Here is a 576716-nt window from a genome sequence, read left to right on the forward strand (position 1 = left end):
TTAGTAAAACATGATCTCCGTTTAATAAACCCATGTTGATAACCAGAAAGAAGACTGCTATTATCAACCCATTTCTGTATTCCTACTTCTCACCAATCTGCCCAGTACCTTCACCACAACTCGAGATATAGAGATTGTATTATAATTTGAAGTCACAGCTTTATCACCAACTTTATGCAGTGGAACACTGTTACTAACAAAGATAAGGAGCAATTTCATAGATGGCATATGTAAGGTGCTCATGCCAAATTACAGACTGCTGTTCAAACAAAAATTAATTTTGTATCAATAGTTGGGATTTTTCTGCATATTTCAGTTTAAGGTGCTGCAGAAAATTTGGAACCTAGTCTGCTAAGCAATCTTCTAATTCTGAAATTAAACTTGAGAACTATAGGTGTATTACACAGAAACTATTTCTAAAAGAAATTTCATCACATGAAACAAGACTAAATGAACAAAAGCATCACGGATATTACAAATAAAAGCATGTATGTTTAATAAATTTTATTATTTACATAAGATATTTTTTACAAGATAGCTCGAGCTTTTTCCAAGCTTTAAAGGCACTTAAGCTGAACACTCTTGGCTGTATAAGATTTTAAAAAACTGGGGTTTACTCTTTTCCACAGTATGAATTATCTGAGGATTTGGAGAAATTGCTGAAAATGAAAACATTTTTGAATTCAAAATTTACTAATAATGTTCTTGTATTTTCACATAACATGAATAATAGAGAATATTTTAAAGTGCAATAATCTTATGTACAGTAGTATGTTCAGTAAATTTGGGGAAAAAAACAACAACAATATATTGGAATTTTATATACGTGGTTACAAAGCCTTTCAAAGGCTTTGTAACCACGTATATAAAAATTGGTAACCACGTAAATCATTAAATATCTGTAACGATTTACAAAAAAAAAATGTACTGGCACTTAAAAAAAAAAATCAATCGTTTTGATGGTTACAAATAATTCATTATTATATTCAGACCACCATGGAATCAAAGACACTAAATGTCGACATCCCTCCATCATGCCTTAAATACATTTGCATTCTCTAAAGTTATCACATTTTCAGGCAATGCATTCTAATTATTCATCACTCTTGCACAAATCCTGCTTCTCACTTCATTTGAATAAGAAGGGTTTATTATTAATATTATTAACATTTGACCTCCATGGAGTCAGAGACTCATCATGGAAGGTACACATTACTGCACACAATGCTCATCCAACGATGCTTTAAACTGATTCAATGTGTTCTACACCCATAACACATTCAGGCAATGCATTCCATTCCACTCTCCATGCATAGAACATACTACTCACTCCTCTCCTCACACCCTCCTTATACAGTTTTCAGAGATGTCCTCTTGTTCTACCTCCCCTCCTCTTCCATTATATGAAAAATCTCTTCCATGTCAACCTGATAACACCATTCACTAGATTATATGTCCCAATCATATGATCCCTCTTCATCCTATTCATGAGGCTCTGCAACTCGTGAATAGGATTATTGTGACATGTGCACAATAATCCATATAAAGTCTGATCAAGGGCTTATACAATGGCATCATAACCACTTTATTTCTGCATATCAGGGACTTCTGCATCATAGCGTTATCCAATGTAACATCTTCATAAGTTGGGCTTTTGGCCCCTGAATTTCAGGTCCTTCTCCGACATCACTCCTAGATCTCTCGTCTCTTCTACTTCCATTTAAGTTTCCCCACAAAGTGTATACTTTGTATCCCATCATTGCTTACCAAATCTCAAAACCTTATATTTTGCAACATTGAGTGGACAGTTCCACTTAACTGCCCATTCATGCAATCTATTGAAGTCCACTTGTAAGGCCATGATATCTGCTTGAATCTGCATTGCTCTCTCCAGTTTTGCATCATCTGCAAACAGATGCACATTAAACCCATCTCAATATCATTAAGATACAAATTGAACAACAAAGGCCCCAAAACTGAGCCCTCTGTCACACCACTAGTGACCTTTCTCTTTTGGGATACTGTACCCCCCCCCCCCCATATACAATTTTCTGATGCCTAGTGGACAGCCAGTCACTGATCCAACTCAAAAATCTGTTATCCAATCACATCTGTTTTAATTTATTTAAGAGCTTGTTGTGTGGCAGTCTATCAAAAGCCTTTGAAAATCTAAGAACACCACGGTATATGCATCTCCCCTGTCCAAGGTATTTGTGAACTTGTTATAGTACATAAGTTAGTGAAACATGTTCTCTTTAACAAACCCATTCTGATAACCACAGAGAATACAGCTGTTATCAACCCATTTTTGTATCCTACTTCTCACCAACCTCTCCAGAACCTTCACAACTCCAGATATACAGACTGGCCTATAATTTGAATCTACCATCTTATCATCACTTTTATGCAGTGGAACAATTTTACCCTCCTTCCACTCTCTCAGAACTTGTGCTGTTGCAAGATTCTTATTAAGCAGGCATGCCAATGCTACTGCCAATTCTCTGGAACATTCTTTTAAGATGTGTGGTAATATCTTATCAAATCCCATTGCCTTATTGACATCAGGGTTGTTTATTTACTCAAATACCTCCTGCTCACTCACAATTAAGCCAGCCCCTCCAATGCCCTCTACACTTAAGTTCCTCATGATTCCAGTCTGATCAGGATGAAACACCCCCTTATAAATTAATCACTGAATACCTCAATGTCTTGTGCAACAGTTGCCATTCAACCACTTTCAAGTAAATGAGAGTAAAAATGTGGTGTAAGATTTGAAAGCTGAGTTGGTTAAGTATGAGGAAAGAGATGAAACAGATGCAGAGTGAAATGAAGACAATTCGAGATATGTATGGAAGAGTGAAGGAGATGAAACCAAATGATGCCAGCTTGAAAGAGGTAACGAAAGACCCATGAGTGGCGTTGTATGAGGATTGTATTATTAGAGGTGTGGTAAATAAGAATATGCACAATGTGTGTAAGTAAGCGAGCAAAAGAGTTGGTAGTAATAATAGGGACAAATGATGACTGGGTACAAGGAACATGTAAGGTTGGATATCAGGTGGTAGTTGAGAAGGATCAAAGATAATAGAGTGAGAGAAAGGTAGTCAGTATGTTGCACAGATATTATTATTATTTGACACCTCCAGGGAGTCCAAGGACTCATCGAGGGAGGAGTACCAGGTCTACAACTCCGTCTCCACCATTCAATCACAACTACACCAACGCTATCTACCGCCTACCACCACTAGTATTTCCACAGACAATCACAAACATCCATGCCCACGGCAGGATTCGAACCCGCAGCCCTTTGGCTGGAGAGCAGATACGCTATCCACATATGACAGTGATGAAATGAAACAGAGAGAAAAGATTATGAATGATATGTTAGCAGGAATGTGATGAGAAAGGAGTGCAGTTTGGTAATGTGTGGAATGCGTTTGAAGGACAAACTGAACTGTATAAGATTGATGGATTGCATTTGAATGGTTTTGGTGTGAGTCATTTGGAGACACTATTGCTGAAAGGTAGAGGAATGAGAGCAAAGAATGAATCTGATCAAGTAAGAAGCAATGTGAAAGAGCAAGAGAGTAAGGAAGGAGAGATTGAAGAGGTGGTTATGAATGAAGAAGTTGGTAGCATGAGTATAGAGAATGAGGGAACACGTGTGCAAGACAAATAGGGAAATGGGGAGGCTCAGAGTGGACAGGGAAAACACAGTGTGAGAAATGTTGATGCTCCAAGAGGGTGTGAATGTGGGGTACACAAAAAGGGAAGGGATCAAGGTCAATTGGATTTTGAGAGGATTCTAAAATGAATAGGAGAAAGGAAATGGCTCATGTTAAGTATGGAGAAGTCGTATGTAATAAGTAGTATCTGTGAAACTTGTTATAGATCCAGGAATGAACGGTTCTGTTTGTATACAAATGCTAGAAGTATGAAACAAGGCAAATGAAATGGTTGCATTTATTAAGTCTGTTCACCAAAAAATTGTTGGAATAAGTGAAACACTTTATGAGGATGTTATTCTGACAGGAATGCAGATGGGAAGGTATGGTGTATTTCGTGAAGAAATGGGAAAATGGAGGCGGGGGACTGCTACTGATGATAGAGAAAGGGTTATGCCTATAGAGGGTAGAGATGCCCAAGGGAAATAGTACCAGTGGTTTTGAGGCAGTATAGTGTAAGATAGAGATGAATAGAATGAAATACTTAGTTGAATATTGTTATAGACCTGGTAATGGTAATCGTTATAGATGTGGTAATGTGGTAGTAACCATGAAATATATAATTAAATTAGCCAAGCAAATAAGAAAAGGTTGATCATTATGGGTCATTTTAATTATGGCAGTATAGACTGGGATGATGAGATAGCAACTGGAAGTAAAGAAAATGAGTTTCTAGAGTTTTTGAGGGACAACTACCTCAAGCAGTATGACGAAGATTTGGGAGCTTGGATTTGAGCATCTCACTGGATGATGTTATTATAAATGAGGTTTCAAATGACAAAGAAGGGATTACCTGAGTTTTACAACAGTGTAAGGACATCCCAGAGTCTTTGACTCCATGAGGTCTCAGATAATAATAATCTGTGAGAAAGAGTACATGTGGAACTACAAGATGGGTGATTATGAGGATCTCAGCAGACAGCTTGCAGGTGTAGAATGGAATGAGGAGTTATCTGGAAAATAGATCAATGCTGCTTGGGTGATATTCAAGAACTATCTAGTAGAACCAATGCATATATACATATATATATATATATATATATATATATATATATATATATATATATGAAAGGTCAGAGAGTTAAATAAGGTATGTATAAAGTGGATGAATAAAAAGATTAAGCATATATTACAGAAAAAAAGGCTTATGGAGGCAGCATAAGAGGAGTGGTAATAATCAGCTCCATGTGAATTACTAAAAACACATAAGGAGAGTGATTTGTTTTAGAAGGATAGCAAAAGTGAAGTAGGATTGGCAGTTAGCTAACAAAGCCAAAAGGAATGCTAGGGAGTTCTTTCAATATTATTATTATTACCACCCCAAGACCTCATGGAGTCAAAGACTCATCTCGGAGGTCTTTTTATCACACACACACACACACAGCTCATCATACTGTGTTTTAAACACATTCAAACTCTTTGCAGACGCCACATGCTCAGGCAAGGCATTCCAATCATTCACAACTCTGCACGAAAAAAAACCTATCTGCCTGCCTCTCAACTCCCCTACTCACACCCTATTTATACAGTTTCCAGGGGAAGATCAAGGCAGAACCAGGGATTGACATCTGGTTCTCCCCTGATCTCCCACTATTCGCTGTAAAACTTCTCCAGCATTGATCCTATAACAACCCCTTACCAACTTGTAGGTCTCTGTCATATCTCCCCCTCTTCCTCCTGTCCACTGGACTCTGCAAATTACATCTTCTCAATCTTTCCTCATACTCAACATTCCAGAGGACAGAAACTACCTTAGTCAGTCTCCTTTGGACTCTTTCCAACATCTCTTCATCCTTCTGAAAACCCAGTGACCAAATCTGGGCACAATAGTCCATGTGTGGCTAATCAAAGCCCTATACAACGGAACAAGAATATCCCTACTTCTACACGTCAGTGTCCTCCTCATCATTCCCAGAAGTCTTTGTGTTGTCTTCACAATTTTGGCGATGTGTCCCGTAAATTTTAGATCTTTATCCACTATCACCCCCAGATCTCTTATTTCCTCTACTTCCAACAATATATTCTCACCAAGCATAAATTCTGCATCCCATCTTTGTTTTCCAAATTTTAAAACCTTACATTTTGCAACATTGAATTCACATCCCCATTTCCGTGCCCAATCACTCAATCTATTCAAGTCTTCTTGAAAGGCCACAACATCTTCACTACACATCATGGTTCGTCGCAACTTTGCATCATCTGCGAATAACTGAATATCTCCATCCAAATCTTCACCTATATCATTAATATACAACTTAAACAGTAATGGACCTAAAACAGATCCCTGAGGCACTCCACTAGTGACTTTCCTTTTCCTATATATCGCTCCCCCATACACAACTTGTTGATACCTATCAGATAGCCAGTCTCCAATCCAATGCACCAATCTAATATCCAACTCCAACTGCTCTAGTTTGACTGTCATCCTATCATGAGGTACTCTATCAAAAGCCTTTGCGAAATCCAAGTATATTACTGTGTATACTTTTCCTCTGTCCAAGGAACAGTCACTTTATTGTAATAAGTAAATAGATGACTAAAACATGACCTCCCTTTAGCAAATCCATGCTGTCCATCAAAGATAATATCATTGTTATCAACCCAACTCTGGATCCTAGTTCTCACAAGCTTCTCGAACAACTTAACCACAATACCTGACACACAGATAGGCCCATAGTTTGATGCTTGAGTTTGATCACCTCCTTTATGAAGTGGCACAATCTTGCCCTCCTTCCACTCCTTAGGAACTTGAACGAGTGCAAGACTCATATTAAAAAAAATATGTCAAAGCAGGTGTCAACTCCCTGGCACATTCTTTCAGACTATGTGGTGATATATTATCAAGTCCCACAGCCTTATTTACATCTAGTTTACTCAACTCCCCATACACCTCTTGCTCACCTACTATCAGTCTCTCCTTCCCATCATCAGCTGCTCTCAATCCCTCCATGAAGTCACATTCACAAGATTGAAAGATCTTTATGAACTGCTCATTAAGTATCTCCACAACACATTCTGCATCAGCTGTCTTTATACCATTTTCTGCAATCAATATCATCCTTCCATAATTATTCTTTCTTTTGCTGGCTACATATCAAATGAATTCCTTACTATTCTTTTTGGCTTCATTAGCCAACTGCTGTTCATACCTCTCTTTAGCTACCCTCACCAACCAAGTCACCCTCCTTGCTTGGTCTTTGTAGACCTCATGGAATTGGTTATTTCCACTTCTTTTATGCTGCCTCCATAATGCCCTTTTTCTCTGTATCACATGCTTAATCTCTTTATTCATCCATCTCACACCTACCTTATTTAACCTTCTCACCCATGGTATACATTTAGACATTGCATCTACTAAATATTTTTTGAAAATCCCCCAAGCTGCATTGATTTCTTTTCCAGCTAACTCCTCATTCTACGCTACACCCGCAAGCTGTCTCCTGAGCTCTTCATAATCACTACCCCCTTGTAGTTCCATATATACCCTTTTCTCACAGAGGTCCTCACACTGCTGCCAACCACCCAGGTAATCACCTCATGCAGCCAGCCGAAAAAAAAGAATGATTATGGAAGGATGATAATGACCGGAGAAAGTATAAGAACAACTGCTGCAGAGGATATGGTTGAGATATTCAATGAGCAGTCATATAGATTGTTCATTATTATGAATGTGACATTATGGACAGTCTGTGAGAGCAGTCAATGATGAAGAGGAGAGACAGACTGTGAGTGAGCAAGTAGTATATGAGGAATTGAGTAAACTTGATGTTAATAAGGCTGTGGGAGTTGATAGCACATCACCACATATTTTGAAGGAATGTGCCAGGCAGTTGGCATCTGCCTTGACATATTTGTTTAATATGAGTCTTGTACTGAGTCAAGTTTGAAAAGAGTGGAAGAAATGCAAGCTTGTACCACTTCATAAGGGAGGTGATAGAACTCAAGCATCAAATTATAGTCCTTTCTGTGTGTCAGTGCCAAAATTGGTTTGACAAGTGTGGTATTATCTTTGATGGACAGCATGGGTTTGCTACAGAAGGTCATGTTTTAGTAATCTACTTACTTATTACAATAAAGTGATGGCTTCATTGCACAAAGGAGATGAATACACATTAGTATACAGTAATACCCCGACTTATGTGAATCCAGAGTTATGCGGTTTCTTATATGTACGTATTCCTGTCCCACTTCACGCCTCAGCACCGGCTGCATTTGCCAGTGTCACACATGCTGTGAACAAGCACTGACGTGTTTCACACGGTTTCCATTCACACATGATTTTTATAGTCTACAAACCTTGCGATTGTTTAATGTTATGTTCTTGATAAAAATTTTATCACATAAAAAATAATAATTTCATCGAAAAGAAGCAAGTCCGATTCTTCTATAGCTAGCAAGAAAAGAAAAACATTGACTTTGGAAACAAAACTCAACATTCTTAAGGATTTTGAAGGCAGAATGAAAGTTTGTGAGGTAGCAAAGAAGTTGGATCTACAGGAATCCATAGTAAGAACAATCATAAAAGATAAAAAAGAATTCTTTCTTTTGGAGGACATAGATTCTAATGAGGAACGAATTGTAGCCATAAGGCAAGGAATAAAAAAATCATTGGCTTGCTATGAAGAAATTTTGCACGACAAGAAAAAGACATTATAATTGTACATGTTTTTGGTCATAAAGTATTACAAAATAAAGACTTATTGTTACGTAGACCATATACTTATAACGTACTTAAGCTCTTACAAATTGCCTACTGGTTTCGCTAGTAACTGACTAGCTTTCTCAAGGCTTGCATAGTACAAAAAAAGGTAAATGCAAAAAAGGTTTAAAAATACAAAGAACCGTTAGTACCTGTTAGGTAGCTAGGGTGACACGTTCGCGTGACATAACTACTCAGCATCATGAACACGAGTTACATGCAAACGCGTAATATGATTATTTGCGTACTGTAGCTCTGTTGAACTGAGGGAGTTAATTAGATTTTTCCAGGTATCGTTCAGAATGGCCCCTTGATTTCTGTTTAGGTTACTTCCCGCACAACTGCCGCTTCTTTAAATACTCTATGTCTGTAATCCTCGTCTACGTAGGGCATGGAGCTGTTATTCCAGTCTATAGTGTGGTTTGAAGTTGAAAAGTGATGTGCCAATCCTGAGATGATCGTTCTGTTGTGATTAACATCACCTACATGTTCTTTCTGTCTTATTTCCAGGCTTCTCTAAGTCTGTCCAATGTAGGAAAGACCGCACATGCATGGAATATTATACACACCTGGATATTTATAAAATGGCACACTGTCTTTAGGAGATATTAGGACCTGTCTTATGCTATTTGTTGGTTTAAATACAACCCTGATGTTATGTGTCTTTAACAATCTTGCAATTTTTGTGGAAGTTGAACCTATAAAGGGAATGATTGCTGTTGAGATTTGCTGGGCGACTGTTCTTTCTTGTTGGTTATCTCTGTATAGAAATTTGTTGATGATGTGTCTAGGATAACCATTTTGTGATAGAGTTGTAGCTATTTGAGACAGTTCTGTTTGAACTTCTTCCTTGTCAGAGATAAATTTTCTAGCTCAATTTCTTAGCATGTAGATGATGCTAAAAAACATAAAAATTACACAAACAGACATAATGGCCAGCCTAGATGTAGTGTCCTTGTTCACGAATGTACCAGTAGAAGTAATGAACATTATCAAAGATCTCTTTCCTGCAGATATCACAAAGAAGATGTTCAAGCATTGCCTACAATCAAATTTTTTCAAAGTTAACAACAAGATATACACACAATTAGAAGGCCTAGCCATGGGCAGCCCTCTGTCGCCACCATGTGCAGACCGTTTCATGGAGAAATTTGAAGATGAAATATTCACCAGCATTACTCCTAAACTTTCTATATCGTGGAGATATGTGGATGACATCTTCATCATATGGAAAGACAACTTAGAAAGCCTACATATGTTTGTTAACAGAATCAATGCACTCCACAATAAAATAAAATTTACTCTAGAAGTAGAAAATAACGAACAGCTAAACTTCTTGGACTTACTAGTAAAAAGACAAGGAAACAGTATCAAACTGTCGATTTACAAAAAACCAACGGACACTGGAAGATATCTCCATTACTCTTCTAACGATCATAGGTCACAGAAACACAGCATCATCCACATGCTAAGAAATCGAGCTAGAAAATTTATCTCTGACGAGGAAGAAGTTCAAACAGAACTGTCTCAAATAGCTACAACTCTATCACAAAATGGTTATCCTAGACACATCATCAACAAACTTCTATACAAAGATAACCAACAAGAAAGAACAGTTGCCCAGCAAATCTCAAAAGCAGTCATTACCTTTATAGGTTCAACTTCCACAAAAATTGCAAGATTGTTAAAGACACATAACATCAGGGTTGTATTTAAACCAGCAAATAGCATAAGACAGGTCCTAAGATCTCCTAAAGACAGTGTGCCATTTTATAAATATCCAGGTGTGCATAACATTCCATGCACGTGCAGTCTTTCCTACATTGGACAGACTTCGAGAAGCCTGGAAATAAGACAGAAAGAACATGTAGGTGATGTTAATCACAACAGAATGATCACCTCAGGATTGGCACATCACTTTTCAACTTCGAACCACACTATAGACTGGAATAACAGCTCCATGCCCTACGTAGACGAGGATTACAGACATCGAGTATTTAAAGAAGCGGCAGTTGTAATGGGAAGTAACCTAAACAGAAATCAAGGGGCCATTCTGAATGATACCTGGAAAAATCTAATTAACTCCCTCAGTTCAACAGAGCTACAGTACGCAAATAATCATATTACGCGTTTGCATGTAATGCATGTTCATGATGCTGAGTAGTTATGTCACACGAACGTGTCACCCTAGCTACCTAACAGGTACTAACAGTTCTTTGTGTTTTTAAACCTTTTTTGCATTTACCTTTTTTTTGTACTATGCAAGCCTTGAGAAAGCTAGTCAGTTACTAGCAAAACCGGTAGGCAATTTGTAAGAGCTTAAGTACGTTATAAATATATGGCCTATGTAACAATAAGTCTTTATTTTGAAAAAGACATTATGCCATCAGACGAATCGATTAGATTTTATGAAACCATCAACATCGAAATAACTCTTTTTTATGTACGAAAAACTACAATTATGATTATATTTCTTAAAAAATATAGGTGTTTTTGTAAACCTTTGGTCCCAATTAACTAATATTTTGTATGCTTGTATATATAAATTACATGCAAAATTATACCCCGAGTTACTTGAATTCGACTTATGCGCTTTTTGTTGGTCCCACCTACCGCGTAACTTTGGGGTTTTACTGTACTTAGATTTTGTAAAGGCTTTTGATAGATTACCACATCATACCTCGATAGTCAAACTAGAGTGGATGGGGTTGGATATTAGACTAATGCATTGGATTAGAGATTAGCTATCTGATAGGTACGCCTAGCTGAATATGGGAGAGCAATATCCTGAAAGAAGAACGTCACTAGTGGTGTGTCTCAGGGGTTTGTTTTTGGGCCATTGCTATTTAAACTGGATGCTAATGGTACTGGGGAAGATTTGGATGGAAATATTCCTTTGTTTGCAGATAATGTAAATTTGGGATGAAGTATGAGGAGTATTTCAGATGTGGCCTTACAAGAAAACTTGAATGAATTGATCTAACAGATAAGTTTAGGCGTTGATGGTTATTCATGACTTATTTTTCACGGTATTAACAACACCACAAACACTTTTATCAACAAAGACGTTTTATTAACGCTAATATTTCGCTGATTTTCAACTCAGCATCATTAGAGCACAACACACATGTAAACGCAACAGTGAGTGAGTGAAACAATATAATTGCAAAAGACAAAAGATCTAAAGTCCTATTTCTGGCGCCCTCTAACGAAAAAAAAAACAGCAGTTATCCAGGAGTTTTTCCTTAGGATAACCGTCTCCCAAATTTTTGGCAAATTAATGCAACCATATTTGTTAAGGTTGGGAGAATTCTCCAAAGCCATTGCTGACTCAAAAAATAATCTTTCAGATCTATAATGACTCCTAAATAGCAAATTCGTTTTCCTCCATCTAATCCTGTGGGAAGGAGTGTCCAAAGCGTGGTCTGCCAGTCCCAACTTGCCATAGTAATAGTGGCGAATGTATCTTTCATGTTCTTCCAGGCGGATGTTCACTGATCTTCCTGTTTGCCCATAATACGCCAAGTCACAGTCACATGGAACTTCATACACTCCTGGGTGTGCTAAAGGCTGAAGTTTATCCTTTGGCGAGCGGATCAGAGTTGCCTCAAACCTCATGTCAAGCTGGCATGAGGTTTGAGGCAAATCAGCGAAATATTAGCATTAATAAAAACATCTTTGTTGATAAAAGTGTTTGTGGTGTTGTTAATACCGTGAAAAATAAGTCTTGAATGAATTGAGTGAATGGGCGAGGGAATTAAGATACCAGTTCAATGTTGCGAAATGTAAGGTTTTTGAAATTTGGGAAACAAAGATGGAATGTAGAATTTGCTCTTGGTGCAGATATATTGTTGGAGGTGGAGGAAATAAGAGATCTTGGGATGATAGTGGATAGGGATCTGAAATTTACGGGATACATTGCCAAAATTGTGAGGGCAACACAACAAATTCTGGGAATGATGCAGAGGACACTGACTTGTGGAAGTAAGGAGATTCTTGTTCCATTGTATAAGGCTCTGATTTTGCCATAAATAAACTACTGTGCATAGATTTGGTCAACTAGCTTTTAAAAGGAGAGTGAGATGTTAAAAAGGATCCAGAGGCTATTGACTAAGGTAGTTTCTGATCTCTGAATTTTGAATATGAGGAATGGTTGAGAAGATGAAATTTACAGTCCACTCTATAGGAGGAAGAGGGGTAATATGACAGAGACTTAGAGGTTAGTAAGGAGTAGTTATCGGATTAATGTTGAAGTCATCCCTGGAAGCTGTATAAAAAGGGTGTGAACAAGGGACTGAGAAGCAGGTTTTATGCCTGTAGAGTTGTGAATGATTGGAATGTCCTGTCTGAGAGTGGGGTGTCTACAGAGAATTCGAATGCGTTTAAGGCAAGGTATTATTATCGCAGGACCCCATGGAGTCAAAGACTCATCTAGGAGATCCTTTTTTCATACAAACAGGTCATTATACCGTGCCTTAAACACACTGAAATTCTCTGAAGACACCACACTCTCAGGCAAGGCATTCCACTCATTTACAACTCTGCATGAAAAAAACCAGCTTCTCACTCCCCTGCTCAGACCCTCCTGATACGCCTTCCAGGGATGACCTCTTGTTTTCCCTCGATCTCCCACTATTTTCTGTAAAACCACTCCAACACTGATCCTATAACAAACCCTTACTAATTTGTAGGTCTCTATCATATCACCTCTCTTCCTTCTATCCACAAGACTGTAAATTGCATCTTCTTAACCTTTTTTTTTTGACATTCCAGAGATCAGAAGCTACCTAAGTCAGTTGCCTCTGGACCTTTTCCAACATCTCTTCATCCTTTTGAAAACCAGGTGACCGAATTTGTTCACAGTAGTCCATGTGTGGCCTAATCAAAGCCTTATACAATGGAACAAGAATCTCCTTACTTCTACAAGTTTGTGTCTTTGCATAGTCCTCAAAATTTTTGCAATGTGTCCCCTAAATTTCAGATCCTTATCCACTATCACCCCCTCTTATTTTCTCCACCTTCAACAATATATTCTCACCAAGCACAAATTCTACATTGCATCTTTGTTTCCCAAATTTTAAAACCATACATTTTACAACATTGAACTTGCATCCCCATTCCCATTCATTCAATTTATTCAAGTCCTTGTAAGGCCAAATCTTCTTCTCTACTCTTCATAGTTCGTCTCAACTTTGCATCATCTGCAAACAACTGAATATCTCCATCCAAATCTTCCCTAATATCTTTAACTTATATGTTAGTGATAATGGTCCTAAAACAGGCCCCCTGAGGCATACCACTAGTGACTTTCCTCTTCTGGGATATTGCTCCCCATACACAACTTGCTGACACCTATCAGATAGCCAGTCTCTGATCCAATGCACTAACTAATATTCAGTTAGTTAGTGCCCCATTCCTTCTAGTTTAACAATCAACTTATCATGCGGTAATCTATCAAACTACTACTGTATAAAGGGATACTACTGTGTATCCCTTTCCCCTGTCCAAGAAAGATGTCACCTTATTGTAATAATAAAGTATAATGAGCTGTCTGTGTGACAAAGGGAACTCTTAGATGAGTCTTTGACTCCACAAGGCTTTAGGATAATAATAATAAACTGAAAAAAAAATCTTTAATCTAGACCACAGTGCAAATGTACTGTAGGTGGGAATCCAAGAAAAACTAATATCACTATCGTATTTCCCATCTCCCATCCTTTTGTATACACTAGACTCTGTAGATTGCATTTCTCTAACTTCCTATGAAGAAATATGAATATTCAATATGGATTCAACATTGTAGCGAATTTTTCAAAGACTGAAATATGTCTTCATCCTTTTCTAAAAAAGTTTACCAAATCTGTGCACATTAGTCCATAGGTGGCCTAATCAAAGCATTAGACAATGGAACCATAATATCCTTATGAGCATCACTGCCAGAATTCCTTTTACTCTCCTCATAATTTTAGCACTAGGTACTATAAATTTGAGGTTCCTATAATTTATCTTGCATCAGATGTATTATTTAATTCCTCCACCACTTCCAATATATTCCCCTCATTTGTATATTCTGTATCCTATCCTCATTTTTAAATTTTAAAACCTTACATTTTGCAATAATGAACTGGTAATCACACTCCATGTCCACACAGTCTATTCAAGTAGTCTTTTAAAGGCACTTCTGCTCTACTCCTCATTCATAACTTTTAATCATTTGCTAACAAATAAAAAATATTATTAATATTCATTATAGTATTCATTATAATTATTATAAAAATCATTCAATATCATTAGCATCAGATTCTTCTCTCCTCTCCAGTCTATCCTTCCTAAAAATACTGTACTAAAATTACTCTACACTCAGTACCAGCATCTTCTGAGAGCCAATCCTCACTAATGCCAATTATCAAAAGCCCCAACATATTCACAAATGGCAGAAAACTCAACCTACCCCTAGTTTTTGATACTCCTTTCATTACTGAACATACATAATAAGTTACCTCCATGCCTTTTTCCGTAAACTCTCTCCTGTGTAGTGTGAATGATCCAGAGAGACAATTTTCAGATTTCTGTTCATATCTAGTACTCTTTATACAGACATCCTTGCACATAGTTAATAAGTACACATCTCTATCAGTACCTGTTCATGGTGGATGGCACCTCTCAGTGATGGTACTGGCACTTTTAATTCTTCCCTTTATCTTTGTTTTTCTTCCCTTATTATTCATTCTACTTCTGTTGAGCAGACCACTATCACTGAGATCTAGTGCCTTGTCACTGTATTTGCATACAATGTAACCCACAGGCAAACTTTGTATTTTTGCACTACTTTGGCTTCTTCTGAATTGAGCAAGATGGACAGTCGTGGTTGTCCCAGACAGGATTGATCAACTACTGGGTTTGCCTGCAAGGGTTCACAGTGTTGCAGTGAGTCTCCAACCCCATGGTCCGGGAAGAGGACCCAAACTTGCTGTGGTGCTGGTATAGGATCTGGGGTAACCCTGGTGTTCCAATTCTGAGTACATTTATTTCTTTCCAGATAGCAGGCATTCATTTGTGGCTCTGTGGTGGGCAGGGAGCTCTGGCACTGCACTGTACACTCATACACTGCTTATCAAAAATTAATAAAAAAGAAAACGTGGTGTAACTAGTTAGTTTAAAGGCAATAGCAGAAAAATTGCATTCCTCTCCAAATGAAAGCCATGCCTTCTGGTCACTTTTTGAGTTCACTGGATGCAATCACTGCTCACCTACACTTCCACCTCTCTCTCTCTCTCTCTCTCTCTCATCTTCATGGCAACATTGTAACTTCATCCAAAGATAAAGCTGACTTCTTGGCATCACTCTGTTCCTCAAACACCTGCATAGATGACCAAGGGAAATCACCTCCTACCACACCAGAATCCAAAAACTGTATGCCTCCTGTAGTTTATCAATAAAAAGACACCAGGAAATTAGTAAATAACTTGGTCACTAAAATGTCTAGTCTTGATGGCATCTCTCCAATTGTTCTCAAACACTGTACTTCAGAGCTAACATCTGTTCTGCATCGTTTCTATAGTTTATTATATATATCTGGTACTTATCCCAATGCATGGAAGCAGTCTCATATCCATTCTGTTTCAAAAAAAAAAAAAAAATTGTGATAGAAATCTACTGTCAAACTACCGATCAATTGCCATCACCTCTCTCCTATCCAAAGTAATGAAGAAATTTATCAATGGCTAACTCTTAAACTAGCCTCTTAGCCTAAATTGCCACCACTGGACCTGTGTCATGGAAAGGTTTTGAGAAACTTGTTTATCGCCCTTGACATTTACAAAGCTTTTAACCATGTGTGGAATTGAGGTCTACTAAACCAAATGCCATTCTTTGTTCTCCATGACACCCTCTGTAATTGAGTAGATAACTTTCTCTCTGGTCATTCTCTGTAAGTCATGGTAGATGGCTCCCTCTCATCAAGCTTCACCACCAATGCTGGAGTGCCTCAAGGTTCTATCACCTTCTCTCTTTCTGCTGTACATAACTGACCTATTCTCCATCACCACTATCCATAGCTTTGCAGATGGTACTACTATCCATTCATTCCACTCACATTTGACAAACCCTCAGTGCACAGATATCCCCAGCATCAAGATCCTCTACAACTAGTGCCTTAAACACTAATCTACATACTATCCTTCAATGGAGTTCAGATCTCTCTCTCTCTGCTTGGACTAACGTTTTCCTCCACTCTTTCCTTGCATAAACACATCACATTAATAGCTTCTTCAGCATCCAAGAAAGTTGGCATTCTCTTTCATTCAAGAGTCCAATTTACACTCAACCAACTCTTAACTATATTCAAATTACCAAATTTGTCCATGTTTAAAATACTGCTCACATGTTTTGGGATGGCGCACATAAAATCCTTGGCACTTAGGGTTATAGATGATTCCTCTCTTACACATTCACTTCAACTTCTATCTCACCAGTGCAGTGTTTCAGCACTGTGTCTATTCTATAGGTGTTGCCACGGTCACTGCTCTAGTGAATTGGTAACGATCATTCCACCACTTTGTTACACCTGTTGAAACAAGAGCAGCAGCTGCACAGCATCCTTTTACTGTGCAACTGCAAACACATCAAACCTACTTCCCCTCATCCTCTTTCATTCTATTCACCTGTGTGTTCTGAAATAATTTTTCTCATGACGTTTCTCATGACAAACAACTATATCTTGAAATTCTTCAAACCATTCTCTCTCAGTTCTCACCTGCATCCCCCCCACACACACTGCAATGATGTGCTTATAGTTCCTTGACCTCTTGCATATGGGATCAATATATATATCATCATCAAATTCCTGCCATGTACCCTCAAGGGGTGTACAGGATATGACAGTACTACATGAAAAAATTACATCATTACTAACTTCCTATCTACAATTTTCCTCCAAATCAGTCTGTCACTTGTCAAGACTCCAACATTATCAGATCTTATATTTCTATCGTCTAAGGCACTTTGTACCATATCAATCCACCTATATCTTGGTCTTCCTCTGGGTCGTTTTCCTGCCAACCTGGCAGAGAACACTTGTTTTGCTAATCTTTCCTCTCCCATTCTATTTAAGTGACCATACCACCTGAGATTAGCTCTGCTAACGCATTCCTGGATGCTGACAATGTCAAGTTCTTTCCTAATATCCTCATTTTTAATATGATATTGCCATTGATGCCATCTGTTCACGCCTCTAATCTTTCTCAGGACTCTCATATCTGCGGTCTCTAGTCTTTGGTCAAGTGTTTTACTTCTGACCCAGCTCTCAGATCCATAAGTTAAAACTGGCTAATTTAGTGTTCCGACTAATTTCTTTCTTATTCCATATGAATTTATTCAATTGACTTCCCACCATACCAGCTTTGATGATTCTGTTGTCTATTTCTATATTTAATTTACCATCTTCAGTAAAAATCGTGCCTAAGTAGCTGAAATGTTTTACTTGTTCCACAGGTTCTCCATTCACAACACAGTTGACATTTTCAATGATTCTGCCTATTTTCATTGTCTTTGTCTTTTTATTGCTGACCTTCATACCATATCTATTACAACAGCTATTCAATTTAGTCAGAGAATCTTGCAGACTTGTAGCGGATTTATTTAGAAGTATAACATCATCCGCATAAAGCAAAGAGCTGACATTAACATCTCCAATTTTGATATCAGGTTTAATACCACATTCCTTCATAATGTGATCCATATAGATAATGAATAACAGAGGGGGTAATGTACATCCTTGTCTCACACCAAATTTAACATTAAACCATCTTCCTGTACTTCCTTCAATTCTAACTGCTGACTTACAACTCAAATAAAGACTAAGTATTGCTTGATATAATGCCCCATTGACACCATATAACTGCAGCATATTGAATAGCTTCTCTCTTGGCACCTTGTCATATGCCTTTTCCAAATCGACAAAACATAAATACAGATCTTTGTTGTATTCCCATGCTTTCTCAACTATTTGTCGTAAAGTGAAGATCTGATCCTGACAGCCTCTATTTGGCCTGAATCCAGCTTGTTCTTCACCAAGCTTTTCTTCCACAATTCTTCTCAACCGTTTCTCAAGTATACTTGCATAGATATTGCCAGGAACACTCAGTAGGGAAATACCTCTGTAATTCTCACATTTAGTTTTATTTCCCTTTTTATATATGGGTACTATGAGAGCTCTACTCCAATCATCGGAAATTCGTCCCTCTGTCCAGGCTTTCTGAACTATGCAGTGCAGCCACTGTAAGACTTTTATACCACCATACTTCAGCATTTCTGGTCGAATATCATCTACTCCTGCTGCCTTTCCACATTTCAAGCCTTTGATGGCTTTTTCTACTTCAAGTATGGATACGTATTTCTGACTGCATGCCTGGTCAGTGTTTTTTATCACTGTGCTGTCATCACTGCTTGTTTCATTTAGCAGTTTTTCAAAGTAATTACTCCATACTTCAAGGATATCTTTTTCTCCTGTTTTCATGTCACCTATATCTTGAAATTCTTCAAACCATTCTATCTCAGTTCTCACCTGCATCCCACACACACACACACTGCAATGATGTGCTTATAGTTCCTTGACCTCTTGCATATGGGATCAATATATATATATATATATATATATATATATGAGGGTGGTCTGAAAAGTTCTCAGCCTAACAATAAAAAAACAAATTTATAATTTCAAAATTACTTTTATTTTTCAACATAATCTCCCTTAAGACTAATACATTTATTCACGCAATGTTCCAGTGGCATTATCCCATCCCTGTAGTGGCTCTCAGTAAGATCTGAAAAATAGTTTTAGTTTTGGGAAAACATAGAAGTCACAGGGAGCTAAATCTGGGGAATAGGGCGGATGTTCCCACAATTCAGAGTGCAGACTGTTTAATTTTCCAATTGCCAAAACATTTTTGTGGGCAGGTGCACTGTCCTGTGAAAGATGATTTTTTTCTTCTGCAAACTGGGTTTTTTCTCACAATTTTTTTTTGTCTAGTCTGGTTAAAAGATCAGAATAATATTCCCTGGTTACTGTTTTACCCTTTAAGATAATTAATAAACAAAATGCCTTTATCACCCCAAAACACTGATGCCATGACCTTTCCTGCTGATGGAACCGACTTTGTCTTCTTTGTCGCCGAACAACCGGCGTCTGTCCACTGTTTTGACTGCTGTTTGGATTCTTGTGTGTTATGGTGAATCCAAGTCTCATCAATAATAAATCGGCACACAAAATCAGTTTTGTTCTTGTTAAAATGCTCCAAGCACTGTTCAGAGATTTTCATGCAAGTACGTTTTTGATATGTTGCGAGTATGTGCGGCACCCATCTTGTGCAAAGCTTTTTCATATGCAATTCTTCATGCAAAATATATCCTACACATTCTTTTCAAATGCCTATAGTCTCAGCAATCTCACGCACTCTAACTCGCAGGTCATCCAATATGTTATCATGCACTTGGTCAATGATTTTTTGATGATGTTAACACTTTTTTGGTGATGTTACACTTTTTGGATGTCCTTCACATGGATCATTTCATGGCTGGTACAGCCATGTTCAAACTCGGCAGCCCATTTCTTATTTGTCGAAAACGAAGGAGAAGAGTTCCCATTAACTTTTATGAATTTCGAATGAATTTCTTTTGTTGTTAAATCTTCTTTTACGAAGAATTTTATAACCGCACGATACTCAATTTTATCCATTTCAAGGGATACAGACAACACTTTTGCTTCAGAAAGCTGTATAAAACAAACTACAGGTAACCCTTGTGTAATGCGGATGTTAGGTTTCATAGAAATGCTGTGATATGTAAATCGCATTATGTGAGACTCAGATCACATAGAAAATGTAGGGTTATGCTCCGAAATCGTTTTTTTTTTTTTTTAAATTATGTAAACAACAACGACATATCCAACAAAAAATATTTTTATTTAATTCAGGTATTTCATGCAAGTTAAAAAAACAAACTATGAAACAAAATACATAGTGTAAACTTATAAAAATATAATTTTTTTTATTTTCAATTTTTTAATTTCAATATAAAGACTTTTCTCAAACAAAAAGTAAATAGGCGTGAATATTTTTTTAGCATCCAGAAACTTCAAAACTGTCACGATTGTCATGCTTCAAAGACAGCTTGATCTGAGAATTATCTGATTACGCAATTACTATATTACACTTCACAAGATATTCTTGTTTTGCTTAAGCATGGTCAAACAAAAGTATATGCATGAAATATCAGAAAACAAGCAATTTATAGACAATAAAATAAATAAATAAATAAATAAAAAGATACTAGTAGTGGGCAGTAGATAGTATTGGTGTACATGATGATGGTAGTTAATGTTCCCTGTAGTTGGTAAATTAAGTGGTGGAGATGGAGAGCTGTAGAGTAGGCGGCCTCCCTTGATGAGTCTTTGGACTCCTTGGAGGTGTCGCATAACAATAATAATAATAAATTGTAAGTAAACTTCATTGCTTATAATGCATAAAATGCTTTAGGCAAAATAAAATGAAGTGCATAATTTAACCATCATCACTGTCGTCGAAACGAACATTCTGTTACTGTTCTTTATTTACGAGTGGCCAGACGTCGTCATCATCACTTGAAATCTCTTGGACATCATTTGTATAATTCTCATTGCATACTTCAGCTGGTTAAAATATCAAGAAGTCGGTTATAAGACCTTGATTACCACTATGCTGCAAATTTTTATTAAGTTAATAATATGGAGCTAAACAAATATCAAATTGTCTCATGAATTTTCCGGATGCTCCATTGAGAGATCATTATCTGTAAAATAACTTCCTAACTTTCTTGCTAAGTCCAATCCTTCTGCTAATTTCGTTAAACTGAATTCTATAATGGATTCATCACAATCAGAATCTTCGGCAGAACTTTCCCCACCATTTGGTTCAACGTCATATGTTAATTGGACCGGTTCCTTCTAATTTAAATCTATTTCCTCATCAATTAATTCACTAATTTCGTTTTCAATCATATCGCAAAAGCCCTCTAAGTGGCCATAATGATTAAAATAAAATTTTTACATAAAAAAGCATTACATATTGTATGTAACTCACCAGAAAATAAAGTGCTCAGCTTGAGATTAACTCACTTATGATTTTTAATGCACTTTCCTGGCAGAAAATGACAACTTTCAACAATAAACACTTTATACAGTAAATAATTGGGTTACAGGAAAATTCATCGAAAGACAATTCGTCGAAAATCCTTTTTGAGAGTTCTTTCAAAACCGCCTCTGCAACTTTTATACATGCTTTGTTGCTTTTGAAATGGTGGCCTCTGGTTTCTTGAGCTGAGGAAACAGCCAGAAATTGCACGGTGCGAGATCAGGACTGTATGGAGGGTGTGGTAGGATATCTGTGTTGTTCTTCTGCAAAACGTCCACTACACAACCAGCAACATGTGGCCTTGCTTTATCGTGGCACAATAAGAAGCCATTCTTCAGTAATGGACGCTTCCTTTTGACGTGCTTGATGATAATCGCTGCTGTGTTGATCATTGTCTCTGTGATGGACGTTGAAGGTCTTCCCTCACGTTCAAGATCTTCCACATTTTGCCTCCCTTCCTTAAAAGTTTTATGCCAGCAAAAAACACTTGCCCTCGACATTGCTTCATCATGGAAAGCTTTGCATATCATGTTAAAAGTGTCTGATGCCGATTTTTGCAAACACACACAAAATTTAATCGCATAACGCTGTTCCAAGGACGCTTCCATTTCAACGACTGGTCTCGCCTCGCAGGCGTGCCAAAACAAGCTTGCGTTTAGTCATGTGACACTGGCACATCAGCCCGTTTACACCATCTATCAACCTCTTTTGTTAATACAGACAGCAACATTTCTTTATTCCACAGAAATTAATATTGTGATGAGTGGTTTCGTCACAGTAAAATTATTCTTATTACTTACTGAACAGCCCACGTACATATACACACATATACATATACATATATATATATATATATATTAATGTTCATTATTTACTCGGCAGAACTGTATGTAAAAAAAAGGAAAGTAAATGACTATACTGAGAATGACAAGTTTAATATTAAGATACAACTAGTTTCATTGAATATATCAACTTCTTCAGGTATCACAGGCAAAGAATTAAATAAAAAATAACAGAGACATGATAAAATACATTAACAGATCTAGTATAAAACACAACACAAGTACATTTACATTTTAAAAAGGAATGAATGTGTGCTTGAGTTCCAACGAAGTTGACTACGTGCGAGAGCTGGCATGAGTGCACCAGTATTGGATAGTGGCAATGTGTGCATCAGAGATATTATAGCTAAGGATATTGTTAATATGAGATGAATCAAGCGATATTTCTCTAGATTCGATTATTTTTCTTTCAAGTTCATCATAGCACACATGGATATTAGAAGTAAGTGGCCAGTCTTTTTCTAGACCACCTCAACAATTTTCATCAGAAAATCAATTTCACTTGTGAACTTGAATCCAACGACTGTCTCCCCTTTCTGGACTTAAAACTTATGAGATGCACTAAAAATATCAAAATCTCAATTTTTAGGAAACCCACTCATACAGACAGATACCTTCATGCTTCTTCCCATCAGTACCCTCCACAAACATCAACGCTGGCACATTGAGCCAGATTGTTACTTACAGATGAAACAGAAATTGATTACGAATTGAATTTTCTCAAAAGGTCTTTTGTTAACAATGGATTCTCCTTTAAGAAGATTAATAAATTTCTCTCTGTCTGCCGCTCAACTGCTGCTGAAGATTCTTCTCACCAAGAGCTTTTATTTCATTACCATACATCAGCTCTCTCTCTCCCCAAAACTTGCTAAAATGCTCCAGAAATTCAACATTAGAACTTGCTTTACTACGTTTCCTAAACTTCGTTCCATACTCAGTAGACCTAAAATGAAACATCTCCCTACCCAGTATCCAGGAGTCTACAAGATTCTGTGTGATTGTGACAGACCATACTACGTCCAGACAGCTAAATCCATCCTTTTACGCATGGAAGAACATAAAAGAGACATTTCCTACAACAGAACCAGAGCCAGTGCTCTCTCCAGTCATGTTCTCTTCTCTATCAACTCAGATGCCAACACCTCGTAGACTGACCACTAACTTCTAATATCCATGTGTGCTATGATGAACTTGAAAGAAAAATAACTGAATCTAGAGAAATATCGCTTGATTCATCTCACATTAACAATAGCCTTAGCTATAATATCTCTGATGCACACGTTGCCACTATCCAATACTGGCACACTCACGCCAGCTCTCGCACGTAGTCAACTTCGTTGGAACTCAACACACATTCCTCTTTTAAATGTACTTATGTTTTATACTAGATCTGTTAATGTATTTTATCATGTCTCTGTTATTTTTTATTTAATTCTTTGCCTGTGATACCTGAAGAAGTTGATATATTCAAAAAAACTAGTTGGATCTTAATATTAAACTTGTCATTCTCGGTATAGTCATTTAATTTCCTTTTACACACACACACACACACACACACACACACACACACACACACACACATGGATGAATGATCATTAACTCGGTTAACATACATATTTTTTAAAAGATTTGAATGACTAGAACCAAGATTTAAGTTAAAAGGTTTTAATATTAAAACACTACTAGTTTCGGCTTGTACGCCTTCATTAGGTGACATTATAAAAGAAAAAAAAAGAAAAAAACACTAAAACACTGAAGCTTAAATAAACTATGAACATTATAGAGAGTCTCTATACATAATTGTCATTAAAACATTGTGGTTGTATTTAAAGCTGTTCTTTCGTTTTTGTTGCATTGTTGGGAAAGTACGTGCTAGTAGCATCTCATGAACGCCAGTACATGATTACAGCTGAATGACTATCTGGGAGGTTATAGCTCAAGTTATTATTTAGATGAACAGGATTGAAGATGATTTCCCTAGATTTTACGATTTTTCTCTCTAGTTCATCATTGCAATGGAAGATGTTAGTAGATTTTTCCCAGAAGACTTTGTGACTTTGGCTTTCATCATTAGGGTTAGCCAAGAAAAGGATATGACTTGATAATACACTGGCTCGCTGTCTCTTGTAAGTAATGTCCCTCGTGTGTTCTTCTATACGCAATTCAACAGATTTGTCTGTCTGCCCAAAATAAGGAATATCACAATCACACAATATTTTATATACACCAGGGTATTTTAGATGATGATGACAGGGTTATATATATCCTCAAGGGCTCACTTTAGTGAGTACGGGCATGTCAAACCCGAGGTACTAGATGCTGGACCATGCCTTACTTCATGTAATATATATCTGTTATATTATTCTGTAGACTGGTCCCTCCTCTTCTTTCTTTGCTTCTTTCTTTCTCCTCTCCTTGCTCCTTCTCCCTGATGCTATTAGAGTATTCGAGGGCTAGGGGTGAGTCTTTCCTATCTTGCTGTCATTTCGTCTTATGCAGCCACCGAAGGAGACAAGCTAGCCTCAATAAGTGCCGGTCCCAAGCCCGGATAAATGGCAAGGGTTGATGTCAGGAAGGGCATCCGGTCGTAAAACTTCACTTCCAGGTCTCGCTATGATATGTGTCAAAGAGAAAATGATATAAGGACTAGGGTGTACCCCTTAAGTGACGCGCAGACACATCGCCCTACAGCTGCGAGAAGTGGACGAGAGCTACCGCATCAAGGGCGGGTGCGGTTAAAGAAGCTAGCCCAGCAGGTGGAGAGGATGTTGTGAGTGGGAACACTGAATGTTGGAAGAATGACTGGAAGGGGAAGAGAGGTGGCAGACATGATGAGGAAGAGGAAGTTGGACATTTTGTGTGTGCAGGAGACAAGGTGGAAGAGGGGAAAGGCAAAGGAACTGGGAGATGGATATAAATTGTTCTACTCTGGAGCAAATAACAAGGGAAGCAATGGTGTAGGAATTGTGGTGTGTGGCAGAATGAAGGGTGAAGTACTGGAAGTGGGGAGAAGGAACAACAGGATCATGCAAATGAAATTGGGTCTTGGAGAAGAGCGGGTGGTGGTATTATGTGTATATGCCTCACAAGTTGGTTGTACAGCAGAGGGGAAAGATGAGTTCTGGAACATGTTAGATGAAGAAATGAGGGAATTGGAAGAAAATGAGATGGTGATTGTCGGAGGAGACTTGAACGGACACATAAGAAGACAGAATAGAGACTGTGAAAGGGTTCACGGTGGCCACGGAGTGGGAATGATGAACCAGGAGAGAGAGAGAGAGAGGGGGGTTGTGGACTTTGCAGTAGCGTTTGATCTGGCAATTGTGAACTCGTTTTTCTACAAGAGGGAAGAACATTTGATAACATTTAGGAGTGGTAACAACAGTTCACAAATTGACTACATTTTGACTAGAAGAAAACATCTTAAGGTTGTGACAAATTGTAAAGTAATTCCAACAGATCAAGTAGCACAGCAACACTGACTGCTGTGCGCAGACTTTAAAATAAGATCAAAGATAAGAACCTCTGGATGCCATGGGATGAAGTCAATTAAGTGGTTTCACTTAAAAGAGGAAAGTGTGAGGAATCGTTTTAGGGAGAGTGTTAGAGAGGATTTCGGATGGACTGGAAAGTGTACAAGATTGGTGGAAACATAATTCAAAAGTAATCCTGAGCTGTGCAATTGAGGTGCTTGGTGAGACATCTGGAAAGATTAGAGAGCAGAAAGAGGGTTGGTGGTGGAATAATAATGTACAAGTGACAGTGACAGCTAAGAGGAAGGCAAAGCAGAAGTGGAATGAGTCAAGAGTGGAAGAGGATAGAGAGGTGTACAGAGAGAAAAAGCAAAAAGCCAAGAGAGTTGTGGCACAGGCGAAGGCCATGGCATTTCAAGATCTGTATGATCAATTAGAAACAAAGGATGGACAGAGAAAAATCTACCAACTAGCGAAATATAGAAATAAAGCAGCAAAGGACATCTTACATGTGAGGCAGATCAAAGATGCTGAAGGAAGAGTATTATGGAGGGATGTGGACATAAGAAACAGATGGAAAATATACTTTGAGGGACTTTTGAATGAGGAAAATGCAAGGACTCACAGAGGAGATGGGCAGCCTTCTGAGTGGATGGTGCAGAACATCAGTAGAGTGGAAGTGACGGAGGCCATGAAGAGGATGAGGAATGGAAAATCGGTGGGCCCCGACATAATTCCAGTGGATGAATGGAAGGCACTGGGGGAAGAGGGAATTGACCTGCTGTGGGACCTGTTCATGAAAGTTTGCCAACAGGAAAATATACCCGAGGAATGGAGGTAGAGTACTCTTGTCCCCATCTACGGGTAAAGGGGATGCAGAAGACTGTAAAAATTACAGAGGAATAAAGTTGATGTTCCACACAATGAAAATCCTAGAAAGGGTTCTTGATGGTAGATTGAGGAAGGAGGTGGAGATTGCAAAGGAACAATTTGGCTTCATGCCTGGTAGATCAACAACAGATGCTATCTTTGGGTTATGGCAGATGATGGAAAAGTATTGAGAGAAACAAAGGGAGCTACATCTGGCATTTATTGATCTGGAGAAAGCATAAGATAGAGTGCCAAGGCAAGAAGTCTGGAAGTGTTTGAGGGAGAAGAAGGTGCCGGAGAAATATGTCAGGTTGTTGCGGGAAATGTACAGAAATGTGAAGACAAGTGTTCGGACCTGTCTGGGACAGACAGAAAGTTTTCAAGACAGTTGGCTTGCATCAAAGTCCGTTTCTGTTTAATATTGTGATGGAGGTGGTAACAGAGGAGGTGAGAGAAGATGTGCCTTGGACAATGTTGTATGCAGATGACATCTTGCTGTGTGCAGATTCAAGATAAGAAGCGGGAACTAAACTGGAAAGGTGGAGAAAAGTGCTGGAAGAGAGAGGTATGAGACTGAGCAGAAGTAAGACAGAGTATATGTGTTGCACAGTGGGTGGTGGACAGGAGACAGATCTGGAGCTGGAAGGAAATGTCATCAGGAAGGTGAGAGACTTTAGATACTTAGGTTCAACAGTGGAAGAAGATGGAGGAGCTGAGAAGGATGTGGGATGCAGGATACAAGCGGGTTGGAGGAACTGGACGGAGATGGCTGGAGTGTTATGCGATAAGAGGGTGCCGATCAATCTGAAAGGCAAAATCTATAGGACAGTAGTGAGGCCAGCTATGACATATGCTATAGAAACTGTGGCCCTGAGGAAAAATAACATCAGCAGAATGGAAGTAGCAGAGATGAGAATGCTTAGGTGGATGTGCGGTGTGACCAGAAAGGATCGTCTGAGAAATGACTATGTCAGGGGAACAGTGAGTTATGAAATTAGGAGCGAAAATAGAGGAGGCAAGATTGAGATGGTTTGGTCATGTGATGAGGAGGGAGGACAAATATGTGGGAAGAAGGGTCATGCAGATGGATGTGCAAGGAAGGCGGAAGCTTGGGCGGCCAAAGAAGAGATGGAGGGAGCTGATAGAAGAGAACTTGAGGATAAGAACTTGGATGTGGTGACAGCCCAAAACAGGAAGGTATGGAGGAGACTCATTATAAACAGTGACCCCACTTAAGTGGGAGAAGCTGCAGAAGAAAAGAAGATGACAAGGTTATATATATATATATATATATAAAGTTGTAATGAAGCATGTCATGTAGGGTGGCATAGAATAGATTAACAAGGATATAATGAAAGAGTGAGAAACACTGGACAAGTATGAGGACAATGTATAAGGGTGTATAAGAATGACCAAAGGGATCACATTACAGAAGTTGATATAGTATGTTTGAAAAAATGGTCAATTAATATAGTTTATGATTCCTCTAACAGCTGAACACACACATTATAGTGGTGAACCTCTACATAAGAGAGTATCTCTTGAAAAAATGCAGTTTTTATGTACCTCACGAAAAAATTCATTTTTTCGAGAAGTACACAGCAAAAAAACTTTTGGATTTATTTTGGTCTGCTTAGTTAATTTTCTCTCATAATCTGAGTTAGTCTTCCTTACCATACTAATTACTCTCTCTACTTGTGCTTTATACTGTTGACTTGGTTGTTTATATTCCTTCCACAAAGGTTTCTTTTTTTGCTGCTTCTGCTTTATATTGCTAGTCATTCACTTAATCCCTACTCAGTTTATCCTCCTGATCCTAGGTATGCACTCTGATACTTCTTGCTCAAACAATCCTTGACCATTCTCATGCCCTAATGATATTCATTCCATGTAGTTTCTTATGCCATGGCACCCCCCCCCCCACCCCAAGTTTCCTTCTAAGTTTGTCATAATTGCCAGCTTTCTAATTCCACATAAAGCCTTCCTTTACTGATATCTCCATATGCTAAGAAACTTCCAGTACAAGATTGCATGGTCACTTTCCCAGATTAGAGGTAGAGTTGCTACAGCAGTTATGGATAGATCTTGTAATGCTATTACCAAATCCAACATACTCAAACTGCTGGTCATTTCCAACACTTGCTATTTCAGGTAATTATCCTTTAGTAACTGTATAAATTCCATTTCCATTTTGTCCTGTGCTCCTTCCTCCTTCCAATCTATATTACCATAGTCAAAGTCTCTCATGATAATTACTTATTGTACTCATCTACCGATGCATGTCATCCATACCTTCAACTGGATCCTCAGGTCTATCATTATTATTAATATATGGGCACCTCCATGGGGTCTGAAGACTCATTGCAGGAGACCCAATCTATCCATTCAATCTATCATACCTCTCTTTGAACCCATTAACAGACAAAACCCTCACAATCGACTCTGGCAACCCATTCCAGTTATTCACAACTCTCCAAGCCAAAAATCTAGTCCTCACACCCCTACTAACCACACCTTTGTTCAACTTCCAGGGATGACCTCTTGTTTTGATCTCTCCAGCCAAGCGCTGAAACATTTTCTCGGCATCTATCCTATAAAATCCTTTAAGCCACGTAAATGTTTCTATCACATCTCCTCTTTTTCTCCTATCAACCAACTTCTGCAATCCACACACCCTCAACCTAACCTCATAAGAGACATTTCACAGGCCGCTCACCATCTTGGGCACTTGCCTCTCAATTCTCTCCACCGCTTCCTCAACCCCAAAAAACCCAAGGGAACAGACTTCAGCACAGTAATTCAGATGTGGATGTATCAATGCCTTATAAACAGGAATTAAAATTTCCTTATCTCTACTTGTTAATGTGTTCTTCACAAGCCAAGTAATCCTATGGGCTACCTTAGCAACCATGTCCTCTAAACTTTAACTCTCTGTCTACCACCACTCCTAAATCTCTAGCTTCATCTATTTCCGTGAGTACAGTACCATCAATGTGATATATGGTTTGTAATCTATTTATCCCAAAACTTTAGATTTTTTGACATTAAACTCACACCCATTAACTTTTGCCCATACTGACAGCCTATTTAAATCATCCTACAAGCGTTCCACATTGCCCCTGATTAACTATTACTCTACTAATTTTGCATCAGCAGCAAGCAACTGAATATTTCCTTTCAGATTATTTCCTATATCATTTATGTACAAATTAAACAGCGATGGTCCCAGAAGTGAACATTGTGGCACACCACTAGTCACCTGTTTTTGCCTCTCCATATATAACTTTTTGATATCTGTCCAGATGCCATCTATTTATCCACATAACCAGTGTCATATCCATTGCGATTTGTTCAAATTTGCATAATAGTGTTCTATGTGATATTCTGTCAAATGTCTTTGCAAAATCATCATGTAGCCATTTTCTTTATCCAACTCAGCTGTTACTGTATTAACAAAGTTAGTTTCTTTTTTTTTTACCAATTTTTCTAGTACTTTTACCACCATTCCTGAGATACGGACTGGCCTATAATTTACTACTGTAGTCTTAGAACCTCCCTTATGCAAAGGAATAATTTTGTCCTCTTTCCTCTCCCTTGGAACTCTACCTCAGCTGAGACTTAAATTAAACAATTTATTCCAAGGCATTGCCAGTTCCCTTGCACATTCTCACAAAACCATAGTTGATATTCTATCTATTATTATTATTTAAGCCCCCATGGAGTCAAAAGACTCATCGTGGGAGGTCCTTCCTAAGAACATAAAGTCTGTCAAAACTCATCGAGGGGAGGACCCCCTAAGAAACACAAAGTCTATCATACCACTCCTTAAACTCATCGACCGTTTTTGCTCTCACCACTCCATCAGGCAATGCATTCCACGGTTCAACCACCCTCCATGCAAAGAAACCACTCCTCACCCTCTTGCTCACAGTTTCCTTTCATAACTTCCAAGGATGGCCTCTGGTCATCACTCCTTTCTGCTGTTCAACCAAGCGAAAGAACTCCCCAGTGTCAACCCTGTAACCACCTCTCAACAGTTTAAAAGTCTCAATCATATCACCTCTCCTTCTATCCACCCAAACTCTGCAGTCCACATTCCCTCAGCCGAAATCCACATTCCCTCATGACCAAAATTGTACAGTCCTGAAACCATCTTTGTACCCTTTCCACAGTTAATTTATCCCCTTCAAATCCTGGGGACCAAATCTGAGACCAATAGTCTAAGTGTGGTCTGATCAGAGACTTATACAACGGAATGATAACCCTTTTATCTCTGCAAGTCAGTGTCCTCATAATTGCAGCAATCCTCTGTGTTACCTTCACTACCTTTGCAATATGTCCCCTAAATTTCAGGTTTCTATCAATCATCAACCCCAGATCTCTTGTCTACCCTACTTCCTCCAGTATAACTCCTCTCATAGAGAGTGCAGCATCCCATCGATGTTTCCCAAACCTCAAGACCTTACATTTTTGCTGCATTAAACTGAAATCCCCATTCATTTGTCCATCTATCTAGCTTATTCAAATCCTCTTGCAGGGCTACCACATCTGCACTATTACTAATAATCCTTCCCAGCTTCGCATCATCCACAAACAACTGAATATCCCCTTGCAATGTCATTGATATAAAGGTTAAACAATATAGGTCCTAGTACTGAGCCCTGTGGGACCCCACTCGTAACCCTCTGCTTCCTTGAAACTGCTCCACCATACACAACTCTCTGATACTTATCAGACAGTCAATCCTGAATCCAGTTGACCAATCTGACATCCAGACCCATGTGCTGCAACTTAAATATCAGGTTATCATGTGGCACCCTGTCAAATGCCTTTGCTAAGTCTAAGAAAATTGTAGCATATGCCTTTCCCTCATCTAACATTCTTGTAACTTTATTATAAAAGGCTAGCATATTGCTAAAACAAGAGCGCCCTTTCACAAATCCATGTTAACTCTCACAGATAACATTACCCTCATCTTCCCAATGCTGTATACGGTCCCTCACTACTTTCTCCAAGATCTTAGCAACTACTGATGACACACAAACTGGCCTATAATTAGACACTTCCAGTCTGTTACCACCCTTATGCAATGGCACTATCTTACCTTCCTTCCATTCCCTGGGCACCTTTCCTGCAGCCAGACTTTCATTGAAAAGCCAGGTTAAAGCACTGTCAGTTCCCTAGCACATTCTCTCAAAACTCGTGGTGAAATACCATCCAGTCCCCAAAGCTTTACTGACATCCAGAGTACTCAGTATCTGAAACACACTCTCCTCCTGTACCTCTAAACCTCGAACCTGCCCTATCCTTCTAGCATTAAAACTGACTCCTCTAGAATGAAATACTCCAATAAAGTGTTCATTGAACAATTCCACTATGTCCTCTATATCAGTCACTCTATTCCCATTTTTATCCCACAATATCATTCTTCCACAGTCATTTCTCCTCTTACTGGCCACATAGCTAAAAAATTCCCTGGGATTTTCTTTGGATCTTAGGGCCAATCTCCTCTCATATTCCCACAGCTGTATTTACATTGAGATTCTGCAATATCGTAAAAACCTCCAATTCATCCTCCTCTGTTCTGACATTAGTGTCTGTCACATAGGTTAAAGCAGTAACCTCACTAGGAAGATATATACTTGCAAAGTGGTCACTCAATAACTCTACTATTTTATCCACTTCTGTCTCTCATGGCCATCATCACTCATTAAGATTAATCTTCTTCTTACTTGCCACATAACAAAATAACTCTTTGGGATTTCCTTTGGCCTGATTGACTACATTCTTCTCATAATCTGATTTTGCCATGCTGGTCATCTTTCTTTTTACATACCTTTCACAGCATTTTCTTCTTCTGCAGCTCAGGCTTAATGATATTACTCATCCATTTAACTCCTATCCGATTAACCCTCCTTACCCTAGGTAAAAAATTTAATATTGCTTCATCTAGGTGACCCTTAATTATATCCCATGCACTACTAACATCCTTACCTGCAGTGTTTTATGCCATGGCACAGATTTAAACTTCTTCCTAAGCATGTCATAATCACCGGCCTTGTAGTTCCACAAATGTCCCTTCATGATAGAATATTCCTCATGTTTTGCAATCTCTCAAGTCAAGACTGTATGGTCGCTTTTACCAATTGGAGGGAATGTTGTCGCCTTGGTTATGGATAGCTCTTCTGATTCTATGACCAGGTCCAATACTCTCCCAACTCTAGTTCCCCCTTCTATAGTAGCATCTAACAATATATTCTGTGCTGTTGGCATCTATCTCACACCAGACAGCCTCATAACTAATGAACCAAACATAATATGGTCATAAAGGTTATTATTATATGGCCATAAAGGTTATTTGATAAGTTTCAAATTCTATCAAAAAATGGACTAATTAGAAAACAAACATATGGACTCCTGGGCAGCATTCATATTTTCTAAATGGTCTGCACTAGGGTGACTCGTAAATGCTGGTAGGTGTATTCCTGTAAGCTCTCTGGTCAACTTATTTTTATGAAACTTTCATAGTTTCTACATTCGGCTTTGAAATAATGCTAGATCTAATATCCAATTTATTTTTATAATTTTACATTGCCGAACTGAAGAATTCTTTATTTTAGTAAATAAATGACATATGCCTATATAACAGTTACCTTAAATGATTAAACATGCCAAAGAAGATTCTGTAAGGCCTGTTCACTATATATCTATAAGATAAAAAATAAAATAAAATAAAAAATTTGTAAAAAACAAGATTAGCAAATTATGGTTCTCATATACATACAAGTACTAAATATTCAGTGTGATTATATATAATTGTGGTAAAGAGGATATATGACAAACATTTAAGTTATTAAAAGAGTTACATAGGATTTATGCAGAGCAATTTTTCAGCATTTGACAAGGGAGGGGGGTGTCAATCTCTGAAACACAGGTTATGTCATCCTTGAAAACTGAGTGAGCTTGTAGTTAGGAATGGCATCAGGACTAGATTTTGCATTCAGAGAGTGGTGGATAAGGAGCATGAGTTGCCAGACCCTGTTGTGAACATTTGTTGGTGAATATTCACAGAGTGGTAAGATAGAGTGTGATACATGGATGGATAGATAGTGGTATCAAATAGGGCTCCTGTGATGCATCTCTGAACTCCACAGAGACTCGCATATGTTATTATTAATAATAAGAATGAATGACAATGATGTACTTCTAAGCTAAAAGATCAAAATATATCAGATTAAAGTCTCACCCAACTTACAGTATGCAAATACAGTGAAACCCTGAATGAATGACAGTGATTTTAAACATGATATAAAAATATCTCAACCTGACTTGGTTTATGAAAGAAAGAACCATTCTTATATATTTGTTGTTTTTGCAGGTGATTCTGAAAGATGCCAAAAAGAATACCTGCACCTGCATAAGTTTTTCTCTTTTTACCTACCAGTGAGCTGATATAAGTCACCATATTTATTCCTTTACATTGTGCTAATCTGCCACTCAAAGTAAAAGAAATTTACTCCTAACACTGTATATATATACACTTTTAAAATGCTGATTATTCATGTTTGAGATTTAATGGAAACGAAGTTCAGCTCAGAGGAATGAAATTCAACTGCAATAAACATAACAATACTTCTGTCAGACAGCCATTTTCCAAGATAGACAGATGTTGTGCAAGGGACCTCCCCAATGAGGGGCCACTTTGTTCCAACTCTTTATCTTTGCTGTTCTTCCTATATTCTTTGCTCCACTTCTCCCGAGTCTTTTTTTTTTACTGTCTTGTCTTCCAAATCCCCATCAATAGGATCCAACATCTTGCCTCTGTGATTGCTATGCATTGTAATCGTGTAGATGTCCAGAAAGGGGGATCTGGTAGTCCTACAATACTTTGGACTCTGCTTTGGCAAGATAAGTGGTTTTGGATAGCTAGGCCAGGATCAATTAGCTAGTAGGCTTGTCTGAGGATTAACAATGTTGCAATAAGTCTCCTAACCCAAGGTCTAGAGATGGGGCACATGGCTTGCTGTGGACAAAATCTTGCAAAATATAAATGCTAAAGCACTCAGTCAAACACCATGAATGAAACAGATTGCATTGTCTAGCAGGAACAGTTGCAATTCCAAAAACATCATCTCAGTTTCCATTCTATCCAAAGCCTTGGTGGAACACTGAGTGCCAAGCAGCCAAAAAACATCACGACAGAGCATAGCATATTTTTTGTGATAAACTGTAAAATCTCTATAATAGATTTAGTTTAATCCTTTATCCCAGTGAGAGCAAACAAAGTTTGCGCCTGAAAATATCTTCAGGACTCAATATAGTGTTGTACTATCTTATCCAGTAAGTAGTGCAACACCAAGGCAACTCGTGGCAAAGGTGGAGCAAGCTACCAGGCACTTCTAACCCAGTATCTCCCATAATGCAAAACACATTTCCTATGTGGATATGTATACTGTTATGCATTAAAGGGATTGGCCATCTACCCAGACTAGTTTCGACCTTTATTGAGGTCTCTTCAGTGGGAGCCAGGCCCAGAGCTGGAGATACCAGGCAGAAGCAGTAGCAAGTCATCTGTGCCTATGGGTAGATGGCCAATCTAGTCTGGGTAGATGGCCAATCCCTTTAATGCATAACAGTATACATATCCACATAGGAAATGTGTTTTGCATTATGGGAGATACTGGGTTAGAAGTGCCTGGTAGCTTGCTCCACCTTTGCCACGAGTTGCCTTGGTGTTGCACTACTTACTGGATAAGATAGTACAACACTATATTGAGTCCTGAAGATATTTTCAGGCGCAAACTTTGTTTGCTCTCACTGGGATAAAGGATTAAACTAAATCTATTATAGTCTAACCTAGTGATAAATAAATTTTCAACATCTTTCTGTAAAATCTCTGATGATATGTAACTTATGTTCATTTTTAATGTTTTTTTTGTTTAGGAGAATGTACTTAGAGAAATGTTAATTTTTGTAATAATCTTATAATGAGTGTTTGTTTAAATAATGTGGCTCATGAGCTCAGTCAAGTTCCTAAGGAGTGGAAGGAGGGCAAGATTGTGCCACTTCATAAAGGAGGTGATCGAACTCAAGCATCAAACTATAGGCCTATTTATGTGTCAGGTGTTGTGGTTAATTATTTTATTTAATTGTGCATGTGTATATATATATTTAGCTCTTACTTGGTTATTTAACTTAAGTTTGAACTCTGGAATGCACAGGCATAGCTAGGGAAAGGTAGAAGGGGGGGGGGGGGGATCTGCCCCCAGCGGCACTTTGGACCTTTTTGAACTTTTGCAGTTAATTCTAAAATACAGCCTCGAGAACTCATTTCCAATTACTGTAATACTACTGTGAATTTCCCTCACAATTGCTGTAGGTGTTGCTAGTTGTGAGAGGAGTTTTTCTAAATAAAATAGATTAAGAATTACCTACATTGTTATGAAACAGACTTTGCCAATGTAAGCGACGCTTTTGCTAACAGAAAAGCAAGAAAAATAACATTTTAGAATGTTGAAATTAAAATGTTACTTCAAAAATATACATAGTATTTTAATTTATTTTCCTATACGTTGTTTTGATTTTTTGTAGTAATTTTGGCATGTATTGAGAGGGGCGGTAAACTCAGGGACCACCCCGGGCAGCAAAAGCTCTGGCTACAGTACTGCTGGTATGGTCCCTAGGGAGTGGAAGGAAGGCAAAGTAGTTCCTTTGCATAAAGGTGGGTCTAAGACTGCGGTAGGCAATTACAGACCAATCAAAAACTTTGGTGTGGTGGTAAAAGTATTGGAAAAGTTGGTTAAAGATAGAATTCAAGAATGGGTGGATTAGAATATGATACTCTATAGCCCCTATAGCGTATCATACATTTAAATCGATATTAAGATCGACATTTAAAAACCAACATGGTTTTTTTAAAGGTCGATCTTGCCTTAGCAATTTACTAACTTTTTATAATAGAGTGACAGCTGAGTTGGACAAGGGGAATGGTTATACAGTGATACTTCTGGATTTTGCTAAGGCTTTTGACAGGATACCTCATGGAATACTGTTGTGCAAATTGGAGCAGATGGATATTAAACTGGTGATATGGTTAAGAGAATTATTATTATTATTATTTGACACCTCCAGGGAGCCCAAAGACTCATCGAGGGAGAGCACCTACTCTAAAGCTCTGTCTCCACCACTCAATCCACCAATGCCATCTACTGCCAACCACCACTAGTTTTTCCACAGACAATCACAAACATCCATGCCCATGGCAGGATTCGAACCTGCAGCCTTTTGGGTGGAGGGCAGATACGCCAACCACTCGACCAGCCAGGCCGGCAATGGCTCAGGGAGAGATACCAGAAAGTGGTGTATGGAGGAGCAGAGTCCAGGATGAGGCAGGTGACCAGTGGAGTGCCTCAGGGCTCTGTGCTTGGGAAGTTATTGTTTAATTTGTACATAAATGATATGGGAAATGGCTTGAAGGGAGATATTCAGTTGTTTGCTAATGATGCAGAGTTGGGAGTGCAATAAAAAAATCAAGCTGATGTTGAGAGTTTGCAGGATGATTTAAATAAGCTCACAAAATGGTTAAAAGGTAATGGATATCAGTTCAATGTGGAAAAGTGTAAAGTTATGCATTTTGGGATTAAAAGATTACCAGCTGTGTACTACATTGATGGAATGGTACTCCAAGAGATTGATGAAGCTAAGGACTTAGGGGGTGTTGGTGGATAGGAAGATGAAGTTCAGAGGGCACATTGCTAAGGTGTCCAAGATTGAACATAGGATTACTTGGTCATTGAGAAACACACTAACATCCAGAGATAAAGAGGTTATTATTCCCCTTTATAAGGCGTTGATACTTCCACATTTGGATTACTGTGCTCAGGTCTGGTCACCTCGATTCCTTGGAGATGAGGAGGTTGTGGAGAGAGTTCAAAGGAGAGTGACTAGGTTGGTGAGTGAATGTAAAAAATGCTCCCTACATTGAGAGCTTGTGGATTGCAGAGGTTGGTTGATAGGTGGAGAAGAGGGGATATGATAGAAACATTTAAATTACTGAAAGTTTTTATAGGATTGATGCAGGGGAAATATTTCAGCTATGTGATAGTGATGGGAGAACAAGAGGTCATCTCTGGAAGTTGAGGAAAAGTGTGGTTAACAAGGGTGTGAGAATGAGGTTTTTTGGCAGGAGGAGGGTGATTTGACACCTCATTTATAATTACATCCCGTGATGAGATGATCAAATCCAAGACCCTCAAACCTTGTGTGTCCTCTGTTACATATTGTCTGAGGTAGTTGTCCCTCAAAAACTCAAGAAACTAATTTTTGTTACTTCCAGTTCTTATCTCATCATTCCAATCCATATTGCCATAATTAAAATTTCCCATAACGATCACTCTTTTTCCATTTGCAAGGTTAATTGGCTGATACATTTCACTACCCTCCACATTATTATGTCTACAGCAGCTTCCAATAAAGTATTTCATTCTATTCACCTCTAACTCACACCATAGTGCCTCAGAACCAGTACACTATTTCCCCCTTTGTATGGACATAATTGTTTTTCTATCATCAATAGCACTCCACCTCCTTTTTTACTCTTTCTATTTTAATGAAATACACCATGTCCTTCAATCTGTATTTCTGTTAGGTTGTCATCCTCATATGACCATGTCACTTATTCCAATAATTTTTAGGTGAATAACCTCAAATCAAGGCAGCCATTTCATTTCCTTGTTTCTGAAACTTCTAACACTCTTATACAAACATAACAGCTCATTCCTGGATCTCTAACAAGTTTTACTGATACTACTTATTACATGTAACTTCTCCATACTTTCCTTAAGCCATTTCTTTTTCTCTCTATTTATCTGAGAACTTTCTTCAAATTGAACTGTTTTCTTTAGATCCCAGATCATCCCCTTCCCATTTTGTGTACAAATCCTCTTGGAGCATTAATCTTTCTCATGCTGTGCTCCTTTTCATGTTAGAGGTTTAATGGAATATTAACAGCACTGAGAAAGGATTAAAACTAATTTTAATACTTCCAATGTTTCGTCTCTGTCACAGAGACATCTTCAGGGATTACAAAAACTTTTTGTAACAACACACACAAATACAATACAAAGTGAAACTAAAGTCCTATCTAGGTGGTGCACCCTCTATGGGCATTTGCAGGTGGCCTGGGATGTAAAGAGGGATCTCTGATAATTAAAGTTTCCCAAATTTTGGAAAGTTTAATGCAACCGTATTTGTTTAAATTAGGTTGATTTCTGAGTGCAGATGCAGATTCAAAGAATAGTCTTTCTTTTTTTTTTGAATTTACTATGGTGGAGCATGGTAGTTTTTTCCCAGAAGATCCTGTGGGATGTATCCAAAACATGGTCTGCAAGGCCGCATTGACCATAATCGCGTTTGCAGATGTAAGAACTCTGTTCTTCTAATCAGATGGATGCTGACCTGCCTGTTTGTCCGAAGTAGGCAAGTTTACAGGAACAAGGTACTTTATATACACCAGGCACTGATAGAGGAGGGAGCTGGTCTTTAGTGGAGCAGATAAGGGTAGCAAGTTTATGGTGGGGTTTAAAAGCTGTATTGAGGTTGTACTTTTTTTTAATGATCTGGCTATTTTTTCTGAAGTACCACGGATGTAAGGAATGGTGATGGCATTTCTGAAGTCCTACTGAAGAGATGGACGGGGAATGGGGAAGGACTTGATTATTTTTTTAATTCTGTAATCATTATAGCCATTGGAAAGGAAGGTGTTGTTAGGTTGAAAGGGTAGTTTTACTGGAACAAAGATTGTGGGCCCTATTGGTCAGAGTTTTAATAATGCCATGTTGCTAGGAGGGGTGGTGGCGGGAGAGTTTGTGAATGCATCTGCCTGTATGAGTAGGTTTTCTATATACAGAGAAAGAAAGGTTACCATTAGGAAGGCGTGTTACTAAGGTGTCTAGGAAGGGTAAACTATTGTTATATTCCTTTTCCATCGTAAACTGGATTCTTGGATGTAGACTATTGAGGTGACTGAGGGAGGAATCTAATGTGTCTGGGCCATGAGGCCAAATAGAGAACACATCATCTACATATCTTAGCCAGATAGAAGGTTTTAGAGGAGAAGAGTCAATGGCTCGTTTTTCAAAATTTTCCATGTAATAATTGGCAAGAGGGGGTGAGAGGGGGGGGACCCATGGCAGTTCCCTCTATCTATTTGTAGATTTTGTTCCTCCAAGAGAAATAACCAGAGTTGATGGCAAGGAAAAGAGCTCTAAAATATCAGAAGGAAAAACATTTTTTAAGAGTGTTAAGGTGTCGGTTAGGGGAATATTTGTAAACAAAGAAATGATGTCAAAGCTGACCAATATATCTGCATTATTTAAAGTAAGTTTTTCAATTAAGTTTTTAAAATGGGTGGAGTTGTTTACATAAGATGAAGTAAGACCAATGAGGGGGGGTCAAAGAGTTAGCTAGCTGCTTTGATAATTTGTAGCAAGGTGCATTGGTGGGCATCTACTATAGGTCTTAGGGGAGAATTAGGTTTGTGGATTTTGGGTAAACCGTATATCCGGGGGGGGGGTGGACGAGAGCAGAATAGTTTGAGTTTTTTTGTAATGTCAGGAGACCAGGAAGAAACATTTTTAAGTAGGTTTTTTTAACTTGAGTTTTTGTGGGATTGTGTTCCAGTGGTATGTAGGTAGCGCGATCACGGAGAATAATATCCATTTTCCCGATTATATTCTGAGGAGTTGAGAACAACAATGGCATTACTCTTATCAGCTCTGGGGATGACAATACTTTTTTTCTTTCTGTAATTTTTTGAGGGCAGAGAGTTGACTGGAAGATAAATTAACTTTAGGAAGTGAAGAACGGGAGAGAATGCTAGCTACGTCAAGTCTGATGTTATTGGCTGTTTCTGGAGCTAAGTGACAGATTCCGCGTTCGATGTTGTACATAATATCCAATACAGGAACTTCAACCATTCTCAGTGCTGTTAATATTCCATTAAACCTCTAACATGAATTCTTCACAGCACTCAAAACAGAGTCTTCCCTGTTTGTCTTGCACATTTGTTCTCTCATTCTCTACACTTATTATCTTAATTCAATAATTCACCAAATGTATAAGAACTGTATAAGAGTGAGTACAGACCATTCACTCTTATAAAGTTCAATTCTTAGTTCAAACTCATTTTACACATTAACAAACTGCACTCCTTTCTCTTCACACATTTCTGCTAGCATATCAATCATAATTCTTGCCCTGTGCTCATGTTATCGCTGTGATACCTGGGCAACACACTGACTACAATTCATATCACTATTATCGTTTATCCTTCTCAACAACCTCCTGTTATTCAATCTTATTATCAAGTCATTTCTCCCTACTACTACTACTACTACCACCAACTAATTTGGTTGCTTACTCCTCATATCCAACACCTCAGTCACTCTAGTCATTTCACCTCCTGGAAAAAAATTTTTTGCATCTTCTCATTTACCACACCTCTAATAATTGAATCACCATAAATCATTTGCGGGTCTTTTGTTAACATTTTCATACCAACATTGTTTGTTTTCGTCTTCTCACTCTCCGATACATATCTCCAATTCTCTTAATTTCACTGTACATCTGTCTCATCTCTTGCCTCATCATCGCCAACTCAGATTTCAAATCTTGTGTCTTTTTTTTTTTTTTTTGCTATCATTCACTCTCACTATTTTATCACATGTTTTTAGTCAACCCTGCTTGCCACCTTACAGTTAATGGCACTCTGTTTTTCAACAGCATTATTGCCCACTTTATCATTTATTTCACTCTGTTTATCGATGTTATTATTACCGGCTTTATCATCAGCTGAACTTTTATCCTTGCTATCACTTCCACACACTCTACGAACATTCACACAATCTTCAACCGCTGTCCGTTACAACGCCATGTTCTGTACTCATATTTAAACTATTTAAACTCCCATTTAAGCAAGCCTCGTGGTCCATCAGAATATTGCATTTCTTACATACCCACAGTTGTTCTTTTCTCTTATTCAGTTTAACATAAATATCCCCGCCAACTTCTCATGCATGCATACACAGCATTCACATACATTCACAGCATACCATTCTTGAGAAATCCAAGCTCTTCACTTTGTCTTCTGCACAGACCTGTATAATGATTTTCCTTTCACTGTCATTTTGTGTCAATGTGCCAACACATGGCCATTATCTTGGCAATGTTTTCAAAAAAGAGTGAATTCCATGTTTTCAAAAAAGAGGGAAGACTGAATAGTTTCCTCCCACAGTAAGCAATGCTCTATATATTAAAAATTTCATAATTTACTGTCACTCTCATAATAGGGGAAGGTGGAGGGGGTGAGGAACAACCAAAAGATAGCTGCAAGAGCCAATCGATCATATCTCTGCATGATCTCTTAATAATGTGTTCAGGTTTCCAGCAGAAAAAGGTGTCCGTACACACTTCTAAATTTTCCTATGGACTTGCTGGTCTATAGAAGCAACCACCAATATATTTTGTCCTTTACACCTCTATCTCGCACCAGAATTTTAAATTAAGGAAGATTTTAGCTCTTCCCTAGAGCTAAAATCTTCCTTAATTTAAAATTTTCTTGATTGTGGTCATAGCTATCATCAGCAATGTGCTGCCTCCAATTCCGCTCTATCCTCCATGAAAATACAATACCATTTTCATTCTATTCTAGTAATTACATTATTTTCTGTCAACCAAGATCTTACTGATGTTTATAATTTTTGGCCATGCCGAGCTGACCAATCACAGACACTTTTCTCCCTTATTTGTGATGCATCTGGCATTCATGTACATGCATTTCCACATCCCTTGGACCACAATAACTTTTGTGTAATGTCGTTACCAATATACTTGAATCTGAAACCTGTGTAATTGCATTGAGCACTGCATAATCATTTCAGAACATTATTATTAATATCATCATTTGACCTCTATGGAGTCAAAGACTAAGCGTAGGAGGTACACACTTACTTGCAATTATAATAACGGAATTAACTCACGTAAAATATTCTTTATTAGTAGAATTTTTGCCTGAGTATCATAGGCATCATCAGCACAAGTACAAAGGCTAATTAATTAGTGTTGAGACAGTTGTAGGTGTACTCCTGCGATGAGTCTTTGGACACCTTGGAGGTATCAGGAATAATAATAATAAACAATAACTGACATATTCACATGGCACTACCTAAGTAGCTAAAGTAAGATAACTAAAATGATAACAATTACTTGAATTTCATAAACTTATTCTAAAAAAATAAAAATAAAACTATACACGTGTATACAATTATAAAAGTTAGGAAAGATTAGCTGATTTATAGAAATCAGCTAATCCTTCCTAACTTTAGACCATCAGATCTGTTTAAGTTAGGGGAGTGAAGTAACGTTTCACGTTTCTTTGTAAAGCAGTTCCATGAGGAACCGACTTTTATGAATGACTTTTGCCTTGTTCCACTGAACTCTATGTCTGGTGTTGATGCATGCTCTGCAAGTTCAGACTGTTTAGGTTCAAGGTACTGAATATACGACTTGTGATCTTCTAACCGGATAAGTGCAGATCTTCCTGTTTGTTCGAAATATGATAACCCACAAGAGCAGGGAATCTGGTAGACACCTGGATAGGTGAGATATGGGAGCTTATCCTTCAGAGACATGAGGAATGTGGAGATTTTTCTGATGGGTTGAAAGGCAACACAGATATTTAGTGGTTTTAACACTTTAGCTATGCATTCATTAATGCCTTGCACATAGGGGATAGGTATACATGTTATTTCTTCTGTATTTGAAGAGGATGCTGAACCTGACTACTGAGCGTTCTTTTTATGAAGGAATTCTTATATCCATTGGATAAAGAGGAGAAATTAATCTATTGCAACTCTTTCTGTAATAGTTCTTCTGAAGAACAAAAGGAGTGGGTTCGATGAACCAATGTTTTTAAAGTACCTGCCTTTTGACTGGGATGGTGATGTGATGCAGCATGGATGTAATGTCCTGTATGTGTCTCCTTCCTATGTTCCATGTAGAAGTTGGCAATAGCAGGAGATATAGGGTTATCCATTGCTGTTCCTTCGATTTGTTGGTATAGCTGGTTTTTTGAAGAAAAAATAACCGATCTTTATTACAAATTCAAATAATTTGACTATATCTGCAGGAAATTCTTGGTGTTGTATTTCAATGCTGTCTGCTAACAAAACATTTGTAAATAGAGAAACAACATCTAGACTAATCATAATATCAGAATCGTCTATATGAAGTTCCAAAATGTTATTTCTGAAATAGGAATAGGATGTCCCACTTACAAAACTTCAAAATTTCTGAAAAACTCGCTCACTTCTTCAACTAGAAGAACTGCTACGTATATAAAAAATTCTTTGGATTTCGAAGGAATAGCAATGAGTAACCCTATATCTCCTGCTATTGCCAACTTCTTCATGGAAAACTTCGAATAACGTATTTTTGACAACATTTCACCTAGACCTGACCAATGGTTCAGATATGTGGAGGATATTTTTGCCATATGGAAGGGCACAAATGAAGAATTACAACAGTTTCTCTCAAAATAATTAACTTCATCCCAGGATCCAGTTCACCCCAGAATTAGAAATAAATAAACAGTTAGCCTGTTGTGATCTCTTAATTCTATGCCAACCAGATGGTAACCTATAATTCACAGTCTATAGCAGGGGTCTTCAACGCATGGCCTGCCGGCCATTTTGAAAAAATAACTACTTAACATTAAAACACAAATAAATAAAATATAATTTCAATGAAGCCTGCAGGCCACTAAGCTATACTGCGGTATTTAGAATTGCAAGATGCTTTCCAGATTCACAAGGAACGCTGTGCATTTGATACTGTACTCAAAATCCTAGCAAGAGGTGTGTGGGGAGTTGAGTAAACTAGATGTTAATAAGACTGTTGGACTTGATAATATATCACCACATATTCTGAAGGAATGTGACAGGGAGTTGACACCTGCCTTGACATATTTTTTTAATACGAGTCCTGCACTCGGTCGAGTTCCTAAGGAGTGGAAGGAGGGCAAGATTGTGCCACTTCATAAAGGAGGTGATCGAACTCAAGCATCAAATTATAGGCCTATCTGTGTGTCAGGTGTTGTTGTTAAGTTGTTGGAGAAGCTTGTGAGAACTAGGATCCAAAGTTGGGTTGACAACAATGATATTATCTTTGATGGACAGCATGGATTTGCTAAAAGGAGGTCATGTTTTAGTAGTCTACTTATTTATTACAATAAAGTGACTGCTTCCTTGGACAGAGGAGAGGGATACACAGTGATATACTTAGCTTTCACAAAGGCTTTTGTTAGAGTACCTCATGATAAATTGATAGTCAAACTAGAGCAGATGGGGTTGGATATTAGATCAGTGCATTGGATTGGAGACTGGCTATCTCATAGGTATCAACAAGTTGTGTATGGGGGAGCGATATCCAGGAAAGTCACTAGTGGAGTGCCTCAGGGGTCTGTTTTAGGGCCATTACTGTTCAACTTGTATATTAATTATATTGGTGAAGATTTGGATGGAGATATTCAGTTGTTTGCAGATGATGCAAAGTTGGGACGAACCATGAAGAGTAGTGAAGATGTTGTGGCCTTGCAAGAAGACTTGAATAAATCGAGTGATTGGGTACAGAAATGGGGATGCGAGTTCAATGTTGCAAAAAGTAAGGTTTTAAAATTTGGAAAACAAAGATGGGATGCAGAATTTATGCTTGGTGAGGATATATTGTTGGAGGGGGGAGAAATAAGAGATCTGGAGGTGATAGTGGATAAGGATCTGAAATTTAGGGGACACATAGTGAAAATTGTGAAGACAGCACAAAGGCTTCTGGGGATGATGCGGAGGACACTAACGTGTAGAAGTAGGGAGATTCTTGTTCATTTGTATAAGGCTTTGATTACGCCACACATGGATTAGTGTGCCCAAATTTGGTCACCTGGTTTTCAGAAGGGTGAAGAGATGTTAGAAAGGGTCCAAAGGCAACTGACTAAGGTTGTTTCTGACCTCTGGATTGAGTATGACGAAAGATTGAGAAGATGCAATTTGCAGAGTCTTGTGGATAGGACGAAGAGGGAAGATATGATAGAGACCTACAAGTTGGTAAGGGGTTGTTATAGGATCAATGATGGAGAGAAGTTCTACAGAATATAGTGGGAGATCAGGGGAGAACCAGAGGTCATCCCTGGAAACTGTATAAGAAAGGTGTGAGTAGGGGAGTGAGAGGCAGGTTTTTCTCGTGCAGAGCTGTAAATGATTGAATGTCTTGCCTGAGAGTATTGCTGTTTGGAAGTAGTTTGAATGTGTTCAAGGCACGGTATGATGAGCTGTGTGTGTGTGTGTGGTAAAATGACCACCCAGATGAGTCTCTGACTCCATGAGGTCTTGGGGTAATAATAATAAAAATAAACAAACTCAGCTTCAAGAGTATAGGTAGGAGTCAGTTTCATGATAAGTAAATACAATCAATACTTGAAAAAAGATAATTTAATGAAGAAAACATTCATTTTCTTACAATGTTGTGGACAACTTGGCAATGTTTTTCCTTGACAAGTTTGTCGATGTTGGCATCAATGCCATCAACACCAGACAGAGTTCAGTGAAACAAGACAAGTCATTCAAAAAAGTCGGTTCCTCATGGAATGGCTTTACAAAGAAACATGTGAAACGTTATTTCACTCCCCTAAGTTAAACAGATCTGATGGTTTACGTCTATTCCCTTTGTGGGATATAGTACTCTATAAATCAGCTAATCTTTCCTAACTTTTATAATTGTATACAGTAGTGGCTCGTGGCTTGAAATCGTGGGGGTATTGCAACTTTCAAAATATCCATACATACTGTAAGTACAGTGTATATGTGTTTGGATAAAATATCAAAATTATGGTAAAAATTTTAAAAAATTATGAAAAAATATTGTTTATTATCGATAAAATTATACAGTTTGGTATAATTCAAAATTACTTAAAAATAAAACCATTATCATAACCCCAATAATGTTCTAAAATAAAAACTATAACAAATAAAAGCAGACGAGAGGATGGAAACAGTAGGAGAGACAGAATGAGAGAGTGATATGGAAGTGCTAGAAGAGGAGAGAATGGAAACAGTAGGACAGATGGAATGAGAGAGAGGTATGGGAATGCAAGATGAGAGGATGGAAACGGTAGGAGAGACGGAATGAGAGAGGGATATGGAAGTGCTAGAAGTGGAGAAAATGGAAACAGTAGGAGAGACGGAATGAGAGAGATGTATGGGAGTGCTAGAAGAGGAGAGAAAGAGATGTATGGGAATGCTAAAAGAGAGAGAATAGCAGTAGAGGAGAGGGAATGAGAGAAACCTATGGGAATGAAAGAAGAGGAGAGAATGGTAAGAGGTATAATGTATGGGGACTCAATGATCCGTGGTGTTTAAGATAGGATGTGCGAGGAGTGTTTGCCATGAGGAACAATAGAAGGGGTGGCTATGGCAATTAAGAGAGGTGAAAGAGTGGATGAGACGATTGTGATGGTAGGAACAAATGATTTGAGTGGTAATGTAAGTCGGGCAGCGAAAGTTATGAGATTTTTGCTTGAGGCTGTATGGAAGAAGACAGAGAGAGGAAAAATAGTGTGCGTGTTGCCTAGGTATGATAATGACGAGCTGAGCAGAAGAGCAGTAATATTGAATGACATAATAGCTAGAATGTGTTACAAGAGAGGACTGGTATATGTGGATGCTTGGAGTGCATCTGAGGAAAGAGAGGAATTGTATGCAAGAGACCGCTTACATTTGAATGAGGAAGGACGTGGGCATCTGGAGAGATTGCTGTTCTAAACGAGTCAGAGTGTCCCAGGGAGGATGATAGCAGGGGTGGCCTCTTGTGGGAATGGATACTTGGGAGAAGGGAGACGACATCAGGTAACACTGAGCCTAGGGGAGTCTAGAGGGGATAATGCTGGATATAGAAACAATGGCATTTATATGCTTTATACTAATGCCAGGAATATCCAGAATAAGGGAGAGGAATTGGTGGCGCAGATAGCATCAGCCTGGCCAAACATTATCATATATAACCACATCTCAGTGATTGACAGAAGGGAATATAATAACAGAAATAGAAGTCGCTGGGTACAGTATTTTTCGTCAGGATAGGAGAGGAAAGCGTGGGGTACTGCTTATGATAAGTGATGACCTATGTCCTCTAAGATTGGAGGCTTTGGAAGGAAGTGAGACAAATGATTTTGAGAGCATATGGTGTGAGGTAGAGGTAGCAAGACAGGATATTTAGTGGGGGTGTTGCTACAGACCCAGGAGCACAGAGGATGGGGACCAGGAGATGTTTAGACAGTTAAATTTGGCAAGTGTAAGAAGAATGATTGTTATGGGAGATTTTAACTACAGTAGTATAAATTGGAGAGAGGAAGATGCATGTTGCAATAGAGGAATGGAATTTCTATAATTCCTGAGGGGCAAATGGCTTAGGCAACATGTAACAGAGGGAACAAGAGGTTCAAGAGTTTTGGATTTGGTTATAGCATCAGAAGAGTTGATAATAACTGAGATGACATCTCTCCCACCAGTTAGAGAGAGTGACCATATGGTTTTGACTTGGAAAATGAATAGACATGCAGGAGTATCAAAGAGACGGGAACTTATGTGGAATTATAAAGCAGGTGATTATAATAGTCTTAGACGTCAACTTCAGGAAGTTTCATTGAGGGAGGAATTGGAAGGCATGGATATCATTAGGGTGTGGGAAATTGTGAAAGAATATTTGTTAGCAGCAATGGTAAGTTGTATACCACGAGTGAAGAAGAGGACACAATTTGGAGTAAAGTAGATGACAAACAATATTAAACAGGAACTGCATGCGAAAAAGAGGCTATAGAAGAGATATAAGGAAACAGGTGAAGATAAGATGCATGAAGAATATAAGACACAGGCCAGAAGGGTGACTAGTGTGGTAAGGAAAGCAAAACTGGAATATGAGAGGAGATGGCCCCTAAGATCCAAAGAAAATCCTAGGGAATTTTTTAGCTATGTGGCCAGTAGGAGGAGAAATGATTGTGGAAGAATGATATTGTGGGATAAAAATGGGAATAGAGTGACTGATGCAGAGGACATAGTGGAATTGTTCAATGAACACTTTATTGGAGTATTTCATCCTAGAAGAGTCAGTTTTAATGCTAGTTGGATAGGGTTGGTTCGAGGTTTAGATGTACAGGAGGAGACTGTGTTTCAGATACTGAGTACTCTGGATGTCATTAAAGCTTTGGGACTGGATGGTATTTCACCACAAGTTTTGAGAGAATGTGCTAGGGAACTGACATTGCCTTTAACCTGGCTTTTCAATGAAAGTCTGGCTGCGGGAAAGGTGCCCAGGGAATGGAAGGAAGTTAAGATAGTGCCATTGCATAAGGGTGGTAACAGACTGGAAGTGTCTAATTATAGGCCAGTCTGTGTGTCATCAGTAGTTGTTAAGATCTTGGAGAAAGTAGTGAGGGACCGTATAAAGCATTGGGTAGATGAGGGTAATGTTATCTGTGAGAGTCAACATGGATTTGTGAAAGGGTGCTCTTGTTTTAGTAATATGCTAGCCTTTTAAATTAAAGTTACAAGAACATTAGATGAGGGAAAGGCATTGTTGGATTCTGAAAATATAGAGATTAGAGTAATTATTATTTGCTTCAGAATCCAACATGATTTTCCATCACATAAGCTAGACTTGTAAATATTATTTAATGTAAATCACTTGTTTATAAATTAATATTCATATAACTATCTTTAATTTTATCTAATATTTAATTATTTAATCAAAGATATGTGTTAATAGTAATAAGACTCTGTATTAAATATTATTAAGCTATTTTATTTATTGCTATGTTAATATTATAAAAATTTGTATTTGATATTTTAACTGTGCATTAATTGAAATGTAAATATCCTTTATTTATTCCTACTTGTAGAAGTTTAGCGTTATGCAATACCTCAATTTTATTGTTTTGTTTTGTTGTCATGGAAACGTATGTTAGATAGCTTGCACGAGTTTGGAACAGAACGTGAGGGAGAATGTTGAATGTTTACTAAAAAGGATTCGAGTTAAAGAGAGCACGAGAACAATTTAGGCGGAAAGAGGGGATATAAAAGGAAGAACGCTGAAAATATAAAAAAAGAGAGGATTGGCATTCGGTTGGAATCAGAGGATATTCCAATTAGGCATTCGGGGGGAATCAGAGTGCGATAATAGCGAGTCGGCGAATCACTCAAGTAGCTAATTTAAATCTACTTGTCTAGAAGGGGTTAGCTAATAAGTGTCAGAATAACAATTATAGCTACGGAAGATAGCTGAGTGACTAGCGATACTTTAGTTGAGATTTAATTGCAGGGCCGACCTTTCAAGGACACATGGAATCTTGAAGCATAGCACGGAGTAACTAGAGAATAAGTAGTAGCTGTAAAGTTGAAGTTTAACGATAGCTGTGTTTAGAATTATAGTGCCTAAAGGATTAATCAAATGCCGGAGGAATGGACAACTGTGCATATAAAACTTCTAGTTAAGGAATTATTGTGTGTTACCTTAATTCACGAGTGATCAGTAGTACTTCATGCAAGAACGTTTGATTATGTGTATTGTAACCATTAATTAATTCAGTTATTGCTTAGAAGATTTATTTTAATGAGTGCCGTTTATTATTTAAAGTGTTTACAGTTATAAAAAGTGTTTGCTTATAAGTAGATGAAGAAAGAAGATTATCGGTAAGAATATTCCAACCATTAATATTCCTATACAGAGATATGTGCGAGTTTCATCCTAGAATTTCCTTATAATAAGAGTAACTATTGCGGAGATTAGCTGAAGTGTAGATTTATAAGTGTTTGCCTGTGAAGAGGTGTTACTGCAATTTTATTGTATTTGGAACTTAAGAAACTGTGAGAAGACTGTATTACAGATAACAGATTTACCATTGTCTGAGTTTGTATGACTATATTATCAGAAAGGCTGAAGTGTTTATAATAACTTAATTACTGATTTGAACTTACGTGTATAATTTGTGATTCTAAAATGAAATGTTTGTTTTTTGTTAATCAAAAGTTGTATTTTGCCTGAATCTCTTTTATTGCACCATTCATAAAATATTCGAACCAAAGCGGGTGAATTAAGTAAGTTAAATATACTCGGCCAATATATATTAATAACAACATATAAAGGAGAAATAGGTGAATTGGTTTTTCTTCAGTTCTTGAACTAATTCAAATATAGAGTGGTGCAGTCAATAAATATAAATTTTCTCTATATATGAATTAGAAATCAACTTGCAACCTATCAACTAGTTAAGATCGTAATAACTAAATATCGGATCCAAAGTATAGATTGAGAAGAAGTAGGATCCAACAGGCATATACTGCAATTTTCTTAGACTTAGCGAAGGCATTTGACAGGGTGCCACATGATAAGCTGATATTTAAGATGCATCACATGGGTCTGGATGTCAGATTGGTCAACTGGATTCAGGATTGGCCGTCTGATACGTATAAGAGAGTTGTGTAGGTGGAGTAGTTTCAAGGAGGCAGAGGGTTACAAGTGGGGTCCCACAGGGCTCAGTACTAGGACCTATATTATTATTATTATTCAGGCCTCCATGGAGTCAAAAGACTCATCGTGGGCGGTCCTTCCTAAGAACATAAAGTCTGCCAAGACTCATCGAGGGAAGATCCCCCTAAGAAACACAAAGTCTATCATACCACTCCTAAAACTCATTGACCGTTCTTGCCCTCACCACTCTATCAGGCAATGCATTCCACGGCTCAACCACCCTCCATGCAAAGAAACCACTCCTCACCCTCTTGCTCACAGTTTCCTTAGTAACTTCCAGGGATTGCCTCTTGTCATCACTCCTTCCCGCTGTTCAACCAAGTGAAAGAACTCCCCAGGGTCAACCCTGTAACCACCTCTCAACAATTTAAAAGTCTCAATCATATCACCTCTCCTTCTATCCGCCAAACTCTGCAGTCCACATTCCCTCAGCCGATTCTCATAACTATTCTTGTACAGTCCTGAGACCATCTTTGTATCCTTTCCGCTGTTAATTTATCCCCTTCAAATCCTGGGGACCAAATCTGAGAACAATAATCCAAGTGTGGTCTGATCAGAGACTTATACAACGGAATGATAACTGTTTTAGCTTTGCAGGTCAGCGTCCTTCTCATAACTGCAGCAATCCTCTGTGTTACCTTCACAACCTTTGCAATATGTCCCCTAAACTTCAGGTTTCTATCAATCATCAACCCCAGATCTCTTGTCTCCCCAAACTTCCTCCAGTATAACTCCTCCCATAGAGCATGCAGCATCCCATCGATGTTTCCCAAACTTCGAGACCTTACATTTTGCTGCATTAAACTGAAACCCCCATTCATTTGCCCATCTATCTAGCTTATTCAAATCCTCTTGCAGGGCTACCACATCTGCACTATTACTAATAATCCTTCCCAGCTTTGCATCATCCGCAAACAACTGAATATCCCCTTGCAATCCACTGGCAATGGCATTGATATAAAGGTTAAACAATATAGGTCCTAGTACTGAGCCCTGTGGGACCCCCACTTGTAACCTTCTGTCTCCTTGAAACTGCTCCACCATACACAACTCTCTGATACCTATCAGACAGCCAATCCTGAATCCAATTGACCAATTTGACATCCAGACCCATGTGTTGCAACTTAAATATCAGCTTATCATGTGGCACCCTGTCAAATGCCTTTGCTAAGTCTAATAAAATTGCAGTATATGCCTTTCCCTCATCTAATGTTCTTGTAACTTTATTATAAAAGGCTAGCATATTGCTAAAACAAGAGCGCCCTTTCACAAATCCATGTTGACTCTCACAGATAACATTACCATCATCTGCCCAATGCTGTATACGGTCCCTCACTACTTTCTCCAAGATCTTAACTACTACTGATGACACACAGACTGGTCTATAATTAGACACTTCCAGTCTGTTACCACTCTTATGCAATGGCACTATCTTACCTTCCTTCCATTTCCCTGGGCACCTTTGCCGAAGCTAGACTTTCATTGAAAAGCCAGGTTAAAGGCACTGTCAGTTCCCTAGCACATTCTCTCAAAACTCGTGGTGAAATACCATCCAATCCCAAAGCTTTATTGACATCCAGAGTTCTCAGTATCTCAAACACACTCTCCTCCTATACCTCTAAACCTTGAACCTGCCCTATCCCTTTAACCTTTATATCAATGACATTGCCAGTGGACTACAAGGGGATATTCAGTTGTTTGTGGATGATGCGAAGCTGGGAAGGATTATTAGTAATAGTGCAGATGTGGTAGCCCTGCAAGAGGATTTGAATAAGCTAGATAAATGGGCAAATGAATGGGGTTTTCAGTTTAATGCAGCAAAATGTAAGGTCTTGAGGTTTGGGAAACCTCGATGGGATGCTGCATTCTCTATGGGAGGAGTGATACTGGAGGAAGTAGGGGAGACAAGATCTGGGGTTGATGATTGATAGAAACCTGAAATTTAGGGGACATATTGCAAAGGTGGATTGCTGCAATTATGAGAAGGACGCTGACCTACAGAGATAAAAGAGTTATCATTCCGTTGTATAAGATCCTGATCAGACCACACTTAGACTAGTGTTCTTAGATTTGGTCCCCAGGATTTGAAGTGGATAAATTGACTGCGGAAAGGGTACAGAGGTGGATAACGAAGATGGTTTCGGGACTGTACAATATGAGTTGAGGATTGGCTGAGGGAATGTGGACTACAAAGTTTAGCGGATAGAAGGAGAGGTGATATGATTGAGACTTTTAAACTGTTGTGAGGTGGTTACAGGGGTGACAGTGGAGAGTTCTTTCACCTGGTTGAACAGCAGGAAGGAGTGATTACAAGAGGCCTTCCCTGGAAGTTACGAAAGGAAGCTGTGAGCAGGAGGGGTGAGGAGTGGTTTCTTTGCGTGGAGGGTGGTTGAACCGTGGAATGCATTGCCTGATGCAGTGGTCAGATCGAGAACAGTCAATGAGTTTAAAGAGTGGTATGATAGACTTTGTGTTTCTTAAGGGGGACCTCCCCTCGATGAATCTTGACAGACTTTATGTTCTTAGGAAGGACCTCCCACGATGAGTCTTTTGACTCCAGGAGGCCTGAATAATAATAATAATCCACCTATACCTTTGTCTTCCTCTGGGTCTTTCTCCTGTCAACCTGGCAAAGAACACTTGTTTTGCTAATCTTTCCTCTCCCATTCTATTTAAGTGACCATACCACCTGAGATTAGCTCTGCTAACACATTCCTGGTGCTAACAATGTTAAATTCTCTCCTAATATACTAATTTTTAATATGATATTGCCATTGATACCATCTGTTCACATCCCTAATCTTTCTCAGGACTCATATTTGTGGTTTATAGTCTTTGGTCAAGTGTTTTATTTATAACCCAGCTTTCAGATCCAGAAGTTAAAATTCGTTTGAACAGTCTTTTATACAGGTAATTCAATGTTTTTTGTAATTTCTCTCTTATTCATTATAATTTATTCAGTTGACTTCCTACCATACCAGCTTCGTTGATCCTGTTGTCTATTTCCATATTTAAATTACCATCTTCATTAAAAATTGTGCTTAAGTAGCTGAAATGTTTTACTTGTTCCAAAGGTTCTCCATTCACAATACAGTTGATATTTCAATGTTTCTGTGTATTTTCATTGTCTTTGTCTTGTTATTGCTGATTTTCATACCAAATTTATTACAACAGTTTTTGAATTTAGTCAGAGATTCTTGCGGATTTGTACTGGATTTATTTAAAAGTATAACCTTGTGTGCATAAAATAAAGACTGAGATTAACATCTCCAATTTTGATATCAGGTTTAATAGAGATAAATAGTAATATAGCTTCACCAGAAAGACTGTGTACAATATTCCAGATGTGGCAGTATTATTGCCTCACAAAAAGGAAGTATAACCTTTTTATCTAGACTTTTCATCTTAGCTCCTATAAACAACTTGGCAATAGACTTATACCATTTATCAGCTTGTTATAAGGTTGACATGGAAGAGATTTTTCATAGAATGAGAGGTGGGTAGAACAAGAGGAAACATCCCTGGAAACTGTAATGAGGAGGGCATGAGCAGAGGAGTGAGTAAAAAGTTCTTTACATGGTGAGCAGAATGCATTGCCTGAGTGTGTTGTGAATGTGGAGACATTGAATTAAGGAATGGTTGGATGAGCATTGTGTGTACTTCTCATGATGAGTCTCCGACTCCATAGAGGTCAGATGTTAATAAAAATAATAATTTACTCTATCTCTATTGTTTTATTCTTACTTTTTTCTACTTTAGAGATTTCTGACAGTAACCCTTCCAAATCATTTTAGATTTTGTATCCATTATTTCCTTTAAATCATTATACTTATTGAACTCTCAACTCTTACATTTACTTAATGCATTCTAAAAGAACCGGCACTAGGGTCTTTGCGCCCGCATGCAATTTTTATCTAAGCGCCCCTGTAATGATCCAGGCGTATGTGGTTCTTTTACGATAATAAAAATTTAAATTATTTGAAATTTCTTAAATAAATTTTGACAGAACAGCCACATGTCGGTTCGCTAAATGTAATGAACCGGGGGTGTTGACTAGGCAGAATAATCGTTAAAAACCCAAATATTCAAAAAATTTCTCAAAAGTTAAAGCAAATTTTGATAAAGCCATTTCACTTTAAGCGTTGAATATAATGATAGAGGGATTATAGCCTTCTCATGGACCCGAATCGTTAACAAAATTAAAATGAATTTTAATTAAAGTTAAAATTTATTTGAACTAAAGTTTAAAAAATTCTTGCATTTTACAAGTTACTAAATTCTTAGTAACTTGTAAAAATTGTTTAATAATTTTTATAAGTGGAACTATCTTTTAGGAAAATAAAAGAAACTCAAGATAGATGAGAAAATAAGAAAAGAATTCAGAAATAATTAGAACATTTAATATGAGTATTCAAAAAATGACATCTTTACAGAATAACAGAAAATAATTTAAATTACATAAATATACTTGAAATTTTTTTAATTAAAATTTTAGTGTTTTTGATTTCATATTCACAAAATTAGAAATAATGGTCTTAACGTCTAATTCTGCGCATATATCATTTTCAATAGCCTATTAACGTCAAACTAACAAGCCTTTTTTTGTGACATACTTGTTCTTATGTAGGTTTTAATCAATTTAACTTGGAAAAGGAACGTTCAGGTAAGGTTAATAGTATTCTTAAAGCAATTGAAGAGTTAGGGAAAGATAAATTATTGGACACAATAAAATTAAGAATATCGAATGGGTTTTGAATATTTAAATTATCCTTCCGAAAAATATCCCGGAGAGCACATAACTTATCATATAGTTCTATTGCATTTACGTCTTTATTGTCGCCTTCCTTCAAGAGAAACCCTAAATCGTCACAATTTTTTTGTAAATCTTCGTTATTAATTTGTAGTAATCTATACAAGAAATTGAAATTATCATAATATGTTTTTAGTTGTTCAAAACGTTCTATTAAGGAACACATTGCAACATCTAGAAGTGCATAGAAAACATTCACTCTAAATTTATCTTCTGTCGATTGTGGCATTTTGTCATGATGCTCGTAGTCAAATTGACGTGTCTTCTTTCGTCGTCGAACTTCCATACCAGTTTTAAATTCTTGTTCTCCATCCACCTCTTCACTCAGTTCTTTTGCTGTTTTTAGAACTACTTTAAAATTTGTATCTGATCGAAAACTTGTAAGAATATTTTTAAGTTTTTGATAGATTCTAAAGCAAGTGTAATGTTCATATTTTTGTCTTGAAGCATTTTACTCACAGGGTTTATTCTGTTAAGTAAATCATGCCAAGTTATAAGAGAACAAATAAATTTGTAGTCCTTTATTTTAGCACATAATGTTTGTGCTTCATGCTGAGTTTCTTTATTAAAATTTTCATTATTTAAAATTTCAAAAAGTGCATCATAAATTTCTCCTAACTGATATTGTAGAGGGCGGACTGCATTAATTTTACTTTCCCATCGCATTTCTGATGGCTGTTTCAATGTTAATTTTTTTACCAACTTTAAAAGAATTGCCCAACGTTTATAAGAGAATGAAAAGAAATTGTATATTTCTTGAATAATCGCAAAGAAACTAATTGTATCTGCATTCACTTTGGCAGCATCGTTAATGATTAAATTTAGAGAATGAGCAGCACATGGCACATAAAAAGCTCGAGGATTTTTGTTCAAAAGCAAATTTTGGAGCCCATATTTTTTCCCTTTCATATTTGCCACATTGTCATACCCTTGACCTCGCATGTCTTCAATGGGAATGTTCCATTTTTCCAGTTGTTCCATTATTGTTGCACATAAACCACATCTTGTGAAATCTGATATATCTGCAAAACCTAAAAAGTTTTCCCTGATCTTGACAATTCCATTGTCACAGGAAACAAAGTGAATAATAATGGTCATTTGTTCTATTTTACTTGCATCAGGTGTGCAGTCTAAAATAATGGAATAATATTTAGATTTTCGAATTGATAATAAAATTGTATCCCTGATTGCTTTACTTCAAGTTTCCAATACTTCGTTTTGACTCTTTACTGAAATAGTGTACTCTATTGTTTTGTTGTAGGGCCCTTTCAACATGATTTTCCATAATGGGATCAAACTTCGCAAACAGTTCGACTAATTTTATAAAATTGCAGTTATTAATTTCATATAATTTATCAGATGATCTGCGAAAAGCTAAATTTTGGCTACCAAGGAATTTTATAATTTGAATCAAGCATTCTAAAACACTCGTCCAATGTTTCTTTTCCATTTCATGCATGCTTTGAGTCTGGAAATCAATAGTAGTTTTGTTTTTTTAAATTTTTATCAAGTTCCTTGCATTTTAAGAAATTTTTCATGTGAGTTAAACTAGTCTCATGGCTATGCAAAGTTGTACTTACATTTCTCCAATCGTTATAACCTTCTACAACACTTTCAGTAGGTGTGAAAAGTTTGCAACAAAAGCAAAAAAAGAAATTTAAAGTTTTGGAATAAATGAGCCATGTTCTTGGCATGAGCTCTCCGTTTTCCATTTTATTATTATAATACGTGTCGCCAAATTTACGACCATATGTATCTTTGGGATATATTATATTTTTCTTTTGAACAGGCCCCACTTCAATTAAAAGAACTCTCAATTTTTCATCAATTGAATCTTCTAAATTTACAGAGACTAACAGTGTGTTAGTTTCGTGGTCAACTACAACTAAATCTTCTCCTAACTGTTTTTCACTTAAATCATGCATCTTGTTATCTTGTTCATAGTTGTAATAGTACTTTAATGCAAACTGGATGATGTGCACGGTTCTTCAACTCTGATTTCTGATGTATCAAGTTGGTTACGATCTGCATCAGAATATTTTAATATTTTAACAAATTTATTAAGAGCCCCAGTTTGTTTCTTAATATCTGCTTCTTTCGCAGCATGATGCTCACGATTTTGTCCACCAGATAACTTTTTTTAAAATTTTCGATTCCATTTCTATTTTATACCCACAAGAAATTATCACACAACACGACACAGAGACGAAATAATAGTCCGCACTGCGCTACTGAGATGCGTACCAAATGACTGGTTAACTAGCAACAAATGTTTTGTATGAAAATTCCTTTCTGTGCATAAAAAAACCATTCACCGTTTCACTTTTAGATAGACTACAATAGACACAACAACATTCTGCAGGCAAGCATTTAGCCTGCTCTCGCTGCAAAACTGTAAACAGCCGGCTGATCAAAGCCGCGGCAATATACAACTTTTTAAAATTTTCATTCAGTGTATCTGGCCTTATTTATTTTAATATTGATCATTCTAAGAATTTTTTGTTTTTATGACAAAAATTTTATTTCTTAAAAATGAACTTATGAACTGTGCCCCGGTAGCGATGCCCCCTTCGTAGTGGCGTCCGCATGCCCGCTTCCGCCATCCATGCATTCTAACATCCCACATCTATAAGTTCTGAATCAGGAAAAAAATTTCATCTTTCATTTACATGGAATCTCCAGTTTCCACATTTTGTTGGATTACATTTGCAAATTTACAAACAGCAGTATATGTATATTCTGATCTGCCTTATATAGTGGCTTTGCAACCACTTTATCTCAACTTCAGAAGACTCCTTGGAATAGCAATGTATTGTATTGAACCTGAATTGTCTCAATCTTCTGCAAGTTAGTTTACATCAGCATTACAGGAACGAATGATTTGAAAGGAGACAAAATGGCTATGAGAGAGGATTTGAAGGAATTACTTGAGGTAGCAAAAGAGAAGAGTGAGAGAGTTAGGATGGTGAATCTGTTGCTGTGGTATGACAGTAAAGAGTATAGAAGTAGGGTAAAAATTTCTAATATCTTTATGCGTGGATTATGCAGGACGAGTGGTGTGGAATTTATGGATGTGTGGAGTGAGTTCGATGGGTGAAAAGATTTATATAAGATGGATGGTTTACATTTGAATGGATTTAGTGTACGGAGACTTGAAAAGGTGTTGTTGAATGAAGTGGAAGTGCACAATCAGGGAAACTAGAGTTATTAAAAGGGGGAGGGAAGTAGATATGCAGATTTTAGGAAGAGAGTTGAGTGTATGAATGTGTGTAATATGCCCGAGCAGGTAAAAAGGACAACGAATCAGAATGGGATAGTTAGTATAAGGCATCAAAATAGGGATGGGACAAATGAGCTTCTGTAATTCATGTATACTAATGCCAGAAGTATTAGGAACAAGAAGGAAGAATATTTGGCCAACAAGTGGCCAAAAAGTAATCCAACAAGTGGTTGGCACTTCCAGGTCACAGGTTATTGGCATTAGTGAAACATGGCTGACAAAAAATGATATAGCTAGTTGGATTGAATGTGAGGGGTATGGCGTGTTCAGGAGTGACAGGAAGAATAAAATGGGGGGGGGGAGTGTTATTCATGATAGCTGATGAGATGCAGCCAAGGAGAATAGAAGTTGAACTGCAGGATAGAGAAAAGAGCATTTGAAGCTATTTGGTGTGAGATTGAGACTAGCAGAACAAAATATACAGTTTGTTGCTGCCATAGACCAGGTGATGGGATAGATGGTGGAGATAGTATGCATAAGCAAATAGAAGAAATTAGTGGAAGGAAGGTAATTATTATGGGAGATTTCAACTATGGTAACACTGATTGGAAGGAGAAGTGGACACATGGGAGGAAGGAATTGGATTTTATGCGATTATTAAGGGATAACTATCTGTGACAGCATGTAATGGATAATACTAGGGGTCAGAGAGTGCTTGACCTAGTAATTGCATCTCAGAATTTGGCTGTAACTAATATGACCACGTTGCCACCAATTGGTGAGAGTGATCATAGGGTCTTGACTTGGGAGGTGGCCGAAGGTGTGGAAATTATAATTAAGATATTATAAATTCCACATGTGGAATTTATAATAATATAAATGTGGAATTATTGGGCCAGTAAGTATGACAAGCTTAAGAGTTTGATTGGTTCAGTGCCATGGCACGTAAAAATTACAAGGGCTGGATGTTGATAGTGCATGGGAGGCGGTTAAGAAGTGTTTGCAGGAGGCAATGGCTGATCAGTTGATATAGTGGAATTACTGAGCAAGCACTTTGCAAGAGTATATCATCCAGGTGGTGACATTGCAGGAATGAATGAACCAATAGCTTATACGAGAATTGTGGTGAGTGAAGTGGAGGTGAATAGTCTATTACAAAACCTCAATGTCAATACATCTGTGGGAATCGGATGGTATACCAGCTCGTGTCATACATGAAACAGCTAAAGAATTGTCAGTGCCCTTGACCATTTTGTTTAATTTGAGTCTCGGGTCTGGGTTAATCGCGAGGGAGTGGAAAGAGGGAAAAATAGTTCCACTGCATAAAGGAGGTTCCAAGACTGCTGTTGTAAATTACCGTCCGATCAGCATATCAGGAAGCGTTGTCAAGGTCTTGGAGAAAATAGTCAAGAGGAAAATACAGGATTGGATAGATGAAAATGGGTACTCATGCCTCAGTAACTTGCTCACGTTTTATAACATAGTGATGGCTGAACTGGATAAGGGTAATGGGTTTACAGTGATTCTACTGGACCTTGCTAAGGCCTTTGACAGGATACCACATGGAATTCTAATCAGTAGAATGCAGCATTGGTGATGGATATAGGGTTGATAAGATGGATAGGAGGGTGGTTGATGGAGAGAGAGCAGAGAGTGGTTTATTCAGGCGTGGAGTCCAAAAGACGGCCTGTGACTAGTGGTGTGCCGCAGGGTTCTGTTCTTGGACCACTACTTTTCAATTTGTTCATTAACGATATAGGAAAGGATCTTAGAGGAAGTGTTCACTTGTCTGCTGATGATGCAAAGTTGGGTAGAGCAATAGTGAGTGCACAGGATGTCAAAATTTTGCAGGATGATTTGGATAGTTTGGAGGATTGGGCTATGGAGAATGGATGTAAATTTAATGTGGCAAAGTGTAAGGTTATGCATTTTGGGGTGAAAAGATTAGCAGCAGTATATCACATTAGTGGAACCATACTCCAGGAGATTGACGAGGCCAGGGATTTGGGAGTGTTGGTGGATAGGGAGTTGATGTTTAGGGGGCACATTGCAAAAGTGGCCAAATCAGCTCATGAAATCACTTGGTTGCTGAAAAATACTTTAACCTGAGAGACAAACAGGTTATTGTTCCTCTGTATCGAGCCTTGATAAGACCCCATCTAGGCTACTGTGCCCAGATATGGGCGCCGGGGTTTCTTCTTGATGGGGAGGAGGTGAAGAAGCTCCAGAGACGAGTGACCAAGATGATAGCAGGTCTATGGAATGAACCTTATGAAAACAGTTTGAAGATTTGTGGGTTGCAGAAATTGGTTAATAGGCAGAAAAGGGGTGATATGATTGAGACATTCAAATTACTGAAGGGATTCTATAAGATTAATTCAGAGGATAATTTTGAGAATAGGACTGGTGGTGGGAGGACTAGGGGTCATACATGGAAGCTGTGCAAGAGTGCTAGAGCTTGGTTTTTTTTACATGGAGAGTGGTGAATGAGTGGAATAAGCTGCAAGAGTCTGTTGTGGGTGCCATGACTGTGAACGGGTTCAAGGCGAGGTATGATAGATACTGTGTGAATGTCGAATAGTTGTTCTTGACATGATGTTAGGGCCTCCCTCGATGAGTCTATCCTCCTTGGAGTTGCCCGTAATAATAATAATAATTACTTCTCCTAACTCTCTCCAACTTTGCATCATCAGCATTACAACTGAACATCCATTGTGAATTTATATGAGATATTAACAAATAAGATAAAGAAGTGATGTATAATTTATCTGGTTCCAACTAGTCTATTATCCATCTCCTCCAGAATGTACACCAACCTGGTGGTTAATCAAATTATTATCATCATCATTCAGGACCACCATGGGGTCAAAAAACTCATGGCAGTCCTATCCTAAACAACACAAATTCTATCAGATCACTCCTTGAACTCATTCACCATTTGTGCTTTCACCACCCTATCAGGCAATGCATTCCACAGATCAACCACCCTCCATGAAAAGAATTAACTCCTCGGCCTTTTAATCATGACTTCCTTATGCAACTTTTAGGGATGGCTCCTTGTCCACATTCCTTCCCTTTGTTCTAACATACAAAACACCTCCCCAGTGTCAAATCAGTAACTACTTCTGAACAATTTAAATGTCTTCATCATATTACCTTTCATTATACCTACCAAACTTTTCAGCCCATATTATTATTATTCAGGCCTCCATGGAGTCAAGACTCATCATGGGAGGTCCTTCCTGAGAAACAGAAAGTCTATTAAGACTCAACCCTGTCCAGCTTATGTGGGAGGTCCCTCCTTGGAAACACAAAGTCTATCATACCACTTCTTAAACTCATACTGTTCTCGCTCTCATATTTCCTCAATCTATCCTCATAATGAACATTGTCATTATCTACCTCTATACTCTTTCTAAGGTCAATTCAACTCCGTGAAACCCTGGGAAATCTCAGCACAGTAGTTCAGTATGGTCTGATCAGGGCTTTATACAATGGAATTACAACTTTTGTATCTCTCCTGGTCAGTAACCTCAGTATTGCAGTAATTCTTCACCACTTTTCAATACGTCCCATGAACTTCAGGTTTCTATCAATCATCATCACAAGATCCCTTGCCCCCCCCCCACTTTCCAGTACTGTTCCTCCAACAGTCTGCAGCTTCCCATTGACACCTCCATCCATTTGTGTACCTGTCCAGCTTACTCAAATCTTCCTATAGTGCTTCCAATCACTGCACTATTATTAATAACCCTTCCCAGCTTCAAATCATCTGCAAACAACTGTATATCCCCCTGCAATCCATTGACAATGTCACTGATATAAAAGTTAAACAATATCAGTCCCAGTACTGAGTTCTGTGGACCCCCACTTGTAACCATTTGCCTTCTTTGATATCACTCTCTCATACACAGCTCTCTAACGTCTATCAGACAGCCAATCCCCAGTCCAATTCACTTACATGACATCTAAACCTGTGCTGTAATTTAAATATCAGCTTATCAAGAGACACCCTGTCAAAAGCCTTTGTAAAATCCAATATATAGCAGAATATGCTTTTCCTTGTTAACTGCTTTTGTTACTTATTATAATAGGCAATCAGATGACTGCTAAAACAAGAAGGCTCCTTAACAAATCCATGCTGACTTTCACAGAAAACATTACCCTCATCTGTCCAATGCTATATATGATCTCTCATTAATTTCTCCAAAATCTTAACTACTGATGAAATACAAACTGGTCTTTAATTTGACACTTCCATTCCACTACATTCCAACACCATCATTATGCAGTGGAACTCTATTACCCTCCTTGGACACATTTCCCATAACCAGAATCTCATTTAAAAGCCAGGTCAACAAAGCTGTAATTTCTTTAGCATATTCCTCAAATCCCATTTCTTTATTGATATCCAAAGCATTCAGCACTTCAAACACATTCTTCACTTGCACTTCTAAACCATGAACCTGCTCCATCAGTTTTAGTAGTAAAATTTGCTTCTCCAGGATGAAATATCCAAATAAAGTATTCATTAAACAATGTCACTCTACTCCCTTCTCTGTCTAACAATGTAAACTGTCCACAATTATTCCTCCTGCACCTCCTACAAGCCACATAACAAAAGAAATCCTTAACAGTTTCTTTGGATTTCACATGGGGCCAATCTCATATTCTAGTTTTGGCTTTCCCATACTATTCACTCTACTGGCCCGAGTCTTATATTCTTCATGCATCTTCTCCCCTGAAATCTTTTTTTCTCACCCAATTCCTGAATGGTATTGTTTGTCATCCACTTTACATGAAATTGTCTTCTCTATTTCAATCAGACATCAGTTCATGAAACTGCTGCTCTGATTAATCAAATTCCTCTGTTTAGTCCATGGATATCACTATATCAGACATCCATATACAAAACTTATAATATTTTATTATAAAATGCAAACAGATGTAAAGAGAAGTTTAGAAGTCATGCCTACCATCATAGAGAATTCCATGTATAATAATAATAATATTATTATTGTTGATAAATGAATTAACATAAGTTGATTAAATACCATAACCAAGCAAAAGTACAAGAAAGAGTAAAGAAATAATTTCTTTTAAAGTTTATTTTTAACCTACCTTCAAAATATAGAGTGTATTTGCTTCAGCTAATGCAAAAACATTTTTCTGAGGATGCCATGCTGTGTGTAAAATCCTTTTGTCAAAGTCCAAACTTTCTACACTAACATCAGATGTTAATTTTTTTGCTCCCACACATACCTAAGTCAGTGAGAAAGATAAGAATAAAGATGATTTGAAAGAACAATTATTATTATTAGTTGGAATAGGTACACAATTATCTACACAACAAACTGAGGATTATTATTATTATCATACCATCCTTTGGTCATAAAAAAAGCTCATTATACCATGCCTTAAACACACACAAATTCTCCACAGACACCATCCTCTCAGGCAAGGCATTCCAATCATTCATAAATCTGCATGCAAAAAACTTGTTTCTCACTCTCCTACTTATACCCTCATTATACAGCTTCCAGGGATGAACTCTGGTTCTCCCCCTGATCTCCCACCGTATTCTGCAAAACCTCTCCAACATTGATCCTATAATCCCTAATCACCACTAAAATCTATCACCTGCATCTTCTCAACCTTTCCTCATATTCAATATTCCAGAGATCAGAAACTTAATCAGTCACCTCTGGACCCTTTCGAACATCTGTTCGAAAACCAGGTGAACCAAACCTGTGCACAGTAATCCATGTGTGGCCTAATCAGAGCATTATTCAAGTCAGTGTCAATTTAAGTCAATTCACTTCAAGTCAGTGTCCTTGGCATCATTCCCAGAATTTTTGTATTGGCCTCACAATTTTGGCAATGTGTCTCCTAAATTTCAGATCCTTATCCTTTATCACCCCAAGATCTTTTATTTCCTCTACCTCTAATAATATATCCTCACCAGTCATAAATTCTACATCCTATCATTGTTTCGCTAATTTTAAAACCTTATATTTTGCAACAATGAACTCACATCCCCATTTCTGTGCCCATTCACTCAATTTATTCAAGTCTTCTTGCAAGGCAGGGATGTCCAAAACACAGCCCGTGGGCTGCATGTGGCCCACGGTGCGATTCTGCGTGGCCTGCTTGTGGGTTTTGATTTTCACAAGCAAAAAAATAAAATAACAATTTGAATGCACATTAGATATTTTAATTCTATTACTAATCGATAATCTCGATGTTGGTTATTTTATTTGGTGTTTTTACATCACTGTATACCCACATGTTTTCCAAATATTAGATGTGTCAAAGTAGAGTTCTTACAGTGTTTTGATCTAATGTGCATGCTTTGGTCACTCATGGGGAACGAGAGCATGCAATTAGTGTTGTTTGTTCGTTCAGCTATTGAGGTTGTGCCGCTGCTGCTCACTAAATTACTAGATATGCATTGGATGCAGCCCTCAGATAAATCTTTTTTTTAATGTGGCCCGCAGATTACCTAAGGTTCGACAGCCCTGTTGTAAGGCTACAACATCTTATCTAATTCATAGTTTGTCATCTGCAAACAACTGAATATCCCCATCCAAATCTTTGCCAATATCATTATCATACAGATTAAACAGCAATGGCCCTAAAACAGACCCCTGAGGCACACCGCTGGCGACTTTCATCTTCCAAGATATTGCTCTCCCATACACAATTTGCTGATTTTTATCAGACAGCCAGTCTCTGATCCAATACACTAATCTAATATCCAACCCCATCCGCTGTAGTTTGACTATCAGCTTATCATGTGGTAATCTATCAAAAACCTTTGCAAAATCTAGGTATGCTACTGTGTATCCCTTTCCTCTGTCCAAGGAAGCTGTCACCTTATTGGATTATAGCAAGCAAACTATATCAATTAAAAGACATTGCTCCAACATATATAACAATACTAATCTATATAGAATTATGTGAAAATATTTTAAGATATGCAATTATATCATATGCATTCTATGCAGATTACAATTGTACAAATACCATGGTAAAACGGATATTCTGGAAATAAAGAGAAGAGTCTAGACTCATACAGGCAGCAATGACAGCACATAATATTTAAGGTGAAACACTTATGCCACTACACCACTATCACCATCATCAAATTCCTGATGATGGGATGTACAGGATATGATAGTACTACATGAAAAACCTACATCATTGCTAGCTTCTTATCTACAACTGTCCTCCAAATCAATCTTTTACTGTTGAGATTCCAACACTAACAGATCCTATATTTCATTTCTATCTTCTAAGGCACTTTTACTGTATCAATCAACCTATATCTTGGTCTTCCTCTCTGTCTTTTTCCTGCCAACATGGCAGAGAACACTTGTTTTGCTAATCTTTCCTCTTCCATTCTGTTTAAGTGACCATAACCACCTGTATTAGCTATGCTAACACATTCCTGGATGCTAACAATGTTGTTAGCATTCACAAATGTAATATAAAACGATGATACAACATGCCACTGTGCAGTCAAGCTAAATCATGACTTCAGCCCAACCTACAGAGTAACAAGAACATGTCAGGCAACAAGATCCCACAGTCAATAAACTACATAACATATAAAGGACAAAAATTGCTATGGAAAAGACACCCAAAGCTTCTACCTACCTGACACACTCACACACGTGTGTGTGTGTTTCCAAGTACATACTTATAAACAATTAAATCTACACCTGGCTCATAATAGGTGCTGAAACAAAACAACTACCATCTATTATCTTCCTTAAATGAGCTCAGGAGAAGCTTTGAGAGAAAACAGCAGACATGCCACATGAACCAACAAACAGTTTATCAAAAACTTATTATTATTATTATCCAGGCCTCCATGGAGTCAAAAGACTGATCGTGGGAGGTTGTTTTTAGGAAACACAAAGTTTATCATACCACTCCTTGAACCCAGTGACCGTTCCCACTCCAACCACTCTCTCAGGCAATGCATTCCAAGGTTCAACCACCTGCCACGCAAAGAAACCACTCCCCACCCTCTTGCGCACAGCCTCCTTTCGTAACTTCCAGGGATGGCCCCTTCTCATCGCTCCTTCCCGCCGTTCCATCAAGTGAAAGAACTTTCCAATGTCTACCCTGTAACTGCCTCTCAACAGTGTAAAAGTCTCTATCATATCACCTCTCCTTCTTCTATTCACCAAACTCTGCAGTCCACATTCCCTCAGTCGATCCTCATAACACATATTGTACAGTCCTGAAACCATCTTTGTTATCCGCCTCAGTACCCTTTCCACAGTCAATTTATCCCCGTCAAATCCTGGGGACCAAATCTGAGAACAATAGTCTAAGTGTAGTCTGATCAGGGCCTTATACAACAGAATGATAACTCTTTTATCTCTGCAGGTCAGCGTCCTTCTCAGTATTGCAGTAATCCTCTGAGTTACCCTCACCACCTTTGCGATATGCTCCCTGAATTTCAGTTTTCTATCAATCATCACCCCCAGATCTCTTCTCCCCTACTGCCTCCAGTACATCTCCTCCAATCGAGTACGCATCCTCCCATCGACAGATCCCAAACCTAAAGACTTTACATTTTGCTGCATTGAACCGATACCCCCATTTATTTGCCCATCTGTCTATTTTATTCAAATCCGCTTGCAGGGCTGCCATATCTGCACTATTACTGATAATCCTTCCCAACTTCACATCATCTGTGAAATGTGGCCCCTGAAGAACAGGATCCTTCTCCAGCACCCCACTGCCAGATCTTTAATCTCCTCTACCTCACTGAAAGTTTCCGTAACTAATGTACACATTTCATCCCATTGTTGTTTACCAAATTTCAAGACTTTACACTTTGCAACACTGAAATGATAGTGACACTTCTTGCCCATTTATGCAATCAATTCAAGTCCTCCTGTAAGCCCATAATATCTGCTTCACTCTGAATTGCTCTCCACAATGTTGCATTATCTGCAAACAGCTTCACATCACCAGTTAAACTCATCCCAATATCATTAATATTCAAATTGAACAACAATGATCCCAAAAGTGACCTCTGTGGTTAAACACTGACCTTCCTCTTTAGGGATACTGTCCCCTGTATATACAACTTTCAGATACCTATCTGACAGTCAGTCACTGATCCAACTCAAAAGTCTGTAATCTAATTCCATCCATTTAAGTTTGTTATCTGGCAGTATATCAAAAGCTTTGTCAAAATCTAAATATACCACTGTATATGCATCTCTCTCTCTCTCTCTCTCTTGTGCAAGATATATGTCACTTTGTTATAGTACATAAGTAGGTTAGTAAAACAGGACCTCCCTTTAACAACCCCAAACTGACAACCAAAGAGAATACGGCTGTTATAAATTCATTTCTGTATCTATAATTTGTAGCTTCAATCTTATCACCACCTTTTTGCAGAGGAACACTTTCAGCTAAGATCTGCCTGAATTCAGCCTGATTAAATAGACATCAGTGGCAAATGCTTGTCTTGAAATTCATGCTTGCTCTTGTTATCATTCAGGGAATGAGAGGTGTGATTGAAGTCTGATTAGCGGAATAATGAATTACTGAGCATTTAAAACTATGTGCAGGTAACCTTTGTATAACTTGTAAATTATCTTACCTTGTAAATACAAGGTAACCTTGTATAACAATAGATAGGAAGTAGAAGTTCAAGGGGCATACTCGAGCAATTTGAAAACCATAATGGATATTAAAAGGGACGAAAGTAAGGCGAGAGTGGCAGAAGGAAACGGAATTGAGAGAATGAATTAAACTAGAAATGGCATGATGCAGAAATTGAAAGTGAAAAAAAAAATAGAAAGAATGAATGATAGTGAAAAAAGAATGAACGATGGTGAAAGTTGGATGCATGTTGGACTGAAGGTACTGAAACACAAAGAAAGATGAATGAGAGTGAAAGTGAGAAGAATGATAGCGAAAGTTGGACGCATGTTAGACCGAAAGTACAGAAACAAAGAAGGATGAATGGGAGTGAAAGTGAGAAGAGGGGGATCGAGAGTTAGAAAGTTAGAAAGATTTAATGATAGAGAGAATGTATCGCGAGAATCGGAAGTTGAATTGGATTGGATGAGGCAAGAAATGAAATGGATGCGGAATGAAATTCAGAGAATTCAGGTCAAAACTATTAAAATAAATCCTGATGGCATGAAAGAGTTAATGAAAGATGAGCGAGTGGCGTTGTATGGCAACTCCATTATTAAAGGTGTGCTAGAGGATAGAATGCACAAGGCATGTTTTCCAGGTGGTAAAATGAGTAGAGTAATTGAGGCATTGGATATGAGGCGGGAGCGAGTAAAAGAGTTAATAGTATTAATTGGTACAAATGATTAGAGAGACAGCAAAGAGCATGTCAGAATGTATATCAGGAGGCTGCTTGGAAGGATAAAAGAAAATAGTGTGACAGGAAGAGTAGTCAGTGTGTGGCCAAGGATTTGAGTGGTTATGGTGTGAGTCGCTTGGAGAGACTGCTGCTGGAAGATAGAGAAGTGAATAGAGAGAATGAATCAGATCGAGAGGGGAGTGATGTGGAAGAGCAGGAGAGTAAGACAGGAGAGATTGAAGAAGTGGATATGAATGGGGAAGTGAGTGGTATGAGTATAGAAAATGAGATAATGGGTGTGCAAGAAGAGCAGGGAAACAGGGAGGCTCAGGGTGGACAGGAGTACACAGCGTGAGAAAGGTGGATGCTCCAAGAGGAGGTGAGAGCATGTGTAGGCAAGAAAGGAATGGGATGACCAGGGATCAAGAGGAAATAGTTGGAATTGAAAAGGGTTCTAAAATAAAGAAGCAGAAAGGGAAATGGCCCCAGTCTAGGATGGAGAGATCACATCGAGTGAGTAGTATCAGTGGAACTGGCTGTAGATCCAGAAATGAGCTGTTGTGTTTGTATACCAATGCTAGAAGTATAAAAAACAAGGCAGATGAAATGGTTGCACTAATTGCGTCTGTTCACCCAAAGATTGTCGGAATAAGTGAGACATGGTTAGATGATGACGACATCCAGACAGGAATAGAGATGGAAGGGTATGATATGTTTCGTAAGGATAGAAGGGGTAAAAAGGAAGGGGGGAGTGCTATTGATGATAGAGAAAGAGTTATGTCCATATAAAGTAGAGATGCAAGAGGGAAATAGGGCCAGTGGTTTTGAGTCAGTATGGTGTGAGAGAGAGGTGAATAGAATCAAATACTTGGTGGGATGTTGTTATAGACCTGATAATGTGGATGGTGGTGATAGTGAAATGTATAGTCAAATTAGCCAAGCAAATAAGAAAAGGGTGATCATTATGGGTGATTTTAATTATGGCAATATAGACTGGAATGATGAGATAGCAACTGGAAGTAAAGAAAATGAATTTCTTGAGTTTTTGAAGGATAACTACCCCAGACAGTATGTAACAGAGGGCTTTAGGATTAAGGATTAAGGTTCTTGGATTTGATCATCTCATCAGAGGATGTAATTATAAAGGAGGTGTCAAATCATTTACCAATTGGTGAGAGTGACCATGAGGCGATTACCTGGGTGGTTGCCAGCAGTGCAAGGACCGTGTGAGAAAACGGTATATGTGGAACTACAAAGGGGGTGATTATGAAGCGTTCAGGAGACAGCTTGCGGGTGTAGCGTAGAATGAGGAGTTAGCTGGAATAGAGATCAATGCAGTTTGGGAGATTTTCAAAAACTATCTAGTAGATGCAATGTCTAAATGTATTCCAAGGGTGAGAAGGTTAAATAAGGTAGGTGTGAGATGGATGTATAAAGAGATTAAGCAGGTGATACCGAGAAAAAGGGCATTGTGGAGGCAGCATAAGAGAAGTGGAAATAACCAATTTCATGAGGTCTACAAAGACCAGGCAAGAAGGGTAACATGGTTGGTGAGAGTAGCTAAAGAGAGGTATGAACAGCAGTTAGCTAACGAAGCCAAAGAATCCTAGGGAGTTCTTTCGATATGTAGCCAGCAAAAGAAAGAATGATTATGGAAGGATGACATTGATTGGAGAAAATGGTATAAAGACAGCTGTTGCAGAATGTGTGATGGAGATACTTAATGAGCAGTTCATAAAGATCTTTCAATCTTGTGAATATGACTTCATGGAAAGATTTTTGAGAGCAGTTGATGATGTGGAGGAGAGACTGACTGTAAGTGAGCAAGAGATGTTTGGGGAGTTGAGTAAACTAGATGTAAATAAGGCTGTGGGACTATAATATATCACCACATATTCTGAAGGAATGTGCCAGAGATTAGACATCTGCCTTGACATATTTTTTTAATATGAGTCTTGCACTTGGTCAAGATCAAGTTGTGTAGTGCAATAAAAAATCAAGCTGATGTTGAAAGTTTGCAGGAGGATTTAAATAAGCTGGTAAAATGGGCAAAAGAAAATGGATGTCAGTTCAATGTGGAAAAGTGTAAAGTCATGCATTTTGGGATTAAAAGATTACCAGCTGTGTACTACATCGATGGAAAGGTACTCCAAGAGATTGATGAGGCTAGGGACTTAGGGGTATTGGTAGATAAGGAGATGAAGTTCAGAGGACACATTGCTAAGGTCTCCAAGATTGCACATAGGATTACTTGGTTGTTGAGGAACACACTGACATCCAGAGATAAAGAGGTTATTATTCCCCTTTATAAAGCATTGATACTTCCACATTTGGATTACTGTGCTCAGGTCTGGTCACCTGGATTCCTTGGAGATGAGGAGGCTGTGGAGAGGGTTCAGAGAAGAGTGACCAAGTTGGTGAGTGATATAAAAAATGCTCCCTACATTGATAGATTGAGAGCTTGTGGATTGCAGAGATTGGTTGATAGGCGAAGAAGAGGGGATATGATAGAAACATTCAAATTACTAAAAGGTTTTTATAGGATTGATGCAGGGGAAATGTTTCAGCTGTGTGATAGTGATGGAAGAACAAGAGGCCATCTCTGGAAATTAAAGAAGAGTGTGGTTAACAAAGGTGTCAGAACAAGGTTTTTTGCCTGGAGGGTGGTGAATGAGTGGAATTCATTGCCTGACTTAGTTGTGAGCTCTTTGTCTGTAAATGAATTCAAGAAGAGATATGACACATATTGTTTTGCTAGTTTGGGTCTCCCGCGATGAGTCTACTGACTCCATGGAGATACCCATAATAATAATAATAATAATAATAATCCTAAAGAGTGGAAGGAGAGCAAGATTGTGCCACTTCATAAAGGAGGTGATCGAACTCAAGCATGAAACTATAGGCCTATCTCTGTGTCAGGTGTTGTGGTTAAGTTGTTGGAGAAGCTTGTGTGAACTAGGATCCAGAGTTGGGTTGATAACAATGGTATAATCTTTAATGGACAGCATGGATTTGCTAAAGGGAGGTCATATTTTAGTCATCTATTTACTTATTACAATAAAGTGACTGCTTCCTTGGATAGAGGAGAAGTATACACAGTAATATACTTGGATTTTGCAAACTCTTTTGATAGAGTACCTCATGATAAGTTGACATTCAAACTAGAGCAGATGAGGTTGGATATTAGATTAGTGCATTGGAGATTGGCTATCTGATAGGTACAACAAATTGAGTATGGGGATGCGATATCCAGGAAAAGGAAAGTCACTAGTGGAGTGCCTCAGGGGTCTGTTTTAAGGCCATTACTATTTAACTTGTATATTAATGTTTGCTGTTTTAAGCATACTTTTGACATTAGATTGAATGATATATTCACGTAAACACAAGAAAGATATTTATTTAACCAAATATTTTGGTCTGGAAATAGCAGACCATCTTCAGTGGTATTACAAGAACAGTTTAAAAAAAAAAAAATACACGTTATTATACTAACAATAGATCGTTAAAAATCAAAAATCTGGGAAAGTCTAATCAGGATTACTCATTGATCACAGTTGCAAGGAATTTGATGAACTCCAGGAAGAGATAAAGCTGAGCATTTGTCTTTAGGAGAAGGAAATTGAGAAGACAATTTGTTAATAGGTGAATACATAGTTGTTAAATCATATTTCTTTAAAATTCTTGCGATAGGTTCTGAAATACTGGAGATACAAGGAATAGACACTCGATGTATTGAAACTTTGTTGTTTTGTGGAGGATTATAAGAATTGAGAAGATGTTGTGTACTTTTTGCAGAAAAGCCATTGAGTTTCATGTATTTTTGGATAGTAGACGTATTGAAACTTTGTTGTTTTGTGGAGGATTATAAGAATTGAGAAGATGAGTACTTTTTGCAGAAAAGCCATTGAGTTTCATGTGTTGTTGGATAGTAGAAAGTTCTTTCTGTAGATAATCAAAAGTAGAACAATTAGTTTTGGCTCTTCTGATGAGGCATTTTATAATTCCTGTTTTTTGACATGGATGATGGGCTGATTCTTTAAGAATATAACGACCTGTGAACATTGGTTTCCTATATACTGTAGTTGTAAGAATATTTGAAGGTGACCGGATGAGGAGAATGTCTAAAAAAGATAACTGGTTGTTTTCTTCTATTTCCATAGTAAACTTTATACGATGATGCAAGGAATTAATACTGTTTAAAAAAGAAGGTCAAGAGTTTTTGCTGTGAGGCCAAATAGTAAAGATGTCATCTATATATCTTAGCCAAAAAGATGGTTGAGGGAAAATAGATGAGAAGAGGAATTTTTCTAAATGTTCTAAATAAAAGTTGACTAAAGCTGGAGAAAGAGGACTTCCCATGGCCATTCCTTCTACTTGGCCGTAAAATTTATTTTGACATACGAAATATTCGGAATGTATTACGTAATCGAATAGTTTTATAATGTCTTGAGGAAAGATGTCAGCAAGCAATTTTAAAGTTTCCTTGAGAGGTACATTGGTATATAAAGATTTTATATCAAAGCTAACCATAAGATCTGTAGGTTGTAATGAGACATTTTTTTTAATTTTTCTAAGAAATCTGAGGAGTTTTTTAAAAAAGAATTAGAATTGCCAATGTAAGATTTCAATAATTTAGTTAGATATTTGGCTATACAGTAAGTAGAAGAATCAATACAATCTACTATTGGATGAAGAGGATAGTCAATCTTATGGATTTTTGAAAGGCCATAAATTCTCGGAGGTTTGCAAAATGAGTTTTAAGTCTTTCAATTGTGTCTTTATCTAAACTGATGACTTCATCTAAGAGAGAATTTAATTTCTTTAGTTGTCTGTTGGTTGGATTATAATCAATTTCTTGATATGTGGAGCGATCTCAAAGCAAAAGAGAACGTTGTCGTCTGTAATTTGCTGAGTCCATAATTACAGTTGCTTTTCCCTTGTCAGCTTTGGTGATAATGAGGTGATTATTTTATCTCAAGGACTGTTAAGATTTCATTTCAGAATGAGATACGTTGGAAGAGGAAGTTTGGCATTAAGTAGAGAAGAAGCGACTTCTAGGCAAAGAGCATTAGCTTTATCACTAGTTAGATGATTGAGATTATTTCAATGTTAACTAGGAAATCTAGATATGGTATCTTATTTGGAACAGTAGAAAAATCATGTCCTTTTGACAGGATGAGGGTTTTGCTTTCAGTCAAAGGATGTCCAGATATATTTACAATCCAATTATCTGGAGTTATGAATGGCTTGGATTGTCTAGACGAAAGAGCTTCGTATTTACGGTTAAGATGTTGACTTAGTTTATTATAAGCACGTTGAGTAGAACGTTTAGCCATATTTACAACTATGTGAGAAAGATGTGGATCCAAATTTGTGGAAATATAGGTGCGTAGATCAGAAATGTGATGACTGTGAATAGCAAGATCACATTTAGCAGCTTTAAGTTGATTATGGATTAAAGATAAACTAGTGTTCCGGTAAATATTATGAGCTCCAGGAGATTTTAGTGTTTCTTTAATCTTAGCAAAATTGGGAATAATCTCGTTGTCACGGCATTTTTTTAAGAAATTGATCTTTGCTCGTAACCTACCTTGTATAACTGAAAGTTTTCGTAATTTACCGGTTATTTTGGTAGCATTTTCTCCGTGAAGGATAAGAATTTGCTGTTTTAAGGACACTTGTGACATAAGATTGAATAATGTATTCACATAAATACAAGAAAGATATTTATTTAACCAAATATTTCGGTCTGGAAATAGCAGATCATCTTCAGTGGCATTACAAGAACAGTTTAAAAAAAATAAAAAAATAATAAAAAATTAAAAGCGAGAATACTAACAGTAGATCGTTAAAAATAGAACATGCCACGTGATGTTATATCACTAAGTATGAAACGGAATATGTTGAAGTAGAGACATGATTGAAAAAAAAAAATTAATGAGTAATCTTGATTAGACTTTCCCAGATTTTTGATATAGATATACAGTCATTACGATTCATGTTGGGATGATGGAGCAAGGCCTCCACGCTTTCCATGAACACCCCACTAAATATCCTATCTTGCCTACCTCTACCTCACACCATATGCTGTCAAAATCATTTGTCTCACTTCCTTCCAAAGCCTCCACTCTTAGAGGACATAGGTCATCACTTATCATAAGCAGTACCCCATCCATCATGCTTTCCCCTTCTGACGAAAAATGCTATACTCAGCGACTTCTATTCCTGTTATTATATCCCCTTCTGTCAACCACATCTCAGTGATCCCAATAATTTTTAGCCAGGCTGATGCTATCTGCGCCACCAATTCCTCTCCCTTATTCCGGATACTCCTGGCATTAGTATAAAGCATATAAATGCCATTGTTTCTATACCCAGCATTATCCCTTCTAGACTCCACTGGGCTCAGTGTTACCTGACATTGTCTCCCTTCTCCCAAGTATCCATTCCAACAAGAGGCCACCCCTGCTATTATCCTCCCTGGGACACACTGACTCATTCAGAACAGCAATCTCTCCAGATGCCTATGTCCTTCCTCATTCAAACGTAAGCGGTCTCTCGCATACAATTCCTCTCTTTCCTCAAATGCACTCCAAGCATCCACATAGACCAGTCCTCTCTTGTTACACATTCTCGCTATTATGCCATTCAATATCACCGCTCTTCTGCTCAGCTCATCATTTTCATACCTAGGCAACACGCACATTATTTTTCCTCTCTCTGTCTTCTTCCGTACAGCCTCAAGCAAAAATCTCATATCTCTCGCTGCCCGACTTGCATTACCACTCAAGTCATTTGCTCCTACCATCACAATCGAGATGATTGTGATGGTAGGAGCCTCGCTTTCATCCAGAATGAAAGCGAGGCGAATGTGGCAGAAGGAAGCAAAATTAAGAGAATGAAAGAAATCGGAAATAGAGTGATGAAAGGATCGAAAGTGGGAAAAATGGAAAGAATGAATGAAAGCAAAATTTGGATGCATGGACCGAAAGTACAGAAACTCAAAAAAATGAATGAGAGTGAAAGTGTAAAGTGGGAGTCGATAGTTCAAAAATTAGAAAGATTGAATGATAGAGAGAATTCGATGCAAGATTTGAAAGTTGAATTGAGTTGGATGAGGCAAGAGATTAAATGGATGCAGAGTGAAATTAAGAAAATTCGGGTGAAAATGATTAAAACAAATCAAGTAGGTACAAAAGAGTTAATGAAAGACGAGCAAGTAGCATTGTATGGCGACTCCATTATTAAAGGTGTGCTGGATGAGAGGATGCACAAGGTATGTTTTCCAGGTGGTAAAATGAGTAGAGTGATTGAGGCATTGGATATGAGGAGGGAGCGAGTAAACGAATTGATGGTTTTAATAGGAACAAATGATTTGATAGAGGACAAACAGCATGTCAGAATGGATATCAGGAGGCTGCTTAGAAGGATAAAAGAGAATAGTGTGACAGGAAGGGTAGTGAGCATGTTGCATAGGTATGACTGTTGTGAGATGAGGTGGAGAGCAAGGATTATGAATGGTATGTTGGTTGAAATGTGTGAGGAGAGGGGAGTACAATTTGTTAATGTGTGGAATGAGTTTGAAGGATGAAGTGAACTGTATGGGAGCAATGGACTGTATTTGAGTGATTATGGTGTGAGTCATTTGGAGAGAATGTTGCTGGAAGGTAGAGAAGTGAGTATAGAGAATGAATCAGATCAAGTGGAGAGTGATGTGGAAGAGCAGGAGAGTACGACAGGAGAGATTGAAGAGATGGTTATGAATGAGGAAGTAAGTCGCATAAGTATGGAAAATGAGAGAATGGGTGTGCAAGATGAACAGGGATACACAGTGTGAGAAAGGTGGATGCTCCAAGAGGATGTAAGGGCATGTGTAGATAGGAAAGGAATGAGATGTCCTGTGATCAAGAGGAAACAGTTGGAATTGAAGAGGGTTCTAAAATGAATAAGCAGAATGAGAAATGGCCCCAGTCAAGCATGGAGAGATCACATCGAATGAGTGTTATCAGTGGAACTAGCTGTAGATCCAGGATGAGCTGTTGTGTTTATATACAAATGCTAGAAGTGTAAGAAACAAAGCAGATGAAATGGTTGCATGAATTGAGTCTGTTCACCCAAAAATTGTTGGAATAAGTGAGACATTGTTAGATGAGGACGACATCCTGACAGGAATAGAGATGGAAGGATATGATGAGTTTTGTGAGGATAGAAGGGGTAAAAAAGTATTGATGACAGAGAAAGAGTTATGTCCATACAAAGTAGGGAAAAGTGCCAGTGGTTTTGAGGCAGTATGGTGTGAGATGGAGGTGAATGGAATGAAACACTTGGTTGGATGTTGTTATAGAGATGGAAGATATGATTGAAATTGATATGATGGAAGATATGAAGAAATGAAGCCAGGAAAAGTGGATGGCAGTGAGTATGAAATGTATAATCAAATTAGCCAAGCAAATAAGAAAAGAGTGATCGTTATGGACGATTATAATTATGGCAATATAGACTGGAATGATGAGATAGCAACTGAAGGTGAAGAAAATGAGTTTCTTGAGTGAGTTTTTGAGGGACATCTACCTCAGGCAGTATGTAACAGAGGGCACACAAGGATTGAGGGTCTTGGATTTGGTCATCTCATCAGAGGATGTAATTATAAATGAAGTATCAAATCACCCAACAATTGGTGGGAGTGACCATGAGGTGATTACCTGCGTGGTTGCCAGCAGTGTGAGGACCTCTGTAAGAAAAGGGTATATGTGGAACTACAAGGGGGGGGGGTGATTATCAAGAGCTCAGGAGAGAGCTTGCAGGTATAGCATGGAATGAGGAGTTAGCTGGAAAAGCGATCAATGCAGCTTGGGGAATTTTCAAAAACTATCTAGGAGATGCAATGTCTAAATGTATTCCAAGGGTGAGAAGGTTAAATAAGGTAGGTGTCAAATGGATGAATAAAGAGATTATGCATGAAATACAGAGAAAGAGCATTATGGAAGAAGCATAAAAGAAGTGGAAATAACCAATTCCATGAGGACTACAAAGACCAGACATGGCAGGTCACCTGGTTGGTGAGGGTAGCTAAAGAGAGGTATGAACAGTCGTTAGCTAATGAAACCAAAAAGAATCCTAAGGAGTTTTTTGGATATGTAGCCAGCAAAAGAAAGAATGATACTTAATGAGTAGTTCATAAAGGTCTTTCAGTCTTGTGCATGTGACTTCATGGAGAGATTGAGAGCAGTTGATGATGGGGAATAGAGACTGACTGTAAGTAAGCAAGAGGTGCATGGGGAGTTGAGCAAACTAGATGTAAATAAGGCTGTCGGACTTGATAATATATCACCACGTATTCCGAAGGAATATGCCAGGGATTGGAAATTTCTAACTGCAAACAAAAACAGTGGGAAGAATTCTGCAATACTATACACCCAAGAAGAGACTCACAACACTGGAACATCATCAGATTATTAAACAATGCAACACTTCCAGATACTGTTCACCCTTCAAACACAGTCTCCTCAGGAACCAATACAGCAGAAACAAACAGATGGCAAATATACTAGCCAAAGATTACTCTAATGCAAGCAAGCTGCAATACAACAAAGAAGATAAAAAGTGCAGGAAAATTGCAAAACAGCTGCTAATACAATCCAGAACCTATCCCTCTGAAGACATCTTTACTCAGGACCTTGCAATGACAGAATTAGAAACAGAATTAGTCAAATTGACCCTGAGAAATTACCCAGAATTGATCTTATCTTTGGACATATGATTAAAAACATGGGAAAAATAGCCAAAAACTGCCTTCTGAAGATATTTAACACCTCTTGGAATGAAGGTAAACTAAGAAAATCTGGAAAACATCAGTCATTATACCCTTACTAAAACCTAACAAAAACCCTAGTGACTGTAATAGCTACAGACCAATAGCTTTGACTAGCACTCTCTTTTGTAAACTAAACGAAAGAATAATACATACCAGACTTATGAATTGGCTCTTAGAAAATAACAAGATCAACTTCTACAAAAATGCATACAGGTCTCAACATAGTACAGAAGATCAATTATTTTATCTTTGCCGATCAGTCATAGATGGCTTTCAAGAAAAACCACCAAAGAAGACAACAGCAATATTTCTTGGATCTCACAGCTGCCTATGATCATGCCTGGAGACAAAAGTTAATAAAAATTGAATACAATACTGGAATAAGGGGAAATGCATTAATTTGGATTTTAGATTTCATGAAAGGAAGAAAAATTAAAGTAAAAGTTAATGGAATTTATTCCAACATGCTGGAGTCTCACAAGGTTCTGTTTTAAGTCCACTCCTATTTCTCATCTATATGAAAAATATCCATCCTCACATAATAAATGACACAAAAATAGCATGCAATGCAGATGATATAGCAATATGGCACACAAGCAGTAATCCTCAACAATCTGAAAAAGTCCTAAATAATTCAATAAAAGGCTTATAAAGATGGGCAAAGGAACTTAAACTAGATAAACCCAGAAAAAAACAAAACTGAGCATCTTCTCCACTGATAGAAAAAATAGACACAATTACAACTCTCAAATAAAAATATATAATACCAAAATAGAAAAAACAGTCTCCAAATTACTTAGGTCTAACCCTAGACACTGAAATGAGATTTACAACTCATATTATAAATATATCTAATAAAGCTCTTAAAAAGCTAAATATTATCAAAAGGTTTTATGGAACAAAGTGGGGTGCAAAACCGAAGACACTCAAAACTACATATACGGCACTCATATGACCCACTGTGGAATATGCATCATTAATCTGGGCTCCAGCTTCTATTAGCTCAAAAGAAAAACTTGACAGAGTACAATCAAGAGCAGTAAAAATTATCCTAGGTGCAGTCTCATCCACAAATAATTTAAAAGCTCAACAAGAACGTAGGCTTCACATACTAGAAGACAGAAGAAAACTCTCCACAGTTAATTTCACTAACAGAATCAGAAGCCACCAACAGGATCACATCTCACTCAGGACTTTTGATGCCTGGATAAGAAAATCTAAACTAAAGAGATCATCGACATTATAATATGATCAAGATATTAGAAAACAGATTGACTTAGAGCACCTATTCAATGAAATAAACAAAGAGCCATTCTTTTCCACGACTCCACCCAAAAACACAATGATAAACTTAAATCTCCTTGATCTTTTTTCAAAAAAGGATTCACAGCAAGAAAATAAAGAAAAGGACTTGACACTATACATCACTTAAATAATCCAAACCATGATGGTAACACTTATTTTTGACCACACGAAATAGGAGAGAATAAATGACTACCGGCTTCATCAGAGTAAAAGATGTATAAAAATAGCAAGAACACTTAAATGCTAAAAACTGTTAACACTAAAACCATAAAATAAACCGAATACAATTGTATTTTTTATAAAAGCAGAAGAATGCGTACCACACACGCATCGCGCGTGTATGATGTGCCAGATGTTGTGTAGGAACGATTTGTAGTTAGTGGCAAAATCAGTTCTTGGTTTCTATTAAGGTTTTGATACAAAATAAATAATGGAAAAAACTCACGTAGAAAGATTATTTAATAGTATAATTTTTGTCTGTGTCACAGGCATCTTCAGTACATTAAGCTCAAAAATTAAACACTAACTGACAATTCCAAAAAAAGCGCCACCTAAGTAGCTGGTGTAATTGGAATTGTCAGTTAGTGTTTAATTTTTGAGCTTAATGTACTGAAGATGCCTGTGACACACCAGGCGAAAATTATACTATTAAATAATCTTTTTACGTGAGTTTTTTTCCGTTATTTATTTTGTATCGATATGTCTACTCACGGTTTACCTCTTTTAAAACTTGAGGTTTTGTTCTGAGCAGAGAACAGTTGTGGCTTCTTTTATAATTCAGGAACGGAAGTCCTCCTCTAAGTGGGGCATTGAGCTTTTATCCCATTCTATAACGTGATTAGGCCTAGCAAAATGAAAGGCTAATTGCGATTTGTCTTCTCTATTATTATTGATGTCTCCTATATGCTCCTTCTTCCTGATTTCAAAACTTCTTTAAGTCTGGCCGATATAGTTCAAGCCGCACAAGCAAGGTATGTTGTAAACTCCGGCATATTTGAAAAATGGATGATTGTCTTTTGGAGATGGTAAAAATTGGTGAATGGCCTGTGCAGGTTTAAAATCTACTCGTGTACCATGTGGCTTGAGGAGTCTGGCAATCTTATTAGAAATTGTCCCTACAAATGGACTCCCAATGGTAGAATTATAATGTATATCTTCAGGTTGTCTTTGTGTGTGTGTGGGGGGGGGGGGTCACAGAAAACAAATATACGAAGATAAGATTGCCAACTTACTTCCTGATACATCTACTTATCGTGTTCTAGATTCGGACCCCACTTTAAAGAATCATAATGATACCAACGATTTATTACGTAATACTGATAGCTGGCCAACAGAATTAAAACGAAGATTGAAGTCTATGCATCCACTGACACCAAGACTATATGGCTCTCCAACGGTCCACAAAACTGGTATACTGTTACGCCCAATTGTTGATGGTATTAATTTGCCTACCTATTTATCATCAAAATATCTTGCAGGTCTCCTCAAAGAACATATCCACAATTCTGATACTTATATACGAAATTCACAACATTTCGTGAAAAAATTAAAACATCTCGATCTCCAATACAGATCTTCTGGCAAGCCTGGATGTTACATCTTTATTCACAAACATTTCAGTAGAAGAAGTGATCGACATTTTAGGAAGCTTATTCCCTCAAGACATCACTTCTTTGTTCCATCATTGTTTAACATCTAACTTTTTCATATAGAACAAAACTATTTATATTTCGGCCACCGTGTGTAGGTCCCTGCTTCGTGTCTTTCCAAGAATAGTCGATTCATGCTGAAGGAGAGGAAGAAATGAAGGATGTACGAATTGGTCGCCAACACGCGAAATCACGTGCTTTATAGGTAAAATTTTCCAACTGTTATACAAGCTACATAGTTAACTACAATAATCATAAAAGAGAAGTTAATTTTCTGACCGGTAATAACAAACAACTCATCCCACAATATAGACTGATTACCCAATTATCGGAATGGATTCTCCTTTTTCTGAGATGCGCAGAAGTGTCGAAGGATCTCTAATCGGTGGGCGAACTATATCAGCAATTAACAAGTCTTGCAATGGGAAGCCCTCTTTCACCACCCTCTGTGGATCTTTTTATGGAGAAATTTGAAAGTATAATTTTATCTCAACTAGACCCTAAACCCACAGTTTGGTGGAGATACGTTGATGATATTTTTATTGTTTGGAAAAATACAGAAAAGTACTTGCTCAATTTCCTAAGCAAGATTAACTCTTTGCATCAAAAAATTAAATTCACTCTAGAGCTTGAGAAAGATAACCAATTACCATTTCTGGACATTTTAATCAATAGATGGACATATCAACTTTACAGTTTATTGCAAACCCACCAATACAGGTAGATACTTACACTTCACTTCTTCACACCATATTTCTCAGAAACTCTGCATTGTACACATGCTAAAAAATAGAGCCTCTCTCATTACGACAGATGATAAAGACTCCCACCTTCCATGCTAAACTTTCCTGGATATCAAATGACCTTACAAAGAATGGTTATCCTAAGAAATTGATCCACAAAATACTTTTCTGTGACTCCCCCCCCCCCCCCCACCCCCACACAAAGACAACCTGAAGATATCCATTATAATTCTACTATTGTGATTCTGTTTGTAGGGACAATTTCTAATAAGATTGCCAGACTCTTCAAGCCACATGGTATATTAGTAGCTTTTAAACCTGCACAGACCATTCGCCAATTTTTACGATCTCCAAAAGAAAGTCATCTGTTTTTCAAATATGCCGGAGTTTACAACATACTTTGCTCGTGCGGCTTGAACTATATAGGCCAGACTTCAAGAAGTTTTGAAAACAAGAAGAAGGAGCACATAGGAGACGTCAATAATAATAGAGAAGACAAATCGGGGTTAGCCTTTCATTTTGCTAGGACTAATCACATTATAGAATGGGATAAAAGCTCAATGCCCTACTTAGAGGACTTCTGCTCTGAATTATAAAAGAACCACAACTGTTCTCTGGTCAGAACAAAACCTTAACAGAAACCAAGGACTGATTCTGCGCGAGATCTGGAAGACCCTTATTAGATCTTTCAACATGCCAGTACTGAATTTTGCCACCAACTACAAATCGTTCCTACACAACAACTAGTAGATCATACATGCGCCTATCAGATCATTGATGCTAGCATGTGATGTATGTGTTCTTCTGCTTTTATAAAAAATACAATTGTATTCAGATTATTTTATGGTTTTAGTGTTAACAGTTTTTAGCATTTAAGTGTTCTTACTAATTTTATACATCTTTTACCCTGATGAAGCCAGCAGCCACAGTTGGTGAAACCAGTTGGTATAACTTTGTTCTAAAATAAATTTGACCAAAAAATAACCCAAATAGTAGTCTTTTATTCTCTCCTATAATCCAAACCATGTCATTGCCTACGCTGATGGATCATCTCATGAAGCACTCAACCAAGGAGGTTCAGGATTTCCATCAGTGTAGGCAATGATATGATTGGAATTATTTAAGTGATGTATAGTGGTTTTGATTTGCATTTCCTTGCCTCCAGGTAGAGTTAGAAGCGAGGAAATGCAAATAAAAACCACAGCTGGCAAAATAGCTTCAAACTCTACTTGTGAATAAACAGCCATACAAACAGGTCTCTAATTCTATCTCTCAAATCCAGTAATAAACATTACAGAAGAAATAACCATGTAGGGCAACTCAAAATCTGTACTTGAGGCATTCAAAAAATTGAAAAACAAAAACTCACATAGGAAATTCATGAACTACTATTCAAGTAGTTCATGAAAAACCTTAAATTTGATAAATAAAAACTGCACACTGCAATGGATACCAGCCCATGTAAATATTGAAAGCAATGAAAGAGCAGGCAGACTAGCCAATGAAGCAAGATACTTACCTCAAAAATTACACCCACTATCACTAATTGATACTAACTCTGTCACCAAAATAGGATTGGTAAAACAAACTATCAAGAAGAAGAATGAAATCAGTGAAATTAACGAAAATGGAGAAATAACCACACTCATCACCAGACTAAGGATGGAACATTTTAAAGCCATGAAAATTCAGCCGGACAGTAGTAGGTGCTATGAAACATGCAAAAACTGTCCAGGAGTTGAACTAACACCTGTCCATATCTATTCTTGTCCAGCAATAGCTGCTTCTCTACAGAAAATTGACAATAACCCTACAGAAAAGCTCTACTCCACCAAAGTTCAACAGATTGCCAAAGCAGTTGTACAGTTCCACGGTCATATCTAAAAGCTCTTCAATGGACTCAACAACAACAACAATTATCCTACTAATTTTCCCTCCTGGAAATTACACCTTATGAAATCTCTTATTTACTCCACCTCTAATAATAAAATCTCCAAACATCACCATTCTCGAATCATTCATCACCTATATTTCTCTGCTTTATTTTATTCTAACCTTTTATACTCGTCTATTTTTATCCACAAAACTTCTCATCTCACTACGATTATTTTTCATTCACTTACCATACAGATCAACTCATTTTCCAAGTCTTACATCCTTGAAATTATACTATCTGTCAGTCTATCATTCATTTTTTCATTTTCTCATTCTGACATTCCATTGCCTCCATAGTGTCACTTGCTTTAGTTTCTTTAACTGTGCTTTCTTTCACTTCTGTAGTTCTGCTCGCTTCCTTTCCATGATTTATACAAACACTCGCTCCTGTGATTGCTTTCATTCAATGATTCACGTGGTCATTTGCTCCTTCAATTATGCACTCTTTCATTCCATTGTCAGCCTGTTTGGCAATTACTGATAACTCATAGTCCAAAAGAACATAACACTTTCAACATATTCACACTTTCTCTCTTGTCTCCTGTTCAGTGTGTCCACACAAACACACTTTTCAAATTATGCCATATGTACATGTTGCATTTACAAAAATGTACCATCCTTGAATATTTCAAGCTGTTAATTGCATTTGATTTTCAGATCTTGTTTGCACCACCATGTTCACTATTTTTTGCCTATTGACTAGTTCTTGATGCTCACAGATGCCTCCAATCTATTATCATAACGAGCATTTTTTCATACATTTGCGACAATTTTGGTCACTCACTCACTACAGATCCTCTACACCAGCGATTCCCAAACTGTGGGCCGCAGGTTTTGTTGAGAGGGCCGTGAAATAATCAAAACAAATTTAAAATGTTTTAAGATTAAGTAGATTTTTTTTATTTTAAAAGAAACATATTTAACTTTTATTATTTTTTATTTCTTTTTTGTTATTTTTTATATTTTAATGGAAAAATTCACACATTGGTGTTGGTTCACAAACTTTGCTTCCTGCGTATTTTAGCGCTTAACGAATATTAGTAAATATTGCTTATTCATATGTTTCATTTCAAAGAAGTGGTTAATTGTATTTACTTTGAATGCTCTTCAGGAAAGCTCCAAATCTTCCTGTCCCTTTATGCGTTCGTAATCAGGAACTGTTGATATAAAAATGAAAAATGTATATGGCAGAATGATTTTAAAGAATGCCAATGGTAGGGAGGTAACTGAAGCAGTGGATATAGTTGAGTTACTGAGTGAGCACTTTGCAAGAATATATCATCAAGGTGGTGGCATTGCAGAAACGAATGAACCAGTAGATTATGCGGGAATTGTGGTGAATGAAGTGGAGGTGAGTAGTCTATTGTATAACTTAAAATGTCAATACATCTGTGGGATTGGATGGTATACAAGCTTGTGTCGTACGAGAGCAGCTAAAGAATTGTCAGTACCCTTGACCATTTTGTTTAATTTGAGTCTCTGGTCTGGGTTCGTCCTGAGGGGGTGGAAAGAGGGGAAAACAGTTCCACAGCATAAAGGTGGTGCCAAGACTGCTGTTGTAAATTACCAACTGATTAGCATATCAGGAATCACTGTCAAGGTCTTAGAGAAATTAGTCAAGAAAAGAATACAAGATTGGATAGATGAAAATGGGATATTGTATGGGGGACAACATGGTTTTGTGAAGGGTAGTTCATGCCTCAGCAACTTGCTCACGTTTTATAACAGAGTGACGGCTGAACTGGATAAGGGTAATGGGTTTACAGTGATTCTACAGGACCTTGCTAAGGTCTTTGACAGGATACCACATAGAACCCTAATCAGTAAACTGGAGCAGATGGGGATGGATATAGGGTTGGTGAGATGGATAGGAGGGTGGTTGGAGAGATACCAGAGAGTGGTTTATCCAGGAGTTGAGTCTAAAAGACGGCTTGTGACTAGTGGTGTGCTGCATGGCTCTGTTCTTGGACCACTGCTGTTTAATCTGTTCATTAACGATATTGGGAAGGATCTAAGTGGAACAGTTCATTTGTTCGCTGATGATGCAAAGTTGGGTAGGTCGATAGTGAATGCAGAAGATGTCAAAATCTTGCAGGATGACTTGGATAGATTGGAGTTCTGGGCTAAGGAGAATGGATGTCAATTTAATGTGGCAAAGTGTAAGGTTATGCACTTAGGGGTGAAAAGAATAGCAGCAGTATATCACATTGGTGGAACAGTACTCCAGGAGATTGATGAAGCCAGCGATTTGGGAGTGTTGGTGGACAGGGAATTGAAGTTTAGGAGGCATATTGCAAAAGTGGCTAAATCAGCTCATCAAATCACTTGGTTGCTGAAAAATACTTTAACAAGCAGAGACAAACAAGTTGTTGTTCCTCTGTATCGAGCCTTGATAAGACCTTATCAGGTCTACTGTGCTTAGTTATGGGCGCCAGGGTTTCTTCGTGATGTGGAGGAAGTGGAGAGGATCCAGAGACGAGTGACCAAGATGATAGCAGGTCTGTGGAATGAACCTTATGAGAATAGGTTGAAGGTTTGTGGGTTGCAGAAATTGGTCAATAGGGGGAAAGGGGTGATATGATTAAGACATTCAAATTACTGAAGGGTTTCTATAAGATTAATCCAGAAGATATTTTTGAAAATAGGACTGGTGGTGGGAGGACTAGGGGCCATGCATGGAAGCTGTGCAAGAATATGGTTGACAGCGGTGTTAGAGCTAGGTTTTTTACTTGGAGAGTGGTGAATGAGTGGAATAAGCTGCCAGAGTCTGTTGTGGGTGCTAGGACCATGAATGAGTTCAAGGCAAGGTATGATAGATACTGTGTGAATGTCGAATAGTTGTTCTTGACATGATGTTAGGGCCTCTCTCGATGAGTCTGTCAACTCCTTGGAGTTGCCCGGATTAATAATAATAATAATAATACTGATTTTATATACATATCAAAACTCGTTTTATATTATGACTGTCATCCGAGCTAGTTTTCTATTACCAATAAAAGTTTTGCATATACTTCACACATGAAAAAAAGCTTAAACAAGTTCATGTAGGGAGATAGTAACTTGCTTGCAGTGGTAAACAACACGCCCTCCCTAACAGCCACTATACTGCAGAGGCAATAAAAACAAGTACTTTTATTATGCCAGTGAATAAGGTATGAGGAGTTTGTGTAATATATATCTCAACAAATAGTGCAATTAGAGACAAGGATAAAAACACTAATTAATGAATCACATGTCCCCCTCATACAGAAATTATGCTGTATAGATGGAAACAAAACCATGTGTTGCATGGACAAACACAGTATCTAACTAAAAACAATTATTATTAAATTATTATTATTTCGGGCGACTCCAGGAGTCCATAGACTCATCGAGGGAGGCCCCTAAACATCATGTCCACACAACTATGCGATTACATTCTCACAGTATCTATCATACCTTGCCTTGAACTCGTTCACCGTCAAAGCACCCACAACAGACTCTGGCAGCTTATTCCACACATTTACCACTCTAAAAGTAAAGAACCCAGCTCTAACACCCCTGCTAACCACACTCTTGCCCAGCTTCCATAGGTGTCCTCTAGTTCTCCCACCACCAGTCCTGATCTCAAAAATATCCTCTGAATTAATCCTATAGAATCCCTTTAGCAATTTGAATGTCTCAATCATATCTCCCCTTTTCCGCCTATCAACTAGTTTCTGCAACCCACAAATCTTCAACCTGTTCTCATAAGGTTCATTCCATAGACCTGTTATCATCTTAGTCATTTTCCTCTGGATCCTCTCCACCTCCTCCCCAACAAGAAGGAACCGAGGTGACCAAATCTGGGCACAGTAGTCGAGATGAGGTCTTATCAAGGCAAGGTACAGAGGTACAATAACTTGCTTGTCTCTGCTCGTCAATGTATTTTTCAATAACCAAGTGAGTTGATGAGCTCATTTAGCTACTTTTGCAATATGCCTCCTAAACTTCAATTCCCTGTCCACCAACACTCCCAAATCCCTGGCCTCATCAATCTCTTGGAGAACAGTTCCACCAATGTGGTATACTGCTGCTAATCTTTTCACCCCAAAATGCATAACCTTACATTTTGTCACATTAAATTGACATCCATTCTCCTTAGCGCAGAACTCCAATCTATCCAAGTCATCCTGCAAGACTTTGAGATCTTCTGCATTCACTATTGCCCTACCCAACTTTGATCAGTGAACAAATGAACTGTTCCACTTAGATCCTTCCCTATATCGTTAATGAACAGATTAAACAGCAGTGGTCCAAGAACAGAACCCTGTGGCACACCACCAGTCACAGGCTGTCTTTTGGACTCTACTCCTGAATAAACTACTCTTTGATATCTCTCCATCAACCAACCACCTATCCATCTTACCAACCCTATATCCATTCCCATAAGTTGTAGTTTACGGATTAGTATTCCATGTAGTATCCTGTCAAATGCTTTTGCCAGGTCCAGCAGTATCACTGTAAACCCATTTCCCATATCCAGTTCAGCCGTCACCTTGTTATAAAACTTGAGCAAGTTACTGAAGCATGATCTACCCTTCACAAAGCCATGCTGTGCCTTGTACAGTATCTCATTTTCATCAATCCATTCCTGTATTTTTCCCTTGACTACTTTCTCTAAGACCTTGACAACGACTCCTGATATGCTGATCGGTTGATAATTTGCAACCGTAGTCTTGGATCCTCCTTTATGCAGTGAAACTATTTTCCCCTCTTTCCACACCTTCGGGACTAAACCAGACCTGAGACTCAGATTAAACAACATGGTCAAGGGCACTGATAATTCCTTAGCCGCTTCACGCGAGACTCGTGCCGGTATACCATCCAATCCCACAGATGTGTTCACATTAAGGTTCTGTAATAGACTAGTCACCTCCACTTCATTCATCACTATTCCCGTATAAACTAATGGTTCCTTCATTTTTTCAATGTCACCACCTGGATGATATGCTTTTGCAAAGTGCGCACTCCGTAACTCCACTATATCGACTGATTCAGTGACTTCCTTACCATCGTCATTCCTTAAAATCATTTTGCTGTGTACAGTTTTTTTCTTGCTTGCAGCATATTGAAAGAACTGTTTGGGATTCTCTTTTGCTTGCATAGCTTATTTCCTCTCATAATCCGCTTTTGCTTTTTTTACCACACTCGTTATCTTTCTGGCCTGCACTTTATACCGTTCGTGTGCCTGCAGGTCACCCCTTTCTTTAAATTCCCTCCACAGTTGTTTCTTTTTTTGCAGCTCAAGCTTAATGGTGTTATTCATCCATTTAACCCATACTTGTTTTACTATTCGACCCTAGGTATACAATCAGCCATAACCTCCTGTAAATGCTCCTTGACCACTTCCCATGCTCTATCGACATCCAGCCCTTGCAGTTGTACAAGCCATGGCACTGATCCAAGCAATCTCCTAAGTTTGTCATACTTGCCAGCATGGTAATTCCACATATACCCTGTCTTAATCGAAAATTCCACACCTTTAGCCACCTCATAGGTCAAGACCTTATGATCACTCTCACCAATAGGTGGCAACATGGTCATATTCATTGCAGTCAAATTCTCAGATGCTATTACCAGGTCAAGCACTCTCACACCCCTGGTATTTTCAATTACATGCTGTCTCAGATAGTTATCCCTTAATAATTGAATAAAATCCTTTTCCTTCCTCACATGTGTCCTCTCCTCCTTCCAATCAATGTTTCCATAGTTGTTGAAAATCCCCATAATAATTACCCTCCCTCCACTCAGTTCATCAATTTCCCTATGCATACTATCTCCACCATCTATTCCATCACCAGGTCTATAGCAGCACTCAACTGTATATTTTATTCTGGCAGTCTCAATCTCTCACCAAATAGCCTCAAATGAGCTCATTTCACTATCCTGCGATACAACTTCAATTCTCCTTGGCAGCAGTTCATCAGCTATCATCAATAATACCCCTCCCCCCATTTTATTCTCTCTGTCCCTCCTAAGCACACTATAACCTACACATTCTATCCCACTAACTATATTATCTTCCGTCAGCCATGTTTAACTAATGGTGATTACTTGGGTGGTTGCCAGCAGTGCAAGGACCCCTGTGAAAAAAGGGTATATGTGGAACTACAAGGGGGATGATTATGAAGAGCTCAGGAGACAGCTTGCAGGTGTAGCATGGAAGGAGGAGTTAGCTGGAAAAGAGATCAATGCAGCTTGGGGGATTTTCAAAAAATATTTAGTGGATCCAATGTCTAAACGTATACCACGGGTGAAAAGGTTAAATAAGGTAGGTGCGAGATGGATGAATAAAGAGATTAAGCATGCAATACAAAGAAAAAGGGCATTGTGGAGACAGCATAAGAGAAGTGGAAGTAACCAATTTCATGAGGTCTACAAAGACCAGGCAAGGAGGGTGACTTGGTTTGTGAGTAGCTAAAGAGAGGTATGAACAGCAGGTAGCTAATGAAGCTAAAAAGAATCCTAGGGAGTTCTTTCGATATGTAGCCAGCAAAAGAAAGAATGATTATGGAAGGATGACATTGATTGGAGGAAATGGTATAAAGACAGCTGTTGCAGAATGTATGGTGGAGATACTTAATGAGCAGTTCATAAAGATCTTTCAATCTTGTGAATGTGACTTCATGGAGAGATTAAGAGCAGTTGATGATGGGGAGGAGAGACTGACTGTAAGTGAGCAAGAGCTGTTTGAGGAGTTGAGTAAACTAGATGTAAATAAGGCTGTGGGACTTGATAATATATCACCGCGTATTCTGAAGGAATGTGCCAGAGAGTTGACACCTGCCTTGACATATCTTTTTAATACGAGTCTTGCACTTGGTCAAGTCCCTAAAGAGTGGAAGGAGGGCAAGATTGTGCCACTTGATAAAGGAGGTGATCGAACTCAAGCATCAAACTATAGGCCTATCTCTGTGTCAGGTGTTGTGGTTAAGTTGTTGGAGAAGCTTGTGAGAACAAGGATCCAGAGTTGGGTTGACAACAATGGTATAATCTTTGATGGACAGCATACTTCTGTCGTGACATTCTATTTTTATGTTATGTTCTAAATCCGCCATCTTGGTTCAAGTCACTCTTATCAATATAATAACTAATTGCAAATTGATCACCGATCCAAAAGTAGGGAAATTTATAATTATACTGCGCCACCCTATTCTTAGATTAGTCTATATAAAATAGTAAGATCAATTTTTAATCAAGTTAGCAGTCTCCTCATTTATTTAGGCCGAATTATTTACTATTCCACTCGGGGTTCCTGCAAGATTCGAATATTTATGAACGATGCAATAAAAAGGAATTCAGGCAAACACAGTATTTCATCATCATCATCATCATCAAATTCCTGCCATGTACCCTCAAGGGGTGTACAGGATATGACAGTACTACATGAAAAAATTACATCATTACTAACTTCCTATCTACAATTTTCCTCCAAATCAGTCTGTTACTTGTCAAGACTCCAACATTATCAGATCTTATATTTCTATCGTCTAAGGCACTTTGTACCGTATCAATCCACCTATATCTTGGTCTTCCTCTGGGTCGTTTTCCTGCCAACCTGGCAGAGAACACTTGTTTTGCTAATCTTTCCTCTCCCATTCTATTTAAGTGACCATACCATCTGAGATTAGCTCTGCTAACGCATTCCTGGATGCTGACAATGTCAAGTTCTTTCCTAATATCCTCATTTTTAATATGATATTGCCATTGATGCCATCTGTTCACGCCTCTAATCTTTCTCAGGACTCTCATATCTGCGGTCTCTAGTCTTTGGTCAAGTGTTTTACTTCTGACCCAGCTCCATAAGTTAAAATTGGTTTGAACACAGTCTTGTATACAGCTAATTTAGTGTTCTGACTAATTTCTTTCTTATTCCATATGAATTTATTCAATTGACTTCCCACGATACCAGCTTTGCTGATTCTGTTGTCTATTTCTATATTTAGTTTACCATCTTCAGTAAAAATTGTGCCTAAGTAGCTGAAATGTTTTACTTGTTCCACAGGTTCTCCATTCACAACACAGTTGACATTTTCAATGATTCTGCCTATTTTCATTGTCTTTGTCTTTTTATTGCTGACCTTCATACCATATCTATTACAACAGCTATTCAATTTAGTCAGAGAATCTTGCAGACTTGTAGCGGATTTATTTAGAAGTATAACATCATCCGCATAAAGCGAATAGCTGACATTAACATCTCCAATTTTGATATCAGGTTTAATACCACATTCCTTCATAATGTGATCCATATAGATAATGAATAACAGAGGGGATAATGTACATCCTTGTCTCACACCAGATTTAACATTAAACCATCTTCCTGTACTTCCTTCAATTCTAACTGCTGACTCACAACTCAAATAACGACTAAGTATCGCTTGATATAATGCCCCATTGACACCATATAACTGCAGAGTATTGAATAGCTTCTCTCTTGGCACCTTGTCATATGCCTTTTCCAAATCGACAAAACTTAAATACAGATCTTTGTTATATTCCCATGCTTTCTCGACTATTTGTGGTAAAGTGAAGATCTGATCCTGACAGCCTCTATTTGGCCTGAATCCAGCTTGTTCTTCACCAAGCTTTTCTTCCACAATTCTTCTCAACCGTTTCTCAAGTATACTTGCATAGATCTTGCCAGGAGCACTCAGTAGGGAAATACCTCTGTAATTCTCACATTCAGTTTTATTATTATTATTATTATTAAACAAGACCTCATGGAGTCAAAGACTCATCTAGGAGAATTTTATTTCCCTTTTTATATATGGGTACTATGAGAGCTCTACTCCAATCATCGGGAATTCGTCCCTCTGTCCAGGCTTTCTGAACTATGCAGTGCAGCCACTGTAAGACCCTTATACCACCATACTTCAGCATTTCTGGTCGAATATCATCTACTCCTGCTGCCTTTCCACATTTCAAGCCTTTGATGGCTTTTTCTACTTCAAGTATGGATATGTATTCCTGACTGCATGCCTGGTCAGTGTTTTTTATCACTGTGCTGTCATCACTGCTTGTTTCATTTAGCAGTTTTTCAAAGTAATTACTCCATACTTCAAGGATATCTTTTTCTCCTGTTTTCATTTCACCTTTATCATCTCTAATTCCTTTTACAGCACTCTTTCCTCCATTCCTAAGCTTCTTCAACAACCTCCAGAATATTTTGCCACCTTCTTGATATTTATTTTCTATATTCTTGCCAAAGTCCTCCCATGACTTTTGTTTAGCTAGTTTTACACACTGTTTAGCTTTCTTACATTTGTCTCTGTATTCTGTAAGAGTAAAAGCTGACTTATTTGCCAGGAACTTTTGATATGCTTTCTTCTTTTCCTTCACTGCCTCTTTAACTTCCTGTGTCCACCAGGGAGTTCTGATTTTTTTATCTTTGCACACAACCTCACCACATGCCTCTTTGGCAGAATCAATCAATGTTTCCTTCAGAGTTTGCCATTGAATCTCCAAGGTTTGATTCCTGTTCTCAAACTCTTTCATTTTCTTTTCAATAATATTTCTGTATTTTAGTCTACAGTTTACATCTGAGAGCTGCTCAACTTTTATTCGCTTTAAAACTTTCTTACATGTTATTCTTTTCAATATGAAATTCAATTTTATCCTGCTCAAGACTAAATAGTGATCACTTCCAATTTCAAATCCTCTGTACACTCTGGTGTCCTGCACCAGGGAGAAAACATCACTATCAACAATAACATAGTCAATGAGACTTTTCTTATTCCTAGCCTCTTCTCTCCATGTGAATTTGTGCACATTTTTATGTTGGAACATGGTGTTAGTAATAACCAGTCCATGTCCTGAGCAGAAATCCAACAGATATTTGCCATTATTATTAGCTTTGCTCTTTTCTCCAAATTTTCCCAAAATATTTTTGTATGTCTCACAATCATTTCCTACTCTACTATTTAGATCCCCAACAAGGACCAACTTTTCTTTTTTCATTGTGTCAGTTGCTTTTTCTAAAGCCTCAAAAAATTCCTCCACTTCTACCTTAGTAGAACCTTCTGTGGGACCATAGGCACAAATAAGTCTCATTGTCCAGTTCCCCATTCTCATATTTGCCCACATTACTCTACTTGAGACTGACTGCCATTCAAGAAGATTAGCCTCGTATTTTGTGTTGAATACTATGGCTACTCCTTTTCCTTGATTGTTATTGCCTGAATATAACATTTTGTATTTATTGCTCAGAAAGATCTCACCAGTTTTGGTCTTTTTTAAGGGTCAAGGGTGTGCTTAAGGGTCAAAGCTGTATAACTGAGAGGAGACCTCCACATAGCCTTTAAAGGAATGCGGAGAACCGACCAGGGCTTCTGACCTAATGTCCAATTCTCACCTTCTCGTGGTGCACCCTGTTGGGTATCTACTCTGATACTGAACGAACGAGGATGGGCTGGCAATTTGGGATTTAGCCGACCAAATTGTATTCTTATTGGTTAAACCAAAATAAAAAAATAAAAAAAACACAGTATTTAGATTAACAAAATAAAACATTTAATATATGATATATATATAACAAATACAAGAATTCTGCTTTAAAATGAAACAATACAATTCACAGAAAGCACTAATCAAGGTAGACAATATTCCAAGCAATCTTATTTCGGACTTTGAACTTCGAAGATATGTTAATGTGAGAATAAACAAACAAGTATGACTACTCTTACCAGATGGAATCTTCAATACATCAATTAATTGTGAGCACACTTATGAATTAACTTATTTACGTTAGCGGAACACATTAATAAAAATTCTCCAACGGTTTAACTGAACTACTGTTAATTGCGCTTCACTACTCAAAAAAAAACACATCAATAAGGCACTGATATCTTTCCTTGTTTACTTTTCTCAAACCAGTTAATTTCAATATAATTCTTCTCAGGGCAACATAGAATTAAGACGTAATCCTAGACTAACTGGAACTAATCAGAATTTTTGCATTGAATGTCCAGTTCTTTATTTATCCGGTTACGGCATTCATTTATAGCTAAGTATATGATTCACTATGTTTTGGCTCACTTCTAAACACTATTCTCATGAATTTCTGCCCTAGAGAACTTATAATTTTCTTCCACTTCCTTTGCTTATATCCTATCCTCCTTCCCGCTCCACAAAACTTCCTCTCTCTTCTCTAATTAAAATTCTTATATTAATATTTTTTCTCCTTTAAGTCTGAAGGTCACGCTCTATTCGACTCGTGCTTGTTTATTTCATGCGTCTCCATGACAACCAATGAACGCAAACATTTCGCTAATGTAATACAATGCTCTACTACTACATGAGTGATTACATAACGTTAAATTTTCACAAATAAGAATAAACAGAATATTTGAGCTATTTAATCAGCTTTTTCATTGCATATAGAATTAATTATAATAATACTTTTCGTTACATCATATATATATTTTAGTTATTATAAATTCTGCACATATTATTGCTTAATAAATTAATAGTAGGTTAAATTTAGAATAAATATTTAAATAGTAATCCTAAATTAAGGAATAATAAATAATTTTTATACAAATCATGATTAATACATAATAAACAATGTTAAATGTGAATGAAAAAAATAAATTACACAACATAGTTTCATTCACAATTTAACACTTCCTTGGACAGAGGAGAAGGATACACAGTAATATACTTGGATTTTGCAAAAGCTTTTGATAGAGTACCTCATGATAAGTTGACAATCAAACTAGAACAGATGGGGTTGGATATTAGATTAGTGCATTGGATTGGTGACTGGCTATCTGATAGGTATCAACAAGTTGTGTATGGGGGTGCAATATCCAGGAAAAGGAAAGTCACTAGTGGAGTGCCTTGGGGATCTGTTTTAGGGCCATTACTATTTAACTTGTATATTAATGATATTGGCGAAGATTTGGATGGAGATATTCAGTTGTTTGCAGATGATGCAAAGTTGGGACGAACCATAAAGAGTAGTGAAGATGTTGTGGCCTTGCAAGAAGACCTGAATAAATTGAGTGATTGGGCAAGCAAATGGGGATGTGAATTCAATGTTGCAAAATGTAAGGTTTTAAAATTTGGAAAACAAAGATGGGATGCAGAATTTATGCTTGGTGAGAATATATTGTTGGAAGTAGAGGAAATAAGAGATCTGGGAGTGATAGTGGATAAGGATCTAAAATTTAGGGGACATATCGCCAAAATTGTGAAGACAACACAAAGACTTCTGGGAATGATGAGGAGGACACTGACGTGTAGAAGTAGGGAGATTCTTGTTCCATTGTATAAGTCTATGATTAGGCCACACATGGACTATTATGCCCAGATTTGGTCACCTGGTTTTCAGAAGGATGAAGAGATGTTGGAAAGGGTCCAAAGGCGACTGACTAAGGTAGTTTCTGACCTCTGGAATGTCGAGTATGAGGAAAGATTGAAAAGATGTAATTTGCAGAGTCTAGTGGAGAGAAGGAAGAGGGGAGATATGATAGAGACCTACAAGTTGGTAAGGGGTTGTTATAGGATCAATGGTGGAGAAGTTCTACAGAGAATAGTGGGAGATCAGGGGAGAACCAGAGGTGGTCATCCCTGGAAACTGTATAAAGAGGGTGTGAGTAGGGGAGTGAGAGGCAGGTTTTTTTCGTGCAGAGTTGTGAATGATTGGAATGACTTGCCTGAGAGTGTGGTGTCTGCAAGGAGTTTGAATGTGTTTAAGACCCGGTATGATGAGATGTGTATGAGATAAAAGGACCTCCTAGATGAGTCTTTGACTCCATGAGGACTTGTTTAATAATAATAATAATAATAATGCCAATAACCTGTGGCCAGGAAGAGCCAATCAAGGCCAAAAATTCTTCCTTCTTGTTCCTAATACTTCTGGCATTAGTATACATGAAATGCAGTGATCCCCTAGTCCCACCCCTATATTGGCGCGTTATTCTAAATGACCCATTCCCATTTTTTGTCCTTAGTGCTGGCTCGGGTACATTCTGTCTCACTGATGTCTGCATATCCATTCCCCCCCCCCTCCTTGGTAGTTCTAGTTTCCCTGGTTTTGCACATCCATTTTCACTTCATCCAGCAACACTCTTTCTAGTCTCCGCACACCAAGTCCATTCAAATGCAGGCCATCCACCTTGTATAAGTCCTTTCGCCCTTCAAACTCATTCCACACCACACCGTCTGCATAACCTGCGCACAATGTCATTTGCGATTATGGCCCTCCTTCTGAACTCCTCTCTGTCATACCGCGGCAACAGACTAACCATTCTAACTCTGTCACTCTTTTCTTTCGCTACCTTTAACAATACTTTCAAGTCCTCTCTCATAAAAAATTTATCACCTTTCAATTCATTCGTACCCGATGTGTGATTAATTAGATGTGTGTGAGTTCGATTTCCCAAGGCAGCAATAAAATTCAACCGAACGTGTTAAAATTCGTAAAAGTGTTAAAACTAAGTAATATATATATATATATATAATGAATGTTATGGCAGTTTCACATATGGAATTCGGTTGAAGAGAGTTAGCATTTCAACTCAATTGTCAGCTATGCTTTTATCTTTCGGTTGCGCGATCTTTTGTTAATACCGCACCAATCATATGCACGTTTTAATAACCTGCCTTTGCTGTCTGTTTCGCATTAGGCTTAATTACCGTGAAGGGAGAAAAGTCACAGCAGAGAAAAATGTTCCTGGTCCGGGGATTCCCTTATTCAGGTAATATTCACTAATTTCATGTTGTCAGTCTGTGGTGTGCCAGTATCGGTAAGTGGTGATATTATTTGATCTATTCTATGTTAAAAAATTTAACCCTGAGATGGATAAGTGGCTGATAAAAAATAAAAAAAAAATCCCGTGAACCATCAGAAGAAGAAGCAGAAACAGACTCAAAAAAAAGGACAGTATTTCATATTTTACCATCTTCAGACCAAATGGTAAGAGGCAAAAAATGTAATATATGCATTTGATTTTTGCAATATTCACTGTGTATGTTTTGTATTGAATATAAATACAATAAATATTATAATAATATATCTCTCTATTACGTTTTTTTTCGAGGGGGCTGTGAAATATTTTCATTTTTGCAAAGGGGAGCCTCTGACATCCAGAAGTTTGGGAAGCACTGCTCTACACCACTTTATCATTCTATGGAATACAGATGAAAAAATCTGAATTAGTAGTCCATGTGACTTTAAAGGGGAATATCCTCTTTATCCCTGCTCACCTGTGTGTGTTTATTAACAACCGCATATTATTATTATTATTATTACTTCAGGCGACTCCAGGGAGTCCTTACACTCATCGAGGGAGGCCCTAAACATCATGTCCACACAACTATATGACGTTCTCACAGTATCTATCATACTTTCCCTTGAACTTGCTCACTGTCATAGCATCCAAAAAACTCTGGCAGCTTATTCCACTCATTTGCCACTCTAAAAGTAAAGAACCCAGCTCTAACACCCTTGCTAACCACACTCTTGCCCAGCTTCCACAGGTGTCCCCTAGTTCTCCCACCACCAGTCTTGATCTCAAAAATATCCTCTGAATTAATTATATAGAATCCCTTTAGCAATATGAATGTTTCGATCATATCTCACCTTTTCTGCCTATCAACTTATTTCTGCAACACACAAATCATCAACCTCTTCTCATATGGTTCATTCCATAGACCTACTATCATCTTAGTCACTCGCCTCTGGATCCTCTCCACCTCCTCCCCATCAAGAAGGAACTGAGGTGACCAAATCTGGGCACAGTAGTCGAGATGAAGTCTTATCAAGGCTCGGTACAGAGGTACAATAACTTGCTTGTCTCTGCTTGTCAAGGTATTTTTTAACAACCAAGTGAGTTGATGAGCTGATTTAGCTACTTTTGCAATGTGCCCCCTAAACTTTATCTCCCTATCCACCAACACTCCCAAGCCCCTGGCCTCATCAATCTCCTGGAGTACAGTTCCACCAATGTGGTATACTGCTGTTAATCTTTTCACCCCAAAATGCATAACCTTACATTTTGTCATTAAATTGGCATCCAATCTCCTTAGCCCAAAACTCCAATCTATCCAAGTCATCCTGCAAGATTTTGACATCTTCTGCATTCACTATCGACCTACCCAACTTTGCATCATCAGCGAACAAATGAACTGTTCCACTTAGATCCTTCCCTATATCGTTAATGAACAGATTAAACAGCAGTGGTCTAAGAACAGAACCCTGTGGCACACCACAAGTAACCTGTCTTTTGGACTCTACTCCTGAATAAACTACTCTTTGATATCTCTCCATCAACTACCCACCTATCCATCTCACCACCCCTATATCCATTCCCATATGTTGTAGTTTACGGATTAGAATTCCACGTGGTATCCTGTCAAATGCCTTTGCCAGGTCCAGCAGTATCACTGTAAACCCATTTCCCATATCCAGTTCAGCCGTCACCTTGTTATAAAACTTGAGCAAGTTACTGAGGCATGATCTACCCTTCACAAAGCCATGCTATCCCCTGTACAGTATCTCATTTTCATCAATCCATTCCTGTATTTTTCCTTTGACTACTTTCTCCAAGACTTAGACAACGACTCCTGATATGCTGATCGGTTGATAATTTGCAACCGTAGTCTTTGATCCTCCTTTATGCAGTGAAACTATTTTCCCCTCTTTCCACACCTTCTGGACTAAACCAGACCCGAGATTCAGATTAAACAACATGGTCAAGGGCACTGATAATTCCTTAGCTGCTTCACGCAAGACCCATGCCGGTATACCATCCAATCCAACAGATGTATTCACATTAAGGTTCTGTAATAGACTATTCACCTCTACTTCATTCATCACAATTCCCATATAAACTAATGGTTCCTTCATTTTTTCAATGTCACCACCTGGATGATATACTTTTGCAAAGTGCGCGCTCAGTAACTTCACTATATCGACTGATTCAGTGACCTCAGTACCATTGTCATTCCTTAAAATCATTTTGCCGTGTACAGTTTTTTTTTTTTTTTTTTTTCTTGCAGCATATTGAAAGAATTGTTTGGGATTCTCTTTTGCTTGCATAGCTAGTTTCCTTTCACAATCCGCTTTTGCTTTTTTTTTTTTTTTTTACCACACTCGTTACCCTTCTGCACTTTATACCGTTCATGTGCCTGCAAGTCACCCCCTTTCTTTAAATTCCTTCCATAGTTGTTTCTTTTTTTGCAGCTCAAGTTTAATCGTGTTATTCATCCATTTAACCCCTACTTGTTTTACTATTCGGACCCTAGGTATACAATCAGCCATAACCTCCTGTAAATGATCCTTGACCACTTCCCATGCTCTATCGACGTCCAGCCCTTGCAGTTGTACATGCCATGGAACTGATCCAACCAATCTCCTTAGCTTGTCATACTTGCCAGCATGGTAATTCCACATATACCCTGTCTTAATCGAAAATTCCACACCTTTAGCCACCTCCCAGGTCAAGACTTTATGATCACTCTCACCAATTGGTGGCAACATGGTCATATTTATTACAGCCAAATTCTCAGATGCAATTACTAGGTCAAGCACTCTCACATCCCCTAGTATTTTCAATTACATGCTGTCTCAGATAGTTATCCTTTAATAATTGAATAAAATCTATTTCATTACTCACATGTGTCCTCTCCTCCTTCCAATCAATGTTACCATAGTTGAAATCCCCCATAATAATTACCCTCCTTCCACTCATTTCATCAATTTGTTTATGCATACTATCTCCACCATCTATTCCATCACCTGGTCTATAGCAGCACTCAACTGTATATTTTATTCTGGCAGTCTCAATCTCACACCAAATAGCCTCAAATGAGCTCATTTCACTATCCTGCGATACAACTTCAATTCTCCTTGGCTGCAGTTCATCAGCTATCATCAATAACACTCCTCCCCCCCATTTTATTCTCTCTGTCCACACTATAACCTACACATTCTATCCCACTACCTATATCATCTTCCGTCAGCCATGTTTCACTAATGCCAATGACCTGTGGCCAGGAAGAGCCAATCAAGGCCAAAAATTCTTCCTTCTTGTTCCTAATACTCCTGGCATTAGTATACATGAAATGCAGTGATCCCTTTGTCCCACCACTATCTTGATGCGTTATTCTAAATGTCCCATTCCCATTTTTTGTCATTAGTGCTGGCTCGGGTACATTATATACATTCTTACACTCAACTGTCTCACTGATGTCTGCATATCCACTCCGCCCCCCACTCCTTGGTAGTTCTAGTTTCCCTGGTTCTGCACATCCATTTTCACTTCATTCAGCAACACTTTTTCCAGTCTCCGCACCCCAAGTCCATTCAAATGCAGGAAAAGAACTGAGTTTGGTTATGTTGTCCTGGCTATTCTTCAATGCCTATTCACAGACGCGATCCCACTACTGTATGATGCAGAAGCTTTTGCCTGCTGTGTTTCCGCCCTGGGCCAATCCGAGCTCCTTTGAAGTCACAATATTGATGCCGTGCTTAGTGTGGACATCCGATCGACATAGGAACGTTGGGAAACAGATCTCCAGTTCTCAAACCATCCACCAGCCCAAGCCTCCTAGTAGCTAGATTACAAGAGACAGCCACGACTCCCGGCCAAAAGTGCACATATGATGTGCACTTTTGGTTATCTTTGTAATATGCCTTCCAAACTTCAGCTCCCTATCCACAATAATGCTCCCCCCCCCATGAACAAATTAAACAACAGAAGGCAGGTACTGAGCATACTCTGTTAATCACACATCTTCCACCAGACTCATCTCAGCCATATACCACATTTCGATTATTATTATATCACTGTCAATCACCCACAATCTTATCCAAATCCCCAGGTTCATATCCATCCTATCTGCTATAATTTATGCTATGGAGTTCCTATCCTGTCAAATGCCTTTGCATAGTCCAGCAGTATCAGTGTAGCCATTTCCTTTATTCAGCTCAAGCATTACTTTATTATGAAAAGTAAGCAAATTACTAATACAAGACCTACTATTTTGTCCAGCTGGCCTTTATCTCACTGAAAACCATGTCTCTTATAACTTATGTTGTTCTCCACCCAGTCCTGAATTCTCTCTTTTACTTCTAAAATAACTTAATCCCTATTGCTGAGATAGTGACAGACCTATAATTTGTCACTTCTGTCATGCACTGGAACTATTTGTCCTTCTTTCCATTACCTAGGCACCTAGATCTGAGGTTAAATTAATATTTTTAATTAATAAATTAAATGCCACCATGGTTAGAGGAGGTTCCAAGTTTTTAACATTTTTGTAACATATGAGTTGATATGCCACCTGATACTGAAATATTTCCGCTTGGATGGTACACTCAGCTATTTTGTTACCATCAGTCCTCATTAAAGTCATCTTTCCATAGTCATTTTTCCAAAAATTAATTTGTCACAGAGCAAAAAAAGAAATCTTTGGTCATTTTCTTTCGTATCATCAGCTAGCTTATCCTCATAATTAGCTTTGGCCTTCCTTATTATATAAGTGATTATTCTTGCCTGTTAATTGTGCTATTAATTAAAGACCTGTCTGTATAACTGCAGTTATAGTCAAGGTGTTGGAGAGATTGGTTAGGAATAGAATACAGAATTGGTTGATAGACAGGATTATTGATGATGGTGAGCATGGATCTGTAAAGGGATGAATCTATATGGATTGCGAGCATGGATCTGTAAAGGGATGGATCTATATGGATTGCAAGCATGGATCTGTAAAGGGATGGATCTATATGGATTGCAAGCATGGATCTGTAAAGGGATGAATCTATATGGATTGCAAGCATGGATCTGTAAAGGGATGGATCTATATGGATTGCAAGCATGGATCTGTAAAGGGATGGATCTATATGGATTGCGAGCATGGATCTGTAAATTTCAGCAATTTACTTCAATTTTATAAGGTAACGAATATGTTAGTTAAGTTGAAATCACATCTAGGGATATTTTTGGACAGCAACTGACCCTTGAAGGTAGTGCAAGCTGAGGCAACTCAGAAAGGGTGGAGCAAGCTCCAATCACTATTCTTGATATTTACCCATAATGTGAACTTAACTCCTAGGAGCTGTATTATTGTTCAACATTATGAGAGAAGGTCGCTACCCAGACCGGTTTCGACCTTTTTTGAGGTCTCATCAGTCAGTAGGTAGACCAAGTTAATACCAAGTTTGTAGCGAACAGAACCTGCTCTATCCAGGTATTTGCTTACGCTTGGAATCGCCGAACTTTATATAGTTTCTATATTCGGCATGAAACTATTTGAGTTTCTTATTCGGCTAAGAAACAATATGGGATATAATATCCCTTAACTTAAATAAGTTCATGTCGCCGAATTGAAGCCTTTGGCTCTTCATTATAATTAGTAATTTTGGACTTTGCAAAACTGTTTGATAAATTACCATGTGATAAGTTGGTGTATAAGCTGCATAGAATGTGAATACATATATATTGGTTAAACGGATCATAGATTGGCTCTATGAACGATACCAAGTTGTGTGTAATGGAGCAGTGTTTCAAAAAAGGAGGATAACCAGTGGCATGCCTCAGGGTTCTGGTCTTACTGAAAAGAGAATACTGAAAGTGTTGCAAAGACTGCCATCAGACAGCCAATCTCTAATCCATCACTAAGAAGTACTCTAACATGTAGAGATAAGGAAGTGGTTGTGCCATTGTATAAAGCATTGGTCAGACCATACTTGGATTATTGTGCTCAGATTTGGTCACTTAGTTTTCAACGTACTGTAGAATCATCAAAGAGGGTCTAGAGACAAGTGACTAAGACAATATCAGAAGAACTTTGGAATTCTGGCCAGAAAGGGGTTGAAGAGATGAGGATTGCAGAGTTTTTGGTGGACAAAAGAAAAACAAGTGATAAGGGTGGTGAAACAGTTTATGAGATGATTATGATGGTGGGCACAAATTACTTGAATGGCAAGAGATCTAAGGTTTGTGACTGAGGTTGTACAGAAGACTCAGAGAGAGAGAGAGAGAAGACAGTGAGTGTCATTTCACAGTATGATAATGCAGAGTTACACAGAAAAGCATCAATAATTAACAGTATAATAGCCAGGATGTGCCAAAAGAGAGGTGTAGGAATATGTGGATGTCTTCATATCAACTATTCCAAATAGCTAATATGAAGACACATTGAGCTAATGCATTTTCAGAGCCTTTTAAATACAAGGAAAAGAGGGGATATGATTTCGACATGTAAAGTTGATATGAGATTGTTACATTTATGTGGAGGAAAGTTTTTTTTATAGTAGAGAGGGACATGGGCAGAACAAGATACCATCCCTGGAAGCTGTATGAATCAGGTGTGAGGAACAGATTCTTTTCATGGAGAATTGTGTTTGTGCATGTGTGTGGCATGAACTGCCCGAAAGTGTGGTGAATGAGGAAATTGAACTGAATTAAGGATATTGTTTTGTTTTGTATAAGAGTGATTTGAAGACAGAAAGGAACTGTATGCGAGTGACAGCTTGCATTTCAATGAGAAATGCATAGGTATCTGGAGAGAATGCTGTACTCTGAACAAGTCAGGGTGTTAATGAAGGGAAACTAAAAAGTCTGGAGGGGATAATGATAAGTGCAGAAACAGTGACAATGCCTTGATTCTTTATACTAATGTCAGAAGTAACCAGATTAAAGGAGATGAATTGGAGTTACTGATAGCATCAGCCTGTTCAAAGATCATTGATGGAAGATGATATATAGATAGGAATAGAAGTAGCAAGAAATAGCATCTTTCGACAGGACAGGAAGGGAAAACATGGTGGTGGAGTACTGCTTATGATAAGTGTTGACTCATGTCCTCTCAGAGTGGAGGATTTGGAGGGCAATGGCACTAATGGTTTTGAAAGCATATGGTGTGAGGTAGAGGTGGGTAGGACAGGATATTTTGTGGGATGTTGCTACAAGACAGAGAGAATAGAAGGTGAAGAGCAGAAGATGTTATTCAGTACAGCATGACAAGTGCAAGAAGAATGATTGTTAGGGGAGATTTTAATTACAGCATTATAAATTGGGAAAAGGAAACAGCATATAGTAATAATGGAATGGAATTTCATTAAACAACTCAGACAAGGGTCAAGAGTTTTAGATTTGGTCATAGTATCAGAAGAGCTGATTATCACTGAGATGACATCTTTAACCCCAGTTGGAGAGAATGACCATGTGGTTTTGACTTAGAAGATGAACAGACATGCAGGAGTATCAAAGAGAAAGGAGTGTATGTGGAATTATAAGCCAGGTGATTATAACCAGCTTAGATATCAACTTGGGACAATTCCATGGAGGGAGGGAATTGGAAGGGCAAGATATGTTCAGTGTTTGGGAATATGAAGAAATATTTGTTAGCAGCAATAGAAAGCTGTATACCAGAAGTGAGAAAGAGAACACCGTTCAATGTAAAGTGGATGACAAACAATATCAAATGGGAACTGCTGGTAAAAAAGACGTTATGAAAGAGATGTAAGGAGCAGGATGGAGAGCAGAGGTATGAAGAATATAAAACTCGGGCCAGGAGAGTGACTAGTAAGGTATTATTATTATTATTTTTATTATGTGACACCTCCAGGGAGTCCAATGACTCATCAATGGGAGGGCACCTACTCCATAGTTCCCTGTCTCCACTACTCAATTCACCAACTACAACTACACCAACACCATCTGATGCCAACCTCCAGCACTAGTATTTCACAAACAATTAAAAACATCCATGCCCACAGAGGGATATGAACCTGCAGCCTTTTGGCTGGAGAGCAGATACACTAACCACTCAACCAACCAGGCCGGCAAGGAAGACAAAATTGGAACACGAGAAGCGATCGGCACTGAGAAAATACAAATAAAATCTTAAGCAAATCTTGGAATTTTTTTGCTATGTGGCCAGTAGGAGGAGACCTGATTGTGCAAGAATGATATTGTGGGATAAAAATGGGAATAGAGTGACTGATAAAAGGACATAATAGAGTTGTTCAATGAACACTTTAATGGTAGGTTCTAGAATTTGAGTGTGTTTGAAATACTGAATACTCTGGATTTTAAAGAGGATGTCAAGAAAGCAGTGGCACAGGATGGAATTTCGCTATGGGTTTTGAGAGAATGTGCTAAATAACTGACATTGCTGTGACTTGGGTTTTCAATGAAAGCCAGTCAAGCATAAGATACCCAAGGGGTGGAAGCAGAGTAAGATAGCGCTATTGCATATGAGTTAGCAGACTGGAAGTGTCTAATTATAGGCTAGTTTATGTTTCATTGGTAGCTGTTAAGATCTTGGAGAAATTAGTGAGGAACCATATACAGCATTGGGCAGATGAGTGTGATATTATCTGTGGGAGTCAACAAAGATTTGTTAAGGGGTGCTCTTGTTTTAGTAATATGATTGCATTTTACAATAAAGTGACAGTTGATGAGGGAAAGGCATATTCTACCATTTTCTTGGATTTTACAAAGACATTTGACAGGGTGCCACCTGATAAGCTAATATTCAAGCTGCAGCACATGGGTTTAAATGTTAGGATAGTGAAATGGATTCAGGATTGGCTATCTGATAGGTATCAGAGAGTTGTGTATGGGGGGAGCAATATCAAGGAGGCTGAAGGTTACAAGTGGGGTCTTACAGGGAACTGTATTGTTTTACCTTTATATCAGTGACCTTGTCAATGGATTGTAGGGGTAAATTCAGTTATTTGCAGATGTCAAGCTGGGAAGGGTTATTAGTTATAGTGCAGATGTGGTAGTCATGCAACAGGATTTGAATATACTGGAAAGATTGGCAATTAATGCAGCTAAATGTAAAGTCTCGAAGTTTGGAATACATCGATGGGAGGCCACATACTCTGTTGGAGGAACTGTACTGAAAGAAGTGTAGGAGGGCAAAGGATCTGGGGGGTGATGAGTGATAGAAACTTTTACTGCAATACTGAGAAAGATGCTAACCTGCAGAGATAAAAGAGTTGTCATTCCATTGTATAAAGCCCTGATTAGACCTGTCCGGACTATTGTGCTCAAATTTGGTCCCCAGGATTTGGAGGGGATAAATTAATCATGGAAAGAGTGTTGAGATAGATAACGAAGATGATATGAGAACTGTACAATGTGAGTTATGAAGATAGTTTAGGAGAGGTGAAACTTGCATAGATTGGTAGATAGAAGGAGAGGTTATATGATTGAGACTTTTAAACTTCAGAGATAGTTACAAAGTTGACACTGGGGAGTTCTTTTGTTCAGTGGAACAGGTGGTAGGAACGAGAACAAAGGGGATATTCATGAAAGTTACAAAAGTAAGTTGTGAGCAAGTGGGTAAGGACTGGTTTATTTGAATGGAGGGTGGTTGAATCATGGAATGCATTGCCTTATAGAGTTCATGAACAGGCAGTGAGGTCAAGGAATGGCATGATAGACTGTATTTTCTAAGGTGGTCCTCCCATCATGAGTCCTGTGTGTACATGGAGTCCTGTGTCATAACAACAATAATGATAGAGACATTTATCTTTAAGTTAATGGGAGGATTTTATTTGATTAATCCAGAGGAGATTATAAAAAGAGTAGAAGGTGAGAGGGTAAGAACTATATACCATCTCTGGATATACGCGGGTAGTCTGAAAAGTTCTTGGCCCAACAATGAAAAAATGAATTTATAATTTTTTAATTATTTTTATTTTTCAACATAATCTCCTTTAAGACTAATACATTTATTCCAGCGATGCTCCAGCACCATTATCCTTTCCCTGTAGTGGTTCTCAGCAAGATATGCAAAATACCGATCTACAGCAGCAATTGCCTCTTGATTTGAAGAAAAATTATGGGGATTAGGATGGATGTTCAAACAATTCATAGTGCATATTGCTTAATTTTCCCATTGCCAAAAGACTTTTGTGACCAGATTCATTGCCCTGATGAAAGATGATTTTTTTTCTTCTGCAAACCGGGTTTTTTCTCACGAATTTTTTCATCTAGTCTGATTAAAAGTTTGGAATAATATTCCCAAGTAATTATTTTACATTTTCAAGATAATTAATAAACAAAATGCCTCTAGCATCCCAAAACACCGATGCCATGACCTATCTTGCTGATGGAACCGACTTTGTCTTCTTTGGCGCTGAACAACCGGCTGCTGTCCACTGTTTTGACTGCTGTTTGGATTTTGTTGTGTTATGGTGAATCCAAGTCTATTCACAGTAATAAATTGACACACAAAATCAGTTTTATTCTTGTTAAAACACTCCAAGCACTGTTCAGAGATTTTCATGCGAGTGCGTTTTTGATCTGCTGTGAGCAAGCACGGTACCCATCTTGCACAAAGCTTTAATATGCAATTCTTCTTGCAAAATATATCCTACACATTCTTTTGAAATGCCAATAGTCTCAGCAATTTCACGCACTTTGACTCGCCAATTATCCAATACCATATCATGCACTTGATCAATGATTTCTGGTATTGTTATACTTTTTGGACATCCTTCATGTGGATCATCTTCATGGCTGGTATGGCCAGGTTTAAATTCGGCAGCCCATTTCTTAATTGTTGAAAATGAAGGAGCAGAGTGCCCATAAACTTTTATGAACTTTGAATGAATTTCTTTTGGCGTTAAACCTTCTTTTACAAAGAATTTTATAATTGCATGATACTCAATTTTATCGATTTCAAGGGATACAAACAACACTTTTGCTTCAGGCAGCTGCATAAAATAAACTACTTGATAGAATGACTTGCAATTTCACATGGATGCTTATGACAGATGTACCAGCTTAGAAAAAAAAATCTTGCCAATAGTGTTGCCATCTATGGTCAAGACTGAGAACATTCAAGACCATCCTCATATGAGTGTTGTAAAGTGGTGTGATGAGTAGATTGTTTACATGGAGAACTGTCAATGAATGGAACGCATTACTTGAATATGTTGTTAATGCAAGGAGTGTTAAGGAATTTAAGATTCGGTATGTTGTCAGTTGAAACTCCCACAATGAATCTGCCAACTCCATGCCAGGTGCAATAATAATAATAATAATAATAGCAAAACTTCTGACTTTCTATCTGGGCATACCACAAATTTTACCCATCACTACTAGTTCAGAGACAACAACTGTAATTCATAACATTAAGGTATCTTTGCTCCACCTTTGAATGTTCACCTCTCTACAAATGACAACCCTATCATGAATACCATTCACATTTATCATGTAGTGAGATTAGAAAATCTTAGATACAGTAAAGAAGAGAGAAAGAGAGCAAACCAAAGTGATTAATGACCTATCTTTCACTGATTCAATGCAATCTTTCAGATGGATGTTATTTTTGCTGCAAGCCTTTCTAACTATATATTCATGATTACTATTCTTCAGAATTGGCAATTGTAGTTCCACTGATCTCTTCTTATATATGATAAGGATTCAAGTGACAGCTAATCATGACTTCTTTATCAACTGAAAAATCTCAGAACAATTTTTTCTATCTTTTCTTATCTCTACTAATGTCCTTTTTCAGATTCTCTGTTATTATATATTTTCTACAAATAGTGGAATATGCAGGTTTTCAAATGAAACATTAAAAAGTTTTTAATTTCTTCTCAACAATGGTACTAGTGTACCATTGTATTATATTATAAGCAAAACTTTTTTTTTTGTCTACAAACTCTTTCGAATGTGTTTGCACACACAACACACATTCAAAAGAGTTTGTAGACAGATGGACTGTAGGATGATATGACTGAGCTTCATATGCTAATGAAATATTTATCGGAATGTACAGAGATTTTTCCAAGGATAGAATGGGTAGAATGAAAGGGGAAAAGAACAGTGACAAGGGGATTGATAGAAGTTGCATCATGGAAGTGAGAAATATTTTGACATGGTGAGAAAGTGAACAATACATTGCCTGAAAAGTAGCAAAATCACAGACAGCAAGTAAGTGGAATGTGGAGAAGACATACCACAATGAATCTTTTGACTATGATTGTAAGGAAATTTTTTTTTTCTACACTAAGTAATGCTATAATTTCCTAAAACAGAAATGAGAAAAAAAAAATAAGACCACTTACCTTTATTGGATTCATCACTTTCTTTAAAACCATTTTCTTTGAAGCTTCTAGAGTAACGCTTCCTTTTGAATGTAGGTCAAATATTCGAAAGAAGTTGCTGTATGATCCAGTTATTACATAGCTATAATAGAAGAATGGAAGCATAGTTATTTGACACACACACACACACTTTATTTTATTGTTTCTGTTTGATTGACATAAGAAATACGAAGACTAAGGATTAAATTACAGAACAGTGTATAGCTGCTATTATGGCTAGTATGAGGAATTAAGCATCAAAATTAGGTAACAATAGCATTTTTTAAAAAGGCATGCAATTGACATTTTAATAGAAGGTCATGTTACAACAGATGGATAAAGACTATATGTAAAAAACTGTTTATTTAGGACAAATGGAGCATGCATCAACAAAAGTATGGTTTAGCAGTATCAGAGAAGTTAGAGTTTGCTGTAATGGTCTGTATTAGGAACATTATTAACTCATATGATAATATTATTGGGAGAGGTTGAACATATTCGCACCAGGCTATGTTGGGCATATGATGAACATTTAGTGGCAACTGTTGAATTTGTAACATCTCGACATCTGCTAGCAGAGCTTTCAGGAGAAGGGAGTAAAGTAAGTGAATGTATTGCATGTATTTGAAGGAGGAATGGAATTATACAGATGTTATCAATTGCATTTGAAAGGCTTTGGAGTCAGTGCAGTGGAGAAAGTCTTGCAAAGTGGAAGTGGGGAGTGTGTGTGTGTGTATGTGTGTGCGTGCGATGCAAGCAAGAGAAATGAAGAGATGAAATGAAAGATCATCATAGTGGCATTGAAGTGACAGAAGCGCTTGGCAGGGGAAAGTAGTAGTGTGAGAGATGAAGAGAGAATGGAAATGCAACAGCAACAGGGAAATGGATAAAGTTGACCAGGGAGACATGGCATGGAGAGAGTGGATGTTGGAAGTAGATGTAGTATTGAATGTATGTCTGTGGATGACCAGCATAGAAATGGAACAGAATGGAAAGGGGTGGGGAAGTTGAGAGTGAGCAGATATTATTATTATTAACATCTGACCTTCATGGAGTGAGGGATTCATCGTGGAAGGTACACACTACTGCAATCAATGCTTATCCATCCTTGATTTAAATTGATTCAGTGTGTCTGCATTCATGTAATGGACATTTTAATAGAAGGTCATGTTACAATACTCATGCAATACATTCCACTCACCAACCACTCATCATGCAAAGAACATCACTCTACTGCTCACACCCTCCTTATACAGTTTCCAGTGATGTCCTTTTGCTCTACTGCACCATTCTCGTTCCACAAAAGTATTATTATTTAGGCCTCCAAAAAGTCAAAAGAGTCATCGCGGGAGGTCCTTATCTCTAAACATCTCTTCCATGTCAACCTGATAACAAACCCTGACTAGCTTATATGTCTCGATCATACCCCCTTTTTGGGGGGTATGATTGAGAATTTGTTGAGTCTCTTCCTCCTAGTCAAGAGACTCAGCAAATTACATTCTCTTAATCTGCCTTCTGAAACATGATCTCCCCTTAACAAACCCATGCTGATAACCACAGAGAATACTGCAGTTATTGCCCCCTTTTTTGTATCCCACTTCTCACCAATCTCTCCAGTACCTTCACCACAACTCCAGATATACAGACCAGCCTATAATTTAAAGCCACAGCCTTATCACCACCTGTATGTAGTGGAAGAATTTTATCCTCCTTCCACTCAATTGGAAACTGTGCTGTTGAAAGACCTATTAAACAGGCATGGCAATGTTACTGCCAATTCTCTGGAACATTCCTTTAAAATGAGTGAAGTTTATTTATTTAATCAAATACCTCCTGCTCACTCACAAATAAGCCATCCTCTCCCATGTTCTCTACACTTAAGTTCCTCATGATTCCACCCTCATCTGGATGAAACACCCACATAAATTGTTTACTGAATACCTCACCAATGCCTTTTGCAGAAGTTATCATTATACCACTTTCATCCCTTAACATCATCTTACCATGATCATTCTTCCTTCTACTTGCAACATGTCTAAAAAACTCTCTCTAGGGTTTTTTTCTTTGCCTATTTGCCAATTTCTGCTCATGCTGCACTTTTGGTTTTCCTTAGTAACTGAGTCACTCTCCTGGCTTGTTCTTTATATTCTTCATGCGACTGATTATTAATGTGATTGAGAGAATGTGCTAAAGAACTAACAGCTCTGTTGACCTGGCTTTTCAATAAAGTCTGGCTGTGGGAAAGGTACCCAGGGAATGGAAGGGAGGTAAGATAGTGCCGCTACATAAGGGCGGTAGCAGACTGGAAGTGTCTAATTATAGGCCTATCATCAGTGATTGTTAAGGTCTTGGAGAAATTAGTGAGGGACTATATACAGCAGATGAGGGTAATGTTATCTGTGAGAATCAGCATGGATTTGTTAAGGGGCACTCTTGCTTTAGTAATATGATTGCCATTTATAATTAAGTGACAAGAGCAGTTGATGAGGGAAAGGCATATACTACCATTTTTTGGGATTTTGCAAAGGCAGGGTGCCACATGATAAGCTGATATTTAAGTTGCAGCATATGGGTTTAAATGTCGGGTTAGTCAAATGGATTCAGGATTGGCTGACTGATAGGTATCAGAGAGTTATGTATGGTGGGGTAATATCAAGGAAGCAGAAGGTTACAAGTGAGGTTCCACAGGGCTCAGTACTGGGACCTGTATTGTTAAACCTTTATATCAATGATATTGTCAATGTATTGCTAGGGGACATTCAGTTCTTTGTGGATGATGTGAAGCTGGGAAGGGTTATCAGTAATGGTGCAGATGTGGCAGCCCTGCAAGAGAATTTGAATAAACTACACAGATGGCAAATGAATGAGGGTATCGGTTCAATGCAGCAAAATGTAAAGTCTTGAGATTTGGGATCCAGTGATGGGAGGATGCATACTCGATTAGAGGAGCTGTATTGGAGGAGGTAGGGGAGGCAAAAGATCTGGTGGTGATGATTGATAGAAAACTGAAATTCAGTGAGTATATTGTAAAGGTGGTGAGGGTAACTCAGAGGATTGCTGCAATACTGAGAAGGACGCTGACCTACAGAGATAAAAGAGTTATCATTCCGTTGTATAAGATCCTGATCAGACGACACTTAGACTATTGTTCTTAGATTTGGTCCCCAGGATTTGAAGGGGATAAATTGACTGTGGAAAGGGAACAGAGGTGGATAACGAAGATGGTTTCGGGACTGTACAATATGAGTTATGAGGATCGACTGAGGGAATGTGGAGTGCAGAGTTTGGTGGATAGAAGGAGAGGTGATATGACTGAGACTTTTAAACTGTTGAGAGGCAGTTACAGGGTAGACATTGGAGAGTTCATTCACTTGGTGGAACGACAGGAAGGAGTGATGATAAGGGGCCATCCCTGGAAGTTACAAAAGGAGGCTGTGCGCAAAAGGGTGAGGAGTGGTTTCTTTGCATGGAGGGTGGTTGAATCTTGGAATGCATTGCCTGAGAGAGTGGTTGGAGCAGGAATGGTCAGTGGGTTCAAGGAGTGGTATGATTGTGTTTCCTAGAAACGACCTCCAACGATGATTCTTTTGACTCCATGGAGGCCTGGATAATAATAATAATAATTACCATTATTCATCTTGTAATTCCTCCAAAGTACTTTTCTTTTCCAGATTTTGCTTAAACTCCACATTCATCCATTTTACACCTACCTTATTCATCCTTTTGGCCTTCAGAATACATTCTCACATTGATGCTGTTTTGTATTTCTTTGACAATTCCTGTGAAGAATTTATTTCCTTACCACTCATCTCCTTGTTCCATGTTATAGCTCCAAGCTGTCTCCTAAGCTGTCATAATCATCTTTATAATTCCACATATATATCCTTTCCTCACAAAAGTCTGGATATGACTAGATACATCACAGGGGATCACTTCATGATCACTTTCACCAACTGGAGGAAAGTGTTATACCCCTTTTACAATCACATCCTGTGATGAAATGATCAGATTTAGAACTCTCAGTCCTCATGTGCCTTCCTTTATATGCTGCCTGAGATAGTTATCTCTAAAGAACTCAGAAATTCATTTTCCTTATTGCCAAATGCTATCTCTTCATTCTAGTCTATACTGCCTTAATTAAAATCATCCATAATAATTATCCTTCCTTTGTTCACTAATCTAAGTTCCTTATACATTTTTTCATTACAACCTTTTCTCCATATTCCCAGGACTATAGCAACATCCAACTAAATATGTCTTCCTTTCAACCTCCAAGTTACACAACACAGCCTCATAACCAGTGTTACTATTTTCCTCTTTCATGTCTACATTAGGTGAACTTAATTCCTCTGCTATCATCAGCAGCAGTTCCCCTCCCTTCTTTCCTTTACTATCCTTATGAAAAATACTGTATTCTTCCATTTCTATTCCCATTACAATATCATCTTCATTCAACCATGTTTCACTTATTCCAATTATTTTGAGGCAAATAAACTCAATCTACTAAAACCATTTCATCCTTCTTGTTTCTGATGTTTCTGGCATTTGTAAACAAACACAGCAGTTCATTTTTAGGTCTATAGCCAGTCCTATGCAAGCCACGTGTTGGTTATGATTTCCGCACCAAAAGTACCCAATCACCACCATTTATCACAACTTACCACACATATCTGAACCATACAGGCATACTGTTCACATATATCTGAACAATATGTCAGAGGAGATAAAGGTGATTGGGCAAGGGTGGGTGTGGTGAGGAAATCACAATCAACAAGGGGCTTGAATTGGCCTGGTTATAGACCGAAAAGTGAACTGCTGTGTTTATTTACATATGCCAGAAGTATCAGAAATAAGGGAGATCAAATGGTTTCATGCGTTGAGTTTATTCACCCCAAAATCACTGAAATAAGAAACATGGATGATTGAAGACGATATCCTAATGGGAATAGAAATGAAAGGGTACAAGGGGTTTTTGAGAGGACAGAATGCACTAGAAAGGAGGGAGTACTGCTGATGATAGCAAGGGAATTGCCAGATAAGCTAGACATAACAGAGGGAAATAATGGCAAAGGTTATGAGGCAGTGTGCTGTGATGAGGTTTACATGAAGACATATTTAGTTGGATGTTTTATAGGGCAGGGAATGTGGAAGGTGGTGATGAAGAAATTTATAAACAATTTGGGTTAGTGAACATAGGAAGAGCTTCCATAGCTCAGTCAGTATCGAAGAAGCCCTTTGGTCAGAAAGACCCAGGTTCGATTATCATCCATGATGTGAGGAACCTTTATGTGGTCTCTTTTGATGAATTTTGATGACTTACCTTTAGTCAGTTGGTCTCACATGGAGGTAGAGGATTTTTTCTCCTGGAAATTCGTGTTGTTCGTCCCTCAGAACAGGCAAACGGCCAGTAGAATACATGCAATTTAGAGACAGAAATACTTGGAGGCATAGGGGGTAACCTTATGATTGTATTATGGTTGGGAAATCCAAGGATACTTGGAAGGCTATGGGTGCTTAAGTGCCTGTTAAAGCCAGTGATGGATTGATGGAGGAATGGAACATAGGAGAAGTAATTATTATGGGTGGTTGTAATTATTGCTGTATAAATTGGTATGAAGAGATCGCATTTTGGAATAAAGAAAATGAATTTCTTGTGTTGTTGAGAAATAACTATCACAGACAGCATGTAAAGAAGGGCACACAAGTTGATGAAGTTTTTTCATTTGGCTATGCTACCAATTATATATGGTTTAATCCCTATATATTATCATATTTTATCATGTTGGAAAATTGGTCAACCATAATAATAATAATAATAATAATTATTATTATTATTATTATTATTATTATTATTATTATTATTATAATTTCAACCAGAGAAAGGTTGAAAGAACTGGAAGAGGCCTTCATCCAGCAGTGGACAGATCATTTAAATTATACATATTTTTGGTTGTAAAATGTTAAAAAGTATAAGACTTATAGATAACCTGACCATAGATTTTTAATTCGTACGTATGTTCGTACAATATTGCCTACCAATTTCGCTAGTAACTGACTAGCTTTTTCAAGGCTTGCACAGTACAAAAAAAAAAGATAAATGTAAAAAAGGTTTAAGAATACAAAAAACGTTAGTACCTGAACGATTCTTGGAAAAATCTAATTAATTCTCTCAGTTCAACAGAACTACAGTATGCGAATAATCATATTATGCATTTGCATGTAACGCATGTTCATGATACTCAGTAGAAAGTCGCAATTCATACAGACATGTCACGTGAACGTGTTACCTTAGCTTCCTAACAGGTACTAACGTTTTTTGTATTCTTAAACCTTTATCATTTTTTGGTATTGTGCAAGCCTTGAAAAAGCTAGTCAGTTACTAGCGTAACCGGTAGGCAATATTTTACGAACATACGCACAAATTAAAAATCTATGGTCAGTTTATCAATAAGTCTTATATTTTTTAGAAGAAGATCATGTTGGAGGCTTAATGGATTGTATACAGCACTCAGAAAGGATTAAAACAGAATTTAATACTTCCTATATTTCGTCTCAGTCACTGAGATATCTTCAGGGATTACAAAAAAACTAATGTAACATATACACTGGGTGGCGGGAGAGTTACAAGCAGATACATTCACAAACTCTCCTACCACCACCCTGCTCAACAATGGCTACAGCGATCAGTATTAAAAAAATAATTAGTTCCTCCCCATTCCCCGATCTTCTCTTCAGAAAGAGTTTAGAAATGCCATCACCATATCCTACATCCGTGACACATCGGAAAAAATAGCCAAGATTTTAAAAAAGTACAACCTACGCACAGCATTTAAGCCCCACCATAAACTTGCTACCCTTATCCATTCTACAAAAGATCAGCTCCATCCTCTCTCAGTGCCCTGGAGTTTATAAACTACCCTGTTCCTGTAAGCTGGCGTACTTTGGACAGGCAGGCAGATCAGCAACTGCCTAGAGGAACACAAGTCATACATCTGCAACCACGACTATGGTCAGTCAGGCTTGGCTGACCATGTCTTGGATACAACTCACAAGATCTCAAGGGGAAAAACCACCATGCTCCACCACGGCAAATTCAAAAAAGAGAGACTATTTTTATAATCAGAAGCAGCTCTAAGAAATACGGTTGAATTAAGCTTCCTAAGATTTGGGAAACACCATCAGAGATTCAAACTTACATTCCAGGCCACCTACAACCGTCCATAGAGGGCACACCACCTAGTAGGACTTTAGAGTCACCCATGTGGTTGGACTTAGTATTGTGTGGTATTTGTGTATATGTCACATTAGTGTTTTTGTAATCTAAAGATGTCTAGGAAATATAGGAAGTATTAAATTCTGTTTTAATCCTTTCTGAGTGCTGTATACAATCAATTAAACCTCCAACATGATGTCCTCACAGCACTTAAGCCTCTACACACAGATACCATCATATTTCCCTAATACTATAGGTGCAAACTTTGTTTGTATACACTTGGATGAAGGATTAAAACAAATATATAATTGGTAGCATAGCCAAGTGAAAAAACTTCATCAACTTATCTCTAATCCAGATAATTTTAATAATAAGGTGTGACACCTTTTGGCAACTCGTATAGGGAAATATGACTTCTCCATTCAACCTTAGTATCACCACCTCTGGGTCTCGCTACCACTGATGAGACCTCAATAAAGGTCGAAACTGGTCTGGGTAGTGACCCTTCCCTTAATGCATAGCATTATACATGTTTGCAAGGAGAGTGTGCTTTGCATTATGGGATACTAAGGCAAGTGATGAGAACTTATACCACCTTAGCCACGAGTTACCCCAGTCCTGAAAATACTTCAAGCGCAACCTTTGTTTGCTTACACTTGGATAAAGGATTAAGCCAAATATATAATTAAAGGGTACACAAGGATCAAGAGTTTTAGATCTGATCATTTCAGAGAATTTAATTGTGAGGTCGGGAGTTGCACTTTCCTCCAGTTGATGAGAATGCTCATGAAGTGATCACCTGGTTTGTGGCTAGCCATATGCAGACTTCTGTGAGGGAAGTTTATATGTGGAAGTACAAGGATGGTGCTTATGACAAGCTTAGGAGACAGCATGAAATGAGAAGTTGAGCAGTAAGGAAATAAATTACGCTCCAGAACTGAGAAAGAAATACATAATAGCATCAGTGTCTGAATGTATTCTAAAGATCACAAGGCTGAATAGGTCTAAAACAGACGAATGAGGAGCTTAAGCATGAAATCTGGAAGAAAACAGCACTTTTGAGGCAGTACAAAATGAATAATAGTAATAACCAGTTACATGAAGAGTATAAAGAACAGCTAGGAGAGAGACTCAGTTAGTAATGACAGCAAAAGTGCCGTATGAGCAAAAATTAGCAAATCAGGCAAAGAAAAGCAATAGAGAATTTTTAAGATATGTGGCAAGTAGAAGGAAGAATGATTATGATAAGATGATGCTAATAGATCAAAATGGTAGAATGATAACTGCAGCAGAAGACACTGTTGAGGTATTCAGTGATCAATTTTATGTCTTTTGTCTTTCTGTAATTTCCTGAGAGCAGTGAGTTGGCCGGACAACAAATTACTCATAGTAATTTATCATCTGGCCAACGCACTGCTCTCAGAAAATTACGGAAAGACAGAAGTATTGTCATCACCAGAGCGGATAGGGTAATGCCACAGTCGTCCTTAATGCCACGGAATACAATCAAAAAATGGAGATTAGTCTCCGAGATCGCTCAAACTACTCAACCTATCATCCCACTAGAACACAATCCCACAAAAGCACAAGTTAAAAAATTAAAAAACTTACTTAAACAAGTATCATCCTGGCCTCCGGATATTACAAAAAAACTCTAATCTTTCTGTTTCCATCCCTCCCCCCGAAATATGCGGTTCACCAAAAATCCACAAACCTAATTCCCCACTAAGACCTATAGTAGATGCCACTAACGCACCTTGCTACAAACTGTCAAAATAGATAGCTAACTCTCTGACCCCCCTCACTGGACTTACCACATCCTATATAAAAAACTCTATCCATAAAAAGTAAGGTTTGATATCTCCTCACTGTTTACCAATATTCCCTTAATTGATACCTTTACACCCTTAGAAAACCTTTTTTCTTTCTGACATCTTAGATTTCTTTTCCTTTGCCATCAATTCTGGTTATTTTTCTTGGAAGAACAAAATCTTCAAGCAGATAGAGGGAACCGCCATGGGTTCTCCCCCCTCTTGCCAATTTTTATACATAAAATTTTGAAAAATGAGCCATAGACTCAGCCCCTCTCAAACCTTCTATCTGGCTAAGATATGCAGATGATGTGTTCTCTATTTGGCCTCATGTTCCAGACACATTAGACTCCTTCTCCAGTCACCTCAACAGCCTACATCCAAGAATCCAGTTTACGAAAGAAAAGGAAAAGAACAATAGTTTACCCTTCCTAGACACCTTAGTTACATGCCTTCCTAATGGTGCACTTTCCTTCACTGTATATAGAAAACCTATGCACAAAGGCAGACACATTCACAAACTCTCCCACCACCACCACCCCACTCAACAATATGGCATTATTAAAACTATAACCAACAGAGCCCACAATCTTTGTTCCAGTGGAACCACCCTTGAAACTGAGCTCTACTACATACACAACACCTTCTTCTCCAATGGCTAAAGTGATCATAGTATTAAAAAAATAATCAGTTCCTACCCCATTCCTTGGCCATCTCTTCAGAAAGAGTTCAGAAATGTCATCACCATACCCTACATCCGTGGCACATCGGAAAATATAGCCAAGGTTTTAAAAAAGTACAACCTACACACAGCATTTAAGTCCCACTGCAAACTTGATACCCTTATCTGTTCTACAAAAGATCAGCTCTCTCCTCTCTCATTGTTTGGAGTTTATAAAATACCCTGTTCCTGTAAGCTGATGTACTTTGGATAGACAAGTAGATCAGCAACCATCTGAGTAGAAGAACACAAGTCATACAACTGCAACTGTGACCATGGTCAGTCAGGCTTGGCTGACCATGTCTTGGATACAACCCACAGGATCTCTTGGAGAAAAAAACAACATGCTCCAAGAGAACCCTTGGGTTGTATCCAAGACATGGTCTACTATTTTTAGAATCTGCAGCAGCTCTCAGAAATCAACCAAATCTAAATAAATATGGTTGCATTAAACTTCCAAAGATTTGGGAAACATTAATCATCCGAGATTCCTACCTTACATGCCAGGCCACCTACAACCGCCCATAGAGGGCACACCACCTAGTAGGACTTTAGAGTGACCCACGTGGTTGGGTTAGTATTGTGTGGTATTTGTATACATGCTACATTAGTTTGTTTGTAATCCATGAAGATGTCTCAGTGACTGAGACAAAATATACTATTATTATTATTACCCAAGACCTCATGGAGTCAAGGAATCATCTAGGAGGTCCTTTTATCAAACACACTGCTCATCATAACGTGCTTTAAACATACTCAAATTCTCTGTGGACACAACACATTCAGGCAAGGCATTCCAATCATTCACAATTCTGCATGAAAAAAATACCTGCTTCTCACTCCCCTACTCACATCCTCCTTATACAGATTCCAAGGATAACCTCTGGTTCTCCCCTGATCTCCCACTATTTTCCGTACAACTTCTCCAGCATTGAACCCCTTAATAACTTGTAGATCTCTATCATATCTCCCATCCTCCTCCTCCTGCCCACCAGACTCTGCAAATTACATCTTCTCAATCTTTCCTCATACTCGATATTCAAGAGGTTAGAAACTACCTTAGTCAACTCTGGACCCTCTCCAGCATCTCTTAATCTTTCTGAAAACAAGGTGACCAAATCTGGGCACAGTGGTCCATGTGTGGTCTAATTAAAGCCTTATACAATGGAGCAAGAATCTCCCTATTTCTACAAGTCAGTGTCCTCTGCATCATTCCCTGAAGCCTTTGTGTTATCATCACAATTTTGGCTATGTGTCCCCTAACATTGAACTCCCATCCCCATTCCCAATCGCTCAATTTATTCAAGTCTTCTTGTAAGGCCACAACATATTCTCTACTCTTCATGATTCATCCCAACTTTGCATCATCTGAAAACAACTGAATATCTCCATTCAAATCTTCAGCAATATCATTAATGTACAAGTTAAATAGCAATGGCCCTAAAACAGACCACTATGGCACACCACTAGTAACTTTCCTTTTTCGGATATCGCTCCCCCATACACAACTTGTTGATACCTATCAGATAGCCAGTCTCCAATTCAAATGCACCAATCTAATATCCAACCCCATCCACTCCAGTTTGACTATCAACTTATCATGTGGTAATCTATCGAAAGCCTTTGCAAAAATTTAAGTATATTGCTGTGTATACTTCTCCTCTATCCATGGAAGCAGTCAGTCACCTTATGGTAATAAGTAAGCAGATTACTAAAACATAACCTCCCTTTAGCAAATCCATGCTATCCATCAAAGATCATAACATTGTTGTCAACCCAATTCTGGATCCTAGTTTTCACAAGCTTCTCCAACAACTTAACTACAACACCTGACACACAAATAGGCCTATAGTTTGATGCTTGAATTCTATCACCTCCTTTATGAAGTGGCACAATTTGACCTCCATCCACTCCTTGGCAACTTGACTGAGTACAAGACTCGTATTAAAAAAATATGTCAAGGTCAGTGTCAAATCCCTGGCCCATTCCTTCAGAATATGAGGTGATATATTATCGAGTACCACAGCCTTATTTACATCTCGTTTCCTCAAATCCCCATATAGCTCTTGCTCACTTACAGTCAGTCTCTCTTCCCCATCATCAACGGCTCTCAATCTCTCCATGAAGTCACATTCACAAGATTGAGAGAACCTATGAACTGCTCATTAAGTATCTCCAGACCCTTCTGCAACAGCTGTCTTTATACCATTTTCTCCAATCAATGTCATCCTTCCATAATCATTCTTTCTTTTGCTGGCTACATATCGAAAGAACTCCTTGGGATTCTTTTTGGCTTCATTAGCTAACTGCTGTGTATAACTCTCTTTAGCTACCCTCACCAACTAAGTCACCTGCCTTGCATGGTCTTTGTAGTCCTCATGGAATTGGTTATTTCCACTTCTCTTATGCTCTCCATAATGCCCTTCATTTCACACCTACCTTATTTAACCTTCTCATCCTTTGAATACATTTAGTCATTGCATCTACTAGATAGTTTTTGAAAACCAAGCTGCATTGATCTCTTTTCCATCTAACTCCTCATTCCATGTTACACCTGCAAGCTGTCCCCTGAGTTCTTCATAATCCCCCCCCCCCCTTGTAGTTCCACATATACCCTTTTCTTACAGAGGTCCTCACACTGCTGGCAACCACCCAGGTAATCACCTCATGGTCACTCTCACCAACTGGTAGGTGATTTTACACTTCATTTATAAAACTAACAGATAAGCTTAGGTGTTGACGGTTATTCGTGACTTATCTTAACGGTATTAACAACACCACATAATTTTATCGAAGAGATGTTTTATTAACTGCTTATAATTCGCTGAATTTCAACTGAGCATCATCAGAGCACATCACACGTGTACACGTGACAGTGAGTGAATGAAACAATACAATTGCAATGGAGAAAAGATCTAAAGTCTCATTTTTGGCAACCTCTAATAGGGAAAAAAAAGCTCTGCGGGAGTTCCTCTTAGGATAATAGTCTCCCAAATTTTTTGCAAATTAATGCAACCATATTTGTTAAGGTTGGGAGAATCCTTCCAAGCCACTGCTGACTCAAAAAATAATCTTTCAGATCTGTAATGTCTCGTAAATAGCACATTCGTTTTCCTCCATCTTATCCTGTGTGAAGGAGTGTCCAAAGCATTCTCCAGTCCTGACTTGCCATAGTAATATTAGCGAATGTATTTTTCATGTTCTTCCAGGCGGATTTCATTTATAATTAAATCCTCTGATGAGATGACCAAATCCAAGACCCTCAATCCTTGTGTGCCCTCTGTTACATACTGTCTGAGTAGTTATCCCTCAAAAATCAAAAACTTAAGAAACTCATTTTCTTTACTTCCAGTTGCTATCTCATCATTCCAGTCTATATTACCATAATTAAATCGCCCATAATGATCACTCTTTTCTTATTTGCTTGGCTAATTTGATTATACATTTCATAGTGACTACCATCTGCATTTCCTGGTCTATAACAACATCCAACCAAGTATTTCATTCCATTCACCTCTTCTCACACCATACTACCTCAAAACGACTGGCACTATTTCCCTCTTGCATCTCTACTTTGTATGGACATAACTCTTTCTCTATCATATAGGAAGTATTAAATTCTGTTTTAATCCTTTCTGAGTGCTGTATACAATCCATTAAGCCTCCAATATGAAGAAATCAAGTAGTTTCTAGAAGTCCAAGTGAAACATGACCTTGTTGCTTACTTAATGATGAAGTTTGGAAGAAAAGATCTGCTTAGTACGCAGACATTTTAGACCAGCTAAATAGGCAACCTAAAACTTCAGAGAAAGGAAACGCACATTATCCAATTTCAAGACATTCTTCAGGCATTTGTACCAGGATGTAAAACTGGCATTGGAAAGTAAATCTTGGAAACGTTGCCATGTTTGAAAAACTCCGCAGTGTGCAGAGAAATCTGAAGGACTACTGGGCACCTTGAATACCTTGAAAAGTAATTTCAGCAGTACTTCCTTGAATCTAAAGAAGAAGCTGCACCGGTGAAACCCATTCTCTACTTCCCTGAATGTAGCCAGCATTCCTGATGAAGTAAAGAATGAATTTTTGGATTTGCAGAATGATTCCTTGGCATGTAATTTGCTGACTCAATTCTGGTGTGCTATGTATCAGTTATATCACATAGCACACCAGAATTGAGTCAGGTGTGCTATGTATCAGTTATATCCAAATGTCACCATGCTTGATTTTAAAGTTTCACCTCTACATATCTTTGCAAAAGCAAATTTTCAATGCTTCTTCATATGCTTCAAAATGTTTCAATGCTTCAAAACAAAGACAAGAAACTGACTGAATGTTGAGGATGACATGATGTTGGCCTTAACAAACACTCAGCCACGAATTTTGAAGCTGGTTGCCCAGATGCAAGTAGAACTATCACATTAAATATTAGGTTGAATCATATTCTGAAAAATGCATTTTTAATGTGTGATGAATTACAGCTGTCATCAGCTGCAATTCATCTGCTGTCATCAGCAGTACCCCTCCTCCATCCTATCTTCTCTATCTGCCCTAACAATACTAATCCCTTCACAAGTCTATCCCTGTAATTACATCATCTGCTGTTAGCCAAGTCTCATTAATACCTATAACGTTTGGCGAGGTTGCACTAACCAATGCCCAAAACTCCTCCCTCTTGTTCCTGATACTTCTGGCATTAGTATATAGAAACTGCAGCATCCTTTTAGGTCCCCACCCACCTTTACTTCCTGCATTGACTACCCCTGAATGATTTTTTTGCTTGAAAGACTAGATTCTGCACTTGGTAATTCCCACTCCCTCAGCTCATGGGTGCCTTCACACAAACACCTGCTTCCACCCTAATTGCTTAAGTTTTCCTGAATTTGCACTTAAGAATGCTCGGGGAACAAAGCTCGCTTTAGCCATCTAACACCAAAACCATTTAGATGCAGTCCACCAGCATTATACAAATCCTTCTATCTGTGGTCTGTATTTGACAGAAAGAAGGATTTGTATAATGCTGGTGGACTGCATCTAAATACAAAAATTGTACGTTCATTCTGCACAATGCACATATAGATTCATTAGCTAGCAATGCTCACTTCCTCAGTTCGCCTCTATCATAGCAAGGTAGGAGACTATAAGTCTTCACCTTCCCACTCTTCAGTTTTGCCTCTTCTAACAACTCCTTTATATCCTACCTCATAGAATACTTATCACCTCTCAAATCATTTGCACCAACCAAGACAATCCATTTCTTCAACTTACATCATGAATATTATGGAAACAAATACCGCATTAGAGTTAAACTTTAGTTCAGTATAAACCAAAATAAACAATTGATGTTTCAACCTTCAAAACAAGGTCATCATCTGGAGTATACACACACATACAAAGAAACAAGCTGCACTACAATTTACATGGTATGCTATAGTTATGGATCAACCATAAAACTATTGGTCTGATCTCTTTTGGTAAAAAAAAAAAAAAGAAAAAAAAAAGAACCTTATTACGTCAAAGCTAGAGTCCTGTTATTATTATTATCTATTAGTTTGCAAAATTAAACTAAACAGAAGAGTAACATGTTCACACAAAAAAATTACTCATTTCAGTACACATATCAATTACAACAAACCTGTATGGATGGTGGCCAATAAAAGCTGAAAAATTGCTTAGAGTCCTGAAGTCAGGGTTTGCTGGAAAACTAAGTGGGCTGAATGCATGTAATCCAAATTCTTGGGATTTTTATGCTATCATTATTAAGATTAGAGTGGTTACTCAAAATTTCACAGGTTTCTTTAAATTTCTGTTCATACCAATTTCTTTAAATTTTTGTATTTTTGTATGATATAAAAAACAAGTACTTTTCCAATCAATTTGGTGTAGGGTGTTGAGAGTGTGATCTGAGAGGTCTACTTCACCAAAATTGTTATATTTAATGTGCGTTTTTTTTTTTTTTTTTTTTAGGGATTGTAAGTCCAATTTGCCCAATACAAGGTAAGTTACAGGTACAATCATTCCAGAGTGTGCCAACGGTCGGGGGGGGGGGGGGGGGGAGATGGATCCTTAGAGGAGTTGAATGTTTCTTAATTTTAAAGGTGATTTAAAAGTGGCATTAAGATTATTATTATTACACCCTCCATGGAATCAATGGACTCATCATGGGAGGTTCATTCAACTGACAACACATTTATCATATAGAATCTTAAAATCCTTACACTCTTTGCATTAACAACACATTCTGGTAATGCGTTCCATTTACTGACAAATCTCCGTGTAATAAATCTACTCCTCACACCCTTCTTCACCACACTTTTACATAACTTCCAGGAATGACATCTGGTTCTTTCTCACTCACCTTCTACTCTTTTTATAATACCCTCTGGATTAATCTGATAAAATCCTCTCAGTAACTTAAATGTCTCTACCATATCACCTCTCTTCCTCCCATCCATCAAAACTCTGCAATCAACATTTCTTCAACCCCTCTCCATAGCCAGCATTCCAAAGTCCTGACATTGTCTTAGTCACTCACCTCTGGACTCTCTCCAATGTCTCCACATCACATTGAAAACCAGGTGACCAGATATAAGCACAATAGTCCAAGTGTGGTCTGACCAGTGCCTTATACAGTGGCACAACCACTCCTTATCCTTACATGTTAGAGTACTTCTTATCATAGCAGCACTACGATGTACAGCTTTTGCAACACTAGCAATATGCCCTATAACCTTCAGTCTACTGTCAGCCATCGCTCCCAAATCTCTAATCTCATCCACTTCCTGCAGTACGGCACCATCGATATAGCACACAGTCTTATATTTCTACACTCAAAAGTGCTACACTTGCACTTATTGATATTAAAACTACAACCCCACTGTTTTGAGTGAGGTTGTAGTTTTAATATCAATTTATCAATGTAGTTTTAATGTCCAAGAAAAAGTCTATTCGAATCTTCTTGAAGGGAATTAACATTAGCAGAGCTACTTATAATGGTTCCCAAATCTGCATCACCATCATCAAGTAACTGAAAATCCCCCAGTCAGTCCACATGATATATCGTTTACAAACAGTTTAAACAGTAACTGCCCAAGAACAGAACCATAGGGCATGCCACTGGTTACTCTCCTTTTTTAAGACAATGCTCCATCATACTTTTGCTTGAGACTGTACGGAAGAAGACAGAGAGAGGAAAAATAGTGTGCGTGTTGCCTAGGTATGATAATGATGAGCTGAGCAGAAGAGCGGTGATATTGAATGGCATAATAGCGAGAATGTGTGACAAGAGAGGACTGGTATATGTGGATGCTTGGAGTGCATTTGAGGAAAGAGAGGAATTGTATGCGAGAGACCGTTTACATTTGAATGAGGAAGGACGTAGGCATCTGGAGAGATTGCTGTTCTGAACGAGTCAGTGTGTCCCAGGGAGGATGATAGCAGGGGTGGCCTCTTGTGGGAATGGATACTTGTGATTATAATAGTCTTAGACGTCAACTTCGAGAAGTTTCATGGAGGCAGGAATTGGAAGGCTTGGATATCACTAGTGCGTGGGAAATTGTGAAAGAATATTTGTTATCAGCAATGGTAAGTTGTATACCACGAGTGAAGAAGAGGACGCAATTTGATATTAAACAGGAATTGCATGCAAAAAAGAAGCTATGGAAGAGATATAAGGAGACAGGTGAAGAGATGCATGAGGAATATAAGACACAGGCCAGAAGAGTGACTAGTGTGGTAAGGAAAGCAAAACTGGAATATGAGAGGAGATTGGCCCTAAGATCCAAAGAAAATCCTAGGAAATGTTTTAGCTATGTGGCCACTAGGAGGAGAAATGACTGTGGAAGAATGATATTGTGGGATAAAAATGGGAATAGAGTGACTGATGCAGAGGACATAGTGGAATTGTTCAATGAACACTTTATTGGAGTATTTCATCGTAGAGGAGTCAGTTTTAATGCTAGAGGGATAGGACTGGTTCGAAGTCTGGAGGTACAGGAGGAGAGTGTGTTTCAGATACTGAGTACTCTGGATGTCAGTAAAGCTGTGGGACTGGATGGTATTTCACCACGAGTTTTGAGAGAATGTGCTAGGGAATTGACAGTGCCTTTAACATGGCTTTTCAATGAAAGTCTGGCTTTGGCAAAGGTGCCCAGGGAATGGAAGGAAGGTAAGATAGTGCCATTGCATAAGGGTGGTAACAGACTGGAAGTGTCTAATTATAGACCAGTCTGTGTGTCATCAGTAGTTGTTAAGATCTTGGAGAAAGTAGTGAGGGACCGTATACAGCACTGGGCAGATGATGGTAATGTTATCTGTGAGAGTCAACATAGATTTGTGAAAGGTCGCTCCTGTTTTAGCAATATGCTTGCCTTTTATAATAAAGTTACAAGAACATTAGATGCGGGAAAAGCATATACTGCAATTTTCTTAGACTTAGCAAAGGCATTTGACAGGGTGCCACATGATAAGCTGATATTTAAGTTGCAACACATGGGTCTGGATGTCAGATTACGCAACTGGATTGGCTGTCTGATAGGTATCAGAGAGTTGTGTATGGTGGAGCAGTTTCAAGGAGGTAGAGAGTTACAAGTGGGGTCCCACAGGGCTCAGTACTAGGACCTATATTGTTTAACCTTTATATCAATGACATTGCCAGTGGATTGCAAGGGGATATTCAGTTGTTTGCAGATGATGCGAAGCTGGGAAGGATTATTAGTAATAGTGCAGATGTGGTAGCCCTGCAAGAGGATTTGAATAAGCTAGATAGATGGGCAAATGAATGGGGATGTCAGTTTAAAGCAGCAAAATGTAAGGTCTTGAGGTTTGGGAAACATCGATGGCAAGCTGCATACTCTATGGGAGGAGTAATCTCCCCTACTGGAGGAAGTAGGGGAGACAAGAGATCTGGGGTTGATGATCGATAGAAACCTGAAGTTTAGGAGACATATTGCAAAGGTGGTGAAGGTAACACAGAGGATTGCTGCTATTATGAGAAGGACACTGACCTGCAGAGATAAGAGGGTTATCATTCCGTTGTATAAGTCTCTGATCAGACCACACTTGGACTATTGTTCTCAGATTTGGTCCCCAGGATTTGAAGGGGATAAATTAACTGTGGAAAGGATATAAAGATGGATGACAAAGATGGTTTCAGGACTGTACAAGGATAGTTATGAGGATTGGCTGAGAGAATGTGGACTGCAGAGTTTGGTGGATAGAAGAAGGAGAGGTGATATGATTGAGACTTTCAAACTGTTGAGAGGTGGTTACAGGGTTGACACTGGGGAGTTCTTTCGCGTGGTTGAACAGCGGGAAGGAGTGATGACAAGAGGCCATCCTTGGAAGTTACGAAAGGAAACTGTGAGCAAGAGGGTAAGGAGTGGTTTCTTTGTGTGGAGGGTGGTTGAGCCGTGGAATGCATTGCCTGATGGAGTGGTGGGAGCGAGAACGGTCAGTGAGTTTAAAGAGTGGTATGATAGACTTGGTGTTTCTCAGGGGGGGGGACCTCCCCTCGATGAGTTCTGACAGACTTTATGTCTTAGGAAGGACCTCCCTCGAAGAGTCTTTTGACTCCTTGGAGGCCTGAATAATAATAATAATAATAATAATACATAACCTCGATATCGTTCAGAGAGAGAGAGAGCCAATTTCTGATTTATCTAACCAATACACCTTGGTAAAACAATATACTTTGACCCCCGGCTTTTCAATGAAAGTCTGGCTACAGGAAAGGTGCCCAGGGAATGGAAGGAAGGTAAGATAGCACCATTGCATAAGGGTGGTAGCAGACTGGAAGTGTCTAATTATAGGCCAGTTTGTGTGTCATCAGTAGTTGTTAAGATCTTGGAGAAATTAGTTAGGGACCATATACAACATTGGGCAGATGAGGGTAATGTTATCTGTGAGAGTCAACATGGATTTGTGAAGGGGTGCTCTTGTTTTAGTAATATGCTAGCCTTTTATAATAAAGTTACAAGAGCAGTAGATGAGGGAAAGGCATATACAGCCATTTTCTTGGATTTAGCAAAGGCATTTGACAGGGTGCCACATGATAACGATATTTAAGTTGCAGCACATTGGTTTGGATGTCAGGTTGGTCAACTGGATTAAGGATTGGCAGCCGATAGGTATCAGAGAGTTGTGTATCGTGGGGCAGTTTCAAGGAGGCAGAGAGTTACAATTGGGGTCCCACAGGGCTCAATACTGGGACCTATATTGTTCAAACTTTATATCAATGACATTATCAGTGTTCATTATGAAAATATTAAAAGAAAGAGACATTATCAGTGGATTGCAGGGGGATATTCAGTTGTTTGCAGATGCTGTGAAGCTGGGGTTATTAGTAATAGCGCAGATGTGGTAGTCCTGCAAGAGGATTTGAATAAGCTAGACAGATTGGTAAATGAATGGGGATTTCGGTTTAATGCAGCAAAATGTAAGGTCTTGTGGTTTGGGAAACATCGATGGGACGCTACATATTCTATTGGAGGAGCTATACTGGAGGAAGTAGGGGAGACAAGAGATCTGGGGTTGATGATTGATAGAAATCTGAAATTCAGGGGACATATTGCAAAAGGTGGTGAAGGTAACACAGAGGATTGCTGCAATAATGAGCAGAATTCTGACCTGCAGAGATAAAACAGTTATCATTCCATTGTATAAGACACTGATCAGACCACACTTAGACTATTGCTCTCAGATTTGGTCCCCAGGATTTGAAGGGGGATAAATTAACTGTGGAAAGGGTACAAAGCCAGATAACAAAGACAGTTTCAAGCGTGTACAATGTTAGCAATGAGGATCGGCTGAGGGAATGTGGACTGCAGAAGAAGGTGGATAGAAGAAGGAGAGGTGATATGATTGAGACTTTTAAACTGTTGAGAGGTGGTTACGGGGTTGATATTGGGGAGTTCTTTCACTTGGTTGAACAGTGGGATGGAGTGATGACAAGAGGCATTCCCTGGAAGTTACGAAAGGAAATTGTGAGCAAGAGGGTGAGGAGTGGTTTCTTTGCATGGAGGGTGGTTAAACCAAGGAATGAATTGCCTGATAGTGGTGAGAGCGAGAATGGTCAATGAGTTTAAGGAGTGGTATGATAGATGTGTTTCCTAGGAAGAACCTTCTGCGATGAGTCTTTTGACTCCTTGGAGGCCTAAATAATAATATATTATCTATTCCCATCCTTTGCAGCTTGTACACCAACTTATCATGTGGTAATCTATCAAATTCTTTTGCAATGTCTAAGAATATCACTGTATATGATTTTCCCTTATCTAATGCACTTCTCACCTTATCATTAAATGCAAGTAAATTACTAAAATAGAACCCACCCTTTACGAATCCATGCTATGTCAATCAACACAATTCTCTATTCTATTCTATTCCTTATCAATCTCTCCAACACCTTAACTACAACTGCAGTTATACAGACTGGCCTATAGTTGAAACTTCTGTCTTAGAACCATGCTTGTGGAGGGATAATATTTTGAATTCTTTCCACTCCTTACACACCCTATCCACTGCAAGTCTTTCATTAAATAACCAGCTCAAGGGCAAAGCCAACTATTGTGCACATTCCTTAAGAATTGGTGGTAATATGTCATCCATTCCCACAGCCTTATTCATATCTAACCGAAACAATATCTGATACACCTCTGTTTCTTTCACTTCCAATTCTCCTAATACTTACCTCTCTTTTATATATTGCACTGGATAATTTATACCAGTTTGATATATGCTGATAAAGTGCTCATTAAATAATTCCATTATATCCTTTGCAGCTGTTAGTCTGCTCCATGATTATCTACCAATGTTAATCTGCCATAATTATTCTTCCTGTTGCTTGCCATGTAACGGAAAAATTCTCGAGTTAACCTTAGCTGACTAGCCAATTTCCTCGCATACTGCACCTTTTCTTTCTTTACCATTTTCATCACCTTTCTGGCCTGCACTTTATACTCTTCATGGTTCTGATCACCACCAACTATCTTGTACCTCCTCGATAACATTTTCTTTTCCAGCACAGCTTGCTTAATTTCCTTCCTACTCTATTTACTCACTCAAACCCTTGGTGGGCAGTCATACATTGCTTTTGTCAGATACTGCCTTGTGAGTTTCCATGCATTGTCAACATCTTTTCACTCAGCTCATCTACCCAATGTACTGATGCTAACTGACTACAGAGATTCCTATAATCACTTGCTTTTATACTTTCACGTGTATCCATTTTTGACAGTGACCTTTCTTGTTTCATCACTTCCCAAACAAGTACCTCATGATCACTCTGGCATGAGTCAACACTTCATTAACAACTACATCTTGTGAAGTTTCACCAAATTCACAACACTTTAGTTGCTATAATCATGTGCTGCTTAAGATACTTATCTCTCAGAAATTCCACAAACTTGCTCTCGTTGTTTCCACACACTATCTCCTCCTTCCAGTCTATATTCCTGTAATTAAAGTCTCCCATCAGGATCACCTTTTACATGCCCAACTAATTTGCCTAAACATTTCACAATCAGTATTCTCTGTATTCCCTGGCCTATAACAACATCCTATCAGATATACTAACCTCTTTATTTCAACTTTGCACCACACATATTCAAAATCTGTGCATGCACTACCAACTTCCACATTTTGTGGATACAATTCCTCTGCAATCATTAACACCCCCCCCTTCTCTTTTCACATTTTGACCCTTCTAGAAAATTATATATCCTTCTAATTCTATTCCCAACATCACATACTCCTCAACCAACCAAGTTTCACTTATTCCAATTATTTCTGGCCATACCATCTCAATCAATGCAATGAACTCGGCTCTCTTGTTTTGAATACTCTTTACATTTGTGTATAAACATAACAATCGCTGTGTGTTTGAGGCGATCCTACCAGAACCAACATTCGCTTTTCTAGCTGCTATACTACACCTCTCTCTTCAGTCTGACCACTCCCATTTCCCTGAACCTGACTGTGATTTTCCATTCCTACCTGTCTCATCCTCACCTTTATGCATTCCATCATCTTGTGCTGCTGCAAGCACATCTTCAACCTCATATCCATCTTACTCTTGCTGTATAATCTGTTGATTTGTGCTATCCTGTTTTGCAGGTAGACTTGGATCATTTGCTGTATCCTTGACTCTATGCCTTCTCAGAAAACAATAGCCTTTCTAAATGTAATCCATCAGCTTTATATCATTTGAACTTAGCTTCAAATTCACTCCACAAATTTACAAATTTAACCCCTTTGCCTCACACAACTCAGCCAGCTTATTATTCACTATCTCTGCTCTCCTTCTCAATTCACTGTTATCATATATGAGCAATACACTTACGACTTTCCCAACAACAACACTATTCTTCTTTATCTGCTGCAACAACTTTCTCAAGTTTCTATCAACATTTTTTTTTCTCCCCAAGTAAATCGTTTGTCCACTACTACCACTAATTTTCATGCCCTGTATTTCCTTTTCTGCAATGCATCAATTATTTGCTTCATTGTTCCACCAGGAAAGCATGTTTTGTGCACATTTTTAGTAATCACACCTCTAATGATCGAGTCCCCATATACTGATATATGACTATCCTTTGAATCTTTCTTTATAATATTAACTTCTTCCTTCTTGTCATTCAATCTCTCCTTTAGTTGTTTAATATCCTCTTGCAGATGTTTCATTTCGCTTTTCATTTTCACTAACTCCTGCCGAAGCTCTTCTACCATGGTCCTGATGTTTGCTCTAATCTATCCAGACACTTTTCACATTTTCTGAAGGGTTATGCCATCTTCAATTGACAGGGTGCCACATGATAAGCTGATATTCAAGTTGCAGCACATGGATCTGGATGTCAGGTTGGTCAACTGGATTCAGGATTGGCTGTCCGATAGGTATCAGAGAGTTGTGTATGGTGGAGCAATATCAAAGAGGCAGAAGGTTACAAGTGGGGTTGCACAGAGCTCAGTACTGGTACCTAAATTGTTTAACGTTTATATCAATGACATTGTCCGCAGATTGTAAGTGGATATTCAGTTGTTTGCGGATGATGTGAGGCTGGGAAGGGTTATTAGTAATAGTGCAGATGAGGTAGCCCTGCAAGAGGATTTGAATAAGCTAGATAGATGGGCAAATGAATGGGGGATTTCAGTTTAATGCAGCAAAATGTAAGGTCTTGAGGTTTGGGAAGCATCGATGGGACACTGCATACCCTATGGGAGGAGTTAAACTGGAGGAAGTAGGGAGAAGCAAGAGATCTGGGGTTAATGATTGATAGAAACCGGAAAAAATTTAGGGGACATATTACAAAGGTAGTGAAGGTAACACAGAGGATTGCTGCAATAATGCGAAGGACACTGACCTACAGAGATAAAAGGGTTATCATTCCATTGTATAAGACTCTGCTCAGACCACACTTGGATAATTGTTCTCAGATTTGGGCCCCAGGATTTGAAGGGGATAAATTAACTGTAGAAAGGGCACAGAGGCAGAGATAACAAAGATGGTTTCAGGACTGTACGATGTTAGTCATGAGGATCGGCTGAGGGAGTGTGGACTGCAGAGTTTGGTGGATAGAAGAAGGAGAGGTGATGTGATTGAGACTTTTAAACTGTTGAGAGGTGGTTACAGGGTTGACATTGGGGAGTTCTTTCGCTTGGTTGAACAGTGGGAAGGAGTTATGACAAGGGGGCCATCCCTGGAAGTTACGAAAGGAAACTGTGAGAAAGAGGGTGAGGAGTGGTTTCTTTGCATGGAGGGTGGTTAAACTATGGAATGCATTGCCTGATGGAGTGGTGGGAGCGAAAACAGTCAATGCGTTTAAGGAGTGGTATGATAGACTTTGTGTTTCCTAGGAAGGACCTCCTGCGATGAGTCTTGATAGACTTGTGTTTCTTAGAAAGGACCTTCCACGATGAGTCTTTTGACTCCATGGAGGCCTGAATAATAATAATAAGAATAAAACATATATTAACACTTTCCTTCTTCTCATTTACCCAACTCCAGAAATCTTTCACATTTTTCAGTGCATACATATAGCAGTGTTTGCAACACATCCACTGCGAAAAATCCAAGGCAGAGCTAGACTTTCATACAGAAACCTTCCATGCCCCTGACATACATTGCTTTATGGATACCATCTTCAAAAGCTGGAGCAGTACAACAAACAAGTAGCAAATCACAATATAAACAACAAAAAATTTCAACAACAATGCCACTTCTATCATGGACACTTGTATTTAAACTGAAAAAAATGAGGCATAATTTGTGACAAAAAGCCACACTATATACTAATTAAAAACACTAATTAAATGAAGAGACAAAGGATTCAATTCAGCAACATGAACTTATTTAAATTAAGGGATATTACATCCTATATTGTTTCTTAGCCGAATAAGAAACTCAAAGAGTTTCATGCCGAATATAGAAACTATATAAAGTTCGGCGATTCCAAGCGTAAGCAAATATCTGGATAGTGCAACATGTGACCCATTTGGTAGTGCAAACTGAGGCAACTCATTGTAAGGGTGGAGCAAGCTCCAATCACTATTCTTGGTATTTACCCATAATGTGAACTTAGCTCTTAGGAGCTGTATTACTGTTCTACATCATGAGAGAAGGTCACTACCCAGACCAGTTTCAACCTTTATTGAGGTCTCAGTGAGTAGCTAGACCTAGTTAATACCAAGTTTGTAGCGAACAGAACTTACATCCCTTCTATGAGAATTGCCAAGAAGGTGTCCTAATAAATTTCTAATTATATGAAGAGCCAAAGGCTTCAACTGAGCGACATGAACTTATTTAAGTTAAGGGATGTTACATCCCATATTGTTTCTTAACAGAATATAGAAACTATATAAAGTTCGGCGATTCCAAGCGTAAGCAAATACCTGGATAGTGCAACACCTGACCAAATGTGTCAGGTGTTGCACTAAGAAATAATATGGGATGTAATATCCTTTAACTTAAATAAGTTCATGTCGCCGAATTGAAGCCTTTGGCTCTTCATATAATTAGAAATTTATTAGGACACCTTCTTGGCAATTCTCATAGAAGGGATGCAAGTTCTGTTCGCTACAAACTTGGTATTAACTAGGTCTACCTACTCACTGATGAGACCTCAATAAAGGTTGAAACCGATCTGGGTAGTGACCGTCTCTCATGATGTAGAACAGTAATACAGCTCCTAGGAGCTAAGTTCACATTATGGGTAAATACCAAGAATAGTGATCGGAGCTTGCTCCACCCTTAATATGAGTTGCCTCAGTTTGCACTACCAAATGGGTCAGGTGTTGCACTATCCGGACGTTTGCTTACGCTTGGAATCGCCGAACTTTATATAGTTTCTATATTCAGCAAAGAAACAATATAGGATGTAATATCCCTTAACTTAAATAATTAAAAACACTTTTTTCAGCACAGCTCAAATCTACCACTACATTCACTCGCAAGTTATAATGGTGTAGAATTCTATTAATTTTTTTCTGATAATCCTTTAATGTATGAGATAGCTATAGTTTTTTACTGTAATCTATATTATTTTTTAATGAAGTTTTATGAAGAACTTGATTAATAGTATTTTTGCTATAGCCCTTATTTATAAATGTATTGCTAATAATTTGTAATTCTTGTTTAAGAGCTTGTTCATTAGAGCAAATTGTTATAGCTCTGTTTTTGAGGATTTTAATGACTAAGTTTTTGCGAAGGGTGGTGATATTAGTTAGCATGCATATACTGGCCAGTATGTGCAGGGTTGTAGTAAACAGTGAAGGATAGATTGCCTGAAGGAAGATGTAACTAGTGTATCCAAGAAAGGAAGCGAGTTCTGATTTTCAATTTCAGTAGTAAATTATATGTGCTCATGTTGTTTGTTCAAGTGGTTAAGGATTATATTTAATTTTAGGCAGCGGTGTGACCAGATAACAAAAACATTGTCAACGTATCTAAGCAAACCTGTAGGTTTTAAAGTAAAGGAATCTAGAGCATGTTGCTTAAAAGCTTTCATATAAAAGTTAGCAATTTTTGGGGGGAATAGTGGTGAGCCCATGGCTGTACCCTCATGTAGTAAAAATTATTTTGCTACACGAAATAACCGGAACGTAGTACGTGGGTAAAGAAAGCCGTAATGTTGGGCGGAAATTTGTTCTGCAAGAGAATTGTGATGAGACATTTGTGAAAAGGGCAGAAACATAAAAACTGACTAATAAATCATCTTTGCCAAGTGTTATGTTTTTAATTTTGTTTATGAAGTGTTGTGTTTTCTTTATACAGGAGGGGAATAACCTACCAACTCCATAAGTGTTGACGCTAATGTCGTCAGCTTACGTTTTTGCATCTGAATTGCTGGCAAAACATGATTTTGTCACACTTTCATTATGTACTCTCCAGATTGAGTCTCCATAAATAATTTTCTCTTTAACTTGTTTTTCTTTTTTCACTCAGTCTTTATTACAAATGCCCTGCTAACTTCGAAGACAGAGATGGAGGAGGGGTACTGTTGATGATAGCAGATGAATTTGCCAAAAAGAATAGGAGATAGGCAGGAGGATGGTTGTTCATTTGAAGCAGTCTGGTGTGAGATTAAGGTCAGCAAGACAAAATATACAGTTGGCTGTTGTTATAGGCCAAGGAATTCCATGGATGATCTGGAAGATATGCATTGCCCAATTAGTATGATGAGTACAGATCAAGTGATTATTATGAAGAACTTCAACTATGGAGATATTATTATTATTATTATTACGGGTATCTCCATGGAGTCAGTAGACTCATCGCGGGAGACCCAAGCTAGCAAAACAATATCTGTCATATCTCTTCTTGAATTCATTTACAGATGAAGAGCTCACAACAAAGTCAGGCAATGAATTCCACTCATTCACCACCCTCCAGGCAAAAAACCTTGTTCTGACACCTTTGTTAACCACACTCTTCTTTAATTTCCAGAGATGACCTCTTGTTCTTCCATCACTATCACACAGCTGAAACATTTCCCCTGCATCAATCCTATAAAAACCTTTTAGTAATTTGAATGTTTCTATCATATCCCCTCTTCTTCGCCTATCAACCAATCTCTGCAATCCACAAGCTCTCAATCTATCAATGTAGGGAGCATTTTTTATATCACTCACCAACTTGGTCACTCTTCTCTGAACCCTCTCCACAGCCTCCTCATCTCCAAGGAATCCAGGTGACCAGACCTGAGCACAGTAATCCAAATGTGGAAGTATCAATGTTTTATAAAGGGGAATAATAACCTCTTTATCTCTGGATGTCAGTGTGTTCCTCAACAACCAAGTAATCCTATGTGCAATCTTGGACACCTTAGCAATGTGTCCTCTGAACTTCATCTCCTTATCTACCAATACCCCTAAGTCCCTAGCCTCATCAATCTCTTGGAGTACCTTTCCATCGATGTAGTACACAGCTGGTAATCTTTTAATCCCAAAATGCAAGACTTTACACTTTTCCACATTGAACTGACATCCATTTTCTTTTGCCCATTTTACCAGCTTATTTAAATCCTCCTGCAAACTTTCAACATCAGCTTGATTTTTTATTGCACTACACAACTTTGCATCATCAGCAAACAACTGAATATCTCCCTTTAAGCCGTTTCCTATATCATTTATATACAAATTAAACAACATTGGCCCAAGCACAGAGCCCTGAGGCACACCACTGGTCACCTGCCTCATTCTGGACTCGGCTCCTCCATACACCACCTTATGGTATCTCTCCCTGAGCCATTCTCCTATCCATATCACCAATTTAATATCCATTCCCATCTGCTCCAATTTGCGTAACAGTGTTCTATGGGGTATCCTGTCAAAAGCCTTAGCAAAATCCAGAAGTACCACTTGTAGCCAGTTCCTTTGTCCAACTCTGATGTTATTCTATTATGGATAGTTAATAGATTGCTAAGGCAGGATCTACCTTTAACAAAACCATGTTGGCCTCTATAGAGTATCATATCCTGATCCACCCATTCTTGAATTTTGTCTTTAACCAACTTTTCCAATACTTTTACCACTACTCCTGAGATGGTGATTGGTCTGTAATTCAATACTGCAGTTTTAGAGCCACCCTATATAGACCGGAAGGAAGAAAGATCACATGGCAGGAAGGAAATGGAATTCATACACTTACTGAGAGATAATTACTTGAGGCAGCATACCCCTAGTCCCCTCCATCACTAGGATGGAGGGGACTAGGGGCATGAGAGTATTAGACCTGGTCATAGGATCAGAAGAGCTATCCATAACCAATGTGACCACATTGCTTCCAATGGTGAAAGTGACCATGCAGTCATGACTAGGGAGATTGTACAACATGAGGAATGTTCTGTCAAGAAGGGGCATATGTGAAACTACAAGGAAGGTGATTATGATAAGTTAGGAAGAAGCTAAAATCTGTGCCATGGCATAAAAAAGAAAATGTTATGGAGAATGTATAAGGAGAAATACATCAGTACACCCATGAGCAGTACAAGGCTCAAGCTAGGAAGGTTACCAGCATAGTAAGAAAAGCTAAATCAGATTATGAGAAGACCTTAGCCAATGAGATAAAGGCCAACAAGACAAAATATACAGTTGGCTGTTGCTATAGGCCAAGGAATTCCATGGATGATCTGGAAGATATGCATCGCCCAATTAGTATGATGAGTACAGATCAAGTGATTATTATGAAGAACTTCAACGGAAGAACTCCCAAAGAGTTCTTCTGCTATGGCAAGTAAAAGGAAGAATGACTTTGGAAGGATAACTTTAGTGGGTGCTGATGGTATTGAGGTGACAAAATCAGATGTAATAGTCAAGTTACTGAGTGATCACTTTTCAAAAGTCCATCACCCAAGTAAGGATATCTCTGTACCTGTAGCAATAACTAATGGGAGAAATGAAGTTAAGAAATCAGAGGTATTTAATATATTGCAAAATTTAAATGCAAACACTGCTGTAGGTTTAGATGGAATATCAGCTCAGGTGTTGCGTGAATGTGCAAAGGAATTGTCAACCCCTCTTACTTGGATATTTAACTTAAGTTTGAACTCTGGTATGGTCTAGGAAGTGGAAGTTAGGCAAAGTGGTTCCTTTGCATAAAGGTGGATCTAAAACTGTGGTAGTTAATTACAGACCAATCACCATCTCAGGAGTAGTGGTAAAAGTATTGGAAAAGTTGGTTAAAGACAAAATTCAAGAATGGATAGATCAGGATATGATGCTCTATATAGGCCAACATGGTTTTGTTAGAGGTAGATTCTGTCTTATCAATCTATTAACTTTTTATAATAGAATGACATCTGATTTGGACAAAGGAACTGGCTACCCAGTGGTACTTCTGGATTTTGCTAAGGCCTTTGACAAGATATCCCATGGAACACTGTTATGCAAATTGGAGCAGATGGGAATGGATACTAAATTGGTGATATGGATAAGAGAATGGCTCAGGGAGAGACACCAGAAGGTGGTGTATGGAGGAGCAGAGTCCAGGATGAGGCAGGTGACCAGTGGAGTGCCTTTGGGGCTCTGTGCTTGGGAAGTTATTGCTTAATTTGTACATAAATGATATAGGAAATGGCTTGATGGGAGATATTCAGTTGTTTGCTGGTAATGCAGAGTTGGGTAGTGCAATAAAAAATCAAGCTGATGTTGAGAGTTTGCAGGGTGATTTAAATAAGCTCACAAAATGGTTAAAAGGTAATGGATATCAGTTCAATGTGGAAAAGTGTAAAGTTATGCATTTTGGGATTAAAAGATTATCAGCTGTGTACTACATTGATGGAATGGTACTCCAAGAGATTGATGAGGGTAAGGACTTAGGGGTATTGGTGGATAGGGAGATGAAGTTCAGGGGACACATTGTTAAGGTGTCCAAGATTGCACATAGGATTACTTGGTTGTTGAGGAACACACTGACATCCAGAGATAAAGAGGTTATTATTCCCTTTTATAAAGTGTTGATACTTCCACATTTGGATTGCTGTGCTCAGGTCTGGTCACCTGGATTCCTTGGAGATGAGGAGGCTGTGGAGAGGGTTCAGAGAAGAGTGACTAAGTTGGTGAGTGATGCAAAAAATGCTCCCTACATTGATAGATTGAGAGCTTTTGGATTGCAGAGGTTGGTTGATAGGTGGAGAAGAGGGGATATGATAGAAACATAAATTACTGAAAGATTTTTATAGGATTGATGCAGGGGAAATGTTTCAGCTGTGTGATAGTGATGGAAGAACAAGAGGTCATCTCTGGAAATTAAAGAAGAGTGTGGTTAACAAAGGTGTCAGAACAAGGTTTTTTGCCTGGAGGGTGGTGAATGAGTGGAATTCATTGCCTGACTCAGTTGTGAGTTCTTCGTCTGTAAATGAATTCAAGAAGAGATGACAGATATTGTTTTGCTAGTTTGGGTCTCCCGTGATGAGTCTACTGACTCCATGGAGATACCCGTAATAATAATAAAACGCTGCAGGATAAGGATGCAGAGGTCCCAAAGAGTTCTTTAGTTATGTGGCAAGTAACAGGAAGAATGATTATGGAAGATAACTTTAATACTTGATGATGGTCATGATGTAACAGAAGCATATAAAATAGTCAAGTTACTGAGTGATCACTTTGCAAGGGTATATCATCCTAGTGAGGGTGCTGCCTTAACATACGTAACAGATACTAATGTCGGAATAGAGGTGGATGGTTTGGAGGTTCTTAGGATATTGCAGAATCTCAATGTAAATACAGCTGTGGGATTAGATGGGACATATCCACTCAGGTTTTGAAAGAATGTTCAAGGGAACTGGCAATGCCTCTGACTAAACTCTTTAATTAGTTCAAAGGGAGTGGAAAGAGGGAAAAATAATTCCCTTGCATAAGGGAGGTTCTAAGACTGCAGTAGCAAATTATAGACCAATCGGTATCCCAGGTATGGTAGTAAAAGTACTGGAAATATTGGCCAAAAAGAGAATTAAAGAACGGGTGGATAAAAATGTGATACTGTATGAGGGGCAACATGGCTTTGTGAAGGGTCGGTCATGCCTTAGTAATTTACATCTTTTTATAATAGAGTAACAGCAGAGTTGGAGAAAGGAAATGGCTACATAATGATTCTACTGGATTTTGCAGAGATATTTATAACAGAATACCATATGGAATTCTGATACGTCCACACCCAGATTACTGTGCTCAAGTCTTGTCTCCAGGGTTTCTTGGGGATGTGGAATTGGTGAAGAAGATTCAGAGGTGAGTGACAAAGATGGTGAGTGATCTGTGGAATGTTCCCTATGAAGACAGAATGAGGGTGTGTGGATTGCAGAAGTTGGTTTACAGGATAAAAAAAAAAAAGAGATATGATAGAAATATTTAAGCATTTAATTTGCTTAAAGGATTCTATAGGATTGATGCAGGGGAAATGTTTCAGCACTTGGCTGGAGGGACCAAAACAAAATCCATGGAAGTTGAATAAAAGCATGGTTAGTAGGGGTATGAGGACTAGATTTTTGGCTTTGAAAGTTCTGAATGAGCTGAACAGATTGCCAAAGTCAGTCGTGAGGGCTTTTTCTGTTAAGGGAGTTCAAGGAAAGGTATGGAGGTGTCCGTACAATAATAATAATAATAATTAGTTAATGTTTTCTGCAAATGCAATCTCCATGCTGCTTTCAAACTCATTTAGACCTTCATCCATTTTTCTAAGGATTGCCTTCAACTTCTTGCACATTCTAGAGTGTATAATGTTTTCTTATCTGCAGTTTAGCCTACTTTGGACAGACTTATAAGGTGAATGTTAACTGATCTACCAAACACAAAAATTATATATATGATCATCGCATGAGAGGTCAGGACTGTTAAACCATGCTCTAAATACTCTTTCACAGAGGATTGAGTGGAAGAAGAAATTAAGGACTATGACCACTCTCCCAACCTCAACAAGTAGGGCTGTATGAATTTTCCAAAGAACTCGGATACAGTCATTCTGAGACCAAATAGTCTGACTTCTCCGAATTAACATTATGGTTATTTGGTCCATAGAGGACAGTGTGTTAGGGCAATATGCTTTTTCAGTTACCATTTAATTATTTCCGCACTGATCTAGTTGAGTACTTCGTGCTTCTCTCAGTTGTAATTTCTGCTCTGAAGATGCTGGATAGAAAACCAGTGACATATTTGTAACTTCAATAAATTAATTATATATATTTTTTTCTCTTGTGTTGTTTATACTATGAAGTGCAATTATGAATGGGGAAAGGAGTTTTGCTAATTGCAGCAGATGAACCCAAAAAAAGAACAGGAGTACATCAAGATGACAAAGATAAGATGGCAGTGCATTTGATGCTGTGTTGTGTGAGACAGAGACAAACAGAATGAAATATGCAGTTGGTTGCTGCAGCCAAGGGATATAAGGGAGAATGAAGATGGCCATTAGAAAATTAAGAAGAGTGCAGATCAAGTAATTTTTATAAGAAACTTCAACAGGGACATAAATTTGAAGTTAGGAATGGTTACAAGGAAGGCTGAAAATGAAAGTTATATCACAGTTAAGAAATAATTACCTGAGACAGAATGTAATGGAAGAGACAAAGTTTGAATGCACTGAATTTTGTTCAGCATAAGAGAACTTAACAGTAACCAATGTAGCCACATTGCCATAGCTTGGGGGGGGAAAGAAATCCTGACTTGGGAGATTACCACATATGCAGAATTTTCAGTTGAGATACATCTGGAATTACAAAGCAGGTGGCTATGCGCTGAGAAGCCAGCTCATAACCACCTTTCTTCTTTTGAGGAAAGCAGTATCAGACTATATACCCAGAGTCAGGAGGATAAATCATGGAGGTGTTAGATGGATGAACAGCATCATTTAGCAGGAGTTATAGAAAAAGAAAAAGTTGTGGAGGGAATGTAAAGAAAAAAGTGATCAGCAAACATATGAACAGAACAAAGCAGAGGAAAGGTGACCTGTATGGTAAGGAAAGATAAAGCTAATTATGAGAGGTAATGAGATTGAAAGAAATCCCAAATAGTTCTTTGAGATATCTGTGTTCAGGCAAGTTGGTTTACTATGGAAAGACAGAAAGATTAGCCACCATCCACATAGAAGAGCACAAAAATAAAAAAAATAAAATAAATAATAATAATAATACATCTGCAGTCATGACTATGGTCAATCAGGCCATGCAGACTATGCTTTGGATACTGCTCATAGAATCAATTGGAAAAGACCACCATGCTCCATTGCAGCAAATTTAGAAGAGGAAAAACATTTTGAAAATCAGCCTAAACTTAATAAATATTGTTGCATAAAACTTCCAAAAATGTTGAAAGTACTAATACTTTGAGATCCTAGTTCAGATCTGAGGCTATTAACAGATGCACAAAGTGTGCCCCACAAAGTTAGGATGCTAGTCCTTTGTACATGTGCTTCATTTAGTGTTGTATTGCCTTTGAATGCCTATGAGTTATAAGTCTCATACTGTACTCCCTGAAGATGTCTCTGTGACTGAGACAAATATTGGAAGAATTAAATATTATTTTTAATCTTTTTTTGGTGTTGTTTCACTCAATAAAGCCACAAACAAATGTAGCTTCGTTAAATGAGAAAGAACATAGTAAACAAGTATTTAGGCTAAGGTGGTGGCTTACACTCATAATTTAATGGAATAACTTAGGCACAAAGAGAAATAATTAAACAGCAGGGTTAATCATTTCAATATTTCATCTCCACATGCCTACATCCATCCTCATTCAAATGCAAGCAATCTTTCACATACAGCTCCTTTCTATCCTCAAATGCCCTGCAAGCATCCACATATTCCAATCCCACTCTTCTGACACATTCTGGCTATTTTGCTATTCATTATTACTGTTCTTCTGCTCTGCTCATCACTACCATAACTGGGCAACACATACACAATCCTTTCTCTCTGCAGTTTCTTTTATACAATGTAAAGTAAAAATCTCACATCTCTAGCCACCTGATTTACATTGCCTCTCAAGTCATTGGTGCCCACCATCACAATCATCTCATCCACCCTTTCACATCACGTAATTGCCATAGCCACACTCTATCATTCCTCCAGGTAAACACTCCTCTGAGATCCTATTTTGCACACCACAGATCATCAAGTCTCCATACATCACAGCTCTTACAATTCTGTTCCTTGATCTTGCATCCCTCACTCTCTCTCTCTCTCCTAACTCTTTCACTCTGTGTTTTCCCCTACTTACCTGCCTTCCTGACATCACTCTATCCCAGGTTCCAGTGCTCCCTCGCATTCTTCTCATTTCTTCTCTCTGACAGTTTCCATTCTCTCCTCTTCTATCGATCCCATAATGCTCTCTCATTTCCTCTCTTCTACTATTTCTATTCTCTCCTCTTCGATCATTCCGATAACTCTCTCACTCCTACTCTGATTTGCCTTGCATTCATCTCTTCCATTCACTATGTCTCATCTTTCATACTTCTCATCTCATTCAAGAGACATTGCACATCCTCTTTCAGCTCATCTATCTCTCTCTGAAAGTTAGCTTCTAATCACCATTCATCCTCCAAATCAAGACCATCTCCGAAAACTTTACAATCATTCAAACTTTTTCATATTCCCAACTCCTATTCTTTCAGTCAAATTTTGCTCTGTATTCTCACCTTCTATCACACTACTCGTCTTTTGAAATTCTCCAACCCCCTGGTGCAAAGAGGTTGGTTACCACAATGTGTAAGTCACTAAATTCCTCCCATTGCCTACAATTTGCACATATACGCACTCTCCTTCTCTCACCTGCCACATATCCAACTGATGGTGATGCATACATACCACAATACTGCATAACACAAACTCCTGGAGTATGTTATGCAAAATAGAGTCCTTAAATGGGGGAAGATTAAATATGATTAAATCTTATCATTTAGCAAACCTATGCTATCCATCAAAGATAATACCATTGTTGTCAACCCAATTCTGGATCCTGGTTCTCCCCAGCCTCTCCAACACTTTAACAACAACAACTGATACACAGATAGGCCTATAATTTGATGCTTGAGGTCTGCCACCTTCCTTATGAAGAAGCAAAATCTTGCTGTCCTTCCACTCCTTTGGAATGTGACCCAGTGCATGACTAATGGAGCAGAGGCTTATGGGTGGGGGTCCCCGCGAGGCTCAGTGCTGGGACCTATATTGTTTGGCCTTTATATCAATGACATTGGCAGTGGATTGCAGGGGGATATTTGGTTGTTTGTGGATGATATGAAGCTGGAAAGGAGAGATACAGTAATAGTGCAGATGTGGTAGCCCTGCAAGAAGATTTGAATAAGCTAGACAGATGGGCACATGAATGGGGATTTCGGTTTAATGCAGCAAAATGTAAGGTCTTGACATTTAGGACACATCGATGGGACACTTCATACTCATGGAAAAGTTGTACTGAAGGGGGGGTAGGGGAAACAGGAGATCTGGGGGTTGATGATTGATAGAAACCTGAAATTCAGGAGAGATATTGCAAAGGTGGTGAAGGTAACAAAGAGGATTGCTGCAATAATGAGAAAGACACTAACCTGCAGAGATAAAACAGTTATCATTCCATTGTATAAGGCCCTGATCAGACCACACTTAGACTATTGTTCTCAAATTTGCTCCCCAGGATTTGAAGGGGATAAATTAACTGTGGAAATGGTACAGAGGTGGATAACAAAGATAGTACAGGACTGTACAATGTTAGTTATGAGGATCAGCTGAGAGAATGTGGACTGCAGAGTTTGGTGAATAGATGAAGGAGAGGTGATATGATTGAGACTTTCAAACTGTTGAGAGAGGAGGGTTGCCACTAGGAGTTCTTTCACTTGGTGGAACAACGGGAAGGAGTGATCATAACAGATAGCTCCTTTCTAACATGTGTTGTGGAGACACAATACACGTTAGAATAATTACGTTACTTATCATTGAGAAAGTAACATTTGACATTTCAACCTCTGTATTGAGGTCATCATCAGGAAAACATACATATGTACGAGATACAAGCTAAATGACGCCATGCAAAAGTAAGTTGAATCTAAACATTTGTTAATCATTTACCCTAACCTGGCCTCGGAATGGAAAAAAAAAATTATATATTGCACAATTTCTAAAGTCCTCTCATATTAAGAATTTCTTTAGTTTGGGATTATTCTGGATGCTATATGGGTTGAAGATGGGTTTTCGAAATTCTTGGAATAATTAATCCATCATTCTTGTTTAGATTTAGATGATGTTTTAGCATTTCACAGGCTACTTGAAATTTTCTTTCAAACCAGGTTTTAGTGAAGTGTAGGGGACTCTGTGCTTTTGGAGAGCATGGTCTGACAGGCCTGTTTTCCATATTGGAGGTACTTAATGTGTCGTTTGTGTTCATGTTTTCTAATCAGGATGGTTCATCCTGTTTCCACTATGTAAAGAAGGTTACAGGTATACTTAATTTTGTAAACTGCTGGGTGGATAAGGTATGGAAGAAGATCTTTGGAACAGCTAAGTAAATTTATTAATTCTGCAGGGGATTTGAAGGTTGTCTTAATACTGTATTTGCATAGTGTTCTATTTTTTCTGAAATGCTCCTAATGTATGGTATGGCTATGGCATTCGTGTAATCCTTTTTTCTTTTAAAGGCATTTTTATGAAGGATCTTGTGAACTGTTTTTTTTACTGTAGCCATTTTTAACAAACATTTGGCTAATAATTTCAAATTCTTGGTTCATAGCCTGTTCATTAGAGCAAATTGTTAGGGCTGTGTTTGAGGTACTAATGACCCCTAGTTTTTGTGTTGGATGGTGGTATGAATTTTTATATATATATTGGCCTGTGTGTGTGTGTGTCAGTTTGTGAAGGAGAGGCAGACAAAGGGAAGACGCATGACATGTGTCTAGAAAAGGAAGAGTTGTTGTTTTTGATCTTGATGGTGAACTGGATATGTTTGTGTTGTTTGTTCATGATGTTTGTTCACAACACAGCTAGCATTGTCTGTCAATGTAATCCATTAACAGACAATAGCGCTACTATCTTGTTTTCAATGCTCATTAGTAACATCACTGAAGTTTAAAGACATTTATTTGCACAAATACACACATTACAATCACATAATTGCTACAGGAACTCTTACACATGTGCATTAAAACTCACAGTTAATTAAGTAAAAATACTAATATGAAGCCACAACATTATTATTATTATTCAGGCCTCCATGGAGTCAAACGACTCATCATGGTAGATCCTTCTTAGGAAACACAAAGTCTACTAGTATTATCATTATTATTATTATTTCGGGTAACTCCAAGGAGTCAACAGACTCATCGAGGGAGGCCATAACATCATTTCAAGAACAATTATTCAACATTCACACAGTATCTATCATACCTCGCCTTGAACTCATTCACAGTCATAGCACCCACAACAGACTCTGGCAGCTTATTCCACCGATTCACCACTCTCCAAGTAAAAAACCTAGCTCTAACACCCTTGCTAACCACATTCTTGCCCAGCTTCCATGTATGGCCCCTAGTCCTCCCACCACCAGTCCTATTCTCAAAAATATCTTCTGAATTAATCTTATAGAAACCCTTCAGTTATTTGAATGTCTCAATCATATCACCCCTTTTCTGCAACCCACAAATCTTCAATGTGTTCTCATAAGGTTCATTCCATAGACCTGCTATCATCTTGGTCACTTGCCTCTGGATCCTCTCCACCTTAATGCAGAGCATTATACATGTCTGCAAGGAGATAAGCTTTGCATTATTGGAGATACTAAGACAAGTGATGAAAAGCTTATACCACCTTTGTCACGAGTTGCCCTAGTCCTGAAGATAATTGAGGCGCAAACTTTGTTTGCTTACACTTTGATAAAGGATTAAACTAAATATATCATTTATCTTTTATAACTGCTGCCATACAAAAAGGCATGTTGAAGAAACTGGATTCATTGTGAATAATAAGATTAAACATCTTTTTATTCATAAGGAGTGGATGGAGGGAAAGATTGTGCCGCTTCATAAGGGAGATGATAGAACTCAAGCATTAAACTATAGGCGTATCTGTGTGTCAGGTGTTATGGTTAAGCTGTTGGAGAAGCTTGTGAGAACTAGGATCCAGAATTAGCAACAATGGTATTATCTTTGATGGACAGCATGGATTTGCTAAAGGGAGGTATGTTTAGTAATCTACTTACTTATTACAATAAGGTGACTGCTTCCTTGGACAGAGGAGAGGGATACACAGTAATATACTTAGATTTTACAAAGGCTTTTGATTGATTACCGCATGATGAGTTGTAGTCAAACTAGAGCGGATGGGGTTGGATATTAGATTAGTGCATTGGATTGAAGACTGGCTATCTGATAGGTATCAGCATGTTGTGTATGGGGGAGCAATATCCAGGAAAAGGAAAGTCACTAGGTCTGTTTTAGGGCCATTACTGTTTATGGCTCCTATCCTGGTGAATACGAGGAAGAGGGGAGATATGATAGATCCCTTACTAACTTGTAGGTCTCTTGTAGGTTATATTATCAACGTTGGAGAGGTTCTACAGAAACAGTGGGAGATCAGGGGAGAACCGGAGGTCATCCATGAAAACTGTATAAAGAGGGTGTGAGTAGGGGAGTGAGAAGCAGGGTTTTTTTAAAGCAGAGTTGTGAATTATTGGAATGCCTTACCTGAGAGTGTGGTGTCTGCAGAGAATTTGAGTGTGTTTAAAGTGCAGTATGATGAGCTGTGTGATAAAAGGAACTCCAAGATGCATCTTTGACTCCATGGGGTCTTGGGTAATAATAATATTTTTTTATCTACTTGGGATCTGAATTGAACTGCCAAAATAAAACTTCACCAGAAGTACAGAAAAAAATAACTGCTGCTAATAAAAGTTTTTATGATCTTAGGAAAATAATGAAATCACGGTTTATATCCAGAAATAATAAATTCCCGCTCTATAAAACTTTGATTTCATCCTGTGTTGACATATGGCACAGAAACCTAGGCAGTGGCAAAGAAAGAGGAAAAGCAAATTGCTGTTTCTGAAAGAAAAATACTCAGGAGCATCCTTGGTGGTATTAAAGAAAATGATGAGTGGAGAAGATGCTTTAACCTCTCTACCGGCCATGATGGATGAAATAGTGAGGCCAAATTGTACTTCTTATTCAATAGGTGTTACAGAATCGTATCCAGATTTTTGCTGAATGACTATAGACGTCATGACTTGACTGGGGTGTTAATATTGAACTCTATAGATATTTTAAAGAACTAGGCATAATCAAATTTCTTAAAATTAATCATTTGAATTGGACTGCACATCTCATAATGAATAATAATAATGCTGTAAAAAAAAATATTTCTAGCAAAACCCAAAGGAAGGCCAAAATGAGGAAAACCAAGATTACATTGGAAAGATTATTATTATTATTATTATTCAGGCCTCCAAGGAGTCAAAAGACTCATCGAGGGGAGGTCCCCCCCTGAGAAACACAAAGTTTATCATACCACTCTTTAAAGTCACTGACCGTTCTCGCTCCCACCACTCCATCAGGCAATGCATTCCACGGCTCAACCACCCTCCACACAAAGAAACCACTCCTTACCCTCTTGCTCACAGTTTCCTTTCGTAACTTCCAGGGATGGCCTCTTGTCATCACTCCTTCCCGCTGATCAACCAAGCGAAAGAACTCCCCAGTGTCAACCCTGTAACCACCTCTCAACAGTTTAAAAGTCTCAATCATATCACCTCTCCTTCTTCTATCCACCAAACTCTGCAGTCCACATTCTCTCAGCCGATCCTCATAACTATCCTTGTACAGTCCTGAAACCATCTTTGTCATCCGTCTTTGTATCCTTTCCACAGTTAATTTATCCCCTTCAAATCCTGGGGACCAAATCTGAGAACAATAGTCCAAGTGTGGTCTGATCAGAGACTTATACAACGGAATGATAACCCTCTTATCTCTGCAGGTCAGTGTCCTTCTCATAATAGCAGCAATCCTCTGTGTTACCTTCACCACCTTTGCAATATGTCCCCTAAACTTCAGGTTTCTATCAATCATCAACCCCAGATCTCTTGTCTCCCCTACTTCCTCCAGTATAACTCCTCCCAGAGAGTATGCAGCATCCCATCGATGTTTCCCAAACCTCAAGACCTTACATTTTGCTGCATTAAACTGACACCCCCATTCATTTGCCCATCTATCTAGCTTATTTAAATCCTCTTGCAGGGCTACCACATCTGCACTATTACTAATAATCCTTCCTAGCTTCGCATCATCTGCAAACAACTGAATATCCCCCTGCAATCCACTGGCTATGTCATTGATATAAAGGTTAAACAATATAGGTCCTAGTACCGAGCCCTGTGGGACCCCACTTGTAACCCTCTGCCTCCTGGAAACTGCTCCACCATACACAACTCTCTGATACCTATCAGACAGCCAATCCTGAATCCAGTTGACCAATCTGACATCCAGACCCATGTGCTGCAACTTAAATATCAGCTTATCATGTGGCACCCTGTCAAATGCCTTCGCCAAGTCTAAGAAAATTGCAGTATATGCCTTTCCCTCATCTAATGCTCTTGTAACTTTATTATAAAAGGCTAGCATATTGCTAAAACAAGAGCGTCCTTTCACAAATCCATGTTGATTCTCACAGATAACATTACCCTCATCTGCCCAATGCTGTACACGGTCCCTCACTACTTTCTCCAAGATCTTAACAACTACTGATGACACACAGACTGGCCTATAATTAGACACTTCCAGTCTGTTACCACCCTTATGCAATGGCACTATCTTACCTTCCTTCCATTCCCTGGGCACCTTTGCCAAAGCCAGACTTTCATTGTAAAGCTACGTTAAAGGTATTGTCAATTCGCTAGCACATTCTCTCAAAACTCGTGGCGAAATACCATCCAGTCCCACAGCTTTACTGACATCCAGAGTACTCAGTATCTGAAACACACTCTCCTCCTGTACCTCCAGACCTCGTACCAGTCCTATCCCTCTAGCATTAAAACTGACTCCTCTAGGATGAAATACTCCAATAAAGTGTTCATTGAACAATTCCACTATGTCCTCTGCATCAGTCACTCTATTCCCATTTTTATCCCACAATATCATTCTTCCACAGTCATTTCTCCTCCTACTGGCCACATAGCTAAAAAATTCCCTAGGATTTTCTTTGGATCTTAGGGCCAATCTCCTCTCATATTCCAGTTTCGCTTTCCTTACCACACGAGTCACTCTTCTGGCCTGTGTCTTATATTCTTCACCCATCCTCTCTTCACCTGTCTCCTTATATCTCTTCCATAGCCTCTTTTTCACATGCAGTTCCTGTTTAATGTTGTTTGTCATCCACTTTACTCCAAATTGCACCCTCTTCTTCACTCGTGGTATACAACTTACCATTGCTGATAACAAATATTCTTTCACAATTTCCCACGCACTGGTGATATCCCGGCCGTCAAAAGATGCTATTGAAAAGGATTTTCAAGCCATAAATGTGCAAAGCCAGAAATAAAGGTAGCTGGCAAAATCTTCAGAGGATGGCCTTGGCCCATCTGGGGTTGTTGTTGTCTAGCAAATGATGATGAATGTGTGTTATAGAAGGGAACAACATACCAACCCTTATGAATGCAAACCATCAAGCAATGTAATTAATCCTAAATTCAATTCACATTCTAAATTCAATAGTGAAACTGAAATAAGAGACTGGCCAAAGAAAAAAGGACCATCTATTCTTCATATCAACATCAGGAGCATTCCTGATGTTGATATGAAGAATATGCTAACCACTCAGCCAACCAGGCCTCTGCTGGCCTGGTTGGCCAAGTGGCTAGCCAAAAGGCTGTGGGTTCAAAATCCCATGGTGGCATGGATGATTGTGATTGTCTATAAAAATACTAGTGGTGGTAGATGGCGTTGGTGTAGTTGTGGTTCGTTGTAGTTGGTGAATTGAGTGGTGAAGAGTTGCAGAGTAGGTGCCCTCCTTCGATGGGTCTTTGGACTCTCTCATGGTGATATGTAATAAAAGAAAAAAAAAATCAGGAGCATTAAAAAATACTGGCTGACCCTGCAAGCTTATCTGAAGGAAGATATAGAATAGATATTTTAATACTAACAGAAATATCCACAACAAATGAAGACGCAACCATTTAGTAAATGTCAAACTTTCAACAACACAAACACTACAGACAAGATAAATGAGGCAGTGGTATAATAATATCTGTTAAGCATAAATTAGAAGTAAAAGATTCCAATTTATAGTTTATGTGGAAATACATTCATCGAAGTAAAAATATCAAAACAAGAAAACTTTTTGATATTAAATGTTATATACAGACCACCCAATTTAAGCACCATGAAATTTCTCTAGATGAATTAAACAGATGGCTTTCTACCACACAAGAAGGTACCACAGAATACCTAATAATAATAGGTGACATAAATATAAACGTTGTGAATAGAAATAACAACACGGCATGATACCTAGACCTCCTATCAGCAAACTTAATCCTAATTACAGAGATGTACACAATAGAAGAGATAGTCGAAAACACAATCACCTCATCCTGTATTGACCACATAAATATACGGAACCCCCTTCAAACAGCTATACTGCAGCAATCATAATGTTCAAACTGGCAGACCATTAGGTGACTGCACTACAGCTTCATACTAACATAGAAGCCTTAATGCATCAAGACTACAAAACATCAGAACAGCATCGTAAATGAAACTATATGAAACTATAAATGATGAAATTGGAAAAATTTGAATCGGAAAAACTAGATGCAGATAGCATCTTCAGACTCTGCTGATGCTTCATATACTAATCTAAAACTTGCTTTTAATAAAAAGATATAACAAATCAATAACAAAAATAAAAATATGCTCCCAAGCCAGCAGAATTTATTGATAACAGAAAACATGCTAATAGTTATACAAAGAAAATATGCTCTATGGAAACAACTTACGAGATCCCCTGACAAAGTATTACAAGCTGAATATGAATGAAAATGGAATAACCTAAAAAAACACAGATCAGAACTGCAAAAAGAAACTATTATGGATACAAATTAAAAATAACTCAGAACAACATAAAGGCAACCTAGTACCTGATCAACAAAATGCTAGACAATACACAAAAATCAACTGCCTCTGAAATGAAAAAACACAGCTTTCTCCTCTATGATTTGAAAATGATGTCCTTTCAAAGTGGTTTTAAGTTTGGGAAGCAGGAAAAAGTCTGCTGGTGTTAGGTCCAGAGAATAGGGTCAATGAGGCACAAAGGATGTCTGCTGTTTTGGATGGCACATTATCCTGGTGCAACATCCAAGTATGGTTTTCCCACAATTCAGGCCTCTTCCTGCACAGCATCCCTCAAATGTGCTGAAACTTCCTGGTACAACTTTCAGTTTACCATCTGACCATATGGCACAAATTCATAATGGACACTGCATTTTCAATCAAAACGCAACCAACATCACCTTGATCTTTGACCGACTCATCCACTCATACAATCCTCCCTGTATGGTTGGTTAAGCAATTGAAATGCATCTGTAAAATTTTTACCAAGTCTGCAAGAAAATTTCCCGCACACACAGACATGGTTCTTCAGACTCTTTCATTGTCACTTTGTCACTAATCCGATGAAGAGCTTGTGCATGTGCTCACTTCAGTGGATGTAACTAGATGACTAATGCTCATAGCAGAAAGGGGAAAATGGCAGTTTGTTGTCAAAACCTCTCACAGTAGTTGCCGCATGCTCTCCGTGCCAGTTGGAATGCTATTTAAAAAGTTCGGTCTCTGTTTGAACACGCCTCATATACTTGATATAGCTAGCAACAATTCATGTGATCACTTCATGTTCACTCTCACTAACTGAAGAGAAGTGCAATACCCCGCTCATCATTACATCCAATGATAAAATGATCAGATCTAAAACTCTCCATCCTCATGTGCCATCCTTTATATGCTGCCTAAGATAGTTATCTCTCAGGAACTCAAGAAATTCATTTTCCTTATTCCCAAATGCTATCTCTTCATTCCAATCTATACTGCCATAATTAAAATCACCAATAATAATTACCCTTCCTTTTTTCACTAATACAAGTTGTTCATACATTTCTTCATCACCACCCTCCACATTCCTAGGCCTCTAACAACATACAACTAAATATATCTTCCACTCAACCTACACGTTACATCACACTGCCTCATAACCATTGTCACCATTTTCTTCTTTCATGTGTTCCTTATCTGAACATAATTCCCCTGCTATCATCAGCTGCACTCCTCCTCCCTTCTTATCATTTCTATCCTCACAAAAAACACCATACTCTTCATTTCCATTCATCCATATTTCACTTATTCTAACATTTTGGGGATGAATAAACTCTATGATTGGAACCATTTCATCTCCCTTATTTCTGATACTTCTGGCATTTTGTAAATAAGCACAGCAGTTTACTTTTAGGTCTATAACAAGACCTACCAAAGTCACTTGTTGGTTGTGACTTCCCCACCAAACCTGCCCTTGCCCATTTGCCTTTATTACTACTTATCACATATTACTGCTTAGTCAAACTATCCCACTCATATTTCAATCTATTCCAATTTCATTCTGGTCATCCTCACACACACACACACACACACACACACACACACACACACACACACACACACACACACACACACACACACACACACACAACTACTACTCCCAATATCCATTCTCTTAGACCCCCCATTTCTCTGTTCCTTAGCTCTTTCTCTGTTCCTTTTGCATTCCCATACTCTCTTCATCTTTTACACTACTACTGTTTTCATTGCCATGCACTTCAGTCTCTTGAATACTACTCTCCTGATCTTTCACCTTACCTCTTATTCAAATCTCTTGCTTTTCTCACACACTGCACTTTATGTAGCAGTAGTTTCTCCAGTTCACTTACTCCAAAGTGATTCATGTGCAATCTATCACATCTGTATATAATTTCATTCTTCAGTGAAATGCATGCCACACATCTACACACTGTGCTACCTTCTCACACAGCTCTGCTAGCATATCTTTCATGATTCTGGCTCTCCATCTCAATTCATCATTATCAATTATAACAAGCTTAGGAGACAGCTTGGAGTTATAGCATGGAAGGAGTTCAGCAGTTAAGGAAATTAATTCTGCTTGAGAACTGACAAAGAAATATATAACAGCATCAATGTGGGAATTTTTTGAAGACCAAAAGGCTGAATTAAAATGGATGAATGAGGAGCTAAAGCATGAAATCTGGAAGAAGGTACTTTGGAGGCAGTACAACATCGTCATCGTTGTCTTCCTGTCCAGGTTCTAGGCCACGTGGCCTTGTTCCGGACTAAGTCCATCTTCTGCTTGGTCATCCCTGATTCCTTGTTCCTCTAAAATTATATGTTAAGATCTTTTTTGGTAATCCTTCTCTCTGCATTCTTGCTATATGGTCTAGCCAGTTTTTCCTATATAGCAAGAATGCAGAGAGGGAGAGAGAAAAATTATCAAAAAGATATTGACATATAATTCATAATATGATATGAATAATGCTAATAATTAGTTACATGGAGAGTATAAAAAACAAGCTAGGAAAGTGACTCAGTTAGTAAGGAAAAGAAAAGGGCAATATGAACAGAAATTGGCAAATCATGCAAAAAGAAACCATACCGTTTTTTTTTATATATATGTAGCAATTAGAAGGAAGAATGTACATGGTAAAATGAAGTTAATGGATGTAAATGGTAGAATTCTAATTGCTGCAGAAGACAATGTTGAAGATTCAGCAATCAATTTATAAGCAGTGGTGAGCTATAAGGGGGCTTGCACGAGCCCTTTGTTAAATTTTTCTCAAATTTGCGAGCAGCTTGTTCTTCTTGTATACTTTTTTATTTTTTCAAAAAAAAAAATTTTTTTTTTTTAAATATATTAAGTGACAAACTCATACGGTAACCTAACAAAATGAGTCTATTCAGCAGTGTATAGATTATTTGGAATTATTGTTTGACCTCCTCTATAACGAATGTGCCCAAGTTTGAAAATAAAATAAGCACGTGCGCTATTGTTACCCTTCTCCCTTTTTTTTTTTTTTTTTTTTTTTTGCTCAATGATGCGAGCCCTTTGTTAAAATTTCCATAACTCACCACTGTTCATAAGGGTGTTTCAATCCTGATCAGGGAGCACAATCATGAGGAAATTAAGTGAAGAAGACATAGGAGAGGATGGCTTAATTGTGATTGAGCAGAAGGTATTTGAGGAAATAAATAACCTTGATGTCTATAAGGTGATAGGATTTGATGACATATCACCATGCATCTTAAGGGAATGTTCCAGAGAATTGGCAGAAGCATTGGCACCTGTTTAATAGGAGTCTTAAAACAGCACAGGTTCCAAGGGGTGGAAGGAGGGTAAAATTGTTCCACTGCATAAAGAGGGTAATAAGACTGCAGCTTCAAATTAGAGGTCAATCTGCATATCTGGAGATGTGGCGAAGATACTGGAGAGATTGATGAGGTCTAGGATACAGAAATAAGTTGATAACAAGTATTCTCTGTGGTTATCAGCATATGTTTATTAAACGGAGATCATGTTTTATTAACTTAAGTACTAAAGATAACAAATACCTTAGACAGAAGACATGCATATACAGCGGTGTACTTGGGTTTTGCAAAAGCGTTTGATAAACTGTTAAATAATTGATTGATGATGATGATTGACAGAAACTTGAAATTCAAGGGACATATTGCAAAGGTGGTGAAGGTAACACAGAGGATTGCTGCAATAATGAGAAGGATGCTGACCTGCAGAGATAAGAGAGTTATCATTATGTTATATAAGACCCTGATCAGACCACACTTAGACTATTGTTCTCAGATTTGGTCCCCAGGATTTGAAGGGGATAAATTAACTATTGAAAGGGTACAGAGGTGGATAACAAAGACAGTTTCAGAACTGTACAATGTTAGTTATAAGGATCAGCTGAGGGAATGTGGACTGCAGAGTTTGGTGGATAGAAGAAGGAGAGGTGATATGATTGAGCCTTTTAAACTGTTGAGAAGTGGTTAGGGAGTTCTTTCGCTTGGTTGAACAGTGGGAAGGAGTGATGACAAAAGTGCCATCCCTGGAAGTTAGAAAAGGAAACTCTGAGCAAGAGGGGAAAGAGTGGTTTCTTTGCATGGAGGGTGGTTGAACTGTGGAATGCATTGCCAGATAAAGTGGTGAGAGCGAGAACGGTCAATTAGTTTAAGGAGTGGTATGATAGACTTTGTGTTTCCTAGGAAGGATCTCACATGATGAGTCTTGATAGACTTGTGTTTCCTAGGAAGGACCTCCCACGATGAGTCTTTTGATTCCTTGGAGGCCTAAATAATAATAATAATAAATATAAATAATGTTTAACACGATAAACTGCTAAATAAATTGAAACAGATGGGAATGGATAAGAGACTTTTGAGTTGGATCAGTGATTGGCTGTCAGATAGGTATCACAAAGTTGTATATATGGGGGGGGGGGGTGCAGTATCACAAAAGAGGAAGGTCACTATACTCTTTTTCAGGTTATCTTTGAAGTAGCAGAAGCAGCTCATTTCTGGCTTTTCTTACCATTTGTACTATAGGCTTATGCTGCATAAAATAGTTCCTTATAATTTTTATGTTATCACATCGTGTGGTACTTTGGATATAATTATTTTACTAATTACTGATAAAAAAATAAATAAATAAATAAATATGTTATAAAACACTTTAGAGTGTACTAAAGTGTTTTATAACATAATCCATGTCGGGAAGTCGTCGCTAGATGAATTCGTAATGTGTAGTGTTCGTGCAAGCTCCAGATAAGATAAGTATCATTTTCAGTTATCGATACAAATTACTTAATATTGTGTAGTTTTGTTTTGTTTGCCTTGCGTATTTTAGTACGTCTATTTTTGGTGTGTTATAACGTATAATTTGACAAAACACGTTAAAGATAAGTATGGCACCTGTGCGAAGGAAAATGGCAGCCAGTAATGAAGGTTCGCCATCGTTATCAAAGAACTGTAGCATAAAAGAAATGAGTCAGTGTACTAGCTGTGAAATGTACGCTTTGCGGAGTGCGGTCGGAGTGTGGTTAGATGATAATAAAGGATTGAATGTGTGTAGAAAATGTAGGGAGAATGCGAAATTGAAGTCTATTTCGGATTGTGAGTGTGATATTTTTGTCAACCTTCAGAATGAAGGAAATAGGGATATGACAAGAAACGGCAAGGTTGTACATGAAAATTGTGAGAGTGTGAATGTAGAAAGTGTGAATGATAGTATAAATGGTTTCTCAGAGAACAAAAAAGATGAGATAGATGCATTGAGTGAGATCGCGTTGTTGAATAGTGCGATAGAAAGAGCAAAACAGCAGCTAGAGTGCATGAACAAAAGTAGACTGAATGAACCAACCAATAATAAAAGGTATGACAGGAAAAATAGACGTATGAATGTGAACATGAACAAAATGAAGGATAGAGTGCTGTATGGAGACTCGTTAGTATGAGGTGTGTTAGTAGAGGATTTGACAAAATCGTACCAACCTGGTGCGACCATAAAGGACGTAACTGCGTCTATTAGAGAGCAAAAGGAAAGGGTGAAAGAAATGATTGTTGTGGCAGGTACGAATGATTTGAAAGGAGATAAAATGGAAATGATAGAAGACCTGAATGAATTGTTTGAGGTAGCAAAAGAAAAGAGTGAGAGAGTTAGAATGATTAGTCTTTTGCCACGGTATGACAGTGAAATGTTTAAAAGGAGGGCTATAATTGCAAATGACTTTATGCGTGGGTTATGTATGACGAGTGGTGTGGAATTTGTGGATGTGCGGAGTGAGTTCGAAGGGCGAAAGGATCTATATAAGATGGATGGCTTGCATTTGAATGGTTATGGTGTAAGAAGACTTGAGAAAGTGTTGCTGAATGTAGTGGATGTGCAAATTCAGGGAAACTAGATTTGTTAGGGGGGGGGAGTAGAGATACAGTCCTTATGGAGGCAGTTGAATGTAAGAATGAATATAATATGCCAGAGCAAATAAGGACAACAAATCTGAGTGGGATAGTTAATATAAGGCATCAAGGTAGGGTTGGGGCTAATGGGGGTCTTAAATTCATGTACACTAATACTAGGAGTATTAGGAACAAGAAGGAAGAGTTTTTGGCCATGGTTGGCACTTCCAGACCACAGGTTATAGGTATTAGTGAAACATGGCTGACTGTAGATGATATAACTAGTGGGATTGAATGTGATGGGTATAGTGTGTTCAGGAATGACAGAGAGAATAAAACGGGGGGAGGAGTATTGTTGATGATAGCTGATGAACTCCAGCCAAGGAGAATAGAAGTTGAATTGCAGGATAGAGAAAAGAGCACATTTGAGGCCATTTGGTGCGAGATTGTGGCTAGCAGAACTAAATATACAATTGGGTGCTGCTATAGACCAGGTGATGGAAAAGATGGTGGTGACAGTATGCACAAGCAAATAGAAGAAATGGGTGGAAGGAGGGTGATTATTATTGGAGATTTCAACTATGGTCGCATTGATTGGAGTGAGGAGAGGACACACGGGAGGAAGGAACTGGATTTTATGCGGTTATTAAGGGATAACTATCTGCAACAGCATGTAATGGAAAATACTAGGGGTCAGAGAGTGCTTGACCTAGTAATTACATCTGAGGATTTGGCTGAAACAAATATGACCACATTGCCACCAATCGGTGAGAGTGATCATAGGGTCTTAACTTGGGAGGTGGCTAAAGGTGTAGAATTTTCATTTAAGACAGGGTACATGTGGAATTATCGGGCTGGAAAGTATGACAAGCTTAGGAGTTTGATTGTTTCAGTGCCATGGCATGTACAACTGCAAGGACTAGAAGTTGATAGTGCATGGGAGGTAGTTAAGAAGTGCTTGCATGAAGCAATGGCGGACTGTATACCTAGAGTCCGAATAATAAATCAAGTAGGGGTTAAATGGATGAATAACACCATTAAGCTTGAGTTGCAAAAAAAGAAACAACTATGGAGGGAATTTAAGGAGAAGGGTGACCGGCAGGCACATGAACGGTATAAAGCGCAGGCCAGAAGGGTGATGAGTGTGGTAAGAAAAGCAAAAAAGGATTACGAAAGAACATTGGCCATGCAGGCTAAAGAGAATCCTAAACAGTTTTTTAGATATGTAGCAAGTAAAAGGAAAAATGTACATGGCAGATTGATTTTAAAGAATGCCGATGGTAGGGAGGTAACTGAATCAGTTGAGATAGTTGAGTTACTGAGTGAGCACTTTGCAAAAGTATATCATCCAGGTGGTGACATTGCAGAAATGAATAAACCAGTAGATTATACGGGAATTGTGGTTAATGAAGTGAAGGTGAGTAGTCTATTGCATAACCTCAATGTCAATACATCTGTGGGATTGGATGGTATACCAGCTCGTGTTGTACGAGAAGCAGCTAAAGAATTGTCAGTACCCTTGACCATTTTGTTTAATTTGAGTCTCGGGTCTGGGTTAGTCCCGAGTGGGTGGAAAGAGGGGAAAATAGTTCCACTGCATAAAGGTGGTTCCAAGACTGCTGTTGTAAATTACCGACCGATTAGCATATCAGGAATCATTGTCAAGGTCTTAGAGAAATTAGTCAAGAGGAAAATACAAGATTGGATAGAAGAAAATGGGATACTGTATCGGGGACAGCATGGTTTTGTGAATTGTTTCTATAAAATTAATTCAGAAGATATTTTTGAGAACAGGGCTGGTTGTGGGAGGACTAGGGGACATCCATGGAAACTGGGCAAAAGTGTGGTTAGTAAAGGTGTTAGAGCTGGGTTCTTTACTTTTAGAGTAGTGAATGAGTGGAATGCGCTCCCTGAGTCTGTGGTGGATGCTGTGACAGTGAATGAGTTTAAGGCGAGGTATGATAAATACTGTGTGAATGTCAAATAGTTGTGATGAATATGATTTGGGGCCTCCCTGGATGAGTCTAATGACTCCCTGGAGTTGCACGTAATAATAGTAATAGTAATACTTGCCGATGCTAGAATTATATGTTTCATACCATTAAATTGTTCTCCGATGACGACCGACTTTACCCTAAACATGGTAGACCATGTGACAGATAACTGCATTTTCCAAAAATAAGTTCCCTGTCACAATTTAATGGTATGAAACATTATATGTTTCATACCATTATTACCATCAAAAGCCGGCCTGGTTGGCTGAGTGGTTAGCATATCCGTTCTCTCCAGACAAAAGGCTGTGGGTTCGAATCCAGCTGTGGGCATGGATGCTTGTGACTGTCTGTGAAAAATACTAGTAGTGGTGGTCGGCAGCAGATGGCGTTGGTGTAGTTTGTGGATTGAGTGGTAGTGATGGAGAGCTGTAGAGTAGGTGCCCTCCCTCGATGAGTCTTTGGACTCCTGGAGATGTCAATGATAATAATAATAATTCTACCATCGGCAAGTAAGGAAGTAGTAAAATAATTATATACAAAATACCACATGATGTAATAACGTAAAAAATTTAATTATTATTACATGACACCTCCAGGGAGTCCAAGTACTCATTGTAGGAGGGCACACTACGTCACTAAATATTCATCCATTCCACTACTACTTAATTCTCCAACTACGACATTACTACCATCATCGCCCATCACCAACAACAGTATTTTTTGTTTTTGTCTGTAAACTGTGTGTGTATTCTGTCTGCATGTGGGATGAAAAATCCCTAGTTTCTGGGAAAAAAAATTTGCTACCACTGTATGAGATTGGCTAAGTCACCTTGAAATGGAAAAAACCCATATAAGGATTCCCCTCGTCATGACAAGAATCGAACCCAAGCTTTTTGCAATTGAAGGGCACAATGTTCCGCTATTCTTCCAACTGTGCTACAGAAGCATCAAAGAACTATTTTTTGCAGCGTAAACCTATAGTACGAATGTTAAGAAAAGCCGGAAATGTAGCTTATTCTGCTACTTCCAAGATAACCTGAAAAACAGTATAGTGGTGTACTGCAGGGGTCAGTTTTGGGACCATTGTTGTTTAATTTCTATGTTAATGATATTGGGGTAGGTTTAACTAGTGATATGCATCCGTTTGCTGATTATGCAAAATTGGGGAAAGCAATGATGACTCAACTGGATGTAACGGACTTACAGGAGGACTTGAATAGGTTGCATGAATGGAGAGATAAGTGAACTACAGTTCAATGCTGCAAAGTGCAAGATTTTGAGATCTGGTAAGCAATGATGTGATGGGAAGTATACACTTGGTTGAGAAACTTTAAAGGAAGTAGAGCAGACGAATGATCTAGGAGTGATAGTGGACAAGGACCTGAAATTCAGAGCCATATTGCACAAGTTGTGAAGATGTCACATTGGATAATGGCAGAGGACACTGACATGCAGAAACAGAGCAGTTACGATACCATTGTATAAGGCCTTGATCAGGCCTCATATGAATTACTGTGCAGAGATTTGGTTGACAGGTTTTCATGGTGACAAAGATTATGTCGGAAAAGGTCCAGAAAAGATTTACAAAGGTGGTCAGTGGTCTTTAGAATGTGGAGAACGAGGAAAGATTTAGAAAATATAAATTGTAAATCTGCATGAATAGGAGAACGAGGCAGGATATGATTGAGGCAGATCAGCTAGTCAGGGCTTGTTATCAGGTTGATGGAAGAGATTTTTCATAGAATGGGAGAGGGGGATAAAACAAGAGGCCATCACTGGAAACTGTGAAGAGAAAACTATAAAGAGAGTGTGAAGAGAGAGAGAGCAGGTTCTTTGCATGGAGAGTGGTTGGTGAGTGGAATGCATGGCCTGAGTGTGTTGTGAATGTAGACATATTGAATCAGATTAAAGCACAGCTAATGAACATTTTGTGCAATCTCCATGAAGTTTAGATGATGATAATAATAATAATATCTTGGTAACAAACTGACAATCTTTCCTAGTATAGTGTTACTCGTCTGTTGTGCTCGATAAGCTCCTACTATCAGCTCTTACATTCTCCTTATGTCCACTTAAATCATTAGTCTCCGAACCACCACTAATTCTCTTGCTAGTTTTTTCCTGATGTCCAAAGCAAGAATTATCTCGATCATTCTCCTTCCTGGAGAGCTGAACTTATGGACTCTCTTATTAACTAATCTTCTAACAATGGAATCCCCAAAAACTGCTATTCTCAAATCACTCATCACCCATTTTATCCTTTTTTTTTTTCTTTCATTCTTTTCACTGAAAATCTAATATCAAAAAATGTCTAATTATCAAAAAAGCTAGAAGAACAAAGATGTCAGTACAATCACCATTAGGTATTTCCTCCACAAACGTATTGGGGTTCAAACATGAAAGACTGGATTCTTCTATGTTTGCCAACAATCTCATAACCTGTCTTCTTGGCAGAATCAACATTTTCTTCAGATTTTGCCACTTAGTCTCCAAGGTTTGGTTTCTTTTCAAACTAACAATAATTAATACCAGAGTACCATGGAGTCAAAAACACTCATCACAGTAGGTACACACTGTTACACAGAAAGCCCATAAATTTTTCTTCGGTAATATTTGTAATTATTCTTCAACTCCACTTATTAAGCTGCTTCACACAGACTTTTAAAACTTTTATTATTATTATTACTTGACACCTCTTGGAGTCCAAGGACTCATCGAGGGGGGGGGGCACCTACTCTACAGTTCTATCTCCACCAACTACAACAAGCCGCAACTACACCAACGTCATCTACCGCCAACCACTACCACTACTATTTTCACAGACAATAACAAACATCCATGCCCACGGTGGGATTCGGACCCACAGCCTTTTGGCTGGAGAGCGGACACGCTAACCACTCGGCCAAACCAGTTTTTGTCATCAAAAGAATTGGTGATCAATATTACTTCACTAATATCATCAATGAATGTTAAAGGTTATTCATTGCAATTTATAATTGAATACTAATACATAATGAAACTTCATAGCTCAATCAATTTCAACTGATGCCCTTCAGATGGAAAGACCTGGGTTCAACTGTGTTGGATGCAAAGAATCTTTATTAGGCTTTTCAAGTGAAGAAGGTAAGTTATCTGCTCCACAGAGAGTTGGTAGGGTTTTTCTTTGGGAAACTAGGTTTCATCACTCATAAATACAAACCAGCCAGGAAAACAATAATAAATTTAGGTTAATCCTTTAACAAGTGTAAGCAAACAAAGTTTGCACCTGAAGAATCTTCAGGACTGAGGCAACTCGTGGTAAAGGTGGACTAACTCTCATCACTTGTCTTAGTATCTCCCATAATGCAAAGCACATCTCCTTGCAGACATGTTTAATATCATGCATTAAGGGAAGGGCCACTACCCAGACTGGTTTCGACCTTTACTGAGGTCTCATCAGTGGGAGCCAGACCCAGAGGTGATAATACTAAGGTGGAAGTAATGGAGAAGTCATTTACCTATACGAGTTGCCAAAAGGTGTCTCACCATATTATTAAATTACTTCAGGCACAAACTTTGTTTGCTTACACTTGGATAAAGGATTAAACTAAATTTATTATAGTCTAACCAAGTGAAAAAAACTTCCAACATCTTTCTCTAAATCCAGAGTAATTTAATAATAAGGTAATATGACTTCTCCATTACTTCCACCTTGGTATCACCAACTATGGATCTAGCTCCCACTGACAAGACCCCAATAAAGGTCAAAACTGGTCTGGGTAGTGGCCCTTCCATTAATGCATAGCATTATACATGTCTGCAAGGAGATGTGCTTTGCATTATGGGAGATATTAAGACAAGTGATGAGACCTTAGTCTACCTTTACCACAAGTTGCCTCAGTTCTGAAGATACTTTAGGTGCAAACTTTGTTTGATTACACTTGGATTAAGGGATTAAATTAAATTGATTAGTCTAACCAAGTGGAAAAAACTTCCATAAGCCAGGAAAACATATGCAATTTACATATATAACATATTTATTGCCATATGGCCAATGTATGTACATAGGTGACCAAACCCATCATCTGACGAATGGAAAAATTGAAGAAGGGCATACTTCCTTATCCTTTACCTGGTGCCTCCAATGGATTTCACTACTTTAGTTTTTTTTATAGCCACCGTGGTTCAATTGGTAGAATAGCAGAACATTGCACCCTTCGATTGGAAAAGACCTGGGTTTTCGATTCTCATTATGATGAGGGAAATCCTTATATGGGCTTTTTTCAGTTGAAGGTAAGTTAGCCGATCTGATACGGTGGTAGCAGGGTTTTTTGTTTTTTTTCTCCCAATAACTCGGGATTTTCATCCCACGTTCAGATAAATCAGCCTTCAGAACACATGCAATTTACAGACCAAAAAATACTGTCGTTGGTGATGGTGGGCGACAGATGGCATTCATGGTAGTAGTAGTATTGTAGTTTGAGAATTAAGTAGTAGTGGAGAGGATTACATACATTTAGCAAAGTAGAGTAGTGTGCCCTTCCATGATGAGTCTTTGTACTCCCTGGAGGTGTCATGCAATAATAATAATATTTTACTCAAGGATGATTGTGGACACTTAAGGTCTCGTTTAGAACCATCCATTAAGTTCATCAGTCAAGAGAATAAAAAATGAATACTGGCAATTGGACTAAAGAAAAATAAATACGAAAATGTATAAAAGTTTAAAAATGTACAATTTATTGTAAAGAATACTTACCTCTCAGTACAATTCAAACAGCTATCAAACTGATCAAAAATGTATCCATTTTCATATAGATAACCCAGTTTAGGATAAAGGTAACCATGCACATAAAAAGTATGAATTGGTTTTGTATCCATGTTTATATCCCATACTTTCACTGACAAATAGTCTCTAGATAACATGTATCGTCCACTTGCACTAAATTTTACATCTGATATACTTGCTGTGAATGCTGCATAGTAGTTCTGATTTGTAAATTCTACAGGATCTTCAAAAACTGAAAATGAATATAATGAGAAATATTATATACAGCATATTCAGACTAAACCAACGAAGTTGTAACTTATAATCTACAGAATCTTATCAAATCAGCAATTAAAATAATAAACATCATTTTAAAATAATCTAGAATGGTTCATTGTCAAAAATGCCATATGTATATGTGGTAGAATGTAGAGAGCGTACTTATGGAGAAACTTAACAGGAGATGAGAGAGAGAGAGTATATATATGTGATATTCTGTGGGACTATTGATGAACAGCCTATATTTCTACCCACTACAGGGTGAAGGCCTCTCCCATTGCAGGAGATTTTGGGTCTACTACTCTCATGGTGATCCAGTCCATATAGGAAGGTCATCACAAACATCTATGCCTACGCGGGATTCGAACCAGCAACCTCTTGACTGGAGAGTGGGTATGCTAACCACTCAGCCAACCAGGCCTGTTGGACTATTAGTTACTGTTAAATGAGAAACTGGCTGATGGAATGAAAGAATGTGAAAAAGCAAATGACTGTATGAATCACAGAACAGAAGCAAGCATAATGGTAGGAGCAAATGACTTTATAAATCATTGAGAGGAAGCAAAAGGAGGTATAGCTGATGAAACAAAAGCAACTGGCACTATGGAGGTGAAGGAAAGTAGTAATAAGGAAACAAAAGAAATGATTGACAGGTCGACAAACAGCATAATTTCCAGGATGCAAGACTTGAAAAATAAGTTGTTCAGAATGAGAAGTGAAATTAAAAAATATGCATGGTGAGATGAGAAGTTTGGTGGATAAGAATGGAAGACAACAAAATGGCTGAGATGACTAAAAGCAGAGAAAATAGGTGGGGAATGATTAAACTATAGCAACGTAAGGAGATTCCATTATTAGGGGGTGTGGTAAATGAAAGATTAGATAAGGTGTTTTCCAGGAGAAACAGTTACAAAAGTTATGAAAAATGGAAATCAAATGAGAGGTGAAGAAACTGAGGGAATGAAAGAATGCAAGGATGCAGAAGCGAAAGCAATAGAAAAAGATACAGAAGTTATGAAAACGAAAATGAAATCACACTTAAAAGTAAATTGTTGTGTTTATTTAGAAATGTCAGGAGCATTAGAAATAACAGGTTTTAAGGGCTTTCACTGATTGAGTTTATTTGCTCAAAAATTGCTAGAATAAGTGAAACATGGTTGGATAGGGATGAAATAACGAGCTGAATAAAAATTGAAGGTATGATGCTTTTTATGAGAGCAGAAAGAACAATAAACGAGGGAGGGGGTTGATGACAGAAGGCAAATTATGTCAGCACAAAGTGGAGATTATTATGATTAGTATTATCCCAAGACCCCCATGGAGTCAAAGACTCATTTAGGAGGTCCTCTTGTCATACATACATACATCTCATCATACTGCAGCTTAAACACACTCAAATTCTCTGCAGACACCACACTCTCAGGCAAGGCATTCCAATCATTCACAAATCTGCATGCAAAAAACCTGCTGCTCACACCTTCCTTATACAGCTTCTAGGGATGACCTATGGTTCTCCCCTGATCTCCCACAGTTTTCTGTAAAAACTCTCCAATGCTGATCCTATAACAATTCCTTGCAAACTTGTAGATCTCCAACAAATCACCCCCTCCTCCTTCAATCCACTAAACTCTGCAAAATACACCTTCTCAACCTTTCCTCATATTCGACATTCCAGAGATCAGAAAGTACCTTAGTCAGTTGCCCCTTTCCAACATATCTTTGTCTTCTGGAAAACCAGGTCACCAAATCTGTGCACAGTAGTTCATGTGTGGCCTAATCAAAGCCTTATACAATGGAACAAGAATTTCATTACTTCTATGAGTCAGTGTCCTCCGCATCATTTCCAGAAGTCTTTGTGTTGTCTTCACAATTTTGGTTATGTGGCCCTAAATTTCAGATCCTTATCCACTATCACCCCCAGATCTCTTATTTCCTCCACCTCTGACAATATATCCTCACCAGCATAAATTATGCATCCCATTTTTGTTTTCCAAATTTTAAACCCTTACATTTTGCAACATTGAACTCACAAGCTCATTCAATCAATTTATTCAAGTCTTCTTGTAAGGCCACAACATCTTCTCTACTCTTCATTGTTCATTCCAACTTTGCATCATCTGCAAACAACTGAATATCCCCATCCAAATCTTTGCCAATATCATTAACATACAAGTTAAACAGCAATGGCCCTAAAACAGACCCCTGAGGCACATCGCTAGTGACTTTCCTCTCCCCCATACACAACTTGCTGATACCTATCTGATAGCCAGACTCTGATCCAATGCACTAATCTAATATCCAACCCCATCTGCTCTAGTTTGATTACCAACTTATCATGTGGTAAGCTATCGAAAGCCTTTGCAAAATCTAAATATACTACTGTGTATCCCTCTCCTCTGTTCAAGGAAGCCGTCACCTTATTGTAATAAGTATATTACTAAAACATGACCTCCCTTTAGCAAATCCATGCTGTATATCAAAGATAATACCGTTGTTTTCAACCGAATTCTGGATCCTAGTTCTTACCAGCTTCTCCAACAACTTAACCACAACACTTGACACACAAATAAGCCTATAATTATGAAGCAGTACAATCTTGCCATCCTTCCACTCCTTTGGAACTCAACCCAGTCCAAGACTCATATTAAAAAAAAAAAACATCAAGGTAGATACCAACTCTCTGACACATTCCTTCAGAATACGTATATAAGATGTAGTTGTAGAAGACGTATATAAAATACGTATACAATAGAAGATATGAAATGTAGATAGAGGCAGTGATTCCGAGTCAGTATGATGTTAGGTGGAGGTTGTCAGGAAGAGATGTTTAGTCAGATTCTGAATAATCAGGTAGTGGAGAGTGGTGATAAAAAAATATATAAGCAACTTGGGTTAGGGACAACTGAATAAGTGAATATTTTTTATTTTTTTATAATATTGGTTCTGGTTGATGTATAATTCAACTACATGCATCCTAAAAGTTTGTGCTAAACTTATTTGAGAATGACATTGATCAGGTATTGTATATTAATTTGTTGTTGTATTGGCAGTGGTTCAGATACATACTCCAACATCAGCATGAGAAACACACACACACATAGTACTCAGGAATTTAATGGTGGATCATTGAACTGGAAGTCAGTTAATACAGTGCATACATTTGGTCTCTCACAGTTGGTCAGTGTGCATATGTGAGCAAGAGGCAACTGTAAGCAAGAGGGTAAGGAGTGGTTTCTTTGCATGGAGGGTGGTTGAATCGTGGAATGCATTGTCTGATAGAGTGGTGAGAGTGAAAACGGTCAATGAGTTTAAGGAGTGGTATGATAGACTTGCGTTTCCTAGGAGGGACCTCCCATGATGAGTCTTGGTAGACTGTTTCCTAGGAGGGACCTTCTGGGATGAGTCTTTTGACTCCTTGGAGGCCTAAATAATAATAATAATAAAAATAATATTTCTCTTTCATAGTGTAACTTTAGGGCTTGTTTTAGAGTACTGCACTTTGCAAGGTTTCTGTTTTCAAATATATCTGGAATATAATAACATTGTGCAGATTTTCCATAATGATTGTTGTATTTATATATAAAATAGTAATTTGTCTGAGATCTTGTTCTATGGGGAGTGGTTCTTCTTCTTTTCAACTATCTTCTGTCTACTGCTGGACAAAGGCCTCCTCCAGTTCCTTCCACCTTTCTCTGTTCTTGGCAATGGTTGACCCATTTTCCCCCAACAAAATTTGACAATTCATCACTCCATCTTCTTTTAGGACAAACTCATTTCCCTTCTTTTGAAATCCAGTTCGTTAGTACAGTGGTCCATCACTCATCTTCTCTTCTGCATCAATGTCCAGCCCATTTCCATTTTAGTCTCTTCTGGAGATGAATGATTTGAGTGATACAAGTCTGGCTTCTTATCAGGTGTTTTGCTTCTCATCTTTTAATATGATGCCTAGCATCAGCCTCTCCATTTTTCTTTGAGTTGATGCTAGTTTATTTGTCAGTGCTTTTGTTAGAGACGAAGTTTCACAGCCATATGTGATGATTGGCAGTGTATACTGGTTAAATGTCTTCCTTTTAAAAAAGAGTGGTTCTAGTTATTCTATAATTAACATCAACGTGATGCATCAGCATAACTATATAGTGACATAGGTGTTTAGATGCTAATATGTCATGAGCTGTCATTGCAGTGCAGATAAAGCTGGCATAATTTATTTCCTCCCAGAAGATCAGCTTTTATTATTTTATACTGCACTTATATTAATCTGTTTAGTTTATAGTCTACAGAAAGCATAAGTTTTTATATTTAACATTTTCTTATGATATCTTGAATATAAATTATTTTATATATACTTTCAGTCTATATAGCTTGCTTGCCATTATCTGAAGTTTAATCTGTAAATGTTTACTGCTATTACAAGTCATATCTGCATCAAGGTAAATTCCAAAGTATTGTCTTGTTTCAACCCATATAATGGTTGTTATTTTACTTATGTATTTGCCATTAAGTAGAAGAGCAGATGTCAGATTGTTATGTACTTATTCTCAACTAGCTAGCCGAGTAGGTTTCTGAATCGGAGATTTTGCCTTGTCAGAGTTTGGATGAATGGAGTTCAATGAGCCAGCTACTAACCAGGATGCATGTTTGCTTGATATGTAGCTGACTGGTATTATACATGTAGATATTGAAGAGAAAGGGAGAGGTTTGTTTTATTATTATTATTATTATTCAGGCCTCCATGGAGTCAAGACTCATCGTGGGAGGTCCTTCCTAGGAAACACAAAGTCTATCATACCACTCCTTGAACTCATTAACCGTTCTTGCTCTAACCACTCTCTCAGGCAATGCATTCTACGGTTCAACTATCCTCCATACAAAGAAACCACTCCTCACCTTCTTGCTCACAGCTTCCTTTCGTAACTTCCAGGGATGCTCCTTGTCATTGCTTCTTCCTGCCATTCCACCAAGCAAAAGAACTCCCCAATGTCTACCCTGTAACTGCCTCTCAACAGTTTAAAAGTCTCGATCATATCACCTTTCCTTCTTCTATCCACTAAACTCTGCAGTCTGCATTCCCTCAGTCAATCCTCATAACTGATATTGTACAGTCCTGAAACCATCTTTGTTATCAGCCTCTGTATTCTTTCCACAGTTAATTTATCCCCTTCAAATACTGGGGACCAAATTTGAGAACAATAGTCTAAGTGTGATCTGATCAGGGTCTTATACAATGGAATGATAACTCTTTTATCTCAACAGGTCAGCATCTCCTTCTCAGTATTGCAGCAATCCTCTGGGTTACCTTCACCACCTTTGTAATATGCTTCTTGAATTTCAGTTTTCTATCAATCATCACCCCCAGATCTCTTATCTCCTGTATTTCCTCCAATCGAGTATGCACAAATTCAAGACTTTACATTTTGCTGCATTAAACCAAAACCTCCATTCATTTGCCCATCTGTCTAGTTTATTCAAATCCTCTTGCAGGGCTGTCAAATCTGCACTATCTGATAACCCTTCCTAGATTCACATCATCCGCAAACAACTGAATATCTCCTTGCAATCCATTGGCAATGTCATTGATATAAAGGTTCAACAGGTCCAAGTACTGAGCCCTGTAGAACTGCACTTGTAACCTTCTGCTTTCTTGATATTGTCCCACCATACACAATGCTCTGATACCCATCAGGCAGCCAATCCTGAATCCATTTGACCAACCTAACATCCAAACCCATGGGCTGGAACTTAGATATTAGCTTATCATGTGGCACTCTGTTAAACACCTTTGCAAAATCAAAAAAAAATGGCAGTATATATCTTTACCCCATCAACTGCTCCTGTCATTTTATTATAAAAGCCAATTTGTTTAGCCAGTTTGTTTTAGATAATTTTTTTGTGCAGAGATTAATTTATCTGTGTAGCAGCAGTTTTTTATCTACATTATGAAAGCAGCTCCGTGTGAAACTCCACTGGTTACTGTAGCTCTATATGGAATAATCCAATGCATGTTATCTTTATTATTATTATTTGTCACCTTCAGGGAGTCCAAAGGCTCAGTGAGGGAGGGCATCTGCTCTACACCTCTGTCGCCACCACTCAAATCCACCAACTGACTGCAACTACACCAATGCCATCTATCGCTGACCAGCACCACCACCAGTCTCTGTTTTCTGTTTTGGAAGTAATTTTTAAACCATGCATATAGAGGCCTTGCTATTCCTGTATATCTTAGCTTTGCTAGAAGTCTTTTGTGCTTTGGTGTATCATTGTGCTTTAGATAGATCAATAAAGAACTGCCGTGAAAATTGTTTTTATCTAACAGCATTAATCAGATCTATGAAATTCTTCATGAGAGTTGTTTATTTATTCTTCTGGAAACTGTATTTTAGGAATGATATAATTTTTTTCTTTATTTTCATTAATATATAACAAGTTTATCAAAAATGATCCTCTCATTAATTTGTCTAATAATTTGTAGTGTAACTATGGGTCTTTGGTTGCTGATTGAATTTCTTTTCTCTTGTTTGTATATGGATGTGATTAGTGAGAGTTTTACTGTGTTGAGTATATGCCCAGTTCAAAAATTTTAGTTATTAATTTTTTATGATCACACCTAGACTAACTGGGTGTTGTTTAACATCTTTGGGCCTTATGTCACTGGTTGATTTTGATTTGAACACAGAGAGCAGTTCTGCTTCTCTTATGGTTGGAAACCACAATGTTTGATTTGCTTGTGGTCATAGCAGAGGGTCAGTTTTGTGAATGAAAGGATGTTTTTTCTGCAGGTCTAAGATGAAAAATGAAAAATTGACAGAAGTCATTTGTTAACCATTGGAAAAGTTTAACCTCTTTTCTGAAGCTATTTTTTATGGTGTAAAAGGTAGTAGCTTTAGAGTACAATCTGTTTATCTGTTTAGAGTACAATCCGGCATCTCATTAATCAGATGCCAGATATCTTTTCATTTTGTGCAGACACTAATTTGTCTCTAGAGTAGTTGCTTTTAGAGTGTCTTATCTTCATTATAAGGTTAGTTCTTATTTTATTTTTTAGTATTATGCTTCTAAAGCTGAGTTTCTTGAGTATTGCTTTACTTGTTTCCACAAAGTTGTTTCTTTGTACATTATTATTATTTGTCACCTCCAGAGATTCCAAAGACTCATGAGGGAGGCATCCACTCTACAACTCCACCAACACCATCTATCACTAACCACCACCACTGGTATTTTCATGGACAATCACAAACATCCATGCCCACGGCGGGATTCGAACCAGTAGCCTTTTGGCTGGAGAGTGGATATGCTAACCACTCGGCCAGCCATGCTAGCAACATCCAACAGTATGTTTCATGTTATCCAAAGATTTTGGCTCATCTGTATGGTTATTTTTTTTTATAGCTTTCTTATATATTTTCTCTGATGTGAATTTAATGTTAGAGTATAAAGCATCTACAGAGTCCTGTAATGCCATGTTTCCAATGCATATTTCATATTTCTTGGTTAACCACATTCTTATTATTTTTTTCATACTTCTTTTCAGATTCAGGTTCAGAACATTACAAGGATTGTGTTCTATTTTGAAGCTTCAAGACCATGAAATAATGATCTGTGATTCTGCATTTCATGGTTGCTGCTGTGTAGTACTTGGCGGTGGTGCCTATATATTTACATGCTCTATACAGAATGCTGTGATATTGTTTCCAACTATTTCTTTCCTGGTGTATGAATTTATTGCTGGTATCAAGTTATACATAGATGAATAGGAGTCTAAATATTGTTACAGTGTTGTTGTTGTTGTGATTTGCAATATTTATGCTTATATCACCAATTACTATCACTGTTGGTTGCACATGGCTCTGGGCATCAGAAGCCGACTATCTAATTCTTGTAGAAATTTTACTATGTTTAATTTAGATGGCTTATAAATAGTATTTAACAGCAGATGCTATAGATGAGCTGCATGTATTATTTCAAAACAAATATATATTTTAGGCATATTCAAATTTACATTTAATTTCTTTCGCTATTTTCTTTTGTGAATATTAGTATTCTGCCACCTTGCCATGTTTGCTGGAAGTATGAACGTATTTTTTTAAATTTTATTTTATCTTTAGCATGGCTTCCACCCATGAAAGGCTATAGGACATTTGTTTTGTGGGTGGGATTTAAGGATTTTTTTTTCTATTTTATTGATTTCATATATTTTTTGTACGTCTTATGTTTTACCAGGTCTGGAAACCCTGCTCTAAAGATCAAACATGAACCTTTTTTCCATCCGCCTCAAGCCTCCAAACAAGCAGGACAGTGGTCTCACACCAAGAGATGAAAACCATCTCCCACCTAAAATGTAGTTGCAAGTTTGGAATTTGGTAACTATTTACTTCAATAATAATAATAATCACAGGAACACTATAACTTACGTTTAGAATACTGATCACAATGTGCTGCTGTCCTCATGTCACACAACTTTATATTTCCTTTGCTACTACTATATACAAAATAATTACAGTAAAAAGGATGGAATTCTGCTGCTGTAATAACTTCAGAGAGTGCTCCCATATTAGGTTTTATATCAACAATGTCTGAGAAACTGATTAAGTGCATGTATATTAGGTTTTATATCAACAATGTCTGAGAAACTGATTAAGTGCATGTATATACAAGGTGCATTCAAAAAAAGACCAAACTTTTTAAATAGTATGCCAACTGGAACAGAGAGTATGCTGAGGCTACTGAGCACATCTAGGGGTAGGTTTTGACAACAGACTGCCATTTTCCTCATTCTGCTATGAACATTAGTCATCGAGTTACATCCGCTTAAATGAGCATGTGAACACTGTTCATCAGATTAGTGACAATGAAAGAGATTGAAGAACAACATGTGTAAGTGAAATTTTGCAGGAAACTTGGTAAAAATTGAGACGTGAGTTTATGGCTATGATGTTGAAACCAAGATGCAATTGTCACAGTGGGTGAGGAAAGGGTCTCCTCAATCAAAAAAAGCACAGATGAGTCGGTCAAATATCAAGGTGATTTTGGTTGCATTTTTTGATTGGAAAGGTATTGTCCATTATGAATTTGTACCATGTGGTAAACAAAGAGTTGTACTAGTAAGCTTTAGCACGTTTGAGCGATGCTGTGCACAGGAAGAAGACTGAACTGTGGGGAAAACAAGATTTGGATGTTACACCACGACAATATGCCATCATTGTCATGGTGCAACACGACATCCATTGTGCCCCATCCACCCCATTCTCTGGACTTTGCCCTGTTTTTTTCCCTGTTTCCCAAACTTAAACCCACTTTGAAAGGACGTCATTTCCAAACCACAGAGGAGATTCAGGGAAATGCAATAAGAGAACTATGCCAGGAAGCATTTCAACAATGGAAGAAAAGTTGAGAATCGTGTATCGCCAGTAGAGTGGACTGAGGACGTTTCAAGGGGACGGTGCTTAAAATGTACGTCTTCATAGCAAAAGTTTGGCCTTTTTCTGAAAATATAACAAATTATTATTAACAATAAGACATCCATGAAGTCAAATACATGATACGAGGGTGGTCAAAAAGTTCTCGGTCTCGACCATAGATGGCAACATTATCGACAAGATTATTTTTTTTTTTGGTTGGTACATCTGTCATAAGCATCCATTTCAAATTGCTAGTCATTCTATCAAGTAGTTTGTTTTATACAGCTGTCTGAAGCAAAAGTGTTGTTTGTATCCCTTGAAACAGATAAAATCGAGTATCGTGTGGTTATAAAATTCTGTGTAAAAGAAGGTTTAACGGCAAAAGAAATTCATTCGAAGTTCATAAATGTTTATGGGCACTCTTCTCTTTCGTTTTCGACAATCAAGAAATAGGCTGCCAAGTTTAAATGTGGCTGTACCAGCCACATTTAAACTTGATGGGTGCCATGCTTGCTCACAGTAGATCAAAAATGCACTCGCATGAAAATCTCTGAACAGTGTTTGGAGCGTTTTAACAAGAATAAAACTGATTTTGTGTGTAGATTTATTACTATGGATGAGACTTGATGACACCCATTCTGCTATGAACATTAGTCGTCGAGTTACATCCACTTAAGTGAGCATGTGTACACTGTTCGTCAGATTAGTGACAAAGTGACAATGAAAGAGACTGAAGAACAACATGTGCAAGTGAAATTTTGCAGCAAACTTGGTAAAAATTGAGATGTGAGTTTATAACTATGATGTTGAAACCAAGATGCAATTGTCACAGTGGGTGGTGAAAGGGTCTCCTCAATCAATAAAAAGCACAGATGAGTTGGTCAAATATCAAGGTGATTTTGGTTGTATTTTTTGATTGGAAAGGTATTGTCCATTATGAATTTGTACCATGTGGTAAACAAAGAGTTGTACTAGTAAGCTTTAGCACGTTTGAGCGATGCTGTGCACAGGAAGAAGACTGAACTGTGGGGAAAACAAGATTTGGATGTTACACCACGACAATATGCCATCATTGTCATGGTGCAACACGACATCCATTGTGCCCCATCCACCCCATTCTCTGGACTTTGCCCTGTTTTTTTCCCTGTTTCCCAAACTTAAACCCACTTTGAAAGGACGTCATTTCCAAACCACAGAGGAGATTCAGGGAAATGCAATAAGAGAACTATGCCAGGAAGCATTTCAACAATGGAAGAAAAGTTGAGAATCGTGTATCGCCAGTAGAGTGGACTGAGGACGTTTCAAGGGGACGGTGCTTAAAATGTACGTCTTCATAGCAAAAGTTTGGCCTTTTTCTGAAAATATAACAAATTATTATTAACAATAAGACATCCATGAAGTCAAATACATGATACGAGGGTGGTCAAAAAGTTCTCGGTCTCAACCATAGATGGCAACATTATCGACAAGATTTTTTTTTTCTACGTTGGTACATCTGTCATAAGCATCCATTTCAAATTGCTAGTCATTCTATCAAGTAGTTTGTTTTATACAGCTGTCTGAAGCAAAAGTGTTGTTGTATCCCTTGAAATGGATAAAATTGAGTATTGTGTGGTTAAAATTCTGTGTAAAAGAAGGTTTAACGGCAAAAGAAATTCATTCGAAGTTCATAAATGTTTATGGGCATTCTTCTCTTTCATTTTTTACAACTAAGAAATGGGTTGCCGAGTTTAAATGTGGCTGTACCAGCCTTGAAGATGAACCATGTGAAGGACATCAAAAAAGTGTAACAACACAAGAAATCATTGATCAAGTGCACGATATGGTATTGGATGACCGGCGAGTCAAAGTGAGTGAAATTGCTCAGACTATAGGCATTTCAAAAGAATGTGTAGGATATATTTTGCATGAAGAATTGCATATGAAAAAGCTTTTCGCAAGATGGGTGCCATGCTTGCTCACAGCAGATCAAAAATGCACTCGCATGAAAATCTCTGAACAGTGTTTGGAGCATTTTAACAAGAATAAAACTGATTTTTTGTGTAGATTTATTACTATGGATGAGACTTGGATTTTCACCATAACACACCAGAATCCAAACAGCAGTCAAAACAGTGGACAGAAGCTGGTTGTTCAGCGCCATAGAAGACAAAGTCAGTTCCATCAGCAAGAAAGGTCATGGAATCGGTGCTTTGGGATGCTAAAAGCATTTTGTTTATTAATTATTTTGAAAAGTGTAAAACAATAACCGGGGAATATTATTACGATCTTTTAACCAGATTAGATGAAAAAATTCGTAAGAAAAGACCCAGTTTGCAGAAGAAAAAAATCATATTTCATCAAGACAATGCACTCCTCCACAAAAATGTCTTGGAAATGGGAAAATGAAAGGATCTACACTATGAATTGTTGGAACATCCACCCTATTCCCACAGATTCGGCTCTTTTCGACTTCTATCTCTTCCCAAAACTAAAACTTTTCCTTGCTGGTCAGCATTTTTCTTCGAATCAAGAGGTGGTTGCAGCTGTAGAGGAGTATTTTGCAGATCTTACTGAGAACCGTTACAGGGATGGGATAATGGCACTGGAGCATAACTGGAATAAATGTCTTAAGGGAGATTATGTTGAAAAATAAAAATAATTTTGAAATTATAAATTCGTTTTTTCATTGTTAGGCCGAAAACGTTTCAGACCACCCTCGTAGATCCCTAAATGATCACAATACAAATTTCCACAAAATATCCACTTCACTAATCCAAGAAAACTCCAATTTTAAAGTTGATATCACCTCTTCATTACAATCTACTAAACTCTAGAATTTAGATTTCCTTAACTACTTCTGTAACAAATATTTAAACATTCTGATTAAATATTTGTTTAATCAGAATCTTACTCTTTATACTCTCAAGTATGAGGGATGAGATAGCAGAAAAGGATGAGAAAAGAAATAGAATTGTACAGCGATTCATGATTCCATGATTAGATGTACCTTAGTTTCAAAAATTTTCTTTGAATCTCCACTCGTTTTCTTCTCATGGAGTTCAAATATGATCTGATAAAGCATCAGGATAAAATAGTGGAAGAACAGCTTTATTGCTACACGTAAGTTGTCTTCTTTTTGACTTGTCAACCATCATTATGACCTTGGAACATAACTGATCCATCTCATAAGAGGCATCCATCAACTCATTTTGTCCAACTAAAAGTCTAGAACTTTCTGAAGGGACTAACTTCACATCAACATAATTACACAACTTTGCACAATAATAAAATATACACTGTCATGTAAGATGGGTCATTCCAAGTGAAATCATCATGGCTAGTGAAGCAACATGTTTTGATTTTGTAAAAGTTATTTTGCCACTATGTCCTTTACATAAAAGAATTTAAGTTTCCTGATATCTTGTTAATTATGCTGGACATTTTCATTCAGAAGATACACAGAATATTCACAATATATGAGGGGTTTGAAATTAATTAAAGCTTGTTTCCAGATTGTTCAATTTCTGATTTTTTACTGCTATTTTAATGATTAAGGTATGTGCTATTTATTTATTTGTATTTTATTATTATTTTGGTAACTTCTTTTGGAGTCAACAAACTCATCATAGCAGATCCACTCAACTAGCAACATGTCTATCATAATGAGCTTTGAGGTTATTTTATATTACTTGCAGTCACAACACACTTAGGCAATGCATCCCACTCACTAACAGCTCTTCACGTAAAATATCTACTAACTTCCTTCCATGGTCTGAGTAGATTTTCTTTTTATAATTTCTTCTGTATTAATCTGATAGAATCTTTTAACTAACTTGGAGATTTCTATCATATCTTTTATTTTCTCCTATCCACCGACCTCTATAATCCACATCTATTATGCTCAGATTTGGTCATCTAAACTAGGTGACCAAATCTGAGCACAACAGTCCATATGTGGCCTGACCAATGCCTTATATAGAGGCACCACCTTATCCCTACATGTCAATGTACTTTTTATTATAGCAGGAATATGATGTGCCATCCGAACTTCAGTCCACTGTCAACAATCACTCCAAGATCCCAAATCTCATCCATTTCTTGAAGTAGAGCTCTACCAATGCAGTACATTTCCTTACATCTCTGTATCCCAAAGTGTAACATCTTGCACTTATTAACATTAAAACTTAAACCCCACTTATTTGCTCAAGCTAAAAGTCTATTCAAATCTTCCCATAGAGAATTAACATCAGCACTACTCCTGATAATTCTATCTAACTTTGCATCATTAGCAAACATTTGAAAATCCCCAGTCAATCCATATGAAATATAATTAACAAATAAGTTAAACAGCAGGGGCCCAAACACAGAACCCTGAAGCACCCCACTGGTCACCTTTCTTTTCTGAGACACATTTCCATCATACACAGAATTTTTTTTCAAGATGATGGCCACCTGCTTTAGATTTTCTAAGCAACCTGTTTCCTCATTTTATATTCTACCTTGCAGGCATCTGACTCCACAACTCTGATTTTTTTATGTATACATCTGTGAAAAAGAAAATATAGTTTTGGAATTTATAAAAATCAAGTGGATATTAAATCCATCATTATTTCAAAACTGAATACAGAAAAATATAAAAGTTTCGTATGAAAATTGAAAGCTGACAGGAATACAAATTTCACAAGAATCTTTTATAGTTTCTGTATTTGGTTTTGAAATAATGCTGGATTTAATATCCACTTGATTTTTATAAATTTTGCATCACTGAAGTGAAGCCTTTTGGAATCTTTATTTAGTAAATACTTTTATGCACCAAACGAGCGTTCACTTATGAAAAATATACCTCTCTGATGTTTCAAGTTCCATAGTACTGGGATTTTTGCTCTCTTGAGGTTTCTGCCTGGTCTCTGATGAAAACCAACTAGTTTGAAACAGCTGTCAGGCCGGCGAAACCTTATCAAAATGGACCAATAGGAGGCGAGTATATGGACGCTGTTATAGTGGGCATGTTTCCTATAAGGTCCGGCTAGGGCAACTCGTAAATACTGACTGGCGGGTGTATTCCCATAAGCTCTCTGGTCAAATTTCATATGAAACTTTTAACATCTAAAAACATCTAAAAAATTGTTCAATGAGTATTTCATTAGTGAATTTCAATAAAGAAGGTTAAGGGTGGTGTTGAGCAATTATAAGAAAGAGGACAGAAAACTGACAGTTCAAGAATGGGGAGTTTTTAGAATATTAAGTGAGTAAATATTAAGGGAATGTGTGCTGTTGTTAAACTTATATAATTCATGGTGCAAAAGGAAATATTGTGTTTGATGATGATGATGATGCTAAATCAGGAAGAGCAAAGTCAGGAAGTTCTGAATTGTTACTGTTACAAGATTATTAGAATGGGTTGGTGCTTTCAGCTGAAAAATAGATGTCATTTTGATGTTGGTAAGTGTAAAGTTATGTCGTTTGTCCAGAGAAGATGAAATGAGGTTTATATATTGGACAAATTTTGTTTCAAGAGATGGAGGGGCAAGGGATCTGGAGGATCTTGGTGGATAGGGAACTGAATTTCACAGGACATGCTGCAAAGTTGTAAGAGTAATCCAGAAAACTGCTGCTATGCAAAGAATGCTGACAAGAGCAGATAAGGCGGCGGAGGGGGGAGAATAGTTCCAGGCAGTCTCGTTTGGATTTCTGTGCACAGATCTGGCTAACTGGTAATATTGCTGAGAAGGAAATATTACAGAAAATGCACAGGAAAATAACTAAGAATGCCTCAGGACTCTGGAATATTGAGTATGAGGCCAGATTCAGAGAATGTGATCTTCAGTGTTCGGCAATTAAGAGAAGGAGGGATGACATGACCGAGATGTATAAGTTGGTGAGAGAAGCTTATCAAATAGATACAAGTCAATTATTGCATAAGATAATGGGATATGCATGAATAAGAATCACTCTTGGAAAGTGTACAAAGAACATGTATGGAAGTTCAAAGGAGGCTCTTTTCATGGTGGGTGTTTAATAAGTAGAATGCAATTCCAGAGTGGTTGGTGAGTGTTCAAGACAAGGTAAGATACAGTAGTCTATGAGCATTTAAATCTTCTGTAATGAGTGTTCAGACTCCATGGAGAGTTGGAAGTAATAACAAAATCATTTTCATGGTGATAGCCTCATTGGAAGACGTGTCACCTGACCACTAATATAGCTGTAATTGTGCCTTAAACTCATTCATATTTTTCATATAGCACTACTACAGCTTATCCTATTTATGCCTCATAGCACATAAGGGTGAGATCCATTATCTCTGGATACCTCTGTCTTGTGCCACTAATTCAGCTTCTATTTAGACCTTGTCAGAAATATTATTATTATTATTATTATTCAGGCCTCCATGTAGTCAAAAGACTCATCGTCTTTTGACTCCTTGATAGACTTTGTGTTTCTTAGGTCCTTCCTAAGAAACACAAAGTCTATCAAGACTCATCGAGGAGAGGCCCCCCCCCCCCTAAGAAACACAAAGTCCATAATACCATTCCTTGAAATCACTGACCTTTCTCGCTCTCACCACTCCATCATGCAATGCATTCCACGGTTCAATCACCCTCCACGCAAAGAAACCACTCCTCACCCTCTTGCTCACAGTTTCCTTTCGTAACTTCCAGGGATGGCCTCTTGTCATCACTCCTTCCCATTGTTCAACCAAGCGGAAGAACTCCCCAGTGTCAACCCTGTAACCCCCTCTCAACAGTTTAAAAGTCTCAATCATATCACCTCTAATTCTTCTATCCACCAAACTTTGCAGTCCACATTCCTTCAGCTGATCCTCATAAATATCATTATACAGTCCTCAAACCATCTTTGTTATCCGCCTTTGTACCATTTCCACAGTTAATTTATCCCCTTCAAATCCTAGGGACCAAATCTGAGAACAATAGTCAAAGTGTGGTCTGATCAGGGTCTTATACAACGGAATGATAACTGTTTTATCTTTGCAGGTCAGCGTCCTTCTCATTATTGCAGCAATCCTCTGTGTTACCTTCACCACCTTTGCAATATCTCTCCTGAATTTCAGGTTTCTATCAATCATCAACCCCAGATCTCTTGTCTCCCCTACTTCCTCCAGTATAACTCCTCCCATAGAGCATGCCATGTCCCATCGATGTTTCCCAAATCTGAAGACCTTACATTTCGCTGCATTAAACCAGCGGCCAGATGACGCTGAATACACTGGTTCTTGTCCGATCACCGAAGTTAAGCAATGTTGGGCCTGGTCAGTACTTGAGAGGGTACCACCTGGGAACACTGGGTGCTGCTGGCTTTATTTTTTGGGAAGTGGCACTAGCGTCGCAGTAGCATGTGGCAGTGAATTTGAGCTGTGCAGAAGAAAGTGATTTTTAATTGGTGAATAGTCCATTTTTTTCCCCTGTTTTTCTACGTTTTTGAGTACTAAATTGTTTCTCTGAATATGAGTGTATTTCAGTGGTTGTTTTTTGGAAGTTAGTTGCTGTCACGATATAATATATTTTGGTTACCGTTGGAATCGAATGCATAACCTCTGGAAGACAAAACAAAGCTAAGTTTTCATTACTGTATTTAGTTATATTTCATTTTATTTAGTGCACTTAAATGTTTTGTTTTGCTTGTAATTGTTTGTACTTTTTTCTATTTATTTAACGGAATTTATTAATTGAATAATTAACAATTACGCTACTCGGCAGTAAGAAATGATGGAGGACTCAGCTGCAGTTGTAAGTGGTGTATCGCCAAGTCCTCCGCCATTTAAGAACTCGATTATAAGAAATATCATAAGGGACTTTGTGGCATGCAGTACTTGTGGCATGTATGCGTCTCGAGAATTAGATATGTGGCTTGTTAAAGAGAGCAAAGAGCATATGTGTGCAAAATGCAGGCAATGGGAGGAAATAAGTGTCGAATTATCAATATCCGACCTTGTTGCTCCAGGAATGGGGAATGAATGTAGGAAGACAAGTAGCGTGATAGGAGAGAATGAAAAAAATATATGTATGAATGAGAAAATAATAGTTGATAGTGTGGAAGGCGTGAGTGACTGTGAATGTTTAGGAGATGGTTTTGTTTGGGAGAGTGAATTTAGATTAAGAGTGACTGACCTGCAGAGGGCGATAGATGAGCTGAAAGAGGAGGTGGAATGTCTTGTGAATGAGAGCAGAAGTATGAAAGATAAGATTAGGAGAATGGAAGAGATAACTGCAAGCTGAATCAGAGTGGGGGAGAGAGAGAAATTTGGGAATGTTAGAAGAGGAGAGAAAGGAAACAGAATAGAGGGAATGAGTGAGAGGTATGTGGGTGCTAGAAGAGGAGAGAATGGAAACAATAGAAGAGAGGGAATGAGAGAGAGGTATGGGAATGTTAGCAGACGAGAGGATGGAAACAGTAGGAGAGATGGAATGAGAGACAGATATGAAAGTGCTAGAAGAGGAGAGAACGGAAACAACAGGAGAGATGGAATGAGAGAGAGATATGGGAATGCTAGAAGACGAGAGGATGGAAACAGTAGGAGACACAGAATGAGAGAGATGTACGTGAGTGCCAGAAGAGGGGGAGAATGGAAACAGTACGAGAGAGAGGTATGGGAATGCTAGAAGAGAGAATAGCAGTAAAAGAGAGGGAATGAGAGAGACATATAGGAATGAAAGAAGAGGAGAGAATGGAAACAATAGGAGAGAGAGAGAATGGTAAGAGGTATAATATATGGCGACTCAATGATCCGTGGTGTTCAAGAGAGGATGCGTGAGGAGTGTTTGCCAGGAGGAACAATAGAAAGGGTGGCTATGGCAATTAAGAGAGGTGAAAGGGTGGAGATGATTGTGATGGTAGAACAAATGATTTCAGTGGTAATGTAAGTCGGACAGCGAGAAATATGAGATTTCTGCTTGAAGCTGTACGGAAGAAGACAGAGAGAGGAAAAATAGTGTGTGTGTGTTGCCTAGGTATGATAATGATGAACTAAGCAGAAGAGCGGAGATATTGAATGGCATAATAGCGAGAATGTGTGACAAGAGAGGACTGGTATATGTGGATGCTTGGAGTGCATTTGAGGAAAGAGAGGAATTGTATGCGAGAGACCGCTTACATTTGAATGAGAAAGGACGTAGGCATCTGGAGAGATTGCTGTTCTGAACGAGTCAGTGTGTCCCAGGGAGGATGATAGCAGGGGTGGCCTCTTGTGGGAATGGATACTTGGGAGAAGGGAGACGATGTCAGGTAGCACTGAGCCCAGTGGAGTCTAGAAGGGATAATGCTGGGTATAGAAACAATGGCATTTATATGTTTTATACTAATGCCAGGAGTATCCGGAATAAGGGAGAGGAATTGGTGGTGCAGATAGCATCAGTCTGGGCAAAAATTATTGGGATCACTGAGACGTGGTTGACAGAAGGGGATATAACAACAGGAATAGAAGTCGCTGGGTATAGCATTTTTCATCAGGATAGGAGGGGAAAGCGTGGTGGTGGGGTACTGCTTATGATAAGTGATGACCTAATTCCTCTAAGAGTGGAGGCTTTGGAAGGAAGTGAGACAAATGATTTTGAGAGCATATGGTGTGTGAGGTAGAGGTAGGCAAGACAGGATATTTAGTGGGGTGTTGCTACAGACTGAGGAGCACAGAGGATGGGGACCAGGAGATGTTTAGACATCTAAGTTTGGCAAGTGAAAGAAGAATGATTATTATGGGGGATTTTAACCACAGTAGTATAAATTGGAGAGAGGAAGATATATGTAGCAATAGGGGAATGGAATTTCTAGAATTCTTGAGGGACAAATGTCTTAGGCCACATGTAACAGAGGTAACAAGAGGTTCAAGAGTTTTGGATTTGGTTATAGCATCAGAAGAGTTGATAATAACTGAGATGACATTTCTCCCATCAGTTGGAGAGAGTGACATATGGTTTTGACTTGGAAAATGAATAGACATGTAGGAGTATCAAAGAGACAGGAACTTATGTGGAATTATAAAGCAGGTGATTATAATAGTCTTAGACGTCAACTTCGGGAAGTTTCATGGAAGGAGGAATTGGAAGGCTGGGATATCATTAGTGCGTGGGAAATTGTGAAAGAATATTTGTTAGCAGCAATGGTAAGTTGTATACCGCGAGTGAAGAAGAGGACACAATTTGGAGTAAAGTGGATGACAAACAATAATAAACAGGAATTGCATGCGAAAAAGAGGCTATGGAAGAGATATAAGGAGACAGGTGAAGAGAGGATGCATGAAGAATATAAGACACAGGCCAGAAGAGTGACTAGTGTGGTATGGAAAGTGAAACTGGAATACGAGAGAAGGTTGGCCCAAAGATCCAAAGAAAATCCAAAGGAATTTTTTAGCAATGTGGCCAGTAGGAGGAGAAATGACTGTGGAAGAATATTGTGGGATTAAAATGGGAATAGAGTGACTGATGGAGAGGACATAGTGGAATTGTTCAATGAATACTTTATTGGAGTATTTCATCCTAGAGGAGTCAGTTTTAATGGTAGAGGGATAGGGATGGTTCGAGGTTTAGCGGTACAGGAGGAGAGTGTGTTTCAGACACTGAGTACCGGATGTCAGTAAAGCTTTGGGACTATTGGTATTTTACCACTAGTTTTCAGAGAATGTGCCAGGGAGCTGACAATGCCTTTAACCTTGATTTTCAATGAAAGTCTGGCTTCGGCAAAGGTGCCCAGGGAATGGAAGGAAGGTAAGATAGTGCCATTGCATAAGGGTGGTAACAGACTGGAAGTGTCTAATTATAGGCCAGTCTATGTGTCATCAGTAGTTGTTAAGATCTTGGAGAAAGTAGTGAGGGACCATATACAACATTGGGCAGATGAGGGTAATGTTATCTGTGAGAGTCAACATGGATTTGTGAAAGGGTGCTCTTGTTTTAGCAATATGCTAGCCTTTTATAATAAAGTCACAAGAACATTAGATGAGGGAAAGGCATATACTGCAATTTTCTTAGACTTAGCAAAGGCATTTGACAGGGTGCCACATGATAAGCTGATATTTAAATTGCAGCACATGGGTCTGAATGTCGGATTGGTCAACTGGATTCAGGATTGGCTGTCTGATAGGTATCAGAGTGTTGTGTATGGTGGAGCAGTTCCAAGGAGGCAGAGGGTTACAAGTTGGGTTTCACAGGGCTCAGTGCTAGGACCTATATTGTTTAACCTTTATATCAATGACATTGCCAGTGGATTGCAAGGGGATATTCAGTTGTTTGCGGATGATGCGAAGCTAGGAAGGATTATTAGTAATAATGCAGATGTGGTAGCCCTGCAAGAGTATTTGAATAAGCTAGATAGATGGGCAAATGATTGGGGGTCAGTTTAATGCAGCAAAATATAAGATCTTGAGGTTTGGGAAACATCGATGGGATGCAGCATACTCCTGGGAGGAGTTATGCTGTAGGAAGTAGATGAGACAAGAGATCTGGGGTTGATGGTTGATAGAAACCTGAAGTTTAGGGGACATATTGCAAAGGTGGTGAAGGTAAAACAGAGGATTGCTGCAATAATGAGAAGGACACTGACCTGCAGAGATAGGAGGGTTATCATTCCGTTGTACAAGTCTCTCATCAGACCACACTTGGACTATTGTTCTCAGATTTGGCCTCCAGGATTTGAAGGGGATAAATTAACTGTTGAAAGGATACAAAGACGGATGACAAAGATGGTTTCAGGACTGTACAAGGATAGTTACGAGGATCGGCTGAGGGAATGTGGATTGCAGAGTTTGGTGGATAAAAGAAGGAGAGGTGATATGATTGAGACTTTTAAACTGTTGAGAGGTGGTTACAGGGTTGACACTGGGGCGTTTTTTCACTTGGTTGAACAGCAAGAAGAAGTGATGACAAGAGGCCATCCCTGGAAGCTACGAAAGGAAACTGTGAGCAAGAGGGTGAGGAGTGGTTTCTTTGCGTGGAGGGTGATTGAACCGTGGAATGCATTGCTTGATGGGGTGGTGAGAGCAAGAACGGTCAATGAGTTTAAGGAGTGGTATGATAGATTTTGTGTTTCTTAGGGGGGATCTCCCCTCGATGAGTCTTGACAGAGTTTATGTTCTTAGGAAGGACCTCCGACGATGTGTCTTTCGGCTCCATGGAGGCCTGAATAATAATAATAATAAACTGAAATTCCCATTCATTTGCCCATCTATCTAGCTTATTCAAATCCTCGTGCAGGGTTGCCCCATCTGCACTATTACTAATAATCCTTCCCAGCTTTGCATCATCTGCAAACAACTGAATATCCCCTTGCAATCCACTGGCAATGTCATTGATATAAAGGTTAAACAATATAGGTCCCAGTACTGAGCCCTGTGGGACCCCACTTGTAACCCTCAGATTCCTTGAAACTGCCCTACCATACACAACTCTCTGATACTTATCGGACAGCCAATCCTGAATCCAGTTGACCAATCTGACAATCAGACCCATATGCCGCAACTTAAATATCAACTTAAATATCATGTGGCACCCTGTCAAATGCCTTCGCTAAGTCTAAGAAAATGGCAGTATATGCCTTTCCCTCATCTAATGCTCTTGTAACTTTATCATAAAAGGCTAGCATATTGCTAAAACAAGAGTGCCCCATCACATATCCATGTTGACTCTCACAGATAACATTACCCTCATATGCCCAATGCTGTATATGGTCCTTATATATAGCAGGAGCTGAAAAAAAAAAAGAAAAAAAAAGGAAGTATTTTGGAAAGAATATAAACAAAAAAGGTTGTTACAGCACACTCACCAAAGCACAGGCAAGAATTGTAACTAGTATGGTAAGGAATGCTAAAGCAGATTATGAGAGAAAATTATTTAAGAAAGCCAAAGTAAATCCAAAAGATTTTTTTTTTTGCTATGTAGCATGTAAGAGAAAGAATGATTACGGCAGGACGATCTTACTCAGAGTATGACAGGAAAATGACAGAAACAGAAGAAATAGTTGAGAAGCTAAGTGATCACTTTCCAAGGGTATATCATTCAGCTGGAGAGTTTGCATTTACTTATGTGACAGAGGCTGAAGTGAGAACTGAGGCAGATGAACATGAGGACTCAACATATTAAAAAATATCGATGTGAATACATAAAAGGGACACAGACAGTATGTCAACTCATATGCTACAAGAATGTACAAGAGAATGGGCAGTGCCTTAGATAAAATTGTTGAATCTAAATCACAGCTCTGGGAAGATTCCAAGGGTGCAGAAAGAGGGTAAGACAATTTCATTATGTGAAGGTGGCTACAAGACAGAAGTAGTAAATGACAATCCACTTGGCATCTCTATAGTGGTGGTAAAAGTATTGGAAAGTTATTTAGAGGCAAAATTCAGGAATAAGTAGAGAAGAATAAGATACTATATAAGGGGCACCATGGCACTGGAAAAGGTAAGGCCCATCTCAGTAGTTTATTTACATTTTATAATAAACTGACAGTGGAATTGTATAAAGGAAATGTCTAAAGAAAATTGCTACACCGTGATACTACTGGACTTTGCAAAGGCTTTTGGCAGAATAACACATTAAAAACCATTATATAAGTCGAAGAAAATGGGAATGGACATGAGACTGATGGTGTGGATGGGGGGGGGTGATATACAGACATCAGTGTGTTGTATGGTGGAGTGGAATCAAGGTGAATGAGGATAAGCAGCAGAGTGCCCCAGTGCTTAGTGCTTTGAGCATTACAAAGATATGGGCTGTTCCTACTTAGAACATCATAGCGTTGGTAAAAATGCACATTATAGCTCCGAAAGAATAATGCAAGATTCAATTGATATTTTAGCATCAGAAATTAGAACTGAAATACTGAAAAATATACATTCTGCAGATTATTTCAGTGTTTTATGTGATGAAACTACAGACATCTCAGTTTTAAAACAGCTGATTGTGTACATCAAATATATTCAGGATTAGCTTTGTATCAACTTGCAATATCATTGATGGCAAAGCTGAGACTATAATTAATAAAGTAATTGAAACCCTTGACAGTCTAGGCTTAAAAACTTGTAATCTGGTGGGCCTAGGATCTGATGGAGCAGCTGTCATGATTGGAAAGCAAAAGGGAGTTGCAAAACTGCTCAAAGATAAAACAGATGGACTCATGGTCAACTGTCATTGTGCAAACCACCGACTGGCTCTTGCTAGTGCCCAAGCAGCTGCTGAAGTGCCTTATTTAGTCATGTTTAATGATATCTTAAGGCAATTGTTTTTCTTCTTCCAAAATTCTTCAGTCAGGATAACTGGTTTAACCCAAATCCAAAATATACCGAACAGTCCTCAGATTAAACTTAAAATGGCTAGTGACACTTGATGGCTCTCTCATGATTCTGTAATCTGTCTCGGTCTCTAAGAGAATGCATAGCAAGTGTTGCATTGAAAAGAAAGGCCATTGAACGAAATGATATCGCAGCTGAAGGTTCAAGTAAATACATCAGAACATACAATTTCGTAGCTTCACTAATGATGCTTTCAGATGTGTTACTGCATTTATCTAACTTGTCTAGATCATGGCAAAGGTAAGATGACTTAACTGAAACAGAGTCAGTCTTAGAAGCCAGCAAACTATCCATCATGGAATTGAAAGACACTCCTGGCAGTCATTTTCAAAATCTCTTCATCAACATCTTTCAAGTGAATGGTCAGACCTTCACATTGATTATTCAGATTCTAATGTTATTACGTTTAAGACTACAATATAGGATAAATACATATTCACAGTTATTAAACATAACATCTTTCAAGTGAATGGTCAGACCTTCACATTGATTATTCAGATTCTAATGTTATTACGTTTAAGACTACAATATAGGATAAATACATATTCACAGTTATTAAACACCTAGAAATGCCAATCATTTCCTGCTTTTCAAGACTTTTCAATGCAGAAAGTCATGATCAACGTGAGGCTTCTGATATTCTTTTTGATTATTATTCTAGAAATGGAAGCCTTGCAGTTTTAAACTATGAAAGTACTAAACTAGAATGGGCAGTTTCATAAAAAATGATTAATGGACAGTCATATAAAAATCTAGATCCAAGACAAATACTGCTGAAATTAGCAACAACATCTCATACAGATCTCATACGGAGGTAGCATGGTTTTTTCTCCCAGAAACTCGGGTTTTTCATACCGCATACAGACAAATCAGCCCTTCAGAACACATGCAATTTACAGACAAAAAATACTAGTTGTGGTGGCCAGTAGATTGCGTTGATGGAGATGATTCGTAGTAGAGGTTCGGTGTAGTGGTTGAGACAGCTGTAGGTGTCCTCCTGCGATGAGTCTTCGGACTCCTTGGAGGTGTCAGGAATAATAATAATAATCTGAGCTCAAAGAGTTGGACTGGCCATACCTGTGAGCACAGCTGAATGTGAAAGGGGTTTCTCTGCATTAAAAAGGATAAAAATCTGTATGAGGAATTGTCAGAACACTCTAAATAATCTGATGCTGATTTCACTGGAGGGACCAGATCCAACAGATTTTAATTACGAAAAAGCTGCTGACAACTGGCTTCTAAGTAGAAGAGAAGAATTAATGTATAGAATTTTAAGCTGTGAGCATTACATGGTTTTTCATTACTTAATGAGAAAATAAGAAAAATCCTAGTCTTGTTTGTTATAATTACTATATAAAATATTATCCTTGTTTGAAGTAATTTCTAATAAAATTACTATGTTAATTTGTTATGAAAAAGGGTCTTTCTTAACTCATTCAAAATTTTTGTACGTCTGGCTAATGCTTCATTCCACCCAGCTGGTAAAAATTTCTGGGGAGAACACTGACAAATAATGCTGGCTGTGAACAACTTCAAAGTCAATTCCCCATAATCACATATACATGCCCAGCCAGACTTTACCTTTACCCAGTGCAAACAAGGTCAATGACTGTTGTTTTTATTCCAGTTGTTTGCAAAGTGGTGATGAAGCATATTACATAAACTACAAAAGAGGAATTCTTGTTTGTTATAGGGAATGTGTATGACCCACTCAGACAACAACAAACACCATTGAGACTTTCAGATCCACTTTACAAATATACATGGTCTCTGCTTCAACCTTAACAGTGTCCACTTCTGCCTCCAGTTTGCAAAACCCCCACCTTCTTTTCTTGATAGAAACACAAATTTCAGACTCTCCAAGCACTACTCATCTGAATGTTCCCAAATGCATGCTCTTCAACTCCTTATGGCTCAAGTACAGTGTTATGTCTTTTGCTTTTTCTTATTTTTTTATATTATCTTTATCCTTATCAGTTATTATTATTTTAGTTAGCCGACAAATTTATATTATTTTATGACTGCACCAGCCGGCAACTGAATTCTGATATACTATTCTAGGATTCCAGGCGGTAAAATAAGTAGAGTGATTGAGGCATTGGATATGAGGCGGGAGCGAGCAAAAGAGTTAATTGTATTAATTGGTACAAATGATTTGAGAGAGAACAAAGAGCATGTCAAAATGAATGTCAAGAGACTGCTTGGAAAGATAAAAGAGAATAGTGTGACAGGAAAGGTAGTCAGTGTGTTGCCTAGGTATGATTGTGGTGAAATGAGGCGGAGAGCAAGGATTATGAATGGTATTCTGGCTGAAATGTGTGAGGAGACGGGAGTACAGTTTGTTAATGTGTGGAATGAGTTTGAGGGACGAAGTGAGCTGTATGGGAGCGATGGACTGCATTTGAGTGGTTATGGTGTGAGTCGCTTGGAGAGACTGCTGCTGGAAGGTAGAGAAGTGAATAGAGAAAATGAATCAGATCGAGAGGGGAGTGATGTGGAAGAGCAGGAGAGTAAGACAGGAGAGATTGAAGAAGTGGAAAACAATGGAGAGGTGAGTGGTATGAGTATAGAAAATGAGAGAATGGGTGTGCAAGAGGAGCAGGGAAACGGGGAGGCCCAGGGTGGACAGGGATACACAGCGTGAGAAAGGTGGATGCTCCAAGAGGAGGTGAGAGCATGTGTAGGCAGGAAAGTAATGGGATGACCAGGGATCAAGAGGAAACAGATGTTGTTGCAAAGGGTTCTAAAATGAAGAAGCAGAAAGAGAAATGGCCCCAGTTCAGCATGGAGGGAGCACATCGAGTGAATGGTATCAGTTGAACTAGCTGTAGATCCAGAAATGAGTTGTTGTGTTTGTATACCAATGCTAGAAGCATAAGAAACAAGGCGGATGAAATGGTTGCACTAATTGCGTCTGTGCACCCAGAGATTGTCGGAATAAGTGAGACATGGTTAGATGAGGACGACATCCTGACAGGAATAGAGATGGAAAGGTATGATGTGTTTCGTGAGGATAGAAGGGATAAAAAGGGAGGGGGAGTGCTATTGATGATAGAGAAAGAGTTATGTCCATACAAGGTAGAGATGCAAGAGGGAAATAGGGCCAGTGGTTTTGAGGCAGTATGGTGTGAGATAGAGGTGAATAGAATCAAATACTTGGTGGGATGTTGTTATAGACCTGGTAATGTGGATGGTGGTGATAGTGAAATGTATAGTCAAATAAGCCAAGCAAATAAGAAAAGGGTGATCATTATGGGTGATTTTAATTATGGCAATATAGACTGGAATGAAGAGATAGCGACTGGAAGTAAAGAAAATGAGTTTCTTGAGTTTTTGAGGGATAACTACCTCAGACAGTATGTAACAGAGGGCACACGAGGATTAAGGGTCTTGGATTTGGTCATCTCATCGGAGGATGTAATTATAAATGAGGTGTCAAATCATCCACCAATTGGTGAAAGTGACCATGAGGTGATTACCTGGGTGGTTGCCAGCAGTGCAAGGACCCCTGTGAAAAAAGGGTATATGTGGAACTACAAGGGAGGTGATTATGAAGAGCTCAGGAGACAGCTTGCAGATGTAGCATGGAATGAGGAGTTAGCTGGAAAAGAGATCAATGCAGCTTGGGGGATTTTCAAAAACTATTTAGTAGATGCAATGTCTAAATGTATACCATGGGTGAGAAGGTTAAATAAGGTAAGTGTGAGATGGATGAATAAAGAGATTAAGCATGCAATACAGAAAAAAAGGCATTGTGGAGACAGCATAAGAGAAGTGGAAGTAACCAATTTCATGAGGTCTACAAAGACCAGGCAAGGAGGGTGACTTGGTTTGTGAGTAGCTAAAGAGAGGTATGAACAGCAGGTAGCTAATGAAGCTAAAAAGAATCCTAGGGAGTTCTTTCGATATGTAGCCAGCAAAAGAAAGAATGATTATGGAAGGATGACATTGATTGGAGGAAATGGTATAAAGACATCTGGTGCAGAATGTGTTGTGGAGATACTTAATGAGCAATTCATAAAGATCTTTCAATCTTGTGAATGTGACTTCATGGAGAGATTAAGAGCAGTTGATGATGGGGAGGAGAGACTGACTATAAGTGAGCAAGAGGTGTTTGGGGAGTTGAGTAAACTAGATGTAAATAAGGCTGTGGGACTTGATAATATATCACCACGTATTCTGAAGGTGTGTGCTAGAGAGTTGACACCTGCCTTGACATATTTTTTTAATACGAGTCTTGCACTTGGTCAAGTTCCTAAAGAGTGGAAGGAGGGCAAGATTGTGCCACTTCATAAAGGAGCTGATCGAACTCAAGCATCAAACTATAGGCCTATCTGTGTGTCAGGTGTTGTGGTTAAGTTGTTGGAGAAGCTTGTGAGAACTAGGATCCAGAGTTGGGTTGACAACAAAATGGTATAATTTTTGATGGACAGCATGGATTTGCTAAAGGGAGGTCATGTTTTAGTAATCTACTTACTTATTACAATAAAGTGACTGCTTCCTTGGACAGAGGAGAAGGATACACAGTAATATACTTGGATTTCGCAAAAGCTTTTGATAGAGTACCTCATGATAAGTTGACAGTCAAACTAGAGCAGATGGGGTTGGATATTAGATTAGTGCATTGGATTGGAGACTGGCTATCTGATAGGTATCAACAAGTTGTGTATGGGGGTGCAATATCCAGGAAAAGGAAAGTCACTAGTGGAGTGCCTCAGGGGTCTGTTTTAGGGCCATTACTATTTAACTTATATATTAATGATATTGGTGAAGATTTGGATGGAGATATTCAGTTGTTTGCAGATGATGCAAAGTTGGGACGAACCATAAAGAGTAGTGAAGATATTGTGGCCTTGCAAGAAGACTTGAATAAATTGAGTGATTGGGCAAGCAAATGGGGATGTGAATTCAATGTTGCAAAATGTAAGGTTTTAAAATTTGGAAAACAAAGATGGGATGCAGAATTTATGCTTGGTGAGAATATATTGTTGGAAGTAGAGGAAATAAGAGATCTGGGGGTGATAGTGGATAAGGATCTAAAATTTACGGGACACATCGCCAAAATTGTGAAGACAACACAAAGACTTCTGGGAATGATGCGGAGGACACTGACATGTAGAAGTAGGGAGATACCTGTTCCAATGTATAAGGCTTTGATTAGGCCACACTTGGACTATTGTGCCCAGATTTGGTCACCGGGTTTTCAGAAGGATGAAGAGATGTTGGAAAGGGTCCAAAGGCGAATGACTAAGGTAGTTTCTGACCTCTGGAATGTTGAGTATGAGGAAAGATTGAAAAGATGTAATTTGCAGAGTCTCGTGGAGAGAAGGAAGAGGGGAGACATGATAGAGACCTACAAGTTGGTAAGGGGTTGTTATAGGATCAATGGTGGAGAAGGTCTACAGAGAATAGTGGGAGATCAGGGGAGAACCAGAGGTAATTCCTGGAAACTGTATAAGGAGGGTGTGAGTAAGGGAGTGAGAGGCAGGTTTTTTTCGTGCAGAGTTGTGAGTGATTGGAATGCCCTGCCTGAGAGCGTGGTGTCTGCAAGTAGTTTGAATGTGTTTAAGACACGGTATGATGAGATGTGTGTGTAAGATAAAAGGACCTCCTAGATGAGTCTTTGACTCCATGAGGTCTTGTTTTAATAATAATAATAATAATAATAATAAAAGAATGCAGGGATCAAGAAGTTTGCAGTCGTGGTCCTGTTTCTTATGTTACTAATGGATTTCCTTCTAATACACGGTTCGTGATTTTCCAAGCGGTAATTCAATCCACAGAAACATGACAAACACATTTGGTTTACACATAAGAAATACATTTATTTTGACACAAACATAGAAATACATTTTAGTTAAACCTTTGATTCTAAAAGAGTCTGAGTTCCCTCCCCTTTCTTAAGTTAACACTTCCAAAAGGATTCCACACTAAAATTTCTTATACTGACAAAATCTTACACGTCTTTATATACCTATCCTCAGATTCTATTAATTTGTACTAAGTTACCCATTACTATCACACATAAATTATATATATATATACAGGCCAATTCTACAACTCTTGCATAGATTTCATGAGATAACATTTTTTCTTATATTCAAACTTTATCCCCCCCCCCCCAGAATTTTAGCTAGCATTCATATTAAATCTTAACACAATGACATTAATTTACTTCTCTCGACACAAACAGTCCGAAGCCTCAGTTTCCTATTCGACTCAAGCCTAAGATGCCTTTTATTCCTTAGATGTAGACAAATTGTCCAAATGCAGACGGTTCTTTAAACACTACACGGAAATTGGCTGTTTCTCAAAGTTCAGTTTCTCCTTCCTCCACGGTTACTCTAACTTAATACAAAAGGTTTCTGCTTACCGTTCTTGCTTTATCTGGTGGATTTAGGACCTTCTTATCTGGATACTCGGATCTCCTCACTGTATTTTCTTTAATGGTGGCTTAGCTATTCTTTTGTTCTACTCGAAAAAGAAGCACTCTTACACTGACCTTATACACTGGCGTAAATTCACCAGTGGCCCTTTCTTCTAGAATTCTGGATGCATTATAGCTGCAGCTTTGATCCATGTGGCATGTATAGCAAGGGGGGGGGGATTCTTGCTACGCATGGTGGCAAGCTTTCCACAGCTACTCGGCTCAGGAAACCAGGCACCGACAAAAACGAGAAGAGAAGAGAGCGATTCAAATCCCCGCTGAAACCTATATACCACAAAACAGCGCCCTCACTCGGTGGTGTCGTCATGCATACGGCGGCAGCCGATTGGATACCGTGGCCATGAACTGTCTTTGACATGGCCTAAAACTTGTATTAACTTATACACATCTTTTTAGCAATTTTATATGATTTTCTATCTTAATTAATTTACAAACATTCTCTATTTAGTTTATGGGCTTCTTTAACATTACTTAAATTTTACAAAACTGAATATATATATACATTTTCTAGGTCATTAATAGGCACATTTTCTATCTGGAGACATAAGTATGTCCTTATCCATCCCTTCTGAGGTTACCTTATGTTGGGTCGGGAAAAAGGATGACTTATCAAAAGTGAATCAGCACTTTTTCCGACACAACAACAGTGTTGCATACATTTGCTGTGACCATGAAAGAGAGCATTCAACTTAGAATTTCCCAATCACAATCTACTTTACTGAAAATCTCTGTCCCACTCTGTCAAATTTAAGTGATTATCTTGTGCTTATCTCCTTCTCCAATGAGAAATACCTGCATAGCCATTCTCAACTAAGAGTCATCTCAACCATTCCCATGATTGGATTGTTGCTTCCAGCCTTCCAACCCAAGGTTATGAACTGAACACATCACTGAAGTAAACCTGTCCAGAATGGAAGCACATATTCCCCACTCCCATGCTAAATTCCCATCCCATAAGTCAGCTTTGGTTCTCCAGAAGATGTGGCAAGCTATCCAAATTAAGAATCAAGCATACAGCAACTGGCTATCATCAAGAACTCCGCCTTCTCTCACTGTCTATACCAAAGCCTGAAGCAGCTGCAAGAAAATCACCAATGCATCAAAAACCGATTTCCAAAGAGCTAAAAGCAGGAAACTTGCATCATGCCAAAATGGAAGCCACATATTTTGGTCTTTGGCAAAAGTAGTTGTCACAACTTGGCCCAATACTGCACCCAGATGAGTCTATTGCAGAGGTCGCCAAACTTCTTTGACCGTCGACCCCTTCAAGAGTTTCTTGACTTTTTATTGACACCCCTCTAATTTACTATTATGTACAATAGGACAAACAAAAAAAGATGCTTATGAGTTTTTAGATTGTTTATTTTATAGTTACAGTGTTTATTGTATGTATAATATAGTATATATTATTATATTACTATTACTAGTAATATCAGTGGTCTTACTAGTGATATTAATAAACTACTGGTATTAATATCACTGGTATTACTACTAGTCCTGTTCAACTCTTCAACATAGAGAAGTTTAGTTCGTGAATGAATAACGATTGAATTATAATATGTATGTTGATGAATTTTAGAACATTAATGCTCACTTGTATGTTGATGCGCAAAAATGAGACTGGGATCGAATATGTGTAAGTAAATAAGAACCGCACACATGTTGCAATCTCGCTCCCGCTGCGCCGGCCGGGCAGGAACCACTAACATCCGTTTATTGGTAAATATGTACGTCATTTTGGCCTACTTGATTGGCCTCTAACTATTTTCATGACCTTGCTCCATCTTACAGGTCCTATTCATGTCACTGTTCCCACGATTCACTCTTAATTGTGTTGTTATTCAGGATGGAGGTAATCCAAGTTAACCAAATTAAATATTACCTGTACAATGATGTCTTATATTTTTCTATCGACCCTCGAGCCCGAATCGACACCTAACAATGTTATATCTCCACTGGGGGTCAATATCGACCACCTTGGCTACCACTGGTCTATTGCATTGTCACCCACAGAGAAAAACAATCTTCTAGCATCACACTTTTCCTAAAATGCCTGCATAAATGATTTTGGTATCTCCCAACCATTCCAAACACCAACATTAAAGACATCGGAAAACTTCTATCCAAAGTAGATACCAACAGGTCCACTGGCTCTGACAGCATTCCTCCAATTGTCCTCCGGAGTTGACTCCTATTTTGCCAATGACAATGCACTGCACTGCATTCCTCCTCCTCACTTGACAACTCTTGCATCAAACAAATCACCACAACTCACAGAGCGACAACCTCTGCAAGCCTAAATTCTGATCATCAAACCATTGTTCGATGGGGATCGAATAACGTTGTCAATGTCACCTTTCTTACTCCACTGACATATACCCTACACTCATGTCCCCCTATTTCCAAGAAGCATGACAGATCTTTACCATCAAACTACAGAAGACTGTATTGCACTAGGCCATACTGTAGATCGCTGGTAGCAGAATTCGCAGCTTGTAAACAAGCCGACAGGGCTCGCGACATGAACTCTTCTGCTATAATGTCTATTTCTTTAAATGTATGCGTTTAATAATTTATGCACTATGGAAATGTTTGCGATCCCAAGTAGTTGCACTAGACATCTTCAAGGATGTTGACAGGATCTGGCACAAGGGCCTATCAACTAAGCTTCCATCATTCAGTTTGTCCTGTTATTTCAGCTGGGTCACCAGTTTTCCAATCACCAGGTCACCAATTCAATACACAGTTTTGCCAATGACAATGCACTGCATTGTCCTCACTCCTCACTTGACAACTCTTGCATCAAACAAATCACCACAACTCACAGAGCAACAACCTCTGCAAGCCTAAATTCTGATCGCCGAACCATTCTTCGATGGGGCTCGGATAACCTTGTCAATTTCAATGTCTTCAAACTACAGTTCTGCCTTATTTCCCACAAAAAAGAATGATATTATCCCAGACTTACTTTTGACAACACCCAAATCTCTGGCAAGATGAAATTTCTCTCCTTGGGATTACCTGACATCAAGACTCTCTTGGCATAAACACATTACAACTATTGCCTCTTTGCCATCCAAAAAAATTGTGATTCCTCTTTTGTCCAAGGCATTACTATACCTGCAAAAGCCATTAACTCTGTTCAAATCACAGATCCACCCATTCATCGAGTACTGCTTGAACATTTGGCAAGGTGCCTGTAGGAGCTCCCTAAAAATGCTCGATGCAATACAGAAGAGAGGGTTCAGCATGATTAATGACTCATCTCTTACCAATTCACTCCAATCACTCTCGCACGGGTGTCTAGTATCTAATGGGTGCATCTTTTATAAACATTTCCATTGTAAATGTTCATCAGAACTATCATCAATAATCCCTCCCCCCTTTCAAATAAGTCCACAGAAACACATGCAGTTACCACCCAGAATCCATTGACAGTTAAACTCTGTACTCATAGAATAAGTTTCTTTTCTAATTCCTTCATTTCTACTGTTGCTGTATTGTGAAACAGCCATCTCTCCCATGTTTCCCAAGGAATAAAATACACAGACCTTCAAATCTAATGTGAACAAGTTCCTCATTTCCCAATTGTCTTCCCATACATGGCACTAACATGGTATCAGTTAACAAACCTCTTGTGTATGGATCCAACATAAAAAAACAGGGGGAGGGGGCAACCCTGGAAGTTGCGTAACAGTGTAGATTAGTTTCTTTGTTTGGAGAGTGGTGAATGAGCGGAATAAATTATAATTATTATTATTATTACTTAGGCCTCCAATGAGTCAAAAGACTCATCGCAGGAGATCCTTCCTAGGAAACACAAGTCTATCAGGACTCATCATGGGAGGTCCCTCCTAGGAAACACAAAGTCTATCACACCACTCCTTAAACTCATTGACCATTCTAACTCTCACCACTCTATCAGGTAATGCATTCCATGGTTCAACCATCCACTATGCAAAGAAACCACTCCTAAACCTCTTGTTAAAAGTTTCCTTTCGTAACTTCCAGGGATAGCCCCCTTATCATCACTCTTCCCACTGTACAACCAAGCGAAAGAACTACCCAATGTAAACTGTGGAACCACCTCTCAACAGTTTAAAAGTCTCAATCATATCACCTCTCCTTCTGCTATTCACCAAACTCTGCAATCCACATTCCCTCAGCTGATCTTCATAACTAAAATTGTACAGTCCTGAAACTGTTTTTGTTATCCTCCTCTGTACCCTTTCCACAGTTATTTATCCCCTTAAAATCCTGAGGACCAAATCTGAGGACAATAGTCTAAGTGTGGTCTGATCAGAGTCTTATACAACGGAATGATAACTCTTGTCTCTGCAGGTCAGTGTCCTTCTTATTATTGCAGCAATCCTCTGTGTTACCTTCACAACCTTTGAATATATCCCCTAAATTTCAGGTTTTTATAAATCACCAACCCCAGATCTCTTGTCTCCGCTACTTCCTCCAGTTAAAGCTCCTCCAATAGAGTATGCACCGTCCCATCGATGTGTCCCAATACTCAAGACCTTACATTTTGCTACATTAAACCAAAATCCCCATTCATTTTCCCATCTGTCTAGCTTTTCCAAATCCTCTTGCTGGGCTACCACGTCTGCACTATTATTAATAACCCTTCCCTGCTATGCATCATCTGCAAAGAACTGAATATCCGCCAGCAATCCACTGACAATGTCATTGATATAAAGGTTAAACAATATAGGTCCTAGCACTGAGCCCTGTGAAACCCAACTTGTAACCCTCTGCCTCCTTGGAACTGCTCCACCATACACAACACTCTGATACCTATCAGACAGCCAATCCTGAATCCAGTTGACCAATCTGACATACAGACCCATGTGCTGCAACTTAAATATCAGCTTACCATGTGGTACCCTGTCAAATACCTTTGCTAAGTCTAAAAAAATTGCAGTATATGCTTTTCCCTCATCTAATGTTCTTGCAACTTCATTATAAAAGTCTAGCATATTACAAAAACAAGAACGCCTCTTCACCAATCGATGTTGACTCTCACAGATAACATTACCTTCATCTGCCCAATGTTGTATACGGTCCCTAACTAATTTATCCAAGATCTTAATAACTACTGACGACACACAAACTGGCCTATAAACAGACACTTCCAGTCTGCTGCCACCCTTATGCAATGACACTATCTTACCTTCTTTCCATTCCCTGGGCACCTTTCCCATAGCCAGACTTTCAGTGAAAAGCCAGGTCAAAGGAGCTGTCAGTTCTTTAGCACATTCTCTCAAAATCGTGGTGAAATACCATCCAATCCCACAGCTTTACTGACATCCAGAGTACTCAGTATTTGGAACACGATCTCCTCCTGCACCTCTAAACTTCAAACCTGCGTCCATCTCTCTAGTATTAAAATTTACTCCTCCAGGATGAAATACACTAATCAAGTGTTCATTGAACAATTCCACTCTATCATCTGCATCAGTCAGTCTATTCCCATTTTTATCCCACAATGTCATTCTTCCACAATCCTTTCTTCTCCTACTGGCCACATAGCTAAAAAATTCCCTAGGATTTTCTTTGGATCTTAGGGCCAATCAATTCTCGTATTCTAGTTTTGCCTACCTTATTATACTAGTCACTCTCCTGGCCTGCGTCTTATATTCTTCATGTATCTGCTCTTCACCTGTCTCCTTATATCTCTTCCACAGTCTCTTTTTTCGCATACAGTTCCTGTTTAATATTGTTTGTCATCCACTTTATACCAAATTGTGTCCTCTTCTTCACTTGGTGGAATACAGCTTACTATTCCATGCTAAGAAATATTCCTTCACAATTTCCCAAACCTAATGATATCCCGGCCTTCCAATTCCTCCCTCAATGAAACTTCCCCAAGTTGATGTCTAAGACTATTATAATCACTTGCCTTATAATTCCACATATGTTCCAATCTCTTTGATACTCCTGCATGTCTATTCATCTTTCAAGTCAAAACCACGTGGTCACGCTCTGCAACTGGTGGGAGAGATATCATTTCAGTTATTATCAACTCTTCCGATGCTATGACCAAATTCAAAACTCTTGAACCTCTTGTTCCCTCTATTACAATTGCCTAAGAGATTTGTCCCTCAAGAATTCTAGAAATTCCATTCTATTATTGCTATATGCAGCTTCCTCTCATCAATTTATACTGCTGTAGTTAAAATCGCCATAACAATCATTCTTCTTGCACTTGCCAAGCTCAACTGTCTAAACATCTCCTTGTCCCTACCCTTTGTGCTCCTTGGTTTGTAGCAACACCCCACTAAATATTCCATCTTGCCTATCTCTATTTCGCACCATATGGTTTCAAAATCATTAGTGTCAATGCCTTCCAAAGCCTCCACTCTTAGAGGACATAAGTCGTTACGTATCATAAGCAGTACTCCATCACCACGTTTTCCCTTCCTATCCTGCCAAAAAATACTGTACCCTGCAATTTCTATTCCTGTTATTATATCCTCTTCTGTCAACCACGTCTCAGTGATCCCATAATCTTTGGTCAAGATGCCATCAGTGCTACCAATTCCTCTCCTTTATTCTGGATACTCCTGGCATTAGTATAAAGCATTAAAATGTCACTATTTCTATACTCAGCATTATCCTGTCTAGAATCCACTGGGCTCAGCGTTACCTGATGTCATCTCCCTTTTCCGAAGTAATCTTTCCCACAAGAGGCCACCCCTGCTACCATCCATCTTGGGCATTCTAGTTTCCCTGCACTGACACACTGACTCGTTCAGAACAGCAATCTCTCCAGATGCCTATATCTTTTCTCATTCAAATGCAAGCAGTCTCTGGCATACAATTCCTCTCTGTCCTCAAATGCTCTCCAAGCATCCACATATTCCAATCCTCCCTTCTGACACATTTTAGCTATTATGTTATTCAATATTACTGCTCTTGTGCTCAGCTCGTCACTATCATACCTAGGCAACACACACACACACACTATATTTCCTCTCTGCGTCTTCTTTCGTAGTACCTTAAGCAAGAATCTCATATCTCTTGCTGCTCAATTTACATTACCTCTCAAGTCATTTGTTCCTACCATCACAATCATCTCAACCACCCTTTTACCCCTCTTAATTGCAATAGCTACACTTTCTATCCTTCCTCCAGGCAAACTCTTCATGCATTCTTTTTTGCACATCACGGATCATTGAGTCCCCATACATTACACCTCTTACCACCCTGTTCCTCGAATGCTCCCATGCATCTCTCTCTCTTTCTCTCCTCTAACACTTTCTCTCTGTGTTCCCCTACTTACCTGCCTTCCTGACATCACTCTATCCCTGGTTCCAGTGCTCCCTCGCATTCCCTCTCTCCTACTGTTTCCATTCTCTCCTCTTCTATCATTCCCATACATCTTTCTCATTTCCTCTCTTCTACTGTTCCCTTTTCCTCCTCTTCTATATGCCCATACCTCTCTCTCATTCCCTATCTTCTACTGTTTCTCTTCTCTCATTCCCTCTATCCTACTGCTTCTATTCTCTCCTCTTCTATCATTACCGAAACCTTCTCTCATTCCTACTCTGATTTGCCTTGCATACATCTCTTCCATTCTCCTAATCTCATCTTTCATACTTCCGATCTCATTCACAAGACATTTCACCTCCTCTTTCAGCTCATCTATCCCTGTCTGCAAATTAGTCGCTCTTACTCGCCATTCATTTACCCAATCAAAACCATCTCCATAAACTTCACAGTCATTCAAGCCTTCCACACTCCTGACTCTTATTTTCTCATTCATACTTCACTCATCATTCTCTCCTATCACACTACTTATCTGTTGCTCGTCACGCTCTCCTATCACACTACTCATCTCCCGCTCGTCATTCTCTCCTATCACACTACTTGTCTACCGACATTCATCTCCCATCCCTGAAGCAACTAGGTCAGTTATCCAAATATCTAATTCATGGATTAGATATATCCAGATTGCCAGAGGTAATTGTGAGTGCCCCAACAGTGAGCAAATTTAAAGAGAGGTATAAAGATATTGTGTGAATAATGTTATTGTGGATCTCACATGATGACTCTTTTGACTCCACAGAGATAACCATATAATAATAAGAATATATTCTTTTATATTTTAAATTAATAAGTTAGCTATGTTTCCAATGTAATTTCATATCTACAGTTTGCAACGAACAGGTTCACAGCAGTTTGAAATGCTTATAATAAAAAAACAAAATTTTTTTTTTTCTCTTTTAATCAATTAAAAATAGCTAGGTAAAATATTATATTTAAGGTTTGAATCCAGCAGTGAGCAGGGATGTTTGTGATTGTCTTTAGATAGGATATAAATTTATTGCCCTATATGAAACTACCACCCTGCTTATTGAAAGTCTAAAGTGGCTTGAAAAAGTTCCACGTTTGGTCTCTAAAATAGGGTGTAGGGACTACGTAAAAAATAAATAAAATAGAAAAAAATGATAAAAATTAATTAAACCAAAAAAAAATAAATAAAAACACCTTAGTTCACTTACAGTACTAACATACTAGGCTTATAATGTTTGGTAAGTAGAAATCACAGTAAAAAAAAAAGTGGTGATTACAGTTATTCAGATTTTAACTAAGGATAAGGCACATTGTCAATTTTAATAGCTTTCTGAAGTTAAATGTGAGTTAACCAAACTCATACAGAGGTAGCAGGGTTTTTTTTTTCTGGATTTTTCATCTCAAGACAAATTGACCACAAGAATACATGCAATCTATAGACAAAAAAACACTGTTGGCATTGGTGGTAGTTGTGTGCAGTGGGGAATTAAGTACCAGGGAGAGAAATTGTGATGTCTGTAGCAGAGTATCCTCATGCAATGAGTTCTTGGACTCCTAGGAAGTGTTACATAATAATAATAGCAATTCTATAGTAAGTCGATTTTCTTTTTCTTTTTTTTTTTTCAATATTATATATATTAAGCTCACATGTAGTAGACAAAGTAGAAACTTTATTTAGATTAAGCTACAGATATTTCAATTCACCTGTCACAATCATAAGTGTTATAGCTGGAAATTAAAAATTAAACATGGTGGAAATTCTCCTTATATGCAGTTACATGACAGCTAAGTGAAATCAGGTGTGTGTGTGTATGTGTGTGTGTGTGAATAAAAATGCATATAATATTAAACCATATAGTTCATCATCAAATTCCTCATATGTACCCTCAGGGTGTGTACAGGATATTATGATAGTACTAAATGAAAAAGTTATTCTATTACAAACTTCAGATCAAACATTTTCCTCCAAATGAATCTGTTATCCATCAAGACTCTGACATTATCAGATCTTAATATCTCTGTCTTCTCTTTTTACTGTATCAATCCCTGCCAACCTGCCAAAGAACACTTCTTTGTTAATCTTTCCTATCCCATTCTGTTTAAGTTATAATACCATCTGAGATGAATTCTGCTAATGCATCCCTGAATGCTAACAATGTCAAATTTTTTCCTAATAGCCTCATTTTTAATATGACACTGCCATTGATGCTATCTGTTCATGCCACTAATCTTTCTAAAAACTCTCATATCTGTGGTTTACAGTCATTCATCAAGTGTTCTGTTTCTAATCCAGTTCTCACTCCATAAGTTAAAAAAAAAAAAAAAAAAAAAAAAAAAAAAAAAAAAAAAAAAAAAACACGTACTAACCACTGCAATGACTATTTAATTTGTAAATATTTCATCCCAAGTATCTTGGGACATCATCATTACAGTAGTTCAAACAATACTAGGAATAACATACAGTTAGGGCGCATGATTACCATGGAATCTCAATATGCGTGCAGTAACGTGTTATAGAAGTAAATTCAATATAACTGAAAAAAAAAAAAAAAAATATATATATATATATATATATATATATATAGATTATTAGAAAAAGCAACTGACACAATGAAAAAGGAAAAGTTGGTCCTTGTTGGGGATCTAAATAGTAGAGTAGGAAATGATTGTGAGACATACAAAAATATTTTGGGAAAATTTGGAGAAAAGAGCAAAGCTAATAATAATGGCAAATATCTGTTGGATTTCTGCTCAGGACATGGACTGGTTATTACTAACACCATGTTCCAACATAAAAATGTGCACAAATTCACATGGAGAGAAGAGGCTAGGAATAAGAAAAGTCTCATTGACTATGTTATTGTTGATAGTGATGTTTTCTCCCTGGTGCAGGACACCAGAGTGTACAGAGGATTTGAAATTGGAAGTGATCACTATTTAGTCTTGAGCAGGATAAAATTGAATATCATATTGAAAAGAATAACATGTAAGAAAGTTTTAAAGCGAATAAAAGTTGAGCAGCTCTCAGATGTGAACTGTAGACTAAAATACAGAAATATTATTGAAAAGAAAATGAAAGAGTTTGAGAACAGGAATCAAACCTTGGAGATTCAGTGGCAAACTCTGAAGGAAACATTGATTGATTCTGCCAGAGAGGCATGTGGTGAGGTTGTCTGCAAGGATAAAAAAATCAGAACTCCCTGGTGGACACAGGAAGTTAAAGAGGCAGTGAAGGAAAAGAAGAAAGCATATCAAAAGTTCCTGGCAAATAAGTCAGCTTTTACTCTTACAGAATACAGAGACAAATGTAAGAAAGCTAAACAGTGTGTAAAACTAGCTAAACAAAAGTCATGGGAGGACTTTGGCAAGAATATAGAAAATAAATATCAAGAAGGTGGCAAAATATTCTGGAGGTTGTTGAAGATGCTTAGGAATGGAGGAAAGAGTGCTGTAAAAGGAATTAGAGATGATAAAGGTGAAATGAAAACAGGAGAAAAAGATATCCTTGAAGTATGGAGTAATTACTTTGAAAAACTGCTAAATGAAACAAGCAGTGATGACAGCACAGTGATAAAAAACACTGACCAGGCAAACAGTCAGGAATACATATCCATACTTGAAGTAGAAAAAGCCATCAAAGGCTTGAAATGTGGAAAGGCAGCAGGAGTAGATGATCTTCGACCAGAAATGCTGAAGTATGGTGGTATAAGAGTCTTACAGTGGCTGCACTGCATAGTTCAGAAAGCCTGGACAGAGGGACGAATTCCTGATGATTGGAGTAGAGCTCTCATAGTACCCATATATAAAAAGGGAAATAAAACTGAATGTGAGAATTACAGAGGTATTTCCCTACTGAGTGTTCCTGGCAATATCTATGCAAGTATACTTGAGAAACGGTTGAGAAGAATTGTGGAAGAAAAGCTTGGTGAAGAACAAGCTGGATTCAGGCCAAATAGAGGCTGTCAGGATCAGATCTTCACTTTACCACAAATAGTCGAGAAAGCATGGGAATATAACAAAGATCTGTATTTAAGTTTTGTCGATTTGGAAAAGGCATATGACAAGGTGCCAAGAGAGAAGCTATTCAATACGCTGCAGTTATATGGTGTCAATGGGGCATTATATCAAGCGATACTTAGTCGTTATTTGAGTTGTGAGTCAGCAGTTAGAATTGAAGGAAGTACAGGAAGATGGTTTAATGTTAAATCTGGTGTGAGACAAGGATGTACATTATCCCCTCTGTTATTCATTATCTATATGGATCACATTATGAAGGAATGTGGTATTAAACCTGATATCAAAATTGGAGATGTTAATGTCAGCTATTCGCTTTATGCGGATGATGTTATACTTCTAAATAAATCCGCTACAAGTCTGCAAGATTCTCTGACTAAATTGAATAGCTGTTGTAATAGATATGGTATGAAGGTCAGCAATAAAAAGACAAAGACAATGAAAATAGGCAGAATCATTGAAAATGTCAACTGTGTTGTGAATGGAGAACCTGTGGAACAAGTAAAACATTTCAGCTACTTAGGCACAATTTTTACTGAAGATGGTAAACTAAATATAGAAATAGACAACAGAATCAGCAAAGCTGGTATCGTGGGAAGTCAATTGAATAAATTCATATGGAATAAGAAAGAAATTAGTCAGAACACTAAATTAGCTGTATACAAGACAGTGTTCAAACCAGTTTTAACTTATGGATCTGAGAGCTGGGTCAGAAGTAAAACTCTTGACCAAAGATTAGAGACCGCAGATATGAGAGTCCTGAGAAAGATTAGAGGCGTGAACAGATGGCATCAATGGCAATATCATATTAAAAATGAGGATATTAGGAAAGAACTTGACATTGTCAGCATCCAGGAATGCGTTAGCAGAGCTAATCTCAGATGGTATGGTCACTTAAATAGAATGGGAGAGGAAAGATTAGCAAAGCAAGTGTTCTCTGCCAGGTTGGCAGGAAAACGACCCAGAGGAAGACCAAGATATAGGTGGATTGATATGGTACAAAGTGCCTTAGACGATAGAAATATAAGATCTGATAATGTTGGAGTCTTGACAAGTAACAGACTGATTTGGAGGAAAATTATAGATAGGAAGTTAGTAATGATGTAATTTTTTCATGTAGTACTGTCATATCCTGTACACCCCTTGAGGGTACATGGCAGGAATTTGATGATGATGATGATGAGATTATTTTACACAATTTTGTATGACAATTTCCCATACTTTAGGAATAGTAAGAACATCATTGTGGATTAAATTTAGTCTGGGTAGTAGGGCTTCAGCACTTTCTTTATATAAATGTTCATGTTTATATAAAGATCTGTGTAAATGTTTCGACTTCTCCCAAACTGGGAGAAGTCGAATGGATCCTATGGTTTGGATTTTCAACTCCGTGTTGGGAGAGACCAGACCAGAGAGACCAAAAAAAAGTTAACATTGATTTCAAGACTATCTTGAATATAGCTATTATAGCTATTGATGATAAAGAAAGAGTTTGATTATTTTATTTTTTTTTTCACCTCCAGGGAGTCCAAAGACTCATCGAGGGAGGGCATCTACTCTACAACTCTGCTTCCACCACTCACAATCCACCAATTGACCACAACTACACCAACGCCATCTACCACCACTAGTATTTCCACAGACAATCACAAACACCCATGCCCACAGCGGGATTCGAACGTGCAGCCTCTTGACTGGAAAGAGGACATGCTAACCACTTGGCCAGCCAGGCTGGCAACTTCATAAGGGAGTTATGAGTTATGTCCATACAAAGTAGAGATGCAAAAGTGAAATAGTGCCAGTTGCTTTGAGGCAGTATGGTGTGAGAAAAAGGTGAATAGAATGAAATACTTTGTTGGATGTTGTTAAAAACCGGGTAATGTGGATGATAGTGACTATGAAATGTATAGTCAAATAAGCCAAGCAAATAAGAAAAGAGTGATCATTATGGGTGATTTTAATTATGGGATACACTTGGAAGATGAGACAGCAACTGGAAGTAAAGAGAATAAGTTTCTTGAGTTTTTGAGGGACAACTACCTCAGCAAACTTGATGTTAATAAGGCTGCGAGACTTGATAATATATCATCATGTATTATGAAAGAAAGTGGCAGGGAGTTGATATCTGCCTTGACATATTTTTTTAATATGAGTCTTGGACTGGGTCAAGTTCCTAAGGAGTGGAAGGAGGGCAAGATTGTGCCACTTCATAAGGGAGGTGATAGAACTCAAGCATCAAATTATAAGCCCATCTATGTGTCAGGTGTTATGGTTATGTTTGTTGGAGAAGCTTGTGAGAACTAGGATCCAGAATTGGATTGACAACAATGGTACTGTCTTTGACAGATAGCATGGATTTGCTAGTAAGTAGATTTAGTAATATACTTACTTATTACAATAAGGTGACGGCTTCCTTGGAGAGAGGAGAGGGATACACAGCAATATACTTAGACTGCGCAAGTATATTACTGGCTTTTGATAGATTACCATACGATAAGTTGATAGTCAAACTAGAGCGGATGGTGTTGGATATTAGATTAGTGCATTGGATTGAAGACTGGCTTTCTGATAAGTATCAGCAAGTGAGTGTATGAGGGAGCAATATCCCAGAAAAGGAAAGTCACTAGTACTGTACCTGAGGGGTCTGTTTTAGCGCCTTTACTGTTTAACTTGTATGCTAATGATATTGACATAGATTTGGATGGACATATTCAGTTGTCTGCAGATGATGCAAAGTTGGTATGAAGAGTAGAGATGTTGTGGCCTTACTTGAATAAATTGAGTGATTGGAGAAAGGAATGTTGATGCGAGTTCAATGTTGCAAAATGTAAGGTTTTAAAATTTGGGAAACAAAGATGGAATGTAGAATTTATGATTGGTGCGGATATATTGTCAGGGATGGAGGAAATAGGAGATCTTGGGGAGATAGTGGATAAGGATCTCAAATTTAGTGGACCCATTGCCAAAATTGTGAAGACAACACAAAGACTTCTGGGAATGATGTGGAGGACACTAACTTGTAGATGTGGCAAGATTCTTATTCCACTGTATAAGGCTTTGATTATACAGTGGAATAAGGGCACAGTACTGTGCCCCAATCTGGGCACAGTAGTCCACACATGGACTACTGTGCCCAGATTTGGTCATTAGATTTTCAAAATGCTGCTCTAGGTTTTCAAAAGGACGAAAGGGTTCAGAGGGAATTAAGTTAGTTTCTGACCTCTGAAACACCAAATATGAGAAAGATTGAGAAGATGCAATTTACAGAGTCTAGTGGATAGGAGGAAGAGGAGAAATATGACAGAGACCTACAAGTTAGTAAGGAGTAATCATAGGATCAATGTTGGAGAGATTCTACAGGAAACAGTGGGAGATCAGGGGAGAACCAGAGTACATCCCTGGAAACTGTATAAAGAGGGTGTGAGTAGGGGAGTGAGGAGCAGGTTTCTTCCATGCAGAGTTGTGAATGATTAGAATGCCTTGCCTGAGAATGTGGTGTCTGCTGAGAATTTGAGTGTGTTTAAGGCATGGTATGATGACCTGTGTGTATGATAAAAGGACTTCCTAGATGAGTTTTTGATTCCATGGGGTCTTGGGATAATACTAATAATAGTGTTTTGACTAATTTCTTTCTTATTCCATATAAATTTATTCAGTTCACTTCCTAGCATACTAGCTTTGCTAGGTAGCACATCAAAACAGATGCAAAGCGTGATGCAAGTTTTTAAAAAAAGATAAGTATTATTAGTAGGGAAAGATATTATTGTATTCATTTTGTGAAAACAGTGGTTTTTAAGTTTACACAATTAAAATTGACGTTTTTTTTTGTATAACCTATTTCGTTTAACCTTTATATCAATGACATTGTCAGTGGATTGCAGGGGAATATTCAGTTGTTTGCAGATGATGTGAAGCTGGAAAAGGTTATTAGTAATAGTGCAGATGTGGTAGTCATGCAAGTGGATTTGAATAAGCTAGACAGATGGGCAAATGAATGGGGATTTCAGTTTAATGCAGCAAAATGTAAGGTCTTAAGATTTGGGACACATTGATGGGATGCTGCATACTCTATTGGAGGAGATATACTGGAGGATGTAGGGGAGACAAGAGATCTGGGGTTGATGATTGATAGAAACCTGAAATTCAAGAGATATATTGCAAAGGTGGTGAAGGTAATGCAGAGGATTGCTGCAATAATGAGAAGGAAGCTGACCTGCAGAGATAAAAGAGTTATCATTCCATTGTATAAGATCCTGATCAGACCACACTTAGACTATTGTTCTCAGATTTGGTCCCCAGGATTTGAAGGGGATAAATTAACTGTGGAAAGGGTACAGAGGATGATAACAAAAACAGTTTCAGCACTGTAGAATGTTAGTTATGAGGATCGGCTGAGGGAATGTGGACTGCAGAGTTTGGTGAATAGAACAAGGAGAGGTGATATGATTGAGACTTTTAAACTGTTGAGAGATGGTTACAGGATTGACACTGGGGAGTTCTTTTGCTTTGTTGAACAGTGGGAAGGAGTGATGACAAGGGGGCCATCGCTGGAAGTTATGAAAAGGAAAGTGTGAGCAAGAGGGGTGAGGAGTGGTTTCTTTGCATGGAGGGTGGTTGAACTGTGGAATGCATTGCCTGATAGAGTGATGAGAGCGAGAACGGTCAATGAGTTTAAGGAGTGGTATGATAGATTTTGTGTTTCCTAGGAGGGACCTCCCACGATGAGTCTTGATAGACTTATGTTTCCTAGGAAGGACCTCCCGAAATGAGTCTTTTGATGTGGTAGTTTCTTAGGATTTTACTGTCTAAGCATTATCTCCAACTTTACTGATTATGTTCAACATGACATCTGCCAGTTTCACTACTACCCAAAACACTTCTCCATTTAAAGACCACGTTTTTTGTAACGTGGTCGATGATTTTGAAGAGTCCTACACATTCAGCATGTCAGTATGTGTGCATCTTGTTGTTTAAAAAGTTAGCAGGTATGGGATGGGGAAGTGTATGTGGATGAAATGCCAGCAGTGAGGGGTGATGGGAGACGTGTCTCCATCTTGGGATTTAGTAAAGGCAAAGATAGTGCTTTGGAAACATGTGATTTTCAGTTTGTAGATATCAGTAGTGTGTTGGAGGATGGAGAAAATGTTCAAGACCTACATATAGATTTAGCCTTGAGCAGTTTAATGGATGGAGATGGTTTTTCTGATGGCCATGATTGTGTTTGTGAATGTCAATTGAAAGCACAATCTGTGGAGAGAGAAACAGAATGCCTCTGAAAGGAGATGAAAAGAATGAAGATTGAGTTATGGAAGATGAATAAAGATCTTGGGAGGACGGAGAGGTTGGTTAGTGCAAGAGGAACAAGAATAGGTGTAAGAGAACAACATCGGAGAGCATGGAAGAGAGAGAGGAGGGTGAGAGAATGGAAGATTAAGGGGAGAGAGAGAGAGATTGGAAGCCGTAAGAGTCAAGGATGCCAGTAAGAGAAGGATGAACGAACAAATCCTGTTCATAGTATCACATGTGGAAATTCAATGATTCAGGGTGTGCAGAGTAGAGTGCCAGAGGAATGCTTGCGTGGTGGAACAACAGAGAATGTGTCTATGGCAGAGGAGGAGTGAAAGTGTGGAAGAGATGATAGTAATGGTTGGGACAAATGACCTGAGAGGATGCATGAATTGTGTTGCATGAGACATGTGGTTGATGTTAGACAGTACAGCAGAAATGTGTCCAAGGAAAGATAGTGAGCGTGTTGTCCAGTATGATAAAATAGCAGTGACAACAAATGAGATGATGAAGAAAAAGAGGTCTGGATGTATGGAATACATTTCAGGATAGAAGCTGTATTCAAGGGATATATTGCATCTGAATGCAGAAGGGCACATGCATTTATAGACGCTGTTGTTTTCTGGATAAGTGAGCATGTTGGGGGGAAACTAGAATTGTGCAGGTGGAATATTACAGGGATGGCCTCATGGGGATAGCGGTTTGAAAAATGAGCAGATGTTAGGTAAATTAGTCTAGCAAGTGCAAGGGGAGAGATCATTATGAATGACTGCAAATATAGCAATATAAACTGGGCAGAGGAGACCATATACAGTAATAAGGCAAGGGAACGTTTGGATTTCTTGAGGGACAACTGTCTTTGGCAGCATGAGATGGATAGAACATGAGGATCAACAGTTTCGGATTTCGTTATAGCATCAGAGGTTCTGATTGTGACTGAGATGACATACTTGATGTTCTCAACATATATACAGAACTGGCATGTGAGGGTAATATTATTTATGCAGGCCAGCATGGATTTGTCAAAGGGTGCTTGTGTTTTAGTAATCTGGATACCTTTTACAATAGATTAACAAAAGCAGTGGATGAGGGTAAGGCATTTTTGGATTTTTCCAAGACCAGGGTGCCACGTAGCAAGTTGATTATTAAGTTGCATCATATAGTTTGGATATCAGTTTAGTAGATTGGATTGGTGATTGGCTCTCTGACAGATACAGAGAGTTGTATATGAGGAAGCGGTATCAGGGATAAGGAAAGATACAAGTGGAGTTCACAAGGTTCAGTCCTGGAACCACTGCTGTTCAATGTTTATGGCAATGATATTGTCACAGGACTACAAAGCTATGCTCAATTGTTTTTCAGATGATGTGAAGATTGAAAGGGTGATTAGCAATAGTGCTCCATGTTTATTGGCTTTTGAGAGGATTTGAATAAGCTGGGAAGGTAGGAAAAGGAATAGGGATGTCAGTTTAATACAACTGTAGGGAAGGTTTTAAAATTTGGGAACTATAGATGGGATGCTTCATACTCAACTTGGAGCCATGCTGGAAGAAGTAGAGGAAGCAAGATGTCTTATGGTGATTGTGGATAGGGATTTGAAGTTCCGAGGACATATTGCAAAAGTTCTGAAGGCATCTCAGGAAATTGCGGTAATGTTGAGAATGTTAACCATGAGAGAGATAATTGTGCCAGTCCCATTGTATAAAGCTTTTGATAAGACTACATCTGGATTTCTGTGTTCAGATCTGGTCACCAGGATTTGAAGGGATAAAGTAACCTTGGAGAAGGTGCAAAGATGGATAACAAAAATGATATCAGGACTGTACAATGTTGATTATGAGGATAGGCTTAGGGCATGTGGACTACAAAGTTTGGTAGATAGAAGACAAAGAGATGACAAAGAAATGATCGAGATATTTAAGCACTGTTAAAGGGTTATTATCGTATTAACACTGAGGAGATATTTCATGATAGAATGAGGAAAAGGAGCAAGGACCATCCCTTATACAGGGTGTTTGGGATAAATTTGACAGTTTCGTAAGGAAAAAGAAAATCTTCTTTGTATCTATTAAATTTAATGAATTGACAAAAAAACATTACAGGCAGAGTTAATTACAATACTATCAACAAGATTTACTCAAAATAACCACCATTAGCATCGATCACAGCTTCAATTCTGCTTCGGAACCTCGAACAAGCTGATGCTACAGTCTCCCTGGGAAGGGCCGCAAAAACTGTTTTAATTTTATCCATTAACTGGGCTTTTGTATTACTGGAAGTGCGATTGGTGTCTTTTTCAACTGCGCCCCATACAAAATAATCCATGGGGTTAAGGTCTGGGGAGTTTGGAGGCCAAACATTTGGACTGGTGAAGTCGTAGAAATTTTCAGACAACCATTTTTGACTTTTCCCAGAGGTGTGGCAAGGGGCCGAATCCTGCTGCCATACATACGGCCTACCATTGGCTACCCTTGTTATTCAGGGCTTGACTACAGTTAGCAACTCCACAAACAAAGCCCGAATTCCAATGCCAGGGTTCTTCAACACCTGTTCCTGCAGATTTGCGAGGAATTCTGCTGTACGAACGCAATCAGATCGTCTGCTAGGGATCTTTCTTCTTGCTACATCCTCGTAGTCACCATTGCAAGTCTCTAGTTCATGCCTGATTGTTTTTACTGTATTCAGGGAGCATTGGGCAGCAGTCGTAATATCCTTATTTTGATGGCGGGCACGAATCATCACGATACAAGTTATTCTCTTCCATGATTCAGGTGGGTTCCAGCTATCCATCCTTTCTGACATCTTGTATATGAATGAAGAAGGGTCCAAACTTTTAAATGAAGAGAAGTGTGTGTTAATACATGTAACTTACGGAAAAATATAATTAATTATAAATATGTCAAATTTATCCCGAACACCCTGTACCTGCAGAAGAAGGTGATGAGTAAAAGGGTAAGTAGTAGTTTTTTTGCATGGAGAGTAGTAGGGACGTGGAATGCAATGCCTGAGCGGATGGTGAAAGTGCAGACTAATATTTAAGGAGTGGTATGATAGCTGTGTTCACCTCCTATGATGAGTCTTGTGACTCCATGGATGTCAGGAAAAATAACAATAATATTCATAATTTGCAATCATCACTAAACATTTTGCCTAAATAGCTGAAATGTTTATTTGTTCTGTAAATTTAGGATACAGTTCATGTTTTCAATGTTTATGCCTATTTTCATTGTATTTATCTTTTTTTTTTATTGATGATTTCATAACACATTTATTACAACAGTTATTAATTCAGAAAGGGAATCTTGAAATTTACTGGATTTTTTTCAGAAGTATAATATCATCTGCATAAATTTAAGAGCCAAGATTAACATCATCAATTTTGATATCAGATTTAATATCACTTTCTTTCATATAATGTGGTCCAGACAGATAATAAATAACAGTAAAAATAATGTCACACACACACCTGCTTTAACATCAAATCAACTTCATGAGCCTCTTTCAATTTTACTTGCTGCTTACAGCTTAAATAGAGACTATATGTTGATCACCATAATGCCTCATTTACACCATATAATTATAAATTTTGTAACACCAAAAGACATAATAATAGACAACAATAGGTCCTGACAGATAATAAATAACAGTAAAAATAATGTCACGCACACCTGATTTAACATCAAATCAACTTCATGAGCCTCTTTCAATTTTACTTGCTGCTTACAGCTTAAATAGAGACTATATGTTGATCACCATAATGCCTCATTTACACCATATAATTATAAATTTTGTAACACCAAAAGACATAATAATAGACAACAATTTATTGGAAAGAGTCTCTTCACATACATACTTAGGTCATCTCATTGATCTAAACTGTGGACTCCAAAAGGAAATAAATAGAAGAGTTCAACTTGCCTGGAGTGCATTCAGAATATTGAAAAGTATTTTTCAAAACAATGATGTCCCACTCTGTTTAAAAAGGAAGACATTTAACCAGTGTATAGACATCATATATGGTTGTGAAACTTGGTCTCTAACAAAAGCACTGGCAAATATACTAGCAACAACTCAAAGAAAAATGGAGAGGTTAATGCTAGGCATCACATTAAAGATAAGAAGCGAAACTACTGGATAATAAGCCAGACTCATATCACTGACATCATCCTTCACCATAAGTGACTAAAATGGAAATGGGCCGGGCATCTATCCAGAAGAAAAGATGAGCGATAGACCACTATACTAACGAACTGGATTCCAAAAGAAGGGAAACGAGGCCGAGGACATCCTAAAAAAAGGTGGAGTGATGAATTGTCAAATTTTGTTTTGGGGAAAATTGGTCAACCATTGCCAAGAACAGAGAAAGATGGAAAGAACTGGAGGAGGCCTTCATCAAGTAGTGGACAGAAAATGGCTGAAAAAAAGGAAGAAGAATTGTAATGTTTCAGAAGAGCTTTCCTCTGCGCATCATGTCATATGCCTTTTCCTGATCTACAAAACTTAAATAAATCCTTGTTATATTCCCAAGATTTCTTAACAGTTAATCATAAAGTGAAATTATGATCTTTACAACCTTCCATTTGGCATGAATTCACAAATATACTTGCATAAATTTTACCAGGAACACTTGGTAGAGAAATACCTCTGTTATTCTCATATTCAATTATTATTATTATTACTACCCCAAGACCTCATGGAGTCAAAGACTCATCTGGGAGGTCCTTTTATCACACACACATATCATACCGTGTCTTAAACACACTCAAACTTCTTGCAGACACCACACTCTCAGACAAGGAATTCCAATCATTCACAACTCTACACGAAAAAAAACCCTGCCTCTCACTCCCCTACTCACACCCTCTTTATATAGTTTCCAGGGATGACCTCTGGTTCTCCCCTGATCTCCCACTATTCTCTGTAGAACTTCTCCACCACTGATCCTATAACAGCCCCTTACCAACTTGTAGGTCTCTATCATATCTCCCCTCTTCCCGTTGTCCACCAGACTCTGCAAATTACATCTTCTCAATCTTTCCTCATACTCGACATCCCAGAGGTCAGAAACTACCTTAGTCGGTCGCCTTTGGACCCTTTCCAACTTCTCTTCATCCTTCTGAAAACCAGGTGACCAAATCTTGGCAGAATAGTCCATGTGTGGCCTAATCAAAGTATTATACAATGGAACAAGAATCTCCCTACTTCTACACGTCAGTGTCCTCCGCATCATTCCCAGAAGCCTCTGTGTTGTCTTCACAATTTTGGCGATGTGTCCCCTAAATTTTAGATCCTTATCCACTATCACCCCCAGATCTCTTATTTCCTCTACCTCCAACAATATATTCTCACCAAGCATAAATTCTTCATTCCATCTTTATTTTCCAAATTTTAAAACCTTACATTTTGCAACATTGAACTCGCATCTCCATTTCCGTGCAACCATTTCATCTGCCTTGTTTCTTATACTTCTAGCATTGGTATACAAACACAACAGCTCATTTCTGGATCTACAGCTAGTTCACTGATACCACTCACTCGATGTGATCTCTCTTCATGCTCGACCGGGGCCATTTCCCTTTCTGCTTCTTCATTTCAGAACCCTTTTCAATTCCAACTGTTTCCTCTTGATCCCTGGTCATCACATTCCTTTTCTGCCTACACATGCTCTCACCTCCTCTTGGAGCATCCACCTTTCTCACGCTGTGTACCCCTGTCCACCCTGAGCCTCCCCGTTTCCCTGCTCCTCTCGCACACCCAGTCTCTCATTTTCTATACTCATACCACTCACTTCCCCATTCATATCCACTTCTTCAATCTCTCCTGCTCTTCCACATCACGCCCCTCTCAATCTGATTCATTCTCTCTATTCACTTCTCTACCTTCCAGCAGCAGTCTCTCCAAGCGACTCACACCATAACCACTCAAATGCAGTCCATCGCTCCCATACAGTTCACTTCGTCCCTCAAACTCATTCCACACATTAACAAACTGTACTCCCATCTCCTCACACATTTCAGCCAGCATATCATTCATAATCCTTGCTCTCCCCTTCATTTCGCCACAGTCATACCTAGGCAACACACTGACCACCCTTCCTGTCACACTATTCTCTTTTATCCTTCCAAGCAGCCTATATTTCCCTTTTTCTAGATGGGTACTATGTGAGCTCTGTTCCGATCAACTGGAATTCAACCCTCTGACCAGGCCTTCTGAATTATGCAGTGTAGCCACTAAAACTTTTAGACCTCCATATATGAGCATTTCTGGTCAAATTTCATCTATTCCAGCTGCCTTTCCACATTTCAGGTTTTCGATGGTTTTTTCTAATTCAGTTATAAGTATGTATTCCAGACTGCATTCCTGTTGGAAGATTTCTAGCACTGTGTACAAAGTAGTTGATACTGCTTTGTACACTTAGCAATCTTTCAAAGTAATTACTCCAGACATCTAGAATATATTTATCTTCAAGTTTCATGACACCTTTATCATCTCTGTTTACTTTTACAGTGCCATTTCTTCCGTTTCCAAGCTTTATTTATCAACAGGCTCTAGAATATTTTGCCGTAAGAACCATTAATTTCCCAGATTTTTGGCATGTAAAAATTAAGGTTGAGATATGGGCAATGTGTAAAGTCTTCAGAACTTTCTTTAAAGAGATGTTCAATTTATGAGAACATCTGTGTAATAATTTGGTGTCATTTGAAAGGATTCTGTGGCTAGTGTCAGCAACCCCAGGTTCTGCTACACCTGATTATTTACATTTCTTTGAGATAATGTCAGACTGGTGGTCTGAAATGTGTATATGAACAGATCAGCCAGTTTGTCTAAAGTAGAATAACTGGCAGTTGAATGAGACTAAGTACCCTCGAGGTGGTAGTAGTAGTAGAGGTGAAATTTTATCTTTTTAGAGATGAATTATCTTAAAGCTGATTGAATTAAAAGGCTTGAGAGTGGTGGAGATATTATAATTCTTTAAGTTTCGATTGATAATCTTCTCAATTGATAACCTTCTCTGTTGCTTTGGGGTTATAGCCATTGAGAAGGGGCTGTTTCTTTGATTATAAAAATTTATTTTTGGATTGCATATCTGCTGTCTTGCCCTCCCAGGATGCGGGTTCGAATCCTGCTGTGGGAATGGATGTTGTGATTGTCTGTGAAAATACTAGTGGTGGTAGAGGACGGTAGATGGCTTTGGTGTAGATGATGCAGTTCGCTGCAGGACTGAGTGGTGGAGATGGTAAGTTGTAGAGTAGGTGTCCCACCTTGTGAGTCTTTGGACTCCTTGGAGGTGTCACGTAATAATAATAATAATTCAAATGAAGGACAGATGATATAACTTCTTGAAAGAATGTATTTAATAATACCATAATTTTGTGAAGCTGGTGAGCAGAAGTGTTATGGATATGCTGACCAGAGAAGGAATGCTTATGATAAACTGATGTTGACCAAGAACTATCCAATTTTCTTTTTATAAGTCTATTTGATTCAAGTTTTATGGTGAATTTAATTCTACAATAAAGGTTATTACACATTTTTATGTGAATAATATAATTACATAAAAATCACATACCGATGTTTTTTCTTCTTTTTTTTTTTGTAAATTTTTGTAAATTATTCCATATAAAAAGAGAACTGGATGATTCCTTTTCAACATTTATTTTTCGCAAGCCTTAGTTCTCTGGTCTGCATATCCATCTTCTACTCACAATCCCTCACAGAAACATGGTGTTAATAAATGCCTTCTTTCAAGAGCTCATTATCTGTTCCTCATCTGTATCTAAAAACAATAGAGAAGATTATCAACTACTTTTCTTCATTCCTCTATTAAAGAGATGACTCACAGAGAATCGCCATTCTGTACATTACAGCCATCTCATAACTCATTAATTGAATCTTAATGAACTTTAATATCTCCACCACTTTCAAGTCTGTTAATTCAATCAGCTCTATGACACCATCTCCAAAAAATAAAATTCCACCTCTACTGCTACCTGGAGTGTACTCATTTCATGCAACTAGCAGTTATTCTACATGGACAAACAAGCTTATCTATGCACGTTCCAGATCAACAGTTTGACATTATCTTCAAGAAATGAAAAAAAAATTGGGTGTAGCAGAACAAGGGATTGCTAATACTAGCCACAGAATCCTTTGGAGTGATACTGAATTATTACCAGATGTTCCCATAAATATGAGATTCTCCTTAAAAAAAAGTTCTGAAAACTTTATACATTGCCCAAATCTCAACCATAATTGATGCACTTTACATGTCAAAATTCTGGAAAATCACTATTAAGAACTATACCTTTTAACACTATATAGTTTTTAATCACACACACTTCATTTGATCTGATAGTATCGGTTTTGACTTAGCTGTCTCGTGACTGCATACAAAGAGAGATACCATTCTTATACCTTTGTTGCTTAATTTGCATCTAAAATACACTGGTAATGGTTCTCAATACATGAAATATCTGTAGTCAGTCTTAATTAAATTCTTTTGCAACTGTGTTTATGTGTAACCTTAGTATAATAATGAATAACATACAGGAATATCTTAATCGAGGTACTGTATTTGCTTTTTTAAATGTTTCTCTAAGAGCAGCTTGCCTTCATTTTCAATGTATTCTTTACTAGCTGCAATAAAGAATTTTATCAACCAATGTTGTCATTACAGAAATTGAACATTTCGGTAAAAGAAACGGTCAAATGAAAAAAAAAAAAGAAGCAGAACATAGAACACAGTGACAATATATTTTCATATTGCTTTGCAAGCTGCCTTTGTAACTGATTAGATATTCCATGGTTTAGGTACCTGTAAAAAAGTGTTAATTTTTGCTTTTTCTTTTGTTTCATTTTTCTATATTATTATTATACCTCCAAGAACTCATCCAGGAAGGGCATTCTAACCTACACTAACCATCTACCCCACTCAGAGTCCATCTTATTTTTCCTTTCTTTCATGTTTTTATTTTTATTCTTAAATTTAATTTATTCTTCATTATATTTTATTTCTTCCTCCTAGAAAATTGGATTTTGCATCCCATAAACTCAAGAAACAAACCGTACAACAAACATTTCTTCAGACAGTAACATATCCTGTCAGGGTTAGGTATCAAGAGATGGCAGCATTTGTTTGTGCATCTCTTCATCAGTTGCTGATTATAATTAGTGATAGTCATGGACCAGCTATTACTGATTGGCTACTGATGCAGACTGAACTGCCCACTCAGTCTCCAAAAGCTAAATAGGATTAAAAGGCCTTGCCTAATCCCTGAGGGAATAAATGGCATTAGCTGATTATTATTCTATTATTAACTGATTATTTTTTATTTTATTATTTTTTTTATTTTTCATTAGATATTATTGTTTTATTTCACTTTTTGTTTTCTCTTTCACTTTATTTTTCATTATAGTATATGAAAGTTTATTTTTCACTTGGTTAGAGTATAATAAATTTAGTTTAATCCTTTATCCAAGTATGTGAGAAAACAAAGTTTGCACCTGAAAGTATCTTCAGGACTGGGGTAAGGTGGTAACAACACCAGGGCAACTCCTTGCAAAGGTGGAGAAAGCTACCAACACTCCTATCTCAGTATCTCCCATAATCTCCCATAATGCAAAACACATCTCTTTGCGGATATGTCTAATGTTATGCATTAAGGGAAGGGCCACTACCCAGACTAGTTTCGACCTTTATTGAGGTCTCTTCAGTGGGAGCCAGGTCCAAGTGGAGATACCAGGCAGAAGCATTAGCAAGGTCTTCTCTACCTATAGAAGTTACCAAATGGCGTGCCACCCTTTTTTAATAAATTACTCTGGATTTAGAGAAAGATGTTGAAAGTTTATTTTTCACTTGGTTAGAGTATAATAAATTTAGTTTAATCCTTTATCCAAGTGTGAGCAAATAAAGTTTGCGCCTGAAAGGCACTTGGGCCTGGCTCCCACTGAAGAGACCTCAATAAAGGTCGAAACTAGTCTGGGTAGTGGCCCTTCCCTTACTGCATAACATTAGACATATCTGCAAGGAGATGTGTTTTGCATTATGGGAGATTCTGAGATAGGATGGTTGGTAGCTTGCTCCACCTTTGCAAGGAGTTGCCCTGGTGTTGTACCACCTTACCCCAGTCCTGAAGATACTTTCAGGTGCAAACTTTGTTTGCTCACACTTGGATAAAGGATTAAACTAAATTTATTATATTATAGTATATATGTGGTGTGCCTTAGGGATCTGTTTTAGGGCCATTGCTGTTTAACCTATATGTTAATGAGATTGGGGAAAATTTGAATGGGGATATTCAGTTGTTTGCAGGTGATGCAAAGTTGGGACAAACTATGTTGTAAAATGTTAAGTTTTAAAATTTCGGGAACAAAGATGGGATGTACAATTTATGCTTGGTGGGGATATACTGTTGGAAGTGGAGAAAATAAGAGATATTGGGGTGATGGTGGATAAGGATCAAATTTAGAGGACATATTTCCAAAATTTTGAGGACAACACAACAAATTCTAGGAAAGATATGGAGGACAATGACTTGTATAAGGAGATTCTTGTTCCATTATATAAGGCTATGATTAGGCCACCTATGGACTACTGTGCACAGATTTGATGACTTGGTTTTAAAAAGGATGAAATGATGTTGAAAAGGGTCCAAATGTGACTGACTAAGGTAGTTTGATCTCTGGAATGTTGAATATGAGGAAAGGTTGAGAAGAGGCAATGTACAGAGTCCAGTGGATAGGAGGAAGAGCAGTGATATGATAGAGACGTACAAGTAAGTAAGAGGTTACTATAGGATTATCATTAAAGAGGTTATTCACCAAATGGTGGGAGATTGGGGGAGAACAAGAGATCATCCCTGGAAGCTGTATAAGGAGGTGTGAGCAAGGGAGTGAAAAGCATGTTTTTTTGTATAGAGAGTTGTGACTGATTGGAATGCCTGAGAGAGTGGTGTCTACAGAGAATTTGAATGTGTTTAAGGCAAATTATGGTGAGCTGTTTGTATGACAAAAGGACCTCCTAGATGAGTCTTAGAATCCATGGGGATCTTAGGATAATGATAATAATATGGCCTCTCTAGTCAAGGGTATATCCGAAAGGACCACAAAATTATTTAAATCTCTCCAGCTATTTCTCCATCAAATACATTTTCCAGGTTTGTACATTTCCAAATATTTACAATAAGTATGCAGTAAATGGATTTTGCTCATGATATAACCAATTTTTCACTGTACCTCTGTGGAATAAAATTCATCACATCAGCTTTTCATATTATTATTATGTAACACCTCCAGAGAGTCCAAAGACTCATTGAAGGAGGGCACCTATTCTCCGTCTCCACCAACTGCAACAACCTTCATTATCTACACCAACGCCATCTATCACCACCACTAGTATTTTCACAGACAATCACAAACATCCATGCCCACAGCAGGATTTGAACCTGCAGCCTATCAGCTGGAGAGCAGATACGCTAACCACTCGGCCAGCCAGTCTGGAAAGTATGCAGTAGCATTATTGACAATTCTTTTAGTAATAATACCATATAGGTTTGAGGCAGTTGAATTTAATTTAGCCAACCTACTCTCTGCTGCATTTGCCTACATACATAAGGCACCTGGAAGAGAAGGCAAACTCATACTGCAATGAAGAAGAAGAATGTTAAGTAAGACAGGAAAGATACATCCATAATCCTCGAATACATTAATAGCATTGAGGGAAAAAGTATGATAAAAAGAAAAGAGACAAAAAGAAGAAGAGGGACCAGTCTACATATAATAACAGAAGTACATTATGTGAAGTAAGGCCTTGTGCAGCATCAGCTACCTTGAGTTCACGATTCCTGTGCTCACAAAAAATGATCCCCAGAGGTTATTAATTAATTCATCTCATTTATTTTCAATGTGCCTGACATTTGTATAAAGAAACATCAATGAATTGTCAGTATTTCTATATCCATTGTTGCTCCCTCCACACTTCATTTGACTCTGCATCACACTGTGTGTTCCCCCATCTCCCTAAGCAGCTGTAGCCTGCACAAGAGACCACAGCTGCTTCCATCCACACTGACGACCAGTTTCCCTGCACTAATACTCATTTACTCCTAACATAAATCCTAGGGAATTTTTTAGCTATGTGGCCAGAGGAGAAGAAATGATTGTGGGATAAAAATGGGAATAGAGCGACTGATGCAGAGGACATAGTGGAATTGTTCAATGAACACTTAATTGGAGTATTTCATCCTGGAGGAGTAAATTTTGATACTAGAGTAACAGGGCAGGTTCAAGGTTTAGAGATGCAGGAGGAGAGGCTGTTCCAAATACTGAGTACTCAGCATGTCAGTAAAGCTGTGGGACTGGATGGTATTTCATGAGTTTTGAGAGAATGTGCTAAAGAACTGGCTTTTCAATTAAAGTCTGGCTTCAGGGAAGGTGCCCAGGGAATGGAAGGTAAGGTAAGGTAAGGTAGTGCCATTGTATAAGGGTGGTAGCAGACTGGAAGTGTCTAATTATAGACCAGTTTGTGTGTCATCAATAGTTGTTAAGATCTGGGAGAAATTAGTGAGGAACCATATACAGCATTGGGCAGATGGGGTAATGTTATCTGAGAGACAGTCAACATGGATTTGTGAAGGGGTGCTCTTGTTTTATCAATATGCTAGCCTTTTATAATAAAGTTACAAGAGCAGTAGATGAGGGAAAGGCATATGCTGACATATAATAAATTTAGTTTAATCCTTTATCCCAGTGAGGGCAAACAAAGTTTGTGCCTGAAAATATCTTCAGGACTGAATATAGTGTTGTACTATCTTACCTGGGTAAGTAGTACAACACCAGGCAACTCGTTGCAAAGGTGGCACAAGCTACCAATACTCCTATCCCAGTATCTCCCATAATGCGAAACACATCTCCTTGTGGATATGTATACTGTTTTGCATTAAGGGATTGGCCACTACCCCTTATAGTTTCGACCCTTATTGAGGTCTCTTCAGTGGGAGCCAGGCCCAGAGTTGGAGATACCAGGCAGAAGCAGTAGCAAGGTCATCTTTACCTATAGGAGCTGCCAAAAGGTTTGCCCCTTTTTTTATTAAATTACTCTGGATTTAGAGAAAGATGTTGAAAGTTTATTTTTCACTAGGTTAGAATATATTGCTATGAGTTTCCTGGTGTTGTACTACTTACCCAGGTAAGATAGTACAACACTATATTCAGTCCTGAAGATATTTTCAGGTGCAAACTTTGTTTGCCCTGGGATAAAGGATTAAACTAAATTTATATTCTAACCTAGTGAAAAATAAACTTTCAACATCTTTCTCTAAATCCAGAGTAATTTAATAAAAAAAGGGGCAAACCTTTTGGCAGCTCCTATAGGTAAAGATGACCTTGCTACTGCTTCTGCCTGGTTTATTTTTCACTGGTATTCTAACCTAGTGAAAAATAAACTTTTAGCATATGCTGCCATTTTCTTGGACTTGGCAAAGGCATTTGACAGGGTGCCACATGATAAGCAGATATTTAAGTTGCAGCACAAGGGTCTAGATGTCACATTGGTCAACTGGATTCAGTATTGGCTGTCCAATAGGTAGCAGAGAGTTGTGTATGGCAGGGCAGTTTCAAGGAGGGGGGAGGGTTACAAGTGGGATACCACAGGGCTTAGTACTGGGAGCTATATTGTTTAACCTTTATATCAATGACATTGTCAGTGGATTGCAGGGAGATATTCAGTTGTTTGCAGATGATGATGAAGCTGGGAAGGGTTATTAGTAATAGTGCAGATGTGGTAGCCTTGCAAGAAGATTTGAATAAGCTAGACAGAGGGGCAAAAGAATGGCGATACTGGTATACTGAAGCAATATGTAAGGTCTTGAGGTTTTGGACGCTGCATACTCTAATGGAGGAGCCATACTGGAGGAAGTAGGGGAGATGAGAGATCTGGGGTTGATGACTGATAGACACCTGAAATTCAAGGGACATATTGCAAAGGTGGTGAAGGTAACACAGAGGATTGCTGCAATAATGAGAGGGATGCTGACCTGTAGAGTTAAAAGAGTTATCATTCAGTTGAATAAGATCCTGATCAGACCTGATAGACTATTGTTCTCAGATTTGGTCACCAGGATTTGAAGGTGATAAATTAACTGTGGAAAGGGTACAAAGGCAGATAACAAAAGTGGTTTCAGGACTGTACAATGTTAGTTATGAGGAACGGCTGAGGGAATGTAGACTGCAGAATTTGGTGGATTGAAGGAGAGGTGATATTATTATTATCTGAGATCTCCACGGAGTCAAGGACTCATCGAGGGAGGCTGTAAATTACCCAATCCAGCTATCATACCATCCATTAAATTAATTTACACTAGATGCAATGACTACCCCTAAGGGCAAATTATTCCACTCACTCACTCACTGCTCTCTGGGAGCAAAATATAGCTCTTACCCCTTTCTTGACTGTGAACAAACCTCCATGGATGTGCGCGTGTTCTCTTCCCGCCTTCAATATAACGAAAAATTTCATCATTTGAAATGCTATAACACCCATTCAAAAGTTTATAGGCCTCTATCATATCACCCCTCTTTCTCATGTTAACCAGAGTCTGCAATCCACATACTCACAATCTGTTCACATAATCTAAATCCCATAATCCAGATATAATCTTTGTAACTCTTCTTTGAACCTTTTCCACAGCTTCTTTATCCCTTTGGAACCCGGGAAACCAAATCTGCGCACAGAAATCCAGGTGTGGTCTTATCAAAGCCTTGTAAAGAGGCAAAATTACTTCCTTATATGTCAAGGTTCGCTTCAACATAGCAATTATCCTCTGCATTGAATTTGCAACTTTCGCTATGTGACCTTTGAATTTTAAATTCTTATCAACCAATATACCAAGATTCCTTGCCTCTTTAATTTCTTACAGCATAACTCTGCTAATATAATATGATGCTGGACCTCTAATCCAGATTTGATTGAGACTTTTAAACTGTTGGGAGGTGGTTACAGGGTTGACACTGGGGAGCTCTTTCTCTTGGTTGAACAATGGGAAGGAGTGATGACAAGGAGCCATTCCTGGAAGTTACAAAAGGAAACTGTGAGCAAGAGAATAATGATTGGTTTCTTTCCATGGAGGGTGGTTGAACCATGGAATGCATTGGCTGATAGAGTGGTGTGAGTGAGAACAGCGAGTTTAAAGAGTTGTATGATAGACTGTGTTTCCTAGGCGGGCCCTCCCACAATGAATCTTGATAGACTTTGTGTTTCCTATGAAGCACCTCCCGTGATGAGTCTTTCGACTCCATGGAGGCCTGAATAATAATAATAATAATAATAATATTAACAACACTGTCTCTCTCTCTCTTTAGATGCTTATACTCTTGCTCGTTCAAGTGCAGTCCATCGCTCACATTCAGCTCTCTTCTATCCTTGAATGCATTTCAAGCATCCTCAAAATCCAAGCATCTCTTTCCGAATATTTTCACTATCATGCCATTCAATATTGATGACCTTTTGATATCTGCATTATTATAACTAGATAACACACTTAATATCTTGACTCTGGCAATCTTCTGCCATACAACCTCAAGCATAAACCTCAAATCTCTCTCACTACCTGATATTATACTAACATTCAGTCTTTTTTACACACCATCACAATCATGTCATCCAGTCTCTTCCCTGAAACATATCTAGCTACCAACATACAAGGTACTAGCTACCAACATACAAGAGCCACATGCCACAACATCACGTAGTATGCGATGTAACATGTGGTGGGGCTGTGTGACAAATTATTGGCCAACAGACAGCGGCCATCACTATCGTGATAGCACAAACACACAGATAATATATACTAAAAATATACTCTAAACAAAGAAAACCTCAAAAGATAAAGTGTCCACAGCAATTATGATCTAATGGACATAGATGCTTATTAATTTATATGGGGTGCTTAAGGGTCAAAGCTATATAACTGAGAGGAGACCTCCACATAGCCTTCAAAAGAATGCGTAGAACCGAACAAGGCCTCTGATCTAATGTCCAACAACCCTTCTCGTGGTGCACCCTGTCAGGTATCTACCTGAATACTGAACGTATGAGGATGGGCTGGCAATTTGGCATTTAGCCGACCAAATTGTATTCTTATTGGCTTAAACCAAACTTTCAAATGATGGTACAATATGACAGAATTTCATGCTGGCTGGGTCATCACCCAGCTAAACAAGGTCCCATTGTTTTCGCCAGGGAACCAGGGTAAACTGCGAAAAGTCAGCTACTGACACAAATCCTAAAACTTACCCCAACTCAGCATCAGCAGAGTTCAAGATCGGTACTATCAACATAAGAAGTCTGAATGGCAAAGAAATGGAGCTAGCTGAGGAATTAGATAAGTACTAGATTGACATAATAGGGATGACTGAAACAAAAAGGACAAAAACTGGTGAGATCTTTCTGAGCAATAAATACAAAATGTTATATTCAGGCAATGACAATCAAGGAAAAGAAGGAGTAGTCAGTATTCAGCACTAAACACATGGCTAATCATCTTTAATGGCAGGCAGTCTCAAATAGAGTGATGTGGGCAAATATGAGAATGGGGAACTGGACAATGAGATTTATTTCTGCCTATGGTCCCCAAAGGTTCTACTAAGGTAGAAGTGGAGGAATTTTTTGATGCTTTAGAAAAAGCAACTGACACAATGAAAACAGAAAAGTTGGTCCTTGTTGGAGATCTAAATAGCAAGGTAGGAAATGATTGTCAGACATACAAAAATATTTTGTGAAAATTTGGAGAAAAGAGCAAAGCTAATAATAATAGCAAATACCTGTTGGATTTCTTCAGGACATGAAATGGTTATTACTAACACCATGTTCCAACATAAAAATGTGCACAAATTCACATGGAGAGAAGAGGCAAGGAATAAGAAAAGTCTCATTGACTATGTTATTGTTGATAGTGATGTTTTCTCCTTGGTGCAGGACACCAGAGTGTACAGGGGATTTGAATTTGGAAGTGATCACCGTTTAGTCTTCAGCAGGATAAAATTGAATTTCATATTGAAAAGAATAACATGTAAGAAATTTTAAGCGAATAAAAGTTGAGCAGCTCTCAGATGTAAACTGTAGACCAAAATACACAAATATTATTTTGTTATTGTTGGTTTGTATACCAATAATAGAAGTATAAGAAATAAGGCGGATGAAATGGTTTCACTAATTGCTTCTGTGCACCCAGAGATTGTCGGAATAAGTGAGACATGGTTAGATGAGGATGACATCCTGACAGGAATAGAGATGGAAAGGTATGATGTGTTTCGTGAGGATAGAAGGGGTAAAAAGGAAGGGGGAGTGCTATCGATGGATAGAGAAAGAGTTATGTCCATACAAAGTACAGATGCAAGAGGGAAATGGGGCCAGTGGTTTTGAGGCAGCATGGTGTGAGATAGAGGTGAATAGAATCAAATACTTGGTGGGATGTTGTTATAGACCTGGTAATGTGGATGGTGGTGATAGTGAAATGTATAGTCAAATAAGCCAAGAAAATAAGAAAAGGGTGATCATTATGGGTGATTTTAATTATGGCAATATAGACTGGAAGAAAAGAAATTGAGTTTCTTAAGTTTTTGAGGGATAACTACCTCAGACGGTATGTAACAGAGGGCACACGAGGATTAAGGGTCTTGCATTTGGTCATCTCATCGGAGGATGTAATTATCAATGAGGTATCAAATCATCCACCAATTGGTGAAAGTGACCATGAGGTGATTACTTGGGTGGTTGCCAGCAGTGCAAGGACCCTTGTGTAAAAAGGGTATATGTGGAACTACAAGGAGGGGGGTGATTATGAAGAGCTCAGGAGACAGCTTGCAGGTGTAGCATGGAATGAGGAGTTAGCTGGAAAAGAGATCAATGCAGCTTAGGGGATTTTCAAAAAATATTTAGTAGATGCAATGTCTAAATGTATACCATGGGTGAGAAGGTTAAATAAGGTAGGTGTGATATGGATGAATAAAGAGATTAAGCATGCAATACAGAGAAAAAGAGCATTGTGGAGGCAGCATAAGAGAAGTGTAAGTAACCAATTTCATGAGGTCTACAAAGACAGGCAAGGAGGGTGACTTGGTTGGTGAGAGTAGCTAAAGTGAGGCATGAACAGCAGTTAGCTAATGAAGCCAAAAGGAATCCTAGGGAGTTCTTTTGATATGTAGCCAGCAAAAGAAAGAATGATTATGGAAGGATGACATTGATTGGAGGAAATGGTATAAAGACAGCTGTTGCAAAATGTGTGGTGGAGATACTTAATGAGCAGTTCATAAAGATCTTTCAATCTTGTGAATGTGACTTCATGAAGAGATTAAGAGCAGTTGATGATGGGGAGGAGAGACTGACTGTAAGTGAGCAAGAGGTGTTTGGGGAGTTGAGTAAACTAGATGTAAATAAGGTTGTGGGACCTGATAATATATCACCGCGTATTCTGAAGGAATGTGCCAGAGAGTTGACACCTGCCTTGACATATCTTTTTAATACGAGTCTTGCACTTGGTCAAGTCCCTAAAGAGTGGAAGGAGGGCAAGATTGTGCCACTTCATAAAGGAGGTGATCGAACTCAAGCATCAAACTATAGGCCTATCTGTGCGTCAGGTGTTGTGGTTAATTTGTTGGAGAAGCTTGTGAGAACTAGGATCCAGAGTTGGGTTGACAACAATGGTATAATCTTTGATGGACAGCATGGATTTGCTAAAGGGAGGTCGTGTTTTAGTAATCTACTTACTTATTACAATAAAGTGACTGCTTCCTTGGACAGAGGAGAAGGATACACAGTAATATACTTGGATTTCGCAAAAGCTTTTGATAGAGTACCTCATGATAAGTTGACAGTCAAACTAGAGCAGATGGGGTTGGATATTAGATTAGTGTATTGGATTAGAGACTGGCTATCTGATAGGTATCAACAAGTTGTGTATGGTGGTGCAATATGCAGGAAAAGGAAAGTCACTAGTACTGTACCTGAGGGGTCTGTTTTAGCGCTTTTACTGTTTAACTTGTATGCTAATGATATTGGCAAAGATTTGGATGGCGATATTCAGTTGTTTGCAGATGATGCAAAGTTGGGACGAACCATAAAGAGTAGTGAAGATGTTGTGGCCTTGCAAGAAGACTTGAATATATTGAGTGATTGGGCAAGCAATTGGGGATGTGAGTTCAATGTTGCAAAATGTAAGGTTTTAAAATTTGGAAAATAAAGATGGGATGCAGAATTTATGATTGGTGAGAATATATTGTTGGAAGTAGAGGAAATAAGAGATCTGGGGGTGATAGTGGATAAGGATCTAAAATTTAGGGGACACATCACCAAAATTGTGAAGACAACACAAAGACTTCTGGGAATGATGCGGAGGACACTGACGTGTAGAAGTAGGGAGATTCTTGTTCTATTGTATAAGGCTTTGATTAGGCCACACATGGACTATTGTGCCCAGATTTGGTCACCTGGTTTTCAGAAGGATGAAGAGATGTTGGAAAGGGTCCAAAGGCGACTGACTAAGGTAGTTTCTGACCTCTGGAATGTCGAGTATGAGGAAAGATTGAAAAGATGTAATTTACAGAGTCTAGTGGAGAGAAGGAAGAGGGGAGATATGATAGAGACCTACAAGTTGGTAAGGGGTTGTTATAGGATCAATGGTGGAGAAGTTCTACAGAGAATAGTGGGGGATCAGGGGAGAACCAGAGGTCATCCCTGGAAACTGTATAAAGAGGGTGTGAGTAGGGGAGTGAGAGGCAGGTTTTTTCGTGCAGAGTTGTGAATAATTGGAATGGCTTGTCTGAGAGTGTGGTGTCTGCAAGGAGTTTGAATGTGTTTAAGATGCTGTATGATGAGATGTGTGTGAGATAAAAGGACCTCGTAGATGAGTCTTTGACTCCATGAGGTCTTGTTTAATAAAAATAATAATAATAATAATTATTCAAGAAAAAATGAAAGTGTTTGAGAACAGGAACCAAACCTTGGAGATTCAGTGTCAAGTCCTGAAGAAAATATTGATTGGTTCAACCAGAGAGGCATGTGGTGAGGTTGTATACAAGGATAGAAAAATTAGAACTCCATGGTGGACACAGGAAGTTAAAGAGGCAGTGAGGGAAAAGAAGAAAGCATATCAAAAGTTCCTGGCAAATAAGTCAGCTTGTGCTTTTAGAGAATACAGAGACAAATGTAAGAAAGCTAAACATTGTGTAAAACTGGCTAAACAAAAGTCATTCGATTATTTTGGTAAGAACATAGAAAATAAATATCAAGAAGGTGGCAAGATATTCTCGAGTTTGTTGAAGAAGCTCAGAAATGGAGGAAAGAGTGCTGTAAAAGGAATTGGAGATGATAAAGGCAATGTGAAAACAGGAGAAAAAGATATCCTTGAAGTACGAGTAATTACTTTGATAAACTGCTAAATGAAACAAGTAGTGATGACAGCACAGTGGTAAAAAAAGCACTGAACAGGTATTCAGTCAGGAATATATATATATATATATATATATATATATATACTTGAAGTAGAAAGAGCCATTAAAAGCCTGAAATGTGGAAAGGTAGCAGGAGTAGATGATATTCGACCAGAAATGCTTAAGTATGTAGGTATAAAAGTTGTGCAGTGGCTGCATTGCATATTTCAGGTCTGGACAGAGGGACGAATTCCAGATAATTGGAGTAGAGCTCTCATAGTACCCATATATAAAAAGGGAAATAAAACTGAATGTGAGAATTACAGAGGCATTTCATTACTGAGTGTTCCTCATAAGATATATGGAATTATACTTGAGAAACAGTTGAGAAGATTGTGGAAGAGAAGCTTGGTGAAGAACAAGCCGGATTCAGGAAAAATAGAGGCTGTCAGGATCAGATTTTCACTTTACAACAGATATGAGGTGGTATCAAAAAGTTGAGACTAGCTCTGCTTACGAGAAATTACTTTATTTATCTACTTTTACCCACTCTCACCTTCAAAATAGTCCCCTTGAATATCATTGCAGTGTTCCCAGCGTTTTCGCCACTTCTGGAATGTGTCCTGGAAGTCTTCTTTTCGAAGCATGTCAAGCACCTTCTGCGATTCGTGCTGGATCTCTGCAATGGTGTGAAAGATTGTGGAAGAGAAGCTTGGTGAAGAACAAGCCGGATTCAGGAAAAATAGAGGCTGTCAGGATCAGATTTTCACTTTACAACAGATATGAGGTGGTATCAAAAAGTTGAGACTAGCTCTGCTTACGAGAAATTACTTTATTTATCTACTTTTACCCACTCTCACCTTCAAAATAGTCCCCTTGAATATCATTGCAGTGTTCCCAGCGTTCTCGCCACTTCTGGAATGTGTCCTGGAAGTCTTCTTTTCGAAGCATGTCAAGCACCTTCTGCGATTCGTGCTGGATCTCTGCAATGGTGTGAAAGATTGTGGAAGAGAAGCTTGGTGAAGAACAAGCCGGATTCAGGAAAAATAGAGGCTGTCAGGATCAGATTTTCACTTTACAACAGATATGAGGTGGTATCAAAAAGTTGAGACTAGCTCTGCTTACGAGAAATTACTTTATTTATCTACTTTTACCCACTATCACCTTCAAAATAGTCCCCTTGAATATCATTGCAGTGTTCCCAGCGTTCTCGCCACTTCTGGAATGTGTCCTGGAAGTCTTCTTTTCGAAGCATGTCAAGCACCTTCTGCGATTCGTGCTGGATCTCTGCAATGGTGTGAAAACGGTGACCTTTGAGCTAGATCTTTAACTTCAGGAAGAGGGCGAAGTCTGCAGGAGCCAAATCTGGCAAGTAGGGTGGGTGCGGAAGTGAGATCATATTGTTTCTGGCGAGAAACTCACATGTAAGGAGAGCTCGTGACAGGGTGCATTGTCATCGTGGAGCATCCAGTTTTTCGCACGCTACAGATCTGGTCGCTTTCACCGAATGTCCTCCCTCAGATGCCTTAAAACCTGGAAGTAGAACTCGCTATTGAAGGTCTGGCCCCTCGAATTCTCAATACACAATGCCGCGAATGTTGAAAAAGATGATGAGCATGCACTTGGTTGAGCTGCGGACCTGCCTCACCTTTTACGGTCATGGAGATGATGGGCTCTTCCACTGTGAAGACTGTTGCTTCATCTGAGGGTTGTACCCATACACCCAAGTTTCACCTCGGGTAATGATCCTCAACATGGAGGATGGGTCATCCACGGCACGCTGATGGAGTTCTTGGCAGACTTCGATGCAGTGTTCCTTCTGCTCCTGGGTCAGCAGTCTGGGGACGACCTTTGCAGCAACACGCTGCATGTTCAAATCACACGTGAGGATTGCCTGGACTGTTCTGTATGACACACCGACAATGGCAGCAATGTTGTGGAGTGTTCTCCGACGATCCTCATGCACAAGTTGCCGAATGGTTTCGGCATTTTTGGGAGTTGAACTAGTTGAAGCTCTTCCTGATCTCTCATTGTCTTCCAGTGATGTTCTTCCGCTCTTGAAGCAGGCGTGCCACTCAAAACACCTCAAACGACTCATTGCAGCATTGCCGTAAACTTACCGAATCATGTCAAATATCTCTGTGGCAGATTTGCCCAGTTTCATGCAGAATTTCACGTTTGCTCTTTGTCGCAGTTGTGGTAATGCAGGTGGTCAGAATAGCATCAGTTGCACAGCTCCCGATGTACACAGGATGATGTCTTTTGGCACACTGACTTATGAAGGTAGGTGCTCCCTGTGACTGCAGCCTTCTGCTGCCATCTGTTGGTGTGTTCCAAACCTAGTCTCGAAACTTTGATACCCGCTTCGTAGTTGAGAAATCATGGGAATATAACAAAGATCTGTATTTAAGTTTTGGAGATCTGGAAAAGGCATATGACAAGGTGCCAGGAGAGAAGCTATTCCAAATGCTACAGTTATATGGTGTTAATGGGGCATATATCAAGCAATACTTAGTCTTTATTTGAGTTGTAAGTCAGATGGTTTAATGTTAAATCTGGTGTCAGACAAGGATCTACCCCTCCCCCACTCATTATTCATTATCTATATGGATCATATTATGAAGAACGCGGTATTAAACCTTATATCAAAATTGGAGATGTTAATCTCAGCTCTTTGCATTATGCAGACGATGTTATACTTCTAAATAAATCTGCTACAAATCTGCAAGATTCCTTGACTAAATTGAATAACTGTTGTAATAGATATGGCATGAAAGTCAGCATTAAAAAGACAAAGAATGAAAACAGGCAGAAACATTGAAAATATCAACTGATTGTGAATAGAGAACTTATAGAACAAGTAAAACATTTCAGCTACTTAGGGACAATTTTTAGTGAAGATCAGGCCCAGCTGGTGGCATGTGCGAAGTGTGCAATATACACAGGCACCGTAGAAGAAAAGGCACCTAAAAGATGTCAAAAAATATGAGATAAGAGTTTAAAAGAACAACAAATGATACAGAATGGTACATATAATTATGAATTTACGTTGTCTTCTATTCGGGCCCCTTCAGATCTTCCCGGAAACGAACAAATAAATTCTGAAATTGTATCATAGACCCGATTATATTACTGTAATTTTTGATTAAAATTTTTGAAAATATACCTAAAATAGTTCTTTATTTTTTGAGGTATCATAAATCAACTTATGATTAATTGTTGAGTTCTGTGTAAAAAAAAAATTTGTATAAGCAGGACTAATCCATAGGTAACATTATACTGTAAAGAGGTTTTCATTTGTTTTTCATTTCCTCTTCATTTTATTCACACTTTATTCAAAAAATAAATTTTTGGAAAGGTGCCGAACATTAATTGCACACACAAGAAAAATACTAGGTGCCGGTGCTAGTTAAGATGGTAAGTTAAATATGGAAATAGACAACAGAATCAACAAAGCTGGTATGGTAGGAAGTCAACTGAGTAAATTTATATGGAATAAGAGAGAAATTAGCCAAAACACTAAATTAGCTGTATATAAGAGAGCGTTTAAACCAATTTTAACTTATGTATCTGAGAGCGGGGTTAGAAGTAAAACACTTGACCAAAGACTACAGAAAGATTAGGGGCATGAACAGATGGCAATCAATGGCAATATCATATAAAAAATGAGGATATTAGGAAAGAACTTGATATTGTCAGCATCCAGGAATGCATTAGGAGAGCTAATCTCAGGTGGTATGGTCACTTAAGCAGAATGGGAGAGGAAAGATTAGCAAAACAAGTGTTCTCTGATAGGTTGGCAGGAAAAAGACCCAGAGGAAGACCAAGATATAGTGGATTGATACAGCAAAAAAGTGCCTTAGAAGACAGAAATATAAGAACTGATAATATTGGAGACTTCACATTTAACAGATTGATTTGGAGGAAAATTGTAGATAGGAAGTTAGTAATGACATATTTTTCATGTAGTACTATCATATCCTGTACACCACTTGAGGATATATATCAGGAATTTGATGATGATGATAATTTATATTTAAACTTATCTTTTTTCTCTGACACCATGTTAATGCTTCAGTTTCAATCGATCCACTCTCATTCCCTGTTGACTGAATGGATGATAGGTAAGTGAGATGAATACTAAGCAGAACAGCAGTAATAATGAAGAGCATAATAGCCAGAATGTGTCAGAAGAGAGTAATGGAATATGTGGATGCTCGGAGAGTATTTGAGAACAGAAAGGAACTGTATGTGAGAGACTGCTTGCATTTGAATGAGGAAGGATGTAGACATCTGGAGAGATTGCCGTTTTCTGTATGAGTCGGTGTGTCAATGCAGGGAAACTAGAATTACCAGGGTGGATGGTGGCAGTAGTAGTCTCTTGTGGGAATGGGTGCTTGGAGGAGGGGGGGGGGGACCACATCAGGCAACACTTAGTCCAGTGGGGTCTCAAGGAGTATAGAAGCAGTGATATTTTTATGCTTTACACAAATGCCAGAAGTATATGCAGAGTAAAGTAGATAAATTGGTGGAGTTGATGGCGTTGGCCTGTCAAGAGATTTTTGGGATAACTGAGACGTGGTTGACGGAAGATGGTATAATAACACGAATAGAAGTAGCAGGATACAGCATTTTTTGGCAGGATGAGAGGTGAAAACATGGTGATGAAGGGCTGCTTATGATGAGTGATGACTTGTGTCCTCTAGGAGTGGAGGCTTTGGAAGGTGGGGACATTGATTGTTTGCAAGCATAGGGTGTGAGGTAGAGGAGGACAGGACAAGATATTTGGTGGGGTGTTGCTGCAGGCCATGGAGTACGGAGGGTAGGGAGCAGGAGATGTTTGAGCGGTTAAGCTTGGCAAGTGCAAGAAGAATGATTGTTATGGAAGATTTTAAATACAGCAGTATAAACTGCGATGAGGAAAATGCATATAGTAATAAGGGAATGGAATTTCTTGAATTCTTGAGGAACGAATGCCTTAGGCAACACGTAATAAAGGGAACAAGAGGTTCAAGAGTTTTGGATTTGATCGTAGCATCAGATGTGTTGATAATAACTGAGATGGCATCTCTCCCCCCCCCCCCCTGGGTGGAGAGAGTAACCATGTGGTTTTGACTTGGAAGATGAATAGACATGCAGGAGTATCAAAGAATAGGGAACATATGTGGAATTATAAGGAGGGTGATTATAATAATCTTAGATATCAAATTTGAGTAGTTCCATGGAGGATGGAATTGGAAGACTACCAGTGAAGAAGCAGACATAATTTGGTGTAAAGGAGATGTAAAACAATATCAAACAGGAACTGCAGGTGAAAAAGAGATTATGGAAGAGGTATAAGGTGGGGGTGGGGTGGGGGAGAGCAGATGCATGAAGAATATAAGACTCAGGCCAGGAGAATGTCTAGTATGGCGAGGAAGGGAAAACTGGAATATGAGAAGAGATTGGCACTAAAATCCAAAGTAAATCCTACTGAATTTTTTAGTTATGTGGCCAGTAGGAGGAGAAATTATTATGGAAGAATGACATTGTGGGCTGAAAACTGGAATAGACTGACTGATGCCGAGGACATAGTTGAGCTCTTCAATGAATACTTTATTGGAGTATTGCATCCTGGAGAAGAAGGTTTCAATACTAGAGGGTAGGGCAGGTTCAAGGTATAGATGTGCAAGATGAGATGTGTTCCAAATAAATACCGGGTACTCTGGATGTTAATACCACAAGTTTTCATAGCGGAAACGCTATGAAAATAAGTTTTCATAGCTTCACCACAAGTTTTCATAGCGGAAACGCCCTCTATGGGCATTTGCAGGTGGCCACCTGCAAAAGCCCATAGAGGGCGCACCACCTAGATAGGACTTCAGTTTTACTTTGTATCATATTTGTGTGTGTGTGTGTTGTTACAAAAAGTTTTTGTAATCCCCGAAGATGTTTCTGTGACGGAGACGAAATATTGGAAGTATTAAAATTAGTTTTAATCCTTTCTAAGTGCTGTTAATATTCCATTAAACCTCTAACATGAATTCTTCACAGCACTTAAGCCTCAACACACGTTAGTTATGAGGATCGGCTGAGGGAATGTGGACTGTAGAGTATGGTGAATAGAAGAAGGAGAGGTGATATGATTGAGACTTTTAAACAGTTGAGAGGTGGTTACCAGGTTGACACTGAGGAGTTCTTTTGCTTGGTTGAAGAGCGGGAAGGAGTGATGATAAGGGGCCATCCCTGGAAGTTATGAAAGGAAGCTGTGAGCAAGAATTTGAGGAGTGGTTTCTTTGCATGGAGGGTGGTGGAACCATGAACTACATTGCCTGATAGAGTGGTGAGAGCAAGAACAGTCAGTGAGTTCAAGGAATGGTATGATAGACTGTGTTTCCTAGGAGGGACCTCCCTCGATGAGTCTCTTGACTCAATGGAGGGCTGAATAATTCTCTCCACAAACACATCTCTTCCATTCCTCCATGCAAAAGTCTATGTCGTTAATGCCACTTGAATTTCACCATCGTGATTGATCTCTTGAGTGCCACCATCGTGTTCTGTTTAAATAATGCAATTTTATTTAATAAATCATGCTGAAATCGTACAGATACAATACATTATCAAAAATAAACAGTACAACACCAAAATTCAAATAATACCACCAATTATTACTCAAAATAGCACCCCCCCCCATAGCTCTTTTCCAACACTACACATTTTATCTCTAGTGGTGATAATTACCCAATCTCTTTTTTTCATATGTAGTTACTGTTTGAATTCATTAGTCATCCACTTTACACTAAATCATTTTATCTTTTTCACTGAAGAAATGCAATTTGTGATTGCTTTTGATAAATATTTCTTCACTAGTCCACATGTACTTGAATTGCCCTAAGCTTATTTCTTAGAATATTATAGTCAACTGCCTTACGATTCCATAAATTCCTTTCTATTTGAAACTTTTGCATGTCAGCCTCGAAGTCGATATGGATAATACTGGGTAATCACTCTTACTAAGGAGGGACAAGATTGACATATCAGTTATCGGATCGCTTGATGCAAGAACAAAATCTAAAACTCTCAATCCCATGTTTTCTCTACTACATGTTGACTGAGACATTTGTCCCTCAAGAAAGAAAGAAATGTCATTCCCTTACTATTGCATGCTGCTTTCACTACCCTGCTTATACTGCTGTAATCAAAATCTCTCATAATGATCACTCACTGTGCATCCAACTGATGTGGTAAAGATTTCCTGCTCATCATCTTCTGTGTTGTTTGGCCTATAGCAACATCCTACTAAATATCTTTTCCTGCACACCTCCAGCTTACACCATGCACCTTCAAAGCTATTAGTGTCATTTCCTTCCAAATTCTCCACTATGAGGCCTCAACACATAACTCATCATAAGAAACAGTCCACCATCCTGTTTGCTTTTTCTATCTTGCTGAAATATGCTATACCTTTCTACTTCTATGTCAGGACAACATCTTCAGTCAACCATGTTTTACTGATTACAATAATCTTAAGACAGGCTGAGGCTATCAAATTCAACAACTTACTTCCTTTAATCCTGATACTTCTGGTATTTACATAAAGAAACATAAACGTATTGTCACTTTTTCTACCTATTATTATTTCCTCTGGAGTCCGCATGAAAATATGCAATATACCTAACAATCTCCCCTCTCCCAAGTGTTCGTCCATAGAAGAAGCCACACCCCCTGTGGTTGTTCACCCCAGAATCTAGTTTCCCTGCCACAGTCTCATTTGCCACGAGAACAACAATCTCTCCAGATGCTTATGCCCTTTCATGTTCAGATGTAGTCCATCTCCTGCATACAGCTTTTTTCTCTTGTCAAATGCACGCCAATCATCCACATATTTCAGACCTCACTTTTGACACATCCTCAACATCAACCATGCCATTCATTGCTATTGTTCTCCTCCTCAATTCTGCATTATAGTAACTAGGCAAAACAACCTACTGTTTTCTCTAACCCACTTTTCTCTTGCCCAGTTTCTAGCAATAACCTCAAATCCCATGTCACCTGATTCACACTATCTCTGAGATAATTTTTATTAGCCATCACTATCAATATCATCTACATTCTCACTTCACTTTATTGCTATATACACTCTTTTTCATTCCTCCAGGCATACACTCCCCTAATGATGGAGCGGCATCACAAAAAAAGGAGAGCAACTAGTGGTGTGCCCTAGTATCTAGTTCTTGGGCGTCTGCTGTTTAATGTATTAACAACCTAACTGAGGCTCTTCAGTTGTTTGCAGATGATGCAAAGTTGGGTAGGATTAAAGGGAGAACTGTTGATATTATTTCCCTTCAGGGAAATAATATTCATTTCTAAGATTTGAATGGATTTAGCTTGGACAAACGAGTGCAAGGTGCTGCATTTTGGAAAGCAGAAATATAAGCTGTATAATATATTGATGGAGCTATACTGCAAGAAGTGGATGAGATTTGGGGTGAATTTGATAGCAGACTGAAGTTTAGAAGGTATATTGCAAGTTTTACATACTAACCATATCTATTTCATACTAACACTCTCTCTCTGTTCTGACATCAGTGAATTACCTCTTCAAAACACCTAATTTCAGCCACTACATGCTTCCTTTCCCTCTTCATTCACATGAAATAAATGTTATAAAAATGAATATATATAATATTTATGGTACTGAATACATGATTGAATGCCACAATATTGAATCACTATACATTCCAATCCAAACAAATTCATAAAAAACTATAATAAAGGATACTAAAACCAGGATCACTCATTTCTAAGTGCCACAAGTTTATTCGCAAGTCATCTGCAGAAAGATACGTTTCCTGATCACTGTTCACAGAGAGAGAATTGATGACATGTGTATGAGCATTGGTATGTACTCTGTAAGGAATAGCTCCAACCCTAAGATCTCTAACGTTGTTATCTTGAAAATTATAATCACCTGTGCTCTTATACCTTTCAGATACTTTCCATATTTTGATGGTTGTGTCTGTAGAAAGAAAAAAAAATGTTGAATTTCAAAAAATAATCAACGCTGAAAAAAAATGCATCAATCTTTTCATTTATTCCCTCCTAACAGCTTTATTTACTTAACTACATTATCATGCATTCATATATTAAATGTGAAATGATAAAACAAGTCAAATGCTTTCCCCATTTTCTTTACAAGTTGGGCAGAGACAGGGCTGGATTTATACATAATCTAGATAGTCTAAAGCTTAGGGTTTCATTATGGAGCCTTTCATGGAGCCTAAACCTCAATATCGATAACCTAAAATGTATCCACTAGAGGGACCTTTTAATAGTTATAACTTAGATCCACAACAACCTGAAATCAGGTCCTGGGGAGGGAAGTTAGGTGAAGCAGAAGTCAACACACTGCTGCTGTCATTGCTGTAGGTCACTTAGATTTAAAGTCAAACTCCAGACTTTCTATAAGACTGGAATGTAGCAGTCATGCTAAATCAGGGAAATGTGACTAGAAGGGCAGCTGAGAGAAGGATTGCTTTCAGAACAGGAATTACAGTTATGGGAACAGAGAGCCATACAGGGTAGAAGTGGTAATAGGTCTATTTTAAATTTGTTAATATAATTCAGTATATAATTAGCTAAGGAAAATTATTAATGCCAGGAGTATAAAGAACAAAAAGTGGGGAAGCTGATGGATAAAGTCAGTTGAGTGACAGTCAGTCAAGCTGTACCAAATAACGAAAGATTTTTACCTCATGAATGTAGTTAAAACCATGCTCCAGAATCGACGATTCTACGTAACTTTGCAAGGAAAGAAGAGCAGATGGAGAAATCGGAAGAATGGTTTACCTCAAGGAAGCATATTGGCCCCGATGCTCTACAATATTTATACTAACGATCAGCCAACCCACCCAAAAGTGAGGAGGTTTATCTATGCCGACGACACAGTTATATGCAGTCAAGCAAGGAGTTTTGAAGAAGTTGAGAAGAGGTTGACAGAAGCCTTAGAAATACTCTTCAATTACTATGAGACCAATTGCCTGAAGCCTAACCCAAACAAGACTCAGGTATGTGCTTTCCATCTGCGCAACAGGGAAGCAAAACGGCAGTTAAATATTGTCTGGAGAGGAAATGTATATCTTGGAGTTAAGCTGGAAGTACCTTGTCGTATAAGGTACATTGCCAGGAACTAAAAGGAAAAATCTATGCAAGAAATAACATCATAAGAAAAATGACTGGCACGACGTGGGAAGCTCAACCAGAAGTACTTCGCTCGACGGCTTTGTCATTGTGTTTTGCTGCAGGGGAGTATGCTGCCCCAGTGTAGGTGGCATCCTTCCATGTGAAACATTTGGATGTGGCTTTAAATGATACCATTAGGATCATAACCGGATGCCTAAGACCAACCCCAGTCAACAAGCTGTATCCCTTAGCAGGCATAGCACCACCAGGCATAAGACGTCAAGTGGCCGGTGAGATGGAGAAAAAAGCAGATGACGGACAAAAGACATACAATGTACGGCCATATCATCACGGCTTCTCGACTCAAATCGAGGCATAGTTTTATGCAAAGAACTAAACCATTGATCCATAAACCTGAGGAGCGACGCCTTGTTATATGGAGGGAATTGGTTCAACTTCAAGAAGCCCCCATTATTAAGGAAGAGTTAACCAAGGGATATTACCTACCCTATAGCACCTGGAGGACTCTGAACAGTCTTAGAGTGGGAGTGTCCAGATGCAGAAGTAACCTGATGAAAAGGGGTTATGCAGATGATGACAGCTGTGACTGCGGAGACGCCCAAACTGACGAACATCTTTTATGTTGCCCAGATCTAATCGATGTGTGCTCCATGGATGACATTCTGATGGTCAATGACAAGGCGATACAAACTGCTGTTTTTTGGATGGAGAAGATATGATTGGTGTTGTGGACTCGGAAAGTAAAATAAGTAAGTCTATGCACCTTGTTACCAGAGGAAACACTACAGAATATCCAAAGACAAGTGAGATAAGCAACAGAGGCCAAGGTATGGTAAAGGGGAAGAACCTGATAAAATGATAGTTATTAGATAGAGCAGTAAGTGAGGGGAGTCCATCTTTGGAACTGTGTAGGGACAGTTTCTGTATATCAGCTTCTGTATCATAGGTGGGAGAAGAATTTCAGCATATGGAGTGAGACCAATAACCACTTATTGGAGACCTCAAGTGGCTTGAAAGGACTTAACATTTCTTCTTCAGAGCAGGATTTCCAAATTATGTAAAAAAATAAAAATGCAAAAATATATATACAATTAATTAAATAAAATATAAAAATAATTCTTAACCCAACCATGCTAATGTAATTATATGTTTATAACTTCTCATGGGAGTGAGTCACCCATACATAAAATGGATTTATTATTAGTATTATACCCAAATCCTCATGGAATCAGAAGATCCATCATGGTTGGTCAAACAGGCACAGATTACAATATCATAACACAAATTAAAGATACAGTCATACCCCAACTTATGCGAATCCGGAGTTACGCGGTTTCTTATATGTACGTATTCCCGTCGTGCTTCACGCCTCACCACTAGTCGTATCTTTCAGGTGCATGCTACATTTGCCAGTGTCGCACATGCTGTGAACAAGCGCTGACGTGTTTCACGTGGTCTCCATTCATACACGATTTTTTATAGTCTACAAACCTTGAGATTGTTTAATGTTATGTTCTTGTTAAAAATTTTATCATATAAAAAATAATGTCATCCAAAAGAAGCAAGTCCGATTCTTCTACTGCTAGCAAGAAAAGAAAAACATTGACTTTGGAAGCAAAACTCAACATCATTAAGGATTTTGAAGGCAGAATGAAAATTTGCGAGCTAGCAAAGAAGTTCAATCTACAGGAATGCACAGTAAGATCAATCATAAAAGAATGGCTTACAGATTTTGGAGGACATAGATTCTAATGAGGAACGAATTGTAGCCACAAGGCAAGGAATAAAAAAATCATTAGCTTGCAATGAAGAAATTTTGCATGACAAGAAAAAGACATTATGCCGTCAGACGAATCTATTAGATTTTATGAAACCATCGACATCGAAATACCTTTCTTTTTTTTTATGTACGAAAAACGACAAATATGATTATATTTCTTAAAAAATATAGGTGTTTTTGTAAACCTTTGGTCCCAACTGTATGTTTGTATATATACGTTACATGCAAAATTATACCCCGAGTTACGGGAATTCGACTTACGTGCTTTTTGTTGTTCCTACCTACCGCGTAACTTCGGGATTTTACTGTACTAAGAAATTATAATCTTGGTTAAATCCTTTATCCAAGTGTAAGCAAACAAAGTCTGCACGTGAAGTAATTTCATAACTGGGCAACTTGTAGAGAAGCTAATGACTTCACATAACTTTCTTTAGTATCCATAATGAAAAGCACATATCCTTATGGATATGTATAATGCTATGCATTATGACTTACACTTAGCAACACTGCAGTCACATTCCAAAGCAGTGACATATTCAAATCCTATTGAAATCGAATCATGTCAGCACTTCTTTTTTTTTTTTTTGGACATATTAATGACTCTACAAACCATGTTAGAAATAATAATATGAAATTCCCTATGTTTCCACTTTCATATGAAGGTCATCATTTGGAGTATTATTATTATTATTACCCCAACCACCTCACGGAGTCAAGACCCATCTGGGGGTCCTTTTATCATACACACAGCTCATCATACCGTGCCGTGAACACATTCCAACTCCCTGCAGACACCACGCTCTCAGGCAAGGCATTCCAATCATTTACAACTCTGCATGAAAAAAAACCTGCCTCTCACTCCCCTACTCACACCCTCTTTATACAGTTTCCAGGGATGACCTCTGGTTCACCCCTGATCTCCCACTATTTTCTGCAGAACTACTCCAGCCCTGATCCTATAACAACCCCTTACCAACTTGTAGGTCTCTATCATATCTCCCACTCTTCCTCCTGTCCACCAGACTCTGCAAATTGCATCTTCTCAATCTTTCTTCATACTCGACTTTCCAGAGGTCAGAAACTACCTTAGTCAGTCGCCTTTGGACCCTTTCCAACATCTCTTCATCCTTCTGAAAACCAGGTGACCAAATCTGGGCACAATAGTCCATGTGTGGCCTAATCAAAGCCTTATACAATGGAACAAGAATCTCCCTACTTCTACACGTCAGTGTCGTCTGCATCATTCCCAAAAGCCTTTGTGTTGGCTTCACAATTTTGACGATGTGTCCCCTAAATTTTAGATCCTTATCCACTATCACCCCCAGATCTCTTATTTCTTCCACCTCCCACAATATATCCTCACCAAGCATAAATTCTACATCCCATCATAAATTCTACATCCATCTACATCCCAAATTTGTTTTCCAAATTTTAAAACCTCACATTTTGCAATATTGAACTCACATCCCCATTTCCATGCCCAATCTCTCAATCTATTCAAGTCTTCCTGTAAGGCCACAACATCTTCACTGCACTTCATGGTTCGTCCCAACTTTGCATCATCTGCAAACAACTGAATATCTCCATCCAAATCTTCACCTATATCATTAATATAAAAGTTAAACAGCAATGGACCTAAAACAGACCCCTCAGGTACAGTACTAGTGACTTTCCTTTCCCTGGATATCGCATCCCCCATACACAACTTGTTGATACCTATCAGATAGCCAGTCTCCAATACAATGCACTAATCTAATATCCAACCCGATCTGCTCTAGTTTGATTATCAAATTATCATGAGATACTCTATCAAAAGCCTTTGCGAAATCCAAGTATATTACTGTGTATCCTTCTCCTCTGTCCAAGGAAGCAGTCACTTTAGTGTAATAAGTAAGTAGATTACTAAAATATGACCTCCCTTTAGCAAATTCATGCTGTTCATCAAAGATGATACCATTGTTGTCAACCTAACTCTGGATCCTAGTTCTCACAAGCTTCTCCAACAACTTAACCACAAAACCTGACACACAGATAGGCCTATAATTTGATGCTTGAGTTCAATCACCTCCACATATATATGTATGTATACACACACACACACACACACACACATATATATATATATATATATAGAGAGAGAGAGAGAGAGAAGCTATATTACATTTCACACAGTATAATAAAGAGACAATGATTTGAACAACAGTTATTTTACTGTTCTGACCTCTAGTGAAAACTTGGATAACATTAAATTAAAATAAAATGTTCATTGGAGAAATCTTCAAAGTCCTGTTTTTTAGTGTGTTAATGACCCCAATGAACAAACACTTAAATATGAATTAAAAGTTATCAGAAATACCTTCCTAAAAATGGCTACAGCAAAAATAGTATCAAAAAATTCTTCAGAAGACCTTACTTAAAAACAAAGATTAACACACTACAATAAAACTGTAACCATCCATATATTAAAGGGATATCAGATAAAATAAACAGAATACTACAGATATAGAATCTTAAAGCCACCTGTAAATCTCCTTCAAAATTAAAGAACTTTCTCAACTCATCCAAGGATCTTCCCTCCGCTGGCCCACCCTGGAGTATACCATATTCACTGCACCAATAATTTTAACCTATATATTATTATCCAGGCATCCATGGAGTCAAAAGACTCAGGATGGGAGGCCGTTTTTAGGAAACAAAAAGCTTATCATACCACTCCTTGAACTCGTTGACCATTCTTGCCCTAACTACTCTCTCTCTCAGGCAATGCATTCCACGGTTCAACCATCCTCCATGCAAAGAAACCACTCCTCAAACTCTTGCTCACAGCTTTCTTTCATAACGTCCAGGGATGGCTCTTTGTCATTGCTCCTTCCTGCCATTTCACCAACTGAAAGAACTCCCCCCCCCCGCCAATGTCTACCCTGTAACTGCCTCTAAACAACTTAAAAGTCTAGATCATATCATCTCTAGTTCCATCCACCAAACACTGCAGTCCACATTCCCTCAGTTGATCCTTGTAACTGACATTGTACAGTCCTGAAACCATCTATGTTATCTGCCTTTGTACCCTTTCCACAATTAATTTATCCCCTTCAAATCTGAGAACAATAGTCTAAGTGTGGTCTGATCAGGGTCTTATACAACAGAATGATAACTCTTATCTCTGCAGGTCAACATCCTTCTCAGTATTGCAGCAATCCTCTGGGTTATCTTCATCACCTTTGCAATCTGCTCCCTTAATTTCAGTTTTGTATCGATCATCACCCCCAGATCTCGTCTCCCCCTACTTAATCCAGTATAGCTCCTTTAACAGAGTATGCAGCATCTCATCAATGTTTCCCAAACCTCAAGACTTTACATTTTGCTGCATCAAACCGAAACCCATTAATTTGCCCATCTGTCTAGTTTATTCAAAACCTCTGGAAGGGCTGCCACATCTGTACTATTACTGACAACCTTTACCAGCTTCACATCATCAGCTAACAACTGAATATCCCCTTGCAATCCATTGATATAAAGGTTGACCAATACATATCCCATGACCAATACATATCCCTGGGGATCCACAGGGATGTGGATCCCCACTTGTAGCCTTCTGCTTCCTTGATATTGCTCCACCATACACAGCTCTCTGATATCTATCAGACAGCCAATCCTGAATCCATTTGAGTAACCCAATATTTAAACCCATGTGCTGCAACTTAAATATCAGCTTATCATGTGGCACCCTGTCAAACGCCATTGAAAAATCCATAAAAATGGCAGTATGTGCCTTTCCTCTAATCAATTGCTCTTGTCACTTTATTATAAAAGGTAATCATATTACTAAAGCAAGAGCGCCCCTTTACAAATCCATGTTGATTCTCACAGCCCAACACTGTATATAGTCCCTCACTAAATTCTCCAAGACCTTAACAACTGCTGATGACACACAAACTAGCCTAAAATTAGACACTTCCAGTCTGCTACCACTCTTGTGCAGTGACACTATCCTACCTTCCTTCTATTCTTTGGGTACCTTTCCTGCAACCAGACTTTAATTGAAGAGCAAGGTCAATGGAGCTGTCAGTTCTTTAGCACATTCTCTCAAAACTCATGGTGAAATACCATATATTCCCACAGCTTTACTAGTATCCAGAGGAGAGTGTGTTTTATATACTGAGTACATAAAACACACTCTCCTCTTGCACCTCTAAACCTGAACCTGCCTTATCACTCTAGTATTAAAACCTTCTTCTCCAGTATGAAATACTCCAATAAAGTGCTCATTGAAATCCACGTATCACTGCATCAGTCACTCTATTCCCATTTTTATTGCACAGTGTCATTCTTCAACAATCATTTCTCCTCCTACTGGACACTAGCTAAAAATGCCCTAGGATTTTCTTTGGATCTTAGTGCCAATCTCTTCTCATATTCCAGTTTTCCCTTCGTCACCATAGTGGTCACTCTACTGGTCTGAGTCTTATATTCTTCGTGTATCTACCCTCCATCCCCTCTCCTTATATCTCTTCCATAATCTCTTTTTCAACTGCAGTTCCTGTTTGATACTGTTTGTCATCCATTTGACAACAAATTGTGTCTGCTTCTTCACTCATGGAATACAGCTTACTATCGCTGCTAACAAATATTCCTTCACAATTTCACAAGCACTAGTGATATCCTGGCCTTTCAATTCTGCCCCTAGTTGATACCTAAGACTATTATAATCACTTGCCTTATAATTCCACATACGTTCCCTTTTCTTTGATACATTTGCATGTCTATTCATCTTCCAAGTCAAAACCATATGGTCACTCTCTCCAACTGGTGGGAGAGCTCTCATCTCACTTATTATCAGCTCTTATGACGCTATGACCAAATCCAAAACTCTTGTTCCCTCTATTACATGTTGCCTAAGCTATTTGTTCCTCGAGACTAGAAATTCCATCCCATTATTACTACATGCATTTTCCTCTTCCCAGCTACTATTGTATAAGCTGGGAAGATGTTATGGGAGATTTTAACTACTGCAGTAGTTAAAATCTCCCATAACAATCATTCTTCTTGCTTGCCAAGCTCAACTGCCTAAACATCTCCTGCTCCCCACCCTCTGTGCACCATGGTTTGTAGCAACACCCCACTAAATATCCTGTATTTGCCACTTCTACCTCACACCATATGCTTTCAAAATCATTAGTTTCACTGCCTTGCAAAGCCACCAATCTTAGAGGACATAAGTCATCACCTAGTCCACTGCAACGTTTTCCTTTCCTATCCTGCCACTTTCATTCCTGTCATTATATCATCTTCCGTCAGCCACATCTCAAAGATCCCGATAATCTTTGGCCAAGCTGATGCTATCAGTGCATCCTTTATTTCAGATACCCCTGGTATTAGTATAGAGTATAAAAATGTCACTGCTTCTATACCTATCATTGTCCCCTCTTGACCCCACTGGACTCAGTGTTACCTGATGTCGTCCCCCTTCCACCAAGCACCCATTCCCACAAGAGGCCATCCCTGCTCCCATCCACTCTGGGAATTCTAGTTTCCCTGCATTGACACACTGACTCGTTCAGAAAACAGCAATCTCTCCAGATGCCTTCGTCCTTCCTCATTCGAATGCCAGCGATCTCTTTCATACAGTTCCCTACTGTCCTCAAATGCCCTCCAAGCATCCACATATTCGAATCCTTTCTTCTGACACATTCTGGCTATTCAGTATTACTGCTCTTCTGCTCAGCTTATCACTATCATACTTAAGCAACACACACACACACACACACACACACACACACACACACACACACACACACACACACACACACACAACCTTTCCTGTCTGCATTTTCTTTTGTACAACCTCAAGAAAGAATCTCGGATATCTTGCAGCCTGATTTACATTGCCTTTCAAGTTATTTGTACCCACCATCACAATCATTTCATCCATCCTTTCACCCATCTTAATTGCCATAGCCACATTTTCTATCGTCCTCCAGGCAAACATACCTCTGGCATCCTATCTTGCACAGCAGAGGTCATCGAGTCTCCATACATCACACCTCTTACCACTCTGTTACTTGATTGTTCACCTGCATCCCTCACTCTCTCTCTCTCTCTCCTCTAACCATTTCTTTCTGTGTTTCCCTACTTACCTGCTGTCCTGGCATCACTCTATCCCTGGTTCCAGCACTCCCTCGCATTGTTCTCATTTCCTCTGACTATTACCATTCTCCCCTCCACTATCATTCCCTCTCTCCTACTGTTTCCATTCTCTCCTCTTTTATCATTCCCAAAACTCTCTCTCACTCCTACTCGGATTTGCCTTGCATTCATCTCTTCCATTCTCCTTATAGGAGAAACAGAACACACAATTCCTATCAGACAAAACCACATAAACGTCACATTATGTTTAATAAGTATGGTGAAGCTGGTCTTTCTGATCATGCCCTGAATACTTTACATAGAATTGATTGGAAAAGCCCTGTTGTTCGCATCACACCAAAACATGGTATGAACGTAAATTTAAGGAGGCCTGTGAAATTCTTATCAACCACCCTAATCTTAACAATAATGATGGTCCAAAAATCCCACGAACATGGAAGGCACGTTATGTGGGTAGAATATGTGCCTTCCAAGACCTTAAATCTAATATAGTAATTCTCATGTAAAATTAGGACATCATTTTTGCTGTGATAAAATAAAACTATCTATAGAAAAAAAAAATTTCCTGATGCTGCCTTAAATAAAATATAACTTTGATATAGTTATTTTATTTATTTCATTTATTTTAATTTAATATAATCTAATTTTTCACTAGAGGGAAGGCCAGTAAAATCACTGTTGATCAAATCATTATCTCTTTCGCATACTGTGGGAAATGTAATATAGCTTCTCTCTCCCTCTCTGTGTGTGTCTATATATATATATATATACAGGGTGTTCGGGATAAATTTGACAGTTTCGTAAGGAAAAAGAAAATCTTCTTTGTATCTATTAAATTTAATGAATTGACAAAAAAACATTACAGGCAGAGTTAATTACAATACTATCAACAAGATTTACTCAAAATAACCACCATTAGCATCGATCACAGCTTCAATTCTGCTTCGGAACCTCGAACAAGCTGATGCTACAGTCTCCCTGGGAAGGGCCGCAAAAACTGTTTTAATTTTATCCATTAACTGGGCTTTTGTATTACTGGAAGTGCGATTGGTGTCTTTTTCAACTGCGCCCCATACAAAATAATCCATGGGGTTAAGGTCTGGGGAGTTTGGAGGCCAAACATTTGGACTGGTGAAGTCGTAGAAATTTTCAGACAACCATTTTTGACTTTTCCCAGAGGTGTGGCAAGGGGGCCGAATCCTGCTGCCATACATACGGCCTACCATTGGCTACCCTTGTTATCCAGGGCTTGACTACAGTTAGCAACTCCACGAACAAAGCCCGAATTCCAATGCCAGGGTTCTTCAACACCTGTTCCTGCAGATTTGCGAGGAATTCTGCTGTACGAACGCAATCAGATCGTCTGCTAGGGATCTTTCTTCTTGCTACATCCTCGTAGTCACCATTGCAAGTCTCTAGTTCATGCCTGATTGTTTTTACTGTATTCAGGGAGCATTGGGCAGCAGTCGTAATATCCTTATTTTGATGGCGGGCACGAATCATCATGATACAAGTTATTCTCTTCCATGATTCAGGTGGGTTCTAGCTATCCATCCTTTCTGACATCTTGTATATGAATGAAGAAGGGTCCAAACTTTTAAATGAAGAGAAGTGTGTGTTAATACATGTAACTTACGGAAAAATATAATTAATTATAAATATGTCAAATTTATCCCGAACACCCTGTATGTGTGTGTGTGTGTGTGTGTGTGTGTGTATGTACTCCAGACCTTATTATGAAGGTTGAAATATCAGAAAATTAAAATTATTTCTAACACGGTTGTAGAGTCCATAATTTGTCTAGAACGAATGCTGATCACCATGTAACACTAAAGGAAAGGATGTCAGCACTTTCTGATATTACTTATCCTAATGTGGTATTGCTAGCAAACAACCAAAGCAAAAAACTTCTCAATCCTCGAATGTCACTGAATCGCGTGGAAAGACTCATGGGTTCACCATACATATTAATTTATTTTTAACAGTATTGATGAGAACACAGACTGATAAGAAAATAATTACTATTTATTAACTTATTTGTTGATGTTTTGCTGGTATTAAATACAGCATATTCAGATTTCAAGTCCAACTTGAAATCTGAATGTGTGGACAGACTTATGTGTTCGTCGAACATGTTGTTTATTTTTTTTACGGTATATATTAAAACACAGAAATAATTAATTTATTAACTTATTGCTGATATTTCGCTGGTGTTATAACCAGCATCTTCAGAGCACAAAAACACAGTTTGTTACAATACGCGAGACTATGAAAACATGGTGTAATCAGCAGACTGGTTAAACAAAATTGTAGCAGCAACACAAAAACTAGAGTCTTGATTTTTGGGCGCCCTCTATCTGAATTTTTTTTTTCTTTTTTTTTTTTTCAGATAGAGGGTGCCAAAAAAATCAAGACTCTAGTCTTTGTGTTGCTGCTACAATTTTGTTTAACCAGTCTGCAAATTACACCATGTTGTCCAAGTCTCGCGTATTGCAACAAACTGTGTTTTTGTGCTCTGAAGATGCTGGTTATAATACCAGTGAAATATCAGCAATAAGTTAATAAATTAATTATTAACTTAGTTTCTGTGTTCTAATATATACCGTAAAAAAATAAACAACTTGAAATCTGAATATTGATGTTGATTCAAAGTATTGATAAGAACACAGACTGATAAGAAAATAATTACTATTAATTAACTTATTTGTTGATGTTTTGCTGATATTAAATCCAGCATATTCAAGGCACATCTGAAAAGATATCTAGAGTGCTCAATAAACATCAGCTATTATTATTATAAGACCTCATGGAGTCAAAGACTCATCTGGGAGGTCCTTTTATCACACACACATATCATACTGCATATTAAACACACTCCTTGCAGACACCACACTCTCAGGCAAGGCATTCCAATCATTCACAACCCTGCATGAAAAAAACCTGCCTCTCGCTCCCCTACTCACACCCTCTTTATAGTTTCCAGGGATGACCTCTGGTTCTCCCCTGATCACCCACTATTCTCTGTAGAAATTCTCCATCAGTGATCCTATAACAACCCCTTACCAACTTGTAGGTTTCTATCATATCTCCCCTCTATCTCCTTCCACCAGACTGCAAATTACATCTTCTCAATCTTTCCTCATACATGAAACTCCAGAGGTCAAAAACTACCTTAGTCAGTCGCCTTTGGACCCGTTCCAACATCTCTTCATCTTTCTGAAAACCCGGTGACCAAATCTGAGCACAATAGTGCTTGTGTGGCAAAATCAAAAACTTATACAACGGAACAAGAATCTCCCTACTTCTACACATCAGTGTCCTCCGCATCATACCCAGAAGCCTCTGTGTTGTCTTCACAATTTTGGTGATGTGTCCCCTAAATTTTAGATCCTTATCCACTATCACCCCCAGATCTCTTATTTCCTCTACCTCCAACAATATATTTGAACCAAGCATAAATTCTGCATCTCATCTTTGTTTTCCAAATTTTAAAACCTTACATTTTGGAACATTGAACTCACATCCCCATCTGCTCTAGTTTGACTGTCAACTTATCATGAGGTACTCTATCAAAAGCCTTTACGAAATCGAAGTATATTACTGTGTATTCTTCTCCTCTGTCCAAGGAAGCAGTCACTTTATTGTAATAAGTAAGTAGATTACTAAAACATGACCTCCCTTTAGCAAATCCATGCTGTCCATCAAAGATAATACCATTGTTTTGAACCCAACTCTGGATCCTAGTTCTCACAAGCTTCTCCAACAAATTAACCACAACACCTGACATGCAGATAGGCCTATAGTTTGATGCTTGAGTTCGATCACCACCTTTATGAAGTGGCACAATCTTGACCTCCTTCCACTCCTTAGGAACTTGACCGAGTGCAAGACTCGTATTAAAAAAATATGTCAACTCCCAGGTGTCAACTCCCTGGCACATTCCTTCAGAATACGCAGCGATATATTATCAAGTCCCACAGCCTTATTTACATCTAGTTTACTCAACTCCCTAAACACCTCTTGCTCACTTACAGTCAGTGTCTCCTCCCCATCATCAACTGCTCTCAATCTCTCAATGAAGTCACATTCACAAGATTGAAAGATAATAATGAACTGCTCATTAAGTATCTCCACCACACATTCTGCAACAGCTGTCTTTATACCATTTTCTCCAATCAATGTCATCCTTCCATAATCATTCTTTCTTTTGCTGGATACATATCAAAAGAACTCCCTAGGATTCTTTTTGGCTTCATTAGCTAACTGCTGTTCATACTTCTCTTTAGCTACTCTCTTTGCCTGGTCTTTGTAGACCTCATGAAATTGGTTATTTCCACTTCTCTTATGCTGCCACCACAATGCCCTTTTTCTCTGTATTGTATGCTTAAAATCTTTATTCATCCATTTCACACCTACCTTATTTAACCTTCTCACCCTTGGAATACAATTAGACATTGCATCTACTAGATAGTTTTTGAAAATCCCCAAAGCTGCATTGATCTCTTTTCCAGCTAACTACTCATTCCACACTACACCCGCAAACTGTCTCTTGAGCTCTTCATAATCACCCCCCCTTGTAGTTCCACATATACCTTTTCTCACAGAGGTCCTCGCATTACTGGCAACCAAGCAGGTAATCACTCATGGTCACTCTCACCAATTGGTGGGTGATTTGACAACTCATTTACAATTACATTTCCTGATGAGATGACCAAATCCAACACCCTTAATCCTCGTGTGCCCTCTGTTACATACTGTCTGAGGTAGTTATCCCTCAAAAACTCAAGAAACTAATTTGCTTTACTTCCAGTTGCTATCTCTTCATTCCAGTCTATATTGTCATAATTAAAATCACCTATAATGATCACCTTTTACTTATTTGCTTGGCTAATTTCCCTATATATTTCACTATCACCACCATCCACATTACCAGGTCTATAACAACATCCCACCAAGTATTTGATTCCATTCACCTCTATCTCACACCATACTACCTCAAAACCACTGGCTCTATTTCCCTCTTGCATCTCCACTTCATATGGACATAACTCTTTCTCTATCATCAATAGCACTCCCGCCCTTCTTACCCCCCCCCCCTCTGTCCTTACGAAACACATCATACCCTTCCATCTCTATTCCTGTCAGGATGCCATCCTCTTCCGACCATGTCTCACTTATTCCGACAATCTTTGGGGAACAGACGCAATTAGTGCAACCATTTCATCTGCCATGTTTCTTATTAGTTCTATTAGTTCCACTGATACCACTCACTCGATGTGATCTTTCCATGCTCGACTGGGGCCATTTCCCTTTCTGCTTCTTCATTTCAGAACCCTTTTCAATTCCAACTGTTTCCTCTTGATCCCTGATCATCCCATTCCTTTTCTGCCTACACATGCTCTCACCTCCTCTTGGAGCATCCACCTTTCTCAGGCTGTGTACCCCTGTCTGCCCTGAGCCTCCCCGTTTCCCTGCTCCTCTTGCATACCCATTCTCTCATTTTCTATACACATACCACTGACTTCCCCATTCATATCCACTTCTTCAATCTCTCCTATCTTACTCTCCTGCTCTTCAACATCACTCCCCTCTCGATCCGATTCATTCTCTCTATTCACTTCTCTACCTTCCAGCAGCAGTCTCTAAGCAACTCACACCATAACCACTGAAATGCAGTCCATCGCTCCCATACAGCTCACTTCGTCCCTCAAACTCATTCCACACATTAACAAACTGTACTCCCATCTCCTCACACATTTCAGCCAGCATATCATTCATAACCCTTGCTCTCTGCTTTATTTCACCACAGTCATACCTAGGCAACACACTAACCACCCTTCCTGTCACACTATTCTCTTTTATCCTTCCAAGCAGCCTCCTGATATCCATTCTGACACACTCTTTGTCCTCTCTCAAATCATTTGTGCCAATTAATACCATTAACTCTTTTGCTCGCTCCTGCCTCATATCCAATGCCTCAATCACTCTACTCATTTTACTGCCTGGAAAACCTACCTTCTGCATTCTATCCTCTAGCACACCTTTGATAATGGAGTCGCCATACAACGCCACTCGATCATCTTTCGTTAACTCTTTCATGCCATCATGATTTATTTTAATAGTTTTGACCTGAATTCTCTTAATTTCATTCCGCATCCAATCCAATTCAACTTCCGAATCTCGCGACACATTCTCTCTATCATTCAATCTTTCTAACTTTCTAACTCTCGATCCTCTCTTCTCACTTTCACTCTCAATTCATCTTTCTTTGTTTCTGTACTTTCGGTCTAACATGTGTCTAACCTTTGGTATCATTCTTCTCACTTTCACTCACCTTTCTTTGTTTCTGTACTTTCAATCCAACATGCGTCCAACTTTCACTATCATTCATTCTTTTGATTTTTTTCACTTTCGATTTCTTCGTCACGCCATTTCTAGTTTCATTCGCTCTCTCAATTTTGTTTCCTTCTGCCACTCTCGCCTCACTTTCATCCGTTTATGTATAGTATTTAAACCTTATGTCAAATTGCAACTCTCATCCATTCACCAAAGCACAGAATCTCTCCTTTATCACATCCAGGAGTCTATGAAGTACATCTGACATTGTTGTTATGGCAAGTCAGGTCTAGCAGACTATGGCTTAGACACACCTCCACACAGGATCAATTGAAAAAAAAAAAAAAAAAAAAGTGCTACACAGAAGTTATAAGTCAGAGACTGTTTTAAACCAAAAATTTGGGAGACAGTCATCTTAAGACCTAATTAATACTTGCTTTCTCTTTTTTAAAATTTTTTTTTTTTAACATACATGGTGCCTAATTAAGACTTTATTCTTCGTGTTGAAATTGTTTAAACTACACCATTGTTATACCAGATTGTTGTTGTTTTGTGTACTGTGACAAACTGTTTTTTGTGCTCTGAAGGTATTAAATCCATCATCTAAAATATAAGCAAATAAGTTGATAAATAGTAATTATTTTCTTATCAGTCTGTGTTCTCATCAATACCGTTAAAAATAAATTAACACATATCACTGAAAATATAAATCAAACAACAGTCAGTTCTAGAACCTTGTGATATCCTACATTTCACATTTCTACTGCAGACACTGGGTCCTCATACACCGCTCACAGGCACTTTAGTCAAACATCTCTGTAATCAAGTTACCAAATCACTATCCATCCATCCTTAAACTCAATTTTGACAGTTCTTTGTCATGTGGTACTTTAAAATAGAGCAAAGTCAGAAAACCACCATAAAAACATCTCCTCTGCCTAACACGCTTGTTGCTTTTCATCATAAAATATAAACAAGTTACTGAAGCAAAAGTTCCCTTAACTCATCCTGCTCTGTTGAAAGATTTCCATTCTCATTAATCCTAATTTGTATTCTGTCTCTAACCAGCACCTTGAATACCTTCACCAGAACACCTGATATATACATATTGGCCTATAGTTAGTTACCACTAAATAGGAATCTCTCTCTCTCTCATACAACAGCACTATTTTCCCTTCTGTCCACTGTTGTCAGACTCTCATTCAACAACTAAGTTAAGCACTAATATTATTAATAATAATACAGTATTATTATTAATAATAATAGATAAAAACTAGAGAGGACTTACTTTAAAAAATCAAGTAGAAAAGCATGGAGCCTATTAAAGAAGTTAGGTGGAGGTAATCCAATCACTGGTAAAGTTAATTTGGTGGCTCCAGATCGAATTGCCTGTCGAATAACCTCGTTGTCTAGATCCCCTGGAGGTCATCAACACACATGGCAGGTTAAAAGAACACTCAGAAATTTATGACAAATTGCAGATGGTAGTTCCCAATTTTCAAGAGAATTTACCACAGATGAAATAACTGAGGCCTTAAAAGGGGTGAAAACCATCCAAGCAGCAGGCTTAGAATGGTATTCATCCTGAATTCTTGGTTAACCATGTCGCCGTCAATATGGATAAAATACATCACTCCTCTATACTTCGTATCCATCATATATTTCAATGTAATCAATGGTATTACAATTTTAATATGCACTTCGCATCCATTGTAACCTGGACGTATATATACGTCTTGGCCAGTTGGGTGGTTAACTGTAGAAAAAATGCTCGTCAATGGCTAATAAGTTTTTTTTTTTTCTCACATTTTAAGGATGGGAAACCTTCCAACAGCCTTTAAGAGAACCAAAATAATAGCCATATTAAAACCTAACAAGACTCAAGATCAAGCGGGAGCAATCTCCAAATTGTGCTCCCCAGTTGCTGTTGTAAGCTGCTTAAGAGCCTCCTCCTCCACCTTAACAGAATTGGGCCAAAAATATATGAAGTTATCCGTGTTAGGCTTTAGGGCTCAATGTAGTTGTACAGACCAAGTACCAAGCCCTACTCATATCAAAGCAGGCTTTCAGAGATGTTTGAAACTTCTGTTGTGTTTGTTGATCTTAATGCTGCATATTTATTATTATTATTATTATTGTTCCGGGCAACTCCAAGGAGTCGACGGACTCATCGAGGGAGGCCCTAACATCATGTCAAGAACAACTATTCGACATTCACACAGTATCTATCATACCTTGCCTTGAACTCATTCATGGTCGTAGCACCCACAACAGACTCTGGAAGCTCATTCCACTCATTCACTACTCTCCAAGTAAAAAACCTAGCTCTAACACCCTTGTCAACCACGCTCTTGCCCAGCTTCCATTCATGAACCCTAGTCTTCCCACCACCAGTCATATTTTCAAAAATATCATCTGGATCAATCTTATAGAAACCCTTCAGTAATTTGAATATCTCAATCATATCACCCCTCCTTCGCCTATCGACCAATTTCTGCAACCCACAAATCTTCAACCTATTCTCATAAGGTTCATTCCACAGACCTGCTATCATCTTGGTCACTCGTCTCTGGATCCTCTCCACTTCCTCCCCATCACGAAGAAACCCTGGTGCCCATAACTGGGCACAGTAGTCCAGATGGGGTCTTATCAAGGCTCAATACAGAGGAACAACAACTTGTTTGTCTCTGCATGTTAAAGTATTTTTCAGAAGCCAAGTGATTTGGTGAGCTGTTTTAGTCATTTTTGCAATGTGCCCTCTAAACTTCAATTCCCTATCCACCAACACTCCAAATCCCTGGCCTCATCAATCTCCTGGAGTACGGTTCCACCAATGCGATATACTGCTGCTATTCTTTTCACCCCAAAGTGCTTAACCTTACACTTTGGCACATTAAACTGACATCCATTTTTCCTAGCCAGTCCTCCAAACTATCCAAATCATCCTGTAAAATTTTGACATCCCGTGCACTCATAATTGCTCTACCCAACTTTGCATCATCAGCAAACAAGTGAACACTTCCTCTGAAATCCTTTCCAATATCATTGATGAACAAATTGAAAAGCAGTGGTCCAAGAACAGAGCCCTGTGGCACTCCACTAGTCACAAGCTGTCTTTTAAACTCCACTCCTGAATAAACCACTCTCTGGTATATCTTCTTCAACCACCCTCCTATCCATCTCACCAACCCTATATCTATCCCCATCTGCTCCAGTTTACTGATTAGGGTTCTATGTGGTATCCTATCAAAAGCCTTGGCAAGGTCAAGTAGCATCACTGTAAACCCATTACCCCTATCCAGATCAGCCATCACTGTGTTATAAAACATGAGTAAGTTACTGAGGCATGATTACCCTTCACAAAACCATGTTGTCCCCCATACAATATCCCATTTTCATCTATCCAATTCTGTATTCTTTTCTTGACTGATTTCTCTAAGACCTTGACAATGATTCCTGATATGCTAATCGGTCGGTAATTTACAACAGCAGTCTTGGAAACCACCGTTATGCAGTGGAACTATTTTCCCCTCTTTCCACCCCCTCGGGACTAACCCAGACCCGAGACTCAAATTAAACTAAATGGTCAAGGGTACTGACAATTCTTTAGCAGCTTCTCGTACAACACGAGCTGGTATACCATCCAATCCCACAGATGTATTGACATTGAGGTTATACAATAGACTACTCACCTCCACTTCATTCACCACAATTCCCGTATAATCTACTGGTTTATTCGTTTCTGCAATGTCACCACCTGGATGATATATTCTTGCAAAGTGCTCACTCAGTAACTCAACTATATCAAGTGATTCAGTTATCTCCCTACCATCGGCATTCTTTAAAATCATTCTGCCATGTCCATTTTTCCTTTTACTTGCTACCTATATAAAAAACTGTTTAGGATTCTCTTTAGCCTACATGGCCAATGTTATTTCGTAATCCTTTTTTGCTTTTCTTACCACACTCGTTACCCTTCTGGCCTGCGCTTTATATCGTTCGTATGCCTGCCAGTCACCTTTCTCTTAGTTGTTTCTTTTTTTGCAGCTCAAGCTTAATGGTGTTATTCATCCATTTAACTCCTACTTGATATATTATTCGGACTCTAGGTATACAGTCAGCCATTGCTTCATGCAAACACTTCTTAAATACCTCCCATGCACTATCGACTTCTAGTCCTTGCAGTTTTACATGCCATGGCACTGAACCAATCAAACTCCTAAGCTTGTCATACTTTCCAGCCCGATAATTCCACATGTACCCTGTCTTAATTGAAAATTCTACACCTTTAGCCACCTCCCAAGTCAAGACCCTATGATCACTCTCAACGATTGGTGGCAATGTGGTCATATTTGTTACAGCCAAATCCTCAGATGTAATTACTAGGTCAAGCACTCTCTGACCCCTAGTATTTTCCATTACATGCTGTCGCAGATAGTTATCCCTTAATAACCGCATAAAATCCAATTCCTTCCTCCTGTGTGTCCTCTCCTCACTCCAATCAATGTGACCATAGTTGAAATCTCCCATAATAATCACCCTCCTTACAATCATTTCTTCTATTTGCTTGTGCATACTGTCACCACCATCTTTTCCATCACCTGGTCTATAGAAGCACCCAATTGTATATTTAGTTCTGCTAGCTACAATCTCACACCAAATGGCCTCAAATGTGCTCTTTTCTCTATCCTGCAATTCAACTTCTATTCTCCTTGGCTGCAGCTCATCAGCTATCATCAACAATACTCCACCCACCATTTTATTCCCTCTGTCATTCCTGAACACACTATACCCATCACATTCAATCCCACTAGCTATATCATCTACAGTCAGCCATGTTTCACTAATACCAATAACCTGTGGTCTGGAAGTGTCAACCATGGCCAAAAACTCTTCCTTCTTGTTCCTAATACTCCTAGCATTAGTGTACATGAATTTAAGACCCCCATTAGCCCCAACCCTATCTTGATGCCTTATATTAACTATCCCACTCTGATTTGTTGTCCTTATTTGCTCTGGCATATTATATTCATTCTTACATTCAACTGCCTCCCTAAGGACTGTATATCTACTCCCCCCCCCCCCTAATAAATCTAGTTTCCCTGAATTTGCACATCCACCACATTCAGCAACACTTTCTCAAGTCTTCTTACACCGTAACCATTCAAATGCAAGCCATCCATCTTATATAGATCCTTTCGCCCATTGCACTCACTCCACACGTCCACAAATTCCACACCACTCGTCATACATAACACACGCATAAAGTCATTCGCAATTATGGCCCTCCTTTTAAACATTTCACTGTCATACCGTGGCAAAAGACTAATCATTCTAACTCTCTCACTCTTTTCTTTTGCTACCTCAAACAATTCATTCAGGTCTTCTATCATTTCCATTTTGTCTCCTTTCAAATCATTCGTACCTGTCACAAAAATCATTTCTTTCACCCTTTCCTTTTGCTCTCTAATAGACTCAGTTACATCCTTTATGGTCGCACCAGGTTGGTACGATTTTGTCAAATCCTCTACTATCACACCTCGTACTAACGAGTCTCCATACAGCACTCTATCCTTCATTTTGTTCATGTTCACACTCATACATCTATTTTTCTTGTCATACTTTTTATTATTGGCTGGTTCATTTAGTCGACTTTTGTTCATACGCTCTAGCTGCTGTTTTGCCCTTTGTATCACACCATTCAACAACGCGATCTCACTCATTGCATCTATCTCATCTTTTTTATTCTCAGTAAAACCATTAATACTATCATTCACACTTTCTACATTCACTCTCACAATTCTCTGGTACAACCTCGCCGTTTCTTGTCATATCCCTATTTTCTTCATTCTGAATTTTTAACAAAAATATCACACTCACGATCCAAAATACTCTTCAATTTCTCATTCTCCCTAAATTTTCTACACACATTCACTCCTTTATTATCATCTAACCGCACTCCGACCGCACTCCGCAAAGCGTACATTTCGCAGCTAGTACACTGAATCATCTCTTTTATATTACCGTTCTTTGATAAAGATGGCGAACCATCATTACTGGCCGCCATTTTCCATATGACACGATATGGAAAGAGGGGCTGCCATAGAAGCTGATACGAGTCATACCATGCCAATGCATCATACGACTTATTGGTAACATGCTTTCTGACAGGTTCTTTCATGTGGTACTGGGAAAAACAATAAGCAAACTGAGAAATCTGAACAATGGGCTCCTGCAGGGCTCAGTATTAGCACCAATATTATTTAACTTATATACATCTGATCTACTGACAACTATGTCAAGAAAATTTGCTTATGCTGATGACACAGCCCTCACCACCCAACACAAGAACATCAAAGTAACTGAAGATATTCTCACAAATGACCTTAGAACCATCGGGGAATACTTCCATAAATTGAGACTAACATCAAACTTCAATAAGACCGAGGTTAGCTCTTTTCACCTAAACATCAAATTGGCAATTAGGAAACTTTAGGTAAGCTTTAACAACATCATGTTGTGGCACCAAGATTTCCCTAAATATCTGGGTGTTAACTTGAATAGAACACTATCTTTCAAAAATCTGGAGAATAACTCTTTAAAGATCAGAACCGATAATAACATAATACAAAAACTGGTTCCACATGAGGTTCTGCTATTACACTGCGATGCTCCACGTTGGGCCTAGTCTACTGTGCAGCAGAATATTGCTCACCAGTATGGCTAAACAGTCCTCATATCAAGAAAATCGATATGCAAATAAATGCAGAGGACAATTACAGGTTGTGTCAAATCCACTCCTGTCTACTGGCTTCCAACTTTGAGCAATATTGCACCACCGAACCTGTGCAGACAAGATGCTCTAGTAAAAGAGAACAAAAAAAAAACAAAAAGCTATCCCCTGTTACCAATACATGAAGACCTCCCATATATAAATCACTTTAAATCTCAACGACCTCCACTAATACTGGCTGAAGAACTAGTAAATAGCAATTAAGACGTTAATTTGAAATGGCTAGAAACTTGGAAAGAAAAATCGCCACCAGTCTTAAACAAGTATATCCTTCCCAACCAAAATCCGAAAGGGATTGAGCTTCCACGTCATCTATGGAAAAGCTTAAATAGGATATGCATAGGACATGGTATCTGAAAAGACAGCTTACACAAGTGGGGAAGATCACCTATATCCTGATGTGACTGTGGAGCCATAAACCAAATCATCCAGCACATCGTGGAGGATTGCAGTATACAAGCCTACTCTGGTGACCTGAGAGACTTTTTTTGAGGCAGATCCTTCAGCTCTTGAATGGCTAGCTGAACTAGACTTAAAATTTTTCGTGACTTTTTTACCTGATATTTGTATATGTGCATTAAAGATACCAAGAAATTATATACTTGGTTTAATACTTATCCAAGTGTATGCAAAAAAGTTTGCACCTGAACTATTTTCAGGACTGGGGCAACTCGTGATAAAGGTGGTATGACTTCACATCACTTGCCTTAGTATCCCATAATTCCTCCCATCGTGACGGGGGAATCTTTATGTGGACTTTTTCAATCGAAGGTGAGTTAGCCGATCTCATATGGAGGTAGCAGGGTTTTTTCTCCCAGAAACCGTTGTTTGTCTGTATGCGGGATGAAAAACTCAGGTTTTTCATCCCGCATACAGACAAATCGGCCCTTCAGAACACACGCAATTTACAGACAAAAAATACTAGTTGTGGTGGCGGTGCTGGGCGTTGATGGAGATAATTGGTAGAGATTCGGTGTAAGGTGGAAACAGTTGTATAGTAGGTGTCCTCCTGCGATGAGTCTTCAGACTCCTTGGAGGTGTCACGAATAATAATAATAATAATAATGCAAAGCACATATCCTTTTTTTTTATTATTATTACATCACACCTCCAGGGAGTCCAAAGACTCATCGAGGGAAGGCATCTTCTCTACAACTCTTCGTCTCACTACTCCCCCAACCTTCATCATCTACCACCAATGCCATCTATCGCCGACTACCACCACTAGTACTTTCACAGACAATCACAAACATCCATGCCCAAGGCAGGATTTGAACCCGCAACCTTTTGGCTGGAGAGCAGATGCACTACCCACTCGGCCAACCAGGCCGGCATATCCTTACAGACATGTATAATGCTATGCATTATGGGAAGAATCACTACCTAGATCGGTTTCGACCTTTATTGAGGTCTCATCAGTGGGAGCCTGACCCATAGGTGATACAAATTAAAGATACCAAGAAATTATATATTCTTATAAATTATCATTATATTATAAATCATATTGCCTTCTGAAAACCAGGTGACCAAATTTGGGCACAATAGTCCATGTGTGGCCTAATCAAAGCCTTATACAACAGAACAAGAATCTCCCTACTTCTACATGTCAATGTCCTCCGCGTCATTTTCAGAAGCCTTTGTGTTGTCTTCACAATTTTGGCTATATGTCCCCTAAATTTCAGATCATTATCCACTATCACCTCCAGATTCCTTACTTCCTCAAATGGTCAATGAGTTTAAGGAATGGTATGATAGACTGTGTTTCTTAGGGGGGGGCCTCCCCTCGATGAGTCTTGACAGACTTTATATTCTTAGGAAGGACCTCCCACGATGAGTCTTTTGACTCCATGGAGGCCTGAATAATAATAATAATATATCTTCACCAAGCATAAATTCTGCATCCCATCTTTGTTTTCCAAAATTTAAAACCTTACATTTTGCAACATTGAACTCTCATCTCATTTCAGTGCCCAATCGCTCAATTTCTTCAAGTCTTCTTGTAAGGCCAAAACATCTTCACTACTCTTCATGGTTCGTCCCAACTTTGCATCATCTGCAAACAACTGAATATCTCCATCCAAATCTTCACCTATATCGTTAATATACAAGTTAAACAGTAATGGCCCCAAAACAAACCCCTAAGGCACTCTAGACTCGTTTGCTTTTTAACTTGTTTGCAAATGATATATCACGTGGACTGACTGGGGATCAGCAGTTGTTTGCTGATGATGCAAAGTTAAGGAGAAGGATAAGCAGCACTGCTGATGTCATTTCTGTTCAGGAAGATATGAATAGACTTTTGACTTGGACAAAGGAGTGGGGTGTAGTTTTAATATTAATAAGTGCAGAAATATAAGGCTGTGTACTATATTGACGGTATTGTAACACAGAAAGTGGATGACATTTGAGATTTGGGAGTCATGGTTGACAGGTTTAGAGGGCATATTGCAAATGTTGCAAACACTTGCAATATGCTCTCTAAACCCTGTCGAAATCCTCTAAACCTGTTAGCTAAGTGGCTATGCACTTCGCAACGATATGCCTGGGGAAGAGGTGTCCTAGGTTTGATTTCCATTGACAACATGAAGAGCTTAAGGATCTCTCTCAGTCACAGCAAAGTTAGCCGGTCTTGGACATGGACAGCAGGGTTTTCCTCCAGTTTATCTGGGATTTTTCATCCTGCAAGCAGGCAAACCGGCCCCATGAATACACAAGCTACAGTCATACAATATAGTATTTAATCTCTCATTAGGAGGGCTCAACCAGTCGTAAGGAGCAGCCGAAGAATGGGGAAAACCCTACACAAATTTAAAAAAAGTGTTGATATGATAAGAAGTACTCTAACATGTAGAGATAAGGAACTGTATAAAGCACTGGTCACACAATACTTCGATTATTGTGCTCAAATTTTGTCACCTTGTTTTCAGTATAATGTGGAAACATTGCAGAGGGTCCAGAGATGAGTGACTAAGACAATATTAGGACTTTGGAGTGCTGGCTATGAAGAGAGGTTGAATGTAGAAAGAAATATAAAGAAATGTAGATTGTAGAGTTTGGTGGAAAAGAGTTTTTGTTAGTGAGGGGATTTTATTGAATTACTCCAAATGGGATTATAAAAAGAGAGGGGAAGAACCAGAGGCCATCCCTGGAAGTTATATATGAATGTGGTGAAAAAGGGAGTGAGGAGTAGATGTTTTTACATATAGAATTGTCAGTGAATGGAAATGCATTACCAAAATGTGTTGTTAATGCAAGGAGTGTTAGGTGCAATATGATAATTATATTGTCAGTTGAATGAATCTGCCATGATAATTCTGCCAATTCCATGGAGGGTTCAATAATAATAATATGTTAGTGTATTCTTCAATACCTAAGTAATCGTATAAGCTACCATGCCAAACTTAGCAATATTCCCTTTATCTACTAATTATACCACCACCACGACCAAGGGTGTCTCACTGCCAAATAGAGCGATTTGGCAGCCAGTCTAACACTTAGTTCTCCTGGCTAAGGCACGCAGTCAAACAATATTGATTTTTCTAATTTTATTGATGATGCTGACAAAAAAAAACTGGGATTTAGCCTTAAGATGTGTCAACTGAATATCGAGGGAATTAACAGAGCAAAATGTGACTATCTCTGCAAAATACTACAAGAAAATAACATTGACGTTGTGCTTCTTCAAGAAACGCATGCTGAAAATAAAGATGACCTTAATAGAAGAGGAAAAATAACTGGTTACACTCTGATTGGTGCTACATACCACCTGAATTATGGCATTGCAACATATATCAAGGATGATATAGAAAATGCTTCTGTCCTGACAACGAGATGTGATAATGATACCCATCTTGTGAGTGTGAAAATTCACAATACAACAATAGTCAATGTGTATAAACCTCATTTAACATCATGGTCTAGATTTGATACCTACTTATCAGCATCCAACAGTATGGATTGGTGATTTTAATAGCCATCATGAAGAATGGAAGTACCGTGATAAGAACGACTGCAGAACTACCCTCATTCAATGAGCAGAAATAAATAATATACACCTTGTATTTGATGCCAAGGATAGAAACACCTTTAGATCATCAGCATAACAAACAGAGTCTAATCCGGACTTATGTTTTGTTTCAATAAACACAGAAGGGCAACCATTACCAGCAAGATGATATGTACTTTCTAACTTCCCACACAGTCAACATGGCACTGGAAATTGGTATGACACTATCTATAGCAAGATCCTTTCCATGACCACGTTGGAATTTTTGAAAATCCCAAAATTAATTGGATAAATGTATTCGTTGGATACCTGCTAGAGTTGCGGAGTACAAGAGATTTGAAGGAGCAATCATATCAACAGCAAAAAAAATATATCTCTAGAGGTTATAGAAAAGATTATGTCCCCGGATGGAATGAAGAGAGTAAACATCTCTATAGAGTTCCTGAAAAGTGAAGATCCTGAAATAGCATATGAATTACTACATAGCCTGAACTCATCTCGAAAAACAAAATGGATTGATACGGTTGAAACCTTGACTTCAAATGATCAAGTAGAAAAGCTTGGAATCTTCTCCAACAACTATCCACAACTAATCTAAAGAAAAAGCACAATTATCTCCCCCTGAGAAAATAGCTAATCAAATCGTTAATATGTCAAGGGCACCTAGGGACTGTGAGCATACCAAGAAAATTAAGAAAGAACTTAGAGCTTTAAAAACAAATGCTCCTGCTTTCACACAATATGCCTCAATCTTCACTATAGATGAAGTAAAAGTGGTCAAAAAAGATATCAAAGCAGGCTAGGTCCCAGGTTTTGACGATGTCCATCCTGAATTTCTGATTAATAGCGGGCCAAATACTATAAAATGGCTCTGTGAATTCTTTTCTGATATATTATTGACTAGCCGACTACCTAGCCAGTTTAAGAAGTCAAAAATAGTTGCTATTCTTAAAACTGGAAAACCATCCCACGAGGCAAAAAGTTACCGACCTATTGCTTTATTGAGTTGCACCTATAAAATGTTAGCATGCCTTCTGTTCAACAGATTGTCCATACCAATTATGCAGCATGTCCCGATTGAACAAGCTGCTTTTAGAGAGAAACGTGGTTGCTGTGATCAAGTGTTCACTTTATCATCATACATAGAAGCTGGATTTCAGAAGCAAGAAAAATCATCAGCTATCTTCATGGACCTAACAGCAGCCTATGATAGAGTATGGTGTGAAGGTCTTATATACAAATTTCTTAGCATTGTCCCATGTAAATGGACTGCACACTTAATTTCCTCTATGCTCACTGAATGTTTCTTTCAAGTTATATTAAGAAATAAAATGTCCTGACAACAAAAACTTAATAATGGTCTTCCACAAGGGTCAGTATTGGCACCCTTACTTTATAACCTATACACATATGACTTGCCTGCTACCATCTCACGCAAGTTCTGTTATGCTGATGACACTGAAATTGCCATTCGACACAAAAATGTGAGTCAGGTTGAAGAGGTACTTACAAGAGATCTGAAAACAATAGGTGAATATTACAAAAAATGGAGGCTCCAGCTCAATCCAGACAAAACAGAAGTATCAAGCTTTCACCTTAATAATCACATGGCAGATGCAACTTTACATATCTTCTTTGAAGGATCTTTACTACGACACAATAAATTTCCAAAGTACTTAGGTGTGACCCTGGACCGCATGCGCTCTTATAAGCAATGCATAAGAAACGTATCTGCTAAGTTAAGAACCCGTAACAACATAATACAAAAACTAATTGGCACGACATGGGGAGCAACAGTTGATAATCTGCAGATGATTACAGCTCTTGGTCTAGTTTTCTCTGTTGCCGAATACTGCTCACCAGTGTGGCTAAATAGCACACATGTTAAACTTGTCGATTGTATATTGTATTGTATTTAGTTAAACATTGTATTAACTAAATAATACAATGAGACTGATTTCTGGCACAATTAAATCAATGCCCAAACACTGGCTTCCAGCTCTCTGCAACATTGTTCCACTGATTCTGGGCAAGACTAATGCTCTCTTACAGGAGTATAAGAAAATCTTGGCGAACACTGCCCTACCAATACATTTAGATTTCCCAGACTTAAGTGTACGACGATTGAGATCAAGACATTCACCACTACAATTAGCCCAACTACTACTACAATCTAATTTTGACCTGAAGCAAAAGGGCAAGAACAGTGGGAGAGCCAGACAGCTGACATCACAAAATTTTCTCTCAAAGATTTACAAGAAAGTTTTGATGCTTGTTCACACCTCCCATGAAAATCCTGGACTCAGCTTAAGAGAATACGAACTGGTCATTGTGTATGTGCGGACATGCTTTTTAAATGGGGTAAACAACCATCCCCACATTGTGATTGTGGAGCTCAAAGACAAACTGTGGACCATATTGTGATTCAGTGTTATCTCAGAGCATATTCAGGAGACAAATTGGACTTTTTAAGTGCTAAACCCGAAGCTATGAACTATTTGACCAATATGGATGTAACCTTTTAATTTTATTGGTTTTAAAATGACTTTTAATTTTATATGTTTTTAAAGTGATAGTGTGTTGTACTGCATGTTTTGTTATTCATGCCATACGAATAAATAAATAAATAATCCACCACCAAATCCCTAGCTTTATCTATTTCCAAGAGTACAGTTTCATTAGTGTGGTAGACAGCTTGTATACTGCAGTTTTAATGCATCATTTATGCAACAACATCACATATTTCTCTATTAAATTGATAACCACTATCTTTTACTAATAAAATCAGCCTATTTAAATCATCCCGTGGGCTCTCCACATTATTATTACTGTACCCAATTTTCCAGCATCAACAAAAAAAAAAAAAAAAAAAAAAAAAAAAAAAAAAAAAAAAAAAGCATATTTTCCTTCAGATCATCTCCTATATCATTTATGGGCAAAGTAAATAGTAGTTGTCCTTGTACAGAACCTAGCAGCACAACACTAGCCACCTGCTTTCTCCTCAATTCTGCTCCTCCATCAACCACCATCATATCCGTATACCAATGTCAAATCCATTGCTACTTGTTTGAATTTGCATAAAAGTCTCATGTGATATTCTATCAAATGCCTTTATCAAATATCAAATCCAGCAGAATCATCATGTAGCCACTCCTTTTATCAAACTCATCACTGTATTATAAAAAGCTTGTAAATTACTAAGGCATGACTGATCCTTCACAAAGCTATGCTGTCCTTCATATAGTATCATATTCTTATGCACCCATTCCTGAATTCTCTTTTGAACCAACTTGTGCAGTATGTATACTGTCATTCCTGAAATACTGATCAGTATAATTTTTACTGCAGTCTTACTGCCTCCTTTCTGTAACAGAAATATTTTTGCCCTCCTACTCCCTTAGGACTTTGTCAGAGCTGAGACAGATTAAACAGCCCATTTAAAGACATTTCCAGTTCCCCTTGCATATTCTCATAAAATGCAAGCTGCTATTCCATCTAATCCCACTGCTGTATTTCCATTGAGATTCTGCAATATTCTAAGCACCTCCAAATTCATCAACCTCTGTTCTCACAAATAGTCCCTGTCACCTCTGCCATAATAATATCCTCAGTATCTCAACTATTTTATCTGCGTCTATTCCCTTGCCACCATTCATTAAAGTTAGGTTAGTCAACTTGACCAGTTTCTGCTAATAATCTGATTTTGCTTTCCTTACCATGCTAGTCACCTTTCTGGTCATTTGTATTTTCTCTTTATATACCCTCCACAATGCTTTCTTTCTTTGTAGCTCCTGCTTAATAATATAGGTAGTTCCCACCTATATGAATTAATTGGTTGCTGGTGATCGATCGTAAATTGGGAATTCATAAAGCGGGAGTTTATTGGCCTTAGAAATAATGCTAAAAGTGAGATTCCTTCTTATGAATTTTACATATTCATAAGAAGGAATATGTAAAATATAAAACGAATATTAAATGATAAGAAAATACTTTACTGCCAAAGATTTACATATTCGTAAAAATATGTAAATCTTTGGAAAATTAGGAAGCTTCGGTGCATCGTTTTTTTTTTTCAAAGAAGGCCTTGAGTGTCATCAGCTTAGTTGACTTTCGCTTCTTTTCATTTGAAATAGCTTGATAACAAGCAGAAGAATTATTCATTTTGCGGGAAAATTGACTAACTCGTTCAAAGTCTGAAACTTGTGATTCAAAGCTTTTTCGAATTTAAACTTCTCAAAAAAGCTCAAGCTTTTTCGAGAAGTTGAAATGCTGCTTCTAAGCCTTTTAAAGGGGCTTCATATTTTTTTTTTTTTTCTTCTTTGTTTCTTTCTTGTTCCTCTTATTCAAAGAGCTCATTGGGTGATAGTTCCTTAGTGTGAGATTGAAGCAATTCATTAACATCACCCTTCCGAAACTTCCACTTGCAACCGATTAGCCATACCTAAGATCACTTGAGTTTCAGTATTCATCATCTTTATTGTGTCTTCAAAGCCTTCAAAATTATCATTCAACTGAAGACAAAGTTCATGCCATACTCCTTTCATAGTTTTTTTTCGGAAACTTTATGCCAGGCACTCTGCATTACCCGAATTGCGTCTAAAATGTTGAATCTCTTCCAAAACTCTGACAGAAAACTTTCCATCTTGATCAGTTGAGTCTTCTATTAACATTTCAAAATTCTCTTTGAGATAATGTGTTTTAAATGTCACAATAATTTCATATTTTTTTTCTAACATAATTGCTTTTCTTTGTTTCTTTTGCTCATTTTCTGGTTTTGCATTGTTGCTTCTTTTTGACACATTGTTGAAAAAGTGAAAGAGCTATATTTAAAAGAAAACAAAATAAAAAATCAGGTACAATTAAAGAAAATTATGAATAACACACTCGCATCATCAAGGCACGTGAATGACTGAGGTTCGTTCTAACTGATCATTACGTCATTACATGTTGCATAATTCCTCACACACACACCCTTAATCGCTTTCGCTGTGCACAATTTAAAATAAAAATTCTGATCCAAAAAATTTGTAAAGCAGGAATTCGTAAAGTGAGAACTACCTGTACTACTTATCCACCTAACTCCTACCTGAGTAACCCCTAGCTTTGGATATACAATGTGATATGCTTTCTCCAGATGCCCCTAAACTAACTCCCATACACTACTACTAACATCCATCCATTTCGTGTCTTTATGTGTCACAGCTTCAAGCATTCTCCTAAGCTTGTCATAATTACTTGTCTTGTAGTTCCAGATATAATCTTTCTTGACAAAATATTATTTATGTTTTACACCCTTCCAAGTCAAAACCACGTGATTACTCCCTCTAATTAGAGGCAACGTGTCCACCCTGGTTATGAATAGCTCTTCTAATTCTTTGACCAGATCCAATACTATCACACCTTGAATCCCATTCATCACATGCTGCCTCAAGTATTATCTCTCATATATATATATATATATATATATATATATATATATATATACCCACCTACAATCATTCTAATCATTTGCTGATGCATGTTCTTTACATCATCCCTGGAAGCCCCTGACCTATAGCAGCAACAAGCCATACATTTTGTCTTATTGGCCTCCCTCTTACATCACATCACACTGCCTCAAAACAACTGCCATCCTCCCACCTATTCTTTTCTGGCTGCAATTCATCTGCTATTAGAAGTACACCTTCATCCATCCTCCCTGAAAAACTAAACTTTTCTCATTCTATCCCTGTATAACTATATCATTTGCTACATCTCACTAAAGGCTATAACTTCTGTTGGTGAAGTTGCACTAACCAATGCTAAAAACTGCTCAACTCTTGATTCTGATATTTATGGCTTTAATATATATAAACCGCAGAATCTACTCTGCATCCTCAACTGTCTTTACATTCTGAGTTGACCATCCCATTTGATATTGTTGCTCTAGTGATTAGATTCTGCATTTTATAGTGATTCTTGGACTTCTTCACTTCATGAGTGCCTGCACACATGCTTACCTGAATCCATCCTAATTGCTTTAGTTTTTCTGACTTTGCACTTACACTCTCTCAGTGAACAAAGCTCTCCAGACACCTAACTCAAATCCATTTAAGTGCAGTCCATCAGCATTATATAAATCCTCTTGTCTATCAAACTCAGACAACAAATTTAAGCACCCTGAGCCATTCCTTCTGAACAACTTGCATATTGATTCATTTGCTATCAATGCTCTCCTCAGTTTTTCACTATCATCATGTGTGTCTTACATTCTTCACCTTCTTACACTTCTCTTTCACTTTGAAAGAATACTTCCCACCTCTCAGGTGATTAGTGCCAAACAAGAAATGCTTTCATCTTATTATTCTGCATCCTGATAGTATCACTAATATTATTAATTTTTGCACTAGAGAAACAAGATTTCATGCTTTCATTAAGTACTAATGTGGTCAAACAATCACTGTAAAGAATTGTCTCGTTTATTCATATGATCTCAATTTTCACCTCAAACCTCCCTGTTTTTTTTTTCTCTCCTCAATCCTGCTAATCTCTTTGTGTTTCTGCAAATACCCTTTAATACCTCAAATACTTCCATAATGTCCCCTCATTTTTGTCTATCAGCTAAGTTGTGAAGTCCACAGATCACCAGTCTATTCTGATAGGGGAAGCATACCACAGGCCTGTCACCAACTTTGTCAATCACCTCTCCTTTCTTTAAAGCCTTATATAGGGGAACAATAACCTCTCTATCCCCCTCTCTTTTTAGTGTGCTCTTCAAAAACCATGTAATCTGATGTGCTGTTTTGGATATCTTCACAATATGTCCTCTGAACTTCAACTCCTTGTCTGCAATCCTCCCCAAGTCCCTGGCCTCATCAGTTTACTGCAGCTTGGTTCCATCAATCTCTTCATAAAGTGATCACCTTACATCTGGCCATATTAAACTGGTGGCCATTTACCTCTGCCCATACTGCTAATCTATTTAAATAAATTAAATTTAAATCATTTAAATCATTACCATTGCTCTTCCCAGTTTAGCATCTTCAGCAAACAACTGAATATTTCCTGTCAAATCACTGCCTATATCATTTATATACATAAATAACAGAGGACCAAGTACAGATGCCACTGATACATCACTGGTCACTTGCCTTTTCCTGGACTTAACTCATCCATAAACCACTTTTTGATATTTGCCCATTAGCCTGGCAATATCATTGAATAGCTATTTCCTTTATCCAACTGCATTATCACTATCATAAAAAAGTAAGCGAATTAACAAGGGATGACCAACTTCACAAAACCATGCTGTTCCTTATAGAGTATCATATTCCTATCCACCCAGTGCTAAATCCTACATTTCACTAATTTCTCCACCTTAACCACCACTCCTGAGATACTGATTGTCCTATAATTTGCAATTGCTGTCTTAGAACCTCCTCTATGCAGCAGGACTATTTTTCGTTCTTTCTGCATTGGCACCTTCCTAGTACTGATGCTTAAATTAAACAGCTTAGTAAGAGGAAATGATAATTCCCTTGCACATTCTCCTTTTACACAGGCCAATATGCTATCTAATCCCAAGGCTGTGTTCACAATAAGGTTCTGCAATATTTTCAGCACCTCCATTTCTTCAACCTCTATTCTACCATTAGTCAATATCACATCTGGCATTGTACACCCCTGAAAAATGATCACTGAGTAATTCAACTATTTGATGTGGTTGTTATCTCCTCACCATCAGCAATTTTTAAAGGCAACCTTTCATAGTTATTCCTCTTTTCACTTGTCACAAACTGAAAGAACTCTTTAGAATTTCTGTTCACCTTATCAGCTAGCTTTCTCTCATAATTAGCTTGGCCTTTCTTATCATACAGGTCACCTTTCCTGCCTGTGCCCCCATACTGCTCATAGGCATGCTGATTACCTTCTTTATATTCTCTCCACAACTTTTCTTAGTCTCCAACTTTTTGCTTAATGATATATTCATCCATCTAACTACTAGATGATTTATTCTTCTGACTGTGGACATATATTCTAATACTGCTTTCTTTAAGCACCCCTTGACCACCTCCCATGCACCACCAACATCTCTCCCCTCCAATTTCTTATGCTATCGCACTGGCTAAAGCTAACTCCTCTGCTTTACATAATCACCTGGTTTGTAATTCCACATTGATTCCTTCTAAACAGAAAATTCTGCATATCTGGCAACCTCCAAGGTCAACACTACGTGATCTCTTTCTCCAAGCAGAGGCAATATAACTATACTGGTCAGTGTTAAGTTTTCTTGATATAGGATCAGATTCAGCACTCTGCAACCTTGTGTCCATCCATTACAGACTGCTTCAGGTAACTATCTCTCAGTAGCTGTATAAATTACACTTCCTTCCCTGCCTGTGACCATTCATCCTCCCAATTTGTATCCCCATAGTTGAAATCCCTCAATAATAATTACATATTTCATCCAGTTGGCCTCTTTCTCCTGCCAGATAATATCCAAAAGGATTTAGATTATGGGATACTAAAAGGCAACTGATATATTACTTCAAAAGCTGGTTCTGTTTACCTCTTTTTATGCTTATTACAAATATTCATCTTACTTAAGAGATAAATGCAAGGCAAATCAGAGTAGGAGAGAGAGAGAGAATTTAGGGAGTATGAGTTAGAGGTATGGGGGTGCTAGAAGAGGAGAGAATGGAAACAGTAGAAGAGAGGGAATGAGAGAGAGGTATGGGAATGCTAGCAGACGAGAGGATGGAAACATTAGGAGAGACGGAATGAGAGAGAGGTATAGGAATGCTAGAAGACGAGAGGATGGAAACAGTAGTAGGAGAGACAGAATGAGAGAGGGATATGGAAGTGCTAGAAGTGGAGAAAATAGAAACAGTAGGAGAGAGGGAATGAGAGAGATGTATGGGATTGCTAGAAGAGGAGAGAATGGAAACAGTAGAAGAGAGGTATGGGAATGAAAGAAGAGGAGAGAATGGAAACAATAGGAGCGAGGGAATGGTAAGAGGTATAATGTATGGCGACAATGATCCGTGGTGTTCAAGATAGGATACGTGAGGAATGTTTGCCAGGAGGAACAATAGAAAGGGTGGCTATGGCAGTTAAGAGAGGTGAAAGGGTGGATGAGATGATTGTGATGGTAGGAACGAATGACTTGAGTGGTAATGTAAGTCGGGCAGCGAGAGCTATGAGATTTTTGCTTGAGACTGTATGGAAGAAGACAGAGAGAGGAAAAATAGTGTGCGTGTTGCCTAGGTATGATAATGATGAGCTGAGCAGAAGAGCGGTGATATTGAATGGCATAATAGCGAGAATGTGTGACAAGAGAGGACTGGTATATGTGGATGCTTGGAGTGCATTTGAGGAAAGAGAGGAATTGTATGCGAGAGACCGTTTACATTTGAATGAGGAAGGACGTAGGCATCTGGAGAGATTGCTGTTCTGAACGAGTCAGTGTGTCCCAGGGAGGATGATAGGGTGGCCTCTTGTGGGAATGGATACTTGGGAGAAAGGAGACAATGTCAAGTAACACTGAGCCCAGTGGAGTCTAGAAGGGATAATGCTGGGTATAGAAACAATGGCATTTATATGCTTTATACTAATGCCAGGAGTATCCGGAATAAGGGAGAGGTTTTGGTGGTGCAGATAGCATCAGCCTGGCCAAAAATTATTGCGATCACTGAGACGTGGTTGACAGAAGGGGATATAACAACAGGAATAGAAGTCGCTGGGTATAGCATTTTTCGTCAGGATAGGAGGGGAAAGCGTGGTGGTGGGGTACTGCTTATGATAAGTGATGACCTATGTCCTCTTAGAGTGGAGAATTTGGAAGGAAGTGAGACAAATGATTTTGAGAGCATATGGTGTGAGGTAGAGGTAGGCAAGACAGGATATTTAGTAGGGTGTTGCTACAGAACCAGGAGCACAGAGGATGGGGACCAGGAGATGTTTAGACAGCTAAGTTTGGCAAGTGCAAGAAGAATGATTGTTATGGGAGATTTTAACTTCAGTAGTATAAATTGGAGAGAGGAAGATGCATGTAGCAAAGAGGATTGGAATTTCTAGAATTGTTGAGGGACAAATGTCTTAGGCAACATGTAACAGAGGGAACAAGAGGTTCAAAAGTTTTGGATTTGGTTATAGCATCAGAAGAGTTGATAATAACTGAGTTGATGTCTCTCCCACCAGTTGGAGAGAGTGACCATATGGTGTTGACTTGGAAAATGAATAGACATGCAGGAGTATCAAAGAGACGGGAACTTATGTGGAATTATAAGGCAGGAATTGGAAGGCTGGGATATCACTAGTGCGAGGGAAATTGTGAAAGAATATTTGTTATCAGCAATGGTAAGTTGTATACCACGAGTGAAGAAGAGGACGCAATTTGGAGTAAAGTGGATGACAAACAATATTAAACAGGAATTGCATGCGAAAAAGAGGCTATGGAAGAGATATAAGGAGACAGGTGAAGAGATGCATGAGGAATATAAGACAGGCCAGAAGAGTGACTAGTGTGGTAAGGAAAGCAAAACTGGAATATGAGAGGAGATTGGCCCTAAGATCCAAAGAAAATCCTAGGGAATTTTTTTAGCTATGTGGCCAGTAGGAGGAGAAATGACTGTGGAAGAATGATATTGTGGGATAAAAATGGGAATAGAGTGACTGATGCAGAGGACATAGTGGAATTGTTCAATGAACACTTTATTGGAGTATTTCATCCTAGAGGAGTCAGTTTTAATGCTAGAGGGATAGGACTGGTTCGAGGTCTGGAGGTACAGGAGGAGAGTGTGTTTAAGATACTGAGTACTCTGGATGTCAGTAAAGCTTTGGGACTGGTGGAATTTTACGACTAGTTTTCAGAGAATGTGCCAGGGAGCTGACAATGCCTTTAACATGGCTTTTCAATGAAAGTCTGGCTTTGGCAAAGGTGCCCAGGGAATGGAAGGAAGGTAAGCTAGTGCCATTGCATAAGGGTGGTAACAGACTGGAAGTGTCTAATTATAGACCAGTCTGTGTGTCATCAGTAGTAGTTAAGATCTTGGAGAAAGTAGTGAGGGACCGTATACAGCACTGGGCAGATGAGGGTAATGTTATCTGTGAGAGTCAACATGGATTTGTGAAAGGGCGCTCTTGTTTTAGCAATATGCTAGCCTTTTATAATAAAGTTAAAAGAACATTAGATGAGGGAAAGGCATATAGCGCAATTTTATTAGACTTAGCAAAGGCATTTGACAGGGTGCCACATGATAAGCTGATATTTAAGTTGCAACACATGGGTCTGGATGTCAAATTGGTCAATTGGATTCAGGATTGGCTGTCTGATAGGTATCAGAGAGTTGTGTATGGTGGAGCAGTTTCAAGGAGACAGAAGGTTACAAGTGGGGGTCCCACAGGGCTCAGTACTAGGACCTATATTGTTTAACCTTTATATCAATGACATTGCAAGGGGATATTCAGTTGTTTGTGGATGATGCGAAGCTGGGAAGGATTATTAGTAATAGTGTAGATGTGGTAGCCCTGCAAGAGGATTTGAATAAGCTAGATAGATGGGCAAATGAATGGGGATTTCAGTTTAATGCAGCAAAATGTAAGGTCTTGAGGTTTGGGAAACATCGATGGGATGCTGCATACTCAATGGGAGGAGTTATACTGGAGGAAGTTGGGGAGACAAGAGATCTGGGGTTGATGATTGATAGAAACCTGAAGTTTAGGGGACATATTGCAAAGGTAGTGAAGGTAACACAGAGGATTGCTGCTATTATGAGAAGGACACTGACCTGCAGAGATAAGAGGGTTATCATTCCGTTGTATAAGTCTCTGATCAGACCACACTTGGACTATTGTTCTCAGATTTGGTCCCCAGGATTTGAAGGGGATAAATTAACTGTGGAAAGGATACAAAGACGGATGACAAAGATGGTTTCGGGACTGTACAAGGATAGTTATGAGGATCGGCTGAGAGAATGTGGACTGCAGAGTTTGGTGGATAGGAGAAGGAGAGGTGATATGATTGAGACTTTTAAACTGTTGAGAGGTGGTTACAGGGTTGACACTGGGAAGTTCTTTCGCTTGGTTGAACAGCGGGAAGGAGTGATGACAAGAGGCCATCCCTGGAAGTTACGAAAGGAAACTGTGAGCAAGAGGGTAAGGAGTGGTTTCTTTGTGTGAAGGGTGGTTGAGCCGTGGAATGCATTGCCTGATGGAGTGGTGGGAGCGAGAACGGTCAGTGAGTTTAAAGAGTGGTATGATAGACTTTGTGTTTCTCAGGGGGGGACCTCCCCTAGATGAGTCTTGACAGACTTTATGTCTTAGGAAGGACCTCCCTCGATGAGTCTTTTGACTCCTTGGAGGCCTGAATAATAATAATAATAATAATAATAATAATAAAAACGTTAAATATGCATATATTCAAGAATTAGTTTAAAAAATTATATTACCATTTGCAGTTAACATACAGGGTGTCCTTCTCTCCAACCACTTGATTCTATTTATTTTTGGTGATATCTCAAGACTATTCAAGCAGTTAAATTCTAGTGTGTGGCTTTGAAATATGCCATACATATCATATTCACCTCTTATTTGTGCCAGTTCAGACTACATATAAAACAAACACATGTAAGAAAATGAATTTAAATACAGATATATATATATATATATGTGCAAAACACGAAGCATTATATACAAAATAATTCCTCAAACTACAAAGTATTTCTTAAAAGTAGCATATAAAACCTTTACTTTGGGTATATAACTGGTTCTGAAGACTTCAAAAGTAATTCACTAAATAGGTATATATATATATTTAGTATATGTAAACTGATCTACATAGATGTAATTAATGAGAATAGGGGAGAAAAAATGAGCAAACTCCTGGTATGAATATACTATTATAGGTTTACGACGACAACAACAAAAAAAAATCCTTTGGTGAGTGGGATTCAAAAAAAGATAAATGTGGAAGAGATTTAATCAGAGAACAAAGGAAGACAAGAGAAACCATTTACAACCAAAGCAACTAAGAGTATGAGGCCAGTATATATGATCTAAATTTAAAACTGAAATTAAAGCTCTGAATGTAATTAGTTACTATGATCAAAGTTTGACAGTGGTTAATCTTTGATAAAGGTTGACCTAGTTAAAGAACTTACACCTGGTTCTTTAACCAGGTATAAGTTCAAGGATGAGCATGATCGAAGATGAGAAAAATGATCATCGTGAAGAAATGGGTATTGCATCAAAGATCACAGTAGATTTAGAGGATGGTGACAAGTGTATGGGTGAAAGATAAGTGAGAGAAAATTGCTTGGAGGGAGAGAGAGACACTGGGAGAAATGGAACATTAGGAGATTGGAAAGGCTAACTGATATGAAAGGAACAAAAGAAAAAGTGAGTGAGAGTTATGGAAATAATGGTTGAGAGAATAGGAGAAACAGGGGACAACAGGGATTGAGAGGAAGGCAAGATAGTTCAGCTAGGGATGGAGAGATAATAGGAGTATGTAAGCTGAAGTTGAAGGGGAGAGAGGGAGAGAGAGAGAGGGACAGAGACAAACAGAGAGACAGAGAATAAGACAAGAAAGACTGAGCAATGCAGGTGAGCAAGAAACGAATACATCACACTTCTCACTGCTGCAATAATTTCTTGCTCACCTGCATCGCTCAGTCTTTCTTGTCTTACTCTCTGTTTGTCATACAGATTCGATGATTCATGGAGTACAAAACAGAATTTTTTTGAGGAGTACTCAAAACTGACTATGGCAATCAAGGTGTGCCTCAATTAATTGTCATAGTCCAATTAAAGACTGGATGAGATAATTGATGGTAAATACAAATGACCTGACAGGCAGCATTATCAGGTAGCGAGAGACTTGACAGTAATGCTTGAGCCTGTATGGCAGAAGAATGTGAAAGGGATGATAGTAAGTATCATCATGCAATTACACCTAGATGCAATAATGCAGAGATGAAGGGCATCAGTAATGAAAGTAGATATAAGAGTTTTGATTGCAAGAGCTATGAAGACTGCATTTTGAATGAGTAAAGAACGCAAGCATCTAGTTTTCCTGTATTACTGCAGGAAAACTAGATTTCTCAGAATGGATGAAAGCAGGGGTGGCCTCTTGTTTAAACAGACGTGAGAAAATGAGGGAACGTATGCTATTAGAAGAGTTAAATGGAGTCAAATAGGAATAATAATAGGTAGAGAAACACAGACAGTTCATTGATGTTTCTATATTCAAATGCCAGGAGTGTTAAGAATAAATATAGACAGTTTTTGCACTTAGACTATAAATTAGAGATTCCCCAAAAACAATTATATTCTAGGTTTAATTCTTTATCCAAGTTGAATAGGATTATTATTATTATTAATAATATAGTTATTTTCTTATCAATCTGTGTTTGTATCAGTACCGTTTAAATCCTATTCAACATGTGTGATGAACACATAAGCCTATCCATGCATTTAAATATTCTTCATGGAGATAATATCATACGCAAGGCATGACAATACGGTAAGTGGAAAGTAAAATTGGCGCGGCAACTGAACAGGTTAGCCTTCTTAAAAAGGTGCCGAGATACCAATCTGATAACAAATTGTATAAAAATTAAGAACAAGTTTCACTCGGCCAAAGCCCAACATATTTATAAACAAATGAGTTTAGCACTATTACGGGAACAGATATATGCTACTCGCCGAGAACTTTCAAAAATAAATTCATCCATCAGTGCATTACGTGATATACTATCTAACATTTTGAACCCAGAGCAATGGATATCCTGCAGAGAATCTCTGACTCTACAGCCAATAAAGAATTCGCTAAAGTTAAAAACTGGCACTAGAAGAAATTTCAATTCCTCCAGCAACGCAGTGGTACGCAGTGGCTGCAATCACACCAAGATGTTGTCGTTGTGAACTTATCATCGTTAATTAACCTTAACTAAAGAAGCCATGAGTGCATTAAGTTGTGGACACAATTTTGCTGTTACTCCTAAAGAAGTTCCAAAAACCAAAATAACGGCTTCTATTGAACGTGGAACATACGATCAGCCTCTAGCAATAGCCAATAATATTAGGTTAGATGTGCCCAATATCCTAATCCATTCTAAACCTCCCAAAAATAATATCCCAAATAAAGAAATAATGGCTCTAAAAGAGCTAAGCAATAATAACCACATTACAATAACCAAATCAGACAAAGGAAATACAACTGCAGTAATGGATACAACAGAATATGAAAGCAAAATGCACACACTTCTGCAAGACTGGTCAACATATCAAATTATGGATCAAGATCCCATCATAATAAATTTAGTTTAATCCTTTATCCAAGTGTGAGCAAACAAAGTTTGCGCCTGAAAGTATCTTCAGGACTGGGGTAAGGTGGTACAACACCAGAGCAACGCCTTGCAAAGGTGGAGCAAGCTACCAACACTCCTATCTCAGTATCTCCCATAATGCAAAACACATCTCCTTGCAGATATGTCTAATGTTATGCATTAAGGGAAGGGCCACAACCCAGACTAGTTTCGACCTTTATTGAGGTCTCTTCAGTGGGAGCCAGGCCTGGCTTCCACTGAAGAGACCTCAATGGCCCTGGTGTTGTACCACCTTACCCTAGTGCTGAAGATACTTTCAGGTGCAAACTTTGTTTGCTCACACTTGGATAAAGGATTAAACTAAATTTATTCTACTTTAACCAAGTGAAAAATAAACTTTCAAGATCCCATCAACTCGCAAAAGAATAAGGTGTGCAAGTTACTGAACAAAGTCACTGGCCTGGCCAAAAGAAACAATCAACAAACTCAAACCCATTCATGTCCCACATATAAATTAGCTAAACATTAACCAAACTACTAGCCACTTGCACAAACAATTCTCCCGCTTTTGTTAAAAATTCTACCCACCTAAAAAGTATTTTAGAAAACCGCACCTTAAATAGTTCAGACTTAATGGTGAGTTTTGATGTCACCTCATTATTCTCACTAATGTACTGAAACACTTAACTTACTAAATTCACAATTTCCCCCTGATATATTTCAGCTATTTAAATTCACAGTACAGGCTGGTTATTTTACATGGAAAGGGAAAATATACAAACAATTAGATGGGACAGCTATGGGATCCCCCCCTTTCTCCTCCCTTAGCCAACTTCTACATAGAACATCTGGAAAAGCTAGCTATCAACACAGCCACTCTGAAACCTAGTCTCTGGCTACGCTATGACACGTTGAATACATTTTTAGTGCATCTAAATAGCCAGCACTCTAAATTCCACTTTACAATGGAACTAGAGGCCAGCCAATGACTGCCTGCCCTTCCTGGACACACTGATCACACGTCTTCCAGACGGTTCCTTATCATTTTTGGTTTATAGAAAACCCACACATACAGGAAGATATTTACACAAACAATCACATCATCGCCCTTCTCAACAATATGGTATCTTAAAAACACTGACCCATAGAGCTAGAGCAATCTGTTCCAACGACACTGCTCTCACTGCTGCACTTTCTCACCTGCACTACACTTTCCTAACCAATGGCTATAATCCCCATAAAATATATAACATACTAAATGCTACCCAGAAATCCCCCCCCAATATCTACCACAGAAGACTACAACAAAACTATCACCATCCCGTACTTTAAAGGCACATCTGAAAAGATATCTAGGATGCTTAACAAACGCCAACTGCGCACCATATTTAAACCTTATGTGAAATTGGCAACTCTCATCCGTTCACCTAAGGACAGATTCACTCCTTTATCACATCCAGGAGTCTATGAAGTGCCCTATTCTTGTCATTGAGCTTACTACGGACAGACAGGAAGAACTTGGACATCCGCCTCAGTGAACACAAAAAATATATCCAGTACTTTCGTTTTAGCAAGTCGGGTCTGGCAGACCATGCTTTGGATACCCAAGCACATAGGATCAATTGCAAAAAAACAAAAGTACTGCACAGAAGTTTCTACAAGTTAGATAGGTTGTTCCTGGAATCAACAGAAGCCTTAAAACATACTCCAAACCTTAACAAGTATGGCTGTATAAATCACCAAAGATTTGGGAGACAGTCATCCGAAGACCAAATTAATATTTATTTATTTTAATTTTATTATTTTCAAAACTTTTGACTACTATTTTTCAAAACTTTCAAGGACTACTATTTGGACTACTATATTTTTTGTTCAAAACTTTGTACTACTCTTTTTTTTTTAACTTAGATGGCGCTGTATTAGGACTTAAGTCTAGTGTTGTATGCTGCAATTACTTACACTAGCCCCACTGTTACACCGAATTGTGGTTGTCTTGCATTTGTAACAAACTTTGTCTGTGTGCTCTGAAGATGCTGGATATAATACCAGCGAAATATTAGTATTTAAGTTAATAAATAGTTATTTTCTTACCAATCTGTGTTCGCATCAATACCGTTTAAATCCTATTCAACATATGTGACGAACACATAAGCCTATTCACACGTCCTTATCCAAGTGAAAGCAAACGAAGTTTGCATGTGAATTATCTTCACAATTGGTCAACATATATATATAATCAGTAATTACATTGACTTGGTGATTGGATATGTTCATCTTTTTTTGACTATCTGAAACCGAGAAATAGATAACAAGTTAATTTAATGGAGCACACAACATGTATCGTCAAAAAATGACTTCTTCAGGTGTGGTAACACTTAAAGCAAATTAAAAAACATAAAAACCATAAAAACAATGTGCTATTGTAATAACAGACTTGTGAACTGAAGTTGAGTTTGAAATGTCGTTACAGTCCATTCTGTAGTTATATTGTTGTTCAAATGTAAGCGTATGAGATCACGCGTATGCCAGTACCTAATGGCAGAACTATGCGATTCATGTAGACTATAATTGAGATGTTTGTTGATGTGAGACTAGGACAATTTCTATGGACTCAACTATGCACCATTCCACTTCATCATAACAAATATAAACGTTCGATGTTGCATCCCAGTCTACTCCATGTTGGCGGCATTCGTTGTTTGTGTTCACTGAAAATAAGACGTAACTTGAGAGTGCGCTTGCTCTGACTATTATATGAAATGTCTCTCTGATGTTCCTTTAGTCGTAGGAGGATTGACTTCTCGGTCTGGCCATAGTATGGCCTCCCACAATCACATATTACCTTGTATACAGCAGGGAACTGAAGGTGGTTATGAGCTTGTTTTGGGCGGCTTAGATCTGACCTTAGTTTTGGAAGAGTTGAAAAACACGTTTTAATATTAAATTTCTTCAAAATTCTTCCCATTTTCCAGGAGAGCGAGCTGATGAAAGGTAGAGAAATATAACCCTTTGGGTTGTTAGGGATCTCTGTATTGTTTTGAGGGTGCTGGTATAGTTGCCTCTTAATGTTTTTGGAAGCGAAACCATTATTTAAGAAAGTTCTTTCTAGGTATGTTAGTTCATTTTTAAGTTCTTCTTCATTGGGCAATCCTGAGCGAGCACAGTGAGCCAATGTGGAAATGATACCTAACTTTTGCACGGAATAGTGATGTGAGGATGTAGGTTTCTATCTATGTGTGTTGATTTCCTGAAGATTGAGATTTTTAAAGAGTCAGACATCCTAGTAAGTTTCATGTCTAAAAATGAAAGGGAACCATTTTCTTCAAACTCAATGGTAAATTTTATGTCTTGTCTTGGTGGAAGTTGTTTAAATGATTTAGGAAGATATGAAGATTCTCTACACCATGCTCCCAAAAGAAGCTACTCCGTAGCGCAATTGGAAGAATGACGGTACGTTGAGTCCTTCGATTGGAAAAAGGCCTAAGTTCGATTCTAGTCATGATGTGAGGAAGAATCTTTATATGGATGTTTTCAATCGACAGTGAGTTAGCCGATCTCATACGGAGGCAGCAGGGTTTTTTCTCCTGGAAACTCGGGTTTTTCATCCTGTATACAGACAAATCGGCCCTTCAGAACACACGCAATTTACAGACAAAAAATACTAGCTGCGGTGGTGGTAATGGCCAATAGATGACACTGATGTTAAAGATTGGTGGGAGAGGTTCGGTGGAGGCGGAGAGTTGTACAATAGGTGCCCTCCTGCGATGAGTCTTTGGACTCCTTGGAGGTGTCATGAATAATAATAATAATAAGGAATATATCATCTGCATAGTGTAGCCATGTTCTAGGTTTTAATGCTTCTTTAGAGATGGCTTTTTTCTCGAAGTCCTCGAAGAAAATGTTGGCCAGTATTGGAGACAGAGGGCTACCCATAGCTAGTCTTTTGTTCTGTTTGTAAATTTTTTCTTCGAACTTTAAATAAAATACAGTGTGAGAGGAGAGCAAAAACATTTTTATATATCTTGTTTATTAAAATACTGAGAACATCTTGTGTTGGAACATTTGTGAAAAGAGCCACAACATTAAAGCTCGCCATAATATCGGAATTCTTTAGCTTTATATCTTTAATTTTAGAAGCGAAGTCCATTGAATTTTTAGTATAAGAGGAAGATTTTCCTACTAGACCTTTTAAGGAGGATGCTAGATATTTTGATCAATTATATGTCGGTGAATCAATACTATCAACTATTGGCCTGAGTGGACAATTTGCTTTATGCACCTCTGGTAGGCCGCATAATCTTGGAATGAAAAACATTCCAAGATTTTGCGGGAATGTTTTGAGAGAATGAAAAACATTCTCTCAATTTTTCATCCTGCATACAGACAAATTGGCTCTTCAGAACACACACAATTTACAGACAAAAAATACTTGTTGTGGTGGTGGGTGCTGATGTAGATGATTGGTAGTAGAGGTTTGGTAGAGTTGCAGACAGAGAGTTGCACAATAGGTGTCCTCCCACGATGAGTCTTCGGACTCCTTGGAGGTGTCACGAATAATAATAATACTCCTCAGGAACTTACCCCATAGCAAGACTTCCATTAATCAGTCAGAATGACTATATGATATGTTCATATTTTTATTATTATTTGTGACACCTCCGAGGAGTCCCAAGACTCATCACAGGAGGACACCTACTGTACAACTCTCCGTATCCATTACTACACAGAATTTCTACTACCAATCACCTACATCAACGCCATCTACTTCCCACAACCACCACAGCTAGTATTTTTTGTCTGTAAATTGTGTGTTCTGAAGGGTCGATTTGTCTGTATGCGGGATGATAAACCCGAGTTTCTGGGAGAAAAAAACCTGCTACCTCTGTATGAGATCGGCTAACTTACATTCAATTGAAAAAGTCCATATATAAAGATTCGTCCCATCATGACGAGAATCGAACTTAGGCCTTTTCTAATTGAAGGGCGCAACATATCATCGTTCTTCCAATTGCGCTACTTTTATTTTACTACTTTCTTTTGCAACTTCTATAGATGGTCCCTTGTCTTCATTCCGCCTATGAAAAATCCCTCCAGTGTCAATCACAATCACCTTTTGACAGCTTAGATGTCTTAATTATATTGCCCTTTTATATGATATATGATGTGTTCATATTTAGAAGACATCCTTTTCATTAACTTCTAATGTTTCGCCACTCCTTATTTATTATTATTATTAACATCTGACCTCCATGGAGTCAGACTCATTGCAGGAGTACACCCTATTGCATACAATGCTTATCCAACCATGCTTTAAACTGATCCAATGTGTCTACATTCACAACACACTGAACTCACCGAGCACTCTCCATGCAAAGAAACTGCTCCTCACTCCTCTGCTCACACCCTCCTTATACAGTTTCCAGTGAAGGCCTCTTGTTGTACCCTCCCCTCTCCCAATCTATGAAAAAGCTCTTCCATGTCAACCTGATAACAACCCCTGACTAGCTTATATGTCTCAATCATATCTCCCCCCTCTTCCTCCTATTCAAGAGGCTCTGCAACTTATATTCTCTCAATCTGTCGTCGTACTCCACATTTCAAAGACCACTGACCACCTTTGGTAATATTCTCTGGACCCTTTCCGACATATCCTTGTGACCATGAAATCTCGGTGACTAAATCTGTGCACAATAATCCATATGAGGTCTGATCAAGACCTTATACAATGGTATATAACCTCTCTCTCTCTCTCTATTTCTGCATGTCAGGATCCTCCACATCATTGCTATTATCTGATGTGATGTCTATACAAGTTGTGCAATGTGGCCCCTGAATTTCAAGTCTTTGTCCACAAACATTGCTAGATCTCTCATTTCCTCTACTTTCCTTTAAAGTTTCTCCACCAAGTGTATACTTAGCATCACATCGTTGCTTACCAAATCACCAAACATTACACTTTGCAACATTAAACTGTATAGTTCAACTTCCCTGTCCTTTCATGCAATCTGTTCAAGTCCTCCTGCAAGGCCACAACATCTGCTCTCCTCTGCACTGCTCTTCCGAATTTTTCATCGTCTGCAAACAGCTGTATATCACCAGTTAAACCCATCCCAATATTGTTAACATACAAATTTATAAACAATGGCCCCAAAACTGACCCCTGCAGTACACCACTTGTGACCTTCCTCTTTTGGGATACCGCACCCCAATATACACGTTTCTGATAAATATTTGGCAGCCAGTCACTGAGCCAACTGAGAAGTCCAATCCAATCCCATCTGTTTTAATTTATTTAAGAGCTTGTCGTGTGGCAGTCTATCAAAAGCTTTTGCAAAATCCAAGTACAAAACTGTATATGCATCTCCCCTGTCGAAGGTATTTGTCACCTTGTTATAATACATAAGTTAGTGAAACATGATCTCTCTTTAACATACCGATGCTGATAACCACAGAGAATACTGCTGTTATCAACCCACTTCTGTATCCTGTTTCTCACAAATCTCTCCAGATATGTAGATTGGCCTCTCACAATTACATCCTCTGATGAAATGATCAGATCTAGAAATCTCAATCCTCAAATGCTCTCTTTTATGTGCTGACTGAGATAGTTATCCCTTAAGAACTCAAACAATTTATTTTCCTTATTCTAAAATGTTATCTCTTCATTCCAATCTATACCACCATAATTAAAATCACCCACAATGATTAGCCTTCCTTTGTTTGCTAATCCAAGTTCTTTATACATTTCTTCATCACCACCCTCTATAATCCCGGGCCTACAGCAACTTTCAAAAATATGTCTTCCTGTCAACCTCCTCTTTACACCACACTGCCTCATAACCAATGTCACTATTTCCCTCTTTCATGTCTACCTTATGTGGACATAAATCCCCTGCTATCATCAGCATTCCTCCCCTCTCTTCTTTCTTAGTCTTTCTATCCTCATGAAAAATACTGTATCCTTCCATTTCTATTTCCATTATGATATTATCTTCATTTAACCATGTTTCACTTATTCCAATGACTCTGATGCATGTCTCCCTGTCTGCCTGGGCAAATACGCTCATTCACTGAAACCATTTCATCCCCCTTATTTCTGATACTTCTGGCATTTGTAAACGAACACAGCAATTCATTTTTTGGTCTATAACCAGTCCTATCCAAGCCACTTGTTGGTTGTGATTTCCCAACCACACTTGACTTGCTCAGTCACCTTTTTAACCACTTACGACATCTATCTGCTCAGTCTCAACTTCCCCAACAATGTTGTAATATGCTTCATCTTCATACACACATTCAATGCCACTTTCAACATCCATTCTCCCTATTAATGTCTTCTGGTCTACCTTAGCTTTTCTCCCTCCATCCATTTGCTTGTTCCTCTTGCATTCCCATTCTCTCTTCATCTCTCATACTACTACTACTGTTTCCATTGCCAAGCACTTCTGTTCTCTTCAATACTACTCTCCTGATTTTTCTCTTCATCTCCTTTGAAGAGGATAAATTAACTGCGGAAAGGCTGCAAAGGCAGATAACAAAGATGGTATCAGGATGGTACAATGTTAGTTCATGAAGACAGCTTGGGGGAATATGGACTACAGAGTTTGGTGGATAGAAGGAGAGGTGATATGATTGAGACTTTTAAACTGTTGAGAGATGGGTACAAGGTTGACACTGGGGAGTTCTTTTGCTGGGTGGAACAGAGGGAAGAAGCGAGGACAAGGGCCATCCCTGGAAGTTGCAAAAGGTAGCTATGAGCAAGAGGAGCGGTTTCTTTGCATGGATGGTTTTACCAGGGAATGCACTGCTTGATGGAGAGGTGAGAGCACCAACAGTCAATGCATTAAGGACTGGTATAATAGACTCTGAGTTTTCTAGGATGGGCCTCCCATGATGGGTCTCGACTCTATAGAGGCCTGAACCACAATAATAATCTCTTTCTTCTAATCACTTGTATACATCATACACTGTACTTCCACACATTGTATTTCCAGTTAAGGATTCCTTATCGCTTATGCAATATCCCTTCAATTGATGTGATAATTTATGTTCCAGAATTACCAGCCTCTTACACTCTGTACAACCAGCCATACTCAGTGACACTAACAACCATAAGGAAGAAAACCTTTAGGAATGCTCTTTGTTAGAAGAGATAGCCAATCAAACTATTGTCCATTATTCTCATTTCGATACTTTAGTAGTAATGAAGGAGATAATCACTGACCAACGACTTTACTAACTGGAAACCCACCAATTGTGTAAGGCAGGGCAGTCCAACGCACTGCCTGCAGGCAGCATGCGGTGCAATTTTGTGCAGTCTGCCTGTGGGTTTTGATTTTAACGAGTGAAAAAAAAATAAAATAACAATTGGAATTGAATGCATATTAGATATTTTAATTATATAACTAAACGATAATCTCGATGTTGGTAATTTTATTTGGTATTTTTACATCATTATATACCTAAGTGTTTTTCAAATATTAAATGTGTCAAAGAAGAATTCTTATACTGCTTTGTTCCAAAGCGCATGCTCTGGCCAATCAAGGGGAACATGAGCACTCAATTAGGTTGTTCATTTGTTCAGCTATCGAAGTTGTATTGCAGCTGCTCACCAAATTACTAGATACACATTTGATGTGGCCCTCGGGTAAATCTTTTTTTTTTTTTTTTTAATGCGGCCCTCGGATTACCAAAGGTTGGGCAGCCCTGATGTAAGGCATTAGAGAATAGAGATCTGCAAGTTGTTAAACTGTGTCATGCAGACTGCAGATAAGACAATACAAAAGGACAAACAGGTAGATTATTATGTCTGTACACGAATGCTAGGTGTGTCAAAAACAAAGGGATAGATTACTTAAATATAAAGAGCCAACAGGCTTCATTTCGGCGATATAAACATTATTTAAATTAAGGGGATATTAAATCCCACATTGTTTTAAAACCGAATAAGAAACTCAAAGATTGGAATCGGAGAGTTTCATGCCGAATATAGTAAACTATAAAAATATCGGCGATTACTAGCGTGAGCTAATGCAAGTAGTCCTAATACGTAGTACAATACCGGGCAACTCGCAGCAAAGGTGGTAAAGTTCTGCGAGTTGCCCGGTATTGTACTACGTACTTGCATTAGCTCACGCTAGTAACCGCTGATATTTTTATAGTTTACTATATTCGGCATGAAACTCTCTGATTTTCTTATTCGGTTTTAAATCAATGCGGGATTTAATATCCCCTTAATTTAAACAAAGGGATAGAGTTTGTTGCCTTAGTCAATATCTTGCAACCTCAGATTGTAGGTATTAGTGAGACCTGGCTATCCGAATCAGACCTACTAACTGGTATCGAGTGTCAAGTCTGCAGTATATTTAGGAAGGATAGGAGAGAATAAGATGTGCTGCTAATGTGACTTGAATCCAGTTGGAGTTCAGACCTATGATTGTAGTGCTACCACTAACAATATTTCATGTGGCAGTGAGTTTGAAGCCTTCTGGTGGCTTCAAACTAACTGATCAATTATATAGTAGGGTGTTATTAAAGATCAATTACATAGTGGGGTGTTGTTAAAGACCTAGTGGATCGGTTGCTAGTGTTGAAGAAATGCACCACCAAAGAGCAAAGATGAGCACACGAAAAGAGTAATCATAATGGGAGACTTTAATTATCCAAATATTGATTGGGTAGCAGTAGAATCTCATGAGAAGAATGAAACTTAATTTATTCAGCTGTTACCAGACAACTTCCTCAAGCAGCATGAGATAGAAGGAACTTGAGGTCAAAGATGGTTAGATTTGATTATAGCGTCAGAGGCGTTTCAGTTAAAGACATAACTATTCTGCCCCCGGTTGGTGACAGCGTTCATGCGGTACTCACTTGGGAAGTGACTAAGTTTATGAATGTTCCATTCACAAAAGGTTACATGCTGAACTACAAAGCAGGAAATAATGATCAACTGAGGAGAATACTGAATTCAGTGGAATGGGATCGGGTGCTGAATGGAAAGAATATTGACAGTGCATGGAAAGCATTTAAACAATACTTAAATGATGCAGTATCAGAATGTGTCCCAAGAGTTCGAAGAATAGAGTAGGAATCAAATGGATGTGCAAGAGATTCGTAAGAAAAGGTTACGCAGCTAGAATAGTCACATCTGTTGTACAGAAAGCAAAGTCTGAGTATGAAAAGAAACTGGCTCTGCGTGCTAAAGACAACCCACAAGAATTCTATTGATATGCTGCTAGTAAGAGAAACAAAGAATGAATATGAAAGGATAACTCTTCTAAATCCAGATGGTGTGAGCATTACAGATGCAGAAGAAGTTGTTCAGTTAATCAGTGCCCATTTTGTTAAAAGCTACCAACCTGGTGAATGCAACATTGAGCTCACTGTTACCTCTTTACTAGATGAAGAAACGCAGGTGTGTAAGGCAGAGGTATTAGAGCTGTTGCACAAACTGAATAAGAATTAAGCAATAGGGACTGATGGAATATCAGCACGAGTGCTAAAAGAGCATTCAGCAAAACTGGCCATTCCTTTGACCAGGCTGTTTAATGAGTCTCAGAACAAGGAAAATTCTGCAGGAATGGAAGGAATATATGGTAATTCCATTGCACAAGGGCAGTGCAAAGACCGATATATCCAACTATCGACCAATAATATTTCAGGAGTGGTGGTGAAGATTTCAGAAAAACTGGTTAGGGCTCAGAAATGGGTTCACAGTGTCACTCTACTACAAAGTAGAGTGAATCCCTACTTTGTAATGAACAGCATGAGTTTACTAAGGGAAGGTCATGTTTTAGCAACTTGCTCACATTCTATAACAATGTTACCATTGACTAGAAAAGGGGAACGGAATATACCATGATACTTTTGGATTTTGCTAAGGTTTTTGACAGAATAGAGCATGGAAGACTGTTGTATAAATTGTAGAAAATGGGTTTGGGTTATACAATATTAGCATGGATAAGAGGATGGCTGATTGACAGATATCAAAAAGTGGTATATCTAAGACTGCAAGGTTTAAGGTAACAAGTGGTGTACCACAAGGATCAATGCTTGGTCCACTGTTATTCAATCTGTACATCAATGATATTGGGAAGGATTTGACAAGCGACATACAACTATTTTCTGACGATGCAAAGATAAGTAATGTAATCAGGAATGTTGCAGGTATGCAGTACATGTAGAATGATTTGAATCGGCTGAAATTGTGGGCTTGGGAAAATGGGTGTCAGTTTAATGAGTAAATGTAAAGTCATTCACTTCGCCATGATTAGATATCCAATGTTGTATTATAGTGGTGGGATTTGGCTAGAAGAAACAGATGAGGTTGAAGTTCAGGGCCATGTGGCAAAGATTGAAAATACAACTCAAGAGATAATTGCAATGCTGAAACGAACATTCACATATAAAGATAAAAATGTTATTTTGCCTCTGTACAAGGCCTTGATAAGACCTCACTTGGACTATTGTGTGCAGGCCTGGTCTCCTGATTTCCGTTGTGATTCTGATATATTGGAGAGAATACAAAGGAGAGTGTTAAAAATGATATCAGGATTGTGGAATACTGATTATGAAGAGAGACCAAGAATTTGTAGACTGCAGACACTAGCAAACAGGAGAAAGAGTGTTGATATGATCGAGACTTACAAACTTCTGAAAGGGTCATACAGGATTTCAACTGATGGAATTTTTCAATTCATGGAAGATGGGGAAAGGGCAAGAGGACATCTTGAAAGCTGAGAATGAAGGCTGCCAAGAAGGGTGTGAGGGCTAGATTTTTCTCTCAGAGGATGGTGCATGACCGGAATGGATTGCCTTTGGATAATGTGAGTGCAATCAGTGTGAATGAATTCAAGAATAAGTATGATAGCTGGTGTGTGTGTGTAGTATGTGGCCTCCCTTGATGGGTCTCTGACCCCCTGGAGGTGTCTCTTAATAATAATAATTAACTGCAGCCAATATGCATCTCATCACTCCCATTTTATGGCAAATCTTGTAGGTAACTTTACTTACTTTTGGACACAAGCCATGGAAAAATCTGGTGAAACTTTTGTGCTCTTGATATTTTCAATGCATCTTATCGAGTTTGTCACTAAGGCATTAACAAGCTATCATATCATATCATATCAGATTACTGACTGTATTTGTGAATGGATTGTCAGTTTTCTCACCTGTCACTTACTGAGTGTCATGATGGACAGCTTTCTCTATGAATGCTGAGTTATCCAATTCTCAAATCCTTCCACAGTTTGCTAATGACAGTATATTCCATTCTTCTTCTTAAAATAAATCCTGTGGTATTCAAATGAATCATGATTCTAGATCAGTTTCTTGAAGCTAACCAATGTCTTAAACACCGATCTCATCATTCTCAAGTGGCACAAACATAAGCCAGTGAATTTTATTTAATGTTGTTGATTATTTAAGAAAAATATTACTTCAACCGTGTTATTTCTGATAACATTCTGATCTGTAGTCAAGTTTTTTTTTTTATGACATTGACTTTTACATCTAACCTACATGGCACAAATATCACAACCAGAGCTCCTCAGCCTTCAAAAAACTGTATACTTTTTCATTTGCAAAATAAGTAACACTAGAAAAACTGGACCTGCACCAATGTGGAATAGTGTTCTCTTCTGGAAGTGGTGCACCTAAACCTCCTCAACAATGCTTGACAGTGTGGACAGACTTATGTGTTCGTCGAACATGTTGTTTATTATTTTAACGGTATAATAGAACACAGAAACTAAGTAAATAATTGATTTATTAACTTGATGCTGATATTTCGCTGGTATTATAACCAGCATCTTCAGAGCACAAAAACACTGTTTGTCACAATACGCGAGACTAAAACAACATGGTGTACATTAACAAAATTGTAGCAGCAACACAAAGACTAGAGTCCTGATTTTGGCGCCCTCTATCTGAAAAAAAAAAAAAAAAAAAAAAAAAAAAAAAAAAAAAAAAAAAAAACGCTATCATATATTGCTAGAGTCCTAGAAAAGTGCTAGTTTTTAATATGACTGTCTCCCAGTCATATTAAGGAATATGACATATATACAAACAAATTGATGGGACAGCCATGGGCTCCCCCCTTTCTCCCCCCCTAGCCAACTTTTACATAGAACACCTGGAAAAACAAGCAATCAATACAGCCACTCTCAAACCAACACTTTGGCTACGCTATGTTGATGATGTGCTTGCCATTTGGCCACATGGCCCTGAGACATTGAAAACATTCTTAGCACATTTAAATAGCCAACACCCAAAAATCCACTTTACTATGGAACCGGAAGCCAACAACTGTCTGCCCTTCCTGGATACACTCATCACACGTCTCCCAGATGGTTCCTTATCATTTTCAGTTTTCAGAAAACCCACACATACAGGCAGATACTTACACAAACAATCACACCATCATCCTTCTCAACAATATGGCATATTAAAAACGCTAACCCATAGAGCGAGAGCAATCTGTTCAAATGACAAGGCTCTTACTGCTGAACTGACTCACTTACGCCACACCTTCTTGGCCAACGGCTACAATCCACAAAAAATAAACAAAATACTAAACACTACTAAGAAACCCCTCCCACCATCCACCACAGAGAACTACAACAAAACAGTCACCATCCCTTACATTAAAGGCACATCCGAAAAGATCTCAAGAATTCTCATTAAACATAAACTACGCACTACATTCAGACCATGTAGCAAATTAGCCACCCTCATCCGCTCACCCAAGGACAGCATTCCTCCTTTATCACATCCAGGAGTCTACCAAGTACCCTGCTCATGCAATCAAGCCTACTACGGTCAAACAGGAAGAACTGTGAATATCCGCATCAGCGAACATAAACGATACGTCCGGAAATATCATTATGGGAAGTCGGGCCTAGCAGACCATGCTCTGGATACCCCTGCACACAGGATCAACTGGAAAAACACAAAAGTACTAAACAGAAATCCATATAAATCAGAGAGATTGTTCTTAGAGGCGACAGAAGCCCTAAAACACACTCCAAATCTCAACAAATATGGCTGTATTAACTTGCCGAAGATCTGGGAGACAGTCATATTAAGGAAAACTAGCACTTTTCTAGGACTCTAGCAATATATGATAGCGTTTTTTTTTTTTTTTTTTTTTTTTTTTTTCAGATAGAGGGCGCCAAAATCAGGACTCTAGTCTTTGTGTTGCTGCTACAATTTTGTTAATGTACACCATGTTGTTTTAGTCTCGCGTATTGTGACAAACAGTGTTTTTGTGCTCTGAAGATGCTGGTTATAATACCAGCGAAATATCAGCATCAAGTTAATAAATCAATTATTTACTTAGTTTCTGTGTTCTATTATACCGTTAAAATAATAAACAAAATGCTTGACAGTATACAGGACACAGCAATCCACTTGATATAGTCCCTTACTAATAGACTACTCAATTTGCTTCTCTTGCTATAGATGCTATTTCTGATCTCCCCTCACCCTTATCTCACAGAAATGGTCACCACCATTCCTTTAATATTATTATTATTATTTAGGCCTAAAAGGAGTCAAAATACTCATCGCAGGAGGTTCTTCCTAGGAAACAAGTCTATCATACCACTTCGTAAACTCGTTGACCTTTCTCGCTCTCACCACTCCATCAGGCAATGCATTCCACGGTTTAACCACCCTCCATGCAAAGAAACCACTCCAAAACCTCTTACTCAGTTTCCTTTCATAACATCCAGGGATGGCCCCTTGTCATCACTCCTTCTTGCTGTCAACCAAGCGAAAGAACTTCCCAATGTCAACCCTGTAACCACCTCTCAACAGTTTAAAAGTCTCAATCATATCACCTCTCCTTCTATTCACCCAACTCTGCAGTCTGCATTACATCAGCCGATTCTCATAACATTGCACAGTCCTGAAATTGTCTTTGTTATCTGCTTCTGAACCCTTTCCACAGTTAATTTAACCCTTACAAATCCTGGGGACCAAATCTGAGAAAAATAGTCTAAGTGTGGTATGATCAGGGTCTTATATAACTGAATGATAACACTTTTATCTCTGCAGGTCAGCATCCTTCAGATTATTGCAGCAATCCTCTGTGTTACCTTCACCTTTGCAATATGTCCCTTGAATTTCAGGTTTCTATCAATCATCAACCTCAGATCTCTTGTCTACCCTACTTCCTCCAGTATATCTCCTCCAATAGAGTACGCAGCGTCCCATCGATGTGGCCCAAACTTTAAGACCTTACATTTGGCTGCATTAAACCGATTCATTTGCCCATCTGTCTAGCTTATTCAAATCCTCTTGCATGACTACCAAATCTGAACTATTACTAATAACCCTTCCCAGCTTCACATCATCCACAAACAACTGAATATTCCCCTGCAATCCACTGACAATGTCATTGATATAAAGGTTAAACATTATAGGTCCCAGTACAGAGCCCTGTGGGACCCCACTTGTAACCCTCTGCCTCTTTGAAACTGCTCCACCATAAACAACTCTCTGATACCTATCGGACAGCCAATCCTGAATCCAGTTGACCAACCTGACATCCAAACCCATGTGCTGCAACTTAGATATCAGCTTATCATGTGGCACACTCAAATGCCTTTGCTAAATATAAGAAAATGGCAGCACATGCCTTTCCCTCATCTACTGCTCTTGTAACTTTATTATAAAAGGCTAACATATTACTAAAACAAGAGAAAACAAGAGTGCCCCCTCACAAATCCATGTCGACTCTCACAGATAACATTACCCTCATCTGCCAAATGTTGTATACGGTTCCTAACTAATTTCTCCAAGATTTTAAGAAATACTGACGACACACAAATTGGCCTATAATTAGACACTTCGAGTCTGCTACCGCCCTTATGCAATGGCATTATCTTACCTTCCTTCCATTCCCTGGGCACCTTTCCACTAGCCAGACTTTCATTGAAAAGCCATGTCAAATTAGCTGTCACTTCCTTAGCACATTCTCTCAAAACTCCTGGTGAAATACCATCCAGTTCCACTACTGTAGGACTGGATGGTATCTCAAAATTCTGACAAGTAGTCACTATTTGGCGCACATTCTCCTCCTGCTCCTCTAAACCGCAGACCTGTCCTATCCCTCTAGTATTAAAATTTACTCCTCCAGGATGAAATGACTCCAATAAAGTGTTTATTGTACAAATCCAGTATGTCCTCTACATCAGTCATTCTATTCCCATTTTTATGCCACAATGTCATTCTTCCACAATCATTTCTCCTCCTACTGGCCACATAGCTAAAAAATTTCCTAGGATTTTCTTTGGATCTTAGGGCCAATCTCTTCTCATATTCCAGTTTTGCCTTCCTTATCATACTAGTCACTCTCCTGGCCTGTGTCTTATATTCTTCATGCATCTGCTCTTCGCCTGTCTCCTTATATCTCTTCCACAGCCTCTTTTTCGCATGCAATTCCTGTTTAATATTGTTTGTCATCCACTTTACACCAAACTGAGTCCTCTTCTTCACTTGTGGAATACAGCTTACTACTGCTGCTGCTAACAAATATTCCTTCACAATTTCCCAAGCACTAATGATATCCCAGCCTTCCAATTCCTCCCTCCATGAAACTTCCCCAAGTTGATGTTTAAGACTATTATAATCACCTGCCTTATAATTCCACATATGTTCCCATGTCTTTGATACTCCTGCATGTCTATTCATCTTCCAAGTCAAAACCACATGGTCACTCTCTCCAAGTGGTGGGTGAGATGTCACCTCAGTTATTATTATTATTATTATTCCTGATACCTCCAAGGAGTCCGAAGACTCATCGCGGGAGGACATCTTCAACTGTCTCTACACCTTACCTCTACTACGAATCAACGCCATCTACCGCTCACCTCCAACACCACCACAACTAGTAATTTTTTTTTGTCTGTAAATTATTATCAACTCTTCTGATGCTATGACCAAAACCAAAACTCTTGAACCTCTTGTTCCCTCTATTACATGTTGCCTAAGACATTTGTCCCTCAAGAATTCTAGAAATTCCTTTCCATTATCGCTATATGCAGCTTCCTCTCGCCAATTTATACTGCTGTAGTTAAAATCTCCCATAACAATCATTCTTCTTGCACTTGCCAAGCTCAACTGTCTAAACATCTCCTAGTCGCCACCCTCTGTGCTCCTTGGTTTGTAGCAACACCCCACTGAATATCCCATCTTGCCTATCTCTATCACCCACCATATGCTTTCAAAATCATTAGTGTCACTGCCTTTCAAATCCTCCACTCTTAGAGCACATAAGTCGTCACTTATCATGATGGCATGAAAGAGTTAACAAAAGATGAGCGAGTGGCGTTGTATGGCGACTCCATTATTAAAGGTGTGCTAGAGGATAAAATGCACAAGGTATGTTTTCCAGGCAGTAAAATGAGTAGAGTGATTGAGGCATTGAATATGAGGCGGGAACGAGCAAAAGAGTTAATTGTATTAATTGGTACAAATGATTTGAGAGAGAACAAAGAGCATGTCAAAATGAATGTCAGGAGACTGCTTGGAAAGATAAAGGAGAATAGTGTGACAGGAAGGGTGGTCAGTGTGTTGCCTAGGTATGATTGTGGTGAAATGAGGTGGAGAGCAAGGATTATGAATGATATTCTGGCTGAAATGTGTGAGGAGATGGGAGTACAGTTTGTTAATGTGTGGAATGAGTTTGAGGGACGAAGTGAGCTGTATGGGAGCGATAGACTGCATTTGAGTGGTTATGGTGCGAGTCGCTTGGAGAGACTGCTGCTGGAAAGTGGAGAAGTGAATAGAGAGAATGAAACAGATCGAGAGGGGAGTGATGTGGAAGAGCAGGAGAGTAAGACAGGAGAGATTGAAGGAGTGGAAATAAATGGGGAAGTGAGTGGTATGAGTATAGAAAATGAGAGAATGAGTGTGCAAGAGGAGCAGGGAAACGGGGAGGCTCAGGGTGGACAGGGATACACAGCGTGAGAAACGTGGATGCTCCAAGAGGAGGTGAGAGCATGTGTAGGCAGGAAAGTAATGGGATGATCAGGGATCAAAAGGAAACAGATGAAATTGCAAAGGGTTCTAAAATGAAGAAGCAGAAAGGGAAATGGCCCCAGTCCAGCATGGAGAGATCACATCGAGTGAGTGGTATCAGTGGAACTAGCTGTAGATCCAGAAATGAGTTGTTGTGTTTGTATACCAATGCTAGAAGTATAAGAAACAAGGCGGATGAAATGGTTGCACTAATTGCGTCTGTGTACCCAGAGATTGTCGGAATAAATGAGACATGGTTAGACGAGGATGACATCGTGACAGGAATAGAGATGGAAAGGTATGATGTGTTTCGTGAGGATAGAAGGGATAAAAAGGGAGGGGGAGTGCTATTGATGATAGAGAAAGAGTTATGTCCATACAAGGTAGAGATGCAAGAGGGAAATAGGGCCAGTGGTTTTGAGGCAGTATGGTGTGAGATAGAGGTGAATAGAATCAAATACTTGGTGGGATGTTGTTATAGACCTGGTAATGTGGATGGTGGTGATAGTGAAATGTATAGTCAAATAAGCCAAGCAAATAAGAAAAGGGTGATCATTGTGGGTGATTTTAATTATGGCAATATAGACTGGAATGAAGAGATAGCAACTGGAAGTAAAGAAAATGAGTTTCTTGAGTTTTTGAGGGATAACTACCTCAGACAGTATGTAACAGAGGGCACAAGAGGATTAAATGTCTTGGATTTGGTCATCTCATCGGAGGATGTAATTATCAATGAGGTATCAAATCATCCACCAATTGGTGAAAGTGACCATGAGGTGATTACTTGGGTGGTTGCCAGCAGTGCAAGGACCCCTGTGAAAAAAGGGTATATGTGGAACTACAAGGGTGGGGGGTGATTATGAAGAGCTCAGGAGACAGTTTGCAGATGTAGCATGGAATGAGGGTTAGCTGGAAAAGAGATCAATGCAGCTTGGGGGATTTTCAAAAAATATTTAGTGGATGCAATGTCTAAATGTATACCACGGGTGAGAAGGTTAAATAAGGTAGGTGTGATATGGATGAATAAAGAGATTAAGCATGCAATACAGAGAAAAAGGGCATTGTGGAGGCAGCATAAGAGAAGTGGAAGTAACCAATTTCATGAGGTTTACAAAGCCCAGGCAAGGAGGGTGACTTGGTTGGTGAGAGTAGCTAAAGAGAGGAATGAACAGCAGTTAGCTAATGAAGCTAAAAAGAATCCTAGGGAGTTCTTTCGATATGTAGCCAGCAAAAGAAAGAATGATTATGGAAGGATGACATTGATTGGAGGAAATGGTATAAAGACAGCTGTTGCAGAATGTGTGGTGGAGATACTTAATGAGCAGTTCATAAAGATCTTTCAATCTTGTGAATGTGACTTCATGGAGAGATTAAGAGCAGTTGATGATATGGAGGAAAGACTGACTGTAAGTGAGCAAGAGGTGTTTGGGGAGTTGAGTAAACTAGATGTAAATAAGGCTGTGGGACTTGATAATATATCACCACGTATTCTGAAGGAATGTGCCAGAGAGTTGACACCTGCCTTGGCATATTTTTTTAATACGAGTCTTGCACTTGGTCCAGTCCCTAAAGAGTGGAAGGAGGGCAAGATTGTGCCACTTCATAAAGGAGGTGATCGAACTCAAGCATCAAACTATAGGCATATCTGTGTGTTAGGTGTTGTGGTTAAGTTGTTGGAGAAGCTTGTGAGAACTAGGATCCAGAGTTGGGTTGACAACAAAATGGTATAATTTTTGATGGACAGCATGGATTTGCTAAAGGGAGGTCGTGTTTTAGTAATCTACTTACTTATTACAATAAAGTGACTGCTTCCTTGGACAGAGGAGAAGGATACACAGTAATATACTTGGATTTCGCAAAAGCTTTTGATAGAGTACCTCATGATAAGTTGACAGTCAAACTAGAGCAGATGGGGTTGGATATTAGATTAGCGCATTGGATTGGAGACTGGCAATCTGATAGGTATCAACAAGTTGTGTATGGGGGTGCAATATCCAGGAAAAGGAAAGTCACTAGTGGAGTGCCTCAGGGATCTGTTTTAGGGCCATTACTATTTAACTTGTATATTAATGATATTGGCGAAGATTTGGATGGAGATATTCAGTTGTTTGCAGATGATGCAAAGTTGGGACGAACCATAAAGAGTAGTGAAGATGTTGTGGCCTTGCAAGAAGACTTGAATAAATTGAGTGATTGGGCAAGCAAATGGTGATGTGAATTTAATGTTGCAAAATGTAAGGTTTTAAAATTTGGAAAACAAAGATGGGATGCAGAATTTATGCTTGGTGAGAATATATTGTTGGAAGTAGAGGAAATAAGAGATCTGGGAGTGATAGTGGATAAGGATCCAAAATTTAGGGGACACATCGCCAAAATTGTGAAGACAACATAAAGACTTCTGGGAATGATGAGGAGGACACTGACGTGTAGAAGTAGGGAGATTCTTGTTCCATTGTATAAGGCTTTGATTAGGCCACACATGGACTACTGTGCCCAGATTTGGTCACCTGGTTTTCAGAAGGATGAAGAGATGTTGGAAAGGGTCCAAAGGCGACTAACTAAGGTAGTTTCTGACCTCTGGAATGTCGAGTATGAGGAAAGATTGAAAAGATGTAATTTGCAGAGTCTAGTGGAGAGAAAGAAGAGAGGAGATATGATAGAGACCTACAAGTTGGTAAGGGGTTGTTATAGGATCAATGGTGGAGAAGTTCTACAGAGAATAGTGGGAGATCAGGGAAGAACCAGAGGTCATCCCTGGAAACTGTATAAAGAGGGTGTGAGTGGGGGAGTGAGAGGCAGGTTTTTTTCGTGCAGAGTTGTGAATGATTGGAATGCCTTGCCTGAGAGTGTGGTGTCTGCAAGGAGTTTGAATGTGTTTAAGACCTGGTATGATGAGATGTGTGTGAGATAAAAGGACCTCCTAGATGAGTCTTTGACTCCATGAGGTCTTGTTTAATAATAATAATAATAATCATAAGCAGTACTCCACCACCACACTTTCCGTTTCTATCCTGCCGAAAAATGCTGTACCCTGCTACTATTCCTGTTATTATATCCTCTTCTGTCAACCACGTCTCCTCTCCTTCATTACGGATACTCCTGGCATTCGTATGAAGCATAAAAATGCCACTATTTCTATACCCAGCATTGTCCTCTCTAGACTCCACTGGGTTCAGCGCTACCTGATGTTGTCCCCCTTCTCCCAAGTACCCTTTCTCACAAGAAGTTGTCAACATCCACTCGGCTGAACCTGAACTAACTTTCTCATTCTTTTGATTTCATCTACGTCCATTCTTTGGAACAACTGCATCAATATCATTTTCCCCAGTGAATAAAACATGCAGTCTTCAACATATTAACAGCTTCTTTCTTTCTCTCTTAATAAGCTACCAATAACTTGGCGGTTGCAATCACTGGAAAATTTCCATTTTCAATAACTTGATGCCATTGCACACAGTTCATTAAGAGAAACTGACTACTAAATTTGCTTGCATATTTCTAAACTATTATGTAGTTCAAATCAGAAAAAAAAAGAAATCAGCAATTCCATAACTAGTAATTGATATATAATAGAAAAATGCTTACCAATGGGTCATGTTTATAAACCACAATTCTTCCAAATTTGTCTCCAGTTGCAAGAAAAGTTCCATCATTGTTGAATTCAATGCTTGTTATATCAGCTGTAAAATTAAAATTCAAGAAAAATTCAAGCAAATGCAAAAATCGATGAAAATTAAAATTCTTCACATCATGACTCAAGACTAATTACACGATGATGCACAAACTTTGTTTGCTTACACTAAGAGGAAGGATTTCTTAGCATCTTTAATGTATAGTAAAACCAAGTGAAAAACGTTCGGCATGACTAAGTGTCAAATGTTTTAAAATATCCTAATTTCATTTTTTTCCAAACTTATTTCTAAACTGAAACAAAACCTGAATAACTGATATGAAGGAAAGAAGGGATATGAAATTCATTTTAAAAATTATGGACTTTATAACCGTGTTATAAATAACTATTTTAATTATTCAAAATTAAGTGGATATTGAATACCACATTATTTCTTAGCCAAATAAGAAACTCAAAGATAGGAAATCTAATCTGAGAGTTTCATGCCAAATATAGAAAACTATATAAAGTTCGGCAAGGCCAAGTGTAAGCCAACACCTAGTAGTGCAATGCTAGGGCAACTCATAGTGAAGGTGCAGTAAGCTCCGATCACCGTTCTTAGTATTTTCCCATAATGTAAGACACAGCTCCTAAGAGATGTATTACCGTTCTACATTATGAGAGACGGTCACTACCCAGACTGTTTTCAACCTTTTTTGAGGTCTCATCAGGTCTCATACGGCGAGTCCAAGCATAAGTCATCACCTGGTAGCATTGCGCTACCAGGTGTTGACTTACGCTTGGACTCGCCAAACTTTATATAGTTTTCTATATTCGGCATGAAACTCTTAGATTAGATTTCCTATCTTTGAGTTTCTTATTCGGCTAAGAAATAATGTGGTATTCAATATTCACTTAATTTTGAATAATTTTACTTTGCCAAAGTGAAGCTTGTTGGCTCTTATTTCAGTAATTATATTTGTGCACCTTTTGGCAACTCATACAGTAAAGAAATAAGTTCTGACTATTGAAACCTTAGTATTACATCTAGGTCCACCTACTCACTGATGAGACCCCAATGACGGTGGAAACCGGTGCGGGGCGGATCTGGCTTTGAGAGGCTCACCTTGGAGGTAGGTTTTTGCCTGTGTCTGAGTGGGGCCACCACTGAGATTATGGCTCTGCTTGGTGGTGGGGTGAGCCTGCCACTGGGTAGAGCCAATGCTGAGAAGTTCTTCTCAGTGACGGGGTGAGCCTGTCATCAAGTGGAACAACGCTGAGTTGGGCGATCTTTCGGGATCGTCTTATTTTTAGAGCTCGCTTCACCTATACATAAGGTTGAAACCGGTGCGGGTTAGGCTTGGGTTCTGAGAGGCTCTGCTTGGGGATAGGTTTTTGCTTGTCTCTGAGTGGGGCCACCACTGAGATTATGGCTCTGCTTGGTGGTGGGGGTGAGCCTGCCACTGGGTAGAGACAATGCTGAGAAGTTCTTCTCAGTGACGGGGTGAGCCTGTCACTGAGTGGAACAATGCTGGGATGGGCGATCTTTTGTGATCGCCTAATTTTTAGAGCCCGCTTTACCTATACAAAGGTGTGGGTAGTGACCTTCTCTCATAATGTAGAACGGTAATACATCTCTTAGGAGCTGTGTCTTAAATTATTGGAAAATACTAAGAACGGTGATCGGAGCTTACTGCACCTTCACTATGAGTTGCCCTAGCATTGCACTACTAGGTGTTGGCTTACACTTGGCCTTGCCGAACTTTATATAGTTTTCTATATTTGGCATGAAACTCTTAGATTAGATTTCCTATCTTTAAGTTTCTTATTTGGCTAAGAAATAATGTGGTATTCGATATCCACTTAATTTGAATAATTTTACTTCGCCGAAGTGAAGCCTATTGGCTCTTATTTCAGTAACTATCTTAATTTTCCGACATTTCGACCTTCATATAAGATCATCATCTGGAGTATACATAAATATACAAGGACAAGCTGAGTTACATTTCACACAATATGCTAAAGAAACAATGATTTGATCAATGGTTATTCTACTGGACTGACATCTAGTGAAAATATAATATATAATATATATATATGTGTGTGTGTGTGTTTGAAATGTGGAAAGAAGAGAGTTAGCATATAGAGCCTGGCTGGCCGAGTGGTTAGCATATCCACTGTCCAGCCAAAAGGCTGCGAATTCGAATCCTGCTGTGGGCATGGATGTTTGTGATTGTCTGTGAAAATACTAGTGGTGGTGGTCAGCGGTAGATGGCGTTGGTGTAGTTGTAGTCAGTTGGTTGATTGAGTGGTGGAGACAGAGTAGGTAGGTGCCCTCCCTCGATAAGTCGTTGGACTCCCTGAGGTGTCTAATAATAATAATATATAAAAAATTTACAAATAAAATTAAAAAATTAATCAATTAGAAACTACATCAAAGCTATATATATTCCATTTAAGATAACATCAGAGAAACATTCTTTCATATAGATAGTTTTCTTACAGTAACAATGATGTCCTAATTTAATATTAGAAATATATACACATTAGCACAAGAATAATGTTTAATTCGCCAAAAATTTCGGTCTGAATATTACAGACCATCTTCAGTGGCTACATAGGAATAGTTTTTAAAAAAAAACTTTAAAAATACAAGGTTTTTTTTAAAAACTATTTCTATGTAGCCACTGAAGATGGTCTGTAATCTTCAGACCGAAATTTTTGGCGAATTAAACATTATTCTTGTGCTAACGTGTATATATTTCTAATCATTAGGTCAAGTATCGTTAAAAAATCAAACCTAATTTAATATGACAATTGTTATATTAGATTTAAGATTCTGGATTATCTACAGGCCTGTTTATAGTTAACTCTTAGGGTGAAAGGTTCCGTGGGTAGAATATGTGCCTTCCATATGCTTGGAATTTTTAGACCATCATTATTATTAAGGTTAGGGTGGGTGATAAGAATCTCACAGGCTTCCTTAAATTTACGTTCATACCATGTTTTGGTGACAACTGTAGCTTTTCCAGTCAAATTCTATGTAAAGTGTTCAGGGCATGATCAGAAAGGCCAGCTTCACCATAGTTATTATATTTCGTGTGACGTTGATGTTCCTTTTGTCTGATAGGAATTGTGCATCCTGTTTTCCCTATATATGGTAGATTACAGGTGCAATAAATATGGTATACTCCAGGGTGGGCCAGCGGAGGGAGTGGGTCTTTGGGTGAGTTGAGTAAGCTTTTAATTTTGAAGGAGGTTTAAAGGTGGCTTTAAGGTTGTATTTCTGTTTTTTTATTGTTTATCTGATTTCATCTGGTTGTTTATTTTATCTGATGTCCCTTTGATGTATGGAATGGTTATAGTTTTATTGTAGTATAGTTTATTTGTTTTTTAGTGAGGTCTTGTAGAGAATTTTGTTGATAGTGTTTTGGCTGTAACCATTTTTTTAGGAAAGTATTGCTGATAACTTTAAATTCGTCTTTAAGTGCTTGTCCATTGGAGCAAATCTTCAAAGCCATGTTGTTTAGAGTATTAATGACACCTAGTTTTTTGTGTTGGGTGGTGGTAGGTGTTAATATGTATATATTGGGCAGTTTGTGTCGTTTTCCGGTAAACAGTGAAGGAAAGACTGTCAGACGTGTGACAAGTGTATCTAGAAACGGAAGGGTGTTCTGCTTTTCAATCTCAATAGGAGGGGATAATCGCGAGCCATGGGATCACCATTATCCCCCCCCGATGAGTCTTTGACTCCATGAGGTCTTAGGGTAATAATAATAATAATAATATTTTGAGCAACGTGCTCTAGATTCCTCTCCTGTAAAACCCAAAGTCTGGGTTAGATACATTGACGATGTTTTCGCTATCTGGTCTCATGGCCACCAGACATTAGACACTTTCCTCAGCAACCTAAACAAACAACACAAATGCATACAGTTCACAATTGAGATTGAAAAGCAGTACACACTTCCGTTTTTCTAGATTTATACTCCAGATCTTATTTATAGACCTTAATATGAAGGTCGAAATGTCAGGAAATTAAAATAGTTATTTATAACACAGTTGTAAAGTCCATAATTTCTAAAATGAATGCTGATAACCATGTAACACTAAAAGAAAGGATATGAAAGAAATGTAAAAGTCATTAAAAGGATTTTACAACTGAATGCAAAAGAAATTTTACAGTTCACAAGCAGAGTAGGTAGAGATAACTAGACATAGTCACTGGTAACTAAGTAAGAATGTAGTTAGGAAGAATACCAAGGATTAGAATTTTTGCATGGAGAATGATGAATGAGTTAGGAGAGAGACATGATAGATGTGTGAATAGTTAGTGGGGACCTCCTGCAGAGAGTCTCTGAACTATCTTGAAATACTGTTGTAATAATTAATAATTATTAAATTATTATTAAGAATCAGAATGAACAGTTGTGATATGACAAAAGCAATGAATAACAGAGTTGTACTTATGCTAAAAAAAAAGTAGGAAGGGAAAGAAAAAATTGGCATAACAGTAAATATTTTTAAGATCACATTGTAGCTAAAAATTTAAGACATCAAGCCTAAGATTTCTAGCACCTGGAGAGAGCACAATTCTTGAATTCGGTAAGAATGATATGAAAAGGAATTTACAGAGTGGAAAGTAAGAAGCAATGTCTGGAAGTTGCATGGAGATGTGGTATGCAAGGAACTAAGAAATGGATTTTTTTGCATACAGTGGTGGTGACGGATGAATGGAACAAGTTGCTGGAGTGTTGTGAGAGAATGCATAATGTCAATGACAACTGAAAATCATGCAGGAAGTGGAGATAGTACCACATGACCTCTCATTACACATTATTCTATGCAATGAATCCTGTATTTCATTAACAGACTTCTCTCACCAATTTATACTTCAAGCATTTTAATCACAATGAGATTAAAATGCTTGAAGAGGTTTGATGCCATCACCATGGCATCAAACCTCTCCTCGAATAAAATAACACATCACAATCATTGTATTCTGAGATTTTAAAAATCTAGGATTTCTTTTTTCATTCAAGACATTACTTCACCTCTGAACAGCTGTTAGTCATATACAAATCACAAATCCACCCAGCTATTGAATACTGCTCTCACATTTGAAGTGAGGCCCTAAGAGCTCCCTCAAAATGCTTGACTTGATACAGAGGAGGGAAATTACATTGAATGATAACCCATTTCTTACCAACTCACTACTCCAACTTTTGCACAAGAGTTTGGTTTCTGCAATATGTATATTCTATAAATATTTCCATGACAAATGTTCATCTGAAATAGCATCAACAATTCTCCCACTCAGTACTAAGTCCGTTGGAAGAACATGTGCAGCTACCTCAACATTCCTTTACAGTATGCCTTGAACCATACAAAACAAGTTTCTTTTCCTCCTCCTTCATCCCTGTTACTGCTGCATTATGGAACAGCCCTCCCAATTCAAATATAAACAAGTTACTCATTTCCCAACACACTATCTGTAACACAGCACTAGCATACTACAGGTTGATTAACCAAACTCTTGCGTATGGGCTCAACATAAAAAAAAATAATAATAAATAAATAATTTTTTAAAAAATCATATCGCCCCCCCTCCTTCTATCTCACCAACTCGGAAGACCACATTCCCTCAATCTGTCCTAATACTCAACATCCTAGAGTACTGAAACAATCTGTTATTTGCCACTGCAATCCGATTTTTCCTTATCAATATAGCCAAGGTGATCACTATACGTGGAAATCCAAATGAGGACTAATTAGTGCCTTATGGAGTACAACTGTCACCTCCTTATCTATACATACAGCATTCTTCAGATTACTGCAGCAATTTTTTGAGTAATCCTTAAAATTTCTACAATGTGTCCCCCTGAACTTCAGTTCCCTATTAACCAACTTCCACCAGATACCTTGCCTCTTCCACCTCTGGAAGCAAATTTCCTCCAATATGTAAACCTAATTCCATTTACTGGCCAAGTTCTATAATTCTACACTTAGAATTTCTCTCATCACCTTCCAATTTTGGAACACATCACTTCCATGTACAACTCAAACTGGCTCTTATCAGTCAACCATTCCTGTAATCAAACAGCCAGATAAGTATCAATCTCCAATCTTCTCAATTTCAACAGGAGTTTATCATGTGGATCTTGATCAAATGCTTTAGTAGAATCCAGATAAATCAATATATAGAAATCTCCTCTGTCCAATACACTAGTCATTCTATTGTAAAATGTAGCCAAGTTACTACAGCACTTTCCCTTAACAAACCCATGCTGCTCTCTCAAAAGATTTCCAGTCTCATAATGCAGATTTGTATACTGTTTTTAAGCAGCCTCTCCACCACATTCAGCACTAGACTTGATATATGCTCTGACCTATAGTTTGATGCTACTAACTTGGATGCTCCCTTATGCATGGTGCTAATTTTCCTTCTTTCCACTCTTCTGGGACTGTTCTTGTTGCTAGACTTCTCTTGAACAACCATCAATAGCCACCTGTTTTGCACATTCCTGTAATATACATTGTGATGTCGAATTCAGTCCCACAGCATTTAAAATATTAAGCCATCTTGATGTTAATGATGCTGTGGGACTGAATTCGACATCACAATGTAATTGTGATGTCGAATTCAGGAATGTGCAAAACAGGTGGCTCTTGACGGTTGTTCAAGAGAAGTCTAGCAACAAGAACAGTCCCAGAAGAGTGTAGTAGTAGTAGAAGGAGGACCCAAGACTGACAGTTTAAGAATGTGAAGTCTTGGGTCCTCCTTCTACTACTACTACTCAAAACTACTCTTAATTTCCTGCTCCTGCATGAAATACACTACATAAAATACTCACTGACCATTTCTACTATATCTTCAGCAGATGTGTCCTTAGATTTCCAAATGAGCAAAAAAAATAAACAACAAAAGAGATTTATCCATAGACAGCTAAAAGGGAATTCTTTGGAGAACTCCTATTGCATAAGTTATCTTTTGTCTGCACTGCATAATTCAGACACCATGGTCAGGGGGATCAAATTCCATGACTATGACTAAATTCTACGACTAGAGTAGAGCTCAGATAATTTCCATCTATAAAAAAAGAAATAAAACTGAATGTGAGAATTATAGAGGATCCCTTATGAGTGCTGCTGATAAGATATATGCAAGTATTCTTGAGAATACAACAATGAAACATTGTGGAAGAGAAGCTTGCAGAACAAGCTGCTGTGTTCATACCAAAATACAGGCTGTGAGGATGAGATTTCTACTTTAACACAAACAGCTGACAAATCATGGGAATATAACAAGAATCAATATTAAAGTTTAGTATATCTGGAAAACACATATGACAAGATACCAAGCTGTTCAAAATGTACCAGTTGGATGGTGTGAATGAGACATTATTATTATTATTATTACCTACCGCTTCCACCAACTGCAATGACCTTCATCATCCACACTAACGCCATCCACGGCCAATCACCACCACTAGTGTCTTCACAGACAATCACAAACATCCATTCCCATGACGGGATTCGAACCCACAGCCTTTATGCTAGAGAGCAGATACACTAACCACTCAGCCAACCAGGAAGGCCAAGTCATAAGTCTACATTTATTATTATTATTATTATTATTATTATTCAGGCCTCCAAGGAGTCAAAAGACTCATCGAGGGAGGTCCTTTCTAAGACATAAAGTCTGTCAAGACTCATCGAGGGGAAGTCCCCCCCTGAGAAACACAAAGTTTATCATACCACTCCTTAAACCCACTGACCGTTCTCGCTCCCACCACTCCATCAGGCAATGCATTCCACGGCTCAACCACCCTCCACACAAAGAAACCACTCCTTACCCTCTTGCTCACAGTTTCCTTTCGTAACTTCCAGGGATGGCCTCTTGTCATCACTCCTTCCCGCTGATCAACCAAGCGAAAGAACTCCCCAGTGTCAACCCTGTAACCACCTCTCAACAGTTTAAAAGTCTCAATCATATCACCTCTCCTTCTTCTATCCACCAAACTCTGCAGTCCACATTCTCTAAGCCGATCCTCATAACTATCCTTGTACAGCCCTGAAACCATCTTTGTCATCCGTCTTTGTATCCTTTCCACGGTTAATTTATCCCCTTCAAATCCTGGGGACCAAATCTGAGAACAATAGTCCAAGTGTGGTCTGATCAGAGACTTATACAACGGAATGATAACCCTCTTATCTCTGCAGGTCAGTGTCCTTCTCATAATAGCAGCAATCCTCTGTGTTACCTTCACCACCTTTGCAATATGTCCCCTAAACTTCAGGTTTCTATCAATCATCAACCCCAGATCTCTTGTCTCCCCTACTTCCTCCAGTATAACTCCTCCCATAGAGTATGCAGCATCCCATCGATGTTTCCCAAACCTCAAGACCTTACATTTTGCTGCATTAAACTGACACCCCCATTCATTTGCCCATCTATCTAGCTTATTTAAATCCTCTTGCAGGGCTACCACATCTGCACTATTACTAATAATCCTTCCAAGCTTCGCATCATCCGCAAACAACTGAATATCCCCCTGCAATCCACTGGCTATGTCATTGATATAAAGGTTAAACAATATAGGTCCTAGTACTGAGCCCTGTGGGACCCCACTTGTAACCCTCTGCCTCCTGGAAACTGCTCCACCATACACAACTCTCTGATACCTATCAGACAGCCAATCCTGAATCCAGTTGACCAATCTGACATCCAGACCCATGTGCTGCAACTTAAATATCAGCTTATCATGTGGCACCCTGTCAAATGCCTTCGCCAAGTCTAAGAAAATTGCAGTATATGCCTTTCCCTCATCTAATGCTCTTGTAACTTTATTATAAAAGGCTAGCATATTGCTAAAACAAGAGCGTCCTTTCACAAATCCATGTTGATTCTCACAGATAACATTACCCTCATCTGCCCAATGCTGTACACGGTCCCTCACTACTTTCTCCAAGATCTTAACAACTACTGATGACACACAGACTGGCCTATAATTAGACACTTCCAGTCTGTTACCACCCTTATGCAATGGCACTATCTTACCTTCCTTCCATTCCCTGGGCACCTTTGCCAAAGCCAGACTTTCATTGAAAAGCCACGTTAAAGGTATTGTCAATTCCCTAGCACATTCTCTCAAAACTCGTGGCGAAATACCATCCAGTCCCACAGCTTTACTGACATCCAGAGTACTCAGTATCTGAAACACACTCTCCTCCTGTACCTCCAGACCTCGTACCAGTCCTATCCCTCTAGCATTAAAACTGACTCCTCTAGGATGAAATACTCCAATAAAGTGTTCATTGAACAATTCCACTATGTCCTCTGCATCAGTCACTCTATTCCCATTTTTATCCCACAATATCATTCTTCCACAGTCATTTCTCCTCCTACTGGCCACATAGCTAAAAAATTCCCTAGGATTTTCTTTGGATCTTAGGGCCAATCTCCTCTCATATTCCAGTTTCGCTTTCCTTACCACACGAGTCACTCTTCTGGCCTGTGTCTTATATTCCTCATGCATCTCTTCACCTGTCTCCTTATATCTCTTCCATAGCCTCTTTTTCGCATGCAATTCCTGTTTAATATTGTTTGTCATCCACTTTACTCCAAATTGCGCCCTCTTCTTCACTCGTGGTATACAACTTACCATTGCTGATAACAAATATTCTTTCACAATTTCCCACGCACTGGTGATATCCCGGCCTTCCAATTCCTCCCTCCATGAAACTTCCCGAAGTTGACGTCTAAGACTATTATAATCACCTGCCTTATAATTCCACATAAGTTCCCGTCTCTTTGATACTCCTGCATGTCTATTCATTTTCCAAGTCAAAACCATATGGTCACTCTCTCCAACTGGTGGGAGAGACGTCAACTCAGTTATTATCAACTCTTCTGATGCTATAACCAAATCCAAAATTTTTGAACCTCTTGTTCCCTCTGTTACATGTTGCCTAAGACATTTGTCCCTCAAGAATTCTAGAAATTCCATTCCCCTATTGTTACATGCATCTTCCTCTCTCCAATTTATACTACTGAAGTTAAAATCTCCCATAACAATCATTCTTCTTGCACTTGCCAAACTTAGCTGTCTAAACATCTCCTGGTCCCCATCCTCTGTGCTCCTGGGTCTGTAGCAACACCCCACTAAATATCCTGTCTTGCCTACCTCTACCTCACACCATACGCTCTCAAAATCATTTGTCTCACTACCTTCCAAATTTTCCACTCTTAGAGGACATAGGTCATCACTTATCATAAGCAGCACCCCACCACCACGCTTTCCCCTCCTATCCTGGCGAAAAATGCTATACCCAGTGACTTCTATTCCTGTTTTTATATCCAATTCTGTCAACCACATCTCAGTGATCGCAATAATTTTTGGCCAGGCTGATGCTATCTGCGCCACCAATTCCTCTCCCTTATTCCGGATACTCCTGGCATTAGTATACAGCATATAAATGCCATTGTTTCTATACCCAAATTTGAGTCATAAGTCAGCAGATAGAATTCGACAAGGTACAGAGAGAGGATCTGATGTTAAATGAATATAGTAAAGAGTACAAGCAGTGTTACATGTATCCTATAGATGTCTTTTATTTTTGTGAATATTAGTAATTTTATTAATTATTTTTTGTTATATCTTTCTTACTTTATTATTATTATTATTAAGAGACCTCCAGGGAGTCACAGACTCATCAAGGGAGGTCACATACTACACATACCAGCAATCATACTTATTCTTGAATTCATTCACATTGCTTGCACTCACAACATCCAAAGGCAATCTATTCCAATCACACACCACCCTCTGAGAGAAAAATCTAGCCCTCCCACCCTTCTTGGCAGCCTTAATTCTCAGTTTCCAAGGATTGAAACTGAAATTGATTGAAATTTTCAATCAATTTCAATAACTTGAAAAATTTCATCAATTGAAATCCTGTATGACCCTTTCAGAAGTTTATAAGTCTCAATCATATCATCCCTCTTTCTTCTTCCGGACCCCCCCCCCATGGGTGCAGAAGCCACACTGGGCTATATGAGACAATGTCTCAGTGTAGAGGCAGCCAGCCCTTCAGACTGAGACGTCACTACCCCAATGAGCTGTGCAGGTTCGAGTGGGCAGGGAATTTATCCTTATCCTGATAAGGTCAATATACTAGAACCCAGGGAGGAGTCTGGTGCCATCCCTTACATAATCATGCTGGGGAGGCACCAGATATGACCCTCTTAAAGGAGTACCATCTACAGAACAGTGCAGCGTCCTTTTCATCTCAGAACACAACAGATGGACATCTCTGTGTTCTGAGAGTACTGACTCAATTAAGGGACCTTGATAATGGAACCTGCCTTTAGCCTGCCTAAAGTGTTCTTAAAGTCTCTCTGCAGATAGGGGAAGAAGATAGTTCTAACTTTGCAATTCTGGACAGCTGCAGGCATGGGATCAGCCATCTAAGTGATCTTAAACCTTGCACACTAAGATCCCCCATATACCACATTTTGATATCTGTCAGTCAGCCATCCTCTTATCCATGCTAATATTGTATAACCCAAACCCATTTTCTCCAATTTAAGCAGTAGTCTGCATTGCTGAATTCTGTCAAAATCATGGTGTATCCATTCCCCTTGTCTAGTTCAATGATAACACTGATATAGAATGTAAGCAAGTTGCTAAAACATGACCTTCCCTTAGTAAACCCATGTTGTTCATTATAAAGTAGAGATTCACTGTCAACCCATTTCTGAATGCAAGTCGTAACCAATTTTTCCAAAATCTTCAACACCACTCCTGAGATACTAATTAGTCGATAGCTAGATACATCGGTCTTTGCACCACCCTTGTCTAATGGAATTACCATACATTCCTTCCATTCCTGCAGAATCTTACCTGTCCTGAGATTCATATTAAACATCCAGGTCAAAGGAATGGCCAGTTCCGCTGAACACTCTTTTCAGTAGCGCACTCGGGATTTAATCTTGGGAGGGCCCCGAGTTGAATAGACAATTTGAGAATACACACTACACATCGCATACGACCTATGACTGAGTATCTGCAATGATCGCTAATTCATAATAAGAATTAATATGAGTCTTGCACTCAGTCTAGTTCCTAAGGAGTGGAAGGAGGGCAAGATTGTGCCACTTCATAAATGAGGTGATCGAACTCAAGCATCAAAGTATAGGCATATCTCTGTGTCAGGTGTTGTGGTTAAGTTGTTGGAGAAGCTTGTGAGAACTAAGATCCAGAGTTGGGTTGATAACAATGGTATTATCTTTGATGGACAGCATGGATTTGCTAAAGAGAGGTCCTGTTTTAGTAATCTACTTACTTATTACAATAAAGTGACTACCTCCTTGGACAGAGGAAAAGGATACACAGTAATATACTTGGATTTCGCAAAGGCTTTTGACATGATAGGTTGACAGTCAAACTAGAGCAGATGGGATTGGATATTAGATTGGTGCATTGGATTGGAGACTGGCTATCTGATAGGTATCAACAAGTTGTGTATGGGGGAGTGATATCCAGGAAAAGGAAAGTCACTAGTGGAGTGCCTCAGAGGTCTGGTTTAGGTCCACTGCTGTTTAACTTGTATATTAATGATATAGGTGAAGATTTGGATGGAGATATTCAGTTGTTTGCAGACGATGCAAAGTTGGAATGAACCATGAAGTGTAGTGAAGATGTTATGGCCTTACAGGAAGACCTGAATAGATTGAGTGACTGGGCACGGAAACGGGGATGTGATTTCAATGTTGCAAAATGTAAGGCTTTAAAATTTGGAAAACAAAGATGGGATGCAGAATTTATTCTTGTTGAGAATATATTGTTGAAGGTAGAGGAAATAAGAGATCTGGGGGTGATAGTGGATAAGGATCTAAAATTTAGGGGACACAAGGCCAAAATTGTGAAGACAACACAAAGGCTTCTGGGAATGATGCGGAGGACACTGACATGTAGAAGTAGGGATAATCTTGTTTCATTATATATGGCTTTGATTAAGCCACACATGGACTATTGTGCCCAGATTTGGTTACCGGGTTTTCAGAAGAATGAAGAAATGTTGAAAAGGGTCCAAAGGAGACTGACTAAGGTAGTTTCTGACCTCTGGAATGTCGAGTATGAGGAAAGATTGAGAAGATGTAATTTGCAAAGTCTGGTGGACAGGAGGAAGAGGGGAGATATGATTGAGACCTATAAGTTGGTAAGGGGTTGTTATAGGATCAATGGTGGAGAAGTTTTACAGAGAATAGTGGTAGATCAGGGGAGAACCAGAGGTCATCCCTGGTAACTGTATAAAGAGGTGTGAGTAGGGGAGTGAGAGGCAGGTTTTTTTTCGTGCAGAGTTGTGAATGATTGGAATGCCTTGCCTGAGAATGTGGTGTCTGCAAAGAGTTTGAATGTATTTAAAACACGGTATGATGAGCTGTGTGTGTGTGATAAAAGGACCTCCCAGATGAGTCTTTGACTCCATGTGGTCTTGGGGTGGTAATAATAATAAGTAGTATAGAAATAGAACACACGACAACACATCATAAATAAAAAATTAATTTTAATTAGGAAAAGAATTTTGGAAAATTTTCTAGTGTTTTTTTTTTTCCCTTTTCTTTGGGGTGGCCAGGTCTCCCCCTCTGGGTGGTCCACTGACTCTTTTAGCACATGTTCTGATATTCCATCAGTCTCCGTTGCTGAATTATTATTCAGTTTGTGTAACAGATCTAATACCTCGGCCTCGCACACCTGCGTTTCTTCATCTGGTGAAGAGGTGACAGTGAGCTCAATGTTGCATTCACCACATTGATAGCCTTTAACAAAATGGGCATTCATTAACTGAACAACCTCTTCTGCATCTGTAACCCTCACACCATCTGGATTTAGAAGAGTTATTCTTTCATATTTATTATTTCTTTTACTTGCAGCATATCGATAGAATTCTTGTGGGTTGTCTTTATCATGTAGAGCCAGTTTATTTTCATAATCAGACTTTGCTTTCCGTACACCAGTTGCGACTATTCTAGCCTGCTGCTTATAAAGTTCACAATGGACGTCATCCTTATGCAAATGGTATTCCTTCCACATCGTCCTTTCTTACGAATCTCTTGCTTAATAAGATTACACATCCATTTGACTCCTACTCTATTTATTCTTCTAACTCTCTGGATACATTCTGATATCGCATCATTTAAGTATTGTTTAAATGCTTCCCATGCACTGTCGATATTCTTTCCATTCAGCAACCTATCCGATTCCACTGAACTCAGTATACTCCTCAGTTGGTCATAATTTCCTGCTTTGTAGTTCAGCATATAACCTTTTCTGAATGGAACATTCATAAACTTAGTCACTTCCCAAGTGAGTATCACATGATCACTGTCACCAACTGGATGCAGAATAGTTACATCTTTAACTGAAACACTCTCTGACACTATAATTAAATCTAACACTCTTTGACCTACAGTTCCTTCTGTCACATGCTGCTTGAGGAAGGTGTCCTGCAATAGCTTCCTCAAGCAGCAGTCAAAAATCGCATTTCATTCTTCTCATGAGATTCTACTGCTACCCAATCAGTATTTGGATAATTAAAGTCTCCCATTATGATTACTATTTTTGCACTCACCTTTTCTATTTGGTGATGCATTATCACCAGAAACCAATCCACCAGGTCTGTAACAACACCCCACTATGTAATTTTTCTTGTTAGATTCCACCTCACACCAGATGGATTCAAACTCACTGCCACATGAAATATTATTAGTAGTATTTTAGTAGTAGTGCTTTAGACTACAAAGCCGTGTGTGTGTGTGTGTGTGTGTGTGTGTGTGTGTGTGTGTGTGTGTGTGTGTGTGTGTGTGTGTGTGCGCGCGCGGTTGATTGTTTCAGAAATTAACATGGGATATATGTTTGTGTGTGCAGGGAAATAATTAGTGATCTGTAAGGATAAGTAACTTTTTCCTATTTCAGTTGATAATATTACGTTAATTTATTATAGTTTTTGTTTTAAACAGATGTGTGACTGACTGTGTTATTTAGTTTGCAAGTAAACCTTGTACAATCAGCCCTCGTTTTATGCCTCATTTCCATTCCTGAAAAAATGGGCATAAACTGAATCGGCGTAAAATGAACCCAATTTTAATGGGAGGTTCTGCACAGTCAAAAAATATGCACATGAAGTATGTGTAACATTATTATATTAAAAACTATGATAATACATACATATATATTTCTTAAAATAAAACTATTAATAACGAAAACAAAACAAAATTATATACAAAAAATATTAAACTTTGAAAAGATATTACATATCTCTATGTTGATGTTCCTGGTTTCGGATCACCTGCATTTTTTTTTTGAAAAAAGTATCCAGTGTTAACTGCCTAGATTTTCTTTTTCTTTCTTTAAGGAGTTAAGTGTAAGGTCGAATAGATGCGATTACACTCCTTTTTACGTTCGCACTCCGTTCCCAATCGTGGTCCATTTCGCAGAGTTCATCAGTCAATGTCTCTATGCTTGCAAGGATATGCTGTAAATCGGCTGTTTTTATATCTCTCAGAGGATCTTCTTCCTTTTCTTTCTCTTCCTTTGGATGTTGATTTAATTGTTCGGCTAATTCTTTTACGTCTTCATTGGAAAGCGGTTTATCATGGCTCTCTAAGACTTCTGTCATATTCCCAGCTATAATATCATCCAATCCCACTTCTGACACAAGTTTGGTAACAATAACATTCTTTCTCCTCTTGCTCTAATTCCTGAAAGTCGTCCATAAATGCTCGAAGAAGTTTTTGCCATGCTCCTTTTAAACACTTTGATGTCACTTCGTTCCAAGCTGCCTTGATGTTATTAATGCTCTTCAAAATATCGAAAGACAGGCAATAGCCTTTAATAGTTTTTCCTGAAGTGTCCAAGACTCTTACAATTTCCATAAATGTTATGCAGGGGTAATAAGCTTTGAAAATTGAATATAATCCCTTGATTGCAAAAGCGATGTTGTGTTTGGGGGCATGTAAACAACTTTGACATCCAATGGTGTTCTTACTTCAGCAAGGATGTCCAGGAGTATTATCCAAGAGAAGCAATGACTTGGCTGGCAAATCATTTTCTTTACGGAAGCGAAGATCGGTAGGACAAAAATAATTTGTGTACCAATCTATAGAAACGTCTTGTGTAACCAAAGCTTTCTTGTTCCATTTCCAATAGATTGGCAGTATGGCTTTTAGACCATTGAAGGCACGTGGTGTCTGTGAATGGTACAACAACATTGTTTTAAGCTTCAAAGTTCTGGAGACATTTGCATCCAACAAAAGCATAAGTCAATCTTTTGCAGCTTTAAAACCTGGAGTGGAACTTTCTTCATAGGAAATGAAGGTGCATGATGGCAATTTTTTCCAGTAGAGCACAGTCTCATCAACATTAAAAATGAGATCAGGAGGATAACTTCCTTGTTCTACATGGTCTTGAAATTCAACATCAGCACTTGCCGCCTCACCACATAATTTGACACTATGGCACTTACTTTGAAACTTAAGTCTCATGAACCAACCTTTGCTTCCTAAAAATGTTTCTTTGCCTCTATCTGTCTTTTTAAGATTCTCAAAAATTGTTTTTGCTTTCTCAGTTATAACATCCTGCGTCAGAGGAATGTTTTTCTGATTCAAGTCATCCACCCATAATGATAATAATTTTTCCATTTTTTCATAAAGTTTATCCCTGCTATAACTTACATGTTTTGCATTTAGTACTGGATAGATTGTTGCGCAGACTGTTTTATTCTATCTGCATTTTTCATAATTGTAGTAACAGTCGATGGAGGTAAGTTCATACTTCTACAGACATTAGCACATGTTTGCCCATCTTCCATTCTTCGAATCACCTCCTCCTTCTTTTCAAGTGTGATTGATTTCCGTGCCTTCTTAACAACAAGTTCTGCTAACTTTTCTAAACTTCTTTTATCAGACATGGTATGTAATTACGTACTTTATCTATTTGAATACGTATAGATGTTAAAAAAATTAAATAGAACAATTAGGTAGATTCAACAGTAAAACTAGGTTTGATACATATACGTCGTAGTAGCTCGGTAAACACTCAAACACTAGAGTGCCTGCTAGCATTGTTTCTCAGTCAGAGTACACTACAGTAAGAAAGCAAGTGCAGGCATTCACCGTTATTGTGAATCGGGGTAAATTGAACCGTTGTAAACCAAGAGCTTACTGTATTTTTTTTTCTTTCAATACGATACAGTAGGCATGGACCAAATGCATGTTAGAACAATGCTGACAGAGAGTACGTTGTCGGGTGATTTGAATTTGTGGAATTTTGTGGAATGTAGTGTATATGAAATGTATTTGGCAAGAAAATTAAAGGATATATAAGGAAGGAAATTGAAACTGGAAAAAGAGTGTGTATTATATGATTCAAACATGAATACCTATTTGGTGACCACAATGCAGCAAATGTTACTAGAATTGGATATCAACGTGGGATAGAAAATATCAGAATCAATGTCAAACATGCGGCTATGGAAATAGGGGAGGATGAAATGAAGACAAATAATAAAATATCATGCTTAAATGTTATCCTTCATAGGCCAAAGCACAAAATTTAAAAATTGCAGAAGAGACAAGAGATTAGAAGGGACAAAAAGAGAAATAAGCAGGCAGTCTGAAGTAGTAATAAACACCAAGTGAACAAAAAAGAAAAACAAGTTAAGAAGAAAATTATTTATGGAGACGAAAGGGAGAAGTTTTTTTGGCATTGGTTAGTGCGATCTCAGTTTAATGCAGCAAAATATAAAGTCTTGAGGTTTGGGACCATCAATGGGACGCTGCATACTCTATGGGAGGAGTTATACTGGAGGAAGTAGGGGAGACAAGAGATCTGAGGTTGATGATTGATAGAAACCTGAAATTTAGGGGACATATTGCAAAGGTAGTGAAGGTAGCACAGAGGATTGCTGCAATAATGAGAAGGACACTGACCTGCAGAGATAAAAGTGTTATCATTCCCTATAAGACTCTGATCAGACCACACTTAGTTCTATTCTAACCAGATCTGAGAACAACTGGTCCCCAGGATATGAAGGGGATAAATTAACTTTGGAAAGGGTACATAAGCAGATAACAAAGATGGTTTCAAGACTGTACAATGCTAGTTATTATTATTATTATTATTCAGGCCTCCAAGGCGTCAAAAGACTCATCGAGGGAGGTCCTTCCTAAGACAAAGTCTGTCAAGACTCACTGAGGGGAGGTCCCCCCCTGAGAAACACAAAGCCTATCATACCACTCTTTAAACTCACTGACCGTTCTCGCTCCCACCACTCCATCAGGCAATGCATTCCACGGCTCAACCACCCTCCACACAAAGAAACCACTCCTCACCCTCTTGCTCACAGTTTCCTTTCGTAACTTCCAGGGATGGCCTCTTGTCATCACTCCTTCCCGCTGATCAACCAAGCGAAAGAACTCCCCAGTGTCAACCCTGTAACCACCTCTCAACAGTTTAAAAGTCTCAATCATATCACCTCTCCTTCTTCTATCCACCAAACTCTGCAGTCCACATTCTCTCAGCCGATCCTCATAACTATCCTTGTACAGTCCTGAAACCATCTTTGTCATCCGTCTTTGTATCCTTTCCACAGTTAATTTATCCCCTTCAAATCCTGGGGACCAAATCTGAGAACAATAGTCCAAGTGTGGTCTGATCAGAGACTTATACAACGGAATGATAACCCTCTTATCTCTGCAGGTCAGTGTATCGGCTGAGGGAGTGTGGATTGCAGAGTTTGGTGGATAGAAGGAGGAGAGGTGATATGATTAAGACTTTTAAACTGTTGAGAGGTGGTTACAGGGTTGACACTGGGGAGTTCTTTTGCTTGGTTGAACAGCAGGAAGGAGTGATGACAAGGGGCCATCCCTGGAAGTTATGAAAAGAAACTGTGAGAAAGAGGTTGAGGAGTGGTTTCTTTGCATGGAGGGTGGTTGAACTGTGGAATGCATTGCCTGATAGAGTGATGAGAGCGAGAACGGTCAATGCGTTTAAGGAGAGGTATGATAGACTGTGTTTCCTAGGAGGGACCTCCCTCAATGAGTCCTGATAGACGTGTTTCTTAGAAAGGACCTCCCACGATGAGTCTCTTTACTCCATGGAGGCCAGAATAATAATAACAATAACCTCACCAAAAGTTATAGGCATTAGTGAGACTTGGCTAACAGCAGATGATGTAATTACAAGGATAGAATGCGAAGGGCTTAGTATTTTCAGGAAAGATAGAGAAGATAGGATGGGGTATACTGCTGATGATAGCAGATGAATTGCAGCCAAAAAGAATAGGAGATAGGCAGGAGGCTTTCTGTTGATTTGAAGCAATCTGTAGTGAGATCAAGACCAGTAAGACAAAATATACAGTTGGTTGTTGCTATATATCTGGGTGTTACATGAATGATCTAGAACAGTGCTCCCCAAACTTCTGGATGTCAGGACCCCCTTTGCAAAAATTTAAATATTTCACGCCCCCCCCCTCGAAAAAAATCGTAATAGAGAGATATATTATTATAATATTTATTGTATTTATATTCAATACAAAACATACACAGCGAATATTGCAAAAATCAAATGCATATATTACAATTTTTGCCTCTTACCGTTTGGTTCTGAAAACGATGCAGGCTGTTCTAGTAAAATATGAAATACTGTCCTTTTTTTTAAGTCTGTTTCTGCTTCTTCTGATTGTTCGCATAATTTTTTTTTTTATTTTTTATCAGCCACTTATCCATCTCAGGGTTAAATTTTTTAACGTAGAATAGATCAAATAATATCACCACTTACCAATACTGGCACACCACAGACTGATAACATGAAATTAGTGAATATTACCTGAAAATAAGGGAATCCCCCGGACCAGGAACATTTTTCTCTTTTGTGACTTTTCTCCCTTTACGGTAATTAAGCCTAACGCAAAACAGACAGCAAAGGCAAGTTATTAAAACTTGCATATGATTGGTGTGATATTAACAAAAGATCGCGCAACCGAAAGATAAAAGCATAGCTGACAATTGAGTTGAAATGCTAACTCTCTCTTCAACGGAATTCCATATGTGAAACTGCCATAACATTCATTATATATATATATATATATATATATTACTTAGTTTTAACACTTTTACGAATTTTAACACGTTTCGTTCAATTTTATTGCTGCCTTGGGAAATCGAACTCACACACATCTAATTAATAACAATAGTTTTTAGTTAGATACTGTGTTTGCCCATGCAACATATGGTTTTGTTTCAGTCTACACAGCATAGTTTCTGTATGATGGGACATGTGATTCATTAATTAGTGTGTTTTTATCCCAGTTGTCTCTAATTGCACTATTTGTTGAGAAATATATTACACAGACTCCTTATACCTTATTCACTGGCATAATAAAAGTACTTGTTTTTTTTTGCCTCTGCAGCATAGTGGCTGTTAGGGAGGGCATGTTGTTTACCACAAGTGAGTTACTGTCTCCCCACATGAACTTGTTTAAGCTTTTTTTCATGTGTGAAGTATATGCGAAACTTTTATTGGTAACAAGGTCGGATGACAGTGATAATATAAAACGAGTTTTGATATGTATATAAAGTCAATATCAACAGTCCCTGATTATGAACGCGTGATGAAAGGGACAGGAAGATTTGGAGCTTTCCTGGAGAGCATTCGAAGTAAATACAATTAACCACTGCTTTGAAATGAAACATATGAATAAGCAATACGAATGTGTGAATTTTTCCATTAAAATATAAAAAATAACAAAAAAGAAATAATAAATAATAAAAGTTAAATACGTTTCTTTTAAAATAAAAAAAATCTACTTAGTCTTAAAACATTTTAAATTTGTTTTCATTATTTCATGGCTCCCCTCAACAAATCCTATGGCCCCCAAGGGTGCCACGGCCCACAGTTTGGGAACCGCTGATCTAGAAGACATGCATTAGCAAATTAGTACAATGAATACAGGTCAATTAATTATATGGGGAACTTCAACTATGGAGATATAGAATGGAAGAAAGAAAGATCACACAGCAGGAAGGAAATGGAATTTATACATCTACTGAGATATAATTACTTCAGGTAGCATGTGATGGAGGGAACTAGGGGAGTGAGAGTATTGGACCTGGACACAGGATCAAAAAAGCTATCCATAACCATGGTAGAATGTTGACTCTGACTGGCAAAAAGTGACCATGTAGTCTTGAGTTGGGAGATTGTAAAACATGAAGAATATTCTGTCAAGAAGGGGTATATGTGAAACTACAATGCAGGCAATTAGGACAAGCTTAAATCTGTGCCATGGCATAAAACACTGCAGGGTAAGGATGTTAGTAGTGCATGGGAGATAGTTAAGGGTCATCTAGAGGAAACAATATTAAATTGTATACTAAGGTAAGGAGAGTTAATCAGGTAGGATGTTAGATGGATGAGTAATATCATTGAGAATGAGCTATAGAAGAAGAAAATAAAGAAGAGAGAACCAGCATGGCAAGGAAGACAAAATCATATTATGAGAAGAATCTAGCCTAGCAGGCCAAAATAAATCCCAAAAAATTCTTTCATTACATGCCAAGTATTTGGAAGCATGACCTGAAGATTAACCTTAATGAGTGATAACAATAACGATGTGACAGAAGCAGGTAAAATAACTGAGTTACTGGGTGACCACTTCGCAAGGGTACATCATCCTGGTCAGGTTATTGCTTTAATATATGTGTGATAGATACTAATGTAGGGACACAGGTGGAGATTCTTAGTATTCTGCAGAATCTCAATGTAAATACAGTTGTGAGGGTTAAATGGGATTATTATTATTATTATTATTCAGCCTCAATGGAGTCAAAAGACTCATTGTGGGAGGTCCTTCCTAAGAAACACAAAGTCTATCAAGACTCATTGAAGGGAGGTCCAACCTGAGAAACACTAAGTCTATCATATCACTCTTTAAACTCACTGACTGTTCTTGCTCTCACCACTCTATCAAGCAATGCATTCCATGGTTCAACCACCTTCCATGCAAAGAAACCACTCCTCACCCTCTTGCAAACAGTTTCCTTTCATAACTTCCAGGGATTGCCTCTTGTCATCACTCCTTCCCGCTGTTCAACCAAGCAAAAGAACTTCCCAGTGTCAACCCTGTAACCACCTCTAAGTTTAAAAGTCTCAATCATATCACCTCTCCTTCTTCTATCCACCAAACTCTGCAGTCTACATTCCGTCAGCCAATTCTCATAACTAACAATGTACAGTCCTGAAACCATCTTTGTTATCTGCCTTTGTAACCTTTCACAGTTAATTTATCCTCTTCAAATCCTGGGGCCTAAATCTGAGAACAATAGTCTAAGTATGGTCTGATCAGAGACTTATACAACAGAATGATAACCCTTTTATCTCTGCAGGTCAGTGTCCTCATTATTGCAGCAATCTTCTGTGTTACCTTCACCACCTTTGCAATGTGTCCTATAAATTTCAGGTTTCTATCAAACATCAACCCCAGATCTCGTATCCCCTACTTCCTCCAATATAACTCTTCCCATAGAGTATGCAGCATCCCAGAGTTCAGTAATCCCGTTTGGAAAGAATAGAAAGTTGCAGCTGTATTCTAAGTAGCACGATGGGTGATAACTGGGATGATCCTTGTCCGGTTGTTCAGGAACAACCTGAAATAAAACTGTTTGCTAAATGGAGTACCAGTGATGTTAAAGTCAGTGACATCAGTTTAACTGATTATATTGCTGTCAAAGAAAAATATGCTAGGTACTTCCTCATTCTGCTGGTCGCTATGCTACCAAGAGGTTTCGTAAAGCTAAGTGCCCTATTTGGAGTATGGGGGGGGGGGAGTATTGTTGATGAGCTACAGCCAAGGAGAATAGAAGTTGAATTGAAGGATAGGGAAAAGAGCACATTTGAGGCCATTTGGTGTGAGATTGTGGCTAGCAGAACTAAATATACAATTGGGTGCTGCTATACACCAGGTGATGGAAAAGATGGCAGTGACAGTATGCACAAGCAAATAGAAGAAATGAGTGGCAGGAGGGTGATTATTATGGGTGATTTCAACTATGGTCGCATTGATTGGAGTGAGGAGAGGACACACGGGAGGAAGGAATTGGATTTTATGCGGTTATTAAGGGATAACTATCTGCGACAGCATGTAATGGAAAATACTAGGGGTCAGAGAGTGCTTGACCTAGTAATTACATCTGAGGATTTGGCTGTAACAAATATGACCACATTGCCACCAATCGGTGAGAGTGATCATAGGGTCTTGACTTGGGAGGTGGCTAAAGGTGTAGAATTTTCAATTAAGACAGGGTACATGTGGAATTATCGGGCTGGAAAGTATGACAAGCTTAGAAGTTTGATTGGCTCAGTGCCATGGCATGTACAACTGCAAGGACTAGAAGTTGATAGTGCATGGGAGGTAGTTAAGAAGTGCTTGCATGAAGCAATGGCTGACTGTATACCTAGAGTCCGAATAATAAATCAAGTAGGGGTTAAATGGATGAATAACACCATTAAGCTTGAGCTGCAAAAAAAGAAACAACTATGGAGGGAATTTAAGGTGAAAGGTGACCGGCAGGCACATGAACGGTATAAAGCGCAGGCCAGAAGGGTGATGAGTGTGGTAAGAAAAGCAAAAAAGGATTACAAAAGAACATTGGCCATGCAGGCTAAAGAGAATCCTAAACAGTTTTTTAGATATGTAGCAAGTAAAAGGAAAAATGTACCTGGCAGAATGATTTTAAAGAAGCCCAATGGTAGGGAGGTAACTGAATCAGTTGAGATAGCTGAGTTACTGAGTGAGCACTTTGCAAGAATATATCATCCAGGTGGTGAGATTGCAGAAACAAATAAACTAGTAGATTATACGGGAATTGTGGTGAATGAAGTGGAGGTGAGTAGTCTATTGCATAACCTCAATCTCAATACATCTGTGGGATTGGATGGTATACCACCTCATGTAGTATGAGAAGCAGCTAAAGAATTGTCAGTACCCTTGACCATTTTGTTTAATTTGAGTTTCGGGCCTGGGTTAGTCCCGAGCGAATGGAAGGAGGGGAAAATAGTTCCACTGCATAAAGGTGGTTCCAAGACCGCTGTTGTAAATTACCGACCGATTAGCATATCAGGAATCATTGTCAAGGTCTTATAGAAATTAGTCAAGAAAAGAATACAGGATTGGATAGATGAAAATGGGATATTGTATGGGGGACAACATGGTTTTGTGAAGGGTAGATCATGTCTCAGTAACTTGCTCACGTTTTATAACACAGTGACAGCTGAACTGAATAGGGGTAATGGGTTTACAGTGATACTACTGGACCTTGCCAAGGCCTTTGACAGGATACCACATGGAACCCTAATCAGTAAACTGGAGCAGATGGGGATAGATATAGGGTTGGTAAGATGGATAGGAGGGTGGTTGAAGGAGAGATACCAGAAAGTGGTTTATTCAGGAGTGGAGCCAAAAAGACGTCTTGTGACTAGTGGAGTGCCGCAGGGCTCTGTTCTTGGACCACTGCTTTTCAATTTGTTCATCAATGATATTGGGAAGGATTTGAGAGGAAGTGTTCACTTGTTTGCTGATGATGCAAAGTTGGGTAGAGCAATTGTGAGTGCACAGGATGTCAAAATTTTACAGGATGATTTGGATAGTTTGGAGGACTGGGCTAGGAAAAATGGATGTCAGTTTAATGTGGCAAAGTGTAAGGTTATGCACTTTGGGGTGAAAAGAATAGCAGCAGTATATCGCATAGGTGGAACCGTACTCCAGGAGATTGTGGGGGCCAGGGATTTGGGAGTGCTGGTGGATAGGGAGTTGAAGTTTAGGGGGCACATTGCAAAAGTAACTAAAACAGCTAACCAAATCACTTGGCTTATGAAAAACACTTTAACATGCAGAGACAAACAAGTTGTTGTTCCTCTGTATTGAGCCTTGATAAGACCCCATCTGGACTTCTGTGCCCAGTTATGGACACCAGGGTTTCTTCGTGATGGGGAGGAAGTGGAGAGGGTCCAGAGACGAGTGACCAAGATGATAGCAGGTCTGTGGAATGAACCTTATGAGAACAGGTTGAGGATTTGTGGGTTGCAGAAATTGGATGATAGGCGAAGGAGGGGTGATATGATTGAGACATTCAAATTACTGAAGGGTTTTTATAAGATTGATCCAGAAGATATTTTTGAAAATATGACTGGTGGTGGGAGGACTAGGGGCCATGCATGTTAGCTGGGAAAGAGTGTAGTTGACAAGGGTGTTAGAGCTAGGTTTTTTACTTGGAGAGTGGAATAAGCTTCCAGAGTCTGTTGTGGGTGCTACGACCGTGAATGAGTTCACGGCAAGATATGATAGATACTGTGTGAATGTTGAATAGTTGTTCCAGACATTATGTTAGGGCCTCCCTCGATGAGTCTGTCGACTCCTTGGAGTTTCCCGGAACAATAATAATAATAATAATAATTGTTGAACGTCTTACAAATTCCATGATGATGCATGGACGATATAACGGCAAAAAATTGATGGCAGTGAGGATTGTGAAGCATGCTTTTGAAATTATTCATTTGTTAACAGGAGAAGTGAGTAGTTCTTATTCTGTTACTATGTGTATAACATTACCTTTTTTTTTTAGAAAAATGTAATGGAAACTTGTACCTTTAACTAGCTTCTATGTGTAATTTACTGATTGTATGTTTTAATAGGTACACAGACATACTCATTAATTTTTTTTTTTTTTTAGCTTATATATTGGCAAAATGATTTTAAGGAATGACGATGGTAAGGAGGTCACTGAATCAGTTGATACAGTGGAGTTACTGAGCATGCACTTTGCAAAAGTATATCATCCAGATGGTGACACAGAAAAATGAAGGAACCATTAGTTTATACGGAAATTGTGATGAATGAAGTGGAGGTGCATAGTCGATTACAGAACCATATGATGGTTCTGTAATAGACTATTACAGAATTATAATCCCACAGATGTATTCACATTAATGTGAATACATCTGTGGGATTGGATGGTATACCGGCACGGGTCTTGCGTGAAGCAGCTAAGGAATTATCAGTGCCCTTGACCATGTTGTTTAATCTGAGTCTCGGGTCTGGTTTAGTCCCGAAGGTGTGGAAAGAGGGGAAAATAGTTTCACTGCATAAAGGAGGATCCAAGACTACAGTTGCAAATTATCGACCGATCAGCATATCAGGAGTCGTTGTCAAGGTCTTGGAGAAAGTAGTCAAGGGAAAAATACAGGAATGGATTGATGAAAATGAGATACTGTACAGGGCACAGCATGGCTTTGTGAAGGGTAGATCATGCCTCAGTAACTTGCTCAAGTTTTATAACAAGGTGACGGCTGAACTGGATAAGGGAAATTGGTTTACAGTGATACTGCTGGACCTGGCAAAGGCATTTGACAGGATACCACATGGAATACTAATCCGTAAACTACAACATATGGGAATGGATATAGGGTTGGTAAGATGGATAGGTGGTTGGTTGATGGAGAGATATCAAAGAGTAGTTTATTCAGGAGTAGAGTCCAAAAGACAGCCTGTGACTAGTGGTGTGCCACAGGGTTCTGTTCTTGGACCACTGCTGTTTAATCTGTTCATTAACGATATAGGGAAGGATCTAAGTGGAACAGTTCATTTGTTCGCTGTTGATGCAAAGTTGGGTAGGGCGATAGCGAATGCAGAAGATGTCAAAATCTTGCAGGATGACTTGGATAGATTGGATTTCTGGGCTAAGGAGAATGGATATCAATTTAATGTGACAAAATGTAAGGTTATGTATTTTGGGGTGAAAAGATTAGCAGTAGTATACCACATTGGTGGAACTGTACTCCAGGAGATTGATGAGGCCAGGGACTTGGGAGTGTTGGTGGATAGGGAGATGAAGTTTAGGAGGCACATTGCAAAAGTAGCTAAATCAGCTCATCAACTCACTTGGTTGTTGAAAAATACCTTGATGAGCAGAGACAAACAAGTTATTGTACCTCTGTAATGAGCCTTGATAAGACCTCATCTCGAATACTGTGCCCAGATTTGGTCACCTCGGTTTCTTCTTGATGGGGAGGAGGTTGAGAGAATCCAGAGGTGAGTGACCAAGATGATAGCAAGACTGTGGAATGAACCTTATGAGAACAGGTTGAGGATTTGTGGGTTGCAAAAATTGGTTGATAGGCAGAGGAGGGGAGATATGATTGAGACATTCAAATTACTGAAGGGTTTCTATAAAATTAATTCAGAAGATATTTTTGAGAACAGGGCTGGTTGTGGGAGGACTAGGGGACATCCATGAAACTGGGAAAAAGTTTGGTTAGTAAGGGTGTTAGAGCTGGGTTCTTTACTTTCAGAGTGGTGAATGAGTGGAATGGGCTGCCAGAGACTGTGGTGGATGCTGTGACAGTGAATGAGTTTAAGGCGAGGTATGATAGATACTGTATGAATGTCGAAGAGTTGTGATGAACATGATGTTTAGGGCCTCCCTCGATGAGTCTAAGGACGACTCCCTGGAGTTGCCCGTAATAATAATAATAATACTGTACAACACATTGATGGTACTGGATTGCAGGAAATAAATGAGGCTAGGGACTCGGGATAATGGTAAATAGAGAGTCGAAATTCGGAGGGCATATCACAAAAGTTGTTATGGTGAAACAAAAGTCAATGATGAAAAGCATGCTAACAAATAAAGATAAGGAAGTTATTATCCATCTATTTAAGACTATGATTCAGATGCATCTTGACTACTGTGCACAGATTTGGTAACCTGGGTTTCTTGGGAGAGGATTCAAAAACAAATGACCAAGCTCGTGACAGGTGTGTGAAATACTCTCTATGCAGATACTTTTAAGATGCGTGGGTTACATAGTTGATATGTAGAAAAGAGGGAACATGATAGAAACTTATAAGATATTAAAAGGATTTTCTCATATTTATGCAAAGTAAATTTTTCAATATATGACAAATAGTAAGAGAATTGGAAGTCATCTGTGGAAGTTGTGTAACAGTGTTGTTATTAAGGATGTGAATTTTTGCATGGAGAGTGGGGAATAAATGGAATGGATTGCCAGAATTAGCTATCAGTACCATGACCGTGAGTGAGTTTAAGGAGAGGTATGATAGGTTTTATGTGTATAAACCTTAGTGTGGGTCTCCCACGGTGAGTCTCTGGACTTCATGGAGATACCATAAAATAATAATAATAAATCAGGTGCAAGACAAGCGTGCACCTTATCTCTACTGTTATTCATCGTCTATATGAATCACATTAGGTTGGAAAGTGGTATTAAACGTTGTCGTCGTCGTCTGGTAGCATCCTCTAGCAAGAGGGTTGCAGCAGATGAGCAGCTCTTCTCCATTTCTTCTTCCATCATTCTTAAACCAGTCCATTCCACGACGTCATTAAACCACTCTCTAGTTGGTCTTCCACGTCTTTTCTTCCCCTCAACTTTCCCTTGTAATATAGTTCTTGTCAGGTGTCCCTGACAAGAACTAAATTACAAGGGAAAGAACCTCTCAGAAGATGTCCTGCAAATCTGGTCTTTCTTTGCATAATATTCTTTAGCAGTGTTTTTTGCATCCCAACTCGTCTTAAAACTTCTTGATTTGATATTCTTTCTGTATAGCTAATGTTTTCCATCATTCTATAACACCACATTTCCAATGCATTAATTCTTTCCATATCTCTCTTTCTTAGTGTCCATGACTCACTTTCATAACTTGCAATACTCCAAACTGTTGCTTTAACTATTCCAATTCTAATGCCAATTTTAGTGTTTTTGTTTATTAAAATTCTCTTCGTTTCCATAAATGCTGATTTAGCTTTGCCTATTCTATTTCTAATGTCCAACTCTGAAGTTCCTTTCTCTGAGATCAAGCTACCTAAATATTGAAATATTTCCACTTCTTCTAAAATCTTTCCTCCACATCTTATTTTTACATTATCTCCTATTTTTCTACCCATTATCATTATCTTGGTCTTTTTTGTGTTAATTCTTAGTCCATACTCTTTACAAGAGTTTTCAATTCTTTGGATAATTTGTTGTAACCCATTTTCACTTTCTGCCATCACCACTACATCATCAGCATATCTTAAGTTATTAATGATTCTTCCGTTTATTTTTATTCCTTCTTCTACATCCTCAAGTGCCTCTCTAAACATTTGTTCACTATAAAAGTTAAACAATAATGGTGATAACTTGCATCCTTGTCTGACTCCTCTCACCACTGGGAATTCTCCTGTTTCCTCTCTATTTACACATACTGACGCTATTTGTGACCAATATAATCTCTTTAAAATTTCCAAGTCATAAGAGTCAATATCAATAATTTCTAGAATGTCAAAAAGCCTTTCATGTTTCACTGTATCAAATGCCTTTTGAAAATCTAGAAATCCCAAAAACTACTTTCCACCATGGTTTAGTGTTTTCTCCCCAATAATTCTTAGACAAGTTATAGCCTCTCTAGTTCCTCTGTTGGTTCTGAATCCAAACTGTTCCTCATTCATTTCTTTTTCTATTTTATTCCTAATTCTTTCTAAAATTATTTGCACCAGAATTTTTGCTGTGTGAGTTATAAGACTTATTGTTCTAAAATTGTTCCAGTCTAAAACTCCCATCTTTTTTTGGAATGGGGATAAAAATTGATCTTCTAAACTCCTCTGGTAATTCTTGTCCTTCATAAATTCCGTTAATAATTTGCCATAACACTTCCATACCCTTTTCACCTATATTCCTTATAAGTTCTATCTGTATACCATCTATTCTAGGCGATTTTCCTTCTTTCATCTTTTGAATTGCTAGATTCAATTCCTCCCTCATGATGCACAGTCTCTGCCCACTATGTTCTTTCCTTTGATTTTCTCCTCTTTCCCTGTCTTCATAAAGTTTACTTATATATTCTTCCCATCTCTGTAATATCTTCTCTTTTTCTATCAGAATTTCACCTCTTTCATTCTTGATTGCTCCAGTCCTTAACATCTTTCTCCTTCCTGTCATCATATTAATGTTTTTATAAACACCTTTTATGTCCTTTCTTTCTGCCTTTGCTGTTGTATCTTTACTTATTTCATCTAACCACTCTTCCTTTTTCCTTCTTATCTCTCTTTGTATCTCCCTACTCAAGTCTTTATACTGCTTTTTTTTCTCCTATGTTTTACTATTAACTAACTTTCATCTTTGTGTTATTTTCCTCAAAATATTTTCCGTCATCCATGATTTCTTTCTTTTCTCTCTTTCCTCTTCTTTTTTGACTAAATGCAATTCTGTAGCAGTAATTATGCTTTCCTTCAGAATCTTCCATTTTTCACTTGCATCATCATTTTCTTGTATATTTCTCTCGTTCATTTCTTCCTCTACTTTCTTTGAGAATTCATTCGCCGTACTTGGTATCTTCAGCCGCTCCATGTTCCATGATTTGTTCCGTTTCCCTGTAGTTACCTTTTTTAGATTAATCTGTATCTTAGTTGACAACAATATGTGATCTGTATCACAGTCTGCTCCTAGATATGCTGTCACATCTTTTATAATATTTCTATATCTTTTGTTTATCAAAATATAATCTATCTGATTTCTTCTACTATTTGTATCCTCCCCTGGGGATTTCCATGTGTACAATCTTCTTGGATGTTTCTTAAACCAAGTGTTCATAATTGCTAAATCATGCTTTCTACAGAAATCCAACAACATATCTCCTCTTTCATTTCTCACTCCCAATCCAAATATCCCAACAATATCTTCCTCCCTTCCTCTTCCGATTTTTGCATTCATATCGCCTTGTATTATAATTATATCTTTTGTTTCTTCACATTTCAAGCCCTGTTCTATATTGCCATAAACTCTTTCTACCTTCTCATCCTCATAATCACAAGTAGGTAAATATATCTGGATAAGTAAAATATTTCTTGGTTTTGCTTTCAACTTTACCACTAAAACTCTGTCTGAGATTTGTCAGTAGCCTTACACACATCCTGCCACTCGTTTATTCAATATTATTCCAATACCTGCTTGATGTTGCTCTTCCCCTCCTGAGTAAATTATTCTTATTCCATCCTCTGTTCTAAAATCGCCTTTTCCTTTCTATCTCACCTCAGCCATTCCCAGATCATCTATTTTCAATCTTAGCATATCCATCTTTACAATCTCCAATCTTCCAGTTTGATGTATTCACAAGATCCAATGTGAAAATTACTTTTAGCCCCTTTCCCACATGAATACTTTCCATCATCCACTTCTCCACCTCCTGCAGGCTTTAGTAAAGAAGATTCATATGACTGACATGCAATCTGGTCCATATCCATATGGGAACAAGTGACCTCCCTGGTCGCCAATTGCACAGTTCCGGACCCAGGGGACCCATCCTGAGCTGTGCATCGCTCGTCATTTTGATCTTGACTGCTCGTCCAAACTAGGGAAAAAGTAGAAGCATAGTGGTTTCCCGTTGCCTTCTATGCATGAAGAGATGAAAAAAGTAGAAACATTGAAAGAATCACCCCTAGCCCTCGATTACTCCAAAAGCATTGGGGGAAGGAACAAGAAAGAAAGAAGAAAATGATAGAAAGAAATAAGAGTAGGGACCATCCTATAGATAATATAACAGATGTATATTACATGAAATAAAGTATGGTCCAGCATCAGGTACCTTGGGTTCGCCACTCGGTATTAAACATGATATCAAAATTGGAGATGTTAATATAACAGCCTGCTTGATCGAGTGGTTAGCGTATCCACTCTCAAGCTAAAAGGCTGCGGGTTCGAATCCACGTGAGCATGAATGTTTGTGATTGTCTGTGAAAGTATAAGTGGTGGTTGTTGGCAGTAGATGGTATTGGTGTTAAGTGATGAAGGTTGGCGGAGTAGTGAGAAAACGAGTTGTAGAGTAGATGTCCTCCCTTGATGAGTCTTTGGACTCCCTGGAGGTGTGATGTAATAATAATAATAATAATAATAATATCAGCTCTGCTTTATGAAGATGATGCTATAATCCTAAATAAATCTAGTACAAGTCTGCAGGATTCTCGGAATTAAAATGAATAAATGTTGTAATAAATTTGGTATGAAAATCGGCAATAAAAAGACAAAGACAATTAAATAGACAGAAATACTGAAAACATCAACTCATCCTGAAGAGAGAACCTATAAAAGAAGTAAAACATTTCAGCTATGGAAATACTTTTATTGGGATTATATTGATCAAGTGCATATAACAACAACTAAGTTATACCAACTAGTTTCACCAACTAAGTCTGTTGGCATCCTCAGGGTACATAACTGATGTACGGCACTAAAAAGTAAAAAACTGTTACAAACTATAATCAACCGATTCCAATTATATTAAACAAAGAACAGAGTGTGTACAATACATTCATTGAACGTGGATGATATCACTTGTTGTTATTTAGGAACGTTCTATAGTTGGCACTGTAATTCAGTTCTGGCGAGTTGAAGGATCTGATAAGGGTCTTCCAGATCATGGGCAAGATTAGTCCTTGGTTCCTGTTAAGGTTTTGTATACAGCGGGTAACTGTTGTGGCCTCCTTAAAAATTCGGGAGCGGAAGTCCTCCCTCCATTTAAGGAATTGTGCTTCTATCCCACTCTATGGTATGGTTCGTTCTTGAGAAATGAAAAGCTAATCCTGATTTTTCTTCTCTGTTATTATTGACGTCACCTATGTGTTCTTTTTTGCCTAATTTCAAGTCTCCTTGAAGTTTGGCCAATGTAATTCAAGCCGCACGAGCATGGTATGTTATAAACTCCAGCATATTTGGAGAAAGGATGGCAATCTTTTGGAGATCTTAAGCATTGTCTAAACGTTTCTGTGGGTTTAAAGGCCACTCGTATTTTATGTGGTCTAAGGAGTCTAGCAATCTTATTGGAAACTGTCCCCAAGTATGGAATGACGATGGTAGAAATATAACGTACATCATCTTGTTGTCTTTGTCGGGATTCAGAGAAAAGTATCTTGTGGATGAGTGTTCGAGGAAATCCATTCATGGTAAGGTTGGTGGATATCAGGGATAGTTCTTCCTGGAGGTCTTGTTGATCTGTTGTAAGGAGAGAGGCACGGTTCTTCAACATATGTACAATACTAAGTTTCTGAGAAATGTGGTGTGAGGAAGTGAAAGGAGGCCACAACAGTTGCCCACTGTATACAAAACCTTAACAGGAACCAAGGACTAATCTTGCCTGTGATCTGGAAGACCCTTATCAGATCCTTCAACTCGCCAGAACTGAATTACAGTGCCAACTATAGAACGTTCCTAAATAACAACAAGTGATATCATCCACACTCTATGAATGTATTGTACGCGCTCTGTTCTTTGTTTAATATAATTGGAATCGGTTGATTATAGTTTGTAACAGTTTTTTACTTTTTAGTGCCATACATCAGTTATGTACCCTGAAGATGCCAACAGACTTAGTTGGTGAAACTAGTTGGTATAACTTAGTTGTTGTTATATGCACTTGATCAATATAATCCCAATAAAAGTATTTCCAGAGCTTTTTGGTCAAGAAAATTAAACGTTTTTTAACATTTCAGCTATTTTGGAAAAATTTTTAGTGAAGATGGAAAATTAAATATGGAAAGAAGACAACAGAATTAGTAAAGCTGGTATGCCAGGAAGTCAACTAAATAGCGATGTATAATGTAATCTTATTAAGCAAGAGATTCGTAAGAAAAGGATGATGTGGAAAGAATACCGTTTGCATCAGGATGACGTCCGTTATGAACGTAATAAGCAGCAAGCTAGAATAGTCACAACTGTTGTGCGGAAAGCAAAGTCTGACTATGAAAAGAAACTGGCTCTGCGTGCGAAACACAACCCACAAGAATTCTATCGATATGCTGCAAGTAAAAGAAAGAATGAATATGAAAGAATAACTCTTCTAAATCCAGATGGAATGAGGGTTACTGATGCAGAAGAGGTTGTTCAGTTAATGAGTACCCATTTCGTTAAAAGCTATCAACCTAGTGAATGTAACATTGACCTCACTCTTACCTCTTCGCTAGATGAAGAAATGCAGGTGTGTGAGGCCGAGGTATTAGAGCTGTTGCACAAACAAAATAAGAATTCAGCAATAGGGGCTGATGGAATATCAGCATGTGTGCTAAAAGAATGTTCAGCTGAATTGATCATTCCTTTGACCAGGATGTTTAGTATGAATCTCAGAACAGGGAAGATTCCGCAGGAATGGAAGGAATGTATGGTAATTCCATTGCATAAGGGTTGTGCAAAGACCAATGTATCAAGCTATCGACCAATTAGTATTTCAGGAGTGGTGGTGAAATTTTAGAAAAATTAGTTAGGGCCCGCATTCATAAATGGGTTGACAGTGAATCTCTACTTTACAATGAACAATACGGGTTATTAAGGGATGGTCATGTTTTAGCAACTTGCTCACATTCTTTGACAATGTCACCATTGAACTAGACAAGAGGAATGCATACACCATGATACTTTTGGATTTTGCTAAGGCTTTTGACAGAATACAACATGACAGACTGCTGCATAAATTGGAGAAAATGGGTTTGGGTTATAGAACATTAGCATGGATAAGAGGATGGCTGACTGACAGATATCAAAAAGTGGTATGGGGGTGATCTGAGTCTGGAAGGTTTAAGGAAACAAGTGGTGTACCACAAGGATCAGTGCTTGGTCCACTGTTATTCAATGTGTACATTAATGATATTGGGAAGGATTTGACAAGCGACATACAGTTATTTGCTGATGATGCAAAGATAGGCAGGGTAATCATGAATGCTGCTGATATGCAGTCCTTGCAGAATGATTTGAATAAGCTGGAATTGTGGGCATGGGCAAATGGTGTCAGTAAATGTAAAGTCATTCACTTTGGCATGATTACCTATCCAATGTCGTATTATGTTGGTGGGATTAGGCTAGGGATCTTGGAGTGTTAACACGTTCGCTGCCACGCTACTTCGGCATAGTCTGTTCCCCTACACCGAGCAATTTTGCTTCTTCAAGGTCAGTACAGTAATCTCGTTGCCTGCGGTAAGAGTCATACCAGTATACTCGTAGTTGGCTTGTGCAGAGCATATACCTTCTATGAGAATACACAGTTTTGATGCTAGCTCCACAAGCCAAGCATTTTCACTTCTTCAAGGTCACTACAGTAATCTCGTTGCCGGCGGTAAGCATCATACGAGTATACTCGTAGTTGGCAGTGAACGTGTTAATAGATAGGAAGTTGAAGTTCAGGGGCCATGTGGCAAAAATTGCAAATACAACTCAAAAGATAATTGCAATGCTCAAACGAACGTTCACATGTAAAGATAAGGATGTTATTTTGCTTCTTTACAAGGCCTTGATAAGACCTCACTTGGACTATTGTGCACAGATCTGGTCTCCTGGTTTCCGATGTGATTCCAATATATTGGAGAAAGTACAAAGGCGAGTGTTAAAAATGATATCAGGTTTGTGGAATACTGATTATGAAGACAGGCTGAGAATTTGTAGATTGCAGACACTAGCAAATAGGAGAAAGAGGGGGTGATATGATTGAGACTTACAAACTGCTGAAAGGATCATACATGATTTCAATTGATGGAATTTTTCAATTTATGGAGGGTGGGGAAAGGACGAGAGGACATCCTTGGAAGCTGAGAATGAAGGCTGCCAAGAAGGGTGTAAGGGCCAGATTTTTCAATCAGAGGGTGGTGCGTGATTGGAATGGATTGCCACTGGATGTTGTGAGTGCAAGCAGTGTGAATGAATTCAAGAATAAATATGATAGCTGGTGTGTGTAGTATGTGGCCTTCCTCGATGAGTCTCTGACTCCCTGGAGGTCTCTCTTAATAATAATAATAATATTAATAATATTAATAATAATAATAAGAGAGAAATTAATCAAAACACTAAAAAACATTATACAAGACAGTGTTGAACCCAATTTTAACTTATGGATCTGAGAGCTGGGTTAAAAAGCACTTGATCAAAAACTGGAGACCACAGGTGCATAAGTTGTGAGAAAGATTAGTGGAGTGGACTGATGGAATTAATGAAAGCATCATATAAAAATAAGGATATTATGAAAAAAATTGATATTGTTTGTATTCAGGAATACTTTAGCAGAAAGGCAAGAAAATGACCCAGAAAAAAGACCAAGGAATTAGGTGGATCAATACAGAAAAATGTGCCTTAGACAATAGAAATATAACATGTGATAGTATTGGAGTTTTCCCAGAACAGATTAATTTAGAGGAAAATTACTGACTGGAAGTTAGTAATGATGCAACTTTTTCATGTCTCAGAGTGTGTACTGTACAAATCCTGAGAGTATATATATCAGGAATATAAAGAAAATTAAATTTAGGATTTCCTATTTTGTATGTATTATTATCATTATCATTATTATTATTATTTATCAGGTTTCCATGGAGTCAAAAGACTCATCGTGGGAGGTCCTTCCCGGGAATCACAAAGTCTATCATATCACTCCTTGAACTCATCGACCGTTTTCGTTCTCATCACTCTATCAAGCAATTCATTCCACAGTTCAAACACCCTCCATACAAAGAAACCACTCCTTACCCTCTTGCTCACAGCTTCATTTAGTAAATTCCAGGGATAGCCCCTTTTCATCACTCCTTCCCGCTGTTCCACCAAGCGAAAGAACTTTCCAATGTCAACCCTGTAACCACCTCTCAACAGTTTAAAAGTCTCAATCATATCACCTCTCCTTCTTCTATCCACCAAACTCTGCAGTCCACATTCCCTCAGCCAATCCTCATAACTAACATTGCACAGTCCTCAAACCATCTTTGTTATCTGTCTGTGTATCTTTCCACAGTTAATTTATCCCCTTCAAATCCTGGGGACCAAATATGAGAACAATAGTCTAAGTGTGGTCTGATCAGGGTCTTATACAATAGAATGATAACTCTTTTATCTCTGCAGGTCAGCATCCTCCTCAGTATTGCAGCAATTCTCTGTGTTACCTTCACCACCTTTGCAATATGTCCCCTGAATTTCAGGTTTCTATCAATCATCAACCCCAGATCTCCTCTCTCCCCTACTTCCTCCAGTATGACTCCTCCAACAGAGTAGGAAGTGTCCCAAACCTCAATTATCGTTGTTATTATTATTATGGCCTCCATGGAGTCATAAGACTCATCGTGGGAGGTCTTTCCTAAGAAACACAAAGTCTATCAATACTCATCGAGGAGAGGTCCCCCCCCCCAAGAAACATAAAGTCTATCATACCACTCCTTAAACTCATTGACCTTTCTCGCTCTCACCACTCCATCAGGCAATGCATTCCATGGTTCAACCACCCTCCATGCAAAGAAACCACTCCTCACCCTCTTGCTCACAGTTTCCTTTCGTAACTTCCAGGGATGGCCTCTTGTCATCACTCCTTCTTGCTGTTCAACCAAGCAAAAGAACTCCCAATTTCAACCCTGTAACCACTTTTCAACAGTTTAAAATTCTCAATCATATCACCTCTCCTTCTTCTTTCCACTAAACTCTGCAGTCCACATTCCCTCAGCCGATCCTCATAACTATCATTGTACAGTCCTCAAACCATCTTTGTTATCTGCCTTTGTACCATTTCCACAGTTAATTTATCCCCTTCAAATCCTGGGGCCCAAATCTGAGAACAATTGTCCAAGTGTGGTCTGATCAGAATCCTATACAACAGAATGATAACTGTTTTATCTCTGCAGGTCAGTGTCCTTCTCATTATTACAGCAATCCTCTGTGTTACCTTCACCACCTTTGCAATGTGTCCCCTAAATTTCAGGTTTTTATCAATCATCAAACCTAGATCTCTTGTCTCCCCTACATCCTCCAGTATAACTCCTCCCACAGAGTATGCAGTGTCCCATCGATGTTTCCCAAACCTCAAGACTTTACATTTTGCTGCATTAAACTGAAATCCCCGATTTATTTGCCCATCCATCTAGCTTATTTAAATCCTCTTGCAGGGCTGCCGCATCAGCGCTATTACTAATAATCCTTCCCAGCTTCGCATCATCTGCAAACAACCGAATATCCTCTTGCAATTCACTGACAATGTCATTGATATAAAGGTTAAACAATATAGGTCCTAGTACTGAGCCCTGTGGGACCCCACTTGTAACCCTCTGCTTCCTTGAAACTGTCCCACCATACACAACTCTCTGATACCTATCAGACCACCAATCCTGAATCCAGTTGATCAATCTGATATCCAGATCCATGTGCTGCAACTTAAATATCATCTTATCATGTGGCAACCTGTCAAATGCCTTCGCTAAGTCTAAGAAAATGGCAGTATATATGCCTTTCCTTCATCTAATGCTCTTGTAACTTTATCATAAAAGACTAGCATATTGCTAAAACAAGAGCGCCCCTTCACAAATCCATGTTGACTCTCACAGATAACATTACCCTCATATGCCCAATGCTGTATACAGTCCTTCACTACTTTCTCCAAAATCTAACTAACTAACTATTGATGACACACAAATTGCCCTATAATTAGGCACTTCCAATCTGCTACCGCCCTTATCCAATGGCACTATCTCGCATTCCTTCCATTCCATGGGCACCTTTCCCGCAGCCAGACTTTCATTGAAAAGCCAGGTCAAAGGCACTGTCAGTTTCCTAGCACATTCTCTCAAAACTCTTGGTGAAATACCATTCAGTCCCACAGCTTTACTGACGTCCAGAGTACTCAGTATTTGAAACACACTCTCCTCCAGTACCTCTAAACTGTGAACCTGCCCAATCCCTGTAGCAGTAAAATTGACTCCTCCTGGATTAAATACTCCAATAAAGTTTTCATTGAACAATTACACTATGTCCTCTGCATCAGTCACTCTATTCCCATTTTTTTTTTTTTCCTCAAGACCTTACATTTTGCTGCATTAAACCGATACCCCCATTTTTGCCCATCTGTCTTGTTTATTCAAATCCTCTTGCAGGGCTACCACACCTGTACTATTACTAATAACCTTTCCCAGCTTCATATAATCTGCAAACAACTGAATATCCTCCTGCAATTCAATGACAATGCCATTGATATAAATGTTTTACAATATAGATACCAGTACTGAGGCCCTTGGGACCGCACTTGTAACCTTCTGCCTCCTTGATACTGCCCCACCATACGCAACTCGCTGATACCTATTGGATAGCTAATCCTGAATCCAGTTGTTCAACATGACATCCAAACCCATGTGTTGCAACTACAACTAAAATTGTTGCAACACAACTTATTGATATTAAAACTACAATAAGTGCAAGGTGTTGCATTTTGGAATGCAGAAATATAAGGTACTATATTTGGTACTGTGTACTATATCGGTGGTGCCGTACTGTAGAAGTGGATGAGATTAGAAATTTGGGAGTGATAGTTGACAGTAGACTGAAGTTTAGAGGGTAGTATATTGCTATTGATACAAAGGAGGATGCACTTTGTAGTGCTAATATGATAAGAAGTACTCCAACATGCGAGGATAAGGAAGTGGTTGTGCCACTGTATAAATCCCCAAACTGGCCATGACATCTATAGATGTCCAGTTAAATCTGGATATGATTCTGTAACACCTATTGAATAACATGGATAAGAAGTGCAATTTGGTCTCACTATTTCATCCACCTTGGCTGGTAGGGAGGATAAGGCACTGGTCTGACCACACTTGGACTATTGTGCTCAGATCCAGAGGCATTCCTGGAAGTTACGTAAAAGTGTGTTCATGAAGGGTGTGAGGAATAGATTTTTTACACGGAGAATCGTCAGTGAATGGAATGCATTACCAGAATGGGTTGTTAATGCAAGGAATGTTAAGGATAAATATCCTTTCTTTTAAGCTTACATGGTGATCCGAATGCATTTTTTTTGAAAATTATGGAGACAACTACCGGGTTTGAATAAAAACTTTAGTTTAATATAACTAAAATCTACATTCGATATTTCGACCTTTATGTCAAGGTCATCATCTGGAGTATACTGGTCAAACTGGTTTGTTAAAGATACTGACCAACCGCTACAACAATCCAACAATCGTTGGCCTGACCTCTGGTGGGGGAAAAAAAAATTATACATCAACGCTAGAGTCCTATTATTAGTGTTATCTGTTAATTATAGTGTTTATCAGGATTTTGCAGGCTTCCTGAGAAATCCTGATAAACCACCCAAATATCAACAACAAAGACGGCATGAAAATTCCAAGGATCTGGATGGCACACATTCAGCCTACCTAATACATAAGATCCAACATAAGTCAGGACTCTAACCAATCTTCAACTAGTATTAGAAACCATTCCATACCAACTGGCTGGAATGTACAAGTATAATCATGATGTTAATATAGGTGTATAGATAGATACTTGTTGTTATGCCCAATGTATTTCTACAACCAACAGATAACACTAATAACTGACTCTAGCATTGATGTATAATTTTTTTTTTCCACCAGAGGTCAGGCCAACAATTGTTGTAGCAGATGGTCAGTATTATCTTTAACAAACCAGTTTGATTGTAGGGTAGCTTGTTTTCTGTGTATAGTTGTATGCTCCAGATGATGACCTTGACATAAAGGTCGAAACGTCGAATGTAGATTTTAGTTATATTAAACTAAAGTTTTTATTCAAACACGGTAGTTGCCTCCATAATTTTCAAAGAAATGCATTAAGGATAAATATGTTGTCATTTGAACAAACCGCCCATGATGAGTCTGTCGACCTCATGTAGGGTGTAATATTCTGAATTTCAACCTCTGTCCTTTATCATTTTCAAAATCCTGGCCTCATTAATACCTTGAAATCCAGTACCATCAGTAATATTTTCATTTGAAAGTGCATAACCTTACTAAATTAAACTGACAACTATCATTCTACCCAGTTTTGCATCATTATTATTATTATTATTATTACGGGTATCTCCATGGAGTCAGTAGACTCATCGCGGGAGACCCAAACTAGCAAAACAATATCTGTCATATCTCTTCTTGAATTCATTTACAGACGAAGAGCTCACAACTAAGTCAGGCAATGAATTCCACTCGTTCACCACCCTCCAGGCAAAAAACCTTGTTCTGACACCTTTGTTAACCACACTCTTCTTTAATTTCCAGAGATGACCTCTTGTTCTTCCATCACTATCACACAGCTGAAACATTTCCCCTGCATCAATCCTATAAAAACCTTTTAGTAATTTGAATGTTTCTATCATATCCCCTCTTCTTCGCCTATCAACCAATCTCTGCAATCCACAAGCTCTCAATCTATCAACGTAGGGAGCATTTTTTATATCGCTCACCAACTTGGTCACTCTTCTCTGAACCCTCTCCACAGCCTCCTCATCTCCAAGGAATCCAGGTGACCAGACCTGAGCACAGTAATCCAAATGTGGAAGTATCAATGCTTTATAAAGGGGAATAATAACTTCTTTATCTCTGGATGTCAGTGTGTTCCTCAACAACCAAGTAATCCTATGTGCAATCTTGGACACCTTAGCAATGTGTCCTCTGAACTTCATCTCCCTATCTACCAATACCCCTAAGTCCCTAGCCTCATCAATCTCTTGGAGTACCTTTCCATCGATGTAGTACACAGCTGGTAATCTTTTAATCCCAAAATGCACGACTTTACACTTTTCCACATTGAACTGACATCCATTTTCTTTTGCCCATTTTACCAGCTTATTTAAATCCTCCTGCAAACTTTCAACATCAGCTTGATTTTTTATTGCACTACACAACTTTGCATCATCAGCAAACAACTGAATATCTCCCTTTAAGCAGTTTCCCATATCATTTATATACAAATTAAACAACATTGGCCCAAGCACAGAGCCCTGAGGCACACCACTGGTCACCTGCCTCATTCTGGATTCGGCTCCTCCATACACCACCTTATGGTATCTCTCCCTGAGCCATTCTCCTATCCATATCACCAATTAATATCCATTCCCATCTGCTCCAATTTGCGTAACAGTGTTCTATGGGGTATCCTGTCAAAAGTCTTAGCAAAATCCAGAAGTACCACTGTGTAGCCAGTTCCTTTGTCCAACTCAGATGTTATTCTATTATGAATAGTTAATAGATTGCTAAGGCAGGATCTACCTTTAACAAAACCATGTTGGCCTCTATAGAGTATCATATCCTGATCCACCCATTCTTGAATTTTGTCTTTAACCAACTTTTCCAATACTTTTACCACTACTCCTGAGATGGTGATTGGTCTGTAATTTAATACCTCAGTTTTAGAGCCACCCTTATGCAAAGGAACCACTTTGCCTAACTTCCACTCCCTAGGGACCATACCAGAGTTCAAACTTAAATTAAATATCCAAGTAAGAGGGGTTGACAATTCATTTGCATGAGCAAGCAAATGAATGTTCTCCCTTTAAATTATTCCCTATGAAACAATAGTGCCCCTTAGCATCCTGCCCTCTGGGCTGTATGCTAAGTGTTCAATAGTTATCCTCATTCTCCTGGATTCTACTTCAGTACATATCCATCTCTAGTATGTTTGGCAGTCAATTATCCTTCTCCCTCTGATCCATCTCATGAGCCTCATATCCATTTGATTTGTTACAATTAATGTAATAATTTTCTGCACAGAATTCTCTTATATGCACTTAAAGAAAGTCCAGCAGCATCAAGGTGTAGCCATTTTCCTTACCCAACTGATATGTCACTATTATAAAAAGTAAGTAAATTACTCAATTGGAACCTACTTTGCCTCAGCAACTGCAATATCTTAATCTGGATGATATAATTTTGTAAGATGATCACCATCTGCTTCTGTTGCTTTCCTACTATCATCAGCACTGATTGCAGTTATCATTTCATAAGCATTCTTCCTCATTCCAAAAAAAAAAAAAAAACTTTGGGAGAACATAAAGAAAAAGGTGATTAGCATGTCGATGGGCTGTATGGAGCACAGGCAAGAAAGGTGACTAGCACAGCAAGGAGGTATAAATCAGGAAATTAGCTAAGCAGGTCAAAGGAAACCATAAGCTTTTTTTGTTGTTGTTTTTACTTGCTTGCTTGCCATGCAATGATTGTAGCAACTTTTGAATTAAGAAGTAGCTCTAATAATTTATGATAGATATTTTTAAAATTATCTCCACTTTAATTTAAACAGTGTTGTACACAATATTCACATGGGTTGGGGGAGTTACATTAGAGAGGGGGCTGCATACAAAACTTGAATACTGTCGATAAGTGGAGAGTAGATAGGCCAGGAGAGTAACTAGGTAAGGAAGGAGAAACTGAAATATGGGAAGAGATTGGCTCTAAGCTCCAAAGAAAACACTCAAGCATTTTTTAGCTATGTGGCCAGTAGGAGGAGAAATAATTTTGGAAGAATGACATTGTGGGAAGAAATCTGGAATACAGTGACTGATGCAGAGGACATAGTGGAGTTGTTCAATGAACACTTTATTGGAGTATTTCCTCCAGCATTAAAATCTGAAGAAGGGCATCCGGTCGGAAAACTTCAGTGCCAACTCAAACTATGATTATGAGTGGAAGAGAAAATGATATAAGGGCTAGGGTGTACCCCTTAAGTGACGCGCAGACACATTGCCCTACAGTTGTGAGAAGTGGACGAGGGCTACCGCATCAAGGGCGGGTGCGGTTAAAGAAGCGAGCCCAGCAGGTGGAGAGGATGTTGCGAGTGGGAACACTGAATGTTGGAAGCATGACTGGAAGGGGAAGAGAGGTGGCAGACATGATGAGGAAGAGGAAGTTGGACATTTTGCGTGTGCAGGAGACAAGGTGGAAAGGGGGAAAGGAACTGGGAGATGGATATAAATTGTTCTACTCGGTAGCGAATAACGAGGGAAGAAATGGTGTAGGAATTGTGGTGTGTGGCAGAATGAAGGGTGAAGTACTGGACGTGGGTAGAAGGAACAACAGGTTCATGCGAATGAAATTGGGTCTTGGAGAAGAGCGGGTGGTCGTATTATGTGTATATGCCCTGCAAGTTGGTTGTACAGCAAAGGAAAAAGATGAGTTCTGGAACGTGTTAGATGAAGAAATGAGGGAATTGGAAGAAAATGAGATGGTGATTGTCGGAGGAGACTTGAACGGGCACATAGGAAGACAAAATAGAGACTGTGAAAGGGTGCATGGTGGCCACGGAGTGGGAATGATGAACCAGGAAGGAGAGAGGGATGTGGACTTTGCAGTAGCATTTGATCTGGCAATTGTGAACTCGTTTTTCTTCAAGAGGGAAGAACATTTGATAACATTTAGAAGTGGTAACAACAGCTCACAAATTGACTACATTTTGACTAGAAGAAAACATCTTAAGGTTGTGACAAATTGTAAAGTAATTCCAACAGATCAAGTAGCACAACAACACCGACTGCTGTGCACAGACTTTAAAATAAGATCGAAGATGAGAACTTCTGGTTGCCATGGGATGAAGACAATTAAGTGGTTTCGCTTAAAAGAGGAGAGTGTGAGGAATCGTTTTAGGGAGAGTGTTAGAGAGGATTTCGGATGGACTGGAAAGTGTACAAGATTGGTGGAAACATAATTCAAAAGTAATCCTGAGCTGTGCAACTGAGGTGCTTGGTGAGACATCTGGAAAGATTAGAGAGCAGAAGGAGGGTTGGTAGTGGAATAGTAATGTACAAGTGGCAGTGACAGCTAAGAGGAAGGCAAAGCAGAAGTGGGATGAGTAAAGAGTGGAAGAGGACAGAGAGAGAGAGAAAGCAAGAAGCCAAGAGAGTTGTGGCACAGGCAAAGGCCATGGCATATCAAGATCTGTATGATCAATTAGAAACAAAGGAAGGACAGAGAAAAATTTACCAACTAGCAAAATGTAGAAATAAAGTAGCAAAGGACATCTTACATATGAGGCAGATCAAAGATGCTGAAGGAAGAGTATTATGGAGGGATGTGGACATAAGAAACAGATGGAGAATATACTTTGAGGGACTTTTGAATGAGGAAAATGCAAGGACTCACAGAGTCCTTGCATTTTCCTGCCTTCTGAGGGGATGGTGCAGAACATCAATAGGAGTGGAAGTAACAGAGGCCATGAAGAGGATGAGGAATGGAAAGCAGTGGGCCCCGACAGAATTCCAGTGGAGGCATGGAAGGCACTGGGGGGAGAGGGAATTGACCTGCTGTGGGACCTGTTCATGAAAGTTTGCCAACAGGAAAATATACCCGAGGAATGGAGGGAGAGTACTCTTGTTCCCATCTACAAGGGTAAAGAGGATGCACAAGACTGTAAAAATTACAGAGGAATAAAGTTGATGTCCCATGCAATGAAGATCCTAGAAAGGGTTCTTGATGGTAGATTGAGGGAGGAGGTGGAGATTGCAAAGGAACAATTTGGCTTCATGCCTGGTAGATCAACAACAGATGCTATCTTTGGGTTACGACAGATGATGGAAAAATATCGAGAGAAACAAAGGGAGCTACATCTGGTATTTATTGATCTGGAGAAAGCATACGATAGAGTGCCAAGGCAAGAAGTCTGAAGGTGTCCGAGGGAGAAGAAGGTGCCGGAGAAATATGTCAGGTTGGTGCGGGAAATGTACGGAAATGTGAAGACAAGTGTTCGGACCTGTTTGGGACAGACAGAAAGTTTTCAAGTAACAGTTGGCTTGCATCAAGGGTCAGCATTAAGTCCGTTTCTGTTTAATATTGTGATGGAGGTGGTAACAGAGGAGGTGAGAGACGATGCACCTTGGACAATGTTGTATGCAGATGACATCTTGCTGTGTGTAGATTCAAGAGAAGAAGCGGAAACTAAACTGGAAAGATGGAGAAAAGTACTGGAAGAGAGAGGTATGAGACTGAGCAGAAGTAAGACAGAGTATATGTGTTGCGCAGTGGGCGGTGGCCAGGAGACAGATCTGAAGCTGGAAGGAAATGTCATCAGGAAGGTGAGAGACTTTAGATACTTAGGTTCAACAGTGGAAGAAGATGGAGGAGCTGAGAAGGAAGTGGGATGCAGGATACAAGCGGGTTGGAGGAACTGGAGGGAGATGGCTGGAGTGTTATGCGATAAGAGGGTGCCGATCAATCTGAAAGGCAAAATTTATAGGACAGTAGTGAGGCCAGCTATGACATATGCTATAGAAACTGTGGCCCTGAGGAAAAATAACATCAGCAGGATGGAAGTAGCAGAGATGAGAATGCTTAGGTGGATGTGCGGTGTGACCAGAAAGGATCATCTGAGAAATGACTATGTCAGGGGAACAGTGAAAGTTACGAACTTAGGAGCGAAAATACAGGAGGCAAGGTTGAGATGGTTTGGTCATGTGATGAGGAGGGAGGACGAATATGTGGGAAGAAGGGTCATGCAGATGGATATGCAAGGAAGGCGGAAGCATGGGTGGCCAAAGAAGAGATGGAGGAAGCTGGTAGAAGAGGACATGAAGATGAAGAACTTGGATGTGGTGACAGCCCAAGACAGGAAGGTGTGGAGGAGACTCATAACAAACAGTGACCCCACTTAAGTGGGAGAAGCTGTAGAAGAAGAAGAAGATTAAAATCTGAAGAAGTAGGTTTTAATACTAGAGGGATAGGGCAGGTTCAAGATTTAGAGGTACAAGAGGAGAGTGTGTTCCAAATACTGAGTACCCTGGATGTCAGTAAAGCTTTGGAACTGGATGGTATTTAACCACGGATTTTGAGAGAATGTGCTAAAGAAGTGACAGCTCTGTTGACCTGGCTTTTCAATGGAAGTCTGGCCACAGAAAAGGTACCAAAGGAGTGGAAGTGTGCGTTTCATAAGTAGTTGCTAAGATCTTGGAGCTTAGTGAGGGACCATATACAGCATTGGGAAGATGAAGGCAATGTTATCTGTGAGCATCAACATGGATTTGTTAAGGGGTGCTCTTGCTTTAGTAATATGATTGCCTTTTATAATGATGTGACAAGAGCAGTTGATGAGGGGAAAGGCATATTCTACCATTTTTCTCTATTTTGCAAAGGAATTTGACATGGTGCCACATGATAAGCTGATATTTAAGTTGCAGCACATGAGTTTAGATATCAAGTTAGTGAACTAGATTCAGGATTGCCTATCTGAGGATTGCCTCCATATGCAGCACTCTGATACCTATCACAGTGTTGTGTATGGAGAGGCAACATCAAAGGAGGCAGAAGGTTACAAGTGGGGTCCCACAGGGCTGCACTGGGACCTGTATTGTTTAACCTTTACATCAATGACACTGTATTACAGGGGAATATTCAGTTGTTTGTGGATGATGTAAAGCTGGGAAGGGTTATCAGTAATAGTGCAAATGTAGTAGCCCTACAAGAGGGTTTAAATAAACTGGACAGATGGGCAAATGAATGGGAGTTTCAGTTCAATGCAAAGTCTTGAAATTTGGAATACATCAATGGGATGCTGCATTCTCTCTTGGGAGAGTTGTACTGAGGAAGTAAGGGAGGCAAGAGATCTGTGGGATATGACTGATAGAAATCTGAAATTAGGGAACATATTGCAAAGGTGGTGAAGGTAACCCAAAGGATTACTCTAATACTGAGAATGATGCTGACCTGAAGAGATAAAAGAGTTGTCATGTCATTGTGGAAAGCCCTAATCAGATCACACTTGGACTATTGTTCTCAAATTTGGTCCCCAGGATTTGAAGGGAATAAAACAATAAACAACTGTGGAAAGGGTACAGAGGCAGACAAAGATGGTATTAGGACTGTGCAATGTTAGTTATGAGGACAGGCTGGAGTAATATGGACAGCAGAGTTTGGTGGATAGAAGGAGAGTGATATGATTGAGACTTTTAAACTCAGTCAACCTAGAGAGACAGTCTTCCTAAGACCAAATTAACATCTGTTTTTTTTTTTTTATTTAAAAATGTTTTTTTTAAAACTTAGATAGCACCTAATTAGGACTTTAGTCTTTGTGTTGCACGCTACAATTACTCATACTAGTCCCAGTGTTACACTGGATTGCGGTTTGTCTCACTACTGTACCAAACTTTGTTTGTATGCTCTGAAGATGCTAGATATAATACCAGCGAATGAAATATTAGGCTTTAAGTTAATAAATAGTTATTATCTTGTCAATCTGTGTTTTTATCTGTACTGTTAAAATTCCAATCAACTTTTAAACTGTTGAGAGGTAGTTACAGGGTTGACACTGGGGAGTTCTTTGGCTTGGTGGAACAATGAGCAAGGAAAAAGGGCCATCTCTGGAAGTTACAACAAGTAGTTGTGAGCAAGAGGGTGAGGAGAGTTTCTTTGCCTGGAAGGTGGATAAATCATGGAATGCCCTGCCTGATATCGCGGTGAGAGCATGAATGGTCAATGAGTTCAAGGAGTGGTATGATAGACTGAGTTTTCAAGGAAGGACCTCCCACTAGGAGTGTTGACTCCATGGAGGCCTCAATCATCATCATAATAATAATAATAATTATTATTATTATAAGTAGTAACTGCCAATAAAGCACCGCATCAGTAGCGTGTTAGAAGAACGACAGGGGTATACGAATTTAGATAAAAAAAAATATGGCATTGGCTCATTATGCGGTAAGGGATTTGGAAATGAAGGAAACGAAGTGACAATAACTCGCACTGCCAGTTTCATACAGTAGCAGGGATTATTCTCCCATAAGTTTGACTGCTGAAAAATTGATCATTTTGTCTTTTAATTGTTCAGTGCACAACTCACAAACAAGAATTCTGTTGTGAATGGTGTAGTGTTGACTTTTGATAAACCCTAGAACTGCATACAGTCACTGTGTAACACTAAATAACTCAGAGTGCTACAATGTTTTATTCAATTTCATGCTCTGCTAAATCCCCCCCCAAGATGACGAGCTGGAAATTTCTTTAAAAAATCTTTTGGTTAAATTTTCTAGCACAATAAAATTTTCAATAATTTTCACAATCTTAGCCCATTATTGATAAGAAAATTGAAATATTAATTTAAAAAATAAAAAAAAAGCTCTTGAAACTGGTCAAATGATAATAATTACCACTAAATACTGTTGTTGGTGCTGGTGAAGGGCATAGATAACACTGATGGTAGTAGTATCATGTGTATTTAAACAATTAAGTAGTAGGGGTGATGGTGAGATGTGGAGTAGAGTATCCATGGGTTCCTCGGGGGAGTCATACAATAATAATAATGATTATTATCATTATGTGAAACCTCCAGGGGGAGTCCAAAGACTCATCGAAAGAGGGCACCTACTCTACAACTCTGTCTCCACCATATGAAAAAATTGATTAATAGAAAGGCACTGGAAGCATCCTATCTCTTAAGTTTGCGCATAGCTAAAACAGGGAAACCTCATTCTATTGGGGAAAATTTGCTACTTCCAGCTATAAAAGATGTGGTAAAACCATGTTTGACAACAAGTTACTAAAACCTATTGATTTGATTCCTCTTTCAAATGACACTATCGGTCGCAGAATTAATGATATGACAGGTGATGTAGAATCTCAGTTAATCGAAAGAGTTAAAGAAGAGCCCTTATGCGTTAAAAATAGACAAGATGTTACAAATGATGTGCAGTTAATATGCTATGTAAGATATGCACATGATAATAACATTCATCATGATATTCTGTTTTGTAGAACTCTGCCATCCCGAACAACTGGAGAAGAAATATTTCGCACTCTCAATAATTACATAATACACAAAGGGATCCAGTGGGAAAAATGTATAAGCTTCTGTTTGGATGGAGCTCGCACCCTTACAGGCAGACATAGTGGGGTTGTTTCTATGGTCCGGATATGAATTGGGTACCATACATAGGGAAGCGTTAGCCTCAAAGGAATGCCACCAGAATTTAAAACTGTGCTATAGAATGCTGTAAAGCTAGTTAATTTTATTAAAGCTCGACCGCTAAATAGCAAGTTATTTTCAGTATTCTGTGATGAAATGGGCAGTGAATATATACAACTTTTGCTTCATTCTGAAATTCGCTGGCTTTTCAAGAGCAAAGTACTAACAAGGATATTTCAATTAAGGCAGGAAGTTTTATTGTTTGTAAATGAACGTAATTCTGATTTTGCATCACTCCTTGTTGACGAATCATGTTATCAACACTATCCTATCTTTCAGACTTTTTTTTGAAATTAAATGAATTAAATCTCTCCCTTCAGGGAAATTCTTTAACTGTTCTTGATGCGTACGACAAAATAAAGGAAAGGCATTCGAGAAAAAAACTGGTTTTATGGATTACTTATGTAAAAGACAGACAACCTGCACCTTTAGGGACATTAAATAATGGGAAAGATATAGTTTCAGCCATGGGTTCCATTAATAGCAAGGCACTGGAAGCATCCTATCTCCAACATTGGAATCCTTTTTAGTGGAAAATGATAATTTTGTTGATTCTGAGTTTCTGGAAAGGATTTGTGACCACTTCAAAAAATCTGACATGGAATTTTGAAACATATTTTCTGAATAACTTTTGTTATTCGGAAAATTCGAAAGGTCGTTCGTTAACGACCTTTCAAGTGACAGACAACTTAAAATGCAATTCCGTGATCTTGATTTGGCTCGATTTTGGATCTCGCTTCAGTGAGAAGTGAATTTCCAGAATTATCTGAAGAAGCATTTAAAATCGTCATGCAGTTTTCTACAACCTATCTTTGCGAGAAAAGATTTTCATCGCTCCTCCAAATAAAAACAAAATACAGACTTCGTCTTAGTGTGTGTGCAGACCAATATTGAGCCAGATATCCAGCAACTCTGCAAGGGCCGAGAAGCTCAACCATCTCATTAAAAGTAAGTAGTAACATAATTATATTATACTAGAATGCTCTGATGCCTACGGCACCCCCCCCCCCCCCCCATGTTTTGGACTGATAGGCCAGTTCACCTTGAATTCCGATGACTCGAATTTTGAAGACTCGATACTCAGGGTAGCTCCTGAGTTTCAAAACGTTTCAAATAACTTGACAAAAACATTACACAAAAACGTTACAGCCTACATCCGTTTCAAGCCGACGTCACATCCATTTCCAATTTCAGCTTATCACTTGATAGTATCGAGTAGATTATTTATTTGATACACTTTTAATCGTTTACTTCCAAATTAATTATGTTTCCATATGTATTCAAAACATGCATTTAGATTTATTATGTTACTGGGGGGGGGAATCCTCCCCCTGATGCCTACGGCGCCCAATCTCCCCGTGTTCCGGACTGATAGGCCGGTTCTCCTTGAATTCCGTTGATTCGACACTCAGGGTAGCCCCCGAGTTTCAAAACGTTACAGCCTACATCCGTTTCAAGCCGACGTCACATTCCGTTTCCAATTTCAGCTTATCATTTTATAGTATAGAGTAGATAAATGGCAGTTTTTCCGAAATGTAGATAATTCCCATTGGTTTTTTAAAAAAAATTACCAAAAGTCAAAACGAAGTATAGGGAAATAAATTAAAAACACTATGTTTATTTTTAAGTAAAAACTTTAATTTCAACATTCTAAAATGTTATTTTTCTTGCTATATCGTAAAATCGTCGAAAAATGTTATTTTTCGACGATTTTACGAACTTTTCTGTTCGTAAAATCGTCGAGGTCTATTTCATTACTCAGTTGCTGTTTTATAGACAGTATGGCAAGATTTCTTAAACACCAAAAAAGTGCCGACCGGGTCGTAACCCCCCCCCCCCCCCCAGCTACGCCTTTGTAACTTTGTGGTCCGTAGAATTGTTTTAGGCATGTTACTGGTCCTTGGGCTTAGAAAGGTTAAGAAACACTGCTATAGAAACATGGGGTGAAAAAAAATGCATATGCAACTCGCAACAGCACAGTATGGTACTTTTCACCAGACGGAGCCACACTGTTCAAGGGAGGGTACAGGGCATCGAAAGTTTCATATATCCTACCTGAATAGGCCTCGCTCCCGCTCTGGTTGACCGAGTGGTTCAGCATATCAGCTTTGAATATTTGTGATTGTCCTACTAACTCTGTGTGGAAAACACATCTGTGACACCAATTTTTAGCACAAGGCTTCACTCCCAAAACTCTATGAAGAAGTGAACATACAGCATCCAGTGGCCATGGTATTATCAACCAGACAGCAAAGCTATGAATTGTAAGAGCTGAATTGATTGTATGAATTGAATTGTAAGAATAGTCCGCAGTCAGTGTTGCTGTACATGACAGAATAAGGGAGGGAGGACACTTCAAAATAAGTTTCAAGTTTAAACGCGAAAACTAAATCATAACAGAAGCAGTGATGGCAGGTGAAAAGTTTGAGTGTGGGTGCTGCACATAAGAAAAATTAATTTTTTCCTAATCAGTAACCAATTTATTAATAAGTAAATTTACATATTAAAAAATTGCTTTTTTTTTTGATACCACTCACTGTTAAAATTTATGTATTTTTTATTTTTACTTATTCCTGACTAATAATATCTGGAGTGAGACAAGCTTTATTTTTTATTTCTATTTTTTCATGTAACCATAATTGAGAAAATAATGCTTTTCATATTTTCACCAGTGACGATTCAGCCTTGTATCTAAAACAAGTAAATAATTATATGTTATCAGAATAAAAATTTACCAAAAATATTTCATCCTCACCACAAACACACATCTATAATAAAAGTTTCGAATCTCACAGAAATAGTAGCACACCCAGAGGAAGTGGGAACCTTCCCTCCCACAGAAAAAGGAAAAAAACGGAAAATTTTCCAAAAATATTTTCCTAATTAAAATTCTATTTTTTTTTTTAAATTTATGTTGTGTCGTGTCTTCTATTTCTGTATTACTTATGAATTAGCGATCGTTGAGAGGCTCAGTCATAGGTCGTATGTGATGCGTAGTGTGTATTCTCAAATCGTCTACTCAACTCGCACCTCCCCCAACACCAAAATTAAATTCTGAGTGCGCTTCTGCACAGAATTAATGGCGCAAGCATACAATTTATCTGTTGCGACACTGATCAACGAGCAGTGTCGGATTCACTTGTTAAATGCAGTGATAAGTGCAAACGAATATCGGCGAGTCTAGCAGCAACTGACCGAACGTAATAATTTCGATACTGCGTTAGATCGCAGTGCATTTGTTTCGTAATCTAAAGCGTTAATTGAACTATTTCAATTATTTACTATTCAATGTCGGAAATGTTGTATTGCATTTATATAATGCAATACAACATTTTAAATACATTGTGTATATATATATATATATATATATATATATATATATATATATATATGTGGCGATTAGTTTTTACTCGGTTGTTATACATTTCAAAAAATAGATTTAATGACTCCAAGACCGAGATAACATATAAAGATTTTAATGATAAATACTACTAGTTTCGGCATATAGCAGCCTTCTTCAGGTATTTATAAAGAAAAGGAATACTAATAAACATTGAATTATTTAAATAAACAAACTGGAAATTACAGGTACAAATTGCCTCACATAATCGATACATAAAAACGTATTTTTCAAGTTGTTCCAACTGGCGTGCCATTGTTTGTTGCAATTGTGCGTGCAAGTTCACGTGAACGCCAATATTGAATAACTGCAGCATGGCTATCTGGGATGTTATAACTTAAATTATTATTTAAGTGGACCGGGTTCAGTAGGATTTCCCGTGATTCTACGATTTTTCTTTCAAACTCATCTTCACAGCGAAAAATATTTTCTGATCTATTCCAGCATACAGAGTGGCTTTGTTGGTCATCATTAGGATTATTTGAAAAAAGAACATGACTGGATAAAGCAGTTGCATGAGATCTTTTGTATGAGATGTCTCTCTTATGCTCTTCTATGCGTTGTTCAATAGATTTGTTAGTTTGACCAAAGTATGGGATATTGCAATCACACCACAATTTATATACTCCAGGGTACTTAAGGTTGTGATGAGTAGGTTTTGGATGGCTGATTAGAGAGCGGATTTTTGGAAGTGTGGTGAAGAAGGTCCTGATATTATATTTTTTAAGGACTTTAGCTATTTTCTTAGAGACTGTGCTAATGTATGGAATAGAGATGCTACCTTTAAAATTAATAGTCTCTGTTGTGCACTGCTTAGGAGGGTTCAGAAGAAGTTTCTTAATTGTTTTTTCAGAGTATCCATTTTGTTTAAAAATAAGAGTGAGGTGATTCATTTCTTTTTGTAGTTCATCTTGTTCATTTAAGAGAGAACGTGCTCTGTGTCCTAAGGTAGATATAATTCCAAGTTTTTGTGGTGGAAAATGATGAGAAAGATTATGCAGATATCTATTGGTATGCGTAGGTTTTCTGTACATAGAGATTTTTAATCTTTCAGAGTATCGTGTAAGCATAACATCCAAAAAAGGTAAAGAGTTATTATTTTCTATATCAGCAGTAAATTTTATATTAGGATGTTGGATGTTTAGATGACGAAGAAAATCTGTGAGAGCTGTGTGCCCGTGATTCCAAATAATGAATATATCATCAACATATCTTTTCCAAACTTTTGGTTTAAATGAGAAGGAAGATATGGCTTTCTTTTCAAAGTCTTCAAGGAAGATGTTAGCTAGCACAGGGGACAAAGGGTTGCCCATTGCCAGGCCTTGTTTTTGTTGGTAAATGGAGTCCTTATATCTGAAGTAACCAGAATGAATGCAATGTTTTAATAAAGTGAACATTTTTTTGGATAATTTATCCTGTAGTAATGTAAGTACCTCGTCCGTAGGAACGTTAGGAAATAAAGATATAATGTCCAAACTAGCTAGAATATCATTATCATCGATGGGAATATCTTTAATATGAGAAACAAAATCTGTGGTGTTTTTGATGATATTATTCATCAAAAACACCACAGATTTTGTTTCTCATATTAAAGATATTCCCATCGATGATAATGATATTCTAGCTAGTTTGGACATTATATCTTTATTTCCTAACGTTCCTACGGACGAGGTACTTACATTACTACAGGATAAATTATCCAAAAAAATGTTCACTTTATTAAAACATTGCATTCATTCTGGTTACTTCAGATATAAGGACTCCATTTACCAACAAAAACAAGGCCTGGCAATGGGCAACCCTTTGTCCCCTGTGCTAGCTAACATCTTCCTTGAAGACTTTGAAAAGAAAGCCATATCTTCCTTCTCATTTAAACCAAAAGTTTGGAAAAGATATGTTGATGATATATTCATTATTTGGAATCACGGGCACACAGCTCTCACAGATTTTCTTCGTCATCTAAACATCCAACATCCTAATATAAAATTTACTGCTGATATAGAAAATAATAACTCTTTACCTTTTTTTGGATGTTATGCTTACACGATACTCTGAAAGATTAAAAATCTCTATGTACAGAAAACCTACGCATACCAATAGATATCTGCATAATCTTTCTCATCATTTTCCACCACAAAAACTTGGAATTATATCTACCTTAGGACACAGAGCACGTTCTCTCTTAAATGAACAAGATGAACTACAAAAAGAAATGAATCACCTCACTCTTATTTTTAAACAAAATGGATACTCTGAAAAAACAATTAAGAAACTTCTTCTGAACCCTCCTAAGCAGTGCACAACAGAGACTATTAATTTTAAAGGTAGCATCTCTATTCCATACATTAGCACAGTCTCTAAGAAAATAGCTAAAGTCCTTAAAAAATATAATATCAGGACCTTCTTCACCACACTTCCAAAAATCCGCTCTCTAATCAGCCATCCAAAACCTACTCATCACAACCTTAAGTACCCTGGAGTATATAAATTGTGGTGTGATTGCAATATCCCATACTTTGGTCAAACTAACAAATCTATTGAACAACGCATAGAAGAGCATAAGAGAGACATCTCATACAAAAGATCTCATGCAACTGCTTTATCCAGTCATGTTCTTTTTTCAAATAATCCTAATGATGACCAACAAAGCCACTCTGTATGCTGGAATAGATCAGAAAATATTTTTCGCTGTGAAGATGAGTTTGAAAGAAAAATCGTAGAATCACGGGAAATCCTACTGAACCCGGTCCACTTAAATAATAATTTAAGTTATAACATCCCAGATAGCCATGCTGCAGTTATTCAATATTGGCGTTCACGTGAACTTGCACGCACAATTGCAACAAACAATGGCACGCCAGTTGGAACAACTTGAAAAATACAACGTTTTTATGTATCGATTATGTGAGGCAATTTGTACCTGTAATTTCCAGTTTGTTTATTTAAATAATTCAATGTTTATTAGTATTCCTTTCCTTTATAAATACCTGAAGAAGGCTGCTATATGCCGAAACTAGTAGTATTTATCATTAAAATCTTTATATGTTATCTCGGTCTTGGAGTCATTAAATCTATTTTTTGAAATATATATATATATATATATATATATATAATGTTGTAAGCATTGTTATTATTTATAAACACAAACAAAATTTAAGTTTTTCGTTTTTTCCTTGGGGATGCTGCAGTGTCCCAGTACTTATGTACAAGCAACCACTGAACATAAGTGATTAAAAAAAATAATAAACGTTATTAGCGCGGGCAAAAATGTAGTAAATCAGTAAAGAATTTAAAAAAATATTTCTCTATCTTTCCCAGACTCTGGCACGGGCAAGTCGTTTTTTTTTCCCTCTGGGAAAAGCGGGTTTTTTAATCCCGTAAACTCAAGAAAATCGGCCGTCGAACCCACACTATTTTCAGACATTAAAAATATTGTGTTAGGGACCACGAGGTGGTGGCACTTGCTAGCCGCCTTCTTCACTGTGTACTGATTAATTAGTGATAGCCTAGAGCCAGCTATGTCTGATTGGCTACCAGTAGAGACTGATATGCCCACTTAGTCTCCAAAGGAGTTAGCTGATTTTTTTTTTTTTTTTTTTTTTTTATCAAAAACAAGGTTCCAGAACAATAATATTATACAAAAGTATGGAAAAAGTATAACCTAACGCCTTTTATTCCCTTATAGGGAGTAGGTGAAGCCTTTAAGCCCTATCTAGCCTTTTGGAGGCTGAGTGGGCAGTTCAATCTCCACCAGTAGCCAATCAGAGTTAGCTGGACCATGTCTATCACTAATTATAGGTAGCCACGGCAAACAAGTGATGCCATCTCTTGGTACCTAACCCTAACTGTCTGTGGTTCTACGGTCGATTTTCTTGAGTTTACGGGATGAAAAACCCGAGTTTCCGGGAGAAACATCCCGTGCCAGAGATCGAGTAACTCGGGAACATGTAGAAGAAAGGCTTAGAAAAAGTTTCTCCAGTCGGCGACTATACTCGAACTATAAGTCTATCTTCGTGCGTCCTGGTGCAGAGAATGCAAGCGCCACATCCACTACACAGGCCCTCGAAAAGCATATTGACGATATATTGTTAGTCTAGAACCACGAGCTACCTTCCCTTCTGCTTTTTCATGTGTACCTCAATCGTCAATATCCTAACATAAAATTCAATTATGAATTAGAATCTAATGGTTCACTTCCATTTTTGGATCTTCGACTAACTAAGCATTCGGGAAAAAATAAATTTCCATATTTCGCAAGCCCCCACATACGGAGAGATATCTACATCATTATAAACCTCAAAAATTGCTTATTTCCATACTGGGAGCAAGAGTCTGAAAACTAACCATTACCGACAAGGATGAACTAGCCAAAGAACTTCGAAATTCAAGAAAAACTTTCCTTCAAAATGGTCATAGTGAGCATACCTCTAGGCTACTCAACCGATATTACACCAGAGAAATTTCTAATGAAGAAAACAGAGGCATCATCATGCGTGCACATATTAGCTCGGTTTCCATAAAACTGAGAAAAATACTTAACGAAAGTAAAAATCAAAGTAATATTTACCCCTTTATCAAGATGATCCGATCCATAAACCCTCGCATAGCCCAATTCAATATCCGGGTGTGATTGCCAGTCATTTTACTATGGACGGACAGAAAAATCAATTGAACAACGAATTGGTGAACACGTCGAAGACATTGAATACCACAGGAGTGAAGCCTCAGCTTTTTAATCACGTGCTCTCTTCAGCTGACCACAAGATGCTTCGCAAATGAGCATCAAGTTTTATGAGATAAATCAGAACTCTTTACTCCGTTGCTATGAACAACAGAAAGAAAAATATGGAAACTTGGGAAATAATAAATAGATGTATAGGATCTAATGCTAACCCAAGTATCAAGGTGTCTGAATACATCCTAGCCTTCAATAGCCAAACACGAGCACATGAATGCGTAACCATGCAACATACACTTGAGAATATTTTAAAATATCATCAGTTACCAGTATACGCTGTAAGTCTCTTCTACAGCGTATATTGGTTGTCACCTTTGTTAGTCTTTACTGTTTTGTCTACTAGTTTGTATGTAAGAAATCCTGTGCAATTACCGTAAAACGTCGTGTTGTTAATTAAAATGTTTTCGTATTCCAGTGTTCTGCATTTATAAACTCTTAGTTATGTAATCGTGAACTGGCAATTTCTACATGCTTTCATAATATAAATTGCCGGTCTCCAACAGGCAGCGAATTCTAATCCTCCTGTGGGAGGTGAATTTCATTCTGCAACCCCATCCCTCTAATTACACACCTTCAGTGATTTGAAAAAAAAAATCGATTTGTTTATAGAGCAGATTACGTAAAAATAAATTGTAAAAAATGCTTAGCGCATCACGCCACACTAACGTGTCTTAGGTTTACAAACTTTCCCGGGTGGCAATCACACGCATCGCTTATGTCAAACAGTTAAATGAAATTTCAGACGGGTCTCAATGCTTTACAGCGGTAGAAAAAGTGGTAATCATCCTAACGTCGAAGGTCTTCGTTCTGTAACCGTTCATGGATCTCTCTCGAGTAATTCTGAATAAACATAAAAAGTATTCAAAATTGACCTTTAATTACATTAAAAATGCACGGGAGATTAATAGGTAGCGAAGTGAGAAACCAACGAAGAAAATCGTAAACTGATAACTAGATACGGAACTTTTGTCAAGCCCTCAGGCGTCTAAATAAGCCGGGTGGTTGTCGCAGTAAGCGGGAAAACATCATCAACAGAAATTGCTACTGTAGTGGGATTCACGCGTGCTGGTTGCCTGCAGAGTATGCTGAAATCCATCAGAAATCTCTTCGGAAGGTTTTCAATTGAAGCGGAGTTCCCGGTGTCGTGTGATGGCATTTCTTCTGCCTGCAACTCACCCTTCCCGGAGACGAAAGCCAGCTAGAATGCAACACCCACTCCCTAAGAGACAAGATGACCGAGTGATCAACGGCATTAAAATCAGCGTGACAAAGATTTTAAAATGACGGTTTCACCGAACAGGAATGGAGCCAGTGAAAGCGTACGGAAATATTGCTTGCAAATTCACCTCATAACATAAAACTCGAAATATAAGGAATGAAAATGTGGTGATTTTTTCAATTTCACCCCCACTCGGATTTCATTGGCTATCGATTGTCATCGTGGCTGCTTTTTTATGCGTTACTTATAAGTCTCCAGTGCATTTTTAATCATTTCCTTGTAAGCACATACTATATGTTTTAAATTCAAATTAAGCGTCAAAATATATAAGCAAAGTGGATATCAGATCCAGTATTATTTCAAAGCCGAATGTAGAAACTATAAAAGATTCGAAAAACAAATTTAATTTCCACTTCGCTTATATAATTTTGCATCGCCGATGTGACGTATTTTGGCTTTTTATTTTAGCAATAAGTTTCAAAATATTAACTATGAATCAATCAAGACTAAAACAAAACTTCGAGAATAAACCTTTCGCTACTGTTCACCCCTTTTCCTTTCACTATTAGCAAGAGACACTTTTCTCAAATACACGACAGCAGAACTGATTTAAATGTTAAGGAAATATGTAACGGCATTGAACTACGGGGTGTGCGTAGAGAGAGAACGTGCATCGCCATCAGAATACGCACTTCGATTTGAAAGCAAAATTCACGAGGCCAAAATCTAAAATAATTTGTTTCGGTGTGCCTTTTTTTTACGATCGTCCCCTAAGAGAATATTCCAGATAGGACTGTTACGAAATGTATCCTTCGATAAAATAATTGCGAGAACATTCACTACGACCGAAATACATCTCGATTCTGTCGCGATGTGCATCTCAAGTCTTATCGGGACAGTTAATTCCTCATTGTAAAATTGTTCGGTTCAACTTTGCAAGGCTTTTAATCCCACAGAACATAAAACAAATATTACGAGATCAAATCAGAAAGGAAAGAAATAACGATATTAATAATACCTGATCGCTCCACAGCCATAGCAATTTACAAAGCGAAAACGTGTCGCTAATCGGAAATACCAAAAACAGAAAAAACTGCAACGCCACTTTCTTCCCCTCGGGTCGCTGGTGTCATTCTTCTAGCCTCAACTTCGAACAGTTAATATCGAACGAAATTATAAACCGATTATGTCATAAATCTAAAAATTTCAGAAATCTTAGGAATTGTCTTAAAATGGTGAGGACTGCTAACAGAATGAAATTCCGCAGGAATTTCATTCATCCCTCTAAGGCGAGTGTTGCATTCAAAATTCTTTCTTTAAAATCATACAAAACAAATGAGATTTTTCCGTCTACAGCCTGGCGGCTTGTATAATTCTGAAATGGCATTCGCTTTATTTAACACACGTCTATAGTCAAAATGACAATAATAACAATCGAAGTTACTCGAGAGAGGGGGTGGGAGAACAACACTCGAGATGCTAATCCCTGGCCATTAATTGCAGTGGAGAAGCAGCGTGCTGAATTATAACACGAAGCTTCTGAACAAAAACCTCCTGGAAGACAAATGCAAATCAAAGCCTTTTTCTGCCGTTTTTTTTTTTTTTTTTGAATGGCAGCAGATGAACCTAGATTCTTTGATCTCGTTCTCTCTCTCTCTCTCTCTCTCTCTCTCTCTCTCTCGCTCTTTGGTGAAAAAGTGAAGTGGAGAAATGTTCGGTTTGAGTTTGTGGGAATAGAAGCACCTTTGCTGAGATCATCGAAGCAGGATGATCGGGAGGGGGAGAGGGAACGCTTGGTTTTCTTTCTTTCATGACGGTGCAATATTCGGTCGATCAGGAGAAAGAAACCGAACACTGAGAGTTGCATACCTTGTCATGGATGCAGCAGTCGTCACAAGTTATTTCTCGGATTAATAACTTTTGTGCAAATAAAAGGAATTCGTAAAGCTTTAAATTTTAACTGCAGATCTCATGACCTGATAATGATGGATGTTATAATCATTATGCCGTGATGTGAGTACTCTTGTATAAATTTGGTGAAATTCTTAATTCGTTTCGGCATCGGAATGAGTGGCTTGCTAACCTAAAAATATTATCGATAAGGTATATGTTGAACTAATCTAATTCTGATTGTTTGTATAAATGATTTATTATTGGTATGTCAAAAATTACTGAAGAAATATTTATCGGATATGCTTGTCCGATTGTATTAAAAGTACTTCAGTGATATTTTATAAATATGTGTTGATATTGTGTTAGATATCTAATTGGATGCGTCTTAAAGTTTCTGATGTAATTTATGTTAGATATTTTTGTATGTACATGAACATAATTGTATGTGGATATTTATGAATTGTATATTGGTTGTATTGGTTTTTGGATGCGTAAGTAGTGGATAGTTGTCTTAGGTATTGCCTTTTTCTCTCATTGAACATTATTTGTGAAGGTATGAGAATGGAGTCAATGTTGCTTTTAAAGTGGAATGATCATCAAGCCAATATGTCCAATGTTTATAAGGGCTTGCTTTCTAGTGAATCGCTTGTTGATGTGACTTTAGCATGTGAAGGATTAAGTTTAAAAGCTCACAAAACAGTGCTTGCAGCATGTAGTCCCCTTTTTCAAACTTTGTTTTTTTGGAAAATCCATGTAAGCATCCTACTGTAATTATGAAAAATGTAGAATATGCGCATTTAAAATTGGTTGTGGATTTTATGAATAGTAACGAAGTTAGTATTTCTCATGAACATTTGCCTGAACTTTTGAAAATTGCCCAGGTGCTTAAGGTGAACAGCCTTACACAATCATAGGCATTAATTGCCAAGACCGTAAGGCGGATCAAATTTCATCGTTAAAGGATGAAAAGGAATCATACTACTTTGTCACCTTCTGCCTTGTTGGAGTCTGTGTTTGGTGGTGGGGAACAACAGATAATATCTTCGGAGTCAGAAGAAGCTGTTCATGCTTTGTCAAAAGATAAAGCCAGTGGATCTTGTTATGCGGATGCAGGTGAAAAGTTATCATTACAGGCCCAGCCACGAATTCTAGTATCGATTCCTTTGATACATCTGCAGCGAGGAATTACACCTTTCGAGGGAAACTTGCAAGAGAACAAGTGTGGTTCTATTAGGAAGAGAAAAAAGGTAAACAAAAAGAAAAAGCTTGATGGTAAAAAAAGAAGAGGACCTCCAGGTCTAATGATGCTTTTTTAGATGTTGGTAAGACTGATTGTGCACTATCAGCAATGCAAAGGACTGTAGCGAATGTAAACAAAATTTGACGAATGGAGTAAGTGTTAGTGCATCTCCTTTTTTCTCGTCCACCACTACTCAAGGATTGTGGTGTTCAGAAACAACGTTAAATGCTATGTATGCCTCAGCCCTTCAGTGTGGTCTGAAAAACATGTGGTATGAAGTTAAGGAGGATGGGAAATGTAAATTAATTGAAGAAATTATATGTGAAAACATAAGCCAGAATGTGCATGTAAATGTGAATGATTCTGTGATGAGTGAAGAACGGAAGTACGGTAATGAGATATTAGGGAGATTTAGGGCGCTCTGGAGCTCACCGCAGACAGTACAGAATGAGTGTGGGGGTGTTGGATAAGAGAATGGAAAAGATGAAATGGGTAGAGATGGATAGATAGAGAAAGGGTAAGGCGATGGGTAAGGTTAAGAAAATAATAATAGGGGAGTCAATGAGTCGTAGAATAAAAACCGGAGATAAGTGTGAAGAGTAAGTGTGATGAATTTTTGTCATTACTTATTTCTACTTGGCCAAAAATTATAGGAATTAGTGAGATTTGGTTAACTAAGAATGATTTAGTTATAGGGACTGAATGTAAGGGATATAGTATCTTCAGAATGGATAGAGAGGGCAGAATGGGGAGGGGTTTTACTAATGATAGATGAAGTGTTAAAGACAAAAATGGTAGAAGTGCCTCAAGGTGACAGGCATGTAGAGGGTAGTTCATTTGAGGCTGTTTGGTGTGAGATAGAAATCGACAGGATGAAATATGTAATTGGTTGCTGCTATAATCCAAGGTGAATAAGGGAGAGTGTAGATGGTATGCATTGGCAAATTAGTAAGATGAATGGAGGGCATGTAATTATTATGGGCGATGTTAACTATGGGGACATCGATTGGGAGTAGGAATGGTCTCAAGGAACAAAGGAATTGGAGTTTATACAGTTGTTAAGAGATAACTACCTGAGACAGCATATAATGGAAGGGACAAGAGAATTGAGAGTGTTAGATCTGGTCATAGCATTTGAGGACATATCAGTAAGTAATTTAGATACACTGTCTCCAGTTGGGGAAATTGATCATGAGGTCTTGACTTGGGAGATTGTATTATATGCTGAATATTCTGTTAAGAAGGGTTATATGTGGAATGAGAAGGCTGTTGATTATAAAGAGCTGACAAGTCAGCTTTCAAAAGTGTTATGGCATGAGAATTTGAAGGGGAGAGATGTTAATGGTGGATGGGAAATTATCAAGAAGTATTTAATGAAAGTTGTATCTGACTGTATTCCCAGAGTCAAGAGAAGGAATCAGGATGAAGTATGATGGATGAATAATATTATTAAGCGAGAGATGCAGATAAAGAGAAAGTTGTGGTATAAGTACTCGTATAAAGAAAAAGGTGATGAGCATTCCCATTAGCAGTAAAAGATACAAGCAAGAAGGGTAACCTGCATGGTAAGGAAGGCCGAATCTAATTATGAGAGGAAGCTAGCTGATAAGTCCAAAAAAAAAAAAATCTTAAGGAGTTCTTTCGCTATGTAAAAGTCTTTCACTATGTGGCAAGTAAAAGTAAAAGGAGGAATAACTTTGGAAGGAAGACTTAAAAAAAGTGTTGATGGTAAGGAAATTACAGAATTACAAAAAACTAATCAAATAGTTGTGCTGCTTATTGATCAATTTGCAAAAGTGTATCATCTTGGTTGTGATATTGCAGTGCTGAATGTGTCATTGACTGATGAGAGTCTAGTAGTAAAAGAATTTGAGGTGCTTAGTATATTACAAAACCTTAATGTTTACACTGCCATTGGATTAGACGGCATATTGGCCCATGTTTTAAAGGAATGTGCAAGAGAATTAGCACCTCCTCTAACTTGGCTTTAATTCAAGCCTCAGTTCCGGTAAAGTCCCAATTGAATGGACTGAGGTTCCAGGACTGAGGTAGCAAATTATAGACCAATCAGTATATCGGGAATGGTGATTAAGGTTCTGAAGAAATTGATAAAAATTAGAATTCAGGACTGGGTGGACAGTACTATGATCTTTATATGGGGAAACATGGTTTTGTGAAGGGTAGATCTTGCCTTAGTAATTTGCTCACTTTCTATATTGAAGTAACAATGGAGTTGGATAAAAAAAATCTTTATTTGGTCCTGCTGGACTTTGCAAAGGCATTTGACAAGATTCCACATGGGACTGTGTTGCACATAAATTGGAGCAAATTGGTATGGATCCGAAGCTAGTGATTTGGATTAGAGGGCAGCTAGTGAAATGGATATCAAAGAGTGGTTTGTGGTGGAGCAAAGACCAGCAGAAGGCAGGCGACTAGTAATGTACCTCAGGGCTAAGTGCTTGGTCCTCTATTATCTATTATTTATTTTGTACATCAATGATATTGGCATCCGGAGAGTTCATCGAAAAACAGTTTACTGAAAGACAATTCATCGAAGGCAATTCATCGAACATTTCATCGAAAAAGCAATTCACCGAATAAACAATTCATCGAAAATCAGTTTATCAAACAACAATTAATCAAAAAAGCAATTCATCGAAAGAGAATTCCCATAAAAGTAATTCACCGATGAGCAGTTAATCGAAAAGACAATTCATCGAAACGCAATTGATCGAAAAACAACAGTTCATCGAAAAATCACAATTCATCGAAAATACGGTTCACCGAAAAATGAATTATAAGGCATGTGGGGGCAAAGATGTGTGTGCAATTTTTTTTGTTTCTTTTGGATTGTTTTGAGAGGTATATATCTTTTTATTATCCTACTATTTATAACTACTATTTATCCTACTTCATTCGGAAAGCGATTTTTTGGCGGGGCATACTGATTGCAGCGAATGATATCCACTGAGGTGGATATAGTTGAGATGTTAAAAGAACATTTGATAAAGGGATTTCATCCTCGTGAAATTTTTTGGCTCATATTCTAACCGTTGATGAAACATGACTTCATCACTATGACCCAGAGAACAAACAACAGTCAATGGAGTGGAGACACAAAAGTTCTCCATGGCCAAAGAAGTTTCAGAGCCAAAGAAGTTTCAAAGGTAAGGATTACACCATCCATGTCCTTTTAGGATATGGATGGTGTAATCCTTACCTTACCTCAAGAAAGGTGAAACTGTTACAGCAGCTCTGAAGGAATTGAAGGAGGTACTAATGGAAAATCGGTTCAAGAACTAAGCAGAGGCATGTTGCTTTTGCAGGACAATGCACCTGCTTATGAAATCACGGTTGGGCCCAGGGCCGTCCCTAGAAATTTTGTCGCCATGTGCAGTAGCAGTAGTAGGGGTGGCACTTCTGACAAGATCAAGATCAAGATAAGATAAGGAATCATGACATCATTGGTTGATGACGTCATTGTGTGTGACGTCATGAGTTTGGAATGTTTGGAATTTTCCTGTGGGCATATGTGTCAATGGTTTCAGTTCTTGTATTTTGGTATGCATATGGAATTATGGGTGATGTTTGAGATAAGGATTCGTGTTGTGATTGGTGGACATTTCTGACAAGATGAGGATCAAGATAAGATAAGGAATTGTGACGTGAATGTTTGTTGTTATAGAGATTGGAATGTTAGGAATTCCCGGGGGGGGGCATATGTGTCAATGGCATCAGTTCTTGTGTTTTGGTTCACATATGGTATTATGGGTGATGGTTGAGATAAGGATTTGTGTTGTGATTGGTGGACACTTCTGGCCAGATCATGATCAAGATAAGATAAGGAATCGTGACGTGAATGTTTGTTGTTATGAGATGTAGATAAGTGACTTCATTTGTTAGTTGTAAATAAGTGACATTATTGTTTTGAATGGAAAGGAAGATATATTATTAGAGATAAGGAATCGTGTCGTGATTGGTGGACACTTCTGACCAGATCAAGATAAGATAAGGAATCGTGATGTGAATGTTTGTTGTTATGAGATGTAGATAAGTGACTTCATTTGTTAGTTGTAAATAAGTGATGTTATTGTTTTGAATGGAAAGGAAGATATATTAGAGATAAGGAATCGTGTTGTGATTGGTGGGACACTTCTGATAAGATCAAGATCAAGATAAGATAAGGAATCGTGACGTTAATGTTTATTGTTATTGATTTTGGAATGTTTGAAATTTTGCTGGGCCCCCTTCTGTCAGAAACATCACGTGGTGTTTTGGGTTTGTTTATTGCCTTGTGGGTGATATTTAGAGATAAGAATCGTGATGTTATGTGTTTGGAAATTCACAGTTTCGAGGTTTTCTGAATAATTTAATTATATGCTATGTCACTCAAACATACAGTTTTTTTTCTTCTATAGATGGTTGTACTAATTTCCAATACATTTTGGGGTATTTCTTTACTGTTAAAGGGTGGGAATTCTTAGAGTAAGTCATGATAGCAGCCGTGTTTCGAGTTTTTCTGAATAATTTAATTTTACTCGTGTCCCTTAAACACACACACACACACTCTCTCTCTCTCTCTCTCTCTCTCTCTCTCTCACACACACACACACATACACATTAGACATGAAAAGTCGCTAATGTATCCATGTTGATACTCTAATATGTACCTATGATTATTCTTATGAAAAATAAATAAATTAATTAATTTTAAAAAAAAATTCAGTATTAGAATTATGCTTACCAAAAACATACGACCAGTGATTATTGAAATTACAATTATCAATTGTTATGTTTAAGTTAAAATTAACTTACATTCCTTTAAAGAATGAGAACATCTTGGTACTATCTAGGTTTTCTGAATAATCCAAATTGTTGATTATTAACATATATTCACAGCACAGAACACAAACACAACTCTGAAAATCCAGCTGACTTTTTTCATTTTAGGTTTTACTTTAAAATTCAGTTAACTACATATTATAACCATAATAAGTGAGTAAAATAAATAAATAAATTGTGTGTGAATTATTTTCCTACACTGTTAATTTTCATTAACCTTGTTTGTAGATAAATGAGTGACTCACTTCTGCATAGTCATCGTTCTTTTCATAGCCGTATAGTGGTTTCTTCAAAGGCAAAATTTTTCTCAGGTATGTGTATTAGTCAATCTTTCTGATGTGACTAATGTTTACACTAGTGTTAGGTAGCAAATTTTTTTATTGACCTCATGTGATGATGAGAACTAAGTTGTTCGAATCACTTCCTGTCCTATATGTATCACGGTTTCTTCAAAGGTAAATTCCCCAGGATTATGTATTACTCAAACTTACTGTTGTGACTAATTGTATTCGAGGTGATACAGGAATTGATTATTACACTACTGATGGGTAGCAAAGGTTCGTAATTTGACCTTGTGTGATCTTTGAAACCTAAGTTGTTCGCATCACTTCCTATACATATCACAGTTTCTTCAAAGGTAAATTCCCCAGGATTATGTATTACTCAAGCTTACTGTTGTGATTAATTGTTTTCGAGTGATACTGGAATTGATTATTACACTACTAATGGGTAGCAAAGGTTCGTAATTTGACCTTGTGTGATCGTTGAGAACTAAGTTTTTCGCATTGCTTCCTATACGTATCGTGGTTTCTTCAAAAGTAAATTTCCCAAGGATTATGTATTACTCAAGCTTACTGTTGTGACTAATTGTATTCGAGTGATACTGGAATTGATTATTACACTACTAATGGGTAGCAAAGGTTCGTAATTTGACCTTGTGTGATCGTTGAGAACTAAGTTTTTCGCATTGCTTCCTATACGTATCGTGGTTTCTTCAAAAGTAAATTTCCCAAGGATTATGTATTACTCAAGCTTACTGTTGTGACTAATTGTATTCGAGGTGATACAGGAATTGATTATTACACTACTAATGGGTAGCAAAGGTTCGTAATTTGACCTTGTGTGATCGTTGAGAACTAAGTTTTTCACATTGCTTCCTATACGTATCGTGGTTTCTTCAAAAGTAAATTTCCCAAGGATTATGTATTACTCAAGCATACTGTTGTGACTAATTGTTTTCAAGATGATACAGGAATTGATTATTACACTACTGATGGGTAGCAAAGGTTCGCAATTTGACCTTGTGTGATCGTTGAGAACTAAGTTATTCATTGTCACATGTCGTTATTGGTTTTCCATTGGTTCTAATTTTTTATAAACAGACTAAAGGGTCACTCGTTTCATTTGAGTTTCTAGTATTGGCAATTTTTGTATGCATTCAGAAGATTGTAGTTTCAAAATTACCTTTTTTCTGGAGAAAAGGTAAGTTAATTTTGTCATTTTATAGCAATGTCATATGAATTTTAATGACTACATTAGCGATTTTTGTTTATAAAGTTATAAGGTGGTTTTTGCAATGGAAAAATAAAAATCATGTTCTTGATATTCAATCTGTTTTGTGTTAAGTGAAATCCCATGTCATTATATATATATATATATATATATATATATATATATTTTTTTTTTATTATTATTATTATTATTATTTTTTGATTGGGAAAAGATATTGATTGTGGTTATTTAGTAATATTGTGTTAGTGAAACCATCGCATGGTGTTGAAATTTCTAAAAACATTATGATGAGTAACATTTAGTTTTATTTTTTGGGAAAAAGTTTTGAGGGGTGATGTTTAGTAAAACCATGTTAGTGAAACTTTTATTTCTGAACAATATTTCTGAAATCTAGAAAGTAATTCTTTTTAATAGCGATCATCTCTTATTCGTTTTGTTGATGGTAATGGGAATATATTCATTCATCAACCCACCATTGTAGAGGTTGATTTGACAAGAGAAAATGGTTGTGAAAATGAACAAACCACAGGACATGGTATTAATTCTAATGTAACAATCGCTGGTGCTGCTGGAGGAAGTCGCAACCCTCCCCAAAATTTATATAATTCACATTCAGTTACTGGATGTGAAACTAAACTCTCTACTTCTACTACTATTGAACCCTCACTCTACAGGGACTTTTATACTGTTTCGGTGGCCCGATCACGTAAATCTATCAAGTATCAAACTCGACAATTGGAGTATCAAGTTCGATTTCGTGATCTGGAACTCTTTTCACCAAAGTGCTTTTTTTTGAAATATTTCGAGATATGCTTAATGAGATCATTCAGCGTTTATCGGGTTTTGGAACTTTTTCGCACATTTGGTTGGGCGCTAGTGCATCCAGTTTAGAAAGCAACATTAACTTACCGTTCATGTTGCTTTCTGAACTAACTATCCAAAGGATAGGCGTTGCTTTTTATGCTGTCGTCCAATCGAAACGTGAGTTTCTTTTGGCAAATGATCTGATTATTGATGTCGTACTTATCAATACCAGTAACAACGGTGGTGGCAGAACTAATGTTAAAAGAAGAACGCTGCTTAGCCTGGATGAATTTGTGAAAATAAAAAAGCTGTTGTGGAAATTAACAACAAAGACAATCTTTGCATGGCCCGAGCATTTGTTCTGGGTGTTTCTTCACACACTGATGATGCCCAAACATATAGACAAGTGCAGTTAGATTGTAAAAACTTACAAACAAAGAGGGCTTTAACTTGCCACAAAATTGCAGGGTGTTCCGTCATTTCTTGCAGTATTCCAGAAGCATATCTCTTTCAAAAGCATTTGACTCCAGAATACCAAATCATAATTTTTTTCGGCAGATGCTGATTTTTCCGTGGTGTTTCGGGGACCAAATGCAAGTAAACAGATTTGTGTTTTATACCGCAAATCTCATTATGATTTTGTGCATAGTGTGTCAGCTCTGTTTGGGAATAGCTATTATTGCCCCAGTTGCTTTTGGACATACAGCACTTCTATCAAATTGCAAATGCATAGATGCCAAAAAATGTGCATCTGCTGTCACACAAATGCCAATCATAGTGTGTGGGACTTTCTTTTGTGGAAGTCATGCAATAGATTTTTCTATGGCAACAAATGTCTGAATTTACACATACAAAATAATATTTGTTTAAAACTCCATCGTTGCAGACAGTGTTTGGCTATTTTCTCTACAGATAAAAGCCACATTTGTCAACCTGAAAATTTCTGCACTCACTGCAAATTAGTTCACTCAACACAGAAATGTTTTGTGCAAAAATCGGAGGGCTCAAATAACCAAGTTTCTATGGGTTTTTTTACACAGAAACTATAACTAAAAATCATCGTCATGTACCAGTCTTATGTATAGCTGATTTCGATAGTCACGAACGTGAGTTCTGGAGTTAAAACTGTGGGTCAATTCCTAGATGAGTTGTTTTCTGTCAAGAATATCGTGAAAAGAGATCAAGATGGTAAGATCCTTCGGACTGTCAAACCAAAATACGGAAATGTCCGTGTAATTGCACACAATTTTCGTGGTTTTGACGGGTATTTTATTTTAGAATATCTTTTTTCAAAAAATTTCCAACCCCGTGTAGTGTTTGATGGATCGAAGATACTTGCTATCTATTATGACCCTTTAAACATCATATTTCTTGATAGTTTTTCCTACATTGGTGTCACTGTTAGAAAACTGTCAGCCATGTTCGATTTACCACAAGTTTGTAAGGGTTTCTTTCCTCATAAGTTTCACACATCCGATTCTCTGGATTATCGTGGAGTCATCCCTGAAAAATCATATTTCCAGCCAGAATTTATGAACATTGAAATTTTTACAGAATTCGAGTCTTGGTACGAAAATCGGCTAGACACTGAATACTGTCTGAAAGTGGAACTTTTAGCTTATACGAAAGATGGCGTGCATGTTTTGCGTGACAGTTGCAATACTTTTCGTACTCTCTTCATATGGCTCACCCAGATTGATCCCTTTCTCCATGACATTACAATTGCAGGAGTATGTTTGAGAGTATTTCTCCAAAACTTTTTGAAACCTAACACATTGGCCATACTTCCTGCTTGGGGTTACCTAGGGGCAAACGTGCCAAGTCGAAAGGCTTTGGCTTAGCTCAAATGGCAAGAACAACAGAACAACATAACCATACAACATGCATGTTCTGCAGGGGGGGGGGGAGTTTGCATCGGACCTTATTTTGTCGATGGGAAATGTGGAAGCTTTTTATATGAATTCTATGGTGGCTTCTTCCATGGTTGTCAAAAGTGGTACAGACCAAGTACATTCCAATCATACAGAAACACTGACACGATTTCCCTTTTTAAGCAAACGAAGGATCGCGAAAACTATTTTTGTAGCCAAGGATTCAACGTTATCTCAATTTGGGAATGTCAGTTTAATGCAGAAATTTCTGAAAACACAGCCTTGAAAACCTTTATTGCTGCTCTTAATATTCCAGATCCCATATTACCTCATAGTGCACTGCATGGTGGCAGAACAGACTGCTACAAAATGTATCACAAAATTCAGTCAGAAGGGGAAGTTATTCACTATTTGGATTCAGTAGCCTTTATCCATTGGTAATGAAACACCAGGTATTTCCTATGGGGCATCCCGAAGTTATTATCGATAATTTCGACTATTCTCCTGGGGTATACTTTGGTATTTGCCATGCAAAAGTGGAAGCACCTACCGATCTCTTTTTACCGGTTTTGCCCATCACAGTTAACGAAAAATTAATCTTCCCCCTGCATGGAAAGTGTGCTTCTGAAATGGCCCCATTATGCTCTCATACGGACCGATCATTTACAGGTTATTGGTGCAGTCCAGAATTAAATTTAGCATGTTCTCGCGGTTATAAAGTTGTAGAATTTTATGAACTGTGGCATTTTTCTCAAAAATTTGAAGGGGAAGAAAACTTCTTTGCTCATTATATTGATACCTTTCTGAAGCTGAAACAGGAAGCATCTGGATGGCCTGAAGGTCAAAACCGACAGGCTTATCTGGACGAGTTTTTGCTAAGGGAAGGTGTTAAATAGTGAACACATTAGTAAAAACCCTGGTAAACGTTCACTTGCTAAGTTTTGTTTGAATTCTCTATGGAAAGACTTGGCATGAGAATGTTAAGAACTCAGACTCAGGTGATTTCCTCTTATGAAGACCTCGTAGAACTTTTTTTAGATAAAAGTAAAGTTATCCAAGATGCCAGGTTAATTTCAGAAGAGCAGATGATGGTTGCCTACTCTCATATTGAAGGCACTGAGCCTGAAAATAGGAAAGGGAATGCTGTCATCTCCTCATTTGTAGCTGCCTACGGCAGGATAAAGTTATATGAGGTCATGGAACCTATGCAAAGACAGCTTTTATACACAGATACTGATTCTGTCATTTTCAGTGAAAAACCGGGTGATTACTCACCATCCACTGGTGAGTAATCGCCCAGGAGTAACCTTGGGGAGCTAGGTGACGAACTCGACGGTGACTTTATTGTTGAGTTTGTTACCACAGGCCCCAAATCTTATTCCTACAGAACGCAGGGGGGGGTAAGATTGTGACCAAATGCAAAGGCATTACTTTAAATTCTCGCGTGGCCACTGATATTAATCTGGAATCTATGATAACAGCAGTAAGCGCTGAGCCACAAAACATCCAAATTCCTGTACCAATTTTTGTCCACAGAGACAAATGGAGCTGTCAACTCAAAACGACCTCCGTAACAAAAAGATTTGGATACACTTTTGCGAAGCGCATAGTGTCAACAGACACATGCACTTTTCCCTATGGGTATTTTAAAGGATAATTCCTTACACTCACATACTCCATAAGCAAAAGATGCCATCTATGGGACAGAAAACTAAACAACATTATACCTGGTAGGTAAAAATCCATGGTTGTTTCCCAAGAGATAATTTGCAGTGTCACCCTTCCCTTGTACAGTTTTCACATCAATGTTTTTGTTACTATTATTCCACAATAGTTTTTTTTTCTTAGAATTAAAAAAGAAAAATTTCGTCTTGGCATGATTACATGGTGACTGTGAAAAAAAAAGTTGACAAGGAGATGTTTTTGATATTAAAACAAGTATCTATTTGTTTTTACATGATCTCTGATTATATAAAAATAATCACAGTCTTATTATGTTATCATTTTCGATATGTTCATACATCCGTTTACATGCATAATTTCGGGAGCTACTCAGTCAGGAAAAACAACATTCGTATTGTCTCTCATAGTACATTGTAATCAACTAATCAAACCACCACCGGAACGAATCGTTTACTGTTACAGTGAAAATCAAGATAAATTTAAAAAATTTACCAATATAGAATTCGTGAATGGTTTGAAGTTACCTGAGTTTGATTCTAATGTGAGAAATTTACTCATAATCGATGATTTGGTTCACCAGGCTAAGGACAGCACGGAAATAGCTGATGTATTCATAAAAGGTTCACATCACCGTAACCTGAGTGTCATTCTACTGACACAAAATTTATTCTGTAAAGGTACACATTTTCGTACAATTTCTCTCAATAGTCATTATGTTATTGCTTTTAAAAATCCCCGAGACTCTTTGCAGTTTTCTCATTTAGCTTCCCAAGTATTTCCAGGACAAACGAACGTGTTAGTTCAGATTTATAAAGATGCAACACACGAACCCCACTCATATTTAGTTTTAGACTTTAGACAGGAAACACCTGATATTTTATGGTTAAGATCACGGATTTTGCCAGGAGAAGAACCTAATACAGTATTTATCCCTGAACAAGCAAATGATGCTTTAAAACATTGTACCTCCAGCCAAATCACCACACTCTGTGAAATATGCAAAAATATTTTATGTGGAATATTCCATTAAAACATAAACAGAAGTCACGCCTACGAAGGAAACAAAAAAATTATAAGAGCACTAAGTAACAAATCGCTTCCCTTCATTACCAGAAGAAAACTGGTTTTACAGCACGGGGGAGCACTGTTCCCATTATTAGGCAGTATCATTGTTCCTTTATTGAGTTCACTTATTAGAAAATGAATATGTTTAAAAAGTTTACCCTTCTCCAATCACCAGAGAAGCATGAACTCTACACACTCGATGATGAAATGAGTGCCATTTTAAAAATAAGAAATAAACATGCAGATGAAAAAGTAAAAGCATATTTAAATGTTCTGCATGAAAAACCAGTTGGCTCACACAGAAGGAGAGCAACAGAAACATAGACTACCACGTCCAGAACCTTTACTGAACAAACCAAATACCCAGAACCATTCCCATCAACCATCAACGTCAGCCAGTCCCAGTGAAGAAAATGCTTCCACTCCAATCCCTCCCCGCAAGAGAGCTCGAAGAAGGAGTACCAAATTCATCTCTTTATCTCCCCGAAAGCTGCGTGGGAATAAGAAACTGGTATGGAAAAAATGGTAAGTGAAAAAACTTTTTTTTAAAATAATTTTTTATTTTCAATAAATGATCTGTAACAGCATTAGTTACTACAATATCATTTAACCACAAATCCTTAGAATAACATTTGCTAATAATATTTTGCATAGAAAGACCACGACATCTCAATATTAAAAAATACACACGATGCAAACCACACGCGACAGATTCCTTAGCTTGTACAGCTACAGAATTATAATGCCATTTATTAGTGTTGATATTCAGAAAGTTAACAATATCATTTTCGGGTGGACGACCGAAGCTATCGAAAAAATCATCGTGTTTTTCTTTAATATAGATAGCTTGCCAATATTGTCCTGGCAACCAGGTCGGATCTGTGTTCACGACGAACATCGACTGTTGTTTTCTGATCGGATATTGTGGCAATTCATCACGAGCACATACTCCTAAACCCACTTTTCTCGTAGTGGGTTCTAACTCTAGTATGCTTACTAATTGTTCAGTGTTCATAGTCCAGTAACACAGAACGATCCTTTGTTACGGATAATGTACACTCAATTCTGCATAAAGAACTACTGTGATGTTTTCAGGAAGAGGTTGAGCAAATTTAACTTCGAGTCGCACACTTCCTCTTCTTAACAGGCTGACACGGTGGGCAACGGCATTTTGATCTGGCGTTAAGTCAGATCCATAGAGAACGTTTCCCTTTACGTATTCTTCATAAGAAATGTCATTACCACAGTCTCTGTTCCATTTGCCTAGTGTTGTGAACAGTGACATATAACATGTGCTGTAATGCCTTTCTTTTAAGTTCGGAGTCAAAGGTTGTGAGGGATACTGAATACCGTCAGCTGTCACCACAAGAAAATTCAGATTTAAATGATGAAAATTAAATGGATTTCTGTTGAAAGTGCCATTAAATCCATCACTAGCGACCAGTCCAATAATTAATCTAGATGGTATTTCGCCTAGACAGATTGTCTCGTGTGGCATCTGACATATACTTGGGAATCGAAAACTAAGACACTTGGACCTGATTGATGGGATATACCATGTTTGACTTGTTTAACACAGACAGATGAGCCAGTTGAATCTTTGAATTTATTTTGACTTTGCGAACAAAAAGTGTAGCCTCTTCAATTTACACTTTAGCCTTAGAATCAGCATTTGCCGTCAGTAAACAAAATTCGGGAGAACTGCGAACCATGCGAACACGAACAGTAACGTTGTTGATCAAGTACCGGTCTTGATGCATGATATCAGTGTGTATTCGCCCAAGCATCTCGACACTTTTCGATTGGTTTATTCGAGCTTGTCGTCTACACATCCCACATTCACTTTTGGTAAACTTCTCACTAACATTAGCCACATCATCTTTAACAAATAGTTCATTTGTCAGTTGACTGCTTTTAGCATCTCTGTCATAATTTAGTAGGTTTTCAATATAAGCCCTATAAGTATACGTGTCTGATGCCACATTCACTAGTTTATCTTGGAGAAAAAAGTCAATTTGACTGAACAGGGAATGGAAAAAATTATTCACAACACCAACAGAAGAATCTTCGATAGGTTTATTATCATTGTCAGTGATACGCACACGAACACGTAGGTATGATTTTCCCAAATCCAAGTATTCTTCAGATGTAACTGGTATGCAATAACTGGTATGTAACTGGTAACTGGTATGCAAAACTCCACAGGACCTCCACTGTCAGTACTGGATATTGGTTGGTAGGTAACATAAGAACTTCTTTCCACACACATGTTGACACGAGGGTGGGAAAAAAGATCTAACTCTGACATCATATCCTCAGCAAAAGATGTCATCTCGCTTGCGTTTTTTAGTATTCGTTTTTTTCTTCTTGCTTCCTTGACCTCTCTGAAGTAATCGACTCTGAGCCTTTTCAGCAATGGTTTTCCCAGCTTCTGATGCTCTGTTTATAAAGGCTCGACGTACAGGTACCCCTTCCAAGACATCTCCTATCATATGCTGACCGGCTTTTAAGGCTTGACGACCGACAAATTGAGCTGCAGGTTTTAAAAGTGGACTTAGAAAGGAGAAGGCACTTCTGAAAATGCTACCTATTCCGTACCCACGCTGTATTGGGGGGGCGTAAACATTTGACCCCCACCTGCTTGCAATGTGTAATATCTGAGATAATCAGTCATCCTTCACTTGTCGGAACTGTAATTTAACTATTGTCTTGCCACAACGAAAGTGGAACAACTCGCCGCTGTCAGAACGAATTTCAATGCTAATTGACTGAAATGTTTGTTTTCGTAACGGATAATAATCAGGTTGAGCAAAAACGAAGGAACACTTAGTGCTGCACTGAACAACTCGTAACAATGGTGCACATGTATCACCAACTATCTGTTCTTGGATTAAATCAGAATAAACAAAATATGCGGCTACACCCCTCTTTATATCAATTGGATATTTCTCTGTGATTGTACCTTTCAGGTTAACACCAATCTGATTAAAATCCAGTAGAAGGCCCAAACCGAGGCCTCCTTGGGAAACAACAGGTTGTAATCTTTTGGGACTGTCAGAGAAATGGTGTTGTTTGGGTTCTTTTTTCCAGTAATCACAGAACTCACATCAAACACTGCTTGAAGAAGTTCAGAGGGTGAATTGTAACTGCCATGGGGAATCTTGTACACTTTGTAAAATCCTTCTTTAGACTTTTCGAAAACTGTATTTCCTGTGATGTTGTTGTTACTCCTCCTCCAATTGCATGTATCACATGAAACTCATCATAACCGGAATCTATGTTATTAAGTTCTCCCGGAAGATGAATTTCGGCAAGAGCAACTTCCCATTTACCTTTAAGTCTGATCTCGTGTGGTAATTTCGTTTGCGCGTTTGTAGAAAACATTTTTATACTGGCATTACTGGGAAGGGTTAAGTAAAACATCTTCGCTACGAACCCAAGAATTATACACTGAGGGATAACCGAGCCACTTAACAAAATTCTGAAGCTTTCCTTTCTGTTTGCGGTGCTTAAGTACTTGTTTGATTAGATACACGCCTTTCGGAAGTTCATTGGGTATATTAGCCTTTTGCAGTTGCGGTTCATAGCAAGTTTCCTCCACTATCTCTCCGTCGCGACTGCGAACTCTATATACTGCAGGGTTTCTATTAATAACCTGAGCAATAGTGAACAATTCTCGTGTCCAGTTATCCCAATACCCTTTTCTAAATTTGTGGGTATCATCACTTAAAACCACACTATCACCTACTTGAAATTTTGGTTTGGTAGTCTCCTCTTGGGTTCCGTACAAATATTTCCAAACACGATCCTCGTTGTGAAGGTTAACTTGCGAAGGAGCCATACTGATAGTGCGGTGTGGTGTGAGGTTATAAGTATGTACAAGGGTCGGCAAACCTTTCGTATAACTTTTACTTTTAGTATACGTCATCCATTTGTAGATCTTTGTTTTCAATGTTCTGATAAATCTTTCTGCAATGGGTGCTTTCATTTCACTCCTGGTCGTGTAGAAATGAATATTATGGTTTTTAAACATTGCACGAACTTACTTGTTGCAAAACTCTTTTCCTTGATCAGTGTTTATGTAACATGGCACTTACTCTTTAAAAATAGACTCGAAAGCATTAACAACATCGTCTGCTGATTTCTTCTTCAGTGTTCGAACTCACGCAAATCGGGAAAAAACAATCAATGTATACAACAAGGAAACACACACCCCATTCTCTTTTGCATGGGATGACATATCTGCCAAATCACATTGAAAAGTGTGTAAAAGTGTCGAGACTTTGATTTGATTGCGTTTAAACTTTCTTCTAATAGGTTTATGTCTCACATTAGTAGGTTGTGTTGCTGACCAACTTTTCACGGTTTCATGTGGCAAATTTGTATGTTTCTGTAAAGCTTTGATACTTCCAAAACTAACTACTGTATTAGGATTATAGTAATCTGCTAACTTTTCCATTACTATCAATGATTTTTTTTTCTTTGCAGGTGAAAATCGAGAACCATCGCAAAAGTGCCAGATACTTGCTTTTATAGCAGTACTGGTAATATTAGTGACCGGAGAAATAGCCATAATCATTTGGGAAGTAATTTCAAAATCAGGCAATCAAAATTGCCTCATCAAAGAAATGTTACGTCAAGAAAAACACTATTTGCATTGGTGATATATGTAAATTCCTATTTCTGCATATTGCATTGTAAATAATATCTGTGAAATAAATATGTAAACTTAAAAGAACAAACAGTGTCTTTGATGTGTTATGTATGTTTAAGTAATAACACTCTTGAAATCACTGTGAATACACACACGATTTGTTTATTTATTTATTTATTGAATTTTAAGATCTTAATTTTAGACAAATCAAAATATTCAGATGAATTATGAATAAAATATGAACTTGATTAGAATATGAATATAGAAAAATACAGATGAGCTATGGAAAAAAAGTGTGTATAAGAGACACCAGTATATAATTCAATTATTCAGAACACCTCGAAAGACTGCCGCCATTTCGAGTCTACTCTACTCTTAGTATTCCCACCCTTTAACAGGAAAGAAATATACCAAATGTATTGGAAAATTGGTACAGCCATCTATAGACAACCAAACATGACGACAATGACGGGCGTATGTCACCCTGGGAAAATTCCAAGATATCTTATCTCAAAAACATCGCCCGCAATTCCATAGGCAAACCCAAATACCATGTGATATCACAGAGAGACATATATTCCCCAGAAATTTCCAAACACATAACGTCACGATTCTTATCTCTAAATATCACCAAACACACCACGTGATGTCCCCGACAGACGAGGGCCCCAGCGAAATTCCAAACATTGTAAACTCTATAACAACAATCATTCACGTCACTATTCCTTATCTTATCTTGATCTTGTCAGAATTGTCCCACCAATCACAACACGATTCCTTATCCACTAATATATCTCCCTTTCCATTCAAAACAAAACGTCACTTATTTACAACTAACAAATGACGTCACTTATCTACATCTCATAACAACACACACCCACTTCACGATTCCTTATCTTATCTTGATCTTGATCTGGTTCAAAGTGTCCCACCAATCACATCACGAATCCTTATCTCTACCATCACCCATAATTCCATACGCGAACCAAAATACAAGAACTGAAGCCATTGACACATATGCCCACAGGGAAATTCCAAACATTTCAAACTCATGACGTCACACACAATGACGTCATCAACCAATGACGTCACGATTCCTTATCTTATCTTGATCTTGATCTTGTCAGAAGTGCCACCCCTACTACTAGTAGCATATTTTTCCGCCCCTTCCCCTTAAAAAAACTCTTTTAATGACTTCTTAAAAGCCATGATATTAATCTAGGTTTCAACATCTCTGATTATAAATTCTAAATAGCAGCATTAGCTAATAAAAATTCATACGTTAATGAAAAAGGATCATAAACTATATTTTTTACCTCTTAATGTGCAGTATAATAAAATGATTCGTAACGTGTTGTTTTACTTCGGGATCTTTTAATTTTTAATGGAAGGGGGCACAAAAATTTTGCACTCAGGCGGCGCAAATCCACAGAATGATCCTGAAGATTAGTCACTAAGAGTTGTGTAGATTCTAGTTAATTGTTAAGAAAAGTTAATTGCTCTCCACATGTTTACTTGTGGCACCAAATAATGAATGAATGATTCCAGGGGAAAAAAAACTTTCTTTTCCAGGCATTGAAAAAATACACAGCCTATATATTTACAAATGAATTGTAAGAATAATTGCCAGTAGACGGTTTCATTTCCTGATAACATGATCAGGAAATGAAAGTTTATGCTAAGAAAGAAGATATATATATATATATGAAAAATATATGTATTCAAGATACCAAGTAATTTTATATTAACTTGGTTTTAATCCTATTTCCTAAGTAAGCAAACGGACAAGAAGGTCAAGTTTGCGCCTGTAAGTAGTGCAAGTCCAAGGCAACTCTTGGTAGTGCCAGTCGAGGCAACTCTTGGTAGTGCCAGTCGAGGCAACTCGTGGTATAGGTGGATAAAGCTCTGATCATTTTTCTTAGTACACTTTATTAGTATATTACTTTTTATTAGTTATTATTTAGTTATATATTATTATATATATTATATTATATATATATATATATATATATATATAGTTATAAGCTCAGTGAATGTGGCGTGTGCACACCATGGCGCTTGGCCGCACGAAGGAAGACTTGGTTTCGAGTCTAGTTGGCGACTAGAGGAAATTTTTCTAAGCCTTTTTTCGACTGGTTCCCGAGTTAGTCGATCTCTGGCACGGGCAAGCGGGTTTTTCCTCCCGGAAACTCGGGTTTTTCGTCCTGTAAACTCAAGAAAATCGACCGTAGAACCCACATCATTTCAGACATTAAATATATTGTGTTAGGGTTAGGGACCACGAGATGGCGGCACATTTGAGCCGTCTCTCTTCACTGCATACCGCTTAATTAGTGATAGCCTTGGGCCATCTATCTCTGATTGGGTACCAGTGGAGATTGAACTGCCCACTCAGTCTCCAAAAGTTAGATAGGGCTAAATGGCCTCGCCTACTCCCGTATACGGGAATAAAAAGGCGTTAGCTGATTTTTTTTTTTTTTTTAGTTATATATATTATATATTAGTTAGTTATTAGCATATTAGTATTATACACACTAAGAAAAGTGATCAGAACTTTATCCACCTTTATCAAGAGTTGCCTCGACTAGCACTACGAAGAGTTGCCTTGGACTTGCACTACTTGCAGGCGCAAACTTGACTTTCTTGTCCGTTTGCTTACTTGGGAAATAGGATTAAAACCAAGTTTATATAAAATTATTTGGTATCTTGAATACATAATATACCCAAGTTAAAAAACGTTATATATATAACATTACTGAAATACATCAACTTAATTAAGAAAGGAATATTAGCCACAATTTTAACATAGAGAAAGCAAAGCATTCACTATCAAATTTCTTCACGTACCATGATGCACGAATGTCAAAAATAGACTGGACGTATAAATGCTTTTAATCTTTTTTTTTTTTTTTTTTTTACCAAATTTAGAAAATTAAAATAAATATCGCTATTTCTTAGGCAGCCAAAACGAAACGAGAGAGTGTGTTCGCTATGAAATAGTAAATTGACGGAAAGAAGAATAAACATCGATATCGCCATACCTAAGTAAACTCAAAGAGACCACATATATAAATCAGAATTACATTATTTGGGATGTCTTTCTAAATATAAAAAATGAGTTCGTTTACGGCGCCATACCATTTTTGCAGAAAATGTTGTGATATTTTCAGCTATTTTGCCTAGTTAAAGTTAAAAAACGTTTAATTTTCTTGACCAAAAAGCTCTGGAAATACTTTAATTGGGATTATATTGATCAAGTGCATATAATAACAACTAAGTTATACCAACTAGTTTCACCAACTAAGGCTTTTGACATCTTCAGGATACATAACTGATGTAAGGCACTAAAAAGTAAAAAACTGCTACAAACTATAATCAACCGATTCCAATTATATTAAACAAAGAACAGAGCACGTACAATACATTCATAGAGCGTGGATCACTTGTTGTTATTTAGGAACGTTCTATAGTTAGCAGTATATTATTAATTTTAACAATTCTTAAGATCTCCAAAAGATAGCCATCCTTTCTCCAAATATGCTGGAGTTTATAACATACCATGCTCGTGCGGCTTGAATTACATCGGCCAAACTTCAAGGAGCCTTGAAATTAGGCAAAAAGAACACATAGGTGACGTCAATAATAACAGAGAAGAAAAATCGGGGTTAACTTTTCATTTCTCAAGAACAAACCATACCATAGAGTGGGAAAGAAGCACAATTCCTTACATGGAGGAGGACTTCCGCTCCCGAATTTTTAAGGATGCCACAACAGTTGCCCGCTGTATACGAAACCTTAACAGGAACCAAGGACTAATCTTGCCCGTGATCTGGAAGACCCTTATCAGATCCTTCAACTCACCAGAACTGAATTATAGTGCCAACTATAGAACGTTCCTAAATAACAACACGTGATATCCATCCACGTTCTATGAATGTATTGTACGCGCTCTGTTCTTTGTTTAATACAATTGGAATCGGTTGATTATAGTTTGTAACAGTTTTTTACTTTTTAGTGCCTCACATCAGTTATGTACCCTGAAGATGCCAACAGACTTAGTTGGTGAAACTAGTTGGTATAATTTAGTTGTTATTATATGCACTTGATCAATATAATCCCAATAAAAGTATTTCTAGTTAAAGTTAGTTTGCAGCTTAGCATCATTCTACATTTCGAGAAAGAGTGATATCTAGTGTTAAGGAAAAAAACAAAAAATTGATAATTTCGACTGACTGCACAGGAGCACTAAACTCTCGCGAGAAAGTGCAGTTTCTGTGGATATCTGACCTACGGTTCAAATCTTTGAACGATAGTTGTTTCAGATGTCGCATAAACTGTAGATTACTAAATGTGTGTGTGTGTGTGTGTGTGTGTGTGTGTGTGTGTGTGTGTGTGTGTGTGTGTGTGTGTGTGTGTGTGTGTGTGTGTGTGTGTGTGTGTGTGTGTGTGTGTGTGTGTGTGTGTGTGTGTTTTCGTTTTCTTCCCAACAGTAACCCTACCAGGAGGTTATTTATTGTTTATCGTATGGCAACTACATAAAGTTATAAAAAGTACATTTACAAAAATGGGTACATATATGTAAAAAGTAAAATAAAAAAATTGTAAATGATAAATAATTACAGTAAAACAGGCAGTTACACGTTTGACGGACAAAGCACTTATAAGTTAAGATCATGTTCTCTGATCCAGTCTATAGAAGGTGGTGTCGCCTCTAGGAAGTCGCTCCTTTGACCCGTATATGCGCGAAGACTGCACTCAATGCAAATATGATGGATTGATTGGTTCGGGTGTTCACAGTTACACTCCGGTGAGGGAATTTTCCTCTACTTGTACAGAATGCTTGCACATCTTCTATGGCGTACGAATCCTTTTCAGTGTTATCCATGTCTTTCCAATTCCACACCCGGGATACAGGGGCACGCCGGCTTAAAGTAATTTTTTAATTGGAGGAGAGAGGATAGGGGCGCCAACTAAAGTTTTGCACACAGACGCCAGACACTACTGGCGCGCCCCTGCCGGGATGTTGAGGCAGCAACTATCAAACTAAATTTCGAGTTGGGCATTAGTATTTATGCTCCACACTCGTTTCCATTAATTTTTAGTATTTTAATTAGTCATTCTCAGATGTTTATCTTCACGAAGAGGGGACTTTCTTGATTTCAATCTGTTAAGCTATAGTTCTGATATGTCATTATGTATAGGCAATTCAGTATTTCTGATTACTTTGTCATATTCTTGTGACAGAGCATCACTTCTTAGATTTGGTTGTATTATGTTGCTTAGCATTGTAAGCCAATAAATAGGAGTTGTTTTAATGGTTCCAGATATAAGTCGCATTGTGCTGTTAAGCTGACCGTCAATTATCAATGGTAGTATAGCTCCTGTATATATTGTTTTCAGCGCTCATCGGCCTAATCCCTCAATCTTAATTTTCCATCTCTTGTTACTCCTAGGTATTTTAGCTGACTGGCTACCTCGAGAACTTCGACCTTTGGAAAGACCGTTATGGGTTGTTTTGATTATTTGAGACAGACGTGGAGTATTTTAGTCTCCAGCGCTTCCCAAACTGTAGGCGCGGCCCCCTTTGGGGCCGTTAGTTTTGTTGAGAAGTCTCAGATATAAGTTGCATTGTGCTGTTAAGCTGATCGTCAATTATCAATGGTAGTATAGCTCCTGTATATATTGTTTTCAGCGCTCATCGGCCTAATCCCTCAATCCTTGCTGACTTAGCTGGAAGGTTTACTACTTGTAAGCTTTTTTCAGCAACATATGAGATGTGATTATTGAAGGAAAGTTTTGCCATCTCTTGTTACTTCTAGGTATTTCAGCTGACTGGCTACCTCGAGAACTTCGCCCTTTTGGAAGACCATTACCTGTTGTTTTGATTATTTGCGACAGATGTGGTGTACTTTAGATCAGCGCTTCCCAAACTGTGGGCCGCGGCTCCCTTGGGGACCGTTAGTTTTGTTGAGAAAAATGTTTTAAGAGTAAGTGTCATGTCAAATGTGTATGTAAGATGTTAAAAGTATAATATTTGCATTTGATTTTTGCAATATTCGCTGCATATGTTTTTGGATATAAATTATAAATTAGTATTGAATATAAATACAACAAGTATTATAATAATATGTCTATAATACGAATTTTTTTTTCGATGGGGGCCGTGAAATATTTTAATTTTTCCAAGGGGCCTTTACATCCAAACGTTTGGGAAGCACTGCTTTAGACTTAGTGCTGTGGAAGGTGATTTCTTCTCGCGTGTCCACTCTGCCATTTTGAAGAGTTCTTTGTTGGTCGTTACCTCAAAATGTAAGCCGTCGCGTGACCGAAACATTATCGTCGCATCATCGGCGAAAGATATTATTTTTATTTCGGTAGTGAACAAAATCTTAATAGCGAATCGTACTGGATGTTCCAGAAACCTGCGAACAGCCTCGTTTGACTTCTTTCGTTATAACTGTGGTTCTTAATGTCTTGGTGCTGTTCTGTCTGTAAAATAATTTTTTGTAAGGTAGAATAGGTTTTTCTGGACATTTTAAATCTTTTAATTGATTGATTATGGATAGCCACTATGCAGCATCGAAGGCTGCTTGCACATCATGTGAGATCAGTAGGGAATCTTTTTTTTTTTTTTGCTGTATATTGTTTTCAGTGAACTCTTTAACCTCCATAATTGCGTCTACTGTGCTGGACGGAGGTCTAAATGCATTTTGATTGCTGCTTAATAGGTTTGTTGAGTAGACATAGTGCATTATTCGGTTTATCAGAGGTTTTTCTAGTCCTTACCAGCAACGTTTATGAGACTGATTTATCTGTATTTGTTATCTTCGTCGGGTGTTTCTTTCCCTAGTTTGATTATAGGGATAATTTTAGAGCGTTTCCATATTAAAGGAAATCGCCCTCTTTTTAGGTATTCGTTGTAAACTGTTGCTATGAATTCGGGGAATTCGACAACGTTTTTAGGAGTATATCGGTGGTTATTCCATTCTCTCGAGGAGTTTTTTTTTGGATCCATTAATCTTAATACTGACTCGATTTCATTAGTTGCAAATAAGCAGTCGCTAGGAGTGTCAATGACTGTTTTCATTCTTTGTAAGTTTCGTGGATTTTTTCATCTGTTGATTGGTGGTTATCAGGAATAAACTTGTTTATCATAATAGCTGCGTTAATGCTAAGTTTTTAGAGTAAGAGCCATCTGTTTTCTTAATGATTGACGTGTTGCCTTATTCTTGCTTGCTGATAGTTTATATATGCAAGTCCAAATCTATAATCTTTATAGATATAACTTCATAGTGGTCAAATTGGGGGAAAGTAAAAGCATCAAATTGGAAACCAATAAATCCTGGCTATTTATATATATAGCCAGGAAAAAAAAAAAAAAAAAAAAAAAAAAAAAATATATATATATATATATATATATATATATATATATATAGGATTAAATAATAAAGGATTAGAACCGAGATTATAATTTCGTGACATCTGTTATAATAGAACAAAGTAAAAAACTTCCACATTTTTTTTTTTTTACTTTGGTTCCTCTACAATCTTAAAAAGAAGAAGAAAATTATTCTAATAATCGAATTCAAAAGCAATGCACAGCAGTTCGAATAATTAATCAAGTCAAGAAAACCTACATAGACATATCAGAATTAAAGCATACAAGACGTTGTTTTGAGACACTTTTGCCATAAGATTATCATAAAAATCACGACAACATAAGGAAAAAGGGAATAATACATTTATTTAAAATGTATTATTCACTCTTTTCCTTGTGTTATAGTGCTAAATTTTATGATAATATAAGATATTGGTGAGGCTATCAGAAAAAGCGTGAACTATCAGAAACCAAGATGGACAACTGCTTAATACAGTTGCAAATGAAATTTGACAAGAAGTGAAAGATATACATTACTGGACTGGATGAAAAACAAAAATACAGTATAATGAATAATCTAAATACGACACCTATAATACATACAGTAATATATCTAGCAGTGTTGAAGAAAATAATTACTGATAACAACTATTGTCTTAGATTAATATTCCCTGGAGGTCCCAGATAATAATAATAATAATAATAATAATAATAATAATAATAATAATAATAATAATAATAATATTATTATTATTATTATTATTATTATTATTAATAATAATTTTTTTATAGTTTATTATCTCTCAAATAATTACATGAATATACTAATATTTAGGCAACAATGCATCTTTTTCTTGCAAAATGGTTCAGTAAGAATTATAATTACTCTTAATATCATTATCATTTGCAGAATTTCTCATTGACACAAGAGTAAAAAGTGTGTATTATTACCATTAATAATAATCTTAGTAATCGTGTTTATTTTTAATGACTCACAAGTTAAACAATATTACTTATGTTGCAGTTTACATAATAATCTTTTTTTTTTAATTTAAATTGTAAATTAAATATATAATTTTAAACTTAAATATATAACTGAAGTATTACTATCGCATTTTCTGTTTACTACTAGAATTCATTACAGAATGTTAAGTGAATAATGTTAGATAAATACTACTACTGGGATGTAACTGAACTGTACCCTCGAAGCTTTGTAATTAGCTTATCTGAGGGTGATACTGGTTATATATACATATATTTGTTATTGATTTGGTTGCTGTGTTGGAAGTAGGCAGATCTTTCGGAGGTCAAGTGAGTGATCTGAAAGGTCGGATCAAAGTGAAATTGCCGATATATCCTGTGTTTTTGCATCTGTCTTGATGGTTCACGTTCTTTTTTTATTGTGGGCTTCTTTTTGAACTATTTAGGAGGCTTTTTTCTTCACAGTGGCACCTTTCTATGTCTTCTGTGCTTTTAATTTGTATCGGCTTTGAAGTTTGCGACTTCCTTATGAATATCTTGGCATCTCTGGTCCACAAAAATTGGTAATTTTTTCCATTTTTGCTTTTCTTGTTTGGTACAACAGATTCTGGTTGAATGGTGTTAAATATTCGGATAGGAAGATTGGTGTATTGTCTTGCTGTGCGTTCAAGTCCTTGACAACTGGTTTTTTCTGCCTGCTGGCTTTTATGAGATTGTCTCTTGTGGACTTGCTCTTAAGACGAATTATGACTGGTGCAGGTCGTGGGAAGCCTTGGTTTTTGCTCTTCCTAGGAATCCGATTTACGGTCTGAATGTCGTTAAGCTGTAGGGGGATATCAATTACATGGCCTAATTTTAAAACCACGTCTCTGAGGTTTTCTGTAGGTGCAGTTTCAGGAAGACCGTTTATGACAAGATCTTTTTTTATGTTGTTGCTGATTTAAACGTTCGTATTGTAGTTTTAGAGAATGAAGTTCTTGACGGAGTTCGGATGTCTCTTTCATCAAATTGTGTTGCCTGTCTTTTAGTGCGTTAATGCTCATTTTAATGTATTTTACCCTTTGCAACACTTCTATAACTGCTAAATTATTATGTTTTACCAAATCTTCATATTCGCTAGATTTTTTTGTTATTTGTTCGTTCTGTTTCTTAAAGGGTTCTTGCACAAGATCTACTAAGCTGGCTTTTATAGTCACTAGACCGTTTTCTATTAGTATACTTAAAGAGTTTAAATTATAGGACTCACCTGCGTTTTTTTGTCTGTTCAGTTCGTCATCTGATTTTGCCTCCGGTATAATCGGCTGCATCGTAGGTGGCTGCCTTACGTGCGTTTCTTTGTTCCTCATGCAGATTACACACTTCCATTCCTCACGTGTTACATCGGGTTCATATTTATGTTGCCCGGTTGTTTCTGAAAAGCCGGCACATTTTAAGTGTAGAATCCTACTGCATTTCGTACAAGTTATATTATTTCCGTTGGACGATAACTCCTCCAGGCATTTGATACACTTCATGACTCACCTTTCTTCCCTTAGGCAGTGAGGTGTGATTATAAAGATGGCGACGTCCTTTGTTCTTCGTTGGTTGTTGACCACGGTTCTCTCTGTTCCCTTTTCAACACTTCAAAATTTGGTTCCTTCTTAGCCGATCTCGTTGAATTTTATATCACTGTCTTCGGCGCGATAAGTAGGGTTACTTGGGAGCACTTTCAACTTAAAACAGGAGTTGGAACCACTTTAAAACTATAAAAAACTGGAGCAGCAATATCACCATGCGACCACTCGTATGCCTACACAGCTCCCTCTTCTTCTTCTTCTTCTTCTAATAATAATAATAATAATAATAATAATATACCTTTTTGTACTATCTTGCTATACATAAAGATTTTTTGTTTGATTGTTCCTATGAAGCACACATGCGTAGTGAAACCGTAAATATTCTGAAATTATTTTCAGAATACTTACGGTTTCAACTTGAATGTGAATAAACACAAACAAAACTTAATATATCGGAGTGAACTATTAAATATTTGGACATATTATTATATGGATGATTAAATCAGAGTATTTCAGCGAAACAGTCTTCTTGAACAAAGTCTGTTTAAAAAAATGGGGGGGAGGATTAATTAGACAAAATTTTATATACGCATACGCAACGATTCTGATACTTCTTCCAGGCTGATACAATATTTCAGTGCATGAAGGATTTTAATATCTTCTTTTGTTCTTTTTTTTTTTTCATCTCAACACTATCGTTGTTTCTTTTTTATTGATAATAATAAAATAAAATATGGAGGTTCGCTTTCATTTTCTTCAGCCATTAAAAACAGAATATAGTTATGTGATAAAAAAGAATTACCTAGATATAAAAATATATAAACAATATTTATATATATATTATATAACGATATATAAAATATATGTGTATAAACCGGCCTTATTTTCTTATTAGTTCTATATTCTTATTATCATATACATCCCTAGAAGTGTATATATTATGCTTGTTTGCAATCAATAGCAAGTGTTATACTGTGTAAGACAAACAACAACGTTACTGAAGCATAAAATGCTTTTTATTTTCCCCTTTATCTGTGTCGAGAAGCTTGATGGGGGGGGGATTATGATCGCACTTTGTGAACTATGTAGTTAGCTCTGTTCTGCTGAAAGCAGGATTGCCTTGGGTCTTTTATGTTTGCAATAGTCATGTTCACTATACCTGGAAGCTTGTCTGATTAGTGGGTTGGGATGAGAGTGTGCCTTGCTGAAGAACGTTTCCGCATGGTCATGAAGGAGAGAATGGATGTCAGGGGTTTCGGTTTCTCTGTGGATCTGCGTGTTTCTGACGAACCATAGGGCGTCCAAGATCATCCACAGGCATTTGTTTTGTATCCTCTGTAGTTTCCGGATGTTAGATTTGGATGTGTGACTCCATGCCGGGGATTCATATGTGATTACTGGTCGTATTACCATCTGATATAGTAGCAGCTTGTTGCGTGTATCCAATTTGCTGTTGCGATTGATCAGGGGATAGAGTTGGGCTATGGTTCTGGATGTCTTTGTGCCTATGAGCTTGATATGGCTGTTGAAATTTAGCTTTTTGTCTAGCTGTACTCCAAGGTATTTGGTTTCTGTCTGCCATGGTATCTTTTTTCCGAGGAGTTGAATATCATCTTGGACGAAGGCTTTGCGTCTGGTGAATAGTATAGCTGAGCTTTTGACGGGGTTTACTTGTATCCTCCAGTCGGAGAACCATTTCTCGAGCTTTGTGATGGTATCCTGGAGACGACTGATCGCCAGGTGTGGGCGGAGAGATCTTGTCATTATGGCTGTGTCGTCAGCATATAGGGCTGTGATGGTAGTCCTCAGGTTCTGTGGAATGTCAGCCACGTAGATTGTGAAAAGTAAAGGAGCCAATAGAGATCCCTGTGGTGCTCCTGCCAGGATTTGGCGCCTAGTTGAGATGGTGCCATTTATTTTTATCTGCATGGATCTGTCAGTGAGGTATGGTTTTATTAGACAGGTAAGGTTTATTGGAATGTTGGCCTGAATGAGTTTGTAGAGTAATCCTTGATCCCATACCTTATCAAAGGCCTTGGCAATATTCAGAAAAACTGCAGCTGTGTGAAGGTTCCAGTTGTATCCTTGAGTGATATGCTCCACTAGTCGGTGTATTTGTTGCACTGTGCTATGCATACGGCGGAAGCCAAATTGTTCGTTTAGAATTATTCCTAATTGGTCTGATTTTTCTTGTAGTCTTGAAAGGATAATTTTTTCAGCAATCTTTCCTTGGAAAGCAGGCTTATTGGACAGTAGCTTTGCAGGAGTTGTGGATTGTTTCCTGGCTTTTTTTATTGGTATGATGTCGGCTGTTTTCCATGCAGTGGGGAAGGGTTGTATCCTCAGTATTGCATTGGTTATGTTAACCAGGTGTATAATAGCCTTTCTAGGAAGTAATTTGATGATTCTGTTAGTAATTCCATCTGGACCTGGAGCTTTTTTGTTGTTTAGATGTTTTATGATGTTGATTATTTCAACTGGAGTAGTGGGGGTGATGCTGTCTGGTTTGTCTATGGACTGTCTTAAGGTACGTTTGACCTGCTGGTGGACTTTATATATGTGGGTGATGTTTATATTGTCATATGATGGGCTGCATTGTTTTTCTAGGTTTTCTGCTATTGCTTCAGCTTTTTCTTTATCAGTGTGCGCCATGCCATGAGCAGTTTGCATGGGGGTGGGGGGTTGTGTTTGGTGCGCAGGAGCTTCAGAAATTTCCATATTGAGTGATCTTCTGGGTTGAGTGATGATAGTTTATTGTCCCAATCCTGATTCCTGTGGATTTGAAGTGCTTTTCTGACTTGGTTGTTCAAGTTGTTCAGTGTTTTCTTGTCCTGTGGGGCTCTTGTGTTGTGGTATCTTTTCCTGGCTTTGTTTTTTGTTCTGATGAGGTCCATGATGTTTTCTAGGAGCCCACTGGTTGGGTGGTTGGTTATGGTTTTGGTGACTGCTTCTAGTGCTTTTTTAATTTGCTTTGTTAGACTGCTTACTGCTTCATCTATTTCTTCTTTTTTGTGAATGATGGGTACAGGACCAATGTATTCTGATAGGATTTTAGCTAGCCTATCCCATGATATGAAGGTGTGCTGGTGAGCCAGTTGGTCTTGCATGCCAAGTTTGATCAGGATTGGGTTGTGGTCAGATGATAGTTCATTGATCGTCTCTAGTTTGTATTGATAACTGATGTTTTGAGGATTGCTATGTCAAGTACATCTGATCTGCCATGAGGGCTGTAATGCGTGTGCTCATTGGGTCCTGCTGCCACAACTGAGCTAAGTGTTGAATAACTGTGTAGTAGGCATCCACTTCTGTTGTTGGTGGTGGTGCTGAACCATGCTGTGTGTTTGGCGTTCAAGTCTCCTGCTATGATGGTGGGGTCTGTGGTGCCAAGGACTGCATCCAGGTCTGCTGTCAGTAGAGGGTTGCTTGGTGAGTTGTAGGCAGCAAATATCTTGAGGCTTCCAGCATTGTTTGTGTGGACTTGTATTCCTGTGGTCTCCAGGTTTGTAATCTGTGGGTTGGATATGGCATTGTTCTGGAGGTACAATTTGATGTAGATGGCGGTGCCTCCCTCTCTGGTGCTGAGTATATCCGTTTGGTATATTGTGTATCCGCTCACTTTTGGGTTGTTGGCAGGTATTAGGTGGGCCTCATTGATCAGCATTATGTCCGGGTTGTGTCTTTGTGCGAATTCCTGTAGTTCTAGTGTCTTGTTGGTAAGGCCATTGGCATTCCAGGCTGCAATTAGAAGCGAGTTGGGTTTTACTTTTGTTTTATTCATAGTTGAGTGCTGACAGTATGGAATAGGTTCCTTGCAGGAATCTCTTTGTGGAGGATGGAGTTGGGTTTGTTCTTCTGAATTCCTGCAGCATAGTGGCTAGAGAGGCAGTCAGTATTGCTGTGATGTTGGAGCCTATTTGATTTCTTTGCATTATGCCCTTTGGGCGGGCTGCTTCTGCATAGGTCTTGGTGGAAGGTTGAGCCCTTTCCTGACTTTTATGGATAGGGTTTTGTTGGTTTGATGACTGTGCAGCAGAGATGCTTTGAGTGGTCCAGATTGGGGTAGGTTGGACGGGTCTTGTAGTTCCATGATTTCTGGGGTGGTGGTTGCATCCTTTGTAGTTTGTTGGGTGGGGACCTCCACAGTTGGCACATTTGGCTGGTGTGGTTCTTGGTTTTGTGCATGTAATGGTTTGATGTCTCTCACCACACTTCAGACATCTGAACTCGGCTTTACACAGTCTTTGGGCATGACCAAACTTTTGGCAACGATGGCATTGCCCTGCTGATGCCCTTTTCCTGAGTGGTTCAGTTGTTATCTTAAGTCCACAGACCGCAGTTATGTCATAAATTCGTCTTTGTGTGTTCTGGATCTCAACCAATACTAATGGCATCGGATGTTTATCGGATCTGAACATCCGGCTGACTTTGATTGGTGTTAGGCCCTGCTGGGTAAGGTCTGCCGCGATCTCCTCAGAGGTAATGCCTTCGGTGACACCTCGCAGTACAACCTTTAGATTTCTTTCGCTGCTTAGTGCGAAGGTGTGGTACTTAGTTTGTTGTTATCCATCATTTTTGTTATCCCTCTGTAGTCTGTGACTGTTGTTGGTTGAAGTTTTACTCCTTCGTCGGTGTTTCTGGCCCAGGAGTATCCAATTTTATGTTCTTTCAGGTTTCTTGCAACTGTGGTCCATTTTTTTTTCACGGAGAATTACCGGGGGGACCTTTTCCCTTTTTTTCCGGCACTGTTTGTGAGGGTGTTTCGTTTTCTATATGATCATTCTTGATTCTGGTCTTTTATTCGTTTGTTCTTCTGTGCAGACTGTCTGACTGTGGTTCTCGGGTAGGGAGATGGTCGCGTTGTTGATTTCTTCTACTTCGTCCTCTATATCTTCGGATTCTTCTGGTTGTGTGTACAGGTTTAGGAAACCTGGTCATTCTGTATCGAAATTTTTAAGCAATAATTTAAACAGTTTCAGTGCTTGATCTTTGTTTAGATGCTCTAGAAGATCATTAATGTAATCCATGTCTGTTTTATTCGTTGTTATATCTCGTAGGTGGTGATTGGGGAATTGCTTATGATCGCAATTAGAAATCCTTGAGATTTCTTGGTCTTGAGACTTGCCAGCAGAAATTTTGTAGAAGATATTGCAGATGAAAACGATTGCCAGCAATATCGAGCGATTAGCTAAATGTGCAAAGCAATAGCATATGAAATTTCAGAAAATGAAGAATGCTTACCTCTATAAACCTCTATATATATCATTCAAAACTATCGCACTGATCAAAACGCGTCACTAATACGCGAGCAGACATTATTGTTCCACTGTGTAAGAATTAAGTATTCTTGCTTTAGGTAACATTGGCTCTGAGGTGTGGCTAAGAATAAAACTAATCAAGTTAAGGGATTTGTGTGCAACCAGTTCTTCATTATTATATCCTGCAATAGAGGTAACTGATTGGTTTAAATTATCTACGTCATGCTAACTCTACTTTCAAGGTCATATTTTGCCATTGCCGATTGAGATTTAGATGTAAATATTATTATTATTATTATTATTATTATTATTTTAACGGTGTCTCCATGGAGTCAAAAGACTCATCGCGGGAGACCCGACATTGACACACTAACCATTATTTACACAATACCTGTCATACCTCTCCTTAAATTCATTCACAGTTGAAGCATTCACAACCAGTTCTGGCAAAGCATTCCACCCATTCACAACCCTCCAAGTAAAAAATCTAGTCCTAACACCCTTGTTAACCACACTCTTGCACAATCTCCAGGGATGGCCCCTCGTTCTCTCACATCCTGCATTGGTCTTAAGAATATCATCAGTATCAATCCTGTAAAATCCCTTTAACAATTTAAATACCTCTATCATATCTCCTCTCATACGTCTATCAGCTAGTTTTTGGAGCCCACAGATCATCAATCTATCCTCATAGGGAACATCCCACAGACCTGCAACAATCTTTGTAACCCACCTCTGAATCCTCTCCACCACTTCCGCATCACCAAGAAATCCTGGCGACCAGATCTGTGCACAATAGTCCAAATGCGGCCTTATTAATGCCTTATAGAGTGGAACAATAACTTCACTATCCCTGCTTGTTAGTGTGTTCCTCAACAACCATGTAATTTGATGTGATGTTTTGGCAATCTTAGCAATATGCCCTTTAAACTTAAGTTCTCTGTCCACAATAACTCCCAAGTCTCTTGTCTCATCAACTTCCTGCAGTTCAGTTCCGTTAATATAGTAAACAGCATGCGATATCATCCTCCCGAAGTGCATCACCTTACACTTAGCCACGTTGAACTGACAGCCATTTACCTCAGTCCATAGCGTCAGCCTATTTAAGTCATCCTGTAAAATATCCACATCATTTGAATTGATTATCGCTCTTCCCAATTTCGCATCATCAGCAAACAAGTGGATATTTCCATTCAAGGTATTTCCAATATCATTGATGTACAAATTAAACAATAGAGGACCAAGAACTGAGCCCTGAGGTACACCACTAGTCACTTGCCTTTTCCTGGACTCAGCTCCTCCGTAAACCACTCTTTGATATCTGTCTGCCAGCCATCCTTTAATCCAAATCACCATCTTCGGATCCAAACCCATTTGCTCTAATTTATGTAACAGAGTTCCATGTGGAATCCTGTCAAAAGGCTTTGCAAAGTCAAGCAGTCTCACTGAGTAAGGATTTCCTTTATCCAACTCCACTGTTACTTTATTATAGAACGTAAGCAAATTACTTAGGCAAGACCTACCCTTCACAAAACCATGTTGCCCCTTATAAAGTATCATATTGCTGTCCACCCAGTCCTGAATTCTAATTTTAACTAATTTCTCCAAAATCTTAACCACCACTCCAGATATACTGATTGGTCTATAATTTGCAACCTCAGTCTTAGAGCCTCCCTTGTGCAATGGAACTATTTTCCCCTCTTTCCACTCTATTGGCACTTTACCAGAACTGAGGCTTAAATTAAACATCCTGGTTAGAGGAGTTGCTAATTCTCTTGCACATTCTCGTAACACATAGGCCAATCATAGTTCGGTATTTCATGTTAACCGCCTTTGATACTAATTTATAAATACTGAAAGCGAGGCTTATTTGCAATGAGAATGAGTGAGCATGATCATTTGATACAGTTGTGGATTTTCTTCTCGGTAGAACGTGTTAATCAAATATGAGAAACTTTGGTTTTGTAGTGTAGCAGCTAGATTAACTAGCAGAGAAGTGTTTAAAGTCATTAAATTGCGGATTATACTCTATTTAAGAACATCAGCAAGGGTAAGTGGACTGTAATTGCAACGAGGGCGATTCGTTAGGCCTAACAGCCGTTAGAATCGCCATTATTAGCATATCTATTTCAGATCCATTTACTTGCGTTTATACGCAAATCGTCAATGATGAATGTGTTAGATTTGGACGCCCTCGATGAAGAGCCAGCGCTTATACTTGTAAATAAACTTCAAAGGAAATTTAAGCTCAAATGGCCATCAAACATGAGAGATCCTGATATCATTATAGACTCTCTGGATAAAGGGCTGACTTTCAGCTTCATAAACAAACTCCTTAAGAAGTTCGAGCTTGAATGGCCCGGCTTCCTAAATCTTTACTCTTTACCCGAGACTGATGAAGATCAAAATGAAGACGCTCCTCAAATGGAGGAAAAATTAAATCTAGTAATCTCTGACTCTACTCATTGAGATCAAGGAGAGAGGCACGCGCGCAAAAAACGTAAAACTCTCGCCTTGGAGTCAGCAAACGAAAATGCCATGGATGAAGATGCCCCCAACACAGATTCCTCTGCCTCCACTAATGAAAAGGCGCCTCCAGTCATTCTTAGGGAAAAGCAGAGATGGACAGCCTTAAGAACCACCATGGCCAACCTGCATATAAATTACTCCACTGCCAAGAACACAGAGGAGGGCATCAAAATTCAGCCCACTACAGTGACTGACTATAGAAATTTAACCAAGGAGTTGGATGTAAGAGGTATACAATACCATACCTTCACACTTACCTCGGAGAAAATTTTAAAGTGGTACTCCGAGGAGTATCTGAAGACATTGAAACAGCTGAAATAGCTGCTGACCTCAACATGCAAGATCTGCCTCCCATAAAGGTCAGTAGAATGTGCAGATCTAACAAGATCCCTATGCTTCTGGTATTGGTGGAAATACACAATATCTATAAAGATATTTATAACTTGAAGACAATCTGTGGGCTTAAGGTCTCGCCGGAGCCACTTAGGAAGAGGGCCTCTTTTGGGCAGTGCCATAGATGCCAAAAATTTGGTCATGCCCAGAAGTTGTGCAAAACTCAATACAGATGTTTAAAATGTGGTGACACCCACCCCACACATACCTGCTCCAAGCCAAAAACCACCCCGGTTAAGTACGCTAATTGTGGTGGCCCCCACCCTGCAAATTACAGAGGGTGCATTTGCCACCCAAAAAAACAGGCAAACTGAGTTAATCAGTCAATCTACCTCAGAAACGAGAGCCCCAGAAGCTCAAGTTCATCAGGCTCCTATTCGTTTGAACAAGATGACAGGTGTTCACCCACCATCAACTGAGCCCCCCAAGAAAATAAATCTTCAATACCAAATAAGAACATATGCTGACGTGGCCCTCCCCCAAAAAACAATCCATGACCAGAATATGCCAAAACCACATTCAAATATAACAGCCATCATCACCTCTTCTCTTGTAAATATGTTACAGGATTTCAGTAACGCAAATCCATCACTAAGCACTACAAAAAGTTTCTTGCAGCAAACACAGTTCATTTTATCTGCACTCTCCAATGCAAAGGAAAAAATTTACCCCAGATTCTCTAATGATTATTTCATGGAATGCCAACGGTCTTAAAAATAAAATACTGGAAGTGCAGGAATTTAATGACAGATATAATCCGGATATATTATTAATTAATGAGACTCACCTAAGACCTGCTGACAATCCTAAATTCAAAGGATATAAACTCTACAGGAATGACAGTTCATTTTATCTGCACTCTCCAATGCATAGGAGAGTGGCACAGCCATCCTCATCAAAAATCACATCAACCATCATGCTGTAGCCATTCCTACAACCACTAATCTCGAAGTCACAGGTATCAATGTGTATCAGGTATCAGGGAAAAAAATAAAGCACGAAAAAGATACTACAACACCAGAGCACCCCAAGACAAAAAATACCTCAACAAAATGAACAGTGCAGTGAGAGATGCACTTAAAGTCCATAGAAACAAACTATGGGAAGACAAATTAGCCTCCATATCACCTGGTGATCAATCCGTTTGGAAGTTCCTGAGAAACATCAAAAACAAAAACAAATCTCTTCCTCCTCTCAAACCTGAACATTGTTTACACAGATGCAGGAAAAGCCAAAACTATAGCTAAAAATTTAGAAAAACAGTGTAGCCCTTCATACAATAATCTATATTTCAATCATATTTACAAAGTCCACCGTAACGTCAGACACGTGTTAAAACGGCCTGCACCAGCCAACTCTCACCTACTTCCCCAGCTGAAATTTATGACATTATAAAGAATTTAAAGAATAAAAAAGCTCCAGGGCCTGAAGGCATTTCCAACAAAGTTATTAAACTGCTACCCCGAAAGGCCATCGTATATCTTACAACAATAATAAATGCTATGTTCAGGTTTAAGTACTTCGCCTCTGCATGGAAGTTGGCAGACGTAGTTCCTATATACAAGCCTGGCAAGGATCCTCAGCAGCCTCAAAGTTATCGTCCCATAAGTCTGATTTCTAATTTGGGCAAAATAGCAGAAAAAGCTATCCATTCCAGAATTCAACTTTCAGTAAAAAAATTAAACATCCTTCCTTCAGAACAGTTTTGTTTTCGCCAATTTCACAGTACCACCCAACAAATTCATAGACTAATAGAATTCATTATCACAAGTTACAATTGGCACCAATACACCGGAGCAGTTTTTCTTGACTTAGAAAAGGCATTTGACAAATTATGGCACTTTGGACTACTATGCAAGTTGATTTTAGCTGGCATTCCGTTAGATCTAGTCCAAATTATAAAGTCATTTCTTAGTGACAGACGAATGCAGGTCAAACTAAATGATATATTATCTACCCGGCGACGCATCTTGGCAGGAGTTCCTCAAGGGTCCCTACTGGCAACGATACTTTTCACGATTTACATGGCGGACATTCCGCACAATCCAATGTCATCCATCATTGCCCTATACGCAGACGACACAGCTATACTAGCCAGATCTATTAAACCGCACCTTGTCACCAAGAAACTGCAAGAAAACAGAGATTAGAGCACTGGTTCTCGGAATGGAGATTGCAAGTAAACCCTCAGAAGAGTATTGCCATGCTCTTCACTAAAAACTCAATATCTCCCAAAGATGACATCTTCCTATTTAATACCAAGATTCCCCGGAAAGCAGAAGCCAAATATCTGGGTGTACTGCTGGACAGAAAACTAACCTTCAGTTCACATATAAAAGCCTCATGTACAAAAGCATCAAGAGTCATTGCACAGATTTACCCTCTTATCAATAGGAATAGCAAGCTGGATACCAAAATAAAACTGCTCCTTTATCAGTTGATGATTCGACCCATTATTACTTATGCGTCCCCAGCCTGGAGCCACACCTCAAGTACAAATATCCTCAAACTACAGAGAGTGCAAAACAAATGTCTCCGCATGATCTTAAACGCACTATGGTATGTCAGAAATGTCCAACTCCACCGGGATACAAATATCCCCTACATCTACTCTTTCCTGCAGTCTTCAGCAATAAAAATCTTCTCAGCATCCTCTTCACATCCAAATGAATTAGTGCAACAAGCAGCAAATTATGATGAAACTGATTTCTCAAAATACAGGAGACCCAAGGCCATCCTACTTCCGAATGAAGATCTTTAAATCGCACCCACTCAAGCAGAGCACTTACCTCATAAACCTTTCCTCACACAGCAACCTTATCAGATAGCAGGGATTATAAAAGCATTTTGCTTCGCCCTTATAGTCAGCAACGTCTTGTGTCTTGCTTATTTGCAATCATTGCATTGTAGGAACTTTTTTTTTCAAGATGCCTCTGCACTTTGTGAATAGCGAGAAAGGCAAGCGTAAGTTGTATAAAGACGGTTATTTGTACATAAAAGACAGAGAAGTTAAAGCTAAAATTTATTGGAGATGTGAACAATATCAAAGAAAAAGATGCAACGCACGCATAATAACTGTAGATGATGTTGCTACTAAATCATCAGGTGATCATAACCATAGTGGTAATGCTGAAGATATTAAGGTAAGCAAATTCATGAATGATATTCGTGAGAGCGCAAGAAATACATGCCATAATCCACAGTACATCATATCGACTGCATCTGTTGGACTCAGTCAGCCTGCAGTAGCGAAACTTCCAGCAATTAATACTTTAAAAAGGACGATTCGAAATGTACGAAGTAAACAGAATTTTGGTGCAGCTGTGCCAACTTATAGAAAAGATATCATATTTCCAGATGTTTTGAGGAAAACACCAAAAGGAGAAGAATTTTTCCTGTTTGACTCTGGACCCACAGCCGATCGCATTGTTATTTTTAGCACCGAAAGAAATTTGCAGCTTCTAGCACGATCCGAGCACTGGTATGCTGACGGGACCTTTAAAACTGTACCTCACCTTTTTTTGCCAACTGAAAATCAATTAGTTTCAATACTTGGTAAATAAATTTGTTGACAAAAATGATAAATTTGTTGGTAATAGGAATTTTTATCTACAATATTGGTCTTAGCATAAAGATGATAATTAAAATATTTAAATAACATAAAAAATATTTAAGATGCACATGCAAAAATCTTGTCTAATTTTAGTTCTTGGCTAATTCTCTACAAATGATATGTGTATGTATACTTGTAAATTAATAGTAAACAGTTATGTAAATTGCATAAAAATGAAAAAAAAAAAAAATAGACAATTTCGGCTTACAGTAGTGGTCAATTTTTTTTGCATATTCTTAAATAGTTTAAACACTTCCACATTGGGCAGGAATGAAGTCTGCTGACTTGGAAGGTAAGATACAAATTGAAGTACAGGTAACTCTCGTATAACGCGGATGTTAGGTTCCACAAAAATACCGCGTTGTATAAATCGCGTTATGCGAGAGCTTCAAATCACATAGAAAAAGTAGGTTTAGGTTCCCAAATCGTTTTTTTCTTTTTTTTTTAAGATTATATAAACAATGATATATTCAGGTAATTCACGTAAGTTAAGAAAACATAAACTATACAACAATTACATAGTAAAAAATTATAAAAATTATAAATTGTACGTATACTTCGTAGATGTTCTTTATTTATATATGCAATAGTTCTTATTGCATACTTCGGCTGGTTTAGTTATCAATTCAAGAAGTCAGTAATAAGACCTTGCTTACCACTATGCTACATTTTTTTATTAAGTTCATAATACGGAACTAAACAAATATCCAATTGTCTCGTAAATTTTCTGGAAAGCTCCATTGAGAGATCATTATCCATAAAATAACTTTCTTGCCAAGTCTAATCCTATTGCTAATTTCTTTAAACTGAATTCTTTAACGGACTCCTCACAATCATAATATTTGGCAGAACTTTCCCCGCCATTTGGTTCGACGTCATCTATTAATTGTACCAGTTCCTCCTCGTTTACCCCCCCCCCCCTTCTACCGGTCAGGACGTCTATAGACGTCCAGATAAATCTGGATACGATGAATGCTATCGGTTGAAGGAGCATGCTATCTGTTAAAGTTATAAGAAGTGCAATTCGGCCAGCATGTCCATTAGAAGGTGTGATAAATCCTCCCGCTGAAGAGAACAGTTAATCGGATTATTTCACGCTCATAACTGCATCTCAGTTGTCTATAACAAGGAATGCAGTTCCTCGTTCTATGCGGGGTAACTGAATCCTAGTTATATTGGATAAACTAAAAGTATAGAAATTATTTTTATTTTCTCTTTTTATTGTACAAAGCAATTTTAATGCCTGAACAAAATAAAGGTTCTTGCATAGTTTCTTCATTTAAATATTGCCTTACCTTGGAACACTAATTTCATTTTTATTTATTTTTATTTTTTTGCTAATTTTTTCTAATCGCTTACTCCACAAAACATTTTCTTTGCTCTCGAAAAAAATTAATTCACGATAATTATTTGAAATATTTGAATTATTTTTGAAAAAAATAGGCTGTGGAGGTTCAAGATTATGTTATATTTTTGTTTGAAATCATGTTTCGAAGGATACTTCACAGATTTCCTGAAACCAGCTTGAGCGACTCTGTTTTATAGAGAATAAAATGAAATTCTTTAATCATATCACTATTTTTTTCTTTATTTTCTTTATATTGTAATCTTCTTGGTTTCCCTGTATAATTGGTTATTACAAAACGAAATTAAAGGTTATGATTTAAATTGATATGTATATATTTTCTGCTAGTTCAGATATACTAATTGTATCAGATGTTATAATGGCAAAAATAGTAGGAAAATAATCATTTACATTTTCCTTCCAAAACACAAAGAAAGGACATTGTAAATTCACCCAATGAAAAAGAAAATATTATATATTTTTCTTGTGTTATCTGATTTTTTTTTCTTGTAGTACAAAGGAGAAATCGCTGCCCATAAGATGGTAAAATACAAGAGGGCAAAAATCTGTAGATTGATTACATTATAACTAATAGAGATATGTCAGAAAAAAATTATTTATGTAAGAGTTCTAGCATCAGCAGATTTATATCTGCTGATGTTAGAACATCAGCAGATGTTATTCCTCTTGTATAAATGTTATTACTCTTGTATAAATATGTTTTTCTTCCAGTTTAGATACATGGCATTGTTGAAGTAACTAAACCTTTGCTACTATTTACACTAAAATGAATGGACATGTTTCCCCAAGTGATTTACGTTTGTAACAGTTGTCTTGCGAACAATTTATAAAATAAATTCTCTGAAATATCTGCAGATTGAATAAGTCTATAACCCCCCTCCCCACCAAAAAATAAGATTATGCATATGTTCCTTTTCTTTCAAAAACAATTCGAATCTTCTTTTTCAAGATAATTGAAAGAAATAATTTATAATTTTTCGATAATAAAAATGAAAACTGATCATTACAAATTAAGAACTTATTTTAGCATAAATACTGTATCAGCCTGTGAAAGAAATGTCTGTATTTTTTTCTATGTTAGGATGTCTACTAATCAACAATTGAAAACAAAACACGATATTCTTGATGTATCTCGCACCATAGCTTGAGGCACTTTAGTGTCCCTTCTGGTTAAGTGTTCTCTCTTTTCTTTCTCAATAGCACCGAGAATATCTAATCTAAGCCTTTACCCTTTTCCTCCAGCTAAGAGCATTACTATCAAATATTTCTAAGACGTAGTATTTCTAAGACGTAGATTACTTCAGAAATAGCAACCAGCATCAGAAGTAGAAGTAAAAATATTTAGATTATTTTAAGAAAAAGAAACAAAAATCTGAACTTTCTACTGAACTTTCTTTTGGGTGGTATGCATATAAGCAGTTTTACACGTTGAAAATATAGCATGTGTTTCTAAAATTTCAAATAACAGCTGATTTTAGATGGCAAAGAACGATTACAGAATTAGAATCTTCACGGTACAACAATATTATTCTCTTATTTCTTTTGTCAAAATGGTAAAATGAAGTAATAGATTTTGAATACTATCTGGAAACTTTTTCAAACCTATAGAAATTTAAAGTGGTTATGTAATTGAATTGCAGGAGAGAATAAGGAGGGGGCCGGGGCGTAAGCATTAGAAATTCTTCAAAATAAGCATAAATTTTGAATCATTCTGTATATGATATCCTTCATATTATATTTTCAACATATCTACAGCGGTTACTCACTGGATATTATCGTAATGTGCATCCTACAAGGAAAAAAAAAAAAAAAAAAAAAAAAAAAAAAAATATATATATATATATATATATATATATATATATACATATATATATATATATATATATATATATATATATATATATATATATATATATATATACTCATATAAATCCAGTATAAGTCTGCTTCCCTAAATAAACTGAATAAATGCTGTATTAAATTTGGTATGAAAATCAATAATAAAAAGACGAAATATGAACTGCATCCTGAATGGAGAACTTACAGAAGAAGCATAATATTTCAGCTATTCAGGCACAATTTTTAGTAAAGTTGGCAAATTTAAAATTTTAAATATGCAAATAGACAACAGAATTAACAAAGCTGATATGGTAGGAAGGAAAAAGAACAAAGTTTCATGGAATTAGAGAAATTATTCAAAACACTAAAACTAGCGGTATACAAGACAGTGTTCGAACCAGTTTTAAAAATTTATGGATCTGAAAGCTGGTTTAGAAAAAAAAAAAAACTATGAAAGTCTAGAGACCGCAGATATTAGAGAGAAAGATTAGGAGCGTGAATAGAGGGCATCAATAGCAATATCATATTAAAAACAACGATATGAGGAAAGAATTCAACATTTCTAGCATTAAACAATTTGTTAATCTCAATACATTAGGTTTTTTTTTTTTTTTTTTTACTGTCAGCAGCGCTTATGTCTTATCAATAATAGAAGATATCTCCAAAATGCTAATATTTTGTTGTAAATCAACTTTTTATAACACACAGAAGTATTCATTTTTACTCAGGAATTGATAAATTTTTAGTACTTCTGTTTTGTACGAAGACTACAATGAAAATGTCCATGTACCATTAAAGAAACTTTCACTTCAACAGATACTATAATGCAGAAGCCAGAAAACAGGTGGCTTTGTTTAACACTGAATACAGTAAAAAGACATTTATGTATTGCGATGGCAAATAAGTTTGTTCAGTTTATGCGTTAGTAAAAGTTTACGCCTTTACGAAATTTATCTTCACTGCATTTACTTTTCATATCGGTATCAATGCAATATCATTTCAATTTTCTAGCGAATAACATTTTCAGCGAATTTTTTCTGCAATCAATAGTTCGCGAGTTGAATTTTTCTGATTTTTCCTCGCGATGAATTGTTCGGCCACGAACATAGCCATATGTAAAAATCGGAAAAAGTAATCATTTGGGAAAATAACTCTTTTACTTAATTATTTATACACAAATATAAATATACGCAAAAGAAGAAATCCATCGGAATCAAATCGGTACTGCGCGCTGGCCACAAGCAGTGGGATACGCGCAGTCGCCATAATGTGGAGTTGCACCATCATGTTGGAAGAGGCCCTACACTTTCTCAATCTGGGGAAACACAAATTTCTCTAGCATATTTAGGTATGCCACTCTCGTAATCGTCTCCTCATGGAAAAATTGGCTCAACAATGCGATCATGCGTGATCGCATTGTTGAGCCATATTTTCGAACCAACTCGAAAATTCCAAAACAGAAAAATCAACTTTAAGAAACATCTCATCTCTAGAAAATGAAAGACTACAAAAAAACCTTGGTGTGAATGTATAAAAAAGTCCTTCATCCTAAACTTATTTTCTACAAAACTACAGAAACCGAGAAGAGAAAAATTCTACAGCTCATTTAATGAAACTGCTGAAAAGGACTTCAGCATCCTACGTTTATCAAGGATGCCAAGAGCCTTTATTAGAGCGTTTCACCTGAAGGTGAGTTAGCCTGTCTCATACGAGGATGGAAGGTTTTTCCTCCCTGAAACTTGGTTATTTCTTGCCGAAAAACAAGCGAACCGAATAGGAAAAACACGCAGGGATTTAAGGCCAGTTGCTTCCACCTTAATTCAAAACAACTCAACCCGATTCCAATTTCCTTCAGCACTGTGTTTTCTAACTGTAATCTGCAGACCACTGGCATCCTTCAAAAGTCGAATAAGACTTCCAACTGCTGCTCATCTAAATATAACACCAGATGAGTATGCTTCTAAAAGGTTTACAGGTTTGTTTTTTAAGACTCTTTATTCATCATTCCTTATTTTATTATTTTCCTTTCTTAGAGAATATTTTAACTTTTTATTTTATTTTTTAACAAACTGCACCGATCACCTCCTCAAAACCCAGAAATATACCCACACATATACTCATTAGTATTCTTAGCCCATTCCTTCCCTTATTAACTGCAATTACTTGCTTTCGAGGTTATTTGGGAGATGCATGTGGCACTCCTGTCGTTGAGGGATAACAGTTTCTGTTATCCCTCAACGACAGGATTTCAATCATGTTTCACTTATTTACTCCTGTTTCAGGAGTAAATAAGTGAAACATGATTGAAAAATCTTCAGGATTGATTTTTTTTTCAAGTTTTCCAATATTTTTACTCTGAATTCCTGTATATTTTATTATTATATTGTGAAAAATATTTACATCAAAGAATCAATTTATTATTATTAGTAGTAGTAATATTAATGATTAATACTATTTTCCTTCATCCTCCTTAATATAATGATTGTTGGTATAGCAATGCTGTTTTATAAGGAATAATTACAGAACAATATGGATTCGTATTGTCTTTCTTGTCCGATTTGCCTATTTCCAGGAGGAAAAGCCTAGTCATCTCAGTATTAGGCCTACTAACTTACGTTCAGTAAATTTATTTATTTATTGCATTTATTAATGAAAAAATTTTATTTGGATTCCGTATTTGAAACTTTTACAAAAAAATGTCGAACACTTCCAGTTTTCAGTTCAGCTATATTCGGGGCTACAAAGAAAAGTGTCGAAATTATGTATTACAATAACTTGCAGACTTAGCAGAATTCGCAGAAGTTTTCAGAACAAGAAGCTGTCTGCACGGTTCAGTTTTAGTTCGTAATGGTTCACTTTTATCATGACATTTCCGTAAAGAAGTTCCGAAATGATATTAGCAATTCCGCTCTGGCTGGATGAAATTTAATGAAATTTTTAATTTCAATCGACTAGCCTTTTTGTGACAAAATTTGGAAGAACGAATTTCTTAGCCTATTCCTCCCCTTATGAACTGCAATTACATGTTTTCGAGGTTATTCGAGAGATAAGTGCATGTGGTACTTCTGTCTTCCCTACAGATAAATCGTTAAACTGTACAATGAAGCAGGATGTACACTTACATTAAATGCTCTAAAATGCAAGAAAATAATTATTACGTTTCAATGACCGCTTCCATATGTTGTCTATATCATGAGTAACGTTCCGCATTCTTACCGAACATTTTCTAAACAATAGTTTGCAAGTAAGGGGTGCTTAAAGGTCAAAGCTGTATAACAGAGAGGAGACCTCCACATAGCCTTTAAAGGAATGCGGAGAACCGACCAGGGCTTCTGACCTAATGTCCAATCCTCACCTTCTCGTGGTGCACCCTGTTGGGTATCTACTTGGATACTGAACGGACGAGGATGGGCTGGCAATTTGGAATTTAGCCGACCAAATTGTATTCTTATTGGTTAAACCAAAATATAGAATGATGGTACAAACATGACAAAATTTCATGCCGGCTGGGGCGTCGCCCGGTTAAACAAGGCCCCCGTTGTTTTCGCCAGGGAACCAGGGCGAACAGCGAAAAGTCAAATACTGGAACAAATCTGAAAATAAACCCCAACTCAACATCACCAAAGTTAAAGATCGGTACTATCAACGTAAGAAGCCTGAATGGCAAATAAATGCAGCTAGCTGAGGAATTAGATAAGTACCAGATCGACATAATAGGGGTGACTGAAACAAAAAAGACCAAAACTGGTGAGATCTTTCTGAGCAATAAATACAAAATGCTATATTCAGGCAATGACAATCAAGGAAAAGAAGGAGTAGCCATAGTATTCAACACAAAATACGAGGGTATTCTTCTTGAATGGCAGTCAGTCTCAAGTAGAGTAATGTGGGCAAATATGAGAATGGGGAAATGGACAATGAGACTTATTTGTGCCTATGGTCCCACAGAAGGTTCTACTAAGGTAGAAGTGGAGGAATTTTTTGAAGCTTTAGAAAAAGCAACTGACACAATGAAAAATGAAAATTGGTCCTTGTTCGGGATCTAAATAGCGGAGTAGGAAATGATTGTGAGGCATACAAAAATATTTTTGGAAAATTTGGAGAAAAGAGCAAAGCTAATAATAATGGCAAATATCTGTTGGATTTCTGCTCAGGACATGGACTGGCTATTACTAACACCATGTTCCAACATAAAAATGTGCACAAATTCACATGGATAGAAGAGGCTAGGAATAAGAAAAGTCTCATTGACTATGTTATTGTTGATAGTGATGTTTTCTCCCTGGTGCAGGACATCAGAGTGTACAGAGGATTTGAAATTGGAAGCGATCACTATTTAGTCTTGAGCAGGATAAAATTGAATTTCATATTGAAAAGAATAACATGTAAGAAAGTTTTAAAGCGAATAAAAGTTGAGCAGCTCTCAGATGTGAGCTGTAGACTAAAATACACAAAGATTGTTGAAGAAGAAATGGAAGAGTTTGAGAACAGGAATCAAACCTTGGAGATTCAGTGGCAAACTCTAAAAGAAAATATTGATTGATTCTGCCAGAGAGGCATGTGGTGAGGTTTTCTGTAAGGATAAAAAAATCAGAACTCCCTGTTGGACACAGGAAGTTAAAGAGGCAGTGAATGAAAAGAAGAAAGCATACCAAAAGTTTCTGTCAAATAAGTCAGCTTGTGCTCTTAGAGAATATAGAGACAAATGCAAGAATGCTAAACACTGTGTAAAACTAGCTAAACAAAAGTCATGGGAGGACTTTGGCAAGAATATAGAAAATAAATATCAAGAGGTGGCAAAATATTCTGGAGGTTGTTGAAGAAGCTTAAGAATGGAGGAAAGAGTGCTATAAAAGGAATTAGAGATGATAAAGGTGACATGAAAACGGGAGAAAAAGATATCCTTGAAGTATGGAGTAATTACTTTGAAAAACTGCTAAATGAAACAAGCAGTGATGACAGCACAGTGGTAAACAACACTGACCAGGCATGCAGGCAGGAATACATATCCATACTTGAAGTAGAAAAAGCCATCAAAGGCTTGAAATGTGGAAAGGCAGCAGGAGTAGATGATATTCGACCAGAAATGCTGAAGTATGGTGGTATAAGAGTCTTACAGTGGCTGCACTGCATAGTTCAGAAAGCCTGGACAGAGGGACGAATTCCCAATGATTGGAGTAGAGCTCTCGTAGCACCCATATATAAAAAGGGAGATTAAACTGCATGTGAGAATTACAGAGGTATTTCCCTACTGAGTGTTCCTGGCAAGATCTATGCAAGTGTACTTGAGAAACGGTTGAGATGAATTGTGGAAGAAAAGCTTAGTGAAGAACAAGCTGGATTCAGGCCAAATAGAGGCTGTGAGGATCAGATCTTCACTTTACGACAAATAGTCGAGAAAGCATGGGAACATAACAAAGATCTGTATTTAAGTTTTGTAGATCTGGAAAAGGCATATGACAAAGTGCCAAGAGAGAAGCTATTCAATACGCTGCAGTTATATGGTGTCAATGGGGCATTATATCAAGCTATACTTAGTCTTTATTTGAGTTGTAAGTCAGCAGTTAGAATTGAAGGAAGTACAGGAAGATGGTTTAATGTTAAATCTGGTGTGAGACAAGGATGTACATTATCCCCTCTGTTATTCATTATCTATATGGATCACATTATGAAGAAAAGTGGTATTAAACTTGATATCAAAATTGGAGATGCTAATGTCAGCTCTTTGCTTTATGCGGATGATGTTATACTTCTAAATAAATCAGCTACAAGTCTGCAAGAATCTCTGACTAAATTGAATAGCTGTTGTAATAGATATGGTATGAAGGTCAGCAATAAAAAGACAAAGACAATGAAAATAGGCAGAATCATTGAAAATGTCAACTGTGTTGTGAATGGAGAACCTGTGGAACAAGTAAAACATTTCAGCTGTTTAGGCACGATTTTTACTTAAGATGGTAAATTAAATATAGAAATACACAACAGAATCAGCAAAGCTGGTATGGTGGGAAGTAAATTGAATAAATTCATATGGAATAAGAGAGAAATTAGTCGGAACACTAAATTAGCTGTATACAAGACAGTGTTTAAACCAGTTTTAACTTATGGATCTGAGAGCTGGGTCAGAAGTAAAACATTTGACCAAAGACTAGAGACCACAGATATGAGAGTCCTGAGAAAGATTATAGGTGTGAACAGATGGCATCAATGGCAGTATCATATTAAAAACGAGGATATTAGGAAAGAACTTGATATTATCAGCATCCAGGAATGCGTTAGCAGAGCTAACGCATTCCTGGATGCTGATAATATCTCAGGTGGTATGGTCACTTAAACAGAATGGGCGAGGAAAGATTAGCAAAATAAGTGTTCTCTGCCATGTTTGCAGCAAAACGACCCAGAGGAAGACCAAGATATGGGTGGATTGATACGGTACAAGTGCTTTAGACGATAGAAATATAAGATCTGGTAATGTTGGAGTGTTAACAAGTAACAGACTGATTTGGAAGAAATTTGTAGATAGGAAATTAATAATGATGTAATTTTTTTCATATAGTACTATCATATCTTGTACACCCCTTGACGGTACATGCAGGAATTTGATGATGATGATGATGATGATGATGATGATAGTTTGCAAGAAAAATGACTTTTCGATGAATTATGAAAGAATTCATCGAAAAATTTTCGGTGAATTGTTTTTTCGATGAATTGCACTTTAGACAAATTGCCATTCGTTAAATTGTCGTTCAGCGAATTGTTTATTCGGCCAATTGCTTTTTCGATGAATTGCTGTTCGATGAATTGCATTCGATGAATTGTCTTTCGATTAACTGTTTTTCGATGAATTTGCCTGTAACCCAAGCACTGAGTTTACTTTTCTTCCATGATGTCGGCAATCAGAGAAGTTTCAGAAGCACGGGAAAAAAAACGTGGGAAATTATACCTTTTGAACAATCCTGCAAGTCATCTAATACAGGATGTGATTAGTTGTATACAAAATGACTAACTATGGTAGTCTGAAAAGAGGGTCAAAACTAAGACCGGAAATTAATGAGTCATCTCCAAGAAAACGAACAGAACCAAACGGGTGGAAATCTAAACGATGTAGTCACTATATATTCTGGTTATTTACAGAAATATTGTTCTCTGTGAGCGTTTGTGTTGTGCTGTGGATATAAAATTCACCTATTTTGGAATATCTTTTTTTTGTAATATTCGCATTTAGAAGAGCCATTCTGGAAAGGCTGTAAGTAATTTAAATTATCATTAAAATTTCTAGAAAGAATTCCCATAGTCTTTAGAATATGAATATAGAATATAATATCTATGAGCTATGGAAAATAAAAAAAAGTGTGTGTTTGAGGGACACCATCATATAATTAAATTATTCAGAAAAGCCTAAACGCTGCCGCCACTAGACTCAACTATACCCTAAGAATTCCTATAGTCTTTAGAATATGAATATTTTATGTGGTCTAAGGAATCTTGCAATCTTATTCGAAACTCTCCCTAATTATGGAATGACGATGGTAGAAATATAGCGCATGTCATCTCGTTGTCTTTGTCGGTGTTCAGAGAAACGTATCTTGTGGATGAGTCAACGATGAAATCCATTCATGATAAAATGGATTTCGTCGATGAATCGTCCACAAGATACTTTTCTCTGAACCCCGACAAAGACAACGAGATGACATGCGCTATATTTCTACCATCGTCATTCCATACTTAGGGACAGTTTCCAATAAGATTGCTAGTCTCCTTAGACCACATAAATTAAGAGTGGCCTTTTAAACCTACAGAAACGATTAGATAATTCTTAAGACCTCCAAAAGATAGCCATCCTTTCTCCAAATATGCTGGAGTTTATACCATTCCCTACTCGTGCGGCTTGAATTACATCGGCCAAACTTCAAAGAGCCTTGAAATTAAGCAAAAAGAACACATAGGTGACGTCAATTATAACAGAGAAGAAAAATAGGGGTTAGCTTTTCATTTCTCAAGAACGAACCATACCATAGAGTGGGACAGAAGCACAAATCCTTACATGGAGAAGGACTTCTGCTCTCGAATTTTTAAGGCGGCCACAACAGTTACCCGCTGTATACAAAACCTTAACAGGAACCAAGGACTAATCTTGCTCTGGAAGACCCTTATCAGATCCTTCAACTCGCCAGAACTGAATTACAGTGCCAACTATAAAACGTTCCTAAATAACAACACGTGATATCATACACGCTCTATGCATGTATTGTACGCGCTCTGCTCTTTGTTTAATATAATTGGAATCGGTTGATTATAGTTTGTAACACTTTTACTTTTTAGTGCCGTACATCAGTTATGTACCCTGAAGATGCCAACAGACTTAGTTGGTGAAACTAGTTGGTATAACATAGTTGCTTATTATATGCACTTGATCAATATAATCCCATTAAAAGTATTTCCACATGCTGAAACCAGTTCAACTTACATGACTACAGGCCTCAAACAACAAAATCACCAGCTTTAAAATAAAGATAAATTAGCCGTTACGAGTTCGAGGTTCTCTCGAGTTCGTGTTCGGAATAGGAAGCCAGTTTGGTAGATATTCTGCTCCCGATGCATAGATTCTTTAATCAACTATGTCAAACAACTCAGAATTAAAGACTTAGGCCGGATATTATTATTATTATTTTTATTTTATTCACACCATTGATACACAGTCAAAACAAGATATCATATAAATAAAACTTTAACTGGTGATTCAGAACAATTCAGATTCTACCCAAAAATCTAAGAATAGTCAGCCAGGTAGCGTCGTAAAATATTGACTGTTCCAAGTAATGCTGTTTTTTGTAGGTCATAAAGGGTCACTTCATTGATTTTTAATTGCTGTAAATAGTTGGACAGCTTCTTTGAAGTTGCACCAAGTGCACCGATAACTATTGGAATGACTTTGGTGTGTTTAAGCCACAGTCGGCCAACTTCGATTGCCAGATCTCGATATTTAGTAATTTTTTCCAGTTCTTTGTTGTTAATATTGTTATCTCTGGGTACTGCGATATCGATAATCCAAACCTGTCGATGTTCGATAAATGTGATGTCAGGTCTATTGTGTTCCAAATGCAGATCAGTTTGTATTCTAAAGTCCCAGAGAATTTTTGCTGTTTCGTTTTCCAATTCAGTCTCTGTTTTATGCTGCCACCAGTTATCAGAAGTAGGAACGCTATATTTTTTGCATACATGCCAATGAACTATTTTAGCCAATTGATCATGGCGGTATTTATATTCAGTTTCAGCTATCTTGTTGCTGGCACTGATTAGATGTTCTACAGTCTCATCTTTCTGATCGCATAATCTGCATTTGCTGTTATTATTGATGTTAAAAATCTTTGCTTTCATTGCATTAGTTTGTAATGTGTGTTCTTGAGCTGCTAGAATAAATCCTGTTTCTTTTTTTAATATGTCCATGTTGTAGCCATTGCCACGTCTTGTTGTTCACGTCAATTTTGTCCTCAGTATCTCAAAGTAATTGGCCATGCAAAGGTTTCTTTTTCCAGCACACATATTAGTTATTTTGCTGTTCCTTTTTGTGATCGGATTTGTTTCCTATTGATTTTAGAAGGCCCCCTTGTGCAATTGATTGAAGCATTTGCTCAGAGCTATTGTCGATGTAACTTCTTAAACTAATTTCTTCTTCTCTCACAGTCTGTTTCACCTGAATCAGACCCCGTACACCTATTCTCCTTGGTAGGTGCAAGTGGTCAACATCAGTTCGTGGATGTAATGCTTGATGCATAGTTTAGTTTTCTAATTTTGCTGTCCAATTTGCTTCTTTTGTCCAATTTATTATGCCAGCTGTGTATCAGATCACTGGTATAGTCCACGAATTCATTGTTCTAATTGTGTTTAATCCATTTTAGTTTTGCTTTCAGAATATTTGTAACTATTTTGATGCATTCTGCTGCTGCCTGTTGTTCAACGTTCGAGTGGAGAATCTCAATGGCTTCTAATATTCCTAGGTATTTGTAGTGTTCGTCAGCTGAAATTGCTTTTATATATTTTTCTTGATCAAAATTAAAATTGCTAGTGGCAATAATTTTTCCTCGTTTAATAGAAAAATTGCGCATTTATCTAAACCAAATTCCATTTTGAAGTCCTGACTGAAAATACGAACTATGTTCAATAAAGAGTCTATTTGCTGGGCCGATTTTCCATACAGTTTCAAGTCATCCATATACAATAGATAGGAAATTTTAATATTACATTTAGGAATTTCATATCCAAGTTTTGGTTTCTTCAGAATCATAGACAAAGGTATCAAAGAAATGTTGAAGAGCAATTGTGACAAGGAATCACCTTGGGAAAGTTCCACGTTTAATGCTGAGAACTCCAAATCGTTCACTATTCACTATTAAAGTTGTTTTCCATGATTTCATAGCAGTAGCCAGAAACGAACATATGTTTTTGCTAATTTTAAATATTTTTAGTGATTTTAGGATCCAGGAGTATCGGAGGGAATCGAATGCTTTCTTGTAATCTATCCATGCCATGTTTAAATTAGTTTTTCGTCTTTTTCAGTTTCTGAGAATCATTTTATTAATAAGGATCTGGTCATTTTTTCGTCTAGATTTTTGAAAATTGCCTTTTTGTTCAATCGGATAAATGTGATTATCTGATTAGTACTGGTATATGGAATTTGCTATGATTGCAGTGAACAGCTTAAGCATAGTTGGTAGGCATGTTATTGGACGATAGTTACTTGGGTCTGCATCCTTATCCTTATCTTTCATGAAGAGAAAAGTGCGCCCAGATATCATCCAGTCTTCCAATGAGCCAGACCGCAACAAATAATTAAATTGTTCTGCAATTCGATCATGCAGACTGGTTAAATGTTTTAACCAAAATCCATGTAGTCTGTCTTTGCCAGGTGCACTCCAGTTTTTAATTTTCTAGCTTGAGAACTGACCATTTCTTTAGTGATAATGACATTTTGCATTTGTTTTCATTAATCCATTAATCCAATTTATTGTGTTCAATAGGATTATCCCAGATGGACTTCCAAAATTTGATTTTTTCTTCTTTTCAGGGTGAATGATGGTTTGCATTTGTATTTCTCTGGAGAGACTGGAAGAACTGACATTGGTTCTGTCGAAATTGCATATTTTGTACATATTGGTTTATTCTTGCTTCATATCTTTTAATTTTCTGTGCAGTCGCTGTAATTCTTTGTTTTAGCTCTTCGGTAACTTCAGCAATTGTTTTGTTGGGCAAATTATATGTGTTAATCAGTTTGATTTTGATGTTATTATTTTACAACCGTCCTTCTTTAAAACTCTTTAAGTTGCTTAGATCAGCTCGAAACCTGTTAACCTTTCGTTCTAACCGGATTTTCCATGGTGCAGATTGTTTCATCCTCGGCTTTTGCCCTTTCGGTTTGCAACCAAGCTTCACTGAAATGATATATAGGCTTTGCTGCTACAACTACGTCTAAGAGGAGCTGTTTTAGCTTAGATTGTTGTAAAGCTTTTAATGGTCTTATACGGTCATTTATGGAGTTCATATGTTCCAATATCCCTGACTTCATTATACACTGCCCTTCTGTCAAAACATTCTGAGGTATGTCGTCAGCTTGATGTTTACTGAGTTGAATTCCAAAATTTGATATAGCTACTTCTTGATGATTTTCTGTTACTGGAGTTGTTGGTTTAATACGTAACTCTTGCAGCTCAAGTTCAGTACATATTTTGTTACAGAAAATGAAATTCTTTTGGTCCATAAGTCTTTGTTCTGTTATTGCAGATTCTGGGAATTTTTGTTTCCAAACTAAATGCATACGCTTCCTGAAACCTCATTTTTCGGTGTTGATCTGTAAAAACATTTCATAATGTCTCTGTTTTCTTCCACACAGTCCATTTTTTACGTTTGGTTTTTTCCAGTCGCTTTTCAGCTTCCTTCCCCGAATGCCGAGCAAGGAGAGCTGGGTCCTGTAGTCCAATTGTCGCCTGATGCCCAGGATCCCCAACATCTGGCGCAGTTCTTGATGAGCCGGACGCCGACTGATCCGGTATGGATCTCTTCTTCCTTTTCACCATTAAGATGGGGGATGAAACACTGTTAATCTGGCTCCTCAGTTGAGACCTGCCTGACAAGGGTGACCTGCTGGCAGTTATGCAACCGCCTGAATAGCTCTCAACATCACTGAAGCACGCAAGCCCCACCACCACAACAAGGCCGTGTTCCTTCGGGGAGATTATTATTATTATTATTATTATTATTATTATTATTATTATTATTATTATTATTATTATTTCGGGCTACTCCAGGGAGTCCTTAGACTCATCAAGGGAGGCCCTAAACATGTCCACACACCTATATGACATTCTCACACTATCATACATTACCTTGAACTCACTCACCGTCATAGCACCGACAACAGACTCTGGCAGCTTATTCCACTCATTTACCACTCTAAAAGTAAAAAACCCAGCTCTAACACACTTGCTAATCACACTATTTCCCAGCTTCCATAAGCGCACTGTGTATATCACTGCTCGCAACCTTGCAATCTCACTCCCTACAAATAATTTCTAATTTTTTTCATCATTTAAACCATTTTCTCTGTGTGTATAGTTGCTTTCACTGTCTCTCTTTGATCACCGCTCTCATTGCCATCTTGTACAACATCTCAATTCCCTATCAAGCCACTATTTTCCCTCACATTCTGGCTTTCTTCAACCATAACTATCTCATGACCTGACACCTACTTCAATTCCTCACTTTGCTTACACTTTCTGCACATTCTCCTACCACTATCACTTTTCATCCAAACTCCAGCCTCCTTCGGGAATGCATACATCCCACACACATCACATTGGACAAACTCCCTCACATTACAGTTTTTGAACAAAGGCGTAGTATTTTTGGACGCCATTATCTTACGTCGCATTGGCGCCATGTGCTATTCTATGAAACGTATCGTTAAAATACTAAATTAAATAAAACGGAATTCACACCAAAATCACGCAGACACAACAAGCTACCAAAATTAGACAATATTACGTTACAATATTCCAATTTTCACTCAAAATTATACTTAGCTTTCGGGAGCTCTCTGAAAACACTACACCATGTAGCCCTCTAGCGGCAACTTGGTAACATCTTAAAACATCATAATGCTGAGATATCCTTCTGTGTGGCTTCCCTTGACATCAGAGGGCTCCATTCAACATCAAAACGAGAGGAGGTGTGGAAGCTAATGCTAGCTTTTAACATTCGGCTCTTGTTCATACAGAAACACATTTCTTCTATTACAGAGACGTGCAGGAACTGAGCCAAAAATACCCTGTTACATCATTTTGGAACTTCTGCAACAGAAGCGGGATTGGGGTACATATGCTATCTCCCTCCTCGGAGCCTTCCACAACATCCAGAGGGGAGAATACTCGCCATCGCCTGGAAGTACCGGAGCTGTGCCGCCAGGTTCATCAACATAGCTATGCCTCAGTAAATCCTGCAGAAAGACCAAGATTCTTCTAGTTGCTTAACATCAACATCTATGGCGTCAATCATGTCATAATGATAGGGGTCTTTAACTGCATGGCAAACCCGAGCTTCAATAAAGTAAGGGAGGTCGGAATCAAAACACTGGCACTGCTGGCTTCAGGCATCTAGAATTTCACTTAAGAAACCTTCAGTTTATAGACATCTGGAGGGCTCACAACCGCTACTGTCAAGATTACACATGGACAGGACAAAGAATCGGCACAAGACTCGACTAGTTCTACCAGTCACCATCCCTTGTCTCAAGTCAAGACTGTAAAGCATGTTGACATTAATACTAATATCTCGGACCAAAAAATAGTTGTTATGCTCAACTACCTGCATCTAGAAACAGTTGAAATTGGTTTGGTCCTTGGAAGTTACCACATGACTTCCAGTCCCTGTTCTCTTCCAAGCTTAACCAACTGTACTCACCTAGAGACTGCTGACTGGGACAGCTGGGGACAACTAAAAATCACCATCAAAAACATGATTAAATGGGGCCCAAGAATGTGCCTTCCTTCAAAGATCTCAGCTCAATGAAATTTATAAGTAAAGAAGCTGATTGGTGGCCAGCCAACGCAGAGGCTTTCCATGTCAAAACATCATTTGTGACATTCATCTGATCATCGATATGGAGAAACAGAAACAGGTGGAAGAAAACGCTTCAAGATCAGACTCCACCTGCACGCAGAAGATAAGCCATTAGCTGCATTCTACAACAGCTGTACGTCAATTTCTGGAAGGAGCAAACAATCACTGAAGGTGGGTGCACAAGCACCACAACACCTGACATAGTGACAGTGTTAAATCTTGAATAAAAGGGATTTTAGTAATATAATATCTTTTATTCATATTTTCCAAGTATACTAAATCCTGCTAAAATACTTGTATATCAATGAACAAATTTGGTGTACTTGTAACAGAAATAATGTTTTTTTCTTTGAATTATGAATAATGTATTATAAATAGTTTTGCGTAAGAAAAAAGGAGATTGTATTGTGTCTTAGTATGCCATAGTGAACAAAAAAATTCCAGACAAGGTTAAGGAGATTAAGTCATGACCTGAGGCAACTGTACACGTGCAGCGCGATATTGCACGGGGGGGCATCTAATTGCACCGATAGACGTGGGCGTCGGGTGCAGAAATTACGGTACCCAGTGGAGGATGACGTAAGCAAAAACGAAGGTCATCGGCAGGGCCGGCGGAAGCGGGCATGCAGGGTATGCGGTGCATGCGTGCGGGCTACGAAGGGGGCGCGGCCGCTGGGGTACGGTTCATAAGTTTATTTTTAAAAAATAAAATTTTTATCATAAAAAGAAAAAATTCTTAGAATGATCAATATTAAAATATATAAGGCCGGTACACCGAATAAATAAAAAAAAATTGTATATTGCTGTCTCCTTGATCAGCCGGCTGTTTACAATTTTGCAGCGAGAGAAAGCTAAATGTTTGCCTGCAGAATGTTGTTGTGTCTACTGCAGGCTATCTAAAGTGAAACAGTGAACGGTTTTTATGCGCATAAACGAATTTTCATACAAAAGATTTGTTGCTAGTTAGCCAGTCATATGGTATGCATCTCAGTAGGCTACTGACAGCAGCGCAGTGTGGACTATTATTATTATTATTATTATTATTATTATTATTATTATTATTATTATTATTACGGGTAACTCCAGGGAATCATTAGACTCATCGAAGGAGGCGCCAAAACATATTCATCACAACTATTCGACATTCATACAGTATCTATCATACCTCACCTCAAACTCATTCACTGTCACAGCATCCACCACAGACTCAGGGAGTGCATTACACTCATTCACCACTCTAAAAGTAAAGAACCCAGCTCTAACACCTTTACTAACCACACTTTTGCCCAGTTTCCATGGATGTCCCCTAGTCCTCCCACAACCAGCCCTGTTCTCAAAAATATCTTCTGAATTAATTTTATAGAAACCCTTCAGTAATTTGAATGTCTCAATCATATCTCCCCTCCTCCTCCTATCAACCAATTTTTGCAACTCACAAATCCTCAACCTGTTCACATAAGGTTCCACATACCTGCTATTATCTTGGTCACTCGCCTCTGGATCCTCTCCACATCCTCCCCATCAAGAAGAAACCTAGGTGACCAAATCTGGCCACAGTAGTCGAGATGGGGGTCTTATAAGGCTCGACACAGAGGAACAATAACCTGCTTGTCAACGTATTCTTCAGCAACCAAGTGATTTGATGAGCTGATTTGGCCACTTTTGCAATGTGCCCCCTAAACTTCAACTCCTTATCCACCAACACTCCTAAATCTCGTGCCTCATCAATTTCCTGGAGTACAGTTCCAGCAATGTAGTAAACCGCTGCTAATCTTTTCACCCAAAATGTATAACCTTACATTTTGACACATTAAACTGACATCCATTCACCTTAGCCCAGACCTCCAATCTATCAAAATCATCTTGCAAAATTTTGATGTCATCTGCATTCATTATTGCTCTACCGAACTTTGCATCATCCGCAAACAAATGAACTGTTCCTCTCAGATCCTTTCCTATATCATTTATGAACAGATTAAACAGCAGTGGTCCAAGAACAGATCCTTGTGGCACACTACTAGTCACAGGCCGTCTTGTGGACTCTACTCCTGAATAAACCACTCTCTGATATCTCTCCGTCGACCACCCTCCTATCCATCTCACCATTCAACCCTATATCCATCCCCATATGCTGCAATTTACTGATTAGAATTCCATGTGGTATCCTGTTAAAGGCCTTAGCAAGGTCCAGTAGAATCACTGTAAACCCATTACCCTTATCCAGTTCAGCCGTCACTGTGTTATAATACGTGAGCAAGTTACTGAGGCATGACCTACCCTTCACAAAACCATGCTGTCCCCGATAATACAGTATCCCATTTTCTTCTATCCAATCTTGTATTTTCCTCTTGACTATTTTCTCCAAGACCTTGATAATGATTCCTGTTATGCTGACTGACCGGTAATTTTCAACAGCATCCTTGAAACCACCTTTATGCAGCAGAACTATTTTCCCCTCTTTCCACCCTATTGGGAATGACCCAGACCCGAGGCTCATATTGAACAAAATGGTCAAGGGCACTGATAATTCTTTAGCCGCTTCACGTACGACACGAGCTGGTATACCATCCAACCCCACGGATGCATTGACATTGAGGTTCTGTAATAGACTAGTTGCCTCTACTTCATTCATCACAAATCCAGTATAAGCTGTTGGTTCTTCCATTCCTGCAATGTCACCACCTGGATGATATACTCTTGCAAAGTGCTCGCTCAGTAATTCCACTATATCGACTGATTCGGTTACCTCCCTACCCTCAGCATTTTTTAGGATCATTCTACCATGAACATTTTTCCTTTTACTTGCAACATATTGAAAAAACTGTTTGGGATTCTCTTTAGCCTTGGGATTCTGCATGGCCAATTTTCTTTCGTAATCCGCTTTTGCTTTTCTTACCACCCTTGTTACCATCCTATTATTTTGTTACCTATTATTTCGTCTTTGTGTCGTGTTGTGTAATAATTTCTTGTGGGTATAAAGGATAAATGGAATCAAAAATTAAAAAAAAAGTTTTGCATAGACATGAGACTAGTTTAACTCACATGAAAAATTTCTTGAAATGGAAGGAACTTGATAAAAATTTAATAAACAAAACTAGTATTGATTACCAGACTCAAAGCATGTAGGAAATGGAAAAGATACATTGGACGATGTTTTAGAATGCTTGATTGAAATTATAAAATTCCTTGGTAGCCACAATTTAGCTTTTCAGGGATCATCTGATAAATTATATGAAAGGAATAACGGCATTTTTTATGATTAATCGAACTGTTTGAGAAGTTTGATCCCGTTATGGAAAAATCATGGTGAAAATGGAGTACACTATTTGAGTAAAGACAGACAAAATGAAATATTGGAAACTTTAAGTAACGCAATCAGGGATACAATTTTATTATCAATTCCAAAATCTAAATATTATTCCATAATTTTAGACTGCACACCTGATGCAAGTAAAACAAAACAAATGACCATTATTATTCGCTTTGTTTCCGTGACAATGGAAATGTCAAGATCAAGGAAACCGATTTAGGTTTTGTAGATACCTCAGATTCCACAGGACGTGGTTTATGGGCAACAATAATGGAATAACTGGAAAAATGGAACATTCCCATTGAAGACATGCGAGGTCAAGGGTATGACAATGTGGCAAAAATGAAAGGGAAAAAAATATGGGCTTCAAAATTTCCTTTCGAACAAAAATCCTCGAGCTTTTTACGTGCCATGTGCTGCTCATACTCTAAATTTAATCATTAACGATGCAGCCGAAGTGAATGCAGATACAATTAGTTTCTTTGCAATTATTCAAGAAATATACAATTTCTTTTCATTCTCTTACAAACATTGCACAATCCTTTTAAAGTTCGTAAAAATTGAAACAACCATCATAAACGCCACGGGAAAGTAAAATTAATGCAATCTGCCTTCTACGATATCAGTTAGGAGAAATTTACGATGCACTTTTTGAAATTTTAAATAATGGAAATTTTAATAAAGAAACTCAGCATGAAGCACAAACATTATGTGCTAAAATAAAGGGCTAAAAATTTATTTGCTTTCTTATAACTTGGCATGATTTACTTTACTTAACAGAATAAATCTGTGAGTAAGATGCTTCAAGACAAAAATATGAACATTACACTTGCTTTACAATCTATTGAAAACTTAAAAATATTCTTACAAGAATATCGATCAGATACAAATTTTATAGAATTTCTAAAAACGGCAAAAGAACTGAGTGAAGAGGTGGATGGAGAACAAGAATTTAAAACTGGTACGGAAGTTCGACGACGAAAGAAGACACGACAATTTGACTACGAGAGTCATGACGAAACGCCACAATCGCCAGAACATAAATTTAGAGTGAATGTGTTTTATACATTTCTAGACGTTGCAATGTATTCGTTAATAGAACATTTTGAACAACTAAAAACATATTATGATAATTTCAATTTCTTGTATAGATTACTACAAATTAATAACGAAGATTTACAAAAAAATTGTGACGATTTAGAGATTCTCTTGAAGAACGGCGACAATAAAGACGTAAATGCAATGTAACGAGTTATGTGCTTTCCGGGATATCTTTCGGAAGGATAATTTAAATATTCAAAAGCCCTTTCGATATTCTTAATTTTATTGTGTCCAATAATTTATCTTTCCCTAACTTTTCAATATAGGCATAAGTGAGACTTGACTAACAGCAGATGGCTTACTTACATGGATGGAATGTGATGGATTTAGTATTTTCATGGAGGATAGAGTAGAGAGGATAGGGGGGGGGTGTGGTGCCAATGATTGCAGCCAACAATAGTAGTAGTCAGTTTAAGAATACTTAAAGTAGTCTTAAAGTAGTCACTTTAAGAATATTATAAACCGTACCTGTTAGTGTAGCGAGCGGTGAACGTCCCTTTTCCAAGTTGAAATTAATTAAAACCTACTTAAGAACAAGTATGTCACAGAAACGGCTTGTTAGTTTGCCGTTAATAGCTATTGAAAATGATAAATGTGCGGAATTAGACGTTAAGACCATTATTTCTAATTTTGTGAATATGAAATCAAAAACCCTAAAATTTTAATTTAAAAAATTTCAAGTATATTTATGTAATTTAATTTATTTTCTGTTATTCTGTAAAGATGTTATTTTTTGAATACTTATATGAAATGTTCTTATTATTTCTGAATTATTTTCTTATTTTTACATATCTCTTGAGTTTCTTCTATTTTCCTGAAAGCTAGTTCCACTTATAAAAATAATTTAAAAAATTTTACAAGTTACTAAGAATTTACTAATTTGTAAAATGAAAGAATTTTTTTAAACTTTAGTTCAAATACATTTCGACTTTAATTAAACTTCATTTTAATTTTGTTAGCGATTCGGGTCAATGATCCCTGCATCATTATATTCAACGATTAAAGTGAAGTGGCTTTATCAAAATTTGCTTTAACTTTTAAGAATGTTTTGAATATTCGGGTTTTTAACGATTATCCTATCTAGTCAACACACCCGGTTCGCTACATTTAGCGAACCAACGTGTGGCTGTTCAAAATTTATTTAAGAAATTTCAATTAATTTAAATTCTTATTATTGTAAAAGCACCACTCACGCCCGGATCATTACAGGGGCGCTTAGATAGAAATGACATGCGGGCGACAAAGAACCTAGCGCCGGTTCTGGTCATCGGGACCGTAGAAATAGCAGTTCGCTACGTCGAAACGGGGTTTGTCTTGCCTTTTCTTTGGAGTACGAGTTCGAGTCGATCCGGTGTGCGTTCCCGTTCTCGGGTCAGCGAGAAGTTTCGAGGTCACGTGGGGTTGCGACTTGAAGTTACGCCGTACGCCACGACAGCGGAGTTTTGCTAATATCGTCGGAGATAATTTGTAATCGCCATCGGAGACCTGCGTTCCAGATAGAAAATGCCGAGAAAGCGAGGTGACTAAGATAAACGGTTTTAGAAGAAATTAGATGCCGAGTTTTCATGCTGCCAAGATCCAAAGGTTCGTCGATATTAAGAGGAAATCTCACGAAATCCTGGAGATGATATCCAAGTGCAGCACTAAAGTCGGATGGTAATAGAAAGAAAAGAAGTAATTTTAGGGATCATTCAGAAAAGACCAGACATCTGTTCAAAGTAAGATTTTTCCTTTATTTACCTAGAAATAAGAAGATTGTGACGGTGATTTAATTAAGGGACTTGTTTTATAGTGATACTTCAGGACTTTAGGCCTTATTCTGATATCTGAAGTATTTTGTTATATGTGAGAGAAGGTCTGGCTAAAATATAAGATAAAACATCGTGTATTTTATGTTATAGCTATTGCCCAAGTCTGCAGAATGTTATGTAAGATAAATCTGATTATAACCAATTTTAATGAGAGAAAATTATAGACACGTAGTCAAACTAAAAAGGAACTAAATTGTGAACGTAGTCATTAGTTGTAATTTGAAGCATAGAAGCTAAATTACTTAGTATTTAAAATTGACCCATTGTACATTTTATTGATGTTAAATAAATTGTTTTCTTGTTTAAATAACTTGCCTGATTTCTATTTCCAATGCACTACTCATTAATTCGAATCTGTGTGAGCCTTAAAAATAGATATTGTCACGACTGCATAACAGAAAATTTAAGTTGATAGATTTACTTAAAATTGAGAGAGAAAAGTTCCATGCGGTTTTCTGTGTGTTATTCTTTGGAGGGGGATTCACCTCCCACCCACGAATTTGGTGGCGCAGCTAGAAACTAAATAAATTTTCCAAATTCAGTTGAGAATTGACACCAGTAGGTCAGATAAAGAGATTGGCTCCAGCCTGAGGCGATTTCTTTGTTCTGTAAGTTTTGTAGACGTGAGCTTTATATTATTTGCGGCCATAAGTCAGAAGTAGAGAAAAGTCTAAGAAGAAAGGTTTAAACGATATAACTATAGTTTTTACAAAGGTGCAGAAGACAGATATAATTGGAGACATTTGATAACATTAAAAATAACAATTTAATAATGGCGCAGCCGACAAGATTTAATTCACGTAATTAATTGATCAAAATTGTGAATTAAAGTGAGTTAGTTTTGGTTCAGAATCAGGCAGTTATCCAAAAAAAAAATTTTTTTTGTGAAAAGTTAAGATTTTTTGGATTAATTCACAAGTATGAGTCTACCCACTAGTACAGGCATGAATGACGTTGAGTTCTTTAGAACCATTAATCCCCAACAAGCATTTCCACAATTTTCTGGAGAGTAAACTGACGACGTCTTAGCTTTTTTTTTTTTTCAGCTTCGTCGAGGAATTGAGAAAAGTTGGTAGATGGACAGACTTCCAACTTCTTGTCTTACTACGGAGCAAGCTGGTCGGAAAGGCCAAAAGCTTCCTATATTCATCCCCAATCTTGAAGGATATCTTAGAATACACGAAGTTTAAAGAGACCTTAATTTCCCAGTTCTCCAGGGTAAGAAGTTTAGGCCCTAATATATGGAAATTGCAGAGATATGTCAAAAAGATAAGGAGAATGTGAATGAGTACTACAATAGGTTATTGACAATTGCAAACAGTCTGAGCATCTCTAATGAGGATAAACCTCACCTCGACTGGGCAGTATGTCATCAATTTAGGCTAGGGGTAAAAGCAAGATTTGAAGGAGACTGCCTATAAGAAAAAAATCACGAATCTTGATAATGTTTCCTTGCTGTAAAAGGAACAGATGTTCGGAGACATTCGTCCCGCATCTAATGCCAGCTATGTTAACATGATTAAAGAGGCGAATAATTCCGCTAGCGAGAATAAAACTGAGAAGGAATTTAGCACATGCAAAGGAAAGGAAAGTCTAAAGATCAAAAAGATAGTGAAGGAGAAAGAGAAATGTCAGTCAATCAACGTTAATTAAGTGACTGAAAATAGAGCTAACATCACAAAAGGAGTGAGGCTAACTAACTTAGAGGAAATAGGTTCTGTAGTTAAACAAAAAGTTGAACAGCAACAACAGCCTTTAATAGACCGTCTTGATGCTGCACTGAAGCAGCTGGCCGCAATAACGGAATAACGGAAAGGACCTCAAAATCAGATATATCTCAGACAGAGAAGACTAATGAGATGATAAGACAAGAGGTCGAACGATTGCGACAGCCGGTGATGAACCGTCTTGATGCTGTACTGAAATAGCTGCCGGCAGTCACAGATAAGACTTCAAAATCATCTATCCCTCAACCAGAAAAGACTAATGAATTAATCAGACTAGAAGTGGAAAGACTTCAACAGCATATGTTGAACCGTCTAGATGATGTAATGCAAAAGTTGGCGGCAGAGACAGAACGGATACCCGAAGTGTCTCTACCTCAAACACAGAGAAATAATGAGCAAGGAGACAGAAGGGAGACTCCTAGATGTTTTAATTGTAACAAGATAGGGCACTTAGCTCGTAATTGTTTTAGTTACAGGAGACCCTCCGTAAGAAACAATAGGAATGAGTGGAAGTTTGGACAAACTCTCATAGGTATGAAGGTAGACAATGGAATCAGAGACGCCAAAGAAAGTCGGAAATGATAATTAAAGATAACGTGCAAGGATCTCATTGTGACATGATGCTAGATACGGGTTCCTAGGCCTCTGTCATAACGGGAGATTATCTTCAAGGAATAAAATCCCGTGTATGGCGAGGCATTTTTAATCTGAGGAAATCGATTGGAATATCGGGATTATCAACATCCAAAGTTTATGCGACCAAGAAGGTTAGAATAAAAATATACTTACCTGAGTTTAATATGTGTTTGGCAGGAGTTGTTGGTCCTCCCTAGGACATCTTTCCCACACGTTCAGATAATTTTGGGATCTGACTTTCTAGAAAAATACAAATTTTCATGCGACTTTTCTAGAAATGAAATATCTCTTATGGGAAGGAAAAGGTTTAATAAAGAGAATCATAAAATTAAAATTAGGCATAGAAATGAGAAATCACATAAAGTAGGAAGACCGCAGAATAAGACTAATGACGGGCAGACTGAAAGAAGTGGTGAAGTTTCTAGAGATAACCAGATTGATTCTGAACATGCTTCAGTCTCAGAAGTGAACGGTCAACCTGAAACGTACCAGATTACGAGCATTAAAATAGCAAGGGACCAAGGCAATACGGAAACAGAGTTAGAGGAGAATGGTCCAAAACTATCGGGGTAAACTACACTGAGATAATAAATAGATCTAGAAATTCTTATAACAGAAGGAACAGGGCACAGAAAACATGAAGTTAATATGCAACCTCAGCAACAAACTAATTATGCAAGCTTCCTCTGTTTTCTTTTCGTGCTCAGAATTGCTGTAGGTTGGTTGTTTATGTTGCAATTTAGCTCTTGGTACAAAGGCTGCATACTTACTAACAGATTGTGGAAGCTTTATGAGTAAATTTAATGAAAATTTAGTTAACTCCAAAACATTACAGGATAGAAATAAATTCAGGTATAATCTAAAGGATAAGGCACAAAATGATAAAGAGCATATTAAGTCCGGGAGTGATGTAAAGGAAGCTGGTAAAATGGGTTATAAATGAAATCTTACCAGAAAATCTGCAGGAATGAAGTCGAAAAAATCGCGATACTACCGTCCTCATCCCAAGGGCTAGGAGAGATCCAGCCTACATCAAAAAGGAGACCCATCAGTCTGTCAAACACAGACTGATGGGTCTCCTTTTAGTTTTCCTGGCAGACCGATAGTTCAATCTCACCCTCGTTAAAGAACTGTCACATCTGGTTAACATCAAAAGTACTCAATAGCATTGCTGTTAATATATCTGAAATGAGATATCCCTCATTTCCTTCTGTTCAACATCCTTCAGAACGTCAGGGTCAGCAGTGGACTTCTTTCCATCTTTAGATGAGGCTACAACAGCTCTACCTGCCTCTTTATCAAGGGACATCTATCAGACACTTAATATCCAGAAAGGGATATTAAGGTCTCATTCTGCGGCTTTTTGCACTAGTTCTTGAGCCATTCTTACAGGCAATTAACAACTCATGTGCTGTTAGCAGGATTTCATTACCTCTCACTACGAATGACTCCAAAGTAATAGCTTATACGGATGATGTATAACACCCTGTCATCAAGGCCATCTTGTGCCCAGCTTATCAGCATGTAGTCCACATCAGTAACGTCAGTGAGGATCAAAAAAACTGGTTATACAGGAAACCCTTGAAAAATTTGACTTCTGATGAATCTGGGGGCTTTGCCTCCCCATCTTGAACGTCAAATACCTGAGCAATACTGCTTTCCATCTTAACAGGATACTGCAAACTAACCATCTCTGCAGTTATCCTGTGTAGTATTTCTTGGATGTCAAGCTTCTCTCGTTTATAATCACAAACCATTAACGTCCCAAAGTGGAAACTGTCCCAGAGGAATACTACAGGCGTTTTCAGCTTATAGACCAACTCTGCTCATCAGGTATTAAGACCGCCAACATTCAAAACAGCAATACCTGGTACCACCACATCCTTCGTATCGAAGTTTTGGATTCAGGGACCGACAACACTATCCTGTTCAGTCAGCTCTCCTAACACCAAGGCTACTTATCAAGAAAGGATCTTGCATGGAGGATAGTCATTGTAACCCTTCCAGTTAATCTCAATATCTGGAAGTTCTACACCAAGAATCCCTTCTGCGAATTTTGCCAGAGCCCGGAACAACTGGAGTATGTTTTCTATGAGTGTCTTTTATCAAACATCATATGGAGGAGGTTAAGCAATGTGCACTGCATCCCCCTCTTATTGCAGGGACAAATCGTCTACCCGCAGTTCACTCCGCCATTCACCAATAGACAGAAGTTAGTGGTGTTTGAGATGAAATACCACATCTGGAAGGTAAGGAAAAATTTTCCAACTATACTATTTCTCCCAGTCTGTTGCAGTCTTTCGAATTATTCTCTATAAGTTTTATAGTTCCTTAAGGAGAGTTTTACAGCTATACTCAGGCTTTGGATGAAACCAGATTTGGCATTCAGTGCTGTATACCTCCCACTGTGTACAAACAGAAATATCACCATCAAATACTGTTTGCTACTTCTTTCACATCTCCATCAGCAGTAGCATATCCACTCCTGGTCTGATTTCTGGTCTTTGTGTTTTCCTTGATTACACTTTGGTCAGCTTTGTTCAATGGTCTCCCATGGAGGTAACCCAGAGAAACACCCATTCAGCATAGGCCAATTCAAGGCAGTCCACCCTGAAGGGGGGGGGGATGAGCTGGGCACCTGTTAGCTTCATGGTCCATTCCATCTGAGACAGACCTTTGTTGGCAGTGAACAGAGTTATCATCAGATAGCATTGAGCTAGTATGATGAATATTATGAGCTGAAGACAATTTTCTTCTTCCTCTCCCACCTTTCCATCCACCCATCCCATTTCTTTCCACTTCTATTCCTCTACCCTTCATTCCTCCCACCTAATCTCAACCTGTCATTTCCTCACTCTTTTTCTCTCTCCTGGGGAACACTGACCCCTTTTATTTTCAATAGACCGATGATGGGTTTTGTACTCTTTCGCCGTGAGGTTCTTTGAGTTGCTCGTCTGTATCAGGTTTGCCGTCTCTCGTTGGGATACATTTTTTCTTTCCACTAGAGTGGGATTGCCATATACATAAGCTCGTTTATAACAGCTACTAACTTTACTGTTGTTCGGTCGACTTACATCCTTTGTCCAAAAGGGAACCGTTTTCGAAAATAGAAGAAACTTGTGGCGCCACCTGTTATATCTATTTGTTGTTGAACGCAGCAAACTTCATTAGTGTTATTTCAACTGTTTGACATGTTTCATTAGAAGCCGAGTTATAGTGCCAAGAGTGACAGTGTGTTTTGACAAACTGCCGGTCGTCATGATATTCATGCCATACTTGACGAATTCTCGCTATCAATAGCTTGAAAACTTTGAGATAAATCTCAGTTGACCGTTTGGCCAGGCGGAACGAATTCTTTGTGGATGACTCTGTCTGCAATCATAGAAACAAATCAGCATTGTCTTTACTTTTGACTTCTATACGACATTTCTTCAGATGCCTTTCTTCTGGTGGTCTCCATTCAGCACTGTCGCTTTGTTTCGGGCTCATACTTAAAACACCACGTTTCTCACCCGTAACGATCGTTTCAAGGAAGATCGAGTCCTTATGAGTGGTTTAACACTTTCATTGCCAAGCTGAAAATTGGAATTTCGTGTGGTGGGCAAATTTCCCCCCCTTTTTTATTTAGTTAGCGACGTCCACGCGATAACGCGTGATAGGCCGCCAGATGAGAACTCGCATAACGCGATATCGCGTGATTGACAATGAACGTGTTAAATGAGGTCCTTGCAGTGTTCAATTCGATACATTTTTGGTTGTCGGTCAACTTGTGGGGAACAAATTGTGAATTCAATTTATGAAGGCCCAAACTCTCAAAATGTTGTGGTTGATTTTGGAATCCCAATTCATGTTCAATTAATCTCACGACGATTTCGGGTTTTCTTTGATGAAATCACGCACATTTTGGATTTAACTTCGTTCAGTCCAGTTTTTGGATGGCCCGGATTTTCGTCATCCTGAAGCGTCTCACCACTTTGAAATACATCTAAACTTGAGTACATTTTCGAAGCATTTGATGCGGTTCGGTAAAACGTTTACCAAGTTTAACACAAAAGTCATTCGCAGCTATTTAAAACTCATTTTCCGACCTTTCGTCAAAACCCACTGTCACTCTTGGCACTATAACTCTGCTTCTAATGCAACAAATGTCATAAACAGTTGACACAACCGTAATGAAGGTTGCTGCTTTCGACAACAAAAAGATACAACAGGTGACTCCACCAGTTTCTTCTATTTTCGTAAAGTTCGGTTTCTTTTTGAACAGAGGGTGTGGAACCTATTTTCTTTTCTTTCTTTTTCTAACGAAGAGTTTATGAGTAAATTTATTCCAGTCCCTCCAAGGAGTAGAACCCTAGGGATAGACATGCCAGGATGTGAGGAACTTAGTTTTAACAAAGGTATTCAAAAGATCACCGGGGCACAGAACATCTACACCTTCACTTCATATGAGGCTGAAAAGTTTCTCGTCGTTGTAAGAATACCGATTCGAGAGAAATTTCTAGAGGCTTTCTCTGTGCAAGGGAACCATATAACACCAGTCACGGTAGGAAGTTGAGTGTGAACACTCAAAGTACATCTTCCCTATGGAATACATCCAAGCTAGAGACATTTTAATACAAGCCTTTGCAAAGCAGGGAACTGTGAGCCACATAAAACAGCATTTCCAAAGAAAATCCTCTTCGGAAGTAACCTTTCCTATATACATGAGTTACGTGTACCCAACTTAGTTAACATTGAAACAGCCCAGGTGATGGTAAACTATGCCGGAGAGCAACGACAATGTTTATACTGCGGCTTGGTCAAACATCTGGGCAAAGACTGCCTCTGAGCCAAATGCATGAATTGTATTAGTGTTGGACACATCTACAGCCAATGCCCTAATTCCTGCGAAAAGTGCAGCAATCCAGAACATCAGATTACTAGTGGCAGCTACTAATCCGGCAGAGCAGGGGCACCAATCGAGCCATTGTTACAACACCCTACCATTACCATTACCACAGAGCAAGACGACTTTCCACAATTTCCTAAGACCACCGGTGAGACCTTCACACAGAATCCTCGAAAAGGTAAAGTAGCTACAATTGATACTTCTGTAGCTACTTTCACTGCAGAAACATCAGCCACTGACAACTAACCAAATAAACCAACACCTGAAACAACAGTTAAATGGGGGAATTCCTACAGAAGCCAGTAACCTCTGCCCCTGCAGAAGACATGCAATTTGAAGCACATATCAGATATCAACCCTGCCATCACAAGTATCAAATGCAGCTAAACGCAAAGAGGAATCAGTTCCAAAGAAAGAAAAGAAACAAAAATTCAGGACCAGAAAAACAACAGAAACATCAGAATCGAAAATGGAGCTGGATTCTCCCCTTCCTCAAGAGAAGACATATTAAAGATAAAATAAAGAGGTGCACAGGATCACAATTTAATACTTACTTGTAGAAGACCGCTGAAGATAGAATAATCAGCTTCAAGATAAAGATAAAGAACAGTAGACACGAGTTCAAAGTCCTGGCAAACTCGTGTTCCAAACTTGAGGCAAGCCAAAAGTGGCCAGATATTCCACTATCCACCTGTAGACAAGAATCGTTGCTCAGATTTGCAAGACCTTAGAATCAAGGATCTAGACCAGGATATAAATAACTAATGACGCCACCAGCCTTTTGCATTGCCTCACTTTGCAAATATCAGAGGCCTCCAATCACCATTTAAACAGGAGATAGTGTGGAAACTGATGCAAACATACATCAGGCTATTGTTCCTACAAGAAACATACTTTGATCACTAGAGGCATGCACAAACGTAGCCAAAAACTACCCCCGACGTCATTCGGAACTTCCCCCCAACACCATTCAGTGCCAGACTTCGGGTACTCATGCTTCCCCCTCCCCTCCTAGAAGCCTTTTGGAACATCCAAAGGAATGCAGAAGGAAGAATTCTCGCCAGAGTGGAAGTACCAGGGCTTTAACCATCATTCATTAACAGCTATGCCGCAGCTAACACTCCTACAAGACCAGCATTTTTCCAGTCTGAACAACTCTATATGGCACCGATCAAGTCATCATGATTGGTTACTTCAACTGTGTGGCAAACCTGGTCTGAACAAAATCAGGAATATCAGGCTACAGACTTGGAAATTCACCGACATCATAATCCCAACACCCATGACTACACATGGCAACTGACATCAGGAAGTTGGTACCAAAATCCTTCAACTTCCAGGAAAGCAGAGGAGGGTTCAACTGTTTGGTGAACCCGGTCTGAGACAAAGTAGGAACTCAACATTAGGAATATCCAGCTACAGACTTGGAAATTCACTGATGTTTAGCGACATCGTAATCCCCACACCCGTGACTACACATGGTAACTTACATTGGGAAGTTGGTACCAAAATCCTTCAACGTCCAGGAAAGTGGGAGAGGGGCTTTGGCCTTCCAATCCTCAAAATATGATACCTGAGTAATACTGCGATCTAACCATCTTAACAATTATGTTCTTCGGTATTACTTGGGTTTCAAGCTTTCTCCTCTTTGAAATCACAGCTCACCAAGGTGGAAATGGCCTCAGAATGCTACAACCAGTTCTGCTATATTTTGCAACTCTGCTCTTTGGGCATACACCTCAACATCTGGAACAGCACAAAATGGTACAATTTCATCTTTAACCGTATATGTACCGACGTTGCAGATATAGGGACTGACGAGATCCTGTTTGGTCACCTGGCAAAGAGGATAGCATACCATAGCTTTCCAGTCAACTTTAACATCTGGCAGTTCTGCAACACCTCACACTCCTTTTGCTTTAACATCAGCAATGGCATCCATAACATGTTATTCATATATTCCAGGTTCTAGTTCTTCCACGGGGTTAACTTAGATGCAAACCAGGCAGCAAAGGCCAACTCTAGGCAGTCGACCCAGGTGCTGGTTGCTCCCATGGTCATCCAGCAGAACTGTGGGTTAAGGAGCTAAACATCTGACAGCAGAGAGCCAGAAAAATAGATGCCTTTCCCCCCCTTCCCATCTCTATATCAGCTTGACTTTCCTATTTTCCTTGTTCCTATTTCCCCTTACCTTCCCTCTACCTTCTAGAGGCTCTGACCTTTTAATAGGCTGATGATTAGATTCTTTCATCCCCCATGTGAGGTCTGTTGTTGGTAATCGAAAGAAGCATTGTAAGTCTTAGGTTTCCCAATCTTCTCTTACCTGGGTCCGCCGCCATGGAAAGTATAGTGTCAATCGTCGGGTTCTTGCTAGGAATGAACTGTACACTGCCGCCATGTTAAGGGTCTTAAAAGGCATAGATTAATCGACTCAAACAATGAAATTTGGCAGGAGGTCAAAAGAAAATGAGCCAGCAGAAGGAAAGAAAGACAAAAAGGAGCACTTTCGTGTGAACAAAAGATTCATTAAAAAGGCAGTGCTGAACAAAAATGATAAGTGCTTATATATATATATATATATATATATGTGGTATTTTGGAGCAAGAATATACAATTGTGCCTGCTCATGGGTACAAGATTGTGTAAATTAAGAATTGAAATAAGCTCACTCAAGGTGTGTCTATCTCAACTATGTATAATTAATTCTTGTAAGAGCAATCAGACTACTGTACTATATAATGTAAATTAATATTGATTTAAGCTTAATCAAGGTATGCTTTATTTTCAGTTTGTGTATGTGATTAGGAGGATATTCTATCTTGTGATTTAACTTTGAGGGAAGAAACATAGAACTAAGTCTTAATCAAGAAGAACTGAAATTAGCAAAGACTTCTAATGCAACTGATATATATATATATACATACACATTAATGTGGATCACTGTAAATATTCCTTTTTAATTTCATTAAATGGTTTGTGAACAACACATTAGACTGATTCTGTCAATGCACTATCCCAAAAATTTCGAACATGCATTAGATTAAGTGATCAATAATCAAACCACGACTAATCACACATAAAGATTAACATAAGCAGGGAAGAATAAAAACATATCTACTTCGTCTTTAGTTCGAAAAATCTTATAATTTCACACTAAACAGTCTATATTCAAGAATGACTGCCATCAGCAAATCGTAATTACTGATTTTTCAACTTTGAATTGAAATTGCCCTTATATTCTCCTTTATGACAACCAGTTTTTTCATACAAGATAAAGATGCTTGGAGATACTGGTGTCCTTGTCTTATGCCTGTTATCTGTAACCATCATCCTGTTTATCCAACTTCTCACAGCAGCCACTGCATTTATCATCGCTGATTCCACAATAAACATATCAGGTTCCTGTCCCTGCCATAAGATTTGAGTACAGCCTGTGCCACTTTCTGATCTGTACTACTGAATGCTTTCTGTAAGTCAACAAAGCAGGCACGAGTATTTTTATATTTACAAAGGGCTTTCTCAGCAATTAATTAACATTAATATTCCATGCACAGCATTCCTGTCTCTTCTGAATCCTACTTACTCATCTTCTAATTACTTTTCTTTATTCTTGTTAACATCATAAATACTTTTCCACGTGACTAATCCAAATTCATTTCACTTCCTTTGTGAATGGATATTAGAACTGATCTTGTCCATTCTTCTGGTGCGTTTCCATCATCCCATGAAAAGTTATAACTAGTGCAGTTTGTCTATTATCAACTCACTAGCACTGCATCAGTGATCTCATAATTCCCACGGCTTTTATGGTTCTTTAAATGCTTTTACTACCTTGTTTTCCTTGTCTCATTATGTCTGTCTCCTTCTGCTTGGCAATATTTCCTTCAATTCATCAATTAACTACTTTTGGATCTCAACATCTTCCTGTATTTTATAACTGAGCAGCATTTTGTCCTTCTCTCTTCAATTTCTTATATGAGATAATTCTAGGCTGCACAACTGATATCAAAATAAAAATAACAAATTTCCACTTGTTCATATATGCATTTTCTGTCATTGCTTACATCTGTGAAAGGATACATTAATAATGCATAGATTTCTACAAAGTATATTACCGTGCTTGTAAACTGGAATCCACCATTTTTAGAATAAGGCTTACCACACAAATTTATTTTTAATGAAAAATTCTGACTTGTGGACAGCCAAATTTACATAGCTGTGTCAATAAGTGCAGTAATATAAATTACATCTACAGTACTACAAGCAGTTTATAAAGTTGATAAAAAAAATGTGTACCAGGCTGTTTACACACACTCAGTTTAATAATAATAATTCAATACAAACACTGTGTGCATTTTTGAATGATTAATGTTATTTATAATTTTGCATATATTATTGCACTAAAACAGTATTTATGTACAAATTTATCAAAAATTCAAGTTTCATGGTTTTTGCAAATTTAATTACAATAAATATGGAATTCTTCACATAATGGATTCCAAATTTTATATGTACTCCTATCTTACAAACATCTTCATCACACCCCTTTCTCTTCAATCATTTTACTAATGTATTACTATAACAGATCTCAAATATGAAGGTCTTCACCTTTATAAGTTATCATTAAAAAAATACTAGAGAGAAACTTTTATCAAACTTCCTACAGATGGTTCCAGATGTGCAAGTAGGTTTCCTCCCCTGCAAAACTGGTTTCATCCTGCATCTCAAAACAAATCGACTCCAGAACTCTCACTAATACAGACAATAATACGAGTATTGGGATTTCAGGCCATGTGATGGCAGTTGTCTGACATACTCTTTCTTTCCTGAAGTCTTGGCTCAGTGAGTTCAAACAATCAGTGAAGGCTTGATGAATGGAGACTGGCTGCCCTGGCATCAAAAACTTAGGGCTAAAAAGAGTTCCACCTATTCTCTTTGAGTTATTATTAAAAGACCTTAGAGGATTAATTTATTTATAAATCCTGTAATGCCTTTGATAGGCACAAGTCTTTTAGCCCTAATATGCTAAAGACAGGATTCATTCTTTAAGCTTTCACTGATGGTAAGCTAAAGTTATCAATGAACGAAGACTTTTCACAGAGAAAAGAGGGTACAGCATACAACAGTTCTCCCCCCATCTCAAGCTCTTGACCCAACCACTACTGCCTAATCTATTACTGCCTAATAGCACAAAATTGTACAGTCAATTTTTTGAGATGCAGAATTAAATAACATAATTTCTGGAAGCAAATCACTTGCACATGCTGAGAAAAGACAGAACCAGCTAATGAAAGGCCTAGAAAAAGGTCTAGAATCAAACCTATAATGGTCATTTCAGCAGTTGAAAGTTTAATTATTATAGTCTAACCAAGTGAAAAATAAACTAATTATATAAAACAGATTAAACTAAATTTATTATGGTCATTTCAGCAGCTTAGCACTCTGAAAGCAAATGTTATTTCCACAGGACTATACAGACATCATTAAAAATATTAGCTCTTGCCCAATGCAAACTCTCAATTTGTGTCATAAATTCACTAAGCAATGAGATTCAACGTGTACAGCTAAAACCATAATTTGTTAATAAAAAATACATGTAAAATAGAAATGCAACTTTAGTAGCGTGCATTTCTGTTTAAGACAGCTGTTCATGAGTTTGAAAACACATGCTTTTTCACTTATTTGAAGTGAAAATTCTGAATATGATGAAGTTTTCTCATTGTCTGACAATGCAATATATAGCAGCATAGTGAATCAACTTCACAATTGAAGAACACAGAAATTAAGCAAGTAAACACATAGAATAAATTGTTATGAAGAACTGAGTGGCAATAATCTAAAATTAGAAATGTTAAAAATCAACCAAATAAAAGTGTTTTTCAGAATCGCATAAAAATACTGAAACTGGTCTACATGGAATGTTGTTATTCGTAAATCTTCAAAATACTCAATAAGAATTTGTGGAACTTCATTTTTATTCTGAAGAGAGCAGTTATTTTTATTTATTTATTTTTCTTGAAAATAGAAAGGAATATGGTATATATACAGAGCAGGCTAATTATAAATATCAATTTTTCATCTGCACAAGATTAGAATATACTAAATTCACAATAAAAGTGCCAGTTATTTGTAGCAGTATCTCTGTCATTAATAACTGCAAGGACTGAATGAAAAACTAATTACAGCATTTCTCCAATAACAGCATCTACAAAGTTTCTTGGATTTCCTGGAGTATGCAATTACTTGGAGAATATTTTTCTTTTTTTTTTTTTACTAAATTTAGAATTTAAACTGAAAAAAATATAATCCATTTTCACTCCATCTTTCTCTACATTCACATAATTAGAAAATTTTCTAGTTTTACAAACATTAGTCAGATTATAAGTATAGTAAGTAAAGGATAACTTCACTGGAATGAAATTTGGAGATGCTCTGAAACAATAAGATTACATTGGTACATTATTAACCATGATGAGATTTTAAAAGAAATGCTAAAAAATCACATGCTGATGAAGAAACCAATGTGATATATTTTGCATGTAAAAGTTTATTTTATGGCAATCTTCTTAATCTAAAGTCTTCTAAACTATTAAATGAGTAAATCATCTATCTCAGCAATTAACCTTTGTAAATGTTCCCTCAATGATTTTGCTTTTACTGTATTTTACAATTCATGCCTTGCTTTGAAGCAATTCCCATGGAAAAGCAAATCGCTTTGCATGAAGCTTCAGGTGATGATTAAGATAATCAAAGCATGAAAACCTTTTGGCACATGTGACACATGAAAATGGTTTTTCATTAGTGTGGGTACACATGTGCCTTTTAAGAGATTTTAAACTTCTTAATATTTTCCCACACATTTCACATGAAAATGATTTCTCTTTACTGTGAGTGAGCATATGCTTTTTAAGGCTTCCTAAGCTGTTTAATATTTTTGTGCACATCTGACATGAAAACTGTTTTCTTTTAGTATGCATACCCACAAAAGATTTTACACGATGATTTGGAATACTTTCTCTATAATTTTTAAAGCTTTTTACAGCAAATTTGTGTGGAAGACAAGTTTGTGTATGTTCTTTATCATGCTCTACAAGATGATCAAAATCTAGACAGTCTTTGCCACATATTATACAAGAAAATAGTGATGGCGTCTTGTTTTCCTGGTTTTTGCAGTCACAAGAGCTTGTTAATGATTTGCCACATGTATGACAAGGTAGTTTGTGCTCGCTGTGAGTTTTTAAGTGATTGTTTAAAATGTGTCTTCGTGAATAGCCACGTCCACATATTTCACATATAAATGGTTTTGGTTTTATGTGAACTCTTGCATGCCTGGTTAAAGAATCTTTTCGGGAAAAGGCATATCCACATATTTTGCAAAATGGTTTTGGTTTTATGTGAATTTTTACATGTCTGGTTAAAGAGTCTCTTCGTGAAAAGGCCTGCTCACACATTGTACACTGAAAACTTTTTTTTTTGTTTGTTTGAATAGCTGCATCTCTTTCAGATAAATCTAGACGTGACAATACCACACTACACATTTTCAATTTAAAAGGCTTATGGTCTGTGTTTATTATTTCTGATGCCATGCATGTTTCATTACTTAAGGTATCTAATTTAAAAGGCTGGGTGTCCGTGTTTATTATTTCTGATGCCATGCATGTTTCATTACTTAAGGTATCTAATTTAAAAGGCTGGGTGTCCGTGTTTATTATTTCTGATGCCATGTATGTTCCATTACTTAAGGGATCTTTATCTGAAGAGCCAGGTCCACGTACTTTACAAATAAATGGTTTCTGTTCATTGAAAATAAATCTGTGTCTTTGTAAGCATTTTTCATCTGAATAATCACTTTCACATGTAGAAAGTTTTTGTTTAGCATGAATAGCAGCATATCTTTCAAGGGAGGAAGAGCGCAATAATACCACACTGCACATTTTTAACTGACAAAACGTTTTGTTATTAGCATTCATTTTCTGATGTAGCTTGTTTACAAAATGAAGCAGTGCTATGCTGTAAACATATAAATGATTTCTTATTAGGATGTGTGTGTGTGTGGCGTTTATAGATTTAAGTGATTTTGTATCTTTTGTTTTGTATGTGTGTGCATTCAAATGTTATTGAATTTAAAAAACTTGCAAATTTTTTATTATTTTTTTTTTTTAGTTTCAGTTCTTTAGAAATATGGTTATTCCAAATCTTTTCAAAATTACTTTTCACACATAATATTCTTTTCCTGTGATATGTGTAAATGAATCCTTCAGTGACCTGTGATAACCAACAATTACTTTCTTCTTGGAGTTCTATTCTAATATCCTCAATGTTTCAGATGGTCTACTTTTTTAAAGTCCATTTCCGTAACCTGTAAATGAAAGTAAAATATTGAGTTATGTAACATGAAACAACAGCAAGTGTTACTTATACATTTCACAGAACTTAAATTACTGGTTAGCTGAAGAACAACTGATTACGACTGTCTCATATAAGCATGTAATCACATGTTGCATAGTTGGAACTATGTCCCACACAGTTCCGACTATGCAACATAAAACTGGATTAATAAGATAATTATAAGGAAAAGAGAAAGTATACAAATAATTAAACATAAGTATACAAAATATTTTTAAAATGTAAATATAATAATCAGTGTACGTACATGTTAAAGAAATTAATTTTTTTAATGCGGTCCTCTGTGAACTAACTTACTGAACAGTATAATGGCAATGTAATTAGGAACAGTCATTTTTAGCTATTTTAATATCCATGGAGAATGAACTGAAATAATATCCTTCAATAATATAATGCAGATGCTATACAATGCGTAATAACAGTTCTCCCTGTATGTCCAGAGAACATGAAGTTACAAGTACAAGGTTTTGTATATTAACAATCATGAATGTGTCAAAGAATTAATTGTCTTGAGGCGAAAAGATAAGAGCTGTCAGTTTGATGGTTTAAATGTGTGAATATTATCTAGTACTGTGGAAAGCTGAATACAGATGATGACAGTTCAATGATCTTTTCTTGCACATTATTTTAACAACTTTAAAGCAGTTGCAGTCATTAGCTACACAAATGCGACATATATAATTATGTTCATTGGCAAGGGATTTAATTAGAACGAACAGCTCTGGATCTTTGTGTCAATGTTTTTAGATAAAAATACTGAAATTAATTTATTAGCTTCATTATCTAATCCTTGTTTCTGATGACTTTTGCTATATGAAATTAATAACAGAATTAAAAAAAGCAAAAGCAGCATTTTTTCAAATATACCACATATTAGGAAACAGAAATCTGAACAAACAGTTAAAAGTAAGAATCCTCAAGACAACGATCTGGAGCATGGGTAATATATGTATGAAAGTCCTGGACAATCAATAAGATGAGTGACTGATTGAATACGTTTGAAATGTGGTGTTTGAGTAAAATGGATAGTATCAGCTGAACTGAAAGAGTGAGCAATGAAGAGGTTCTTAAAAGAGACTATATGGCTAGTATCCAAAGAAGAAAAACAGCATTTGCAGGACATTTGAGGAGGGAGTTCTTCTGGAGAGCTCTCGAGAATAGAATTGCAGGGGGATGGTGGAGGGAAGAGGAAGATCCCGAACAAACAGTTAAAAGGTGATGGAAAGACAACATCAAAGACTGGATGGGCAAGTCTTACAGAAGCAAGAGATAGAGAGGCATGGAAGCGGACTGTTCATCAGATGCAACTGTAAAACTTGATGTAGCTTAAAAATACCAAAGCGCTTTACATCGATTTTTACATAGGTAAAGTCTCATGAGAACTGTAAATAACCTAGTTTGTTTCTATGTATATTTTGCTAAATATTAATGTAGTTAAACCTATGGGAAGTGACTGTATTTACTGTCTTAACGTAAAAAACAAAGGCAATGCTTTGCCATCGGAACTTTATATATAGCTATGTGTATGAGAGTTGTTTGCGAGCGCTGCGCATAACACCTTTAAAGTTAGTATCTAAGAGTGCCGCTAGGTTCACACATGTTTCTGCTGACTGGCAAGATAAAAAAAAAGGGGGAGTGCTCAGAGGAGGAAAAAGAGCGGGCCGAACTTAAAAGAAGATGAAAGAGTCATGCCGAATTCTTCGGGGGTTTACAACCTTTAGTGCAAGGTCCGGAGAATGGGAAAATAAAAGGGGACTGAGACAAGCATAAGGGGCTTCCAGTCGTCAACAGTTAGAACCAGAGCAGTGGCGGCAGAGAGCTAAGGCGAATCACTGTTACCGAAGCGAGCCAGAGCCAGTGGGCGGCAGTTAGAGGCACAGTCATTGGCAAGTAGTAGCAGAAGTGGCAGCAGTTAGAAGTTCCCAAAGTAGGATCCAGAGGAGAATTTGCCCGTATGACGAAACCTCTTGCATGTGCTATTCGAGTACCGAAGATTGCAGTCCAAAAGTCTGCCAATATCCCGATGTGATACCGCTGAAGCAAGACACTCCTGAAGGAAGCCTAAAACTCCAGATGAAAGAAATGGCATAAAAACTTTAGTGCAAGACTCTTGACTGAACGTGCGATACAGAGCCTCTGTAAGTTCCATCATTTTGTGCAATTTCTCGTATAATCTATGATATGTTATATATGGACTATTAAGAATTAGTTTAATAGTAATAAGAAATGTCCATAAGAGAGTCAATTGGCATGTTAGAAGTTGATATCAAATTCGTAAAAACTTAGAAAAAGAGTTAGCTGACCTCTCTGCGAGTAAACTAGAAGTTTAATAAGTTGAATTTGTAAGCAGAGAGTAAAATAAGTTTTTGAGTTAAAGAGATTATTTAGTATTGAAGTAAAAGGGTTCTAATTTTATGCTAAAGATTTTATAGATGGGTAGAGAAAGCAATCTTCCTGTCGTTTGATTCATGTATATTTCATATTAATGTAAATAAATGTGTTTTAATTATTTGTTAAAAGAGTGCTGCCTGATCCTTTATTTTACAATGCACTGTTTCTAAAAATAATCAGACTGTGAGCAGGAAACAACTAAGGCATTAAAAGCTCAGTTTAATTACTTAAGAACCACGACTGTTTATGTAAACTTTATTGAAGGAATTTACGCTAGTAAGAGAGAGATCTAATGGACGTTCATAGATATATGACTAGTAAATATGGAAGGTGGATAAACATAGTACGCAGTACAATAAGTAAGGAAGGTTATAAGAGAAAAAGCGCGCACTGATAATTAGTAAAATAAGAATAAAAGAAGATATTACAATAACACGGCAGAGAGAAATTGTTATGCAACCTTCTTAAAAGAAGAAGCTGCAGGTAGTAGCAGTAAAAGTAAAAAGAGAACTCAGGAAAGCGAATAAGAATTTAGAATGAGTGAATCAGATTTAATTGTGTAATTTTAGTATATTATTGTAGTTTTATTAGTGTAGTTAGTGTACTAAAGTGTTTTATAACATAATCTATGTCGGGAAGTCGCCGCTAGAGGGATTCGTAGTGTGTAGTGTTCGTGAAAGCTCCAGATAAGATAAGCGTTATTTTCAGTTATTGTTGATAAATTTACTTTAATATTGCATAGTTTTGTTTGCCTTGCGTAGCTTAGTGCATCTGTTTGTGTGTTTTTGGTGTTTATAATTTATAATTTGATAAAATACGTTACTAGTAATGGCTCCAGTACGAAGGAAAACGGCAGCCAGTAATGATGGTTCGCCATCTTCTTTCAAGAACGGTAATGTAAAGGAGATGATTCAGTGTACTATCTGCAAAATGTACGCTTTGCGGAGTGCAGTCAGAGTGTGGTTAGATGATAATAAAGGAGTGAATGTGTGTAGAAAATGTAGGCAGAATGAGGAATTGAAAGTGTATTTTGGATCGTGAGTGTGATATTTTTGTCAAACTTCAGAATGAAGAAAATAGGGATATGACAAGAAACGGCGAGGTTGTACCAGAGAATTGTGAGAGTGTGAATGTAGAAAGTGTGAATGACAGTACTAATAGTTTTACAGAGAATAAAAAGGATGAGATAGATGCAATGAGTGAGATCGTGTTGTTGAATGGTGCGATACAAAGGGCAAAACAGCAGCTAGAGCGTATGAGCAAAAGTCGACTGAATGAACCAACCAATAATAAAAAGTACGACAGGAAAAATAGACGTATGAGTGTGAACAAGAACAAAATGAAGGATAGAGTGCTGTATGGAGACTCGTTAGTATGAGGTGTGTTAGTAGAGGATTTGACAAAATCGTACCAACCTGGTGCGACCATAAAGGATTTAACTGAGTCTATTAGAGAGCAAAAGGAAAGGGTGAAAGAAATGATTGTTGTGGCAGGTACGAATGATTTGAAAGGAGATAAAATGGAAATGATAGAAGACCTGAATAAATTGTTTGAGGTAGCAAAAGAAAAGAGTGAGAGAGTTAGAATGATTAGTTTTTTGCCACAGTATGACAACAGTGAAATGTTTAAAAGGAGGGCCATAATTGAGAATGACTTTATGCGTGGGTTATGTATGATGAGTGGTGTGGAATTTGTGGATGTGTAGACCGAGTTCGATAGGTGAAAGGATCTATATAAGATGGATGGCTTGCATTTGAATGGTTACGGTGTAAGGAGACTTGAGAAAGTGTTGCCAAATGTAATGGATGTGCAAATTCAGGGAAACTAGATTTATTAAGGGGGGGAGGTAGTTGAATGTATAAATGAATATAATATGCCCGAGCGAATAAAGACAACAAATCAGAGTGGGATAGTTAATATAAGGCATCAAGGTAGGGTTGGGGCTAATGGGGGTCTTAAATTCATGTACACTAATGCTAGGAGTATTAGGCACAAGAAGGAAGAGTTTTTGGCCATGGTTGGCACTTCCAGACCACTGGTTATTGGTATTAGTGAATCATGGCTGACTGTAGATGATATAGCTAGTGGGATTGAATGTGATGGGTGTAGTGTGTTCAGGAATGACAGGGAGAATAAAATGGGGGGAGGAGTATTGTTGATGATAGCTGATGAGCTGCAGCCAAGGAGAATACAAATTGAATTGCAGGATAGAGAAAAGAGCACATTTGAGGCCATTTGGTGGGAGATTGTGGCTAGCAGAACTAAATATACAACTGGGTGCTGCTATAGACCAGGTGATGGAAAAGATGGTGGTGACAGTATGCACAAGCAAATAGAAGAAATGAGTGGAAGGAGGGTAATTATTATGGGAGATTTCAACTATGGTCGCATTGATTAGAGTGAGGAGAGGACACACGGGAGGAAGGAATTGGATTTTATGCGGTTATTAAGGGATAACTATCTGCTACAGCATGTAATGGAAAATACTAGGGTCAGAGAGTGCTTGACCTAGTAATTACATCTGAGGATTTGGCTGTAACAAATATGACCACATTGCCACTAATTGGTGAGAGTGATCATAGGGTCTTGACTTGGGAGGTGGCTAAAGGTGTGCAATTTTCAATTAAGACAGGGTACATGTGGAATTATCCGGCTGAACAGTATGACAAGCTTAGGCGTTTGATTGGTTCAGTGCCATGGCACGTAAAACTGCAAGGACTAGAAGTTGATAGTGCATGTGAAGCAGTTAAGAAGTGTTTGCATGAAGCAATGGCTGACTGTATACCTAGAGTCCGAATAATAAATCAAGTTGGGGTTAAATGGATGAATAACACCATTAAGCTTGAGCTGCAAAAAAAGAAACAACCATGGAGGGAATTTAAAGAAAAAGGTGACCGGCAGGCACATAAACGGTATAAAGCGCAGGCCAGAAGGGTAACGAGTGTGGTAAGAAGCAAAAAAGGATTACGAAAGAACATTGGCTATGCAGGCTAAAGAGAATCCTAAACAGTTTTTTAGATATGTAGCAAGTAAAAGGAAAAATGTACATGACAGAATGATTTTAAAGAATGCCGATGGTAGGGAGGTAACTGAATTAGTTGATATAATTGAGTTACTGAGTGAGCACTTTGCAAGTATATATCATCCAGCTGGTGACATTGCAGAAACGAATGTACCAGTAGATTATACGGGAATTGTGGTGAATGAAGTGGAGGTGAGTAGTCTATTGCATAACCTCAATGTCAATACATCTGTGGGATTGGATGGTATACCAGCTCGTGTTGCACGAGAAGCAGCTAAAGAATTGTCAGTGATCTTGACCATTTTGTTTAATTTGAGTCTCAGGTCTGGGTTAGTCCCGAGGGGGTGGAAAGAGGAGAAAATAGTTCCACTGCATAAAGGTGGTTCCAAGACTGCTGTTGTAAATTACCGACCGATTAGCATTATCAGGAATCATTGTCAAGGTCTTGGAGAAATTAGTCAAGAAAAGAATACAGGATTGGATAGATGAAAATGGGATATTGTATGGGGGGACAACATGGTTTTGTGAAGGGTAGATCATGCCTCAGTAACTTGCTCATGTTTTATAACCCAGTGACGGCTGAACTGGATAGGGGTAATGGGTTTACAGTGATACTACTGGACCTTGCCAAGGCCTTTGACAGGATATCACATGGAACCCTAATCAGTAAACTGGAGCAGATGGGGATAGATATAGGGTTGGTGAGATGGGTAGGAGGGTGGTTGAAGGATACCAGAGAGTGGTTTATGCAGGAATGGAGTCTAAAAGACGGTTTGTGACTAGTGGTGTGCCGCAGGGCTCTGTTCTTTGACCACTGCTTTTCAATTTGTTCATCAATGATATAGGAAAGGATTTGAGAGGAAGTGTTCACTTGTTTGCTGATGATGCAAAGTTGGGTAGAGCAATTGTGAGTGCATAGGATGTCAAAATTTTATAGGATGATTTGGATAGTTTGGAGGACTGGGCTAGGAAAAATGGATGTCAATTTAATGTGGCAAAGTGTAAGGTTATGCACTTTGGGGTGAAAAGAATAGCAGCAGTATATTGCATTGGTGGAATCATACTCCAGGAGATTGATGAGGCCAGGGATTTGGGAGTGTTGGTGGATAGGGAATTGAAGTTTAGGGGGCACATTGCAAAAGTGACTAAATCAGCTCACCAAATCACTTGGCTTCTGAAAAATACTTTAACATGCAGAGACAAACAAGTTGTTGTTCCTCTATATCGAGCCTTGATAAGACCCCATCTGGACTTCTGTGCCCAGTTACGGGCACCAGGGTTTCTTCGTGATGGGGAGGAAGTGGAGAGGGTCCAGAGATGAGTGACCAAGATGATAGAAGGTCTGTGGAATGAACCTTATGAGAATAGGTTGAAGATTTGTGGGTTGCAGAGATTGGACGATAGGCGAAGGAGTGGTGATATGATTGAGACACTCAAATTATTGAAGGGTTTTTATAAGATTGATCCAGAAGATATTTTTGAAAATATGACTGGTGGTGGGAGGACTAGGGTCCCTGCATAGAAGCTGGGCAAGAGAATGGTTGACAATTAAGTTAGAGCTAGGTTTTTTACTTGGAGAGTGGTGAATGAGTGGAATAAGCTTCCAGGGTCTGTTGTGGGTGCTTCGACCGTGAATAAGTTCAAGGCAAGTTATGATAGATACTGTGTCAAGGTTGAATAGTTGTTCTTGACATGATGTTAGGGCCTCCCTCGATGAGTCTGTCGACTCCTTGGAGTTGCCCGGAACAATAATAATAAAGAATACAATAGAATACTCTATGAGGGATAGCATGTCTTTGTGAAGGGTCAGTCATGCCTTAGTAATTTACTAACTTTTTATAATAGTGACTGATAGGTTAAATAAAGGTAATGATACAAGATACTGCTGGATTTTGCAAAACTGTTTGAAAGAATACCATATAGAATTTGCTTTATGCAAATCAGAACAAATTAATATGTAATATAAAACTAGTGATATGGATATGAGGATGGCTGATATACTCATACCAAAAATTAGTATATGGAGGAGCAGAATCCATTAGAAAACAGGTGACTAGTATTGTGTTGGAAGGCTCTGAACTTGAACCACTAGTGTTTTTTTAATTTCCACATAAATGATATAGGAAATAACATGAAGGGAAATATTCAGTTGTTGCTGATCATGCAAAATTAAGTAGGATGTGTGAAAAAGCTTGTAGTATTTAAATAGGCTGCTAGTAGAGGTAAATGATAATAATAATAATAATATTGACAAATTATGGATAATCCCCCCCTCTCACCCCCCCATGCCAATTTCTATATGGAAGATTTCAAAAAACGAGCCATAGACTCAGCCCCACTCAAACCTTCTATCTGGCCAAGATATGTAGATGATGTGTTCTCTATTTGGCCTCATGGACCAGACACGTTAGACTCCTTCCTCAGTCATCTCAATAGCCTACATCCAAGAATCCAGTTTACTATGGGAAAAGGAAAAGAACAATTGTTTACCCTTCCTAGACACCTTAGTCACACGCCTGCCTAATGATACACTTGCCTTCACTTTATACAGAAAACCCACACACACACACAGGCAGATACATTCACAAACTCTCCCACCACCACCCCTCTCAACAATATGGCATTATTAAAACTCCTACCAAGAGAGCCCACAATCTTTGTTCCAGTGGAACCGCCATCACTACTGAGCTTAACCACATACACAGCACTTTCATCTCCAATGGCTACAGTGATCACAGTATCAAAAAAATAATCAGTTTCTCCCCCATTCCTAGTCCTTCTCATCAACAAGATTTTAAAAATGCCATCACCATACCCTACATCCGTGGCATATCCAAAAAATAGCCAAGATTCTAAAAAAGTACAACCTACACACAGCATATAAGCTCCACCGCAAACTTGCTACCCTTATCCGTTCTACGAAAGATCAGCTCCCTCCTCTCTCTCTGCCTGGAGTTTACAATGTACCCTGTTCCTGTAAGCTGGCATACTTTGGACAGACAGGCAGATCAGCATCCATCTGCCTGGAGAAACACAAGTCTTACATCTGTAAACACAACTATGGTCATTCAGGCTTGGCTGACCATGTTTTGGACACCACCCACAGGGTATCATGAAAGAAAACCACCATGCTCCACCACAGCAAATTCAAGAAAGAGAGACTTTTCTTAGAAGCAGCAGCTCTCAGAAACCAACCAAATCTTAATAAATACGGTTGCATTAAGCTTCCGAAGATTTAGGAAACACTCATCACCAGAGGTCCCACCTTACATTCCAGGCCACCTACTACCGCCCTAAGAGGGTGCTCCACCTAGATAGGACTTTAGTGTCACCCACGTGGTTGGGCTTAGTATTGTATGATATTTGTATGCATGTTACATTAGTTGTTTTTGTAATCCCCATAGATGTCCTAGTGACTAGGATGAAATATAGGAAGTATTAAATTCTATTTTAATCCTTTTTGAGTGTTGTAAAAAATCCATTAAGTCTCCAACATGAATAGATAAAACAATTATCTCAGTTAAACTACAACAGCAGCAGTCATATTTCTTATCATCCTGGTACTTTGAACTTCTATTTGTTGTGTAAGAGTTACTGAGCTGTTACCCAATTAAATTTCTTTCCTTCTTGTATTCAGTATGTGGATTATTCTCCAGTTTCCAGATGTTAATGTTATGTGGGTCATAAGTATATACCAGATATGTTGCACCCCTATATAGGTGAAACAGTTTGTACAATCCAAAACAGTGACTTTAAAGCAGCAAACAGAAGTTGAAAGTAACAGGATAGGAAACTGCTGATGATGTAGTTTTACTAAGATAACGATTTTATTTATTTAAATATTAATTAAAAAATATAATAGTGATGGGAGATTTTAATGCTAAAATAGGACAGTTCACAGTAGACAAAAAAAGATGTGATGTGGAAATTTGGATATGGAGAGCTTAACGAGAGGAGAACAATTACTCCACTTATGTAAAGCAAATACATTGTTCTATCAACACCCTAATAATAAATATACATGGACATCCCCAGATGGTAATATAAAGAACTGCATAGACTATATCATCATAAACAAACAATGGAAAAGATCAGTAAATAATGTAAGAACATTAGAAAGCTTTGATTTTGACACTGACCATGACATATTAACTGCCAAAGTGAAGATTAAATTCAACAGGAAAAACAATATCAGAAAAGAAGAAAACATCAACCTCTCAAAACTAAAAGATAGCTCAAGCAGAAGTCAATTTTTAGAACAGATGTACTTGAAATTAAAACCCTCCATCTTCCAGAACAGCAGAAACTACTGGGAAGAAGGAACAGAAACAGTTATCAATTGCAAAAGACAGTCTAGGTACCAAACCCAAAATAAACAAACAGTGGATAACCCAAGAAATCCTAGCTACAATAGAAGAAAAAAGAGAGGCCAAGATACTTGTAAACCAACAAAACAATGAAGAGAATAGAGAAAAATACAAAGCATTAAAAAATAAAGTTGATAACCTGTGCAAAAATGGTTAGAAGAAAAAGCTAAGAAATGCCAAGAAGCATACCAACAAAACAACCTAAAACTCTTCCATGATTCTATAAGAGAAATTACAAAGGAATTCTCAGCAAAAGCATTAACAATGATAAACAACAAGATGACTGAAACAGGGAATATTGAAGATGTAAGAAAAATCTGGTCAAACCATTTTAAGACTATCTTTCATCAAGGAAACAAAACTATGATGCCAACAACTGAAGAAAATAATGACCACCCAAAAATTTTTCAAGAAGTTAGATACGCAATAAAACAGATGAAAACCAATAAAGCACCAGACACTGATACTCTCCCAACTGAACTGTGGTCATATGGAGACAGCACATCAATAGAATATTTAACAATTTTATTCAATAAAATACTACAAACAGGAGAAATCCCAGATGACTGGAGAACTGGAAAGATCATCCCAATATACAAGAAAGGAGACAAAAGAGACTGTAGAAATTACAGACCAATCAATTTACTCTCCCACACCTATAAAATATTCATAAGAATTATACAAAATAGATCAAAAACACCTACAAAGAACTGATAGGCATAGAACAAGCTGGTCTATTCAACAATAGATCAGATTTTCACATTGCACCAAATAGCAGAGCTCAGCTGGGAAGACCATAAAGAACTATATTGTTGTTTTGTGGACTTTAAACAAGCTTTCGATAGCATCAATAGAGAAATCCTTCTTAAAGTTATACTAGAAAAAGCAATAGACAAATATATAATACAGTTTCTGATAAAATATTACTCTAAGACAAATGCAATAATTAAAAAGGACACACTCACAACAGAACCCATAGAGATCCAAAAAGGAGCAATGCAAGGATGCCCATTATCCCCATGCCTATTCAACACATATCTAGACAAAGTTGTAAAGAAGGCAACAGACAATCAGCCTGGAATAAATGTCAATGGTTTAAATATAAATAATATCAAATATGTGGATTGTAAGAACCCCAAATGAACTACAAAGGTTGATAAACAAGCTAAACAAAACCTGTAAAACATATGACATGACAATAAATATACAAAAGAGAAAAGTGATGAAAATAGGGGAGGAACAGAACTACCATCTCAGCCACCCTAAATGGAGAACAAATAGAACAAGTAGACAACATCATATATCTTGGATCAAAACCAACAGAAACAATAGATGAACTCGAAACAATCAAATACAGAATAGCTGGAAAACAAACAAGATATCTAAGCAAGCCAAAATCAAATCATATGAATCCATAATTATACCAACAATCTTAGAGAAAACAACAACTGAGATGGTTGGCCACACTGTATGCATGGATGCAGACAGAATTCCTAATGTCCTAATCAATACTTTTCCAACTTTAAAAAGAAGACCTGGAAGACCAAGAATTACCTGGCTGAAATTAATAAAGAACATCTAAGGCACTTTTTCGAACAGCAAGGAATAGAGAAGACTGGAAGATCCTGCTCAAGGGAAGACTCAACCTGTCTTAAGACAGAAAAGAAGACCTTTCACTGTACTAGAATATTGAAGAAAATCCATATAGCATTGGTGAAGTAGTAGAAGACAAAACTCCCACGCAGTCAGCATCCAGACTTTAGGTGTAGAACTGACAGTGCCTCCTGCTGGCTGCTATAATCAGACCCCCCAGGCTCAACCTGGGAATAAGTGGACAGGATTATTTACTCTGATCAGGAAGCCTAAGAAAACTTAACTAGTTCAGTTCTGTGTACTGTTGCAGTGGCTAGCTACTAAAAACTGTTATACTGCTATATCCCTTGAATGTATACATGCTGACTCTCCTTATTAATTATGGTGTTGTGCCAAGAGCATGCTCAGCCAAGGCTCACTTACACTGCATGTGTGAAAATTTGCTGTTTATTTACATAACTGAATTCCATGTGGTATCCTATCAAAAGCCTTTCAGAAACATGCAGTATCAGTGCATGGCCATTAATTTTTATTCAACTCACCTGTCACTTTATTATATAAGTGAGTAGATTACTGAGATGTGACCAAAGTATCACAAAACCCAAGTTGCCCTCTACACAATATCTATTTAGTTTTAAACAATATCATGGTGAGCTTCGATGTCACCTTATTCACAAATATTTCCCTTTCTGATATACTAAATTTACTGAAAAATGTTCTACCCCCGACATAATTGATCTATTTAATTTTGCTCTCCATACTGGTTACTTTTTGAAAGGCAACCTTCTACAACAAACAGATAGAATGTACTTCATGGAGTCCACTATCCCTCCTTTCAGCCAAGTTCTCAATGGAGCATTTTGAAAAACATGCGCTTGATACTTTGTCTTATATTTGGTTAAGATATACTGATGATGTTTTCCCTATTTGACAATTGGATGTTGTTATTTTTGAGGATTTCTTTCACTTTTATTGAAGTGTGGCATGGAGTGAGATTCTGCTGGAAGATGAGTTCTTTGTCTTTCTGGATCTGTAGGACCACTCTTTTCACCAATACTTTTATGTACTGGTCATTCTTCATCATACTGTCAGCAGTAATAAGTGATCCTGGATTGTCATGTGTAAAACGACCCCAGTACATCTTTTTAGTTGGGTGTTTAGGAACTTGTCAAAAGTGGGCAGGAGGAATCTTCTCAGCCACTGATTTGCAAACATAGGATACTCTCTTTCTCTCCTTGGACAAAGAAATGGCTCTCATCTGAGAATATTACCTTCTCAATAGTCTAATCTATGTACATTTTTGCTCACTAGAGCTGCTTTTTTCTGCATAATATTTGTCAACAGTCCTCCTTGCTTCCAACAATCTTCAATGGACAGTCATGTCAAAAATATCACTTCCTACTAGCTGCCATGTCTCTATTTAAGTCTACAGCAGACAATCTTGAATTCATTTTGCTTTTCCTTACTCCCTAAACCTCTTTAAAATCGCATTAACAGTACCACCTAAACCAACACCACACTCATTGGCAATTTGCTTTTGAGTCATGGATGTGAACACTTTCTTGGAGTTGTATCCATTTTATAGATACACGAAATGAATGTCAACTTGTTTACACTACTAAAAACATACAACACTATTAATATATATCACAGAGACAAAACATGCAGCACCCAACCAAAATAGTGAACTAAAGTAACCAAAACTAACAAAAACCAAACAAAAATCTTGACAAAAATTCTGGTTGTTCAGATTAATTTGTTTGCTATTGTACACGTAGTCAAAAGGTGTCACACCTTACTACTAAAATACTCTGAATTGGAGATAAATTTAAAGTTTTTTTGCATTTCGTTATACTTATAAATTATAGATGCCAAGAAATTTTATTCTTGGTTTTGTCCTTTATACAAGTGTAAGCAAACAAAGTTTGCAAGTGAAATATCTTTATCGACTGGGCTACTTCTATACAGGGACCGATGACTTAACATCATTGCCTTAGTATCCCATAACAACATATATAAAGCATGGCATTATAACATGTCTAAGGATATGTATTAGTATCACATAATGCATTGCATTATGTGATACTAAAGCAACTGATGAAGTCTTTATATATTATTATTAAATTCATTATCAATGAATTCAAGTTTAATCATAATGAATTAAAATTATTCAAATCAATTCTTAACTATTTAATCCAATGTTAGCCTTCTTACTTAATCACATTCCTAGATTCTTATATATTATTATTACCACCCCAAGAACTCATGGAGTCAAAGACTCATCTGGGAGGTCCTTTTATCACACACACAGTTCATCATACCATGTTTTAAATACATTCAAACTCTTTGCAGACACCACATTCTCAGACAAGGCATTTCAATCATTCACAACTCTGCATGAAAAAAAAAAAATGCCTCTCACTCCCCTACTCACACCCTCTTTATACAGTTACCAGGGATGACCTCTGGTTCTCCCCTGATCTCCCACTATTCTCTGTAAAACTTCTCCAGCATTGATCCTATAACAATCCCTTACCAACTTGTAGGTCTCTATCATATCTCCCCTCTTCCTCCTGTCCACTAGACTCTGCAAATTACATCTTCTCAATCTTTCCTCATACTCAACATTCTAGAGGTCAGAAACTACCTCAGTCAGTCTCCTTTGGACACTTTCCAACATCTCTTCATCCTTCTGAAAACCTGGTGACCAACTCTGGGCACAATAGTCCATGTGTGGCCTAATCAAAGCCTTATACAACGGAACAAGAATCTCCCTACTTCTACACATCAGTGTCCTCTACATCATTCCCAGAAGTCTTTGTGTTGTCTTCACAATTTTGGCGATGTGTCCCCTAAATTTTAGATCCTTATCCACTATCACCCCCAGATCTCTTATTTCCTCTACCTCCAACAATATATTCTCATCAAGCATAAATTCTGCATCCCATCTTTGTTTTCCAAATTTTAAAACGTTACATTTTGCAATATTGAACTCACATCCCCCATTTCCATGCCCAATCTCTCAATCTATTCAAGTCTTCCTGTAAGGACACAACATCTTCACTACACTTCATGGTTCGTCCCAACTTTGCATCATCTGCAAACAACTGAATATCTCCATCCAAATCTTCACCTATATCATTAATATACAAGTTAAACAGCAAAGGACCTAAAACAGACCCCTGAGGCACTCCACTAGTGACTTTCCTTTTCCTGGATATCGCTCACCCATACACAACTTGTTGATACCTATCAGATAGCCAGTCTCCAATCCAATATGCCAATCTAATATCCAATCCCATCTGCTCTAGTTTGACTGTCAACCTATCATGTCAAAAGCCTTTGTGAAATCCAAGTATATTACTGTGTATCCTTTTCCTCTGTCCAAGGAAGCAGTCACTTTATTGTAATAAGTAAGTAGATTACTAAAACATGACATCCCTTTAGCAAATCCATGCTGTCCATCAAAGATTATACCATTGTTATCAACCCAACTCTGGATCCTAGTTCTCACAAGCTTCTCCAACTACTTAACCACAACACCTGACACACAGATAGGCCTATAGTTTGATGCTCGAGTTTGATCACCTCCTTTATGAAGTGGCACAATCTTGCCATCATTCCACTCCTTAGGAACTTGACCGAGTGCAAGACTCGTATTAAAAAAATATGTCAATGCAGGTGTCAACTCTCTGGCACATTCCTTCAGAATACGCGGCGATATATTATCAAGTCCCACAGCCTTATTTACATCTAGTTTACTCAACTCCCCATACACCTCTTGCTCACCTACAGTCAGTTTCTCCTCCCCATCATCAACTGCAATCAATCTATCCATGAAGTCACATTCACAAGATTGAAAGATCTTTATGAACTGCTCATTAAGTATGTCCACCACACATTCTGCACCAGATGTCTTTATACTATTTTCTCCAATCAATGTCATCCTTCCATAATTATTCTTTCTTTTGCTGGCTACATATCGAAAGAACTCCCTAGGATTCTTTTTGGCTTCATTAGCTAACTGCTCTTCATACCTCTCTCTAGCTACTCTCACCAACCGTCACCCTCCTTGCTTGGTCTTTGTAGACCTCATGGAATTGGTTATTTCCACTTCTCTTATGCTGCCTAAACAATGCCCTTTTTCTCTGTATCGCATGCTTAATCTCTTTATTCATCCATCTCACACCCACCTTATTTAACCTTCTCACCCTTGGAATACATTTAGACATTGCATCTACTAAACAGTTTTTGAAAATCCCCCAAGCTGCATTGATCTCTCTTCCAGCTAACTTCTCATTCGACGCTACACCCGCAAGCTGTCTCCTGAGCTCTTCATAATCACCCCCCCCCCTTGTAGTTCCACACATACCCTTTTCTCACAGAGGTCCTCGCACTGCTGGCAACCACTTAGGTAATCACCTCATGGTCACTCTCACCAATTGGTGGATGATTTGACACCTCATTTACAATTACATCCTCTGATGAGATGACCAAATCCAAGACCCTCAATCCTCATGTGCCCTCTGTTACATACTGTCTGAGGTAGGTATCCCTCAAAAACTCAAGAAACTCATTTTCTTTATTTCCAGTTACTATCTCATCATTCCAGTCTATATTGCTATAATTAAAATCACTCATAACGATCACCCTTTTCTTATTTACTTGGCTAATTTGATTGTACATTTCATTATCACCACCATCCACATTACCTGGTCTATAACAACATCCACCAAGTATTTGATTCCATTCACCTCTATCTCACACCACACTGCCTCAAAACCTATTAATTAAATGGCACTATTTCCCTCTTGCATCTCCACTTTATATGGACATAACCCTTTCTCTACCATCAATAGCACTCCCCCCTCCCTTTTTACCCCCTATGTGCTCACAAAACACATCATACCCTTCCATCTCTATTCCTGTCAGGATGTCGTCCTCTTCCAACCAAGTCTCACTTATTCCAACAATCTTTGGGTGAACAGACGCAATTAGTGCAACCATTTCATCTGCCTTGTTTTCTTATACTTCTAGCATTTGTATACAAACACAACAGCTCATTTCTGGATCTACAGCTAGTTCCACTGATACTATCACTCACTCGATGTGATCTCTCCATGTTCGACTGGGGCCATTTCCCTTTCTGCTTCTTCATTTTAAAACCCTTTTCAATTCCAAATGTTTCCTCTTGATCCCTGGTCATCCCATTTCCTTCCTGCCTACACATGCTCACCTCATCTTGGAGCATCCATCTTTCTCATGCTGTGCACCCCTGTCCAACCTGAGCCTCCCCGTTCCCCTGCTCCTCTTGCACACCCATTCTCTCATTTTCTATACTCATACCACTCACTTCCCCATTCATAACCACTTCTTCAATCTCTCCTGTCTTACTCTCCCGCTCCTCCACATCACTTCCCACTCAATCTGATTCATTCTCTCTATTCACTTCTTTACCTTCCAGCAGCAGTCTCTTCAAGCGACTCACACCATAACCACTCAAATATAGTCCATCGCTCCCATACAGCTCACTTTGTCCCTCAAACTCATTCCACACATTAACAAACTGTATTCCCGTCTCCCCACACATTTCAGCCAGCATCTCATTCATAATCCTTGCTCTACATCTCATTTCACCATAGTCATACCTAGGCAACACGCTAACTACCTTTCCTGTCACACTATTCTCTTTTATTCTTCTAAGCAGCCTTCTGATATCCATTCTGACACACTCTTTGTCCTCTCGCAAATCAATTGGACCTATTAATACTATTAACTCTTTTGCTTGCTCCTGCCTCATATCCAATGCCTTAATAACTCTACTCATTTTAGCCTGGAAAACATACCTTGTGCATTCTATCCTCCAGCACACCTTTAGTAATGGAGTCGGCATACAACGCCACTCGCTCATCTTTCGTTAACTCTTTTATTCCATCATTATTTATTTTAATAGTTTTTACCTGAATTTTCTTAATTTCATTCTGCATCCATTTCATTTCTTGCCTCATCCAATTCAATTTCTGAATCTCGCGACACATTCTCTCTATCATTCAATCTTTCTAACTTTCTAACTCTCAAACCCCTCTTCTCCCTTTCACTCTCATTCATCCTTCTTTGTTTCTGTACTTTCGGTCCAACATGCGTCCAACTTTCGCTATCATTCTTCCCATTTTCACACTCATTCATCTTTCTTTGTTTCTGTTCTTTCAGTCCACCATGTGTCGAACTTTCGCCATCATTCATTCTTTTTTCAATATCATCCATTCTTTCGATTTCTGCGTGACGTCATTTCTAGTTTCATTCGTTCTCTCAATTTCGTTTCCTTCCGCTGCTCTCACCTCACTTTCGTCCCTTTTAACATCCGTTATGGTTTTCAAATTGCTCTTTTTCTTTTTTTACCGATTTTTTAACATTTTTTCGCGTGTCTTTCTTACCATCCTTCTCTTTCAAACATGCACCCATTTCCCCCACGACAATCTCGCTACTAACACTTTCTGTCATCAATTTCATATTTGCATTCATCAATTCCTCGCTCAGGTCACACTTCGCACACACACCCTCCTTTCATCCTCACCAAATATCTACAAATCATTTATGTAATCGAAAGAATACATATAACAGACCTCACACTTAACGAAACGATTGAAATCTAAATTAAAGTCATGGAATGACAATGCCGCCGTCATTTTTTGCAGGTTACTAAGTCTAATAATAATGATTTCGTAATTAAGTTTTGGCAAAAAAAATCCCCCACACCAATAAAACCGGTAGTGCACAACATTTACAGCCTCTCTTACTCAAAAAATTACACATATATATTTAATTATTCCTAGAAAACTTATCCCAATCAGGAGCTCTTCTTATACATGTCACTGTGATTAGGAGAGTTACCATTGTTATGAAATGATACTGTTATGAGAGTACCACTGTTTAATATTTTCATATTAAAATTTAATTCGTATTATCTGTCAGGCCTTCCAATTTTCTAAGCTCATTCTGAAGATGTTATTGTTAGAACTAGTTACTGTGCTATCCAATTTTTATGATACCAGTAATAAACTATTACTTTGGATATTTGAACCTAAACACTGATGAATATATCAAAACATCCCTAATACTCGGAGTGCTGAAATATAATGTCAAAATTTGCAGATGACACCAATGAGATATGACATTTGGTTATTCTCAGGAATTGTAATTAACATTTAGCAGTTTAAAATGTAAAGTTTATCTAGGAAACAAGAATCCAAGAGCAACCTATTACCTCAGAAAAAATAAATCTTGATATAGTGAATGGCTTCTCTCTCTCGCTCGCTCTCTATTTTATTTTTTAATATCAGCCCCACATAAGAGATCCTAAGACCTATCAACAGTGTTGTGTGTGTGGCAAGTGGTTAAAAGAAAGGAATTTCGTGATGCGTTTCTTTATAGACCTGAGGGTTGTAATTATTCAGAAAACAGTATGGAACAAATTGTTCCAAAGAGCAGAGTTGTAGTGAATGAAAGGGGAGAAATTGGTTTGATGAGTTTTGAGCTGAACGGTATATGGGTGTAAACAATCAACTGCTTTTGCTTGTGTGTGTGTGTGTGTGTGCATGATTAGAGGAAAGCGAAAGAATGGTAGCAGTCAGTTTGTTGGAGCAGTGCACATGGAAACACAAAAAGACAATGTGGCAATAGAGTATTTATGAAAAAGCAACTGGAGAGAGTTGGTGAGGAAGGAGTCATTAATTACATGGATTTCTCTCTTCTGAATACAATCAAACATGCTGAAGAATATTTCAGAAGCACTGCATATATAGGAGCAGTCTTTTAGTGTTAGGAGAATTAGAGCTTTATATAGGGATAGACAAAAAGAAAAACAGATAGACACCAAGAACTGGTTATCAGAAACCAGGTAGACCAGCAGTACGATGGGATGATAAGATAAAAAGATATTATGGATATTTATGATGTACAAGAACAATCAAAATGGAAGTGGTCTAGCAGTGATCTGAAACAAAGCTGTTGTTGATGAAAAAGCAACTGGAGAGAGAGTTGGTGAGAGAAGGATCATTAATTACATGGATTTCTCTCTCTCTCTCTCTCTATTCTGAATACAATCAAGCATGAAATGTCTCAAACAGTGACACTTTGATCAATGATGAAAGTGTCACAAGTTGAGAAGTACTGTTTGGAATGAAAAAGAACTCCAAGCTATTTGGAGGCAGAAGAGGATATGAACCTGATGCACTTATGCCAGGATGGGTTAGATGGGGGAGGAGTTTAACCCAAGAAGAGAATACCGATCCTGGTTGGAGAGCAGGATACTGTCAAAGGCGATGCAACATTGAAGCACAGCCTTTTTCTGGGAAATGATACAGGACTGTGTTTTGGGGAATTAAAATTCACTAAATTACTCAAGACTGGTTAAAGATGATCTTGAAGCATGAATTATCTGAGCATTACAAGAGATTTTGAAAATGAAAAGAGGAATGAAGAATACTAGTATCAGGCGTGAACAGGACTAGATGTCAAAGAGAGGAGACTGTTGATGTAAAAGAGGAAGAGTGAAATGGAAACACAGGCTCCTGAGGTAAATCAGACCCAACTGAAAAATTGATACAAATAAACCATCCACCACTACCTGCAATAAGCAACTGGTGAGGAAGCTGGCAATCCATTTACAAAGGGAAGGAGGAATACCATAAGCTGACGGCTCAGAAAAAGGCTATTATGTCAGACTCCATCATCTTAGATACATCAAGAGTGACCACATCAGTTTCTCCAAACTTTTCCATGTCTTGTGTCCAAAGGTGGGTGAGATTGGAAAAGTTTGAAAAGAAAATACACGATAGATGTAAATTCCAGAACACAAGCTTTTAATAAAACTGGAGGAATACCATTAATTCCTCCAGTTAATCAAAAGACTTATTGATATAGCAGATACTGAGTATTTTTCCAGTGTTCTAGTGAAATTCCTGACTTTCTTTGAAATTTCACCATTTTTTGCAAGGTTTTGCAACCTTAGGTACACGTAAGGCAAATCAGAGGAATCTGATTGTAGAGAATAAAAAAGTACTGAAATTGACACCCATTCAGTACATGTGTCAGATATACCGTTTGATTGCATGTACATTAATAGAAGAGCACATGTAGAGTCTATGCCATTATGTTTAATTGTAGCAATGGTGTTGACATTGAAAGAAAAGACATTTATTGATGAGCATAATTTTCATTCATATGGAGATATTAGAGCAAATGGTCTAAGCCTACAACATTATAATAAATTTAGTTTAATCCTTTATCCAAGTGTGAGCAAACAAAGTTTGCACCTGAAAATATCTTCAGGACTGGGGTAAGGTAGTACAACACCAGGCAACTCCTATAGGATTACATCTCCTCACACTCATTCACCTTTAATCTCTCTCACTCTCTTCTTAGCACAAACACATCACATCAACTGTCTCTGCAGCCTCTAAAAATCATGACTCAGCTACTAATTCTGTACAACTTTCGAATCTGCCTGACTTTGAAACATTGTTCTTGTATTTGGCTCATGAATCAAAGACCTCCACAAAGATTCCTGATACTATGCAAAGGAGAGTGTTCCCTCTCTCATCAATTCACTTCAACCAGTGGCTCATGATCTGTTTCAGCCTATGTCTCATAGGTTACTTTCTACATGTGCTCTAAGGTGGCAGCAGCTGTTAAGCATCCTTTTACAGTCCAACTACACATCCACCTTTCCTTGTTTCTCCTCTTCCAGTTTACATGTCTATTCTCTGAAACAATCTTCTCCAGTTTTTTAATAGCAACAGCCTTCAGCTCTTCAAGAAAAATATCAGTAGCTTCCTTTCATCTTAACTCTTGCCAACATGTGATGCACTGTACTACATGTTTTGTAACCTAAAAAAACCTGAGTCCAACCGTGAGTATAATTTTGCATTCTGTAACTCTCACTATTGTGATCTTGGAAGTCTTGGATAAAGACTTGTCACACAGATAAAGAAAAATATGAGTAACTTTGTTATTCAAGAATATTACAGGTCAGAACATACATTACAGGTATCCTGTAACAGATAGAATTTGATTTTAGAATACAGATGAAAAAAAAATTATTTATAATGAGTGATTAACATTTAAAGGAAGAAACTAAAAATTACACAACCACATCAACTACGATCACTAGAGTGTCTACAACTTCATATATACTATTTCCAGGGTATATGACAGATGTATAAAATAAAAATTAATTTGATGAAATTACTTATTCCAATGAATAATGTACTTGTAGAATGTAATTTAATGTTTATCCCATGAACAAATCGCTAGAAATCTAGGAAATTAGTGATGCAGGTGGGATAACAGACAATCTGAAAAGTATGCAAGGGAGAGACCAAACACGGTACTTTTTCAAGCCATTTCAGGCCTCAAATAAGCATGGCGAGTCTCTCACTAGATGCTGAAAATCACCTACAACCCTTCCCTTCAGCATAAATCGACTACTATTCTAGGCAAGACACCAAGCAGAGATCTACAAACTGTGGACGAACTATAGAAAACTTACAGCTGCCCTCAAAATACTTGCCAAGAGTTCTGGTTAGATATCAAGCTGCAAATATAACATATGACTGTTTTATCCTCCCATGCTTCATTCATAATGTTAAATTGTGAATGAAGATATTTTGTATGTTTTAATACTTCATTCACATTTAACATTATTATTATTATTATTGTTGTTGTTCCGGGAAACTCCAAGGAGTCGACAGACTCATCGAGGGAGGCCCTAACATCATGTCAAGAACAACTATTCAACATTCACACAGAATCTATCATACCTTGCCTTGAACTCATTCATGGTCGTAGCACCCACAACAGACTCTGGAAGCTTATTCCACTCATTCACCACTCTCCAAGTAAAAAACCCAGCTCTAACACCCTTGTCAACCATGCTCTTGCCCAGCTTCCATGCATGGACCCTAGTCCTCCCACCACCAGTCATATTTTCAAAAATATCTTCTGGATCAATCTTATAAAAACCCTTCAGTAATTTGAATGTCTCAATCATATCACCCCTCCTTCGCCTATCATCCAATTTCTGCAACCCACAAATCTTCAACCTATTCTCATGAGGTTCATTCCACAGACCTGCTATCATCTTGGTCACTCGTCTCTGGACCCTCTTCACTTCCTCCCCATCACGAAGAAACCCTGGTGCCCATAACTGGGCACAGAAGTCCAGATGGGGTCTTATCAAGGCTTGATACAAAGGAACAACAACTTGTTTGTCTCTGCATGTTAAAGTATTTTTCAGAAGCCAAGTGATTTGATGAGCTGATTTAGTCACTTTTGCAATGTGCCCCCCTAAACTTCAATTCCCTATTCACCAACACTCCCAAATCCCTGGCCTCATCAATCTCCTGGAGTATGGTTCCACCAATGCGATATACTGCTGCTATTCTTTTCACCCCAAAGTGCATAAGCTTACACTTTGCCACATTAAATTGACATCCATTTTTCCTAGCCAAGTCCTCCAAACTATCCAAATCATCCTGTAAAATTTTGACATCTTGTGCACTCACAATTGCTCTACCCAACTTTGCATCATCAGCAAACAAGTGAACACTTCCTCACAAATCCTTTCCAATATCATTGATGAAAAAATTGAAAAGCAGTGGTCCAAGAACAGAGCTCTGCGGCACTCCACTAGTCACAAAACGTCTTTTAGACTCCATTCCTGAATAAACCACTCTCTGGTATCTCTCCTTCAACCACCCTCCTATCCATCTCACCAATCCTATATCTATCCCCATCTGCTCCAGTTTACTGATTAGGGTTCCATGTGGTATCCTATCAAAGGCCTTGGCAAGGTCCAGTAGTATCATTGTAAACCCATTACCCTTATCCAGTTCAGCCGTCACTGTGTTATAAACCGTGAGCAAGTTACTGTGGCATAATCTACCCTTCACAAAACCATGTTGTCCCCCATACAATATCCCATTTTCATCTATCCAATCCTGTATTCTTTTCTTGACTAATTTCTCTAAGACTTTGACAATGATTCCTGATATGCTAATCGGTCGGTAATTTACAACAGCAGTCTTGGAACCACCTTTATGCAGTGGAACTATTTTCTCCTCTTTCCACCCGCTCGGGACTAACCCAGACCCGAGACTCAAGTTAAACAAAATGGTCAAGGGTACTGACAATTCTTTAGCTGCTTCTCGTACAACATGAGCTGGTATACAATCCAATCCCACAGATGTATTGACATTGAGGTTATGCAATAGACTACTCACCTCCACTTCATTCACCACAATTCCCGTATAATCTACTGGTTTATTTGTTTCTGCAATGTCACCACCTGGATGATATATTCTTGCAAAGCAGTGACTCGCTCAGTAACTCAACTATCTCAACTGATTCAGTTACCTCCTTACCATCGGCATTCTTTAAAATCATTCTGCCATGTACATTTTTCCTTTTACTTGCTACATATCTAAAAAACTGTTTAGGATTCTCTTTAGCCTGCATGGCCAATGTTCTTTCGTAATCCTTTTTTGCTTTTCTTACCACACTCGTCACCCTTCTGATCTGCGCGTTATACATTCATGTGCCTGCCGGTCACCTTTCTCCTTAAATTCCCTCTATAGTTGTTTCTTTTTTTGCAGCTCAAGCTTAATGGTGTTATTCATCCATTTAACCCCTACTTGATTTATTATTCGGACTCTAGGTATACAGTCAGCCATTGCTTCATGCAAGCACTTCTTAACTACCTCCCATGCACTATCAACTTCTAGTCCTTTCCTTGCAGTTGTACATGCCATGGCACTGAACTAATCAAACTCCTAAGCTTGTCATACTTTCCAGCCTGATAATTCCACATGTACCCTGTCTTAATTGAAAATTCTACACCTTTAGCCACCTCCCAAGTCAAGACCCTATGATCACTCTCACCGATTGGTGGCAATGTGGTCATATTTGTTACAGCTAAATCCTCAGATGTAATTACTAGGTCAAGCACTCTGACCCCTAGTATTTTCCATTACATGCTGTAGCAGATAGTTATCCCTTAATAACCGCATAAAATCCAATTCCTTCCTCCCGTGTGTCCTCTCCTCACTCCAATGAATGCGACCATAGTTGAAATCTCCCATAATAATCACCCTCCTACCACTCATTTCTTCTATTTGCTTGTGCATACTGTCACCACCATCTGTTCCATCACCTGGTGTATAGCAGCACCCAATTGTATATTTAGTTCTGCTAGCCACAATCTCCCACCAAATGGCCTCAAATGTGCTCTTTTCTCTATCCTGTAATTCAACTTGTATTCTCCTTGGCTGCAGCTCATCAGCTATCATCAACAATACTCCTCCCCCCATTTTATTCTCTTTGTCATTCCTGAACACACTATACCCATTACATTCAATCCCACTAGCTATATCATCTACAGTCAGCCATGTTTCACTAATACCAATAACCTGTGGTCTGGAAGTGCCAACCATGGCCAAAAACTCTTCCTTCTTGTTTCTAATACTCCTAGTATTAGTGTACGTGAATTTAAGAACCACATTAGCTCCAACCCTACCTTGATGCCTTATATTAACTATCCCACTCTGATTTGTTGTCCTTATTTGCTCTGGCATATTATATTCATTCTTACATTCAACTGCCTCCCTAAGGACTGTATATCTACTCCCCCCTCCCTTAACAAATCTAGTTTCCCTGAATTTGCACATCCACTACATTCAGCAACACTTTCTCAAGTCTTCTTACATCGTAACCATTCAAATGCAAGCCATCCATCTTATATAGATCCTTTCGTCCATCAAACTCACTCCACACGTCCACAAATTCCACACCACTCGTCATGCATTACTCACGCATAAAGTCATTCGCAATTATGGCCCTCCTTTTAAACATTTCACTGTCATACTGTGGCAAAAGACTAATCATTCTAACTCTCTCACTCTTTTCTTTTGCTACCTCAAACAATTCATTCAGGTCTTCTATCATTTCCATTTTATCTCCTTTCAAATCATTCGTACCTGCCACAACAATCATTTCTTTCACCCTTTCCATTTGTTCTCTAATAGACTCAGTTACATCCTTTATGGTCGCACCATAAAGTACAATTTATGGTGCGACCATAAATTTGACAAAAGGATGGTACAATTTTGTCAAATCCTCTACTAACACACCTCGTACTAACGAGTCTCCATACAGCACTCTATCCTTCATTTTGTTCATGTTCACGTTCATACGTCTATTTTTCTTGTCATACCTTTTATTATTGGTTGGTTCATTAAGTCGACTTTTGTTCATGCACTTCTATTAGAGAGCAAAAGGAAAGGGTGAAAGAAATGATTGTTGTGGCAGGTACGAATGATTTGAAAGGAGATAAAATGGAAATGATAGAAGACCTGAATGAATTGTTTGAGGTAGCAACATAATCCACCATTTATAAGCAAGACTTGTAAATATTATTTGAAGTTAATCTTTTGCTTGTAAATTAATATTCATATAATTACTTTCAGTTTATTTATTACTGTTTAATTATATACTTTTGAGATATGTATTAGTAATGAAAGAACTCTGTATTAAAATGTCATTCAATTTATTTTATTTATTCCTGTGTTAATATTATAATAAGTTGTGCAAATATATTATAAGAATTAGTATTTATCATATTTAAATGTATATCATATGAATTATAAAATATCCTTTTATTTTGTATCTGTATGTAAGAGTGATTTTATGTAATTCTTTTGATTGAATTTGATTGGCTGCTGAAGGAGAAACTGAGTGTGTTTTTAGTCAGCGCATGTTTAGAATGTGAACGGCTGTGATATGGAGTGGCCAGTAGATGTAAGCTGAACTGGCTAAAACTGGATTTTGGCGGGAAGAATGAACAATTTTAATTGGAGAAGCGTTCAGGACAGCAAGGAGAACAGTAATGGGTGGCAGTAAGGGGATTTGGAAATGCCGTAAATCGATATAAAAAGGACTGGGAATTAATAGGCAATTCGGAATATTTCTACGGAATTCTAAAATTAGAACGAATTCCAACTGTTTTGAGGAAGAATAGTGCAAAGCTGAATTTAATGCATAGAAGAAAATAAGGAATAAGTAGATTACCTAAAACGAGTGCATCAAGACTTGTGAAACACTATGTTTAATATTTCAGTTATTATAGTGAAGATTTCTTTTGAATAGTGTTACTTCAAAGTAATAGTTAACTACAATTTTAAGTGTGCCTATAGTAAATCCAGTGTGTAAAAGGTGTAACCGGTAAGAGCAGTCCTTTTCATATTTCAGTGTGAAGAAATAAGAGTTAGCTCCGCCTGATACATCTTAACATTAACTGTGGCGTTCTACTAAAAATAGCTGAAGTATGGAGCTTTTTAAGTGTTTTCCCCTTGAAATGATAACTGCCTCACAATTAAATTAAGTTTGTTGACTAAGAGAGAATTAGAGAATTCTACCTTAAGAATAATTACTGTAAAATTCTGGAACATTGAACTGTGTGAACCATTTTCAATTATTCGGAAGAATATAGAATTGACAGCTGAATGTTTAATGCCTAATGTTTTATGTTTGTTATGAGTAATTGAACTAAGTTGATGTATAAAAGAATTGAATTATCTCATTGAATAAAGACAAGTTGTGATAATAGTATTTAAGCGTTGGAGAATAAGATTTGTAAATTTAACTTCAATCTTTAAACCAAACCGAGAGGCTACTAGTGTCTCAGAGATATTTTGAATATTGTCCAATTAGATTATCTTGCTTAGAAAATTATGCTTGAATGTACATGTTCTATAACCCTGTATTAAATGTTTATTTTATTGAATTCAAATTGTTGTTTACCTGATTTTTCTTCATTGCACTGCTCATAAAATTTATTCGAACCTTGCGGAAGCCTTAAATGATAATATTAACCTCGGCCTGTATATATGAGATTGCAAAAGTTACTTGATGATTGATTCCTCTGTATTATATAGACTAATCTGAATATAGGGTGGCATAGGATAATATAAATTTCCTTATATTCGGATTAGTATCAATCAGCATCTAACAAAAATAAAAACAGAATTTAAAGAAATAAGAATAGATCCAATTAACCAACATAAATGGATCAATCGGCAAGATAGGATGACACAACAATAAGAATAAAGTAATTATGTCAGAAGATGTATTTATATTACAGCTCAGCATAAATCTTTAAAATGCGATCTAACGTAAAGAAAATCCTGTTTATTTTTTATAAAAAACTTAATGAAACAGGAGATAGTGACAAACCAATAATTGTTTCTTCAAATATTGCAACTATCTGTTTTATTTATTTCAAAAGCTAAACCCTGTTGTATGCAAATCTGAACAATACACACGAACATACCACACAATCCTAGATATTTTGAAAACCAAAGAAATATGTTTAATGATAAAATATAGAAAATGCACAGTAAGAACACTCTTCAAGAGTGGTTTGAATTTACATGAAAATAAGAATTACAGAGCTGCTGCAAAACAGACTACATTGGAGGCAATGACAGTGATGCAAGAATTATTATTATTCATGGCATCTCCATGGAGTCGCTGGAAATCCAAAACAACCCTCATACACCCAAATCCTATCATACTTCTTGAATCCAATCAGTGTCAGGGGAATTTACAACCAATTCTGGCAATCCATTCCACACACCACTCTCCACACAAAAAATCTGTTCTGCACATTCCTATTAACCACACTCGCACACAACTTCCACGGAAGGCCCTAATTTTCTGTCATATATTCAAAACTTTCACTTGCATTAATTTTGTAAAACCTCTTTAATATCTTAAAAGTTTCTATCACGTACCTGCTTTTCTGCCTATCAACTAAACTTTGTAACCCACAAATCTTCAACCTATCCTCATAGGGAGTATTCCACAAACCTATCACTATCTTGGTCACTCATCACTGAATCTTTTCGACTACCTCCTGGTCCCCAAGAAACCCAGTGACCAGATCTATGTCCAGTAGTCAAAATGTGGCCGAATCATATGATTATGGAGAGGGATAATAACTTCCTTAACTTTACTTATTAGCATGTTTTTCAACATCCAAGTAATTTGCTGAGCAATTTTACCAACTTTTGCAATATGCCATCTGAACTTCAACTCTCTGTCCATCATTATCCCCAAGTCCCTAGTCTCATCAATTTCCTGCAAACCAATACCATCAATATGATACACCATATGCAACCTTTTCAACCCAAAGTGTATAACCTGACACTTTGCATCATTAAATTGACAATCATTATCCTTTACCCACAATGCCAATTTATTTAAATCTGTTGTTGTCATATGCATCCAGTTGTTTTGATCTCTTGGTGATCCTGTGAACAAAGGCTCTCTATTCCATTCAGCCTCTTTTCCTTTCTGTGAGTAATTGTAAGTTCATAAGTTCTTTTATGTTGTTCATCCAATTCTTTTGTGGTGTTCCTCATTTCTTCAATCTTCCCCAACATAACTGCCTTTTCCAATGCTCTTTCTTCTGCCCTTTCCATCTGCTCGCATAATATGACCAAAGTACATCAACTTCTGTTTAGCGATCAGCTTTCACATCCATACATCACTACTGGAAATACTATTGCTTTGACAATTCCAACTATCATGGCCTTACTCATACTTCCATCTTTCATAATTTTTGTCAGGTTTAACATCACTTTTTTCCCCCATGACAATCCTTCTTTTAATTTCATCTTCACATTTACCATCAATTCTGAGTCGGCACCCTAGTAAATCATAACTTTCAACAATTTCTATTTTATCTCCCTCTATTAAAAATTCATTTAAATTACCAGAAACCATCACTTTTGTTTTGCTGATGTTTAAATTAAACCTGGCTTTGTTACTTTCTGTCTTAACCAATAAAATCAACCACTCCAGATCTTCCTTAGTTTGTGCTAAGAGGGTTGTATCATCTGCATATCTTAAATTATTTATTTTCCTGCCATCAATCTTATTTTCAGCTGGATCTTTGTCTAAACCAGCCATTCTCATTACATATTCATTATACATATTAAACTAAAAAGATAGGGCGACAGTATACAACCCTGCCACACCATTTTTTCCACCTGAACACTGTTTCTCCAAAGATTGTTTCTGCTGAAGCTTCTTGGTTGTCATACAGCTCTCTTATCAAGAGAATTAAATGTTCAGGTATTCCTATTCATCTCATTACAATCCACAGTCTCTTGTGATCCACACAATCAAAAGCTTTCTTATAATCAATAAACAGATGAATACTTAAATTCTCTTCTTTTCATAATCTATTTCTTGTTTGCTATTAGGTCTCTAGTTCCTCTACCCCCCACCCCCCTTAAAGCCTGCCGGTTCTTCTGGCATTCCTCTATTCATATATGGCTCCAACCTTTGTTGGATCACTTTCAGCATAACTTTACTTGCATGTGAAATTCAAGTAATAATTCTAAAATTCCCACAATTTTTGGGTTTAATTTTTTTTTTGGAATTGAGATGAATACTGATGTTTTCCAATCATTAAGCCAGTATATTTTCTTCCAAATCTGTTGAAAATTTCAGTCAATATATTCTTAATCTTAATATGGGTTCTATCTTAATATGGTTGTTTTTTCAACTGAAGTTGAATTAATCGAGCTCATACAGCGGTAGCAAAGGTTTTTTTTTTTTTTTTTTCCACCAAGAAAATCAGATTTTTCAACCTGCATACACACAAATCGGCCTTCAGAACACTGCAATTTACAGATAAAAATACCAGTGGTGATGGGCAGTAGGTCCGATTGGTATAGATCAGGGTTTCCCAAATTGATATCAGGTACCGCGGAAAGTGAATAAGTGTTCCGTGATGTTAGTGACCAAGCCGTGTATTTTTAAACATGGAAGTAATTCAGGCATATGACAAGGTGCGAAGAGAGAAACTATTCAATACGCTACAGTTATATGCTGTCAATGGAGCATTATATAGAGCAATACTTAGTCTTTATTTGAGTTGTAAGTAAGCAGTTAGAACTGAAGGAAGTACAGGAAGATGGTCTAATGTTAAATCTGGTGTCAGACAAGGATGTACATTATCCCCTCTGTTATTCATTATCTATATGGATCACATTATGAAGGAAAGTGGTATTAAACTTGATATCAAAATTGGAGATGTTAATGTCATCTTTGCTTTATGCAAATGTTGTTATACTTCTAAATAAATCTGCAAGATTCCATGACTAAATTGAATAACTGTTGTAATAGATATGGTATGAAGGCCAGCAATAAAAAGACAAAGACAATAAAAATAGGCAGAATCACTGAAAATGTCTCCTGGTTTGTGGACAAAGAACCTGTGGAACAAATAAAACATTTCAGCTACTTAGGTACGATTTTTAGTGAAGATGGTAAATTAAATATGGAAATAGACATCAGAATCAACAAAGCTGGTATGGAAGGAAGTCAATTGAATAAATTCATATGGAATAAGAGAGAAATTAGTCGGAACACTAAATTAGCTGTATACAAGACAGTGTTCAAACCAGTTTTAACTTATGGATCTGAGAGCTGGGTCAGAAGTAAAATACTTGACCAAAGATTAGACACCACAGATATGAAAGTCCCGAGAAAGATTAGAGGCATGAACAGGTGGCATCAATGGTAATATCACATTAAAAACGACCATACCACCAGACCATATTAAAAATGACCATACCACCAGAGCTAATCTCAGGTGGTATGGTCACTTAAAAAGAATGGGCGAGGAAAGATTAGCCAAACAAGTGTTCTCTGACACGTTGGCAGGAAAATGACCCAGAGGAAGACAAAAATATAGGTGGATTGATACAGTACAAAGTGCCTTAGACGATAGAAATATAAGATCTGAATCTGATAATGTTGGAGTCTTGACATGTAACAGACTGATTTGGAGGAAAATTGTAGATAGGAAGTTAGTAATGATGTAAATTTTTCATGTAGTACTATCATATCCTGTACACCCCTTGAGGGTACATGGCAGGAATTTGATGTTGATGAATAATTTGGGAAAGGGAATACCGCTGTTTATGACTGGTCATAAAAATTGCCTGCAAGTCGATTACAACAATGGGCAGCATATCCTCTGTTCTCAAAACTGAACGAAATAACATATGTGTTGCAAATGTCAGTGACCAAGCAGCATTTTTTTTAAACAAGGAAATATTCATGAATTATCGTTAATTTTCACACGTTGAATAAAAAAATATAAATTTGAAGGATTAGCATTCTCAATTGCTGGTGCTTGGGAAGCCTCGAACCTGAAGCAAATCGAGCGTCATGGAAAAAACTGTGGCCTTCTAGAATTTACCAAGATAATTACGGTGATACACAAAAAAGAGGAAATTCAAAACGTGCATAATTTAGTTAAAAATATAAATCCAGATGTTGATATTTCACAAACAGATGTTAAAGAATGGATTACAGGTAGAACCGAAAGTGAATTCGAAATCAAATCAGATGCCGAAATTATAAATATGACGCTGCAGAATGAATTAGAAGATGATGATGACAATAAAGAACTCGAAGAAAAAAAAGTAAAATATGGAGAGACAATTGACAGTTTTAATATGCGTATAGAATTGGTTAAGAAGAATGATATGCCATTCCACAAAATTTTATTGCTAATGCACCTCCGAGAAGAAGCATTCGAAAAAAGTTTAGCTTCCAAGAAGCAAAAGAAAACCAGTGACTTTTTCACAGAGAAATAAAAAACTTTTTTGGTGTTATTTTGCGAAACTTTTGTGTTGTGTAAGACCAAGTGATATTGTTTATGCAAATTAAGTTATGTACTGAACTATGCAATTTTATTAAATCCGAATCCTCAACAATATATAAACTAAATTTTTTACTAAAATAAATTGCATTATTTTTTAAGTTTTACATTACAGTACAGTAGTTTTTCCTATCAGTTACTTATTAAACAGAATTAAATTGATGTACCATTAGAATCTAATTATTTTTTTTTCTTAAATGCTAGTTATTGTTGTCTCTTGGGGGAAATTTCGCTAATCTGAACGATCACGGTTTTTATTAGTTCAGATTAGCGAGATATTACTGTATTATAAATTTTTGGTGATCAGAATGGGACATGTCAATGAAAATCAGCACAAATTAATTTAACGATGTTGGCCTGAGGAAACTACAATATGCTACAGAATTTCATTAGTCCAGTGATTGATAACTGATTTAAATGTAATTTTATATTTCTCAACATGTCACACCATGTACATAAGTGTACTAATACTGTTTATGATTATGCCATAATTAATTACTAATACATTACAAAATAACCAAGGTGTTCCATGAAAATTTCAGGATTTGTGAAGTGTTCCATCATAAGAAAAATCTGGGAAACACTGGTGTAGATAATTGTATTAGCAGTTCGATGTAGTTGGTGAATTAAGTGGTGGACACAGAGTTGTGGGGGAGGTGCCCTCCGTCAATGATTCTTTGGACTCTTTGGATGTGTCATGTAATAATAATATTTACCCCAGTTGCTCTCAATAATTTTACTGACACACCATTTGTTCCACTGCTGATATCACTTCATTTTTCATTATCATGGGTTCCTCAACAAATTCCCTGATTCAGTATTATTATCTTTCTTATACAAATCCTCTATATACTCTTCCCATCTTTTTTTCGCTGCTTCTTCCATCAGACATGATAAACTTCCCTGTAGCATCATTTATTTTTCTAAACAGATCTCTTGTTCTATCCATGCTATTGCTTTCTTTAATTGCCTTGCACCTTTTGTTTAGATATTTCCCCTTATCTTTCCCAGCCTGTTTTCAGAATCTGCACTCAGTTGTCTAACTTTTTCTTTGTTTCTCTGAACTTTAATTTTTCTTCTTTCCTCTGCTATCTGAATAGCTTCTTCTGACAACCATTTACAATCTTTCTTTCTTGTTGTTTTATTGAGTCTTCTTTGCTGCTTCTATGACTGTACATTTTGTTTTTTCCCCATAGTTCTTCTAATTCTCTTGTCTCTTCTCTGTCTTCTATAAGCTAATTTCTTTCTGACTTCTATTTTAAATGTTTCATTTATAGGATCTAAATCAAATCTGATATTGTCCTTTTATTTCTTCTTAGCCCTTAATTTCAATTTAACTTCTATTATCAATAATTCATCTGCCTCACAGCCTGCACCAAGTAGTGTTTTCACTGCTTGGACAGCACTCCTCCACTTTGCTGGCTATAACAATATAATTTATCTGATTTCTGTATTCTCAATTAGATGAATGGATCTACATCACCTTTATAAACTGTTGTTCTCCCCAGTTTTGCATCATCAGCAAAAAACTGAATGTCCCCTCTTAAATCTTTCCCTATGTCATTAATATACAAATTAAACAGTGACCCAAGTACCGAACCCTGAGGTACTCCACTAGTCACCATCATTATCCTAGACTCTACTCCACCATATACTACTCTCTGGTGTCTGTCGATCAGCCATGAATGCGCTAAGACAATGGAGAAAATAATTCAAGTTACCAGAATCAAAAGTGTAGTTGCTGAAAATCTCAAAGCATCAACATGCAAATTTGATATAACCAGACACCAAGATGTACCAACTATGGCTGAAAGTCTACATTGTACGTAATACACATGGAAAAAACAGTGGATTTAACTAAATTAGTTTTTCCTTTCAACAATAGCAAATACTGAAATATTTGCACCAAAGGAAGAGTTTTAGTTTTGGGGAGAGATAGAAGTCAGAGGGAGCCAAATCTGGGGAATAAGGTGATTGTTCCAACAATTCATAGTGCAGATCCCTTAATTTTCCCATTCACAAAACACTTTTGTCGGAAGGCGCATTGTCCTGATAAAAGATGATTTTTTTTTATTTTGCAAAGCGGGTCTTTTCTCATGAATGTTTTTTTGTCTAGTCTGGTTAAAAGATTGGAATAATATTCCTTGGTTATTGTTTTACCCTTTTCAAGATAAGTAATAAACAAAATGCCTTTAGCATCCCAAAACACCAAATATGACCTTTCCTGATGATGGAACTGACTTAGTCTTCTTTGGCGCTGAACAACTGGCTTCTGTCTACTGTTTTGACTGCTGCTTGGATTCTGGTGTGTTATGGTGAATCCAAGTCACATCCATAGTAATAAATCGATGTACAAAATCAGTTTCACTCTTGTTAAAATGCTCCAAGCACTGTTCAGAGATTTTCATGCGAGTGCATTTTTGATCTGCTGTGAGCAAGTGCAGCACCCATCTTGCGCAATTCTTCATGCAAAATAAATCCTACATGCTCTTTTGAAATGCCTATAGTCTCAGAAATTTCATGCAATTTGACTTGCTGGTCATCCAATAACATATCGTGCACTAAACCAATGATTTCTGGTGTTGTTACACTTTTTGGACATCCTTCACATGGATCATCTTCCAGGCTAGTATGGCCACATTTAAACTCGGCATCCAGTTCTTAATTATCGAAAATGAAGGAGAAGAGTGTCCTAAATGTTCATGAACTTCTAGTGAATTTCTTTTGGTTAAACCTTCTTTTACAAAGTATTTTATAACTGCACGATACTCAATTTTATCCATTTCAGGAGATACAGACAACACTTTTGCTTCAGACAGCTGTATAAAACAAACTACCTTGATAGAATGACTTCAATTTCACATGGATGCTTATGACAGATTATTATTATTATTACTACCACCCCAAGACCTCATGGAGTCTAAGACTCATCAGCTCATCATACGTGTTTTAAACGCATTCAAACTCTTTGCAGACACCACATTCTCAGACAAGGCATTCCAATCATTCACAACTCTGCACGAAAAAAACCTGCCTCTCACTCCCCCACTCATACCCTCTTTATGCAGTTTCCATCTGGTTCTCCCCTAATCTCCCACTATTCTCTGTAAAACTTCTCCAGCATTGATCCTATAACAATCCCTTACCAACTTGTAGGTCTCTATCATCTCCCCTCTTCCTCCTGTCCACTAGACTCTGCAAATTACATCTTCTCAATCTTTCCTCATACTTGACATTCCAGAGGTCAGAAACTACCTTAGTCAGTCTCCTTTGGACCCTTTCTAACATCTCTTCATCCTTCTGAAAACCCGGTGACCAAATCTGGGCACAATAGTCCATGTGTGGCCTAATCAAAGCCTTATACAACGGAAAAAGAATCTCCCTACTTCTACACATCAGTGTCCTCTGCAGATGTACCAACTTAGGAAAAAAAAATCTTGCCTATAGTGTTGCCATCTATGGTTGAGGCAGAGAAGTTTTTAGACCACGCTAGTAGCCCACATGATGAGATTAATTATCTTCCTTTACTCTCAAACTAACAAAATTCTACTCAATATGTAGTCATCTTATTATCCATGCAGCAAGCTCATAACCAGGTTTTACCATCTATAATTCTAATGAAAAACTTACCAAAATAGATGGCACACAATTGTTCAGACTACTGGACTGTTATATACAGTATATACACTACCAGTTGTTTTTTTTTTACCTGTTTTTTAATTCATACATTTATTTTGTGTTTTATTTCCTAATATTTTATATACCTACACGTATTTATTGGTTCTACACCTTCTGCATTACTTTCATCCCATTATTAAGTTTGGCATTAAAATAATAAAAAGAAAGATAAAAATCTTTAACTATTGTAATTTCAAAATTTTCCAAATATATTTATCTTTTCCTTCAAGAATATTCAGGTACATTTTCTCATTGACATTCTTTCTAAAGTATTATATATATCAGAATAAGTAATTTGATTTATAGCCTTACAAGTTGGTTCATAATTTCTTTTTAGATCGTACGTGTGTGTGTATGTTACATATGTATATGCAGGACTTTACAATTACACAATCCATACTATATACAATATACTTGGTACAGAATCTTGCTGCATTTTTTTAGAAGTTTTTAAAGTTGATTATTGTGTTGCAGCAGGTGTTAAAAATGTCATTACCATAGGTTCCCTTTGCTAAGTGCATGAAACACTTGACACTTCTGTAATGCTTTTTTTTTTCCCCCTCCTTCCATGACAAAAATTTCTGGATAACACCAGTAAACACAGTTAAAGTTTTTTAATGTCATTATGAAGGTGGAGGGAGCAATTAGAGGATGGCTCCTAATGTCTCATAGTATTAAAACTTGAAAGTGAAATGGATAATGCTGCTCAGTCATCTCTGGATCATTGCATACAGAAGGTTGAATGGCCAAATTAAACTTTTTCCTTTATTTTCTCATACCAAACTACTAGGGGGGGGGGAAGTGCAGTGCAGTATACCTATAGTAGTGCATACTGCACTGCAAGTGTGCAGTGTATTTCTTTTTAAAAAAATCTGATCTGTAGTCGATGACGTTGGTAACGTTTCATAACTATTATAAACATCGCTACTTTTCATGATGTAAATATAAAAGTTTTCCTAGAAAAATCTTAGACTACATTCTGACTTGGAAATTGATGACAAGAAAATTTACTAGCCCCATGCTGAGGTGGATTTTACTTGAAATTATTATTATTACATTGAACCTCCATAGCTCAGTCAGTATAGACAAAGCCCTTTGGTTGGAAAGACCTGGGTTCGATTCCCATCAGTGAGTTGAGGAACTTTTATATGGTCTCTTTCGATGAAAGGCAAGTTAGCTGGTCTCATACAGAGGTAGGGGGTTTTCTCACCCGGGAACTCGGGATTTTGTTCTCCCAGAACAGGCAAACTGGCCTGTGAACACATCTACAGACATAAGACACATCGGGAGGCAAAGGCTAACCACCTTATCCTCAAGTTATGGCTGCAAAGTTCAAGAATGCTCGAAAAGGTCGAGGGCACTTAAGTGCCTGTTAGGACCACTGATGATTACACCAACTCTTCTGGAGTCAAAGACTCATTGAGGGAGAGGGAGGTTTATACCATTAACAATTACAAATATATAAGAAATATACATTATATTACACTACTGTGTGAATAAGTAAACATATATTACAAAAAGTTCACAGATTACGGAAAATCTCTCCTGGCTGTAACATATCACAGTGAAGCTTGAGCTCATTCACAACATACCCAGGCAACGCATTCCACACACATTTATATATATATAACTTTTCACCCTCTTGTTCACCACTTCCTTGCACAATTTGAACAGATGGCCTCTAGTTCTTATCCCTTCCTTATTTTCCACAATATGAAAATCTTTCTGATAACCATCTGGAAAATACCTCTCAAGGCCAAAGAAAACTGGCTAAACAAAAAAGCAGAAAAATGTAATGAGGCATATAAACACCATAACTCAAAAACATTACATAACACAATTAAAGAAACTACAAAAAACTTTTCACCACCCATCAGGACGAGGAAACAGGAAATCTAAATGTGATAAAAGCAACATGGATGGAACACTACCAAGAAACTTTTAATAAAGAAAGCAATAACTGCCTAATAACAAAGTCCCACACTAACTCAAAACATTATGCCTTAATGATCCTTCCACTGGAAGTGGAGAATGCTCTAATGCAAATGAAATCTGACAAAGCACCAGAGACCGACCAAATCTCATCAGAACTTGTTGGAAGTTTTTTTTCACTTGGTTAGAGTATAATAAATTTAGTTTCTGGCTGCCACTGACAAGATCACAATAAAAGGTAGAAACTGGTCTGGGTAGTTGCCCTTCCCTTAATGCATAGCATTATACATGTCTGCAAGGAGATGTGCTTTGCTTTATGGAAGATACTAAGACAAGGAGTGATGAAAGCTTGATCTACCTCTACCACGAGTTGCCTCAGTCTTGAAGATACTTTAGGCGTAAACTTTGTTTGCTTACACTTGGATAAAGGATTAAACTAAATGTATTATACTCATCAGAACTCTGGAAAGAAGGAAAGCAAACAACTTTAAAATTCCTTACCACACTTTTCAACAAAATCATTAAATCAGGAGAAATACCAGAAGATTGGAGAACACGAATTATCATACCAATTTACAAGAAAGGTGAAAAGAAAAATTGTAAAAATTAAAGACCAATCACATCACTCAGCCATGCTTACAAAATATTTACAAGAGTATTACAGAACAGAATAAAGAGCAAATATGAGATCATTCTTAGTGAAGAATATGCAGGCTTCAGAAAGAATTGGTCAACACTGGATCAAATCTTCCTAATACAAAGACTAGCAGAATTTTACTGGGAACATAACAAATATATCTATTACTGTTTTATAGATTTTAAACAGGTATTTGACTCAATAAACAGAGTAACTTTATTAAGAATATTAAAACAGAAACAAATCGACGAAGATACCATAGACTTCTTAGAAAAATACTAGTCTCACAGAAGCAATAATTAAATTTAACAGTATAACAACAGATAAAATCGACATCAGTAAAGATATAGCCCAAGGACGTCCCATATCTCCCCACACCTTTTTAACAACTACCTAGAGGATATGGTTAACCAAGCCTTGGAAGGAGAAAAAGGTGTCAACCTAAATGGTTATAACCTTAATAACAAACTATGCAGATAACACTGTAATGATAGTGGACACAACAGGAAAAATTATGAACCTAATAACCAAACTAAACAATACAGCATGACCATAAATACAGACAAAACAAAAATCTTGATAACTGAAAAAAATGAAGAATAAGTAAACCTCTTCTTGAATAAATCAAGAATTGAACAGGCAAAACAATTCAACTATTTAGGAACAGTAATAACAGAACACTTAGATCCCATGACCACTATTAAACATAGAATATCGACTGCATGGTCATCATTTAATAAGCTAGGAAAAATCTGGAAAAATAATAATGTTAATCAGTAAAATGAAGAAGAATGAAGAATATAAAGTCAGGAGAGTGACTCAGTTAAGGAAAACAAAAGTGAGCAGAAATTGACAAATAAGGCTAAGAAAAATCCTAGAGTTTTTTTTAGATATGTGGCAAGTAGAAGGAAGAATGATCATGGAAAGATGAGGTTAAGGGATGAAAGTGGTAGAATGGTAACCGCTGCAGAAGACATTGCTGAGGTATTCAGTGATCAATTTATAAGTGTTTCATCCTGATCAGGGTGAAATCACGAGGAACTTAAGTGTAGAGGACATGGGAAAGGATAGATTAATTGTGAGTGAGAAGGAGGTGTTTGAGGAAATAAATAACCTTGATGTTAATAAGGCAATAGGATTTGATGACACATCACCACACATCTTAAGGGAATGTTCCAGGGAATTGACAGTAGCATTGGCATGCCTATTTAATAAGAGTTTTGCAACTGCACAGGTTTCAAGGAAGTGGAAAGAGGGTAATATTGTTCCACTGCATAAAGGCAGTGATAAGGTTGTAGCTTCAAATTATAGGCTGTTCTGTATATCTGGAGTTGTGGTGAAGGTCTTGGAGAGACTGGTGAGAAATAGGATACAGAAATGGGTTGATAACAGCAGTATTCTCTGTAGTTATCAGCATTGGTTTGTTAAGAGGAGATCATGTTTCATTAACTTACTTATGTACTATAACAAGGTGACAAATACTTGGACAAGGGAGATGCATATACAATGGTGTACTTGGATTTTGCAAAGGCTTTTGATAAACTGCCACAAGCCCTTAAATAAATTGAAACAGATGGGATTCGATAACAGACTTCTGTGTTGGATCAGTGACTGGTGTCGGATATGTATCAGAAAGTTGTATATGGGGGTGCAGTATATCAAAAAAGAAAGATCACCAGTGGTATACCGCAGGGGGCAGTTTTGGGGCCATTGTTGTTCAATTTGTATGTTAATGATATTGGGTTTGGTTTAACTAGTGATATCCATCTGTTTGCAGATGATGCAAAACTGGTGAGAGCAATGCACAGTCAGGCTGATGTTAATACCTTACAAGAGGGCTTGAATAGATTGCATGAATGGGCAGGTAAGTGGAACTATCAGTTCAATGTTGACAAGTGTAAGGTTTTGAGATTTGGTATGCACCAATGGGATGCAAAGTATACATTGGTGGGGAAACTTAGAAGTAGAGGAGATGAGAGATCTAGGAATGATGGTGGACAAGGACCTGAAATTCAGTTCCTTGTCCACCATCGAGTACTAGGGCAAATTGAGAGAATGTAAGTTGCAGAGCCTCGTGAATAGGAGGGATATGATTGAGACACAAGCTGGTCAGGGGTTGTTATCAGGTAGACATGGAAGAGAATTTTCATAGAATGGAAGAGGGGAGTAGAACAATAGGCCACTGCTGGAAACTGTATAGGAAGGGTGCGAGAAAAGGAGTGTGAAGTAGGTTCTTTGCATGGAGGTTGGTTGGTGAGATGGAATGCATTGCCTGAGTGTGTTGTGGATGTGCTTGAATGAGTTCAAGATGCGGTTGGTTGAGCATTGTATGCAATAGTGAGTACCTCCCACGATGAGTCTGACTCCATGGAGGTAAAATGTTAATAATAATAAAATCTCCAAACCTCTAAAAATAAATTTATATAATGCAATTATAATACCCACTGTGCTATATGCTTCAGAAACTTGGATATGAAAACTGGAGGCTTTCGAGATGAAATGTCTCAGAAAAATAAATACAACAAAATAGACAAAAAAAAATTAAACTGTAAGACAAAACCTAAAATATACAAACTCATTAATAGAAAAGATCAAAAGAAGACAACTTCAATGGTATGAACATGTCAAGAGAATGTCATGAAAAAGACTACCCAACCTTACTCTGTATGCAAGATTAAAAGAAAAAACTAAAAACAGGAAGACCAAGAACTACATGGATAACATAATAAAGGTCAACTCCGGATTACAAACATATAGACTGCTCACCAGCCACGCAAGAAACCGAGACTCCTGGAGGTTGTTGTGGACACATGGAAGACTCAATGTGTCCCTGATGGAAGAGAACAGCAAGTCAGTCAGTAAGTAAACATTCCAGAGTCTTAAAATCATTTTTGTCAACTGCCTTTATACCATTTCCAAAGTATCTTCATCCCCTATAAACCTCAGTGACTGACCAGATTTGGGCACAGCAGTGCATCAAGCTTTATACAGTGGAATCTGTCATTTCATCTCTGCCGATTAACGTTTGCCTTAATATTGCAGCAATCCTCTGAGTTGTTTTAATCACCACTGCAACATGCCCCATAAATTTCAATTCATCATGACCTCAAGTTCCAGTGCTTCCTCCAATATAATTTATATCAAATACGTAGACCAGCAATCTACGAAATCATTATTATTATTATCATCATCACGGGCAACTCAGGAATCAATAGACTCATCACGGGAGGCCCTAACATCATGTCAAGAACAACTATTCAACATTCACACAGCATCCGTCATACCTCGCCTTGAACTTATTCACAGTCATTGACAGCTTACTCCACTCTCCAAGTAAAAAACCTAGCTCTAAACACCCTTGCTAACCACCCTCTTGCCAGCTTCCATGCATGGTCCCCTAGTCCTCCCACCACCAGTCCTATTCACAAAAATATCTTCTGAATTAATCTTATAGAAACCCTTCAGTAATTTGAATGTCTCAATCATATAACTTCTTTTTCACCTATCAACCAATTTCTGCAACCGACAAATTTTCAACTTGTTCTCATAAGGTTCATTCCATAGACCTGCTATCATTTTGGTTACTCGCCTCTGGATCCTCTCCACCTCTTCCCCATCAAGAAGAAACCCTGGCACCCATATCTGGGCACAGTAGTATAGATGGGGTCTTATCAAGGCTCCATACAGAGGAACAATAACCTGCTCGTCTCTGCTTGTTAAAGTATTTTTCAGCAACCAAGTGATTTGATGAGCTAATTTAGCCACTTTTGCTATGTGCCCCCTGAACTTCAACTCCCTATCCACCACACTCCCAAATCCCTGGCCTCGTCAATCTCTGGAGTACGGTTCCACCAATGTGATATACTGTTGCTAATCTTTTCACCCCAAAATGCATAACCTTACACTTTGCCACATTAAATTGACATCCATTCTCCTTAGCCCAGTCCTCCAAATTATCCACATCATCCTGGAAAATTCTGACATCCTGTGCACTCACTATTGCTCTACCTAACTTTGCATCATCAGCAAACAAATGAACACTTCCTCTCAGATCCTTTCCTATATCGTTAATGAACAAATTGAACAGTAGTGGTCCAAGAACAGAATCCTGCGGCACACCACTAGTCACAAGCCGTCTTTTGGACTCTACTCCTAAATAAACCACTCTCTGATATCTCTCCATCAACCACCCTCCTATCCATCTCACCAACCCTATATCCATCCCCCATATGCTGCAGTTTACTGATTAGAATTCCATCTGGTATCCTGTCAAAGGCCTTAGCAAAGTCCAGTAGAATCACTGTAAACCGATTTCCCTTATCCAGTTCAGCTGTCACTGTGTCATAACGTGTGATACTTATAAATATTACTCTTCATTATCAGTGGAATGATGAATGATAAAAACGTGAAACCGATCTCACATAACTGAAAAATGCCATCCATCCATCCATATATATATATATATATATATATATATATATATATATATATATATATATATATATATTTAAAAATTAATAATTATACTGACTAAGAACACCAAGAAAGGTAAAAAAACTTCAATATAACACGACTTAAATATAACACTATATAAATAAAAGGAGGCATCCTCAAACTCAGACACAGTGACCGAGCACTTATATCCAACTTAAATATCACAAAATACATACAGACGACAAGTAATATTATTAAACAAAAATATTCCAAGTAGTGATAATAAAATTCATTAATAATAATATTTAATATATACACACCAATGTTGTAAAAATTACACTGGGCATTCCATTTTGACATGACGGGTTGGAAAATACAACGAAATTTTCTCCACATTAATTAGCCTACTCGCAATTTAAATCGATGCAGCAATAATCACACAACAAAAGAAAATTCTCTTCTGACTGTCCACTCAGAGTATTATATTACATTGTAGTATATCAATATTATACAAAACACTAACTTCCTCCGTATAAATGACGTCACCTCACAGGGCTAATGTTGACCGGCGAATCAAAGCAACGATCATTCGAACGTCGCAATGTATTTGTAGCACTAAATCCAAGATTGGTATAACATTTAAGTAGTACAGAATCCGTTAACATATTCAGCGTGAATTAACTGGCCATTTTAGCGAAATGAAGTAACCCAAGAAGACAATAACATATATCTTAAAAAACCTATCTCGCGAAAAACGCTTCGCCTAAACACCACCAGTGCCACTACCATCGAATAAAACATCTTGCATAATATTCGCCACCCTTAGCCTTCCATGGTTAATGTTTTAAGTGCATCGTTTTTAACTGACGAAAATAAAATAAGTAACAGTTTCAACTTTCGCCAATAGAGCCATCTAAATAATTTAAAATAAAAACCTTCGAAAAAGATTTTCATTTATTTATTTATTTTTATTTTATTTTCTGAGCTGATAATATCCATTTAGAATAACGCATCAATATAGGGATGGGACTAAGGGATCACTGCATTTCATGTATACTAATGCCAGGGGTATCAGGAACAAGAAGGAAGAATTTTTGGCCTTGATTGGCTCTTCCTGGCCACAGGTTATTGGCATTAGTGAAACATGGCTGACGGAAGAAGATATAGTTAGTGGGATAGAATGTGTAGGTTATAGTGTGTTTAGGAGGGACAGAGAGAATAAAATGGGGGGAGGGGTATTATTGATGATAGCTGATGAACTGCAGCCAAGGAGAATTGAAGTTGTATCGCAGGATAGTGAAAGGAGCTCATTTGAGGCTATTTAGTGGGAGATTGAGACTGGAAGAATAAAATATACAGTTGGGGGCTGCTACAGACCAGGTGATGGAATAGATGGTGGAGATAGTATGCATAGGGAAATTGATGAAATGAGTGGAAGGAGGGTAATTATTATGGGGGATATCAACTATGGTAACATTGATTAGAAGGAGGAGAGGACACATGTGAGGAAGGAAAAGAATTTTATTCAATTATTAAGGGATAACTATCTGAGACAGCATGTAATTGAAAATACTAGGGATGTGAGAGTGCTTGACCTGGTAATAGCATCTGAGAATTTGACTGTAATGAATATGACCATGTTGCCACCTGTTGGTGAGAGTGATCATAAGGTCTTGACCTGAGAAGTGGCTAAAGGTGTGGAATTTTCAATTAAGACAGGGTATATGTGGAATTACCGTGCTGGCAAGTATGACAAGCTTAGGAGATTGCTTGGATCAGTGATATGGCATGTACAACGGCAAGGGCTGGACGTCAATAGAGCATGGGAAGTGGTCAAGGAGCATTTACAGGAGGTAATGGCTGATTGTATACCTAGGGTCCGAATAGAAACAAGTATGGGTTAAATGGATGAATAACACCATTAAGCTTGAGCTGCAAAAAAAGAAACAACTGTGGATGGAATTTAAAGAAAGGGGGTGACCTGCAGGCACACGAACGGTATTAAGTGCAGGCCAGAAAGGTAACGAGTGTGGTAAAAAAAGCAAAAGCGGATTATGAAAGGAAACTAGCTTTGCAAGCAAAAGAGAATCCCAAACAGTTCTTTCAATATGCTGCAAGCAAGAAAAAACTGTACACGGCAAAACGATTTTAAGGAATGACGATGGTAAGGAGGTCATTGAATCAGTCGATATAGTGGAGTTACTGAGCGCGCACTTTGCAAAAGCATATCATCCAGGTGGTGACATTGAAAAAATGGAGGAACTATTAGTTTATATGGGAATAGTGATGAATGAAGTGGGGGTGACTAGTCTATTACAGAACCTTAATGTGAATACATCTGTGGGATTGGATGGTATATCGGCACGGGTCTTGCGTGAAGCGGCTAAAGAATTATCAGTGCCCTTGACCATGTTGTTTAATCTGAGTCTCAGGTCTGGTTTAGTCCCGAAGGTGTGGAAAGAGGGGAAAATAGTTTCACTGCATAAAGGAGGATCCAAGACTACGGTTGCAAATTACCGACCGATCAGCATATTAGGAGTCGTTGTCAAGGTCTTAGAGAATGTAGTCAAGGGAAAAATCCAGGAATGGATTGATGAAAACGAGATACTGTACAGGGGACAGCATGGCTTTGTGAAGGGTAGATCATGCTTCAGTAACTTGCTCAAGTTTTATAACAAGGTGACGGCTGAACTGGATAAGGGAAATGGGTTTACAGTGATACTGCTGGACCTGACAAAGGCGTTTGACAGGATACCACATGGAATACTAATCGGTAAACTACAACATATGGGAATGGATATAGGATTGGTGCGATGGATAGGTGGTTGAATGACAGAGAGATATCAAAGAGTAGTTTATTCAGGAGTAAAGTCCAAAAGACGGCCTGTGACTAGTGGTGTGCCGCAGGGTTCTGTTCTTGGACCACTGCTGTTTAATCTGTTCATTAACGATATAGGGAAGGATCTAAGTGGAACAATTCATTTGTTTGCTGATGATGCAAAGTTGGCTAGGGCAATAGTGAATGCAGAAGATGTCAAAGTCTTGCAGGATGACTTAGATAGATTGGAGTTCTGGGCTAAGGAGAATGGATGTCAATTTAATGTGACAAAATGTAAGGTTATGCATTTTGGGGTGAAAAGATTAGCAGCAGTATTCCACATTGGTGGAACTGTACTCCAAGAGATTGATGAGGCCAGGGACTTGGGAGTGTTGGTGGATAGGGAGATGAAGTTTAGGGGGCACATTGCAAAAGTAGCTAAATTAGCTCATCAACTCACTTGGTTGTTGAAAAATATCTTGACGAGCAGAGACAAGCAAGTTATTGTACCTCTGTACCGAGCCTTGATAAGACCTCATCTCGAATACTGTGCCCAGATTTGGTCACCTCGGTTCCTTCTTGATGGGGAGGAGGTGGAGAGGATCCAGAGGCGAGTGACTAAGATGATAACAGGTCTATGGAATGAACTATATGAGAACAGGTTGAAGATTTGTGGGTTGCAGAAACTAGTTGATAAGCAGAGGAGGGGAGATATGATTGAGACATTCAAATTGCTAAAGGGATTCTATAGGATTAATTCAGAGGATATTTTTGAGATCAGGACTGGTGGTGGGAGAATTAGGGGACACCTATGGAAGCTGGGTAAGAGTGTAGTTAGCAGGGGTGCTTGAGCTGGGTTCTTTACTTTTAGAGTGGTAAATGAGTGTAATAAGCTGCCAGGGTCTGTTGTGGGTGCTATGATGGTGAATGAGTTCAAGACAAGGTATGATAGATACTGTGAGAATGTAATCACATAATTGTGTGGACATGATGTTTAGGGCCTCCCTCGATGAGTCTAAGACTCCTGGAGTCGCTCGAAATAATAATAATAATAATAATAATAATAATAATTATAATAATAATAATAATAATAATAATTTCATGCATCGCAACACCAACCAGCACACTTCGACACTTTTTGGAAAGAAGTTAACTGATACCATAGCGTGATGAAGAAACAGCTGTGGCACCCATTTTAATAAGATGAAGGATCTCCTTTCGCTGCAATGACTGCAGCAATCCTACGGAGCATATTTTCAAATTGCATATGAAAGCAATCAATGGGAGTTTGACCTTTCTTCCTGTAGTCATGTAATGATGTCCTGGAATGTTGTGGGGCAAAAGTCACTTGACGTCACCCGATGCTCAAGTTCATCTCACAGATGTTCAATAGGATTGAGATGAGGGCTCTGTGGATGCCAGACAAGTGTGGTGACATTCATGTCCACAAACTGCACAGTTACAGCAGCATTCACATGAAAAAGCATTGTCTTGCTGAAATAGAAAATGGTGAGTTTGGTAGAAATGGCACAAAGTAGGAAGCATTGTATTGTCCAGAATGTTCAGATCCCTCTCGGATTTCAATATACTTGGCGTCAGATGGCAAATCAGAAAAAACACGACCATATCATTACACTTCCATCTCTCCGAATTTCATAGCTGGGGTTATGCACTCTGGCAACAGACGTTCACCGCGAGTAGAATGATTCATTGCTCCATAACACAGCATTCCAATCTTCAACGTCCCACTGTACATACTCTTTGTGCCACTGAAGATGACGCTTCCTTTTGGTTCGGGTAATGCTTGCACTCAGGACAATGATCTGGAACTTGGGGACGTATGGATGTGAGTCTTGGCCGATCAATAAGGAGAAGAGTGACCGATCGAATGCATTTGAAATGTGGTGCTTGAGAAAAATGGTATCAGCTGGACTGAAAGAGTGAGCAATGAAGAGGTTCTTAAAAGATTCAAAATGAAAAGAGATTATATGGCTAGTATCCAAAGAAGAAAAACAGCGTTTGCAGGACATTTGATGAGGGGGGTTCTTCTGGAGAGCATAACAGAATAGTATTGCAGGGGATGGTGGAGGGAAAGAGAGGAAGAGGAAGATCCCGACTTCAATGGAAAGACAACATCAAAGATTGGACAGGCAAGAATCTTTCAGAAGCAAGAGATACAGAGGCATGGAAGCAGACTGTTCATCAGCTGCAACCCTCTTAAAGAGGAGGCCACAGGATTGGATTGGATTTGGATGCTTGCACATTCAGTCTACAATGGTAACCCATGTTGTTCGCCTCAGTTTTGAATGAGTTTGAGCAGATTCGTGTTATAAGAATCGTGCAATAAGAATCAAAGCTTGATTTTACACCAAGTCTGGTCTGCCTTTATCAAAAATTTAACTGCCTCGCACCTCGGATATAACACCCGTGCGCCACAGAACGTGAAACAACTAGCATTGTTCCAACAAGCATACAGTAACGAACGTATCATTTTGTATTCGGATTCTCAATTCATGAACATTTATGAAGTAAAAAAAAAAGATCTAATTGATTATTTAATTTGATTGTTGTGTGCAACTTTTAAACATCATTAGCACTGATGATGTAAGGCTTACAACGAACGAAACTTGTCGGGTTTTTTTACTGTTTTATTTTTTATTGTTTAATAAACATGTGGTCTCAATACCACAAATGGTGTCTAGAACTGTTTATCCACAGAAACCTTCGCTTATATATGTTATCAATTTAGCAAAAATTATATATTATAAATTTGTTTATATTATATGGCCGGCCAAGTTGGCCGAGTGGTTAGCATATTTACTCTCAAGTCAAAAGGCTGCGAGTTCGAATCCCGACATGGATGTTTGTGATTATCTGTGAAAATATTAGAGGGTGGTGAATGGTAGATGGCATTGGTGTAGATAATGATGTAAGTTACAGTTTGTTGTATTTGATATAGTCCATGAGTTCGATGAGTTTTTGGATTCCCTGGAGGTATCACGTAATGATAATAATAATATATAAAAACTTGCCAGATGATGTCTGGTCACTATGAGCAAAATAGGGATGTGTGACGTCGCTGATCTCTGGTTATGAGTTTGAGATAAGTGATCATTTTTCAGATGCAGATAAGTGACTTTATGTTTCAGATATAGATACGTGACGTCATTGTAGTTGTTATCAGCTGATGATTTATCAGAATCAAGAATGCATAAGTCATGTAAATGCCCTCTCTTTATTTGGTTGGATTAGTGCATTATGGGTAATGTTTCGAGTATGAAATTCTAGGTGATGTTTAGAATATGAATTCTGAGAATTTCCCTGTCTATCACGTCACGTTGTCTTTAGTTCGAGTATGGGATTCTGGGTAATGGTTCGAGCAAAGTGACTTCATTTCTGAAATGTAGATTAATGACATGATTATACTGAGGAGTGATGCATTATGGGTAATCAGAGAATAGAATTATGGGTTATGGTTAGAGTGGGGAATTCTGGGTGGGAATATTTGGTCAGGTGTTGGGGTCTTGGGCGGGAATATTTGGTCAGGTGTTGGGGTCTTGGGCGGGAATATTTGGTCACGTGTTGGGGGTCTTGGGCTCGAGTGCGGATTTATGGGGGAGAATATCTGTTTATAGGTAGCAGCAAGAGTAACAGCTTAAATTATTTTCAAATAATTTAAGCATGTGGTATTTCATCTCTAATTTAGACTACAGGAAATTTTAGTTTAGTGTCAAGAGATGCCACCACATTTTTTTTTTACATTGATGTTTCCTTGTCAATAGGTAGCAGTACCCATTTTTCTAAAATATTTAATTATGGGATATCACTGTTTCCTGCACTTTTTTCATTTCTGTGTTAATTTGACTGTAGTATTTTCACTACGATTTGGTATTTTTCAATCTTAAATATTTTTGCATGCATAACTAAGCAGACATCTCTGTTTCCAGCAATATTTTTACATATATAATTCAACTAATATTTTGATCTGTGTTAAAGATTCAGATTAAAGATTCCATGTATTCCTTTGCCACCAAATATACACAAGCGGTCTACATATAGATATCATTTTATAGATCGTAAAAGTTTATTACTTTTTTTTCCCTAATTAAAGGTTCTCTTCATATTTTGAAGTGAACCATAATTAAACAGAATTGCTTTAAGGGATAAAATTGTGGATTTATATGTCAAACTTTATTTATATGTCAAAGCAGAATAACTGAGCAAAAAATTCACTGTAAATTAAGAAATAGATAAGGTGTAATTTGTAAATTGAGAACACACCAACGACGCAAACAATTGTTCATTTAAATTCACAAATGCACATTTTATTTTACTGAAATATTATTTACAAATATATTCACAGAGAAAAATTCGAACATATAATTATCTCGAAATATTTCACACGATTCAGATTACACTCTTCACATTTCCAATGAGTTTAATAATAAAATTGTTCGTTATGAACTGTTTTTTTTTTTGGTTACAGTACATCAAAATAGCTGGTCACGCAAAAGAATCTTTAGATGCGTGACCATCGGAATCAGGACCGTACATCTGATACAGTGTTAGCCGAGAAAGTACACGATGCCTGGTTAAAGATTCCAAATATACTCAAACGATCTTTGATTAGCGTCGTAAATGTCCCAAAATAAAGAATCTTTATCGAACTGAATAAAGTCTTGAAAATATAATTTTACCATCGAAAACTTGAGATGAGTTGCTATCATCCGACTCATAATTCGTATATCTGGTAATTCAGTTTCCAAGAACAGTAATTAATTAGCAATATCATACATTTTGGATGAAAATTGCTCAGCTTCGTAGCTGAAAGAGAAAACTCTACTTACACCAAATTAACAAATTCTGCAGACGCTTCAACATCTGGCCACTGAAGCTCGAAACTGCGACTTTATTCTATCCAAAAAATAAGAGATATTTTTCACATAAAAATTCAAAATACGCTTTACAAAATCTCTATTTACGTCTCTTTCGTTAGCATGCAGAGACAACTGTTATATCGTATGAATTGTTGTTTTTATTGTACAATGGTTGTTGTCTTTTTTACTCAAACAATTGTTGTATTTTATTCAATCTTTTCTAATCTAAACCTTCTTCTATCAATTTCCTACCGGCTGTGTGTGTGAGCCATTGTTAACATTGTTATATCTGCCGCCACGTGTTAACATTGCGTCGTTTGCGCCTATGTTATATCTGCTGGATCGTGTTAACATTGCGTCGTTTGCGCCTATGTTATATATCGTTGCTCTTCCATTATTTTTACTTCCCTCATTCTTTTAACCCCCTTATTTTAACTACATGACTTACAAAATTTCCCCTACTCTAGAATCTATATCACTTCTTACCAGATCATTCTGTAAGGAAGGCAAATTCTATATCTCTGGCCGATTCCTAAATTAACTCACGTGCCTACCCTGAGTGTTAAAGGTTATTCCTTACTATAAGAAACGAATCCTCTAATTTCTATCTGGAGCCGTCTCCTCTTCAGATACTGACAAATTTATTTTTTAACGCTGCGCCAGCCAATATCTTAGAATAGAATGGACTCTTATTCAGGGAGACTTTTTCAGACCTTTGGTGCACATAGGTGAATAATTTCATTGTTCTGCAATGGCTAAGTAAATTCTGGTTTGCAGTCGTACCCTCTATAACAACAAGTTGTTCCCTTCTTTCAATTCCTCCCCCCTCCCCCGCTATGGTTCGAATTTTATGAGTGGTAGTTATTTTGGTTCATAACACAGGCAGAGCTCAGGTATACAAGAAAAAAACATATTTATTGGAATCTAAAGACATAATATACACTTTCAATTAGTTCAATGACATGCTAAATTAAACCTTTTCAAACTAACTAATACCCTAATACACGAACAATGAATCCTTCTTTTGTGTTAGAGACTTAACATACATAATACACACGCCTACCAAATCTTCTACCTACTATTTTAGTCTAGCATATTCAACTATTCACAATCATCTATAGTCATTTCTAACAATTTGTCTTATGGACATTAACCCTGCTAAATAATCACCTAAAGTCCTTAAATACTGTCCATACTCGATTAATACATTACAAGCACACATAATATACACAATGCACTCTTCTAATCAATATTCTCCCTACTGTGTTAATCTTGCATATTAAACCAGTCACAATCATCTATAATCATTCTTAACAATTTGTCTTATGGACATTGACACAGCTAATTAATCACTTAAAGTCCTTAAGTACTGGCCACACCGACCAATATACTGCAATAATTCTTCTCTTTAACCTACTGAGTAATTATGCAACAAAATCTGTACTTTACCATTTCTTGGGGCAGGGTCTCCAGGTCCGTCTGAATTGCCCTTCTTTGTTTGAGTTCTCTTTCGGTACCTCCATAAGCCTACGTCCACGTGGTGGGTCACTATGGTCGTCAGATTAAGCTATGCCCTGCACCTGGCGTTTTTCTCGTCTGTTTTCGGTCTGCTTCGGACCATCGCTTCTACTGTAGGTTCTGGTATACGTTCGCGATATTATTCTGTCGGGACCTTCAGCGAAGATATCTCACGCGTTCGCATCGGCAGACGTTCAGATATCGAAGGGAAAAGCGCTCTCTCCGATATCGAACCATCACCACGAAACACCGTCAGGAACCCTCGATCCACCAGAGAAGTCAAATCATCATCCAGGAAAGCAGGCGAAAAATAGCCTTGAGACGCATAATGCATAACGGTACTGACTTGATGAGTGAAGCATAAATGCTTTTCATATTCCCCTCCATCTGAAAAGGAAAGTTCTTTGGGTGGAGAATTATTGAGCTTTAAGCTCGCCCGAAAGGGCAGTGAGATTAACTGTGTTCAGCTGAGCATAGAATTGACTTGGGTCTCTTGTACTTGCCGAAATCTGCTTCATTATAGTCTGATGCTTGTTTGATCAGTGGGTTCGGATGATTAATTGTCTTATTGAAGAACTTTTCAGCTAGGTCATGAAGAAGAGATGTGATGTAGGGAATGCTGACGTCTCTGTGAATTTGGGAGTTTCTGATGAACCACAGAGCATCCAAACTCATTCTCAGACATTTGTTTTGTATTCTCTGCAGCTTTTGAATATTTGTTTTAGAAGGATGACTCCAAGCAGGAGATACATAAGTTATGACTGGGCGTATTACCATCTTGTATATGAGCAGTTTGTTCTGAGTGTCGAATTTACTTTTTCTGTTGATCATGGGGTAGAGCTGCGCTATTGCTTTGGATGTCTTTGAACTTATGTGTTCTATATGTTTGGTGAATTGTAGTTTTTTATCCAGAATTACTTCAAGATATTTGACTGTATTCTGCCATGGGACTTTAACACCTAGTAAATGTATATCTTCCTTGATTTGAGGCTTTTTTCTAATGGCTAAGCTCTTCTGTGGATTGGTTTGAATTCTCCAGTCCATAAACCATCTTTCCAGCGCGTGAATGCTGCTTTCAAGTCTCTTAATAGCTAGTTTGGGGCTGAGAGATCTTGCTAATAATGCAGTGTTATCAGCATATAATGCAGTGATTGTTGAGCTTGGGTTTTGAGGGATATCAGCAATATATATAGAAAACAGCAAAAGGGGCCAAGAGTGAGCCCTGCGGCTCTCCCGCCAGAACCTTGCATCTGGTTGATACAGTTCATTTATTTTGACTTGCATGTATCTGTCTTTGAGGTATGAGTGAATTATTTTAACTATATTAATAGGCATATTGGATGTGATGAGTTTGTAGAGAAGACCTTATCAAAAGGTGCCACACCTTATCAAAAGCTTTTGCGTCATCTAAAAAGACTGCAGCTGTATGAAGGTTCCGGTTGAAGCCTTCGGAAATGTATTCGATCAGCCTGTGAATCTGCTGAACGGTGGAGTGTTTTTTTCTAAATCCAAATTGCTCATTTGGGATTATATCTAGTTTATCCGTTTGTAATTGAAGTCTTGTGAGGATTACTTTTTCTGCGATCTTTCCAAGGTTAGACAGAATTCGAGGTTTGAATTTGGGGTAAAAGTTGTCTTTTGGTGCGGAAGGTTCTCAGAAACGTTCATATGGAGTTGTCCTCAGGGTTTAATTTTGTGAGCTTAGATTCTCATTCTTGGTTTCGATGCTTTTGGAGGGCTTCACGTACATATCTGTTTAATTGATTCAGGTTTGCTTTATCTTGAGGGGCTCTTGTGTTATGATACCTCTTTCTGGCCTTGTTTTTCAGTCTAATTAAATCCATAATCTCCTCGGGGATCCGTCCACTAGGGTGAAAGACTGTAGTTTGGGTAATTGACTTTATTGCATTTTTGATTTGACTGGTAAGGTTGTTTGCAGCCATTTCTATCTCCTCTTTAGTGTGAATAGTAGGGACTGGGCCAATGTGATCAGGTAGGATTCTGGAGAGTTTGTCCCAAGATATGAAAGAGTGGGGAGGGGAGAATTGTTCTTGTGTACCAAGTTGAAGCAGAATAGGGTTATGATCTGATGAAAGTTTATTGTTTCCAGCTGATATTGATATCTGATGTTTTTGACAACAACCATGTCAAGTACATCTGAACTTCCAGTTGAGCTGTGATGGGTGGGTTCTGTGGGTCCGGTTACAACAATAGAATTTTGCGTTGAGTAATTATTTAGAATTCGACCTTTATCGTTCATTGTGGAGCTATGCCAAGCTGTATGTTTGGCATTCAAATCACCAGCCATGATGATGGAGTCAGTGAAGCCGAGAATGGAGTCCAAGTCAGATACCAGCAATGGAATGCTGGGTGGATTATATACAGCATAGATTTTAATATTGCCAGCATTGTTGGTATTAAATTCAATTCCTGTTATCTCTAGGTTCCTGGTTTGTGGATTGGTCAGAACATTGTGGCTTAGGTAGTTTTTAATGTATATAGCTGTTTCTCCTCCGCTTCCGGTTAGTCTATCTGTTTTGTACATAGTATAGTTCCGTAATTTGGGATTATTAGCTGGTCTGAGATGTGTTTTGTTTACCAGTATTATGTCAGGATTATGCCTGTAAGAGAACTCTTGTAGTTCTAGAGTTTTATTGCTGAGTCCATTGGCATTCCAAGCCGTGATCATGAGAGAGTTGGGATGGAATTTTCTTCTATTCATTGTTGAGGGCTGTCAGAATTGAGTGGGTGCCTTGTAGGAATCTTTTCGTGGAGGACGGCGAAGGATTCGTCATACTGAATTCTTGTAGCATGGTAGCTAGTGAGGTAGTTAGTACTGATGTTAGATTTGAGCCTATATGATCATGAGATGGAGTAGCCTTTGTTCGTGCTGCCTCTGCATAAGTTTTAGGCATTTGCTTCCTTTCTTGAGTTGTTGGGCTAGAGATAGTTTGGGCTGGGGTGTGACTGGCACGGCTGTCTTGAGCATCGCTGAATTGTGTTTGAAGGGTAGTTTTTTGTAACCCTCAGTTATTTGGGTGTGTAATGCATCCCTTGTAGTTTGCAGTGTGAAGTCCTCCACAATTGGCACATTTAGCTGGAGTGGATCTTGGTTTTGTACAGATGACTGTCTTGTGGCTCTCGCCACATTTTAAACACCTGTAATTTGCCTTGCAGAGTTTTTGGGCATGGCCAAACCTTTGGCACTGCCCAGCTGTTGACCTCTTCCTTAGTGGTTCAGTAGAAATTCTGAGGCCACATATCGTTGTTAATTCATAGATCTCTTTTTGTGTCTTATCAATTTCTACAACAGTGGCATTGGCCGTTTATCTGCCCTAAGCATCCTGCTCACTTTCACTGGTGTTAGGTTCCGACCATAAGGTCAGTGGTGACTTCTTCACAGGTGACAGCCTCGGTCACTCCGCAAAGCACAACCTTGAGATTTTTCTCACTGGGTAAAGCAAAAGTATGATATGGGAGACTTTTGTTATCCATTAGTCTTGTCAGCTGTCTGTAGTCAGTGACTGAGGCTGGTTGGATTTTGACTCCTTCATCGTGATGTTTTGCCCAGGAATATGCAATTTTGTGTTCCCTAAGGGCTTTTGTGACAGTGGTCCATTTGTCCTTGTTCCTTAGTATTACTGGTGGAACCTTTTCGGTGTTCTTTGGGACTTTTAATGTACATGTGTCTTCATCCATCTGGTCTTCTATGATTCTTCTTCTTTTGTAAGAGTGCTTGAGAGATGTTTTGACAGGGCAGCAATGAGATCCTGTTGTGGGATCTCATTCTCCTCCTCCTCTCCATCATTAGAGTGAATGTACTCTTTTATAAATCCTGGCCAGTCAGTTTCTAATTTGCTTATTATAAGTTTGAGCACTTCTAGAGACTGCTCCTTGTTAAGGAACTGGATGTGATCTTTGATGTTGTCCATCTCAAAATGGCGATTTCCTGCCAGCAGAGATGGGTTAAAAGCAGTATAATAATCCCGCAGGGCCGGGGGCCTGCCAGCAAAGTATCCTGTAGACCTAGACGGACTACTAGCAATATATGATCCCGCAGGGCTTGAAGCCTGTCAGCAAATGTTCTGTAGACTGAGTTAGTCTACTAGCAAAGTCTTCTTAGAACCTACTAGTTTGGGAAAAGGAGTATCAATATCTCACTTGGTGATAGTCAGAAACCTACCTCCCTATAAAACCTTAATACCACCACTGGTCCTCATTGCAGGTGGGGCCTGCCGGCCATTTGACCTCTTGCACTTTTCGTGCAGATGGGGAGACAGTAGGAATCACACTGTGTTAGCAGTGTGATTCCTAGTTAGCACCAGTGCAATGTGAGATTACTGAGAAACTTTGTATGCAATGTAATCAGGCACAGTCTAAAGTAACACGTCCGTTCTCATCAAAAATATTCCATTGAAAGCCTTGAGAAAGGGGTGCAAAACCTTTTTATTCACCCTTCACTTCTCCCCTATTTTGCACCCTCGTTGCTAACTGCGATAGCGCCCTCTTAATTTTCCGCGGGAACTTTCGATCCATCGCGAGATTACATCAGCATCTTTCGGGAAACGAACGTGCGTCACTTTCCGTGAGATCAAAATTGCCTCACGCCCGCCGTGACCTTTGGACTAATGCTTGCGCATCTAATTTATATTTCATTGTGTGCATGATGCATTTCGCATAATATTAATTTATATACGCAGTTCCTTACCTAGTATTACAAATCTACTACAGCAAAGTAATTCTATTTCCATTTACAGTTAGTACTTTAGTTCTTCTGCTCCAGTCCAAGTTTTTTTTCTCTCAGCTCAATTTTCTGACTTGTTAAATCCTGAATGAATCGTTTCTTTAATAAAGTGCTTCATTCAGGATGTAACACAGCTTTTGCATGCAAAGTTGTCCGGATGAACTTGTGTCTTCTGGCTATTAATTTTACTACCAATTTCTTGTATGTCAAAGCCACTTCTGCAGTTGAAATTTCATTTTTTTTTTCAAGAGTTGACAGAGTTTCCTGAAAAATATGAAGGTTGGCATGAACAAATAAGGCTAATAATTCACTGAGTAGATTTTCAAAAAAGTCTGATTAGTTTGGGGCAAGAAGTTTCACACTGTGGAAGAAAGTAAGACTTCAGTCCTACCGAAATCAAAAGAATCCTTTGCATAGCAGATAGCAGACTTAAAAATTTTACTGTGTGCAATACTTTTTTATACTCAATGTCTGCAAACTTGCAAAATTTCTTTTGGTTTTTTTTTTTTTTACTCTTACTGTAAAAATGTGCAAATGTCTGTATATTTTAACTACAATCTTTTTTATATCAAAAGACAGGTGTACAGCACATTTGTGAACAATATGAGCACAGCACCCATTTCCTAAACGTTTTCTGCCTGTTTTATGTTCTACCTTTAGTTTGGCCCTATTATTTCTCATTCCCCCAAAATTTGTATTTGTGTTATCTGCACAGTACGATACATTTTTATTTTCTATACCAAATTTTTGAAGAGTTTTAGTCATATGCTGGGTTAAAATATCTGCAGTCTCTCCTGTAAAATCCTCAAATTTTATCAGTCTTACTTTAATTCCAAACTGTGGAACAAATATTCTTATCTGATGGAGGCAATAACACTATTTAATTCATTTTTACTTTATCCATTACAAAAGCCACAATTACGTTATTAGCTATGGCCTATGTTTTTATTCTGCCACTGGAATAGTATGGGTCGTAAAGTTTCGAATTAAGTTTCAACTGGCAGTTACATGTAAAACTGTGTGAAAAGAAAAAAAATGTACATTCTTTAGCTGCACACGCACAGTCGTTGGATTTCGGCTCATTATTTTTGAAAAATCGATCGAGAGTCTCACTAATATTTGCTGTAACATCCTTTTGATGTTTTGAAGTGTCTATTTCTGTCACTCATGTCAAATATTGTTGACATTCACAGCGCATTCACAGCAAGAGACACGCTGGAACTAGGAAGATGCAGCATATGCTGCTGAGCATCGACTTGGGCATACCGTTTGCTCCTGAGTGCTGTCCATAAATATTGCGTATCTCGGGAATTTCTTAGGGATTTAGGAATCTCGAATTTACATATCTCGAGTATGTCTGTACTATTTTTTAAAACAAATATCATATTCATAATTTTATATCTATATCCCTAACGTTCAGGATAATAAATCAATGCACAGCAAGAAGAAAGTTTGTTTCTAGGAAACTCCATCTCATAAAACAGGCCTTAAAAATCAATTTTGCATGAAAGAAACAAGTCCCACCACTACACTCAGACAAAGAACATACATCGTTGCAAACGATGTAAGCATGTGTAAGCATGGTTTTACTTCATTACTGAAATAACATCAAAAATCATGAACATTAATTCTAGATTTGAAATAACACAATATAAAGACACTATCACAAAAAAATTGACTAGCTTTCAAAAAAAAAAAAAATCAAATCAACTAACACCTTTTATACTCTTATAGAGTGTAGGCGAGACCATTACCTGTATCTAACTTTTGAAGATGAGTGATAGTACAATCTCCACCGGAAGCCAATCACAGATAACTGGCCCAGGACTATCACTAATTATAAGCAACACTGATAAAGAACAAGTGTTCACCGTCTCGTGTTCTTAACACTAAAACGATAGGTTATTGTCTGTAGTGTCGGTTCTATGGTAGATTATCTTGAGTTTATTGCAAGAAAAAACCGAGTTTACAAAAGAAAATACCTGCTTGACCATGCCAGAGATCGACTAATTTGGGAACTGGTCGAAGAAAGGTTAGAAAATATTTCTCACTCGGCTACTAGAGTCAAACCAAAGCATTTCTTCAATAGTGCCTAGCGCTTAGGACGCAACGCTACTTCAAATGAGCTGTAGATGCCTACAAGCAGCTCTCTCCTCTCATATTCCATTCGTCAGTAAAACCTCTCGCAGTTAATTCATTCTGCTCGTGGCTCAACAGTGCACCTTTCAAATTACCATGTTCCCTCGATGATATTAAAGTGCTGCAAATTATAGACCAATCAGAATCTCAGCTGTGGTAGTATAATTACTAGAAAAATCGATAAAAAAAGAGAATTCAAGAATGAGTAGATAGAAATATGATACCGTACGAGGGTCAACATGGCTTTGTTGAGGATCGCTCATGACTTAGTAATAGTTCAGTGGAATGGGTTGCCACAGTAAGTTATGAATGCTTAGTTTGTTAATGGGTTCAAGGAAAAGTAGGATCGATTGTGTGGATAGTTCGGGTTTCCCTGGAGGAGTCTTTGACGGCACTCGTACAACAACAACCACAGTAATAATTTAATGTTACAAAGAGTTATCGGATGAAGAGAGGCCACAGATTTTGCATAAATAGAAATTAATTTATTGGCCCTTGATCACAGCAATATTTCTAATTAGTTTGAAGAGTTTCTCTTTAGTAATTGATCAGATGTTCTAAACTCTGAGATCATATAATCAGTAATCAAAAATCAGCTAACGCCATTTTATTCCCGTATACGGAAGTAGGCGAGGCCATTTAGCCCTATCTAACTTTTGGAGATTGAGTGGGCAGTTCAATCTCCACTGGTACCCAATCAGAGACAGATGGCCCAAGGCTATCACTAATTAAGCGGTGCGCAGTGAAGAGAGACGGCTCAAATGTGCCGCCATCTCGTGGTTCCTAACCCTAACACAATATATTTAATGTCTGAAATAATGTGGGTTCTACGGTCGATTTTCTTGAGTTTACAGGACGAAAAACCCGAGTTTCCGGGAGGAAAAACCTGCTTGCCCGTGCCAGAGATCGACTAACTCGGGAACCGGTCGAAAAAAGGCTTAGAAAAATTTCCTCTAGTCGCCGACTAGACTCGAAACCAAGTCTTCCTTCGTGCGGCCAAGCGCGGCGGTGTGCAAACGCCACATCCGCTGAGCTACACAGGCTCCATATAATCAGTATATACTTTAAAATCTGAAGTTCTTCATTTTCGCTCTAATTGCAATAACTTATAATGCCAGTTCTTATCGTCTAGGATATAACCTTCAGTTTTGCCCATACAGTTGCTGTCTTCAGGTATTTTTCTTCTCAACTTTTTATTGGGTGTCTAGCAAATATTGTCCACGTAAAGGTTGCATTTTCCGGCGCTCAAATCGGCTCGTTTGCTGTTCTTCCCTGTAATCGTATTTCTACCCCATTACTTTTTAAAATAACTTGGGAAACGGTTTGGAGCATTTGCTGGGTGCTATTGTCGACGTTAATTTTTTAACTAATTTCTTCAACAGTTAGTCACCTTGATAGCAGACCCCACTCGCCTCTTGTTCTTGGTAGATAACGTTGATCAACGTTCTTTCGTGAATGTAATGTATGGCGAATAGTCATTAATTTAATGAATCAATTTGTGCATTTTTTTTTCACCCTTTTCTTTTGGCCAATCTACTATGCCACCTGTATCTGGTAACAGATATAGCAGAGGAAATTTATTCCTTGAATTGTGTTCAATCCCGTAATATATTCGTAATATTTATTGATTCGTTTGATGTATTCAGTTGCTGGTTGTGGTTTAATTTTCCAGTGGAGAATATCACTAGATTCTAACATTCCTGAGTATTTAAGAAACGTATATATATATATATATATATATATATATATATATATATATATATATATATATATATATATACGTTTCTTAAATACTTAGGAATTTTAAATTCTAGTGATAACAAAAAAAAAAAATAAAAAAAAAATAAAAAAAAAATCAGCTAACGCCTTTTCATTCCCGAATAGGGAGTAGGCGAGGCCATTTAGCCCTATCTAACTTTTGGAGACTGAGCGGGCGGTTCAATCTCCACTGGTACCCAATCAGAGATAGCTGGCCCAAGGCTATCACTAATTAAGCAGCACACCGTGAAGAGAGACGACTGAAGAAGAGCCGCCATCTCGTCTTCCCTAACCCTAACACAATATATTTAATGTCTGAAATGTGGGTTCTATGGTCGATTTTCTTGAGTTTACCGAACGAAAAACCCGAGTTTCCAGGAGAGAAAACCTGCTTACCCGTGCCGAAGATCGACTAACTCTGGAACCAGTCGAAAAAAGACTTGGAAAAATTTCCTCCAGTCGCCGACTAGATTCGAAAGCAAGTCTTGCTTTGTGCGGTCAAGCGCAGTGGTGTACAAACGCCACATCCACTGAGCTACACAGGCTCAACAATAATATGTGTGTACACACACACACACACACACACACACATATATATATGTGTGTGTGTGTGTGTGTGTAGAAAGTATTTTACCTTGGGTATAATAAATGTTAAAAATACCAAGCAATTTTAAACCTGGTTTTACTCCATTTCCCAAGTAAGCAAACAGACAGACAAGTCAAGTTTGCGCCTGCAAGTGATGCAAGTCTAGCTGATCCTACAGGTAGTGCAGGACCAAGGCAACTCGTGGTAAAGGTGGCACAAGCTCTGATCACTAATCTTAATATTTACCCTTAATGCCAAAACATCACCAAGAAGGGGATGTATGATGTTTTGCATTAAAGGCAAGGGGGCCACTACCCAGACCGGTTTCGACCTTTATTGAGGTAGAATGGGAGTTCATGTCATTCGTCATCGGCCTTTGGAGTATAAAGATTGCTAAGAGTCAGCAGGTAGTAATAGGGGAAGTTAAAGAAATGTAGAGTTAGTAGGAGGTAAAAAGAGGCCTCAGTCAACCTGTTTAGCTGTGTAATAACCCAGAGGTTGTGGCTAAAAGATCTGTAAAACATAATCTCCTTACACCTGTTCTAAAAAAAAACTTAAAATTTACACTTCACTTTAACCGAAAAACATAACTTTAGATTACATTAATCCAGGTGTCTGGAGACGTCATCTCGTAACCCCTAAAAAAAAAAGAAAAATGTTTGTTAAAATTTGGAACTTAGATTATTCTAAAACTATGCCTTACAACTGAAAAAAAAAAAAAACGGAGATAGCGGGATTCGTATTGAGGTGGACTTTATCAACCAGAGAACCCACAGTTAGGGGAAGAACCCGGCCCGAGTGATGCAGCCCACAAGGAGCTGCACCGTAAGCCTTCGCAGCCCGGGTTCTCAGGTTTGCCCCCTCCTATGTGGACTAAGTGTGAATACACAGAAACAAAACCAAAAGAAAAAACTTAGAAGGAGGGGCTTTTTGTTTTTAAAGTCATATTTGCCCTCCAATTTTTAATCGCTATCTCAAAGTCTTTTACCACGTTTTCCATCACTGTGAGTACGTGTACTGACTCTTCATCATTTAGTTTCCATATTCTCTTCAAGCTTTCATTCCATTTCGTTCGGTGGTAATGGAAATTATCCCACTTCATCCATATACTAAGACTATCTAGCTCGCCTTTACATTGCAAACAAGCGTCTCCTTTTTCCTGTATAGCTGTGTGGACTTTGTTCCTTATCTCGGGTTTGTCCCTAGGATCGAGTAGGATTCGTCTTGTTATATTCGAATTTTTGTATGGGGGTTTTTCTCCTTCTACCAGTTTTGTAATGGGGTCCTCTGCTGATGAGGTTTCTTCCTCATTTTCTGTGTTGTTTCGCGTTATTATCTCATTTCCTTCCTCATCTTCTTCCGAACTTGAGGCTTCTATTCGGCTTTCAATGTCTTGTTTATTTCGTTTCATTTCTCCTTCTGGTTTGATGGGTCGTTTTGTTGAACTGGTATTGATTTCCATTTCCTCTGTTTCTGTGCTGTTATTGTTGCTTTCCATTTCAATGGTGTGAGATTTCTTAGCGTTCCGTTTCTTTTTCTTCCTAGTTTTTCCTCCTGCGTTGTTCCCGCTTATTGCCTGGTTTCCTAACGTAGTCGTCGCGTTAGCTGGGGGTTGTAGGGCTGGAAACTCTTCTGATTCAGTTGTTTATGGTTCGTTTACTGTTTGGCCAGTAGCTCGAGAGTCCTGTGTTGTGAGCTTAGGACTGATTACTGGAATGGCTACTGCCGCAGGTGTTATGGCACCTCCTGCACTTTCTGCAAGGGTCCTGTTAGGACAAACGTCTATTTTATGGGATGTGTTCCCACATTTACGGCACGGTGACTCACATTGATTCAATGTGTGTTCTGTCGATAAGCAGTTGCGGCATGTGTTGTTTTTCGGGCAGTGAGCGCTAAGGTGGCTCAAAGCGGTGCACCGAAAACATTGTTTTCTTACGCCTGGATAATTGACTATTACTCTTGCTGAGCTTAAAAAAATCAAGTTGGGGACCTCTGTTTTCATCTCGATTGAAATGCCACTTCCCCTGATTTGCACTCTGGGATATCCGCGTCTTGTCCGATTGTTACGTTTCGGACAGTCCCCCACTTGGAGAAAATGGTTTTAATGATTTCCTCCCCTTTCTCTAGATATTCTAGAGGAAACCTGTCAATTTTTACGGATTTTAAAACACTCTCTTCACATTCTACCCCTTTATGGAGCGTTTCTCTTGTCTCTATGTTGTTCGTTACTATTTGGAATCGTCTCCCCCCCCCCCCCGTAAGGGGTAAGCCCGTAAATGCTTTCTGCTTTCGTGATGTTGAGAAGAGCTCTCACTAACGTCGCTTTCTCTATGCTTGGGTCAATTTTGATCCCGAGAGTACGAACTCTTGGTAAGAATTTAGACATTGTTTAAAGGCAAATACTTTTCTCACAGTAAAAGAATGTTGAATCCCCGAAAAGGGAAGACCTTAAGACAGGCCTGTACCATTTGGCACTAGGCCGCAAGAAAAACCACCAAAAGAAAAACTATAAGGGTTCTTACCAAAGGATACTGCAATAGGAGCTCTCTCTCGGGATCTTGTAAATAGCAACTGGAATCCAAAGCAATGGCACCTTCGTTGTAACAGGACTGGAATAGGAGCTCTCTCGGGTTCTGGTAACTGGCAGGTCTCATCAGTGGGAGCCAGGCTAGAAATACCAAGATTTTACCAATACCAATAACATTACTGACAGGATGGGTGAAGCACTAGTGCTTTTCATATCCCCCTTTATCTGTAATGAGAGATTTGTGAGCAATTAAGCTCGCCCTCTGAGGGCAGTTGTGTTAGCTATGATCGGTTGAGAGAGGAATAGCCTTCGGTCTTTTGTGTTTGTAGTAATCAGTCTCGTTGTAATTGATAGCTTGTACTATTAGTGGGTTTGAATGTGAACTTGACTTCACGAAGAATTTTTCTTGAAGATCACGAAGAAGGGAGGAGATGTATGGACTGCCGGTTTCTCGGTGAATCTGTGAATTTCTGACGAAGCACAGTGCATCCAGGATCATCCTAAGGCATTTATTTTGGATTCTCTGGAATTTTGAAATGTTTGATCTTGAAGTGTGACTCCATGCTGGTGAGGCGTAGGTAATGACTGGACGTATTACCATCCGGTAAAGAAGCAATTTATTATGTAGGTTCAATTTGCTCTTACAGTTGATCAATGGGTAGAGCTGAGCTATGACTTTGGAAGATTTCGAGCAAATGAGATTGATGTGTTTGTTGAAAAGGAGTTTCTCATCCATTAATACCCCAAGATATTTGGTCTGTGATTGCCATGGGGTCTTTTGACCAGAGAGAGCAGAATGTCTTCTTTGATGCAGATTTTTCTTCTTGAAAACATTATGGCTGAGCTTTTGAGGGGGTTCACTTGAATCCTCCAGTTGGTGAACCAGTTTGCTAGCTCATTGATACTTCCTTGGAGTCTAGTGATTGCTAGGCGAGGGCTGAGTGATCTAGCTAGAATAGCGGTGTCGTCGGCATAAAGGGCCGTAGTATTTGTTCTTGAATTGAGAGGAATATCTGCCATGTAAGTTGTGAAAAGTATTGGGGCCAGAAGAGAACCTGAGGTACTTCCACCAGAATTTTGCGCCTTGAAGAAACATTTCCGTTGAGTTTTACTTGCATGTATCTTTCATTGATATATGAATATATGAGTTTCACTGGTTTAATTGGGATATTGTTTTCAATTAGTTTGAAGATAAGGCCTTGATGCCAGACCTTATCAAAGGCCTTGGCAACATCCAAAAACACAGCAGCAGTGTGAAAGTGCCAGTTAAAACCATGAGCGATATGTTCTGTTAGTCGGTGAATTTGTTGCACCGTGTTGTGAGCTTTGCGAAAACCAAATTGCTCATTTGGGATTATTTTCTGCTAGTCCATTGGTGATTTTAGTCTTGATAGGATGACCTTTTCTGTTACTTTGCCAAGACAGGAAAGAAGACTGATGGGCCTGTAGCTTTGGGGAAGTTGTGGGTTATTGCCAGGCTTTTTCAGAGGTATAATGTCTACGATTTTCCAATCTGTGGGAAAGTACTGGAATCTTAAAATGGAATTGGTAATATTAACTAGATGAATTATGGCTTTCCGTGGGAGTAGCTTTATTATTCTATTGGTAATGCCGTCAGGGCCAGGGGCCTTTTTATTCTTCAGAATGGAAATGATATTTATTATTTCTGTTGGTGATGTGGGGATGATGGTTTCTGAATCATCCTTAGGCTGACTTAGTGCATTTCTAACTTTACGGTGAACTTTGTGAATAAGATTGACATTTAAATTTGCATAAGATGGACTGCATTGATTTTCCAGATTGTCAATTAGGGCTTCTACTTTTTCTTCATTTGTGTATGCAATTCCAAGATTGGTCTTTAAAGGGGGAAGTGGTTGTCTTTGGGTACGAAGAGATTTTACAAACTTCAACATGGAGTTATCTTCTGGGGTCATTTCTTTGAGTTTGGTTTCCGATTTGGAGTTCCTGTGGATCTGGAGGGCTTATTGAACCTGTCTGTTCAAAGTGTTTAAGGTTGCTTTGTCCTGCGGGGCTCTAGTATTGTGATATCGCTTTCTGGCCTTATTTTTGGCCCTGATCAGGTCCATTATCTCTTCTGGGATCCAGTTAGGAGTGTGGAAGACAGTGGTTTGAGTGACTGATGCTATTGCTGAGTTGATTTGCCTAGTTAAATTATTTACAGCTTGATCTATTTCTTCTTTTTTACGAATGACAGGGGGCGGACCGATGTGGACCAAGAGCACCTTAGAGAGCTTGTCCCATGATATGAAAGAATGATGGGGAGAGAGCTGATCTTGAAGTCCTAACCTGAGTAGGATGGGATTATGATCTCAGTTAAGCTCTTCTACTGTCTCCAGCTGGTATTGATATTTAATGTTTCTGAGGATAACTATGTCTAATACATCAGAACTTTCTGATGGGCTGTAGTGTGTGGGCTCAGTGGGTACAGCTACTATTGATGAGTTGAGTAACATACAGTTGAATAAGGTATGGCCTTTGGAGTTGATTGATGAACTGAACCAAGCCGTGTGTTTGGAGTTTAGGTCTCCTGCTATAATTATGGAATTCGTGGGGCCGAGGATGGAGTCTAAGTCTGCTGTCAATAGTAGAATACTGGAAGGGTTGTACGCTGCATAGATTTTGAGTTTGCCTGCGTTATTAGTGTGCATCTCCACACCCGTCACCTCAAGGTTTAGAGTTTGGGGGTTAGTCAGTGCGTTGTGGCTTAAATAATTTTTTATAAAAGTAGCTGTGCCTCCTCCACTAGAGTTAAGTCTGTCTGTCCTGTATAAAATATAGCTTCTTAGTTTTGGATTGTTTGATGGTCTGAGGTGGGATTCACTGATCAAGATTATGTCTGGATTGTATCTTTTTGCAAATTCCTGCAGCTCGAGAATTTTATTTGATAAGCCATTGGCATTCCATGCTGTTATCATGAGAGAATTTGGTTTAAATTTTTTAAACATTATAGAGAGCAGTTAATATGGATTGGGTTTCTAGGTAGAATCTTTTCCTGGAGGATGGTGAGGGGCTTGCTTTGCTGAATTCATGCAGCATTGTTGCAAGTGATGAGGTTAAAGCTGATGTGAGATTAGAGCTTGTTCGCTCTTGTGATGAAGAAGTCTGGGTTCTTACCGCTTCCGCATATGATTTGGACATCGATGAGGGTCAAGTGCCTTCCTGTGTTGTCGAATGTGAAGTATTATGATCTGGAGGGCGAACTGCTTGGTTGTGTGTTGTGTCATTGCTTGTAGGAACGTGGTTAGTTCTTGTTGATCCACGGTTTTTTGGATGGAAAAGGCAACCCTTGTAATTAGAGGGATGTGGTCCTCTACAGTTGGCACAACAAGCAGGTGTGGATCTGGGTTTGGTGCAGGAGTTAGTTTGGTGACCCTCACTGCATTTTAGGCATCTATATGCAGCTCTGCACAGTTTTTGGGCATGCCCGAACCTCTGGCATCTGTGGCACTGCCCTGCCGATGCCTTCTTCCTTAGAGGTTCGGTTGTGATTTTAAGCTGACAAATGTCCGTAACTTCATAGATGCTTTTTTGTGTGTTGGAGATTTCGACCAACACCAGTGGCACTGGTTTTTTATCTGACCTCAACATTCTACTCACTTTGGTTGGAGTCAATCCTTGATTGATGAGGTCAGCTGTGATCTCATCAGTTGTGATACCCTCAGCCACTCCTCTTAGAACTACCTTTATGGTCTTCTCGCTAGCTAGCGCAAATGTGTGGAAGGGCAATTTAGAATTGTCAAGCATTTTTGTCATCAAGCGATAATCAGTGACAGTGGTAGGGTGAATTTTTACACCCTCTTCAGTATTTCTTGCCCAGGAAAAATTGATATTTTGTTCTCCTAGGGATCTTGAGACTGAGGTCCATTTGTCTTTATCTCGAAGGATGACTGGAGGGACCTTTTCTTTTCTATCTTGGGTGGTCTGATTTTGTTCAGTTGTTACATCAACTTCCAATCCACTTTCTGATGTTCAGCGTCTTTTATTAGAATGTTCTTCATGAGAACAATCGAACTGTCGGGGAGTCTTTGAAGGTGGAACAGGTGTAATGTCCTCTTCAATGTCCAAATCATCATCTTCAGTGTCATTTACTTGCGTGAAAATATTCAAGCAACCAGGATAACCTGTTTCAAATTTCTTTAGGAGGAATTTGAGAATGTCAAGTGACATATCTTTGTTTAACTGTTGAATGGCGTCTTTGATATCGTTTACATTCTCCATTCTTGAATAGGTATAAAATATTTACAATGGCGAAGAGAACAGGCTAGGGCCAGAAAATTGTATCAAAAGTCAAAGTCTTACCTCGTATTCTGCAAACAAAGCAGATTCACAATATCTAAAACTCACTAATCACCACTTAAATCAAAAAACATTCTTCGCAACAACAACCATCATGCGAGACTACAATGCGAGCCGCCATTTTTTCAATCTTTCAATTCTACAAGATACAAGATTTTAGTAATACAGAGCTCATAAGTATTTTACCAGAACAAGTTACCATAAGGTGTTTTAACCTTATTAAATAAAAATCTGTGGAGGAGATATAAATGTAGAAAGTATTTTACCTTGGGCATAATAAATGTTAAAAATACCAAGCAATTTTAACCACGAGTTGCCGAGTTGCCTTGGTCTTGTAGTACCTGTAGGATCAGCTAGACTTGCATCACTTGCAGGTGCAAACTTGACTTGTTTTCTGTTTGCTTACTTGGGAAATGGAGTAAAACCAGATTTAAAATTGCTTGGTATTTTTAACATTTATTATACCCAAGGTAAAATACTTTCTACATTTATATCTCATCCTGAGATTTTTATTTAATGTTAAAACACCTTATGGTAACTTGTTCTGGTAAAATTCTTATAAGCTCTGAATTACTAAAATCTTGGCATTTCTAGTCTTGCTCCCACTGACGAGATTTTCTTTCTGAAAAGTCGCGTGACCTAGGATATACTTTGCTTGTTTTATTAGTGTTTTTTTTTTGTTGTTTTGTATTAATATTGTTATACTAACTTTGTTGCATTTTTATACTAACTCTACTAACTTGCTGGTAGTGCGGTCTACGCATTACGGGATTTTCAGAGTCGCAAGACTATTAATTTTTTTTCCTTTTTATTTCAGACGCAGAGATCAATATGAGTAGAGCAATCCCCGTCTCCCCCCAGGACTCGGACATTAGGAGTGGAGATTCCAGGTTTGGAGGATCCCAGAATACTCACAACTGTACTTAAGGAGCTTGTAGGAGTCAATAGCATCTTCTCCTTCACCACCTATGGAGGAGGACGATTCTTGATCATAGTAAAATATGCGTCCACGAGAGATAACTTTTAGAGGGTTCCCCGTCCAAGGGAAGCAGGTGATCCCAACCATGGTGGGATCGCAGGTTCGACAACTCAGAATCGACCGCTTCCCTATGGAATACCTAGAGACCGGAGACGACGTGCTCACCCAGACATTCAGCAAGTGGGGGAAAGTGAGAAACATCAAGAAGAGCGTCTCCAAGGAAGACCCCTCTTGGTACTCGGGAGAAGTTACCTTCACGATGGACATGCGGCAGCCTGTCCCAAATCTAGTTAACATCGGCACGTCGCGCGTGATGGTAAATTATCCCGGGGTACAGAGGCAGTGTTTACGATGCGGCTCCATAGAACATCTGGGGAGTGATTGTCCCCGAGCCAAGTGCTTTAACTGTGTCGGCGTCGGGCACATCTCTAACCAGTGCCCACACCCCTGCCGTAAGTGCTCTAGCAAGGAACATAAAGTAACATCTTGTCCTCTACGAACATTTGCAGAGCGGGCAGGGGCGCCCATTGAGGCACTTTATTCGCAGCCTGCCCAAGACGCTGCATTTCCAGATCTTCCTATCAACAGTGGGGAGGAGATATTTACCCAGACCATCTTGGGTAAAATACCGAAGCGTCAATCTGCAGCAACACCAGCAGAAGGAACTGTTTCCTCCCCAACAACAACATCCGCTGAGGAAATAGTCCTCCCCTCGGCCACTTTCACCACTTTACAACCTACACCGGAACAACATCCATCCGAGGGTAATGCGGACGAAGTTATGGATAGCACTCTACCAGCTATCCCCCCCCCCCCTTAACAACACCAGAGGAAGCTTCGTCCGTCGACGCTTCAGAGGCTTCCCCTGCAGTACCTAGCATCTGTCTCCCTGCAGAAGATAACACCAAAAAAGAGGCTGCACCAGACTTTCCACCTCCTAAATAACACCCTAAAAAAAGGAAGGAAGCGGCTTCCCCTAAACTAGGAAAAAAACATAGAAACCACTCCTGGAGGAGTACGGACTCCACAACATCGGAGTCCGAAATGGAGGTGGAAACGTCCTCTCACCATCCTAGTATAAATCAGAAAATAAAGAAACTAACCGGCTCCCAGTTCAACCTCTATAACTATGAGACGGACTGAAACAAGATCATCAGCTTCAAAATCAAGAACATTCACCACGAGTTCGAGGTTCTCTCGAGCTCGTGCGTTAAACTGGAAGCTGGTCTGCAGGAAGCGGGATATTCTACCTCCCCCCTACAGATCGACAGCTTAATCAAATACGTAAGACAGTTACGCAATAAAGATCTAGGCCGGGTATAAAAACATCATAATGCCGCCATCCCCCTTTTGTGTTGCCTCTCTCAACATCCGAGGGCTCCGTTCACCATCAAAACAAGAGGAGGTGTGGAAGCTTATGCTAGCCTTTAACATCCGGCTCTTGTTCCTGCAAGAAACACATTTCTTTCATTACAAAGATATGCAGGAACTGAGCCATAAGTACCCCGTGCAATCATTTTGGAGCTCCGGCACACGTAACAGCGCCGGGGTCGGGGTACTTATGCTATCCCCCCTCCTCGGAGCCTTCTATAACATCTAGAGGGATACAGAAGGGAGAGTCCTTGCCGTCGACTGGAAGTACCGGGGCTGTATCACTAGATACATTAACATCTACGCCCCGGCAAATGCAACATTAAGACCAGCATTCTTCCAGTCACTTTATAACTACTTGTACAGCGCCCATCACGTCATCCTGATGGCGGACTTTAACTGTGTTGCGGACCGGCCTACGACAAAGTAGGAGGAAATCCGAATTACAGGTACTGCTGGCTACAGACATCTGGAAACTCACATTAGGAATCTCCAGTTGTCGGACATCTGGAGGGCTCACAACCGATACTGTCGGGATTATACTTGGACAGGCCAAGGCATCGGAACACGAATCGATCGCTTCTACTTGTCACCATCCCTTGTCTCCAGAGCCGAAGCTATAAGGCACGTTCTAATTAATTATACCATCTCGGACCACAAATTAGTCGTGCTCAGTTATCATCCATTAGAAGCAGTAGACGTTGGTCCAGGCCCCTGGAAGTTACCACCAGACTTCCCGTCCCTGTTTTCAGCCAAGCTTAACCAACTGTGCTCCACCTGGTGCACCGCTGGCTGGGACTGGGATGCCTGGGCACGACTAAAACTTAACATCAAATAACATGAAAAAATGGGGCCAGGAACGTGCCTTTCTCAGAAGAGCTCGGCTCCGTGACGTTTACAAGGAGAGGAGCTGGTTCCCATCCAGCCAACGCCAAGGCTTTCCATGTCACAACGTCATCCGTGACATTAATCTCGACATTGAATCGGAGAGACAGAAGCAGATGGAAGAAAAGAACATTAAGATCCGTCTCCACCTCCGCTCGGAAGACAGGCAATTGGCCGCTTTTTACAACAGGCGTTACATCAACTTCCGGCAGGAGCGAACCATTACTACCATCAAAGAAGGCGGGTGTGATCACACCACAATACCTAACATCATGAACGCCTTCTGGGGGTATTATAGTCAACTCTATGAAGACAACAGTGCCCACCAGGATTATTCCTGTTGGAACATCGACTCCTTCCCTGCGCACATCCAAGCAGGGTTGGATGCACCATTTATAGCGGCCGAAATAACATCAGCCTTCAAACAGTGCCGTACAAAGAAAGCGCCTGGGCCAGACGGCTTAAGCACGGAACTTTACCGAGAGGCCTGGGACCACATCCATCCCATTCTCGTGGCAATCTTCAACATGCCACCGGAATTTCTGGAATGCCATACCGTCTTCATCCCGAAGACCAACAGCGACCCTTCCATCATCAAGAACTGGCGTCCCATCAGTCTGTCGAACACGGATTACAAGATCCTCGCCCGTGTTCTTAACAACAGACTGAAAATCGGTATGAGGTATATCATCAAAAGCACACAAGTGTATGGTGTTCCTTGTCGATCGATGGAGTTCAATCTCATCCTCATCAGAGAAGTGCTACGTCTGGTTAACATCAAGAATTACTCTATGGCATTGTTGACTATTGATCTCAACCGAGCGTTCGACAGCGTCCGGCATTCCTTTCTCTTCAACATCCTGGAGAAAGTCGGGGTCAGCAATGCACTCCTCAACATCATCAGAGGAGGCTACAACAACAGCTCAACTCGCCTCCTCATCAACGGACACCTATCTGACCCCATTACCATCCAGAAAGGGTTCAAACAAGGGTGTCCCCGCAGTCCGCTGCTCTTTGCTCTAGCCCTTGAACCGTTCCTGCAGGCTGTCAACAACTCCCATGCGGTTAGAGGAATTCCACTTCCTCTCACGACGGATGATTCCAAGGTAATCGCCTAGGCGGATGACGTGGTGGGCACTCTAAGGGACAATGACTCCATAGTAAACTTCTACAACATCTTAGAGAAGTTTAAAGTGTCGGGGCTAACATCCAACCCTGACAAAACCAAGATCAAGTTATATGGAGTCTGGGACCTGCACAACATCCCTGCAGGTCTCGTCCCTACTGCCGACCCCCTCACCATCTTGGGGGTTCCGTTTGATGAACAGCCCGTGCTCAATGAACAACATCTCGACAACATCACCATCGAGAAGCTCAAGGACTGGAAAAATGGACAGCTGTCACTCTCCTCCAGGGCCACTCTCATCAAGACGATCATATGCCCTGCGCTTCAGCACGTCCTGAACATTACTAACATCAGCGAGGATCAGGAAATCCGGCTCTGCAGGAAACCCCCTGAAGTTCTTCTGGGGAAGTCGACGCCAGGAAGTTGGTCTAAACATCCTTCAACTTCCGGAGAAGCAGGGAGGCTTCGGCCTCCCCTCCTTTAGCATCAGATACCTAAGCAATACCGCTTTACATTTTAGCAGGATACTGCAGACCAACCATCCCTGCAGTAATCCTGTGCGGTATTTCTTGGGTTTCAAGCTTCCCCTTGTTGGGATCCCAGTCCACCAGGGTCCCAAGGCAGACATTGTTCCAGAAGACTACAACAGACTGTGCCAGCTTATGCAACAACTCCGCTCGTCGGGAATGAACATCGCTGCGATCCGGAACAATTACACTTGGTACGAACATTTCTTCAACATCCTTCGTACCGATGTTCCGAATCTGGGGATCAACAACAACGAGATCCTCTTCGACCACCTCTCAAAATATCGAGGCTACCCGTCGAGAAAGGACCTGGCATGGAGGATCGCGTACGGACACCTTCCAGTTAACCCAAACATCTGGCGGTTCAACATCACCCAGAACCCCTTTTGTGACTTCTGCGGGAGCCTGGACACCGTGGAGCACGCCTTCTACTCGTGTCCCATTTCCATCTACATCTGGAGGAGGCTAAGCGTCGAGCTCCGCATCCCCCTCCTACTGCAGGAGCAAGTCATATTGCTGCAGTTCGCTCCCCCAGCCGCCAACAAGCAGAAGTTAGTGGTATTTATAATTAATGAGCTCAAATACCACATGTGTGTTGAATCCTACTACTAAACCTTTACCTTGGATCCGACATGTTAATCACTATGATGTTCTTAAACAATTGATAAGTTGTAAGTTGATTTCTGATTCAAATATAGAGAAAATTTATATTTAAAGACTGCACCACTCTATATCTGAATTAGTTCAAGAATTGAAGAAAAATCAACCTTCAACTATTTCTCCTTAAAATATATACTGGCCGAGTATATTTAACTTACTTAATTTACCCGCTTTGGTTCGAATATTTTATGAATGGTGCAGTAAAAGAGATTCAGGCAAAATACAACTTTTGATTAACAAAAACAAACATTTAATTTTAAAATCACAAATTATACACTTAAGATCAAATCACTAAATAAGTTATTATAAACACTTCAGCCTTTCTGATAATAAAGTCATAGAAACTCAGACAATGGTAAATCAGTTATCTCTAATGCACTCTTCTCACAGTTCTTGAAGTTCCAAATACAATAAAATCGCAGTAACACCACTTTACAAGCTTTAAATTTGCACTTTAGCTAACTTCCTCAATAGTTATTGTTAGTATAAAGAAATTCAAGGATGAAACTCTCACACTTCTCTGTATAGGAATATTAACGGTTGGAATAATCTTACCGATAATCTTTTTTCTTCCCCTACTTATACGTAAATACTTTTTATAACTGTAAACACTTAAACAGTAAACGGCACTCATTAAAATAAATCTTCTAAGCAACAACTGAATTAATCATCGGTCACAGTACACATAAACAAACGTTCTTGCATGAAGTACTACTGATCACTTATGAATTAAGGCAATACACAATAATTCCTTAACTTGAGGTTTTATATGCGCAGTTGTTCACTCTTCCGGCATTCAATTAATTCTTTAGACACTACAATTCTAAACACAGCTATCGGTAAACTTCAATTTTACAGTCTCTACTATTCTCTCGTTACTCCGTGCTTTATTTCAAGATTCTGTGTGTCCTTGAAAGGTCGGCCCTGAAATTGAATCTCAACTTAAATATCGCTAGTCTATTTAGTAGTCGCTCAGCTGTCTTCCGTAGCTATAATTGTTATTCTACAACTTATTAGCTAACAGCCTCTCGACTAGTAGACTTTATTAGCTGCTTGAGTGACTTGCCGACTCGCTATTAACGTACTGTGATTTCCGAATGCCGAATGCTCCGATTCCAACCAAATGCCATTCTCTCTCTCTCTCTCTCTCTCTCTCTCTCTCTCTCTCTCTTATAAATCTCTAAAGCTCTCACTTTTCTTAAAGTTCTTAAAAGAACTGGGCGATGGACTGAGTCCGTGACTCTTTATCCCGTCATCTGAATGAAGTAAATCTGTGCGGATGGAGTGTTATTGAGCTAAAAAGCTCTAGTCATGGCTGGGTAATGGCAATAGCCGAGCCTCAGTTAAAACTTCATTGGCTACAGCATTGCCATTCGTTACCCTGGAAGTTCTAAAAAGGACTTTCTATACCCGCTCTCACTTTTCCAGCGTTCCTCGCTTTTTATATCCGTTCTTCCCGCCTAAATTGCTCACGTGATTTCTTTCTAAAACTCTTTTCCATAAACCTTCTCCTCATGTGGTGTTCCAAAAACCTGCAAGCTATCTAACATACGTTTCCATGACAACAAAACAAAACATAATAAAATTGGGGTATTGCATAACGCTAAACTTCTACAAATAGGAACAAATAAACAATATTTACATTTCAATTAATGTGCAGTTAAATTATCAAATACAAGTTCTTATAATATTAATATAGTAATGAATAAAATAGCTTAATAATATTTAATACAGTATTTTCATTATTAATACATATATCTTTGATTGATTAATTAATTAGATATTAGACAAAATTAAAGTAGTTATATGAATATTAAATTGTAAAATAAGTTGTTTACATTAAATAATATTTACAAGTCTAGCCTTTGTGATGGAAGATCTTGTTGGATTCTGAAGCAAATAATAATTACTTAAATCTCTACATAATCAGAATCCAACATTTGGAAGGTAAGAAAGAAATTTTCTAACCCTACTAATCCTCCCAATCTGTTGGATCTCTCTAGAATCGTCCTTTACAAGTTCTACAGTTCCTTAAGGAGATTTTTACATCTCGAAAGAGAGGCTCTGGGTGACACCACATTTAAGATCAAGTGGTGTTCACCTCCAATCCTGTGTAATGTCAGACACAACACCATCAAGTTCTGACTGCTGCTGCTTTAAGATCTCCATCTGCAGCAGCAGCTCCACTCCGAGTCATTTCCTTGGTCTCTGCGTTCCCCCTGAGGTCTGTTTTGTTCCCTGGTCTCCCACGGGGGTAGTTCGGAGGAAAAACCCAGGCAGCGCAGGCCTACTCGAGGCGGGCTGCCCTGAAAGGGCGGGTCACCTGGGCACTAGCTACCTCCGTGGTCTATTCGATCTTGTGAGACAGGAAGCTGACTGGGGTGAGGAGTTGTCATCTGATAGCGTGGAGCTAGCAAGATGTGTAATATGAGCTGAGGCCTACATTTCCTTTTTCCTACTCCCCACCTCCCCACCCGCCCTTCCCATCCTATTCCCTCTCCTCCCCTTTTCCCCTTCCCCATCCCCCTCACTTCCCCACCACAACCTCGCCGTCACTTCCCTTCCCTTCTTTCTCTTTTCTACTGGGGCACTCTGACCCCGCCTTTTTCGTAGGCCAATGATGAGTTTCCCTCACTTTCCCCAGGATCTCCCAATCGAAGAGTATCAGGATAGTCTTTATTCATTGTTGGATTTGTTACTAATATTTGTTATTTATATATTTATTTTTGTTGTACTAACCTTTTGCATTTTTAGTACTAACTCTACTAACTTGCTGGTAGTGCGTTTCGACGCACTACGGGATTTTCTTTCAGAGTCTTAGGACTCTTAATTTTTCTCTTTTTTTTAGAACGCAGAGACAAATCATGAGCAGAGTAATCCCTCCCCCCCAGGACCCAGACATTAGGAGTGGAGATTCCAGGAATGGAGGATCCTAGAGCCTTAACTACAGCCCTTAAGGAGCTAATAGGAGTTTCTAACATCTACTCCTTCACCCCGTATGGAGAAGGATGATTTCTTATTGTGGTAAAGAACTTAGCTTCGAAAGATCAACTTATGAAGGGTTTCCCCGTCCAAGGGAAGCAGGTGACCCCTACCATGGTGGGGTCTCAAGTACGTCAAATTAAGATCGACCGCTTCCCTATATTTAGAAGCCGGAGAAGACGTGCTCGTACAACTTTCAGTAAATGGTGGAAAGTGAGTAATATAAAGAAGAGCGTCTCTAAGGAGAACCCCGCCTGGTACTCCGGCGAAGTCACTTTTATCATGGACATGCGACAGCCAGTGCCCAACCTCGTTACCATCGGCACGTCGCGTGTCATGGTTAATTATCCTGGGGTACAAAGACAGTGTCTGCGATGTGGCTCGACTGAACATCTAGGAAGTGACTGCCCCCGAGCCAAGTGTTTCAACTGCGTTGGCGTCGGGCACATCTCCAGCCAGTGCCCACACTCCTGCCGAAAGTGCGCAAGCACAGAACACACCATAACATCATGCTCTCTGCGCACATTTGCAGAGAGGGAAGGGGCGCAATCGAACCTATTAATCCGCAGCCTGCTCGAGACGCCGGTGAATTTCCGGTACTCCCCAACACCATCGGGGAGAAAACATTCTCTCAAACAGTTCTAGGGAAAATTAAGAAACGTCCTGCACCATCAACAGCAGAAGATACTGTTTTCCCCCCCCAGCAACAACATTAGCTGAGGAAACAGTCCCCCCTCGGTCGTTTCCACCGTACCACTACCAGCGACGGAGGGACAACGAACAACTGAGGGTACAGATGAAGCTAAGGATAACACTCCACCAGCTATTCCCCCCCCCCCCCTCAACAACATCGGAGGAGGCTTCATCTGTAGACGCTTCTAAGATTTCCCCTGTAATAGTCAGCGTCCACCCTGCAGAAGAACAGAAGACGGAGGAAGGGAAACATCAACGTCCACCCCCCCCCTCAAAGAACCTCCTAAGAAAAGGAAGGAGCAGGCTTCCCCTAAAATGGGGAAAAAACACCGAAGCCGCTCCAGAAAAAGCACGGACTCAACAACATTTGAGTCCGAAATGTAGGTGGAAACCCCTTCCCGCTATCAGGAGAGCATTAACTTTAAAATTAGCAAACACACCGGCTTCCAGTTCAACTGCTTTGACCATCAAATAGTGAACAATCAATTAGCAAACTTGAAGATTAAGAACAGTCATCGCGAGTTCGAGGTCCTCTCGAGCTCGTGTGCAGAACTGGAAGCCGATCTACGGGGGGGGGGGGGTAGTATATCCCGCACCCTGTAGATCGGCTTCCAGTTCTTTCGATATCTAACCGGTGTCAAATATTCGGAAGAATATTTAACACCGGTTAGATATCGTTTATTAATTTCATTGCTGTGTTGCAAGTAGGCTGATGTTTGAGAGGTCAAATGAATGATCCGAAAGGCCTGATCAAAGTTAAATTGTCTATATATTCCGTGTTATTGCATCTATCTTGATGGTTTACATCCGTTTTTATTGTGGTCTTCTTTTCAAACTAATTATGAAACTTTTTTTCACTGTGGCAGCCTTTCTATGTCTTCCGAGCTTTTAATTTGTATCGGCTTTGAAGTTTGTGACTTCCTCAAGAATATCGGGGCGTCACTGATCCACATGAATTGGTAATTTTGTTATGTTTTTGCTTTTTTTTTGCTTGGTACAACAGATTCTGGTTGAATGGTGTTAAATATTCGGATAGGAAGATTGGTATGTTGTCTTGCAATGCGTTCTAGCCCTTGGTAACTGTTTTATTCTGTTTGCCGGCTTTCATGAGATTGTCTCTTGTGGACTTGCTTGTAAGATGAACTATGACTAGTGCAGGTTGTGGCAAGCCTTAATTTTTTGCTCTTCCTAGGAATCCGGTTTACGGTCTGAATGTCGTTAAGCTGTAGGGGAATATCAATTACATGGCCTAATTTTAAAACCACGTCTCTGAGGTTTTCTGTAAGTGCAGTTTCAGGAAGACTGTTTATGGTAAGATCTTCTTTATGTTGTTGTTGCTGCTTTAAACGTTCGTATTGTAGTTTTAGAGAATGAAGTTCTTGACGGAGTTTGGATGTCTCTTTCATCAAATTGTGTTGCCTGTCAGTTAGTGCGTTAATGCTCATTTTAATGTCTTTTACACTTCTATCACTGCTAAATTATTGTGTTTAGTAGTAGGGGTGTCGGACTGATCAAGATAAGATAAGGAATCGTGACGTGATTGGTTGACGTCATTATGGGCGTGGCTTCATGGGATTGGAGTGTTAGGAATTTCCCTGGGGCATACGTGCGAATGGCTTCAGTTCTTGTGTTTTGTTCGCGTATGGCATTATGGTGATATTAGAGATAAGGATTTGTGTCAATGGTTCAGTTCTTGTGTTTTGGTTCGCGTATGGAATTATGGGTGATGGTAGAGATAAGAATTCGTGCTGTGATTGGTGGGAGACTCTGAACAAGATCAAGATCAAGATAAGATAAGGAATCGTGAGGTGGGGTGGGTGTTGTTATGAGATGTAGATAAGTGACGTCATTTGTTATTTGTAAATAACACTTCAATTGTTAGTTGTAAATAAGTGACGTTATTGTTTTGAATGGAAAGGAAGATATATTAGAGATAAGGAATCGTGTCGTGATTGGTGGGACACTTTAAACAAGATCAAGATCAAGATAAGATAAGGAATCGTGACGTGAATGTTCGTTGTTATTGAGTTTGGAATGTTTGGAATTTCACTGGGCCCTTGTCTGTCAGGGACATCACGTGGTGTTTTTGGTGATATTTAGAGATAAGAATCGTGACGTTATGTGTTTGAAAATTTCTGGGGAACATATGTCTCTCTGTGATATCACATGGTATTTGGGTTTGGCTATGGAATTGTGGGCGATGTTTTTGAGATAAGATATCTTGGAATTTTCCCAGGGTGACACACGTCCGTCATTGTTGTCATGTTTTGTTTGGTTGTGTGTACTAATTTCCAATAATTTATGGGGTATTTCTTTCCTGTTAAAGGTGGGAATGCTTAGAGTAGAGTAGAGTTATGATGGTGTCTGTGTTTAGGATTTTCTGAATAATTTAATTATATATACTGATGTCACTCAAACATACAGTTTTTTTTCTCTTCTATAGATGGCTGTACTAATTTTCCAATACATTTTGGGGTATTTCTTTCCTGTTAGAGGGTGGGAATTCTTAGAGAAAATCGTGATGGCGGTCGTGTTTAGAGTTTTTCTGAATAATTTAATTATATGCTAATGTAACTCAAACACACTTTTTTTTGCTCCGAAGTTTTCATTATCAGTTGGAGGTGACATTACTAAACGAATATTGGAAAATGACAACCTTTGTTTTTCGAATTAACGTTATCTTGTTTACAAATGTTTGGGTAATGGTGTTTTTTTAGTTTACATGAAGTGAAAAAACCAAACGGTATTTTAAAAATAAACGGAGGCTTAAAAGGTTGCAATAACTTTTTTGTATGTGGTGTAGAAATTCTAATGATAATTTAAATTTACTTACAGTTTTCCAGAATGATTCTTCTTAACGCAAATGGATATTCCAAAATAGTTGAATTTTTATCATTAGAATTTCTGCACCACAACACACAAAATCACAATCTTGAAAGAACGAAATTTCTGTAATAATCTGAAAAGCTATTTGAGTTTTGTTCCTTAGATTTCTGTCTGTTTGGTCCACTGTTAATTCCTTAGCATAGGGTCATACGATGTTTGTGATGTGACTATATGTTTTTAGCATTCACATGATTCGTTCATTGTGACACAACATATCCTAATTCGTGTGTTTTTCATGAGTAATAATCTGGAACCGAGCGGTAACTTCAAATCGCAGTATTCACCTTTTAAATGACTCATATTCTTCCTTTGATGTTTTGCGTGGTATTATCAGTTTGGGGAAGTACGACTGTTTTTCTATAGTTGACTATTTAATTTAGATTACTATCCGATTGGTTGTCTGTTTAATTCCTTCCCACTGTTGCTCATGCTATGATTTCCCAAGCTTGGTGGGAAAGTCTATGGGCTGTTTAGTTTAGGGCTGTTAGAATATGGAATTCTGACAAGTGAAATTATTATTATTATTACTTAGGTATAAAGAGCTAATAAGCTTCATTTCGGCAATGAAAACATTACTAAAATTAAGGGGATATTAAATCCCACATAGTTTTAAAACCGAATAAGAAACTCAAAGATAGGAATCAGAGAGTTTCTTGCCGAATATAGTAAACTATAAAGTATCGGCGAACACTAGCGTTAGCAAATGCAAGTGATCCTAGTACGTAGTACAATCTCGGGCAACTCGTTGCAAAGGTGAGTAAAGTTCAGATCGCTATTCTTAGGTATTAGCCACTCACTGATGAGGCCTCAAAAAAGGCTGAAACCGGTCTGGGTGGTGACCTCCCTCCATAATGTAATAACAGCATACTTTTCCTAGGAAATGTGTTTTTACATTATGGATAATACCTAAGAATAGCGATCTGAACTTTACTCACCTTTGCAACGAGTTGCCCGAGATTGTACTACATACTAGGATCACTTGCATTTGCTAACGCTAGTGTTCGCCGATACTTTATAGTTTACTATATTCGGCAAGAAACTCTCTGATTCCTATCTTTGAGTTTCTTATTCGGTTTTAAAACTATGTGGGATTTAATATCCCCTTAATCTTAGTATTATTATTATTATTTTTTTCAAATTGAATGGTCATTTTCTGTATTTTACTTTTAAAATTCAGTTTAATTACATATTCTAACAGAATAACTGAGCAAACTTAATGAATAAATAAAATGTATGTGAATTTATTTACCAACACTGTAGATTTCTCAATAAGTCTTATTTTAAAGATATCTCTCTTATCTGGTCACCAAATTGTTGTACGTAAGTGAGAAATCGTGTGTGTGTGTGTAGTAACGTGTTGGTTTAAAATATCTAATGGCTCTGTAAAATAATCAAATTCTAGCAGTACTGTAACATTTCAGGTGAAATCTTCTCCACTAAAATCCTGGTTATTAATTTAATACCCGATTATTCCTTTTGCTTCCAAGAGTTGACAGTTTCTTGATATATTTGAGGGCTTGCATGAACAAATAAGACTTTTAATTCACTGAGTCAAAAAAAAAACTGGTTAGTTTGTGGCATGAAATTTTACAAGGAGAAAAAAAATGTTATGGTCTTACTTAAATTTGTATTTTGACTGTTGTCCTCTCACCTCGACTCTTTTTTTTCACAGAAGGGATATTTATATATTTTAACACAATTATTATATTAGATATTCTTTCCAAACACAAATAAATAATTATGTATTCTTATTTCAAATGAATATTAGCTCAGAAAGAAAGAAAGAAAATTGTAAAGAAAATAATGTTTACCTTCAAATAACTATTTTGGAATCACAGTAAGCAAGAAATTCATCACCTTTTCAAAGTTTTGAAATTCCTACCCATATTGTTTTCATAATTTGGTATCATTTAAATGAAGAACGGTTCTGGCTATAAAGTTTGTTAATGTTATTGATTTTTCTCTTCCAATGGCAGTCATTTTTTTTTTTTTTTTTTGATACATTCATGCTGATTCCTTGTTATCTGCACGCTACGATACCTTTTTATTTTCTACAACAAACGTTTTAAGAGTTTAAGTAATGTGATTGGCTAAAACATCAGCTGTTTGTCTCTGAAATAATGAAATTCTAACAGTCGTATTGTTAAACGTGTGGACAGACTTATGTGTTCGTCGAACATGTTGTTTATTATTTTAACGGTATAATAGAACACAGAAACTAAGTAAATAATTAATTTATTAACTTGATGCTGATATTTCGCTGGTGTTATAACCAGCATCTTCAGAGCACAAAAACACTGTTTGTCACAATACGCGAGAGACTAAAACAACATGGTGTACTTAAACAAAATTGTAGCAGCAACAAAAAGACTAGAGTCCTGATTTTGGCGCCATCTATCTGAAAAAAAAAAAAAGATATCATATATTACTAGAGCCCTAGAAAAGTGCTTGTTTTTTTTCTTAATATGACTGTCTCCCAGATCTTCGGCAAGTTAATACAGCCATATTTGTTGAGATTTGTTGAAAAAAAAAAAAAAAAAAGATATATATTACTAGAATCCTAGGAAAATGCTAGTTTTTTCTTAATATGACTGTCTCCCAGATCTTCGGCAAGTTAATACAGCCATATTTGTTGAGATTTGGAGTGTGTTTTAGGGCTTCTGTCGCCTCTAAGAACAATCTCTCTGATTTATACGTGTTTCTGTGTAGTACTTTTGTGTTTTTTTTTTTTTTTCAACAATTTTCAAAAAGTACTACACAGAAACCCGTATAAATCAGAGAGATTGTTCTTGGAGGCGACAGAAGCCCTAAAACACACTCCAAATCTCAACAAATATGGCTGTATTAACTTGCCGAAGATCTGGGAGACAGTCATATTAAGAAAAAACTAGCACTTTTCTAGGACTCTAGTAATATATGATATATTTTTTTTTCAGATAGAGGGCGCCAAAATCAGGACTCTAGTCTTTGTGTTGCTGCTACAATTTTGTTTAAGTACACCATGTTGTTTTAGTCTCGCGTATTGTGACAACCAGTGTTTTTGTGCTCTGAAGATGCTGGTTATAATACCAGCGAAATATCAGCATCAAGTTAATAAATTAATTATTAACTTAGTTTCTGTGTTCTATTATACCGTTAAAATAATAACCAACAGTCGTATTGTTAGAATTTGTACGTACGACTGTTTTTTCTAGTCTGGTGAAGGTATCTACAGATGTAGGAACAAATTGTCACTTATCAGTTCATTTTTACTTTATTCACAAAACTACAAATCCGTTATTTGGTATGGTCTCTGTTTTTAATTCCCCCATTACTAGAATGTACGGGTGGTAAAGTTTTGAAAGAAGTTTCGACTAGCAAGAAAAATAAAATTTTTACCTTTAAATAAATATTTATGATCACAGTAAGCAAGAAATTCATCAGCTTCTCAAAGTTTGGAAATTCATATCCATATTATCAAAATGAAAAGAAAGAAAGCAAGTTAGAAAGAAAGAAAATTGTATAGAAAAATAAAATGTTTACATTCAAATAACTATTTATGATCACAGCAAACACGAAATTCAGCTTTTCAAAGTTTGGAAATTCTTACACATATTGTTTTCATCATTTGGTATCATTTAAATGAAGAATGGGTATGGCTATTAAGTTTGTTAATGTTTTTGATTTTTCTCTTCCAAAGGCGAGTATTATTTGATATGTACATGTTGATTCATTTGTTATCTGCATGCTACGATACCATTTTTATTTTCTACAATAAACTTTTTAAGAGTTTAAGTAACGTGATAGACTAAAATATCAGTTGTCTGATATTTTAGTCTATCACGTAAAGAACCAAATTTTAACAGTCGTATTGTTTGAATTTGGTACGACTGTTTTTTTTTTTTTCTAGTCTGGTGAAGGTATCTACAGATGTAGTAATAAAATTTTCACTTTTCAGTTCATTTCTACTTTATTCACCAAACTACAGCTATGTGTTGTGAAGTTTTGAAAAAAAAAAAAGAAAAAAGTTTCGACTGCCAGTGATATATTTTTAAACTTTTATCATGTACAAATATTTGAAAAGAAAAGAAAAACGTACCTTCTTTTCTTTTTTACAACAAGCTTTTTTTAAGAGTTTGGTAACGTGATGAGTTAAAATATTTCCTCTCTCTCTGTAAAATAACCAAATTTTTATCTTACTTTGTGTGGGAAAAGGTAAAATTTGTATTTGTGTTATCTGGAGAGTGCAAACGGTTTTTTCTATACCAAACTTTAAGAGTTTGGTATAGAAAAAAGGTTTGTATAGAAAAAAGCTTTACCCTGCTTTTTCTCTGTAAAATCACCAAATTCTAACAGGTAGTATTTTCGAGTATGCGAACGAAATGTTTACAGATAACCCAAAAAATATCAATAGGTAGCATTAGACAAGTTTCTAAATAATTAATTACAGGATATCAGGTTTCCCATGTTCCTGGCATTAATTTCACAGTAGTGATTTTTTTTTGCAGTAATTAAACAGAATTGCATTAAAGTATAAAGTTATGGATTTAATTATCAAATTCTAAACTGAATAACTGAGTAAAAATTTCACTGTGGAAAACACAACAACAACAACACACATCTTTGTTCATTTGTTTTACAAATGCTTATTTTATTTTGCTGAAATATTACTTACAAAGAAAAAAATCGAAACTTGTAATTACCTAAAAATATTTCACAATATTTAGTTTACACTATTTTCCTGAAGAAAGAAAATTTCAAAGACTTTTGTGGTTCACTCATTATTTTACTTTACTGGGCACAAACACCACAACACAATGCACTACGATAGCTGCACTGGATGAGCGAATTGCAGTAACCGAAAAGACACTCGACTTGATTATTTTTCCTTACAGTACTGTTTACCCGACCCTTTACCCTGACTGTTCCTTCTAAAATGAAACTTTCGCGCAGATGACTCACAGACATGTTTTCGCATGCTGGTGGATTTGATGTTGATGTGCGTTTATCTTACTTTGTGAAATTATGGTACAAACTTTATCTCTGTGGCTCGAATTCATCCAAAGGAAGATGAGCGAGCTACCCATTTGTAGATATCTTTTAGTGATGTCACCTCAAACTGATAACCAATGAGATGAACGATCTCGTCATTTGCGGATGTCCGAAATTGTTGCGATGGAAACAAAAATAGCATTATGTGTTGGGTGTGAAAGGATATTCGAGAGGTTGACAGTGGTCTTCCCTGCAAGGCTCCCCCACCCTCCCTCTCCTCCAGAAGATGGCTGCTCATCTAAGGGAGATGAGCTAGCTTGCTGTTTTCGGATATCTTTTAGTGATGTCACCTCCAACTGATACTGATAACTTTTTAGGAAAACAAAGTTAAAAACGAGTTTTTTATGATAATTTTTTAGGAAAAAAACGCTATAAAAACGCGTTTTTTATGATAACTTTTTAGGAAAAAAAATAAAAAAACGCGTTTTTTTATTTTTTTAATTAAATTATTCAGAAAATCCTAAACACGGACACCATCACAACTGTACTCTACTCTAAGAATTCCCACCTTTAACAGGAAAGAAATACCCCATAATGTATTGGAAATTAGTACACACAACCAAACAAAACATGAAAACAATGACAGAGTGTGTCACCCTGGGAAAATTCCAAGATATCTTATCTCAAAAACATCGCCCACAATTCCATAGCCAAACCCAAATACCATGTGATATCACAGAGAGACATATGTTCCCCAGAAATTTTCAAACACATAACGTCACGATTCTTATCTCTAAATATCACCAAAAACACCACGTGATGTCCCTGACAGACAAGGGCCCAGTGAAATTCCAAACATTCCAAACTCAATAACAACGAACATTCACGTCACGATTCCTTATCTTATCTTGATCTTGATCTTGTTTAAAGTGTCCCACCAATCACGACACGATTCCTTATCTCTAATATATCTTCCTTTCCATTCAAAACAATAACGTCACTTATCCACATCTCATAACAACACCGACCCACCTCACGATTCCTTATCTTATCTTGATCCTGATCTTGTTCAGAGTGTCCCACCAATCACAGCATGAATCCTTTTCTCTACCATCACCCATAATTCCATATGCGAACAAAACACAATAACTGAAGCCATTCACACGTATGCCCCCAGGGATATTCCTAACACTCCAATCCCATGAAGCTACGCCCACAATGACGTCAACCAATCACGTCACGATTCCTTATCTTATCTTGGTCTTGATCTTGTTCAAACCAACACCCCTACTACTGTGTTTGACCAAATCCTCATATTAGCTAGATTTTTTTTTGTTATTTGTTCGTTCTGTTTGTCAAAGGGTTCTCGCCCAAGATCTATTAGGTTGGATTTTATAGTATCTAGACCGTTTTCTATTAGTATATTTATAGAGTTGAAGTTACAGGACTCGCCTGCGTTATTCCTCTGTTCAGTTCGTCATCTGATTTTGCCTCCTATTTAATGAGCTACACCGTAGGTGGCTGCCTTAGTTGTGCATTTCTTTGTTCTTCCTGCAGAGTAGGCACTTCCATTCTTCGCGTGTTCAATTGAATTTATGTTGCAGGTTGTTTCTGAAGAGCCAGCACATTTTAAGAGTAGAATGCTACTGCATTTCTTACAGTTATATTATTTCCTTCAGACGATAAATCCTCCAGGCATTTGATACACTTCATGACTCACCTTTCTTCCTTTGAGCAACTGTGGCGTGATTGTAAAGATGGCGATGTCCTTTGTTCTTCACTCGTTGTTGACCACAGTCCTCTCTGTTCACTTTTCAACACTTCAAAATTCGGTTTCTTCTGAGGTTTGCACACCTCACACGCAACAACCAACATACGAACAGCACATGGCAACACACAGATTCCTGAGCATAAAAAATCTGAAACACTATATCACATTAACAAGGAATTACTTCACCATCACCTATCGAAACAACAGAGACACATATCGTATAACACGACCCACAAACCTCTTTATATCCCTACACCCTTCAACTACTCATACGGTTCTTTTGTGAGATCACATCAGATACCCACGCAACTCAACAACCTACCAAGAAATTTAAAACACATAGATAACTACAGAACATTAACACGTTCGCTGCCAACTACGAGTATACTCGTAGTGGGTAAACCTGCTTCACAAGCCAGCTACGAGTATACTCGTATGACGCTTACCTCCGGGAACGAGATTATTGTAGTGACCTTGAAGAAGTGAAAATCCTTGGCTTGTGGGGCTAGCATCAAAACTATGTATTCTCATAGACCGTATATGCTCTGTACAAACCAACTACGAGTATACTCGTAGGACGTTTACCTCCGGTAACGAGATTATCGTACTGACCTTGAAGAAGAAAAACTGCTCGGCGTAGGGGAACAGACCATGCCAAAGTAGCGTGGCAGCGATCGTGTTAAAACACGAACTCTGGAAAATATACCAACAAAGTTAAGAAACCATTAACACTAATCTACACATCACAAATCACCAGCATCCAATGCCTACATCCCATGCATAAGCAACAAAAACAACATAATTAGTGAAGCCAGCTCAGTGTAGCTCAGTGGATGTGGCATTTGCACACCACGGCGCTTGGCCCCACGAAGGAAGACTTGGTTTCGAGTCTAGTCGGCGACTAGAGGAAATTTTTCTAAGCCTTTTTTCGACAGGTTCCCGAGTTAGTCGATCTCTGGCACGGGCAAGCAGGTTTTTCCTCCCGGAAACTCGGGTTTTTCGTCCTGTAAACTCAAGAAAATCGACCGTAGAACCCACATTATTTCAAATATTAAATATATTGTGTTAGGGTTAGGGACCACAAGATGGCGGCACATCTGAGCCGTCTCTCTTCACTGTGTACTGCTTAATTAGTGATAGCCTTGGGCAATCTATCTCTGATTGGTACCAGTGGAGATTGAACTGCCCACTCAGTCTCCAAAAGTTAGATAGGGCTAAATGGCCTTGCCTACTCCCCGTATATGGGAATAAAAAGGCGTTAGCTGATTTTTAGAATAGTGAAGCCTAAACTCTCTTCATAAAAGCTAACCCAAGCTTCCTGCAATCTAATTTAAACACCATTAAATCAGAATCTGTTGTACCAAGCCAAAAAAGCAAAAATTGAAAATAGTTATCAATTTTTGTGGATCAGAGACGGCAAGATATTCTTGAGAAAGTCACAAACTTCAAAGTCGATAGAAATAAAAGGCCTGGAAGACATAGATTGGCTGCCAGAGTGAAACAAAAGTCGTCTCCAAATGAGTTCAAAAATAAGACCTCGTAACTGTACTGAACAGAAAATGTAACAGTATGATTTATTGTATGTATGTAAATACTCTGTATGATGATAAATAAAATGTTATTACAGTTTTAAAAATTATTCTTATTATCTAGAGCATAATGACATTTAGATCGTAAATCGGATTCACAGGAAGAACAAGACACAAGGCCTGCCACGATCCGCACCAGTCATAGTTCGTCTAACAATCATGTCCACAACAGATAATTTCATAAAAGCCATCAGACAGAAAAAATCAGTTGCTAAGGACTTAAACGCATCGTAGGACAACACACCAATTTTTCTATCTGAGATTTAACACCTTTCGATCAGAATCTTTTGAACCAAGCAAGAAAAGAAAAAAAGGAAAAAATAGTATCAATTTTTATGGATCAAAGATGGCAAAATATTCTTGGGAAAGTCACAAATTTCAAAGTCTATACAAATAAAAGACTTGGAAGATATAGACAGGTTGCCAGAGTAAAACAAAAGACTCCAACTTAGTTCAATAAGAAGATCTCAACACAACAAAAATGAATGTGAACTATCAGATAGATGTAATTACACCAGAATACATCAGTAATTGTACTTTCGAATCACTTGATGCATGGAGACAAAACACAGTACAAGCGAGAGGTCTCTCAATCTTGCATATTAACATCAGAAGCATCCGAAAACATTGGTTATTGTTACAGGCTTATCTGAGATATTACACTGATATTATTTATATATTGATTCTTACAGGTATCCATAACTAATGACGAATCGACTGCTTTCAAAATTCCAGGCTTCCAACAACATAGATCATGCCGCCAAACAAAAAGAGGGGGTGGAATATTAATATTTATCAAACAAAAATTAATAGCAAAAGAAACGGCCTATCAGTTTGAGCATGCTGAAACCCTTTGCCTCGAAACCACTAATACCACCAATAGACAGCATCACATAATACTAATTGTTATTTACAGGCCACCAAACCTAAACATGATAAAATTCTTGCACGAACTCAATTGCTGGCTTTCACGCCAAGAAATATGCTCAACCGAATACCTAATGATAATTGGCGACATAAACATAAATATTGCAAACGAAAACCAGAACAACATTGTACAATACCTAGACACGCTATCCATGTATAATCTAATACCAACAATAACATCATGTACTAGAGAAGAAATATTCGGCAATACTATCACTGCCTCCTGTCTAGATCATGTAATTGTCCGAGTACCACCAAACAGTTACATTGCATCATTCATAAAGTGCAAAGCAGCAGACCATTACTTCACGGCTCTAAACCTGCATACTAAGAAAATATCCAAGCAATGCCCCACAGAAGAAAAGCAACACAAAACAATAATAGACGAAGAAGTGGCCAACCACAAAATAAGAAAAACCGACTGGGAATACATGGCATCAGATTCACCAGATATCTTATACAACAACATTTAACTCACACTGGAGGAAATATATAAGAAACTGGAAAGAAAATCAGAATTTGATCAAGAACAACCAAAATCCTTGGATCACACAAAACTTAATCCTAGAAATACACAGAAAGGACGCTTTATGGAAAGAATTAAAGCGATATCCAAAAAAACACAGCTTTAAAAACTGAATATAGGATAACAAGGAATCGCCTTACAACACAAATAAGAAATGCAAAAAGAAACTACTACAGAGAAAAATTAACCTCTGCACAAAACAACATGAAACAAACCTGGCATTTGATCAACTAGATGCTAGATTGTGCTCCCAAATCCACCGCCTCCGAAACCATAAAACACAGCTTCATGAAAGACACAAAACCTATCCAACAACTAGCAAATGATTTAGCCAATACTTTGCAGACTCCAATCAAGAACTACACAGAAATATCCCTCTGTAGTTCCTGGATGGAGTCTAAGAACTACACAGAAATATTCCTCCAATCACAAAACGTGATCTCCGACTTAGATCGCAATCAAAACAGACTTTATGGTTTCCAACCATAAAAGAAGCAGAACTTCTCTATGCAGTACATCAAATCAAACCAAAGGCCCAGGAAGTGATGGTATGAGACCTAAGGATAGCAAGAAACATGCAAATAGCCTATGCCCTATCTTACCAAAATTAACAAAACGGGACAAATACCAAGTATGCCAAAGACTACCATAATCACACCCATATTCAAACATGGAGAAAGAAATTTAATCAGCAATTACAGACCCATTGCAACATTACCAATTATCAATCAAATATGGAGCGGATCGTGCTGAAGAAACTCACAGCATACACAGAGACCTTTCATATTATCCCCAAAACACAATATGGTTTTCAGAAAAATAAGGGAACAACATCTCTCTTGGAAGACTTTACGGAGGTCGTGCTTCGTGGTGATGCGGACATTCGACTGCTGTTTGCTCTGATGTTCTTAGCTCGAGAGGAGGTGGATGATGCATGGCTGTGGAAGGTCTTGTAGAGTGAGGAGACATATTTTTATCTGAGGGGTAGTGTTCACTCACACAATTGCCGCATTTGGGCTGCAAATAACTTTTACTTTACACAGTGTGGTGTGGTCCACACTTGTTTCAAAGAACTTTGTGCAACAGAACTAAGGACTTGTACTACTGTCTCTGCAGTTAGATATCGAGGGATGCTGCGAATCTTTGTTGTTCTGCCACTGCAGCAGCGAAGGTGCTTGACTCTACCATGTTTATGCAGGATGGAGCGCCGCCTCACATTGGATTGCTGGTACAGCAAATGTCATGAAAACACTTGACAGAACACCGAGTGATTAGTCGTGCACTTCCCACAGCATGGCCATCTCATTCGCCTGATCTCGACTCCTAGGACTTTTGTTCATCTGAACCAATCTGAAATGTGTGGTGTATGAAAGATACGTTTCTGATAACGCAGCACGTGAGACAAATCAATGCAGATCTGTTGCCTTCCGCTTTAGGAAATATCATTCACAGAATGCAGTTCTGAGAACATCTGAAAGGAGAACATGTTGAACCACACCTGTAAGCTACGCGAACAAAAACAATTAATTTCTTGTTTCTCCTCTAGCCATTACTGTTTAATTAATCCCCAACCACGCACTTATGGCGCCAAATATCTCCTGGTTGCAGAAATGTGTACTATTTTTATCTTCTATAAATAAAACTCCAATGTTCCAGAGTGGAGTTACACCAAGTTTGGTTAGCAATTTTAATGCATTTTTCGCCACAGGCTCTGAACACCTCTTTAATTAGGGCCGACCTGTAAGTATCGGATTCAATGCTGCTTTCCTTCATAATGTGATATAAAGATACTCAGATGGATCACTTTATGCCGTTTTTATTATGCACCGTTGTCGAAGGCAAATACAAAAATTCTTTGTTGAAGTCAAAGAAGATTTCCGTGTTAAGAATCTCTGAAAACTTAAAATGATATTCCTTGATATTCTGGCAAAAAAGATTTCACTGTAGGCAGTTATGATTAGAGCAGCTAAATATTTGAATAATAAATATAATGACAAACTGTTATAAATTTAATTTTAAAATTTACTTATTTATTATTTTAAGGCCAAATTGCAGATGGTAACTGATGCTGATTTGTTCCGGGAATGTTTTTATTATTCGACATTTTCGAATCGCAATTCCCCTGCCCACCCCGAAGAAGATGAGTAATTATTTAACTGAGAAAGAATTTGGCGTTTTCAATAATTACGTAGGAAACGTATTATTGTAATCGGATCCGCTATTCGCGTCATGGTAGAAATGAAATGAGTGTATTATTGTTCAATTTATGTATTGTTGTCCCTCAATAATGAATATCGTTCGAAAACAAAGAATGGTTAAAAAAAAGAAAGAACCGTTAGACAGACGTTATCATGGCCTTCTCGCTTCGGAATAAGAATAAAGTGAGTAGATTGATGGAAATATAACTAGCAATCAGTCTTTACTAATTTAGATTTTATTTAGTAACTCACATTAATTTTAAGATCAATCCTTCTTAATTGATAATTCCTCATTTAAAATAATAATGTAAAAGTTAAACGTATATAAGAAATTAGGTTATTGAGATATAAAAATAATCGCTAAAATATTGCAACGATTTCAACAGTTAATGAAAGTACTTTTGTACTGAGCTAAATGCGTTTATAAATAAGGAAAGAATATTTGCAGACGCAGCAGGTTAAAACCCATTCACAGGAGCATCCGCGCTTTTTTATTTTAAGATAGGATTTAAGGTACGATTCAGGTTTCTTTATTTATATATTGAGCTAAGATAACATAAGATTGGAATGAGTCCATTTTGATTTCGGGTTTCTTTTTGATTCTGATAAAAACATTCATATTTATCGATTTAGAAAACTTAAGCCGAAATCGCTGGATCTTTGCAGAAGTTTATTCTTTTTACGCTCCTTAATTTTCACTGGCAGTTTAGCCAATTAACAGGCATAGATTATAATTTGTAGTCAATTCAGAGAATAAGTTGAGAGGCTAGTTTAATAATCGTAAACCACACTGTATTATTAAATTAAGATAAAGTAACCCTCTGGCGGCTTAACATGAGTGGGCAGAACTCTTTCATCGCTAAGGAGTTTTGGAAATCTGTAAAGTGAGTTCATCGAGGATCGCGATAGTACGGAATACAACGGCCGTTTTGTGTTCCTAGATTTAGCTGGCATTATTATCAGAAATGGTGTTTCTGAATTTTTCAGACCCTCAGGATTAAAAACCGGACAATCCTTCCTAAACAATTTCAACTAACTCAAGAAGAAAAGCTTCACAAGAGTTCCTCCAGTCAACGACTGGAATGCAACCGATCAAGGGCTTACTTTTGGGTCGAGCTTTATAGAACCAGAAAAGATGCCTCAACTTACCCACGCGCTAATTAAACATAAGACATTAAATTAAGAAACGAATCATAAGCAAAATATTAAATAAATATTAGAAAATTACGAAACAAATATTAATAAATAATCAAAATGTGTCCTATTTTGTAATGAAGGTGGAATGAAGATTCAAATCATTCTCAATTTTAGCTCAATAGTTTTCAATGATTATGTGATTTTAGGAATATCAATAACCTATAGACAAAACTATCTTATTAGTAATACAGTAAAACCAGTTCATTTTGTCGTTATACTATACATGAATAGTTAAGGGTCGTACATCTAATTATCTTTTAAGACATTGGGGAAGGGGGATAAATTCGCTTTGTGCTTTGTATTCATGTCCATATAAGTTTTCTTCTTAAAAATTTAATTCTTCTGGACACAGTCTGATCTCAGCCATAAAATAATACCAAGAATGTCAACTTTGGCGTATGGTGAGAGATTTTAATTCGAAATCTTCTTCATATTTCTTTATTAGACAGCGTCAGTTATAGTAAGTATGGAAGCAATATATATATATATATATATATATAGGGATCATGTAATGACTGGGGACTAATATACACTAATTTTTACCCCACACCCATATAGCAAATCAGGATTTCTATGAAAAAGCATCGCAAATGCACTAATTTTCCTACACTTGTAATTGAAGCCTTTGGCTCTTCATATAATTAGTAATTTATTACGACACCTTCTTGGCAATTCTCATAAAAGGGATGTAGGTTCTGTTCGCTACAAACTTGGTATTAACTAGGTCTACCTACTCACTGATGATACCTCAAAAAAGGTCGAAACCGGTCTGGGTAGTGACCTTCTCTCATAATGTTGAACAATAATACACTCGGCTCTTTATATTTAAGCAACTTAATGGGTGCACCTTTTGGACAACTCATATAGCAGAGTATATAAGTTCTTTTCGTATACCCTTTGGTATTAATAATTTGGTCTAGCTACTCACTGATGAAGCCTCAAAAAAGGCTGAAACCGGTCTGGGTAGTGACCTCCCACCATAATGTAATAACAGCATACATTTCCTAGGAAATGTGTTTTTACATTATGGAAAATACCAAGAATAGCGATCAGAACTTTACTCACCTTTGCAACGAGTTGCCCGGTATTGTACTACGTACTAGGACTACTTGCATTTAGCTCACGCTAGTATTCGCCGATATTTTTATAGTTTACTATATTCGGCATGAAACTCTCTGATTCCAATCTTTGAGTTTTAAAACAATGGGGGATCTAATATCCCCTTAATTTAAATAATACAGCTCCTAAGAGCTAAGTTCACATTATGGGTAAATATCAAGAATAGTGATCGGAACTTGCTCCACCCTTTCTATGAGTTACCCCAGTGTTGCACTACCAGATGGACTATGAGTTGCCCTGGTGTTGCACTATCCAGGTATTTGCTTACGCTTGGACTCGCCGAACTTTGCATAGTTTCTATATTCGGCATGAAACTCTTTGGGTTTCTTATTCGGCATGACACGCTTTGGGTTTCTTATTCGGCATGAAACGCTTTGGGTTTCTTATTCGGCTAAGAAACGATATGGGATATAATATCCCTTAACTTAAATAAGTTCATGTCACCGAATCGACGCCTTTGGCTCTTCATATAATTAGTAATACCTAGTTACTCTAAGGAACTTTAATAATATATAACAATGAATTACATAATAATTTATAATAAATAAATAACCAATGTGAAATGGCTCGTTAGCATTCTTATTATCCAAGTGCACCTGCAGAGCGAGGCTGAGAAAGGTAAACATTGCAACTGTTTATTATTTCCGTGAATGGTATTAGTTTTTCCTTCAGTTACTGCTGGGTTTTCGAAACCATCGAAACGTTTTTTAATTCTATCGTCAGTATTTGTATTATCCGTTTACTGAATTCTATTTTTAACTGCCAATTGCCTGTCGTAAATTATAATAGAATGAAATTCGATTTTATTCACTCTGTTCAAAAGCTGATGTGATTTATTTAAGTGATGCGTTTTATAAACGGATTATTAATTCATTTTGCATTGGAATAACGAGTTTTTTAAACTCGTTGTTCTATTGTTAAATGAGAAAGATGGAGACTTAAGTAGTTCATATACTTAATTCAAATGGAATTTAACTTCAATTCCCGTTCTGATTTTGAGTTTCAAATCGTGCTGATGCATTGGATGGAACTAAAAAGTTGTCGATGAACGTGTGCTGGATGTGCAACATGGAGTTTAATAATCGTATGCAAAAATGAACAAAATATAATTGAAACATTAATGCGAATAAATAAAAGTAATTAATCCATATTGAATTATTTGAATACAGATTGAATGTTTTTGAATTATTTGCTGTTTTTTTTTTTTTTTTTTTTTTGGACAACATTTCTCTAAGCTAACTTAAACGAAAAGTGGATTGAAACAATCCACTTTTTGTGAAAATGAATTTCTTCACTTTGTATGTTTCTGGTACGCTTGAAGTTTCGATAAAGCGTTGCCGTTTTTTTTTTATTTAATAATTTCGAATTCGTATTGCAATATTAGAACGAATGGCATAATTATAAATCTTGGTGATTTTTGTGAGAAATAACGTAGGACGTGTGCAAATCAGAAGAGTGCAGTCAGACTAATTCCAAGAAATTCTAATCTTGGTTTAATCCTGTATCCAAGTGCAAGCAAACAAAGTTTTCTTCTTAAATGTGAAGTGATTTCACGACTGGGCTACTCGTACATGGCTAATGACTTCGCATCACTTGCCTTAGTATCCCATAATGCTACGCACATATGCTTACGAACATGTCTAATACTATGCATCATGGGAAGGACCACTTCAGTCCTGAAAACACTTCAGGTGCAAACTTTGCTTGCTTACACTTGGATAAAGGATGAAACCAAGAATTAATTTCTTGGCATTTTAATTTATAGTATAACCAAGTGGAAAAACGTTCGATATCTAATAGAGAACCCTCTCACAGACGTTCATTTTCTGCCTCTTCTTCAGGTACTTTCATGGTCAGTGCTGTCTGGGGTTGACCACCCTCATTCCTCCACTTTCTTCATAAGGAAAAAACAAAGCAGCTGCAGGTCAGCATCCACTGACTGTCAATCCTGAGACTTATCGAATCTGTTTATCCTCTCATCATCTTATCAACAACACATCAACAAATTTCTTGATTTCTTGTTACTCAAACTCCGAACTGCTTTGCTAGATGTTTTCTTTCGACCTTTCGTTTGTGTTCAGATGTAAAAAAAAATAAAAAAAATGCGAAATAATTTTTTTTCTGACAGCAGAAATGTTTCTCCAGACTGTGCAGGAGAATATTTCTTGTGGTCTGAAAATGTTGAAATCAGCCTGACTTCTCTCTTCTGCATAACATCATGTGATGTTAGGGAGGCTTGAATTCAACTACACAAAATGTGTCGGTATTTGGGATTTCTTCTGCGTTAGCACTTGTATATGTGAAAAGAGCTTCTTTCTGCGGAAAACCTCACAGAATTTATGGGCGGCTATAGAAGCTGTGGCTCAGATGTGTTTGTGTCAGGAAAGACTGAAGATGCTGAGCAGTTCCAAGAAGAGAAATATGAAGACGTTTTGATATGTGGAAAATTTTTGAAACTGAGTCCCGCTCTTGCAAGAAAGAGCTGGCATCCTTGCTTCTTACTTTCAGTAATACTGAACTATCCGAACACGATCAGATTTTCCTTCCTCTAAATTTTCTTTCACCAAAATTCTCTAAGATTGCTCGATTCTATCCAGAAAAGGGCATTCCAGTTAATTAATGATCTCTTCAGTAGTTTCTTCCTTTACCTCTTCTGCAGATACTTTCATGGACAGTGCTCTGCTGAATTGGCCACACTTATTCCTCCACTCTCCTCCAAAATCTTCAAAACAAGAGCCACTGCTAACCAACACCCTTTTACAGTCCAACTCATCGACCTAACTCACTGCCTCCTCCTTCATCCCACCTGCTTCTGCACTTTGGAGCAGTCTCCCCCACTCTGTCTTCCCCAAAGATTAAGCCCTCAGCTGTTCAAGCAACATGTGAATCGATTCCTCCTCTCTTCTATCCCTTCCTCCTCTCTTCTATCCCTTCCTCCTCCGCCCCAACGGTACTAATGTGCTGTAGGTCTTGTGGGCTTTCGTGTGTAGATGAGATATTTAAAAAAAAACTGAATGATGCCGAAAATATCGGGAGGTGAGGTGAGATCTTTCTTCCGGGAAATTACAAAGAACTGAACGGATGGTAAGAGGGGACTTGAACGGCAGAATTACCATACGGATCAAGCCGCAGGAGATTCATAAAGGCAATTCTCTGGTCCCTAGTTGAGATCTTTAGCCCTCCTTATAACAAGGACAGGCATCAACCACTTCGATACGATGTCGCAGCTGTTGGAGTTTACGCGGAAAAACAAAGCGAATCCCAAGAACTCAACTTCTCGCAAGAAGGTGTCCTGCACGTATGTTCAGAGTCTGTTCCCTTGACGAAAGAGAAATGTTTGTTGTTGATAAACGGCGCGAGGAAGTTCGTTTGTTTTTCATGACGTAATTATTTCGCTTTTGCTTTCACGTTTTAAATTAAATTCGGTTATTTAACCAGTTTAGTTAAATAAGACGACGGCTAAAAGGAAACCGACGATGTGTGGCAAAATGGTCTTTGAATGGAATCAAATCCGCTGTAAAGTGTGGATTTCGGCATTTCTTTTACTTAACCACGAAGGAAGTAAGGGGGTATATTTTTATACCCCCTTCCTTCCTTCCTTAGAACCCCAAAAGACGAATGCCTTTTCCCTGTTAGTCAATTCCGTCTTCGAACAATCGGGATGTTTCTTTTAATTTTTCGCTATTCTTTCAAGTTCGTAGTGAGCGGTTACAAGTCTCATCAGTAATCAAAATCTCCTCAGAAAATCGAATATCTTCTTCATAAAATATTTCTTTCTTGCTTTGACGTGATGTTCCGATATCAACAAACGCAGAACCCAACTTGCGGACATATTCGGCGGTCTGAATGCATCTACGCGTGCATTCAGACCGTTGTTGGAGTGGACAAAATCTTACAAATTTAAATGTTTTACTTCAAATATACTAAGGAATATTGTTTATTTTCGAGTAGCATTTATTTTTTATTATTAAATACGGGAGATAGTTAAGGACAAGAAACATACCAGCAATGCGTTGATCAATGAACGCTGTCATCGATGAACATCCCCTCTACACGGAAAGGCAGTTCAAAGAATAATTCCTTATGTTGTAGCTGAGAAAAAGATCGCGTTGCAAAAGTTTGCGAATGGCGATTTCGAGGTCCAGGCCATCCACCACAGTATCGAAGGTTGAAGTCCGGTGGATCTGCAGCAAGCAAATCCTTCTGATTGTTTGACGCGCAGATCCACACTTCATCGTGCACGTATAGGAAATGAAATCTGACGGACCAGAGGGAGGTTAACGGAGGTTATTCTCAAAGTGACCTGTGTTCGTACAGCTGGTTTGCCTGTTTTGAGAGAAGAAAAACCCGAATTTCCGGAGGGAAACCCCCCTACGAGACTCCCTAGCTCACCATTTGATTGAAACCAGCTCGTAAAGGTTCGTCACGTCCTAAACAGAATAAAACCAACTGAACTACTGAGGTTCTCGAAATCCTCGTAATTTCGATTGCACGTGCATCGACATAAATGCTCTGCCCCAATTTTCATGTCGTCGAGTCTTCTTTCAATCTTCCACGCAATCCCATGCTCTTGAATTGTTCTCGCAAGGGTGGAATTCAAGAAGAGGTTGGAAGATTTCCACAAACATGCCAAGATTCCGTGCGGAGGAGATGTTCATCGATGACAACTTTGATCGATCGATGCTGCTATATTTCTTTACTTAAATATCTCCCATATTTAATAATAAAACACGGAAATGTTTCAGAATCCATTCGAAGTATCACCAGAACAGCCTTCCGAAATATTTAATTCATTGATCTGCAAGCCACCGTTGCTTTCAAAGATGCTTACAAACATAAACAGCTTTTTAAATTTCTATGAACCCAATGAGATTTGCAGCGGCCATGTTTTCGTTTTTGTTGGCACGTGTACAGTATTAATTCGAGTGTACCTGCAAGTTTAGTTTATTACAAATTCTAAAGCGCTAATGATGAGGGATATTCCACTGGAATTTATCTTCCACAGAACGTCAAATACACATTTGCAATTCCATTTTTTTAAAAATCAAACAATGCCGTCATATTGAGCTAGTTTAGCAACAATCAACAGAGAAGTGAAGCTCTTGTTATTGGAAACATCGCATTTCACTGTATATCTTTTATTTCAAAAAGTCTTCCTTTGTTTCTGTTAACGATAGCAAGCTCGTTGGAATTAATATTTTGAGTGGAGAGAATCTGAAGGGAGTGTATCACTACTGACTTCTATGGACATTATGGGAAAAATTCGAACTATTAAGAAGAATATTTGAGCGAGCACGTCTTAAAGTTTATGTTAAATATTATAGTAAGCAGTGAATCGTTAAACAACCGATTGAAAGATTGGAACTGCGAACTGAGGATAGAAAAGCAATGAGTAATTGAGTTGATTTTGATCCCGAATAGTCTACTTTCTAGGAAATATTTCAATATATTAACTGTATATTATATAGATATATATATTAACTGTATATTAAATGTATTTTATGTGTAAAAATATTTAAAATAGCAGGTGTAATTAACTCTATATTTAAACCAAACCTAGTTAAAAAACAAACCAGGCTAAAAGTATACAATACATTAGCCCTACCGGTCTTAATGTATGGAAGCGAAATCTGGACAATAAAACAAAAAGACAAACAAAGATTAACAACAGCAGAAATGAAGTTTATGAGAAAAACTGCAAAGTATACCCTATTTGATCACAAAAGAAACGAAGATATGAAAGAATTAAACCAAGAACCAGTAATTGAAAAAATAAAAAAATATAAACATGAATGGATGGAACACGTTGAAAGAATGAAAACAGAAAGATTACGAAAACAAGCCTTAAAGTACAAGCCATTAGGAAAAAGAAAATCAGGACGTCCTCTTAAACGATTCAACGATGACTTCTAAGACTGGAACAGGCCATACTAGGCCTAAATCTTTGATACGCATGATGATGAACTGTATATTTCATTATATTATATACAGTGGATCCTCGGTTGTCGAACGCCTCTGTTCTCGAACAATTCGGTTCCCGAACATATTTTCCGAACAAAAAACGCCCCGGTTTCCGACCAGAATTTCCGTTCCCAAACTGGCAAACGGCAACCACGTGCTGAACTGTAAGGCGGGAAAGCATCAGTTACGCCGCAGCCTTCGTTCAGTGTAGACACCTGCTCGAATTTGAAGTGAGTTTTCTTAATTTTCTTTGTGTTTTGTTTTGTTTTGTTTTTTTTTCATAAATTATTATGAATTAAGCCACCATGGGGCAGCAGAAGAATAGTGGTAGCGGCAAAGCGAAAAAAAAAGTTGTTAGAACCACGATAGAAATGAAAAAAGAAATCATATCCAAACATGAAAATGGCGTTCGTGTCTCGGATCTTGCAATGCAGTTCGGTATGGCAAAATCGACTATCTGTACACTACTCAAAAATAAAGAGGCGATCAATTTTCGTCTATATTTTATCTATTTATTGTGTTTATTCTTTTTATGTAAGATTTTATGCATTTTCATTATGTTTATATGCATGAAGTACTGTTGTAAAGGTTTAAATAAACAATCGTCTGGGGTTCGGGAACGGATTAATCCATTTTACATTAATTCTTATGGGGAAATGGTTTCAGTTTTCGAACAGTTTGGTTTCCGAACAGCCTTCGGGAACGAATTAAGTTCGACAACCGAGGTTCCACTGTATTTAATGTTCATTCACATAATAATATTGATAGCATAATAGATTTAGGAAAAGTACTTCTGCATAACACGATGTTTATAATTCTTGCAGTAACACTCAGCGTCCATTTCCAACCAAAGGGACTCTGTTTATGTATTTGTTTTCCTCGTCGCTAGATGGCGAGACTGTAAATCGTTACAGAAAGTTGTGATTTGCCACAGCTAGGCGACAGCATTGACATCACTAGAGTTAGCGTTACAAAAACACAAAAACGCTGTTCCCCCCCCGGTCTTTCTCCTAAATTGCTTTTAATTACGAAGTAGATGTTTTGTGTATTTTGTGAAATAACGCTTTACTTTCGTTTTTCTTTTTGCAACGAAATCAGTAAGAACATACGATTTTTTTTTTTTTTTTAATAATCTTATTAGAGCCGCCTTTACAAGTACAGTGGTACCTTGAGATACGAGTGCCCCAACATACAAGTTTTTTGTGACACGAGCCGTCACTAGGTCGATTTTTTTCCTTGAGTTACGAGCCAGAATTTGAGATACGAGACTGTTCGGTGACGTCATAACCACCACTCTGCTCAGATTCCCGAGTTTCGAGCGTCGTTCAAGTTCACATGTTTACCTCACCGCAGAAGCATTTCTGTCATGTTGAGTTTTAATTTTGTGTTTTTTTTTTTATATGTACAGTTATTTAGTAAATTTTTTTTTGTATAATCATGAGTTCCAAGAAGGTGAGTGTAAAGAACAGTGGCGAGAAAAGGAAAAAGGTGATATTCATGGAATTAAAACATGAGATAATAGACGAACATGAGCAAGGCGTAAGAGTAATAGACTTGGCAACGCACTACGTTCGCACTACTTCTATGATATGTACTATTCTGAAGCAGAAGGACTTGATAAAGGCTATAACTCCAGCTAAGGGCATTAAAATTATTTCACAGCAACACAACTCTGTCCATGAAAAGATGGAGAACCTACTGATTTTTTGGTTGACAGGGAAGCAGCTCGCAGGAGACACTGTGAGAGAGACTGTAATTTGCGAGAAGGCACAAACCATTTACGCAGATTTGCTACAGCAGACCCCAGATACTTCAGCACAGGAGGATTCACAAGAGCAGCTCAAAGCCAGTCGTGGGTGGTTCGAAAATTTCGAAAAATGACCAGCATTCACTCCGTTGTCAGGCATGGTGAGGCAGCGAGCTCTGATTCTAAGGAATCAGAGTTCGCTGATTGAAAAAGTTGCAACTGGTCGTGCAGCGGCGCTATTTAATGACACTTGCCTAACTCATTTCAGAAACATTCTAAAAGGGAGGAAGAAACAAAGCTCCTTGGACAGGTTTCTATTGAAACGCCCTGCGGATGAAAGTGACGTAAGCGTGGCAAAAAGGAAAAAAACTAGTGAAGAAGAAAATTAAGTTGAACAAAAGTGAAGTGAAAGAAAAAAATTAATACCATACGCTAATCGGCTCGGCCAACATCTATTTCTTTAGCTTCTCCTTTACATGTATGTACAGTATTTGGTTTTATTTTGTTTGTATACAATATTTGTTCATTATAAATCGTCGTCGTCGTCGTCCGGTAGCATCCTCTAGCAAGAGGGTCGCAGCAATGAGCAGCTCTTCTCCATTTCTCTCTGTCTGTCACTTTCTGTCGCTTCCATCCTTGTTAAACCAGTCTATTCAACAATGCCATTAAACCACTCTCTAGTTGGTCTTCCACGTCCTCTCTTCCCCTCAACTTTCCCTTGTAATATAGTTCTTGTCGGGTGTCCCGAAGAACCTGATCTTGACTGCTAGGGAAAAAGTAGAAGCATAGTGGTTCCCCGTTGCCTTCTATGCATGAAGAGATGAAAACAGTAGAAACATTGAAAGAATCACCCCTAGCCCTCGATTACTCTAATAGCATTGGGAGGAAGGAACAAGAAAGAAGAAAAGGATAGAAAGAAATGAGTAGCGACCATCCTATAGATAATATAACAGATGTATATTACATGAAATAAGGTATGGTCCAGCATCAGGTACCTCGGGTTCGCCACTCCCGTACTCACTAAAGTGAGCCCTTGAGGTTATAAATTATAAATACATTATTATAAAAAAATTGGAGTGGTTTATTGGGGGGGCTGGTACGAATGAATCTCATTTTAATTAATTTCAATGAGGAAAATTGATTTGCGATACGAGCATTTTGGCTTACGAGCTCCGTCATGGAATGAATTAAACTCGTATCTCAAGGTACCACTGTATTCTTGCTGAAATTAACGCGCTTTTATTTCTGCTAGAATTTCATGATCTTGATGGAAAGGTCTCGTGCTGTCCGACTCGAGAACTCTGTCATCGCCTTTCCCTATTCGCAATGCGCACGAGTTATAATATCACATCAATCTTAATGCTGAGTTTGTGTCGCTCTTTCATTTAATATCGCTCGCTTCTTCTTAAAATGTAGAAATGAAATTATGTTTTGTATTTTTCAATTAAGTATCGTAGGAAAAAAGTGAAATTATTTCGATATTGTTTTCATAGACAATTATGTAAGCTCACTTCAGTATTAAAAACGTGTATTAGAAATGCAATACTTTTTAAATGATTCAACTAGTTTAAAACATTTTATTTATAAATATAAATAAAGAATTGTTTATTTTAAATTCATTAACATTTCTGTGCAAAATCGATTGCAGAAGGTTTTCCAATTTGTGAGGATTTCACATTCACTTTGTTTCTTCCTTCCGTTGCACATGCTTAATTAGTTTTCAGAAGTTGTTGACAGAATATTTTGAAGCAATTTCGAATTGTTTTACTTGTAGAATTATCCAACTTTCTCTCCTGAAACCAAATCTCTTTCGGTAAGACGTGAAGTGGAAGCTAAAGTCCTTCCAGAAAATAACGCAAATTCAAGAGAACAACAGAATATGCTAATCTGATTACCCATCGCATCTCTGAAGATTTGTCATTCAAACTTCCGCGTCTCCCCGAGCGTTTCGTTTACACCACTCGAATTATGTGCTTTGTATTTTAGCATTAGGCGTTGCAGGCAAATTCCTCTTCTAATTAGGGTGTTGCTTTTTTTTTAAAAAAATTTTATTTATAAACTTTTTCCTTTCCCTAATAAATAAAATTCATCATCCATTCCTTACTCTAATTATCCCTTTTCTTTGATCATTTTTCTTCATTAAATTCAAATTTATTGTCATTCTAATTTCTTAAACGATTTTTCCCTTTCTTTTTCGTTCATCTCTTTCATTTGCTTCTCTTGTTATATCTTCATTTGTCTGATATTTTTCTGGTTTTTGTATCAATTTAAAGGTGATATTCTCAATAAACTTTTATTTGTTTTATCCGCGAATGGACCGAGGAAGAAATAAGTCGAAGACACTCCTCTAATGATTATTGATTTTTAAAAATTTTTTTTTTATTAAACTTTAGTTCGAAATCTTTCGCAGTGACCTTTATTATTATGAAGAAATTTACAGCTTGAGCATTATTTTCCGAATCCCTTGCAATTTCTCCGAAGTGTATTCTCATTTTCTCTGTTTATTTGCGATATCTTACCACATCTCTATTCAATCAGAATGCAATATTTTAAGAGTCTGTTTTATTTTTTTAGCAAACGATCGCCGTTCCGCATTTCTGAAGTGTTTGAATCGCCTTAAAAAAAAAAAAAAAAAAAAAGGCGATTCTCGCAAAAGCCCTTGTTGGGGTAACGACAGCTGGAAGAACATCGAAAGTCAGAAATCTCCGGCATTCGGGTAAGTATTTTAGGCGAACATTTATTCGTTCTTTTAAAAGAGAAATATTTAGTTAAGCACGTTATGTGAATGTCACAAAACCTCGACGGGTTTTTAAAATCCCCCAAAAATTGCTCGGTTGGAAAAAAAAAGGATGAAACTCTTTCCCTTTTATAACAAAATGCACATGCCGAATAAAAACGCCAATTAAGAAGAAAACAATCATTCTATCCCCCCCCCCTTCCGCACACGCACTAGTGTTTCTTCCTCATTTCTTCTTCATTCGCATTGACCAATCTACAATGCGAACAGAAAAGCGAGTAAATTTCCGAAACAGGATTCACACGTCTGAGACCCACTCATAAACGCATTTTCCGCTCTCTGCGTCGGGAAAAAGTGACCGCTTTTCCATTTCTTGTTTATTTTTATTTCCTAAGATATTTCTGTTCAGAGCGGATTTCAAACCCAAATATCACTCTTCTTATTTGACCTGAAACCACTCAAACTAATTCCCTCCATAAGCACCTTACACAAGAACCTCTGAAAAACCTGACCATGCAGACAGACTTTGAGCAAGTCAATTGTGTTCCGAGATGGATTCTTTCCATTAAATCGACCGAGCTGTTAATTTTAAAAGCGATGGCTGTTGAGATAAATCCAAGTTAATCTCATTTCTCTTTTTTCGTTTTTAATTTGGGAATTTCGATAAACGTTTCGTTTCCGGTTTTTTTAATCATTTCTCAAATATTTCTGTTCGTTTTTATTCCATCCTTGCAGGAATTTCAGCAATTCTCAGCAAGAGAGGATGGGTCACAAACCAGCCACTTTTCGTCGTTTTCTCTCTTCCACATTCGTTTTATCATACATTCATAATCGCTCGTTACGCCCCCGTCTTCTGTTTATTCTTTCATTTTTTGTAGTCAAAATATCAGCTTATTCTTCAATGCAAAACATCCTGCTTGGAAGTAAATCTACCAATAAAAATGGTCGGATCCTTTCCAGCTACACAGGATCAAACTATGCTGTTGTGGCTGGACCTACCGAACCAACTCATCTCAGTACGTCTGGCACTGCTGACATCCTGGATATAACTCTCCTGCAAGACATTAAACTACGGTACAGCCTTAAATCACTAAACGAGCTGTCATCGGATCACAACCCAATTCTACTGCAATTGGGAGAACAAGAAAGCCTGTCTCCTCCCTCTCATTCAGGCATATCGTGGGAGAGATTGTCTAAAGCACTTAGGGATCAAATTGGACCTGTCGCTCACATATGCACACCAGAAGATGTGGAATCTACAGTGACTAGTCTCACCCAACAGATTAAGTCCGCTATAACGGTTACAACCTTCCACAAACCTGTTCCCAAGCCTGATCGTTTGCCTGAGGATATTATGGACCAGATCAGAGAGAAGAACAGAGCTAGGAAGAGATTTTGTAACACTCGCGCACCTCAGGACAAAACAGTGCTTAATAGATCGAATGGAGCAGTAAGAGATGCACTTAAAAATCATAGAAACCAAGTTTGGGATAAAAGGTTAGCCTCTATCTCACCTATTGATCACTTTATCTGGGGATTACTCAAAAATAAAGACAGATTCCTTTCCCCATAATCTCAAACTAGGGTCTAGTTCACACAGATGCAGATAAGGCAGAAGCCATACTGAAGAATCTAGAGGAGCAGTGCAAACCTTCTTATAACAACTTAGATTTCAATCACTTGTACAAAATCCACAGACAGGTCAGGCATGCATTAAATCTCCCAGATACCAATGCTGACCATATTGCGCCCGCATCACCTGCTGAATTATATGATATTAAAAATTTAAGAACAATAAAGCTCCTGGACCAGACGACATCTCAAACAGGGTGATCAAACTGCTGCCTCGAAAAGCTGTAGTGCACCTGACCAGTATAACAAATGCAATTGTGAGATTTCACTATTTTCCTTCCACTTGGAAACTGGCTGATGTAATCCCAATTCATAAGCCAGGCAAGGACCCACACTTACTGCAAAATTATCGTCCAATCAGTCTCATTTCCAATCTGGTTAAGATTGCGGAGAAGGTCATCCTCTCACGACTCCAAACCTCAGTAAATGACCTAAACATCCTCCCTAAAGAACAGTTTGGTTCTTTAGGAAGAATGTTTCGGCAACACCATAGTACTACCCTGCAAATCCAGAATTGTCGAATACATCACCACCAGCTACAACTCGCCAGTGCACAGGTGCTGTTTTCCTAGCCTATCCAAAGCATTTGACAAAATCTGGCATTTTGGACTCCTCTAAAAATGGTTCATCTAATCCATGCATATCTTCAGAATAGATCAGTGCAAGTTAAAATCAACGGTTCTACATCGTCCCAGAGCCATATCTTTGCTGGAGTGCCGCAGGGATCTCTACTGGCTCCATTGCTGTTTTCTGTATACATGTCAGACATCCCACACAATCCGATGACTTCCATTTTGGCAATACTAACCAGATCTCTCAGACCCCATTTCATTACCAGAAAGCTTCAAGAAAACCTTCTAATGCTGGAGGATTGGTTCTGCAAGTGGAGGTTGGAAGTCAACTCCCTAAAAAGCTTAGCTGTTCTTTTCTCGAAAAGGCCAATGTTTCCTGCAGGGGATGTGTTACTATTCAATACTAAAATTCCCTGGCAGACAGAAACAAATTACCTGGGTGTAATTCCCGACAAAAAGCTGTGTTTCAACCAACACTTCAAATCTACGTGCGCAAAGTCATCTAAAGCCATAGCTCAGATCGATCCGCTAATTAATAGAAATAGCAAGCTCAGCAACAGAATCAAATTGCAACTATACCAGATGACGATTCGTTCTATAATCACCTATGCCTCTCCTGCCTGGAGCCATACCTCTAATACGAACATTATCAAGATACAGCGAGTGCAGAACAAGTGCTTGAGAATGATTCTGAACGCCCCGTGGTATGTTAGAAACTTCATAGAGACACACATATTCACTATATTTTCTCTTTTCTACAATCCTTAGCATCCAAGGTTTTCCTAAAGACGTCCACACATCCCAACGATTTGGTTCAGCAAGCTGCAGCATACGAGGAAATGGACATATTCAAATATAGAAGACCAAAAGCTATATTAGCCTCCTATAGCGATGCATAATCTCCATGCCCATTAATTTTACCATCACTGTAACCACAACAGATAGCGGGGAATATGAAAACCATCTTGCTTCACCCCTAAAGACATAAATGTCAATTGTCAATTATTCATAAAAAACGACAATGAATGCGTAAATATCAAACAAGATACTTTCCTTAGTAGACATAAGGGCCTAAAATATTTAGTTCCAAAAGCAAATAAAGAAGCAACACACAAATATCATACTTATTTAGCGCCAAAAGTACTCAACACACTTTCTTTAACAATAAGAAATGAAACTAACTCAAATACAAAACACTAATCAAAGAGTATTTATTTTCCCACAGAAATGAGGAAGCTCCGTTTAAAATAATTGTATAAATTATTGGTTTTTAGCATACTTTTATTCAAAGATCCAGTCTTGTGTAAAACGTAAAATTTAAATGATATTTAACTGCTTTGTTTTATTTTGTTCCTAATTAATTATTATGTAACTTTCTCTATATGATGAAATTTTATTTTATCTGCGATTTTATTATGTAATTATATTATAATAATAAGTAATATGTATATTATATGAATGTTTAATATGTATATATAATGAAAATGCATTACATAAATTTTTGTAACTTTATGCATATCGTAACCTGGATGAGCTGTTGCTCTTAAGTTACACATATGACCATTCAACATTTTCTACTATTATAGGAAGCTTCCAAATAATAAATAAATTACTTCTTAAAAAACTTCTTAAATTTAATTCAATTCTATATTTTAGAATTGTGGGATTTATGAATTTTAAAGGTTTTTCATTGTGTTATTATATTAGACATTTCATTCCTTTGTGACAAGATTTTATTTATTTTAGTGCTAATTCTGTCGATTGTATGAACACTTTCCACGGCTGACATGACTTGTCATACAGCCTCGCAGGTGCCAAATAAAATACAAAATGCAATAGAGTAGTCTCTTTGGGTTCTATTACTTTCTCTGAAATTGATTCTAAGAGTTGAGTGTATTCGTTCCATCAAAAGAGAACAAACTCAAGATTTAAGTGACATGCGCAGTTATTGAGAAAAAAATTCTGTAGCCATTCTTCTGTGGTTTGTTTTCATGAAGTTTGCTACCTCTTTTAGAGAGTGGCTTCACATGCTTTTGGTAACATTCTGATTTTTGGATCCACATCAAAGATTGGATCTTCTTCACCTAGAACCACATTTTAGTATTAACCATCACAAACACGGAAGTAGTATGGTAGGCGCTTTAAACAAGATCAAGATAAGATAAGGAATCGTTACGTGATTGGTTGTTGAGCTGATGACGTCATGTGTTTGGAATGTTTGGAATTTCCCTCGGGCATATGTGTCAATGGCTTCAGTTCTTGTGTTTTATTCGTATATGGAATTATGGGTGATGTTAGAGATAAGTATTCGTGTCATGATTGGTAGGGAACTTTGAACAAGATAAGATAAGGAATCGTGTCATGATGTTGTTATCAGATGTAGATAAGTGGCATCATTTGTTAGTTGTAAATAAGTGACGTCGTTGTTTTGAATGGAAAGGAAGATATATTAGTGGATAAGGAATCGTGTCGTGATTGGTGGGACACTTTTAACCAGATCAAGATAAGATAAGGAATCGTGACGTGGATGTGCGTGAATTCTGGTTTTGGTATGGCGTTTTGCCTAGTGCTCATACATATGATTCGCGATTCTGATATTTGATATAAAATGTGATTTAATGAACTCAACAAATATTTTTACTGGGAGTGAATAGTCCTACTGGTATAGTCAACTGGTTTGGTTCTTAAATAGGCTCATAAAAACTAATTCAGTAGGTAAGTTAACCTTTTTTCGAAACAACGGCGATACGCTAGGCTTACTGCCATCAGTATCGCCATTGTTTCATTGCATCAGTTATTGTTTTAGAAACTATCTATTATCACAATACGGTGGAAATGGAAAGCATGTCCTGTTCTCCAGAACAAAACGTGGGTCCAACCACAGATCTACCGTACGAGGAACTCACCTTCAAACAGCTCCTGGCTATTTTTAAGCATATTGGAAATCTGCTACACACAAAATGGCCAGGTAAGGTAGTAGTTCATGAAATTCAAGTTGATACGGACGACGCTCAACTTCTTGAACTACTCCAAGACAACGCTACTGAAAAAACAACGGCTGAAGATCATTCCCGTACTAACTACATTGATTTTCAGGAGGTTCGCAACTGTGCATCCCAACAGACTGATCCAACTGGCCGCTGACTATGATGCAATGGACTATTCTAAGCACAAAAGACCTAAAGCCATCCTCAACCCCCTCACTGAGGATTAATCTCTTAGCCCATTCAGGGCGAGCAATATAGCTCATAAACTCTTTCTACTCACAGTCTCTATTAAGATAGCTGGGAATACGAAAAGCTTTTTTAAGATAGCTGGGAATACGAAAAGCTTTTGCTTCACCCGTTAAGCCAGTAATGTTACTAGTTACTGGATGTGTGTTATTATAGAGTTTGAAATGGGAATTTCACTGACCCCCCCCCCCCTTCTGTCAGGGACATCACATGGTGTGTTGGGTTCGCGAATAGTATTCTGGGTGATATTTAGAGATAAGAATCGTGAAGTTATGTGTTTGGAAATTTCAGGGGAACATGTGTCTCTTTATTATGGTTTGCCTGTGTAAGTGTGGACGATGCTTTTGAGATAAGATATCTTGGAATTGTCCTAGGGTGACACACATCCATCATTGTCTTCATGTTTTGTCTTTGGTTGTCTACAGATGGGTGTACTAATTTTCCAATACAGTTTGGGGTATTTCTTTCCTGTTAAAGGGTGGGAATTTTTAGAGTAGAGTCATGATGGCGGCAGCGATTAGGCTTTTATGAATAATTTAATTATATGCTGGTGTCCCTCAAACACACACACACACACACACGTTAGACATGAAAAGTCGCTAATGTATCCATGTTGATACTCTAATATGCACCCTATTTTTATTCTTATGAGAAAAAACTATTCAGTATTAGAATTATGCTTACCAAAACATACGAGCAGTGATTATTGAAATTACAATTATCAATTATGTTTAAGTTAAAAAAAATTAACTTAAATTTCTCTCCAGAATGAGAACATCTTGGTACTATCTAGGTTTTCTGAATATTCCATATTGTTGATTTTTAATTTATATATTCACAGCACAAGACACAAACAAGTCTGAAAATGCAGTTGACTTTTTCATTATAGGTTACTGGGGCTAACATATATTCACAGCACAAAAACACACAAAACATAGGAGTTGAAAGATATTTCTGTAAATAACCAGAAAGGATAGTTCACTACTTAATTTAGATTACTATCCAAATTTTTCTCTGTATTAATTCTTTCCTAGTTGCTCATGCTACATTTTCCCAAGCTTGGTGGGAAAGTCTATGTGCCATTTTGTTTGGGGTAAGTGTTATTTCTGGTTTCAAATTCAGTGTGCTGAATTCTAACAAGTGAAATTATTTTTTTTCAAATTGATAGGTTATTTTTTCTATTTTACTTTTAAAATTCAGTTTAACTACATATTCTAACAGAAAAAAAAATGCATGTGAATTTATTTTCTAATACTGTAGATTTCTCATTAAATCTTATCTTAAAGATTTCTCTCTTATCCAGTCACCATTTGTTTTGTATGTAGGTGAGAAATCTGAGAAATCGTGTGTTTAGGTTGGAACTCTTCATTCCCGTGGGAAATTACTGCTATAGTAAATTAATGCTGACATTTATTAATTTTTTAAACAGATATGACTATTAATTTTCCCTTTGATTCCTGATGCTCTTAACCTATTTCTGTAACTGAAATTTATATTTCTTTTAGCATCAGTAATTTTAAGTAACGGATATGAGACAGACAAGGTTTTGAACTCTGTAGCATCTTATTTTAGAAACTTCTTTTGCCAGCACAACAAATAAATAGTTATTTCTTATTATTTCAAATGAATATTAGTTCTGTAATATATACTTTGTTAATTTTTATGTTATATTTTATTTCCCTGTAATATTATTAACAAATTGTGATTACTGAATCTAACATACAGAAATTAAATAAAGTGAAAAAGACAGTATTTTTTTTCTTATTCTTCTGATTTAACATTTGCACTGATGTTCATAGTGTATGATTTGCTACTGGTGCTGACGTGTAATTCAAGTGATTATTCAAGTAAAAGGAAAAATGTACATGGCAGAATGATTTTAAAGAATGCCGATGGTAGGGAGGTAACTGAATCAGTTGAGATAGTTGAGTTACTGAGTGAGCACTTTGCAAAAGTATATCATCCAGGTGGTGACATTGCAGAAATGAATAAACCAGTAGCTTATACGGGAATTGTGGTTAATGAAGTGGAGGTGAGTAGTCTATTGCATAACCTCAATGTCAATACATCTGTGGGATTGGATGGTATACCAGCTCGTGTTGTACGAGAAGCAGCTAAAGAATTGTCAGTACCCTTGACCATTTTGTTTAATTTGAGTCTCGGGTCTGGGTTAGTCCCGAGCGGGTGGAAAGGGGAAAATAGTTCCACTGCATAAAGGTGGTTCCAAGACTGCTGTAGTAAATTACCGACCGATTAGCATATCAGGAATCATTGTCAAGGTCTTAGAGAAAATAATCAAGAGGAAAATACAAGATTGGATAGAAGAAAATGGGATACTGTATCGGGGACAGCATGGTTTTGTGAAGGGTAGGTCATGCCTCAGTAACTTGCTCACGTATTATAACACAGTGACGGCTGAACTGGATAAGGGTAATGGGTTTACGGTGATTCTACTGGACCTTGCCAAGGCCTTTGACAGGATTCCACATGGAATTCTAATCAGTAAATTGCAGCATATGGGAATGGACATAGGGTTGGTGAGATGGATAGGAGGGTGGTTGACGGAGAGATATCAGAGAGTGGTTTACTCGGGAGTAGAGTCCACAAGACGGCCTGTGACTAGCGGTGTGCCACAAGGATCTGTTCTTGGACCATTGCTGTTTAATTTGTTCATAAATGATATAGGAAATAATCTGAGAGGAACAGTTCATTTGTTTGCGGATGATGCGAAGTTGGGTAGGGCAATAGTGAATGCAGATGACGTCAAAATTTTGCAGGATGATTTGGATAGATTGGAGGTCTGGGCTAAGGAGAATGGATGTCAGTTTAATGTGGCAAAATGTAAGGTTATGCATTTTGGGGTGAAAAGATTGGCGGCAGTTTACTGCGTTGGTGGAACCGTGCTCCAGGAAATTGATGAGGCACGAGATTTAGGAGTGTTGGTAGATAAGGAATTGAAATTTAGGGGACACATTGCAAAAGTGACCCAAAACAGCTCATCAAATCACTTGGTTGCTGAAGAATACGATGACAAGCAGAGACAAGCAGTCTATTGTTCCTCTGTATCGAGCCTTGATAAGACCCCATCTAGACTACTGTGCTCAGATTTGGTCACCCAGGTTTCTTCTTGATGGGGAGGAGGTGGAGAGGGTCCAGAGGCGAGTGACCAAGATGATAGCAGGTCTGTGGAATGAACCGTATGAGAACAGGTTGAGGATTTGTGGGTTGCAAAAATTGGTTGATAGGCAGAGGAGGGGAGATATGATTGAGACATTCAAATTACTGAAGGGTTTCTATAAAATTAATTCAGAAGATATTTTTGAGAACAGGGCTGGTTGTGGGAGGACTAGGGGACATCCATGGAAACTGGGCAAAAGTGTGGTTAGTAAAGGTGTTAGAGCTGGGTTCTTTACTTTTAGAGTAGTGAATGAGTGGAATGCGCTCCCTGAGTCTGTGGTGGATGCTGTGACAGTGAATGAGTTTAAGGCGAGGTATGATAGATACTGTATGAATGTCAAATAGTTGTGATGAATATGATTTGGGGCCTCCCTCGATGAGTCCAATGACTCCCTGGAGTTGCCCGTAATAATAGTAATAACAATTCTCCATGTGACACTTCCAAACAAGTTGAACTATGGCTTTTACATGGTTCAGCTATGTAAAACTCATTTCCATTAGTCCCAATGGACTGTTGTCCTCTCACCCCAACATTTATTTCACAGTAGGGATATTTATATATATTTTAACACAATCATATTAGATATTCTTTCCAATACAAATAAATAATTATTTGATCTATTTCAAATGATAATTAGCTCAGAAAGAAAGAAAGAAAATTGTAAATAAAAATGTTTACCCTCAAATAAATATTTATGATCACAGCAAACAAAAATTATCAGCTTTTTCAAAGTTTTGAAATCCATGCACATTGTTTTCTTCATTTGGTATCATTTGAATGAAGAACGTTTCTGGCTGTTAAGTTTGTTAATGCCTTTTAATTTCTCTATTCCAATGGAGAGTATCTTTTGATATATGCATGTTGATTCACTTGTTCTCTGCATGCTATGTTATCTTTTTATTTTTTGTCACTTTTCATGTGAAATATTCTCCACTAAAATTCTGCCTATTACTTTAATACTTATTTTCTTTTGTTTCCAAGAGTTGACACAGTTTTCACTGAGTGGATTTTCAAAATAAAAGTCTCCGATTAGTTTGTGGCATGAAATTTCACGAGGAAAAAAACATTATGGTCTTACTTAAATTTGTATAATACACCAATGACACCCAATTTGTTCATTTAAATTTACACATTTTATTTGAATGAAATATTACTTACAAATTGTATTTACTGAATCTAACAATACAGAAAATAAATAAATTGAAAAATACATCAAAGGTTCTTCCATGCTTATGGAATTGCCATCATGTGGTTTGACAATGTGACTCATCTGAAAGTTAATATTTCATTTGGTGATCATTGGAAATTTATTACTATAGTAAAATTAAGGGTTGCATATTTATATTTTTGAATCCAATACACATACTTCTGAGAATTATTAAAAGCACAGAATCTTTTGTTATGATTCCAAAAGCATTTAAAAGTACACGTTATGTTTCGCGTTTTGGGCATCCAATTTCATTTAAATCAAGAACAGGCCTCCCTATTAACTTCGTTAATGTTTTTGATTTTTCTCTTCCTTTGGCAAATAATATATGATATTTGCATGTTGATTCTATTATCCAATTTCTTAGTTTGTCCAAAGATAGTGAGCCAGTTTCCCACTTCAGCTGATGGTTATATTTTATTAACCAAGAATTCTGTTTTTTTTTTTTTTTTTTTTTTTTTTTTTTTAACTCTTTCAGGTAATTCTTCCCAACTACAAGGTGATTTTGTCACTGCATATCTTACACTAATTCCATCAGAAATACAAATTTCTTTAGGAAATAAATTTGAAGTCTTATTCAAAACTAATTGTACATCAGTTATAGCAATGATAACCAAAAATTCTCATTTTTCACCCACTGTAGATTTTGCATATTCATTTTCCTCCATTCTTCTTATATTAACTTTATTTGGCACCACAAATAAATATTATAGTTATTATTTCACTGATTATTAGCTCTGATCTTATATTTTATGTTAACTTTCTGTTACAAAAGTGTGAGCAATTAGAACTTTTCACAAAGAAACTTTGAAAGAATTTTGTGGCTCACCCATTATTTTTACATTACCGAACACAAAACACAACACAATACAGCAGCTGCAGTGGATGAACAATTACCTTAAGTCCAAAGCCACTCGACTGTATATTTTTTTCTTATAGTACTGTTTACCCTTGCTATAACCTACCCTGACTGTTCCTTCAAAAATGAACCATTTGCACAGATGACTGAATGACTTGTTTTTGTATGCTGTTGGATATACTGTTGGTGTGTTTTTATTTTACTTTCTGTGTGGAAAGGTAAAATTTGTATTTGTGTTATCTGGAGAGTAAAAATACTTTTTCTATACCAAACTGTAAGAGTTTATGTCATGTTTTTGGGGTTAATTATCAGCTGTCTTTCTGTAAAACAACCAAATTTAACAGTTCAGATGTTCGATTAGGTGAAGAAATTGTTTTCAGATAACTCAAACAATATCAATAAGTAGCATTAGACAATTTCTAAAATAATCAATTACATGGATATCAGTTTTCAACCATTTTTCTTTTCCTGTTTGTGGCATTAATTTCATAGTAGTGTTTTTACAATAATTAAACAGAATGCATTAAGGTATAAAGTTATGGATTTAAATATCAAAATTTAATCAGAATAACTGAGTAAAAATTTACTGCAGAAAATCACAACAAAAACACACATCTTTGTTCATTTCAGTTTACAATTGCATATTTTGTTTTGCTGAAATACTATTTACAAGTATATTCACAGAGAAAAAATTGAAACGTAATTATTTCACAATATTTAGTTTACACTCTTAACATTTTCCAAATAGTTCAATAAAGAAAATTTTTGTTACTCACTGTTTCTTAGTTACATTACATCAAAACAGCTGGTCACACAAAGGAGTTTTTAGATGAGATACTATGGTAAGCACAGATCCCTACATTTGATATTGTGTCAGTCTGGAAATGACACCTTGCCTCCCTAAACTCATTGTGTATTCTTTTGTCAGCTAATATTACTATTATTACGGGCAACTCCAGGGAGTCATTAGACTCATCGAGGGAGGCCCAAAATCATATTCATCACAACCATCCGACATTCATACAGTATCCATCATACCTCGCCTTAAACTCATTCACCGTCACAGCATCCACCACAGACTCAGGGAGCGCATTCCACTCATTCACTACTCTAAAAGCAAAGAACCCAGCTCCAACACCTTTACCAACCACACCCCCGCCCAGTCTCCATGGATGTCCCCCAGTCCTCCCACAACCAGCCCTGTTCTCAAAAATAACTTCTGAATTAATTCCATAGAAACCCCTCAGCAACCCGAATGTCTCAATCACATCTCCCCTCCTCCGCCTATCAAACAATTTTTGCAACCCACAAATCCTCAACCTGTTCTCATACGGTTCACCCCACAGACCTGCCATCATCTTGGTCACTCGCCTCTGGATCCTCTCCACCTCCTCCCCATCAAGAAGAAACCTAGGTGACCAAATCTGAGCACAGTAGTCTAGATGGGGTCCCATCAAGGCTCGATAGAGAGGAACAACAACCTGCTTGTCAACGTATTCTTCAGCAACCAAGTGACCTGATGAGCTACCCCGGCCACCCTTGCAACGAGTCCCCTAAATTTCAATTCCCTATCCACCAACACTCCCAAATCTCGTGCCTCATCAATTTCCTGGAGCAGGGTTCCACCAATGCAGTGAACCGCCGCCAATCTCTTCATCCCAAAATGCACAACCTTACACCCTGCCACACCAAACCGACATCCATTCTTCCCAGCCCAGACCTCCAATCCATCCAAACCATCCTGCAAAACTTTGACGCCATCTGCATTCACCATTGCCCCACCCAACTTCGCATCATCCGCAAACAAATGTACTGTTCCTCTCAGATCATTTCCTATATCATCCATGAACAAACCAAACAGCAGTGGTCCAAGAACAGATCCCTGCGGCACACCACCAGTCACAGGCCGTCTTGTGGACTCTACTCCCGAGTAAACCACTCTCTGATATCTCTCCGTCAACCACCCTCCTATCCATCTCACCAACCCTATGTCCATTCCCATATGCTGCAATTTACTGATTAGAATTCCATGTGGAATCCTGTCAAAGGCCTTGGCAAGGTCCAGTAGAATCACCGTAAACCCATTACCCTTATCCAGTTCAGCCGTCACTGTGTTATAATACGTGAGCAAGTTACTGAGGCATAACCTACCCTTCACAAAACCATGCTGTCCCCGATACAGTATCCCATTTTCTTCTATCCAATCTTGTATTTTCCTCTTGACTATTTTCTCTAAGACCTTGACAATGATTCCTGATATGCTAATCGGTCGGTAATTTACAACAGCAGTCTTGGAACCACCTTTATGCAGTGGAACTATTTTCCCCTCTTTCCACCCGCTCGGGACTAACCCAGACCCGAGACTCAAATTAAACAAAATGGTCAAGGGTACTGACAATTCTTTAGCTGCTTCTCGTACAACACGAGCTGGTATACCATCCAATCCCACAGATGTATTGACATTGAGGTTATGCAATAGACTACTCACCTCCACTTCATTAACCACAATTCCCGTATAATCTACTGGTTTATTCGTTTCTGCAATGTCACCACCTGGATAATATACTTTTGCAAAGTGCTCACTCAGTAACTCAACTATCTCAAATGATTCAGTTACCTCCCTACCATCGGCATTCTTTAAAATCAATCTGCCATGTACATTTTTTCTTTTACTTGCTACATATCTAAAAAACTGTTTAGGATTCTCTTTAGCCTGCATGGCCAATGTTCTTTCGTAATCCTATTTTGCTTTTCTTACTACACTCGTCACCCTTCTGGCCTGCGCTTTATACCGTTCATGTGCCTGCCGGTCAGCTTTCTCCTTAAATTCCCTCCATAGTTGTTTCTTTTTTTGCAACTCAAGCTTAATGGTGTTATTCATCCATTTAACCCCTACTTGATTTATTATTCGGACTCTAGGTGTACAGTCAGCCATTGCTTCATGCAAGCACTTCTTAACTACCTCCCATGCACTATCAACTTCTAGTCCTTGCAGTTGTACATGCCATGGCACTGAACCAATCAAACTCCTAAGCTTGTCATACTTTCCCGCCCGAGAATTCCACATGTACCCTGTCTTAATTGAAAATTCTACACCTTTAGCCACCTCCCAAGTTAAGACCCTATGATCACTCTCACCGATTGGTGGCAATGTGGTCATATTTGTTACAGCCAAATCCTGATGTAATTACTAGGTCAACCACTCTCTGACCCCTAGTATTTTCCATTACATGCTGTCGCAGATAGTTATCCCTTAATAACCGCATAAAACCCAGTTCCTTCCTCCCGTGTGTCCTCTCCTCACTCCAATCAATGCGACCATAGTTGAAATCTCCCATAATAATCACCCTCCTTCCACCCATTTCTTCTATTTGCTTGTGCATACTGTCACCACCATCTTTTCCATCACCTGGTCTATAGCAGCACCCAATTGTATATTTAGTTCTGCTAGCCACAATCTCACACCAAATGGCCTCAAATGTGCTCTTTTCTCTATCCTGCAATTCAACTTCTATTCTCCTTGGCTGGAGCTCATCAGCTATCATCAACAATACTCCCCCCCTATTTTATTCTCTCTGTCATTCCTGAAAACACTATACCCATCACATTCAATCCCACTAGCTATATCATCTACAGTCAGCCATGTTTCACTAATACCTATAACCTGTGGTCTGGAAGTGCCAACCATGGCCAAAAACTCTTCCTTCTTGTTCCTAATACTCCTAGTATTAGTGTACATGAATTTAAGACCCCCATTAGCCCCTACCCCACCTTGATGCCTTATATTAACTATCCCACTCAGATTTGTTGTCCTTATTTGCTCTGGCATATTATATTCATTCTTACATTCAACTGCCTCCATAAGGACTGTATCTCTACTCCCCCCCCCAACAAATCTAGTTTCCCTGAATTTGCACATCCACTACATTCAGCAACACTTTCTCAAGTCTTCTTACACCGTAACCATTCCTTTGGGTATATTTACCCAGTAAATATACCCAAAAAGGTTTTGTAAAATTTTCGTAAATGTCTCAATATAAAGAATCGTTATCGAATTAGATAAAATGTTGAAAGTCTAATTTTACCATTGATGAATTAGAATCATTAGCGATAATTTTCCCTTACGAATTGCTCTCTCAGGGGACCCTGTAAACCCTAGAGAGCGTGTCCCCTGGGAGGTGGATAGGGGAGCCCACCATGTGTGTGTGTGTGTGTTTGTGTGTGTGTGTGTGTGTATATATATATATATATATATATATATATGGTGGGGTGGTCCAAATATACTGAATAAGGACTTGTGGACCAACAGGGCCATAAGGGGCAATCATCTTGATTGTAAGGGAAGCGGCACTCCCATGGACCCCTATCTGGATCTATTCTCTCCTTCTACTTTGAGGAAGACCCACTTACTTTAGTCTTTCCTATAAGGCCTTATCAGCCAACTCTTCTTACTTTATGACCCTTGTGCTATTAGAGTACTCGAGGGCCATAGGGTCTTTTCATTTCTGGCCTTACAACTATGTCCTCTCTATAAACCTTACTATATTTCTTCTATAATCTACCCTTTCCCCTTCAATATACCCTATTCCTCCTATGGGTTTAAATTCGGAACAAGGCGAGTTCAGAAGCCTTAAAGTAGCAGCCCTACCACTGAACTATTCCATCGTCAGGCTATTCCCCTGACATGGAGAACATAACCATACTTGTAAGCTGACAGAAAAAGATAATCGGATTGAATCTATGGTAAACGACCCTGGAATGGAAAAGGAAAAACGAAAATGGAAACGACAAAATATAATACACATAGCAAACTGGAATGTAAGAGGAATAGCATATAAAGAAATAGAATTAGACCAGTTATTAAATGAAAGAGATTTTAAAATAGCAGTAATCACTGAAACAAAAAAGAAATTAAAAGGCACTATGAGAACTGAAAATTTTAATGTGATATACAGTGGAGTTGACAGAGACCAAAGAGCACAAGCAGGCGTCATGATTTGGCTTCATAACTCCCTTTCAAAACAGTTAAAACATTATAAATTATGGAATGAAAGAATAATAGAAGCTAGAATAAAAATAGATAGAGGCTATTTAACAATAATTGGTTTATATGCCCCAGAAGAAGGAAGAGAACAGGATAATATTGATTTTTATAATCAGCTACAAAACATATATAATAAAATAAATAAAAATGACTACGTAATTTTAGCAGGAGACTTAAATGCAAGAATTGGAAACACGAAAATTAATAATATAGGAATACATGGAGAACACACTCTAAACAGAAATAGTAAAAAATTGATTGACTTTGTAGTTTATAATAACCTAAAAATAATGAATTCCTTCTATAAACATAAAGACATACATAAATATACTTGGGCAGCAAGAGGATGGAAATACAAAATATATTGAAAAGACATCAAAAGTTTCACTAGATGTTAGAGTTCACAGAGGATATGAAATAAGTAGTGACCACTTCCTTGTTAAAATAAAATTAAGATTACCACCTAAATGGCTACAAGTAACAAGAACAGAAAGAAAAATTGAAACATTTGTTTATAAAACTTGACTATTGAATGACACAAATGTACAATGGATATGTGAACAAAGAATTAACCAATATCTAGATAAAATAAAACAAAATGAAGAAATAGAAATAGAATGGCTTAATATAAAAACGATACTAAATGCAGCAGCAGCAGATGAAAGACCAAAAAATTCAATAAAAGAAAAAAAACTGAAGATCTGGGATGATACAATCAAAGAAATAATTAAAAAGAAAAAAGAAGCCTATCACAAATGGTTAAGCAGTAAAAGAATAGAAGATGAAATAGAATATAAAAGAATAAGAGCCATAGCTAAAAGAGAAGTCAGAAAAAGACAGAGAATCATGGAATAAATTTGTTTCTAATTTAGAACATGATTTATATAAAATAAGACCCAATGTATATAAGATTTTGAAACACCTAAATGCAGATACCAAAGAAAACATAAAATTAAACACTGAATTGAAATTAGAAGAATTTCTAAATTACTATACAGAACTGTGGACAGACAAATATTTTAAAAAAGACAACTGGCAAACAATTAACAAAAATGAAAAGGAAATAACTGAAGAAGAATTAGAAATCAGCCTGAAAGAAACAAGAAACGGAAAATCACCTGGAGAAGATAAGCTAGGTTCAGAACTATATAAATATGCAGGAACAAGATTCAAAGGAAGACATATTTAAATAAAATTTACTCAACTGGTATCCCCCCAATAGAATGGAAAAAAGCAATTGTGATTCCTATCTTTAAGAAAGGTAATAGAGATTACTCTAAAAACTATAGAGGTATCAGTATACTAAATTCACATTACAAAATATACAGCAGAATCTTAAATAACAAACTAATGAAATATTCCCAAAACTTTATTTTAGAGGTACAAAATGGATTTAGAAAAGGATGATCATGTATAGAATCAGCCTTTTGCCTAAAATTAATAATAGAGAAAAGAAGAGAATATAATTTAGAAACACATATTGCATTTATTGACTTTGAAAAAGCATTTGACAAAGTTAAAAGAAACATTATTTAACATATTAAAAGAAAGATAAATACCAAATAATATCCTAAAAGCTGTCACAAGTATATATGAAAATAATCAAATACAAATAAGATTAAATCATGAGCTATCATATACAAGAGAGATAAACCAAGGGGTCCGACAGCGATGTCCCCTCTCAGCAACTCTTTAAGATCTACTTAAATGAATTAATAATAAAATGGAGTAAAAATTTACATCAAGGAATTAAACTTTCACCTACAGTTAACTTAAACACTCTCCTCTTTCCAGACGACCAAATAATAATTACAAATTCTGAAGATAACTTACAGAAAGCTATTTTAAATCTAAATGAGATATCCAAAGATTATGGTATGATAATATCAACGGAAAAAGCAAAAACTATGGCCTTTAAAGGACAAGATCTAGCAAGAACTAAAATAGTATTAGATAACAAGATCTTAGAACAGGTGAATTCATTTAACTACCTAGGATATATGATCACATATGAAAATGAAAAAGATATAAACATAAAAATTGCAAAATATTTAAAAATAACAGGAGTAATTACCTCTATATTTAAACCAAACGTAGTTCAAAAACAAACCAGGCTAAAAGTAGACAATACATTAGCCCTACCGGTCTTAATGTATGGAAGCAAAATATGGACAATAAAACAAAAAGACAAACAAAGGTTAACAACAGCAGAAATGAAGTTTATGAGAAAAACTGCAAATTATACCCTATTTGATCACAAAAGAAACGAAGATATTATGAAAGAATTAAACCAAGAACCAGTAATTGAAAAAATTAAAAAATATAAACATAGATGGATGGAATATGTTCAAAGAATGAAAACAGAAAGATTACCAAAACAAGCTTTAAAGTACAAGCCATTAGGAAAAAGAAAACCAGGACGTCCTCTTAAACGATTCAACGATGAATTCTAAGGCTGGAACAGGCCATACTAGGCCTAAATTCTTGATACGTATGATGATGATACGAATAGCTGGTAATTCAGTTTTCAAAAATAGTAAATGATTATCAATGTCTTACATATTTGTCGAAAATCTCTCAGCTTCTTCACAAATAATAGAGAAAAATTTACTTCCAACACCTCCTGTATCATCGGGTATTAGTTCCCCATCTTGGGATTTCAGAATATAACACTCACCGAGGTCCGTTTGGTAGTCAAATCTTCTTTGCAAGTAGCCAAGGGTATCAGACCACTTCCTGTGTAACTTTTCCCAACGTGTCCTGGATAAATATATCACAATGTACATGCCTTCTAAAATAATAATCAGTTTCCATCCTTTTAGAGCTATGTGAAGAGTTTTGTCTCGTGCTATTTTCCTGAAGAAAGAAAATTTCAGTGATTTGTGTGGCTCACCCATTATTTTACTTTACTTTACTGGACTGGACAGAAAACAACACAATATGATAGGTGCACTGGATGAACGTATTTGCCATAACTGCAAAGACACTTGACTCGTTTGATTTTCTTTATAGTATGGTTTACCTAACCCTCAACTCGACCATTCCTTCAAAAAGGAAACTTTCATGCAGATGATTCATGGAGATGTTTCTACATGCTGTTGGATATGAGATTATCTTACTTTGAGACATCACAGGGCAAATCTTATCTCTGTGGCTCAAAGGGTTTGTATATTATTTTTCCTTATTATGTTAAGTATTTTATCCTCAAAAGTGTTTTTGATGTTAGGCCATGTGACTAGTTCTCTCACTCATATCCTAAATTGTTGGGATGGGAAAAAATAGCATTAGGTGGTGGAAGTGAAAAGGTAGTCAAGAGGGTGACAGAGTTCTTCCCTGCAGTGCTACCCCATACCATCCCCTAAACCCATATTCTCTCCCTCTCCCCGAGAAGAGGGGAAAAATGCGTTTTTTCCCTCCAAAGTTATCAGTATCAATTGGAGGTTACACCATTAAAAGATATCCAGAAATGAGGAGCTTGCTCATCTCCACTAGGCTGAGCAGACATTTTCTGGAGGAGAGAGGGATGAGGGTTAGAGTATGTGATGGCAGAGCATTGCAGGGAAGCGTTTTTCTTTTTTTTTCTGCTCTGCATTTATCAGTGTCAGTTGGAGATTTTTTTCTTCCAAAGTTATCAGTAGGAGATGACATCACTAAAAGATATCTGCAAATAATGAGCTCATTCATCTCCACTAGCCTGAGCTGACATCTTCTAGAGGAGAGGGCAGAGAATAGGGTTAGGGGAACATTGCAGGGAAGTCTTCTGTCATCCTCTTGACTACCTTTTCACTTCCACCACCTAATGCTATTTTTTTCCCATTCCAACAATTTCTGACATATTAGTGAGAGAACTAGTCACATGGTCTAACATCAAAAACACTTTTGAGGATAAAATACTTAACATAATAAGGAAAAATAACATAGAAAAACCATTCGAGCCACAGAGATAAGATTTTCCCTGTGATGTCTCAAAGTAAGATAATCTCACTTCATCATCATATCCAACATCATGTAGAAACATGTCCATGAATCATCTGCATGAAAGTTTCATTTTGGAAGGAATGGTCAGGTTTAAGGATCATGTAAATCGTACTGTAAGTATGATATCGTACCAAATAATAATTTCTAAATTCAATTTAGAAACATGTTGCATTTATTGACTTTGAAAAAGCATTTGAAAAAGTTAAAAGAAACATTATTTAACATATTAAAAGAAAGACAAACACCAAATAATATCCTAAAAGCTATTGCAAGTATATGTGAAAATAATCAAATACAAATAAGATTAAATCACGAGCTATCATATAAGAGAGAGATAAACCAAGGGGTACGACAAGGATGTCCCCTCTCAGCAACTCTTTTTAATATCCACTTAAATGAAATAATAATAAAATGGAATAAAAATTTACATCAAGGAAATAAACTTTCTCCTAGAGTTAACTTAAACACTCTCCTCATGCCACCAACCAAATAATAATTACAAATTCTGTAGATAACTTACAGAAAGCTATTTTAGATCTAAATGAGATATTGAAAAATTATGGTATTGTTACACCCTGATATCTTAAGAATGTAAAATTCTCAGTTATCATGGTGTAACATGAAGAGCAAATAAATTAAAAATCCTGCATTAAATCTAAAATATGAATTATTTAAAAGAAAAAGAAACATCCTTGCATCCAATAAAATATAAAGGCATTTGTTGAACTAACTAACAAATAGAAAGAATATATTAATGTTGTAATATGATATAAAAGAGAAAATTTATCTAAGTAAGACAGAAAAGGATTAGTCATAAGAAATGGTATGTGAGAGGCTAGAGATTAAATTCATAGAAAAATTTGGGAAAGGGGATTAAATTAGAGGCTAGCACAAGAAAAACAACCGACAATCGCTTAGGGTCAATTCCCGGATTGAGACTTCTTTACGGCTCACTGATCAAATGATGTTTGGCAGAAAAATGCCACCCTAATTGGTCGGTAAAGTCAAGTCAAAAAAGGGGCGGAGAAAAGAAGTTAGAGAATGTGTGAAGGAGGGAGAGGACTCTTTAGGGCTTTTGTTTTTGGTTCTGTTTCAGGATGGTTCTTCGCGAGCTCTTTCATAGGGATTTCACGGTGTTTTCCTGAGTGGCGAGATAGGGATTATATCTCTGTCGTCACAACACGGAAACGAAAGTGAGCGGGATTTCGATTGCATACTTCCTATGTAAGAAGTGAGGAATGCCATATAGTCAAAAAAAAGAAAGCATATTCTTTGTGCTTCAACTCCAGTGTCAACTACGAGAAAGGGAAAGAAGTAAAGAAATCGATGTCCACGTCGCCAGTTGTACAGCCATTATATAGATGATTCAAAGTGTGTCCTAAGTTATGAGAGGTTAAGACTGCGTAAGCATAGTTCAATTCCAAAAGGAACGTAGGAAAAACAGATTATCGGAGAGGTTATACCAAGATAGTTCGATCAGAAAACGGTAGAGGCCCATTTGGAAAATTCAAGAAAGAAAGGTACTGTAAAAAAATATTTCATGTTAACTAAGATTCGTCTGTATTAGTTATTATTCCAATACTGAACTGTTGAAGTGACCAAGAAAACAAAACTAGGACTTTAGTATATGACAGAATATAATGAAAGTAAGCTTACTAGTGTTAATATTATATGAGTAATTAAGTGTCCTGAGAATTTTGCATGTCTAATATATTGTATAAGAAAGTTTAAATGTCATAGTTGTGTCAGTACGGTAAATGGTTTAGTTAATCTACTTAAGTTTGGATAGTTAAATAGTGTCAATTAATCTTATATGTCCATGTCAAATGAATTCATGTGTTGAATGTGTATGGCGACATGATCGTAATACCCATTATAGGATCATAGCTTAATTATTTATGATAAGCTAATGTGAGTTTGTAAATATTTAGTACAGCATTGAATTGAGTAATAACTAATATTTGAATTGTACCATGTTAAGGAATTTAATAAACCTTTTGTCCAATGATAAAACAGTTGTCTGAAATTGCTGTCCAATGCACCACTTGAAAAATTCGAACTTAATCACGTGGGAAATTAATGTGTTAAGAAACGAGATAAAGTGTCACGACTGCAACATAGTTACACTTTCTAACATATTATAGTTCTTTCTCCTTGTTTTTGCATATAATATCTTAAACTAAATGTCCCAAAAGGCACAGTATAAATACAAATATTAGAGATACTAAGGGGAGAAATAACTTAAGTATTAGTAAAAAGTTTGGTGATATCTCGCGCATTGATAAGAGGAAATTACTATATAGAATAGAAATCGTAAAATGGGACACAACAGTATGATAATATCAACAGAAAAATCAAAAACTATGGCCTTTAAAGGACAAGATCCAGCAAGAACTAAAATAGTAATAGATAAGATCTAAGAACAGGTGAATTCATTTAACTACCTAGGATGTATGATCACATATGAAAATGAAAAAGATATAAACGTAAAAGTTGCAAAATATTTAAAAATAACAGGTGTAATTAACTCTATATTTAAACCAAACCTAGTTTAAAAAAAACCAGACTAAAAGTATACAATACATTAGCCCTACCAGTCTTAATGTATGGAAGCGAAATCTGGACAATAAAACAAAAAGACAAACAAAGATTAACAACAGCAGAAATGAAGTTTATGAGAAAAACTGCAACGTATACCCTATTTGATCATAAAAGAAACGAAGAAATTATGGAAGAATTAAACCTAGAACCAGTAATAGAAAAAAAATTAAAAAATATAAACATAAATGGATGGAACACGTTCAAAGAATGAAAACAGAAAGATTACCAAAACAAGCCTTAAAGTACAAGCCATTAGGAAAAAGAAAACCAGGACGTTCTCTTAAACGATTGCTTCTAAGGCCAGAACAGGCCATGCTAGGCCTAAAGCCTTGATACGCATGATGATGATGATGATAAATAACTATTTATTTATGATGCCAAATGAAGTAATGTAAAAAGAAGAAGAATGAAGGAAAACGATTATGCAAAATCTACTGTGGGTGAAAAATACGAATTTTCGGTTATCATTGCTATAATTGATGTACAATTTCTTTTAAATATGACTTGAAATTTAATTCGTAAAGAAATGTTTATTTCTTATGGAATTATTGTAAGTATGCATTGAGAAACTCACCTTGTAGTTGGAAAGAATTACCTGAAAGAGTTAAAAAACATAATTCTTGGCTAATAAAATATAACCATCAGCTGAAGTGGGAAATTGGTTCACTATCTCTGGACAAACTAAGAAATTGGATAACAGAATCAACATGCAAATATCAAATATTACTTGCCAAAGGAAGAGAAAAATCAAAAATATTAACGAGGTTAATAGGGAGGCACGTTCTTGATTTAACACGTTCATTGCCTATCACGCGATGCGAGTTCTCACCAAACGGCCGATCATGCGTTATCGCATTGACGTCGCTAAATAAATAAAAAATAAAAAAAAAATTTATCCACCACACGAAATTCCAGTTTTCAGCTTGGCAATGAAAGTTAAATGAAATTGGATGCCCAAAACGTGAAAACATAACGCGTACTTTTAAATGCTTTTGGAAACACAACGAAAGATTCTCTGATTTTAATAATGCTTAGAAATATGTGCATTGGTTTCAAAAATATAATTATGCAACCCTTAATTTTACTACAAAATTCCCATCGATCACCAAATGAAAATTAACTTTCAGATGAGTAATTGTCAAAAACCACATGCAATTCCACAAGCATGGGAAGAACCTTTGATGTATTTTTCAATTTATTTGTTTATTTTCTGTATTGTTAGATTCATTAAATACAATTTGCAAATAATATTTCATTCAAATAAAATCTGTAAATTTAAATGAACAAATTAGGTGTCGTTGTTGTGTTATACAAATTTAAGTAAGACCATAATATATATTTTTTTCCTCGTGAAATTTCATGCCACAAACTAATAAGAGATTTTTTTTATTTTGAAAATCCCCTCAGTAAAACTGTGTCAACTCTTGGAAGCAAAAGGAAGTGGGTATTAAATTAATAGGCTGATTTTAGTGGAGAATATCTCACCTGAAAAGTGAGAAAAAAATAAAAAGTTATTGTAGAATGCAGATAACAAGTGAATCAACATGCATATATCAAAAAATACTCTCCTTTAGAAGAGAAAAATAAAAAAACATTAAAGAACTAAATAGGCCGATCCGTTCTTCATTGATGAAAGTTCTTCATTGAAGGCCGACCAAATGATGAAAACAATATGTGCATGAATTTCAAAACTTTGAAAAAGGCTGATGAATTTCTTGTTTGCTGTGAACATAAATATTTATTTGTGGGTAAACATTTTTTCTTTACAATTTTTCTTTCTTTCTTAGCTAATTTTCATTTGAAATAATAAATAATTATCTATTTGTATTGGAAAGAACATCTAATATAATGATTGTGTTAAAATATATATATAAATATCCCTACTGTGAAATAAATGTTGGGGTGAGAGGACAACAGTCCATTGGGACTAATGGAAATGAGTTTTACATAGCTGAGCCATGTAAAAGCCATAGTTCAACTTGTTTGGAAGTGTCACATGGAGAATAATCACTTGAATTACATGTCAGCACCAGTAGCAAATCATACACTATGAACATCAGTGCAAATGTTAAATCAGAAGAATAAGAAAAAAAATACCGTCTTTTTCACTTTATTTAATTTCTGTATGTTAGATTCAGTAATCACAATTTGTTAATAATATTACAGGCAAATAAAATATAACATAGAAATTAACAAAGTATATATTACAGAACTAATATTCATTTGAAATAATAAGAAATAACTATTTATTTGTTGTGCTGGAACATGTTCAAAGAATGAAAACAGAAAGATTACCAAAACAAGCCTTAAAGTACAAGCCATTAGGAAAAAGTAAACCAGGACATCCTCTTAAACGATTCAACGATGACTTCTAAGTAAAACAGGCCATACTAGGCCTAAATCCTTGATACGTATGATGATGATGAT

The 576716-nt window shown here is 37.9% G+C and overlaps 2 protein-coding genes and 3 pseudogenes across 2 annotated transcripts; 2 read left to right on the top strand and 3 right to left on the bottom strand.

Annotated features, from left to right (window-relative positions):
- Positions 1-622: 622 nt before the first annotated feature.
- LOC150107843 (protein phosphatase PP2A 55 kDa regulatory subunit-like) lies at positions 623-282948 on the bottom strand. Its single transcript, XM_090391589.1, has 8 exons — positions 282858-282948; positions 243947-244183; positions 176444-176605; positions 167745-168006; positions 111295-111415; positions 64554-64694; positions 33429-33482; positions 623-659 (listed from the first exon to the last, which is right to left on the bottom strand). The coding sequence occupies exons 1-7, from the start codon at positions 282871-282873 to the stop codon at positions 33438-33440; spliced, it is 984 nt and encodes a 327-aa protein (XP_090247715.1). The 5' UTR covers positions 282874-282948; the 3' UTR covers positions 623-659; positions 33429-33437.
- On the bottom strand, positions 102574-102844 carry LOC150107844 (signal recognition particle RNA; annotated as a pseudogene).
- On the top strand, positions 184610-184727 carry LOC150107845 (5S ribosomal RNA; annotated as a pseudogene).
- Positions 282949-330024: 47076 nt separating the features above from the next.
- On the top strand, positions 330025-333146 carry LOC150107846 (small ribosomal subunit protein uS7 pseudogene; annotated as a pseudogene).
- A 109747-nt stretch (positions 333147-442893) lies between these two features.
- On the bottom strand, positions 442894-490661 carry LOC150107847 (uncharacterized). The gene is made up of 2 exons (XM_090391590.1): positions 490170-490661; positions 442894-446951 (listed from the first exon to the last, which is right to left on the bottom strand). Exon 2 carries the CDS (start codon positions 446560-446562, stop codon positions 445264-445266), a length of 1299 nt encoding a protein of 432 aa, XP_090247716.1. The 5' UTR covers positions 446563-446951; positions 490170-490661; the 3' UTR covers positions 442894-445263.
- Between the last annotated feature and the right edge of the window lie 86055 nt (positions 490662-576716).

Source organism: Typopeltis vanoorti, chromosome 4 (genome assembly GCF_054136105.1).
Source record: "Typopeltis vanoorti isolate ZY-2024b chromosome 4, IOZ_Tvanoo_1.0, whole genome shotgun sequence".
NCBI lineage: Eukaryota > Metazoa > Arthropoda > Arachnida > Uropygi > Thelyphonidae > Typopeltis > Typopeltis vanoorti.

What these genes read in the sequence shown, in the direction of transcription:
- LOC150107843 (XM_090391589.1), bottom strand. An exon ending in AATGAGTGATCCTGGTTTTA is followed by an intron (nt 176,606 to 243,946) that starts GTATCCTTTATT and finishes TCAGTTTCTCAG; the next exon opens with ACATTGTTGATATAAAACCT. An exon ending in TTGTGATCAGTATTCTAAAC is followed by an intron (nt 168,007 to 176,443) that starts GTAAGTTATAGT and finishes ATTCATTTTCAG; the next exon opens with TTTTTGAAGATCCTGTAGAA.
- LOC150107847 (XM_090391590.1), bottom strand. Translation starts at nt 446,562, where the DNA reads ATGAATGCTAATAACAAAACGTTTTGTCAGTTAAAAATGTGCAGTGTG.